Source organism: Corvus cornix, chromosome 24 (assembly GCF_000738735.6).
Source record: "Corvus cornix cornix isolate S_Up_H32 chromosome 24, ASM73873v5, whole genome shotgun sequence".
Taxonomy (NCBI): Eukaryota; Metazoa; Chordata; class Aves; order Passeriformes; family Corvidae; genus Corvus; species Corvus cornix.
In genome coordinates, this window is record NC_046353.1 from 684124 (window position 1) to 1230151 (window position 546028).

Genomic DNA, 546028 nt, shown 5'->3' on the forward strand with positions numbered 1-546028 from the left:
CCCTCGGTAATCGCCCTCCGACACTGCCCCGGGGATGGGCGGTACCCATGGAGAGCCCCCAGCTCTCACCGGTGCCTGCGGCTGTGGCAGAGCGATGAGCATCATCCCCCCCGCTCGCGGCAGAGCCATGAACGTTGTCCTCCCCCGGCTTCCCAAACGCAGCACGAGCTCAGTCCAAGGTGCTGCCTCAGGCTGGTCATTTTGTCGCTGCAGGGCTACACCTTGTTATCACTCCTCTGGCACCACTACCCTTCGAAGTGTCTCAATAAAAGCGGAAAGAAGAGCAGTAAAGTCTTGTGGAAACAAATCCAAGAGGGTTTGGCAGGTCTGACTTATGGGAAGAGATGAAGGAACTGAACACACTAAGACAGGACACATGTACCTCCTGTGCTCTCCATCCTGGGGCAGTCCCATGCTCCAGCTGTGGGGACAGCGGGATGAAGACGCAGGCACGGAGCTTTCCGGCTGAATCCATCTCTCCCCAGGCAGACAAACAGGTTGCTTTGAGGGTTTTTTATTTCCTCCATCACAGAGCAGCCATGTGCCTTTGATACCGAGAGCCTTTACACACTTTGGGAAGCAATTCCGACGTGTTCTATGGGCACAGGGAGATAACAGAGAGCTCTCAAGGAACCCTCTGTGGCAGGGGAAGTTCAATCTTTGTGGTGCATCCTGCACTCACCGGGGTCTGCGCCTCAGCATCCCACCCACTCCTCATTGCTGAGGAGCTTGATTACTCTCGCTGCTTTCCTGTGCCTTCTCTCTGATGAAGCACTCGGGGCTGAGAAGCAAAACCAGACCAAAAGTCAACCAAAGCCCTTGCCACAAGACAGACACAAATATCTGGAAGAAGGGCCTGCTCTGACTCCTGCAAGACAGGGAGCAGGCGGCTGCTCCCGCACAGTGCCCACGGGCAGAAAGGCTCTGCTGAGCTATTTTTAGCCCCAACATTGCAGAACAAGAAGCAGCTCCAGGCAATTGTCTGTTTTCTTTCTATTTTTTCCACTCCTTGTCTCTTTTCTCAGATTTATCCCCCGGGAGCCAGGGCAGAAGGGCTGTTTCAGGAGGAGGGGCTCCATTTCCTGAGCACTGGTTGGGGACATTCCAGCCACCACCCTGGGGCTGTACCTGGTGCCCTGCGGGATCACGGCCACAGAGCAGCCAAATTGAGCTGTTTCTCTTTCCAGAGCACAGCATTGGAGGGTGGTGTCTCACACCGAGAGGAAAACCCACCCCTGCTCCTGCTCTGCCTTCGGATGCAGCCGCAGGTGGAAGCGCCCAGGTGAAGGTCACCTGTGGGCTGGAATGTGAGAGCAGCCGGGGCCGGGGCCGGCACTTCCCGCCTGGAGCATCCCCATGATGCTGAGGGGCCATGGGGGATTTGCAGGGAATTTGGCTGCTCTGTGCAGTGCCAGCAGCATTTCCGTGCCAGCTAATTGCATCCACATTATCTCTGGTCCAAAGAAAAGCCTGATTTGAGCCCCGTTTCTATGGGAAGTGGCATTGCTGATGCACAGCCGTGCACACGCTTTGTACCAGCCTCAGACGGCACGGCTTGACATGAAACAAGCCTACACAAAAATAAATTGTATTGTATTTAAATATTCCTTAAGTCATTTTAATGTATTTAAGTCTTAATTCATCTTCTCAAAGTCCCTTTTCCCTCCACTAATGTGATGTATTTGACAGAAAGATGAATGACGTTATTAAAGAGCCTCTCTGGCAAATTTCAGTAATAAAATCTCCCCTTCCCCCCCCGCCTCTCTCCTTTGCACACACGCAGACCTCTGCTTCCCTCATCCTCACAGATCATTCCTGGTTACTGAAAGGGACTCCAGAACATCTCCTGAATCCTTCCCGTGTGGATTATTTAACCTCATGTGCCCATGCCAAGGGGTAGGACCTGGCTGTGCTGTGCCATGTGCCCTCGGTGACATTCCCAAGTATCCAGGTACCCTCCTCACCCTCACCAGGACCATCAGCCAGCTGGTGTGAGGCCGTCAGGGGCCACCCTGCCTGAGCCCGACCTTCCTCCACACCATCCCCACACAGACACCTCCGAATTTACACCCTGCTTCCCCATTCCATCCTGATTTATCATTTCCAGCACTCGGGAGAAGTCACACACATTAATCATTCCAGCTTTTAAACCATCCCCCTAAATCATTTCTCACACTGGGAGCCATTTGCCCCCAGCACTGGGCAGCCCTTGGATGCAACTTCCAAGCTGGGATGGGTGGACTCCGTGCCCCATCCTCACCAGCACAACCACAGCTCTGACACCCTGTGGAGGGAGGTGACACAGGGAGAGGCTTGTGAGGTCACAGCTGGCTGGGGAAGAAGGGGAATCCCTCTGTCAGCATGATCCCAAGGGCTGGAGGGAGAACCCTTTGGCTCAGGCAAGGAAAAGGCACCCTGGCCCCTGAGTTACTGTTGGGGTAAGCACAGCACATGGGCAGCCTCAGCAGAGGGGATCTTGCTTGCTCCCTGCAGCTCAAGGCCTGGAATATCTCCCGGTGTCTCATGTTCCTGGTACGTGAGGGATTTTATTTCCCAGGCTTTTCCCTTTGCAAGTTTTGCCCTTTGCCCTGAACAGGAGGAATTTTACTAACTTTATCTTTCGAACCCCAGCACACAGAGGAGAGGAGAATAAAAGAATGTCATGACCTCCTCCATCTGACCCGAGCAGCAGAGGCAGAGGCTGCATGCTGGAATGCTCCCATTTTTGCCCAGGATGTGTGGAGTGGCAGCCACAGAGCTGCCAGAGTCCTGCACTGGGGTTCCCAGCTGGGCTGGAGGCTGGAAGCAGCAGCACGTCCTGGGGGTCCCACCCTGATCCCACAGGTCAGGGTGACAGAGGGAGATAACAGATGAAAAGGGGGATGGCACAAGCAGCTCTGTGCCACTGAGGGATTCAGGGTGCCAGGCTGGAGGGCACAGCCACGAGCTGCCCCACAGGAGCCCCAGCATTGTAGGATTCCCATGGAGATCAGGCGCTGCTGAGGCACCGGGTCACACTGGGTGAGACCAAGGCCAACCCCTCTGCAGAAGCACCTTGTTTGCAATAAAGACAAGATCTGCTGCTCTCTGGCTGTTTAGACTCTCCAAAGCTTCAGTGATCTACCTAGACTGGCCTCAACAAGCTGAATTTCTGCTCCAGGTAGTGCAGCTGCTCCTCGCTGAATAAAACATGCGCTCACGCTGCTGCGCCCCGAAGACGAGCTCTGAGAAACCTTTTATTTCTCTCTCTATTCATGCACACGCTGATTTTTTTGGCAAACGCCTGCAAAGAGGGGCCCCACTTGTTGTTCCTCTCAGGTTATTCCATGCAGGGAACGACGTTGCTGTTTTCCTAAGCTTCCTATCGCTCGGGAGTGCTGAGCCACCAGTGGGTCCGGCTCCGTGCTGCCTTCCCAAGGGATGCACTCCCAGCGTGGAGCCACACGGGGCTGGGATTGCTGCTGTTCCCAGGTGGTCCTAAGTATCAGGGGAATGACAGTGATGGTGGCAGTGCAGCTGTAATGCAATGGCCAGAGCAGGCAGCTCCGGGATGGGATGGATATTCCAGCCCTTGCCTGTCTCCGTGTGCTGGGGGAGCAGCTCGGTGTTCTGGGCAGTGTTTGCACAACCACACCCCCAGGACAAACATTATCCCTGTCCTCTGAACTTGCCAAGGAGCCTGAAACCCCTGTGCAGCTCTGCAGCAAGAGAGAGCCTTTCCATAAACACGCCGAGATCTGTTTGGCATCTGCTGCCGTAATGACACAGCAGCTCATTACAGCCTGTGACATCCCACTGTAAACAGAACACTGTGCAACCCTGTAATTTCGGGAGCTAGATCAGGTACTCGTGTGCTTTGCATAATCCAAAACATAGTGGCTTTCAAGCTGAGTTTTCCTTTTCCTTTTTCTTTTCCTTTTCCTTTTCCTTTTCCTTTTTCCTTTTTTTTTTTTTTTTTTTTTTGCTGGCTTTCCATGTCTTCTCTTCTGGTTGACATGGTTACAGGATCCTGAGGATGGGGTAACAGGAGATACATGGGTTTGGGTAGACTCAGAAACCCACTGATGCCTCCTGGAAAAGCAGGAAAAGCAGGTTGCTTTGAGACAATTCAGGTGCTTCGTCTTCTTCCATGTCTCTCCCTCTGTTTCTTATTTCCGAATAGAGATTCACATGAAGACATCACTTTCTTTCCCGAAGCCTTCCACCCACTGCTGCCTTTTCCCTGCCCAATCTCTTAATTCTCCGCTTGTGCCATCATCATCACCTTGCTGTGACTCACTACTCTGGCAGAGGAGACCCAGGTGGGGACAGAACTGGTGGTGGGAGTGAGGGCTTACAAAAACCAGAGAGATGCAGGCAAAACTGTTCCTAAATTGAATGTTTTTCACGGTTCTTGCAAGCAGTGTCTGCAGTACTTTGAGATTATTCTCTCCCGGGGGGCTTCATAAAAGCCGTAAATACTCCAAATAGCTCTCAAGGTTGGCCTTGTGACAGTTCAGTTCCCGAGAAAATTTATGCTAATGTGCTGCTCTGTCACCATCCGGGAGCCCTGGCTGCAGATGCGTTTGTGCCTTCCAAGGAAAGATTTCAGATCGTGGTGTTTTGCTGAAAGTTAAATACATCCAGGCTTTGAAGCTGAAATCGCCTGGTAGTGGCTCCCTTCCACCATATCCCATCTCCTGGATTTGTTTAAAGACTACAAACCCACTTTTCCAGGAGCTCGAAGTCCTGCTGGGGGTGGATGGGAATGGGATGCTGCGCTGGGCAGCAGCACAAGCCCCTCCAGCCTGCTGAATTCCAGTTAGGATCTGTTTGCACCAGCTTTCCCTTTCATATCCATGGAGCTGAGGCCATACACCTCCAAGTCTTGCAGAAAGCAACAGAGACAAGGCAGTTCTGGGAGTGGGTTTCTGCAGGAAGAGGAGCAGGAGGGTGTAAATGCCATGGCACCACGGCTGGAGCACAGCACACCCTCAGCTCTTTGCCTTAACTGAGGCTGCAGGCACTGAAAGGGAAAAGAAAAAATCAGGGAGAACACACATGGAAGTGGCAAAGCCCCGGTGGATTTGGGGCTCCTGGAGGTGGCCCCACGTGGCTGATGGAGGAGCATCCACGGCTTCTCTTCACAGCAGAGCTCGGGGTAAGGGAGTGAGCAGAGCTGGGTCCGAAGGCAGGGCCAGCCCGCTCCAGAGGCAGCGCAGCCATGGCTGTGGGGATGGCCTCGGAGGAGTGGTGCTGTCACCACACCAGGAGCCCAAGCCTGAGCCCAAAGCTGGAACCATCATCCCTTCTGAGATGGGTTTGCAGCTCCCCTTGGTGGAGGGAAGTGGGGGGACAAGGGACAGCCTGCCCAAAACTGGGAAAAGGACTTCTGGGCTCCATGGGCAGAGAAGTCCGCACAGTCCTCCCCAGAAGCCATTTTACCAGTCCAGAAGTTCAGAGGGTTTGGGGATCCGTCCATCAGTCTCTGTGTGGGACGCTGTGTAGGGCTGTCTCGGTACTGTGGTTTCTGCAGTGATCCAATTCTTCCATCCTGGTGAGAAACAGAAGTGCGGAGGTTGCACGGAATCCCAGTTCCCCCAGGAACCGCTGCTGGGCTCAGCTCCACAGCAGGGTCCTGTTCAGGGGGCACCAGCTTTCTCCTGGGGTCTGGATTAGTGCTGAAATTCCTCTCTCCCCCCTTCTTCTGAAGTGTCCTTTGCCATCAGCCCCCGTTACTGCACATGATTGATACTTGGCATTAGGATGTACCGGGAACAGGCGCCCATCGCTCCGCTGGGATGAGACACATCCATCAGAACTGCAAGAGCCAACCCGGCAAGGGGGGAAGGGAAGGCTGGGATCCCACCAGGGATCCTGCTGTGTCTGTGGGTCTGGGCAGAAGGGGGAGTTAAAGGTTTCCAGCAGAGGAAAAAAGGCTCCAGCAGAGGAAAAGCTTCTTGTGAGGGTGCAGCTCCGCAGCTCTGTGGGAACAGCACCCTGTGCCACAGGAATACCTGTGCCCAAGGGAAGATCTGGCTGCAGCATCCCACCAGGGCCAGACTCTGCTCTGGAGCAGACCCAGGAGTGCCCAGAATTAACAGATCTGCATTGATTCTTTGTTTAGCTTCCCATTTATTACAGCGCTGTGGATAGAGATTAACTTCTGTTGTTTGGTATTTATTATTGTTTCACCTGCTTTCCAATGGCAACCCAAGGTAAATGAGTAATGAACCACGAGCTCTGCCTGGCTGTGCTGTGGCTGCAAGGAAGGCACCTACCCTGTGCCTCGGATCCCTGGGATCTGGGATGCGCCTTGGATCCCTGAGGCTCTCCCTGAACCCAAGCCCACAGCCGGCAGGAGTCAGAGCGGGCCAGCACCTCCCTCCCCAGGCAGATCATTAATAATCATTAATATGCATCCCTGCCATGCCCTCAGTCACTGGTGGAAGTGCTGATCCTGATCGATCGGAGACGCCTCGGCCGAGCTCCGCCGGCTCTGCTGGGCCCTCACGTAATAAGTGCAACCCTCTGGGAAGAGGGGAATTACTCTTGACACTGGGATTATATCTCTGCCAACAGCATCAATATTCTATTAAAGATATGTGATAATATAACACTAATTGCCAATCGAGGGCCATTAAAGGCAGCCTACAAACAGCGCTTCGATCTCACCTTTCAGATTAAAAACACCGCAGTGATTTCCTGTTCCTCGTGCTTTATTCCTGTGTTTTCTGCCCATGCATAATGCAGCAATGCAAATTGCCAGCCGGTGCCCAGACAACTGCTGCCTTCCCCTGCCATCCAAGGGTAAAGGATTCCTAAGCCTGGAAGGAGGCAGGAAGGACATAAATCATGTCCACAAGCCAAGAACGGGGTGAGGGGAACGTCCTCTCCCATTCCCATTTGGCCAAGGGCCTAAGGGCAGCATCACAATTGGCCATGACTTAGCATGGGGGGGAAAACACAACTTGTGTGGGAAGAACCAGGAGCAGCCCAGCCCTGCCAAGGTCTGGAGATTCCTCACTGAGCCTTTGCCTCTGCCAGATCAGCAAGTCCCCATCTCCATAAGGAGAGCTTAATGAGTTACCACTCCCTCTGCTCGAGGCTTCAGTGTTTCCAGGGCAAGAACAAGCCAGTTTGGGTCTTCCAAGGCTTCAGGGCTTGGAGACACTGGCCTGAATTTAAAGATGTTTTTTATTCCTTGATTTTTTCCTAAGGCTATGGAGGGCAGACAGCCTACGCCAGAAGTCACAAAGTCAATGAATTTGAAACAAAGAGCGTAAACTCCAAAAACCTCATCCTGCAGGGGCAAAGCCACCCCTGCCATCAAGCCTCAGTGCCCAAAGCCTCAGAATATTTTGCAGAATGAGGGATTGAAAGACAAAACCAGGTTCCTGGGCATCCCCACCTGCAGCAGGCGCAGCCCCCTGGAGATGGAGCTCCTGGTGAGAGCAACAAGAGCATTCCAGCCAAGGAGGGAACACTTTCCAGAAGAGAAGCAGGAATCAGGGCTGCCTCTGCTCCCAGCTGCCGTCAATGGCACGGTGTGGCTCAGCAATACTTCCAGAGCACAGAACCGAGGAGCTTGTGTGAAATAAATGTGCAGTGATGGAGCAGATGAGCCTCCCTCCACAGGATGCAATGGAGGATCTGCATTGCCCACGCTGCCAATGCCTCTCCAGGGCGGCCTCAGCACAGGCAGCTCCCCAAACATTTATTTCCAGAGGTGCCAGCTGTGCATTATTGTAAAGACACACAGGAATATTCTCTCAGTTCTACCAGCTATAGATTGAAGCCGCAAAGAGAAATCGTCTGAACCTTCATCTGATCAATCTTGTCAAAACATGTTCATTTAATCCCTTACAAATGAAAGGAAGATGCATTTAAAATGTCATCCTTGGGGTCTGGGAGCCCCGTTCCTATAAATCAGTCAACCCAAGTAAACCGTGTTATTTAGGAGCTCTTTGATAGCAGACGTCAGAGACATTTTTAAGCTATGCACACAAGGTTTGCATCACCTCAGACGTAGAATTATTCGCTTTTCCCTTTCGTTTTACCTTTCCATGACTAAGCACCAGCACGGGGAGGGGACGGATGCGCGGAGGTCGCACAGGGACACACAGCTCCCAGGGAAGCAATGCAGGGTGAACCCCAGGACTGACAACCTCACAGATGTGCTGGCAGGGACGGGAGACGTGTCAGGCGATGCCTTCCTCAGCCCTCACCTGCTCGTGCTGCCAGTGCCCAGGTGTGCCCCAGGGCACAGCGGTGCCAAGCGCACGGACACACCGTGGTGCCACCACCCCCAGGAGCAGCAGCCGGGGAAAACTCAGCTGCCCTCGCCCACAGCAAGGTCACTGCTCTGCAGCAAGAGCAGAACTCCAAAAAAAGCAATCTGGGAACATTTTCTGTGCCGCCTCCAGGAAGGATTGACCTCGCAGCCCTGCCACGGGCTGGGGAGAACTGGGAGCTGCAATTTTCTTTGCACCGCTGGGTGAGGAGCTTCACCTCCTGAAGCTCATTTAGCTCCTGGGCTTGGTACCCTGCAGCCTTGCCAGAGGTGAGCTGTGAGGCAGCCCTGATATCCCTGCAGCTGCCCAAAGGAACTCACAGCACTTCCCACAACTAGAGCCCCCCAAGTCCGATTCCCTGGGGATCTGGGCTTGGGCTGAGCTCTTTTGGGCCACCCCCCAATGTCCATTTAGCAGTAAAGATGTTTGACAGCTGTGACAATGGACAGGGATCAGTTGGGTTCTTTATTGGTCCTGAAGGTGCTTATATTTAAAACAATTTGTTAGGCTCCCCATGATTTACTGCTGCACTGGAAAATGGGGCTGAGTATTGATTCTTTGCCTTTTCTATCACAAATGGGTGTAATGTTTTATAGTATGTCAGAATAATAGCAGTGGGCACTTTATCAATGTCAAATGTTAAAAATGAACAGCTATTGTGATGTAGGAGATTAAATATGAAAGCTTGATGGGTATATAAAAGCAAAATGGCAATAATAAAGGGATTTTTTATGTTCAACTCGTTGCTCTCCCAAAGCTACCTGGGGAGCTATTAGAACCAATGTGCTGATCAGTGACACATCACCAGGGGTTAAAGGATGGCGAAGTGCTGGCTTTGGTTCCCAGGGAGCCTTTGTGTTGCCCAGCTGGTTCAGGGGCCAGAAGTTGAATCCTGTCCTTCCCTGCCAGGACTCTGCACAGTTTTGTGTTCTCTGTGTTGTGTGTAAACCCAAAGCTTGGAGCTGGGACACGCATCTGGCTTTCCAGAGCCAAGAAGCCTCCCATGGAGAAAGACACAGACACGACAACCCAGGTTTGGTGCAGAGGGAACTTAAGGACTGCGAGGCAGCAAAGCCTGAGGGATTCAGGACATAGTGCAAAGGGACCCCCCTGGGTGATGAGCCCAAAGCCAACCAGAAAATTGCATGTTTCTCACTGTTCCCACACTCCTGTAATCCAGACAAGCAAATTAATTGCAGAGTCACTTAATGCATTGACTGGATGAGATGCAGGAACTGATGCCAAGCAGTTGGCGAGGACACGACCCTGGGACCACAGCAGGACGCAGCTCCCACTAAAAGTGGTTGGCAGGATGTGAGCTACACCTACATGGGATTTTTTAGATTCACAAAGCGAAGACCTTTCCATGAGGACATCTTCAAGACTAACTAGTCCTTAAATTTTTAACATCTGAAGCACAAGCATCTGTGCCTTTGCTCTGCACCCAGCACAGCCTGATGAGCAGAGCTGGTTTCAGCTGGCTGCTCCAGCAGCTGTGCCAGAGCCCGCTGAGCACAGAGAGGCAGAAGAAGCTGTTTCAAGAGCAGAGAAGAGCTTCCTGCAGCACAAGTGCGAGGTGGAAACCTCAAGAGGAGTCTGGACTCGGTGAGCAGGAAAGAGCCTCACCTCCATGCTCAGCACTGTGCTCACCTCGGGGCTTCCTCGCTGCCCTGTGGTCTCATCCAGAGGAATTGCTGCAGGTCTGCCAGCAGCCACCTCTCTGCGGCCCTGTTATCTAACACTGCTAAAAATAATCCTTCCTCGCTGCTCCTGCCCTCTCTGCAGCACTCAGACCTCCCCTCAGCACTCAGGGCCCTGGGGTGCCCAGCACCAGCCCTTTTATAGCCATGGCAGGGCCTAATTCCTGCCAGCCTGCTGCAAACCCTGCTCATGGCAAACAGCTGGGCACCTCCAGCAGCCTGGGCTGCCCCAGCCCATTAACACCATGGATGGGATGCAGGGTGTGCCATGGATGGGATGCTGGGCGTGCCATGGATGGGATGCTGGGTGTGCCATGGAGGGGATGCAGGGTGTGCCATGGAAGGGATGCAGGGTGTGCCATGGATGGGATGCTGGGTGTGCCATGGAAGGGATGCAGGGTATGCCATGGATGGGATGCTGGGTGTGCCATGGAAGGGATGCTGGGTGTGCCATGGAAGGGATGCAGGGTATGCCATGGATGGGATGCTGGGTGTGCCATGGAAGGGATGCTGGGTGTGCCATGGAAGGGATGCAGGGTGTGCCATGGATGGGATGCAGGGTATGCCATGGATGGGATGCTGGGTGTGCCATGGAGGGGATGCAGGGTGTGCCATGGATGGGATGCTGGGTGTGCCATGGAAGGGATGCAGGGTATGCCATGGATGGGATGCTGGGTGTGCCATGGAAGGGATGCAGGGTGTGCCATGGATGGGATGCTGGGTGTGCCATGGAGGGGATGCAGGGTGTGCCATGGAAGGGATGCTGGGTGTGCCATGGATGGGATGCTGGGTGTGATCACCGCCATGGCAGCAGCTGTCAGCAGCAGCACCAGGGTGGGAGCCGGGGGTTTCAAAGCCAGTTTCTGGCAGGGTGACAGCTCTGTGGGCTGGCAGCTCAGCTCAGCTCCTGCGTCTCGGCCCAGGAGCAGAGCCAGCACGACGCTGTCGCTGGCACGGCCGTGTGTGCTGCAGACAGAGAAGCTCCCTGAGCGCGTCCCACCCGATGCCCCGCGGGGAATCAGCTGCTGGGGCCGGGGTTTGATCCGTCCCCTGAGAGCTCCTGCTCCCCACGACAGACAAAACAGCCAGAAAGAGGAAGGAAAAATTCCAGTACTCGAGCACTACAGGCGACTCCCCCTAGCATCATTAATGGTCTCACCAAGAAGCACCAAAAAAAGCCTTGTAATTCCTGAAGCCTGGACTCCAATTAATTTTTTTTGAGTTGTCGTAAGCAAGAGGAAAAAAATTTGCACAGGCAGGACAAATGTTCTCCTAATTACCTAAACACTTTATTAACCAACGCTAATTAAAGCATTTCTTGGAGTCTGACAAATGTCTGGAATTACTCAGTTTAGAAGTTGGTTTTGTCTCCCGTAATTTATACAGCGATGGAAAGTTGGGGAGGGGGGGAATATCTTTCAACTAATGTTTTTTTATTAAAGCTGACAGCAATAATTAGTTATTTGCTACTAATGGGGTGGCCCCTGGAGGGAAATTTGCTGAGATGGATGGCTTGGGCTCATGCCAGCAGTAATTGGTCTGAGCGTGGTCAGGCGCTGGCAGGGTGTCCCGAATGCAGCCGGCACCGCGCTCCAGGCCCTGCCTTCCATCCCGGCCTCCCGGAGCCCCAGCAGCTCTGCAGATGGAGCCTGGCAGGAATGGCAGCAGGAAATGAGGCTGGAAGTTGGGAATTGCAGCCGGGGGTTTACAGGGAGCTCCCATTTCTCTGGGAATAAGGGTTTTGTGTTGTGCCACTCCGGTGGACAGTTGCTGTTGAGTATAAGGGATCCACAATAAAAATTTCATTTGTTTTGTTCCAGGGAATATCTGGTTGTGTTTTTCAGGGGCCAGTGCAAAAAGCATTGGGCCTGGATGTAAAGCTGTGCCCAATTATGAGGGAAGAGAAGGGAAGGGAAGGGAAGGCAAGGCAAGGCAAGGCAAGGCAAGGCAAGGCAAGGGAACTTCTCCTATTGATGTTTAATGCTGAGCACTTACCATGAGCTTTTACCTCTCTGTTTCTCATCGCTGGAGGCAACTGACTACAGCTCTTCTTAAAAGTAGGTTTCTGGTTTCCACAGACACAGACAAAGCCCCGATCACGGGAAACTAATGAGCTCTGCAGGTTCAGAAATCAGACTGCAAAGAAAGAGGATCCAGATTTTCTTTTCATCTCCTTTTTTTTGAGCTTGACATATAATTTTGAATGCTCACGTTGTCAATACCTTTTGTTTCTCATCCTTCCTATAAACTGCAAATGATCCAATTATAGAGTAAAAGGAGCAGAAAAGGGGGAAAGCAAGAGGAATAGAATAATCTATGGGGGAAAGAAAGTAGCTGAGATGAAAAGCTAATGAAACAACAAATCCAAAGCAGTGTGGACAAATTAATGGGGGTTTGGAGTCAGACAGGGAGGGGAGGGCAAGGCAAGGATTCAGGTCTGTCCCTTGGCCTCCTGCATCTCCACCTGGTCCAGGCTCCCTCCCTCTGGCTGACTCCTGAGCCCCCACTGGGTCCTATCACACAAAGGACGCTGCCCTGGCCCCTCCTGCGGAACAGCTCAGGCCACGCCGGGTCTGTGATCAGGGATGCCCTTCCGCGGGCTCAGACACATCAGCCCTGTGCAGCCTGGCATGGAAAGATCTAATTTCCTCCTCTTTTGTTTCCCCAAGAGGGAGAGGAGAAACGTGTCACCGGCTGAGAAAGGCGCTGGGACTGCGCCGGGGGAGAGGTTAAGTGGGGAGCCCTGACGGGAGCGTTAACGCCGTGCTGTTCCACGGCAGGGACTGACACTAAAAGCCCCGGTTCCAGACAGGGCTCAGTGTCAGAGCCGTGGAATGAGGTGTTTCACACTGCCCGGCCTTGCTGGCACCACCACAGCTTCCCAAATGCTCCAGGCTGGGCGTTTTCTCTGGGCTCTGGCCGTGCTGGCAGCCCCGGCACCCAGAGCCCCTTTCCCAGCCATGCCCACACGATGGGATCCCAAAGCCTCTCCACACCCCGAAACCTCTCATCCCGCACTTGAGCCCCAAACCACCTGCACGGACCCAAAGGGCACCGTCCCACCCCATGGCATCCCTGCCCACAATCCCAGGAAAGGTGCATCTCCCCTTCCTCCCCTTGCTCTTCACTCGCAGGCCTCCCAAGGTGGGACACGTGGGCACAGCCTCTGGGCACTCTGCTCTGGGTAGATGGACCTACGGGAGCGGTGCCTTTCCTACGGCAGGGTCCTGGCAGCTCTCGCATTAGCTACAGATTCCTGCATTCCCACCTGGGAAAGCCTCGCCATTCCCATTTCTCTCTCTCCCTGGAAGATGCCCACTGGGGCAAGAGCAGAGTCCATGTGGGCAACCCCTGGCAAAGCCCTGACTGCATCCCGGCATTCCCAGTGGGAACGCCATGCTCCAGCTCCCTGCAGGCTCCCTCGTGCTGCAGAGCCCTGGAGACACCAAAAAGGCAACTCAGGAGCAAAAAAACCCACTTTATTTTAAAGCTTTTAAGGGAATATTGTGAAGAATGGAAAGGGGTTTTGATCTTTCTTTTTTCCCCAAACTAAAAAAAAAAAAAAAAAAAAAAAAAGCTTTTAAAATAAACAGCTGACAATGTCTCTTATTTGAGTAATTCTTTGCCAGCAATAAATGTGTCACTCTAAAGTGCTTTATTTAGAAATAAAAAACTGTTTTTCTTTGTAAAGTGCTCCACGTTACAGCAAGTTACAGACTGAGAATGAAATCCTCCTCCTCTTGCCACATCCCCTCCCCGTGAGATACATTCATATATTCTCCTATAATCTGATCTAGGTTATAAAAATATAAAAAAAAAAGAGAAAAAATAGAGAGACATCTGGCTCTCCCCCACATCTGACATTTCCCTTTATGCCTGGCTTAACTTTTTTATGACTGCCTGGGTTCGCTTCATTGGAGAATTTCTCCCTTCAAATGAGTTTCCTGTTTTATGCTGAAATTTTCCTTTAGACAAACCTGGTAATTTTTCAAGTTAAAATGTGTATGTTTTAAGCACTTAGGAAGTTTAAGGATCCGACTGACGGGGACATAAATCCCAGTTTATTCACGCTGGAGTCCCTGTGTCTAACTGATCCTTTGAAAAAAATAAAAAGAGGAAAGAATGAGCCTGGCATATTTTTTACTTGTTTTACAGTAGGAAAAAAAAAGCCTCAAACTGTCAATCCAGTGAGTAATTTATTAGTGCCTGCTCACACTTCCAAGCCTTTATGTGCTAATCCAGGGAAGGCAGCACTTCCTCAAGCATTAACTTGTTTAATAGGAGATGAAGAGGGGGCTGATGGGGTCTCCCTGCTTTGGGACAGCTTCTCCTCAGGGCATGGATGGGGGTGCGTGGGGTGTTCTGGCTCTGCCCAGGTACCGTGGCATCTCTCCCACCGCCCTCATCCTCCCTTCAGTTCCCTGTGGACATCTTAGAATGCAGGATTGTGTCCTGGATGTAGGCAGGATGAGCCCTGGGCTTCGGTAATGAGGAGGAGGAAAAATACACAATCAAAAAAGGCAGGAAAATAAATGACCAAAGCAGAGCAGGGAAGGAAAACCTGTCATGCCCTAAGGTGGTGTTGAACAGTGTCTGCAGGTGCCTGGGCCCGCAGGTGGGGGTTTGGAACCGCGGGTGACACTGTGTCATGTCCCCAGGAGCACTGCTGGCCGCGCACGGGAATCGCTCCTCTGGGCCCCTGTGGGAAGGGACGCCGAGGTTGGGGACTCTGTTTCAAGGCTCTGTCCCCACAATAAGCCCTTGGAATCCGGTTAAAGCTCATTTCTGAAAGGCCCTGGAAAAAGAGAGAGAGGCAAAACTTCAGGGAAGAGCAAGAAGCCAGATTTGGAGAGATCTCCTCCTCCTCCCCCGAGCCTCACTCAGAGGCTCTCTGACCACCCCAGCGCCCGAGCCCCCTCCTCTGCACCACCCGAGACAGACACCGGCATTTCCCCCTCTCCATCCTGGGGCTGGAGCTGGAAGACATCTCCATGGCTGTTGGCTGGTGAGCTGCCTGCCAGCCCGTCAGCAGAGAAATCAGCATCCCCTTCCCTCCAGCTAATTCCGCCCCTGGTTCTGGGCAAAAGCAGCTGGGGAGAGGCTCTGTGTGACAAACACACTTCCATCTCCATCTCGGTTCCTCCACTGGGAACAAGGGATATTTACTGCTGAAGGCTGGGGGTCTGGGAGGGCTCCTGGATCCCCCCGGGGGCTCCTGCATCCCCCTGCCCACTGCAACGTGGCCTTAGGAGAGAGCAGCGGGGGCCAGGGGGACTCAATTCCAGCACAGGCTCAGCTTTCAGGTTCCATCCAAATGCCTAATTAAATTTTCAGAGTGCTAACTGCTCGGGATCCAACACAAATAGCTGCAGAAGCCAGAGGGAAAGCAGGGAAAGAATGGAGCGGGGTCGGAGGGAGGAAGGAGGGAGACACCTAAAACAAATAAATTAATTAAACAAATAAACAGGGAGAGAAATAACAAAGGGAAAGTAAACTAAAAGCAGCAGCAGCAGCCCTGGCCGCCAGAGCACTCATTAGCTGCGGGAAAGGAGGGAAGTGTCTCGCTGTCTGGGGCTGTCATCCTTCATCCTGACGAGCACTTAGGGAGTCGCGACCCCTTTCAGCATCGCCATACAGGCAATCAGCCCCTCGCATCGGTCACCGCCGCCGCGCCGCATCCCCGCCTTGCCACAGGCACGCTCGGAAAGAGGGACATTATATCCCCGCAGAGCAGGGATGGGGGAGGCTGCTGCCCACGCCGCCCCCCCCCCTGCCTGCAGCTCATGCCAGGGTGGGCAGGGAAAAGCCAGCAGCAAAGGCAGGAGCTGCCGAGCCGCGGCTCCGCCCGGTGCCCGCAGCCCTGGGGGTGCCCCCGGCCCCGCGCCCCGGGAGAGGCCGGGGAGCGGCACATCCATCCGTGCGCATGCCGAGCTGTCAGCAAACACTGAGTGCAGCTGCGTTTAAAGGGAAAAAATTCACTGTCGTCTGCCAAGGAGGAGCCCGGGAGCGGTTTGTGGCGAGGGCAGGGGCTGGGGGTGGCTGTGACCCCCGGGCCCTGGGGAAGGGGGATCGCAGGGGACCCGCGGAGCCGGGCGGGGAGCGGGGCTGCTCCCGGGGCACCGCCGGCTGCCTCTGCCCAGCTGCCCCCGAGCGCTGGGGTAATCTGGAGCACGGCTAATGCTGAGGGAGGCTGAGCTGCAGCCCCGGAGCGTCGGCCCTGCGCAGGGGCTGCTGCTCTCTGCCTCTGCCCAGCGCTGACATCAGCGCATCCCTGCCCGCCGGCTCGGGGTGCTCGTGGCGAGAGGAGGAGGATACGGCAGTCCTGGGCTTGTTCCAGTCAGGTTCACCGTGAAACAGAGCCAGCAGTGCCACGGTTCCCTCTCCGTGAGCCGCAGCTCCGAACACACCGAAGCACCTCTGGATTTCCTCTGCAAACATTGCTTGTTCTGCTGGACTGTTTGCTCCTCTCCAACACAGGGGAGATTTGTCCGGGTGCTTCAACACCTCGAGAGCAAACAGTGTGTAGTTATTTAAGCAAAAAAAGCAAACACTTCTTCCACCGAAACGTGAAGTTAAAAAAGACAAGGGAAGAAAGGGAATTGCCTGTACCCTGTGAGAGGATGCAGAGCATCAGGACCTCCCTGGCAGTGCTGGGACAGTCAGCTCCGTGCTGGGGCAGCTGGGGCAACGGGCAGCACACAGGTCTGACTGGCTTGGCCACACTCGTGCCCCTTTTTGGGAACCTCTGCTTGGTTCCATGCCCTGGCATGGGGTGTCACAGCCTCTGGGCAGGGCCACCCCGAGGCACCACAGGTTCAGAGCCACTGCTGCTACAGTTCAAACCTTTAATTTTAATTTATTTCTTTCTGTACTTTCCCTAAAAAGAAACTGAACCTCTGTTTCAGTTTCCACTGATTCCATAAAGGAATCTCAGTTACACTGGGAGTCCAATTTATTCTTTTCTATGTATTCATTAAATCCCAGGTTGTTACTGCACTATTTAATGGAATTGATGGTGTAATTAAGCTACAGGCAGTCACTAACCACCAGAACCGTCAGGGAGGTTTAGGATCCTTTACTGCTCTGTTCCCGGTGTTATATGGCTCCTGGTTTCATAACGATGACTCCAGCCAGTTATACCCAAATATCCCCCAGCCTCTTCAGAATGAGTCCAGATTTACCCCAACAAGCCTCAGCTTCAGGTTTCATAACGTGGGAATGACGATCTCATCCCACTGCTGGGGGCTGGAACAAGGGGAGCAGTCTGGGACAGTTTGCAAATCCCTCTGAGGGTCACCAAAGGAGTGAAGTGTTGCTGCTCTCCGGGGCATCAGCTCCACAGACATGAGCAGCTCTAACACGTGTGCGAGTGCCTGACCCCATTTTCACTCCTATTCAGGGAACTGGATCCAGTTTGATGCTGCTGACAGTCCCACCCAGCCTTCTGTCCTGTGCCAAAATCCTCTGTTCTCCCCCACAATCAAATCTGCTCGGGTCCCTTCCCTCCTCACCAAGGGAAGCACAAACCACAGACAAGGGCTGGAGCACTTGCACCGTCCCCATGGGCAGGACAAAGGCAGCGCCGAGGGGCTCAGAACCGCCCCAGCATTGGGGCGCCTCCCTCCTCCTGGGCTTGAGCACCCCCGTGCTCCACCAGCACCTTTGGCTCCCAGCAGGCACGGTGCAAACCCCCCAGCAGGTAAATACTGCCCGCTGGAATGTGCCTGCGCTGGGAGAGCCAGGATTGGGCTCTGTCAGCCAAGGAGGAGATGTCCAGCTCCGGGTGGCGGCTGGAGCAGAGGGAAGCTGGTGGGCAGCACCCACACTCCACAGGGACAGCCACAGCTCTTCCCTGCTCCCTGCCTGAGGCTGAACCTCCCAGAGGCCTTGGGGATGGAGGTGAGGCCATAATAACAACTGCCACTGCGTTCAGAGATTGCTTCGGGAGCCTTATCTGCCCGGAGATATCAGCATCCGATCACACGGTAATTACCAGGCCAGATTTGCACTAATTGGCTCTCTGGAGTAAAGTTACCTCCGATCTGCGTGTCCTGGGTGCTCAGCAGGCAGCGATTTACAGCCCAACAGGTTCTCTGGGATGATCTAACAGGGATTAGCTGCAGCCACCAGCCAGGGAGACAGGGACCCTTGCCAGACGCACGTCTGCAAGCTTTAGGGAAAAGATATGGCTTTTTAGGGAAAAACTGTGTCTGTGGGCTCTGCCACCATCTGTGCACAGCCCGGGTGTCCCTTCAGGTCCCAGTCTGTTGATGGCCTGCCTGTGGGTGATGTCTGGTTTGCATAATGGGATGATACAATAACGTGGTGGCTTTTACAAGGGGATGGATCCAAAGCAGGGGTGGGTGTGTTGTGGGAAAGGATGGCTCCGTGCCTGCCTGCAGGACAAGGAGGGCTGGAGTGGCTCCTGGGGAGCATAACCCCATGTCCCAGCACTGAGGGAAAAGGGTCTTCAGCCTTGGAGGCTCTTTGCCCTCCCTTGGTGGCCAGTTCTGCACTGCTCCTGCAGCCACCCAGTAGAACCAGCAGACCTTATCCCCACCAAGGTCAGCTGGTTTCTTCTGGTCCTCCCCGGTGCCCTTGCAGTGACCAAATGCCATCTTTTTCCTGGTTTTTCATCTGTAATACCGTGTGTTTCGGAGGGCAGGTATCTCAAAGGCACCCCAACACGAAACCCACTGGTTAAACATGGGAAATGACTTCTGTTTTACTGCAGCTTCAGCTGAAAAATGGAGACCGAGGAAAATCATGCAGAGCAGCCAAGTTAGGGGTTTTTTTTTACTATTATTTTATAAATCAGTTTTCTTTACTGAAAACACCTCAGAAAATCTCCGAATCATCACCTGGGTGATGGGAGTTGGTAACACGGAGAGGGGGCCCTTCTCCAGGGCAGGATTTTTAATAACTTCCTCACCACAGGAGGCTGTTAGAGAATCTCAGCTGGAGGATTTTTTTCACCCAGCTGGATCTTGCAGTCTTCTTACATCATTAACTCACTGAGATAATTTCTGAAGAGGGGTTTGTTAGGAGTTGGTTTGATTTCCTTCCTGACAAACCTTCCAGGTAAATCTCGGTGCTTTTTTTGTTTTCCAAGGGAGAACAAAGTCTCTGATGTGACAATCACTGTGTCCTGCCAGACCAGCACACTTGTCCCAGGGTGAGGAACACTGATGACAAATTCTGTGGCTCCTTTGGGGCAGCAAGGGCTCAGCCTGGTGGATCCTGGCTGCTCTGCTGCTCTCCTGGAATGCTGGAGTGGTCCCGGCGGGATGCGGTGCCAGCCAAGGCCCCAGTGCTGGGGCAGCAGCAGCAGCTCGGAGCCTCCCAGTGCCGTGTCCTGCTCCTCAGCTCACGCTTCAATTGGCAGGTTGGAGGCTGAGAAGAAATGTTTCTTTCACAGCACATTACCAGCAATCACAGTCTTTCTTTCTTCTTTATATCTAAAGAAATCCTCGCTATTGCCAGGGCCAGAGGTCAACACTTTCCTTTCTGCTGCTCTCACTGCCACACGTCTGCTCTGCTTCTCCTCTTCCAGAGCTCTGAAGTTTGTAACAGGTTGGGGTTTTTTTTCTTATCTTCAGCTGAGCACTTGGGATTTGATTTTTTTTTCTTTACACTTCCTTTCAAGAGCCCTGCAAACAAGACTCCAGACTCTGGGACTGTTTGGGCACCCATCCATCTCCTGAACCCTGTGAGTCTGGCCAGGGTTTGCTCTACCAGAAGTAACACAAGGCCATATTTTAAGTCCATAGCAAATTATTACCGGAAAATGACCCTGCAGCTATGAGTTTCCCAGGTAATCCAACTGCTGCTCTTGCATTGCTTTTAAATGAGTTGCCTTTTAATTCTATCAAGCGCTCGCTTGATCTCACGGCACAGGAAAGGATAAATATTGCTCCTACTCCAGGAAACAAAGTGGCTTTGGCTGAGAAAATATGCCTTGGGGAAAAATTGGTCTGGCCTGGCTGTTATGGATGACACAGGTGGAGAGGGAATGGGGAAGTCTCTGTCAAGGGCTGCTCCCCTGCACGCCAGGGCCTCCCCCCATGACTCATCCCTGGCTGAGGGATGACTTAGGAGTGACAGGGGAAGCCGATCTCCATTAAACCCAAATCGTTTGTCACTGTGCAAGGAGCAGTGACAAGGAGGACAATTAGTGCGAGCGGGAGGTGATGTTTATGATGTGGAGCCGTGCCCATTAGCCAAGTGTTTATCAGCTGGGTGTTTGCCCATCCCTGAAGGGCAATGAGGGAGTTTGGTAGGGTCGGGGAAAGGCCTTGCCATTCTTCTCCAGAGCCTCAGCTTTCATTAAAAAGATCGTAAACGTAGAATAATAAAGCAGTTTTCTGCTGTCACTTGTGGCAAAGCCATCCTGAGGCAGCTGATGCCACCTTTGTTTGCAGAGAGCTTGGGCCAGGATTCCCCAGATGAGGAGAGCCAGAGCCTGGGGTGGGCAGGGGATGCCCCATTTGTGGGTGGGGGTTCAATCACTGGATTCTGCAGTCGTAGCCGCCAAAGAGCGATCACACTGTCACTGCTTCTAATGCTCTGGCAGCAAGGGGCACAGGAGGGGTTTAATTTCCTTAAGTGCAACCTCATTTTACAGATTTGGCTCAGAAAACGTATTTGTCCAAAGCAGAACAAAACCACGGGGTCAGCACAAGGAAGAACTGTGAGAGCACAGGGCACCTCCTTCCTCCCCAGGAGCCTTGAGCCACTTGTCCCCACAGACCCACCGCTGGCCTTCGCCACCTCACGCAGTCCCTCCCTTCGAGGAGCAGAGGAGTTGCCCGCATTTGGCACAAGCTGTCATCCTGCTCAGCCTGAATTTCCCTTGTGCCGAGGCGGAGACCTGGGCTTCCAAGAGACATGTCCCATTTTCTGCTTTCTGCTCTGGCAGAGCCAGGAGCCCGCAGAGAGGACATGCTGGGGTGTTCCCTGCCCAGAGCTCCACTCCGGCAGCCTCGCGCCGGGCTCCTGCTTGTTTTTGCTGTACCTGTGGGTGGATGTGGAGCCTTTGATCATCCGGGATTACTGCAGCATTATGAGCTCCCGAACAGCAGCGGCTGCTCTGGATACAAAAGTGGGTCATGTTCGGTGCTGTGCCTGTGCAGGAGCTTTGATGCACAGGGAAAGGGGCAGGCTGGGACGGAGCATGGAGGGATGGGCTGGGGCACGGCTTGTGTGGGGCAGGTTCAGCTTCAGGTCCCGGGAGCTTGGCTGGGTGTGCTGGCAGGGCTGCCCGGGGACTGAAGGCTCTCTGTGGAAGTGGAGGATTGCCTGTTTCCAGAGATAAGGAGGAGATGTGGGAGATGGAGGCACGACCAGGCTTTTCCGTGCCCGGCTCTCAGCTTCCTCCTCTCCCCAGCCCTGCAGAGGCGCACGACACGGGAGCTGCCGGCAGCTGGGAATCGCGCATTCCCTCAGATGTGTTCTGCTGCTAATGAAATCATGTAGGAGACATCGTTCCCCGTCACTTCCAGTTACACCCCCCGTGCCAGAGCCTGCCAGCATTCCCCTCCTGCGTGAGGGTAACAAACCTCTGCTAAAAAGAAAGGCCATTAATAATAATTACCACAAAGAAGAAAAAAAACCCTCTCTCTTTCTCTCTCTCTTTTAATGAGTCCTGGAAAAAAAAACTTTCTTAATTGAAAAGCTTTCTACCTTGGAGTCAGCTCCAGCACTTCAGAGCAGCCCAGGCAGCACCAGCAAGAGAAGATGAAACAGAGGGATGGGTCAGACAGTGCCTGACAGGGGCCAAGGGACTGACCTCAAAGCCAGGGGCACACAGACACCATCACTGACATTCAAGGAATGACCAACAAAGCACTAATTGGATTGGAAGGAGGCGGCAGGTGGCAAGAACCAAGGGGAAAACAGCCTTGGAGCAAACATCATTAGGAAGAGAAGTTCGGGCGAGGAAGAGGAGCTGGTCCTGACCGGTGGATCCAAGCAGAGGGTGCCTCTTGGAGATCCCCCAGCACTGCCCACAGCTAGGATCAGCGGGCTGGGGCCTCTCCTCCTGCCTCTGCAGGGGCTGCAGAGGCTCAGGGGATGATGCCAGAGCAGGGGAGAAGCCCATGCATGGTGTGGGAGGATGCAGGTGGCTCCCTGAGCACGACCTGTCCCCACAGGGTCTTATGCAGAGCCTGTAATTCAATTCTGAGCAAAACTCATCAAGGGCAGGGAGTAATCTGCTCTCATCTGGAAGGGGCCGGAGGATTTATGAACCCGCCTGTCTGGTGGTGAAGTGCCCTCCTGGTAAATGCTTTGCTAAGCGTGCGTTCATCTTCCTCCCTGGCAGCAGCCGTGCAAGGACAGGCTGTGAGAGCAGGAGAGGGAGCAGGGAGGGAGGGACAGCAGGGACAGTAACCTGGCTGGATGACCACTCTCCATTCCAGGCCTGGGTACTGACCCACAGGCTGACAAGGGGCCCCAGGACAATTAATTTAAGCCGTTGCTCAGGAAGGCCGAACGCCGCGAGCCATCCGCACGCCTGGCACCAGCTCGTTTTCATTTCTAGCTCAGAACTAATGAGCTAAAGCTTTATCAGCTGGCAAGACAGGCCCCACTGCTGGAGCATCCACTGCCCCCTTCCCAACGGGTCACGGGGAATGGCCACGGACACATCACCTCTAAGCTACGAGGGCTCATTTCCTGCCGCGCTCATGCCCGTGCGGGGTGGCCGCTCCTCCTGCGGCGTTCACAGCCTGGCAGCAGCCCAGCCCTGGGCAGAAAATGCTTCCACGGAGGCTTGATTGATCGCCTCACATTTGGCTACCCACCCACTGGATTAATGAGCCGTGGGATCCAGGATGTGGCAATGTGCTCTTCCCAACGGCATCTCTGCCCACAGGTGACCCAGAGGGGATGCTCCAGCCCCTGTGCCTGCAGTGTCAATGCCCCTCCTGCTCCCTGGGTGCTGTGCTGGGGAGCTGTGAATGGCTGGCACCACTCAGGACTCCTTCACAAAGCCCAGTATATAGAAGATAGGAAGATCCAGCATGAGCTCAGCACCTGGACACTCTGGTGTTCCTCTCCCACCCCTTTCCACACTTCCAGTTTTTGTGCCCTTGCTCAGTACAAGGGCACAGCCCAGACAGAACTACCAGAAGCCCAAAGCACCCATTGCATTATCTTTATGCAGGCAAATGTTTTTCTCTGCCAACACCCCCCCGCTGCACTGGTCCTTGAAGCAGCTCCACAAATCTGACATTATCATCGTTGGGATAAATGATGTAAGGAAGAAAAGGGATACAACAGTCTGTGTCAGAGTTGCCATCAGGCTCTGCCTCCCAAATTGGCTCAGAGAAATTAGCAGGAAGGAAGGAAGGATCAGACAAAATGATAAACCCGCTTACCTGCTCATTAATTTAATCTCTTCTTTTTTCCTCCCCTCTTCCAGCCTTGTGGTTTCTGTAACTGTAGTGAACAGCAAAGTCCTAGATGAAAGGGAGAAGACGTCTGGAAGCACAAAGATTAGTTTTTAGGATTAGCCTTTGATTTTTTTTTTTTTTTTTTTTTTTTTTTTTTTTTTTGTCTTTGGGTTGTGGTGATTATTGCTGCTCTTCTCTGAGCAATCCTTCTGGGTGCATCTGAGGGAGCCCACGGGCTCTCCAGCAAGTTCTGGGTGTTTTTCAGAGGACACAGCAGCAAATGTGCATCAGCCCCTTCTCCCTTTCCCCCCGCCACAGCTGGAAGTGTTCCCCTCAGGCAGGCGATCCAGTGGCTGGGAGTTTGCAGGGATGGCAAAGCCATTCCTAAATCAGTCAGGCTTGGATTTATGAAGCCAGACCTCGCTGGGGATGGCAGGAAAGCCCTGGGGCAGGAGGGCTCCTTCCTTCAGCACTGGAATGTTCCTTCATTTGGAACAGCTTTTTCCTGTTGAATTGGGCTTTTGGGTCCCGTCTGGAAACCAGGCCAAGCCCCAGAAGGAGGGCTCGGGTTCTGGAGAGGAAGAACCAATGCCAGCTGTGAGGTGCCAGGGGCAGTGGATGCAGTGCCCCAGCAGACGAGGAGAAGAGACCTGCACAGCCCCACAGTGGCCAGGCAAAGCCAAGCACCACCAGCTCCTCAGCTTTTGTTTAGCCAACACTCTTGGAGAGTTTCCAAAGCCAGCACCAGAACAAATGAATGAAGCAGCAAACCCTACTGAATTTCCTTCCTGAAAAAGCAACCTATTTCCTTGCTAAGGAAAACAACTGGAGGCCATTGCTGGGAGCCTGGAGCAGCACGTGCCCAGCTCAGCCCAGCTCAGCCCAGCTCAGCTCAGCTCAGCTCCCGTGTCCTCGTCGTTCTCCTGCTCCCTGAAGCAGCGGGAGCGCGGCACCGGATCGATGGAGCATCGAGACGCAGAGGAGGCTGTGCCGGGCTCAGAATGTGATTTATGATCTCACAGCCAGGCTCAAGTGCTGCGGTTGGGCTCTGGCTGTGCTGGCACTCGGTGAGCAGCCTCCAATTAGGTGACCCCCCACGTCTCCCTATTGATTTTGGGGGGAAGGTGTACTTTTCTCATTACGCCTTTGGCAGCAGCGCCAGCAAGGCTGGGGTGGGAGGCCCTGGCAGGGGAGCAGCTCTGGAGCGCAGTTCAGGGATCTCTGGTGGCCTGGCAGGGTGGGGGGGTGCACACAGGATGCTCACCAGGCATCCCCCTCCTCTCCCAGGGCTGGGACAGATGGGCACCGATGGGTTCCAGTCCCCCTTCACCACCTTCACTGCTGCTCACCATGTCCCCAGCTGCTCAGGGCCAGGCTGTGGTGTCACCTCTGCTTCCACAACAAGTCCCCCACTTTGAGTCTGGGAGCAAAAAGTTCATTTCTCAAGCAATGCTGCCTTCCCCTTGCTCATTAAACAAAGGAGGGGGAAGAGCCTGAGAAGACAGAGCTCCTAAATTGATCAGCACAGTTTCCTAACGAATGCCCTTTATGTTTTACATAATAATATAAAGCTTTTTTCAGAGACAAGGGCCTCCTACATCAAAGATCCCGCTCTCCCACTCCGAACTCTTGAGCCCTTCTCCTTGGAATTAATGTGGAAAAACCTAAATAGAGTTTGAGAACAGCTCAAGAGCACATCTGGAGCAAGGAGCAGGGCTGACCCTGCTCAGCAGGCGCCTTCCTTTGGCTGTGTATGCTCACAGAGAGAGGTGGAATTGCTGGAGCAGCCACGGTGACCAGGGATGGGGAGCTCTGTGTCCCTCTGAGCTGGTATCACCCCTGGGAGAGGTGGCTTAGAGAAGGGTGCTTAATTTGATTCTGCAATCTCCAAGTCGGTGCCTGGATGCTCTGCACCACAGGCTGTGCAAACACAGTGGGACAGGCCCCTGTGCCCGTATTTACCCTGCTCCCAGGCCAGCCTGGAATGCTTTGGGAGTTTAATGCAGGGTAATGCCAGAGGGCAGATGATCAAGGGCATCCACAGCAGCCCCACCAGCCCTTCCTTAGCTGCTGTAGGTACAAAGCTTTGCAGTGAATTTGACACGTGCAGGACTCAGGAGGGCTGAGACAGCGACAGCAACATCTCTGGAGCAAGATCTCCGTGGTTTAGTGGAGATGGTGCTGCTCGGTCCCAGGCTGGAGGTGACCTCGATGATCTTGGAGGTCTTTTACAACCTTAAGGATTCTGTGGCTCTGTGACCTCTCCAGCCAAGATGAAGACTCCCACTACTTCCCATTCTTCCTTCTCAACGTGTGGCATCCTTTGGGAGCGCCTGGCCAGCCCCAGCTCCTGGGGACCGTGGCTGTGCTGAGCTGCTGAGCCCACTCTGCCCCATGCCGGGATCTCTGTGCCTCGTTGTGGCTGGATGAGCTCCACCACCGCTGCTCTCGGCTCTCTGCAAAATGCAAATTGCTGCGCTTGACCTCCCCGGGATAACGAGGGGAAACCTCCCCTAATTAGCACTGCAGTCTGTGGGTGAGAGAAACCAAATGTTGACTGTAGAGCGGCTGCACTTACTGTAAATTCCAACATATGCTGTGGAAAAACGCCGCCCAAATAAGGCTTGGGAAGCACGGGGTGTTTAAATAATAATGAACACTCAGTGCTGCTTATCGCAGAACACAGCGCAATCAAGGCAGAGCTGCGGTGCTGCGTCCTCCTCCCTGCCAGGACACTGTGAAGGGCCAGCAGTGGAGGCATGGGAATCCCCGGGACACAGAGAGGCTGCAGCAGGAATTCCAGGGGTGTGTGCAGGATTTACAGGCATTAGAGACAAGCCCCGTGGTGTCCTTTGAGGGGACCCTGCGGGACGGCTACAGCAAGGACTTGCAGCTGGTGAGGTGTTCTCCAGCACTTCGAGGTTTCTGCTGGTCACTTGCAGTAGTCCAAAGCATGTAAAATATTTATTTGCTCCTAATTAGGTGTAATTACCACTTAACCTGGAGGAGGGATATACCCAGCATGCCCGGCAGCTCGATACACTCGCAGCTGAACAGCTCCACCACAGATAATTAAAAGAGAAGGGCTCCTGCCTGGCTGGCCTCGGCAGCCGAGTGTTTGTTTTAGTGAGGAGAACCTCGTGTGCCTGAGCTCATCCCAGGGCTGCTGGCTCCTCTCAACGGTGCCCGAAAGCCAAACCGGCCTCATCTCACCTGCAATTTCCATGTGATTATTCCCTCCTCGGTAATTCAGCTCTGGCTCAGGCTGTCCTTCCCTTGCCCGTTTCCTGCCTCCAAGGAGACCTGTCCACACCGCTCCATCCCATGGGATCGGGCTCATGCCTGCTCCTCACTCACTCCTGCTGCTCCTTGGAGATCTGGGAGGGTGAGAACAAATTGTTTATAAGATGCCCAATTAACATTTCTTCAATCAGAATCATGTCAGGAAAAAGAAACGAGCTCATTCACAGGGCCATTGCTTCCCTGCTGTCGCTGTGTCCTGCACAGACTACGAGGGATCACTTCTCCTGTCCATGTTGAGCTCTGCCTGAGCCCCAGCTCCAAAGGGACAGCAGCATCACCCACGCTGCTCCCTCTTCCATCCCCCCTCCTCAATGACAACAGCAACAGCTGCCTGAGTTTCAAGGACTTCAACATGTTTGGGCAGAGCTGTGCAAAAAATACTCATTTAGACCAACGTGTGCACACAGCGGCTCGGGGAAACTGCTGCTCCCTCCCTGCGGCAGTGGGGTCAGAGCAGCCCGTGGAGAGCCTGGCTCAGCCAGCTCCTGGGCATGTGGGAGCGGCTGTGCCACCACATTCCAGCCCTGTGCCACACCAGATGCTGGTCTCCTCCCCTGGGATGTGACACAGGGCAGGGGATGCAGATCCGCTCCCGGCGGAGCGTCAGGTCCACGCTGAACCCTCGCTCCGGGACACCCGGGCAGCCCCAGCGCTGCCAGCGCGGCCCTGCAGGACAAACCCAACCACCAGCTCATTCCAGGACCAGATGCTGCCGACAGACAAAGGGTTTTTAACCTTGCTGGACCCAATAAACAGCTGTTCTTTCCCGCTCCCAGCCATCAATCACAGCTGACAGCCTTCCCCCCATGGTCGAGAGTGTGCTTTTCACCTTAACTCCTTAGAAGGGCTTTTTCACCAGTTGGAAACTCATAAATACCACTTTGCAAGCCCAGGTAGGGCTAATGATGGATGGCTGCTTCACAAATATGCCAGAGGCTGTGACCTAATTGTCACCGAAATACTTCCTGATTAACTAATAGATAAAACCCAATTAAAACTTCTGCTCTTCCCAAAGTCCCTGGCACCTACTATTTCTCCCCTTCTCAAACTCTGTCTTAAATTAGATCTGGCTGGACTGCTCCAAACAGATGAGGATGCTCTGTCCACCACTTTTCCTCCAGCCATTGGGTCTTTCATGGGAGTCCCAGTGGGTCCAAGAGGGATTTGCAGCCAGTCACAGGTGTAAAATTCCCCGGGAGAGATCCTAGAAATGAGAGGATAGTGACAGCAGGAAGGGCACATTTTATTCCCCCTACTTTACCGGTTTCTTCCTCCACTGAATAGAGCTGCTGCATAGAAAAGCTACTTTAGCACATTTGCTTTGATGTGCAACAAGTTAATTACTGTAATAGGTTCATCCTTCTCCCCCAGTATTGAATTGTGTAGAACATCCATATAAATTGTCATGGAGTTCCTCATTTTGACTCCATTTATTCTTTAAGCAGCCCTAGCAAGAAGCCTGCAGAAGGATTTGTTCCAAATCCTATGTACCAGGTGTATCCACTATTATTTGCTCTCCTGATACTCATCTCGATCCATCTTTGGAGGGAGGGGACTCGTGGATGCCTCATCCTGCAACTGCTGGGCCAGGGAGCAATGCCAGGGAGCACGAGGCTCCAAAGCCCACCTGGCTCCTGGGAACCCTCTTCCAGCTGCAAAGGAAACTCAACTCCTCATCTCCCGTTTTCAGCAGTAACCCCTCTGCCCAGGGGGTGGATCCTTGGTCCAGCTCAGCATCTGGAGCAGAGCTGCATCCCCGTGTCCAGGCAGCTCCTGGCTCACCCAGCACTGCTCTGGCACACTCTGACCCCAGCCCGGGACCCCCACACCCCTCCTGAGGCAGAGCAGGGAGCCCCTGCAGCACATTGCTGAGGCCAGGACACTAAACTGTCCCATTTTCCCCGATTTCCTGCTCTTGATCCATCTCCACAGGCAGGATCAGCTTGACCGGGCTCATCGCAGCGGTGTAACCTCGGCAGCGCCGCTCCCGCGGTGGCACCGCAGGGGGAAATTGGGAGGAAAATGCCGAAGCAGGGAAGCTCTGAGGCTGATGCTCCGTGCGAGCCGGCGCAGCGGCCCCGGTGACCTTCCCGGCCGCGCCGCAGGAGCCGGGGGGCCGAGCTTGCCCTTGCGCTGCTCTCGGTGCCAAATGAGCCGCGGGCTCCCGGCAGGTCCCGCACCGCGGGCTCCGGCTGCCAGGCACCGGCTGCCCCCCGGCAGCCCCGCTCTGCCCCTGCCCGGCTCGGCGGCGCGGCCAGCGAGGCTGTTTGCTGCTTTACACAGGCTATCATGTGCTGTGCCACAGCGGGGGACCGAAAATGACTTTATAGTTATTGTTCCTCAAATTGGACACCCCCTTGGAGCTTAGATAATATGAGATGAAACAGCCTGCGGGAGGCTGCAGTCAAGTGGAACAGTGATGGAGGCTTTTTTTCCCCTTCCCAAGAAGAAACATTCCACCTATTTACTTCTCCGGCACCCCTCCTCCTCCTCCCTGCCAGCCTGTTGAGCACAGCCACACCTGGCAGTGCCAGGAAACTGGGATAATATCCCCCACAACCCGGGACGCCCACATCTTCCAGGAAGACATGCCACACGCTGTGATCGGGGAATGACAGCGAGCCCTGCAGAGGGATGGCGAGGGCGAGCGAGGCTGCCGCGGCTCCTCACTCCATTTCCCAGGGAAGCGGGGTGTGCGAGGGAACGCTATTACTGGCACAGCAGAGCCATCATCTCGTGTCATTTGGCTTCACAGAGCCAGGGTAGCCATGCGAGGGGTGCAGCAGGGAGATGCTGGAGGGAGCGGGGAGGAGGCTGCGAGGTGAGAGTGCAGGGAAGAGGCAGAAATAATGAGGGATTCGGGGAAGGTGGATGTCAGGGCTTACAGCCGTGCACAGGGAAGGCAGCTTGTTATGGAGAAAGGGGGAGCAGAGGCCTGGAAAAGAAAGGAAAGAGCATCCAGGAGCAGAGAAGTTCACAGAAGGCTGCGCGCCTCTGGCAGGGAGGGAGCAGGGAGGCACAGGACAGGGATGGGCCTGGGTGGAGGTGCTCAGCCTGGAAAAGAGAGCTGGGGACAGGCAGGAGGGGACAGCAGCATGACAGGAAGCACTGGGAGTTCGTAAGGATCCCAAGCCTCCAGGCACGTGCCCTAAAATCACAGAGTGGAAGAAAGACATAAAAATACAATTCCAATAGTGGTGTTTCTTAGGTTTCCCCAGAGGCTGGGCACTGGAGGGTGACATTCCTGCCTGGCAGGGAACAGTCCTGGGAGGCCCACATGAGCACAGAGATCCGAGCACGTCCATCACCCCCTTTCTTGCAGGGCACATGGAATTTTTTGTGTTTTACAGGCACGTTGGAGGTCAGGAAGAGCCACCAGCTGCTCCTGACTGCTCTCTGTGCTCCTGCAGCCCTGCAAGGGGAGCGGGTGGTGATGGAGGCAGCAGAGGGAGAGCTCCAGCTCTGTTTGCCTTTTCCACAGCAGATCTGATGATTTAAATTAGGTCTCGATTCTTGTTTAAATTATAGTTTACTGTTCTGCGCCCCGCTCAGAAGTGAATTACCTTAAGCAGCAGTATTAATAACACGGTTATAATTAAGCTTCATTACTGTAGGCAGTTTGCTGAAACAAATTGCTGCTTCATTATTATTATGGCACCTTTGGTAAAAAGACATTTCCCCAGAATGCGACCTTGATGCTTTATATAGCAAAAGCCAGGAGATGATAGAGATGTAAGGATGAATTAGCATCTTTTACTTTCTAGATCAAGCTCATTAAAAGGAAAGCAACTCAAGTCAAAACCAAGCAGCCTTGATGGAAATTTTAATCGGAGTGAAATGGGTAATGAATAGGTTTGAACTTTCCCTGACATTTTTATGGCCATGCCTTATTTGTATTATGCTTCTGCTCAAACATAAATAAATAAAGCAGGGGCAGGGTCGAGGGTGGACAGGGGAGCGACTGCAGAGCCTGCACCGAGCTGCTCCTGCTGCCACCAGCGCCGTGTCCCTGCTGGAGCAATGCTGCTGGTGGGAGGTGCAGGTTGTGAAACCACTTCCCCATCCCTGCTCACCACCTGCCAAAGAGCACAAGTCACTGAGACCAAACAGCTCCTGGGCAGAGGAGCGCTGGCTGTGCCGTGGGTGCAGGGCTCTTGTCACCCTGCGGCACCCAGGAGCCCCCAGCTAAACGCAGGGACCCCCAGGAGAGCTGCTGCACCAACCTCCCAGCATCCATCACAACTCAGAGAGACATTAATTACTGCACTGTAAGCACCCAGCAGCTGGAACAGGACATTACTGAGGGATGCAAATAGGTATTTAGAGTCTAGAAAAGTAAAGGCAAAGCAGTTTTGGAGGAGATGAGATTAAGAGAGCCCAGAGAGGAAACATCAGCGTCAGTACATCAGAGGGGTGGCTGGCGGAGGGGACACCCCCCGAGCAGAAACACTCCTGAAGCACATTCAGAGCTGGGGGTGTTGCTCAGCTCAGCCAAAGGAGGAGACGAGACCAGCTGGACTAAAAACTGAATTTTTCTGATTGTTCCTGCATGCAAAAGAGGGCCCAAGGCCCAGCAAGTGTGGCCTTCCAGCACCTGAAGGGAGACTACAAGAAGGTGGGAGAGACTATTTACAAGGGCCTGGAGAGCCAGGACAAGTGGAATGACTTCAAGCTGAAAGAGAGTGAGCCCATTCTTTGCCCGACACCCTCTGCACCCTGAGGTGATGCCCATGAAGTGTTGGCTCTGCCCTGTGCCCTGCAGCTCTGGCACTTTGCATGCACAAAGGCTCCTTCACTGCCCAGGAAAAACAAAAACAAAAAAACCCCAAAAACCTCCCGCCAAAAGCTAGCAGTCACCCCTGGAAACCTTGGCACAGCTGCTCTGGCAGCATCTGCATCAGCTGGGGCTGGTTCCCAGGGCCATGAGGGACCTGGGAGAGCGCAGGGTCCCACCAAGGACCCTTCAGTCCCTGCTCCCCTCCGAGCAGCCCCGGTGAGTGACGGCTCGCGTGCAATTAAACCCCGCTCCCCAAAGGTCACCGGGAACAATCTCCCTGCCCGCTGCTAAACGGGGCCTTTCCTGGGACTCGCCGTGACCTTTCGGATGACAGGAGGCAGCGCTGGCTGTGCCGAGCTGTGCTGGGCGTGCAGGGGCGAGGGCAGCGGCACCCGGCGGGGCGCAGACCCCCGGCCTCGCACCCGAAATGCTTCTGTGCACCTTAAGTTTGCCCTTCAAACACACGGAGCGGCAGCTGGGGTCCCTCCTGGCCCTGCTCTCGTACCAGTGTGCCCAGGCCTGCAGCCGCAGCAGCCTGGGATCCTCTGGTGGGGGTGCTAAGCAGGCTTTAAAAATAGATTTGAGTCCCCACGGTCTGCTGGGACGTTCCCAGCATCCCAAGCTGACAGTTCAACGTTACATAAGAGCCACCCTCTCCGGATTGCATCCGAAATCGCTCCCCTCCCCACACATGTGTGTGTACACACACACTCATTAAACAAATGCTGGCTATCAATTTCTCTGAGTGCTCCCTCTGATAATAGCTGTATTTATAATTTAGCATCTCTGGAAGCGGTTCAAGTATAAAATCTATTATGGGTATTATGATATTTAATAACTGTGGTTTATTTTTAAATGCAATAAAAAATAAAGATAAGGAGATGTGTTTTAAAGCCCCCTCCCGGGCTCTGAATCCGTCTCTGTCACCAACACGCTGGGTGACCTTGGAGAGGTCGCTGATTCACTCCAAGCTGGAGCTTCTGGATTGTAAAATGGGGATAATCACAGGATCTGCTGCCCGGGGTGGGTGTGAAACCCGTTCTTAATTTATGTTCATCGAGTGATTTCAGCTCCCGGGATGGAAGGGGTGAGCTCTGGCTATGAGGGGCAGCTGGACCCCTCTGATGTGCCACAGCCAGTGCCAGGATGGGTCCCGTGCCCTGGGGTGCACTGGGAGAGGGGATGAGGGAGCGATGGGACCAGGGTGGGACAGGGCTGTGCTGCACATCCCCGTGTTCTCACTCAGCCCTCGCTCGCTGTGCCTGAACACGAGAACATCACCCCTAAATCACCTCCTGGGCTGGCCAGACAGACCCTGGGCCTCCCCCGAGCTGGTGGGATATGGACAGGCAGTCCCTGGATGATGGGAGCAGAGCATGTGGGCTCCAAAGCAGCCCTGTGATCCCTCCTGAGCCTGCAAGGGGCTTCAAGCTCCCCTGCCATCCGTCACTATTATTGTGTTTAATTAATTTATTATTATTAGCAATGCCCCTTTCTGCTGACTGCCCCCATCCAGCAGCCTCCCACCCTCCCAGTGCAGAGTGGACAATCAATTTGCACCCCTTAATCAAATTTACAGCACTCTCCCCCGAAGTCAGCCTGTGAGGGACGGTGACTGCACGGTCCTGGAGCAAATCACCGCAGGTGATGAAAGAGCCCATTCCAGTTAAGCAAATTACGAGGAGGCGGGCGATGTCCTCAGTATAATAATTCCATGTGAATTATTTATACGGAGTCTGCAATTACACTGAGCAAAACAGTGCATAAAGCACACTTAATTATCCAACCACCTGTTAGGAGCACCAGCGCAGCCGATGGCAGCTTCCCCCACGAATTCCCCCGCGGAATCCTGCGGGAAGGGCGAGCCAGGGACCCCGCCGGGAGCGTCGGGGCCGGGAGGAGCCGGGAGCAGTGGGGCTCAGCCCCTCCGAGCCCCAGCCCCAGCAGCTGGAGCGCTCGGGGGCATTCCCAGCATCCAGGAAATGCTCCTTTGCAGGTCAATTCCTAATGTTTATTTTCCCGCTGGAAAGGTCCTGTTTAGTTTTTTAGCGTGGTTGGTGGTTGTTTTTCTAAGCTAATGCCTTACAGAGAGCTTTCAGTGAAAGGATTAGCTGCTTGTGTTAGTCCCTGGAGACTCTCACAGGGCAAACAAACTCTCCTCAGCGGAGATCCCAGACAGGAGTCAGCCTCAGGGAAGGAAAATCCCCTCTGCTCCTGCCTACTCCCACTTCACTCCTGGACAGAGCTTTACTTGGTGATAACTCCACTGTTTTGGCAGTCCCTGACCCAGCAGCACATGAGCTCTCGGCCCCTCAGAGGCTGGGCCACTCCTGAGTGCTTAATGGAAAAGAAACGAGTGCTTTTTCTTTAAAGATTTACCACGTATAAATGTATGAGAGTATTAAAGGCAACAATTAACTTTATTGGAAACTTTATATTCTCCAGCCTCATTAGGACTGCCAACAAGATCTATTATTAGTATTACTATGCAGATAATGTAATAAAAAGGGTATTTAAAGTGGATACTTTTGCACTGAAATAAAATAGCTCTTCTCTGGTGTTCTTTCTGCCTCTCTCCCTTTTGCCCTGCGCTGCATCAGAGACATGGACCGAGACCCAAATCCTTTTTAATCTCTTTTCCCAAACTCCCAGCCAGCTCACTGCCCTGGGAAGGAGCCAGGGAGCTGGAGTGATGCTCCCACCCTGCCTTTACTGCTGGAATGAGCGCAGCCACCTCTGGCCATGCTGGTGAGTGTCACCAAGCTGGGGACTGCAGGAGGAGGGAGAGGAGGATGAGGAGCTGCTGAAATTATGCTGCACAGCGACCTCACAGCACAGGTTCAGGTCTAGAAACTGTCATGTTTCTGTAAATAGCCCCAAGTACTCATTAGAGCAGCAGGGACAGAACAAAGGACTGACATGTTTTTGCCAAAGATGACCCTGATAACCCAAAAACACTGTCCATGGGCAGCTGGAAGGGGAGTGATGGAGGTTAAGAAAGTGTTTGGTGGTATTTGGCTTTTTGCAGCAAACCTGGGAGCTTTGGAGGGGGAAAGACACATTCCATCAGCCCATTTATTTAATGGATCCCTTGGTTCTGTAGGGAAAGGTGTCAGTAGAGAATTCCTCCTGGCCCAAGTGGGTTCAGAATCTGGTCTGGCTGCCCAGAGGGAGGGTTAACAATGCTGAATTTTTTCCTGTTTTTAAGACTCATCTCTCACCTCTCCCACATGTTGGAAAAACGCCAGGGAGCAGAGGGTGCCTTGCTCAGCACCCAGCTGGGGACCCAAAGAATCCATTGGAGCTGGCTGGAAGGGAGAGCTGCAGTGAACAGCAACATTTCAGCTGACATCAGTGTCCAAGGAACCCCTGCATGGAGCGACAGGTCTTGGGTGACATGGGACACGGATTGCATCATCACCAAAGAGAATCTGTTCCATTTGTGGGTTTAAATTTTCAGTAACTGTTGGAGCAGAGCCGCTCTCGGCTCTCAGCCGCTCTATTCACACCCTGCTGCAGCAGGAGTCCCCGGGGCAGGGGATCCAAGTGCCATTTAAACAAGCTCTTTACTGATATTTGTGCAGGGCAGGGGCAGGACGGCTCTGCCTCAGGCCCAGCTTGCACCCATCCCCGGGATGTGCTCAGCATCCTTCACCCCTGCAGGAGCCAAGCCCTGGCTGTGCCCGGGGATGCCCGGATGGCAGGACATGGGGCAGAGGGTTTGGCTCCAGGATCCAGGATGAGCAGTTCAGCCCAGAGGGTCCCTCTGCCCTCCTGCCCAGTGCCAAGGTTGGATGTGGAGGCTTCTGTGTCCTCCCTGAGCGGCTCCAGCTCCCTCCGCTTTCCATCACCTTTATTACACCGTGCAGTCTAATTAACAGAGACGAGTCAAAGGACCCGAGAGCAATGATTGTAATAAATAATCTCTTGGTGACCGTGGAGTTAATATTCCACCAGGGTCTCCTCTTCGCCTCCGGAAGGAAAGGCAGAGAGGGAAGGGAAATGAAGCCTTGCAGTGTGGTGTGGAGCACTGCCTGGGGGAGAGCAGCCCTCCTGCAACAGCTTCCTGCCCCTTCCCACCTCACTTCCTCCCCAAAACTTGGAGCAATGGCAACAATTTCTCTGGCAAAGCTTTGGCTCGGCATCCAGGATCTGGGATTTAGGGATCCTCCAGGAACTGTGAAATGTTGTGAACATCAACGTGTGCCAGCTCATCTCTTCCAAAGGGATTGTTCCAGAGGGAACAGGACTGCCACATCTTGGACTGCCACAGCTCTCTGCTTCTCACTCCAGACTGTAGCTCCCAGCACAGCGGGGTCCTGTTCCCACATCCATGGAAACATCCACAGCTCTGAGAAGGAGCAGTGCATGGAGGCACTGGGATCACTGTTCTGCTGAGGACAAGTGGCCTGTGAGACTCCATCCTCCCTCCTCCTTCTCCTCCAAGGGAAGTGGCAGAGGATGCTCCGGACACTTTGCTACATCCCTGCACATCCCTCTTTCCTGCAGAGCTCTGGCTGCTTTCCCGGGAGAACCCGCGCTCCCCGCGAGGCTCCGAGGCTGCTGTGGGACCCCGCGCCAGCCCCGAGCAATTATCCATGGAGAGCTGGGCTGTGCTGATCATTTGTTAGCTCCGCACATATCCCTCCTAATTATAAATCTCAGCTGAGATTTGCATTTTTATGAAATGCTTGTGCTGGAAATCTTTATAGAAAAACGCACATATTAATTCCATCTAATCTCGGTCATTTTGGGTTCCGTGAGGAAGCGTTTGCAGGGAGCTCCAAAGCCAACAGCTCTACTTTTGCAGTTTCACCAGAGCATTCCTCCAGCTGGAGTTGGACATTTATCTCCCGAGTCAGGAGCCGATGGAGCCCTGCAGAGCCTCCAGCCTGCGCCTGGGACACTCAGCCATGGCCATGCCCTTCCATGGACGCTCAGGAGTCTGTTTGCTGCAGGTGTGGGGTGGAGGTTCAGGAGTTCAGGAGCCACCCAGCCTGGGCAGGACCCCCCCATCAGCGTCACTGCGTGAGCCACGTCCCACTCTCCAGTTATTTTCTGTTTAATCCACGGCAGCGCCTGGAGAGGCTGAAACCCAGCGTGTGAGGCCTTGGCATCTTGTGCAAGTGACCTTCTCCCCTTTGCTGGGGACTCCTGAAGTGGCCCTGTCCCAGCTGAGGCTCAGAGACAGCAATCCATCAGCAATTTGTATCTCCTTCAGAATGCCTTTGTCTGGAGCCGAAGGGGAAGCAGATTAGCTTTTTCTCCCTGAAATATGGCTGTGGGATGCAGGGGAAGAGAGAAGGCAAATAAGCAAAGCAAAGTTAAGCTTTCTGCACAGAGCTGGAGGCTTAGCAGCACAGATTACAGCAGCAGGTGAGGAGCAGCCCTGGCCTCCGCTGTGTAGGCTGCAAAAATCCTGTTAAAGTGCAAAGGAGGGTTAGCCACAGCTCCCGGTCCTGGAACGGCTGAGCTGGGAGACACAGCGGGCTCAGGGATGGCGCAGGAGGAGAGCGCCTTGGGACAAGCTCGAGGAAAGGTCAAGAGCTTTACTTCTTGCCTTTAATAATTTATGAGGTGACCATCTTCAAAGGAAGTGGTGCCAAGGACAAAACCACGTACACGGAGATGTCACAAACTGGGCAGTGGGAGGGGGGTCCTGGGAGCGCCGTCCTCTGCGCCCTCCTTCACATCCAGCCCCCTCAGCACCCACCCAGCCTGCCCGTCAGGGCAACAGATGCCCGTGAAGTTTCTGGCCATTAGCTGCTAATAAGAAACTAATTAGCTAATTAGTCAGCATTTGATCCTTTGAACTGGGTTCTGGGGTCTGGGTGAAGGCAGTGCCACCACCACCACTGACCTTCAGGGAGGGACACTGCCTTTGCTCTGTCCCCAGGGCGAACCCCTCGCTGGTGTGTGGCCACAGCGATCCCGGGGGTGACACCTCTGCAGGTGTCCCCTGCACCCAGGACAGACCTCGGGGGGCAGTGGGTTTGGCACGGCACGCCCTGCCCTGGCCATGCCATGGCTGCCAGAGTGGCAGAGGATGCTCTCAGACCAGAAAATTCTCACCATCCTCATCTTCCTGTCAGCGGCACATCCTCGGATCCCAGCCCAGGCTGTGCCGGCACTGGCTGTTCCCTTTCCTGCAAAACCGAGCCAAAAGTTCCCTTTTTCCTAAAGAAAACCATGCCGGAGGCCCCCCCTCAGTTGCCCCCTGAGCCACACGGGGCCGGGAACAAATGCGAGGGCTTTCCAACCCCGGGAAGTGCTGCCCAGCTGCGGATGTACAGGATTGCCAGATGAGCTTTAGAAAAGCAGCAGAAGTTTTCCAGCTTATCCACAACGAATCTCCGGTCCCTGCGAGGTTTGTCCTTCACTAGGAATTAGAGACGAGTTTCCAGTGCTTTCCTGCGCCATCTGCCCCAGCCGTAGTTGGAATGCAGGGTTTTACTCCGGCAATCAGTAGGTAATCCTGTCAGCATCGCTTAGAGAGCCCGGCTCTGTCCTGCCCATCTGATGCTCAGTGCAGCAGAGGGAAAATCACAGCTCCCTCTTGAAAGGAGGGGAGAAATTAAGGTTGACTTTGGCACAGGAAAACAAGCAATCCAGAGATGACAGTGTGCCACAGGAGCTTAAAATAAGCATCAACTAATTCAAACAAAAACAAATCTGCATTGAAAACAGCCTCTTCCCCAGACCACATTCCCGCTTTAAAGTGCCTTTGAAATCTCCCCGGCGCATTTACAACACGCTCCCCCTCCGCTACTCCCGCTCGAGCTGCTTTGCTGTTTGCTGGCAGGCAAATGAGGGCTGAAGCCTGGAACGATGTTTTCTTATTAGTGCACATGCAAATACTAATAAATAGCTCCCCACGCTGCGCTGGCTCCAGTGCCCCGTGCTCTGCCCCCGCTCCCGGTGCCCCCTGCTCCATCCCAGCTCCTGGCACCCCGTGCTCTGCCCAGTCCCCCTCCCGCAGGCGGGTGAGGGCAACCTGACTTTCAAAAAGCACCTCACCACATTTATTAACTGAGGGCAAAACCCGGCTCTGCTCTACAAGGGGCATGACCCCGGCTGAGCTTCAGCAGCTTCAGCTCTGACCCTCCTCATCCCAGCTCTGCCGAGGTGAGGGGCTGCCAGCCCTTGCCAGAGCAGCTTCCCCAGCAGCAGCAGCAAGGAAGGCGTGCAGGAAATCCAGCAGCCATCCTCTGGTGGAGCTGACAGAGCTGAAAACCAGCACGGCTCATCTGCAAATGGGGACACTTGGGCTTCCTGGCTCTTTGGTCCACAAGGGCTGCAGTGTCCGAGCTGGTGCCGCTGTTTGCTGGGCTCTGAAGGGAGCCAGGGTTGGCAGAAGCCACCTGGACAGGGCTTGGAGCAACCTGGTCTAGTGGAAGGTGCCCTGCCCACAGCAGGGGGCTGGAATGAGATGATCTTTGAGGTCTCTCCCAACCCAAACCATCATGTGATTCTGTGATTCTATGATTTTCCTTGCTAGCTCCAGGTTTTTGGAGCAGATTATGAATTGTTTGATATGGAATTTTAAATGATCACTTAAGTAGCTAATTAGCTCATAGCAACTTTGAGCAACCTGGGTGTAGTGTGTATTTAAGTGTTTAATGCCTTTTTTTCCTCTCTCTCTTCCTTTCTAATTGGCATTTAATTAAAAGAATAAATAAAAAGAAGAAAAGCAGCTTTGCCTGGGCTGCTTGGGTTTAAATATTAAACTCCTTGGGTTTAAATATTAAACAGTTGCTGCAGTTTGGGCCCTGCAGCTGAGGGGAGGCAGAGGGGGCTGGCACAGGTCCCCAGAGGGTCAGACCACGTCCCCTGCTCCTGGGTGGCCAGGCAGCACCTCTGGAAGCATCAATGCATGAGGAGATTAAAAGCCCGCCTGTGTTTGCCACAGAGGGTGAAGAACTGCCAGGAAAAGGAAATGTCCCGAAGTTTAACTTTGCACATCTCCATTAGAGTTTGGGTGGATTTGCTGCCAAAACCCAGCTAAAGCCTGTGTTTTTTGCCTGCCTGTGTATACAGAGAGCATTAATGGGGCAAAGTAAACCCAAAGTAACGTTTGAAAGCTGGAAGATGAAAGTAGATCACAGGGCAAGGATCAAACAATCTAGAACCACTTCTGAGCCTTTTAGTGCTGCGGATTATTAGCATTTGAAAGTGAAGAGCATTAGTGGAAGCAGAGGATGGGGGTCGAGGGCAGGAATTTCTGTTGTGCAGAGAAGTGAAGCAAGGGACAGTGGAAGAGGAAGGATGCAAATGATCCGGATTAGGGAGGGTCCCAGCCTTTGCCAGAGCAGGCTGAGCTCTGCACTGGGGCAGTGGCCAGGAGGAAGGGGACTTGTGAGGCAAGGGCCCTGCCCTTCCTTGGCTTTGGCTTCTTGGCATGGACCTGCCTGTCTGCACTGCCCTTCTGCCGACCCACAGTCCCAGTAATTGAGTGCAATTAGGCCTGACGAGCACACGGCAGGGCACTGCGGGCACCAGACACCCCAACAGCTGCGGGTACTCAGCCCTGTGTCTGAGATTTCAGGTGCTGGGTTCTGAGGGAGGGGGAGCCAGTGGTGTATCTGCAATAAACAGCAAAGCTGCCTGTTCCCAGAGGGACTTGCTAATACAGGAGATTGCTCAGTGCAGTGCAACCACCCAAGGGCTCTACACACAGCTCTGACTAAACTCCCTACAAAATCAATCCAGCTTTTTCACCACTTTTGACAGCGTGTTCTAATATTAATCTGCTCCCCTTGTCAGTCAGCTCTGCTAACAAAGGCTCTAATGATCTTTAACCAGGCACAAGAAATACTACACAGGTGGGTGGATGGTTCCTGCGTTCTTCCAGATGGAAAAATCCCACCCTTTGCATTGGTGAGGGACTTGTGTTGCTGCCAAAAATAATCATCCTGTAATTATTATCGATAATTAAATGACGAAGAAGCAAAGAGCAGCAGGGCAAGGCTGGGCCCAGCTGGTGAACACCTTTCATCCCTCACATGCCACAGGGAGGGGTGGGCAAAGCCAGGGTTGGCCTGAGGAAGATGCTGGGGAGGAAAAGGCTCAGGGCCTGGCGGTGCCAGTGCCAGCGTGACCGACAGTGCCCGGAGGCACAGCAGGCTGATGAGCACCCTGCTGCCTCCCAGGCTCTGCATAGCCTCGGGGGAAACCGAGTCCTCTCAGGGAACATATGAAGCTCCTGCCCTTCTGATCAAGGCTATTCCCTTTCTCCTGCGGAGTTTCCACGTCTCTGCCTCTGACTCAGGGTGAGCTCATCCCTCCTGACAGTTCGACAGACACCTCGCCAGAGCCTTCGCCTCTCCCTCGCTGTAATTAGGCAGGTCCAGAGGTGTATGGGGCCTGGCTGTGCTGCTAGAGGGGCTGAGAATGCTCTGTCCCCCTGCCTGAGTGACCACTGCCCTCACACCCAGCCCAAACCCAGCCCTCCATCACCTCCACAAAGAGATTTGGGTACCGCTGCCTTCCCACCCACAAATCGATTCCTCCCAGCAAGGTGTGACCCCCACGGGGCGGGGACTGCCAGACCTCATTTGGAAGTGTCGAACAGGCTTGGTTTGGTGATAGATGTGTCTTAAAGTCTAATCACAGACTGTGGCCAGACTTTTCCAAGCAGAAATAGGTGTTTTCTCGCGTGCCTGCCCTTCCCTCGCGCAGTCACAGGCAGCTGCTTGCCCCCAGCCTCTGTGGAACATCCCTCACCTCAAACAAAAGCATCACAATGGACACGGGCGAGAGCTGGGCTGATTTCAGCCCTGGCCAGTGTTTATTTATTTAGTTTTATGCACTAGGGGATGTGGTTTTTTACCAAGGAACCTCCCGGGTTTGTGCAAGGCACGCAGCTCCTCAACCACCTCCGACGCCAAGGCGGCTGCCTGGGGCTGGAGCCAGTTCCTCAGCCTCTCCCGCCCTGCCGTGGTTTTGCTGATGTTTTGATGACTGTGCTGCTGCGAGGGCTCGGCTGCCGGGGGCTGCTGGCTCTGCTGACCCCCAGCACCGGGGACACCAGAGGTGGCGGCTGCTTCCCTGTGCGCTCTGGTGAGGGGGACATTTGGCCCGTGCCAGGGACACGAGCAGGGAATCCAGCTCCCCCTGCTCATGCCTCCAGCCCTCCCACTCTCATTCCAACCTCGGGCAAGGATAGGGCAGATTTTCCAGCAACATGAACACTGCTGAGCCCTGCGGGGCTGAGCGAGCACGCACGCCTTGGCAGTGCTTCAGTCAGGCAGAGAAGAACATTGAAGTGAGATGCTGGAAATTGGAGAAGGAAAAGGGATCGTGATCTGAAGTGATCTGGTGGTTAAAAAGCCGCCCAGGATCAGCCAGATCCTTCCCTGGGCTTTGTTATATAGCAAATGGAATCACAAATACTGAGTCAAAATTAATGTCTCACAGGCATCACTGGGAAATCACAGCAGTATGGCCTAAGGAGTACCTTAATGCTGGAAAAGGAGTTCTGGGCAGGATTGCACTCGCCAGGATGTTACAAACAGGTGCAATGCTCTTCTTTGCTTCCCCCTTGACACAACGCCTAATTATGTATCTTGTGATATGTGAACGCGCTTGGAAAATGGATTATCCTCACCAGCTGCTCGCCGCCATGGCAGAGCCTTCCCCAGCGCCTTTGTAGCAAGTCCAAAGTGTTATTATCCCCCTTTCCTGTTCCAGGAATGTCATGGGGAAAGGATCACTCCGGGCAGTGGGGAGATGAGCCGGGCTTTGAGAGCAGCTGGGCAGAGTTCTGCCAGTCAGCCCAGCTCGGGAGTTCCAGTGGTTTGAACAAGGCTGAACAATTTTGTAGCTTGCCTTGTTCAGCAGCAGGATGGCAGGAGGGAATTCGGGAGATTTGCAAACCCAAAGAGACGACACACTAAAGGAATTTATCTCATCAGCCTGGTGGGAGGACCAGCGTCTGCTCCTGCAAGCCCCTGGGAGCTGACCCCCTCCTGAGGCACAGCCCTCCCGAGCCCCGGCCAGCCCCAGCCAGCCCAGAGCAGCGTTGGTTACTCAGCAGCAGAGGAGCCAGCTTCTGTGTCCTCTATTTTTTCAGCACTTGGCATCCCAGCGGGACCCCGGGCGGGAGCGATCCCATGAGCATGGCATGGCCATGGCCCTGCCCCGGGATGTGGGACACACAGCCAGCAGCACCCATCACTGCCCTGCCCTGGGACATGGGACACGCAGCCAGCAGCACCCATCACTGCCCTGCCCCGGGACGTGGGACGTGCAGCCAGCAGCACCCATCACTGCCCTGCCCTGGGACATGGGACACGCAGCCGGCAGCACCCATCACTGCCCTGCCCCGGGACGTGGGACGTGCAGCCGGCAGCACCCATCACTGCCCTGCCCTGGGACGTGGGACACGCAGCCAGCAGCACCCATCACTGCCCTGCCCCGGGACGTGGGACACGCAGCCGGCAGCACCCATCACTGCCCTGCCCCGGGACGTGGGACGTGCAGCCAGCAGCACCCATCACTGCCGTGCCCCGGGACGTGGGACGTGCAGCCAGCAGCACCCATCACTGCCCTGCCCCGGGACGTGGGACGTGCAGCCAGCAGCACCCATCACTGCCCTGCCCCGGGACGTGGGACGTGCAGCCAGCAGCACCCATCACTGCCCTGCCCCGAGACGTGGGACACGCAGCCAGCAGCACCCATCACTGCCCTGCCCCGGGACGTGGGACGTGCAGCCAGCAGCACCCATCACTGCCCTGCCCCGAGACGTGGGACACGCAGCCGGCAGCACCCATCACTGCCTCAGCTCCTGTGCCCTGCTCCTCCCCGGGGCACTCGAGGACCCGTCCCCTCGGTGGGCTGGCGAGGACACTCGTTAATAAAGCACCACTCTCGTCATAAAGCACCCCCGGCCCTGCAGAGTGGGCAGGGCGCCGTAATGGAAGTTTCAGCTCAAGCAGCAATGACTTTGACCGTGCAAAATTACACTCTATTCTGGCCAAATTAACTAGGTAATGCCTTGCATTAGTGTAAAATCCTCCATCAAACCATGAAGGCTGCCGTTAAAACCACTCAAGGCCAAAGTGTGTGGTGGTGGGGGAAGAGGGCTGCTTGATTAGAAGGCCGAGAGGAGGATTTTTCCGCTGCCTTGCACCTCATGGGCAAAGCAGGGATGGGAACTCAACCATTTGTGCTTGGAGGTCCCAGGCCCTGCCTGGCCCTGCTTGGCCTGGGGGGTCCCAGCTCCCTCGTGCTGCTCCTCCTCGCTGTGCCCCCACTCCCGCCGCCTAACGAGGATCCATCGGACACACAAGCAGGGTCCCCAGGAGTGGACAGCAGAGCAGGCCCCTCTGGTAACATCGGGCAGCATCCCCTCAGCAAAGGGAAAGGGAAGAAACTGCAGAAGGACCTATTTGTTTTGCAATTATGGCTGAAATAAAAACTTACTTGGTCTGATTAGGCCTCTCTGAGCATGAGAGCCCTGCAAAATAAACCCCACTTCACTATCGAGGCCTGTGCGAGTCCCTCTTGCACTTTATACGTTTAAGTGAAAGTGTGGAAGGTCAATTTACTATGTAAATTTTCACAAATTTGGCTAAGCTAAAATGATTACTCTAATGTCTATGCAAATTAGCTTAATTGATAATGACTTCTCTGGTAATTTTGGGGGGGGGGGAATTATTCCAATTGTGACAACCCTCTAAAGCGTTTCTTTGCCCAAGAAAGAAATGATATCTTGACAAATTAAAGAGAATATAATGAAATCAGATTAATTAATGCTAAGACCAATTAGCAGGCGCAAAGAGAGGGAGAGATTTACAGAAGCAAAATTCACTAGAGAAAGGCTACGAGAATTCATCACCTTTCAAGATGTTTATATCCCTTCATTTTCTTTGGAGCAATGAGTTCTTTGCCAAGACAAGCGCTTGGCTTTGCCAAGGGAGAGTTTGGACGACAAGAGGGGAAAGGAACAGGTCTGAGGTGATGGCACTGAGGGATGAGGGTGCAGGCGGAGCGGTGCAGGCAGAGCAGTGCAGGCAGCAGACTGGCAGCACCAGACCTCCGAGAGCTTTTTCCTGGCACCAGCCCAGCGCCCACCACAACCCCTGACCCTGGCACATCCCGGCCCAGCCTCCCACAGGGCACGGGAAACATTAATTACCCCAAAACAGGAGGTGGCGGCACCTCCAAACGCGCCCAGCCACCACTATAAACCTCACACGAAGCCATAAAAATAATTACCAGCAACACCGTGTGTAATATCCTTCTGTGTCATCTCTCTCCTGTTGGTAATAAAGCTCCCTAACACATTAACTGCGAGGGAGGGCCCGTTATTCACCCTGTAATTAGACCGTGCTGCAAAACACTTCCTGTGGAAGGTGGTGTGGAGTGGGGGAGGCTGGGGAGCGCTGGGGTGTGACGGGGTCCCTGGGCGGGTGCTGGGGAGCTGGAGAGGTTGGGAAGAGGCACCCAGGGAGTCCCCCAGGATCCCACTCTGGGAAACCCCCAGAACCCTACACTGGGACCTACGCAGGACCCCCCTGGGATCCATGCTCTGGGATCTCTCAGGGGACTGCATTCTCCAGCCCAGCTCCATCCCCTTCACCCACTGGGCATGCACAGAGCCCGGCTCACACTCCCAAGGTTAAGACTGGGGGACCCCTCTGTTTGTAGAAAGAACTCCCACGGACGTCAGGCTGCAACCTGTATGAAAGTAAATTAACTTCACTTTTAAATCCAGTCCACAGCCCTCATCTCGCAGCCCTGCTCATCCCCTGCTGCCCACAAACACACTGGTCCCATAAATGCCCTCTATGTCTTTCCACTGGGTTTTTTTGGCCACCCTCTTTTCTCTCTCTTTTTTTGTCATTTTGTCACCTACAAAGACAAGCAGCAAGAAGGAGGCAGAAGCTGTGCCGTGATCAGCCGCAGCAATCGCTCCTCGCTCCATTTTCCTGGGCGATTTGTTAAACTTTAAAACATTAAAGGCAGGCTGGGGGGGCTGACGTGTTTTTTTCAACTTTGTCTCTCATTTGTTAATTGTGCTCATCAGTGAAAATCATTCATGGCAGAGCCAGGGGAGCGAACAAACCCGAGGAAGGAGCTGATCATATGCAGAGGAAGTAACTCAGATGTGAAAATACTTCAGCCAGGGAGATTGCGCTATTTATTCACACAAGTGTCCCGCTGTGCTTCAGAAACGCCGTGATTTAATGAGGTGCTGCAAAGGTGTTTGTTATTATGGAATCCCATCCCTGGTTACTCTCTGCATGAGCTGAGGAGAAGCCCGGCAGAAGTTCTGGCTCAATGCCTTATTGAGGATTAGAGAATCACAGGATCACTGAGGTTAGAAAAGACCTCCAAGTTCATTGAGTCCAACCTGTGACTGATCCCCACCTTGTCACCCAGACTAGAGCACTGAGTGCAACGTCCAGTCCTTCTTTGGACACCGCCCTGAGCAGCCCCTCCCAAGGCCTGAGCACCCTTTCCATGGGGAAATTCCTGCTGATGTCCACCCTGAGCCTCCCCTGGCACAATGTGAGGCCGTTCCCTCTCCTCCTGTCCCTGTTCCCTGGGAGCAGAGCCCGACCCCCCCGGCTTCCCCCTCCCATCAGGGACTTGTGCAGAGCCACAAGGTCCCCTCTGAGCTCCTTTTCTCCAGGCTGAGCCCCCTCAGCTGCTCCTTACAGCACTGACTCTTTAGACCCTTCCTCAGCTTCATTGTCCCTCTCTGGACCCACTCCAGCACTTCAATGTCTTTCTTGAAGTGAGGAAAGAAAGTGAGATTTGGAGGCTCTTCCCTGCTGCTCCTGATTCCGAAGCGCCTCTTGAACCCACTCCAGAATGATCCACTCCGCAAGCCAAGCGAAGCTCGTTCAGCGCAGATGCCGAGCGCGAGTCACGGAGAACTTCGGGAGGCGTTTGTGGTAGCAGATGTTCCTCCTCTCTGCCATGGATGGAGGAGCCTGGTGAGGGGGGCACGGGGCAGCCAGGGCTGGTGGGCTCTGCCCAGACAATGCCCAGTGCCTGTGGAGGGGACTGGGGGCTGAGCAGCCCCTTGTGCTGCCCCAGATCCACCCCAGGTGCCACCGAGCCTGGCACAGGGATGTGCATCCCCACCTCTGGCTCACCGGCACGAGCATCCCTCCTCTCAAGTTGCTGGAGCACCACTATTACTCCGAGGCCAAGCAGCGCTCATTGAGGATGTCTTCCAAGTTTCATTTTCCTCTGTAATGGAAAATGCAAGAGAGAGATTTCAGCCTGTGAGCCCTTCTCTGAAAAAACAAATATCTTTCCAGCGCTGGACAGCCTGCCAATCAGGCACAAAATTGCCGGCTTCTCTTTCTCCCCTGAAGGAATGCCTCTGCATACAAAGATACCAGGAAAACTTCAGGGCCACAGGATAAAAGGCCCTTCTCTGCCTTTCAGAGAGTGATTTGCAATGCATTGCTTCAGCATAATTTCCCACCTCCAGCTCTCACAAAGGAAGCTCTGTTGCTATCTGAGAGTTTAATAATTTCTCTCCCCTCCACCTTGCATTAGGAATGCATCTTCCAACACCTCGGCTCCTGCTCTCCAGCTGGGCTGCAGCTCTGCCTGCGCTCTCCCTCTTAGGTAGAGCTAAAGTGGTAATAAACCCACAGCCTTAACATTCAAAGGACATCTTGAGCCCGGGAGCAGGCGGGATGCTCGGCTGGAGGATGGACGTGGCACGGGCAGCCCTGGGACACCAGCCCTGGCACTGAAACGAGCCCCCAGGAGCTCCATCCTTCGGTCCCACCACAGGTCCCTCTGCAGGGATGTGGTCTGAACAAGTATCCCTCATCCCAGGGCAGCAGTGGTCCCATCCCCATGGCATCTCCCACATCCCTGGTGCATCACCCAGGACCAAGCTGGCTGCAAGGTTTGTCCTCCTTGGGCTTTGGGCTGCACCAAGCAGGTCTGCAGAGTCCTGAGAGGGAACTCATCACCATCTGCATTCAGCCCGGAGAATTTGCATAAGTTATTCCCCAAGGCCTGCAGTCCCCGCAGGACAAATTCTTTATCCATTTAGCCAGGAATGCAGCTATTAAGAGCCTGCAGACATAGAGCATTTGCAAAATTAGTTCAAGAGGCTCCAAATAATCCATAAATCCATCTGTTACATGAGCCACATCTGATCATCTCTTTTCCCTGTAGCTTTCCAAGGGGAAACGCTACAATTCCTTCAGCAATGGCAGCGACCATTTTGTGTGTGTTCAGGCACAAACCCCCCATTCCCCAGGATGGGAAAGGTGAATCAGGAGACACCGCTCTGAAATCTGTGTTGCTCCTCAGCCAGTGCCCACGCAGGGACCTCTGCATTCCAGCATGAAATAAATGTCTCTTGGCTCCCACTCACTGGCGCCTGACCCTTTTATATCCAAACCCATGCAAAGGCTTCTCCCGCGCCAGGCAGGAGCATTTCCAGAGCCGTGGGGAGAAGAAGCTGCTCCATTATTTATCAGCACAGTCCTACAAAGTTTGGCCCCAGCCCCTGGGGAAGCGAGGTGACTGTGCCACTTCGCCGCTGGGCACTCCTGGCAGCCAACCAGGGCATGGACCGTTCATTATCCCTGGCACAGATGAAGGGACAGCCAAAAACAGGAGTAGGAAGTGCTGGTACCCCCCCTCCAGGCCCCCACCTCACCACCACCTGCTGTGGAGGAGACCCCCGTTCCTTGGAGCCCCCGTGCCCAATGCAGACCCCAGTGACTGTCAGTATTTTTTTTGGGCACAGTTTGGCTCATAGCACAACTGTACACACATAAATAATTCAGGCCACTAAAGGCTGCTGCGGCGGCGACTTTCCAGGAGATTTAATGTTCCCGTCCCTCATGTTCCTGCCACAGCAGAACAGAGAAATTACAACTGGATCTGAAGGAGCAGGTTCCCCTCTCCAGCTCCTGGGCTGGGCTCACCCTGGGAGCCGTGGGCAGCTGATGGGCAGCCAGCTATGCCAGAGGCTGCTCCGTGCTCCTGCCCACTCCTGGGGCCTCTCCTGCAGTCCTTGACATTTCCCTTCTCAAGGGGCAAGTCCCTGGTGCATCCTCCCAGAGTAATTGTGAAATTGTTATGGCTGGTGTTTTAATTTAAATTGGATGGAGAAATGTTGTACTGCGGCTGCCTCATTTGCTATGGATTTTCACTTAACCAAATTGATTAGTCAACCAACTAGACTTACCTTGGAAGTTGTAATCATTCATTATTAGATCTAATTTTCGTGTCGCTCCCAGACTACGCTCAGAAATGGAAGTGCAAGGACTTTAACGCAGTCTGGGTGGAGCGTCTGAACCCTTGGAGCTGTCACCCACCGGCTGCCTGCTCAGGGCATGATGCCAGTGCCAATGCTGCATCCCATCCCCTTCCTGGGATGCAGGAACAGTGTCCAGGCTGCTCAGGAATGACCATGAAATACAGCAGCAAAGACATCCCTCCCGTGGCTTACAGTCCAAATGAATCAGTGAAAGGAAGGTAACACATCTTTCACCAAAAATGTGTTTCCTGACATTCAAACTCTCCTGCTTGCACCAGGTCACTCACAGCACACGCTGGGTGTTCACTGGGTGCACAGACGGGCCGGGAGGAGGTGGGGGACAGCAGGGACAGATCCAGCCCCACGGGCATTCCTTGGGCTCTGCTCTCCACACGTGTACCTGGATCTCTGGGCAGCTCTAATTGCTGCCAGGCACCGCAGAGGCCACTGCCTCTTTAAATGAACAGGCTGCATGCCAATTAATACCTTTAATTAACAGAGAGGACTTGCTGGAGGCACTCGGACTGGCTCTCCCAGATGGACTCTCTGCCTGTTGGTCTGGACGGTGCAGCACTGCCAGGTCAGGCTGCCCGGGACCCGCTGCCCAGGCACTGCCCTTCCCTGCCAATTAAAATGCCTGCGAGGAGGAGATACCGCTGGTGGACGGACAGAGGGACAGCGAGGGACACGAGGGACAGCGAGGGCCAGCGAGGGCCAGCCCGGCCTCCCGCAGACCACGGGGAACGCACCAGGACAGGCGTGAGCTCCGCACCTCCCGCCCCAGCGACGGCGCGGGCGGAGCGGGAGGAGGCAGATCTTTATTCAAGGCGATGTATTAACGTCTCCAAAAGCTTTTAGCGGAGGCCATTATCCCCTGCCCCGGGGATCGATGCGTTTTAATTCCCTCCGAGCTATTTGTTTGCCTTCGCTTCTGTTTTTCAGATGCAGGAGCCACCTTTAACGAAACGAGGGAGCCCTGCGAGAGAGGCGCCGCTCGCTGCCTCTTCCCTTGAAACTACTGGAAGTTCATTTTCAAAGCAGGGCAGTTTTCTTGGAATCGATGCATATCAACCAAAATCAATAGTTACTTTACGCAGATGGGCCGAGACACCTCAGCGATAGCACTCGGTGCCATCGGTATCCAAATCTGTGTGGTTTTCAACAAGTCAATGCATTTAAGCAGCTGCTACTCTCTTTTCACTTAAAAACAATCTGTCTGTAGATGAGGCAGTTCCTGGAGCCCACTAATATCCCTGGCAATTTTGGGACTGCAGCTCCCCATGCAGGGAGCCCTGCCCGTGCCACGCAGACCATGGATGCTTCTCCCAGCCCTTGATTTAGATCACACCAAGGCGCCCAGCCCCGCTCAGCATCCCACGGGGGACACGGCGAGCTGCTCTTGCCATGGGCTGCTGCAGCCGGGCGTCCCTTCCCTTCCTCCAGATGCCGAGAGGCTCGGCTGGAGCCCCCTGAAGCCCTCGCTGCTGGTGCTGCCCGTCGGGTGCCCAGTCCCCCTCTGGCAGGGCATCCCAGCGGGCCACGTCCTGCCCGCCGCTGGCTGTGTTGCCATGGAGAAGGTTTCTGTGCCACCGGTTGACACAAAGGAAGCCGCGCTTTCCCAAGCTCGCCTGGGATGCAGCGCTAACGAGGAGGAGGAGAGCGGGACGAGGGCTTTCGTCCTGCCTTCCGTCCTTGCAGGGAAGGGACACAACACGAGTATGGACAGGTCCCGCAGCTCAGCCCTCGTCCCTTCTCTCACCCGCACTTCATCCCAGGGGCACACGAGTGTGGGGACCGAGCAGCAGCTCCGGGGCGGGTGACACCCGGGCACTGCATGGCTGCCCCCGCCATCACTGCAGCCCGTTCGGGTTCATAAATTCTCATTTGCTCTATAGCGTTTGATTTTTGAGCGTCTCCCAGACACTTCCTCACTTTACTACAATTGATGGGATCATGTGTAATTTGTAAATGATGTTAAGTGAGGTAATAACACTCTGGGAACCAAGTGAAACTCATAAATTATTAAAAATTACTGCCCTGAAATGTTACTACTTTGCTTTTGCACCTGACTGATGGCTCACGCGCTGTCTTCTCTGCCCCCAAGACCTTCAATCCCACTCTTCTCCATCCATTACACCTGCACAGAAACCCAGCGGGGAAAGCGCGGGGTGAGCCAGAGGAGCAGCTTAGCCAGCACTTTCCTCTGCTGAACTTTGGGAACAGCACTCCAGAACTCACTCACCTTCCCTGAGACCTGCCCGGGAGGCTCCTGCTGGGTTCAGAAATCCTCTCTGTGGTGTGCCCAGAGCTCTTCCCATCGGTACAGCTTGACTGGCATTCCCAGCTGCCCCGTCCCCAGCCAGCCCAAGAGGGAGGGGCCCTCCTGCTTGATGCCCGTCGTGGTCAAGCACTGGAGACCCCCATAACAGCCGCTGAGGTTTGGGGTCCCCTCCCTGCTGCCTCCCATTGGCTGCACGGCAATGCCACAGCGGCATCACACCCTGGGCACAGCAGCATCCCTCTGCCCTGCCACGCAGGGCAAGGTGGCACTCAGGGCTGGCTGGACACCCCTGGCAGTGCCAGGGCTTCTTGGGGTAATAGGATTTTTCTGGAAACTGCAGTGAGGAACCGGTGCCAGCTGCAGCAAGAGCAACAGTGGGAGGGTTTGCTCTCCTGTGCAGGCAGAGCACAGCTCCACTGCTGCTCCCAGGCCATGGAGGATGCTGAGGGGGATGCTGGAGGCTGAGCTGCCCTGCTCCTGGGCCATGAGGATGCGGAGGGGGATGCTGAAGGCTGAGCTGCCCTGCTCCTGGGCCATGAGGATGAGGAGGGGGATGCTGAAGGCTGAGCTGCCCTGCTCCTGGGCCATGAGGATGAGGAAGGGGATGCTGAAGGCTGAGCTGCCCTGCTCCTGGGCCATGAGGATGCGGAGGGGGATGCTGAAGGCTGAGCTGCCCTGCTCCTGGGCCATGAGGATGAGGAGGGGGATGCTGGAGGCTGAGCTGCCCTGTTCCTGGGCCATGAGGATGCTGAGGGGGATGCTGAAGGCTGAGCTGCCCTGCTCCTGGGCCATGAGGATGAGGAGGGGGATGCTGAAGGCTGAGCTGCCCTGTTCCTGGGCCATGAGGATGCTGAGGGGGATGCTGGAGGCTGAGCTGCCCTGCTCCCAGGGAAGGAGCATGCTCATGCATTTTTCAGGCCGAGGGCTGCAGCCCGGCCCCCCGCAGACATAATGACTGCACTGGCCTGGATGCAGAGCCGGGCTGGGGGAGCAGCTCCTGCACTGGCGGAACAGACAGAGCCCGGCGAGAGCTGGGCATTACTTATAATTTAACTTATAATTTGCTACTTGAACCCGGTGGTTAAAAGTGGTTGGATGCCAGCAGGCCTTTGGAGGAAGGAGCAGGATGGGAGAGAGGAGAGCACAGTGCTTCCCACTTCCCAATCCAGGGCACTTGGAAAACCTTTTGCTGAGGTTCTGACCCATTTTGCATGGCAGAAGCCATCTCCACCCTTCCTAAAGGAGGCAAAATGTCAAAATACAGCCCAGCAGGCTGTGAAAACACAGAGCCCATTGCTCTGCACTGCAGCCAGAGGCAATTTGGGAACTCCACCGCGGATATGGATCGCAGACCCTCTGCAATGAGAGGGGAAACCAGACTGGGGCAGCTTCTCCCTCATGCTCCAGCACCCCAGAGGTGCTGCCCCATCCTCACCCTCTGCCTGGCTGCAAAAGCATCCTCCAAATGAAATCCTCAGCACAAGGGCTGCTGAGGGGAAGCACTCGGATGAGAGGAGAAAGCGACTTCCAGAGCCGGCAGCGAGACAGGGCCCAGGTTACTATAAAAACGTTTTGTCAAAACTTTTTCCCTCCCACAGAAAACAAGGTTTTCAATCAAACCCGTTCTGGCTGAAAGCAATCTGCTTCCTCTGAGCAGCTTTCCAGACCCAGCAGCTTGGGCCAAAAACGTGTCACTTCTAAGCCAGCACTTTTCTCATTTTTCAGCAGATGATTTTTCACTTTCAACAAAGTCACAAACCATCCCCTGACTGGCACCAGGCAGGTTACAGAGTGCAGGCATCCAGTGGGATGTGATAAGAGAGTAGAGATATCCCTCTTGCAGCTTCTCTGGCTTTTCCCTCTCTTTCCTCCACATATCTCACCAAAAATTCCCAGCATTCCAGAGCAAGAAGAGCTCACCTGCCTCTGAGGGGAAAGCCAGGATGGGAAAGGCAGGAGAGAGCTCTGTGTCTGTCCCCAGATCCATCCTGCCAGGTGTGACAAGAGCAGCAAACACCCCGGGGCAAAGACCCGGGCACCGTGGAGGGGGCAGGGCGGGGCTGCATCCTGCCCACTTCACCCCAGCCTGCTGGATCCATGCAGCAGCCCCTGAGCTGTCAAATCCTATTTTCAGAAGCAAATTGCTTTTATAATTAATTTAATTACTATTTACAGCACTGAGTTTTTGTATTGGCTTAATAAACGTAATCAGGTTTCGCCCTCAGCCTCCTTCCCTACTCCTGCTTCTTTCCCTGAGTTGGGCAATTTGGGGAGGGGGAAACCCAGGCGCAGGCTGAGTAATTAAAGTTTCAGTTGCTGTTGTTAATGGTACACGTTTTAATTACCCGCAGACTGTGACCAAGCGCTCGTGTGGGCCGTGGCTGCTGGAGGAGGAGGCAGCCCCTGCCCCAGCCCCAGCCCCAGCCCCGGCTCGCCCGAAGCAGAACGGCTCCTGCCAGGGCTGCTCCCTCCTCCCTCAGCCAGGAATTGTGCGTTGCCATGGAAACGGGCGGATGGGGCAGCTCACCATCTCCTCGTGCCACTGCTGTGGGAAGAGCTGTCAACTGCCCCAGCCGGTGCCCCCCAGCCCAGAGGGGACCCCAAGCCTCCACCCCAAACCTTTGGAGCACAACTGGGCCATCTCCCGGAGCCGAGGAGCGCCTCATCAGCACGGGCACCTTTATCAGGCACGCTTGCAGCCGAGTCAGAATGATCCCGCCTCAGTCTGGCTGGAGCTGTGTTCCACACCCCCTGCTGATTGGCATTTGTTGTATCACCTCCTCTAAATTTTTATTAATGAGGTCCCACGTCAGCTCTTCCTTTACCTTGTCCAGGACTGCTGCCCTCCTGACAGGCCTTTAATTACCCACATTATCCCACTGACTCCTTGGAAATTCTGCCATGGCACGAGGCTTCCTGGAGCCCCCCTGGACGGGACACCCAGAGAGCTCCGTGCCCGCTCCCGGAGCCGCTGTGCCAGCGCCGTGCCCGTTCCGCCACCAGCAGCTCTCTGCCAGACGCAGCCAGCGGGGCTCTCTGGCCTGTCATCTTATTAATTCCTAATTTCCAATTTGCAGGAGGAGAGAACCTTAGCCCTCCATCTCGCCAGCCCAGCAATCACAGCGATGAGCCAAGTATCTCTGGACAGTCTTTAATTTATTTCCCGGCGCACACGGACACTGCTGAGAGACTTGATGGCACCAGCTTAAACATAATAAATTACTCAAGTATCAGAGATTAGTTAATAAAGTGTCAAGCGCCTGTAAAGTGCTGCTTTGTCAAAGATACAAAATATTCCTCTGTTTCTCGCAAGATAAATAGCTCTGACGGCGGGAGGAGCGCCCATCTCGCAGGCCACGGCTGCCTCAGGAGCGGGTGCTCCCGGCATGCAGCATCCCTGCCCCGGGAATGGGCACTGGACCTGTCCCACACGGAGAGGAATTTGGTTATCCCAGTCTGTCCCCATCATGCTCCCAGCTCCGGCACCTGCCCGCTCACCAGCACGGCCGCCTGCCCTGCCGACACCCTCCAGCCCCAAGGACACGCACCACAATCCCTGCCCGAGCTGCTGGAGTCCCCCGGCAGCACAGGAAACCTTCTGCTACCTCCAGGACCGAGCCAAATCACCGTTCAGGCTGAAAATTCCCTGTGACTGGACGCGGTTTGGAGGACATCCCAGGCAAACAGAGCGGAACCCGGGCCAGGTGCCCGCGGCACGGGCTGCTGGGAGCTGCCAGCCTGCGCACCGTGACCTGCCCAGGGCTGCGGGTCCAGGTGAGGGGAACACGGCACTGAGTGCCCAGCCCTTCCCCACGACTCCCACTAATTCCAGGGATGCCGTGGGAACCCTTGGGCAGAGCCAGCACCTCGCTCCCAGGGGCAGCATCCGCTCCCACAGCTGGGCACAGGGTCCCCGAGGCCCCGAGAGATGGGCAATGAGATTAAACAGTCTGTTCCCAATGAGTGGTGTGGAGGCTGTGCAGGAAAACAGAGGCATTGGCAGCTTCGAGGGGTTGATGTAATGCCAGAGTGGAGCTCACGAGGTATTTCTGCCCTTGTGCTGCTTGATTTAATTACCAGAGAACAGAAAATGTGGCTGGAGAACGGTAATTACAGAGTGAAGGGGGATTATTTGGGGTAAAAATGTAAAATATTCTCCAGGAAGCTCTGGGGAGCCCTGTGTGATCCCCAGCACCGTCCAGGGCTGCTCCCACTGGGCCGGGCTGGGGGATGCTCAGGGCACTGATGGCTCGAGCTCTCCCTCGCTTCACTGCACGCCGGCAGCCGTACCGGGAGGAGATAAAAACCTGAACGAGGCTTTCAGATCCCCCGTGTTGTGACCAGGAATCCGCGGGTTGTGTTTTGGCTTTTTCATCGCTGTGGAGCTCCGTGTTTAATCCAAACGTATGAGCGATTTCACAGCGCCAAAATCGCGGACCCGCTTCCGTCCGCCTCCCTCTCCCTGCACAAATCTCCCTGGCTCCCGGCCACGCCCCCCGCCGAGGCAGCTCCTTCCCTCCGTCTCCCTTGGAGAGCGACAGCGCTGCCTTTCCCTTGTCACAGCGGCTCTGTTTATCCCATTGGTGCCGAGCCCGCCGCCGCTGCTGACTCACACAGCCGGAGAGTCATCCTGCTCCTTGGAAATAACTAATGAGACCGAGGGTTTCGAGGGAAGTTTCCTTGACAGGCCAGGCTCAGCTGCTGGAATCACATCCCTCACCCTTTGCCTGCCTGGGGCTGGTGCAGGGACAGAGCCCAGCCCTGGGGGTTTGCATGGGACAGCATTCCCACGGGCTCATGAACAAGGCTATCCCCCTCACACAGTGCTCATGCTGTTTGTATACAGTCAGTGGGGACTGTCCCAGCCTGGGAGACACATTTCAGGTGCCAACATTCCACCTGACCAAGCAGACAGCTCAGGATATCCCAAACTGCTTCCAGCAGTGCCCACACACGGCGGCAGAGCATAAACCACTCATTCCATACAGGCCGAAATAAACACAGGAATAAACACGGCCTGAGACTCCCACAGAGCTCAGTTCCGTCACCATCCCACACCAGAGCCTGGGATGGGGACAGGGACGGGATTCTGACACTGCTGTGACCGAGCACAGCCAAAGCCGAGTTCAGCCCCCTGTGCCTCTCTGCTTCCTCTCCGGCTCCGCCGGCCCTGCCGTGTTGCTAAGCAATGGGAAGAGCAAACCCATCCTGACCTGATGCAGATAAATCCTGCTGGGCTGGGCGGCGGTGCCTCGGCACACGGACCGTGGGTCCCCAATCTCCCTGCGCCCCTTGGAGCCCATGCTGGGTGCCCCCCCTTGCCATGGGTACAGGGCCCCACTGCCCAGGCAGTGCCATCCCTGCTGGCTCTGCTCCCACGCACCGAGCCCCATCTCCTCGGGGCTCTGAGCTCCCTGCGTTCGGATCAATTGGAGCATTGACACGGCTGCGCTGCAGATCAAACCTGCCAGCCCTGTTTACACGGTGTGTGACTCCCAGTCAATAATCCTCGTTGGAAAGATCTGGTGTGTTTGCTCGATACAACCTGTGGGGCTGAGGAAACCACCAAGGCTCAGAGAAAAAAACATTTTACACAGGATTTCCTTATTTAAGCCTCGGCACAATAACAGCGGCATTTTCCTGCTGCTGTTTCCTGCCTGGCACAGAGGGGGAGCGGTGCTGGCTCACAGGGAGGGTCCTGCTCCTCAGGAGCATTAATCACCTGTTACGGAGCGGTGCCTGGGGACAAGGGACACAAAGGGAGCCAGGCACGGCGCTATCCCACGTGGAAAGGCAGAGGGTGGTGAGTGGAAAAACGCTGCTGTGTGTGCTTTACACGAGGCCCTGACTGAGAGGGTGAGGCGGCACAGCCGGGGAGCCCGACTGGGATCCCTGCCCTGGGCTCAGCAGCCCTGTGCCCAACGGAGGGAGAGCTGTGCCAGGGAATCCCTGTGTGGGATGGCAGTGCCGAGGGGCTGGGGAGCCCAGGGTGATTCCTCCACAGTGCATTCCCCTCGGGAATGGGGAGCCCTGCCCTACAGGGGCCATCAGGCTCCGGAGAAGCTGGGACAGAACTTTCTGTGTGCACAGCACCTGCAGGGATGGACGGGTTATTCAGGAGCCAAAGGAACATTCCCTCGCTGCTTCAGTGCTCTTGGGAAAATCTGGTCCAATATATGCAGGCGATTAATAGGATAGCAGAAACAAAACCAACCAAAAATCTCCCCAAAGGCCAAACCAGGCCCAGACCAGGTGAGTTGTGTGTCAATAACTCATTGAGTTATTCTGGGAGGAAATCTCTCTTTCCAGGCACTCCTGCACAGGGCCTGACCCTCAGGAAATGCCAGGTGGGGATTGCTTCCCGCAGCAATAATCCCAATCAGATTAACAAGGTCCCAGATCAGATTAGCGCCAAAACATCCTCCCGTGAAATCCGGAGAATTCCAATCACATTTTTGACTAAACTCCAGCCAGTTAGGCGAGGATCTGTAATTCCCTTGTGTACATCTTTGCATGCTTCAGTAGAGTTTGTGGAGTCTATTTACCACATCTAAGACCAATTTCCTTCCCTTCAGTTGCTTTGAAGATAATTGAAGGTCCTTGCATCGTCTGCTTTCGAATGTAAAAGCCGGCTAATGTCGAAATCGATGCTTCCCAGTTAATGCTGCCTCTCCGGCGGCATCGAGCGCTGTGTAACAGCCCTGGCTGACTGGATCAGCAGATCTTGCCTGCCCAGGTGCTTTGTTAATCAGAGCAGGCTGGGAGCGAGCCCCGGACCCTCCGATAGCACTGACTCTATTGACTTGTTAAGTTGAATTAAATATTTAATAGCGCACTTTGCAGCTCTGGGGTGGTGCTGCTGAGCCGGGACTGTCCCTCTGCCCACAGGGCAATCCCGGGGATGCTGAGGGTACCAGGTCAGTGCCCCAGCCTGCCACCATGCCCTGGGCCCACAGGAACAGGGAGCCAGGTTCTCCCAAGGCTGCGATGGGTTTAATGGGAAAGATTCATCAGGAACTGTAGTGACAGGACAAGAGGGAATGGCTTCCCACTGCCAGAGGCAGGGTTAGGTGGGATCTTGGGAAGAAATTCTTTCCTGTGAGGGTGGGGAGGCCCCGGCACGGGCTGCCCAGAAAAGCTGTGGCTGCCCTCTGTCCAAGGCCAGATGGGATGGGGCTTGGAGCAATCTGGTCTAGTGGAAGGTGTCCCTGCCCATGACAGGCATTTGGAACAGGATGAGCTTTAAGCTTAAGCAGGGAAAGAAATCCTCTGGAGGTTTGGAAAAGCTGCCTTTGGGGAGCTGAGCTGCCGTAAAACCAAAGCTTTGATGAGGAGGAGGAGGAGGAAGGACCCGAAATGTCAGGCTGGAACAGATGGAGCGGTGCCACAGTCAATAAAACGTGTGACCCACGTGTGCAGCTGGAACGGGGCTGGGCTGGGGTTTAATTCAGGGACTCTCCCCGTACCTGTCCATGTCCCTCCCAGCACTGCACAGCCCCACAGATCCCCCGAGCCCTCCTGCCCCAGCCAGGGGAAAACCCTGCTCAGCACCAATTCCCACCATTGTCCTAATCAATCACTCATGGGGTGCCCGAAGCAGCCCCGAGCCCCCCGCCCCCCCTGCGCTTCCCGGCTGTCGGCGCACACCGGCGCGGAGCTCCATTCCTTTATAACTTCCATAAAGTTTATGGCACGGCAATGAAAACTCATTATTTCACCTGAGCCTGCGGGTCATAACGAGCCGTCGGGCACTTTTATGAGGGGCTGTAACGAGGGCCCCCTCACACAACCCTGCAGAGCCAGAGGGATGCACGGCAGGGGTTAGGGTGGGCTGGCTCCGGGGATCCACACACTGCAGGAAAACCGGCACCGTGAAAGATTTGGGGAGGAAATTCCCAAATTCAGGTGTCGCTTCAGAGATATCCCATAGAGCAGGTGTCTGGATCCCTCTTTTCACTCTCCTCACTAGCAGGGCAGCCAGATCCTGGCATCCCTCCCTCCGAGCCATCCCAGCGGGCTGCACCTCTTCCCTGCCTTCCTCCAGAGGATGAGGATCATCATCCAGGAGCTCAGTGAGGGGAGGAAATCCCGGGAAATGCTCTGCATTGCTGACAGGCTTTCCCATCCAAGGGCCTTCTCCCCACCAACACTGGGAAATGGGGGCTCGCGAGTTCACAGTGTGGCTTCTGCTGGTCCAGGAGAGGGTCTTGGTGGCATCTGCTTGTGAAAAACGTGATGCTTTTTGGGAGACTCTTAGAGGGCATTAGGAATGGCACCAAGCTTTTCCTGTTTCATGTTCCAGGTGCTCTGGAAGGTGGCTGCTCCAGCCTCACCTGCAGTGGGAGCACCGAGGGGTCTCCAGCCTGGCACAGAAAGCTCCTCACAGGAGCAGGCAGCCTTTCCCCTCTCCCTGCCATGGCATTTGGGATTGCAGCTGCAGGCAGAGAAGTATGCAGGAAAGCTCCTGAACACAGGGAATACATCTTTGATTGAGCCCAGGCCTGACCTGGATCATCCCGCATTTGTGGGTACCTGTTCCCGGCAGGAGCATCCTTGTCCTTGTACAACTAAATTAGGTTTGGGAAGTACAAACACAGTGTGGAAGTTAATTGTACTCTAAAAGACACTTGGAATCGGAAGATGAGTGCAGCTTCCTTTTAACTAGGGAGAGGATCCTGCTGGAGCTGCCGGAGCTCCCTGGAAGCCGTTAATGTTTTAACAGGAAAGCCGGGGCTGCCGGAGCCTGCCCTGGGCTCTGCCGCCGCTGCCGCTCACCCAGGAGCGTTCCCCATCCCTGCTGTTTATAAACCAGGACACGAGTATGTAAATGTCTCCCAACTCTTATTTATGGTGTGCTGGCGGCAGCCTGCCATAAACCCCGGCACTGAGTGTCTGGGGCAGGCACGGGGGAGCAGCAGAGCAGGACAAGGCGAGGGAAGGGAATCCACACCAAGGAACACCAGTGCTGATGACGGCACCCAGGAAGCGAAACGTAAAAGGTGCTCATTCTGCCGCTCCATCCCTTCCAGGGCTGTGGCTCTGGGCACCCCTTGCTGTGGCAGAGCCAGGCAGGCACCAAAACCAGGGAATTACAAGAGGCTCAGCTGGAGAGGCGCAGGGGGACAGCCTGGCCTCAGGGCTGGATTTCCTTCCCTCCGGGAGCCTGGGATCCCTCGGGAAGCAATCCCAGCTCAGCCGAGGAGCCTGGGCTCACACTGTCCCCTTGCCTGCCCTGGGATCGGCCGCCCCATGGCTTTGGGGTCCCTGGGAGTCTCCAGAACCATAAAAACATTTTAACCTCCATCTTCTCCTCCTCGGGCCAGCGAACAGCTGCTTAACAAAATGGATCTGCACACGGCAATAATTTTGCTGCATTACTTAATATAGCTCTCGGCTAAAGACATAATTGAGTTGGTTCACTAATCAATCTCTCCATAAGCAGAGATTTCATTTTGGGGCCCATTTATAAGTAAAAATAATAAAAATAGAAAGCCGTGCTAAAAAGCTGCAGCAACAGGGCCTGGGGATCTGGGGTCCAGATAGTCTGAGCCTTTCCTGGGAAGGTACTTGGAAAAATTACTTTGGCGGGATGCAGCTCCGGAAAGCAGCAGCAGTGGCCACTGCGGAGCCCCCTGGTGTGTTTTCCAGGACAGAGGAAGTGGGAAAAATGAGCGGGATGTTTTTTGGGAAGGCTGGCACATGGAGTTGCAGCTGTCTGGCTTTATCCGGGTAAATGTGCTTTTCCGGGACACGAGGTGCCCAGGCTGGGGCCGTTCTGCAGGAGCAGAAGAGTCAGACACGCTCCCTCCCTGCCCCAGGGATGGGTCCCCCGCATTCACACGCCCAGGTGGGGACTGGAGCCTGCAGGAGCGAAGCCGCCGCAGCCCAGCCTGCTCTCGGCAGCTCCACATCTCCCTGTTCCCCTTCCCGCGGCACACCCCGCTCCCAGCCCGGTGCTCCGGGCAAAGGCAAGGCAGGCAGAGCCCGCACAGCTCCTGCTGCGACCTCCCGGTGTCCCGCCGCGAGTGCCGGGTGCTGCGGGAGCCACTGTCGCACACGGAGCCGACAGCGACAGCCCTGCCAGAGCCGGTGCTAAAAGCTTCCAAAAATAACCCCCGAAGCATCTCTGACTCAAGCGTCTAATTCAGGCGAAGGATTGATCCTCCTCCAACTGTTGTTTCACGGTGTTAAAAGCAAGATTGATTGTAAATTTATGTTGTAAAAGTGCATCATTATTTCGGCGCATTAATGCAGCGCCTTTCTGTGCAAATTGATGTTATTTTTATGATGTTGTTTATGGGCTTGAATAATCGGATTGATTCTTAATTTCTGAGGCGCTGTTGGGAACACAAGAGGAGACTCCAAAGGCAGACTCCATCCCGGCATGGCCACGCAGGACTGTGGAGACACCGGGCTGCATCCCCGTGCTGCTCCTTCCATCAGCATCAGGGATGCTGGACCGCTGGACCACAGGAGCAGTTGCCATGGCAAGAGCATCCCTTGGGGCCAAAATACAGATGGTGGATGTGCAGGGCCTGGGAGCATCCGTGGGGATGGGCTCCTCCTCACACCCCTTTGGGTGGCTCGGGCTGGCTTTGGCCAGAGCAGGTGTGGGATTGCTCCCGGAGGTTCGGCAGAAGGGGGACAACAAACGGCTGGAGGCAGCAGTGGCTTCAAAAGGCACCGATGGTTGCAGGGCCAGTGCCTCCCTGTAGCCAAAAATCTCAGCCTTCAGATATTCCTGAATCTTCTGGTGCTGGCAAGGATCCTCCCACCCAGGGATCCCCAGCCAGGTCTGGAGAGAGGGAGCACAGCTCTGCTCCCCACCTGTGCCAGCTCCAGGGGAAGGGACAGAGGGGTCACCGCTGCAGGAGCCACCCCCTCGCTGCCACTGATTTCCAGGGGTACAAACAAACCCTGCCGAGCTGCCGGCCATGAATAATTAATTCCCACGTGCCCACACCCAGATCTCCTGGCTGGGGGGCTGCTCCCCTCCATTTCCTACCACCTTTTCCCTCCACCACCACTCCCAGCACAGATATGACAGATAAAGAGGGTGAGAAGCCTCTGCTCCTGCAGAAGAACTTTGTTATGAGGCCATTTAAATCATTCTAATTACTCCAGAAACACACCATTAACTTTGCCAATGAGGTCTGCAGAGGGGAGGAAGGGAAAAAAATAATATATATATGTGTGTGTATATATATACACATGGAATGTGTGTTTTGCAGCTCACAGAAATAACGCAGAGGAAAAAGAAGGGCAGGGAGAAAACAAGCAGCAGCACAATGTCCTGACATCAGGAATTCAGAATTCATTAGAAAAGCATTGATTGCCACAGACTGATTTAGCACAGAGCGTGATTCCGGGGATACAGTAGAGCCTGCAGAAGCGCATTGTAATTCAGAATTAAAAACCAACAAGAAATAGCAGCACTGCAAGGAGATACCCAAAGCACTGCTCCCACTCCTGTTTCCATCCTGGCAGGATTTTGCCCTGCTCGGAGGCACGACATGGACAGACATCAGATGGGACTGCCCTGGCTGGGGAAAAATCAGCTTCTGCTTCTCAGGATCAGCCCAGACCTCACTCTGTTGGAGGCAAACACCCCTCTAGGGCCCCGTGTGCCCCCTTTCCGGAGAGCCCATCCCTCCAGCACCCCTCAGCACCCAGCAGGCCGATACTGGCAGGAATGAGTTGGATTCAGGACTGATGTTGATCACTGGATTTCAATTCCCTGGCTTGAAACTAGATTCCAGCCGCTCCTCTGCTTTCATTTGTGTGATACTGGTGCAAAATGAAACTAGAACAGAAACGTCCCACTTCACCAGTCATTTTGGGGTATTTCAGTTGAGGCCGGCCCCTGTGGGGGTCGTTATTTCCTGGAATGCCCCCACATCCAGGAGGCAGCTCCAGGCTGTCCCACAGTGCAGGGCAGGAGATGAGGCTGTCACCTGCAGAGGGGACACTGCATCACCACTGCTCTTACAGACACAGCTCATCCATCTCCAGGTGATCTCCAGACGCTCCCAAGGGTTAGACATGAGGTTCCCTGCCCACATCCCCCGGCTGTGCTGGGGCTTCCAGGATGTGGGTAAGGGAGGGGAAGTGGGGACTCCTTTCCCTGTGCCCCCACACCCCACAGAGCCCGGCACTGCTTGACTTTGGCACTGTGTCGGGCAGTGCCAATTCATACCTCACATCCTCACATCCCGTTTCCAGCCCGGGATCGTGGGGTGTGCTAATGAGCATCATTTCTCCATGCGTTCCTCAGCTGTTAATTACTTCTCCCCTGCATTCCGCATCCCACTGTTAATCACGGTGCAGTTTGGCACCAGCACACCCCGGGGCTGGGCTGGCAGGGCCGACCCTCCTGCCAGCTCCCGAGGCACATCCCGCCTCTGTCCGGGGCAGGGAGGGATCCAGAGCACCGAGACCGAACCTCAGCATCCAGCCAGAACCAGCATTAGCATTGAACACCTCGCTCCTACAGTTAATTGTGACTTTAATCAAGCAAAAGAAAAATCACAGGGGTTTTTAAAAGTGATAAAAAATATGGAGTTGTTAAAATAATAGTTTCAATTCCATAAAATCCATTCCTTTTTAAGGAGGGCAGAAACAAGCTCCCTTTGATTGTGTGAGGAGTGTGGAAGGGGACAGCCAGGGCCAGGGCTGCAGGCTGCTACGCTGGCTTTAATGGACCGGGTGAAATAAAGGGGACAAAATTCCAGGGAGATTCACTACCCACTCCTCCAAATGGCCCAGCAGAGCCCATCCAGAGCACCTGGCCACTGGGTTATCCGTTCCCTCCTGCCTCCCGGATCCCATCGGCCTCTCTGCATCATCCTGAGTAAGCCAATGTTTTGCTAAATGGAAAACCGGGAGATCTTGGATGTGAAGCGACACTTATTTATCCTTTTACCAGACGGTCTAATGAATAATTTCATGTTTGCAAAAGCTCATGTTGAAATTTGAAGACAAGAGATATATTGCCAAGGCGGCTGGGAGACTGCGACATTCATTTTGTGCTGAAAGATTTACTTAAAAATTAGATTTTACAATTTTAATGCCTCCATTCTTTTCTTTAAATAAGCTGTGAAATGCAGTTAATTAGACTTAAACCCTAGAAGCTCAGACATTTGGGCTGCAGCATCAGCTACAAAAGAAAACGCTCTTTTTCACTTGCAAATTAAATCTAAATTTATTAGGTGGCAAAACCTTCCTTCTCCCACATGGAGCCCTGGAACTGCTGGGATGGGGGGCCAGGAGCAGGCTGAGGGGGTTCCCCCAGAAAAACCCATGGGGTTCCCCCAGATGTGCACAGGGAAGGAGGAAAAGAGAGAGGGAGGCAGAGCAGGCACAGGGGATGGGTGATGGGCTGGATAATGATGGAGAGGAGGGGGATTTCTGCCCCAGCAAGGACAGAAGCTCCTGGCAGCCCCACAGCAGAGTGAGGCTCTCCCAGAGCATCCCCACCTCGGAAGGGCTGGAAGCACCAACAACCCAAAATGAGGAGACGACACCAACCGCGATAGCTCCGTTCCTGAGAGCTCCACCAGGGTCTGCCTTTTGTCCACCTGCAGCCACCTCCCGTTCCAGGTGCACTAATTCATTCTCCAGGAGAAGCAGGTAAATGGCAAAGACCCCAATAAATTCATCCTTGGCAGTTCAAAACCAAGGCGGGCACCAGGAGGGAGGGCTGGCGCCAACCTGGCTGCTCCAACCCGGGAAGGACCGAGCACGGCTCATTCCCAGGTTTGTTTTCACCTTTCACGGAGCTCCAGGGGGCCACACCCCCTGTGCGGAATAAATGGCAGCACAGCTTGATTAGCCCTGCCTAAATTAATTTTTCACAGGGATTTTTTTACTGGAGGGCAAGAAGCTGCAGGTTTGGGGAGGTAGCCCCAAATGAGAGAAGAGGGGACGCGAGTGCTCTGCTCTGCCAAAGCCCTCAAAGGAGGAAAGAGGCCCTGTGGTCACTGTGATGAATCATACCTACATATATATTTATATTTTTATATATTTATCTATGTACACACAGAGGAGAGCCCCGTGCACGGGACCCAGGCAGCAGCACTGGTGAATTCCCACCAGTGCAGGGGGTCAAGGGTCTCGTGAAGGAGACGGGAGAGCAGGGCCCCGGGTGACAACACAGCGTCTGTGGCTCAGCCCCGGCAGCCCTGCGTGTGTTTAAGCAGCAGCCAGCTCTGGAGAGGCACAGCGGGTAATTGGGAATAGCCTCAAATAAAAAAGGCATCTCAGGGCCCTGGGGGAAGTCTGTTAAAACACGGAATTATGAATGGTGTTAAACTGTAGAAGACAAAACGATGTCTCTGTTTAGATTCTGAATTTACAGTAAATACCAAGCTCTCCCTGTGGCTGCTGTTGTATTTATTAATGTTATTTGAACGCACCATAATGCCCATGTTCAAAGGGGCCGCCAACAGCAGTGACAAATCTCGCCCAGGTGCCTCCAGGAAGAGGCTGCCCAAGCCCCAAGGGCTCCATCCCACCCAGAGGCTGAGGGGCAGCTCTTCCTCAAACCCTGCCTTGGACAGGAGACCCCTGGGTCCTGTCACCTCCTGCCCACACAGCAGCCACCTCTCTCCGGGGTTTCGCCGACGTGCCAGAGATGACAAAACACAAATTGCCACGAGCGCCGCGTGCCCAGGCCGCATGCCAGCAGCGCCCCGATACCGGCAGCAGAAGGATCTCAGGATAATGGGAGCCTCTTCATCTTCGGTGGGGCTGGGTGGGAGCGACTGCCTGTGTGCAGCCTTCCCACCACTTACGGGTACCGCCTGTCCTGCTGCCGCCAGCAGCCGCTGCCTCTGGCTGGCGTGGGCTGTGCCCCCCCAGCAGGGAGAACGCCAGAGCTCCTGACCCTGGAGCAGCGGGGCAGGGCATGCGCCCACCAGCTGAGACCCACCTCAGACCCACCGAGGAATCCCACCTCAAGGGCGAGCTGGGTCAATCATCAGCAAAGCCACCAGGGGTGATTAACCAATTAATGCCTTTGGTCCCGAGCCAGAGAGCAACTGGTGAATGAGTGCACTGCCAGGGCTGCCACGCTCCGAGGGAAACACAGGGTTATGTGCCATCTGCCTCCCAAGCCCAAATGGTTAACCAGGAATATTCATTCTGTTCCTATTAAGTATAATTACCGCCTAATCTGTAGGAGCCTTTTATTTCTCTATAATTACAGGATATTTAACAAATAAGCTGGGGAGGGTGGAGCCGGCAGGGATGGGGCTGGGTGCTGGTGTCAGAGCTGGGACTGGGAGCAGATGCCAATGGCACCGGGATCCAGCACTGGCTGTTTGCTGTTCCCAAGGGCTGGCTGAGAGCCCACACAGGGATGGCTTCTCCCGAGGAGGAGCCTGGGTGGGAACACCCGTGCCCAGGACAAACCCCGTGCCTGGCCCTGCAGAGCTGTTCCCTCGCCCTGGGGCACATTAGCCTGGTCATATTTATGAAGCTCTGTTCCAGGGATCAGAAGATAATCCCTGCCTAATTTACAGCCCTGATTTCCCCCTTGAAGAGCCCAGCTATTTATTTAGCTTATTTATTTACTGCCTCTCTCCTTCCCTTGCCTGCTTCAGCTGCCTGAGCTGTGGTGGGAAGAGGCTCCATGGGCTTGGCACGAGCTGCCAGCAAGAACCTCGCTGTGCAGAGGGGCCTGGGATGGACCCTGTGTCCTGCACCCCTCATCCCATCCATGCCCACCCACACACCCTCAGCTCTGCAGCATCACACGGGGCTCCCAGCACACCCAGCCTTGGTTTGGAGCAGCCCTGGGCTGTGGCTCTGCCTGGAGATGTGCCCTCACTGTGCCCACAGCCATTACCTCACACAACTGAAGCACCTTTGGCCAATTGCTGTTTTAAAGGAAAAAAAAATCAAAGGGATAATTGCTTAATTTAGAGTGATTTATTCCATTAAGTAACTCTTTACCATAGGCCTTTTTTAGATGTTCAAGTGTATTTTTCATTAGTGCTGCATAATAAAATAATTGCAGGCATAGGATGGGATTTCTCCCTTTTTTCCAGAAAACTGAAATACAGACAATCTCCCCTATTTTCTGCCCTTTCTGCTCTTTCTGACAGGAGTTGGGATCAGCCAGGAGTGACAAGGGGATGACTCCCTGCAGATTGGGGATTTCCCTGTACCCCTGGGTGAGACCCCCAGGGGCTCCTTTGACCCAGCTGCGTCCCCTCACCGGGCAGGTGGGCACAAGGGTGCCAGGGGTGCCACCTGAGAGCACGCCCAGGAGATGGGACACTCCAGTGTGGCAGACAGGGAAACACCTGGTGCAGGGACAGGGGCGAGGCTGAGGATGCTGCGAGTGGACAGCGGCTCCCCAGGGGCAGCAGTCCTGCTTTGTCCAGCTCCTGCCCTCCCACCGGGCACAGGCACAGGGGGTGTTTCGGGTGTGAAACACCCCCCTGGTGTCCCCAGCGCGGCGGGGACAGGCTGCAGGGAGCGCGGCGAGGGGGCTCCCCGGTGCCGCCGGGACCCCCGGCAAAGCCCGTCCGGCCCTGCACGCAGCCGAGGAGAAGGGAAGGAATGGGCTGAGCTCCCCCTCATGGCTCGCAGCGGCAGCGCCGGGATGCTGGGAGGACCGGGAGACGCTGGGAGGACCGGGAGATGCTGGGAGGACCGGGAGATGCTGCGGGACAGGGGGATGCTGCGGGACAGGGGGATGCTGCGGGACTGGGGATGCTGCGGGACTGGGGATGCGGCTGTGGTTCCATCAGCCCTGTGCTCTCGCCCTCGGCCAAGCAGAAAAAGGGCTCGAACGGCACCTAAACACGATCAGGGCTCTCCAGAATCTCCAGGCAATTTGTACACAACAGGGAGCGAGAGGCAAGGAAGAAACTATAAACAAGACTGACTTTTCTGGGTGCTTCCAGGGATGCAGGAGGTGCATCCTGGCAGCTCCCACTGGGGCACAGAGATGTGCCCGCAGGGCGGTTTGGCAGCAGCTTGGTGAGGGCCCTCCTTGGGCACGGCTCTGCCGTGGCAGCCAGGGCATAGATGGTGCCTGTCCTTGCCCCTGTGCCCACTTGGCATTTCCGGACCGTCCCACCCCCCTGACCATCCCTGTCCATTCCTCCCTCCCTCAGTGCTGGTCCTGCAGGATCACACTGGAGCAGAGTTAGAACCGAAGAGCACTCAGGTCTATTTTGGAAATGCTGAAGCATTTGGGGGAGCTGATAATTTTTCCCTCCACATCACCTTGACCAAGGCCATTTGCCACATTCAGTCTCAGCAGTGTTGATCCTCCTCAGAGCCAGTGGGGAGCTCATTTGCCAGGTGTTTGGAAAAACACCCAGTCGCCCACACCTTCAGCCACCAGCTGCTTTCCAGAGTACACCTCGTCTCTGTCCCTGGTTCCCTGTCATTTATTCTGGGAAAAGCTGCCCAGCTGCATCCCCAGGGGATTGGGCAGGACAGTTCTCAGGATCTGGGCATCCCACAGAAAAAACCTGTGGTTCTGATTCTCCCAGCGAACACAAAGAGGAGCAGCAGGCGGGTGCTCCATGGAGACAGCCTCTCGGGAGCGGCTCCCGCATGCAGGGAATTTAATGGAGTTGTTTGTTTCCCGGGAACTGCCAGTGTCAGGTGGCATTTGAGGGGCTGGTGTCTCAGCCCTGCATTAGTTTGCATTAACTATCCAGGGAAAATGAGAAATCCCATCAGAAGGGAGAGATGAAACCCCCATGGAAGACCCAAGACACCACATTCCTCCGCTGGCAAGGGGCAGTGCCAAGCATCCAGGAGCATCCCAGGAGCACCACTGAAGACAAAACCAAGATGTTCAACAGCAACTCAAGAAAAGAGCAACCTCCCTGTATCCCCTTCTCCTCCCTCATTCATCACCCTCCCATATGGAGAGGAGTTTTATTTTAGCCATCAATTTATTTCCAATCTGAGGCCGAAGCACAAACCCACCGAAGATGCCAGGGCTGGGAATACAGAGAGGAGCCACAGTGGTTAATAAAAACCTCCTGTCAAAGTCCATCGGACAAGAGATCTGCTGGAGAGAGGCTGCAGGACAGCAGCGGCCACAGCAAACATCCCTCCTCCTCCTCCTCCTCCCCACGGCCACCGCCGGGGCCTTTCAGCAATGGAGATTTATTTATTTGCCTTCCGGATCGCCCCGGCTCACCTTGGGAAGGCAACAAAAGCTCGCAGCAACAATTTATAGGGAGATAAGGCGGAGGGGCTGGCAGGGAGGGCCCGGCGTGGGGAGCTGTATTTCTCGGGGAGCCGTACCCTTGCCGGTAAGGTCATGTTGCAGCCGTAGATGTTCTCTGGAACAACAATTACTCTAGATAAGAAAAATCTAACTGGATAAAGGGACAGCTAATCAGGAGACTACAAGCCCCCGAATTGCTCAAGGAATCCTTATTGATCTGAACAAGATATCAAATGTAAAATAAAGGATTTTGCTAACTCCACAGGCTGCTTCAGCCCCTGCAACCTGGCACTGGATCAGCAAGCGGAGGAGCCGGCAGCCTGCAGCTCCTTTCCCAGCAGATATCGCTTGGCTGCCCCTTCAAAGGCAGAAGCTGCTTTTTCCCCCCACTCCAATCTCTCCATAAGCTCCCAAACAGGGCAAAAGCAGCAGCCCCTGGAGAGGGTCCCTCCTTCCTGTGCTGTCCTCGGAGAAGGGGCCTGGCCGTGGCTGCTTCCTCCTGTGCAGGGACACCCCCAGGCCCGGGTCTGCCCGGCCAGCTGTGGCTGTGTCCTTCGGGGACCAGAGAGGATGCCAGTGTTGGGGGGTCACCGCCTTCACACCAGCAGGGATGTGCTCACAACATGGATCCTGCTCTCAGCACATGCCTGGGGAGGGAGCACAGCCCTGGGGAACATTTTCCAGCACCCAGACCGGAAGGGAGCAGCTGGGATGGAGCCAGCCCACTGTGCCCAGGGCTCCAGAGGCAGCTGGCAGTGAGGAGCGAGATGGATGATGCCCTCCCAGCCCTGCGGAGCCGCGCTGGCAGCCCTGAGTCATGGCTGTGAACCACGCGCTGCTCCTGCAGCCATTTAGCAGGGGAGTTGGTTTATGCTAAACAAACACCGCTTGATTAATAAAAGCATATTTATGGAGGCTTAGCAGCTCTGGTAGCAGAGACAGGGCTGGAGATGGTGCCAGCAAGGCGAGTGCTCCTCGTTTCAGAGCTGCCCAGTGGCAGAAGGATGGTGCTGGTGCCAGTCCCAGTGCCAGGAAGGAGCCTGCATCCCCCTCTGGAGCAGCACAAGGAGCCACCAACACCAGAGCAGGAAATGCAGCATTTTCTTCTTTCCACACACTGTTTGCACCCAGCAGTTGGCTGGCACCCAAAAAGGAGGTGGCAAGGGACAGCAGTGTCCCAAGGAGCAGCCAGCACCCGTGGATGGGAATGGAGCAGCACCCTGGATCTGGCCCTGCAGGCAGTCGCCCTTGTCCCCGGTGTTCCTGCTGACAGACAGGGCTCAATGGCGGCTGGGAGAGCTCCTTCCTCCACCAGCAAACCCAGCTTCCCTTCCCGCCAGGCTCTGCTTCCTCCTGGTTGGGGCTGAGCAACGGCAGGAGGAGATGCAGGGAGCCCCCCGGGGAGCATCTCTCTCCCACTTGTGTTTTGATGTTGCTATGGTGATTGCCGAGCGATAAATCTTGATTATTATTGCCCGGCGCTTTCAGCTGCAAGCAAAGGCAACCTTTCCCGAGCCACTGGGGTGCCTTTGTTCCTGCTCTCCACCCGCTCCTGGCTTTCCTGCTCTGAGCCCTCCCTCGCCTGGGCACTCACACTGGGCAGGTTGTGCTCCAGAGAGCTGGTGCCCACTGTCCCCATCCATCCTGAGCTGGGGGCATCACGCAGGGCACTGGCAGCCCCACCTGCAGCCAGGAGGGTTAAATTCCCTGGCACCATGTCATGGCCCAGACAGCTTGAGACCAGCAAATCCTCCTGCACCCCGGATTCACATGAGCAACCCCAGAACATTTTTGTGGGGCTTGTCCAGCTCTAATCAATACCCTCAGAGCCCAGGAGAAGCTGGGGAGTCTGACGGGCCGTTATCAGCTCTCCCGCAGCACCTGAGCACAGGTGATGTCCCCCTGGGCCTCCACCCTTCCAGCCAGCTCTGGAAATGCGGGCTCTGGCCCCCAGAGCACGGCCCCCCCTCCGGCGCGGGCTCCGCTGTCCCTCCCAGACAGATGCCATTTGCAATGTATATTCTGGGCTCTGCTTTCATCTCAGTCCCTTTCGTATTTTGCCAGAATATTTCTCTGTGTAATTTCACCCAGGGGGAAACAGGCGTCTGAAATTTTGCTTTTAAAATTCCCTTTCCTCTGCATGCCCGGCTCTCTCCCATGCTGGCTCCCCGCTCCGCGCCGGCACAGCCGCGACTGGCGGTAAATCTATAAGCCAGCTCCCTTCCCCTTTGAAGTGCACCCGGCGCTGCTTGGATTCCCTGACTTCTTGCTCCTTTTATCTTCCCCCCTATTTCACTTGTGGATATTCAGATCCGCAGATTACATTTGTCTTCCAAAATTGCTTTCTCGGTCGGTAGCGCCTTTCCCCAGCTCTTTCTTGTGGGGTTTGTTCAGCCACTTCTGCAGACCTTCCCGTTCCTGCCGGCTCTGTGCTACGGTGACGCTGAACCCCTGGCCGAGCCCGGATGCATCCCAGGGATCAGAGCCCACATCAAGCTGGGTAAGAGCAGAGGAGAGCCCAGGGATACCCCAGGATGCCCCACTATCCTTCAGATTCCAGCAGCGCCTGTCAGGCATTTCGGAGGGGCAGGGTACTATGGGAAGATTGAGCCAAGGGCATCCAGACAGATCCAGCCCTGGGTCCAGCATCAAGGGAAGATAATCAGGGCTTCATGTCCCTTCCAGGAAAGTGGATGCTTCTGCTACCTCTGTCCCCCTCCGCAACCCCCCAGCTCCCTTTCATCGACAGAATCAGTAACTGAATTGACTCAGAACTCTGGGCAGGTTCCAAATGTCATCCCAGGTGCCGACAGAGTTCAGGATGAGCACCGGACAGAGGAGCAGAAGGAAGAGAGAAGGGGCTGCCCAGGGACCAGCCCTGTGGGTCGGAACACCCAGAGAAACTGCAGCGACAGCCAGCCCAGCACTTCCATCCATTTATCAAAGCCCCAGCAGTTCCTCTTTCGGGGTGAGCAAAACAATAAAACACGCTGAGCATAGAGAGCAGCTCCAGAACACTGTATTAAACACGGGGAAAAAAATAAAGTGGGGACCTGTTGGCTCATGCCATCTCTCCTTCTATATCAACTGCCTCGCTCCCAGACTAATGGTGTTATGTAGACTGTTATATTGGCTCTTTGCTTTACAGCACTGTGCCTCCACCCCAACGCTGCAGATTTATTCTCCTCTGCTCAGCAATAAGTTGCCACATTGTCCTCGAATGTCACTTTGTGCACCACAATGCCGAGCCTGGTGCCAGCCCTGCCAGCCATTCCAGGGCTCACCGTGCCCGGGCACCAACCACGGCAGAGGCACAAACAGCCCCCGCCACCACCGGCTCCCCAAGTCACCTTGGGCCAGTCACTCCCCACCTCATCTCTTGATCTCCTAGTGTGTAAAATCCTCCTTTTTGCAAAGTAAACACCTGTCAAAGCCAGGCAGGAGGCCCCAGCCTGCGCCCCGGGGTCTGGCAATGCAGGGAAAACAGGGAGAGGGGAACCAGCATGTGAGAGCACCCCAAAACTGAGCCCCTGAAAGCACAGGCCTGTGGTCTTGGAGCAGGAATTGAAGTCCAGAGCTGGTTCATCCCCTCCCATGTCCCCAGAACTGAGCAGAGCAGGTGCTCCCTCAGGAACAAGAGTTTGTCATCTGCAGGGTTATTGGCAGCTGTGCCAGGACACCTTGCTTCAGAGGGATAAATCAGTTCCTTCCTCCATTTCTGACTTGTCTGAGCGCCTCATTTAAACATTTATCAGAGGGCACGGCCTGATCTCCCTCACAAATGGGATGCTGGGGGAGCTGACACACCGGGATTGCACAAAGTTTTGTCACCCTGATGTTTCCCCGTGTGCTCCTGTCGCTCCTGTGACTGCTGTCTGTTCAGCAGGTGTAACCATCCCTTTAAACACTGCATCTGTAATTAAAGATTCATATACACCTTCCTCAAGGAGGGGAAGGGGGAGAGATGTCTTTGAAGCCGTCTCACAAAGGGATGTCACTGAGGGGGAAGGGGGAGTGTTGACACCGCAGCAATCGCCGTGTGCTGCAAGGGTTCCCCACGGCGCAGGCAGCTTCACCTGCCACCACCCCTGCACCAGCCTTCCTTGCCTGAGCCCTGCCTGACCCCTTCCTTCATCCTCTTCCCTCCTCCAAGCTCCCCGTGGCTCCAAAGAGGGGATTTCTGAGCACCCTCCCCCAAAGCCGTGCTTTTGGCCGGCATCTCACTGAGGCTCAAGTACCAGAAGCACGGAGATGAAATGGCAGCTCGGCAGCACGGGGCTGGCTGGCGCCTCGGGCAGTCTGTTTGGATGCTTCCCTGGATTAGCGGAGGCTCTTGACGCCCTGAGCCGGAGCCAAAAGCTCCTCTCAGCGCGGAATGCTGCGCACCGGGGGCTGCCAGGGGAACGCGCAGGGAAAAGCAGGTGGGGCTGGGCCTCCCTTGGTGCAGGGAAGGGCTGCAAACCTTAGGGGAGAGGATTTGGGGTCCCCTCCATTTGGGTACGGAGGCAGGTGCGGGCAGGACTCACCCAGAGCTGGGTGGTTTGGAGGATGCCCCGGCACAGAGCGTGTCTGTGTCCTCCCTCGAACGGGAGCTGCAGTTCCCCCATGGGGTGCTCCATCCCCGGGTCAGACACACAAACAGCCTCGCGTGTGCCCAAGGGGTCAGAAACAGAGCGGTTTGAAGTGCAAGGAGGAGGGATTGACAGCTCGGCTCTCTCAGCACTTGGCACAGCTTCCCCCCGGCAATTCCCTCGGCACCGCAGCTCGGGAGGGTTCCGGGAGCGCAGGGTTGGGGGTGTAATCCCTAATAGCTCACACTAATTCTCCACGGGCAGAAGGGCTGCGGCAGCTCGATGAGCTCGGAGATAAGGAGATTATCTTGTCCTGCAAAGAGGAGCACCGACCCCTGACTCGCTGAGCCTGAGATTAAGGCTGAATTAACCCCCAGAAGGGGTCTCTTGGCAGAGCTTCCCCAGCCCCTTCTCCCCCATTAGGATTTGTGAGGGGGATGGAGCTACTCCCACTGGACGTTTTTGGGGAGATGCACTGTGTCCACCAGCCTCAGAGAGGACAAACAGTGCAGGCAGATACTCACTGAGAGCATCCACGTGCCCTGGGAGCGACTGAATTACAAAAACCCAGATAGATGGACACAAAAAGACAGACAGAGAAGTAAAAGAACACTGAGACCTGTCCTTGAACCAAGAAATCCAGAAGCTGCTGGATTATGTGAGCAGCCCCCGGGCACCCACCTGCAGGGGAAGCGTAGCAGACAAACCTGAAACAGCAATGCCAAATATCCGAGGGCTCTGGAGGCAGCCCTGGGAGAAGGGACGCAGCGGGCCAGGTGTGCTGTTCCATTTGTGCTTGGGATCAAAGCTGGGTGAGCTCACACAGTTCAGGTGTTTGCTCGGCACTGAATTGTGAGTGGATTCAGCCACTCAGAGGCAAAGCAACAATAAAATTGTCCTCAAAGGATGACTTCCAACCTCCTCGGATTTTTCTCTTTTCCTCTGCTTTTTATCATTCACAAAAGATTAGAGATAAAAGCCTGAGGGAAGGTGACTGAGTGCTGGAGAGAGGGGCAGAGCTCTGCCCTGAATCCCTCGGACCAGCAACAGGTTCCCCCCATCCCATTGTCCCCCTGAGGCTCCAGGGCACCCAGCTTGATTCCAACCCGTGGCATTCCACTGCCTTTCCAATACATCCATCGCTGCCAAGAGCCCCCCCACCCATTTCCAGAGCCCCCAACCCACCAAGGGAACTTATTTCATTCCACTTTCACCTCTGCCCACCCGGGGCTGAGCTGGAGGAGGAAAACACCAGGTGGGAAAAACCCAGGAAGTTTCTCAACACCGCTGAGCACGTTGGTTACAGAGACAGATACTTATTTCTCTGAGCCTGTGACAACCCGAGCCAGCCTTATCTGCCCTGAACACTTTGTTGATCAGACAGAGAAGCACAGCCCGGGCAGCAGAGCCATCTTGGCACAGCACAGGGAACCGCCGGCGGGTCCGAGGTGCTGTTCAGAGACAAGAAATCACCTCGGAGTTCAAAGGCTGGGGAAGGAGATTGTCACCTTGGAAACCAGCCCGCCAAGGCATCATCAGCTGCCCGGCCCAGGGGGATGCTGCCCATGGACCAGGAGGATGCTGGACACTGACACCGAGGGTCCCACACCAAGTGCCGGCAGGGAGAGGGAGGAATCTCCCCAGGAACAGCAGCTCCAGCAGCAACCTCAGGATCCGAGCCTGGTTTAAGAAGCCGCTTCTCATTCACGGCTGTGAGGAGGGAAGGGAGGGATTCACAGGCCTCGGGGTGGGTGCATCCCTTCTTTTTCCCTTAAACACACGGATTGCAGATCCATCATCCACTTCCATGAGCAAAGTGTCTTTCAGAGGTGTTTTGCCTGAGTGCTACGGGCAGTGCTCATAAGGGTTTTTTGCAGCCCTCATTTACCTGTGGTTGTGGATCACAGAAAAGCCCTTGAGCCGAGCAAACTCTGAGCTGTGTTGGAGTGAGCTGGATGGGGGCAAAAATCAGGATATGGCTGATGAAAGTCAGAACTACATCCCTTGGCTTCCCAGGGACATTTTGTGGGGGCACCTCTGAGCCCTAACATTAAATTTATCTTCCTTTCCCACAGTAACAAAGCACAACACGGATGAAAGTATTTACAAGCCCAGCAAAACTCCCCTGTGGAGTATTTGCAAAGCATCACTGTCAGCACCATGAGGGCAGAGAGGTCTCCACGTATGCAGTGATCAGCGGATCCCAGGCACCCTGTCCCCTGCCCCGGGAACACCACAGCAGCATCGCCACCACAGGGGAGACCGAGACTGAAGTTAAAAGTTTTCTGGCTGGCTTTCCCCCGGTGGGCTGATAGGAATCATCTGCTGGCACGGAGCCTCGGTGCTGCTGCTGCCTTTGCTGTGTGTGTACATACACAGAGACACAAACGTGTTTATAAAATCCCCAACTTGGAATTGATGATGCCTGGTACGAAGCAGTTTGTCACCTGTGCTTTTATGATTACAGCAACTAAGGGGAGAGAGATGTCCTTTCAGATAAGCGTTGGAAGGGGGAAAAAAAGGAGCTTTCAAAGGGTCTTTGTTCTCTTGAAGTGCTCTGGCTCCCGAAGCCGCAGATTTCTCAGAGGAAGGGGAGGAGGGAGGATTTAAAAACAAAATGCATCCTCATTTTCAAACTGTTTCACATTAGCACTCATCAATTATAGAATTTGCCTTGACTAATGTTTCAGGCCATTATATTACCCTCTATGTTTATAATTGGATCCTAAATTAGGATTAATTCTCAAGGAAAATGTTCTGAGCTAAACAGGTGATTTCTCTCTCTGGAGCTCTGACAACGTCCTCATTACCCAACGTTTGCTTTTTACATCGATACAGAGAGACCAGAAACCCTGAAGGGCCTTTCACAGGTCACCCCAGGCTGCATTTTAAGGGCCAGGAGCTGGTGGGGACCCCCCACGGCTGGTGAGGATGGGAGAGCCAGGCCCTGGAGGGTGTTTGGGGCTCTTACACCTCCCAGCAGCACTGCGGGGGACACGGGATGGCACGGGGATGGAACTGGGCAGTGCTGCTCCACACCCCTCTGCTCCCAGCCCTCTCCCCACCCTGGGCACACCAGGGCCCTTCCCTGACCAGACACTGAGGCCTTGTTATTATTTATTAACCAGTCAGTGTGTGCTTAATAGAAATTTCATTAGGAGCGTTCAGTATAGATAGTCACCGGCCCAGAACCTACAAGTAATTATGTTTAATTATTATGCCGGTATGTTTGGAATAACGATAGCTCCCGAGCACCAGGATTAAGGAACAAAGTCAATTGGAACAGGAGCTATTTATTTTTTCATCTTAACAGTTCCCCTCTGCTCTTAACTGTTTTTCACATTTCTCAGCCATTGGTAAAAGTGCCGGAGAGAGACACCACGACACGGCCAGTCCTTCCCGTGCCAGCAGCTGTGCCAAGCAGGGAGCTCTCTCCTGGCACAGCAGGATGCTCACCCACGGGGCAGGGGGGGGTGGGGGCCCAGGGGGAAGCCAGGCTGGGGTAGGACACCTGGCACATCCAGCTTGGCTCTCTGCAGACCCAAACGCAGCCTTCTCACACACCTTTCCTGGAAACACCAGGTATTTTACCCCAAAAAGCAGCCTTCTGGACAATTTCCTCTCCCTTCAGAGCACAGTTTGAACTCCCAACCCAGGACTGGGATCTCTGCCTTTTGACTTCCAGATAGGAAAGCTGCCCCAGCAAAGGAGACACCGAGCAGAAGCCTGCAGGCAGCACCAGCCCAGCACGGCCCCTCAACCCTGCCAAGGGCACCCGCCTTCCCCCGGCCTCCCCAGCTGGGAGCCGGGAGGAATTAGAGCATTTGGGAGGGAAAACAGAGCTACAGAGAGACACTGTTGAATGTAAATACCAGTTAAATATGCATTACCATATGCCCGCGCCTTCGCGGTCTGTTCGGAGGCAGCGCCAGCCAGGGAGGGGATGCAGGAGCAAAGAGCTGGAGGCTCAGCAGAGCGAGCTCCTTCCCTGCCAGCCTGGCACCCCAGCCTGGCACCCCAGCCCACGCCAGAGCCCACGGAAATGAGCAGCTGTGGACCTGCTCCTGCTCTCCTGCCCACCTCCCTGCCCAGGCTGAGCCCACCCAGAGCCCGGGCACAGGACCTGCAGCACTCCCAGCGAGGGAACCCCGGCCAGGGAAGGGGTGAAGTGGTTTCCCCCCGGCACCACGCAGGTGATTGCGACAGCAATGCCTGTGCCACGGATGCCATCCCTAAAGCAAGGGGCGTGATCCCCCACCCAGCGCTGCCCCTGCCTGGGCACGGGGCTGCGTGCAGGCAGAGCCCAGATGGCAACCGTGGCTGCCTAATTACACGTGCAGATGACATTAGCCAAAAAGGGCCGATCCCGCCGGGGCTGCGGAGCGCATCAGCCAGCCGGGCTGCCGGGGGGACAGGGATTACGCAAATAGGATAACGCGCTCGCAGGCGGTGCTGCGTAATCCCAGCTTCCCTCTGCCCGGGGTCCCGCTGCCTCCGCCTCATCCCCTCGCCCCGGCCCCACCGCTCGCAGCGCTTGGCTTCTGCCTCCGCCCCGGGCACGGCTCCACTCAATCCGTGCGGGTGCAGCAGGAGGCGGCTCCGGAGGGAGAGTCGGGGTCGAATGCTGTGAAAGGGGAGCAGGAGCGGTTTGGGGAAGGATTCAGCTTCTCCTTGCCAAAGCAGCCGAGCCCTGCACCGCACACCCAGGGGATGAAGGTGGGATGCAACAACGCTTCCTGCCACCAAGTCTCCCTACCAGGTTATTATTTCATGTTGAAGTGTCAAGAACACATCGAGCACCACGAGATCCACAACAAAGTCACCTGGATCCAGTACAGCCTTACAACACAGACAGGGGTCCCCCCGCTACTTCCCCACGTGCAGTGCTGCTCCTGGGATCCCTCCCTCCAGCTCCATCCACCCCTCCAGCAAAGCCCGGTTGCTCTTAGACACAGGCGATGGGTTTCTAACAGAGCACAGTGTTTCTCCAAAAGCCCATGAGTGGTTATTTTGGTGTCGGTGCTATAACAATGCCCCCCAAGGTCCCCCACCAAATCCCCACGTGCAGGATCCCCATCCCTGTCCCCAAGTGCTGGGCCAAGGGACGGAGCTGCTGCCTGCTGTGGCAGTTCGTGTCTGTAGAGTGAAAATACTTCACAGGGTTACACAAATAAACCTTTCCTGCCTCAGTCTCACTTTTGAGAGGTGATGGCGAGCAGGGAGGAAAAAAAAATACACAAAAGATAGACTGCAGCAGCAGCTCTGCACCTCTCCCCAGGGAGGGCCGTCCTTAGAGAAGCTGTTCCAGGGAAGCGAATTGACACAGGCAATTACCGGGATGTCCAAAGGAGCCGGCCAGCGAGTCCCTGCAGCTCAGCAGCCGCGAGCAGACAGCTCCGAAACACAGACACAGCTTCACAGGCACCGCGCTCTGCCGCCGCCCCAGAGCTCTCAGCCCCGGCTCTCACCAGGACTGGACGAGGTTCCTGAGATCAGTGGATGCCTCGAGACAGACATGGATGTCCTGGCTGGCACTCGGTTCTGCTGGAACCGTGAGAGATGTGGCTAAGGCCCCTGATGGGATCGATGTGTTGGAAACCCAGTGGGACCGGAGCAATTCCCACGGGTCAGGCAGGGATAGACCAACACCCGAAGCATTCCTGCCTCCAAAACCAGCACCAGGCACAGGGAAGCTGCACCTGGACCCCTCAGGGATGCAGGTACAGCTCTCGCATCCTTTAACAGACACACAAAGCCCTTCTTGGGGGTGATCATGCATTGCAAAGTCCCCATCGCTGCTGCCACAGGGTACCTGACACACCAGCACGGGAAGGGCCAGCCTGGATGGCATTTCTAGGTGAAAAACAAGGCTTTTCTGGCTTGGAGAGCACTGCAGTGTTTGACCTCGCTTTGTTCTGCTTCCCTTTGCAACTCTCGGCAGTTTTTGGCCACTCTCCAGCTTCTCCAGCCATTTTTCATCTCTCCGCTCAGCAGCGGGCTGGGCCAGCCCAGCAGCTCCGCAGCCGTAAACCTTTGGGATGAGCCGGGGGCAGGGGGAGCGGCCAGCCCTGGACACTGCTCAGGGGGCCCAGGGCAGGCAGGGGGGGCTTGTCCCACCCCAGCGCCTGCTCCCCAAGCTTTTGGCAGGGACACAGCCAACTCTAATTGCAATTTCCATTCTGGTGGCTGCGCTCTGCAGGCAAAATCGGTTCTGTCTCTGTAATGAGTCACTCCTGAATATCAATCCACGCAGGGTAAAATGGAGACAATAGCTGCTTACATGCATAGTGAGTTAATTATGAGCATCTGCTATTAATCTTGCTATCAGACTGCTAATTGCTCCTTCTCCTCCGCAAAGGCGTGCTGGAGGTGAACTGGCTCTGCCGCCCTTCCCTGGGCCCTGGCTGGCTCCCACAAGAGCTCTGGGCTCCTGGAGCTGCAGCCAGGACATCATCCCCAGGGACAGGGTTGCTCCCACATCTGCAGGCACCAAAGAGGCTCATCCCAAAAAAGGGGAGGATGAGCCAGCCAGCAACCCGGGTTCTGGCTGAAGGGACCCCCAACAGGCTGGATGCTGTCGTTCATGGGGGGCAGAGGGGCACAGCACGGGACAGGAGCCACTCTGAAGGGTGCCAGGCTGAGGGAAGAGCACTGGGAAGGTGGAGGGCAGCTTCCCCCGGCAGTCACCTCCGCAGGGACCCTGTCAGCCGGGAGCTGGGAGCCTTCTGGGGGGAGGCAGACGTGCAGGGGAGATGTCGAGTTGCACTCTCGCAGGTGAGGACTTGACATCTCATGTGTAATGAGGAAAGAAAATGCATCAGGAGCATTTGGGGAAGATGACAGCAGATCAGAACTGCCTCCATCTCCCACAGATTTATTGTGTCAAGCAGTCACTCAGGGAAGTGGCAGCAGGCACTGTCAGCAGCCTGGCCATGGCAGGCTGGAGAGCCCAGCCCTTTGATCCGGCGGCTGCTCCGCGATGGATTTAGACAAACTCCCGGTGATTGCCTAACAGGAGAGCAGCTCACACACCTCAATTAGCTGTGAGCAAGGTAAGAGCCCGAGCTCATCTCATTAAGGAGCTGGCTCGCTTCCCCCACAGCGCACGAACGAAGAGCTGGTGGAGGACCCTGCAGTGGGAGCGATGGGGATCGGATGTGGGAGGCACTGACCCCCCCGATCCCAGGCCACATCCTTGGTGCTTGAGCAGGAAGGCAGCCAAGGCCACTTGTAGCCTCTACAAGGCTCTTCTGGCTGAGAAAGGGGTTGGGGAAGCTCAAACAACAGCTCCTGGAAAGGGATGCTCAAGGCCTCATCAGCATGTGAATAAATGGGAGATTAAATCTGAGCCCCGAGTATTCACTGAGGGATGTAGGAAATGTTTGTTCCTGTGTTCTGAAAAGCCTAAGACAAAAACAAACCCGACACAACTTCCTCCTCCTTGTCCCCATCCCCATCCAGCCTGGATGGGTGCCCTCTGGTCCCCATGTCTCCTCTAGCCAGGAGACTCCCACTGAAGGAGCTGAGGCCCCAGACTGAAAGCTTTGCCTCCAAAAGCAGAGGTCCAGGTGCCCTCCAGCCCACCGTGCCAGCTCCAGCCCTCCCTCTGTCAGCGCTGCCCATGGCCCAGAGGCAGCCAAGCCTCTGTTCATCCCAAATCCTGCTCTCCCACACGCAGTCAAGCCCCGCGGCCTGAAGCCTCATCGCCCTCACACTGCAGAGCTCCGCCGCAGCCAGCTAGCAGCCGCCTGAAAGGGAGGGAATTCAGGATATTTTAAGACACTTGGAAATCTTCCGTATCGATTTCCCCGTCTCAGTAATTAGATGTAGCGATTAGACTCTCTTCCACTACACGGCGGGGCGGCTCCGAGCGGAGCTTCCCGGCAGTGTTTACACCGGGGATGCTCTCGCAGCCTCATCCTCATGCGCAGCAAACAGCCCAGCTGTGTGACCGGAGGCACCTCCCCGCGAATCTGGCACCGGGATGCGATATACATAATATATAACAACCGTGTTTATCAGACGGTAACACATCGCAGCTGCTGGTAAACGAGCGCGCGAGCCTTGAACTGCACGGAAACTTCATGTATTATTTAAAATACTTTCCCAGGAATCCTGTCAAACCAAGCCCAGGCTGTGCCCATGAGGATCGCGGTTGGGGGCTGCGGTGCTGCCTCGCAGTGCTGGTGCCTGGCACGGTGCCCGCCTTGGCCGGGAGCCGGCACCCCACTGACTCCATCCCTTCCTCTGGGGAATTTTGCCAGGCGCCTCCATTCATCTGTCCCTACAACAACCCTCCCACATCCATGGATCTGCAGGTGCTCTCCACGCCCAGGACCCACCAAACCAGCCCCATCTCAAGTTGTTCCTGCCTCGTGCACCGCACGAAGCTGGGTGTTCCCAGCGCTCCTGCAGGTGGGACATTCCCCCACCTGCCTTGCACGGATGAGGATTCAGCACCAGCTCCTCCCTGAGAGCTGCAGTGGGCACAGGAAATATCAATCCCTGCTGCTGCCCCAGCGAGTGCGGCCGTGTTTGCTCAGAGCCAGGATAATTTGGAGATTGCTCTGTAATGAACAGATGATGAATGTTTCAATATCCAGAACAAGGAAAGCAGTGGTGATCTCAGGTGGGTAAATCAGAACTGTGGCTCTCCATGGACATTCACAGCTCCCCAGCAGAAGGGCAGGCCATGAAGTGAAGCCTTGGAATCCGATCCCAGGGAATGCTCAACAGAGCAATGAGTCGGGGAGAGAGATCATAGAATTGCTTAGGATGGAAAAGCCCAAGCCAGCACTGCCAAAGCCACCACTAAACCATGTCCCCAAGTGCCACATCTACATGATTTTTAAATCCCTCTGGGGCTGGACAACCCTCTCAGTGAAGAAACAGCTCCCAATATCCAATCTAAACCTCCCCTGGCACAATCCGAGGCCATTTCCTCTTGTGCTACTGCTTGTTACCTGGGAGAAGACACTGCCTCCCACCTGGCTGCACCCTCCTCTCAGGTAGCACAGGTAGATGGTGCCAAGCAAAGGACCTCCTTGCTCCCCAAATCCCACCAGGTTAGGAAGATTCTGCCACAGAGCAAAGCAGCTCAAGGAAAGCTCAGCAGCCCTCTCCCCTCGGACCCTGCCTGCCTCTGCTGGCTTTCTCCCCAGATTTTGGGGCTGCAGCTGCCCAGGTGCTCTTGCTCAGCAGGAGAGCAAAAGACAAATGGTTTAATATGTGCTAAATCCAGGCTCCAGCTTCACCACTTCCTTTTGTCTGCTTTCCTCGCAGTATTTCCCAGCGTCCCAGACAAGAATGAATGCAAGGCTCTCATTAAAGTCCTGCTCTGTATCGTGCACAGGGGTCACGGCGGTTTGCCCCACTATCTGCATTTTTAAAGGTGTTTCAAATCCAGGCTTGCTTTTTCCTTGGGAAAATAAAAGAAACCCGTGTGCCAAACTGGAATAATCCATCCTCAGCTGCAACTGAGACGGAGGCTGCTGCCAGGGCCAGCAGGAGGAAAGGATCTCTCTGCCAAGCTGCATCTCTGCTCCCTGCCTCTGCTTTCCCACCCACAGATGATGATGCTCAAGTGCTTCCCCAGGAGCAGAAGGCTCCATCCCTCCCTGCCTGTTATTCTCCGTTCCCTGCAGCAGCAGCCGCAGGGTGCAGCCAAGGATGGATTAATCCCAGCCTCAGAGGCATTTCCCACAACATCCACCTTCCCCTGAGCATTGTGACCCATTGTCCCTCTGCCCCCAGTGCTGGGGTGGCATGTGAGTGGCCAGGGTGACCTCAGCCAGGCCCTCAGCCAGGGCTCCCGTCCATTCCAGCTCCTCATTCCCTTATTGCCCATTCAGCCACCCACAACAGCCTCGGACCTCTTTTTGTTCAGGGAAATAAAAACTGCCATAAATTTATGTACTTAAAGGATTTCTCACCAGCAAAGAGCCCCTGGAGACTCCCATTTTGCGAGAGTGAATCTCACACCTAATCACAAAGTGCCGCTATTTGCCGTATCTGCGATGAGGCAGCAGCTCCGTCCCGCCTTTCCCAACGTCTATTTACCAAATCCATTTGCAAGTCTAAAATTTAATCAGCCAGGTTTCATCTTGGAGGCATTAACATTCAAACGGGACTCACTCCCAGGGATGGAGCTGGAGTAAACCGGGGCATTGATAGCGGGCAGCTCCGAGCTCGGGGTGCAGTGATTTACTCTCAGCCTGGCACCAGGCGGTGGCAGGGGCAGGACCCCCCAATCCTCATGGGCAATGCAGTGGGGGTGACACAGGAGCATCCCCATCCTTCCATGTGAGGGACCCCAGCAAGAGCTCGGGCACAATCAAAGCACAGAGCGACCCCCTCCTAAGAAACCCCACTGCTTTGAGATAAACCCCCTAGAGCCCCAAGGAAATCAGCTCCAGGGGGATGCAGAGGAGCTCTTCCCAGCACCGTGCTGGCAGCACAGGCCTCAGGGGAGGGATTCATTAGGCAGTGCTCATAAAGCATGTTTTATGGGCTGCCCTGCTCATTGGGATGGACAGGAGGGCCCCACTTGACCTCGGGGGAAAGAGGAGACGGATGATGACAGGAGCCAGCAGTATTTTATCCCGGCCAGATTAACGGGCCCTGCAGAGCAGCCGGGCTGCAGGATCCACGTAGCTCAGAGGGACACTCCAACACTGCGGAGCAAAATCCAGCAGCTTCATCAAAAGTAGGAACACTGCGCCTCTTGGGGAATTCCATGGGATTTGGGTGCACAGGCGGCATACCTGGGCACAGGTATCCCTTCCTGGGGACCAGCATCGCTCCCTGGGGACTTCAAAGACAGACACAAGTTTCAGGCTGGTTAAACCTTTTCCTCTTCAGCCAATCCCCACTTTGTTAATCCCCCAGCTCCCTGCAGAAGAGGAGGGACCTGGACAGGCTGCCCCCGGGTGCCACACAGAATCCGACATCACAAAGTGACCTTTCCCTCTCCCTGCACCCAGCCAGGGCTGCAGCACCACAATAAAGCCCCTGCTCGGTGGAGGTATCCAGGAATCACGAAGGCTCCTTTCATTCCCCCCACCTCTCTCTGCCTCCAGCCCTGACAGATTTTAATTATTTGCATCACTTTCTCACGTATCTCATTAAATTTGCTCTGGTGCCTCTTGCTGGCACCTGCAGCAGGAGCCAGCGGCACTCAGGGCCTGCCAGGGCTGAGCGGTGCCTCCGGCTCTGTCCCACTCCAGGGCTGTCCAGGACACTCTGAGCTGGCAGTTGTGCTGCAGAGGGAATTATGAGGCTCTCGGAAGTGTGCAGTGAGGGCAAAGGTGACACAGTTCATCCGTGCTCTGGCCCTGCGAGCAGGGATGCTCCATCCAGCACGGCAGGGTACCAGTCCCGCAGCAGCCTCTCCCCTCTGGAAATAACCTTTGCTGGGCTTTATTAGGAGCCATAAAAAGCAGGCGAGGGAGTGTGAGTGAAGAAAGGCGAGAGACATTATGTGTCTCGCTCTGGGAGCCTGCAATGGCTCCGACGCCAATAAATAAATAACAGAAGAAACATTCCCCCGGGTCCCTCTGACATATCTAATTGATATCACCAGGGATCTTCCATGAAGCAAACAGGAATCTAATCTATGGCCTCGCACAGACGAATGGAAGCAGCAGGGTGGCTGCCACGGAGCCTCCCACTCCTGACAGGGAAGTGGAAACCAATTCCAGGCAGCCCAGTATCCCAAAAACAAATGGCAGGCCTGGCAAGGCAGCAGCTGCACTGGCCTTGGAGAGGAGCTCCACTGCAATTCCTGGGAAAAATATAATTTTCCAGAGATTCCACAGGGGAAAGAAAGGAAAAGCAGGGGCCAGAGAGGAGGTGGCACCACACTGGAGTTTTCCAGCTGCCCCCAGAAGTACTGGCACAAGCAGACAGCGGTGCAGAGGGCTGGCTCCCGTCTGGCACATTGTCCGTGCTGCTCCGGAGCCGTGCCTCCACAGAAATGCCCTCAGCCACCTCAGCTGCCACCTCCCACCTTCCCTGTTTAATTAGCTCCCTCCTGATGTAGGTAATGGAGCTCTGGAACTCTTAAACAAAGATTTAATCAGCCCCAGCTCTGCACTGGCAGCATCCAGCTCCCTTTGCTAGATTGGTGTGAAATCCAGGGCCTCCTCACTGCTAATGGCTGCCAGCATCCCGGAGTCCCTGGATAGTCCAGCTCCAAGTCCTCTGGACTCTTCTCCACGCATCAGAGTCGCCCGGGTCATTGATTTTTAGCATCATGCAAATGGAGCTGGCGGGGAGCTGGCAGCTCCAGTGCATTATTATTTAGGATGGATAAACTCTTATCCCGAGCTCCCAGCACCTTGCCGAGGCCAGGGGAGGGTTTCTGATTTATCGTGATTGTTTTCAGCCCAGTGGAGGAATGGCAGCAGTGAGGGGAGCAGGGACAGCCACTTCCATCACCAGGCCCTGGCAGCACAAAGGGTGGCACCGGCCCCAAGCCCTCCGAGGGGCAGAGCTTGTGACCTCCATCACATCCACTGGAGGTGGGCACCAAGGCAACACCTGACACGTGGCCACTGCAGAGTGTGGAGCAGCCACTGAGACACGCAACCCCCCCAGTCCAGCACCAGACACTCCTCACCGAGTCCTGACACACCCAGACGGCACCAACCGCACCGGAGCCACTGCTGAGCTGGGAAGAGTCTCTGCCAGTGATGGTGGGTGGAGAAGACGCTGATCTCTGGGCAGAACACAGCCACCCACAGCCCCCACCAGAGCCCTCTCCCAGCCCAGCCCGCTCTGCCCCCGCCGGCAGCTCCTTCCCGACCCGGAGCCGATTGCGGATAGATTGGCTGCCGGCAAACGGCAATAGCTTTGCAGAAAACCATCTTAATAAGTGCATCTCCCAGCCAGGGGTGAGGAGCAGCAGCTGAAGCGCCGGCGTGGATGTCAAGTTACAAATGAGACATCCAACTGCTTCATTTATTAGAGGGAATCAATTCGACTTTTCATATTCACCAGGAGCTGGAGGCAGGAAGGACCCCATCAGCCGCCGGCACTCAACCCCTGCGCTCCAGCTCGATGCAGCGCGGGGAGAAGAGGGATTGAGGAATCTCTGGCTGCACAGCAGTGCTGGATCGCACTGGTGCTGTGCTCCTGGCCCAGGAGAGGAGCAATGAGGAGAGAATTCTCCTCTCCACAGCCCTGCTGGAGGCCACTGCAGGGAATGGCAGGCAGAAGAGGGGCTGTTCCATGGGGATGCGGCTGCCTTCGCACCAGGGAGCCACGGCTCTGCCCTTTAGATGAAGCCAGCGGGCTCTGCGTGTGTGTGAACATGGTTTAATCCCCCAAGAGCTGTAATTGCCACTGTGCAAAAATATTACAGGTCACTGGAAGCAATTTAATGATAATAAAAATTAGAAAAAAAAACCAACAGGAAATGAAGCAGCTGCCATCCTCGATTTTCAGGCTTCTTTATCATGCAAAAAGGGCCCGTTCATTTCTCCACAGATATTTAACACGTCTGCAACTGCAACAGAAAGGCCTCCTCATCCTGCCCCGCACTCCTCATCCTCCCCTGCACCCCTTGGGGACGAGGACCACCATGAATGCCGTGCCAAGGGGCACCAGGAATGTCCAGGCTGTGCCCTGCCTGGTGCTTGGCCAGGTAAGTCCAGAGCTTCCAGATGAAAAGGTAGCTGGAAACCCCTCCATGCAGCACAGGAGTTCAGCTGGTGAGTTCTTACGTCAGGAGTAAACTCACACAACCCTTGAGAGCACAGAACTCAGGACTCACTGCTGCTACTGGAGAGAAACGTGACGGGTCTGTTTATCCGTGCCCAAAAGTCCCTGTGACAGAGGAGGAAGCTCTGAGCAGGCAGTGGCACAGCTCAGAGCCGTGGGGGTGGGCAGCCCCCCAAACAGGGAGTTTGCATTGCTGGGAGAGCCACACGAACACGTGAGGAGCAAACCCTTGGGTCGATGCCGTGCCTTGGTGGGCTCCTGCAGCAGCCAGAGCAACCACGACAGGAAAGAAAACTCCCTGTGCCCAGCATCCCTCCAATCCTGGAAAACCACAGCTGGCTGCCTGGGCAGGCAGGGCTGGTGCCCGAGCCCTCTGGAACAGGACTGCAGGAGCCTCTGGGACGCAGGAGCACAGCCCAGACACACAGCGGCAGCTCCCGATTTTCCGGGAGCGTGCTGGAAGCGCCTCTGCCCGCCGTGCTGGGGAGCAGAGGTGCTGCTTGTCCCTGCCTGCGGCTCCCTTCACCAGCTCCTGCCACTCCGCTGTCCCACCCAGGGCCAGGGAGGAGCACGAGCAGTGTCTTGGGGCCCTTCCTGCCGGTGCCACGCCAGCACTTGTCACAGCCAGCAATGGCGACACTGTTATTATACATGGCCTCAAAGCCCATTCAAGGCACTGAAAGATGAATTATGTTTCATTTATATCAAAGAAGCAATCTCAGAGCCCATTTGTGATCAAATTTGCTGTCAGAGAAACTTTGCTTTATCTCATTACATCTGATATCTCTTGGCTTCTTGTCCTTGAGACTATTAAAGTTTAATGTCAAATTCGAGATGAAATGGAATTGTTGCTGTATCATCTCATCAGGACCCCGTGCGCCCCGTCCATCCTCACCATCCTGACAACTCATTACACCAGGGCAGCTGGGGAGAGGAGGATGAGGGAGGAAGGCCCCGTGGGTGTGAGGGAGGGTGAGCACAGCACCCACCAGCGCCTGAGATGAGGCATCAGGGGTGTTTGGGGGACGAGGGGCAGAGCCTTGGTGAGGGCTGGCACAGCCACTGGCCCGCTGTGGAGCTCAGAGCCACAGCCCAGGCAATCCCAGGCCTGGAATCCATCAAACATGCTGCACTTTGGTCCTTTGGAGACTGAGCCGGGCCCACAGCAGAGCGAGGGTTTGAAATGCAGAGCCAGGCTGGAAAACAGACCTCTTTGAGGTGAAACATCCTCTCGGAATCATTTAGTCTCTCCGCAATCCTGCTTCCTGCAAAGACTAAACACCTTTGATGATCAGCTTTAGTGGGCTCCCAGGAGAGTTCCCTGGAGCCAGCCCGTTCAACCTCCTGAAAGCGCCGTGCAGAGGGGTCTGCCGGGTCCAGATGAAAGCCAGTCCTCCTGGGCTGATCCACGAAAGCATCCAGAGCCAACACACGGCAATTTTCCAGGAAAATAACTCCCAGGTGCTGCTCTCCCCACCTCTCCAAACACAGACAGTGTGGTTCCTGGCAGCACTGAGAGAGAAAGGGCAGGAGAAGAGCGGGGTGTGGGGAGGGGGGACGCTGGGAAGGACGGGAAGAAGCAGTGACTCCCCAGCTCCTCTGGACCCCACAGATCCCAGCGTGGAGACACGGGCTCAGGGCAGAGAGCACACTCAGGGGGGAGGACTCAGAGAAGAGACAGCATTTCCCTGGAAAATCTGCTTCTGAGAAGGAGTTATTATCCATCAGGGAGAAAAAAGGAAAAGCGCGATCAGAAACTTCCCGACAGTCACTCGCACAATGTCAAAGCCCACTGCAAAGCAGGCGAGAAGCGCAGAGCCCTGATGGGGCAAGTTCTCCAGGTACCCTCTCGTTTTCAGGTGCCCAACCTTCGACTCTCTGGCTGGGAATTTCAAAGGAGCCGAGGGACACAGAGGCACAATTCCTGCCTCATTGCAAAAGTCTCAAGGAGTTCAGTCTCTGCAGATTAACAAAGGGAAGGTGATGAGGTGACCTGATCAAAGTCTTTAAATACCTACACAGAGAACAAAAAAAATTGATAATAGAGGGTTCTTCAGTCTAACAACAAAGGTGGAAAAAAAACCCCAGTGCGTGGGAGGGGGAGCCAGACGAATGCAGCCCAGGCACCAGGTTGAGGGGGATGAAACATCGGGAGCTGGGCAAGAGATCTCAGCAGCTGGAATGTTGTAACCACTGCGGGGTGTTTGGGTAGGAAACCTCGCCCACTAAAGGAAAAGTACATCAGAGAACTCCTCCAGTCCCTGTTACACAGGATGGACAGCCAAAAGCAGCCACTCTCCAGCTCGATAATTTTTGGGAGGAGCTATTCCTTGTGGAGTGCTGGCTGACCAGACCCCCTGGGGACATCAATCAGGACACCTCTGTCCCCATGGCTTCAGGCGCTGGTGGAAGCCAGGCCAGAGCCGAGAGAGCTGGGCCAGACCCAGGGGCCGTGTGGCTGGAAGTGACGCCGGGCCTGGGGCAGAGAATCATCGCAGCCGTGCCCCAAGCCCCGCGGTGCCGGCCCTTGCACGCAGCTTCCTGGCCACATCAGCTCCTGTGGTTTGTGTCCCTGGGTCAGACCCTTTCCCGCACACTCTGCCAGTGCTGCCAGCGCTGAGAGAGGCAGGAGAGAGTCCAGGGTGGGAAAGCACGGCTCCAGCCAGCATCTCCAGCCACCTTTCCCTGGGGGAACCGGGGTGTGTGCTGGTGGATGTGTGTAACCATCCCCAGCGAACACCCGCCGCAGCTCTGCCTTCCAGCCCGGCTCCTTTGCACCGGGAATTTAACAGAGACATAAGGATCCACCGCACGGAGGGAATTCCCAAGGGAACAGCAGCCTTATGGGATCATCACACACGCTTTAGGAGCGGGATCCCACAGGCACCCAGCCCAGCCCCGGATCTGCAGGCTCCCTCCGCCCGTCTCCCCGGGATTACCGCAGGAGCCGGCACCCAGGGCAAGAGCTGCCACAGATAAACACAAACTCCTTTCTTCAAAGTGTCAAGCGGCTTTTCCAGCCTGGGCTAAACCTCTGGCATCAATAGCCACTAAACACATCATCATCCACACTTAAAAGAATCAACGGCAGCCTTCATTAGGGCAGCAGGCAGGGGCCGGGGCTCTGCTTTTGTGCTTTTCTGGGTTTAATGGGTTAGTTATGGCACTTTCAAAATGAATGAACTCCGAGCCCAGAGCCCCCAGCTCAATTGTCAGTTATTGCTGGCAGTTTATCAGCATTAACTGATTAGGCTCAGGATGATGGATGCCCCTGCCTGTGCCTGGTGCGGGCCGAGGAGCCGCCGCCTCTCCCTCGGTTCCTCTGTCACCCAGCAGTAATTGCCGGCTCTAATTCCCCACCGCCACCACCTCCAGCAGCAGCTTTTGTTTTCATCCTCTCGCAATCACAGAGAAGTCATAATAATAAAATAAAATTCAAATGAGAGGGAAGCTCAGCCCCGGCAGAATTTAATTGATGATCATTACACTTTGGAATCTAAACTCTTTTAATTTCATTGTGTTTCACAGAGATGAATTATGAAATTACGGCTGGCCAATTACTGATCCTGCCTCGGCTTTGTGCGCCTTCCCCACTCCTCCCGCCCCTCCAAACACCCAACTCTTTTCTTCTGGAAAGATTGGTGGAAAAGGAGAAACACTGCCATTTATCCCTAGAGCAGCTTCCCAGAGAGGAAAGGCACAGAGTGGGGAAAAGAGAAGGTGTTAAATCCATTGGTTCCCAGCAGGAACTGGGGATGGTGGCTCCTATGGATTCTCCAGCATATGGATTGCTGCCAGCAGGCAAGGAGCATCCTGAGGATGCCCAGGGGTGCCAGCACAAGCCTCAGCACCCCAGAGGTGGCTCTGGAACAGCTGGCACTGCTCTGCAGGGACCCCGCAATGGCTTTTCCAAGGGGCTGTCACAGAGGGAGGCTTGGAGAATCAAGGCCACTCTCAGCATGGTGACACAGGAGCCCCACGTACCCACAGCCCTCCCCAGCCGCCGGCCCCAAACAGGCTCAGAACCCTCTGATGCAGCCCAGCAGACACACAGCGCATCATTCCTGGAATCTCATCCAGGGAAACTTTCAGGAGAGCTGCTCCTCAGGGCCTCATAAAGGCTCCATGCCTTAAATTCCTCCTTGTTTTGTTTTGTTCGCTGCCAGGATTTTGCTGAAAGCAGAGCTTTGCCTGCTACAGGAAGGGAGAGACGTGCAGACACTCACAGGTCTCTCCCACACTGTCTGCTCTGCTCAGGAGCTCCTCCACAGCACTTCCACACAGCCCAGCACCCACTGGGAAGGGGATCAAGCTGAGAAAACCCATCCCACACCCCAGCTCTGTTCCCTCATCCTGCACCTCAACCACCTGGGCACAACTCAAGAGCTGGTTTGGAAAATCAAACAGAACAGTGGCTGACAAAGTGGCTGCAGCGCAGCCCAGGCGTGGCTGCTCCGTGGAGGCCCAGCACAAACTGATCTCCTGCTCTCACTTCCAGTGGGGTTCATTACGGAGCTGTCTCCTCTTTTGGGCTGGGTTTGCTTTTTTCCCCTAGGGCTGAACGGGAAAATAAAGCCTTTTGCAAAACGTCACTGGAAGAAAAATACAGGCCACCACCAGAGCCCCACCAAATAAATAAATAAGTGGAAAGTGATAAATTTTGGCTGTCTTATAAAGACAGACCAGCATTGCTTATCGGCCATGATGTGACCAGATAGCTGCCTCAGAAAACAGGCACTGGCCCCTGGGTAATAAATGAAAGCAATAAAGGCAAAGTGGCTCCTCTGAGCAATAATTGAGCCCCGCGGTGCCAGTGGGAGCCGTTCCCCTCCGCAGGGGCTGCCCCCGGGAGGGCTGCAGGGGTGGGGGTACCCAGTGCCTCTCCAGGGAGGGTGCTGCTGCCCAAATGCCACTCCCAGCAGGGAAGCTGCTCCCGCTGCCACCCAGGATCACAACGGGGAGCAGGAGGGAGCCCAGGGCTGTGCCTCTCCCGATAAACATCCCCGGAGCAGTTTTCCTTAAAGAGGTGTCTATTTAGCACCATTTCCGTCACAAGCGGCTGCTTTGCATTTCTTCTGCCTTTATTAAAACTGATTTTCTATTTGCTCCACACAAGCCGATCTGATTACATTTCCATTTTCCCCTGAAGAGAGGGTCTCACTCTCCTGAGGGAAAATGGAGATGGGGCTCAGCCCCCCCGCCCCCCGCTCGAGGGCTCTTGTGCCAGGAGCGGGGCTGAGGACCAGAGCCGGAGCTGCGAGGAGCTCTGCTCTGCAGCATCCCGCAGCTGTTTCCATGGGGACACGGAGGCAGCCATTCGCAGGCCTGATCCTGCCTGTGCCTGCAGAAACACCAGCCAGGAGCCATTTCAGCCGAGAAGGTGGGTTTGCCTCGCAGAGAGGCAGCAGCAGGTGAATCCAGGCAGGAGCCAGCAGGAATATCTGTCTCTGCGTGCTCCCCTTCGGGCTGGAGCTCCTCCACACCCACCCCAAAATGCAGCTGGGCACCACCAGCCTTCCTGCACAGAGGCTTCTCCTCCTTCCCCCTTGCTGCTGCCCATATTGCATCCCCACAGGATGTCTCCTAAACTCACATCCCCGTGTCCCCAGGGGGGCTCGGCTCTGGCAGCAGAGGGAAAGATGCCGGCGAAGCAGGTGCTGATAAATAGGTCAGCAATTCATCCCCCAGCACGACCTGTCGGGGCTGGCACGGTCCTGGCAGCACCGTAAGTGACATTAGAAGCCACAGCCAAGCACAGGAGCCCTCCTGCTTCTGGCGAGGGGACAGGCCAGCAGCAAGGGCTGGGACAGCCATCGCATCCCTGTGGCTTCCAAACCCCCTTCCAGCCACTCTGGGATGAAAAAACAATGAGGAGTTTTCATTTTGGATAAAGATTTTAAAATTCATTTAATTAGAAAGCACCCATTAATGTCCCTGCCCTCTGCAAGGCTCAAGGCTCTCTCTCCAGCTCCGCCTTCCACTCCTCACCAGCCTTGTGGAAAGCCATTACCAGGAAGCAGCTTTGAAGTCCCAACTTTATTAAGATTGATTCCACCTGCCTCCAGTTTTGACAAGTCCAAAGCAAACACGCAGGGCCACAGGGAGATTTGGTAATAATTACCATCTTTAATTACTACTAAAACATCAATTGCTCTTGTTCAATTAGTATCAGAGATCCAGGCATGGCAAAATTTGTAGCACAAAATCAGCTGAAAATTGATTTCTGAGCACTTAACACAGATCCCAAATTGCAAACCTGATAAGGGGCCCTGGCAGAGCACGGGCACCAACAGGGAGGGATCTCACCGATGGAACAGCTCCAGAGCAAGATTGATAACTTGTACACCTGCATCGTGTACCTGGAGCAGGAGGAACTCGTGAGGGGAGTGCAGGGGAGGGGACAGGCTGTTGACAAGGACAGAGGCAACTGGAGATGGAACCACAGGTGATCCGTCGCTGGAAAGGGGGCACAGCTCCTCCCCTCTCACCAGGGCAGTGCCACCCACCATGGTCATCACAGGATCACTGAGGTTGGAAAAGACCTTCAGGATCGAGTCCAGCCTGTGCCAAATCCCCACCTTGTCACCAGCCCAGAGCACTGAGTGCCACATGCAGCCATCCCTGGGAGGACTCCACCAGCTCCCTGTGCAGCCTCTTCCAAAGCCTGACCCCTCTTTCCACGGAGAAACTCCTCCTGATGCCCGACCTGAACCTGCTTCCAAGAAAAGCACTGCCAACCCTTGGAGGACCCACAGCCAGAGCCCCCCGAGCCACTGGAGATGTCCCTGTCAGGGAGGGAAGAGGGTTCATCTGTTCTCCAGCTGCTTCCCCCGGATATTTGCTGCCCAAAGCCCGGCCAGGGCACAGCACAGCCATTACCGTCACTGCAGATCACCGTTCACAGCAGAACATTCCAAAACTTCACTCCAACATTACAGATTCACAAGCAGCCAACACTTTCCCTTCCATCCCCGGTCAGGAAGAGGAGGAGAAAGGCCCAGATTCCTCGCCCCCTGCACGAGGGAGCAGCTAATTGCTGCAGCAGTGGGCAGAGCCATTTGCATAATGAAGCGTGGAAGGGATGTTTAGCTCATGTATTTTTTAGAAGGTTTATCTTTCATTTTATTTAGCTTAAGAAGGGCACGTCACTCAAACCCAGCGGTCATTTATAAAGACATTTCCACCGTGCCTGTGCAGAGCTGTCTCCAGGCCTAAGTGGCTGCTCTGACCAGCCCCGAATACTAATGGGAGCTGCATCCACACAGGAGCGAGGGATGAGGAAGCTGTCTCCAGCAAACTCCCTTCCCACTATCCCCATGTGCAGAAAAATCTCCAACTCCCCCCTTGTGAGTAGCAGGTTTCTCTCTTCAGCCTCCTGAGCACCATCCCCACGAGAGAAATGCCAGGGCTGAGGGAACAGGTGCCAGAAGAAACTCACAGGCAGGTGGTTTCTGAGGAAAGCTTTGAGCTGAGGCTGCTCGTGGGCTTGATGCAATTTAGAGAAGCTGCCTTTGCTGTAAGCAGGGAGCAAATGAGTCCTCTGGGCCCTTCCAGCTTGTCCCAGATGTGCCCAGTGCACCTCTGCGGAGGGTCTGGGACTCTGCAGTACCCGAGGACCACCCTGTCCTGCTGAGCAGGAGCCACTGGCACCAGCCAGGCCCTGGCACAGCACCTCTCACCAGCTGCTTTTCCTTTCGCTCCAGAGCCCTGCAGCACCCCACTGACTGACCAACGCCCTCCCCAAAACTTCTTGTGGCCCAGCGCTTCCCCACAGCCAAAGTCAGGACCTTCTCTCACCAGACCCTCGAGCCAAGCAGGCAAACAACTGGAAAGTCACGCAGAGCAAGCAGCTGCCCACTTGTTTGGCACATTTCCTCCTCTCTTTCATCTGCTCCCCCTCCCACACCCACCCACAGCTTAAAAGGAGAAGCTCAGCCCAAGTGCTGAAAGCCAGAAATCCGCCGTGTGCCTTCATCCCTGCCACAGGTGGCGCCAGGGACCTTCTCCACATTGTCCTTGCTCCCACACAATGCAGCACCTGTTATTCCTCCCACACTCCCTGGAAGCAACCACCCACGGGCTGTGCCAGGGCATGGTGACGTGTGGCAGCGCTGTGTCACTTGCCAGTGTCCCGAGGTGGCCCAGGCACTGCCCACTCCTCCAGTGCCTGGCGCACCAAGGCAGAGACCATTTAAACACACGGAACAGAACAGGGCATTTGCAGCGTTGCAGCTATTTCCTGGGCACCACTCCTGCCCAGGCAGGGCCCACACTCAGGGCTCCACCTCCCCACCCCACCAAAACACACCCAATTTTCCTTTTACACAGAATTTCCACGTTCTTGGATAAAACTTGGGGTTCCTGCAGTGGTGTCTCCCAGCAGCAGCACAAACAGCGTCCACGCAGCACAGATCCTGCAGCCCTGGGCTGCGAGGGGGCCACCCCAATTCGAAAGCTCTGGATTAGCCAAATTATCCCCTGGTCCTAAGGACAAAACGCAGCTCAGGGTGGCAGCAGGACTGGCTCCCACCTGGCAGCTCCTCCCCAAGCTGAGGAACCTGGCACGCACAGGTGCACCCGAGCTGGAGACAGGGCTCCAAACTAATTAGCACATGCACAGCCACTCATTACTATTATTACTATGACATTATTAATTTCCCCACCTCTCATCTGCAGCTTTTCGGTGCCTTCATTTCAATCTGCTTTAGCATCAGGAGATGGAAATTAAACCCAAGCATTTATCCCGGAGTCACACAGCCCCCTCCCTCCTCCTCCTCCCGTTCCACTGCACCCACTTCCCGTGCACCACAGGCTCCCAGTGTTCCCAGTTTGGGTCAGAGTGGGCACCCCCGGCCCCATTCCACCCCATAAATGGGGATTTGTTAACTCCAAGGCTGCAGCCAAACAGGGGAACGGGATGCAGCCGCTGAGATCTATTTGTTGGGAGTCATTAGCCACTCTGGGCGATCAATCTATTACCATAAACTTAAGCTTCCAGATTCTTTCATTTTAAATGAATTTTCACATCGTATTTCCAAACGAGCTCTGCCTCCAGTCAGCTCCCCTTTATCTAATAAAGCTATGCAAATATTTTGTTATATTTCAATGAAATATGTCAAAAAGTATTACCCAGTGCATTATCTCAGCATCAGGGGGAGGCTCTGGTCCCTGCCACGGGCAGGCTGTCACTCACCGGGCCCTGAGGTGTCCCCTGCCCCACTGCCACCCCTGTGAAGGTCACCTGGGGCAGGTGGTGCTGCCGTGAGCCCAGGGGGGCTCGGGGGGGCAAAAGGGACCCGGTGCCATTGAGCGTGTGCTGCCCTGCGCTCCCAGGGCACAACGTGGGAGGAGGTGGCAGCTCCCCCTGGCCAAAGGCCTGGGACACCTGGAGGAACACCTTGGTGCCTTTGATGTGCAGCAGGAGCTGTTCTCCAGCCCTCCCCTCGACTCGTTATTGCCAAAGGACACCATGTGCCAACCTCCCCCAGCCCCCCCTCCCGATCTCAGAACTCGCCTTTATAGATTTATTTTTTTAAAAGCACTTTTATATTTTTAATTGGTATTCTGCAAACTCAGAGCCTTCCCCAAGGAGCTGGGATGTTTGTCTTCAAAAAAGCCTTTCTTTTCCCAACAAATTTTTTCAAGTACAAATTTTGCTGGCACGGATGAATGAGCTGCCATGTGCCCCCCGTGACCTGCCTGGCTTCTCCCGTTCCCAGGCTGGGTGTGAGGGGGAGGAGAGGCAGCAATGCAGCATCCTCCCAGCAGTGAGCCCACCACCCCCTGCCCTCCCCAGAGCCCCAGGCAGCTCCTGCCAGGCCCAGGGGTCTGGATCCCAGCCCGGCAAAGAGCCACCGCTCCCCCTGCTCCCGCTCTCCTGCGCTGGCACCAAATTAAATAACTGCAACTCCCTTTTTATTCTCCATTTGACAGTAACGTATTGCAAATGCAGCTGGTTTTGACATCCTAATATTCAGGCTTGTATCCCTTGGGATAAACACGTCATCTGTTATCTGAGCAAATGATTTGTACCGGGACAGCAGGGAGCAGGGAAGTGGAGCAGACAGGCGGAGCGGGGCCGGGGCAGAGCACGATGCCCAGCCCAGCTGTGGTCCTGACCGCGGCTGGCACAACGTCCCAGTGTCCTCTCCCACCAGCAAAGGATGTCCTGTGCCCTGAGCATGGGGTTAAACAGCTTTTATCTCTCTGCCCTGGGCCACATCCTTCCCAGGGAAGTGCTGGCAGCTGGGACACAGGGCACGGCTGAGCGCCCAGGGTGGCTGCTGCCATTAGCAGGGTGGTGGCCCAGCTCTGGCTCCTGTCCCTCCATGAGCCCTGCCTGGCTGCCTGTGACCCACTGGGAAGGCAGCCAGGACATCCATGGTGCCACACAGCCCACGGCACGCGCTGTGTCCGGCCATCCAAGGGCTGGCGTTTCCCTGAGGTCACTCCCACAATGTGTCTGTCAGCAGGCTGATTTTATTAGGCAGGATCTCAAACGTGTATTTCCTTTCAGTGATGAGCAAATTGGAAGGGTCTCAGATCTGTTTTTCAGGCACCTGTAGTGAAAAAAGGCAGAGCAGGACTAAATTCCTTGTAGAGTGTTACGATCTGTGTGAGAAAACGACGGGCACAGGGCTGGGAAAGCAAAGGGATCCATCTGCCGTATCCAGCGGGAGCCTGGAGCAGAGGGTGGCTCACAGTTGGTCCTCCCAGGCCGCACACCAGGGCTGGGCAGTGGAGTGTCCTTGTTCATCTGTACAGAGCCATTGTGGCAGGCACAGGGCAGCTGGGAGCACTGGGAATTCCAGCTGTGGCTTTTCCTGTGCGTGCTTCCTTTCAGACTGTAGCAGCTCCATCCACTCACCATTGCTTCCCATGGACGGGTTCACAGGGCTTAGGTGATATAAAACCCCATTGATTGTTTTGCTCTGTTTTGTTGTTTAAGGAATAAAAGTGGTGGAGCTTTCCCAGAAATCCTTTGAGCAGCAAGACACAGCTGTGGCTCGGGGCTGAATGCAGAGCAAACGTAGGGGTTTATTTCTCTTCCCAACACAGCTCTGGACTTGCTCTGCAGAGGAAAATGATTGTGGATGTTATTTAATCAAAGGCAGGAGCCGATTCCTGACTATCCGACCTCCTGCTGCACTTGATAGCCGCCCTCCCACCAGCTCTAATCCAGGTATCCGTGTGGTGCCCCCAGCGCCCCGCTCCAGCTCCCTCACCTGCAGATCTACCTGTACCTCCAGCCTGTGCCAGTGCCAGGGGCTGCAGGACCTGCTCCCGCCTGGACTCCTCATCCACCAGGATATGGTGCCCCTGGACATCCTGGGAGCTGCCAGGCATCCTCAGCCCAGGCTCCTCCCAGGGACTTCAGGGCGTAGATGATTTCACCCCAAACTCCCCATCCTTCCACCCCACACTGCCACCTCTCACCTTTCCCTCCCCACCAGGCACCAGGCTCAGAGGGGGGAATTTGGCATGAGGCTTGAAGGTTTATGTTAAAATCTGCAGGAAGAGGCTTGGTGCCCGTGAATATTCCGTAGGAGGAGATGGATTAGTGACTGAGACATATCTGAAGGGATTTGTGAGGAATTATTTATGGTGGTAACAAGTAAGCACTCATTTAGCTTATATTATACATTATCCAAACAAGGCGTTGAGCTCTGGAAGTTAAGGCAGTAATGCCACTCCAAATTAAATTCATCAGTGCCTTAATTAAGATCTATATTTAGCTGTTAATTACGGGGAGCGGAGCAGAGGGTGAGATGCTGCGCGGGGAGCGATGCTGCGAGCAAGGAGCGCGCGGTGGGCGCATGGCAGGATGGGGTTTGGGAGGGAAAAGTGAACTGGAAACCCCGGGAAGAGGCGAGTGGACACGGCTCCCCTCTCCTGCCTCCCCTGCACCCACCTCATCAGTGGCTACAGCCGGCTTTGATCCCAGAAATCAAACCCCCGTCTGATGGGTGACTGGGTGTTATGCTAATCCGGGTTGATTGAGCTGAGATAATTACACTTCATCCAGGTTTCCTGGGAGTTTTGAATAAATATTGATGCACAGCTGTCCCCCCGCTCAGGTACCTGTGCTGGAGAGCTCTCGGCCTGCTTCGGGCTTGCCTTGGGCCGGTGGATGGGCTGGGAATGGGACCAGTGGTGGGGCAGGGGACACCGGTATCCACCAGTGGCCCTCCTGGTACAGGCGTCACATCCAAGCTCCCTTTCAAGGCGCTGTGGGCTCATCGTGCCTTCTCCTTATCCAGAACAGCACAGCACCTGGCCAGGAGGCCCTGCCTGTTCTCTCTGAGGTGCAGAACCTTCACCAAGGTGTCTTCCAGGACCATGTCTGCCCAGGATGCTGCGGGAGAGGAACTAGGACCCTGGGTGTGCATCCCTGGGATGGGCGAGGGGCAGCTGGAGCCTGTGGCCAGGAGCCATCTGAGCTGCCTCGGGAGCAGGAGACACGAGAAAACAAGGAAATCAAATTATACATTCCTGGGAAGCATTTATAAGCTGTGTGCATTCTTTAATCTTAATTAGAAATCTTAGCAGCTCCTGCCGGCTCCGTAATCAACGCTGGAGCGCGGCTGACCCCCATCGCTCTCACCTTGAGAGTCCGGAGCAGGTACTGGAGGAGGGAGCTGGGGATGGAGCAGCTCCGTGTGCCGGGGCAGCCTGGGGGTGCGGAGCCGGGATCAGAGCGGAGCGGCGGGGAATGATGAGTGTGCACTGAGCTCTAATTGAACGGCCCCCACTGACAATTCCAGCGGTCCCTGATCATCGCCTCGCTTGGCTCAATAACATCCCTGATTGCAATAAATGCGATTTCCTGGTGCCCCGTGAGAGCGGGCAGCGCGGGGGGCAGCACCGGGCACTGACACAGGAGAAAACAGATGCCGGTGCCGCCGGAGAGCCTGGGTTTGCTGGAGAACTGGTGGCTGAATGGGTGCTCCCTGGCAAACACGCTGTCCTGTCCTCATGCCCTCACCACACACCGTCCTCCTCCAAGTCGTTAGCGGCGGTGCTCCCCGGCTCTTCATTAGTGTGAGGATAAACAGCCGCTCGTTTGCTCACCGCCGTCCAGCTCGAGCTGAGCAAACTTGGAGATGGGCAAACAGAGAGCTGCTGGCCGGGTCTGCAGGGTCACTGCTGCGAGAGAGCTGTGCCAAAAACCCCGCACCCCGGCGGGACCTGGGCTGTGCAGGACGCTGGGCTGGGGGTCCCCCCGCAGCAGCACACAGCCCCCTCTGCACCCCTCCAGCTCAGCCCTGCAGGGGGTTCTGCTGCTTCCCGTTTGATTCTTACACCGGGATCACGCACAGGATGTTTGGGGAGGGGGGCAGGAGGGGCTGGCAGTGCCCCCGGCCGGTGCCTGCAGCAGTGGTGGAGAAAGGAATGCAGTCCTGCCTCCCCCATCATCCAGGGGGCTCATATGTACCATCATTCCCATCTTTTGGATGTCTTCCAGGGTTTTTTGCTCTGCCAACCCCTTCCCACTGTGAGCTGCGTGCTTCCCAGCCCAGCCCCTGTGCATATCTATATATATTTATATATTTATGTGTGTGTGTGTATGCAGCAGGCACATTCCCAGCGAACACAAACAAACAGAGCTCTCTGTATTTGTACACAGAGGAGGAAGCACTTCCCGCCTGCCTGCACTTCCCCAGCTGGGTGGGAGCGGAGCTGGGGCAGTCCCGGTCTGCTGGTCACCCCCAGTGGGGACTGGTTTTGTAGAATCAAAGAATCCCAGACTGGTTTGGGTTGGAAGGGCCCTTAAAGCCCCTCCAGTGCCACCCCTGCCATGGGCAGGGACACCTTCCCCTGTCCCAGGGTGCTCCAAGCCCTGTCCAGCCTGGCCTTGGACACCGCCAGGGATCCAGGGGCAGCCACAGCTGCTCTGGGCAGCCTGTGCCAGGGCCTGCCCACTCTCAAACAATTTTTTCCTAGTATTTTTTCTCTGGGAGATCCCACTGGGATGGGCTGCTTCGATGCCGTCATGGCTCTGCTGGGCACTGGCAGCTGCTCCAAATTCTACCATTTCTTTCAAGCCTGGGAGTAAACAAAGCAGTGCTAATAAATGAGAGGCACCATCCCGGCACTCCTCGTGTAATTGCAGTTATTTAATAACCTCCTAGTGACTTGAGCAAGGCAGCCAAAAATCCTTCCCTCCAAGGGGACAGCGCTGGGGCGCCGCATCCTGCATTGCCGCTCGCAACCGCTAATGAGCAATAAAGGCCGAGTTTTAGCAATAATTAAAGCTCCCAAGGGCTCCCACGTCCTCGGTGCTGACTGCAGCCACCCCGCATGGGGAAGGGAATCAGTGCCACCCGTGCCACCCGTGCCATCCCTCCTGGGTCACGGCACAAGGTGCTGGCACGTCCATGGCTGCCAGAGCATCGTCCCCGTGACACCCTGCCCTGCCAGAGCCCGGCTCCCCCCGGTTTATTTTATCAAGCACCCTCAGCACAGGCAGGACTCGCAGCTCTGATCTGCTCCATCGATCGGATCTCTTAGAAACTCGCGGACTAATTAAGTGGTGTCCCTCCCTCCCTGCCGGCCACAGCCGGAGCGCTTTGGGGAGGGTGAGCAGGACCCACACGGTGCCACCCTCCCTGGTGTCTGCAGCGCCCTGTGGCGTAGGGTGTCACCAGGACCCCCCCGGGCATGCCACACTGTCCCTTCCAAATGGAGCAGGGCAAGGCGGGATGATTTGCTGTCATCTCTGCTTCTGGTCACGATAAAAATAAATAAATAAGGGGGGAGAAAAATCCCTGTGAACATGAGTAATGGCCCAGGAATGAGCAACCCGAGATAAAACTGAATAATAACATGTCAAAAACTACACGATGTGGGTTTTTATTCCCCAGCGGAGTTTCCTTCCTGCTAATCCATCACTGTAGAAGATGCAAGATTACTGCTTTCACAAAAAACTCCGGGAGATAAATGTGAGTAAATTAGGGTTTATTATATTATTTAGGGCAATATAATTTTAGAAGTTCCTTTATTAAATTATTTATGCCCCTGGAGGTGGCTCAGCTGGGCAGTGGCCCTCTCTGGTGGCATCCCCTGTGCCGGGTGGCCGCGGTGGTGGGTGAGGCGGGGACAGCGGCGGTGACAGCCATCGTGTCCCGTCAACAGGAATGCCAGCCCGGAAGGATCCATGGAGCACGGCCCCGCCTGGCTCCTGCTCTGCAGCCCCCGAGGGGCGACATCCCTGGGACAGCGGCAAGGGGCAGCAGCCCCCCGGGCCCCCCCGTCACCACTGAACGCGCCACACGCGGACGTGCCCTTGTCCCGCTCCTGCTGGCGCTTAAACAAGGAGTCAGGCGCTTTTCTGGAAATTGCAGCAAAATTACAGCCCCATCCATAATGAAAGGCTTGTCCTCCGGAGGAGAGGCTGGCAGGAGCCAGCCGTCCTGCTGCAACACGAATGTAGCCTGTATTTAAATGCGGCGGCGGAGGCTCTCGGCCCTGTGCGGCCTCTCCGTCAGCGCACGGAGAGGTCAGGGCTGGCAGGGAATGAACGGGGCCCCCGGGACCGGACAGGTGAGGCAGGTAGGGACAGCTGGGCTTTGTCACGGCGGAGAGCGGAGGCTGCGGGCAGGAACTTAACGGAGCAGCCCCGCTCCTCTTTGCCAGGACAGCTCTGGTCCCCCAGGCAAGCGGCGCCGCCGAGCATCCCGGACTGGGAGTGCCGCGCATCCCGCGGGAGCTGGGCAGCGCCGCAAGGCAGCAGGGCTCCCTCTGGCCCTGGGCATCCATCACCCACGATTCCCAACTGGCTCCCAGGTGCTGTCGAGGGACCGGGCACGGCTCAGCCCGGAGCAGCGAGCGGAGCTGCCAGGGAGGGATGGACGGAGAAACCCTGCACCGGAGGCGAGGACACGGAGCCCACCGTGCCAGCAGCCCCGCCCCCGATGGCCTCGAGCACCCGGCACCAGCCCCGCGGCCGCGCCCGCTCCCAGTCCCCGCAGGCACCGGCACCGGAGCCGAGTTCCCGGCCACGTCAGACCCGCCGTGGGCTCCTGAGCGCCGGGAGCTGCCGTGGCATCCCTGCTCGTTAGCTCCCGGCCCCGCCAGCCGGCTAACGAGGCCGGAGCTGACAGAGGAGGATTACCCGCTCCCAGGAAGCCGGCGTGATTGTGTTTACTCCAGAACCTGGGCCGATTTACTTGTCGGTGCGCATCATTAATCTTCTTCTACAATCCCTTCCCCATCTGCTCCCACTTTTTAATGAACTGCCACTTGCCACACTCAATAAAATCAACGCTTTCCCGGGATCGCAGCAAGAGGGGAAGCAAGAGGCAAGGCAGGGAGGGAGGGATGGAGATAAAGAGATGCACTTTGCTTTGGGAAGGTGTTTTCTCATCTGCATGGGCAAACAGAGCAGAGCAGCTCTCCCTGATACACTTTTGGCTGCCTTGCCCCGAGCCAGTCACAAATAACCACATCAGACTGCGCCGAACGCGAGCCGTACAATGCTGAGTGTCAGCCCAAGTTTGATCCCAGCTCTGCTGTTCTACACAATTATTTTCAGCGCATCAATACTGCAGGCGGCACCGAGATTGTAGTTTTCCAGCTTGCTGGCAGCTCTGGGGATTCATCCGATATCAGGCTATTACCTTCTGATTACTTTCCTTGGCAGCCAACCCGTTTGGAGCTGGCAAATAAACAATAGGGAAGAGTGTGATGGGGAGCTTAGCTTTCAAATTACACTTTTCAATCATTTGTCACACCAAAGGTATAATGAGTGTTTCATACAAAACTCAAAAGGCTGCAGGGCTGGTGGGGGGGCTTCACTTAATGTGGAAGCCGCCGGGCTTGGGTGGAGCTCAGAAACTTCATTTCCATTTCTCGGGATTTTTGTTTGTGGACGCAGCCAGCCCAGCTGGGCAGGTCCTGTTGGGAAAGCTCTGTGCTGGGGGAAAGAGCCAGAAAGCCCCGGGCAGGGGAAGGACGGGACAGATGCCATCCCAACACACCTGCAGGGACCTCCCTGTCCCTGGAGACAGCGAGGATCGCTGCACCTGCCCTGATCCCTAAGCATTTTTTCCTTAACATTACTTGGGATCAGAGAACCTCGTGTTAATGTGGATCTAATGCAGAAATCCATACGAGCCATTGGATACTAATTAAATGCCATCATTCTATTGATATCCTCAGTGTTTATTGCTCGCTGCAATTAGCGCCGAGCCCTCACTGCCGGGGCACTGCCCCTCGCATGGAGCATCCCCTGCCCCCTCCCACCTCCCGCCCTGCACGAAGTTTCCTGCGGCAGACTCGGAGAAGAAGCTGCTTTGGGAGTCAGGAAGCTGCTGCCTCGCCCTCAGCATCCTTCCCCGAGCTGTTTCAGCCCTGTCTCCTCCTCAGGCTCGCAGTCCCACTGCCCACATGTCAGACGAGAGCAAGGAATAGAAATCGCTCCTTAAAGTTCACAACCCGTCACTCTGGCTTTCAGAAATACAAGCAAAAATGGCAAAGCAGTAGGGGGAAAATCCATTTCTTTCGAGATGATCTTTCCCTGGAACATGTCCTGTTGATCTGCAGTCAGGGAAAGGCGAGTGTGTTTGTCTGAGATAGGGGAATCAGATCTGTCTGAACTCTCCTCTGCTCCAAACTCCCCCCTTCAAAGGAGCTTGTATAAAAAGAAAAGCCTTGAGAGAGCAATCTCTCCTGTTCCAAGACCTTTCCTTTGGGAACGTGCCCCCAGAGGGAGGACCAGCCCTCCTGTCCCTCTCCTGCGCCAGTGGAAACAGCGGGATGCATCTGGCAATACCCCCGGCAGTGCGGGCAGGACCAGGCTCTCCCCGGCTGGTTTTGGGCTGGATGCTGTGACCCCAGAGGCACTGGGGGTGTTTAGGGCAGGATTCTGTGACCGCAAAAGCACGGGGGCCACACGAGGGACTGCAGTGACCTGTTGCATCCCGCTGTGTGGCTGAGCTGAGCACCTGGCAGGAGGCAGAAAGAGCCTTTATTCCTACAGGGATAAAAGAACTTCGCAGGGACATCTCTGTCCCACACTGCTGTGCTGGTACCCCAGGAGCTGCAGCAGCCAGAGACAGCCCATAGGGCCAACACTCACAGCATCCTCATCACCGCAGTGTCACCAGGGGCACGGCCAGTCCCGGCCTGGTGGGAGCCAGGCTGCCATCGAGGGGGACACCGCGGCCGGGGACACCGCGGAGCCCTGCGGGCCTTACCAGAGCCCCCAGCTAATTGCAGCGGCGTGGGGCGAGCGGCTGCGCGGGCTGCGGGTCCTGCGCCGGTGCAGCAGTGCCACCTCCCGTCCACGCCGCGGGGACAGCCCGGGGCTCGCCCACCCGCGCAGCCCCTCCGCGAGTGTCCCCCCAGGGCTCTGCGTCCCTGCACCGCTGCCGGGGGTCCGCTGTGCCCGGGACATCCCCTCCAGCACTGGGGGCGGCCGGACGCGGTGCCTGCGGGGTTTGGTGGCCGGTGCTGCTGCCCGCGGAAAGGGGACACTGCGACGCGGCTCCCCGCTAGCAGGAAAAACTGGAGAAAAATAAACACTTCGTCGAAAAGAAAGGGAAAACCAGCAGCGTGACCTATAAACATCTGCTCCTGTTCCCTCCAGTTATTGCAGAGAGAGAAGCCAGAGATATTTCAGGCTGCTCGTACATCTGGGAAGGGGTTTGGGGTTTGCTTGCTTCCCCCACCCCCAGTCACTCTCCAGGCTGTATGAAGCGAAAAGCCCCGCAGAAAGGATTAGAGTTAAACCTCCCTGACATTATCTCGAGGCAGTGACCCTAAATGCTCGCCCTGAAGGGGTGTGCCGCGGGGGGACCTGCTGCGGGGGGGTCTGGAAGGACTCCGAGCCCCTTTCTAGCCCTGGGGAGCCCCACCGTGGCGAGGGGACAGGCACCGCAGGACTCCTGTCCGGGGCTGAGCCTGCTCCTGCCCCCACAGCTGCGACCGCAGCCAGCAATAAATGCTGTATGTTCACGTTTGCTCTCCAGCTGCCCGGATTCCCACCAGGATGAGCAGCTCTCCGAAGGCAATCCCCGCGGGAACCCATCCCGCCTCGGGGGAGCAGCCCGGGGTCTCCCCGAGGGCCGCCAGCTCAGCCAGGATGCCCTGAAGTGGTCCTGGATGCTCAGCCCTGAGTTCTGGGGGAATTTCTCTGGAGAGAGGGTGCTGCAAAGTCCTGCCTTCCCTTTAGCCAGGTGTAAGCGATGCTCTCCAAGGGCGGATGCAGTGTCCGGATGCAGAAAGGTGCGGGAGAACTGGCAAAGGCCGTGAGGAACAAAACCCAACTGGTGAACAGCATCGGGAAATCCCGCTGGGAGCTCAGGAGAGGAGCGGGAAGCGGTTGGTGTAACCTTGGAGACGGAGACAAGGAGCCCGAAGCGGAGGGAGCGCAGTGCCGGGGCGGGCGGCGGCTGAGCCGGGAGGGGAACATCGCAGAGGGGCTCGGCGGGGGGCGGGGTGGGAGCCCCTTCCCAAAGCTGGAGGGAGGGCCCGGGAATGGAGCCCGTGGAGGGCCCGGAGGGGCACAAAGCTGTTCTGCAGAGAACCCGAGTCAGGAGGGGGAGCAGGAGGGTGAGGCAGGTGAGACAGCGGGAGAGAGAAGCGAGGTGGGAAGATAAAGGGAGAGAAGCGGGGAGGAGGTGGTGGTGCAGGAGCAAGAGAAAAGATCGGATAGGAAACAGGGAAGAGCACGGATAAAAGCTGCACCCAGGCCGCTCCAGCCACCACACGACAGCCAGAACTGTCTGTCCTGTGAAGCCCTGTCCGTCTGGATAAACCCTATCCATGCTCCAGAGGAAGCAATGGCTGCAGTTCCCTTGGAACTTGGGCTGGCTTCTGCTTCTCTTACTTTCCATCCACCCCATCCCACTTCCTCTTTGCTCTTTCCCTTTGGCACAAAGCTCTTTGCTCAAACCTCCAGATTCCCTCCTGCCTGGCCCCCAGCTCGGCATGAACTGGGCACAGCCACATGTCCCTTGCTCTTCCCTGGAGGGAGCAGGAGCCCAGGGAGCCCAGCCACTTCCCACCAGCCGGGTAAGGGACACCTCGGGTAACGCAGGGCATCAAACAGCTGCAATTAGCTCTGATCTTAATTACACACAATACTGATGAGCTCATCAATTTAATCTAATTAGTCTGCAGAGCTCAATTGCCTGTCCCTTTTTCTTAAATAATGTGCTATATAAGCTTATTATTCCTTTGGATACAACCTGTTCACTCTCACGATCCACCAGCCAGGCACGCCCAGCCCGGCCACGTGCTCCTGTGGCACCTGGCACCGTCACCTCTGCATCCCTCTGGTCCCCAAGGAGTGGAAGGTGCTTTCCCGAGGGGCTGCATCCCCACACCATCCAGGCTCTGGAAAACCCACCAGCTCTGGACAGTGGTTGTCACACCCAGGGATCCCAGCGAGGCCCCGGTGCCTCAGCCTCACCCCCAGAACCTGCCCTGGCCCTGTCCCCAAGCAGGGATCAATGAAATCCCCTAAAAGCTCATAACTCAGAGGTAATTATAAGAAGCATCAATTACCCAGCGATGCAGGTTTCATGAATTCAATTAATTTGCATAGTGATCGATTGAGGCAGGGCCCCCGGGGCCCCGGGGAAGGGAGGACATTGTTCTGCACACCATTGATTCCACAATGTAAAACCAAAGCGCTCTCCCCTCATTCAGAGCTGCTCATTCAGCCATATTAACTTTCAGATCATTTATTTTTGTATGTCTTTCAACTCTGTTTGTTGCTATCACACAAATGCAGAGTATTACATTGTAGAGAATAATTGAATCAATACAGTCATGGTGCTCTGGGTCTCCCAGGCCCGCAGAGCGCGGGAGCTGGCGGGAGCCCGCGCACAGCCGGGGAGGGCTTGTTTTAACCTTTCCAGTTATTAAAACGCCCGTCTGGCTCTGGATTAACTTTCTGCACCGCGTGGTTGTTATTGTTTCGCTGGGATGGGAGCGGGAGATGCCGGCGCCGGGAGGAATCCGCGGAGAGGCTGCTCCCGCTCCCCGAGCATCCCAAGGCTCCATGTCGAGGTGCAGACCCAGCCAAGCCCTCCTTCCCCTCGCTGTCCTTCTCCATTGCAAGCGGCCACACGCAAATAAGGGCCTGGGAGAGAGGAAGGAGCCCCTTGAAATGAAAAGCCACCGCATAAAGGAAGAATCCTTCAGATTGAAATGGCTCTGAAAAGAGACGGGTTTTAATTCTGCCTCCCCTCCCACTGGGATATTAGACAGCTAAATAGCAGCGCGCCTGTTTCCTTCAGATAACCGGCTCCCAATGAGCACCGTAATTGTCCCCGGCCCCTCTCCGGTGCCGCGCGGAGCAGGTCATTTACCGCCCGGCACACGCAGCTAAACACAAAATCCATTTTCCAAGGGAAATTTCTATTCTTATCTGGGCTCTGCAAGAGGGTCGCACGTGGCCCCTGTTAATTGAAGCTTTGATGTTTGTTGGAGGAGGCCTCTGATCAGCTCCGCCAAGGGCTGAGCCTCCACCACGCGCCTGCACCCACCACGCCAGGCACTGCCAGGACAGCCACGTCGGGAAGGGAATCCTGATAAAGAAGGAGGCAGCGTGTCCTCTCCGCCTCGGTGATGAAGCTGAAATGCCCCAGGGCCACCTGCCCCCAGCCCCAGGCTGGTGGCCCAGGCACACCCAAGTGTCCACCCAGGGCGCTTGCCGTGATCCGGTGTCTTCTGAGTGCTTTGGCTCGTTTGCTGCAATATCCTCCAGCAAATCAAGCATCCCCTTCTTGGGATGTTTTCAATCTGTTTTATGTTGATTTTAATTAAAGAATTTGAAACTGAACAAACAGTTCGTAGCAGGTGGCCATACGAGTGTGAAATAAGCAAACTGTTCTCTCTGCCGCAAACCCCACCAGTAAATTCCTTCAAATTAATCCCAGCCTCTGAGAGGCTGCCGGCTCTGTCTGAAGCAAGCCAGGCTCTGCCGTTCTCCAAATATTTGCCTTCATCCCAGTGCCAGGAGCTGGGGAGCAGGGATGGACAGAAACCATGTCCTCAGCAGGGATGGTGTCCACCCACCTACACTCCCTGAGGGCAGGAGGGTGGATTTCCCACTGGGAAAATACTGCACCATGGATTTGGGAGTGGCTCCTGGAGCCTGGCTGCACTCTAACACCACCAGCATGAACCCTAGCCAACACAAATCCATCCTAATCCTCCTGCTCCTCCAGGGCAGCACATTCTGCCCAAGCATCCTTGCTCTGTTCCAGGACCATCCTCGGCAGCCAGGAGCTCCTGCCGTGACCTTGATGGAACAGAGGGAAGGGCCCCTGCCCAGGTAACAGTCTCTGCATATTGATGGCCCCCAGGGAAGGCAGAGGTGAAGCACAGATGCCCACAAGCTTTTCTTCCTGTAAGGCTGTGCCGGAGATAGGAGGGGAAAGAAAAATCGAGGGAGAAGTAACGCGCACACGCGCACGCTCCCCTTCATCTCGCACTCCTGCCCTCGCTCAGAAGCCTTATCAGCATCTGTAAGAGATCACGTTTTGCCCTCTGGAAATGCGAGCAGAGAGGAGCTGCCAGCTCTGTTGATGTCCTGGGTTCCATTTCCTGCCCCTGGCCCCTTGTGCCCTCAAATCATTTGTGTCTCCCCCCTGCTTCCCACCTCACCCGCTCTTCCCACTGCTCCAAGCACAGGCAGGGAATGCACAGATTCCCTGTCACTCACTGTCCCCCACCCCAGCCTTTGGTCCCAACTCCATTTTGGGGAGGGAAGCAACTCTCACCTCACCCCAGCCAAGGAGCCACCAGGCAGGAGGCCACCAGCTGCCCACTCCTTTCCTGGCTCAGACTTGTGCATCAATCCCTTTTCCCCCTGCAATGCTCAGAGCATGTTTAACATCCCACCTTTCCTGTCTGCCCTCCACGGTGACCCAGAGCTGGGACTCGGGAGCTGCGCTCCTGGGAGCCCATGTGCGCCCACGCCAGCCGAGCTACCCGGATAATTACAAGATGTTCACTTCCCTGGGATTACCGACAGTTTTCCTTCCCTTCCCCTCAATAAATATGGATGCACAGCTGCTGCTAAACAGAACCAACAGCAATAAAGAGGGGCAGGATGCAAGCCGCTGCTCCCAGTGCTGCCACTGTCCCGGCTTCAGGTGGGTTGGAGGCAAGGGGGTGGATCGGGATTTTTCTCCCCAAATGCCAGGCTCAGGTGTCTATGAAGACAAAAGAATGCTAACAAACACCTGGGGAAGAAGATGGGATTTAATAGAAAATGAGGCAGCGCAGCTTCTCCTGCAGCCTCGCCCCAGAGCCTGGAAGGAAGCATCGAGATTAAAGAGTTGAACACATCCCATGAAGGCACCACGGGAATGCCACATCCCAATGCTTCCTCCCGGCCTTTCAAGGAAAGGATATGCTCTGCTCCATTTATTAATCTCCTAATCACTAAATTAATTTCCATCTCAGCTACAGCACGCTCGGAGTCTATTAGTAAATCCTGGCCTGGCTGCTTGGCAACTTTTGTTGTAAGATTCCTATTAGATCATGTTTCAAACCGGCGGAGATGGAGCAGTTATTATCTTAATAAGTCCAACATTAAAGGCACGGCAGTGGGGATGGGAGCACTCCCGCTGCTCGCAGCTCTGCATCCAGGCACGCACAGCACACCTGGATGGATCCCACTCCTCCCACCTGTGGAGAGCCCACCCTGCACCCCGAGCACCCTGGGGCCGGCTCCGTGCCCTGCCGTCCCGCTGCGGACCAGAGCGGGTCGCCTGCTGGGCTTCATTCCAGAGTCTGAGGCTGTCATTCCGTGGAGGAACAACCAGAAATGTTTGCTCACTCATCTGTGAACTGATTTTTGTCCAACCCGTGGCACAGCCCCTGTAGGGGCAGAAGGGGGCACGGACAGAGGGGCGTTGGGCAGCACGGGCTGTGGAGGGGCTCAGGGCCAGCACCGGGGGCCACAGCGGCACAGGGGCATGGGCAGGCCCCGTGTGCCCCCCGAGCCGGGCAGGAGGCTGTGCCAGCTCTGCAGCTTGCCCGCGCCGGCCGCCCCTCTCCCCCCGCGCTGCCGCGCCGCACGCCGGCTCCTCCGGCTCATTGGCGTGAAATTTAATTTGCAGCAATCAGCTGGAGGTGAGGCAGGCGCTGAATTAGCTCGACGTGGTGCTCTCGCCTCCGCCCAGGCCCTCTCCCCGGCTGGCAGCCGGAGGCACGCGGTTTCCTGCCTGTCCCCCCCAACCCCAGAGCATCCCAACAGGGGTCACCCAGCCAGGGCCGAGCTGGGGACTCGGGATCAGCCGGAGCTGCCGCGCTGCTCCCGCCTGGATCCACGAGCGCCGCGGAGGGTGAGTTATGGCGTGGCTGGATGCTCACATATTCTGATAAGGAAGAATAATAACTTGTCAAAGATATATATGATATGTGTTTTCTTTCCAGACAGAATATATATTGGGATAATTCATCAACTCGGCCTGGCACTGGCCAGGAGAGAGAAAGAAGAGAAAAAGAAACTCAATAAAAAGAAGTCAAGGCAGAAAAACCCCTTGGCACTGAGTGCTGTCTCCCTGCAGGATCCCTCTGCTCTGAGCTGTGTCTGGCAGGGACTCCTCGGCTGCTCCACTGGAATCTGGACTGCATCCACAGGGATGGTGTGCCGTGATCACCACGGTGGGCTGGAGTCAGCCACGTCCCCAGCCATGCTCTGGCTGTGAAGGGGAGTAAAATGTGAGTGAGAGAAACACTGGTTTGGGCCGGGAAGAAAACCAAAGCCCCAACTCCCCCAACTGCTGCCAAACCCTCCCAGCGCATCCCTCCTGAGGAGGAGTGTGGCACAAACACCAGGACACAGAGGGATGAAGGCTGGCACATCCCAAACCAGCACACCCAGGGACCGTGGGAAGATGCAGAAGGGGTTTGTAAAGTGATTTGTCAACTGACAAGCAGAAATATATTACCAATTTAGGCCTGTGATTTGCCTGCAACATTTTTATCCTTGAGATGTTGTTGAACAGATTAAAGTGTTGGCTTTGATCCAAGAATTTGGATGGAAACATAAATATTGCTGGCTCTTCTCCTCCTGGCCAGCACCAGCCCCAGGTGAGCATGCCCAGGGGTGCAGCCTGGCCATGCCCACCCACATCCCACATCCCTCCATCCCAGCACCAAGGCAACAGCCCCAGGAATGCCAGGACAGCAGGGCAAGGCCTGGAATTACCCTGACATTCCATTTAGTAAGAGTTTGGTTGGACCTGCCGATGTTTTAATGCTGGTGTAGAGCACGGGCTCAGCTGGAGAGTGCAGGGCAGATTTCGGATGCACCTGGGATGTGGGGGGCACATCCCAGGTGCAGGATGTGCCACTGGGACAGTCCCACCCCCGCAGCCACATCAGCCACGGCCCCGCACGGAGCTGCACCAGCCGAGCACCTGGAGCAGCGCGCAGAGATCACCGCTCTGGGTAATTTCCTGATGCAGAAATATGCAGCAACGTTCCATTTCCAGGCAGGGAAACAAATGAGTCTCTCCTTGCTCCCCTCTCCTGTTTTCCCCTCCTTCCCACCCTCATTTGATCCCACTCCATGTGGCAACATCAAACGAGTGTTGAATATTTTAGCTCCTGTAAAATATTTATATTATAACGCACGGAAGGAAATCGGTCGCTTCCAGGCCATGTAAACATATGCCTGGGAACAGCTGGATCCCTGGCAGTGCCGGGAGAGGACGGGGCTGCACAGCTGTTGCATTCCCAGGTATTTAAAGCCCTGAGAAGCCAAAGCATCACGTGTGGGGCAGGGCATGGAGGACCAGGACCTTGGAGCCCAAACCTCTGCCAATGGCTGCCCAACCCTGACCTTACCACTCACCCCCAGGCAGCTCCTCTGCCCTGTCCCAGAGAAGGGTGGGCAAGGGGGGTGCTCTGAACCCCCAGAGGAGTGAGGGGAAGGCGAGGGCCTGCCCTTTGCCCAGTGACTGGAGATTAATTGGGGCCTGCCATTAAAATGTCACCGAGAAAATTATTAAGTTAAGGTAAACCACTTCCACGCGTCAAAAGCAAAGGCAATCAGTCCCAGGCATGTCCCCCTAGGAAATTATGTGGAGTAATTAATCAAAAAGCTAATGAGAAATGTGTTTTCTTTCCCAGCCTAACACCACATCATATTCTTATTAGCCAAGGTTATTACAATAGTAATCATGCATGCTCCGAGTTCAGATTGGGTTTTTTGCTCCACTGCCACCAATTTAGAAAGCCATTAATGGGAAAGATAAACCCCGATACACAAACCAGCCCTTTGTGTTTGTGTGCCCACGGGTGCTCCTCGCCACACACAACCTGTGCCCGCTGTCACACGCTCCCTGTCACCCCATCCCTGCCCACCACGGTGCCCAAACCAAGGAGCTGCTGGGGTGAGGCTGCTGGATCCCCTGGTGCCCTGCTCTGCTCTCCCAGCCCTTCCCAGCGTGGAAATCAACACCCAAACTCCAGCTGATGTTCTCGCTGCACACAGAGATGGATTAGGGAGACAGGGAATGGTGTGATTTGTGAGCACCTGTTCTGGTGCTGCTCATCCCTCCTCCAAATCTATCCCGCTTATTCAGATGCCCGGAAGGACCCCAGTTATTCCATAAATCTGGCTGCAAGCAGGTAATCTGCTGCTACAATGGGTTCCCCCTGGGCCCAGCTCAGAGCACAGCCACCTACCAATCTCAGCAGCCCTAAAATGCACCGTCAGCAGCCAGCACAGGGAAACTGGCCCTGCTTGATATTCAGCATTAAATAATTCAGCCCCCACAGAGAGACGGGGGAGAAGAATGAGCCTGACAAAAGATATAAAGATTTCCTATGCCCTGTTAAAAATGCATTGACCTGATTAGCTCACTGGCAGGATGCTGAGCAATGCCAGAGCCAAGCAGGGAATCCCAGTCTGCAGCGACAGTGGCACGGAGAGGACCTTGGCAGGCAAATCCCACTCTCGAGAGTGCAGCAGCACCTTCTCTGCTCTTTTTGTGTGTGTCTGCTTTCTTGCTAAATCTCTTTTCCCTGCTTGCACACACGTGACGTATGGGAGATGTTGCTGCAGGAGGGCCTTTCCTTCACAGAACCACAGAATCATTTCGGTTGGAAAAGACCTCCACGACCATCAAACCCAACCTTTGAGCGATCACCACGTTGTCAACCAGACCAGAGCACTGAGTGCCACGTCCTGTTGTTCTATGTCCTTGGCCAGGGACATCCCACACCTTCCCTGTGCAGCCCCTGGCAGCTCCCTCGGGGCTCTGTGGGCACAAGCCCGAGGGTCAGAGCCCCCCACCTGCCCCAAGGGACCCTACTCTGCCCTGAGCAGCCAGCCCCGAGCCCCCCTGCCCCTCTGCCTCCCCGCCTGCCACGCTGCTGAGGAATCCCCGCAGCCTCCCAAGGATGTTTGGCAGCTCCGGCTTTGATGTGTGGATTAATGAGAACTGACACCGCTGGAGCAGAGCCTTCAGAAGCCCAAAGGCAAGGCCCGGGGCAAGACTGGAGGGGACGAGGCTCTCTGAGCGCTCCCTTTGATTGCTCCGTGCTCGGCTTCGCCTCCTGGCAGCGGGACACGCCGGGGTTGTGGCAGGCACGGCCGGGCTGCCCGGGGCTGGGTGGCTTCAGGGGGACGCGTGGCCGTGCCCAGAGCCCTGGCTGCTCCCGCTGGGCACCGTCCCTGGGGCTGGATTCGCACAGATTCGCAGGGATGTCCCACGGAAGCCACCCACGGCTGCCCCCTCCTCGCTGCCCACCTGTGGCACAGGTGAAGGGCACAGAGGCTCACCTGTAGCGCTGGAGATCCACTGGCCAGGAAGGGATGCGGTGTTCCCACGTCCTCTGCCTGGAACGGGCCTCTCCTCCAGGCTGGAGACCTCACTGAGCAGGGCTGGATGTGGCCAACGTCCCGACACAGCTCCGGGAGAGAAAACAACCACATCGCCATCCACACACCCCGGAGAGCGGCTGCAATGTAATAAACTCCCTCCTAATCCTCTAACTGAACAACCTCCAGGCATAAACCTCGCTGGGATCCCAACAGGAGCACAGCCGGGGGCGAGGAGCTGTTTGTGCTGAGCGGGATGAGGGAGGATGAGGAAGGCTGGGGCTGGAGCCGCAGCCAGGAGCTCCAGTTCCTGCTGCAGTGGCATCCCCGCTGCCAGCATTGCTCCCCAGGGCTCTCCCAGTCCCTCATCGATGTCCTCATGGGAAGGGGGTCCCTCGGGGGGTGGGCAGAGCCCCGGATGCTGCAGCGCTCGGAGCTGGGCCCTCTTTGCCTTCAGCAGAGAAATGGAAGAAATCCATTAGCTGCTAATTACACACGGGCCAGAACACTGCCGGGTTATTACGGCTGTAAAGCACTCCACAGTTATAATCTGGAATTCCTGCTGTGGGGTGTTTACTGGAGGAGCAACACCTGATTTACAGCAGGGCACCAACCTGGCCCCGGGAGCGGAGGTGCCCTCAGGCAGAGGGTGCTGCCCTGGGCCAGCGCTGCCACAGCCCCAGGAACAGCCGAGGTCTCCAGGGATGTGGCCATGGGCATCCCCGGAGCAGGTGGGCATCGCTCCTGCCAGCCCTGCAGTCCCTGTCCCCACAGCTGAGGGGACCAGGCTCCGGGCACTGCCATCCTCACCTCCTCCACCCCACAGGAGCTGCAGCTGCGGTGTTGGGAAGCCTTGGCTGATGAAGTTATAATTCCTGAAGTTCCTCCAAAATGAATATGGATGCACATCTGCCTCCGCTTAGGTGTAACAAATTGGGAGAGATTGTGTTAAATTATGCCGAAACCGTGTCCACTGCCAGCATCCCAACTATCCCAGGCACGGAGCGGCCGTGGCCTGGAGCTGTCGGAATCTTCCGCAGGCTGGAAGAAAGAAATGCTGCAGAGTTTTAATTCTTCATCAGTTTAGTGCAGTGAGGGTCCTCCGCAGACTCCTGCTCCTAGGGAGGACAAGCAGACACTTAGGGAGACCCCATTCCACAACGGGGACACGGTGCTGTCCCCAGGGGTGGCCGCAGGAGCACTGGAAACTTCCCATGCCCCAGGCGTGCAGCCGAGCGTGGCTGAACCCTGAGCCCCATTACCCAGGGCCTTGCTCTACCCGTCAGATAACGCATCTAAAACATGTTTATTTCCATCCAGGCTGCTTCTCAATTTGATTATTTATCTCCCGTTTAGCCTCTGACAGATCAAAGGCTCGGCGGAGGGGAAGTGGAGCTGGGCTGCGCATGAAAATGAGCCTTGATACATAATTAATTAACATAAAACAGTTTCATTAGGAGACGGCGTTACATGGCTGTTTGTCTTAAAAATTTAAGCTGCGTAAAGAGCACGAGGGAAAACCAGCCTCGCTGCCAGCCCCTTTCCTGCTGCTGCCCATCCCAGCCTGGCGTGGCTCCCGGGAGCACCGGGAGGGGCCGGAGCGTGGCCCCCTCTCCCTGAATCGCGTGCGATGTCTCCTACCCTTGATTATTAATCTGTTTTTAATTCTATTAAGAGATAGCCAGGAGAAAGAGTATCAATTTTAGATTAACAAGGTTATTAGCACTTAATTATGTGAGGTGTCTTTGTAATTGAAAAGGAAAGAGGAAGCGCCATAAATATCCCGGCCCCCGAGCTCCTGGGGGTTTGCGGGTGGCTCTTTATTCACGAGGCTGTGGAACCATAAATATTAAATATCTGCTGAAAAAAAATTACAAGGCAGAGAGAGGATGCCCTCTGGATATTCCGGCGCCGAATGTTCTTGCATTTACAAATATTCATTAACTGGGATCTGCAAAGTTATTTCCACCAAGACTCGGTGAAGGAGGAAGAGAGAGAGAGAGGTTATTGAAAAAAAATAGAGTCTAGAGTAAATATTATTAGTAATTTTTATCTCTGCGTGTCCCTAATTATTCCATAATTAGGGAAAGTGCACATATGCATATACAATCACTAACCTGCCAGTGTCGGGGATTCTCGTTCCCAGCCCCGCTGTGGGATGGAGTCGCCAGGGAAAACTCCTCTCCCCCAAAAAGCACTGGGGGTGTCTGTGCCCTGGGGGGACCCCGCTGTGTCCCCATGCCCAGGTGCTCCATGCTGGAAGCCCGGGATGATTTAGGGAGCACCAGCTCTGCTGAGCACCCGCGACCTGGAGCCACTGCCGGTTAGAGAGACATTAAATGACAAATCTCAGCCTCTTTTTAATTAAAAAATAATAGAACTCAGCGGGAAACGGAGCAGTAACACAACACTGCCAAAACCCACTTTGCAGGAGCTGTTAAAAAAACAACAGCCAAGAGGTGAGGGGAGAGGCCACACTCACCTTCGAGGGGACAGGGGACAGGACAGGCAAGGGTGGCCGAGGGTCCCCTCCTAGGGCCACCCTTCCCATGGGCACAGCGCTCCCAGGACAGGCGGTGTCACACCCCAGGAATTAAGCTCTTAATCTGAGCTAAACACATTACCATGAGCTCATCAACAAAAATCTAATTACGCTGCGCGAGGCCAGGCTTAATTGCTTGTCCTTGACACGAGCAGGGCCCATGCAAGCCCAGGAGCCAGCGAGAGCCTGGGACTGGAATTATCCTGCTCCCCAGCAAAAATGTCAAAGGAACATGGGGAAAAAATATGGCTGTGTAATTTGAGCAGTGAAACACCAGACAAATCAGCTGGGTAACTGTTGGGGGGAGCTCCGAGGGTCATTAGCAGGTACAGGAAACACTGCTGGGATCCCCTGACAGACTCCAGAGGGGGACACAGGCAGTGGGAGGAGCACAGGGACTCCAAAAAGGAGGGAAATGGCTTAAACCCAGCTTTTCTCACAGTAAAGACGAGCTGGAGCAGATTCTGAGCCCAGCCCAGCCTCCCCCAAGCACCACTGGGCTCCTCGTTTGCTGATCTCACTAATGAGGAAATCGGGATGCAGGAGGTGGCTGAGCCCCACTGCCTCCCCCGCACGCTCCTCCCCGACTTATCACCAGTCACAGGATGTTTACAATCATTTTTAATTTGCGCAATTATTAATCATTTTTCTATCTGTCTCATTTGCATAATAATTACTCTGCTCGCTGTTTGCCATGACTGTGAATGACAGTGGTTTAAATTAAATTAAGATTTTAATATTCATTTTTTTGGGTTAAAGCTAATCAAAGTTGCTGCTCGATGCCAGGACCGGGGCTCTGCCCTTCCAGAACCACTAATGAAGAGATCCAGTCCTGATGTCACTGCTCCATCTCCATCACCCCGCTCATCCCAGAGGATCCCGCAGCGTTTTCCAATTGCTTTGCTGCCAGAACTGCTCAGACAAGGCCACAGCTGGGACAGGAGATGTGGGATGCAGAACAAGGACACAGGGACAAACCTGACTCCCTTCTCCCCAGGCAGCACATGGGGATGGGAACAGGGAGGGAGGTGTTCATCACCTGAGCCCCTCCTCACCCTCACGGGTATCTCTTAAAAATAAAATATCTAGTAATGAACAAATAACAGATGTATAAATCCAGCTTTGTGATGAATGAGGAGGTCTCCAGGGTAGTACCTCTAAAATTTTAAAACCCCAGCCTTCAAAATCAGCTGCAAGAGCAGAACCTGATGCCGTTTTCAGGCCCTAGGCACAGCATTTTGTTTAGTACCAGCACTGAAAGTGCTTTGCCTCCTTAAGAGCAGCTTACAGTCCCGACTGTGACACGAGCCAGCTGCTGGCATCTGTGGCTCTGCGAGAGCAGCCACTGTCACCAAGCAGGTGAGGAAGGTACCGGCATCCAACTCTGCTCAGGAGAGCGAATCCAATCATTCCACAGCAGGTTCTTTACATCTCCAGCAGCACTCAGATTAAGTGAGAGCAAAAACGAGTGTGTCAAGTGGAACTGCACTTGTCGAGGCCGCAGCTGCCTCAGGTTACAGGGGGAAATGAAACAGGGCCTTGGCAACAGAAGGGGGAAGCACAACTGGGAGCACCTGGCTGAGAGCAGGCTGGAAATGCGCTGCCACCTCACACCACCACCCCCCACTCCCAAACCACCTCCCTGCCCAGCAGGTGCAACAGGGCTGGGAATGGATTACCCGCCTTGGAAAAACCACCACCACCACGCAGAATCAAGTAAAAAAAGAAAGGTGTTATTTACAGGTGAACACACCGATTCCAGGGCTGCTGGAAATGTTGCACAGGGATAAAAAACAGGGGAAGTCCCAAGAGTCTGGCACTCCAGAGCAGACTTTGCTGCTATCCCCCCCACCCACAGCACCCCCAGAACTGGAAAATCCCTGAAAAGAGCGATCCTGCCCTGCCCCTGCCCACTGCTGCAGCCAAGGCATCTCCATGGAAACTGCTGCCTGAATTTCATCCCTGCTCCCTGGGACCTCAACAAGAACAACTGTATTTATTTCCACAAGTGCTTTCTGGCACACAGGGATTAAGGGAAGCTCTGCCCAGCCCCCAGCTCTGAGACTGACAAATCTGATCACAGGAGAGGGGTTGTTACACTTCCCACTGGAGTGAGCCCCAGGCAGCAGCGTGGGGGAAGTGCCGAGATCAGCACCAAATCCAGAGGGGTCTGGTGGGACCAGCAGCTCCAAACTATGAGGGAAGCAATTCCAGGTCTTAAGTCCTAATTCTCCACTCATTTACTTCCACTAGAAACGGACCCCTGAAGAATTGCTGAGGCTCCTGAAGATCTTGGTGCCCAATGCAGCACTGCAGGTCGCTCTTCCAGTGCCAGAGCATTCCCTGCTCAGTTTCCTGTTTGAACAGGGTCAGGAGAAGCTGAGTTTGAACTTCCCTGCACGTTGGTGACTCTGGGATCTACAGGGCACAGTAACTACATAAACTTAACAGAAGTTCAAAGTTAAACTTAACCTGAGCTCTGGAGCAGACTGACCCACTGCATGAGGGTAATTCGCCCAAGCCCAAGCATTCAGCAGATTTTCACCTGAGATTTAGGACACCTGAAGACTCGGAACTGCCCTCAGAGGTCACAGCATTTGGCATAGAACAAAAGTTTGTTAGAAAACAAACGAGAACCCAGTGGCCTCCCCAGAGAGCTGGAGGCTCTGGCTGACAGGAAGATCCAGCCTTGCCTCTCGGAAAACGGTCCAGGGGGATGCTGAATGCCGAGGACAGGGCTTGTTCCAGAGAGAGCAGGCCATTCCTCACGGCTCTGGCCGCGGGTGGTGTCTGTGGGTCACTCCAGGAGCTCTCACCTACATATCCTCGACGCTCCACTTGTAGGCGAGCTCCTGCACCGCCTTCTTGTTGGCAATGCGGGCGAAGCGCTGCTGCTCGAACCCGTTGGACCTGCAAAGGGACACCCAGTGACAGGAGCTGCTGGGCAGGAGCTCTTCTGAAGCCACAAAACCTCCTAGAGACGCTGCAAGTTTTCCACTAATTTACTCTGGCTCAGTTTCCATCTTGATCTGTGGTTACCAACAGCTGATGCCTCCCAAGTCCCTCACATCCCCTTGTCCCTTCGGTCCCATCACCCATTTGTAACTTAACCCAACTGCCAACACAACCTCACTCATCCCATAACTGGGAACCTTTACACTGTAAGCTCCCCGAAGCAAAACCCCTTTGTTTTTGCTGTTATTCCACCAGGAACAAGTACCTGTCCACGCCATCCCAGCGGTGCCCAGGCCAGATGTTAAACCTGTTGAGTGGAGGTGCTGGTCCCTTGTACCTGGGTTTTTCTGGAACAGAAAGAGCAGAACAGCCGTTTTCAGCACAGCCAGGTGGTCACATCCTCGCCCACCCAGGAGGTATCTGCAGCTAGGTACAGGCAGAGAGCCCAGGCTCCTGACAGCCAGCTACAGCTGCCAAAGGCTCACTTGGACACACTGCTGAGTTTTCAGTCACCAGGCCCCACCGTCCCAGCTAACACCTAATGGTAACTGTTACTGGTAACAAGCCAGTAACTCCAGAGACTCCAGGAAACCCCCAGGACACAGCAGCCTTTGGCGATGTACTGAACAGCAGCTGCATTTCTGCACTGCTGAGGCCTTAAACCACACACAGGTGTCATTCCAGAGCCAAACCTTTTTCCTTGTTCTCCTTGGCCTTCCTCTTCTTGATGAGAGCAGCCATGGGGTCTCCTTCCCTCTCCTGTTCCCTTAGCATTCGATCCAGGTCCTGATCATCGATGTAACGGGCCAAGGGCTTCTGCATCTCCTTGATTGCATCCTCCACATTCTGCTGCTGCTGCCTCTCCTGTGCCAGCCTGGAAAACACGCAGTGTCACCCAAACCCAAGCCATCATTCCCTGGCACTTGTTCAATTTGCAGGATGGGTCACACCCCTGAACTCCCACTGCCTGTGCAGCATTCCCAATGCACCTCCAGCAAAGGAGGGGGTTCTGAGACACGTGGAACACACGCTGGTCCCAGGCTCAGCCTCAGAATGAAGGGAAATGCAACACCACCAGTCTGGCAGCAGATCCAAGCTAAAACCAGGAGATGGGAGGCCCAGGGACTGTGCTTAAGGGCCCCTCTTACTCACCCTTTTCCCCACTTGGCATACTGCTCTTCTCTCTTGGACTCTGCCTCAGCCTTCAGCCTCTGCTCCAGCTGCTCCTGGGCCAGGTTCCTCTTGCGGCCGGACTTGTCTCGGAACACGGTCTGAGCGTTCCGGGATTCCTCTGTGGGGGACAGATGTCTCGAGTCACACAGTTTGGAACATTTTATCACCTCCAAACAATTCAATGACTCTAACTGTGACTTTCCTTTTGCTTGTCCTAGTCTCTCAAAGAGCCTGTCACCCAAAGCCAGGCAGGATCTCAGCTCGTGCTTTTCCCTGCTGCCCTACACAGATCCTGAGCTCTCTGATTATCTAGCAGCTCCTTCAGACTCACAGAGGAAAAGCATTTCACACTCCCTGTGATTTCCCTGGCATTGCTCTGAAATCCCCATGTGGAACAGTGACCCCAGCCAAGGCTGCCAGCAGCACGTCCAGCTGCAGCTCCACAGGGATGCTCCCCACCAGCATCCCAGTGCCAGGGCCTGGCAGAGCAGAGGAGGAGAAGGGGAGCTGGGGCTCGGGCCGGGGCTCGGGCTGTGTTCCCACACTCCCACCTTCCAGGTGCTTGGTGCTCCTCTCGTGCTTCTGGAGCTCCTGCTTCTCCCTCCGCAGCACGTCGGCTGACACCAGCCCAGCTTTGGCCCCGGATGACATCGTGTTAGCCTGCAAAGCACACAGATCCCACGTTTGCAGCTGGCTGAGAGCGGGGCAGCCAGGGAAGGCAGAACGAGGGGTGACCCAAACCACAGGGACGGCCCTGTTAGAGCCACTTGTATGAAAACTTCCCCGATTTGTCAGTCATTGGACTTCCACAGCTGGAAGAGAAAGAGGCAACCTTTACCTTCTTGGGAGAGCCCTTGGTATCCTGGTGATGTGGGGAGTGCTCTGGGGGACTCCGTGACCTGTGCTGGTCCCTTCCGGCAGGTGAAGTCCGTCCTGGAGGAGATAAATCAGAGAGTGAGGATTTGCTGATTCCCTCTGAGACAAACATGCTCAGGGAATCGCTGTGGACACGGCCCAGGCTGCACCAGAGGCATTCCAGCTTGGGTTAACTCCTGCCCAGCTGTGAACAGCCAGAATGACAAGATCCAGCTGTGCCTACAGGGACGGGCACCTGCCACTGCCAGCTGTGCCAACAGAGCACCAGCCCACAGCACTCACCTGTGGCAGTGTGGCACAGAATCAGGGGAATGCCCCAGGCACAGGGGACACAGCGTGGGACACTCACCTTTCCTTCGGCTCTTTTTCCCACTCGGGGACCCCGGCTTCTCTCTCCGAGGTGACAAATCCTGACGCTGCTGCCGGGGAGGGGACAGGTCAGGGGTGTCGTGACGCCGTCTCCTGGGAGGGGATGGATCTGGGGTGTCGTGACGCTGTCTCCTGGGAGGGGATGGATCTGGGGTGTCGTGACGCTGTCTCCTGGGAGGCGATGGATCTAGGGTGTCACGACGCTGTCTCCTGGGAGGCGATGGATCTGGGGTGTCGTGACGCTGTCTCCTGGGAGGGGATGGATCTGGGGTGTCACGACGCTGTCTCCTGGGAGGTGACAAGTCTGGGGTGTCGTGACGCTGACGCCGAGGTGGAGATGGGTCAGGAGTGTTGTGACGCTGCCGCCGCCGGGGAGGTGACGGATCTGGGGTGCCAGGACGTCGCCTTCTGGGAGGGGATGGGTCAGGGGTGTCATGACGCTGCCGTCTCCTGGGAGGTGACGGATCAGGGGTGTCACAGCGCTGCCGCCGGGGAGGTGAAGGGTCGGGGGTGTCGTGACGCTGCCTTTTGGGAGGTGATGAGTCTGGTGTATCATGACGCCGTCTCCTGGGAGGTGAAGGGTCAGGAGTGTCGTGACGCTGCCGTCTCCTGGGAGGTGACAGATCTGGGGTGTCACGACGCTGCCTTTTGGGAGGTGATGAGTCTGGTGTATCGTGACGCTGTCTCCTGGGAGGGGACGGGTCAGGGGTGTCGTGACGCCGTCTCCTGGGAGGTGAAGGGTCAGGAGTGTCGTGACGCTGCCGTCTCGGGGGTGAGAGGTCCAAGGAGCCGTTGTGTTTCCCTCCCGGGGGTGAGGGCTCTGGGGAGTCGTGGCGCTGCCGCCTGCGAGGGCAGAGAAAGTGACAGTGAGATCCCTTTTTGTTTGGGGAACCCACACAGCTGGTCAAGGCTGGGAACGGCTTTGTGAACGTGGATTCATTTGGGTTCTGCACCCCTGACCCGCAGCACTGAGCCACAGCCTTCCCAGAGCACATCCCAGAAACCCACCAAGGCAGCCTGGATCCCAGAAGAGCTAGAATTTTAAAGTCTCCACCCTCACCATCATTCAAACTGACAAGGATCATCACCCTGACCTCCCTGGCAGTGACACAAACACACAGAGCTGCCAGTCCCCCACCCCAAGCAGGGGGTATCCAGAAGGGAAAGTTGTCCACAAGTGGCCACATTTTTCAGCAAAGCACTTGGAAAGCACAGAACCAGACAGTCAAACCTGAAAACCAGAGTGAACCAGGAGCAGAATTCCTGGTTGGAGCCCCCATACCTCGTGGCAGACTTGGCAGGTCCCGAAATATCCGAACTCTGCGAGTCCTCATTCTGGTCTGAAGGAAAACAATCGGGATCACCGTTGGTAGGGCTCTGCACAGCTCAGCAGCCCCCCAGCATCTCAAGGAAAGTTTTTTAGCTGGTATTATTTTTAACTTGCATCATTGTTTGGAGAAGCCAAACACTAGAGAGTGAGGGAAGGGGCTGCTCTCACCTCCTAACAGCTTCCATTTGGAGTTTGTTCGGAACTCTTCCATGAGCTTCACTTCATCGGGGCGCTCATCAACGAACTCTGCCACCTGAGGACACCACACCGAACAACAGGGCCTTACCAAAAGGCACAACTCCCACCTCCCTCCTAGCACATCCACTTCAGCCCAGCAATCCCAGTCCCTCTGCCTTGTTCCAGCAGCTGGTTTGGAGCACAGAACCACCGTGCTGGCCCTTGGAACACACAGGCACATAAAGAACAGGCTGCTTTGACCCGCAGGGAGCTCACTCATCCCTCCAGAGCCCCGAGCAGGAATCTCACCCATGGCTGAGGCAGAACCCACCAACAGACAGGGCAGGGAGAGGGGCTTTGGCAAGTTCTTCCCAGAGGGAGACAGGAGGTGACCTAAGAACCGATTTAGGGTGTGAGACCGCGTGTAACGGGACTCGCCGCTCACCACAGGCATGTCCCCTTCGTCCTCCTCCTCCTCCTCCTTCTCCGGGGCGGCGGCGATGCTGCTCCAGCTCACATCGTCATCCACGATCCGCATCCTGGGAGCGCAGAGAGGCGCTGCCGTCAGCACCCGTCAGGAACGGGGGGATCTGCGGCGGGGGAGCCCCCGGGAGCCTCCCGGCCCCGGGGAGGGGCTCGGAGGGAGGGTTTTGAGAAGGGATTTCGGGGGAGATGGGCGCGGAGGGGAGCCCATGCCCAGGCACCAGGGAGAGTCGCGCCTGCCGCCCGCTTCCCCGAGACTCACCCGGCTCTGCCGGTGCCGCCCGGCGGCTTCTTCTTGCGGCGGCGGCGGGGCTGGGCGGGCTCGCGGGGCCGCTCAGGTACCGCCGCAGGTACTCGGCCTTCGACACCCCCGGCGCCGCCATCGCGCTGTGACGCAAAACCCCGGCGCCGGCAGGAAGGGGCGGGGCCTGAGCGCGGCGGGAAGGGCGGGGGCGGAGCCAGGCACGCGCGGGGATGGGGGCGGGGCCGAGCGGCGGCTGAGGGCACGGACGGGGCGGGCCGAGCGGCGGCTGAGGGCACGGACGGGGCGGGGCCGAGCGGCGGCTGAGGGCACGGACGGAGCGGCGGCGGCGGCGGCAGGAAGGGCGGGACACGGAGCCAGCAACAGCTTTATTGGGGAACCGCCTCCGCTTCCACCCCCCGGTCCCGGCACATCGACACCTCCCCCCAGGGGGGCCCTGAGGCCCAGCCCCGCTGCCCTGGCCGCGGGAAGGCGAGCAGAGTCCTGGTCCCACACAAGTCCCGGTCCCTGCGGCAGCTGGGGAAGTGGGCTGGGAGGGCTGCGCTGCCCCCGCTACCGGCCCGAGGCCACCTCTGTCTCGTAGCCCTCTGTTCTCATGTCGTTCAGGCCCAGCTCTTCGTTCTGCTCAAAGGTGCGCTCGTAGCGCTGCACGCGCAGCTCCGGGTCCTCCTCCGGGGCGTACACGTTCTGTGGGGACGGGGAAAGCTCCTGCCCTGCCCTCTTCCCACGGGCAGCGCCCAGGCAGAGCCCCCACCAAGCCAGCAGTGCTTTCCCTGCGCTGGACAGAGCCTGCAGCAACCTGCAGCTCGTGCCCGAGCTCCAACGGGAACCCTACCCACAACATGTTCCAGGGAAATAAAATCCCTCCAATTGCTCAGGGAGCACATCCCGAGGGCCCAAGGCTGTACCTGGAGGTAACTGTTGCCTGCAGGGTCATCCATGATGACGTGAGCCTGGGTCTTCCCCTCTATGATCTGTGGGAACAGAGCAAGTCCAGCCATTAAGGCTCTTGCTAATCCTTCAGCGCTGCTGGCACCAGCACAGAGCACGGAAAATCCAGGGTAAACTCACGTCCTGCAGCTTCCCAATGAACTCCTGCAGCTTCCCTGTCCTGCTGGGTGTGGAGCTGTCTCCCAGAGTGAAGGGGTTCTTCTCCACCTGGAAGGGCAGGTAAGGCAGCCAGGCCCCCCTAGCCAGCACAAAGAGGAGGGGAGGGGGCTGAGCCCCCCAGGCTGGCCCAGGGCCCCTCACCAGGTCACGGATGTCCTTCAGCAGCCCCTCCAGCGTGGTGAACTTCCCCCCCAGCGCTCCCATGCCCAGCTCGAACTCCAGCTCTGGGATCTCCACGCTGCACGTCTCCGACTGCAAAGGTGAGCACCCCGTGAGCTCCACGCAGGGAGGGCTGGGCCCCCCTGGACTCCCCACACCCTCCACAGGAGGACGGGGCAGGTCCCCAGGGCACTGCACCTTCAGGATATCCCTGGTCATGTCGGAAGGGTCCGTAATGCGGAGCGTGATCCTGGTGCCTCGCGGTTCGATGGCTCCTCCAGACTTCACCTGGGAGCACCCGGCAGTGAGCTCCACTGTTCACACTCAGCTCACACCACGATGCTTTAGCAGGGTTTGTCCCAGCAGCCCAGAGGCCACTCCAAACCTGGGACCGTGGCCTCACCACCCAGCATAAAGCACCTCCTGACAGTGCCCCCAAATCCAGTTTCCCTCCCAAACAGCCCCATCGGGAAGCAGAGCTCAGGGGCAAAGGCACAGAACACCACTCCCTTCCCCTCTGCCCTCTTTCCAGCTCACCTCATTGGTCCTGTGCCCACAGGAGTCACAGTTGGTGGCCATGATAATCACTTCCTTAAAGTGTGGGATTTCTGGAGCAGGGAGTCAAGGAAAACCTCGAAGCAGCAGCCAAGGGATGGCAGGAGCCCACTGGGAGTTGTGAGCAGCCCTGAGACAGCCCTGCACCCCAACAGGCCCTGCTTGAGAGAACTTACTCGGGCCCGTGGTGCAGCAGGGAGGGCCCAGGGCTGTGCAGTGCCCGTCACCCCCCGGTGCAGCCCCCGGCCCGTGCCCACCCTCGAAGGATACGCACTAACTTCATGTTGGTGCTGGCCGGGGCGTTGCACTCGGGGCAGTTGGTGTTGAACTGCAGGACCTGGGGGAGGGAAAGGGCAGCCAGAATGTCCCAGCCAGCCCAGGGCAGCTGTCCTGGGCGTCCCTCAGCACTGCAGCATCACCCACCTCATCTCTCAGGTCCTCGGCAGCATCCCGCGGCTTTGCATCCACCTCCTCTCCCTGCAAGGGAAGCATTAACTCCTGTTCCCCGGTTTGGGGTCCCCCAGGGAGGCAGGATTGATCCCAGTCACCTCCAGTCCCAGCAGAGCAGACTGCTGGGGGCTCCTCCTGTAGTGAGTGACCACCAGAGCCTCGTCCCTCTGCGGCGCGTGGGGGTTCTCCACAAAGCTGTTCCCGGAGGGATCATCGAGGATCTGCGGGAGAAGGGGGCCTGAGGGAGCCGTCCTGCACCCCTCACCCAGTCAGGGCTGCCCTTCCATGAGCACTCACAAAGGTGAAGGGGGAATTGACTTCTTTCAGCTGCCTCAGTTTCCCAATGAACTCGTCTATTTTCCTGGCCACCTCCTTGTCGGTCGCCTGGAAGAGGACACGGAATCGCAGAATCGTTGGAAATAGAGAACACCCCCCAGATGGGATTCAGCTGCTGCAGGGGCAGCCCAGAGCTGCTGACAGAGGTGACCACGGCACAAAGCAGAGCCCCAGCGCTCTCCCCACCAGCCCTGTGTGGCACCACGGGGCAGGGGATGGACATGCCAAACATTTGCCATCCCTGAGGAGCTTCCCCTTACCCTGCGGGCGGGCTGGTCCTGCTCCAGGCCTGCCACAGCTCTGTCAATGATGCCCTCGATGGTGGTGAGGACTTGGCAAGGGAAGGACACAGAGGTGACAACGCTGTTACCACAGCCCAGCGGCACCCGGGAGCCCCCACACAAACTGCTCCCATTTACCCACCTCCCTTCTGGCTGAAGGCAGGGATCTCAAAGTCCAGCTCTGGAATTCGAGCTGAGGCACAGTCGGTCTTCACCACCTCCCTGTTCATGTCCTGCACACACAGCCGGAGAGCAGCCTCAGGATCCCCAATAGATCCAGGGGCTCCCACACACGGGGGTCCCAGCGTGGTGCTGGCTCCAGCCCCCCTTCCCTTAGGACTGGGCACATTTTGGGCCTGGAACAGAGCGGGGAGGTCCTGCCCACCTGGCGGGAGGCGACGGCCAGGGTGTAGCGCACACCCTGCTCCTGGATCCTGCCCGCTGACTGGATCTCCGTGTTGGACCAGGAGCAGCTGTCGCAGGAGAAGGAGCTGACGATGATCTCTTTGAAGAAGGGGATCCTGGTGAGCAGGAGCCGCGTCACTCCCTGCGGCAGCGAGGGGCCTCGTGGGAACCCGAGCCAGGGGCGATGGCGCCCGGGCCCTGACAGCACCTCCCAGCACAGGCAGCCCCCCGCCCCCACCGCTGCTGCCCCCCAAACCTCCTCGAAACGCCCTCCTGACCCCACTAGTGCCCCCCACTCCAACACCAGCTGCGGCCCCCGGCGGGTCCTTCCCCGCTCCTGCCCCTCATCGCCCCCCAGACCTCTGTACCTCCCACCGACCCCTGTCCCGCTCCTCCCCCCGACCACTGGAGCCCCCCCATCCTGGTGTGTGTCCCCTGACCCCCACAGGCCCCTACAGCCCCTCCCTGAACCCCCCAGACTCCTGCACGCCCTCCTTGGCCCCCACAGACCCCTGTACCCACCCTGACCCCCGCACACCCCTGTCCTGCTCTCGCCCTCAATTCCCGCAGGGCGCTGCTGCCCGGCCCCCGGGGCCCCTCACGTTGCGGAAGCAATTCATGCACAGGGACTCGATCTCTGCGGGCTGCTGCTCGCCGTCCTCGGCGCTGAGGGGTCGGAACAGGGATCCCCCGGGCCCCGCGCCCGGCCCCGGCCCCGCCGCCGCCTCCATGGCCCCCAGCGCCGACATGATGGTGGCGCGTCACGTGGCGGCGCGGGGTGATGACGCACAGGTCACGCGGGTGCGGCGGGTCACGTGGCGCGCGCGGGCCGCGATGGCGGCGCCTTTATTTGGGTTCAGCCCCGGAGCCGCCCCGGCCCCGCCGCCCCGCCCGGCCCCGCCCGCGCCTCCCCGGGCCCCTCCCCGGGGCCCCTCCCCGCCCCGCTCGCTCAGGCTCAGCGCCAGGTCCCGCCACAGCGCGTCCAGCCGGGCGCGCAGGTCCTCCAGGGGCGGCGGCGGCGCGTCCAGCGGCTCCTCGGGCGGGTCCGGGCGGGCGCTGAGCTTCAGCCGCATCTCCTCCGTCTCCTGGTCCAGCGCCCGGGTGAAGGCCTGGATCTGGGCGTACGTGTCCTGCCGGAACTCCTCCACGCGCCGCTGCACCTCCCGCGCCAGCGCCTCCCTGTAGCGGCCCGGGGGCGCCGCGGGCTCCCCGGGGCTGCCGGGGTACAGGCTCAGCTTCGCCTTCAGCTGCTCCAGGTTCTTCTGGATCTGCTGGTGCAGGTCCCGCGCGTTGCGGGTCAGCTTGGCCGACAGCTCCTGGATGTGCTGGTTGAGCTGCTCGGGGCTGGCGCGGGCGTGCGGGGCCACGCTGCGGTGCAGCTCCTCCACGTTGCGGTGGATCTCGGTCAGCAGCCGGTCCGTGTACGGGTGGAAGATGTCCTTCACCTGGTCCGTGTGGAAGGCGATCTTGTCGGTGTAGTGAGCCATGAAGCGCTGGAGCTCGTCGGCGCCGTCCAGGAGCTGCGCCGTCACCTCCCGGCTCGGCATCAGGTGCCGCCGGAGCTCCCGGGCCCGCAGGGACACCTGGTCCAGGAGCTCCTCCGTGAACGGCTGCAGCTGCTGCCGCAGGTCGTCCAGGTGCTTCCCGACCTGCTGGTGCACCTCGTCCACGTACGGGGACAGCTTCACCCTGAGGCTGTCCAGCTCCCTGCGGATGACCTTGCGCAGGCTGTCCGAGTCCTGGTAGAGCCGCGGCTGGAGGCCCCTGTTGAGGGGTGACAGCTTCTCCAGGAAGTCGCCCATGTAGCTGACCCCATCCTGAATGCTTTCCTTCAGGTTCCTGCACAAGACAGCCACCAACACCCCCGAGTGACCACAACACCCCTCTGTGCCCCACACACCTCTGATAAAAGCTGCCAACACCCGCCAGGGCCCTTCCTTTGAGTTTCTCTGTCCCCAGGGGGAGAAAAGCAGGGCCCCGGGTGTGCTGGTGGGGCCTGGGGGCCCCGGAGCGCTGTACTCACATGATGTCCTTGCCCAGCTTGCTCTGGCCGTGCTCCAGGCTGTCCTTGTCACCCGTCAGCTGGCTGAGGTACTCCCAGAAGCCGCTCTGCGCCGGCTTGGCCGGGGACACTGCGGGCAGGAGCTGCGGTTGTGGTGCTGCCCACCCAGCCCTGCTGCCCCCAGAGCCCCGTGCCCGCACCCACCTGGGCAGGTGGCCAGGAGGGAGAGGAGCAGTGCAGCCTTCAGCAGCATGGTCCGGCTGCAGGAGAGACAGGAGAGGAGCCGTCGGCTGCTCCGAGCGCCCGCGGGGTGGTGGTGCCTCTGCTGCACACCCCCTCGCCGCTGCCTGCAAGGGCCTCGCTCCTGGGGTCCGCTGTGACACCTGGAGCTCCCCTAAAAACACCTGGGGTTCCCCATAACACCTACGGGTCCCCGAAACACTTCGGGTCCCCCGAAGCACCTGGAATCACACCCAGCTCCTCCAGCCACACGAACTTAAAGCCCCCCGCCCCTCACCTGGCTCTGGTCGCCTCCCGTGTCCCTCCCGCCCAAGCCGGCCGCTGGCCGCCCTTATATAGGCCCGCGGGGAGGCCGAGGAGCGGGCGATAAGGCGGCTTTGGTATGGGAAGGCTTTTTGGACCTCACTCCGTGTAAACACAACGTGGAGGTCCGAGCATGCTCCGGGGAGGTGACCTGGGGGCCGGTCACCTGACTGCCCGCTGCCCCCCGGGCTCGGGGAGGGGGCTGGCCCTGCCCCGCAGCCGCTCTTTGCATCCCGGAGGGAAAGCCGGACGGAGCTGCCGGGGTGGTGCGAGGCAGCAGGATGGGGATGGGGATGGGATGGGATGGGATGGGATGGGATGGGATGGGATGGGATGGGGATAGGGATAGGGATAGGGATGGGGATGGGGATGGAGACAGCGGCTGCAGCTCCTGTCGGGAGGAGAAGGGAGCCTGGAGCCCCGGGAGGGGTGCGGGAGGGTGAGCCCGGCCCGGCTGTGCCGGGGAAGGCTGGGATGAGCGGGCAGGGAGCACACCTTCCCCTGCGCGTGGCTGCCCGCCCCCGCCGGACACCCAGCCCGCCGTGCTCGTATCCTTTCCTTTGCAGGTTGGTTTTTACCGGGAACAAACCAGGGCACCCTGGGGCGGGGGGCGAAGTCCGGCGCTCCCGGGGTGAAACGCCGAGCGGTCGCCAGCGCTGCTCCGGCACCAAAGTCCGCGCGGCTCCCTCGCCTGGGCCGACACGTGAGGTCGCTCCAGGCAGCGCTGGCCGTGCTTCACCTCATCCCGTCCCGTCCCGTCCCTTCCCATCCCATCCCACCCCGGGCTCCTGCCAGCACCGCGCCGCAGTCCCCCTTCCCTCTCCCTGATCCGAGGAGCTCCCTTCCTGTGCGAGCCCCACCGGGCTGTGGGGACGAGGTGTCAGTCACCCACCCAGATCCCCATCCCTCACGGCAGCTGCTGCCCCACCACTGTGGGGATGTTTGGCCGCATCCCGGGGCTCTGCCCCTCGGCAGCCACCTGGGTGCCCCCCGCTGCTGTGGCACCCCGGTGTGATGAGGTGACAGCGAGGCCCCGGCCCTGTGCTGGCCCACGGGCTCACCTGGCTGCCACCATCTCCAGACGCCACAGAGACTTCCCGCCCACCTGACCCCACCTCTGCTCCCTCTCCCTGGTGCCCGAGAACCCAAATTCGGGGCGATGCTCCCTCCTCAGAGCAGCTGAGGGTGCCCCAGGTATCCCCTCCCAGGGCAGGACAGCAGGATGCTGTGGGAAGGAAGGACACAGACCAGCACGTGCATCACAAGGAGATTTATTTCTGCCACAGGAAGTGGCCGGGAACGTTTGGAGTGTGTGTGGATGGCCGGCCGGGGCGGCTTAGTTCTGTGGGGGTGGGACGGTGCTGAGGAAAGCAGCCACCTTCTCCCGCACCTCCTTCTCCAGCAGCTCCAGGTGATCCTCCACGCCGGCAGTGCCCGACTCCAGCTTCCCGCGCATCTCCTCCAGCCGCTGCACCAGCTGCTTCCCGAAGGTGTCTCCGAAGGGAGCCGCCTGCTGCCGGAAGGCCTCCAGCGTCTGCCCCACGCGCTGGTCCAGCTGCTGGGCCAGGAGAGCCAGGCGCTGCCGCAGGCTCTCGGCGTCTCCGCTCGCCGCCTCCCGCAGCTCCCGTGCCAGCGGGCTCAGCTGGGCACGCAGCTCCTCGGAGCTGGCAGCCAGGCGGGTGCGCAGCTCCTCGGCCGCCCGCTCCATCTGCAAGGTCAGGCTCTCCAGCTGCCGGTTGAGGCCGTCCTGCACCTCCTGGGCATAGGGGCTGAGCCCGCGCCGCAGCTCGGCCACGCTCTGCTCCACCTGCGCCTTCAGCTCGTCTGCCACGGGCGACAGCCGCTCCTTCAGGCTCTCCACGCCGCCGTCGATCTGCTGCTGCAGCCGGTCGGCATAGGGGCTGAGGGAGGCCCGGACGCTCTCGGCGTTGTCCTGCAGCCGCTCCCGCAGCTCGGCCGCGTAGGGCTCCAGTGCCCGCTGCAGCTCCCCGGCGCTGCGGTCCACCTGGGAGCGCAGCTCCTCGGCGTAGGGGCTGATCTTGGCCTGCAGCTGGCGGATGTTGGTGCCGATCTGCTGGTGCACCTCGTCGGCGTAGGGCGCCAGCTTGGCCTGCAGCTCCTGCAGCTCCCGCCGGATCTGCTCCTTCAGCCGCTGGGAATCCTGCGCCAGCCGCGCCTGCAGCTCCGTGGCAAAGGGCACCAGCCGCTCCTGCAGGTCCTCGGCGTAGGCGCTGACGCTCTGCAGGTTGCTCTTCAGCAGGGTGCTGGGGAGAAGGGACACGTCAGGGCCTGTGTGCCCACATCTCCAGGCCCTGCCTGGCACCCCCTGGTCTCCCTGAGCCCCCCAGCACCCCCGAGGCCCCCAGCACTGCTGCTCGGCTCACTTGAGCTGCTTGCTGATCTCAGTCTGCTGCAGCTGGTCCACCGTGTCCTTGGCATTGCTGCCCAGCTCCGTGAAGTACTTCCAGATCACGCTGGCCACCTCGTCAGGGTTCACATCAGCCCGTGACCCTGCAAGGGTTGCTGGGATCAGCGCTCGCACAGCCCCATTCGCCCAGGGACATCAGGTCCCCATCACTGCCCCGGGGCAGGACCACCCTGCTGGCACCAGGGACCCTCGCGCCACCTCACCTGAGATCGCAAGGAGAACCAGGACAAGGGCGGCTGCCTTCGGCGCCATCCTGAGTGCTGGGGACTCCTGTGGGAGCACAGAGAGGAGGTGAAGGAAGCTCAGGGACCAGCAGCACTCCAGCCCCCTGCCAGAGGTGATGGAGACCCCGGCTTTCCAGCCCCTGCAGCTGCTCACCTGTGCTGCCACGGCCGCGGTACCTGCGGAGCCGGCAGCTCCCAGCACTATTTATGCAGCCTGAGCACCCCTGCAGCTTCCACGCGGGCTGTGACACAGCGAAGGCGTGGATTTTAACGCGGGCACGGACTTTAGCACGGGCGTAACGTGGAAGTGCCTGACGTGTGCACAGCCCTGACATCACCCGCAGCCCCGCCAGCCCCCAGCGGGGTGACAGGGGCAGACAGGGGATGGGGGTACGCAGGACACACTGAGCCCCTCCTGGGGGCCGGGGCCCTGGGCTGAGGGACACCTCGCTGCTCTGTGGGATGCAGCAATGGCCCCATCGGTGCTGGCAGTGCAGTACCTGGGGTGTGTGGTTGTGGGATAGGTGGCAGCGGGACAGGACACGGGTTCAGGGGGACGCTTTGATGGAGCTCGGGGGCACACGAGGCTGCGCACCGGCAGCAAGGCATCGTTCCTTCCCAGTCCAGGCTCCTGGAGGAAGCCCTGGCACAGGGAGGGGCCAGGACACTGCAGGACACCGACCGCAGCCGCACGGTGCCTGGGAACGGAGCTGGGACCGTGCGTGTCCCTGGCGCTCTCGGCTCAGCCCACCCGCGGCCCGGGGGCAGCGGGAGCAGCGCGGCGTGTCCCAGCGGGCAAAGGGCAGGGCGCGCAGGGGCACGGACCAGCCCGGCAGCGACAGTGGCAAGGTCCGAAGAGCCTCGCGGTGCCCGAGGGCGCCGTGCCCGGGGACAGGGCCGCTGGATGTCACCCTTGTGCCGCGTGTGCCCACGGCCCCAGGGCTGTCCCCCGCCGCGGGCACCGGGCTGGCGGCGGACACGCGTGTGCACACGCACACGTATGCACAGGTATCGCACACAGACACGCGGGGCCCCAGCAGGCTCCGTCCCCGCGGGATTTCCCAACTCCTGGCCGGACGGAGCCCCCCCGCACCCCCCCGCGCTCTGCCCTGACCTTCGCACAAATCCCCCAGGGCGGCCGTGGGGAGGGTATAAATTGGGAGCCCGGGGCTGCCCCCGCGTCACAGAGCCCGGCACAGGTGAGCGGGGACATCCCTGGCGAGGGTCGTGCTGGGAAGGGGACGGGGTCGGTGTCGGGACCCCCGGCGCTCCCCTGCTGCCCCACACCGTGCGCTCCGCTCTCTCCCCAGCCATGAAGGCGTCGCTGCTGTTCCTGCTCGCCTGCACGGCCGTCCTGGCGGTGGGAGCAAGTAAGGGCCAGCGGGGCCGCGCAGGAGGAGGGGGTCGGGGCTCAGGGTGCTGGGGGCACACACGGGGGGCACAGCCGCGGGGCCCCGTCCCCCCAATCCCACCAGGCTCGTGCTTGCAGGGGCCAACACGCCCGAGGAGCCGAAGGCGCTGGTCCAGAAGGTGCAGGAGCTGGCCCAGAAAGCCACGGACATGGCCAAGGAGGCCTTCAGCAGGGTGCGGGAGTCGGAGGCGGCGCAGCAGGCCAGGTGCCCCCGAACCCCGCCAGCCCTGTCCCTGTCGCTGTTCCCGTCCCCCCGGTGGCGGCGGGGAGCCCGGCCAGGGCCCCGCGCTGACCGCCTGCCCTCCCTCCCCTCCCCGTGCAGGCAGTGGCTCTCGGACAGCGCGGAGCTGGCGAAGCAGCGGCTGGTGTGGCTCAAGGAGCAGCTGGCGGAGCTCTGGAAGAAGACTTCGGCCGCGTAGTCTCTCCGGGGGCTGCCCGGGGGCTGTCGGGGCTGGGTCCCCCTGACTCCCACCCGCTGTCGTGGTGCTCTCAATAAAGCGGGGCTGAAGGAAACGCTGTGGTGGCATCACTGGGGGGCTGGCAAGGAGGAGTGTGACCCGCAGGGAGAGGGAGGCCTGGGACAGACACCAGCACTGAGGTTCTCACGGCCATGTCGGGGAGCCCAGGGTGGCAGGAGCCGGTTGCTGCTTCCACAAGCTCCTGCAAATTCAGTGCCACCAATCTCCAGCACCCTGTGTGCGGCTGAGCTGGGCTCAGTACAGGGCGAGCCCAGGGCACCCCTCACCAGTTCCCTGTCCCCCCACTCCCTCTGGGTCCCCCAGTACCCCCAGCTCAGAGCACCCCTTGCCCCCTCCAGCATCCACTGCAAAGACTGAGCGAGCTCCAATAACTTAAGTCAAGTTTATTTGACAAAAGGGAGGCAAAGCTGAGAGCGACGCCGGGTCGGGGAGGGAATTCTAGGGGAGGAGGGGGTCTCCGGGGAGGACACCCTAGGGCTGGGCTGGCCCGGGGCTCCTGCAGCCTGTCCCCAGAGCCCCCTGAGGAGAAGCACCCGGGGCAGGGCAGGGAGCACCCGGGGCGGCTGCGGAGCGGGGCTGGGGTCAGTCCCTGGCCACGCTGGCCGGCAGCTCAGGCCACGGTCTTCTGGAGATCCTCCAGCAAGCTGATGAAACGGGCCTTAAGGCTCTCGGTGTAGGGGGTGAGGCGCTCCTTGAAGTCCTGCATCAGGGGCGTCATCTTCTCACGCAGTTTGCCGAGCTGCTCCACCACCTTGGCCTGGTATTCAGCGGCCTGGGGGATGCCCTTCTCCCGGATCTCCTCCAGCTTCTGGCTCAGCTTCTGCCGCAGCTCATCGCTGAAGGGGGCCACGTTCTTGCGCAGCTCCTCGACGTGCCCGCGCAGACGGTCCCGCGCCTCCTCAGCCACCGGGGTCAGCTTCTGCTGCAGCAGCTCCACCTTCTGCTTGCTGATCTCCTTCAGCTCCTGGGCGAGGGGAGCCAGGCGCTGGCGGTACTGCTCCAGATCCTCCGTCCACTTGGCAGAGAACTGGTCCAGGAAGGGCTTGATCTTCTCTTTCACCTCCTCCAGGTCCTTGGTCAGCTCCTGGCGCAGGGACTCGGTGTCTTTCAGCCACATGTCCCGCACCTCTTTGTAGTAGGGGGCCACGTCCTCTCTCAGCTTGGCGGCGGCTGCGCCCAGCGTGTCCAGGTTCTCGCCCAGCTTCAGGCTGCGGGAGGGGAGGGAGGTCACACACGGTGCCCGGGGTGCCCCGCCAGCCCCCCGCCACACACCTCCCACTTACTCCAGCTGTTTGCCCACGGCGGAGGCCTCGAACTGGGCAATGGCTTCCTTGCCGCTGGCCTTCACTGTCTCCAGGTACACAGTGAGCATGTCCTTGAGGCGTTCCAGGGGTGCCTGGGGATCATCGTGCTGCCAGAAGGAGCGGGCCTGGGTGCCTGCGGACAGAGTCGGGTGTGCTCAGGACACATCGCTCGGGGATGGCTCCAGCCCTGCCGGGGACGTGCCCGGCTCGGGAGAGGACCAGGGAGTCCCTCGGCTGCAGCTCGACTCGCAAAGCGCTTCGGAAACCGGCGGCTTCCAGCAGCGCTCGCGTCAGGCTCAGCCGCCCCATCCCTCCCGTGCTGCTCCATCCCGCGGGGATCCGCAGCCGCTGCCGCCCCGTCCGGACCTACCCGTCAGGCAGAGCAGGGCGAGGGTCAGCACCACGGCTCTCATCTTCGCGCTAGACCTGCGGGCAGAGCAAGAGAGTTGGGCGCGGGCAGCCCCGGCAAATCCAACCCCGGCGGGGGCTCAGGGGTCCCCGCCGGGGCCGCGGGCGAGGGGCACCGCTCTGTCCCTGCGGGTCCTGCGGAGCAGCCCGGGCTCTTACCAGCTCTCTCTGCAGCTGCTGCTCGTCCCGTCTGAGCGGCCGGGGCTCCGCCGCCGCTATTTATGCCGGAGGGGCAGTTCCGCGGAGATAAGCCAGCGCGGCGGCCCCGGAACGCGCTCCCGGCGGGCGATGTGGCGCGCAGGGTTCAAGGATCGCGCAGCACCGGCGAGGAGCGCGGGCTTGGCAGGGGCGGCGAGCAAACAGGAGCTCCCCGCGGGACGCGCCTCTCCGGCCAAGGAGCTGTTTACGCTCCCGCTGACCCAGATTCCGGCTGGCCCTGCGGCCTTGCCGGGGCCCCTCGCAGCCCCCAGGGATTGGCCGCCAGCCCGGGGACAAGGTTTATTCCCGCAGGGATTTGGCCGGCCGTACCCGGACCCCTCGCCTCGGCCGCGGGTCTGTGCCCCGTCCTTCACCGGGCCGCTCACGTCACCCCCTTTTCCCGCTGTATCCCCAGCTCAGAGGTCCCGGGAGCTGTGCCCCTGCCCGCCCATGCCAGCCCTCGCTGGGGACCCGGGCAAAGCGAAGGCTCAGCTCAGAGCAGGCACCAGCACTGGCACGGCCACCTCAAAACCCACCTCAGCCCGAAGCAAGCCCAGGTGCTTCCCTGTCCCATTGCCACCAGTCCAGGGATCCACAGGAATCGAGCGCACAGGGCTGAGCCCGGCCTGGTGAGGGGAGAGAGGGGACAGGGAGAGAGGGGCCATGTCCCCAGACGGGGCCGCAGGGAGTGTGCAGGGCTGGCAATGCTAGCGGGAGCTGCTACAGAGGAATGATGCTCTTGAATGGCATCAGCTCCCCGCAGCCCCAGCCTGTGCCAGCTCGCTGGGCACCTCACGGGCATCGCGCGGGTGTTGCCACCCCATGTGCTGCAGGTGCTGGAGGCACAGCTCCCTGCGCCTCCCAGACTCTACCCACAGCTGGAAAAGCCCCACTGCAGCAGATGCCTGGGCAGGGTCTGATCTGCAGCACTGCAGTTCCCCACACCCGCAGGGCGAGTCAGACTCCGCTGGGCTCCGGCTGCAGGGGGGGCTTTGGGAAACCCAACCAGGGGGGCTGCTGGAGCCTGAGGGAAGTGACAGCCCCAGGGATGGACTGGGGACACAGCAGCTGCCACCCCCTGAACTTTGGCGTTGAGCAACAAGGCAAACAAGAGCCCAGGGAAGATCATAATCATGTTTTATTTGTTATGATCCCACTGTCCAACTAATTGACTAGTTGCAAGTGACCCACAAAAAAATGGACTGAAGATTTACTGAAACGGTTTTTTTTTTCCTGTTCGTTTTTAGTCCAACATAAATGAGGAAGAAAAAAAAAATACTTCTGACATTTCCAAAAAACAGAAATAATAGCAAAGTATATTAATATACATTCAACATATACTGCGCGTATTGATTACTACAATACAAAGCCATGATAAAAAAAGTGTGGTACTGCGGATGGCACGGTGACGGCCCTGCGGGGCGGCTGCTGCGGGGGGGCCCGGCGACTCTCCCAGGATACAGTGTCATGTAAACAAAAGGAAAACGAACCAAAGGGACAGAGCAAAAGGCTTTCAGCGTTTCCCACCCTTCCCGCTCGATCCGGCGGGCTCCCCGCGCCCCCCAGCCCGCCGGGGAGGGGCCGTGCACGGCCGGGCTGCGGAGCTCCCCTCCGCTCCGGTTTTCGGGATCGCAGAGCCGTTAGCGTTGTTCTCCCGGAGAAGGGGAGGCCGGGAAGAGGCACGGGCTAAGGATAGCAAAGTCACCTCTGCCGTGCTGGTTTCACACTTCCTTCTGTGCAAAGTCAGGAGGGATGGGTCGATGTTTCCTTTAGTTTTAAAAAATGCTCCAGAAAAATGTCAGTAAGAAGGATCCGAGCTGGAGCTTGTCAAGTCCCAAAGGCAAGGGTGACACCACGTGCTCCTGAGCCCCGGGGGGGGGTGGGCCTCCCGCTCTATCCACCACGGAAAGGATGGAAAAGGGACAAAGAAGAGACCTCTGCACGTCCCGACTGTATAAGGAGAATTACCACTGTCGCCACTGGCACGAGAGAAAACCAGTCACAAGAACAATGTCGTTAAAAGAAATAAAATACTTTGAACAAAAGGTGCAAGTCACAATTCATATAGAACAGAATCTAGTTAAAAATTTCTCTCAAACAGAAATTCCTTTTGCCTTTTATTAATAACAATAATAATAAAACAACATTTACCAAAAAAAACAATTCCTACGTGATCAGGAGGAAAAGCGAAGGAAACAAAGAAAAATCCATCTGCCCTACATTAGCCAGGAAAAGAAAAAACCCCAAGTCGTGGCGGATTTGGAAAGTAAAGGGAAGGGAAGGGAGGGCAGGGCAGGGGTGATCCTGTCAGCACCCCGACACACGAGAGGGAACAGAGCAGACAGAGGTGAGACAAGAAGTGGATTGCACCGGGGTGGGGAGGGCCCCCGCCAGCGCTGCCAGGCCCAGACCCCCCCAGTGCAGCGGGACAGAGTGGAAGGAGAGCGTGGCCTCCATCCAGGAGCAGCTCCAGTCCCCTTGGACCTGCTCAGGGCAGGCTCCAGGGAGGCTCAGCCCGGTGTGGGGCCCCAGGCAGGCCAGCCCCCAGAGCAGCCCCGGTGCCGAGGCCGATCCTCCGCGTCGGGCTCAGGGCTCTGGGTGTAGCTGGAGTTACAGGCAAGTGTGGCAGAAATTAAAGAACCCAAAGGAACGACACACTGGATGAAGTGAGGATGAGGAAAGGGGCCATGGTATTCCAGTTAGTCAGAAATACTACGGCAATTTGGCGCAATGCTGCTAGATACTGTTGGTTTAAAATGGACCTTTTCATTTCAAAGCTGTACACAAACCCTGCAAGAGAGAGAAACACAGATGTTAGAGGACACCAGAATGGTGCATCTCTTCCCACAGCCCACCAGCATTGCATTCCCAGGCCATTCCTGACCCTGCCCCAGGAGAGAGACCCCGCCATGCAGAGAGGGTCTGAGAGCAGCACAAGCCTGGAAGGAGGGATGCTGTCCCTGAGCAAAGGGGGGACAGCAAACAGCCCCAGCACAGGAGCTGCGAGTGGATGGTCCCAACCCCAGCACTGGAGCAATGAGCAGGGAAAGTGACCCATGGCAGTGAGGCCATGGAGGCAGCCCGAGACGTGGTGTGGAGAGAGGACACACGGATACTCACTCCCTCCCAGTTACACCCCTGCCTGCTCCATCCCAAAGGGCACCTCCGGGTGCTTGTAGCTCAGCAGGACGTCTGTGATACACGTCGAGGGGTAGCAGGAGGTGTTGAGGTGCTGGCTGCCATCGCCCAGGTTCGGGTGCTCTTGACCTTCCAAACTCTCCCCACATTCTGTAAGGGCAGAGAGGTGACTCAGCACCTCTCCCTGTGACTCAGCTCCCTGAGGAGCTGCCCACATCCCCCCGTGCCACGTGGGCAGCCCCAGCGCTCACCCTCGCCGTCCCTGTCGCGCAGCTGCTGACTGGCCATCAGCGACGACTGGCTGAGCACGGCGTCGGACATCCGAGCAGAGCTGAGTGCTTTTCCTGCCATCAAACTCATTCCAGGCAAGTTATCCAACTGCACCTGTGGAGACAGCAGGACACACCTCAAGGGGAGCTCAGGAGAGGATCCTGCTGCTCCCCATCTGCCCACAGACAGTGCCCAGGGAGCTTCTGCAAACCTTCAAGCGAGGGTTTGGAAGGACAAGAACTGTGCATCAGGCACAGCTTGGGTGCAGCCAGTGTCCCCTCAACAGGAGAACGGACTGAGGAGTCCAAATCCCTCTGAACTAACGGAATCACAGCATAACTGGGGTTGGAAGGGAGCTCTGGAGATCACCCAGTCCAACCCCCTGCCAAGGCAGGGACAACTGGAGCAGGTGACAGAGAAACACATCCGGGTGGTTTTGGGATGTCCCCAGAGAGGGAGACTCCAGGCCCTCCCTGGGCAGCTGTTCCAATGCTCTGCTACCCTTCACAGAAAGTTCTTCCTCGTGTTGAGGTGGAACTTGTTGTGTTTTAGTTTCTGGCCATTGCTCCTCGTCCTGTCACTGGGCACCACTGAAGCAGAGAAGCTGCCATTCCCCTCTACAACAGAAGGGAGCTGTAGCAAAGCACACATCAAGATCTGGGCAGGACAGTTCCCAGCAGCCCAAACCCCACAGGGAGCAGAGCACTGAGGTCTGGGCTACCATGACCAGCTCCTTCACAGCACTGCAGGACCCTGAGCTGGGCTGGGTGTGTCTGCAGAGCCCTGCAGAGCCAGGCCTGGCTGTTTCACTGGAGGGACCTGGGAGGCAAAGGCACCTACGTAGGCATCATCGCTGTTCTGGATGGTGTGATGTCTCTGCAGGGTGCGGGGCCGCGGGTGCTCGCTGGACGAGGGGCGCACGGGGTAGCCCAGCCCGTTGTGGTCAGGCACCTGCATGGCTTGGCCGGGGGAGCTCCTGTCCATGCAGTTCCCTACGATGGACTCTTGAAAACCAGACAGGACAGAAAAACGACAGGTTAGTACAAGGAACCTGCAGCTCCCAGCCACGTGTGCCACTGCAGAACTGAGATGTGACACCACACACAAACGCTTCTTGCTGGCACAACAAGGACAGGACCCCCGGCTGCTCTGGTGGGAGTGGTGCAGCACCAGTGCTCCCAGTCGCACTCACGCAGGCTTCTCCCTCCAGCATTAATATCCCAAAGGATCCCAATGCTAGCTGCCTCCTATCAGCTCTACAAAAGCAGCCTGAAGCTGGAGGGACTGGGGCAGGAGCACAGGAACCAGGCCCTTTCCCACTTCTGCCTTCCCCTCGAGCCCGAGCTCGACCCCCACCCTGCCCACATCGTTACACAAGAGCCAGGGGAGCCTCCAACACGGGATGCCTCCAGCAGGGCCCCTTGGCAATTGTAAGCAACATAATCCTGCTGGAAGAGCCGGCCAGGATGTTCACTTTTATCAGATGACTTCTCCCTGCCCTCCCACAATCTGGCTGCAGGAGCACACGAGGGTTCTGCCTGGCAAAGTCCATCTGCGCTGCAAGCTCTTGTGACTGAGGGCAAAGGCCACATTCCTATCAGGCAAAGCCTCTCGTCATCAAGTACACGATGTTTTGGATGAAGGCCTGAGCCGTGGAGGAGCCTGTCATCGAGGCTGAGCTCGCTGAGCGCGCACCCCGCCGAGCACAAACACCCGACGTGGCTGCGAGCGCTGGGGAGCTGCCCCGAGGTGACACAGCTGCAGGTACATCCCTCAGAAAGCCAGAGCTTTCCCAGGGCTTTGGCCAGTGGGAAGTGATGTCCTGCTGTGCTGGGACACCGCACAGCCCAGCTGGCACTGCAACTGCCACAAAACTGCTCCCCAAAGAGATCTCACAGAATCCTTGAACATCCCCAGCTGGAAGGGACCCACGAGGATCATCCAAGTCCAACTCCTGGCCCTGCACAGGGCAGTTCCAAAACCTGTCCACAAATTTAGCACAATCCAAGAGAGACCCCATCCCATGTGGTCCCCACGCCGCTTGCAGGCAGGTGAGCATGGATAGCACAGCTAGGACACTGTTCCCCGTGCCCTTCCTCCATCAGGAATGTGGCATTCCTGCCAGAGCCCTGTCCCAGGGCAGTCAGAGATGCAGCCTCCCCCTTCCTTTGCACAACCGTGGGGTTACGTGCGGTTAACAGTCAGCTTTCCCGGAAAAGCGAGAAGGAAAACATGAGGTAACAGATGTTAGCGGATCAGTGCCACCCACACACTGCTTGGGATGCTGCTCCAACTGTGGGAACAGTGGTTGGGGCCAGCAGCCTGCTGCTCCAGCTCCACAAACAGCCCCGGCCCCAGTCCCTGCGCTGCGGGTGACGAGTTCCCTCAGCCTGGAAGAGGCAGGACCCAAAAAACAGCTGCTTCCCAATGCCAGCACTGCAGTCTGGGGATGCTGCTCTGGACCAAGGGACAGACACCCCGAATTCACACCCTCAGCCCCACAGAGGAGAGCCTTTCATCCCCACATCCTTTGTGTCACTGTGGCATGTGACACTGGCACGGCGCTGCCGCCAGCTCAGCCCCCTCCGTGCCGAGCCCAGGCAGGTTTCCCACGGGCAGCACTCCCAGCCTGGGACGGCTACGTTGGAGCAAAACTGGAGCAGGGCCGTTCACAGGCAGTCCAGTCACATCCCGAACAGATTTGGTCGGCTCTCAAGGTCCCCAGCTGCCATCCCTGGCAGATGCTCCACAGACATCCAGAGCTTTGTGATCGGCATCAGCACGCGCCCTTGGAAGCGCAGACACTGGGAAAACACTGCTCCAGGGAAAACACATCTGGGGAGCTGGGGCAGGGAGAGAGGATACCCCTCAAACTGCACCCTCATTACACAGTCTAGGGAAAATAGGGGGAAAAGCCAGGGAGGTAGGATTTGGTGTAGGTTAATTGTGGGAAATCCCAGGTATATAGGATTTGGTGTAGGTCAGTAGTGGGAAAACTGAGTGATGTAGGATTTGGTGTAGGTCAAAAACGGGGAAGCCCAGGGGTGTAGGATTTGCTGTAGGTAAGGGAAGCTTTGAGGTGACTCTGCCTGGACCTGAAGCAGCGCAGGCCTGAGTCCAAGTGGGTTATGGAGGCCATAAGGAAAATGGTACAAACAGTTACATCCCAGGACATAGTTTACTACAAACAGCCCTGTCAGAAGGGCTTACACAAGCCTATTTGTAAACATTTATTTGCTTTTACTCATTTACAAGGCCTTGCAGTCTAAAGTCCTGCTCCCTTGTGTAACCAGTCCTCGCACCAGCAGTGTAGGGGTTGAGATTTGGCTTCTGACTTCATCAAATCTCATTGTCCCTCTAACGGTCTACAGTGACAAGATTCAGACTTGTGATTTCGTACCAAACACCCCTCCAGAGCTTCCAACCCCCACTGAGCCTCTGAGAGCAAACACATCGGGAATGCAGAATTCAGGAGGATTTCAGCACAGCCCTGCCTTGTCCCTGCCCCCCGCCCACGCTCTGGGGGGTCAGGGCTTGGCAGCCCCGCTCAGCCCTCCGGGCCAGCCTGTTCCAGCCTGGTACTTTCCCAACAAACCCGTGCTGTGTCCCTGAACAAAGCTGGGCCTCCTGTGCCCTGGACACAGCTCCTCCGCAATAGGGCTCTGAGTGCCAAGGGTGCGCTGGCGGCTCCAGCCCAGCACCCCGAGTCCTGCAGGGAATACTGATCCTCCCGCTCAGCCGCTCCTCAAAGCCCTCCTAGCGAGGGGCTCAGAGGGTGCTTTTCCTGCAGAGGAGCCTGTAACTACAGCTCGGGCAGGAATGCTCTGACAGCGCAGCGCTGCCAGAGCAGCCACCGAGGAGCGAAGGCACAGCTGCTTCCAAGGAGCAGGGAAGGTCTTCAGAACCTAATGGCAAGTTTAAACTCACTCTCTCCAGAATCCACCCTTTCCAGTTCAAGCAGGGATAGAATCCTGCTGCCACTGCTGCTTCCCAAAGCGCCAGAGAGGCTGCAAGGCTGCTGGAGCCACAGGACACTGACCAACACTGTTACTGCGTGTGTTTGTGGGAGCTTTAGCAGTGCCTGGACTCGAGGGTCTGTGCTTAAGAGCAGGAATAAATGGATACACTGCTACGGCTGGGGTGTGCTGGCAGATGAGCTGCTCCTATCCCGTGTTTACAGGGGATGGGGAACATCACCAACAAGAATAAATCTGTGGTCACCATGCAGCATCCCTGAAAAGATGGGAGCAAGCTGGGCCCTGGTCTTTACCTGCCTGCAGAAGGAGGTCAAATTCCCAAGGGAACAGCCCATCGGGCTCCTTCCTTACTCAACTCTGTTTATTACAGAGGCTGTGCCTGCAATTTACTTCAGGCCACAAAAGCCAGAAAGAATCTCAGTAATTCCATGCTATGCAAAATATGTCAGGAAACCCTTGGTGTGCCGGGTGGATGGTGTCCTGGGCAGGAATGTGAGTGGCTGGCACGGATGGACGGACACCTGGCCTGCATGGGCAGCAGGGAGCCTTACCTCTGCTGGGCACCTTATTCCTGAATCCGGGCGTGGGCTGATGCCTGTACTGGTGCGTTCCCAGCTCCTGCGCGGGATTAGCAGTTCCTAGCAAAGATTCGGGGTCCCCGTGCCCTCCTGCGTTTACAAGCAGAGGGGTCTCGTGGCAACCTTTGGTCAATGTGTTTGAACTCTTACTGTCAGGAAAGCTGTCCCTGTTTCCCTCGCAGGCGCAGTCCTCCTCCATGCTCTCCGAGTGGAACAGGGCTGGCTGGTGTCCGTATCCCTGCGGCGGTGGCACGGACGCAGGGACCTGCTGGATACATTCTTGCGCCCTGATTTTTAAGAGATGTTGGGGGCTGTTCTGGGGGTGGTACGTGTCAGCACTCTGATAAGGCAAAGACAACGACTGGCGCTCCGAGAGGTTCTGTCCCATGCTGGTGCCCATACTGCCAGCATCCCCTTGACTCATATGCCTGAACAACTCTTGGAATTCTTGCTGCTGCTGCTGCTGCTGCCGCCGTTTGATGAGCTGTGCAAATTCTGCCTGGGGCAGCCGCATGTCCGTGTGCCCCGTGAGCGAGTGCCGGGGGGAAAGCAGTCCCTGGAGGATGTGCGGTACCTGCTGGTGTCGGCTGTAGTCGGGAGGTGTCGGGGACAACAGTGCCTGCTGTAGTGCCGATGCCGTGTAGTGCTGCTGCTGCTGATGTGCGTTTGGAGGGAAACTGGGGTACTGGTCAAGCTGCGGGACCTTCAGAGCTTGCTGGGCTGCAGGGAACCCGACCCCTCCCGACGGGCTGTAGCTGCTGGGGGAGACGCGGGGCTGCTCCGGGAACAGGTGGGGGTGTAAGTGCACCTGGTCGTAGTTGGCGGGGGGATACCTGTTCACGTTCAGACTGCAAGGACAAGGAAAAGGACAAGTGACCGCACTGCTCGGCGGGAGCCAGAGCTGCTCCTGCACGGGAGGGGCTTCCCCAGGCACGTGGGACGGCAGCCCTGGCCTGGCTCAGCAGCTCCTTCCCAGCGACACGGAGGGAGCACGCACAACCCCGAGTGGCAAGGACACCACGTCTCATCCTGAGACTCCCCCTCCCTCCCTCGGCAGCGCTCCCGAGCCGGGAGCAGGCAGGGAGGGGCCCGTACCTGTGCGACTCGGCGCTGTCGGCGCTGAGCTGCTTGGACAGCTGCCGGTGGCCGTAGCTGAGGGAGGCCATCAGGTTGGCGCGGTGCTGCATCTGGATCTGGCTGGCGCTGGGGCTCAGGGACATCCCCCGCGCGTGGGACGCCAGGCCCTGCCCGCCCACGAGGCTGCTGCCGACCATGTCCCCGGGCTCCTGCACTTGGATGGTGACCTGCTGGGGCTGCGACTGCTGCTGCTGCAGGGCCAGGCACGTCAGCCCCATGGCCGGGGGAGGGGAACAGTTACCCGACTGCGGGAAGATTGTGTTGTGGGATGGCATCCCTTGGAACTGGGACTGGGAGGCAGCACCTACAAGGAACAAAGGCCCTCAGCACCCCTGCCAGCCCAGGGCGAGGCTCGGGAGTGAGATCTGCTCCATTCCCTGAAGTGCTGGACAGGGCTGGGATTAACCTGTGAAGGGCATCCCTGCCCGTAGCAGGGGGCTGGAAAGGGATTATCTTTAGGGACCCTTCGAACCCAAACCAGGCTACGATGCTGTGATTCATTCCATGACTCTGGGCCAGGCTGGGAGCCCAGTACGTGCCCGTATGGGTGCTCTGTCATGCTGTGCCAGCGTGCAAAGGTCACAGCCAGAGCCCCTTGCACCAAAACAGAAACTCTGCGGAGCTGACAGTGATTTGCATAAACCCGAGAATATCAGCCCTTCCTCCCCACCCCCGGGAGCGATAAGTAAGGATCTTGTGACAAGGAACGCAACAGCACATTCCAGCTGGCAGCTCTCGATAACACCGGCCCTTGCTGCCAGATGGAGAATCTTTTACATCATCAGCAAACTGTGCAGGGCCTGGGCTGGGGAACAGAACCGTGGCACCCCCACGCTGCTTCCCCAGGGTTTGATGGGATCACACGGCCCTGCCCAGCTCCCAGAACTGCTTACCATGGGGCTGGAGCACGCTGCTGCTCACGGGGGGTGGGCTGCTGTTGGGTTGCCTGAAGAGATGGTTGTTGGGGTGGTTCGGGGGTGGGCTGGATGGCTGGATCCGTAACCTACGCAGGGAAACAAGCACCTTCTCACCATGCCTGCTCCTTGTCAAGATGCTGTCTCAGCTGTGAGAACTGATGCCAAACGCTGTTGTCTTGTTCAAAATAAACACCATAAAGCCCTTGCTGGGGATCCCAAGGTCTCTGCAGATTGGCTTCTCTTCTGAGAGCCACCTCACTTGTCCAAGTCACGCATGGAGCGAGCATGACCTGGTGACTACCACAGAAATCTGGGGACAAGGACACTGCAGGCTCACCTCCTGACTCACTGCACCTGGTCAGACACCCTGCTCTCCCTTTCCTGTAACTCAGCCTGCCTCACCTACAAGTCAGGGTGCTGAGGGCAAGGAGGCTGAGCTCACCAAGGGCCTGGCAAGCATGAGAGAAGCATGAGAGAGCCTGGCTGCTGAAGTGGCATCTTCAAGCCACTCAAAAGGCAGGACTGTCAATCCTCTGCTCAAAGCAGGTCTGTCCCTTTGAATCAGATTTCTCTGCTTCTGAAGTCCTTCAGACAACCCAGCTCAAAGGACCAGGCACATTCACCTGGCAACTGGCTGTGCCATTCTGACTCCACAAACTCCAACTCAGCCTGGCCTCTCGAGTGTGTCAGCTCATCCCTGGGCTTCAGGAAGAGTAAAACCCAGAGCTGTCCTAAAGCCATTTCTTTACCTCTGAAGCTGGTGAGTGAGCAGAGCTGGCTGGTTTTCACATGGAGCTTGCAAGGGTGGAGATGGCTGGGGAGGCCGGATACAGTCCTGAACCAGGCACCACAAGAAAACAAGAAGTGTTTGCAGTCAATGTCTCAGTCAGTAAATTTAGAAACACTGCTGGGTGAAGCAGGACATGTCCAGATTCACCGAGTGTCAGTCCCTGACTGCAGCCCTGGCTACCACAGCTACCACAGCAGCTGTGCAAACATCTCTGCTGAAATCCTTCAGCCTTCCCGCTACAGCAAGCCCAGCAAACTCCCCCTCCCTCAATCCCCCCGGGACCTGCTCACGAGCTGTGTCTGCAGCAACACAGGGAAACAGAGCTAAGCCTTCAGCAGCTCTGGCTCGGGCTCCACTACCTGAATCTGCTGATGAAGAATCTGATGGTGCTGCTCCTGCTGGTACAACATGTGCTGCTGCTGCGTCTTCTCCAGCGTCCTCTCGTCCATGTGCCCACCGTACATCTTCTGGAGCTGCTCACACTCCTGCAAGGAACCCAGCACATCCCATAAATGACCTTCTGGTGCACAGCACCCTGCTGTGTGCGGAATGCCACGCTCTGCAGCTCACCCCCCTGAGAAAAGCTGGCAAAGAAAGCCCAATCCATTTCCTTTGACAGAATCAGGTGTGCAGTGAGATGGCAAAAAGCCAGGAAAGCAAGGGGTGCACATGACACCGAGCTGGCACCGTTGTGTCCCCTGAATGCAGGCAGCAAGCTCTGCAAACGACACTTCAAGGTGAGGAGAGCATCTCACTTGTGCCACGCTGCAAGGGGAAAGGCCTGTCCTGGGGCCAAATCCTGCTCCAGCCGTTGGCAAGGCGTGCCTGGCTGCACAGGGAATGTCCCACAACACACTCCAAACTCTGGTGGTAGGAGCTGCCCTTTCCCGGGACACCCTGGAACAGCCCCAAAACTGCTGCCAGAGGAAATGTGGGAGAACAGGAGCTGCAGTCTGACAGTGCTGGGGGACCCTGCAGGGACAGGCAGGACACCCACGGGTGGGCACAGCATGATGGTTCTCCCCAGAAAAGAGGGGGCAGGAATCCCCCCCAGGTCCCCAGCTAAAGGCGAACAGCTCGTACGTCCAGAGGACACTCAGGGTTTGCTGCAGCCACACAGAGCGGGAACAAACCCTCAGCTGCAAAGTCCCCACTGTGCCCCTCAGACTTTCCTTTAAGGATTCCACTTTTGCTTCCTGAAGCAGCAAGACCAAGGCAATAAGAATTCCTCGTGGAGGCTGTTTGGAGGACCCCCACCCCTCTCTCACCTGCTGAAGCTGTTTGATGCTGCTGTTATTGCCCATCTTCTCCAGGTGGGCTTTGAAAGCCTGGATGCTGGCAGCCCCGTCGGAGAAGCGCCGGACCGGGGAGAAGCGCTCGGTGGGGAGGTGCAGAGTGTTGGAGTCCTTGTAAATAGAACTGAACACAGGGGGAAGGGGGTTAGTGACGTGACACCAGCCAGAAAACAAACTCCAGTACAGACATTCCATTTCCACCAGCCTCCCAGCAGCCTGGATGCTCCACACTGGGCAGTCAGAATGGGCACATCTGAACCAAGCTGTGCCCAAGGCACCACGAGCACTTCCCCTTCACAGTGAGGTTTCTTTGCCATCAGAGGGAGCCAGATTTTTTTCAGGAGCTGTTTTCTCCCAAAGTTGGGGTTCCCCCTTATCCCTGCCCTGCCATTAGGTGCCACCTGTGTTATCACGAGCAGAGATAACCTGGCATACACCCGTCACAACGTGCCCCACAACAAACAGCTGGGGCTCTCTGCCTGCCCTCACGGCTTCCGGGCAAGTGCTCTCAGTGGAACCTGGTTTCTGTGCAAATCATAGAATCACAGAATGGTTTGGGCTGGGAGGGACACCTTCCACTATCCCAGGTTGCTCCAAGCCCTGTCCAGCCTGGCCTTGGGCACTTGCAGGGATGGGGCAGCCACAGCTTCTCTGGGCAACCTGTGCCAGGACCTCCTTACCCTCACAGGGAGGAATTTCTCCCATCAGTAAAGGATTTCTTTTGTAAAGATTCTGCAAATGCCATCTCCAGAACCCAGCAAGCAACACTTGATGCACAGGCTCCAGCAGCAGCCTTTGTCTGTGAGAAGGTCATGGAGATGTGGTCTTTACAGCACCTCTGACACCAAACCCAGCAAGAGCCCACCTGGCTGCAGCTGGAGTGGTCCTGAGCTCCAGAGGTCACTCTGAGGGCCTGTTCCAGGCTCCCCTTGTCACACAGTGACTGATGCTGGACCACTTCCAGCAGGCTGGGTTCAGTTTTGTCACTGTCTCTGCCTTAGCAGGACATAGTTCAGCTTCCTTCCAAGGAAAGAGCTGTGCTCCTGCCTTTTGATGCCATCCCATCCATTATCCTGATCCATTTGTTCTCCTGTTGCATTGATGGAAGGCAGAAGCTACAGATAAAATCATGCTGAGGTTTTGAAACCCGTGTGGGCAAGGCAGAACAGCTGCACTTCCCTGTACAGCTGTACTTCAATTCTGCTTTCAGGTATTTAACATGACAAAACCAGGGGCTACAAAAGAAGATACATAAGATGGCTTAAAATAGGTTAAGGGCTAAAATAAAACCCAGCTGCTATTCAGTAATGTGGTTTATGTACACAGCGACTGCTAATTTCTGTGCCAGGTATGTCATGGACTCACTGTGGGACACTCTGTTTAGACCATGGTCAGATGAAATTTCCGTGATTTCACAGGAAAAACACAAAACAGGCTCACAGCACGTTACAACACCAAGAGTGGAACAAGCAGATACCTCCCTGCTCATGACGCAACAGCCTCAGGACTCCAGTGCCAAGAGACAGAGGTGACACCAGCATTATTTACAGGGTAAGTGTGTTTAAAGTCTTGTAAAAATTCCGTTCCTGCTGTGTGTGAGGGACCCGGCTTACCTTTAGGATTTGCAGCAATCCTGAAAGCAGGACACAGCACATTCTGCTTGTTTTGCAAGCTGCACTCCTCTTCCTATCAAGCTGTGGGCCCTAGAAATTTTTCCCCTCCTGCTCTTCCCATCCCCCAGGCACCTCTGAGGGAGTAACTTGAGGACAGAGAGGTGCTTATCTTGGTTTTCCGGAGCTCCAGCGTGGCACTAGCACTGTCTCAGTCTGCTCAGAGTTCACCTGTCCCTGCTGATTACATCAGTGCTCAGCTCAGCAGGTCTCTGGCTACCATAAAAAGGGCTTTGTCAAGCCTGCCAGTGTGAGCTGCCTGAGGGGCTGAACACCAGCACCAGCCTGGCCTGGCAGCCACTGCTTTCCCAACAGGCAGCAAACTCCAGTGTGCAGCTGGTTTGCTCCCAGCACAGAGGGGTCAGAGCACGTTTAAGTATTTTTTAAGAGGGTTTTTTTTATTAGGAGGAATTTAAGCTCTCCCTGTGGCATTAGCATCTCCGGTTGGCTGCTGTGACAAGGACTTTGTCACATAAACACCTCTCCATCAGGACTGTCCCTCCCATACATCCTGAGTGTGTTTAGATCCGATCCAAAGGTTCCCTCTTTCCCAGACATTGTGATTTTTGTTTTCTTCCCCACCCAGCTTCCTTTGCTCACATCACTCCTATCAAGGATGAGAAATAAAATTACTCTTGAGGAGCTTTGCAAAGAGACTTTGCAGTCAGAACACACAACTCTGGTGCAGAACAGTGAGGGTTTTAAGCTCTGCTGTGGATGACTCTTGGTGCAATCTTTTGCCTGCATCTGCCTCCAAAAAGGTTCTGTAGCAAGTCTGCTGCCTTGATGCCTACCATTACACAGGGAAAAGCTTTCCTCTAAAAAAAAATAGCTTATTCCCAATATTTCTGTGATGGCAGCCATTCCAGCAAATCATCTCCAGCCACAAAAGTGGGACTGGACGGAAGAGCCAGCTGATTCCTGCTGGTCCCTGCAGGCAGGGAGCCCGTGCCAGAGCGGTCAGACACCCTCTGCTCTGTGGGTCTGCTCTTTGTCCCTGTTCCTCCTCCTCCTCCTCCTCACCCCTCCCTGCCAGCGGGATGTCCTCAGTGCTCCGTTCCAGGCGCCACCTGGGCAGGATTCCTGGCGCAAGCTGCCCGGCCGGCCGGTGCCGTTACTCACCGGTGCTGGTCGGGTCCCAGGTGTGGAGCCCAAGCCCGGGGTCGGAAGGACTGCTGTCCTAGCTGCCTCTGCAAGTCTGGAGGGATTTCAGCTGTAGGGTTGGTCATGGCCAGAGTGTGCCTTTTTGACCTATTTGCCAAGTATCTGCAACAAGCAGGAGCACATTTTATAAGAGACTGATGGGAGTACTCCGAAAACAGGGAGTGTTAGATAACCCAGAGAAAACGGGAAGGAAGAAGCTTGTGCAGTGCTCAGAACACACCACGGACACGCTGCCCATGCCCGTCACAGCACTGGCTCACCAGTGCTTTGGGACAAGTGTAGTTTCAGCTGCTGGTGCTCCACTGCCAGCCTCGGAAGGAAAGAGGAGCCGTTCGCTCTCCCCAGCAGGAAAGCCACGTTTCACCTCAAGGGGAATGCTGGTATATCCCTTTGGGAATACCCGGGAGACCACCTGCCCTCAGCGCAGATTCGCCCACTCGAGCAGGTCTGCCTCTCTCTCGCAGCCCGGGGAGCCAAGGCAGAGATAGCCCAGCAGGAGCTGGGCACAGAGAGGAGCTGCTGCTCCTGCCAGGGGAGCCTTCGCTCCTCACACCGACCCCGGGACACCCCGGCTCTGGCCGCCAGCAGGGGAAGGGTGCGAGGGGCACCCCAGGCTGCCCGAGGAGCAGGAGGAAGGGCTGGGCTGAGGCAGGGCTGTGCCAGCCCGGTCCAAGTGCGCCATCTAGTCCCTGCTCCGCTCCGGGAAAGTCGGGAACGGCCCGGGATGCGCAGGGAACGGGAACCCGAGCAGCGAGAGAGTCCCTCCCTCTGGAGCCACCAGCACCAAGGCTGGGCTTGCCTCTCACACCAGAGCTGGGAGGCAATAGCTTAAACAAAAGCCCGCTCTGCACTGGAAAAGAGCTGCAGGACTCCTGCAAACCCCCCAAAGACCAGGGAGGGGGAACCCAGAGCCTCTGCTCCGGCGAGGATGCGAGGAAGGGCCAGGCAGTGCTGAGAGCTGCTGCCTGCCCTGCTGTTCCTGGCACAGCCGACCCAGGGCAGTGGGGCCGGCAGAGAGGGGGGTGAAGCCCTTGCCCAGGGCTGGCACTGCACCCAGAGCTGTGCCCGCTCAAGGCCGCTGGGATGAACGCCTGTGTGTGAACTCAACCCTTTCTGCTCCTGTGAACCAGCAGCGAGGCAGCTCTGGTAACCAGCCAAGGACCACCTGGCCAGTGACACCTGCCAATTCTCACCTTTGCTCTTTTCCCCTGCAACTGCCCCTGGGAAGCAGAAAGAGCAGCAAGCGATACAGACTTGCCCAAACCCAGCCTCTCTTTGCTGCTGAAGCCACTGAAGCAGAAGAAGCAGGTTAACAGTGCCGTGGTGCCCCGCCAAAGCCCATGCCATTAGCTGTTTAAGAATCATTTGATGCAGACAGGGAAAGTTTCCCAAAGAGCTTTACTGCTGTGGTTTGCTAAGATCATTTTATTTCAGCCCTCCAGGGAACAATCCAATCATGAGCTCTAACAGCGTTTCGGGTGGAAGAAAGTTTCCCAAAGCTCAAAGGAGATATGACTGTTCCCTGGAACAGAGAGAAGACTGCGCTCTGCTTTCAAGGTCAGATTAAGGAGGGCCAAAGCTGCTTGCTGGTGGCTGCAAACAGAGTATTTGGGGCACTGTTCTGAGAAGCTAAATATTTGCATCTGTCCCTGATGTTAACGCTATTTACCCTTCTCCTCTGATGACTACTGACATGTCGCAACACAAGGGGGTGGAGAACAACACACAACCTGGATGGTGCTTTTTCAAGGCCATCTGGTGGAAGAAGAACATGTGCTATGAAAGAACTAAGGGCAGCACCGTCAAGAGCAGCAAGGGGACCTCTGAGTCCAAGGGGACTTGGTTTTCAGTGGGATCTGAACATTTCAGTGCCTTGCAAAACACTGCACAGGGGTTTCAAAATGTTTCCAGCTGAGCTAATGCTTTAAAGGCTCAACTGAAACCTTCAGGTTTAGAATAGTGAAAATCTGCCCAGGTAAGATGTCCAGGCATCCCCTTGCCAAGAATGAGATTCATCATAGCCAAAAAGACCACCTGCTGTCTGAGGTGCTGTCAGAGGACACTATCGGCCCTAAATTAAAACTTTTCATGGCTGTTGAGGCTATTATTGAGGCTACAAGTAGACTGTCTAGGCTGAGGTAGGCAAAAGGAGTCTTAGTGCACAGTCTGTCACTGCTCACACCCACTGTTCCTCAGGAGCACTGAGAGGAGCAGAGCTGGCCAAGGCTCTGGAGCAGGATCTGCATCCATCCCAGGGTCACCCTGCCTGCAACAACCCCCAGTCTGAACCCTTGTGAGCCCCTGCGGAGCCACTCCCTTACCCAGGTGATGATCTGTACAAAGGGGGGATCCAGAAAGCTCTTCCAGTTTGAGGTAAGAAGCAGGAGCACCCACCACACGTAGTGCCCAGCCGGTTAGCAGAGAAGAAACTATGCAAAAGCTACTAAGAAAATGTTAGCAAGGCCATGGTTAGTGTGTTCATGGACTGAGAAAGTACAAGCACATTCTACCCACTTCCTACAATGTGTTTGGAGCAGACACAGAGAACAGAAGTTCCCAGCCTGTGCTAATAATGTTTTCCTTATCGGAGCAGACTATTTTAAGGCCTAATGCTAAAATTAGCAGCTAGAGGTAACCGTAATTCCAGCAAGCTCACTTTGTTTGAGGCATCAGAGTTGGATGTTTACTGCATGTCTTGATACAAAAGCTGCTGCACTGGCACCCAAGGCCACAGAGGAGATCCTCCCACCTCCAGCACTCAGCAGGGAGGGGAATCCCTCAGCACTCACTTGGCAGGTTAGTGTGGATTGCATGCTGGTGCACACTAAGCAAAGGAATTTAGCAGTTCCAAGAGTTTCTGGAGAACCTACTGCTCAATCAGCTACCCATTTCAGGGGAATCCAGCTTTGCAAGCACCCAGTAGTGCCAGAGGAGTAACTGCCTAAAGTAATCAACACCCACAGGAACGGGAGAAGTGTTGGGCCTTCGCTGTAAAATCAACACTGGTGCCCTGATGAGGTGGCTGTGTTTGAATCAGCTCTGGAACAGCCCAAGGTGAGCCTCGTGGAGGTAGGAAGGGCAAATGTTAACAGAGTGGGAGTTACCTCTGCACAGCTTCCTGATCCGGCTCCCCATCGGAGCTCTCCTCGTCCACAGGGGTGACAGCTGGGACAGCCTGCAGAGAGAGAAGTCACAGTTCCAGAGGACACCCAGCACAGTCCCCTCTGCACAGGGGACACCTGATCTTCCCAAACAAGCTTCCACAGGGGTGTGTGTTGGCTCCTCTGCTGCACCAAGGAAACCTGGCCAAGAAGCCCTTCCAACATTCCTTCCCCAGCCCAACTGCCTGGGCAGGGCTGCTGCTACTCGGAGAATTCATTGATACAGATGCACCCAGGGAGTGGGAACACACACAAATGCCCAAGATGGACACTTGAGTTTTCTCATGGGATGGACAAAAGCAACCATGAGAAAGTGCACAAACACCGTCAGTTCCAGAGAGGAATACACAACCCCACCTGCCAGCTCCAGGAGAGCACAGCAAGTCCTGCAAGGGGAACAGGGGAACCTTTGGCAGCAAACAGGCACAGCCCTGCAGCGCCGGGCCTGCTGTGACCTGGGCACAGCCACCTCTGCCTGCGAGAGGGGATATTTTTAAGCACTCTGCCTTCCCTGTGCTACTCACTGGCGTCATGGTGACGAGCGGCGAGGGGCCCCGGGGCCGCTTGAGCAGCTGCTGCGCGTGCAGCTGGATGTTGGCCCCGCCGTCCGACGCCCGCCGGCCCAGCGGGCCCATCCCGTTCAGCAGCTGCAGGGTGGGGGGCTGCAGCAGGGACTGCTCCTGGAACAACACACAGCACCGTTACCCGCCCCAGCCGCAGCCCCAGGTCACACACCAGGAGAAGACAAGCTCTCTGGGCTTCAGGGATGCCATCAGCATCTCTGAGTGACGTGGGGCAGGGACAGGCAGCGTCAGTGGATGAGCAGGGTTTAACTCTGCAGCTCCCTGTGCACTGCTTTAGCTGCCAAGCAGGCTGCAACCTGCAGCTCGAAGCCAGGCAGCACAGTCCTATTTCTCCCCAGCCCATGTATTAATTTCATATTGCACTGCTCTTTCATTCTTCAGCTTTTTCACAGGATCACATGATGGTTTGGGTTGGAAAGGACCTTAAAGATCGTCTCATTCCAACCCCCTGCCATGGGCAGGGACACCTTCCACTATCCCAGGTTGCTCAGAGCTCCATCCAGCCTGGCCGTGGACACTTCCAGGGATGGGGTATCTGCAACTTTTCTGGGCAACCTGTTCCAGTGCCTCACCACAGTAAAGAATATTTTCCTAATATTTGATCTAAACCTACTTTAGAGAACCAACTGGAATCATACATAAAGAGAGTAATTCTTGAGGCTTATGGAGTCCAAGGAGTGACAAACAGAGCGAGCAAGTGTGAGCACAAACACCCCTCCCACCTGGCAGGGCACAGAGCACAGCAGGGATCATGGGCAGTACCTTGTACTCCAGCTGCCCCGTGGGCTGCAGGTTCTGCCTGGGCAGCACGTTGTGCATGAAGTTCACATTCGGGGTCACCTGCAGGAACGGAGCCTGAGGAGTGACACGGGGGAAGCCAGGCAGGAGCTTCTGCAGGTCTTCCATGACTTCCGTCCTGTGCGATCACATTCGGAGAGGGGAATCAGCCGTGATGTGAGGAAACCCCTCACAGACCCAGTACATCCAGCTTCCCTTCACAAAAAGCTTCTTACTGCTCTGGAAAACGGTCACACAGAGCAGCCAAGCCACCCTTTGGTTTTATTTGTCCCTTTTCCCCCTCCACGTTGAGATTTGCCAGAATTAGCTCTTGGCATTAACCTTAGTGGCATTTATCACAAAACCTTCACCTTGGACATGACAGCAGAGCAGCTCAGGTGAGACACTTGCCTTGACCAAAAGCATGGCTTACCCAGAGCTGATGAGGAAGAGCAGGAAAAAAGTACCTCATCCCCATCTAAAATACTGACCAAGCTGTGCAAGGGGACTGGGACCTTTAAAGGAACACCCAGAAGGACCAGAGTCACATGCTGGGAGTAGATCTCCAGGCTAGAGCGCAGTACTCACCGTGGGTCAGCTACTCCCACTGTGTGCCTCCTCATGGAGAGGTAGCGGACCAGAGCCTCGGGTGATGGCTCTTCCCCTTCATCACTGTCCAAGTTCATTGTTCCATCAGTCTGGGCAGGACAAACATCAGAGATGTTGAAACACAACATGAGGATCAAAGGAACGGCTTCAATGTGAGCCAGGAAAAGAGCTTGCAGGGGTCATGGGGGTGTACCTCACCTCCACAATTTGGTTCTCAGGGTTGATGAGCTGGACTTGGGGCACGTTGATGTTCATGGTGTTGCCTGTCTGTTCTGTCTGCTGAGTGGAGAGATCAGGATCAGAAGACACAAACACAGCACTGCTTTACAAACACTGCAGGACTAACATCAGCCCTAAGCACGTGGAACAGGGAGGTGACCCTGGAGCCAGTGAAGAGCTGTTTATTCTCAAAGAGTTGCCTCGTTTACCCCCCTTCTTCTGTTCAGGCAGGGTGAGCATCTCCTCTGCTTCCCTTATGACCTGGCCTCTCCCAAAGCAAGTGCTCATTGCTCCAACAGCAGCACAAGGTGGGGAAGAAGCATCACACAGCAGCCCTGGGCTGGGAACTCCAGCTCCCAGTAACTCCTTCAGCTCCCTCCCCTCTGTCACTAAGCGAGCAGGAGACTGTCTGAAGGGTGTTCAGCCAATGCACAAACTGTTCCCAACCTCAGGATTAGGGTACCCTAAACACACACCAAATTCTCAGACGAGGAACATTACTGACACTCCAGCCAGGATGTGGGCACCCACGAGCAGTCTGAGTCTCGCAGGTAAGGGACTGGCTGCCCTTGCAGGGCTGGAAGAACACTGGCAAAGGGGATGTACCTGGATGTTGGCCGAGGTGGGGAAGGTCATGGTGCGTGGGATGCTGGGCGAGGGTGCAATGCGCAGGTTCTTGTGCCTCTTGAGGCGGTCGCAGAGCAGGCTGTAGATCGCGCTGTAGTGATCGTACGCGTCGGCTCGCAGCGACTGAAAGGCAAACAAGAGCGGTCACCCTTTCTTGAGCAGTGATAAAATACATTTTACACTGTGCTGGGGTTGCTCAGCTGCCCCCAAACACAGCCCCTGATCAGCAAGAGGAGCAGGCAGGACACGCCAGGCCTCACCTGCACCGTGCGCTCCTTGTCCAGCCCCATGTCTGCCATGGCCAGCAGCACGTCCTCATTCAGCGGCTCCAGCTGCCTCTCGGTCTTCAGGTGCTGACACTCTGCTATCAGCTGTGAGGGCACAGGCACAGAGTCAGGGCTGACATTCCCAAAGGCACACCGGTGAGTCACAGCACTCCCAAGAGCCCCAGCACCGGGCTCTGGCTGCAGCTGGCGTGAGGTCTGATGGCAACCGATCCAAAATCCAGTGCCCCAAGTTCCCAGTGCCACGGGGGAAGATACAAAAACGTACGCAGCTAAAGAGTGATGTGGAAAGCAAGGCCAGGAGACACAGAAAAGGGAAAGGCCACGCCTGGAAATGAGTGTTCCCAAAGAGCAGAACCAACACTGCAACACCACGTGCCCAGAGCCTGTTTGAGTCACCAAGAAGACCCCGCTCCCTGCTGCTCACCCTGTCAAACTCTGCATCAGCCTCCCCCAGCTTCATCCACTTGTGTTTGCAGATCTGCTCCATGGAGAGCCTCTTGCTCGGGTCCAGCACCAGCATGTGGCGGATCAGGTGTTCGCACTCTGCCAGGGAAGAGAGGCCGGGTCACCCGCGGGAGGGACACGGCTGCTGCAGCGTTCCCTTTCCAAGCAGTGTGCTCCCCTCTGGGAAGTCACCTCACAGAAATACTGCTTCTCTTCTGCACTTCACTCCTCTTGGGTCTCCAGCATGCCACACTGCTGCAGACATGGATTCCCCTGTGCTAGGAAGGAGGGAAGCCACCCTGTGCCTCCCTGTCTTGACATGAGTGGCTTTGGGAGGTTGAGAGCAAAGCCCTTGAAGTGCTCACTGTGAGTGATTTCTCCATCATGTTACACATGTGCTGTCACCAAGAGGGACTGCTGAGGCTCTCCTGCTTAGGCTGGGATCTAAGTTTGCTTTGAAAGCACCACGTTTTAGCAGAGTTTTCTGCATGGAGAGAACCTCTTCCCTAAGTAAGACAGCAATCAAGGAAGTTTTTGGCTGGGAAACTCCACGCAGAATTATTCCTTAACCTGACAGCAGGCAACCAAGTACCTACACATGACTCTGTTAAGCTGGTTTTATATGAAAATTAATCACAATTTTCACACCCCAGATTTATTATTAAAGTGCTCAGAAGTGTTTTTGCAGCAGCAGGACACAAACGCTCGTCTCTGACGGGGCTGTTGCTGGAAATTCACGCCCCACAATGCCGTAAAAAGCTAAAACAGGAAGAGGTGTAGTGAAAGCCCCTGTGTCCCCAGCTCCCTGCCCCCTTACCTGTGGACATGAAGAAGGGGATGCGGAACTTGCCGCTGAGCACCCGCGCGCGCAGGTTCTGCAGGGTGCTCCCGTCGAAGGGCAGGGCCCCGCACACCAGCACGTAGAGCACCACGCCGAGGCTCTGCGCCCAAAACAAACGCACGTCAGCAATGCCAGACGGAATGAAAATCCATCTCTGGGCAACTCATGCTTTTGGCACCTCCCCGCAGGGAAAATACAGGATGTAGTAGCCAGAAGGCAATTTTGGAAGTGTTTCTTTGGAAAACACTTTTTGCTGTGTCAGGACTTTTCTCCAAGACGTGAACTGAGCACTCGGGAAGCAAAGCCAAACAAACAGAGCAAAAATCAGATCAAAGTCAGAGAGAAAGAGGCTCATCACGTACCCAAATATCAACCTTTGGCCCATCGTACTCCTTGCCTTCAAAGAGCTCTGGAGCAGCATAGGGAGGACTCCCACACCAGGTTTTAAGGAGCTGGCCAGGGGTGAAGATGTTGCTGAACCCAAAATCTGAAAGAACAAAGAGAAGCGATGAGAGGAATGCGATTCACTCCAACTGAACAAACGGTATTTCAGTAACTTGCTGAGTCTGGTAAAGTCACGTACAATCCTGTAACGGGTAACTGGTACACAGACACCAGAAATGGAGTTACTGACGTTGGAAAAGACCTCCAGGGTCATCAAGTCCAAGCTGTGACCAATCCCCACCTTGTCACCAGCCCAGAGCACTGAGTGCCACGTCCAGTCTTTCTCTGGGCACCTCCAGGGGTGGCGACTCCAAACCTCCCTGGTGCCCTGAGGTCTGGGCAGTGCCAGCAAGGACAGAGTGCAAAGGGAAAAAGAATGGGACTTTTGATTTGTCCAGAAAGCACTACAGAGGCTGAAAACTTTGGTTATGGGGGATAGCTCTACAAACAGAGTCAAATCCTTCTCCAAGAGCAAATAATAAATCCTGAAAGAGAAAGGTCTTCACCTCACATTGGCTTATGTGGGCACTAATGGCATTCTCTGCTAATTAACCTGCCTGCCCCTGGCTCACAGCTGGGAACTGCACTGCAAAGGGCAAGGAAACCAGTCTGGATCCAAGACAAGGGAGCTGGTTCTGGTAAAAAGAAAGAATCTTCACTAAATTTCCTTCCTTTTTTTCACCTCAATTGAATTGAAGCAAACACAGCTGCAGAGAGGAGTTCTGAGGTGTCCTCAGAAGCAGCTCCACCAAGGACCAGTGCAAGGTTATCTGCAAGTGCTGTGCCTCTGTTTCTGCCAGAGATGTGCCAGCAGGGGGACAAGTGACATTAATGCCCACGGACAGGGACCCACGGCAACGAGGCCATTTCTCATGGCACTGGCACCAGCAGCTCCTCGCAGCAGGGAGAGCAGGGAGGGCCAGAAACACTCAGTTTGCAAATTCTGACTGATTAAAACAAAAAGTGTCATGGAAAAAATACACAGTAGAGCTGCAGAAAGTGGGAATCTCTTTCTGGTGAATTTTGCCTCTGTCACCAGTCGGAACAGCAGCAGATCTGGGGTGATCCACAGCTGAGGGGTGGCAGTGAAACACAAGACCCCAGAGTTGTGGGAAAATTTGACTGAAAAATGTGTATTTTAATAAATGTATAGAAATGATAAAGAATATTTGAGGTGCAAAGGTACAAAGGATTTTTTTCCCCATTTCTTGAAATAAATACACATTCTGCTTGAAAATTCATCTTCATTTTTATCTGCTAATTTCTCTTTACAGCCCTTTATCCGTAGCCATCCAGAAAGCTTTGTTCTCCTAAATCCTATAAAAACTACATGTTTTTTCTAACACATTCAAGATCACCCAATATTACCAGTTAATTACCAATGAATTACCAGTTCCACATGGAATTCCAAGTGAAGATCACCAGCGACGGCCAACACCTCCGTGCCAGCAGCAGGCAAACCCCACCAGCACTCCCCAGAACGCACTAACTGGTGAGCCCGTGCTCCCTCTCGCTGCTTTCCTTACAGGATTTTCCATGACCTAATTTCAGGTGACTCCTCTCCTCCTTTGCACAGCGCCTGCAGAACTCAGCAGCCCACCTGATGCTGCTCCTGCCAGCTCAGCTCCAGGGGGGCACAGCCGAATTACTTCTTCCCATCCCTTCGCAGGGAGGAAATTCTCACCGTGGAGATGATTTATGCATGTGGAGAATACCTAACACAGCCTGTTCCCGTGGAAACACCTGGAGTACAGACCAGGCTGCTCCGAGCCCACCTCAAAACAGAGCAGAGATGGTAAATGTTCTTCGGAAGCACTGTGGTATCAAAACAAGGCACGTACACACTCCTTGGGTTTTTGCTGTTGGCAGTGAAGCCATCTAAACCTCCAGTCAGCCTTTGGAGGACAATTCCAGGGAAACAGCACACAGCTGCACAATTGCCTTTTCCACCTCTGCAAGCTTTTGAGCTGCTGTCTCACGTTCAAAGCAGGATGTGTAACAAGTGCCTGAGTTATGGCCACTGGAGCCGGCAATAAATGCTGCAGCACTGGATGTATTTCCCAACACACAGCATTTGTATCAGGTTTAGACATAAACTCCTTATGACTGTGGAATTTTGGCACTTCCCATATATTGAGCAAGTTATCCTGGTTTAGTTACTTTTATTTGTCCTTGTAAGTACAGGAGTGGGCTTTGAGCACCTGGGGAACCACCTGTATTTTCCAAGGAGCGCACAGCCGGGAGCAGCCCCGCAAAGGTGAGAGGCCCGAGGTGTTCCCCGCTCTGCTGCACAGGTCACAGCGAGTGTCAGCAGCAGGGGCAGGGCTGTGCCATTCCAGGGCTGTGCCATGCCAGGTCCGTGCCATTCCAGGGCTGTGCCATGCCAGCTGGCAGCACCGCGGCCTCGGAACAGACACGCAACAGCTGCCTCCTGCACCCTCCTCTGCTTCCTGCAGATTGGTCGGCTGGGAAACTTCACCCCTTCCACATCGTGTTGAAATTCGTCCAGGGATTCACAGCTCTTTTGGACAGGGAGGGGAGGTGGGGAGAAGGGAAAATGCAGAGTCTGTCCTTAGGGAACGGGGCCAGCGGGTCCCAGAGCTCCCAGGATCTCAGGATGAAGCCTCTCCCTGCGGAGAGCTGTCCCTCCCGGGCTCCGGGCACTCAGGCTGCTGGGCTCTGTGGGGAGCTGCAGCCAGGCAGCTCCACTGGACACGGACACTGCTCCCAGGCTGGAAACGGTTTCCAGATCCCACCTGCGCTGCGGGACTGAGGTCAAGGCTGGGGAAAACAGCAGGGCTTTAAAATCCCAAAAACAGTTCATGGGAGGATTTGAAAACCCTGGAGCGACTCAGCACAAAATCTAAACCAAACAAAAATACAAATTACAACTTAAATAAACCTTCTTAAAATCTATGGCCAAGGAGATGCATAAATCCAAGTCCGCAGGGAGCAATCAGGTCTTGTTCCACAAACAGATGCAGAGGGAAAGAGGCATTTTTGAACAGCAAGGTGAGTGACAATGATGTGATACAGGGAAAATATTTAAGAGAAACATCTCTGCTACAAAACAGTGGATCCAGTCCCTCAAGTTTCCTTGGAGCAGAGCTCGAGGAGTGGCTTCAGTCTCTGCCCAACAGGGATTTCATCCTCAGGAGGGGAAGGAGCAGCCGACAGACGAATGCAAAGCGATGCATAGATCACATTCCTCTCCGAAACCATACCCCGGGAAGGCCGGGGTGTTTAGCAATCATCAACTCCTGGCTGAACTCTCCAGCTGGGAGCACAGGGAACACAGTGCCAGCAGCTACTGACTCAGACTCTGAGAAGGTACACTGGAGAAAAAGCATCCATGGGAAAAATGAGAGCGAGGGTCACAGCACTGGGATCTCGCTGTTTACGGAAAAATAGTGCAGCAGCAATCAATCAAAAACCAACCCAAACAGGGGCCATCAGCGAGACCAGCAGCACTGCCCACCCCAGGGCTGCAGGCTGAGAGCCGGGACCTGCCCAATGCCAGGCAAGGGATTTAAAGCCGCAAATGGACGTCAGGAGGAAAGTGACAGAGAATCTGCACTGATGAGAGTCTGAAAAGCTCCAAAGTTTAAGTTAGACAAAGTTAACAGGTTTGGCAATGAAGGTTCAGCTGGTTCTCCACCAGGGTAACTGGTAGGTGCATTTCTGTAGCATTTCTCCTGGGAGGTCTGGTGTGAAGCAGATCTGTTGCTATCACTTCTTTTTTTTTTTTTGCTCTTGAAACAATGGAAGAACTGGTGTCAAGTCGTAATTGATGAGTTATAGGGAGAAAACTTAATACTTGGAAAATCCTATACCATAAATCAGCTTTTCCAGGCTACTTTTCAAAGCACTACAGCATCTTCCTGCCAAGGCAACCACTGCCACCACCAGGGCAGGGACTATCTCCTGGAGTCATTCTGGGAGCACAGATTTGGAAGGAAAATAGTTTCCAACTCCCTTAGATAAAAAAAGGTTTCCACAATTTCCAGACCTTCTCAGCCTGCTCATGTGGACATTTCTCCAGCAAATCCAGCTGAATTCCAGTTTCCACCTGGGTTAGTTTTTAACTTCTCGCTGTTTGCCAGGCACCCTCCCCCTCCACGCAGAGCGGATTTTTCCCGTGAACACAAGATGGCCTCAAACCATTAGTGCAGCCTTTGCATAAAACACCAGAAAGTGCTGCTCAGAGACCTCCCCAGCAGCCTCTCCCTGAGCTCCACAAGCTCCCCACTCCTACTCCAAGGAGCTGCACTCCCGCTTCATCAGCGATGCGTCTCTCACTTATCTCCTGCTCCCAGAACAGTGAGGAGCAGGTTATCATCCCTGTGCCAAGGAGGACGTGGTTCACACTGTTAAGCACCAGAGGAAAGTCCATGAAGTCCATCTCTCCTCCCTATTCCTTCCCCGCTCCCTCCTCACAAACAGAGTACGAGGGAAGCAGAAGAAATTACTGATGATTTTACCACAAACCGCGTGTTGAACTCTAATCTAACACCTCTGGATGGTACACGAGAGAACAGCAACAACGAGCTACAGTTTCCTTTCTTCAAGATGCTATCGAGACAGAGAAGTATTTCCCACCTCCCAGAAGTAAAATTGTTCAGACTGAAGAGTTTTGTAGCCCTCAGCACTTTTTAAAAAAAAAAGCAAAAAAAAAGTTACAAACCCTTGCAAAAGACAACGAGCTCCCCCAGGAAGTCTGTTAGGAAAGGGGGCAACCAAGTGCTTTCCAAAGGTGCTCTGCTATGCTCCAGGTTCTGGCAGAATTAAATGCTGAGTATGAGATCTTCTACTTCCAAAGCCCATGGAATGAGATGACCAGGGCAGAATCACAGAGTATTCTGAGTTGCAAAGGACCCACAAGGATGGAGTCCAACTCTTAAGTGTTAAATCTTGTTGGTTCAATTGGTCATAATCCCACCAAGCCCAATGAAGTCAAGCCCAGTCAGTGCCCCCCAGAGCTCAGCCAAGGCTCAGTCTCACGGTCAGAGCACCACAGATGTGCAGCTCTGTGCTAGGTCAGGACAGAAATGCCCAAGGAGGAAGCTCTCTGGAAAGGCAGTTAATGACAAAAAAATCCCTGCAAAACTCTGGGAGCAGGCAGTGAGGGCCCGTGTGTTCAGCTACTTCAGCTTCTCTCCCTGCAGGGAATAAAACCCCACAGCACTGAGGCCGCTCTGGCTCTGTCACACCACATTGTGAATGATTCCAGGAGTGCAGTTTCCCCTTCACTGCTCCACCGTCCACCTTGTCATCCCTACTTCGCCATTCCTGCTCTCTCACCTAGCCTGACCTGCTTTGAAGAAGCCCTGAACCAGCAGCAGGACTCAGAACAAGGTCAGTTTTGTGACACTGTCTCACCCATCACCCAGAGGAGTGAACGCCACAGTGTCTGCAGCCTGGGAAGCCAAACCTGCCTTTTTTTCCTTCTTTTACTTTGCACTACTTGAAGAGAGATATAAATCTCCTGGCTACAACCTGGCAGTTTCAGCTCTGGGCAGCAGGCCACACAGAAATCCAAAGCTTCCTTTAGCTGCACCGCGTTTCCTTCTCCCTGAATACCTGGAAGCAGCCAGTGCCTACATATATTAACTCCTGAAAGCAGCTGCCTTCCTCCCACACCGCTCAGCTTAGCTCACCTGCTATTTTGATGTTCAGGTTTGCATCCAGGAGGAGATTTTCTGCCTTCAGATCCCTGTGGACTATGTTACGACAGTGACAGAAGTTGACAGCAGCCACAATTTGCTTGAACTTTCTCCGGGCTTCCTTCTCGGCCATGCGCCCATGGGCCACGAGGTGATCTGTGAGGTGAAGGAGAACACAGGGTTATGGACACAGCGGCTTCTCATGCTCGTGGAGAGAGCTGGGGAGGTAGGAACAGCGGGGTACAGTGTGGTTTCCAGCTCCAACACCAGACATGGAAGAGGCACAAGCAGGGATCAGGCACACCACTGCCAACCCGTCCCTGCCTGGGCTGGCTCCGAGTGAAAGGCTTTGAAATTTATTTTATATAGAGGACAGCTGAGGGGATGCCTGGAAAATCAGAACTGTTTTGTACACAAGTGTGAAAGGTCTTAAGATCTCTTTCTATATCAAAATATAAATGAAGCTTTTGCAGCCTTTGCCTTCAGCCAGATCCCAAGCCTTGTACCACATCACCTTGAGAGGTGCAGCTTCCTGGCCACGTGCCATCCTTCCTTCCCCTGGTTTTTCACAGGAAACGTCTCTTTGGTCTAATATGCCTCGAAGATAACTCCTGCTGGAACCAGCGAGGTCCCAGGTAGCCACAGCCACAAGCAGCTGCTCACCTCAGCTCTCCAGCCAGCACAGCCACCACCAGCTGCAGGAGGGATTTAACATCCTCCCTCTCCGTGGATCGGTGCAACAACATCCTTGCGAAATCCAAGAAAGCATTTCATTATAAAAATGGAGCTGGCCTCCACTACGGAAATCTGAGCACTCCCAAATATTTTGCTGAAAGCCTGTACTCTCACTCAAAGGTAGTGTTTGTTGCCAGCTGGGCTTTCCTTGGAAGCCAGCACTGCACACACGGACAGGAAAAGCCTCTCCAAGAGATCACAAAGGCAGGCACACAGCAGTGACCCAGCTGAAGTCAATCCACTTAAAACCTGGAAGCACCAGGCTCACAGAAGCCACTTGTCACTGTCCCATGAGTGGGGATGGACAGGCAGGAGACAGGCAGCAGAAAAGGCACAGATAGGAAGCCTCACTTCAGGAGGTTGTAACTCCTTGGTGGGGCCATCCAGTTGGCCTCAAAACATTTCTGGCCAAAATTAAGCTGAAATGATTCATGTCCCTCCCTGAACTCCATTAAACTGGGGGCTCAACACAGATATCTCTTCTTGAAAACAATAACAACAAATCACTTGTGCAGGTTTCTCATCAGGTGGTTGTGTTTTTCCCCAGTCACCCATTCATTAAAATACCTGTGACATAATTGACTCACAGTAAATACCAATTACCAAGATCCATCAAAGCAGTTGTGCTGCTCCTGACTGCACAGCAACCTACTTCTGCCTTTGCCCACTCATGTTGTGCAACAGACTTGAGGTGTTTTTCAAAGAACTTGTCAATTAACTCTTATTCATCGGATAAACTTACTCCATAAGCAAATCTGAACCAGGGCTGGAGAAGGAAAACCATCACCAAGTCAAATCTGACCCTCAGCTCGCTCGCTCGGCGAAGCAAAGTGACCATCTCAAATTCCCCCATCGTATTTCATTCAGGTATTTGTGTGGTCATAAATTTGTTACTCTAAGGAGACTGACAGCAGAGCACAGCAAGGGTTGCTCCAATTTAAGCCACTGATCAACAGGTAATAGCTCAGCTCCTCAACAAGGTCATTCACACCTTCTGCTTCGCTGGGATTTGGGAGCCAGCCTGTCCATACAGCGAGTGCCCTTGAAACAAAGCACAAGGCTCCAATCTCTCAACAATTCCCGAAATATTTCAGCCATTCTCCTGCAGGCAAGAAAACAAACCCAGCTACTGCAGCAGGTGTCTTTCTGCAAGGCTCTCCTAAGTGTATTTTTGCCCAAACCAAGCTCAGCAGTCCCGGCACAGCCAACGACACCCGCCTTCAGTCCTGGCATTTGGGGCACCCCTGCCCTGTGCCTCTCACCCAGAAAACTCTGCTGCCCCTCTGCCCAGCCAGTCCTGCTTAGGCTGCAAAAAGCCCTTTTTGAGTTAGGCGTGAAATTTCACTTTTCATGAAGAGCTGGGAGCGGAGGCCCAGGCTCTGCACGTAGGCACCGCGCTCCGAGCCCGCTGACATTTCTGCACCAGCTCCAGAGGAAGGACAGAAACAATGAGGCTACAGAATACTTCACATACCACCAAGGGCAACTGTATGCCAAAATTAACCATTGAGAGCTTAGTCTGCATAAACCTCCCATGCAGTGGAGGTTACAGAGCTGACCTGAGCGTTGAGCTGGGAGCCAGCACCCTGCTCTGAGCGTGCCAGAGCACCCAGACCCGCGGCCGGGCCATGCCAGCGTCACCGCGCTCCTCGGTGCACAGCGATGCTCCCCTGGGCGTCTTCCAGAGAGGAAGGAATGCATCATTTCATTGCACAACGCTTACAGACATCAGTCACTGCTCTCTGTACTTATATGAAGCACCTGATGCTGCTCTCTGTGTTAAAAAAACAATCCAACCCTACACTGAAGAAAAATCACCTTCTGGTTCAGAGAGCACTGACACACAAGTTTCCACTCCCCGCTTCTGGACAGACGCCTCTTGCTTTTAAGCTGCTTTCTGTCTGGAAAACAAACGCTGATGAAGCTTCACATCTCCTCTGTGTGGTGGATTAAGTCACATTTCCAGTGAATTAGGTGATCTTGTGATGTCAGAAGCAGTCTGACCTTCTAGAGATGGGCACCACAACGTTGTTTAGTGTGTCTGCCCAGTTCATGCTCACAGAGCTCAGGTCAAGCGGGCGGGCAGTGGGGAGACAGGGCAGACGTGGTAACCACATGAACCAGATGGTAATTTTCTAAATTTCCTGTGATTTTTTTGTTAATCAACCAAGAACCCATGTTCAGTCAGTGAGGACTGCAGATTATTTACAGTTTTCATAGTAAACAGCTGAAATCAAACCAGATTTTTAGACTATATTCCATCTGACCTCAAAAAAGGACACTCGAGGGACCTGGAACAGAGACCACCCTATGTTTAAAAGGAGACATTCATTTCTTCATAATGTCAAACCAGCGACCCAACCACACGCAAAACACGGAGAGGGACAAAAATAACAATTTACATTTGGCTGCTCAAGCCCACAGCAAACCCAAGGCCTGTCCCTGGTCCCTGCGCGCCGCTACACAAACAAAGTGAATTATCAAACCATTTCCAGTAAGAGATGAATCAAAGGCTCTTACGGCACAGCTTGGCTGCTGAAGGAGTGCTCAGCCCTTTTACTGGAAGTTTGGATAAACAGGTAGCACAGCCCTCCCAGGTGCTGAGCCGGGATCCTGCAGAGCTCACACCGACAGGGACGGGCCAGACACGCCGCCAGCGGTGACTGACTGGGGCCATTTAGAGAAACCACCGCTCTTTCAGCTGACAATTCTGACCTCTAGCACTGCCTGTGTAATACTGACAGCTCTACGGTACGGTTCAAGCCTTGGGAAGTTCTGAAAGCATCAGGGAAGCAACTTAAGATGTGTTCCTTACAAAAACTTGCCATTCACAACAGCACAATGCTGTAACTCCGGTTCTATGAGGCTGCCCTCAGCCTTACCCTGGGTGTTGGGCATCCAGAAAACCACAGCTGTCAGTCCCCCTTACCCTTCAGCACTACATTTTAAGGCCTATGTCACGCAGGTGTTAGGACATGACCAAAAAAAGTTTAAAAAGACTCAGCACAGGCCAATTTCACAGAGAATCCCCAGTGCCCAGTAAGAGACACGGTGACAGTGGCTGCACTGCCCACACACACCTCACACACCATCCCTGCAGCACATCCAGCCGTTCCCAACCAGCCCACCTGCCCTAGGAGGGACAGGCACTGAAGCTCCGTGCAGGGGAGGTTTTACCCAACAGGAGAGCCCAAGCTGCCATCGACTTTGTTTCCACCCCACGAGGACGTGAGACCCTTCAGCGCTGGAGATGCGAGGACTGCAAGGAAACCTTCCCAGAATGGGCTCCTGTTTCCTCCCTGCAAATTGCTTCCGCTGCTAGAACAAAGTCTTAATGGCTCCTCAGGAAACTCTGAATACAAAAAGCTGAGACTTGAGTTTCCCCCTCTCTGCTCTTGCACTGAGGGCAGTGCCCAAAAATCCTCAAAACTGGGTAGAGGCACGACCTCCTGGCTTGGGTCTGGAGAAGGCTCACACTGTTAGAGAGCTGGCTGCTCCCAGCTATCAGTGAGGATAAAATGCTGGGCAGCAACATGGAAATTAGCCATGCTAATGAGCTGAATTTACTACAGCATAAAATCTTTCAGAAAGCAATTAGGTTTTCACTTCGACTCACGCAGAAGGCTATTTTTGTAACCAAAGAATTCATTCCAAGTTTGTATATGAGCTTGCACATAGCTCTGGATTTAAAAAAAGATGAGCCCATCTCTGCCAAATTCAACAGAAGAGGGAGAAAAAGTAAAAAGAGATTTATATTTTTCTGTGGTGATACACACCCAAGCTAACCCCAGGACATGTGCAGGTGATTTTGCTGGGCATGGGAAGGTGAATTTCACAAGCCTTTGGAACTGCTGAGTGTGTCCAGCACCATGATTCACATTTGAATAAACAACTGGAAGGCTCAGCAAGTCAGTTTTTCACCAGGAAATCCACACTTCCCAAACATCAGCTGTCACTTGCTTCCCCTTCGGCTGTCACCTTCTCAGGGAGAAATCCAAAGGACATGGACAACATTGACAAGAAGCCATGGCAACCATCTACAGAGGTACTGAGGAACTGGTGGCAGTTTGTAGTGGCTGGAAACCAGCACTTTGCAGCTTTTATTTTCCTTAATTTGGGACTTGCTTCACTAAAAGCTTCATCTTTTATTACAACTCAGCTTCTCCTCCAGCGAAGTGAGAAGTGAAATCAAAAGTGAATCTTCTGCAATGACTGACGAGGACAGGGAAAGTGCTCCCAGGAGCTGACAGGCCACGTGTGACTGTCCTCACTTCCTTGATTGAAGCTAATTCAAGCACACAGGATTTTCCCCCTTTTTGGAGACTCACACTGGCAAAGCCAGTACTGACCAATGTTGCAAAATCCTGACTCTGTCACCCAGCACAAAATTCCAGTGTATAAGTGAATTCCTATTTCTATAAGTTTTGCTATTGTTCATCAAACAAATTAATAAGTCAGCCCACAGTCCTTTCAGTTGCACTGCACAGACACTTTTCTCCCTTTCAAGAACAGCTCCTGTGGTCAAGAACGCTCAGCCAAAACTCTCTGAGACAATGGCGCTTGAAAGGGATGCAACCAGAGCTTGCTAACATAACATCAGATATCAAAAAGAAAAGACAAGACATGGTTTTGAGCACAAAACACTCCAGAACTGCAGGACTGCCTGTTTCTTTGAAAGCTACAACAGTTCCACTACCATCAGCAAGGTTCATATAACTTGCTGGGAAGCAAAGCATTCAGCAACACTAAAATCCAACTGCATGACTATTTCCAACATCTTTAATCCCAAAGTGAGTATGAAAGAAGAGCAGCACCACCTGTCAATGAAACCCAAAGAAGAAACAGAGGTTATGGGGGTTATTTTTCCATCGAGTTGGTCTCATTTATTCCCTTACTCCTCTTGTCAATGGAAAGTTTGCAGGCTGAAGGGCACCTCTTGGCTGAAACAAGAGAGTGTGGCAGCTATTTTCAGTTTACTGTAGTTGACCAAGTGCATTATCTGATTAAAGAATGCAATAAATGTACTTACCAAATATTTCCCCTCCACTGGCATACTCTGTCACCAGATAAATCATCCGCTCTGTCTCCATAACCTGCACACAAGGACAGAGAAGTGACACATAAGGAGACTGCTGAGTGCAACAAGAAACAGCTCTAAAACCACCTTTATTCCTTCTGTAACACGTGACTGCTTTCATCAAATCCAAGCTATAACCTTCCCGTGCTTTCCAGAGCCATGTGGAGGAATGGACAGCAACTGGGGACAGTAAGGATGATACAGCAAATTTCAGGCACTCAGTCTGTAACTACACGTAACACTTCACCTGCACCTTCCTCCTCCTGTTCTGTTTCTCCTCCCTTTAGTGTTTGCTTCCTGGTCTTGTCCTGTTCCATCAGCCTGGGAGACTTCTCAGGGCTGCTACCCTGCTCTTCTCCCACCCTAAACAAAGCCAAGCCGCAACTGTCACCTTTTGCAGTATCACATCAAAAGCTTTAGATGGAATAAAATAGGTTTCAAAAGGTTTTTTGGCTCAAAAAACACAAAAGGTTTAAAGAGTCGGTTTGCAAAGAAGCACTCCCTGAGTACCTTGAAAATGCCACAGTCCCTGCAAGCATCTCACACATGGTTTGGCCAAAGTAGCTAAATATTAACCTCTGTCACTCCTACTCAGTTTTAACTCTCTGGAGTCCAAATAAATACTCGTATCTCTCAAGCACAGGTGGAAAACAGAGTCCTTTACTCCTCTGCTCCCATTTCTCTGCTGCACCCTCCTCGCAGAGGGGCACCACCAGGTACCTGTGTAAAAGGGCAGACCACGTGGCTTCTGCCTCTGGGGGTTTTGTTTGCAGACAAAAAAAAGTCAAACAAGCTGGAGAACAAGTCTGCAAACAACATTCAAAAACAAGTCTGCTGCCAGTATTGATCCCCTTCCAGGAAAGGGCTGAGCAGATCAGCAGGTTCTGGGGGCCACAGGGAGCTGGGCAGGGAGAGGAGAGCCCTGTCCTGCTCCCGGGTGAGATTTAATCCCTCCCTTGAAGTGAGAAGGGGAACCTGCATCCGGTTTCAACAGGGAAACTGAGAAGCACACAATGGCCATAAACAAGTGGCAGGAGGCCAGCCCACAGCGGAAGCATGATGTCCCAGAAAAGAGAAGGATTAGCTACGCTTTCCCCCTGCCCCTCCAATCAAAGCACTTTGAGGCCTCGAAAACATAAAGGACTTTCCCAGTTCCACGTAGAAGGAATGGAGAGATGACTCTGGAGAAAGTGCTGCTGCACAGTGTGGAGTCAAGGGACGGAAACTCCATTGCAGAGTGCTCCTACCTGGTACAACCTGATGATATGTGGGTGGCAAAGCATCTTCATGATCTGGACTTCTCTAAATATCTTCTTCAGGTTCTCTTCATCCAGCTGAGTTTTATCAATGATCTTTATCGCAACCTGGCAGAGGGGAAACAAAAGAGAAGTTACTGACCCAGCTGCATTATTCACACACCAGCTCCCTGCACCAGGGCTGATATAAACCCCAGCAGGGATGGGAATGGGGGTAATGTCAGGCTTCTAACAACTGAGGTGTTTATTTATCTGTTTTAAACCAGAAGTGCTCTTTAATGCTACACTAGTGCAGTTCAAACAAGTCTAAGTGCTTCCAGTCAGCTGCTCTCCAGTCTCCAAGGTTTTCCCTCCACCTCCCTGGTGCTGGCAGCTCCCAGCTCCTTTGAGCATGGACTGTAGAACCATCAGACTCCAAACGTGGAGACACTTCCATGCTAAGAACCACCTGTCCTCGAGTTCACTGAGTGCCCTGTTTCATCCACACACAGACAATAAGGAAGGGAATCTTTTCCAGAATGCCGGGATGAGCAGGAGAGAAAAGGCAGAGTGAAACCTTGATGGAGAAAACAGCTGAGAGAAAAAGCTGCTCTGCCTGGCAGAGGAACATCTGCCTTGCTGCTTCTAAATCAAATTTCAGCCTTAAATATCTTCCTTCCCACCACGAAACACCCCTGCGAGCGAGCAGCTCCAGTCTTGGGATTTGTGGGATGAATTACCATCCCCCAGCAGGTTTTCTCACTTGGAGATGGCTCTCCCTGGGAAAAGAACCGCTTTTACAAATCCCCTGGTTGCTTTGCTGGGGAGCCTAATTTACACAAGTCCTGCCCAGGAAGGCTGCAGGATCATGCAAAGGCCTGGGGAAGGGCATGCAAAGCAGCCCCGCCGCGAAAACCGCTGAGGATGCACAGCCAGAAAGATCTGACACAGAAATGCTCAGCTTGTCCCACACCCCAGACCCCAGTGGGGACAAGGACAAGTGCTCTGTGCACAGCAGCGTGCCAGGACCACGGGCACAAACCCACAGGGGCACACGACCCAAACACACGTCCCTCTTTAGTGCCAACCCCAAGGCAGGGCTGAGGGATGCTCTCACAGGCACAAGCACAACCAAACAAAAGGATCTTTAGATCCTTTAAGGGAATCTTTCTTTAAGGGAACAATCTGAAGCACATGAAAATTAAGCCCCATATTTTATGATCAAATCCCTGCCAGAGCAATAACCGCCCTGCATGTGAGCAGAACCCAGCAGAATCCCGAAAAGGCACCCAAGTACAATAAGCTGTTTCTTTCACTTGAAACCTTTAATTCAGAGCGCAGGAACGCTTCCAGCCTTCCAAGTCACTGAGCATGCTTCCTACAGCAGCACCGGCAGCTGAACGGCAGCCAGGTCTGGCACTCGGTGCTGGGAGCTGCTGGCAGGAGCAGGGCTGGAGCCGAGGCACGAGGTGAAACAGCAGCAGGGGCTGCCAGGCACCAGGGCTGTGATTAACGGGGTGCAGAGCCGACCCCGCCGGCAGCCCCGCGACGAGCCCAGCGCGGGACACGCGGATCTGCGCCGCACAGATCCAAGCACAGCGCTCAGGAGACGGCTGGGAAAGTTTAGAGAGTCAGAGGGGGACTGGGAAGCACTCTGCACATGCTTTTCACCCAGGGTTTTCCTGCAAGAACGGGCTTTTGTAAAGCTTGAGCATAAACATACATAAAAGCTAAGAGACGCTTCCTCCGAGAGCAAAGCCAAGATGTCTACCCAGAGACATGAGTCATTTTCAGGCCCAAAGACGTAAATGAAAATCCACAGATCTGGAGTATTCCTAAACTCCTTACTCATTCCCAGCTCTGTATTTGCTCTAAGGAAATCTCATTTCCCAGCTTAATTACATGGCTCGAGCTGACACTCTCAGCCAAGTTCAAGGTATGTAGAGCATCTGATTGCACCCAGCTTGGTCAGTAGGGCCAGACACAACAGAACTGGATTCCTCTGGCTTTCCCTGATAACCCAGGGCAGGGAGGACCAGGCTGCCACCTCCCCTGTCCCCTTGTGACGCTGTGGGATTTACACGTGGTGAGTGAAACTCCACACCCAGAAGACACACAATACCTGGACTGGGAGCAAAGCAAGACAAACAGCACTCAGGAGATGTTCTTCTTGTGAAGGATCTCATCCCGAGCTCAACCAAGCAGCCCCAAACCCACACCCACCCTCAGGAGTTACGCAGAGGAGAGACCTGAACGGGTTTCTTCCAAATGTTTTCATTCCACACAAATGCCTCCAGCAACTCATGCAACATGAAAGGCAAAAGTCTCCTGAAAAATCCTGGGGAAACCACCTCGTGCTCCGGTTTCAGGAAATGCAGAGCTTCCTCAGACCAAGCGAGGGTGGAAGTAGGAAATCCCCTCTGCGCTGGGCAGCAGGGACACGCAGGGAATTTCAGGGATGGGGGCTGATGTTCCACCCAGGGCTTTGCAGGGGAGCTGCAGTTGGTTTGTTCCAGAGCTTTGCTGTTTGGGTTCTTTTGGACAATCACTTTTTTTCCAGAGGGAAGGACTGGTTTAAAGACTTTCCAGAACAGACCAAGTTGGTTTCTCTGTTCCTGCATTTCCTAGCTGGCTAATATTCTCCCTTCCCTCGAAAGATGATTTGGGATTTCAACAGAAAAGAGTCTGGCTGAGGTCCTCGGGTTGCACCAGCCAGACTGACTCCATCTAAAGCTCAGTTACAAGGAATGGCCACAATGAATTCAGCCCTTTATTTTATTTTTTTCTTTATTTATTGGAGATGACAAACTGGAGAAAAACAACCAAACAAAAGATCTTTAGGATCTTTAAGGGAACAATCTGAAGCACATGAAAACTAACCTTCCTGTCTTATGATAAAATCCTTGCCAGGGCAATAACTGCCCTGCCTCCAAATATAAAAGAATATTTATTTATTATTTATGCAAAAAGAATCAAGTTTCAGGAGTTAAAATAAACCCGAAACCCCAAAATCGAGTGCATTCCCTCATGCTTACAAACATGACATAAAATAGAGAGCAAGACTAAACATCATTAAGTAAAGCACAAATTCAGGCACAAGCATAAGTGGAAGAAAACCATGATCTAAATTCTTGAACAATGAAATACTCTAAAAAAGGAGTCTGAGAAATTAACTATTCTTTTATCAGAAGTTAATGAAGCTTACAGGCAGGAGGATAAATGCCAAGCCTGGAGCATGCATGCTGCTACCAATTAACAAAATGTTCCCACCACTTGTAAACAGTTCATTTATTCCTTCTTGCATCCAAGGAAAACTTGCACTAGTAATTTGAGGAAGGAATTGTTCTTTGGGAGAAATGGCAAGTTACTAAAAACAATTGGTGGAGAGCAGGTAAGGTGTTCAAACTGACACCTGCAGGCCGCAGTGGAGGTCCCTGCTCTCCGGAGCCAGGTGGCTCATCCATTGTTTTTCCAGATTTTTCTTCTCCTGGTGCACTTCAGCTGAACACTGCTCTGTATTCCTGTGGTCCTAAAGCTGTGCTGAGTATATGTGCACTCCAGGCAAAAGCCTTGTGGGGAGGAGTGGAAATTTCAACCACATGAAAGCAAAAGGGGTAGTTGGGAAATGGAAGGAGGGGTACCGAAACTCTGGATGGCTGAAAGGGAGCACTCAGTTATCCCTGATAGCAGCACGTCCCACTGCATCCCACGGGAAGTCAGCAGGGACAGAAGGCACATTTCCAGCCAAGGCAGCAAGACGGCTCCCGTGCACCCCAAAATGCTCAGAGATGTGAGCTCCTGGGGAGGAGCCCAGGCCGCCCCTCTGCCCTGAGCACCGACCACCTCCTTCAGCCCAGCACATGAAGCCTTGACAATTCTTACTCTCAAACTCACAGGATTCTCCTAAAATTCCCCAAGTGTAACATAAACAACATTATAAATTCCTATCTTGCTCTGAGATACCAGATTTTCAAATCTGGCAGCCACCAGAGCTAAACATGCCAAGGTGAGGGGATCTGAAATGAGGCACAAGGCTTGAAATAGGAGAGAAGAGAATATCAACCAGCAGGAGTTAAAATTTACGTGGACATCTTGTTTCTGAGCTGAGTGTGGATAATAATCCAGACAGACTTCCTTGAATCCATAGTGCCCTGCCGACAGGAAGGGAAATGAACTGCTGGGTGCCCAGGCGGATGGGCAGGGAGAGGACAGCCACTGTGCCCTGCACTGCTCCAGCTGCTTGAAAAGGCTCTGAGAGGGAAAGAGGTGGAAGCACAGTCTGTTTTCAGTGGAAAGGAGCCACAGGACACTGCTTCCTTTTATTCCTGTGCTGTGAACAAAAGAACAAGCCAGAGACCCTGGCCTGGGCTAACATCTCCTCCTTCATGTTATGCATCTGCTTGGATCTAATTGTAACTGTAATTCAGTGATAAATAAAATTTCTTGCATGAGTGATCATTCCATAAAGAAATCACCTTTTCCCTTTCAGTTCAGTTGTTTCTGCAGTGGCCTGAGTGAAAATCAGAAAACCCCACTTCTTTCAAAAGAAGCCCATGTGCTCAGTGTGATCAGTGATCACTGTAAAAGTGTAATTATGGCAGTGGCATTCCTGTAAATCAGCACGGATCTCCTCCATGGAATGGGAGCCAACAGATGGCACCGGCAAACCGACTGCATTGAGAAAATCAACATGTTTATTTGGGAGCAAGACATTTCCTAGAACTGTCCCGGGGAGTCCTCCTGCTCCAGATTCCTCCTGGAAAACGTTCAGTAAACAGTCACTGGGTGTCTTCTGCCATGGATAGAGGTGTCCCTGCAGCTCGGCTCCTGTGTCACTCTGAGGGCACGTGGCAGAGTGCAGCCACAGGGAGAGCTGTCACCAGAGAGGGTCTCTGGAATAAATGAATAAACCTGGAGAAGGCTCATCCACCCGAATTCCTCCTACATTTGCAGTTGGCAAAGGAGCCCCCTCCTCTCCGTCCACGGCAGCCTTACTGCGCTGACAACGTGAGCTGTCAGAGGGGCTGACAGGGAACAACTCTTCCCAGCTGCTCCTGCCTGCCACAAACACTTGGGAAGCTCAGGAACACGGCCTGTTTGGATTAAGCAGCTGCTGGAGGGGTAAAAATCACTCCTGTAAGCAGATACCAGAGCTGCACAGGACCTTCAGGAGAACTCCAGGAGCAGAGACCAGAATTACAACAGAGAAGGGGGAAAAACAGGGATAAGGAAGTACACACTGGAGATACGTATATGAGCCACACACAGAGGCACTCAACTGGCATATGGACACACGGCTGTGATAAAAACACAACGTGAACTCCAGGCTACTGCAGGTCATGTCCCTTTTCGAGAGCTCAGCTGGGTGGATGTCACTCCGCAGCAATGCCGCGCTTCCGTATGGACACTCGGATGGCAGAGGCACATGTTTCTCAGGCAAGCTGTCAGCACAAGCCTGCTGGTGTGTTTAGGGTCACTAAAAGCGAGCTCTCTCCATGCAAATAGGCAATTTGTACAGTTTTTAGTCATAAGAAAGTGCTCGACAAAAAGGAAGCACTGACACTGTCGATTCCCAGACTTCTCTTGGCAAGCTCATGGGTAACACATCTCCTCCTCGGAACTAGCTAACCATCAGAACCTACCTAACTAAAAGTGATACAGCAAATAAAACTAGGCCAGTCTGCAGCAACATCAGTGGCTTTTGGAGGTGGCACAAATGCAAATATTGGCAGCAACTGAAAGCAGGAAACTGTGGACGAAGATGTGCACAGAGAAGCTGCATTTGCTCAGGAAGGAAGTTCTCACCTTGTCCACATCCCTCTGCACAATCAATGCAGGGACTTGTGTCTTGCACAAGGTGAAGAAAATACTGATGGTGTTACAAGAAAAGTCAATACATCCAAATCCTCTTGGCCGGCTGCAACGTTAATACCCGGCTTGTGTGAGCGCCGTGCTCTGCCGTGACCTTTCCCTGTCCCAGAGGGAACACAGCCGGCATTGCAGTGGCCAAAGCACAAACCCCACATTCACATCTACGGCTCAGAGAACCAGCTACGCCCAGGTAAGAGAATCTCATCATTTTAGGGCATGTACAGCAGCTTACAAATGTCACAGGACAGGAAGCTCATCTGCAGCACCCCCAAGGATCCCAGCCTTTACCTGTGCTGAATTCCTCCTTTTCCAGTCCTGGATTAACCCTGTGCCAGCAGCTGCAGCTTCTCTTTTCCAGCAGAAGCCATCAAAAAGGTCCAAGAGGTGAGTGCCCCCTACTTGAAACTTGCTGCTTCAGAGCAGGAGCCTCAGTGCCAGTTCAATGGTGACCTAATCCCAAATGCAAACTCTTTCCTATTCTGGAAGTTGCAAGGGATGACAGGTAAATTCTGTCCTGTTCAGCCACAGTGAGGGAGAAATAATGCTCTGCAAGCCACGAGAAAGCTTGGTCACATTGCTAGAGCTCTACTTGCCACACTCACCTGGATGCCAGGTCCCAAACCCTCCTGGAGAGCTTCTCCTCATTATTTCATCACCTGGGGCAACAGCGGGAAACAACAGAGAGACTCGGAGTTACCTGCCCTGGCTGACAGACACTACAGCCGAGCACACTGAACAGCATCAAGGGCTTTGGGACTGCAGAGAAAGGCACGGGAAAGGGAGCTGGAGATGCCAATTAGATAAACAAACCATTCTGGTGCATGAAGAACCTCCCGCTGCAAACGGGAGGTGCTGCGAGGGCGAGCTCCATGAATCATCACCTCAGGCTGCAAACACAGACCTGGGAAGAGGCCGAGCACAAGGACAGGCCACAGTACTCCACACAGAGCTGGGAAGAGCATAGCCAGGATGTATGGAATTACCACATATCCCCACAAAACCTGATGGCTGCTCAGCAAGTGCCCTGGGCTTCAGGCTGACCAAGACTCAGAGGACCAAGCAGTGATCAAGGAGATCAGCTATCTACAGCTTAAGCACAGGAATCCCTTAAGCTACACCACATCTAGCCTTTATCCTTCTTAATGACATCATTTCTAGAGCTTTTTCAAGTTCTGGTCAGACAGTGAATCTCCTGGTCCCAGCCAGTGTTGTCTTTTTCTCCTGGGCTACAGCAAGAGACTACACGGGGCTGAGCCGAAGGCAGAGCAAGTCTCAGCACAGCAGACTGCAGGTAGCCACACCTAACCACCTCAAACACAGCACGGGATAGCCACACCACTCCTGTCTCCTGAATTCCACCGGGTTCACACTGTGCCATGTCTGCATTCCCACTGACCTTGCTGTCTTTTCATTTCGCACTCTGTTACAGGAGAAAACCCCTCCAGCCCCAACAGCTTCAGCTGACATTTATGCCAGTAATTTGTTTTTAGTTCAGAAGCCTTGTAAAATTCCTGTAATGCTTCCCAGATGCAAGGCTGAGAACTTCACAGGAGTCGGAACGTGAATTAGAGGTGGCATGGAAAATTATTTATCCTGGTGAGGGAAGGGAGCAAACCACACCAACAAATGCCAGCCTACAGCGAGTACTGCTACACTGAAATACGTCCACACGTCCATCCACAGAGAGCAGACACCAGGAGCTGCATGCCTGGGAGGTCACTTAATCAAACTCCTCCATACCTGGACTGTAAATGCAGAATATCTAAGAACGAGTATTAAAAATCAACTTAAGCCAAAGGAGAAGAGGCTGAGGTAAAAGGCAGGTTGTAAAAGCTCCTGCTTGTAGCATTAGCAGGAATTCTAGTGGGATGTAGCAGGGCAATGCTGAGTGGAAGGAATGAAGGCTCAGCCCTGAACATGGCTGTGGTGCAGCCCCACGCTCTGCTGACAGTCTGCAGCGCTACCTCCATGGCTTCCATGCAAATTAAAAGCACTCTTGGCACTTACTACACAAAGACTGCACTTGATAATTAAAACCGGTTTTTAAATGCACTTAAACTAGTGCAGAAGCTCATGGAGGTGCATTTAAATCGATGCAAACTGGTTTACTAACAAATGTGATGTGAAAAATCAGAGCCCGGTCACGTAAGCTCGACTGTTCGGCCAAGGAGGCTCAGATCCAGCCTCTCTGACAGCAGATGGGAACGCTGCAGTTCTGCTCTGGCCTGACTGGACTCCTGCTTGAGCTCCAGCTCGGCCTCCCAGCCACCTGCAGACAAGCAAAGCCAAGAGGTGAATCAAAATCTGAGAGGCCACTTGCCCACTTTGGTCTCCTTCCAGTCCAGGTCGCCTGTTCAAACCACTTTCTTAATTGCTCGCCACTCAATTCAGGCATTGCGCCTAAACATCCCATGAAAACAAATAAAGTTCAGTTTACCAGCACCTTGAATACCCATTTGTCAGTATTATTTCAGGAGATGTCAGCTGAACACTGCAACTGACCTCCATGCAGGAATCTGACTCCAAACCTCTCCTGAGATTGCCACTGAATCATTAGAGAATCCCAGAATCACTGAGGCTGGAAAAGCCCCCTGAGATCATTGAATCCAAGCTGTGCCCAATCCCCACCTTGTCCTCAGCCCAGAGCACTGAGTGCCACATCCAGGCCTTCCTTGGACACCTCCAGGGATGGGGATTCCACCTCCTCCCTGCGCAGCCCAATCCAATACCTACCAGGAATTTGTAGAGAATGAGAGGGTCCCCCCCGAGCCTCCTTTTCTCCAGGCTGAGCCCCCCCAGCTCCCTCAGCTGCTCCTCATGCCTTGCTCTCCAGCCCTGGAGAGAGTTGCTTAGCAGCAGAGTTTTGGAAATGTAGTTGCACGCAGGAAGAAATCTGTGACAGCAGGAGATGCATCAGGAATGCTGCTGTGGAACAGAGCCCCAGCAGAGACTGGCCCTGAGAGCAGAGGGGCCACGAGACACGGAGTCGACCTGCCAGGTTTCATGGGAAAGGCCTGGCTCAAACATCAAGACAAGTCTTTAAAAAGCTGCAGGATATTACAACAAGCAGGTTTTGAAAGTGTTATACAAAGTTCCCTGGATTGTCATTTTGCTCTAATTCAGTCGTGACCTAAAAATGTAAGTGACAAAGAAAAATAGTGATTTTCAGGTACAGAGTGTGCAGTCAGAGGCAGGTTTGAATTACTGGCTTATAAAATACCAAAGCTCGGAAATAAGGAAATTTAGAAGCTGGTGTGCGTGAAGTGATGTGTTGAGAACACACTGTACGTTAGGGTTTGGGTTTTTTTAAGCAATACTTATCATGCAAAGAACACTACTTGGACCAAGAGGTCTCCTGTGAGGAGAGGGAATACCTCACCGCACTCCTGTCTAACGGGAACGGGGTACTTGCAGCACAAGTTAAGAGTAGCTATTTTTTAATGACAGAAAGTGGCTTTTTTTTAAGGACAAAGCCAACACATGCAGCAGGAGCACCCTTGGCTGGGCTCCCCAGCCTGCCATGCACCACAGAAATCCTCCTGCCCTAAACTGCAGGGAAAACACCTGGCACTGCACCAGGACGTGCAGCACAACCACAGAGTCATTTGGGCTGGAAAAGACTTCCAACATCATCAAGTCCAACCTGTGACCGATCCCCACCTTGTTTTCCAGCCCAGAGCACTGAGTGCCACATCCAGCGGCACCTTGCTTGGACACCTCCAGGGATGGGGACTCCAAACCTCCCTAGGTTAGCCCCTTCCAATGTTTAACAACCCCTTCTGTGAAGAAATTCCTCCTGATGTTCAACCTGAACCTCCCCTGGTGAAGCTTGGGGCTACCACGTCCTCTCATGCTGTTGCTGGGTGCCTGGGAGAAGCTGCCAGAGCCACAGGGAGCCTTTGCACCGGCTTCCAGTTGATTTCCTGAGGCTCCGTAAGGGTTAAAGCAAAGGACTTCTGGAAGATATTAAGCACCAATGTCTTGGCTTCCCTTCTGCAAACAGCAACAAGCTCCAGAGGAATCTGTCATCCCATATAACAATCCCTTTCACTCAGCCCCAGCAGCCTGTTCCCTGCTCCTCGCACAGCCCGAGCGCAGCGGCTCCGTGCTGGGTCCTGCTCCGGATCCTGCCCACATTCCAGGGAGGAGGCCGGGCTCTGCAGCGACGCCGGCATGCACAGGAGCTGTAACGTGCACGTACGTTGTGTGCAGCCACACTCATGAGTGTAACAGCTCCTGGGTAAATGACAAGGCTGCAGGAATGTTAAATATCACACTGGGATCACCACACAAAATCGAAAGCAACAGATAAGATGGAAGGAATCACTATTCCTCTTCATATGCCACCAGGTCCATTTGGGACTATGGGATGCTGGGCTCTGAAACAGACTTGCACCGATATTTTCCGAACCCTGTAAGTGTTGGCTCTTTTCTATACCGAAGTCAAACTAGTTGGATATTCAAAATAAATCAAGAGCAACAGCCACACACTTGCAGAAAAGGAATTTTTTCCCAATATCTAAGATTTCAAACGTATAAAATGCCTTTTTTTCAGTATTTATAATTTCAGATGCATCGAGTGCCTGCATGTGGATCATCCTGCTGCTGGTAGGGACTGCAAACACTGCTCCCTTGCCAGCACCTCTGAGACCACAATTAGGAGCTGACACCATCAGCTTCAGTTCTAGGATTATTTTCAAGGTGCCAATTGCATGTGGGGCACACTGAGCTGGAAGGGGCCGAGATTTTGCCAGGCAAGCGAGGAATAAAGCAAGATGCCAGATCTAGATGATACACTGGGGAATTTTTAGACGCTGCGTTTGCAGCAGGAGCCTTTGTGCAGTTTGCCACGATCAGATGGCAGTTTCTATGGGAACAAACAAGCAGTGGCCCTGTCACAAGATGTCTTGTAGAGACACCGATGAAGGCACTGAGTCTCTGGAAAGTTTCTCATGCTGCAGTGTAGCCTGGCAAGGATGCTCCAGGTCGGGTTATCAGCTTGGGAGGCAGAACTATCATGATACACCCAAAGTATTTTCAGTACAAAGTCAGTGCAGTTGTTACACTCAAAATTTTGAATCCAGTCTTTGTGTGCACATAAAGCTTTGGAAGGCTGCACCCTGCCTCTCAGAGACTCCTCCATCAATAATGATGTTTGTTACGTGCCACAAAACCCAGTCACTGGAGTCTGTGTTTGGCTCCAAAAGCAATAGAAATCATCAAACTAGTGAGACACTATTTTTTAACTTCAAACATCAGAATTTTCATCAGTCACAAGACTACAGCAGAAAGCAATTTTCTTCTCAAAACCACTGCTTCTATTTACCATCCCCACCCCTTAAGTTAATTAAAAATCCTTCAATTAGCTGATTTAGGGAGGGTTAATGTTATTGTCAGGAAGACCGGTTCCCCTGGGCCTGAAAACAACTGTGGCTGCCTCCAGCCCCCGATTACACAGAACATTTTCAGACTCAAAGGTTCCAGAGTATCACCACCCCTCACTCCAGAACTGTTATGAAATGAAGTGGAAATTTTTAGAAAGAGAAGCCAAAAGTGAAACTGTGAGGAATGCAGGCTTCAACACATTAACCCTCAACAACCAAGATAAACCACATCCAAGACATGGAGAGTCCCTTCCTCACCCTCATCTTGCCCATGCTTTGCAGGAGAAGCAAACCAAATTGTGCCAGCTTTAGTACCACGAATTTACCCCCAGTTAGATGGGAGAAGCTGCCCCCAGCTGAGTTTATAATGGCACAAAGGAAGATGAAAGCAGCTTGGGTCAAACCATAAAATCTGGCTTAAAATAAACTGATGTTCTACAGCAGTATTACCTGAGTGAAGTCAGAAATTCTCTCACTTTTAGCAAGGGATAATCAGAGAATCTCATTCCAGCTTGCTGAGGACAAAACACCCTTGCAGTCATTTCCACTAAGACCTCCCAGTGATGTCAGAACACAGGACCTGTCTCTTGGAACTTCGGGAAGTTTCTGCTCCCCCCAAAACCACAAAGATTTGCTTAAAATTTGAATTTGTTTCATAACAAAGCAAGCTTGACAGAAGAATCTTCCACAGCAGTAACTGCACAGACCAGCTTATTAAAGAATCACCTTTCACTTGGGCACAGAACTGAATTACACCACCAGAGAAGCCTACAAGCCACTTCCAACAAGAGTATCTGATTTCCCTTATCAGCAGAAATTACTTAAACCCACAGATAACACGCTCAGGAGCTGAAAACCTACTTCAAAGCCAAGGCATGATCCAGCCCCGGGCTCTCGGGGCCGTGTGGCACAGCGCGGTGTGAGCAAAAGGGCACCCAGCCACTGCCCTGTGCCAGGGGCTGCCAAAGCCGCCCCAGGAGCCTGGCTCACAGGCAGGGCAGCGACCTGTGACAGAGGCTGGGTGTCACCTCCCGGCAGAGGACGGACCTCGTGCTCATGATTCACTTTCTGCACTCCGAGGAGTGAATTCAGCTCTGGATGGGGCAACTGGAGCTTCCCACTAGCCACCCCAGCAAGGCTCCCAAATGTCACGCGTGGCCATTAGCCCCAGGTTGGTGACAGCACGTGGCAAAGAGCCAAAGATCAAACAGCAATGGGTGCCACTCTGCTTCCCGCTGCTCCATCTGTGCAAATCAAACTCGTTCTGGTGCCAAGGCAGCACCAAGGGCTCAGGTGCCCAGAGACAGCACCAGCCCGGGCCCTCACATGTGACAAGTAACCATGGCTGTCACCAGCTCTCAAAGCAGGGGACAATGGAGTATTTTTGGAGCACAGACGCTGCTATTTTGAAAGCACTTCAGCACTGTAGTACCCAAATTCTAATTGTGGCTGCTGCTTTGCTTTGCCACCATAAATCCTGTTCCGAGGGAGTAAGACAGCAGCCAATACATGAGCGTAGGCATTGCACAACTGGGCTTCTACAAGCACTTGGTGTGAAGAATAATGTTCTTAAAAGATTTAATTTCTAGGGAATGTTTAAATACTGAAGAGTAAACACTGACTCAGAGACGCACTAAATACAGGTAAATGCAGCAGGGGCACGTGGAAGCAAAGCCACAGCCTGGAATTCTCTCAATGCCTCTCCTTGTACATGGGAAATTCAGGGCCCACAGAGGACAAAGCCTCTTTTATATGTGCAGAAACTGCAAGAAAACAAAAACCAAACAAATACAGCCAACCTACAGATCCGTTTGGGGGTCTTAAACCAAGTCTACAGCACACAACTTGGCGTGTCTGAATTTTGGGTATTTGAGCCGTTCCACACGTACAAAGCCCAGGTCAGGCAGTGAGTACTTACAGCTCACGGGACCACTGAGTAACAGCAGCACAGAGGAGATGGGCCCCTGGCCACCACAAACGCCTGGGGAGCCACTGTGCATCTCCGGGAGTGCACCAGTGCCTCTGGCCAGCACCGCTCCCCTCCACACACACACACGCACCAAGCCCAAAATGCATCACTTTTCCCTCATCACAGTATTTCCTACTTCTTCCAAGCAGCAGGTCAGGACTCATTGCACCAGGACACTGACCACACGTTTCCGTGTGCTTTCAGCAGAACAAAAATATTTACTTTCACAAGCACAAGCTGATGCGCTACTAAATCGTTTCACTCAGCCTAGACCTAATAGTCCAGTGAGAGCCATGTAAAAGAGCTACGTATTAAGGTAACTCTCCAGTTCCAGCAGCCACAAAACAGAGGTGTGTTTTCCTTGTCCACACAGCACACGGCACTTTCTGATCCCAAACTACCCTTCCCAAAGTGCAGCAGGAATTAACGCTGCTTGCCAGCATCCAGCGGGAACCAGGAGTGCAGAGCTTCCGAGCACGTCACGGCTTTTGTTAACCCCAGCTGGGGCTCACAAAACCTCTGTGACTTCAGGAACAGCACAGGTCAGTCCCAGGGCTTTCCCTGACCTCTGGGGGCTGCCCAGAGCCTGCCCGCCCCTGTCCTGCTTCATGTCCCAACAAAGCCCAAACCACTCTCAGTCAAGGGATTTTTTGCCTTCTCAGAAGGGAAAAGGGACCATAGATAGTTCTCTGCAAATTTGGCAGGCCATGTGGGAACTGATACAGCCAGGGTGGGCAAGCTGGAGCCAGGAGAAGAGTTTTGGCTCCTAAATGAGAAGCCTGAAAAATTGGAAGTGGCGCTCCATTTGTTTAAATTACCTTCTGAAACCATGCTCCATATGTGGGAATAAACAGTCACTCTGGTAGCCCCAAACACAACCAGGAGTAAATTGTTCCAAGATGCACATCTGCACTTACCAAAGATCAGACAGAAGGGCTGCCAAGGCAGGGCTTCATTTCCCTTACAGGATTTTTTTGGTTGTTTTAAGAACTCTTAACTGAGAATGGCAGCCCAGAAAGGTGCTGTGCATGGACAGACCACCATCGTCCCTGCCTCAGCAAATAAAGGTCTCAGTCTGTCCCGCTGCCTTGCAATCACGGAATTGTCTAGGTTGGAAAAGCCCTCTAAGATCAGTCCAATGACACTGCCAAGGCCACCACTAACCCATGTCCCCAGGTGCAACATCTACATGGCTTTAAAACACCTCCCCAGAGATGGGGACTCCACCACTGTCCTGGGCAATTGTGCCAGGGCTGGACAATGGTTTTGGTACAGAAATCTTCCCTAATATCTAAATCTCCCTTGGCCCAGCCTGAGGCCATCTCCTCTCGTCCTGTCCTGTTCCCTGGGAGCAGAGCCCGACCTGTCACGGAGTTGTGCAGAGCCACAAGGTTCCCCCTGAGCCTCCTTTTCTCCAGGCTGAGCCTCATCCTGCTCCTGGGGCTCCAGACCCTTCCCCAGCTCCACTGCCTTTCTCTGGACATGCTCCAGCACCTCAGTGTCACTTAGCAAGCAGTTTTTTGTTCTTCTGCACATCCACACATAACCACAATAAAACTCAAAGTCTAGATGCAACTTGAAGTGACTCTTTCTTATCATAAGGATGACCAGGGTCCCATCTTGAGGGCAGGATGTCCATCCTGGAGTGAGCCTGCTCCATCCTTGTGAACACAAAGCCAGGTTTTTCACACACAGTTTTTTACACGGCCCCAGAACTCGAGTGCTTTAAAGCCCTGACGCCTGGGCTGTACAGTCAGAGGGGACTGCAGCCAGCAGCTCATACTGTATGGCTATCGGATGACGTGCCCAGTAAAACAAGCTGCTGCCTTCTAAACCTGGAGTATCACAAGACCACTACATAAATGTCAGGCCCGGCAGCGCCCGCTTGCACCCAGCCCCGCAGCCAAAACACAGAGTGTGCCCTGAGACCTGCAAGGGATTAAGCACAGACCTTCTGCATCGAGTCTTCATTTGAGATTCTGCTTTTCTGGGGATGTGCACATTGGTCAGGGCACGTCCAGAGCACATCTGGCGTGCCTGGAGTAGAAGAGGTGGGAAGTTGATTTAACAAGCAACTGACCAGTCCTGGGCAAGGGATTTATTGCAGCTGTACAAGAAAGCACGGAAAAGTGCAGCAATCCAAAACCACTGCCTTGCTCATTCACACTTGGTATCAACAGTCACCCAAATTATTTCCTTGCTTTTGTGTCCAGGGAAGGGAATGGAGCTGGGAAGGGGCTGGAGCCCCAGGAGCGGCTGAGGGAACTGGAAAGGGGCTGAGCCTGGAGCAAAGGAGGCGCAGGGGGCACCTTGTGACAGGAGCGGGCAGCTGGGGGGGTCGGGCTCTGCTCCCAGGGAACAGGGACAGGAGGAGAGGGAACGGCCTCAGGCTGGGCCAGGGCAGGCTCAGGGTGGACAGCAGCAGGAATTTCCCCATGGAAAGGGTGCTCAGACCTTGGCAGGGGCTGCCCAGGGAGGTTTGGAGTGCCCATCCCTGGAGGTGTCACTCAGTGCTGGACTCAGGACTGGACATGGCACTCAGAGCTCTGGGCTGGTGACAAGGTGGGCATTGGGCACAGCTCGGACTTGATAATCCTGGAGGTCTTTTCCAACCTCAGTGATTCTGGGATTCTGTGAAATATTGAGTGCTTGGCCTCAGGAAGCCGATTTACACCTCAACTGCATTCTTCCCCCCTTAAGCATTTTTAACCCTTGAAGAAACCTGCAACAGCTGAAACACTACAGAAAATGGTGATGTTAAAGGAAAAAAAAAGAAATTAGGGCTGGATAAACGTTCCTGAGCACCAACCCTTGCAAGTGACTGCAGAGCCGTCCACGAGAGCTGTGCAGCTCTGCTGAGCACATACTGAACCAATTACACAGGAGCCTCCCAAGACCCACACAACCTCGGGAGCTATCACATTATAGATCCTTATGTAAGGCACAGTGACGTAAATCCAGGCTCCCTTGACACACGGAGGGTGCGAGATGAGCGAGCCTGCAGGAATTTCAGATCATATTTCCCATCTCCCCTATTCATTCATTTGTATCATTTGCCATGACCTTGCTCTCCAGGGACATATACCACCAGAAGGAGATAAATGAGATTTCTATTAATTTGAACTATAGCAGCAAGAAACAAAAGGCGCTGTCTCACCAGGCTGATTAGTATTTTTTCTCTCTTTAAAAAAAAGGCTTATTTACCAACTGCAGGAGTGGCCATACTAACTGATGGCTGCTCTCAGTGCCAGCAACCAGATCAGCTTATTTCAGTTCAATCCCAGCACCAGGATGCAGGAGGACGTCAGCCACCAGGAGAGAGGAGACCCTGCATGCCCAGGGATTGCTTTTGACTTTGTTCAGAGCGTGCAAGAGGAGCACTCAGGCCAGGACTGCTCTCCACAGCCTGCGTGGAACATGCAGAGTCTTGCTCCTGCTCCAGCCCAGCTGGGTGAAGGGCTGCTGCTCCCCAAACCACAGCATGTGCTGTCACCTTTCCAGAAAAATCACCCTCAACAAGGCACCTGCCCTGGGTGTCTGCCCCGTGCAGTTCCAGCTGTGCTGAGCTGGGGTAGTGAGGAGAGGGAAGAGCTGAGTGGAGCCAGCACAGCCAGAGATTTGTGTGGTGCAGGAGAACTTTTGTCTCTGCAGCAACAAGCTCTGTTGTGTTAGCCTGACTTTCTATGATTCAGGTACAAAATGAAAATGAGTTTCTATTCTAGCACGTACCAAAAATTCTGTAAATGCAACAGCTGCCTCAGGAAAAACAAGAACTTTTCCCTGGTCACAGAATGAGTCTCACAACAAATGGGGTATCTGAGATAACTATAATGGTCCAGACCCAATATGTGCACCTTGTAAAGAGCCCACAAGGCTGCTGGGGAGCAAGTCACTGCCATCAGCAAGGCTCCACAAAAACAGGTCTCCTACAAGCCACAGCTTCTATGCACCACATTCCTCTGCTCATTCCCAGACACAACCAGCAGGCTCCGAGGTCAAACTACAAAACCTGCTATAAAGTCATTAGCTGCACCCTCAGATCACACAGCCCGTGTATCCTGGAGAGCTGCAAAAGACAGGGCCACCATTCCAGCATGATTAACAACTTGGAAATGCTTAAAATTAAAAAAACCCCTCACATTAAGACAAGTGTTTCAATAATAGTTTCACACCCTAACACGGGTGAATACAGCTGCAGGGCCAGCTCACAGGGGTGGTGTAGCCAAACTGTTCAATGGCCACAGAGGTGACCAGAGCCAGGGGGACATCAAGGTGCTGAATGTCACCAGAAGAGCAGGACACGAGGTCACTGCACACATAACACCCCGATGGCTGGGCAGTCCACAGCTACCCATGGGCACAGAGCATTCCAGCACTGCCCAGCTGAAATCATTCCCAGCTTACTGTTCAGGAACAACTACTCCAGGACCGCAGCTCAGCAGTGCAGAGATAAACACCCCCGGAAACCCGCCCGGGAGCGGGCACAGTGCTCCAGGAGCAGCAGGACACGGCTGCCAACGAGCAGGACAGGCAAGCAGCTCTGAGATAAGGTGTACACCGAGGGCAGTTTCACAACAACCAAGAAAAAAAACCGACCCCACATTGGCAAGTCTTGAGGAACAGCCTGGAATTATCTCCCTGCAAACCTTCTGGGATCCACTCATCTCCACAACCATACCACAACCACCCCGGCTGTGACTCTGGCAGCTGCGAGGCTGAGCTGTGCTGCTCACACAGAACATGTGCTGCTCACACAGAACATGCCTCGTTTCTGGGCAGCAGCTCTGCAGGCTGCGACTCTCCTAGGAGCAGCTATCCAGGGATGGAACCAGGAACCACTGCAGGGATGGCACTCCATCACAAATGGGCACAGGCAGCTACAGAGCCCCAGGCACAGTCCCACAGCTAAATGCCAAACCAGCCTGGAAGCCCAAAGAGAGCTACAGAACAGCTGTCGAAGCAGAATGAGCGGCAGCACAGCACCTGAGCAGGTGAGGATCAACCTGCTCCCACCCCGAGCCTCTGCCCGTGCTGTCCTGTCCTTCCCCTCGTGTTCATCAGTCCTGCTCTCCGAGGGGAAGCTGGCGAGCTGAGGGTAAACAGCTCTGCTCAGTCCCTCTGGGGAAAAAGAAAGAAAAAAGCTTCCCAACGTCACTGAAATGGAATGTGAGGGAACCAAGTGCACTTGTAGGGGAAGAGAAAGGACAGCCTCACACTCCAGCCTGTGTGTAACAGCACTGGGCTGGGGAAGGCACACACGGAGCATCCGACAGTGCATCTGCTAAAGATCCCTTCAGCTCTGAGGGTCTGAGGAGATATTTTGGTTCATAGAAAAGTTATGTTAATCCAATGAATCATTTGATTGGAATGTACAGTCATCCAGTGCAATGGAAAATGTAGAGATTCAAGTGTTCAATGTACGCATCCAGCATAAAAGGTTAGGGTAACACTTCTTCCAAAGGCATTACTCATCCCTGCCTCGGCTGCACATCCCTGCAGAGGTGTGCAGGAAGGAGGATGAGCAGCATCAATAACTTATCAGCTGCAGTACAAAACCACTAGGTAAGAGCCATAAAAAGCAGAAAGAAAGACCTAAACCATCCCCTAATGCAAGGAGTCTTTGTGCAGCAGGGCCACCTCCTCATCAGGGCAGCTCCGAGCGGGTGACACGAGCTCTACCCCACTCTCACGGCACCCCAAGACATTCATGGAATGGTGGGGCTCGCCCTTCCACAAGCATTATGAGAAATTCCCTGCCTCAAAGAGCTGAAGTGCTGTAGCTATTTACCTAAGGAGAAAGAAGAGAATAATGCAAAAGTCTTGGTTGAAACCAGCAGGAATTCTGCATTGCACACAGGCTTTCCTGGGCTCCTAAAGCTGCACTCCAAAAGAGCATCCAGTCACAGATCAGAGCTTTTGCAGTGGCTGTTTAAGGACATGATTTTATGGAGATGAAGCACCACAGCAATCCTAAATACAGCCCATTCTTCACTGGGTAGGGGTTTATTTTACAAGGCCATGACATGTTATGATGTAAGAGGTAACAGCACACAAGCAGATGACTCCCTCACACAGCTCGTTCTGCTGGAAGTCTGGAAGATAGGCAGCGGATTCACCCCGACAGGAGGTAAGCTGGATTCTCTCCCATGCCACACACCCTCCTCAAACCCCTCCTCAACTGCACTCGGCTCTGCTGAGAAGTAACGCAAGGAAAAGAGCATATGGATAGACCCAAAGCTATTCTGAATCACTGCTGGCTGCCAGCAGACATATTGCTGTCATTAGCCTCTAGCTCAGTCGCAAGATTTGTTTCTGAAAAGTCTTTGAGCCAACAGATTATATAAAGCTCAGACCCTTCCTCTTCCACACGAGCTGATAGTCTCCTCACGGGGTGACTGGTGTTTGTGAGGAAAACACAAACTCATCCCTGCACACACGAGGATGATGCAGCTAATCAAAACAACGTCCCCGGCCAACAGGCGGTGTGCTGCAGCCAAAGCTGGCGCTGCCAGATAATACCCAATGACAGGAGCATGGAATAGAATCACAGAATGGCTTGGGTTGGAAAGGATCTCAAATATCATCCAGTTCCATCCCCCTGCTGTGGGCAGGGGCACCTTCCACTACCCCAGGTTGCTCCAAGCCCTGTCCAGCCTGGCCTTGGACACTTGCAGGGATGGGGCAGCCACAGCTGCTCTGGGCACCCTGTGCAGGACCTCACCACCCTTCCAGATCCTGCAAGGTGCTGTGAGGTCTCCACATAACCTTCTCTTCTCCAGGCTGAACATTCCCAACTCAGCCTGTCTCCATAGGGGAGGTGATCTTATCAGCTTCGTGGCCTCCTCAGGACTTGCTCCAACGGTTCCATGTCCTGCTTCTGTTGGAGATCCCAGAGCTGAGCACAGGACTCCAGGTGGGGTCTCACGAGAGCAGAGGCACAGAACCCCCTCCCCAGTCCTGCTGCCCACACTCCTCTGGATGTAGCCCAGGGCACCCTTGGCTTTCTGGGCTGCGAGCACTCACTGCCAGCTCACGGTGAGTTCTATCATTCATATTGATCCTGTTGAGAAAATCTGCAGAGATCGGAGCTTATTTCCCCTAAACCCCCCCACACGCTCCTCCCCTGTGCCGGAGCCTCTCCTGGTACCGGGGTCACACCATTCCCTGCCCCAGCACCTTCCCAGCTGTGCTGCCTGACCCGGCAGCCCCGCGGAACCGGCTCATTAACTCACAAGCACTTGGAAAGAACTGCAGGTTACTGCCCAGGGTTCTCTATATCTTTTATCTAAACAAAATGCTACAGGACCAGGCTTGTTTGGTGCAACAACGCCCTTGTAGGTTCTACTCGTGGTAGCAAGTGAGCAGTTCGTTCTGTACATCTCACCTGGCTACCTTTTGCCATCTTTTACAAACCAAGGCCTGAAAAAATTAAAATATATTCAGTCTTCTGAGCTGTGAAGGAAAGAAACCCTTTTTGGTTTCTTTATTAATATATAGCAGGACTGCCCCCCGCCAAATTCTGATAAACTCTTTGTGGTTTAAGCTTTACTGGAAACCAGGCTTCCTATCTTGCTAGTTTTCCATATTACTCTTGCTCATTAAGCAATTTAGATACTCAAGTAGTAAATCAGAAGTGAAAGGAAGGTTCTTAATCACCAGATCTAAACAACACTGGTTTTCGTCACCTCGTAACTCCTGATAATCACCATCTTCTGGTCCAAGCAGTCTCACACACTGTATTATCTTTACACCTTCAGGTGTCTGAAGGAGGTCAAACAAACACACTTTAGTTTCCTTGTAGAAGACTGGTAGTACTCCTGTGGGTGGTTAATACTCACAGTGGGGTGAGGTCTGTTATTTCACTAAGTTCTGGTAACTCAGCTGTAAATAACCACCGTCCCTGTCCTAAAAACAGTCTAAAAGAGACAAGGCAAGTGCAGAAGGTGGTGAGGCACAGTCAGCCAGCCCAGCACAGCCACCAGTTACTCCTCAGTAACTCACTGCTGCTCGAGATGTGCTTCATCCAGCAATTCTCAACACAAAATACATAAACAGTCCCTGGAGCACAGATGGAAGCTGATCCCTATCCCCTCCCAGGGGAGTTCCCTCATCACTAGGCTACAAAATCATGTTCCCTCTTGCCTTCAGCCCTTTGATGATACAAATCTTACGTTCCTTCCTACACAGTGCCCCAGTTTCAACATGAGAGGCAGAGCCTCTCCTCCCTCCTCAACCGGTAGCTTGAGGATTTGGGCACTCTCAGAACTGGAGTCAGGGTTGCCCCAAGGCTTGAGGAGATGCCTCACCTGGTATCACACTAAGTGCCCTTTCCCAGCTCCCTTTCACTCACCCACAGGGTACAGTGCTCATCTGCCACTGAGGACACGGGTGCAGACGACCACAGAAGCACTGACCTTCCCTGCCCATGGATTTGCTCTTCCCATGAAAGCAGGATGCTGGAGGAAAAGGTCAAGTTCTTGACGAGCAGAAGTCATTCAGTTTTTCTCCTCACAGCAAATCGCAGCTGTACAACAGCGTTTTGCCACAGGTTTTTTTTTTCAGGACTCCCACCCTGACTGCTCATGACTCTCCTGTACAGCTGGTGCTCACACAGCACCTCCTGCCCCTGGTCTGCCTGGCCAGGCCCCAGGGTGTGCTGAAGGGGACAGGTGAGCTGAAGCCTCTCCTGATCCTCCCTTGCCTGGCTGCACAGCTCAGTCCAGTGTCCCGTGAACGAGGACAGGGAATCCCCACTCCAGGTATGAGTGAAGTGCAGGCAGTTCATGCGCTTCAGGTCACAGAAGCAGCGGATCTTGTAGCTTGAATTATACTTTAAAAAGATCCAATTGAAATTCAAGCTCTATCACAGCCTTGCACTGCAGCTTCCCAGAGTCCTCCAGCCGTTTGTTCTCTCCAGGGAAGACAGATAGGTTGCCAACCAAGACTGCACTGTGGGATTAGCCAATGTTTATGAAGTGCTTTAAAGATTAGAAGTGTCACCTATGTGCTAAATATTTCTCTGGCACTATCAGCTTGAACAGCACCCGAGTATCTTGTATCTCCTCCTGCTGATCTCGAGCTGGTTGCCGAAGGCGTCACTCAACCTGACTTCCAACCACAGCGCTTGGCACTAATGCCAGGGGTGGTTTGAGACATATCACAGGAGAGGACAGAATCAAGGAACCACTTAAACCCTAACTTCTGAAAACTACTAGCAGAGTAATGACAGTAATATCACCAGGAGAGGCTCAGGGATTTATGCTTTTACAACATTCTCATACGTGTGTGTGAGATGGAACACTCTGGCGTGAAGCCCAACCGTGCGAAGAGAGGAACTCGCCCTGCTCACCCAGATGGAACTGGCTGGGCAATGGCATGAAAAGGTACTTTGTACACATCAGCTTGATAGGAGCTAAATGGATCCCAACTCTGCCATTCCCCTCAAAGCTTTTGGCAATGCTCTTGCAGTACCTGGATTAAGAAACCGAGCAGTGAGTCTGAGCGTACAGGACAGCAGCACAGCACTGCTCAGGCCCTCTGTGCTGTACACACACACACAGACCAAACTGCAGGGGTACACCTATTTTCCTACCTTTCTTCCTCTTGTTCCCATCTCTCTTCCAGCTAGAACACAAGCAGAGACTGTGTCAAAACCTTTCTACTGATATCACACAGAGCCAAGGTGTAACATTCAGCTGGAGATCTGTGTTTCCCATTCACACAGCTTTTGTTACCCAGATCCCATCCATCCTCTGAGGACTTGCACTGCATATAGATCTAGAAACATCCAAAATACAGAGCTCAGCCTTCCCCTCAGCCTGCGGGTTTCACCAACAGCAGCAGAATCCAACAACTATTATCAAACAGTCAAAAAATGAAACATTCAATTCCAAGAGTTTACTCTGCACTGGAGAAAGAGAAAAACAAAGCTGGAAATCCCTCACTTTATAAACAACAGCTCCTCTGAAAGCACTGTCAATAGGAAGTTGTTGCTCTAAACTGTGTACACATTTGGCTCACAGTTTGCCAACAATGAGGAAAATGAACTCCACGGAAGGATTCCCACACTGTGAGCTCAGTGTTGTCACCCGAAATGGATGCTGCCAGGGCCAGAGCAGCAGGACCGTGCCAGCAGGAGCTGATTTGCACCTTCCTGGCCTTTGGGAGGGCATTTGGGGGAGGAATCCCTCCAAAAGATGACAGGGTAGGAGCATGGCAGGAGGCAGAGCACAGCTGAGGTGACAGCGCTTTTCTCACACAACTTTAATGGTTTCTGTGTGACAGACGGAGTGGAGCCCCAGCCAGGAGCCTGCTGAGCTGCCCTGCTCGGGATAGCCCCAGCCAGGTGTAGTGCACATGGGCTGGGCTGTGCAGGTCGCTGTGGCTGACAGCTGCCTCCAACTCGAGGTGACTCACTCAAGTCACACATCATAAACACTTCTTACTCCAGCCCTGAATTAGGAGCACGGGGCTCTGAGAGCTCAAACAAAGCTCCTGTGACACATGCCATTACTGCAGAGCCGCTCTCAGCCTCTCCTGAAACCAAAGGATCAAAGCAAACAGAAGACTGGAATTGCTGTTCAAGATCTTAAAACACATTTAAGATAAGAAAAAAAAGCCTAGCTAAAAATAAAAAGCTATCTTAATCACCATTTTAATTGGGAGTTGATACTCCTATTCTAACAAAACCGCTGGAGCATCCATCCCAGCACTGAATCCTAACACTCAGGTGCACAGCTGAGGTTTGCACCGGCGAGGGGCAGGAGGCACCATGGCAGAATGCGCAGAGCAGCCTTTGTTCTGGGACCCGGCGAGGAAAACATCTGCTTGGCCCAAAGCACCGCTCCCTCCAAGGCGATAGGATCTGACCTCGGAGCACAGGAAGCAAGCTTTGTTCCAGGCAGCAGGGAAGGCGGTGCTACCACACCGGCGACTGCGCTGGGTCTGGGACTTTGGAGAGCTGCAGGTGGTAAAACAAGAAGCGTTCTGCTGCTCACCTCAGACAGAGCAGCCGGGGTGCCTCTGCAGAGCTGCTCCTGTTTGGACAAGCACGTTTGCTCTGGTGACTATTTGAATGATGACTCACTCCAACAAGCCAGGGCACCCTACCACACGCAGCCCCGAAGTGCTGACTTAGGGCTTGGGATGCAAATCCGGCAGGAAGCAGCGCTTCCCGACCAGGGCCACCCAGGCCTGGTCACTGCTGCCATTACCCTCCTTCAGCTGCAGTCCCAGCCTGGATGACGAATGCAAAGAGAAGATGACAAGAACAAGAAAATTGTATAAAATACTCTTGCTCTTAGAGCATTTCTAAAGTTGCTTTTTTTTTCTTTTAATATTCGTGCTCTGCAAAACTGCCAGCCCAATTGCGAGTTCTCTGTGTGCCTCCGAGGGGCTCGGGGCAGGCGGGTGCTGGGTACCTGCCCAGCACCCTGTCCCCGGCTCAGGAATGCTGCCCAGCACCCCATCCCTGGCTTGGAGGTGAGCCCGTGGCCACCCTGCTGGTGGCACTCCTCCAGCCACTTCCACTTTTGTCTCCCCAAGCATGTGAGAGTCACAACCCGTGATGAGCCGGGCAGTAATTGCTGTATCGATTTCAACGCTCCTCCGGCCGGAGCAACGCCTGTAACTGTAAACCATAAACCTTTTAATATCCTGCTCAATTATGAGGAAAACAACTCCTGAGCAGCAGCACGGCGGGAGCATCATGCAGGGCCTGCTGCTGAGCCTGGCTGGGGATGGCCAAACCACGCGTTGAGAGACGCTGTTGGGGGGACAGAAGCACAGACAGCCCTTCCACGTGTCACTGGCAATGTCGGTGCTCTCAACCCTCTTTGTGCCGACCTCACCGAAGAGCTCAAAAGGCTGGAACACATGGAATGAGAAGGCAGATAAGCAAACTGATGGTGTGCCATCAGAACGTGACTTAGTGCTCGTGCAGCCTCTGGGCTGCTCACAAATCCAAGAGAAAGAGCTGAAGAATTGAGCAGCTGTGTCTGGGCACTGTCACACAAGGCAGACTTACAACCTCTCTGTTATTTACAAACAGTTTCACAGAAAGGGAAACAATCTGAGTGAAAACATTCCCATCCACTGCAGCCTTTCAAAAGCACAGAATCATAGAATATCCTGAGTCAGAAGGGACCCATGAAGTCCAACTCCTGGCCCTGCACGGGACAGCCCCAAGAATCCCACCATATGCCTGAGAGCGTTGTCCAAACACTTCCTTGATCTCCCTGCACCCTTGGGGCTGTGGGCACTTCCGAAGTCAGGTGCTTTGGTGACATAAGAATGAGATCAGCAGAGCACGCTTCTAATCCCCAACTCCAAATCCTGATGTTCATCACCTTACCAGCCCTTTCCCTAGGACAAGGGGCAGGTTTGGAGACACTCAGCCTGGAGCAGGCTCCCACCTTGCTCTGTGCAGACCCGACCCGCTTTTGTCTCGCTGTGCTGCGAGCCAGCTGGGCTTTGTTGCCATGGTGAAAGCTTTGACACGTTTAGTTTTCCCACTAATTTCCTGCTGCACTAAAACTGCTGCTTTGCACCTCACTGCCATGGCACAGCACAAGGAACCCCAACACCCTCCAGAAACGAGGAACGGATCCAGCCACTGCTGGTCACTGCCAACAGCACTTTTCTGGGCAACTTTAGTTACACCTCCTAAATATCCTAAACCCATCAGCCTTTAAGCCCTACAAAAGTTCAAGAGATTTTACCATCATTCAAAAGGAACTAGACAATTCAGTGACGTCATAATTAGGGGCTGTATCCCACCCTTACCTTAAAAGAAGGTGGTGCATTTCAAATCCCAGACTGCAGTCACCAAACCACCGCATTTTCCTTTGGGTTCACATGAAGGGACCAAGTTCATTCCCGACTGTGTCAATGGTAAGTGAAAACAAGGATCCAGTTGTGTCTGTGGAACCAAACTGGGACCAGCAGCACACACACACAAGGAAAAGCAGAGACTAAGGCCCACACTGTCAGCTGATGACTCAGAAACTGCACAAGCGCCCACTGAGTGGGAAAATACCTATAGTCAGCCTTCACTTGTCATCTTACTGTGTAATGGGAGTCTCAGCTTGGATGAAAAACACATGAATATTTTGTTCTGACTAAGCACAGGTTTCCCCGTGTACCTCAGCTCTGCCAGGGCAGTGGGCACACGACACCCACGCTGCAGCAAGGGGGAGGGAGCGACCGTGGTTTCCTTCTCCACCAGCTCTGCACTTTGTTTCTAACATAAACCAGCTGAATTAACCAACAGAAAGGAAAAGTCTTTGGATTTTTTTTTAATCTTACACTTCCTAGAGCAGCTCAAGGGGAAAAACAGCCTCTGTGGAAGGCAAGTATTAAAATCCTTGTACAGAGAATGAATCAGAATGATTTTTATTGGTTTCCAATGAGACTGTGCTTGAAAACAAACAGTTGCTGTACGAGTGACAACCCCCTCACTGTGTCAGAGAGATGGGAGAACATAGATGGCCTTTGTAGAGCTGAGAACATGCTCCTTCATGGCTGCTGGGGAGCAATTCGATTTCACTAATGGTACATTTACATGTGCAAAGAAATAGAGCACAAGCTAAGCTGTATCATAATCAGTTTGCTGGGGGAGTCCTCCGACCTCCAGAACTGCTGAAAGCAGGCGCAGCTGCTCCAGCCTCGGGGTGCACAGGACACCGGCTACAACAGGAGCTTCCCGCAAAAGAGCACCGTTGTCTGCCGGCCACCTGGGAATGAGAGAACCTGCCATAAATCACCCAGCACATGATCCTTGCTCTGTCCAAGGCAGGGCAGAGGCCGGGACAATTCCCGGCAGCAGCGGTTGCTCAGTGGGAGCCGGGAAAAGCCGCGCAGGCTGCCCGGAGCCCGTCCATCAGCGGCACTCCAGCCAGGCTGATAACCTTGACAGAGCCACTTGCAAGATTACAGCCCAAGGATTTCCTACAAGCACATCTAGAGAGGAAAGACTAAGTACCAAGACTAATACTTTTCATCTTCGGTTGCTGCCAGTGCTGTGAGCTTAAATGAAAATTTGGGGCACACAGAGACGTGATTACGCTGTCACAGTGACTGACAAAAGCAAACCCTTTCCTATAGCACTAATTATTTCAGCTGAAGGAAGGCACAGACAAACATCCTTAAGAATTTAGATATACATGTGACAAGAGGCATTTTTTTCCCCTAATTCTTCACTGTCACTGTCTGAAGACTGTATCACAGAAGATCTAACTGGCTCTGCCTACCTGGCAAGGGTACCCTGAGCATCAGCACCGCTCCAGACTCCTGCAAGCCTGCAGGAGCAGCATGACACCTGAACAGACTGTATCCTTCCATCCCACAGACAGGAACCAGCTCCAATTAGGCTCACTGCTGCAATTCAGTGTGTTATCTGATCACACTTCACACACAATGACACACAGCTCATAAACGTACTCCTTCCATTAGAAACACTTCATGTTGCGAAATGCCACAATTCGTTTTTAGGCACCGGCTTCAATTCAGCTGCCTTTGCCCAACAGCAAGAAGCCTCAGAGCTCCAAAGATACTGTCCCCTGAGAGGGGCCAGAAACAGCCCTGGAAGCACCTGATGAGCCTGAACACAGGCAAAAAACTCAGAAACGCTTCAGGTTACAAGACAGCAGATCCCAGAACCTTAAAAAAACCCCTTGTGCCCACAGTGTGATGCCCATGGGTCTGTCACACACCCATCCCTGCTATCCTACATACACATTCCAAAGGTATTCCCACACATAACACTCTGAACGGACAGAGGTTACGCAGGAAAAGGCACAGCTGAAAGCCCACGACAGCCTAAAAGCCAGGACAAGTGGAGACTGACTTGTTTAGATAAGGAAAAACCTGGAAAAAGTGTGTCTTCCCTTCTGCTGCAGAAATCCACACACACTTTCCCAGCCTTGCAAACACCTCGCTGCGTCCCTCTCATTCAGAACTCCTTCCAAGAGGACCGACCACATTTTAAAAGTTATTGGAAGGAGACAAGAAACATCCATCTGCTTGCTGAAAGGCAGCAGACGCACACAGCCTCCAAATCCAGACTTTAATTGAAACACTTTAATCGGCTGCCGCAGCCCCGCATTCTCTGTATTCCCAGCAGCGCCGAGGCGTGCGCTCAGCTAATGGAGCTCTGACAGTCGTCCTGGGCCTGGCTCCCTGTCAAACCACGCCGGCCTCCAGCTCCGGGCCCGCAGTCGCACGCTGATACCCCACAGACTCCTTTTCTTCTAAACCATCTTCAAAATGTACTGTAATTAATGCCCTATAACTGCAGCGGACGCTTTAAGGAGCTGAAGGCAGAGCCAAACCATACAGGAGAGCGGCAAACGTCGAGGAGATCCCGAACTACAATGGAGACACTCAACTGGGCTGTCAGGGACAGCCACCTCCTGCATTGCACAACACCAGCATTCAGGCCAGTCCCTCCATCCATCTGCAAATCAAGGTGGTAACTCAACACACGCAGCTCGCTCCTGTCAGCAGGCCCTAGTTAGACAGCCAAGGCAGGATTTGGGAAGCTGGTTAGGCTCCCATTCCAGTCCCTGGAAAGACACAGCCAGTTTCTTTCTCTCCGTGGCCCAGCTGACCTGCTGCAGGCTCTGCTGAATCACCCTCTGGACAAGCTGACCCCAGCACTCCCATCCCAGGCCAGGTGAACCACAACCCACTGCAGCTGCACCTTCCACTGTGCCAGAGCACGTCTGGTTTCTGCATCTGCATCCCCACCTTACTCGCCCGCTCCTTCAGACAGATTCTCAGCAAGTCCAGCTTCCAAATCCCATGGGGAGGTTTCCCAGTGCTGCATTTGCCACCACAAACCCTGCACAGGCAGCCACTCCTGCACACACTCCAGCTGAGGGGCATGAACCAATGCTCATATTTATACCTTCACTTCAAACCTTCCATGGCCAAAGCACTTCCAAGAAGAGCATCTGCCCTCCTGCCACCAAGTTATGTCAATAATCAAAGCCTGCATGGCCACAAACTGCAGGCCTAAGCCACCTCCCCATGATAAAGTTGCACATCTTGCACAGAGGGATGCTGGACTCACTCCCAACACACCTGCTCCTTCCTACAGTTCTTCCAAGCCGCAGCTGCCCTGGCTGGAAATTGTCCCCAATACTGGATGCAGAGAATAACCAGAAGAATCAGCAACATTTCTCTGTGATCAGACCACGTGCTCTGAAAGAACCCAATGCTTCAAGGTAACACCCAGCCAGGTCCAACAGGCTCCAGTGAGACCTAACTCTGCTGCTGCACTGTCCCAGCATCTCCTGCCCATCCTCTGAGGTGCAGAGTGGAGCTCAGCTCGGCTCCCCCCACACACGCTGGGCTATTTTTGAGCTCAACGTGTCAGTTCCACTGGCTGTGGGAGTTTGTTTGTGTGGGATAGCATGATTCGACTGCTTTGAAACTTGGCTGAAGCCACATAATTCCCTTTTCACTGAACCCTTTTGATGGCCATTTAGGAGAGAGGGCGAGGTTTAGCCTCAACTAGAGAGACTTGGGGTCAGAATTACCAGAAAAAGACACATAATGACTAATAATGAATCAGCCCTTCAGTGGTTTCTTCATTTAAGTGTTAACACAGCATATTAAACCCCTAGCCTGGGATCAGCTAAAAGGTCCTGACTGCATTAAATGAGTACAATGGCTTTGATGCCATGAAGATTTTTTGCCTTTTCTTTTATACCCCTGTTATACCTTTTTACAACTTCTGTATTCTCAGTGCTTTTTGCCTACATTCTTGGACTTGTTTGTCAAGCTGAGAGACTCAACATTTTAGAAGCTTCGTAGCTAGGGATCAGTGTGCCCCAGAGCCCAAGGTCCTCTCCAGAACACATTCTGTAAACCAAGATAGAACCATCCAGGGGAAGGTTCCTTGGGGAGGGGGGCTCACTCAAGCCTCTCATTGGGGAATCTTTGATAGATCTGCTAATTAGTAACACCTATAATGTTATACCCAATCTTTTGGGGTGGGCATTTGGCGGGGTGCATCTCGGTGCATATGACCTGGATGTGTGCACCTGAGGATCCTTAAAATAAATACCAAGGTAAAATCCCTTTTCCCCTTCTAACCGTGTATGACTCTTGATTTTAAGACCAGGAAAAGGCATCAGCTTAACTAGAGAATCTCCAGATTGTGCTATTTAAACCTGTGCAAGCCCCAAAGAGAGACTCTGGAGCCAGTTCAACCCTTGCTCGTGCAGGTTCAGCTAAAGGGAGCATCTTGCTGGGGGAGTGCAGACCACGAGACCCACCACGGTCACACAGGGAAGTCACAACTCTCATGAGAGTCTCTTCAGCCAGGGAGAACTTCCACCACAAACTGTGAATTCTACTCCGCTGGCAACGCTGGAGCAACTTCCCAAAGCTTTACTTTCATGGGGAAAAAACACAGAGTTGTTACGCAACCATCTTGGTGAGAGCAAGAAGGGGCAGCACCCTGTACAGCCACTGCACAGGGCTGATACAGGACCCAACAAGAGGACGTGGGAAAAAGGAGCTTAGAGCTGCTTCTCTGTGAAAATGTCTAATACCCAAGGAGCCCAGTCTCCCAGCAACACACTGCCATTTCCTTATTTCCCTCTCACGTAATTCCTCCTTCAAACACAAATGAGGAGACAGCTTCTAGAAACCCTCATTAGGCCTCCGCAGCATTCACCAAACCTCTGTGAGACCCTCCTGGAAAAGAGACACCGATTCCTGTCTGTGTCACAGCCATTCCTCCTCCTGCTCCTGTCAGTGGCTTTTCCTCACAGAGGCAGCCTCTGTACCTGCCCAAAGGTGCCACCACCTCATCCATCAGGTGTTGATTGCCTCCTGCTGCAGCAGCCCCAAAGCTCTGGTACAGCAACTACTCGGGAGGAAGGACCTCCAGACAGGAGGTGGGAAGCAGCCAGGTTGAAGAGGTACAAAAGTTGTACCCACCTCACCCCCCGAACAAGCTAACAGCCACACAGCTGAGAAGTAGGTATTAATTATCCTGGCTCTCTTAGAATATTCTCCCTGCCCAAAAAGGCTCAGGACACGTGCCACAGGCCCCCTAGCTCACCCTGCCCACTGTCAGCTGGCTCTCCTGTTTCCACCTGTTAGCATCTCAAGAAGCAGCCTGGTCTCCAATTCAATCATGCTCTGGCATTAACATCTTGGTAATCAAATGTTATTTGCTACAGCAAGAAAAACATTGCAATGAAACATAAAATGTCAGTACTTTAGTACAGTTGATACAGGCAATGGCTCTCTGAGGTTTTAGGAAATACTCCCTCTTATTCCCACTGTGGCAACTCTGCTTAGCCGAAGTTCATTTCTAGCTTTTAGGCTTTTACTTAATCTCCCCACCAAATGAGAACTAAAATACAACTCTCCTGCAGCACACAAGCGAGGAGAACAAGGGCCCTGTGAGCAGCAGGATAATGCTGCCTGAGGAATTAGCCATCCACAGCCATCAGCTTTCCTTATGGCCAGGAGAAATCAGAAGCAGGACAGGTGCAGCACCACCAAACACTGCAAAGAAAAGGAAAATGACTGATGAAAGATGACCAGGCGAGGCCCTTGCGTGGGTCATTACGAAACGTGTGGCACCGGTATTGAACAATTCCATCTGACACGAGGACGATGAGTCAGGGCAGCGCCAGCACGGGCTTATCACACTATCACACGGGCATGCTGGCTGCAGGGAACAATCCTCAGTCAGCCCAGAGCCACGTGCCTCGCTGCAGCACGTCCGAGGTCGGGAGAGCAGGACAGAGCAGCCACCAAGACTTTTCCACCCTCTGGGCTGAGAGCGCTTTGCATCTGAGGAGAGAAATCCAGGCAAGTCCTCGTGCTCAGAGACAAGAGCGTACCAAACGCAGCCTGAGTCCTCCCAGAGCAAAGCCCAACTCTCCATGCAGTCTGCCAGCCCGCTTTTCATCCTGGGTTTCAGTGCCACAGTGCCCACCTCCAAGAACTCTGGTGAAAAATGTGTTCCACTGATGACTCCAACTCACCCAAACACAAACCACAGAAACTAAGCCTGTTCTCGCATGGAAGGGAACGTCCTCTCCCAGGGAGGGCAGAGCTGCCTCCCATTCTCCAGAAAAGGCTTAGCTCCTTAAAAACCTTAAAAAAAAATCAACTCAATTCTAGCCTTTCTCCAGTTGTGCTTGTGCTGGTAGAAGGGCTGTGTTCTGCCAAGGATTAAAGCATCAGGATTTGGGTTACTGTCCAGTAAAACAACTCCAGGTACTCCTCAAACAGGATCCCATGACACACAGCCAGTGAAACTCGCTCCGAGCTTTGCCCATACAGATATTACTGAAATTTAACTCAAACCTAAGCTGACAGCCAGGCTGGAAGAAGCTAAGACAGCACAGCAGGAAGATCACCGCACTTGGGAAGGAGCTGTGCTCTCCCAGGACCGTCAATTCCATTTCTAGAGAAAGATGGATGTGAAAGTGACTCCTCATCTCCCAGTGAAACGCTCCGCGAGTGCACTGCAACCACGGCAGGTGCGCGCTGCTCCGTGCTCCGGCTGCGCCTCCAGCCACACGGAGCTGATGGAAGGGACGGAACCAGGAGAGCAGAGAGCTCTCAGCAGTGCCCAGCAACCACAGCATCCCTCTCTGTCCTCCTCAGCCCCAACAGCTCCTGAAGACTCAAACACAACACCCAAAGAGCACAGGAACATAAGGTATGTGTTCCTCGGCACACTCATGAACATTCCCTGACCAGCTCTTATGAAAAAATGTGACATTAAGAATGACCCCAGTGTCTGAACAGAGCTGGAGTTCTAATGAAGTCACTTGGATGATTTATAAATGGAAATTCTGTGGAAAACAATTCATTCAGCAGGTCACTCTGAAGGTTTTTAGCATGGAAACAAGGGTTTCTTGTAAAAGATGAGAAGAGACAAAGGAAAGGGGGACAGAAGGAGGGATGCAGCAAGATATCCTGCAGGTGCCCAATTCATCCTGGTCAAAGAAGTGGCTCCAGCTCCTGCCCAGCCATCGGAGCAGCTCTGACAGAGCACAAGAGTCCAACTTTGCATGGGCAGGGACTGAATGTAAATTGCCAACTGTTCCTTTCTATTCCATCGGCTCCAGCAGAGACAATTATGAATACAGGCCTCCTGCCCTTTGGGATGATTAACATTCCCCTTCCTCAGTGTCCCCAGCACTGCTGACCCACATTCAGCTCCTGAAATGCAGTTCTATGTAAACTGCAACATTCGGTGTCAGCAGAACGTGCCAGCCCAGCAGGGCTGGGCACTCTGCTCCTCTCTCTAAATAAACACAGTGCTCAATTCCCAAGGGCCAGGAAAATCCCAGTCCTTTAAGATCAGACCAAGCACCCAACTACCCTCCACTTTTTTTTTTTTTTTAGGGAAAAGGGGACACAAGCCAGGAATGCTCTGGCTGCTATCTGGAGCTGTCATGTCAAAGTCCACTCGACCTGGTAAATGTCCATCAGAAAGGAAAACAGGATCCAACACTCATCCACAGACCACCTCTAACTCCAGGCTCAGCAATGGACACCAGCCCATGCCGTCATTAATTTCACCTTCTGGAAAAGGCCCAGTATCACGGGGTACATCTATTTCCAAGCTCGCCCAGACACTCGCGGTGGAATTCCTTCTGAGACAGTGGAGGAGCCCGGTTCCCAAGGAGGGGCCGTGACGAGCAAACTCGCTTTTCTCTAAGAGAATGTGACACGGGGTCAAGTTTGTGCAGGGATTTGGTGGCTATATTTGAACTGCCCGGTTCTCTTACGCAGCTACTACTTCGAGAGTGGGATCACCTCAGGAAGGGGCTGCCAGCACAGGCAGCAACTGGGCTGTGCTTGCGTTTCGTGATCAAAGAATTCTTTCAGATCCCTAAATGGGATCATTCTGCCAAGGTTTTACTCGCTTCCAAGTTGTTTCCATTAAGTCAAAGTGTTAAAAGTGTAACTGTGATGAAGACAAGCTCGCAGTAGCATTATTTTGTATTTCTGCTGCCAGTCAAAAACGCTTCCCCGTAAGGATTTGCCCTTTCCAATGCATTTACATCAACACCTCCCCTCTAACCTCACGAGTCCCAGAGCCTGAACCAAGCAGCTCCTTTCTCCTTCCCCACTCCTCTCCCAGAGCCAACAGCAACAGTTCTGTCAGCGAAGGAAAAGTACTGAACCCACAGTGCTCAGGGTCTGCAGGCAGAATCCAATCCGTTCACTCGCACTCCTCTCCAGACGCTGGGATTTGAAAGGAAACCTGACCTCGGAGTTGAGAAAGCTTCCAGGTCAAGTTTCAGCTCCAAGCTATCCCAGCTCAGCCGAACAGATGGCAGTTGTTCCAGCACAGGTATTTCCCCAGGCTCGGGGAGCCCTCAGAGTTCGGAGGGACAGGGACTGGATCTCCTCCGTGCAGGGAACATGCTGCAGGTCAAACCCGCCACTCCAGCCCCTCCCACACTGCAGAGCCCCCAGCACCTCACCATCCCACCAGAAAGGCGCTTCCTGAAGTCCACAACCCACCCTCAGTCACTCCAGGGCAGTAGGAATGAGTGTACGCTGCTATAAAGCAAAGCTTTCCAAGCTTAGTATCCCCTTCCATCACCCAAATCCAACGTGTAAAATCCAGCCTTGGCCCTGTAGACGTGGAACACAATTTCCAGACAAAATCTGTGTGCACACTCTGCCATTCTTCAGACAAAATCAACTATTCCCACGCAAAAGATGGTCTCTGCTTTGGTATTTTGCAAACCTCAGAGTCAGCACCACTGAGAAGAAACCTTGACCGGAGGAGGGAGTCTGGAAACAGGAACAGGAAAGCAACCTGGAGTTGGATCACTCCTTCTCCAGGAGTGATCTCCACTCAGAGGGGTCAGTCTCCTGCACTCGAAGCTCCTGAACCCATCAACCTGTTTCTCTCAGCAAGGTTGAGGTTTATCATGGGGAGAACAACAGCACAGAACACCTCAAGTGCAGGTTAAATTGTGGCATCGAGCACTTGCAGGCACAAAATAGCCATCAGGGCAGGCAAATACAGCCCAGCTCTGAAAAGAACTGTCCAGGAGGTGTTATAACTGATGTTTAAATAGCCCCTGAAATTAATTTCACTTTATTATCCGGGCAAAGAGCCAGAGCTCCAACAAACGAAGGCGATGGTAGGTTTCTCCTCGTGTTTCAAAACAATGTCACTCCTGAGACCGACAGAGGGGCAATCCCGGGAACTGACAGAGGGACAGTGCCTGAAATTGGCAGGGGGGCAATCCCTGAAAGTGACAGAAGGGCAACCCCAGAAAGCGACAGAGGAACAACCCTGGGAACTGACAGAGGGACAATCCCAGCCAACACAGTCCTCCCTCTGCAGCGCTTCCAAGGAGCCAGCACAGAGCCAAGAGCAGGGCAAGCGCAGGGGTTTGGTTAAGGCCTGCCTGCTGTCTTCCCATGCCAGCCCTGCTTCCAGCAGCTCTCCTCCTGCCGCAGCTCCCGGGAAGATCCCGGTGTAGCAGCACTGGTGCATGCAGCAGGACAAGCCCTCTCCGGGAGCTCGGTGTCACGGGCACGATCAGGAGTACAGCAGCGATACTGCCGTTCCTCACGGATCTCCTGCCGTGCTCCAGGGCTCGCCCGTGCCTGGATCCACCCGGATCTCCTGCCATCTTCCGGGGCTCACCTGGGAGCGCGCCCGTACCTGGATCCACCTGGATTCGCCGCTCCCTCGGGAGGCCCTTCCTCGCGCTATTCCCTGCGCTTCCTCACGGCCCTGAAGACTCGGCCACGATCGATTCTCACCGTTTCGGTAAGAAACGACCTGTTCCCCGCTTGCCCTCCGTGTCCCCCCCGGTACGCCGGGAGCATCCCCGGGTACCACGGGAGCATCCCCCCCGCTCCACCTCCACGTTATCTCGGTGCCACGGGACCCGCGGGGACACCCGTGTCACCCGTGACAGCGGCCCCGCTCCCGGCAGCGCCCGCTCGGGGGTGGCGAGGCTCGGGGCCGCTCCCCGCTCCCTCCCCGCTCACCGGGGCAGCGCCGCGACCCCCGCGGGGGACTCACCTTGGCGCGGGTCACCAGGTGCGTGGCGAGCTTCACCACGGCAAAGTTGCCCTTGCCGATGGTGCGCTCGATCTCGTAGTAGCCGATGCGGGCGGGCCCGGGGGCCGCGGGGGCGGCGGGGCCGGGGAGAGCCGGGGGGCCGCGGGGGGAGCCCCCGCTCCGCCGCCTCCTCCCGCCGCAGCCGCCGCCGCCATCTTGTCGCGCGGAGCGAACCCCCCCGCGGGGCTGCGGCACCGCGTGAGCTCATCCGCGGGGGGCGCCGGGGGGCGGGCGGCTGCCATGGCGACGGGGGCGGGGCCCTGACGTCACCGCGCGCGTCACGGAGAGCGGGCCGGGCACGGCGCCCCCTGGCGGCGGGCCGGGGGAGAGAGGCGCGCTGCGGGTTTGGGGAGAAACCCGCGGGAAATGGGAAACTTGCTGCTCGTGACGTCACGCCTCACCTCGGGAGGACAGTGACGTTGCGGGGATGTAGAATGACGTCACAGAGAGGGGCCGCGGTGCTGCAGATTTGGGGCGAAACCAGTGAGATATGGGAGAGGAGTCTGACGTCACTCCCCAGTGGGGATAGCTGAATGACGTCATGGCGAGGCTGCCCCATCTGGTGCCCCCCTGGGGCCAGGGAGCGGCTTCAGTTTTGGGGCAAAACCCACAGATAATGGGAAACTTGTGACATCACTCCTTGCGGGGACATCAGGGACCGCCCACATGCAGGTCACGCCTCATCGTGGCGGGAGAATGACGTCAGGGGTGGGAGAACGACGTCATGGCGAGGAGCAGGAGGTGCTGCGGCTTTAGGGTGAAACCCGCGGTAAATAGGAAAAGGGTTCCTTGTGACGTCACTCCATCAGGGAGTGACTCCATCGCTCGCCACCGGGGCGGCATGACGTCACGGGAGCTGTGCAGTGACGTCACGGCGGAGGGGCGGGACTTCCGCGGGCGCGGGGCGGAAGCGGCGGCCGGGGCGCGCGCGGGGGAAGCGGAAGCGGAAGCGGCGCAGGCGCGGGGCCGAGCGGAGGGGACGCGCCCGCCATGGAGTCGCGGGGGAAGGAGCCGCAGCCGCCGTGAGTGCGGGGGGACCGCGGGGCGCGGCGGGGCCGGCCCGGGACACCGGCGCGGGGGCCGGCGGCAGCGGGAGGGGGAAAGGGAGGGGGACGCGGTGGGAACCCGCCCTGCTCAGCCCAGCCCGCCGCGATGGGCGCGGGGCGCGGTGTGCGCCCACCGGGCTGCAGGCGGCGGCCGCGGGAAGCATCATCCCGCTGCTCGTCCCGCTGTAGATCCTTCGGGATCTGCAAAGATGGTGAAGGGCTGGAGCATCTCTTTGCCGGGGAGAGCTGGGAGCTGGGCCTGGTCAGTGTGGAGAAAGGAATAGTGGGAGGGATCCCATCAATCCGTACAAATATCTCCGCGGGGTGTCAGAGGATGGTGCCAGACTCTGCTGTGTGATGCCCAGCCACAGGACAAGGAGCAGTGGCCATAAACTGAAATGCGAATTCCGCCTCAGCATGGGGAAGAACTTCTTTCCACGGAGGGTGGCAGAGCACTGGAACAGCTGACCGGGGATGGGCCTGGATTCTCCCTCTCTGGGCCCATTCCAAACCCCCCTGGATGCATTTCTGTGTCACCTGCTCCAGGTGACCCTGCCTTGGCAGCGGAGTTGGACTGGATGATCTTCAGAGATCCCTCCCAACTCGTAGCGGTTCTGGGATTCTGGGATCAGCCCCACCACGATGCGCTGCTCCCGGAGCCAGATTATCCACCTGGGCCGTGGAGCTCAGCAGCTGTGAGCTGGATCTCTGGGCTTATCCAAGGACTTATCCTCAGAGTCTCAGCGTTTATTGCTGAGTTCATGAAGCCCTGCGTGGCTCAGGTGTGGGTCTGCAGAGCATCCTCGGAGCTGTGCTTTGTTCTCCGTGCCGGGATGTCCGTCGGCGCCTGGCTCCAGGGGAATGTCTGGTGCAGAGTCACTCTGGCGTGGAGCAACATCCGTGTTGTTGTTGTTGTCATCCAGCTGTCAGCACCCACAGGAATAAGGCAGGAATTGTGCAGGGGATTCCAGCAGCCTTTTCCCAGCCCTGGCACTGCGGGAGCTGCTGGAAGCAGTGGGTGTGAACTGTTCTTTCCACAGGAACAGAATGGCCATGGGGGACTCCAACCCGGCAGCAGTCCCACACGCTGCTGAGGACATTCAGGGCGATGACAGGTGGATGTCACAGGTAAGGCTGGCAGGTGGATCCTCGGTACTGGGGGGATGTTGGGCCAGTGCTGCCCAGGCCATGCTTGGGACCCCGAGGTCACAACAGCCTGGAGCTCGTGGCTGTCACACCTGCGTGTCCTGCCGTGATGGAGCAAAGGAAGAGGGGTCTGGAGCCTCTCTCTAATGAGGAGTGCCTGCAGGAGCTGGGCCGGGTTAGTCCAGACAAGACTGAAAGGGGATCCCATGAATCCATACAAATGTCTCCAAGGGGTGTCAGAGGATGGGCCAGACTCTGTTCAGTGATGCTCAGTAACAGGATGAGGAGCAATGGCCATAAACTAAACCATGCCAAGTTTCATCCAACCCGGGATCCTCCTGGGGGTTTTGGAGTTGGGAGCAGTGTCCAGCAGCTCAGGGGTTAATGCAGGCAAGGGTGCTGGAGGGCATGGCAGCAGGGGAAACTGGTTGGGCAGCTGTCCCTGTCCTGCAGCAGGGATGGATGCCCAGGAGGAATTGTCACCTGGAGCTCACTTGCTGCTCTCTTTAACAGCACAATCGGTTTGTCCTGGACTGCAAGGACAAGGAGCCCGACGTGCTCTTCGTGGGGGACTCCATGGTGCAGTTGCTACAGCAGTATGAGGTAGGGATAGAGGAGGGGAGGGGTGGGTTAGAGCAATGGGAGCATCTCTCTCTAACCCAGTAGCTGCTGATCACGTGTAGCACTGATGATTTCCACTGTTCCCGTTTTCGCTGCCGTCTCCTGAGGCATTCCTGCCCTGCTTCCTGAACTCCCCATTGCCTGGACACTGCTTTACCTTGCTGCTCTTGCCTCCTTCTCTGAGGCCACCACCAACTGCCTCCATTTTGGCACACATGCACAGCCCCTCGGCTCTCAGATTCCAGCCTCCTGAGGGCCATCGAATTCCCTCTGGTTGTACTGGCGTGGCCAGAACACACTTAGCCCTGTAGAATTCAGGGTGCCAGAGGCATTGATCCACTGGTTCTTCCCTAAAACTCTGGAGGGAAAGAAGAGTTCTGTTCTGCCATGGTGGCAGCTGACTTGTTTTGTTCTGCAAGAGCTGCTTCCCTTTGTTCTAGTTTTGTTACCTGGGGATGAGAAGGATTTAATCAGGTCATAGATTCCTTCTTCAAAGGCACAGTGCCTTAGGAACACTGTGATCTGCAATAGATCAGCACTCTGGGGCTCTGATGAGTTCAGCAAATCACTGCTCCGGAGATCTTTCCTTCCTTTGTGCCAGGTCTGAGGGCTTGAACATCAGCAGCTCCATCTCTTCTGATTCCAAATAAAACCTCATCCCTTGTCTAAATTCCCTTTGTGGAGTGAGTTTTCAGAGCAGGGCTCGTGGCTCTCTCAGTGACCTTGAGGACACCGTGTGGTGTCTTTGCCTCGCAGCCAGGATGCTGCTCTGAAACAGCACCTTGATTTCTGCTTGCAGATCTGGCGAGAGCTCTTCTCACCGCTCCATGCACTGAATTTTGGGATTGGTGGAGACACCACGGGACATGTTCTATGGAGACTGAAGAACGGTGAACTGGAGAACATTAAGCCCAAGGTACGAGCTGCAGAGTTAGTGAGGATATCCAGGTGCACGGTGAAGGACACCTGCAGCTGCAGGCCTGGCACAAGTGCCTTCCCTGAGAGCAGTGAGCACTGCCAGCCCCGGGGCTGAACTCTTCAGCCCAACTCTCCCTGCAGTTCTCTGGCCACAGATGATGTTTACGCAGAGATTTCAGGGTCATCAGCCCTGTTACCACTTGTTCTGGAAAAACTGCAAACATTTTTTTCTCCTTGCAGGTCATTGTTGTTTGGGTTGGAACAAATAACCATGAAAACACAGCAGAAGAAGTCGCAGGGGGAATCGAGGCCATCGTGCGCCTGATAAACACCCAGCAGCCACAGGCCAAAGTGATCGTGCTGGTACGTCCCTGCTCCCTGGGCTGTGCCTCTGCCTTACTGAGAGTCACTGGTCGGTGCTGAGAGGGCAGTCCCTTGATCTGTCCTCTGCTTTGTGCCTCCCCTCACTGGCTTGGCTTTGCAAGAGCCCTCCTTTGGCCCCTCCAGAGCTGGGTGGACTCATTCCCAGTAACTATCTCACTTATTAATGTTGCTGAGGAAGTCCTGTGAGGGGAAAATAGGTCCCCAAATCCCAGCTGGCATTGGGAATCCTAGTTGGTTTCCTTGTCCTAAGGAAGCTGCTGCTTGTCTAGCTGAGGAGCTGAAAGTGTATGGAAAGAGCTCAGGCTGATACATTTAAAAAATAAAAGAAAGCAGTTTCCCTGCCAGTCAATACTCATAGCTCATCTGGCTCCTTCACTTGCATTTCACATTAGGCCTGAACGGACAAACTCTGATTCAAAGAATGAGTTCCTCTTGTCACAGACATCCTATACCTTGACAGGCAGCCCGAATTGGAAGGGAAGGGAGGGCTCCTGATAACATCAGAGTCACACAAAGCTCTTTTCTGCCTCCTCTTGTGCCAGGGCCTGCTACCTCGTGGAGAGAAGCCAAACCCGCTGCGGCAGAAGAACGCCATGGTGAACCATCTGCTCAAAGCCTCGCTCCCCAAACTGCCCAACGTGCAGCTGCTGGACGTGGACGTGGGCTTCGTGCACTCGGATGGCACCATCTCCTACCACGACATGTTCGACTTCCTGCACCTGACGGGCGGGGGCTATGCCAAGGTCTGCAAGCCCCTCCATGAACTGATCATGCAGCTGCTGGAGGAGACCCCCGAGGAGAAACGAGCTGCCCTGGCCTGAGTCGCTGCTGTCAGCGTGGAGAGCATCATCCAGCCCATCAGATCAGTTCTGTCACTGGCACTACAGAATCCTTCTTTCTTAAAGCACTTTCCATTGTAGAATGTTACCGGATGTCCGTACCTAGTGTTTTGAGGGGGAAGGCTCATGTTTAACTGGTCTTGTACATACGAGGGCCGGCTGGGTTGGTTTTATTGCAGGAGGAAATTAGCTGAAGAGTTTTACTTTTAAACCATTCCTCATTTAAAACGAGAACAGGACTGTCACTCTGTGCCCCTCTCATGTCTTGTTGCTCTGTGGTTGTCCTAGACCCCTTGTAGCCTGTCCGACAGCCCGCTCCTGGCTCACCGTTCCTGGCTGCAGCCATCGTGCTCTGTGTATTTGCCTGGGAACAAGAATCACATTCCACTTGCAAAAGCCAGAACAGATGCATTTTTCCAAACTCGGTTCCACCTTTTAGGCGGTTTTGGTTTGGTTTTGTTTGGTTTTTTTGTTTTTTGTTTTTTTTTTTTTTTTTTGTTTGTTTGGGGTTTTTTTTGGTTGTTTGTTTGTTGTTTGTTTTTTTACTGGGGGGGGTTAAATGACACGTGTTGCTTTCTCACTCCTTTCCTGAAGCAGCTTGAAACTGGAATTCAGAAATTTAAGGAAGCAAACAGTTACCTGAACTCGTGTAACACTCCCCAGTGCTTGTCTCGTGCTCGTTTCCCCAGTCCTGCTAGCGGGGGCACCTTCCCTCCCACGCAGCTCTCCTGGGAACGCTCCCGTTTGGGTGCTGCTGCTGGCCCCTGCTCCTGCTGCCCGTGATGTTGCTGGCTTTTAGCAGTTGCTCAGTGTAGGATTTTAATGATCCAGTAATTAGCAGTCTCGCTCCTCTGGAACTGACAGACATCCCTCTGAGGTGCCCAGGCTCTTGGCAGTTTTTTTTTCTATTTTTTTATTAAGTATGACTGTTACATCCTTTTTTTCTAAAGCAAACCCACATGAAGAGCCCCTGGCTGCAAGGCCTAAATCACTCTGAAGCTTTACAGATCCCAAGGTGTATATTTCCTTATCACTACTGGTTTACTTGTATAAACATTTGAGCAACTACAGCCTCTTAGAGTAAGAAGTGAAGGCGTAGCTTCTCCTGCCCTGGACGCTGCTCCTCGCCTCTAGCAAGGCAGCCAGAGGGGCAGGTGCCCTCCTAAAGGGCTGTGGCTCAGTGGGTTTTGGTTTGGTTTGTAGGTCAGACGGCTGGTTGTAGTGAAACAACTTTTCATTTAAAACTGATAGCTTCTCTTCCAGAAAGAAATGGTTTGGACCTGAGAAGCAGAGCCCTAGATGAATTGATAACTTGCAGATAACCTATTTTAAACCAAGTCTGTTCCTCCCTGCCTTACCTGCTGGAGCTGGAGCTCAGTGGTGCCACGCTGGGTTTGTGCTTCCCGTGGGATTCCAGGCGGGTAAACCTGGGAGGAACGGAGAGCTCCACTCCGTGCTCCAAGGGAGGGGTGTTCAGGTGTCAGGTGGCTTTGCTGGAGCCCATAGGTACTGTACATAGTCTGTCTGCCCTTTGCTGCAGCCAAGGGGCTGGTGTGTAACTCTGACCTAGCGTTGAGGAATCCCCTAATGTCCCACCTCATCCCCCTCCTCCTGTAGATTTGATCATAGCAGGATTCCTGCCTGGATTGCATGCATAGTGTGTGTTTTGTTTCCAGTATATGTGATCTACACACAGATGAAGGAAAGGTGAAGCGTTCCCCTGGCCAGGATCAGAAGCAGGGAGTTGCAGAGTGCCATGGGAGAGGAGGGATCCCGTTCTACCCCCATGATCCAGACCAGGGATGCTGCTCCCTGGAGCTCCACGGCCTTCAGGGCAGGCTTTGAGGGAACACTGCTCACGCTTCCCATAAGGTTCTGACTGGAAAAATTGGGAAATGGCAAGTGGAAAATCAGATGTTAAAAGTATACTGCAGTGGAGAATTCCTGGGGAAGGGCTTATCCCATCCCAAGCCCTCCCAGGGAGCCAGCATAAACCCCATTCTTGCCCCCTGAGAGCTTTCCATCTCCAGGCTTGCGAGAAAAGGCTGTGTGCTAGTTTAATCTCTGCACCCCTGCTTCCCTCCCTCCCTGCTGCTGCTGCTGCTGCATTTGGCTGAAGAGACGCTAACCAGGAATGTCCTCTCCAGTAAAGCTCCCACTTCGCTCGGCACCCTGTGCTCGCTGTGAGCCAGCCCTGTTGGCAGGGTGCCAAGTGGACCGGGGAATTTGGCAGGCTCTGGAGAGGCTCTGCTGGCTCTGCTTAGGCTTGGCTTGCTGAGGTGCCACACTCTGTGCTGGTTCAGTGCTCTTGGCTCTGCTTGTCGCTGCCTGGCAGGAAACTGCCCTGCTCACCTGAGAGGTGTTGTGGGCAAGAGGGGTTCTGCCTCCTGCTCACCTAGTGCTGAAATCCGCGTGCCTCCTGTGAGAAAACTTCAATTCCAGCTCTGGATGTCCCTTGGGACGGGGCTGGGCTGGAGCTGTGGCCTCCTCTGAGTGAGCGTGTCCAGTTTTGTGTTTATGCAGCAGAGAGGAAAACAAACAAAAGATGTGAAATGACAGAGTCTTGTGAGGTGCCGGGGGAGGGTGAGGCAGGAGCGGGGAGGCCCCCGTACCTCCCCTCACTGTCCACCCGCTGCCCCAAGCCTTCCCCAGGACACAACCATTGTGATTCTGCTTTGGCAAAAATGCATCGGCTGGTAGAAGTCACTGTTAGTGCATATTTCGATATAAATGTCAATGTTTCACCCACCGTGTCGCAGCCTGTGTGTGTGCGTGTGTGTGTGCCCAGCCGTCTCCTGCCCTGTCTCGGTCACTCCTGGAGGTCTCCACGGGGCCGGGCAGGTGCTGCCAAACCTCCCAGTGCGGGTCCTCCCCGGCTCTGGGAGTTGTGCTCACCCAGATCCTTTGCTCCTCGTTTAATTCCTGCTTTCCCCACTCCGTTTGGGGCTGGTTTAGTCTGTTTTTCCTCCTTTCCCTGTGCAGATCTGGGTGCTGCACCCAAACCTGTGAGCATGGTGCTGCAGGTGAAGGGAACTGGTTTATTTTGGCCCTCGACAGGACATTGGCTTGTATTTGATTCCCAAGTGATTTATCTCTAATGGCCCTGGAACAAACAGGGAATGCACATCCCCACGCAATCCCGCTCACAGCCATCCCACAAGAGGCGACTCGAGTTCCATCAGAGCTGAGGAGTCGGTCGGAATTCTGCTTCTCTTCCCGCATGTCTGTCCCTGAGGTTGTCCCATCTGCCGCCAGCGTCACCACCTGCACCTGGAAACAAGGGGCAGACTGTCCAAACTGTGGGATCCTCAGGGACAGGAGGGCCCGGAGAAATAAAGTGCACAATAGCAGCAGTGCCTTGTCTCGTGGCATTTGTCCCGTGGAGCAGAGCAGGATGCCAGCGGCAGCGGTCCTGGATGTCACAGCCAGCCCAGGAACTGGCTCTGAGTGAGGTGACACGGGGCTGAGCCCCTCAGAGGGGGATTTAGAATCAGAACCCCCAACTGCAGGCAAATAAAATGCGATATGAAAGCCACAGAGCTGTTGGAGAGAGGCCTGGAAGCCAGAGGCTTGGCAACAGCTGGGATGGGGGGTGCTTTGGGAGACACACCATAAATGCAGTGTGGCATCACTCCGGCTTCCCCCAAGCACGGGAAAACTCCCAAGTTATTTTGAATTATTCCATCTCTGGTGGTGACGCGTGCTACAAACAGGAGAGGCTGCAGGAACCCCGGTGGCAAGCCAGAGAGCAGCAGGAGAAAGGGATGGGGCAGAGCCATTGCCTGACAGGATTCTTCCGTGTTCTCATGGACTTTGGGGGCAGGCAGGCTGGGCAAGGGGTATGGGTGGGTGTCCAGAGTGCTACATGGCAGCGGGGCTTCCCTGTGGGGCAGGGACTCCATATGGGGTCTCCTATGGAGCAGGGGCTCCCCTATGGGGTACTACACAGGACAAGGCTCCCCTATAGGGTTCTATAGGGTGGGAGCTGCCCTATAGACCAGAGCTTTTCCTGTGGGGTTCCGCAGGGAACTGGGCTTCCTGTACAGGATCCCATAAGGAGCAGGGGCTCCCCTTCGGAGCCGGGGTCCTATATGGGCTTGGGGCTCCCCTATAGAGCAGGGCTTCCCCTGTGGGGTCCCATATAGAGCAGAGCTCCCTTATGGGGTTTTATACGGGACGGGGGCTCCCCTACAGAGCAGGGCTTCCCCTGTGCGGTCCCCTGTGGAGATATAAATGTCAATGCGGGGTGGCGCACGGGGCTCGGTGCCCCGGGGCGGGGGTCCCGGTCGCGCCGCTCCCCCGGGCTCGGGCCGGTCCCCCCGCCCCGCCCGCCGCGTCACTTCCCCGGCCGGGCCCTCGGCGTGCGACGGGCCTGACGTCACCGCCGGTCCGTGTTTACCGCGGTGCGGAACGGGAAGGGGAGAGGGACCGGGATCGGCAGCGGGATCGGCACCGGCAGCGGCTCCGCGTCCCCAGCAGCGCCCGCACGGCCCGGCCATGGGGCAGCGCGCCCCGGCGGAGCGCCCCGGCTGAGCGCCCCATCCCGCCCCGTGCCGGCCCGTCCCGTCCGTGCCGTCCCGCCCCGCGGACCTTGGCCGGGGATGCTGGCGGGATGTCGGGCGCCGGGGCGGCCGCGCTGGCCTGGGCGCTGCTGGCCGGGGCACTGCTGTCCCCGCCGCCCGTCCGGCCCCAGCTCCAGCTCCAGCCGCGCAGGGACCGCGACGTGCAGGAAAAGGAAGCGCAGTTCAACACCACCTACATCGACTGGGTGGACGCCAACCTGCTCAACATCTACGCCTTCAACCACAGCGTCCGGAGGAACAGGGTGAGTCGGGGTGGTCACCACCGCCACGTCCCCCGCGGGCTGACCTTCCGCAGAGCTGCCGGGGCTGTGGGGTGCACGGGGCACGGCAGCCTCTGCCACGGCGGCCGAGCAAAGTCCAGCCTTCGGTTCGAGCTGCCGCGGCCCGACCTGCCCGGCCAACGCCTCACCTGCCCCTGTTCCCGCAGACCGAGGGCGTGCGGGTGTCGGTCAACGTCCTCTCGGACCACAAGGACCGGCCCGTCCTCTTCGTGGTGAGGCAGAAGGAGGCGGTGGTCTCCTTCCAGGTGCCGCTCATCCTCCGGGGCCTGTGAGTACCAGCAGGGCAGGCAGGGATTCCCCGTGCAGGGATGTCCCATGTAGGGATGTCCCCTGCAGGGATTCCCCAGGCTGGGATGCCCCAGGCAGGGGTCCCCAGCAGGGTCGGTGGGCGCACACGGCTCTCCCTGCCCAGGTACCAGCGGAAATACGCGTACCAGGAGGTGAGCCGCACGCTCTGCCAGCCGCAGACCAAGGCCGAGGTGGAGACCCAGCACTTCTACGTGGATGTCTCCACGCTCTCCCTCAACACTTCCTACCAGCTGCGGGTCACCCGCGTGGAGAATTTTGTGCTGCGGTGAGGGGAGCCCCGTGCCCCGCTCCCGCTCCCTGCCTGCTGCCTGTGGGGGCTGCGGGGGCTCTGGGCTCCCCTCGCCACCCATCGCCTTTCCCATGCTCTCTGCAGGACCAATGAAAGGTTCAGCTTCAACGCCACGGCCGCCCAGCCACAGGTGAGGGCAGCTGGCATGGCGTGGCACGGGAGGGGAATGCACCCAGGAGGGGAGTGTGGCCACCGTGGCACCAACAGGCCCTTTCTCCCCACAGTACTTCAAGTATGAGTTCCCTGAGGAGGTGGACTCAGTGATTGTGAAGGTGACCTCGGCCATGGCCTTCCCCTGCTCCGTCATCTCCATCCAGGACATCCTGGTAGGTCTGGGCAGTGGGTCTCCTCTCTGGGTGACCCGTGGTGCCTGGTGGGGCTGACGGCCCCTCTGCCCCCGCAGTGCCCCGTCTACGACCTGGACAACAACGTGGCCTTCATCGGGATGTACCAGACCATGACGAAGAAGGCGGCCATCACGGTGCAGGTGGGCACAGGGCTGAGCCGCTCCCGGTCCCTGCCTGGTGCTGCCAGGTACCGCTGGCTGCCAGAGCCCACAAGGATATCCCTGGGATAACCTCTGGCATGGGAGATCCCCTGCTGGGCTCTGCTGACCCCCGTCTCTTGCTGCAGAAGAAGGATTTCCCCAGCCATAGCTTCTATGTGGTGGTGGTGGTGAAGACGGAGGACGAGGTGTGCGGGGGGCCTCTGCCCTACTACCCCCTCTCCAAGGGTGCCTCTCCAGGTTTGCAGCGGGGCTGCCACCATGGGCTGTGTGTGGGGACAAGCTGGGGACAGGACAAAGAGCTGAGCCCTGTCCCTGCCTTCTTCAGATGAACCTGTGGATCAGCACAACCGGCAGAAGACACTGGAGGTGATGGTGTCACCTGCCATAACCTGTGAGTCCGGGAGGGGCTGGGGGTGCTGGGCTCTGCAGGGACCCGTGGCAGGTCCCCCGAGGTGCCACCCCTGCTGAGAGCCTGTCCTGGCTCTGCACAGCCGAGGCCTACGTGCGCAGTGTGCTCTTCTGTCTCGGCATCTTCCTCTCCTTCTACGTCCTCACGCTGCTCATCGCCTGCTGGGAGAGCTGCCGGTGAGTGCCCGGGTGTCGCTGCCCCTCTGGGTGCTGAGCCCATGGGCACAGCCCTGGTGGGGGCCCTCGGGCTGTGTCCCCTCGCCCCAGCAGTGGCACAAACAGGCTGACAGCTGTTTCCCTCTGCAGGCAGCACAAGAGGAAGGGGCTCTTGGCAGCCATGGATTCGCCCAACCTGGACACAGGTGAGGGCTAGAGGCAGCAGCCAGCAGCACGGAGGGGTCTGCCTGGGGAATTCCTGGTTATTCTGCCCTCTTGAGCCTGTGCCAAAGCCTCTGACTCTGCAGGAGTTCCCCACTGTCCCCCTGAGTCCCTGGGGACAAATCCCAGTGTCAGGGGGACAGGGAAGTCCCAGACTTCTCTGCTGTGGGGCTGGCAGGGCTGTGCTGGGGCTTTGCATCTCACTAGGTCTGTCTCTTTCTTCCCGTGACTTTCCGGGGACTCCCAGCGTCACTCCTGGGTAGGTGCCAGCTCTGTCCTTGGCTCTGAACTTGCCCCATGCCAGGGCAGGGTGCTGGGAGCTGCTTTGTGTCCAAGGGCCGTGCAGCCCAGGGACAGGGGTGCCACCAAGGGTGACAGGAACCCTCCTGTCCCACAGGTCACTCACGCAGCATCCCTGACTCCTTCCTGAACCATGGCCCCTACGACAGCTACGGCTACGGCTCCTTTGGTGAGTGCCATGCACTGTCCCCCGTCCCTCACGCCCTGCCCATGGGCTGTGCCCACCCTCTGCCTGTCCTTGTCCTTGCAGGGAATGGCTCCTCCAGCAGCACCGAGGGCATCACGGACAGCCTGGGCTCGGCAGAAGTCTCCTACAATTACGTGGGTGAGTTGTGGGGCCACTGGTGTGGCCGCAGCCCTGCGGAGCCTCGTGCCCGGTGGCATCCTGGCTCTGCCCCCTCCATCTCCAGGAAGGGTCCTGGGGCTGCCGGCCCCTCCGTGCAGCCCCCAGCGAGGTCTCCATCAGTGACACAGCTCAGGGAGCTCTGCTCCAGTAACTCTGGCTTTCCTTTGAAGGGCAGGAGCAGTTCAAGCGGCGCACGCCCTCCACCCCGATGAGGCCGCTGAGCATTGCCATGGGTAGATGCTGGTACTGGGCAGGGTCGGGCCAATTGGGGTGAAATCTGCCCAGCCCAGGCTTGTGCCCAGGGCACAGAGCACCCCGCTCCCCTCCCTCAGAGCAAGGGCAGCACCTGAGGGGCTGCAGAGCAGGACATTGTCCACCCGGCCCTTGGTGGTCCCCGATGTGGCAGAGCCCCGGGTCCCAGGCACGGGGCAGCGCTTGCCTGCATGGGCACAGCCACCACCTGTCCCCGGGGCAGGGCCGTAGGGAGCTGAGGTGTGTCCCCGGTGTGAGTCGGCAGGGAGGCAGCCCAGTGATTAATTGGGGATGATTGGGGTCCTGCGGGGTGGGCACCGAGGCGGGTGGCCCAGGGGCTCTGCTGACGGCCCTGGCTCGGCCGCAGGGGAGCGGTCACTGGAGAACGTGGCTGGCCGGCCGCGCATGGACTCGCTCAGCTCCATCGAGGAGGATGACTACGACACACTGGCCGACATTGACTACGACAAGAACGTCATCCGCACCAAGGTGTGTCCCTGCCCGGCCCCCAACCCTGCCAGCTGCTCCTTGCTGGCCCGGCGAGCTCCTGACCCCCTGTCCTTCCAGCAATACCTGTGCGTGGCTGACCTGGCACGCAAGGACAAGCGGGTGCTGCGCAAGAAGTACCAGATCTACTTCTGGTGAGTGGGAGGCAATGGGGAGGAGGCACCAAGCAGTGTCCCAGCCTGGGGCGCACAGCAGGGACCCCCTGACATCCCTGCTGTCTCCCAGGAACATTGCCACCATTGCTGTCTTCTACGCCCTCCCCGTCGTCCAGCTCGTCATCACCTACCAGACGGTGAGTGGGGCCAGGGTGGCAGTGAGGGAGGCTCCTGGGAGCTTGGGGAACTGCAGTCCGAAACCCCACTCCCCAACATGATGGGGACAACCCTGGGAGTCCCCTGTGTCCCTCACCCTGCTCGTGCCCACAGGTGGTGAATGTCACTGGCAACCAGGACATCTGCTACTACAACTTCTTGTGCGCCCACCCCCTGGGGAACCTCAGGTGGGTTGGGGGGACAGTGGAGGGTGGCTGGGGGTCCCCTGTGCCCAGGGCTGGGCTGCAGCAGGACCCCGGGGAGGGAGGCGGGTCTGCAGCACCCACACCGGGGCTTGCCCCTCGCAGCGCTTTCAACAACATCCTCAGCAACCTGGGCTACGTCCTGCTGGGTTTGCTCTTCCTGCTGATCATCCTGCAGCGCGAGATCAACTACAACCGCGCGCTCCTGCGCAACGACGCCCACGCCCTGGTAAGGGACACGGCTGCCTGGGGAGCTCGGGCTGCCTGGCGGGGCTCAGCCTCCTGGGACCCCCACTGCCCCTCCGTCCCTTCCCTCCGCCCCGCAGGAGTGCGGCATCCCCAAGCACTTCGGGCTCTTCTACGCCATGGGCACCGCCCTCATGATGGAGGGGCTGCTCAGCGCCTGCTACCACGTCTGCCCCAACTACACCAACTTCCAGTTCGGTGAGTGCCCCCCTGGCTCCCCACTGCCCACACCGGGGCCACCCACGCCCCTCTCACCGCTGTGCCCCCCGCAGACACGTCCTTCATGTACATGATCGCGGGGCTCTGCATGCTGAAGCTCTACCAGAAGCGCCATCCGGACATCAATGCCAGCGCCTACAGCGCCTACGCCTGCCTGGCCCTCGTCATCTTCTTCTCCGTGGTGGGCGTGGTGAGTACGGTGGGCACTGAGGGAGGGGGACTGGTGGCCCCCCACAGTTCACTGCCCGCCCCCCGCTCGCCCTGCAGGTCTTTGGGAAGGGGAACACGGCCTTCTGGATCGTCTTCTCTGTTATCCACATCGTGGCCACGCTGCTGCTGAGCACCCAGCTGTACTACATGGGGCGCTGGAAGCTGGGTGAGGGGGGCACTGTGAGCGAGGGGGGTGGGGGCAGTGTGGTGGCCCTCCGGTGTCACGTCCCCTGTCCCTGCAGACTCGGGCATCCTGCGCAGGATCCTGCACGTGCTGTACACGGACTGCGTCCGGCAGTGCAGCGGGCCCATGTACGTGGTGAGTGCTGGCACCAGGGCCCCTGGTTCTGTGGAGACCCTCCCTGGCAGCCTCCCCCCAGAGCAGCTGCCCGCCACCCCTCACAGCCCCTTCGCCCTTTGCAGGACCGAATGGTGCTCCTGGTCATGGGAAACATCATCAACTGGTCGCTGTGAGTGCAGAGCTGGGCACGTGCCAGATCCCACCCCGCTGCTCCCCATCCCTGCTGCCGCCCCCACCCCGCTCCTGCGGCACTGCCGTCCCTCCGCGGGGCTGAGCTGAGGACAAGTAGCTCGTGGCAGCTGTGAGCCCAGCATGACAGGTCCCCCTGCAGCTGTGGCACCCTGGAGTCCCCACACTCTGCCTGATCTCCCGGGGGCTGCAGACACGCGCTTGGGGGACAGCGGGCATGGCAGGGGGACCCCCAGGCTGATCCCACTGCCTCCCCAGAGCTGCCTACGGCCTCATTGTCCGCCCCAATGACTTCGCTTCCTACCTGCTGGCCATCGGCATCTGCAACCTCCTCCTCTACTTCGCCTTCTACATTATCATGAAGGTGGGAGTCGAGCCCCCGGCCCCCGCAGGCCCAGCAGGGAGGGCAGGGCAGGGATGGGCTCTGCTGCCAGTTCCTGCCTACACATTGATCCCGGCCTCTCCCGCAGCTCCGCAGCGGCGAGCGCATCAAGCTCATCCCCCTGCTCTGCATCATCAGCACCTCTGTGGTCTGGGGCTTTGCCCTCTTCTTCTTCTTCCAGGGGCTCAGCACCTGGCAGGTGAGCAGGAGGGTGGCACGGGCAGAGGGGTGGGCAGGGTGGCCATAGGCAGGCACAGTGACGCTGGCCCTGTGCCTGGCAGAAAACGCCAGCTGAATCCCGGGAGCACAACCGTGACTGCATCCTGCTCGACTTCTTTGACGACCACGACATCTGGCATTTCCTCTCCTCCATCGCCATGTTCGGCTCCTTCCTGGTAGGTGCTGGTCCCACCAGTGCAGCAGCCACTGTCTCCAGTTCCCCAGCTCACCAGGGCCCTGCTCCCCTCACTCCCCTCGCTCCACAGGTGCTGCTGACGCTGGACGATGACCTGGACTGTGTCCAGCGGGACAAGATCTACGTCTTCTAGGAGCCTGCAGCCACCCGCTGCCCTGGGACTGTGCCAAATGCCCGGCTGCAGCCTGGGGAGGGGGAACCACCCCTGGGGAGGGATGTCTGTGCTGCAGGTCTTGCCAGCCACTCCGTCCCCCTCCCCACACAGCCCGGGGGTCCTGGTTTGCCTCCTCCCTGTCAGCCGGGTCCCTCCAGGAGCTTTGTGCCCATCCCTGGGCCCGTCATAGCCAAAAACGGGGCTGGGGGGCCACCGGAGCATCCGTCCTCGGTGGCAAGTGACACTGGAAAAGGGACTGCTGCTGCTGGTCCGTGTCCGTGTGCCCGTGGGCACGGGGGGGGGATTGGGGCGAGCCGCCGTGCCAGCAGCCCCGTGGCCCCCTGAGCACGTGGGTGTGGGTCTCTCTTCAGTGCCTGAGTCGAGTGGGTGGGAGGTGGGGGTGCGTGGGGCCAGCACGGTGGTGGCAGTGGCCGGAGAGGCCCCACTCGTGTCTCCTCCAGCGTCCGGGGGGGGGTGGCCGCAGTGGGCCCCCGTCGCCGCTCCCCACCAAGGTGCCACGTTCCCCGCGCGTGGATCTGCTGGGAAGGGACTCGCATTAAAGTGTCTGCACTTTGCCTGTGCCTGCTGCCGCCTGCCAGGGGTCCCGTGGGGCAGCTGCCACCGGCTGTCAGCCAGGCCCTGCTGTGGCGCTGGTTCCTTCTCCCCACGGGATTTTGGGAGATGGGCTGGAAAATGCTGCCCTGGAGAGCAGGTGTGGAGAGGCTAGGGGTGTCCTGTGAGGCACGGGAGGACTGGCAGCCCCGGGGGTGCCCAGGGGGGTCCCACTTCACGGGCAGCGAAGTTCCCTGGGGGCTGGGGCCCCCTGTGGCATCAACGCAGCGCGGTGCCAGGGCTGCTGCGTGCCCCGCTGTGCCCTGACCCGCTCCGGCTGGTGCCCGCGGGGCAGAGGGAATCCCGGGATTTGCGGGATGCCCATGCGCGGTGCCCGAGGGATGCCGCAGCCTCGCTGCCCGCCCCGGCCGGGCACCGTGGGTGTCACCCGTGCCCCCGCAGCATCCCCACGGGGGGACCCCTGCGCGGCCGCCGCGGCTCCCGGCGGTGAGCGCACGGGAAAACCAGCCATGAAGTCAGGGCGGGAGCCTTCGGCGCTGCCGCCTGGCTATAAAAGGATTTACTCCATCAGTCCCCGGCCCGGTCCCGCCCTGGCCCCGGCCCCGCTGGGGCGGAGGCACGCGGGGAATGCTCGAGCACGGGCTTTCGTCGCTGGTTTTCGGAGTCTTTCCCCAAATATGGTGCCTGGGATGGAGTCACGGAGCGCTGCGGGGCCGGGCGCCCCGGGAGGGAGGGTTTGGGGGGGGGCCGGGCTCCGCGCCCCACTGACATCACCGTCCCGCCGCCCGCCTTTTAGCGCAAGGTCGGGGTCCCCGCGGGGCAGTGCGCTGGTCCCTCTCCGAGCATCGCCCTCGCTCCTTCTGCAGCCGCTTGTGAGTCCTGCCGCGGGGGGGGGGGCGGCGGGGAGGGTCCCCGGTGGGAACGCCAGCCCCCGGCACGGGGTGCTGCTCCCCGGGATGGGGACGCTGCACCCGGGAGAGCGAAGCCGCTCTCGGGACTGCGATCTGCTCCCTGGGTGACGCGGGTTCTGCTCCTCCGGGTGCGATGCGGCTCCCCGGGATGGGGATGCTGCTCCTCGGACTGCCCCGCTGCTCCCCGGAGGAGGGTCAGGCTCCCCTGCTCGGGCTGGGGTCACCGCCGGGGTTCTGTCGTGCTCCTGCCCCTCAGGAGCGCGTTCCCGGCGGGGTTGCGCAGCTGCGGGTCCCCGCGGTAGCCGGAGGGGCCGTGCGGGGCTCAGCGCAGCGTTGGAGGGACAACTCCAGCCCCCAGTGCCCGTTTCTGCCCCGTGCTCGGTGGGGACGGGAGATGGGCACGGGGCTGAAGGGCCCGGGGGCAGCTGACGGGCAATGCCATGTGGCCGAGGGAGCCGTGTGTGACCCCTCTGTGCCAGATCGGGCCAGGGCATGGAGCGGGATTGGCTGTGGCACCTGTAGCATCCCTGCATGTGCCCAGCAGTGCTCGGGGTCTGGGCACGGGCTGCCCGTAGGGCTCGTGGGGCACCCCTGCATTGCTGGCAGCAAGCAGGGTCAGTGTCTCAGCCCATCCCGCCGGAGCCGCGGTGCCCAGCGGTCAGGATGAACCCGCTGGAGGCCGGGTGTGGATGTGGGACATCCGCACGGCTCCTGGAGGCACTCGGAGGCGTCATGCCAAGCGAGGAGCCAGGCAGGGAGGAGCGATGACAGCACCACCAAAGGCTTGGCTGCCACTCCCAGAGCCTCTCCCTCCTGGCATCTTCCCTGGCATCCTCCCTGGCACCCTCGGGCGCTGCCCGCAGCCGGCTACCTGCCATCACTGCCCACAGCATGTCCTTACAAGGGCATGGGCACGGCTCCCGCTGCTCCCGCCTCGCCCGCGATCCTCCCTGGCTCCCGGACCTGCCGTGCCAAGGCCACCCTGCGGCCACTCTGCCCTGCATGCCATGTCCACCTGCTGTGCCATGGCCACCATACCATGCCACAGCCAGCCAGCCTTGATGTGGTCACCTTGCCACCTGGATCCTGGCGTGGTCACACCAGGGAGATCCATGCCAACCAAGAGCTGGCAAGGGACAGGGATGAGGCTGCTCCTGTGCACAGTCTGAGCTGGGGATGAGGCATCTCTGCCAGGACAGGAACCATCTGTCTGGGCAGATCTTGGAGGTCATGGTGGTGAATTCTCCATCAAACATCTGGATGGAGCTGAAGGGCTGTTACCTGGCAAGAGAAGAGTCAGAAGGGCTTGTCCCCACTGCAGCAGAGTGACAGGCAAATGAACAATGGTGTCCATGGGGTCCCTGGATAGGGGACAGCATCTCCACAGCCTGACTGTCCCTGTTGTGCTGCCAGGTCTCCCACCACCACAGCCATGGCAAACAAAGGCCCAGCCTATGGCATGAGCAGGGATGTGCAGTCCAAGATCGAGAAGAAGTACGATGATGAGCTGGAGGACCGGCTGGTGGAGTGGATCGTGGCGCAGTGCGGGGCTGCCGTGGGACGCCCGGAGCGGGGCCGCCTGGGCTTCCAGGTCTGGCTGAAGAATGGCATCGTAAGTGGGGTCCTGGGGGAGGGCGGCCGGTGGGGAGCTCCGGGGGCAGCACAGGGAGCTCCAGAGGCAGCGCAGCAAACCCAGGCTCCCCTCTGCGGCAGGTGCTCAGCAGGCTGGTGAACAGCCTCTACCCCGATGGCTCCAAGCCCGTCAAGATCCCCGACGCGCCGCCCACCATGGTCTTCAAGCAGATGGAACAGATTGCCCAGTTCCTGAAGGCGGCCGAGGACTACGGCGTGGTCAAGACAGACATGTTCCAGACCGTGGACCTGTTTGAAGGTGCGGGAGGGGGGCAGTCGGGGTTGGGGGTTCCAGGGCTGCCGTGCTGCGCTGTGCCCATCCTCACGCCCCTCTCTCCCCGGGCAGCCAAGGACATGGCGGCGGTGCAGAGGACGCTGATGGCCCTGGGGAGCCTGGCAGTCACCAAGAACGATGGGAACTACCACGGGGACCCCAACTGGTTCATGAAGTAAGTGGGGGAGTGCAGAGTTGGGCATGGGGACCCCCTTGTCCTGCGGCTGCTCAGAGCTGGCTGGCTCTTTCCACCGCCTGCAAGCACCCCGGAGCACATGGAAGCAGGATGCCAAACTTTCAGCTGGAGAGGGAGGGTGGCTGGGGCATTCCTGGGGACCGGGGTGGGGCTCCTGGGCAGCCGGGGATGCGGGTGCCCCACGGCCTCTCCCTGTGCCCCACAGGAAAGCGCAGGAGCACAAGCGGGAGTTCACCGAGAGCCAGCTGAAGGAGGGCAAGAACATCATCGGGCTACAGATGGGCACCAACAAGGGAGCGTCACAGGCGGGGATGAGCTACGGCCGGCCCCGGCAGATCATCAGCTAGGCACCCCCCGCGCCGCCCCAGCCCTCCCCCGCCGGGACCTCCGTCTCCGCTCCCCGCTGGCCGCCGCCAGTCCATTGGTATTTATTGAGGAGCATCGCCCGCCAGCCCCATCGCCCCGCCAGCGGCCGCACGCGCCCCGCCGCAGCCCCCAGCCCGGGGCCGCAGCCCCCAGCGCCGTGCCCGGGCAGCCTCTGCCCCGGCAGCCTCTGCCCCCGCCTCGCACCCCCTGCCAGCCGGCCCTGCCCTCGCCGGCACCCTCGGGTGGGACGGGCCAGCGCCCCGGCCCCCGGGGCCACCGCCCTGCCCGCCGCCCGCACGAGCCCCGCGCCACTGCCGCAGAGATCCCTGCGAACGGGGAGAAGAGAGAATTGGCCTCGGTTTTGTACTTCGTTTTTGTCAAAATTAAAAGGTTATATTCATCTAGCGTGGCCTGACGAGGTTTCCTCCTGCCTGCCCTGCTTCGGCTAATTGATGGCACCCGGAAAGCCAAAGTCATTCTCCCTAAAAGGCTGCAGCTGCTCCTCCTGCCACCTCCAAACCTGGGAAAACCAAAGCTGGAGTTTGGATTTTCCCTGCCTGGCTTGGAAAACTCTGTCCTCTCCCTGCAGACCATGACACCCACCTCTGTCCTTGCACCTTCCAGTGCTCTGGCCCAGCCCTTGCCTCCCCTGCCTGGAGCAGCCCCTTTTATCCCAGGGCACGGAGGGCACACAGCCCCCACAGATGCAGCACCCCAACACTGGGTCCCTCCCCCGGCCCCGGGGCTGGGAGGGGCTGCGCGATGCATTTTTGCACAGTGAGGAAGCTTTGGGAGGGCAGAAGAGTGATGGATGGGGGAGAGGAGGGTTTTTCAGGCTTTATTTGGAAAGCTACACAAAAGGGCTTTGCTGATTAAAAAACAAACCCCAGCTTTAAAAAAATAAACCACTGAACCCAAAGACATGTGAACAAGCCAACCCTGCTCAGATGAGCCACTGCCAGAGCAACTCAACCTCCCCTCCCCAGCCCAAACCAGGCCTACCTGCTACCAGAGGCGCTCCTGTGCCCACTGACACAGGGACAGCCCCCCAAACAGGCTGGTTCCTGCCTCCCCCACCCCACAGCTGCTCTGTGCCCACGGGAGAGGAGGAATCAGCAGGATTGGAGCATGGGGGGCAGGGAGAAGCGCTGGCTGGAGATGAGTGAAGTAACTCCCTGCTTCTAAACTGGGATAACTGGTGGGTAGGGGCCGGCTGCCAGCCCAGGAAAATGCCAGTGCTGCGGGGTCTCTGCCTGCAGAGGCGGCTGCCGGGGCCTTGGTCTCATTTTCCAGGCCCGCTCTGCAGAAATCAGGGACAAAGTGATGTGTGTTGGCCCTGCTGCAGCGGCAGGAAGCAGCTGGGTGTGGAACCGCCCAGGTCTGTGGGAGCTGCGCTGCACAAACGGGGAGCCCCGAGCTTCCCCAGCGCAGGCTCCGTCAGGAAAGGGTTTAAGGCTTGCTTTGTTTCCCAGAGCGAGGGAAGGGAAGCTCCCTTTCCAGTACCAGCACTCTCTCCTTGGGTCCCAGCCACCTCCAACACCACCTCCCGCAGGACACAGTGGCAGTGGTCCCTGGGGGCTCAGCAATGAGTCTGTGCTGCCCAGGAGGGTCGTACCGAGGGAGGGCCCCAGCCCCAGTCAGTCAGCAGGGCTGGTGCTCCCTGTCCTCCATGAGGAGTTCAGTCGATGCCTCCCGGCCCAGGAATCCCGTTCCAGTGGGGGCTGCCTCATGGAAGCTCCCAGCTCTGCCATTGCTGGAAAGTTTGGGGTGGGTGGGGGTCCAGGACCCCTCCTCCCTGTCCCGGGCAGGCTCCAGGTGCTCACACTCCATCTCGGCCTCCTCCATGTCCTTCTCCCGGTACAGCGGCACCGACTCCATCTCCAGGCCGCTCTCCAGGGCTCGGTGCTTCCCGCCCTGCTGGTACCACCTGCAGCTGGTGGGGCTGGAGCAGGCCAGGTCCAGCCCCACCTCGTTCCTCGTCAGGCAAACCTCCAGCATGTAGTAGAAAGTCCAGAACACAGCAAAGCATCCCAGGAGCAGGAGAGTCTGCAGAGGGAAACCCCTTGAGAAACACAACTCTCAACCCCCTCAGGGCCCTGCCCACTGCCCAGCAGAGAGGCACAGAATCCTGAGCAGGGTCCTGCTCTTCCAGCTCCTCCTGGGGGATGCAGGGCTCCCAGCCCGCAGGCAGGCTCACCTTGAGGGTGTTGGCTGTGATGGTGTAACGCTGCTCCTCAGGGATGTCCAGCCCCGGGGGACAGGGCAGGGAGAAGTCACCGCTCAGGTACTGCCCACTCATGGCTTCCTCCAGTAGCCTGGGGACAGAGACACCCTGTGAGTGTTCCATGGGTAGGGAGGCTCCAGGGAGGCTCCAAAATGCCCCCAAAGGGTCTGGAGTGCCTCCTTCCGCCCACAGGGCCGTGTTCTGCAGCCCATGGCTGCCCTGTGAGGTGTGAGGGCAGCCTCAGCCTCACCTGCCACATGCCCACCTGGCAGCAACACCGCTCCAACCCACAGGCCGGGATAAACCCCTCAGCCTCCCTCTCCTGGCTCCCCACCAAGCTGGGGACGTGGTGTCCTACCTCTGCCGTTCCTTCATCTCTGCTGGGGACCACGAGGAGCCGTACAGGGTCAGCTGCCAGTGCTTCAAGGTGCCAGGCCTCAGGCTCTCGTCTCCTGGGGAGGAAGCAAGTTGGTGCAGTGGGGAACTCTCTGAGCCAAACTGCTGCTGCCCAGGTGATGGGCTGGCAGTGCCTGGGACATGGCACAGAGCTGCCACCACCCCTGAGGGTCCCCTGGAAGGCAGGACTCACCGATGTCCCTGATGAGCAGCCTGTAGGTGCCCTGTGCCTCCTCGCCCCAGCAGCGCACCGTGGAGAAGGTCCAGTCAGAGAAGCCATTGGGGTCCCTGCCAAGGGGTGAGGGGAAACAACCCATGAGGGGTCACAGAGCCTGACATGGCCCTGGTGTCCTGCCCTCCACACTGTGCCCTCGGTGCTTACGAGTCCATGCTCCGGGTGGTCCCGATCAGGGACATCATCCCGCTGGGGCAGAAGAGCCGGATCTCCAGGTTGCCACGGCGGGGGTGGGTTATGGTGACGGTGACTGCCACGTGCTCCAGGGTCCTCATGCCAGAGAGCTCCAGGTCGGCAGGAGTGACTGGGAAAGGGAAGGGGGGTTGGTCAAGGCTGGTGGCCTTGGGATGGAGTCCCCACTCCCAGCCAGCCCCACTGGGCTGTGGTGCCACTTAACAGGACACGCATGTTGTCTGTGCCTCTTCCCAGCTGCCCTGCGTGGGACTGGGAGCAGAAGCCAGGTGTCCAGGCTGCCCTGTCCCATCCCGAACTGCTCCCAGCTCCACGAATGCTCACAGCCCCCGAGCTGCTGACCACAGCCCCTCCGGAGCGGGGTGGGCCTGGGGCTCGGCCGGCTGCTGGCGGGTGGGTGCTGCCAGCCCCTGCTGAGGGGGGACGTGGGCACCTCACAGAGGCAGCAGTGCCGCTCCTGCTGGGGCCGGGGAGGGCTGGGGCCGAGCTCTCCTTCCCGCTGGTAGCAGCCGGAGCAGCGCTGCTGTTCCGGACAGGCCTGGCCAAGTCGGGAGCTGCAGCATTACCTAAAATGGTCAAAGCCAGCGGAGCGGCTCTGGCCGCTGCCCAGCCCGGCCCTGCTGCTGAGCCCGGCCTGGCTCCCCAAACACACCAGGGCAGGGATGGGGCTGTGGGGATCGGATGGAAACAGCAGCAGGCAGATCCCCTGGGGATGGGCAGCGGAAAAAGCCCAGGCAGCCCAGCACTTAACCCCTTCCTGGCCTCCTGCAGCCCAGGGCTGGTCCTGCCCTGCTGTGCCACACGGCAGCGGGCAGGGCTGGCTCCCTGGCCCCGACGTGCACAGCACGTGCTCTCCATGGCACACCTGCTCTTACCGTTCCAGGCCACCTCCAGCTCCTGCGGGAGCAACGGGATGCTCCTGCCCTCCTTCAGCACGGGGCCCACGTACGAGGCCAGGTATGGCACGGACTCCCAGATCTGCCAGGGGAAGGACAGAGGGTTCAGCACGGATTGCACCCTCCCTGCACATCTGTCCCTCCATCTCCCACTGCTCTCACAAGCTGCTGCTGTGCTGGATGCGGGGCCAGGCCAAGGGGCCTCTCCCGATGCTGCTCTGGGACACATGGGCTGCTGTGACACCCCAGGGATGGGAGCAGTGCCCACAGGCCCAGGAAAGGAGGGAAAGTCATTGCCTGGGAGCCAGAAGGGCTGATCAAGATTTGGGACTCCCCAGCCCTGGGTTTGTCACAGTGGCTTTCAGTGGTGACTTGAGGCTGCTCCATTCCAACCCCTGGCACAGCAGGGCAGGGAACAGCAGAACCCAAATGCCTGCAGGAAGAGGGAGCAGCCTGGAAGTCCCTGTGACCCTGGGGGCACAGCTGGCAGCGGCAGTGACCCGGCACAGCTGCGCAGAGCTCCACACACGAGCTGTGACCCAGTGCCAAAGGGACGCGCCCTGGTCTCCGTGTGACCAGAGGAGGAAGAGATGGAAGGGGGATGCCGCCGCCTGCTGTGACCACACCACTCCCCTGGAGCTCTTTCTCGGGACACCCTCCCTGCAGCCACTGTGGAGGGAGGAAGGTGCTGGGGCTGCTGACGAAGCTCCCATCGCCGTGAATCAGGGCCCTCGCCATGGCTATATATAGTGCTGGAGAGCAGCAGCTCGGGGCAGCTCTCAGGCACTGCTGAGAGCCTCATGACCTCACACCAAAAGCAGCCTCAGAGTCAGGGCCAGCAGGATGGTGGCCAAAGCACTGGCCCTGAACAGCAGCGGTGTCACCCCACAGCGTCACCAGTCCTCGCCACGGGGCTGGGCTGCTCTGCCTGCCCACAGGGCAGGTGTGGGAGGGCAGGGAATTACCTTGGCAGCGTTCACCAGCCTCCAGGCATTAAGCAGGCCAAAGCCGTGCTGGTGGCTGTGGCTGAAGCCCGCCTGGTTGGTGTCCCACTTGGCACGGCGGTCCTCGTACTGCAAAGACACCACAAAAGGGTGCTCTGGTTACCTGGGGGCACACCAGCACCTTGGAACCCCCAGGCCCGAAGGGAAGGAAACCCAGACACATCCCACAGTGGTGGGGAAGCAAACCCACATGGCCTTATTAGAAAGGAACAGGTTGATCTTTGTTTGAAACAAATCCCAGGACAAAGTGGCTTCCCAGCTCCTCAGAAAGGACATGGAGCAGCACGAAAGGGCACAAATGCCTCTGCTCTGAAACATCCCAGCTGCTCCCTGCTGCCCAAACCACTGCCTGTGGGATGGCAGAAGCCTTGGAGAGAAGGAACGGAGTCCTTTAAATCAACAAGAGCTGGGGCAGGACAGATCTGGGTCCCATCACTTACTGGGTTGTAGTGCTCTGGCAACACTGGCTTGGAAGTTATGGAAAACACTGTCCCATGCCAAAGTGAGCACAGCATCAGCTGGACACGGACTCCCACTCCCCAGAGGGGTGTGGGAGAAGCCCCATCTCTCCAGTCAGTTCCCACTCCTGCTCTGGGTGAAGGGAAGGGCTGGGTTTGCTGCCCAGCTCTCTGCTGTGCCTGTTTCCAGGAGCCCAGTTCTCCGGAGAGCCCAGGAAAGGCCAGGGCAGGGCAGAGCTCCTCGCTTTCCCACTGCCTGGACCATGAGGTGACACTGCAGAGGTGTCAGCCCCTGGGCTGGGCCAACCCCACCGCGCACACACACAGGGCTGAGTCCCGGAACCTGCTGAGCCCTGGAACCTGCTGAGCCCCTGGAACCTGCTGAGCCCCTGCAAGACCCCTACATTGGCAGATGGAGGCATTCCTGAGGCAAATACCCCATTTATTATCATGACAGGGGAAAATGCCTCAGCCACATTCCTGGAAGGAACACGGGGTGAGGCGAAAGCACAATCCCGGTGCTGGGAGCCAGACGAGCGAGAGATTTATGGAGGGGCAGCAGACATAAACAAGGATGTGCACAGCAGGGCCCCGGGCATCCTGCAGCACCCCTGCTGTGAGGGAGGAGGGAGGGTCACCGCTCACCTTGGTGGCAGTGAAGACAATGACGTGCTGCACGTCCCGCCAGGTGAGGCACGGCCGCACCTGCAGCATCAGCGCGATCATTCCCGCGGCCAGGGGAGCTGCAGCTGATGTCCCCGTGTGACCCTCCGTGCAGCCCGTGCCCTTCTGCAAGTCCCAGTCTGTTGTCACCTGCCAGGGAAGAGGAGACAGGCCTCTGTCAGGCCCCTGTGCTGTGCTGGGGTGCCTGCACCCCGAGCTGTGCCCTCGCCAGCCCAAGCTCAGCCTGTGACACAGCTGTCCCTGCTCACAGCCAGCCAGGAAGGGTCCTGGCACAGCCTCACTGCAGGGACAGTGATCCCAGGGAAGCAATGAATGGGGACAGTTCCCTTTGGAGAGAGAGAGAGACAAACTAGCCCTCACAAAGCAACTTTGTGGGAAACTCCTGGCAGATATTTTGGGTTCCTGCTCACCTTCACTGCTGATCACAGTGTCACAACCAGACTGCAGAGGGGCCACACGGGACTGTGCAGAGCACACAGAGCCTCCAGAGAGGAGTCAGGAGGCTCATGAATGATGGCACCTCACTGCAAAGCAAGTGCATCCATCTCCCTCTGCTCCCCACGGGGAGAAAGCCCAAAATCCGAAGGGTTTGTGGTGTTTTTGCTTGACTCCATCCCACTTTTCCAGCTGTGAGGGGCTCCAGCTCACGCTGGGACACTGAGTGTCCCACACAGAGCACCCCAAGAGCACAAACTTTCAGTAGGAAGCACAGGCAGTGCCAGAAGCCGTATTAAATTCTTCCCATTAAGGAAACCACACAAAGTTTATGGTCTGGTAAAAGAAAAAAAAAGCTGGAGCAGATGGCTGCAGGGCAGTTAACTCTGGCACCACTGCAGTGAGCTCCAGGGTGTCCAGGAGCAGACTGTGCTCCTGAAAAAGGGCTGTGTGGGGTTCAGCAAGGCAGGGGCTGCCTGAAGGAGCCACCGTGGTACAGGCTGTCTCTGTGGCACATGCCGCTCCCAGGCTACATGTGGATCTCACCCTGGCTGTCCCATGGAGTGCCAGCTCCCCTGTTAGTGTCCCATAAGGCTGGTGTTTAAAGTGAACATGCATTTGTGACCTTCAAAGCACTCACACCGGGCTGGGGGAAGCCAGACCAACCCAGGAGCCTGCAGCTCCTGATGGAACGCAGCAGAGCCCTCACTGGCTCCCTTTTTTCCCAGTGTCAGTACTTTCCAAAGCAGCCTGGGACAACTGCAGTGATTTCTGAGAGGAAAAATCAGCTCCATTCTGGGTTTTACTCTTCCTGTGGCAGATTGTGCCATGCCCTGGCTGGGCACAGATCCCTGCCCTGGCTCTGGGCTGCAGGAGGAGCTTGCTGAGTCCCAGCCAGGCGCTGAGGATCCCAGGCTCTCCCTGTTCCCCTGGTTTGACAAGCCTGGATTCAGCTGCTCTGTGGCAGGCACAGAGCCACAGGAAAGCGCTTTTGGGAAGTACCTGTCCTGGTGGGAGATCCTCCAAGCCACGGACAATCCAACCCCAAATAACAGGGAGCCAGTGACATTTCCCCTCAGCTGCCCTGCGATGGGTGGGCTGTGTGGTCCCTGCTGGCCCCACAGGACAGGAAGGGGTCACACCACTGGGGTGGGGGCAGCCTGGCACCAAGGGAGGGACAGGCTGGGTCAGGCCTGCAGGGGGGAAGCAGCCCCCGGCTGCTTGGCTCAGGCAGAAAGGACGTGTTGTTGACAAGAACTCGCTTTTTGGCAAAAAAAGGAAAAGCTGATAAAAATATTCTTAAAAATTCGACTGGGAGAGGCCCATGTGCCAGAACAGAGGAGAGGCTGGGGCCAAGTGGCTCAAAGAGCCCGATGCTCTCCCTGCCCGCCGTGCTCCAGCATCCCTTGGGAGCAGAGCGGGGGGTGCTGGCTGGGCAGGAGTGGGGCAGCTCCCACAGGGCTGAGAAACAGGACCCTCCCTCTGTTCGTGCAGGGCCTGGGCAAAAGGCACATGCACGCCCTGGCTCAGAGGAGCTGTGTGGGAATCGGAGGGGACGGAGCGTTGTCCTGGCTGTCCCCGGGGCGGCCAGGGGAGCACAGGGGACACAGGTACTCACAATGCTCCTCATCATCTTGTCCCCGCCGCTGAAGGTCACGGCCAGCATGGAGGCACATTCCTCGGCGTAGAAGGGCATGGAGCCCGTCTCATCCACGGCCCCTGGGGAAACGAGAAAGGCATCGACTGCCTGAAACCTGCTTAGCTTCAGCTGCTGAAATGTCAAGGTGTCGATGCCCTGAGAGCCTCTCCTGCCAGATGCGCTCTTCCAGGGCTGGGAGCTGGGCAGGGAAAGCAGAACCAAGCCTGTGTTTTTCCCGCATGGAAGATCTACAGGAAGGGCAGCCACGATAAATAATCCTTCACTGTGCTCAGTATCACACAGATCTTCTGCCCCTCAGCAGCTTCTGCTCTCGAGAATGCGGATTACACGTTTCTCTTCCAACACAAATGATGGGAATGCTGCATTCCAGGTCATTCCCTGAACGTGGCAGTGTGTCACAGCCCTGGGAGGGAGGCCTGGGCATGGGCAGGAATTTCTCTGGCCTCCTCTTGCTCTGTAGGTCAGAAGCAAACTGCAGGCTTGAGGGCTGAAGCCCAGCACACCCTAGACACTGCCATGCTCATTCCCAGACACTTTCCCACAGGTTCCCACCAGCCAGCCAGCTCCCAGCTGGGCAGGCTGTGTGCTTTTGGGATGACCTCACTGCTCCAGGCTGGGAAGGGAGGAGACAGAAGAGCCAGGCTCACCTATCGTGACAGTGTAGATAGAGTTGGCGTATCCATCGTAGTTGCAGTTGTCACTGTGCTGGCCCCCGTTGCCACTGGCCACCACGAAGATGCTCCCGAAGCCCCGGCGACCCGCAATCACCCCGTGCTGCAGGGCAGCCTGCGGAGAGGGACAGGGCAGAGGGGCTCTTCCCAGGTACTTCCAGGCTGATCCCAGTGGTTTCTGACAGCAGCCAGCCCAGCACGTGTGATCTGCCAGCACTGCCCCTCTGTGAGTGCCCAGCCCCACAGACATGGGGCATTGCCTTTGCTGAGACACACCACACCACCAGCCCCACCTGAAAGCACCTTTCCAGCCCAGACACCTCGCCCAGACATCATTCCCACCTAGGGAAAGGACACGTCTGATGGATGAGCAAGAACACAACCCTGCTGGAAGTGACCGCCCTGCTCTCCCTCCCCTGGCAGATGAAGGAACACTCTGCCCTCCTGGCTCTGCTGTGGCACAGCGAGCTCTGCCCGTGCTCTGGGTGCCAGAGCTTGTTCCAGCTGTCTCTGCAGGCAGGAAGGGAATAAATTAACTTGCAGAATTGGAAACCATTTGTTATGGTGAACGGACAGCTCGGCTGTCAGCGCTGCTCCGAGGAGCGCAGGAACTGCTGAGTTGTGGTTGGAAAAGCACAGCAGAGGAGCACTGGAGCAGAACCACACCCCACTGCTGGTTTTGGGGCCCCTCAGTGATCCCTTGCAGCAGCACAGGCAGGCTGGGTGTGCTTTGCAGCAGTTCTGCAGCACAGGAGCTCTAAGAAAATCTTAATGGCCTGGGAAGGAGCAGCCTCAGCTCTGACTCTCTGTCCCACTGCAATCCCACTCCCCTTATTTACTCCCAGTATCCAAAGGCACCACTCCTGCCTCGAGAACCACCCTGAGCACTGGGAAAGCTTGGCCTCCTGAGCAGAGAGCATCCTGCGGGTTGCACAAGTTGTCAGTGCAATACCACAGGTTGCGAAAGAGCCTTTTCCTGCTGGAACCAGCCTCTCCTTGGAAAGCTCATCCCGCCCTGCCTGAACGCTGCCCTCCCGCCGCAGCGTCGCCTCTCCCAACCACACAGTGACAGGGAAACCTCCGCTGGCACCAAGGGACACAAACAGACGTGCGTGGTGTCACAGCAACATCCCGCCCCGCCTGAACGGGCAGGCAAAAAGCCACAAGGCCTGGAGGCTCCCCCAGGGCTGCTGGGGCTGGGTTTTACCTTTCCCAGTTGATGCGGGCCGTCCACGGTCTTCCCATCGTCATCGGGACCCCAGCTGCAAAGAGAGACACCGTGAAGTGACAGCCCCAGGAGTCACAGGCGGCTCTTCCTGCCATTACAGAGAGCTCCCAGCAGCCACCAGCTGCTCCCAGCACCACGACTGGGATCGCAGAGCACTGCACTTTCCCACCCATCAGGATGGCCCCTCGCTGCTGGGATATTGCTGTCGTGTTTGCAGTGTGCCCCTGGGTCAGATTCCAGCGGACAAAATGTTTGATTTTTATTTAACAAGCGGCTTCTCACACATTCCAGTCCCCGTCACACGGCTCAGCCGGGGCCGCCTGACCACACTGGGGGGCACAGTGTCCCCTCCAGCACAGCCAGCCCAGGGGATGCGCTGCAGCAGCACACAGAGGGACATCTCGAAACTGCAGGTGCTGTGCAGAGCCTGGGACAGCTCTCCAAGAACAGGATTTTGGTGCCTCAGGGCTAACTGGAGCCACAGAAGGGTGGGAGCTGGTGTGAGCACTCAGCCACGAGCTGTGACCCCGTCCCCAGGCAGAGCAGGGTTGGCAGCTGGGAGCCAGCTCAGGGTCCCCTGGGGGCTCACCTGCAGCTGTAGATGTCATTGATCTGATAGTGCTTGTTGAAGGCGATGGCCTCCATGCTGTCCGTGAGGGGCCCGTCCAGCACTCGGATGCCTGCGGGACAGAGGACAAGGAACGTGACCAACATGGGTCACATGAGCTGCACACACTGCAAACAAACTCCTGGCTCGAGGCTGCCCCGCCGTGCTCACCCTGCAAGGCCAGCCCAGCTTTGGAGGGCTGGGGCCTGAAACAGCGCCAGGTCCCGCCTGGATCCGGGGCAAACCCTCCTGTTCCCTGTGCTGTGGGTACACCATGAGCTCATCTCTGCTTCTGCCAGCTGGGAGCCTCTTCCTGCTGTGCCTCTGGGCAAGCCCTGACCCCCCCAGCACCCCAGGGACTGTGGTGTGACCAGGTATGGAGAGAACCACGTCCCAGCATGGCTGTCCCCACGCTGCCAGGGACACATCCTGCAGGGCACAGAGACCTTGCCCCCCTCTGCAGAGAAGCTCAGGAGCTCTGGAGACAGCTGGGGCACAGCACACATTCCCTGGCCTTGCAGGGGAGAGACACAGCACCGGCCCTTCGCCCCCGTCCATCCCACACGGCAGAGCGGAGACCAGGGGCCAGGGCAGTGAAAGGGACTGGCCAAGATTTGCTGCCCCAGTGCCTCCAGGCACAGCCTGGGCACATCATGGCACAATTGTCTGGCTCAGTCAGCATGGCGTGGCTGCTCTGCTGAAAGTTTGGCAGCCAGGGAGGCCAGGAATACTCTGGAAAAGCTGCCAGGAGCTGGCTCCTCTGGAGAGGAGCTCAGGCAGGCGCCAGGCCCTCCCTGCAACAGCCCAACCAGCCCGAGCACGGCACCGCTGACTCAGAGCCGCTCCAGCCCATGGAGCCGTGTCCCAGCCCCACGGATCCGGGGGTGAGGCAAGCTGGGATTGCCTGGGGCCTGCACGTACCTGCGATGCGGCTCCCGTAGGCGACTCCCACCGTGCAGAAGCTGTTGTTTGGCACAGCCGCGATCTCCCCGGCGCAGCGGGTCCCGTGGTGGTTCCCGTTCTCCTCGTCGGGGTGAGGCATAGGGTCAGGGTCATTGGAGTTCAAGTCATAGCTGCCTTCTGGGCTCTGGAAACAGACCCACAGTCAGGACTCGGGGCTCTGCTCTTCTCAATTTGGGAAAAGCAGGAGTTAAGAGAACGGAGCACAGGCTGAAACACAGCCTGGAAGCCATGGGAACTTGGAGTGTTGAGCTGCTTCCACACAGGGCTGCAGCTCAACACTGCTATCTGCTGCCGTGGGGAAGGAACCAGCCAAGGCAGCTCCATGCACTGCTGCGGGTCAGAGGGAGGCCGGCTGCCTGCCACAGGGAGCACAAAGGCAGGTAACCCTGAAACCCGGGTACAAAATCTCCCAGGAAAGGTTTGCTGCTGGGACTTTCCACCCTGGCTGAGCCCAAGGTGACGGCACAGCTCGGACTCTGAGCTCTCACACGCTCCTGTCACACTGCCCGGCCTCCAGCCTGTGCAGGCACTCACGTAGTTTGGCTGGATGTCCTTGATGGTGTGCTCCACGCCGTCATCCACCACCACCACTGTCACCCCGCGCCCCGTCACGTTCCGCTCCCACACGCCCGTGACGTTGATGTCCTTCCCGGGGCTCTTGCGGTTGTTCTAAACACCAGAAAGGACAGCGAAGAGAGAGGGTCAGCGCTGAGGGGACCTCCTGGGTGCACTGGATGTGACATGTGGGGCTGGGGCCAGCATGGGAAGGAGTCACAGGACAGCCAGAGGAGGTTGTTTGAGGCTGACAGCAAGCAACAGTTGCTCGAGCCATGACGTGGAGGGCACGGTGTGCTCCAGCCAAACCCCTCTGCCCACCCCAGTGCCACCTGTGCACAACCAGCCACAGGAGCTGTTATCACAGCGAGCATGTGGCAGGCAGGGTGAGCTCTCAGTGAGCTCCCTCCTCACCAAAGAACAGAAAGAGGCTGCTCTGTTTCCTGTGTGACAGCTCGCCCATGGCCACACAAACAGCCCGAGGCTGCGAGCATAGCAGGAGCCAGGAAACCACTCACCAGATGCCACTGCTGGGGGTATTTGGGATCGTTAAAGTGCAGGCTGCGCTTGGAGCGCTTCAGCAGCTTCTGTTCCGAGTGCCACCGCACGCTGTCGTGCTGTGCAAACAAAGTGTCCACCGACCTCCTTATTGCTTCATGTTCAGTCACCGCGTGGCCGTCGGGCTGGTAGGCAAAGAGGTAATGGCCCTTGAGCTCCCCGACACGGCCCATGTTCACCAGGCCCGCAGTCCGGGCCAGCTCCTCTGCCCGCTGCTCCAGCTCCTCCTCGGGTGCATCCAAGCTGACCGCCCACGTCAGCTTCCCGTGGCGGCCTTCAGTGTCCGGAGCGCGCTGCCCGCCGCAGGCCGGTCCGGCTGGCGAGGCCAGGGGGATCCAGGCAGCGCTCAGCCAAAGGCACGTGTGGATGCAGAGCGTGGCCTCCATCCCTGCGCTCCATAGCGGCGCTCCCCGCCTCCAATGCGGCATCAGACAGGCGGGCTGCAACAGCAGAGGTGAAACTGGTGAGAACCCCTTCTGATGAGGGACACGGTGCTCAAGGCCTCACCTGAAGGTCCCACAGAGCCCCACGCGGCTCGCCACCAACCCGCTGCGCAGCAGATCCTTCCCGGGAAACCCCAGCCGAGGCGGCTCCTTCCCAGCGGTTCAGAACTGGAGGCACACCCAGGCTGGGCAGGGATCGATCCCAACCCTGCTCTTCCTGCTGGGTGGCAGCCCCGGGCCAGACAACACCGCGCTGGGCTGGCAGGAGGAGCCACTTCCCCCTCTCGCCTCTGATAAGAAACTGATAAGAAACTCTTGATGCGCAGTTCCCCAGGAACAAACACCACGGGCGACGCCACGCTCTGTGGGCAGCCGAGAGCCGGTTCCTGTTCTGCAGGAGCCCTACCGAACTCGTTCCTCACCTGCTCCACGGCCGGAGGAACCTGCTTTTCCCTGACATGGGTGGAAATCACCACCGAGCCCCGGTTCAAGCCGCTTTCCGTAAGCCACGGCAGCGGAGAGCGGGGAGAACACCTCCCGAGATCCCGCTCCCTTGGACGTGCCCGGAGCTCGACACCCCTGGCCCTTTTCCTCCCTCGATCCGGTCCATTCGCCTCTGATACAACTCATCAGCTGCGGCTGCTGCCGGACACCGAGCTGGACACCGAGCAGGTTTCTCTCCCTCCAAGTCGGGCTTTAAGCGCCGCTTGATGCACCCCGGCAGCGGCACCCCGCAGCGCCCCGGGGCAGCCCCGGTGCTCCTCCGCCGGGCACCGGCATCAGGGACACTGTGGAGGTCACCCACGGGCAGAACGCCCCCGCCGCCATCCGCCACCCCCGCCTGGACCCGCGGCGAGCCGGCGACAGCGGGGCCGGTGCCCCCCGCCCCGGTGCGCGTCCCGCCGCCCGCACCCCGCCGTCCCCCGGTGCCGCCCCGCAGCGCTCACCGGGCATGAGCCGCCGCCGCCGCCGGAACCCCGGTGCCGCTGACAGCGGCGTCACATCCGCCGGGGCGCGGGGCGGAAGGGGCGGCGCGGCGGGGGCGCGGGTCGTGCGCTCCGCCCGGTGCCGCTCGGTGCCCCCCCGGTGCCGCCCGGTGCCGCTCCGCCGGCCCGGCCCAGCCCCGCAGCCGCCCCCATGGCGCTGGAACAGGCGCAGGTCGACGGCCCCGACCCGCCGCGCCTCTGCGAGCCCGGCCCCGCCGCGCCGCCCGGCAGGTAAGGGGGGGCCCGGCGGGGCGGCAGCGGCAGCGGGATGGGGCCGGGATGGGAGCAAGGACGCGGCCGCGGCGCAGCGCTGACCGATGTCCCCTTTCCGCGCAGCGGGAGCCCGCTCTCCGCCCCGGAGAGCCCCGGCGAGCCCGGGCCCGGCGGGGAGGCGGACCCCGCGGCCGCCCCCGGCCCCGGTGGCGATGCGGAGCCCGGGGCCGGCGGCGCGGAGGCCGCGGGGCAGAGCGGAGCGGCAGCCGAGGAGCCCGACGAGGAGGCGGCCCCGGCCAGGCCGTCGCAGAACATTGCGGTGCAGGTGGGTGCAGATCCCGCGGGGCTCCTGGGGTTTGTGCTGTGCGGGGCCAGGGCCTCGAATGGCTCTTTTAGAACCTGGAGGACAAAGACCTGAATGAGTCGAGGCTGGGGGGTAAAACACATCCATACTTGCAGCTGTGCAGCCGCTGCTGTGTGCCCGGTCCTGTGCTTTGAACAGTCTTTAATTAAGATTTGACCCTAGTGAGGCCACACTTGGAGTGCTGTGTCCAGTTCTGGGCTCCTCAGTACGAGAAAGACAAGGAGCTACTGAAGAAGGGTCCAACGGAGGCTGCAAAGATGATAAGGGGTCTGGAGCATCTCTCTGCTGAGGAGAGACTGCAGGAGCTGGGCCTGGTTAGTCTAGGCAAGACTGAGAGGGGATCCCATTAATAAATATTTCCAAGGGCTATCAGAGGATGGTGCCAGATTCCTTTTATTGGTGCCCAGCTGTAGGATGAGGAACAATGGCCGTAAACTGGAATGATAAGTTTTGTTCAGTATGACAGAGAAGTCTTTTCCGTGGAGGGTGGCAGAGCACTGGAACAGGTGCCCAGGGAGGGCCTGGAGTCACTGTGTGGTCACTGCAGGGCTGAGGGTCTGATCTCAATCACCTCCCTTCACAGACCGACTTCAAGGCAGCCGATGCCGACGTGAACACGGACCAGGACATCGAGAAGAACTTGGTGGGTATCAAAGCCCCGTGCTCAGGTCCGGGCTCTGCTGCTCACGTTCCCAGGCAAAGGAGCTGGAGCTGCTCTGCCCACTTTTTTCCTGTCAAAATAGAATCATAGAACTATTATGGTTGGGGAAGACCTCCAAGACCATCAAATATCAGCCTTGAAGTCCTTAAGCTGCCCTTGTTACAGGAGGAATTTTGCTCTCCTCTGCAGGACAAGATGATGTCTGAGCGGGCCTTGCTGAAGGAGCGCTACCAGGAGGTGCTGGACAAACAGAGGCAGGTGGAGAATCAGCTGCAGGTCCAGCTTAAGCAGCTCCAGCAGCGGAGGGAAGAGGAGATGAAAAACCACCAGGTATTTGGTGAAGAACTGTTTTTGTTTAACCTACCCTGTAATTAATTTTAAAACCCTTATGAAGAGGCAGGAGAACCTGCGGTCCAGAGCATCTGTCTCCTGAGTTTCCTCATAATAACCAATATATATCTTGACTGGATCTGCTAAAAAGAAAGAGTTTGCTGTGTAATCTCATTAGCCAATTTATCCAAAAAAGTAACAGGTTTTAAATCACAACCATTATTTGAGAATTTTGCTCAGTATCTGTGTGATGCTTCTTTTACTCCAGGAGATCCTGAAAGCGATTCAGGATGTTACAATCAAGCGAGAAGAGACCAAGAAGAAGATGGAGAAAGAGAAGAAAGAGTTCCTGCAGAAAGAGCAGGATCTCAAAGCTGAAATTGAGAAACTCTGTGAGAAAGGCAGAAGGTATTTGTATGGAAAAGAAAGGGTTTATTTTTGGGGGGAGAAGCTCTTGCTTAACCCTGATGTAAACCTGATGGAGCAAAGAGCTTTAAACTCTTTGGAAGCAGCGAGTATTCAGGTCAGACCTGTCTATGGATGAATTTAGGGTTGGCTCCGTGTGTGAATTGGCACTTTTGTGGAGCCATTCTGTCATGTCATAGACGTCTGGTTTTTGTTCTGAGGGCTCAGTGATGTTTTTGGGTAAAACTCCTCCAGTGACGGCTCCAAGTGCTCAGCTCTTTTCCCCAAGTGACCATGGCAGAGCACGTGCTGGGGGAGCAGCACAGCTCCCTGCAGCGAGCCTGGTTCTGTGCCACAGCCTTTGTGCAGTGTCATGAGACAGCAGGATTTGTGCTCCAGAGGCTGTTGGCGGCTGTTTTCCCACACACATTGCAGGGAGCTGTCCCCAGCCTGTGGTGTGTGGTCAGGCCCAGGGATGTACTGGGGGGGCGTGGTTTGAACGTGGCCTCTGCACCGTTGGGATTCCAGCTGTGCTGTCCCTTTTTTCCCGTGCAGGTTGCTGAAGGAGCAGGAGGAGAAGGAAAACAAGATTGCCTCTCTGATCGCAGAGCAGTCCGATGAGAAGTAAGGCCCTTATCCATTGCCTGATTAATGCTGCCCAATGCACTGTTCTTCCTGCCATTTTGCCTCAGAGTGAGGCAGAGCTCCTGGTGGGACAGAGTAGAGAGAATGATCCAGCAGTGCTGGCCAGTTACGTGCTGTAGAGGTTTTATCTCCTCTTCGAGCATCGGGGCTCTGGATTAAATCTTCTTTGATCCCAGTCACAGGCAGACTCCTGGATACTTGTGACATGAAGATCCCATAAGATTAGAGTTTGTGCTTGGTGGATTGACTCAGCTTGTAACTGCTACCTCTGATTGAATTTCAACTTCCCAGAATTAGGGCAGACTGATTTCCCTGTCTGTTCCCCACAGCTGTCCAGCTACATTAAACTCTGGCATGCTGGGGTATTTAAAGCTGGGCAGGGATGCTCCAGATGTAGGTGTTCCCAAAGCACAGGTGGAAATGCCCAGCTTTAAACTTCTCCAGGATCAGAACAGCATAGCTCTGCCTGCTGCTCAGGTTGATTCCTGGTTCAGATCTTCTGTGGGATTGGACTGAATTTTGCCGAGGGGAATTTCCCTCGTTTTGCCCGGCGTGTTTGCACACCAGGTTTGTTGTGTGCTCTGCAACAGCTCACTCCTGGGACGGTGACTCATGCAGCCCAGGGAGCTGGGGCAGGTGTCACGCTCTGGAGGCTCCTGATCTTCCATGGTTCCACCCCATCCAGAGCTCCCAGGATTGATCCCTTTGTGGCCATTCTGCTGCCTGAGCCCAAGGGGACTCATTCTGTTCTGTTCTGTTCTGTGTGCAGGCAGCTGTGGGAGATGGAGCTGGACAAGCTGAAGAACCAGCACAATGAAATCAACAGGAACATTCTTGAAGAGACAGAACGGGCATGGAAAGCAGAGGTGAGCAGGTGACTTCTTCCCTTGCAAAATGGTTGGTTTGAGATTCCAGAGGGTTAATGGACAGTTCTGTGAAATTAGGAGCAGTTGAGGATAAGGCCAAGTCCCACTTAGTGGGATAAGAGGAATGATGAACAAGTGTCAGTGCAGTGAGCGTTAGTGGGGAGCAATGCCCAGGGCCTGGTCTGACAGCAAGAAACAGGGGAGTACAAAAACTGAGCCTCTCTCCATAGATCCTGTCCCTGGAGAGCCGGAAGGAGCTGCTGGTGTTGAAACTAGAAGAAGCAGAAAAAGAAGCAGAGCTACACCTCACCTACCTCAAGTAAGTCTGTGTAGTGTCAGAAGTGGCAGGGAGGGTCACTCAGGTGTCCCCCATGTCCCATCTCCTCTTCCTCTGCTTATGCTGGAGGCTGGAGTGGAATAGTTCAGGATTTCCTGTGGTTTTCTTACTGAATCAATGCGATTCAGTGGTGTCACACAGCAAGGGCATGTGGGGCTGTGCTTATCCCCTGTCACTGTTCATCTGCCAGGCTCAGTCAGTGCTGGTGGCTGTGGTGTCCCCAGATCAGTCCCTCTCCCTTGTGGGGTGCCTCACCTGGGGGTGAGCCCTTCCCACCCCACTGGAGGAGGGGAAGCCAGGGGGTGTGGGGGGTTGCTTGCTGCCACTGTGCTGCCAGGGAGAGCACAGTTGCAAGTGGGAAAGTTCAGCTGTGCTTGCAGGTCTGCGCCGCCCACGCTGGAAACCATGAGGCCAAAGCAGGAGTGGGAGATGAGGCTGAACAGGATACGAATGACCAAGCAAAGTGTCCGAGTAAGTTGCTGCTGACCTCTCCCAGCCTAGCAGCAAGCAGTTCTTCACATAGACACTGTTTCTCCCTCTGGCTCCTCTTCCATTCTTCTGTGGAACCAAACAGTGCCACTTTAGGGCCTGCCACCCTGGTAGGGCCTGCCATCCTGGCTTGGAATGCCCCAGACTTGCTCAGGTTTGATAAATGCACCCGTTTTCTTCCCTCTCTGCTAGGATCAGTTCAACGACCACATCCAGATGGTGAGGAATGGCACAAAGCTGAGCAGCCTCCCCCAGATCCCGACGCCGACGCTGCCTCCTCCGCCTTCAGAAGTGAGTGCCTCTCCAGCCCCACATCACAGGCATTCCGTGTTGCCAGGCCCTGGCACAGCCTGCCCTGGTGCTGTGCACGTGTGGGATGGCCTGTGCCATGTCTGGGCCTACCTGGAGACGAGGGGAAGGGTCTCCGGCTCTGCTTCCAGGTGGTCTTACTCTAACCAGCCTTTCCCTCTTCCCCTGTTTCTCTTCCTCAGACAGATTTCATGCTGACGGCATTCCAGCCCAACCCATCCCTGACTCCGCGGCTCCCCTTCCCCATCGGACCCGTCCCCGTGCCCATGGTCATGCCGAGCGCCGATCCTCGAGCGCTCTCCTTCCCTCTGCTGAACCCCGCCATGTCCAGGCCCAACCAGCCCTCCCCACCCCTGCCTGCTTCCCAGGGAAGGAGCAGCCCGGTCGTGGCATCGCTCATTGGCACGCACAGCCCCCACATGCCTCCCGCTGCCTCCATCCCTCCTCCGCCTGGCCTGGGAGGGGTGAACGTCCCTCCCGAGTTCCACAGGCCCCAGCCGGCCGACAAGCTGGAGAAGCTGCTGGAGAAGCTGTTGACTCGGTTTCCGCAGTGCAACAAGTAAGGGTCTGGTGGTGTTTTTCTGCAGGGCAAGGGCTTGTGCGTGGAATGGGAGCTGGATCAGGGAAAGAGGGGCTCCTGGTGTGAGCAGGGCCTGTGGGAAGTGAGGGAAGGCTGAGGGTGAGGAGCAGAGGCTGGGTGCTCTTTGCATCAGGTTTGCCATAGTGCTGGGGATGGGAATCACTAGGAGCTTTGAGGGACAGCAGGGATATCTGAGCACAGCCAGGAGCCCCATAGCCTGTCTCTGGGGGCTCCCTGCTCTTTCCCCAGTGTTTTGGGGAGAGAACCCCCTCAGCACGTGACTCACCTCGCTGGGAGGGTGGAGGAGAACACCCCAGGCAGCGGTGGCTGAGGGATTCCAGTCCCCGAGGACTGGGAACTCTTAGCAGGCTGCTGTCCACGCAGGGCCCAGCTCACCAACATCCTGCAGCAGATCAAGACTGCCCGGAGGACCATGGCCGGCCTGACCATGGAGGAGCTGAACCAGCTGGTGGCGGCCAAGCTGGCAGAGCAGCAGGAGCGGGCAGCGGTCGGTGCCCAGGTGGGGCAGCGTGGGGGCTGCTGCAAGGGGGGCCCGGGGAGCAGGGAGAGCTGCCCCAGCTCCCTGGTTCCTCACAGAGGTTGGGCTGTGTGTCAGGGCTGTCCCCTGGGTTCCCTTTCCTGCTGACTGCAGCGTAACCAGGGAACAGTTTTCCCCGAGGTGACTCGGGGTGACTCCTCTGTCCTTTCCTCCCGGGCTGTTCTGATGAGCCTCCTCTGCCTTGCTGCAGCCTCTGGGCCGGATCAGGGCCCCCATGTTCTCGGCTCCGCTGCCTCAGATCAGCACGCCCATGTTCCTGCCCCCGGCCCAGGTCGCTTACCCTGGAACAGCGTCACATGTAAGGCTGCTTGGCTTCCCTGGGGAATGGGGAGGGAGGGAGCCTGCCTGGGATGTGGCCGAAGGGGTGAGCCCCTGGAGCTGGGAGCTCTCACACAACTACTTGGGCTGCTGAGGTGAAGGGGAGGATTGGGGGCACAGATCCTTTCACATTGGAACAGAGGGACACGAGACACGATGGTGGCTCTCAGGGCGTGATGGCTGTGGGCAGAGAGGGGACTGGGCAGCGCGTGGCCTCGGGCTGCAGCTGCATCTGTGGTCAGAGCTGTGTGTCTGACTTCCCTGCCTGCTCCTCTCTTTCCCTCACTACCCATCCCAGACCCCAGCTGCCTGTAAGCTGTGTCTGATGTGCCAGAAGCTCGTGCAGCCTGGTGACCTTCACCCCATGGCCTGCTCACACGTGCTGCACAAGGAGGTGAGTGTGTTCTGCTGCTCGCAGCTTCCTCCTGGTCCTTCCAAGTGACCCTTCCTGAGTCCTTGTTGTACTGACACCGTGCCAGGAGAAGGGTACGATCAATAAACAGCTTCCCTGCATCCTGTCATCCCATCCTTTCCATACCCTTGGCTGGGCCACCCTGCGTGGCTAGTGGGTGGTGGCTTTAGGAACAGGCTGCCCTTGTGTCCCTGAGCTTGTTGTGCTTGTGTCTGTGAGGGTTAAATGCTGGAGCAGGACAGTGTGGAAGGATCTGGAACACAGGGTGAGGGGAGGGCTGCCACTGCTGCCCAGGGGTCTGGGTGGGGGATGCCAGACAGGAGCTCTTGGGAAGAGCTATCCCATGGGTCTGGCAGTGGGTCATCTGTGTGGGCAACCCCCCCTTCCCAGCAGCTCTGGGGCCTCCAGCAGTGGCCCTCAACGAAATGGAAACTCACGTTGAGGAGGGCCTGACAGTCCTGCAAGGGTGACAAGGGCTCCTTCATCACGGTGACCTTGTGATGGAGGCTGCAAGGAGCAAAGGAAACCATCCCTGAAACGAGTGCTGTGGAAAATGAAGGCACCTTTGGGTTGTGCCAGTGGCTCTTGATTAATTCTCTCTCTTCCAGTGCATCAAATTCTGGGCACAAACCAACACGAATGACACTTGCCCTTTTTGCCCAAGCCTCAAATGACGGCTGCTGGGGCAAGGCAGGCCCCCGGGAGGAGTTGCTGTGAATAGACAGGATCAGTTCTAAGATTTCTACAGTTCTATATTTATACGATCATGTATACACATGTACATTTTTATTATATAGGTAATGTGTGTATAGAAAGTCTGTATACATACAAATTCATAAATAAAGTGTGTATATTATGCAGTGATTTGCTGCTGCTCCTCATTTCTTTATCCGCAGCCTTGTTGGCTTCTTCCAAATGAGGGTCAGTGTGTTCCCTGCTTGCTGGGATCTGCCTCAGCCACCTCTTCCCACTTGGATCCCACCAGCTGCTTTTCTCTAGGGCCATTGCTCATGACTGGATGCCTCACCACCCCCATGCCCCTGCCAGTCATCACCTGGTTTTTCTATGCCTGGTTTTTCCCCTCTTGCCAATGAACAGGTTGCAGATAAAGAGCCAATTTTTTGTGGTCATTTTTTTAATGTCATAATAATTTACCGTGTTAACATTCATTGTTCTTACATAGACACTGGGTTACAGAGTACTGGAGCCTCCAGCGACAGCCCATGGTCCCGTCCTGTCCCGTCCCCTGCTGTCACCGGGCCCTGGGGAGGGAGCGGACGGACGCGGCTGCGCTGCAGCTCAGGATAAACCAACTGTGAGAGTTCCTGCGTCCCCCTCTCCTGTGCTTTCTCCTAAAGCACGGGCTGACACACCAACCCTTTCTTTCTCCATGGATTTCGGTGGGATTGCGAGGTGCTCAGCACCACTGAAAATCTTGCAATGACTCTCTAAAAACTTACCCCCCCCCTCCTTGCAGCCTGCAGCAGGAATTCGGCGCTGCTGGCGGCCCCTCTGCCCCGGGAGGGCAGGGGAGCACCCCTGGGCGCTGAACTCGCCGCAGGCCGGCTCCTCCGACGCGCACGCACACGCTCGGGGCGTGTTTTAAGGCAGTGGTCCACAACAGAGTCTCTGGGGTGCTGGGGGTCCTGGGCAGGCACGAGGGTGGGGGGAGAACGTTGCCCTCTTGCATGGGGTGGCTGGATGCGGTGTTGGAGCGGGGCTGGGGCGGGGTGAGGAGGGGCAGTGTGGGGGCTGTTGTGGCGGTGCCCCGTGCGAGGGCTGGCTGGTCGCCTACGCTGCCTGCGTTTCCCGGCTCCCTCGCTGCTTTCCCAAAGAAACGTTTGGCTGCAGGATTTAGTTAAGCTTTATGCTCGGTGACTGCTGTGGCTCCTCGCTCTCTCCCTGCCTGACCTGGTGGCTCTGCAGGGCAGCTGCCAGCTCGGCCCTGGCACTGCAGGTATCCCCTCTGTTCATGGGGGAGTGATGCCTTTTAACTGTGGAACCTCCGTGTTTGAGCACTTTCCTATGGAGGCTGGAGGCAGAGAAGCGGGGGAATACAGCACTACTGCCTGCGAGGTGTCTGCTCTGGGGAAGGGACAATGATCCTGCAGCACGGGGAGGAGGGGTTGTCCTCACACACCGGAAAATCCTCCCCGTGCTGCAGGAACACCACGAGGACAGAAGTGCCTCCTGTGCTCAGGGTCCTTTGGGCTTGTGAGTCACTGCTCTGCATGCTCCAGCCCTGCTCCCCCTCCTCAAGCCAGCTGGGACCCCCTCACCATCACGTGCTCCCACCGAACATGCAGCTGTGGCATGAGCCCTGGCCCTGGGTGGTGGCCACAGTGGCTGAGGACTGAGCAGAAGGCTAAAAAGATTAAAAAAAACCCCAAAACAGGACTGACCCCTAATGTTGGAACAGTGGCTTTCAGAGCTAGAATTAAAAATAGAGATATATGGATATATTGTACAGGTGAGAGGCAGCCATGGTCTGTACACGTGGGACCGGCTCCGTACACGCTCTCAATGCGCAGCTGCGCTACCAGTGACACACTTTGTAAAAAAAAAATGAAATAAATACAACCATGTGTTTACAAAACAATAAATGCTGCAGTTCCCACAGCTGCTGCCTGTCCCCAGGATGCCAGGGTGTCCCACAGCCGGGCCCGGATGCGTGCAGTGAGCAGAGAGGAGCTGCTGTGCCATGGGATGTGCCGGCAGTGAGGTGGGGGGGCTGCAGGGGGGGCCCAGGCTCCCCTATGGCTTTTGAAGGGCTGGGTGGGCTGGGGAGCAGCCGGTGCCAGGGCTGGGAACTTCACTCCTGGCACTGACTTCTCCTTGGCAGCTGCCGCTGATGCTGGAAGCGAGGGCAGGGAGTTTTCCATCCCATGTGGAGAAGGGAGAGGATGGGTGCCTGCTCCTGCCTGTCCCAGGGGGGTGCAGGGAGACCTGGGGCTGGCGGCAGCGGGAGCACAGCTCGGGAAGGCAGGAAAATGCACGGGAAATGTCAGAGCGAGTGGTGTATGGGCAGCAGGATAGGAGAGAAAGCCCTGTCTGGGCAGCCCAGGCTGGCCCTGCAGGGCTGTCTCTGAAAAGCCCGAGGCTGGATGGCTCCAGGATGATCCCCGGAGTTGGCTCAGTGCAGGGAGTCACAGGGGACACACGGCTGCAGCGCAGCTCCCTACAAGAGAGCCTGGGCTGGCAGCTTCCTGGCAGGGCGAGCTGGAAAGGGATGCACAGGGATGGAAGGGGACAGGCAAGGGATGGCTCATCAGCATCACTCCATCAAGCCAGGCAAGGCTGGGTGGGAGAGCTTGGGACAGCCCGTCCTGTCCTGGTGCTGCAGCAGAGAAGCTGCCCCAGCTCCCAGGACGGGGTTGCTGCACTCTCCCCCTGCCCGGCTGCCACGCTCTTGCTGCAGGTCCCAGATGAACGGAGCCCGGGCCTGGGGCTCCCCCGGCTGCTGGCCCTGACGGACACCGAGTCCCCAGGCTCCGGGCACAGGGTCTGAGCTGCCCGCGCCGCCGTCACACTCCAGCCCCGGAGCACGGCCCCTGCCCTGCCCTGCTGCCTCACCTGCGGCCCCGGGGCTGCGCCCTCTCCGCCGTCACTTCAGCAAGGAGATGTCGTCGGCAAAGTCGTCGTGGTCCCGCCGCAGGCAGCGGAAGCAGCGCCACTGGAACACCATGAGGCAGAGGGGCAGCATGAAGAGGGCGCAGATGGCCGCCATGACGTAGGCGATGGTCATCAGCGTGGACTCGTCCGTCTGCGGGATGTTGTAGCCGCAGTCCTCCATGTTGGAGTGCAGGTGGGGCCCGTCCACTGCGGCCGTCCGGAACTCATCGTGCACTGCGGGCGGGGCAGGCAGGGTCTGGTCACTGCACACCCACGTCCCCTCCGTCCCCCCCGCCCCACGGGCCCAGCTCACCGTGGCAGGCGCTGACAGCAAAGCCGATGCGCTTGCGGGCGCGGTCGAACACCACGTAGAAGCCCTCCATGATCACGGCGCCCATGACGGTGCCGGTGGAGGACTGGGAGATGGCGAACTTGTAGCAGTCATCTTGAGAGGTGGCCACATCCTCCACTGGGCGCAGGTATTGCTGCAGGGGGAGAGGAACCATCAGGGAAGGGGGCGGGGGAGGCAGCTGCGCCCACCCAGTGTGGTCCTGCCTGCACTGCCCTCTCCAGCCCACGCTCCCTGGGCAGGGTCTGGCCAGGCCAACACTCACCTGGGGCAGGATGGTGATCCGGAAGGACTGGTTGGTGGTCTCCCCCATCAGGTAGAGGGACAGGACCGGGAAGATGTGCCAGGGGGTGGTGCCGACCTGCCAGCAAACCAGCTGCTCCCCCAGCCAGAAGCCGTCTGGGAACTTCTCCGTCTACCAGAGGGAAAGGGGAGGTGAGCGGGGCCAAGCTGGGCAGGCAGCAGAGATGCCAGGCAGGTGAGGGGCAGCCACACTGCCCACAGCCCCGCGCTGGCGCTGGGCCATGCCCGTGGGGAAGGGATGGGTTTCACCGACCGAGGACGCTGTTTTGATGGATTTCACTGCAGCCTCAAACACCTTCTTTGGCAGCCTGAGGTTGGTGGTCCCACTGTCCACGATGCTCTTGTCATAGTTGTACTGAGGGGCAGAAGAGGAGGAGTGACCCAGGTGCAGAACCAAGCCTTGCTCCCCTCCCAGCCCCCTCTGACTGATGGTGGGTGCCTCCAAGGCCCGTGGGGCAGGTCCCCTGCTGCCTCCTCACCTCTTTGCAGTCCATGTTCAGGTCCTGCCCGTTGACCTCCAGCTTGACAATGATGACCTCGTAGTACCACTCCTTGCGGATGGGGGTGTACCAGATGTCACCCACGTACAGCGAGCGGTCGATGCCACCGATGATCTGCAGAGGAGACAGAACGGCGCTGCCACCACACACTGGCAGTGCCCTGAGGGAGCCCCTGGCCTCCCTGCCACCCACGGGGTGCTCACCATGCTGCCTCCCACCGAGGCCACGGCCTCTGTCTCGTTGGGAGAGAAGCCTGTCCCGCACAGCTGCAGGGAGAAGATGTTGGGCACCCGCGTCTGCTTCACCAGGGAGTCAAAGAAGGGCTCCAGGCTGTCGTCAGGCTGGTGGGAGGAGAAAGCAGAGACAGGACAGGGATGTGTCAGTGCTGTCGCTTCTCCAGGAGCTCTCTGCGCCCAGGGGAGTTCCCCTTGCCAGCACTGCTGTGCTCCAAGGGGCAAACAGGGACAAGGAAAAAGGCAACTGAAGCGTTTTGGTGCTCACATCCAGGACTGTGAGCCAGAACTCACCCGGGCAATCTCGGCGTACGCCAGCCCCAGGATCCCTTCCCAGTTGGAGCCGTTGATGAAGAATTTGTCTGACTCCGTGATGGCAGCAATGTTGGCTCTGACAGTGACGTTGGGGCCGTGCGGGATGGTGACAAGGTCAGTGCCCAGTTCCCCTTCCCACTTGCCCTGGGTGTAGGGCACGTACACCCCCTTCCGCAGGTCGCGGTAGGTGCTGGACCTGCAATGGTGTCAAAGGGACGAGGAAGACCAGCAGGGGTTATGTGGATCCAGCCATTCCAGAGGCCAGGCAGTACCTGGCAGGGTCTGGCCAGACCTCCAGCAAGGAGAAGCAGTGTGCCCAAGGGGCTGGGCTCTGCGTCCCCTCAGAATACTCACAGCTGCCGCTGGTAGTATCTCCGGAGGAAGGGGTGTGGTGCAGCTCCCACAGCAAAGTTACTGCTCCCTGTGTCCACCAGGATATTCAGCTGGAGAAGGAAGAAAGACAGGAAGGCTCATCAGTGCAGTGGGACCCTCTTTTTGCTGTGCCCAGAAAGGAGAAGGAGGTGGTGAAGCAGCAGGCAGCAACATCAGGAAGTTGCACAAAAAGCAAACACCATCCAGCACTGTGCAAACAGAGCATGAGCTCCTTGCTCAGCATGGCCCAGCCTCAGCCCCCAAATCCACAGGCAGGATTCGGGAAGCGCTTGGCAGGTGTCATGGGGCCGGAGAGCAGCAGCAAGACAGGGTGCACAGGCTGCCCTTGCCAGGAAAGCAGATTTGCTGGCACAGCTGGTGGGAAGGATCGCTGGTGGGCAGCCCCCGCAGATCCCTGCGCCCGCTAATCGCCACCCATATGCCGAGGGCAGGGCCAGGAGCGGGCCAGCCGGATCCTGCCCTCAGCTGACCCGTGCCTGTGGCCCTGGCACGGAGCGGGGTGGGATGGCCGGGGTGGGAGAGGGGCTGTCCGAGCCTCCCGGCTGTGCGGGGCAGCAGAGCGCGGGGTGAGCCCTGACCCCAAACCCGGAGCTGCTTCACAGCACCACCCCGGGCAGCAGCACCAGGGCTTTGGCCCTTAATCTGTGGAGTCAGAGGGAGGGGAAGAAGGTCAATGCGCTTGTGTTAATCGCAGCAGCACCGGCGTTCCAGGCCATGGGTAATGACCAGAGCAGCACGTTCACCCTTCCAATACCCACCCTGGGCCAGCTCAGTGCCCACCACACAGCCCGACCTCCTCCTGGCAACCTGGCACCTGCGCCATTCCCAGGGCTGTTCCTGGCTCTGTGGGTGGGTCATTAGGGGCCACCTGCTCCACACAGCTCATCTCCAATCCCCAGGGCACCCGGAGGAGACTGGTTTCCCTGGAGAAGGACCTGCTGAGCTGACACTGCAAGGAGAGGAGGCAGGGAGGGCTCTTGCAGGCTCCATCCTGCTGAAAGGGTCACGCACAGGACTCACGTGGAGAGGACCCAGATCCTTGAGACTCAGCCCAGCCATCCATTCAGGCCACGACATGGCACGTGAACTGGCGAGGCCAGGACATGTGTGGCAGGGACACTGCCTGAAACCTGTCCCTGGAAGTGACAGCCCCTCCAGGCACCTCGGCAGCAGCACTGGCTCTGAGCCACGTGTGTCCCTAGAGCGGTGTGCTGCTCCTGGGGCATCAAGCCTGTGCCATCTGTCCCAAAACACCGGCTCCTGCTGCTCGGCTCGCCCCTCTTCCCTGTGTGTTTATGAATCAGCCTGTTCTGGGGAGCCAGGGAAACCAACATGCTTGGACACATGGAATGTGTGAGCAATCAGCTGCTGACGGTGACTTGGCAGCGCAGCACGGCTCAGAACCAAAATTAAAGCACAAGGGGATACAGAAACTTCCTTGTCAGCATCGGGAAGGTGAAAGGAAAGGTGAGGAGATGGATCACCACCTCCCTGCTGCATGTGAGCCTTTGGGAAGGATGCACGCACCCCCCAGGGCAAACACACTCCCAATTTCCTGCAGAGGCATAGCCAAACTCTTTCATATGAATCTTCTCATTCCATTGCAATGCCTGGAGGGATTTTGCTCCAGCACACACACACGGACACACACATGCATGCACAGGCACCACGTTTGCATTTGGAAGCAATCCGAGGCTGGAAGATGCTGCCCAAAAGGGTGACTGGCTCCGGAACGCATGAGTGCCTGGGAACAGGTGGTTCGCAAGGAAATTATCTGGCAGCTGCGACACGTGGCAGGCAGGAGATGATGAAATCACATTTAAAACTAGATTTCAGAAATAATCTCCTCCCTTTTTTTTTCTCCCCTAAACACACCCTGCCAGAGCAGGCAATAAATCCCAGGCACACAGGGACAACACAGTAGTGCTCCCAGAGATCCAATTTCCATGGCAGTGGTATCATTCCTCCGTCCACATCTTGCCCACACTGCTCTCTCCCACCACGCACAACGGGCACAGCCAGCTCGTGGGGAAAAGCCAGCCTTTATTTCAGAGCCTGGGTGGGTGCTGGCTGTCCTGGCAGCACCCAAAAAGTGGTGGTGGCAGGCGTGAGGGAATGTGGCCCTGTGCTGGGAGGAACGTGGAGCCTCAATCACCGAGCCCGAACCCTGGGCCAGACTTGTTGCTGGTGACAACGGGGATCAGGACGGGCACAAAAGGATTTAGCAGCAGGAACCTCCCCGATCTCATCCATAAAAGAGGGGAGGAGCTGGCCGCCCTGGGCTGCGTGACTGGCACCTGGCCCTCAGCACTCATCCTGTCCCCAGCACGCAGACACACGGTGTGGTGCCACACGAGCTGGGCAGCGCAGCTCCAGCTTGTGAGGGATGCTGACAAAAAGATGGAGCAGGATCGGAGCCTGGTGACGCACCAGCGCCTGCTCTGCCTGCCCTGTGGGCTCCCTTTCCATCCAGGCCATCCCATTTTCCTGCACTTTGCCTCCCCGCGTTGCCCCAACTCCTGCGCAGCGACAACCGTCACGAGGTTCCCGGGAAAACCGAGCTCTGGAGGATTTCTGGAGAATTTCCCCCGGCCGGGAGCAGCACACGGAGCCAGGCGGGCTGCGCCCGGGGCTGTGCTGGGAGGAGCTGCCAAGCACGGCTCGGCCGTGGGCTCCTCCGTGCCTGCCTGTGCCCGCTCCAGGCGGGCACCGGGCTGTGCGGCCACATCCCACCCCCGCCGCCCACAGCCCGCACCAGCTCCAGCGGCATCCTTCGGCTCGGGAGCGGGGATGGAGGCACGGAGGGAGGGCGGGAGGGAGGGGGAAGGGAGCGATGGAGGGATGCAGCCTGGCTCGCCCGCACGGAGAAGCACACGCAGCACCGGCCACCCCGCCCGGAGAGCCCGGACATCCCCCGGTGCGCTGGGGTCACCTTCGGCAGGCGCCTGCGGCCAGTTTTCACCGAAAGCCAGCAGAAAAAGCATCACCGGAGCGATGGAAAGCAGGAATGCCGCCGAGAACCACGCGAAGCCATGGTGGCACCCGCAGCGCCTCTGTTCTGCGCCCCGCAGCCCAGCACGGGCCCGGAGGGGCACCCGCAGCCGCCAGGGGTGCGGGGAATGCAGGGGATGAGGGAGATGCGAGGGATGCGAGAGATGCGGGGATCCCCTCCCACCTCACCTTCTGCGGGGGGCTGCCCACCGTCATCTCCACGTAGTACCCCTGCCCGGACTTGCCCCGCAGGTTGTCGATCATCTCCACGAAGCTGCCGGCGCTGTCGGGCTCGGTGTCCAGCGGCGCCCGGCGCTGCCGGAGCCCCGACGGCGGGGCCGCGCCGCCCCGCAGCGGCAGCCGGATGCGCGGCGGGGCCGGGAGGGCGCGCAGGACCCCCAGCCACAGAAGCAGCCAGGGCCAGGCAGGCGCCATGGCCGCGGGGAGCCGTCGGGGGAACGCGGTCAGCGGGCCCGCAGCGCCCCGCGCCTCGGCGGGGCGGCCGCGCCGGGGCGGGCGGGCGGCGCGGCGGCGGCGGGCATGGCGGCGCGCACGGACCCGCCCCGGAAAGCCCGCCCGCCGGCGGAAGCGCTCACCGAGAGACCCGCCCCGGCCCTGCCCGGTCCCCCCGGCCCTTGCCCGGTCCCCGTCCCCGTCCCCGTGCCGCTGCCCCGTCCCGCCCCGCCGGGACGCGCCGGGGTGCGCCGCGGGCCGTGCCCACGCGTCGCCATGGCAACCGCAGCCCCCGGCGGCCTCGCCGCGGTGACGTCATGTGTCCCGCCTCCCCGCTGGCCAATCGGGTGCCGCGTATGGCCCCGCCGGCCAATGGCGTGGAGGGGGCGGGCCCTGGCGCGGCGGGTCCCGCGCTCCCGGCAACCGGCGGCACGCGCGGATCGGCGCTCCCGGCCCGCGCCACGGCGAGCGGCGAGCGGTGAGCGGCGAGCGGGGGGGTCCCGGCACGGGCCCGGGCCCGGGCCCGGGCCCGGGGGAGGCTCCCCTCGGTGAGCGGAGGCTGCGGGGAGCGGCCCCGCGCTGGGCGGTTCCGGCCTTCCGCCCTGCGCGGGGTCTGCCGGCTCCTGGCCGTGCGTGTGTCGCGTGGGTGCTGTCGTGATATGGGCGAAACCGGGCTTTTTTCCTGTTTCTTTTAATACCTTGTTAACCAAAGCTGTTTGTCCGCCTCGCCAGCCGCGCTTTTTCCGTGGCTCCCGGCTGGCGCGGCGGCCGCTGCACTGAGGCTTCGGTCCTGTTTGCATAGAGCTGTAGAACGGGTTTTGGGGTTGGAAGGGACCTGAAAACCGTCCAGTTCCACTCCTGCTATGGGCAGGGACACCTTCCACTATCCACTAGCCCTGTCCAACCTGGCCTTGGACACTTCCAGGGATGGGGCAGCCACAGCTTCTCTGGCCACCCTGTGCCAGGGCCTCCCCATCATCACAGGAAAGAACTCCCTCCAAATATCTCACCTAAATCCCCTTCTTTTAGTTTAAAGCCGTTCCCCCTTGTCCCCATCTATTACAGCTACCCCTCAAGCACTGAAAGTCGCACTAAGGTCTCCAAGAGAGGAGTGAGCCCATAATTCATCCCCCAGTGCCAATACCAGGGATGGGAGATGGGGCTGACTTAGTTTTGGGAGAGGAAAATAGGAACAGAAGGCCTCGAGCGAGCTGCCCACATCCAAGTGCTGTAACTGGGGACATTTGGGAGGGGGAGTGGTGCGAGCTGGTTTGGTTTGGATGTCCTGAGAATATCTTTGCCTGGAAACTGCCAGGATTAGTTGCTGCTTCTGAGACTTACTTTACATAAGAGTTATAAATACGGAGTGGGCTGAGGACAGAGGGAGGTGAAGAGGGCAGTGATAGCTGTGTCACAGGTGGTGATCCTGCTCTGGGTGGTTATCACTGGGGGGTACTGGGCAGGTACCACAGGCCCTGGGTCTCACGAGGAAAGCAGAGGAATGCTTTTTCCACTGAGTATTTGGGGGGGTTTAGGATGAAATGTTTGACCTTGTCATTCAATTGTGTGTTTGAGCAGCTGTCGTGTCCCCCAGTGCTTGTGCTGGCCAAATGTGGCCACACAGAGCCACAGCTGGGGATGTTTGGGGTGAGGTGGGTGAATTCCAAGTGCCTGAACCTGTGCTGGAAGGGTCGTGAGGGCCCAGCTGTGGTGTGGTCTGTGAGTTAAATCATTAAGCAATGGGCCACAGGTGGAGCATATTAAGTTAGGATTCTTTTACAGTTTCTCAAGTACTCTCTGGGAAGGTGGGGGAGGTCAAGGTGTGGGGAGAGGCAGCTTTGTCTTTGGCCAGTGCTGATCCAGCCCTGGGATTTCTCTCAAAGCTGTGCTTTGGGAAAGCTGCTTGCTTTCTCTTTCTTCCCTTTCTTGTTTGAGCTTATTTTTTACCTGGTTAAAAAGTGCCTGCAGCATCTTTTCTGTAGAAACTTGAAGGCCTGGGGGATCTGATTATAACTTTGTGCCACTTCAGCTCTGCTCCTTGTTTCCACAGCCCTTAGAAGTGTGTGGAAGCTCTTTGAGTCCATTTTGCTGTGTGTGCTGCAGTGGAAGGGCTCTGCCATGTGCTGGGAACGAGGAATTTTCTTTTCTGAGGGCAGTTGTGACTCTGTGCTGGTTCCTCCCTGCTGCCAGGTGTAGGATCCATGGCAGGAGCCATGTGCATCGGGAACCAGCTCATTCTGGAAGAAGACTACAGTGAATCCTATGTTCCTAATGAGAAAGGTGAGGGTGGCTCGTCCTCCCAGGAGCTGGGAGAAGGGAGTCAGGCGTGCATTCAGAAATAGGTGCATTCAGAAAACAGGAATTGGTTTCTGAAGTGGGTGGAGAGGGTGGAATACATGGGATTCTAAAGGAGGCAGAGCTGAATGTCACTTGGCAGTGTCACTCCCCGTGTCCCCAGCCTGGCAGGATGGGCTCTACAGGCACACGGGACTGTGCCGGTGGCTTTGGGCAGTCTTGTTTTGGGCTCAGGATCTCCCAGTGTGCCCACAGCTTTAGCTGAGGGGGGTGGCTCTGTTGTGTAGACCAACTTCACAGACCCCTCTTCTGTTTCCCCAGAAATCCGGGAGTTTGCGCCGATACTCGGGATTGACCCCGACGCAGAGCCGGAGCTGCTGTGGCTGGCCAGGGAGTGCCTGATGACCCCGCTGCCCCCGAATTGGAAGGCCTGGTGAGAGCTCTGGCAGCGGCTGTGCTGGGGGATTCCCAGTGACAGGACAAAGGGAATGGCTTCCAACGGGCAGAGAATAGGGTTAGACAGGGTATCAGGAGCTCAGGGCTTTTTGGGGTGGCAGAAGGGGAAAAACTGTTTGGGAAGCTGGATGTGAGCATCCTGGCAGAGCTGCTTCCCTACACTGGTACCTTTTTGGCCTCTTGGAGATGTCACACTGCTCTTCCCTGAGCTTCAGGTGCCCACACCATCAGCCATGTTCTGGCCTGTGCAGCTGTATTTTTAACGTTTTCACCTTTTCCTGCTGTTTTTGCCATGCAGCCGAGATATCACTGGAGGTGGTGAACTCTATTACTTCAACTTTGAAAATGGCTGCTCCATGTGGGAGCATCCCTGTGATGAGCACTACAGGCAGCTGGTCATCCGGGAGCGGGAGAAGCTGCTGGCACGGGGCAGCTTGAAGAAGGAAAAGAAGGAGAAGAAAGAGAAGAAGCAGAAGAAGGAGAAGAAAGAGAAGAAGAAGGACAAGAAGGAGAAGCATTTCCTGAAGCAGCTCCCTGTGAGTAGGCTCTGCTTGCAGTGCTTCTGGGGAGGGCTGGGCGGAGGATGAGCAAGTGGTTTCAAGGACAGAGAGTGCATCCTGAACCCACACCCAGGCGATGGGCAGTGAATCAGCTGGGGTGGGAGCACTGAGTACAGAATCACCCTTAATTCTGGCTGTAAGACACTCTGTAGTGAGCACTTGTGTGTGTCTGGGAGGGAGAGGAGTATTCAGGACTCATTCAGATGGGCATTTAGAAAGCAAAACGTGTGAGTAGATCAACCCCTGTTTCCTTCCCTGCCCTGTGCGCTGGTGCCTGCTGGGTGTGGGGTCTCTGAGCAGGGTTAGTGCGGCAGCCCCTGTTTGCACAGGGGAGCTCTTGTCCCGCTCCAAGGTCAGGAGTGTGAGCTGTGCACCTGTGCTGTCCTGCCAGTGATTTCCCTGTGCTTCTCCAGCCCCCAGGCTGCCAGCTGGCACCCATCCAGCCTCCCCTGGGCACCCTCTCTCCTCTCCGTGGCCTCGCACCGTCTTCATCCTTCGCTCTTCGTGGGTCCCTGAACCCGGACCTGGGGCGTGTGGTGGACTCCAGCCTCATCCCCAAGGAAGGAGCTCTGGTGAGGCTCCCTCTTCCCTGGGAATGTGCCCTGGGAAGCACACTGCAAAGGGTCACAGGTGTGGGGACGTTTAAATGACAGGATTTGTGGTCTTCTGTCAGTTTTGAAATACTGTTGTATGTTAAAAAGCTGTATTTCTTTTCTTTTTCTAGGGAGCTCAGTGCTAAATTAGTGGTGAACTTTCTTCTGCTGTGTTTAGCAGATTTAAAGAATTGTTTCAATAACTGTTGTAGAGGAAAAAAAGTCTGTTAAGTTTTAGTAGAATTTGGTGTCCAAATGAAACATGATAAACAATACAGATAATACAATTTAATAAACTATTTTCACTTTTCTATTTGAGAATAAAATTAAAAGAACAGTTTTCCTCATGAATGTAAGGTTTGCAACCATGCTGAAAGCTTTATTTATTTATTACTAGAAAGTGACCTGGGGGTCAGTAAAACTTGTTAAGTGGTTGAGGCTGATCCTTTAAAGGAAGGCAAAGCAAAATATGTGTAAAGCACAGAAATAACCACCTTCACAAATGAACAAACAAGTGGTAGGAAACTGAGCTCCCTCCCAGAATCCAGCAGCTGCCCCATATCTCAGTGGGTCCCTAGCTCCCCTTTCCTGTTGTCTGACCTCTCACTTCCCTTTCTTCTGGCCTTCACAGCCTGCAGAGATCTCGAAGCTCACCAGCCACACTGACAACCTGCTGGACTTGGTCTGTGAAGAGAAAAGTTCCTTGAATGTAACAGTGCCAGAGAAATGGAGAAACGAAGAGGAAGAAAGTGAAAATGAGGTATTTGTGTGCCCTGGCTCTTGCTGCAACCAGAGTGCTGAAGCCTCCTGATGCTCCCCTGGTAATGGCTGCTCCAGTTGCCCCTGGGCTTTCATTTGTGCTGCCTTTTCTTTGTGCTGTTTGGTCCCCAAAAAGCATCTAATCCTATTTTCACATGGTAATCCCTATAAATCAACAGCTGCCACTGTGTAATTCCAAGATGAATTGGCTGTAGGTGCATTGCCATGGCTCTGCTGCCTAATTTCGCTGCTGAGGAACCCCTGCTGTTCCTCCTGTGGAATTGCAGAGGTCAGAATTTTGGCCATTTCATTGTTTTTGTTTTAATCCCTCAGAGTTTCCGTGGGACATCAAGGCTGTTAAAAAACGTGTACCTGGATGTTGAAGCTCTGGGAGGCAGCTTTGACTCTGAGGTAAGAGCACGGTGATGGGATGGGCAGGGGAGGCTGCCCGGGGCGAGAAGAGCTGTGGCACTGCCAGGGGATGAGAGTGCAGGAATGGGACCAGAGGGAGGAGTTTCCTGCTTAGGAGCAGGAGCAACCTGGAGCAGAGTGATGGTGAGGAAGGCACAGCAGCAGGGCTGGGGGTGTGAGAAGCCAGATGTGGCCCACAGGGGACAGTGGGGTGGGCATTGAAGGGAAATTTGTGCTTGAGTTGTTGTGGTTTGGAGCTGGGACTTGGGGAGATATCTTTGCAGAGGCTGGAGCTTTGTTTCATCCTCAAATAGAAAAAATAAAGCCAGGTAGGTGAAGCAGGCAAGGGGGAAATCTGCTTTTCCAGGGAACAGCAGGAAAAGGGTCTTGGGTCAGAGGTGCCAGTGCACTTGGTGTGGGAGGAAGGCTCAGTGAGGAAGAGGCACTTCCACTCTGCATGGTGGTGGTCAGGGGGTGTGGAGGGAAGGCTCCGTGTCAGCTGAAGCTGCAGTGTTGGAGCTGGGGAGAGGAGAGGGGAACGTCCTCTGGGAATGCTCTTGCACCTCACTCAGTTCCACAGGACTCTTCACGTGGGCTGCACGTGGCCGCTTTTCTGTGGCAACACAAAACCTGTTTTTCTTTCTTCTTGCCCTGCTGATAAATCCCGTGGCTGAGGCACGGAGCATTCGGTGCACCCAAGGCCTTGTGCAGACGCTGTGCTTTCCCTGTGCTTCCTCAGCTGGGATCAGGCTTAAGATGACAAGGGCACAATGGGAAGTGCGTTGTAAGCAGCTCCGGTGATTTGGCCCGACTGTTTGTGCTGACATTAATCCTTTCTCACCGCTTTGAAAATCCTGTTCCAGTATCTGAAAGGCAAATTAATTTCTTTTAAAGTGTTTTAGAGTATTTCTCTTATCCTTTTCACAGCACACGAAAATTAAGCTGTAAAGTACTTTGCTGGAGAACCTATTCACGGTGCTGGGCAGGATCTGCAAAGGCTTATGCTAAAGTGGATGTGACAAAGAGAGCCCTGACTCTCTCATCTCCAGACAACAAGCAGCCTGTGGGGGCCCAATTCCTCACTGAAATGTTAATGTGTGCAGGAACAAAGAGCTGTCTTGGCATTTCAGTGCCGCGGGGATGGGGCTTCGGGAATCTATTATGGAATGGCAATTGCTACCCACCAGCCAGGCTGTTAACCCAGATGGGTGATAGCCTAGTCCTGGTAAGATAGCAGTGCCCCGACTGGAAAATAGAATTCTTTTGTAGTTCCATGAGATGGCAGTAGAAAGGCGTTCCTAGGAGCGGGTCTCAGCCTGCTCCCGAGCTGTTCTCCAGCTTCCTTGCAAAACAGGAGGGAAGGGTTTGTGTGGCAAGACCCCAGGGGGAAATCTAAGCAGTAATAGGTGAAATAATGAAAAAGACTGGCTTCATGTAGCCCCTGATCAGGGCTGAATGCCTGTATTCAAAGGAAACAGGAGGTGTTAGTGACTTGCTGGGACAGGCTGTTGAGTGGAGTGGAGGCAGCCTCAGACACGGCTCGCAGGGAACCCGGAGCTGGGAAGAGTCTGGGAGAACAGCGAGTTTGTGGAGCTGGCCAGCAGGAAAAGCAGCACTGAAGCCTCCAACAGCTTGATGTTTGGGAATCTGGGCCTGTGAGCTCCCGAATTCCCAGGAAAGCTGTTCAGCTGGAGAGCTTTCCGCTCTAGGGGTGCGTGTGGTGGGTGGTGACCCGTCACAGGCGGGGCGAGTATTCCAGCTTGGGAAGGTGCTGTGGGGAATTCTGCAAGTGGCTGTGTCCCCCCCCACTAGGAGAACAACAAGGAGGAGCAGGAGGACCGTGGCAGCCCATCAGCTGGTGCTGCTGATGCTGCTGAAGCTGCTCCCCAGCCCCATGGGAGCCCTGAGGAGGAAGGTGCCAGCCTGGGAGAGGTGACAGTGGCTCCCTGGCATCCCCGTCCTGCTTGCACGGTGCCAGCCAGGCTTTGCATGCAGTAGGCAGCTTCTGGTGTTGTGGTGTGTGTCTGTGGCTGCTTGGCTTGTTTCTGTTGTTGGTGGTTAAAGTTTCATGCTGATCACTGGAAGTAATGATTGGATAGGCAGGAATTTCCCATCTGTTTGTGCCACTCAGTGCAGGTAAAAGGTTGGGAAAAGATCACCCAAAGCCAGTTATAACCCAGGTGACTTGTCCAGCTCTGAAATCCATAGAAAATCCACAGTCTGTTGTTACAGGAGGAAAAACCTCCCTCCTCCTCCTCCTCCACCTGTGTGTCTGACTGGCACGGTTCCCTCTTCTGCAGAGTTGCATTTGTGATCATCAAGTTGTGCTGCTAACAAAAGGTTTGCCCATAATTGCCATTGAAATAGGATTCTGCCAGCCAAAGAGATTATTCTGGGATATTTTAGTAGCTGAAGTGAACTTGCCTGGAGAGAAATCCTTTTGTGTGCACACCATTGCTGGTGTATTGATATATTTTGGTGTGTGTGATCCTGTGTTCAAGCATCAGAATCCTGCTTGGCCTCATTTGGGATATCCTGGATGCTGCCAGGTCTCCTGGGGGGATGACCTCAGGAGAACTCTGCAGCAAGTTGTCCAAAAGGAGCATAATTTTGCATAATTCCCCATAAAAGGGGAAGCACGAGGGCGACTAAAGAAGTTCCCCTTGCCCACCTTTCTCTGGGTCCCGGTGTCCCCAAGGAGCCTCGTGTGGCTGGTTGGTGACTCTGGGAACCTCTGCTGGACAGGGGCTGGGAGCTGTCAGTCCCAGGGAATTGCAGGTGAGGCCCAGAGCTGCAGGATTTTTGGGAAGTGCCCGGGGGTTTCTCTGTCCCCTCCATCCTGCTGGATGCTCGCTCGTCCCCAGGGAGGTCTGGCAGACCAATGCCACACTCTGGAACACGCTCCCGGAGCGTTCCAGCTCCAGGCTGGGAGCTGACAGCATTCCGGAGGCACTCTGATAAAAATACACCGCTAAAATATGCGCTCAGTGTACGGAACACGCCGTGCACAGGATGCAGGGAATGTTTGACAAGACACCGCGGCATTAATAAAACAGCGAGGAAGTGGGACGTGCGAGCAGGTCTGTTTGCATGCTGATGAAGGAGCCTTCTCCTGGCTATTCCCCTCTCCATGGGCAGTGTTGTGGCATCCCCGCTGCTGGGAGAGGCAGTTGAACCTTTGGGTGACTAAGCTTTAACTCGGGGTTGTTTTTTTTCCCCCATCTCTCAGCCTCCTGTGTTAGTCACGGGCTCGTTCTGAGCTCCGAGTGGTGCTTTCAATCAGTGCCCACCCTCCAGTCTCCAGTCTGTCCCACTGGAAGGTGGGATGGTGATCCTGCCTGCTCTCCTCTGCTTAAAATGTCAGGCAGAAGTGAAATGTCCTGTCACGGTCTCTTACAAATTTTCATCTCTCACTGAACAGATCCAGTGTGGAAGCATAAATGGGCCTGCTGTGGGGCATGGTGGGTGCTCCCAGGGGCTGGTGGCCTTGCACAGCCACTCTTATCCACTGAGATCCTGTGAATAAAAAGGCAACAGATCAAAAAAAAGTCAGAGCCCAAGACATGATTGTGTCAATGGAGTCCCTTGCCTCGGAATGGGACTGTGTGAAAAGAAGTCAAACAGGTCTTGAAGTCACCCAAAGCTTTGTGATTTTGCTGCTTGCTGTAGGAGAGCCTGCGCTGTTCCTGACTCCTGCATTCTGCCCCAGAGAGAGAATGTTGGGTCTCTAATTGTGTTTGACTTGCTGCCTAGAAGGAGTCTTTAAAATCAAGACATCCTGAAGAAGTGCCAGAGTCTTCCTTGGATTCTGGTGCTGCGTGCCCTCCGTCTTCGGTTCAGATCCTCCCCGGAGATGCTGACAGCAGCCTGTCTGCCCAGAACAAGGAGGGGGAACTTGCTGGGGATGAAGTAGTGGACAAGGAAGACGCTGAGGTGGAAGGAGATGCCTCTGCAGCTGAGGAGTTGCCTCAGTCTGAGGGTGAAGGAAGCGCAGCAGGGATGGACGTGCCCGGCTCTCCTGGGCAGCCCGGAGCCGCCTCTCCGGCTGCGGAAGGGGCCGAGGCAGATCAGCTGGTGAGCCTGGCTGCCACTGCTGACACTGTGTCCTGTGGAGAAAAGGTACTGGATGAAGAGAGGGAAGAAGCAGCTGATTCCAAATCAGAGAACAGGCTGGATGATGGCAAAGTAAGCGATGTGCCTGTGTGGGTTTGGTGTTGGCTGTTCCCGTCGTCTCGTCAGGCCTTGACTCAGGAAAGCTCTTGGAGCACTCTCTGGTTTTCTGTGAAGCCAGTCCCAAGTGCTTTCCTGGTCAGCAGGGTCATTCCTGGGGGGGGCACGAGTGCTCTGAATTCCCAGATTGGCATCTTCAGGACTGAGCTGGGCAATTCTTCTCTCCTGCACACACCAAGTGCTGCCCAAAGCCACCAGCGGGCAAAACCCTCAACTGTGCCGCGTGTTTTGAATCTGGGAGGAGGAGCAGTCTCAGCTTCCAGTGCTGCCGTCTGTCCTGGGCGAGCAGGGCTGATAATGAAGCTCACGCCGAGCCCAGCTGTCTGTGCTGCTTTGTTTCTCTCCTTCTGTTGTTTCTCTCAGCTTGCTCAGAGCTGGGGCAGGCGCGTAAGGAGCTGCCAGGCGCCGCGTTCGCAGCTCCGCGAGAGGTGCGAGGTTGGGGTGGGGAAGGACGGAGCCTCGGGGCTGGTTCTGGAGCTGGGAGCACAGAACGTTCCAGTCCTCCCACTCTGTGGGGAGAACTGGCCACGCTGCAGAAGCAGGGCCTTGGGCTGAGCGTCACACGCTGCCCGCGGCCTGGCCCCGCAGCTGGGCTGCCAGACACGCGCTGTCCGCTCGTGTTCGTTCACGTTCCAGAGTGGAATCCGAGCCAGAAGATGGGATCTGATGAACGATCTCTCTCCAGTCTGGCTGCCTTCCTGCTGATTTTGGTGATTTCTCAAGTTCACTGATGCGTGATGTCTGTAAGAAATGATAAACTGCAAAACCGAGCCTGGGAAACGCGCTCTGTCCTGAAGAGCTGAGAGCGTTGCTTTCCCAAACTCATCTGTGTGCTTTGTGCACCTGAGCTGTTCTGCTGAAGTCAGCAGGGCCACAGGGTGTTCCCATCGAGCAGTTCCCTGCAGCTGCTGATGGCTGGGAAGGCAGGAGCCCTCGCTGCACTCAGACACAGCAAAATGGAATATTTAAAGTGCTTTTATGGCTCCAGTGCTGTTCTGTGTGGTGGGCTGGGAGCTCTGAGAGCTGCAGAGATCCTTGCACATGGCGAGGAAGCAAGTGCCTTTTATCAGGGGTGTTTGAAGAGCACTTTTTTGCCCTCCCCAGCCCCTTCTCCTGCCCTCCTGTGAAGCGGTGTCTTGTGCTTGTCTTGTGGGTCACACATCCTCGGCGTCTTCCCCATGATGTTCAGTCACCTTTTCTTCTCTGAGAGAGGCCAGATTTGCGTTCCCAGTAGCAGCTGCCGTGTTGGGAATGCCCAGGTGGAGCTGCAGGGCTAGGACATGTGCAGGCTGTAACGTGTATTTCCTCTCAGCTTTCAAAGGCATCCGGGGTCAGTGGCTGTGAGCAGGACTTGCCCATCTCCAAGTGCTCCGACCATGAGGTGGTTCAGCCTGTGGTGAGTCACCAAAAGCTCCTTTTTCCTTGGCTGTGGGCTTCAGGTTCCTCTGGGATGGTGCAGCCAGTGGGTGCAGTGCCCACCTCGTGCAGTGCCCTCGCAGCTGTGCGTGGCACAGGCCAGCAGTGTCACCCTGCACCTTGCAGACTGGGTCTGTGGGTGAGGTAATATCCCTGGAAAAGTAGGTCACAGAGAGCTGAGGCTGTACTTGGATAATTGCAAAAAGGAAAATAATAAGCAATGTAAAAATTGTGCTTTGAGGGGCTCAGCAGCTTTTGCTGAGGGGGGTGTGTGTGGCTGGGAGACCCCGCTCCGGAGGGTCCCCGCGGCAGAGCAGGGGGGAGGGCGGCCCTGGCATGGGGGAGATGCCCATCAGCATCTTTTCATCTCCACAGGAAGCTGCCGTTGCCATCTGCCAGTGGGAGCAGAGGCAGCGTGGCCAGCAAATGGCTGAGAATGTCATTATTTACTGCGCTGGTACGAGCCTGTGCTGGCAAGTGGCTCGGCCTTGTGTGGGCACGTGTGTGCAGGGCCCCCGAGGCTGCCAGGAGCAGGGATTGTCTTGAAGGGTGAGGAAAGAAACCCCAGGAAATGTGCAGCAGGACCACAAAGGGGAGCAGTAGAGCCTGGGGAAGATGTGCTCCCTTTGGAGGTTCCTTGTGCCACCCTTGCCTGCTGAAGCCAGTGGCATGGAGGGGTGCTCTGGGGCTGTGCCAGTGCCCTCTCGTGTGGCACTGATGTCCCTTGATCCCACAGGGAGGAACCCAGTGAAGGGAAATGCTGCTGCCCTGCTGTCAGTGGGGTGGTGAGCAGGGGTATTCCGAGCTGTGTTGGGATCTTGGTCTCGGGATCTCTGGTTTCTCATCAGGGACTGATCCTTTCTGCTTTCTTTTTTAGGGCTTGGACTTCAAGAGCCTGCTTTCTAAGGAGGTTCTGCGTGTGGGGACTGCGTCTCCTGATTTGGACAGCCCCGAGTGCAAGGTCAGCGCCGTGTGAGTGGTCAGGGGGGGTCTGTGAGCAGGCAGGTGGAATCCTGTGGTGTGGTGCTGTCAGTAAAGGCTTGCAGAGGTGAACAGCAGCGATGTATGAAGTGTCGGAGGTCACAGCAGCACCACCAGTGCATTGTTTTTTCTGTAGAGATGAGGTGCAGGTGGCTACACAAAGAACACAAACCCTGAGGTGGCTGGCGGGGTGTACACAGGCAGGCTCCCCTGTGTGCTTTCCCTGCCCCACTATGACAGCCAGTAAATGGCTTTCCTGGGGAATGGAGGAAGTAGAGTCTATTTTCCTTTCTTCTTTTGTGTGTCTATTTGTCCTTTTCTTTCTCTTAAGCAGATGGGAAGGATTTGTGTGGCAGAGCACGATAGAATCAATGGGAAGAAAAGGAGGTTAACTCCCTCTGACAGATTTTGGTAGAGGGAAGCTTATTTTTAAGCATTTGGTTGTCTTGCCTGCTTTAATGCAGGGGGAAAAGGGGCTCCTTTCAGTGAGTCTGTGGCACATGGAGTGTACATGTGTGCACATGTCTGTGTCAGCCTGGGATGCAGCTCTGGTCAGGCAGCCCTGCCTGAGGATTGCTGTGTATCTCTGGTTTATCCTTGTCTTCTCAGCGTAGCTCTGAGTTGGCTTGCTCAGCCCCACGTTCCTCTGGAGCCCTCCTGCTCCGTCTCTGTGTTGATTGGAGGCAGGATCCAGGATCCAGCTGGGGTTACTCAGCCTTGCCCTGATTGTGAGCGGATCAGCTGCTCTGGAGGAGAGACCCTGAGTGGCAAACTCCCCACCTGTCCAGCAGAGAGGAGCAATCCTGTTTGCAAGGTTGTGTCTGGAGAATACACCTGTCCTCTTGTGCCTAATAATGAGCATAATCAGATGTGAAGGGAAAACAAAACATATGCCTGCTGTGCTGGCCCTCTCCCTCCCCGCAGCGCAGGCACTGTGCATGCAAATGCTGCTCGGAGCAGCCACGTTTGGGTTTATTACAGCCGTGTTTGGGGAGAGGTGGGTGTGAAATGGTGCTCCCTGCAGAACTGCAGCTGCTCTTTTGTGTCTGTGCACGGAGGCTCGGCTGGAACGGCTCGGGGTTGTAGGAATGTGCCTGCTTCCATGTGAGGAGCTCGCCTTGCTTTGGAGACGTTGGCAAAATATTCTGTTGTTAAAAAAAAAAAAAAGGAAAAGTAAAAGACACCTCTGGCAGCTCGGTGGGCACAGCATTGGAGGGGTTTTGTTGGTGTGTTTTGGCAGGAGCTGTGGTGGCTGCAGAGGCTCTGTGGGATGTGTCCTGCTGGACCTGGGAGAGGGGAGGCTGCTCCTTCTCCCCTTCCCTTACCAGGGACTGAAAGTGCAAGATGCAGAGCTGTGGGATCATAGAATATCCTGAGTTGGCAGGAACCCACAGATATCATCAAAGTCCAGCTCCTGGCCCGGCACAGACACCCCAAAGTCCCACCTGTGCCTGAGAGCACTGTGCAAGTGCTCCTGGAGCTCTGGCAGCCTCGGGGCTGTGCCCATTCCCTGGGCAGCCTGGGCAGTGCCCGACCCTCGGGGAAAAAAGCAAACCTGTCCCAAGTGCTCAGTGCTGGCACCTTGCAGCCTGATCTGAGCTGATGTGAGATGTCCCTTGGGATCTGGGCTGTGCAGAGGGAGGGGATGGCCCATTATCTGTCATCCCTGTGTTCTCACAGCTGGTTTTGTGTCTTGAGCATGTGAAGTGTCCTCCGGGGATGCAGCTGGGTGGAAAACTGAGCTGCTTGGGGTTCTGGGACTGCTGGGGATCCTGGGGCAACAGGAGGGGCAAGGATCTGATAATTTCACAGACAAGGCTTAAAATCTGCCCTGCAGATGGGTGCTGTCCTCCCCTTCCCAACGTGTCCAGAGGTTCCTGCAGCCCAGGATTCCTGGGGAGGGGCTGCCCTGTTGGGCAGAGGGGCAGTAGCAGCCCTGTGCACGAGCTCAGGGGAGTTATCCCGTGAGCAGGTACCCTCTTTCCAAGATGATCTCCTTCCCCATTTGTCTGGCTCCTTCCCGTTCCCAGGCAGCAGTGACAGAGCCCATTTGGAGTGAGGAAACATTTGCTGAGCTCCTCGGTTCTGGGGAATTGGAGCCATTAGTTACAGGGGCAGGAGGGGGCCGGGGTGGGGGGCTCTGCCCAGGCTGATGTGATGGGAGGTGACAGCACTTGCAGGGAATCCTTCTGCCGTTTGCTCCACTGAACATTTGCATAAATTACTGCAGCTTTAATTCCGTGTTCTTTTGGCCCTGCTCCACGCACAGCCCTGCAAGGCAGGGGCTGAGCTCACCTGCTGGGGTTCCCAAAAATTTATGAATGGGCCCTCCCTGCTTCCTGTGGGGCTGGCAGGTGAGGAGGGAAGTCCTTCCCCTCCTCAGGTGTCCCTGCTGGAGGGACAGAGGGATCTGGGAGCTGGCAGGGGGGGAAAGGAGCAGCTGATTATTTCACATTCGAGTATTTTCTATTCGTATTTCAAGTACTGTGCCATAAATAAGCCAACTGAATGCTCGGTGTGCTGCCAAGGGGGCTGGATTCCCTGGCAGCACCCACCCTGATGTATCCCAGAGTCAGAAATCCCTGGACTGGTGACTCTGTGTGCAGCCCATCACACCCTGCCCTGGAACCAGGATGGGAGGCAGGGCTGAGTCCTGATGTGATTTTTGGTCCCAGACAATACATCCTTTGTTTCATTGCCACAGCACTTTGTGTGTGTGTGTGACATTGCTCTTTTAGGAGATTTCTCTCCTGGGCTTTCCAGGGAGTTTAGTGTGACTTGGGATTGTAAAATGACCTTCAGGAGAGAAAAGCCAAACCTGTGTCCCAAGTTCTTAGTGCTGGCAGGGAGTTCATCTCTTTTCTGAGAAAGCTGAGCTCCCAGGCCTGCCCTTGTGCTTCTGGAAGGATTCCTGGGGTGGTTGGAGACCCTTGGATACCCTCAGGGGAGGAGCCTGGCACATCCAGCGTTCTGGAACAGCCTGCGGGTGCCATATGGTCCAGCTCATTCTGTGGACCTTCAGCAGAACTCCTGCGAGGTCTTGGATGGCGATGGAACCACAAACTCCACCCTGTTTGCTTTTACCTGCAGGCCCAGGAGCTGGGAGAAGAGGAGAAAGACCAAAGCAAAGCCAGTGCAGAGGAAGAGCAAAACAGAAGAGCAGAAGCTGCTGAGAGGTATGGTACAAACAGAGCCACAAGGGAGGCGTGGGCAGCTCCAGCTGCTGCTGCCTCTCCTGCCTTGTCCTCCCTGCTCTGCCCATTGCAGCCTGTCCAGATGTGCCCTGTACAGCACCCCCAGATGCTGCAGCCTCTCACAGGGTCTTTCCCACTAAACCTCTCGCTTCTCCTGCCGCCTCCTTAGCCCTGCCTCAGCAGGTTTCAGCTTCTGCCTGGGTGGGCAGTGACGGTGCCTGCCCATCATTTCCCTGGGGCTGCCCCAGCTGTGGCTCTGGCCTCTGCCTCCCTCACAGCTCCCACCGCTCTCGGAGGCTGTGAAAGTCCTGCTCTTGCCAGGATGGTCTGAGCCTGGTAACGCCGTGTGCTGGGCCCTGGGGTGTTAAAAGGGGAAGATGTGGCCACTGGCCATTGCCTGATGGCAGCCTTACTGGCCCTGCTGGGCTGAGCCTGTAGCTAAAGGCTCTCAGGGTGTCTGTTCCTGGTGCCAGGAGAGTCCAGCTGTGATGGGAACAGTTCTCTTCCTTCCACAGAGGTGGCCTTGACCAGGTGTGAGCATGAAGCTGTTTTATATCCTGGCACGTGGACAGCTGACCAGCTGTTATCCCAAGAGGAATGCTGGCTTCCAGACCCCCAGTTACCACAAGGACTGGGCTGTCTAGGGGAGCTGTTTCCAGCCTGTTTATGGGGATTTGTTTGGAACAGTTGGAGTTCTGTTCTGAGCAGTGAGCTCTGTGCTCCCTCGAGCTCCTCCTCCTTGGAGAGCCCCAGCCTGGCATTTACAGAGGAGTTGTGTCAAAGCTCTTGGCCTCCACACAGAGTTACACGTTCTCCAGGGCACTGGGAACCAAGGAGCTGCTGCCTGTGCCAGGAAAATTCGTGAGCAGAAGCTGCAGTCCGTCTTAATGACTGGCTGTGTGGGATTTGCAGCCTTGTTCTTGGAGGAGCTGTTCGTGTGAGGGTCTCCAAAAACGTGTTCTGCCCGCAGGAATTGTCTCCTTATCACTTGGTTCCTGCTTCCCAGCTGAGCATCCTCTCTTTCTCTCTGCCTGTGAAGCTGCTCGTGCTTGCCCTGTCTCTCCTCTCTGTGCTTCTGAGATGAAGTAGGACTGTAAATACAAACATGCCTGCCAACACTTCCAGCTGTAATTTGGACAGCAGTGTGAGTATGGCTGATAGGGCTGATGCACCTTGGGGACATTCTCCAAGGACCTGGAAAGAGTGGGATAACCCAGGGAAGGGATCCAGCACATTGAGACTGATATCCATAATATCCTCAGCTGCCTGTTAGTCTGACACGAGATGGTGGGAATTGTGTGGAGCTTCCCTGTGGCTTTGGCAGCCCCGTGTTGGCCAGGCAGGTCCTGTTGGCAGGCATGGCTTGGTGCCCACCTGTGTCACCTGCACGTCCTTGTCCACCTGCAGCAGCCACTTGACTCTGACCTGAACTAATCTGATCTTCTGTCCCCTCTTTTGTGCTGCCAAGTGAGAGGGATCTCTGTGCTTGTGAGACACCAGTGGAGCGTTTCGGGTTAGAAAATCCCGATGGGGCGGAGGCTGCAGAGCCGCAGGAGGGAGCCCTGGATAACCTGGTGGATCCTGAGGAGCTTCCTGCCCCACAGAACACGTAAGGGCTTCGTGTCAGTCCCTGGTGGTGTGACTGTGACAGCTTCAGTCCGTTTGTCCCCCTTCAGGGTGGCTGGAGCTCGCATGTGAAGCGGGAGCTGCGGTTTGTGGGCACAGCGGCGCTCCGGCAGCTGTTCCCCTGCCAGAGTGCCAAGTGAACAGCCTGTGCTGGGGAGGGCGGGAGCAGCAGCTCAGCCCTCGGGGTCTGTGGCTCAGGACTCGGTGGGATGAGGGAGAGCCGCTTGTTTGTCTTTGGGAAAGCCTTCCCCGTGCTGAGGCTGCGAGTGTTCACCCTCCCCGAGAAACGCTTCCACGCAGAACTTGCTGAGTGATGCTGAGCTGGGGGGGGAAGGGCAAAAACCCACCAATTCACCCCATTTTACAGCTACTGGGCACGTTGGTGGCATTGAAATAAAGAGGTCGGGGCTCAGCTCCTGCCCAAGGCGCTGTTCTGTGCTGCTCCATGGGTGGCAGTTGTGGATTCCTACCTGCAGCTCCCTGAGACAGAGGATCTCAGTGGATGTGAGTGTGCTGACTTTGCATTCCGTGTCAAATGACACATCAGCAGATGCAGCTGGAAAAATTAGGCAGCGTGTCTCTGGGGACGAGGTGCTGGGGAAGGAATCTCTGTTCTGTTAGGAACTGTGGTGCTGTGTGAACGTGTGTGTGCTGGCTGGATCTCCTTCTGAGCGAAAACTGGGGCAAAAGGAAGAATGTGATAACCAGGTGGAAGTGGCTGAATTGCTCTGCAGAGCAGCCCGATAAAGGACACCTGCTGCAGGGGGTGTTCTGGGGGGGCACCAGCGAAGGGGGATTGTTCCAGAACCCCACTACTTTCCTCTGGCTTGCTCTTTTTGCTAATGGCTGCAGGAATGACCTTTTCTCTTCTGACTCGAGGCTGAATTACTGGGGCTGTTATTTCCCTGATTCCTGGCAGAAGTCTCTCTGCCTTGCACTGCCAGTCTCACAGCATGGAGAGACCTTCCTGCTCCAGCTTTCGCTAGCAAAGAACAAAAATCTTTCTTCCTAGACTAATCTCAATTTTCCCCTCCTTCCCCTTCAGCTTCTTTCAGACCTTATAATTTTGCTGCTGTCTGTCTGAAAAAAAACCTTAATTAGAACCAGATTGGGTTTGAAATTTTGGAGTGCTGAGGGCTTTCTGTTGCCTGGAGCTGGCAAATTCCCAGCACACTTTAGGTTGCAATTGCAGAAAAATACCTGGTCCATGAGAAGCACCAATCCCTGGGCTGGGAGTAGGTACTGATGGCATCTGCTCCTGTGCCTGGCAGCCTGGCCAGGGTTTTTCATGAAGTGAGATTTTATTGCACTCACAAGGTGAGCTCTGGTGGGCCAAAATCTGAATTATTTAGGCCTGGAGTGCAGCTGGGGCTGGGTTTAATTTGTCAGTTGGAGATTCTCTGGGAGTCAGCGAGAGGATCCACCAGTGGTCCTCAGGGTCCACCTGAGGTCAGCAGTGAAGCTTCTGGAGTAGGTGGCTCTGAGATTTTTGGTTTGGAGTTGATGCTCTTTGGAGGATGTTCCTGTTCCTTTTGTGTTGCTCTGTTTTCTGTCACCCTTTTGCCAAAGGAGCTTTTTCTCTTTGGTAGGCAACCTGAGAAGGAAATCGAGCAGTCCTTGAAGCAGCCTAATGATGAATCCCTGGAGGAAATAGTCAAGGAGATGGAGACAGAGCTGGAGCAAGAGGAAATACATTTATTTCAAGCAAAGGAGGAGAAAATTCAGCAATTCCAGGGGGAGATGAGGCAGAAGGAGGAGGAGGAGGAGGAAGAAGCTGAAAAGCTTCCTCAGCAAAAAGAAAAGCCCCTCAGGTACTTTCCTTTTTTACTCTGTCTCCTCCAAGCCTTTCCAAGGTGGGGTTTCATTGCTGCTGGCCACAGACTCGTGCTGTTGTAGCCACCACCTGGGAAGTGGTGCTGCTTTCAGAGCTGGGAGCAAGGAGCAGGATCAGGGCTCTCAGGGAGGAAGAGGAAGGACAGTCTTTGCCTGGCACAGGCAGTCCTGTGTGTGAGGATCTGCAAACCCTGGGATGGACAGTGCCCCACTGGCAGGCTCAGGAAAGGACTCTCCCACCCTGACAGGAGCAGCAGGAGAGCATCCTGCAGGCTGAGCCATGATTCCACACACACACACAGAGCTTTTGGAGCTCTGAACCTGTCAGTTATGGTTAACCTGGGAGGAGTTTCCAGTTCAGTGCTTGGAGCTCTCCCACCTGGCAGATGTTCAAATCCTGGGCTAAACGGCAGCAACAGGACTGGAAATGGGAGCATTAGAGGAGATGAGGTTACCCCAGAGGAACGATCTGGAGCTCTGATACTGCGTCTTTTACAGAGGGACTTCCAAACAAGGCTTCCAGGAACAGGGCAGGGATGGAAACTAGGATCTGGTAGCAGTGCAGGGGGTGGAACAGCACTGGGAGCTGTGTCCTTTCCCTGGGGGAATTTTTCTCTTGAGGCTTCTGTATTATCTTGCTGGATATGATGCTTATGTTCTGAGCAGCCAGAAACAGCATCTTGACATGAAACATCGTGGGGATGCAGTCTGGGTGTGAAGGAAGATGCAGAAATGGCACCTGAAGGGGAAAAAAATGTGTAGCAAAAGGTATAATACAGGAATATGGAGCTTCCAGATGTGCTAATGCATCCACGTACCTTGCCTGGGAGCCTGCAGCCATTTAATGAGCGTTAAAAAAAAACCCAAAAGAAGTGTAAACTAGGATGATAGAGCAAGTTTTAAACCCACACTGCTCAGGTTTGGTGCTGGGGCTGCATCTCCCGTGCCAGCAGCAGGTCCTGCAGGTGTGGAGGGGAAATGAATGTCTCACCACAGCCAGTGAGATCCCCAGCAGAGCTGTAGCCCTTGGAGAGGTGACTGGGAGATATTGAAGCCTCCTGAGCCTATTTTCTTCTTTTTTATTTTCTGTCTCAGCACTCCAGAAGAAGATTTGGCAAAATCTGAGGAGGAAGAGAGAGAGTTGCTTGTCAGAGAGGGAAAAACCGAGAGACTCGAAAAGCTTCGAGCCCAAATCGCCTCAGAGATCGAGGCAGAGCAGGAGAGGATGAGGTGAGAAGTTCTGCTGCTGTCCCTGGGGACATGAACTGCTGGTTTGGGATGGGATGGGAGGGTCGTGCACATCCCCAGCAGCTGCTCAGGGGCAGGTCCTGAGCCTCTCGTGGCTGCTTCCCTGCTGTGGCAGCAGGTCTGAGCCCTGATTGTCCAGTGCTGGATCCCGATTTCTGTGCTCTTGTTCCAAACCTACCAGGGCAGAGCAGGAGGCCACGCTGCAGAAGCTGAGGGAAGAGTGGGAATCCCAGCAGCTGGTGGAGAAGGAGAGCCTGGAGAGGAGGCAGCAGCTTGCCTTGGAGGAAATGAAGCTGGCAATGGAGGAAGCGCGGCAGAAGGAGATGATCGAGTTGGAACAGGAGAAGGAGCAGTTCCTGAGTGAGCTCAGGGAGAGGTTGGACAGGGAGAAGAAGAAGGTGAGATCTGTATTGCCAGGCAGGGCCGGCCTCCAGCCATTCCTGCTCACCTGGCTGGCATGGCAGTGCTGAAGTGTGGGGATTAAATCACACCTGCAGGGCTTTGGTGACACTTAAAGCACAAAGGGGAGATGCCATCTGGGCTGTTGGAGGCACGTGGAGCTGGGGAGGAGAACTCCCCCAGCTGTTATTACAATGGTGATTCACTAACAGTTATTTCAGTGGCCTCTCCGCATCTGAAGACAAGATAAGGATCCCTGTGTGTCTCGCCAGAGCTGAACCAGCCCTGTTATCAGATCAGAACTAAACGGAGCCACTTATCAGCTCCAAACACTTCCTTGGCTGCTGCTTTAGTCCTGCAGGGACCTGGGGAGCCTCTGAGCAGGGCAGTTTCCAGTCCCTCCAGCACAGCATGACAGGGATCCATCAAGATCCCCTGGGAGGGAAAGCACAGGGAGAGTAAAGGCACCTTGTAGTGATCCCATTTGGAATCACCACTGTGCTTTTTGATGCTTTGGATAGAATTTAATCGCAAATGCACCTTGTCCCCACACGCAGACTGTTTTGCTCGTGTTTCCCTAGGCAGCAGAGGAGCTGGAAGAGCAGTTTGCCAGTGATCTCCAGCAGCTGAGGTCTGCAGCAGAAGAGAAGCACCATGAGGTCAGGATGGTGTCCTTAGAATGTAAATGGTTGGGTTTTTTCTTTCCTCACACTGTCACCAAAGGTGGCCAGGGAGGGTGGCATTAATTTTTTCCTTCGCTCCCTAGCCGTGGTTCTGGTGTGGCTCAGTGTTTGGCCGTGCTCCAGGCAGGGGGTGGTGAGGCTGTGCCACGCTCGAGGGCACGGAATGGATCCTGTGGAAAAGGCTGACGAGTCTCTGTGGGTGGCTTTCCTGGCAGGTCATTTCCAGCCTGCAAGCCCAGCTGGCAGAGGCACAGAGCAGCCAGGAGGCCCAGCTGCGTGAGGAGCTGCAGAGAGCGGATCAGAAAGTGCAGCAAAAAGCCCATCAAGTGAAGGAATACGAGCGCGAGGTGAGTGTTGGTTTGGTGCTGAAGGTTCTTCGCGCTCTCTCCTCTGGTGTGGGGTGAGCTCTGAGTGCCCACGTCCCTGCCTGGGGTGACAGTGGTGCCTCAGGGGGAAAGACACCCCTCAGCATCTCACCTCACTGGGGTGAAGGCTTTGTGCTCCCCGGGACACAATCCCTGATCCCACTCTGGGCTTGGGCTCAGGTGGGAGGCTGATTTTTGGGAGGCCACTCTGGTGCAGTGCTGCAATTCAGGGAAACCTCTTTTCCCTGTCACCCCTGCAGCTCAGCGAGCTCATGAGTGAGAAACGCCGGGAGGTGGAGAAAGAGCACGAGAGGAGAATGGAGAGGATGAGAGAGGAGCACCGGGAGGCCCTGGTGCGGATCCAGGAGCAGTTTGAGGGGGAGGTACTGCTGGTGGGGAGCTGGCTGCAGTCGGTGCCATGGGCTGCTTTTGCAGTGAGTCCCGTGTGTCCTGCTCCGTTGCTGGACAGCTCTGTGCCTCACAGAGGTGTTTCCCTGTCTCCCTGGCCCGGGCAGGAGCGGAAGCAGAGGTCAGAGCTGCTGGAGGGGCTGCGGAGCGAGGCCGCGCGGCTGCGGCAGCGCCACGACGCCGAGCTGAAGGCGCTGCAGGCAGAGCTGGAGGGGAGGCTGACTGCCCTGCAGCAGAGGCACAGGGAGAAGGTGAGCAGCAGGCCCTGCCTCTGGTCCTTGGAGGTCCTGAGGGACAGCCTGGATGCTCCACACCTTGTCCCCCTGGCACCCTGCACAGCCCAGGCTGGCGCACACAAGTGGCAGGTCACAGTTCCCAGTTTGTGTTTTTCTGGTGAGGGAGGAGCTTGTGCTATTCTCTTCAACTCAGTGTCTCTGTGCAGGAAAGAAAGCTCCAGGATTCAGAGAATGAGCTTGAAATCCGCGTGAAGAACATCCAAGCCAGATCACAGCAGCTCGTCAGCCAGGTGAGTTGGGCTGTTGGGCTCTCAGAGCTTCCCTAATCTGTGCCAGTCCTTTGGCTGCTTCCTCATGGGGAACTGTTCAGAAAAGCTCAGCCAGGGCTTCTGCTGCCATCCCACTTACAGGTTTTTACCTGAAATTTTCTTCATCACAAGTCGGAGCAGGGCTAAGCATTCCTGCTGCTGGTGTTTGCTGTGAAAGTGTGAGCTCTGGGTTTGCTCAGTGCTTTGGGGGGCAGCGAGTTGCTGTGAGAGGGGTCATAAAGGCAAATCTGACAGCACTCCTTGTGTATTTTGGAATGGTCTTGAGTCTCAGGCCTGAGCTCTGTAGCTGAGGTGCTGCTCAGCATCAGCAGTGTCCTGGCTCTGACACTGCCCTGCCTTCTCCCCTGTGCACAGGAGGAGTCCCTGCGGAGGAGAAGGCAGCAGCTGCTGGATGAGGACGGACGGATGCAGCTCGAAAGAGATGTATGAACACCGGGGCTCTGGAGAGGGGCTGTGCTGCTCTGGGGCTGAGGGCAGCGCCTTAGAACTGGGGCTTTAGGAAAACAAAGTGCTGGGGAGGTGGATTAGCTCTGAGCTCCCCAAAGAGAAGAGCCAGGTCTGTTCTCCCAGGATTGGTGTGTGGCTGTGTAGCTCTGGGACCCTGTGAGCTGTGTGCCCCTTATTTCGCTCTTGGGGAAATGACTGGGAGGGATTTTCTGGTTTTCTTCTAGGAGGCTGCTCTGGCCTCTCAGCTGCGCATGGAGGAGAGCAGGAAGGAGCATTCCAGCCTCCTGGAGTCCATCCGGCAGCTGCGGAAGACCCTGGAGGAGCTGCAGGACCAGAAGGCTGAGCTGGAGGCCCAGGTGGACTTGCTGCAGAGCCGGAGCCAGAGGCTGCAGAAACGCATTGGGTGTGTGTGAGAAATTTACTCTAACACCAAAAAATCTGCCCTGTGGCCCTGACAAACCTCTCCAACCTAACCTGGGCCTCTCCCTGACCTCTGAGCTCCGTGTTGGGCTGTGTTCCTTCAGAATCCTGAGGTGCCCATTGAGGGCACAGAGTTGCTGGGGGCTGGTTCCAGGTTTTGTACTAACTGTGGGTGTGAATTTGAATTTGTTCCTTCACCTCTGCGTGTCAGTTCCATTTGTCTCTCCTCTTCTGCCTTGGGAGGTTAATGAGGTGCTGTGAGAGGGGCACTGAAATGCAGAGGGGTTTTCCTGAGGTGGCTGAGCTGCTGGGGAAGGGTGGGAAGCAGTTTCCCTGCCCAGCCAGGGCTTACACTTGGCGTAACACCACAGACCCAGCACTGTGGCCCTTTCCCTCCTGGAATCTGGAGGTCACTCTGGACACCACTGCAGGCTAATCAAAGTGCCTCTGCTGTTGCTTTTTCCTGTGGCAGTGAGCTGGAGGAAGCAATCAGGAGCAAGCAGGAGGCTCTGAAAGAACTGGAGGCAGAAGAAAGTGTGGAATCTCCAAGAAAGAAAGCTGAGCTCCGTGTTGAAGACCTGAGAGAAACTCCTCAAGCTGTGAGTAAAGCAGCCTGTGAAGGTGTTTGCCTTGTGAGATCTGAGGCTGAAACTCCCTTGAAAATCCCAGCATTTGTTCCTTGTATGTGAAATCATTTGCTGTGCAGAGAGGGGTTTCTCTTTGCCGATGTGTTCGGTATTTGCAGATGTGTGTCTATTATTAGTGAGTGGAGAGGAGCGTGGGATACTCAAATCAAAAGCAGGGCTTGTGTCGGGATAGAAACATCTTTATTACCTTCAAAAGTCACACCAAGAGCATCCCTGGTGCTGTGTTTGGATCTGGGCAGTGCCATGGTGATGTCATTCCAAGCTGTTGCCCCTAATTGGATTCCTAGGGGGCCCTGGGGTTCTGTTTCCCCCATACATGTTTCTCAGTTTTTGCAATGTGTCACCCTCTCAGCACTCGTCCAGAGAGCCTTCCCCAGCCTCTCAGAGCCCCGAGGAAAGCGACTTCCACTTTGAACGGTGAGTATCCGTGTGCCGGGAAAACTTTGTGCTCTGCTTTTCCAAGCCAAGGTTTTAGCTTGGGTTTGTACACCAGGCACTGACCACCAGTTTTTGGGGGTGCTGTGTGAGGTGTGCAGCAGCACAGGGAGCCAGGACACTCGGGCCTCTTCCCCGCAGTGTCCGGAGCTACATCTCCGCGGAAGGGACGGCCCTGAGGAACGCCAAGGAATTCCTGCTGCGCCAGACGCGCTCCCTGCGGAAGCGGCGCTCGGCGCTGAGGGCTGCGAGCCTGCAGTGGCGCCAGGACCTGTGCAAGGCGCAGGAGGCCCTGCAGGACCCCGACAGCTCCCAGCTCCTGGAGGGAATGCGCCGCAACCTGGAGGAGGTGAGCCCTGGGCGCTGCCCGCGCTCGGGTGTTGGGTGTCACAGACCTTCCCCAGCCCTGGGATCAACTCCTGGCTCTGCAGCTGCCGTGGTCCTGTTGGTGTGGGCTTGGGGACCCTCTTGGATGTGGGTTTGGAAGTGAAACCTCCTTTTCCTTGGGCTGAACCTGCTCTGAGCCGTGTGCTCTGCTCACTGTACACGCCCTTCCCACGCTCTCGAGGGCTTGGGAGCGATTTCACTGCAGCAGCAGCACTTCCTGTGCTGAGCAGAATGAGGTGATGAAAGTCACCCTAGCTGCTAACGTAGATGATTTCCTGTCATTCCTGTTTAATTTCTCTCCTCGGCTTGGCTGTTGGTCTGTGCAGGAGGCAAAGCAGTTGGACAGGATGAAGTCGGCCATGCAGAAAGGACAGGTGCTGCTGAAGAAGAAGGAGGAGAAGCTCAGCCAGCTGGAGTCCTCACTGCTGGAGGAGGTAACCTCCAGCATCCCTGCCCAGCTGCATTTCCCCTGTCCAGAGCTCCTCCCCCAGGCTGGGGGCTGTGGGGGGCTCCTGGTCCCTGTCAGGGCTGTTCAGCTGGTGGCCAAAGACTGGTGTTTGCCAGCAGAGCTGGATTTTGGAAACACTTTTTGTGAGAGCACCAGAGACTGCTGAGTGTGTGGCTGCAGAAGGCAGCTTGGAAAAGCTGCATGGTTTGAGCCTGGAGGAAACAAGGGCAGGTGACCTCATGTGAGCTGGGCTGGGGCTGGCTCTGACCAAGGCAAACCTTGGAATCCTTGGCTCTGCCTGGGACCGCTTGGCCTTAGGCAGGGCAGCAGCAGATGCAAGAGAACGAGACCTTTGGTGGTCAAACTCTTGCCCTTGGTGCAGAGAACCCAGCCCTGCAGGAGTTGTGAGGTTATTTAAAGCACAAACCACGTTGATTCCTGCTGGAAGGGCTGATTCATGTGGCTGCTTGGTTTGGCCTCTTGCACTTTCAGAGCCAAAGCAGTCTCTGGACATTCAGATTTTGCTGTCAGGGCCTGAAGACAAGTTTGCCTTCACTTGACCTGTGCCTGAGTGCAGTCCAGCTTTGTAGACAAGCTGTAGGCAGATTTCCAGTAGCTTTTCTGTTCCAGGGATGATACAGCAGGTTTTATTTGCATTGTTTTCCTCCTCCTGACCAGCTCTCAGATGAAGACACGCTGAAGAGTTCTGCATGCAAGAAGGTGGTGACTTTTGATCTGAGCACCTCTGAGGATACAAACAGCACGTCCAGTGGGAATCTGGGCCAGTCTAAATGTAAGTGCCCAATTTGTGAGGCTCTAGGCCTATTCTGCCTTTCCGTCTCACCTCTCTGATGTCCCTGTTCTCATTTTGCTCAGTTGTGTCCAAGGCAGGTGTGGTCTCTGTGGCTGGGACTGCTCCGTGTACCACACCTGATTGCAAAACCTTGTTTCCTGCCTGTCGTGGCAGATAAGAGGGATGGGATCTGTGAGCGAACCTGCCTTTTAAATCTCCATGGATTATAAAATCTCTCTGATTTCCCTCTGATCCTGCAGAGCTGTATTGCTCTTCTGCAGGAGTCTGAGCTTCCCCTTCCCTCACATCCATGGCAGGAGAAGCTGCTGCAATTCCAATTCCCTCTCTGCTGCTTGTGCTTTTTCTTGGGCTTTGGTTGCCTGTAGCTGGAGTTGTGCTGGGGGAAGAAGGGCAGGAAGGCAGGAGGGTCGGGTTGCTTGCACAAAGGCTGCTCTTGTTAGGGCTTGTCCATGACCCCTTTTTTCCCCTTTCTTCCTTCAGCTGACTTGGGAACGGATTTCTGGCCCGTCCTCCAGAAGGACAAGATCCAGCACCTGAGAGACTCCGTGCAGAGTATCACCAGTGAGCTGAACGGGGTCCTGGGCGTGCTGGACTCCCTGAGCCATCACCAGACTCCTCTGTTCACCTCCACAGCCCGCGAGGGCATCGCTCTTCCCACGTACTGCTCCAGCGGAGGCCTGCGCGGGGGCACCTCCCTGGGGAACCCCCCCAGGGTGTCTCCCCTGGACCAGTGGGCCTGGAGCAGAAGCGGGCTCAGCTCCAGTTATTCCATCTCAGGGCAGTCAGTGGATAACATGCTGACAGAGAAGTGGCGCAAGTATTTCCCAGGCGAGTCTCCTGGCCGTAACCCACCTGCTTGCTGCCTCCCACCTCTGATTTTGCAGCCCTGCGAGTTCTGTCCCAGCTTCCAGTGCTGGGAAGGGGGTGGGTGCACGGGTGCTGCTGGTAGGAAGGGTGCTGATGGGATGAGGGATGAGAAGCTCATTCCAGAAGTGCAGCATGTGGCTGATCCTGTCATCCTGCTTTTTAATACTCACCCAAGAAAGCAGCAAAAGAGGAGCCAGCCCTCTCCACCGGGAGCCTCCTCCCAGTGGCACGTAGGGATCTCCCTCTGTTCCCTTGGTGTCCTTGTAGGGACAGCGTGTCTGTGGTGCAGGAAAGCAAATGCACCCAGCTACGTGGGTTTTGTGGGGTTTATATTTAATGCCTGTTTTCCAGGTGGGTTCTCGTCACTCGGTGGGAGTCCTGTGCCCCTGGACAGCAAGCTGGGATATGTCTCTGCAGAGTAAGGGTCTTCCTTGAGATGTTTCATTGTGCTGCTGTTGTTTCTCTGCAGTGATTGTTAGGTCAGTTATCACATAACAAGTAGATAACAATTTGATAAAAACTATGAATTACTTATTTAGGAGAAAAGTCAAACTATCAGTATATATATTAGAGGAGGTGGTTTTTTTTTTTTCCAGCAGCCCTTCACTTTCTTATCTCTGGGATCATTTCTGCCCAGACCTCTTTTTTTCCCCGCTTATCCCCTCTCTCTCTCTCACTGCTACAGTGAACAAGTCCGGCTCTTCCAGCATTCCAAGTTCCGTGAGCCAGAGAAGAGGAGTATTGAGGGGATGATTGAGAGCAACAAGAAATGGCTGGAAGGCTTCAAGAAGGATTCCAAAGCGTATCTTTTACCTGGGTCTGGTTTTTAATTCCTGCAGTAGGTAGGAGGAGGTGGCAGAGGAGGGGTGTACAACCAAGTATTGAACAGTGATTCTGAGGCCTTGGCCTCCATTTCGGTGCCTGGTTCTGCAGAGTGTGGTGTTCAGCAGCTGGAGCATGAGTGTGCTGCTCTTCTGAGCTGTACTGGACTGAGGAAGTTTCCCTTCCTTTCCCTGGTTGCTCTGTGGTGCTCTTTAGTGATGCTGCTCTGCTGTAAAGCAGCAGTTTGAGCTGGGAATGTGAGGATTTAAAAATGTGGACCAAATAGTGCAGAAATGGAGGATGGGGTGGGGAAGAAGGGAGTCTGGTTTTGCAGGCCATGGATGGAGCCCTTGGCCACAGGCAGACCCTGCTGAGGAGGTGAGGGCACCTGGAGATGTGTGGACTGGACACATTGTGGGGCAGGGAGGGCTGGGCTCCCCCCCAGGCTCTCTCCAGCTCTGTTTTGAGGAATTTTGTGGCATGAGGCTGGATCCAGAGAGCAAGACCTCTCTGTGCTGTGAGCAGGGATGCTCCCAGGCTGTGTGGTACCAGCCTTGTGCTGGGGCTATTGGTGTCTCCTCAGTGTACACTGATATTAGCAGCAAATCCCTGGGGCCTCTGTGCTGTCCTGAGCATGGTGTGCCTCTGAATTCCCTAATCCCCCTCTAATTCCATTTGACTGGGATGCAGCAGGCTAAATACAGCCTGTGTGCACAGGACTGGCTCAGTACCTCGTACCTGTCCTGTCTGTGCTCATTCCTGCTGTAAGCCAGGCTTTTCCTTCACCCAGCTGCCAGACCTCTTTCCCTGCAGTCGCAGAAGTGCCCAGGCAGCAGCCCCAGCCTCCTCCAGCTGGGACTGGATGAAAACAGAGAGATCAAGGTGTACCACTACTGAAAGGTGGGATTTTTCTCTGCAGGGATGGTGGGGAGACCTGTGCAGTCTCCCCATGATGGGCTGGGCTTTGGTGATGCCCACCCAGGCACCTCCACTGTGTCTGTGTGCCATGTCCTTGAAACTGTGTGTTTTTGCAAGAGAGTGGAGGAAGGAGGAAGAGAACTTCCCAGGCGGATTCTTCTAATCCTGTAATGTGTCCAAATATACTTTATAGACTGTTTAATCCAGCGGTGACATATCAGGGCTTCAATAAATCAACATTTCCCTCATTAGTATTCCAGCGATGGCGAGGCAGAGCTGTGAATCACAGAGGACTTTGAGTAACTGGTCAAGGGGGAGGATGTGAATCCAGCTGAGGCTCTGCTGGAGGAAATGTGTCAGGAAATGAGCCTGCCCTGATGCCCAGCAAATGCTCCGTGGCAGGTGGGCCATGTCAGGTGGCCTCTGGCATGTGGGAGCAGCGGAATGGCTGCAGAGTCTGGGGATAAAATCAGGGAATGACACGTTCTGGCTCTTCGGGAATGTTCTGCTTGTTTGGGGTGGAAGCAATGGGAACTGAGCCAAGAGTGGTAGATCTGGATGAGCTCTCCCTGCTCCTCTCACGCCAGGCTGGCCAGAGCTGTGCAGCAGAGCAGCTGCTGGAGCTCTGCTCCTGTGTCACAGATGCGCTGATGGCAGCGGGAGCAGGGATGGCAGGAGAGCACGGGGAGTGGCTGCTGGTGCAGGCACAGCTGAGGAGCTCCTGTGAATGCTGAGACAGCCCCACCTGCGTCCTCCCATGCCCTGGGGAGAGGGATCCAGAGCTCGGATCACAGCTGGGATCTCTTTCCATGCATGGGGCTGGGGAGCCCTGCCATAAATCCTGGAGCCTGGTCTTGCTGCTCCTGCAGCAGCTCTGCAGTAATCCTGGGAGAGCAGGGATGTGGGAAGACTGGAGAGTGGCTGAGGAGTTGGCATGAGCAGCTCCTGGACCTCAGCTGTGACCCAGTGCTTCGTGGCTGTGCTCATTGGGTGCTGTGATATTCCTATGGAAAGGCTGTATCCAGAGGGTATCCCAGCCCTTGGGGATGCTTGGAATTGGAAGGGGTGACGCTCTACCCAGCGGGGAGGAGTCAGGCTTTCGTGGGAACCTGGTATTTGGTTGTCTTTGTCAGTATTTCCTCCGAGCTGACTCTAAATATTTTATGCTTTAAAAAGCTGCCGAGCCACTCGCCCGTTCTGGCTGACGAGGACGCTGCACTTCAAGGGAGCCCATCTGTGAGAAACCATCTTCAAAGCCTTTCTCCTGAGACAGCTGGTGGGGGGAGGCTCTGAAGCTGCTGCCCCCCACCCCCTGTGCTGCGTGAGCCCCTCGGGTGGGTGAGGATGGGCAGTGGGGGAGGCAGAGCCCCCCTGCTCTGCTCCCCGGGTGCTGTGTGCTGGCACACACCGTGAGCCTGGCACGGGGATGTTTACATGCAAATAGAGATATATTTTTGATGAACATCATTTTAAAACTCTTAAGAATGTATGTTGGTTTTTTTGTTTTTTTTTTTTTCCTTGCTGATTTTTCTTAGAATTTTTGTAATTATTCAACCAGCCTTATTCCTTCCTAGGAAAGAAGGGATCAAAACACGGGTATCCCATCTCCTGTTGGATTGCACAAACCCCTTCCTGTAGGGATTTTGCTTTTAGTTTGCTGGATATTCAGGGGACACATGGCAGTCCTTCCAGTCAGGGGTTTTAGAAGGGACCCTGCAGTTGTGGCTTGCTGTGGCCAAAGCCATATCACTGAGTCTGTTCTGTGTTTTGGGAGAAGCATGGATTAGTGGTGCAGAGAAATGCCAGTTTTTTTTACAATAACTTGGTTTGAAACATGCTCCTTTTTCCTGTTAAAACCTGGGATAGCAGCTGTGTCTGGTTTTGTATAAATTAAATCAACATGAGCCTGTTTTGTATGATGGTGGTGGTTGTCACTCTGTTTTGTTGTAGCTGGATATCCAGCTGTACTTACCTCTCACATCTCCCCTTGCTTGTCTCTGGGCTCTCTCACGTTTTGTCTTATCGAGGTCATTTCTGGCAGTTCCCAAGACCACTTAAGCTCGCTGTGGCTTTGTTGCCATTATTCTTTTAAGTATCTGGACAGGGTAGCAAATGCAAAGTCAGAGAGAAAGCTAAAATCCAAAACTAGAAAATGAAAACAAGGTATTGCTCTGGCAGCTTGGGATCTGTTAAAAATGTCTCACTGCAGATTGGCTGTTTTTGCTGATTTCCCATGGGTTTGGGAGCAGCCAGGAACTGCCCCAGCAGCGTGCTGGGTGCTGCTGGGATCGCTGAGTAACGCTCTCACCAGGAATTAGGGAGGATTGGTGATGAGCTGTTCTCTTCCCATGACTTGTTCCCATCTCCTGCTCTCCTCCTGCCAGCAGCCTGTGGGAGCTGGAGGGGCTGGTGAGACACAGGGGGAACAGGAGGACAGCACACGCTGTCCAGGCAGGCGCTTTTTGGGACAAGTCTCCTACCCCTCTGCTGGGCAGTTCTGAGACATCCCAAATCCCATCTGGAGTGTGGAATCCTCCTGGGTGTGCTGTGATCCTGCTGAGATCATGCAGAGCAGGTGTGAGCCCAGGCTGGGCTGTGCAGCTCTGTCCGTGCTCCCTGACATGCCTGGGTAGGAGGAGCAGAGGATTTGCCTTTCCTGGAATGCCAGCGCTGTCTGTTGGAGAAACTCAGCGATTAGAGGAGCAAAAGGGCAGCGCCCGGATTACTTCACCGAGCTGAGCAGGGGCTGTAAGCTCCTTACGGGGCTTGGCCTGTGCCTGCCCAAGGAGGGACAGCTCAGTCCTGGCTGTTTGGAGGTCCCGGCGTGCTGCTCCCAGAGCTGAGGCTCCCCGGGACGGAGGCAGCCCTCGCACAGCCCAGCCATGCTGGGCACCCTGATGACAGCGCTGTTCTTTGTGGTGAGGGCGGTCAGACAGGTGAGTCCGGAGCGTTTATTGCTGCCGTGGTATTCTCCCCTGCCTGGGGCTGCTCTCTGTTGGGGCAGGGAGGGGAGGCAGCAGTTTCTGCTTGCTCTGCTGGGAATGGCCTTCTGTGCCTCCTAAACCACCCTGGGCAGCAGGGCTGGGAGCTCTGTGGGGCCGGTGTTGCCCGTGGGCTGTTGATGAGTGATGGGGGAGGGTTGTGATCTCTGGTGATGATTGTGGCTGAGCAGCTCTTTCTGTTCCTCTTCCTCTCCTGTCCTCTTCCCTGCTTGAAAAACCCTCCCTGTGTGCAGCTGGGGACCAACCTGTTCCGTGAGGAGCCCCTGCCTTACCTGGTGTACCAGCCCCTGCCCTGGCAGATCCAGTGTGTGTCCCAGAGCCGCCGCACCAGCCGGGACAGCGAGGTGAGGGCTGCTGGCAGTGCCTGCTGCAGGGGCAGCTGTGAGCCAGGCAGCCTGGAGGTGTAGGCAAGGGGGAAATGTAATGCCAGCAGGGCAGGGTAAGCTGGAAAATGTTGGAGAGGTATTTGCAGACAAACTCAAGCTTATTTTTAGAAATGGAAATATCCCCTGGAAGACCTGGCAGCCCAGGAGCTGCAGGTTCACGGTGTTGGGGCTGTCTCCTTACTGGTTTGAAATGCAGGTCTGGTGAGGATAGCCTGTGCCAACATCCATCCATGCACTGGAGCATCTCACAGCTCTGAGTTTGGATGCAAAGCTATTTCCTGCCTCTCCTTGGAGGTCTTTTCATAAATGCAGATTAATTAATCAATAGTCTTTAAGGGAATAGCAGTAAGCATGTTCCAGTTTCATGAAGGGAATGGACAGTGGAAAGCTTCCCAGTTAGCCTGAAAGGGACCGCCCTCACTGCCTCTGCCTGGGATAGAACTAACTTTTCTTTTATTTCTCTATCTTTCTAGAGAGGCAGGGACTCCCGGCACAACAGCATCTACTCGCTTTCTGGAGAGAAAGGTGAGTGTGGAGCAGGCAGGGAGGCAACAAAAGCCCAAATCAGCACAAGTGATGAGTGAAACTCGTGGCTGGGACTGTGGATGCAGCAGAAGAGCAGGCATTGCAATACCTGCATCCTTCTTGGCCTCTTTCTCATTCCACAAATCTGTGACATTATTAAGGGGTATTTGATGGTGAGATATTTGTTAACGTGTGTAGCATCAGCCAGTGAAGGTCCCAGTGGTGCAGGGCTGAATATATAACCCCACCTGTGTGTCTGTGCTTCCCTCTCCCAGGAAACCTGCCCTCAGGTGGGGTCATACTCATGCTGTCCCATAAGACAGCCCCTTTCCCCTTGTTCTGAGAAAACCACCTGGAATTCACTCCCCTCTTCTCTTTGGTCCCGTCTCCGAGGCTCTGCAGTGCTCAGCAAAGAGGATTGGAGCCGTTCTATTCTTGGTGCCAAGCGGATAACAGGCGGTGGGGGCCGGGGCTGGCATCCCTCCTCATGGCCCAGGAGCTCTGCCCAGCCTGGGTGCTGAGCTGGGGGTTTCACTGCAAATAGGTGCAGGTCTGGGGCTGCCAGTGGCTGAGCCCCTCGGGCAGGTGAGTTTGTGGCAGAGCTGCACGGCCGGGGCTCACCCTGCCAGTGCCCAGCAGTGCCTGTCCTGAGCCTCTACCCCTGGACTTGGGCAGGATTCACAGCTGACAGTGTCTTGGTGAGCAGGGCAGGGAGGAGCCCACCCCTTCCTTTTATTTATCTTTTTACTCTGGAGTTTCTCTCAGGCTGTGGAGGGGAAATGAGTTCAGGTGACAGCAGTGTGTTTATACAGCAGCATCTGGCCCCAGGATTCCTGATGGCTGCTCGGGGGGCGCTTAGCGGTGACACACTGGCTTAGAGGAGCACTGCTGAGTGGCTTTGATGCAGTTCCTGTTGAATTCCAGAATACTTCCCTAATGCCACATTAAGCGGGAGTGGGGAGGGCTCCCATTTGTCAGTGTGAGAGCTTTATTGCTGCGCAGGGCCGGGCTTTTTTCTAATCTTATTTGTGTGTGCGAAAGTAAGTGAGCATCGTACGTGGTGATTAAACGTGGGGAAGCTGCGGCCTTCGGGGAGTGGAGCTGTGTAAATATAGAGGGCTTAGCACTGCCAGGGAGGCTGGGCTTTGCTTTGCCTCCCATTCCCTGCTCCTTCTGCCCTGGAGATGTCCCTGTGAGCCAGTGGAGTTGTGGTTTCATGCCATGAGCTCTCCAGCAAGGACAGCTGTCCTGTCTGAGGAGTGGGGAGGACACTGATGCCATGGGGGTGATGCCAGTGCCCTGCCCTGGTCCGAGTTCAGGACTGCTGGCACTCTCTGTGCTTACTGTGATGCTCTGTTGCCCCTGCAGGTGACGTGACCCCTGATGCCAGCAAGGAGAGCAAGGTCACTGACCGTTCTGAGAGGGCAGCCATCACCATCCAGACCCACTTCAGGAGGTACCAGCAGCAGAAGCAGAAGAAGTAGCCACAGCAGCCGCCTGTGGCCTGCACTGTCCCTCCGGTTCATCTGTTCGGTATCCCAGAGACATTTGGGGCCATGGTCACTGTGAACCTGCCCCCATACATAGCTCCTGGTGCAGGTGTAGGTTCTCTGCCCTTGTGTTGGTGCTCACAGGGAGTTCTCTGTCCCGCTCAGTCCTTCCCCAGACAGCATCACTTTGTGGGCCAGGTTACAGCTGGTGAGGGGCTGTTGGGGACAGGACACAGAGGGTGACAGCACATTTGGGAGCCTTGGCCAGCCCTTGGGTTGTGCTGTGAGCTCCAGCAGGGAGTCCTGCACAGCTGAGGCTGGTTGTGCTGGCTGGTCACTGCCCAGCTGGGCCTTGTTTCATCCCAACAACCCCAATAACCCTCCCCTGTGTCTCCACCTCCTCCTCCACTCTGCCTCTGGAGCCAGGTAGAAAAGCTGCCTTTGTCCCCTGCTCTGTCCGGCTGCAGAGTGGCCAGCGTGGTGTCCAGGGGCCAGCCTGGAGCGGGACCTTGCCAAGGGAATGTGCTGCAGGCCGTGAGGGGAGCAGGAGGTGAGCTGTGAGCTGCTCTTACCTTTTCTAGGGGAGAACTGGTTGGGGTGTCCTGGTTCCAGAGCGGGCACTGGGTGGGGCTCTGTCCTGGGGCTGGCCCCACTGTCCTTCCCGAGACAGCCCTCTGGTAATGCTGGCTTTGGGCTTGGAGCCCACCCAGACCGCTGGCCTGGCCTTCTGGTGCAGCAAAGCTGAGCAGAGACCTGGTTCTCCCAGGCTGGCAGGGACGGGACCCCAGGAGTGTTTGGGCATGAACAGCTGTTCCTGAGTGCTGGTGTCTGGAGTTCTGGAGAAAGGGAATAGGAAAGCCCTGAGCTCTGGGCCAGCAGAGGAGCAGCAGGTTTTGCTGTGAGGAGGTGCTGGGGGGGTCTGTGGGAAGGAGCAGGACATGGAGGAGCTGCTGGCTGTGACCAGGGCTGCTCCGAGTGTGTGTGCTGTTGGATTTTCTGTGCAGAGCTGCTCAGCTGTGTCCGGGGAACCCTTTATTGTCCTCTCCAGGCATAATTACCCTCAGCCTTTCTTACCAGGACTCTGCCCCCAGCTGTTCCTACTTACCATCAGCTTGGGGGTTTTGTTGTCTGGGCTTGGTTGTGGTGGTACCCAGTGCTGGTGGCTCTCCTCTGGAGCTGGTTCTGGAAGGTGTTTGTGGCAGGGAGCCCAGGGTCTGGCTGGAGTGCTGTGCAAGGCAGCTGGTAAAGCAGACCTGAAACAAAACTCTGCTTTTCTGAGCTTGATGGCTTCTTATCTGTTTGCTGTTGGAAGGCAGAACTGGGCTGGCATGGCCTGAATGGGCTGTTCTCCTTCAAACCCTGCTGTGGTGAAGGGCAGGGGGGTGGTGGGGCCTCACAGGGGCGTGCTGGAAACTCGTCCTGTGTTGAGCTGTGTAAGGCCAGGGCTTGTGGCTGCTGGGGAAGGGAAGGGAGGGAATCCTTGCTGAGATGTAGAAGGAAATCTGTACTAGCCAATTCCAATAAAGTTGTATTAATCTCTGTTAATCTGTTCCTCTTTTTATTTTGCTAATCTGCTTACTCTCGCAGCTGAACATGCTTGCCTTTTCTTGCCTCTTCTATTTTTAATTCTGTTTTCCCCTTCTGTTTCTATTCTAAGCCTGAGGTTCGTGTTTTGGAGGTGCTGCCTGGCCGTGACCCTGCTTTAAGGGCTGGGCACTTGGTTTGCTTTAAAACCTGTATTATGTAATGGTTTATAAATCATACGTGCTCTGATGCCTCCCCACCAGCCCCTTTCCACATGGGATGTTCCTTGGCAGAGGTTGGCTCTGAGTGGTACCTGAATAATGGCCAAAAATTATAAAAAATGGGCACAAGAAATTGTCTTAGCAGCTTGTTTCTCAAGCCCCAGAGGTGAACAGCTGCCAGGCTCTGGCCAAGGCCCTTCCAGCTCTGCAGGATTCCAGGAGTTATCTTAGTTAGGGAGAACCAGATGGCAAAGGAGGATCTGCTGACCAGTGTGCCAGCAGGCTGGGAAGGGTGCTGTAATGCTGCATGTGGAAGCTGCACTAACATCACTGTATTTGCATGTCATTTTAATTTGGCTACGTCAATTAAAAAAAAAATCAAGGAGAGAGGTTGAAAAAATGACCTCTGCAGCACTTGATTATAGCTGATGAATTAAACCCTGTCAAGAGTGGAAAAAAAAGAGAGCAGTATAAATCTGTGTGTAGATGCTCCAACTGCTGCTTTGAGTTAAAATAGGAAATGTATCTGTAAAGAAAGAGCTGGAACCAGTTGGTAACAAGCATAGATGGGAAAGTGATGAAAACTTGTGCTTATAAATTACAGGAACTAAGGAAATGAAAGTGCAGTTAGTTAATTAGACCTCAGGTAGCACCAGAAGCTCCTCAGAATGGTGAGGTTCTACTTTGGGTAACTAAAACAAGAGTTAATAATGACCTGAGCTATATTTTGCCTTTGGAGCAGGTAAGGAGGGCTGGCAGCCCCAGAGCTTCAGGTGCTCTTGCTTTCACAACCTTTTATGAAAGGGGAAGGTAGAACCTGCCTTTCTTTGGTCTGATATTGGTGTGGCTGGTGGTGAAAAAGGGGAAAATAAGAACAAATTATGGTGTGGGGCAGGGCTGGGTCTCACTGTGTTTCTCTGTGGTCTCCTGGGGCACCTGTGCAGTGCTGTGCTGCCCTGTGCCATGATTCACCACGATTCAGGGCACTGTGCTGGATTCACCAGGATGTGTTTCAGCTGTGACAGAGGACAGTGGTGCCACTTCTGCTCCCACGTGGGGCTGTGACACATCCCAGGGAAGGACATTCTGCTTCAAGGAGTTGCTGTGCCTCGCTGGATGCTGGATCCCATGCTGGAGCCACCCTGTGCTTACCTTGAGCTGCCAGAGCTCTGCTGTGGCTCACGAGGGTTTGGGCAGCTGTCCACCCCTCTGGATGAGCTGGACCAGGCTTCCTGTTTGGCACCATGGTTCGTCCTGGGCTGGAGCTGGGCTGTCCTGCTCTGCAGAACCATTCCCAGGACCTTGCTCCTGTTCCTGACCCTCCTCCTGCCCCATGGCTCTGCAGGTTGGGTACATGCCTTATTATTCTTCAATATTTAACCCCATGTCTTAGTATTTCTGTACCCTCCCACTCCGTTCTCCTGCTCTGTCCTGCCCCACCCCTGCTCTGCCTAATTCCCTGCTCGCTTAACAAACGCCCCATGTATAAACATAACCTTTATTGCACACAGCGCTGGGTTTTTTTTCATAGAAAAAGGTATTAACACATAAGCATTTGCAAATTGAAGCAACTCCTGCTGTTTTCAGAACAGTAAAATAGCATGCAATGTCTCGGAGACGTTCCTTTTTTAAAACCACCGACAAGATCAGGGAGAGAAAAGAAAAAAAAAAGTCGCTGAGTCTTTCCTTGTGCCCCTTTCAAAATGATGTGAAATATATATATATGTTTACATATATATTATATTTTTAAATCTGTAACATCAAATTCTTTGTGCCCTGGTTTCTTTTTCTGTTCGGAGAAGAAGAAAATAGCTTCATTTATACAAAAGAGTCTGTTATGTACAAGTTTGTTAATTAAATATAAACGGCGCGGGGAAACGAGCAGCATCCGGCGGCCCTACACCAGCGTGTAGGACTTGGAGTAGGCTCCGGCGCCCTGTTTTTGAGACCTGCCTACCCCCGACGTGCTCATCTCCAGCAGTGAGTCCCTGGAGCCCCCCACTTTGGAGTGCGTGGGCACCCGCGCCTCGGCGGCTGCGGCAGCCACGGGGGGCTCGGCAGCCACGGGGGGAGCCGGGGCGGCGCTGGCGGCGGGCGCGGGTGCAGGACCCGCCGGGCCGGGCATGGGGAGAGTCCTCTGAGGTAAGGTGGTTGCGGCGGAGGCCGGGGGAGGCAGCCCCAGGGGTTTGGCGCCGGGCTCCAGCGTCATGTGCCGGGCCTGCGCGTGGTACGCCCGGGCCAGGTTGCGGATGGAGGCTTCCCGTGGTGGCACCACCGGGCACGGCTCGTGCGCGTCGGGCTTGCGGAAGAAGGCCTCCGACTTGACGTACAGCGGGAGGTTGCAGTAGTCACCTGCCAAGGGAAGAGCAGGCAGGTAAGGCTCTGGAGGGACCCTCCTGCCACCCACCGTGTGGCCGTGTCGGTGTTGTGCGACAGAGAACGCGTTGGGCTATGGAAAACGTGTTGTTCTATTGATACAGAACGTGTTGGGCTACGCAGAACGCGTTCTATTGAGAGAGAACACATTGGGCTATGGAGAACACGTTCTATTGAGAGAGAACACATTGGGCTACGGAGAACACGTTGTTCTATTGAGAGAGAACACGTTGGGCTACGGAGAACCTGTTGGGCTACAGAGAACACGTTGTTCTATTGAGAGAGAACACATTTGGCTACAGAGAACACATTGTTCTATTGAGAGAGAATGATTTGTGCTATGGAGAACGTGTCGGGCTACAGAGAACATGTTGTTCTATTGAGAGAGAACGTGTTGTGCTATACAGAACAGGTCCCACTACGGAGGGAGATGCGTTGTGCTCTAGAGAACACATTGTGCTCTAAAGAATGTGTCACATCACCAGCCCAAAATGGTCCCGCTCCCTGCAACGCGCCTGGGATGCAGCTCTAGCGCTGAATGCTGTACGTAATGTCCTGTAATGGATCATAATGTTAATTGTGGATGGATCACATGCATCACAATTAAATGGATCATAGTGGTAATTGTATAATGCTAAATGTACAGAGTGATAAATACTATAACGTGATGTAATACTGAATATACAGTGTTACTATATAAGAGTCATAGGGTGATGCTAAATGTCTGACGCAGGCACAGCGCCCATTCTGTAAAGTACAGTGGGAAATACTCCTCGTACTCTGTGTCCTGCCTGTCCCGGCAGGGGGATGTGGTGTGTCATACATCAGGCTTTACTCTGCCAAGGTGAGTGGCTGTGCTGCCATAAACAACAGATTCTGCTGTGTTGTGTTATGGCATCATCTATAGTTAGTGCCTTAATTTAAGGGTTTTATGTCTATGTATGGATAAGACCCCGTGTTGTTATGTTGGCTGTTATCAGTGTTACAGGGTTTTATTTCTGTTCTATTACACTGGTGCCTTTGTGTTCTACAGCATCACCTCCAGCTGTAGGGCCTTAATTTACAGATTTATATTGTCCATAGATGTAAAACCCTGTTATTGGTTTGCCTTTTATATTTGCAATATATAACACCTGTATCCATAGAGCATTACTGCCTTAATTGTATATATTGTGCAGTGTGTTCTGTAAGGGCACATTCCTCTCTTCACAGGAGCTGTAGGGAATGCACTGCAGGATCTGTGGTGTTAGTATGGGATACAGCACAGACAGATATAGGATTGTATATGATAATACCTTAATTTCAGGATTTATGGTTACGTGTGTATATATATACACATTTTACATAAAAATATAATTTTTATATTAAAATACATACTATTTATATAGATATACACATGAATCTATGTATAACTATGTAAAAATGTATATATAAGTATACATAAACCTGTTTATAAATATAGAAATTTCTCTATAAAAATAGAGAAATTTCTATATAAACCATAAATTTATATATCAATATATATAATTTTATATTAGGACTATATAAATTATGTGTGAAATATATTCATATATGTATATGTTTTCATATTAAAAATATATTGCATCTATACAAGTTTTTATATAATATATATTTATATATAAATCTAAAACATATTTTAATATATTTATATATATATAAGGCCCCTGCATTATTATATTGTCTCTTACAGGTGTTGTATTGTTATATTTGTGTTATTATAGCAATATTGCCTTAAATCTTGTATGCTTTGTAATAGGTTCTGTAAATTCCATTTTTTATAAGGTTACAATGCTGTAACCTTAATACTCTCTGTGCTATTTAAACTATACCATAAAGATACGTGGTCTAACTTGCAGAGAAAGATGGTCCCATTATAGTGTGGTCTAGGATCAGTAAATAAATTAACTATCAATTCCCACCTATGTATTTTTAAAATATCTTCCAGGTATTGTTCTGAGGTCATGGGGGGTGGGGGATTGTCGGGGTTCTGGCACTGAGGATAGGGAAGGAATACTGAGGAATACCAAGGAATACTGATGAACCCTAAAGCATGGAGAGAAATACTGATAAACACTGAGGAATACTAAAAACAAGGGGGGGGAAATACTGAGAACAGCAAAGAATGGGGAAGGTACTGAGGGTCTTGGGGCCAGTGCTGAAACATGGGGGGGGAATAACAAGGAATAACTGACAGATATTAAAAAACGGTAACAAATACTAAGGAAGGGGAAGGAAGAAAAAAGAATAGCCAGGGATACTGAAAAATGGGAAGGAACTCTGAAGAAGGGAAAGGCATACTAAAAAACCACCAAACCAAACATTAAAAATAGAAAGGAATTAGGAAAGAACAATAACGAATGCTAACAAATAGGAAGGAATACTAAGGAATGGGAAGGAACAGTAAAGAGTAGCCAGGGATACTGAAATATGGGAAGGAATAATTAAAAAAACATGGGAAAATAGCAAGGGGTGTGGAAAGAACAGTAAGGAATGCTAAGGAATAGGAAGGAATACTAAAGAATGGGAAAGAAGAGTAAAAATGTGGGAAAAATACCCGGGAGTGGAGAAAGACTTAAGGAGTGTAAAGGAACACCAAAGAATGAGAATAGTAAAAAATGGGGAAAGAATATTAAAGAGTGGAAAGGAATAGTAAAAAATGGGGAAAGAATATTAAAGAGTGGGAAGGAATAGTAAAATACAGGGGGAAAAATACTAAGGTATGGGAAGGAATCCTAAAGAATGGGGAGAAATACCAAGGAACTGGGAGAAAAAAAATACCAAAGCTTGGGTGGAAGAGCAAGGAATGAGGAACAACATTAAGCAACGGAGAGAGAACATTACAGCATGGGGAGGAAGACCAAGGAAAACAGGACTTGGAAGGCCTCCCAAGGAGGGAGGGCACTGAGGAGGCCAGGCAGGACCCCCCCAGAGCCCATGTGAACCTACTCTTGCTGGCGCGGTGCGGGATGGGCACGGCCACACCCTTGCCCCGCTCGCTGTCCTGGGGCTTGGGCGGGGAGGCGGTGAAGCGGCAGATGCCGGGCTCGGACGGGGTGCTCATGGAGGTCATGCTGTCCGCGTTGTCCGTGGTGCCCGTGGTCATCTGGTCCGAGGAGCTGTCGGAGATGAAGCACTCGGTGATCTCGAACTTGGCGTGCTGCAGCTGCTCCTCCAGCTTGGCGTGCTCGTAGGCGCGCGCCAGCTCCTCGTAGGTGGACGAGGCGCTCTCGGTGGACACCATGCTGTTCCGCCCCTTGTCTGTGGGGAGAGGATGTGTCACCTACCTGGGAGCTCTCCCTGGCACTGGAATGCCTTTTTCCACAGCTGTCCCTGCTGGGATAAACCTGGCCACCTTCGAGGCCAGGTTGGATGGGGCATGGAGCAACCCAGTCTAGTGGAAGGGTGGAACGAGATGAGCAATAAGGTCCCTTCCAACCCAAAACATTTTGGGTTTTTACGATTTTATCTGTCCACAGAACTGGGCACAGCCCTGGCTGTTCAAGGCCACCAATTTGCGGTTCCACAACCCCACTGATAAGTTCTGCAGTCACCCCAAACTCACAGTTTGGGGTCTCTGCGTGCCCCAAAGTAGCAGACCCCTGCCAGCAGCGGTGCCAGGGAGGCTCTGGCCCTGCATACCTGTGTCCTGCGAGAGGCTGGCGCTGTAGCTGTCACTCTCGGTGACCGTGATGCCATGCTGGGAGCCCACTGTCCTCCAGTCCGAGGTGAGGGTCCGCGCGGGGGTGGACGCCTGGCACTTGGTGAGTGTCCACTGGCTGGAGTAGCGGTTGCGGGTGCTGTGTGCAGACTTCACACTCTTCCTTGACACGGGGTCTACGGCATGCAGGTGACAGAGTCACGCAGGGTCCCTCCCACACACAGCCAGGATGCTGCTCCCTCTCCCTGGAGCACTGCCTGCCCCTTCTGCCTTCCCAGCAGCTGCTCTTGGGCCCAGCCAGGGCCGGGGGACAGGTTCCCCCACACCGCGTGTACAACCCCCAGCACAGCCAGCCCAGCCCCACACACTCACTGGTGCCAGGGCGGATGTCGGACATGTCGATGAGGGGCCCCGTGTTCTGGATCAGGGCTGGGTGATGCAGAGAGACGCCCGTGCAGAAGCTCTGGGGGTTCACGGCCTGGCTGAACTCCGTGTCGGTCACCGGGATCGTGGCTTTGTCATCCCCTGGGGGAGGAAGCTGTGGCTCAGACCTCTCTCTAGCCAGGCAATGTGGGCACCTGCTGGCCCACACTCAGCCCGTCCGTGGGACCCCAGCACTCTGGGACACGAGGGGATGGGAGCTTTGCCTGTGCTTACCCAGCTGCTTGATGCCTTCCTTGTCCTCGATGAGGAGCTGCACCCGCGGGATGTCGATGTGCAGTCGGGGGCCCTGCGGGGGCCCCTTCACCGGCGTGTCAAAGCTGCGGTTATTCTTGCTGTGAGGTGAGAGGGGACGCAGACCCGCCCATTACCGGACAGAGCCCCGGCGGCTCCAGCCTGGGACGGGCTGGGGATTGCCACCAGCCAGCCCACCCGGGGCTCAGCTCTGCCCAGGCAAGCTCCAGTGTGGGTGCTGGGACCCTTGGGCAGGCAGGAGCAGCCAGGAGCCCTGGGCTGCTGTGCTACAGAGTCACTGCCACAACCTTCACAGGTGCGAGCCTGAGAGGGTCTGAAACTGAGTGAGGGCTGCACCTGGGCTTAAAAGCAGCCAGGACCACCCCCAGCACCAACTATTCCCCTGCCTGCCCACCCATTCCCAGCCACAGGCAGATACGAGACTCACCTGATCAGCATTTCTGCCAAACTCTTCGCATCTGTGCAGGAGACACAAAAAAACAAAAAGTTTTTTGTAAGGGAGCAGTTTAGGGCCCAATGAGGCAGTCCAGGAACACAATCTGGGGTCCTGTGTGCTGTGCCTCCGAATCCTGTCTCACCTCGAAGCCTCTTCAGTCGCTTCTCCTTCCTCTTCTTGCGGATGATGAAGAGCAGGGCCACTCCCAGCGTGGCCAGGATCACGGGGCAGGCGATGGTGAAGAGCTTCTTCACATCATCACCTTCCCCTTGGGCAGACTTGATGGGGGGGATGGTGCCTAGGGCAGAGCACGGGCAGGTGGGCACTCAGCGCTCCGGGACCCCCCATGTCTGGTGGCATTTCCCCCAGCCCGTGTCCCCACTCACTGCCGTCGTAGTCCAGCGTGGCGAACTGCGTGGTCTCGTTGCCGCAGCCGGCGCTGTTGCAGGCCTTCATGCGCAGCTCGTACCACGTGGCCTCGCGCAGCTCCGTCAGGAACACCTCGCTGGAGCTGTTGGTGCGAAGGCTCTGCCACACCCAGTTGCCCTTGGGCCGGTACTCCAGGACGATGGCGGTGATGGGGCAGCCCCCGCTGCTCCAGCCCTGCAGGTTCAGCCTGGCGTGCGTGGAGTTGATGTGGGTGAAGAGGTGCTGGTCCTTGCTGAAGGAGGGCTCTGTGGGAGAGGAGCTGTCAGGAGGGTGGGGAGGGGACCCCCTTGTCCCCCGGCGGGGCAGGGACAGCACAGGCCAGGCTCACCTCTGCCGTGGGTCTTGGCCTCGATGATCTCGCTGATGCGGCCGGCGCCGACGCTGTTCTTGGCCGCCAGCTTCACCTTGTACCAGGTGCCGCACTTGAGGCTCTCCAGCTTGAAGGAGCGCTCGGAGGAGCTGATGAACACGTCCTTCCACTCCTCGCTGTTGTCCACCGAGTACTGGAGCACAAAGCCTGTGGGAGCAAGGAGCGGGGTCACCTCTGGGCACACGGGCGAGGGGAAGGGGTTCTGGCTGGCACAAAGCCTGTGCCCAAGTCCAGCACAGCCGTGCACTGCCAGGGCACCCATCACACACCAACTCCTGCCCAACTGCACACTCACGAGTGGTGGTGGAAACTGCCTGCTCTGCCCACCACCCAGACCCAGGCAGGAGAAATGGACAAGGAGCTCTCACCCAGAACCTCCTGAGAGCTCTGCCAGCGCCCCTGGTCACACCTCGCCTGCCCCCAGCACCCCAGGATGGCCCCAGTGCTCATTTCCACCTGGGAGTGCATGCTGTGATTGACTGGTGTGAGGCTATAAAGGGAAAGCCGGAATTAAGCAGCTCCCTCAGGAGGCTGCAGGGAAGTTGCTTCTGTCATTGCACACCGCCTCCTCTCCCGTGATGAAGAGTATTAGGAAGCACACTGTGTCCTAGATGAGCAAACCTGTTACGCTGCCATCAGCGGCTGGGCTGGGCTCCCTGGGAGAGCGCAGGGACACAGGGACAGCCCCAAGGGCATCGGGGTGTCCTGGGACAGCACATCCCTGCTGCCCAAGCCGTGCTGACCAAACTTTCCTGGTGCACTGATGGGTTTGGCTATTTTTGCAGGCTATTTAGCCAATTCTCAAATAAAAATAGCAGGGAAGAGTAGGCTTCCTGCCTTGCTGTGTGCATAATGGGCTGCACAAGGCAGAGCTGGCACAACGGCCCCGGTGCCAACAGCACCCAGGTACCATCGTGTCAATGCCAGAGGGTTCACATGAAGGAGCTCTGTGAACACCCAGCTCCAGCTTGGGCAGAGCAGTGGGGACACTTCTCACGCCTTCCCACCGCCAAGGATTCCCTACGGATGGTGACACCAGGACCTTCCCAAGGCCATGGGCACGTGATTCCCAGCGGTGTCAACACCAGCCCCGATACCCCCACACTGCCCACCCTGGTGCCTGCCACTGCTTATTTATTTATTTTGTACATGCGGCGTGTTTTTAATATTTCTAATCCAATTATAACCAAATTTATCAACAGAGTCCGCTGGAGTGAAAGGCTGCTGGCTGGGGAGATTTGCTTGTAATTACTTTCACGCTTTTAATTAATTGTAAGCGAGGTCTCCTTCCTCGCTCCCCGCTCCCCCCTCTGCATGCAGCTGTTTCAACGTATAATTCATGAGATGAATCAGAGCAGAAAGGAGACTTGGGAAAGCTGGGATGCTCCTGGAGCCCTCCCAAAGCCCCCAGCCTGTCAGGGATGCGGGACAACTCCTGCTCTGGTGGGTTCAGAGTGGCACCAATGCCAGGAGACATGGAGCAGCACTGGGGCTGGCCCTGGCCACCTCAGCACCCAATGATGTGCCCTTCATTAACTACCTCAGTCCCTGCAGCTTGTCCAAAACATCTCACAAACCCCTCATCAGGGCTGGAAGCCCCTGCTAAGAGCTCAGAGGCATCAACCTTACTCTGAAGCATTTCTGAGGCATTTTGGAGAGGCAAAAACTGATGTGCAGATACAAAAATGTGGCACAGCATGCCTGAAAACATGTTCCATGAGAAGGGAACCAGTCCCATCACGCCCTACCTCGGATGGAGCTGCCCCCATTGTCCCCAGGGATCCAGGCCAGCGTGATAGACGATGCCGAGGTCTTGGAGACAGTCAGGCGGGGCTGGTCCGGGGGCACTAGGGAGGAGGGAAAGCCCATGAGCACCTCACACATGCAGAGCGCCCCAAACTGTGCCACCCAAAAGTGCCAACGAGACCTTGCAGCCATCCGTGGTCCCGCATGAGCCCCTGGTGCAGGACAGAGCCCGGGCAGCGGGGATGGACACGGAGGTGGGAGCCCTCACCTTGCACCAGCAGGTTGATGATGATGGTGTCGAAGCCCCAGGTGTTGGTGGCAGTGCAGGTGTAGTAGCCGGAGTCCTCGGCTTTCACCGAGCGCAGCACCAGCGTCCCGTTGGCCTGGATCAGGCGGTGGCCATCCACTGTCACCGGGATGGCAGAGTCCTCGCTGCCGGGAGGAGAAGGGGCACATCAGCCGTGTGTGACACAGCCAGGGTGGTGCAGCGGGCACCAGCCCCCGGCACGGCTGGCAGCCCCCTCCATACCTGTCCTTGGTCCACTTGATGGCAGGGACCGGCTCCCCAACGGAGTTGCACGGCAGCCTCACGTCCTTCATCCACGGCGTGGTGACGGTGCCTCCGAAGGAGATGATCTTGGCAGGGGCTTGGGGGCAAGGAGGAGGTCAGCCTGGAGGGCAAGCCCCGTGCGCAGCCCCCCGAGGTGTAAGGAGGCCTGGGACCCCCGTGCTGCCCCTCCTCTGCCCTGGGGTCACCCAGCCGTCGCTTCCCGCGGGCCGTGGGGCAGGGCACAGCAGCGGAGGTGTCCCCCAGGCTGGCAGCCCCCCGTACCTTTGCCCGCAGGCTCGATGGTGACCTTCTCGCTGATGTTGCCGCGGCCGGCGGAGGTGACGGCGGCCACCCAGAGCAGGTACTGCTGGCCCCGGTTCAGGTGGGCGATGCGGTAGAAGAGCTGGTCCGGGCTGGTCTCGTACTCGCTGGGGGCCTGCGGGGAGGCACAGGGGAGAAGGTGAAGCCTCTGTGACACCCTCACCCCATCACCCTCAGACCCCCGACCCCACTGCGGTGCTCCGAGTTTATCCCGAGCAGCAGCGGCTCAGCTCTCCTCGCATCCATCCCTCAATGCCGGTGAGAGCCGGCTGGTGTCGTGATTCTCCAGGGAGCCGGGCTGGAGCCCAGGAACAGATGGCTACGCCGGCAAGGCTTGTTCCTGGGAAAGGACGCTTCCCTGACACCCGGCAAGCTGCAGTGGGGCCAGCCTGGAGGCAACCCCAGCCAGGCTGGCCCAAACCCTCTGCGGACACAGCGAGAGGCCAAGGGGTCCCCAAAACCCGCGTGGGGTCACTCCTGCACTGCCCACAGCGACGGCCCCAACCCTGCGGTGGCCCTGCGGACAGGGCTGGCTGTGTGCAAGCGCCGGGGCCAGTCCCCATCGCATCGGGAACAAAGTCCCCCTGCCCCAAAGCACAGCACGAGGGGAGGGACTGCCTGGCACAGCACCCGGCTGTGCCACCACGCCAGCACCGGGCAGGGACGGGGCTCCACGACCCCCGTGGCACAGGATGGGTGTATTTAAGCCTGAGCAGGAGGGTACCCGTGTGTTCACCGTCAGCACATGCGTGCCCTTGCAGGGACACGGGTGTGAGTGTACCCCAAAGCAGACACACCTATATGAATATTGTATAGTATACATAATTTTTTTTACCCAAATGACAGTTTTGACAAGATGCCAAGAAAACAATATCGGATCCCAGCGGTTTTACCAGTTGCTTTGATGAAAAGATTATGTTGCCCTGGAAACCAGAGGCTCAGATAGTGAAATGAGTTTGAGAAGGAGCTTTTGATAAGCACTAGTCTGCAGACCTCCCATCAACCTCTCCCTTACCAAGGAGGGATGGGGCCAGGTTGGATTTCTATTTCATTTTTGGTCAGCTGCTGGCATGTTTCCCCCTCTGGAGCAAGCGCTGAGCAGGGCAGATGCCAGAGGATGGGAACAGAGAGATGATGGGACCATTCCCTGGTGCACTGTGCCCATGGATGCCCTTGGACAATTCTGCAGTGAACCCCAAGAGGTCTTTGCTGCTGCTGCTGCTGCTGCCTAGCATCAGCTTTCCCTCCCATTCCTGCTTGGCCAGCTCTGCATTCCCTGGCACACTGTGGCAATTCCCAGCCCCGTTCCCATCACGTACCGGCTGCCCCGAGCCGGGGCTGGAGCAGAAGATGGTGTACTTCCGAATGATGCCATTGGGCTTGGCCGGCGGCAGCCAGGACACCACCACGCTGCTGGCAGAGGACGGCACAGCCTTAATCCCAGCTGGGGGACCTGGAACTGAGGAGGGAGAGCGTGGCAGAGTTGCTGCCAGGAGGTCTCCAAGGTCTCTGCCCAGCTGGGAGATGTGACAGCATCCTGCTGTGGGGCTGGCATCCCAACCCCACCCTGGGAAGCAGCTGCAGTGGTGGTGTCACATACAGGCAGGGAGAGGTCTGCCTGCAGGACACCTCTCCACGGGTGGCTCTGCTCCCTATGTGAGCCAGAGGCAGGAGGGTTAATTGCAGCCCAAGCTCTGGTTTAGAAATCGTGATTGGCTTTTAATGGCCATCTCCTTAATCTGTCAGCCGTACCCTGCCCAGCTGCGCCTCCCTCCCAGCATCTGGCGCTTCCCAGGACACAGGCCCAGGGATGCTCCGCTAGCGAGCTAATGGCATTAAAGTAGGGCAGGCGGGGTGTAAATATTTAAATATCCACACTTAAGGAAAAGGAAAAAGAGGGAAAGGGAAATGCCCTGCCCATGGCTGTACACGAGGGGTTTCCCCTGTGCCCCGGCAGCCGCTCCAGCCCTTTGGCACAAGCAGCGCCACTTACTGTCCTCCTTGGTCTGGATGTAGAGCACGCTGCTGCGGACGCCGTCACCCGCCTGGGTGTAGGCCAGCACCTGCACGCTGTAGTTGGTGAACTTCTCCATGCCCCGCAGCTCCACCCGCTCCCGCGTGGTCGTGATATTCTGCATCTCGCCCCACTCTGCAGCAGACAGGGCCCATCAGCCCCTGTGCCACCCCCCGTGTCCCCCTGGCACCTGCTCCCCACGAGCGCTCACCTCCGTCCATGTAGAGGGACCAGAAGATGACCCGGTACCCCTTGAGCACCCCGTTGAGGGTGCTGCGCGGGGGCTCCGACCAGGAGATCACGGCCACATCCGAGGTGATGGAGATGGCCCGCACGTTTTCAGGGGGCTGGCTGGGAACTGGGGAGGGGATGGATGAGGAGGACAGTCAGCAGAAGGATGGAGGTGCCAGGCTGGAGGAGCCGTGTCCCGCACCACCACCCTGACTGCACCCACATGGACCCCGCTGTGCTGCTGGAACCCCTCAGCCAGTCCTGCCTGGCAGTGCTCTGCCTCCAACATGCAGTTTTCCTTCTCCTGGGCCAGTGAGGTGGGAGTACACCCTGTGCTGGTGGTGACGGGGAGGATGCTTCCCAGTGAGGGGAGAGTGGGAGAGCTGGCTGGATGCGAGGTAATTAGATCCCATTGCCCCGCAAGAGGTAACTCTAATTTTTATGAGCATTTAAATGATAATACATCACCATAACGATCCTCTTTGAAAATGATTATTGTTTCATATTACTTAGGTGCAAAAATATAAGCACCATGTAATTAGGGACAGAGTATAATAAACTAATACAGATAGTCCGTTTGAACGAAATGAAGGTAATATAATTATGGAAAAGACACTATTGCTAAAACAGGGGCCCTTGAATACCCCGGGAGGAGTGCTAATGCAGCCAGGAAACGATCGCGGTTTGACAGGCTAACGAGAGCCTTAATTAAGAATGAAAAACTGCTGAGCAAACGCACTGCAAAACTTTTTCCTCATTGTTTTTAAAATGACCGAGGCCAATCAGCGACCGTGTCCCAGATGGAACCCTGCCTGGCACTTCAACAGTGCCTAAATCCACCTCGCACCCTTTAATTGTGCCACAAACCCAGTGCCGTGGGTGTCCTGGTACCCCCGCACTCCCAGGGAGCTGGGAGGGCGCACACAGCCACCGCCCCACACCTGCTTGCGACAGGATGGGGATCACCTGAGGGTCCCCCTGGTGGGACCTGGCCCTGGGGACCAGGGTGCCTGGCTTGGTCACTGGGCCACCCTTACCATCCTCCAGCGTGGTGGCGTTGATCTCGCTGGACGAAGGCCCCGTGCCCGCGCGGTTGAACGCCTGCACCACCACCCCGTACTGCGCAAACTTCTTGAGGTTGTCCAGCGTGTAAACCTCGCTGTCCCCCGTGGCCTTCATCTCCACGATGCTGTACTGCCCGTTGCTGCCTGGGCTGTTCTCCCGGTAGCCAATCTGGTAGCCACGGATCACCCCGTTCTGCAGCTCTTTCTTCGGGGCCTGAGGGACAACGAGGGCAGGACAGAGAGGTGTCACAGGGGTGGGAGGCTCACAGGGCTCTGTGCCCCAACCCACCTCTCCCTAGAGGCTTTTCTCAAAGCTTTCAAGTTTTTTTCCCTCTCCACTTTTCACTGAGTGGCAAAATAGTGATAAAAAAGGTCCAGCAGGTCCTCAGAGCCACCAGAGAGGAAAGTGCTGCCCAGACAGCACCAGTCCCCAACCAGAGCAGGAGAAATCCCAAGTCTGGGAGCCTGAGGGGCCAGATTGAGATCAATCTTAACAATATTTCTCTGAAGCATTAAGAAATCAATAGGGTTGATTGCAAATTTATGTTACAATGCCAGGGCGATCCATCTTGCTGAAATACTCCTAAAACGAAGTGACTTATCTTTCAAGTGAATCTTACTTTTCATTAATCTGTTTTTCAGTGCTTAAGGGGAGGGGGGAGAAGCTGAACCCTAAATTTATTGACTTAGCAGTTCATTCCCAAGTCCTAACTTTAAAATCAATTTTATTTTTCATTAGGCAGCTTTGGAAAAATAAATCCGATTCTAAGTTTTATTGATCTCTGCTCGAACGCTTCACAACCCAGCACCTCAGTTTTTACATATTTATCCTCTCTGCCCCATGGTCCCCCACGGACACCCTATGACATAATGAGCTTGTTGTAAAACATGACTGATAAGAGCCCTGTGCAATAAGGTGAGCTGCGTGCCCAGCCTCCACTTTTCCTTTTTCCTGGGGAATTCTTCCTGATTCTTGTAACATCGATGACATGCTGGTTCTCAGGACAAGCTGGGACAGCATTTGGCCAAGTCCCCATGGCCAGGGAAAGCCCACACACCATCCTGGCCTCACTCACCTTCCAGGTGACCTGGATGCTCTGGGACGTGATCGGCTGCAAGGTGACATCCATCGGAGGGCCATCGGGAGCTGCGGAGAGACCAGCACAAAAAAGCACATTGAGAAGGTTCAGGAGCTCCTCAGCAGGAAAACCCCTGGCTTTAGGAGAGCTGTACCTCTGCCAGCTTCCCCACAGGCTGCAGCCCCCATGTTCCCCCTGCCCACCATCCCCACCATCCCCAGGAGCCCAGAGCGGCACCTGCTTCCTCAGTGCTGATGGTGAGCTCCTTGCTGGGCTCGCTGCGGCCGATCTTGTTGAAGGAGTACATGCGGATGCTGTACACGGAGGCGGGGTGCAGGTCCACGATGTTCGCCTGGTTGATGGTCGGGGAGATGTTCCGTGTAGACTGCTTGAAATCCCAGGAATCTGGAAGAGCAGCGGAGTGAGGCAGGAGGGTCAGCACCTGAATCCTGTCCCGGGGTCTGCAGTGCCGAGGGGGCCGTGCTCAGGCAGGTGAGGTCCCCAAGCACCTGCAGCTTTTCTGCCCCTGGAGAGGTGCTGCTTCCCTCTCTCGCTGTTGTGCATCGGGGTTCAACTTTCTGCAAATATTGTCTCTTTTAATATTCCCTTTCAAATGCTCCCATCCAACAGAAATTACCATATTTCATTAATGCCGCTCTTTCCTTTCTTCATCAAAGGAACCGGGATGCAGAATATTCCCTTGGAGGCACTGGTGGGGCAGTCCCACACCTGCCTGTGCAGGCCAGCCCCCAGCCCCACTGTGGCATGGGGAGGGGACATCACTGTCACCCACCTGACTTGTTCTTGTACTCGATGTCAAACCCGGTGATGATGCTGTTGCCGTCAAACCGCTGCGTCCATCGCAAATTCATACTCCGGGCTTTCACCTCACGGATCTCCAGCTCCGGTGGGTCAGGGGGCTCTTGGGGACACGCAGGCAGATTAGGGACACAGGCAGGGAAGCCCCACGGGAGCAGGGGGACCCTCTCAGCAAGGCTGTGCACCACAGGGCTCACGCACGGGGGATGGAGTACCTTGCACAGTGAGCTGGATTAAGCCTCTGTCCTCGCCGTAGGAGTTGATGGCGTGACAGGAGAAGAAGACGGAGTCCCCGCGGTCGGCTGGTTTCAGCTGCCAATGTTCCAGGGAGAGGAGCCAATTCAGACTGAGTTCCCCCAGCACTGTCCCCTGCCTTCCCCTGCCATCACTACCTGCTGCCACCACAGTGCCACTCCCTGGAGCTGCAATCCCTCCCATGGCATTCCTAACACCCCCCACCCCCCGCCCCGCTGCTGGGCTCGGCTTTGCCACTCAGGGAGCCCAGCACAGTGCCAGGCTTTGTGACACCCACTGGGGGCCACCCACACCCTCCCCGCACCCCCCTTCTTCCCTCCAACACCCAGCGAGACCCCCGGCAGCCCAGGCAGGTGCAGAACCCCCAGCCCTCACCTTGAGCGTGGAGATGACCTCGTCGCCGTTGTCCTTGGTGGTGATGGCGTAGCGCATGTTGCGGTCGGGGTCGATGACGGTGTCCCCCTTCTCCCAGCGGATGATGATGGGCCGCTCACCCCGCGCCGTGCAGTTCAGCTCCTTGGTCTGGCCCTTGATGGCGATAGTGGTGTTGGGGTGGGAGGTGATCATGGCTGGGACTGCGGGGAGGCCAAGTGTCACCTGTGTGCCCGGGGGACGGGCGGGTGCCACCTGTGGCTGCCCGGCCCCGCAGAGCCCACGGACCCACCGAGGACACGGCGCATGCGGCTCTCACCGAGAGGCCCCGCAGCCCGAAGCGGAACCGTCTCGCTGCATTATACAGCTCAGGATCATAAAATAATGAAGCAGATAAATTTTATAATGCATAGCATTACACCGGGGTAGACAATAAAACGTGAAAGACAAATAACCAAGTGCACACTATAATGAAGAGAAAGCCTCCAGTCTGAGACGTGCGGGTATGAATTATTGACTAAGGTTTTACACTCCCGAGGATGAGAGGAAGAATGTTTTCCATCACGGATTTGCATAATTCACTCATATAAACCTGGGCAGAATACAGAGTGTGATTTCCCATCAGCAAGGCCGCCTTTGCATTGCAGATGCCAGAGATGATTTTTTTTTTCATAGCCACCCCAATATGCAAACAGGGCCATTGGGGACACCCTGTGCCATGGTCACCACCCGGCTGGGGTGCAGAACCCAGAGGTGCTCGAGCAGCGGGTGCAGCACAGATGGGGATGGCTGATCTGTGCTGTGAGGATGCTGTACTGATCCCTGGCCTGGCTCTTCCCTGCTCCAAGAGCCAAGCCCTTTGTGCCAGCCCAGTGCCATGCAGTGGGCTGGCTGTGGCAGGCACCACACAGGAGGAATGGGCTGGGGGACCGAGGGCAGGCTGGGTAAGCAGAAAAAAATGTAATGCATAAACAAACAGCAGTGCTGAGTCCTGCAGTAATGTATGATAATGACAATCCGCAAAGGCAACACACACTGTTCTAATGGGACACAGGAGGCTCTAATGAGCTACGACTCCTCGGCTTTCTGTGGCAATGTAATTCAATTAACAGCCAAGAAAACCTTTCCTCCGGAGTTGCCGGAGTTTGTGGGGTGCAGGACAGTGCAGTGCCCAGCCTGGTGCCCAGCCTGGTGCCCAGTGTGACAATCCTGCCCCAAGGGGAGCACAGCCCCCCCTGAGCTGGCAGGGGCTGGCAAAGAGCAGGGATGTTGTGGCCTGGGGCACCAAGGGTTACAAGACACAGCCCAAGGCTTCTCCTAACTCTGCCCTGTCCCATCCCCAGCTGCCTGCCCGTGCTCAGACACCTCTGCCTGCCTGCAGCACCAGGTCAGGGATACACTGGCACAGAGGGAGGCCTGGGAAGGACTGTCCCAGCATCCCATCGGCGTGAGGACAGAGCACAGTGACACCGGGGGCTCTTGCCCCTGCCCCAAAGCGGGGCTGACTGCACAGCACAGCACAAGAGCACACACAGCCGGATGAGGGCTCAGCACCCAGTCCTGGCACTTTGGGCAGCCCTTGCCAGGCTCCTGCCCACTGTGCCCATCTCCTGCCATGGAAAACCATGGAGGGACCACGCTGCTATTTGGCAAACAGGGGCACTGGGGATGTGGTCCCTGCACTCAGCCCTCATTCAGCCCAGCCTGGAGGACAGTGCAGCAGCAGAGGGTGTGTGGCTGTGGGGCCGGAGGGGCAGGACAGCCCCTCAGGGCTGCAGCAGCCTTGGCTACACCAGCCCCTTCCCAGTGAGCAGAGGCCCCACGAGAGGAGCTCCGTTTCAGGCTCTGCTTCGCTGAAATGCACTTATTGATGTTTGATTAAAAGCAGCTCCTTGGATGTAAACATATCAACTTCTCTCAATTGCCAGGGTCCCAAGGGAGCTGCACGTAGTCCAGAGCAGGAAAAGAGCACAACAAGCCCCAAGAAAACCCCAAGCAGCTGTGAAGATAGCACAGATTGGGGCACTGGTGCCCAACACCTGCCCTGGAGCAGCTCTGCAGCTTGCAGAGGGATCACATTGCTTGGGACTGGCTGCAGGGACCTCCGAGGGTGGCTGGGAGCTGCTCCTGACCAGCCTGTGACCCCTTCCTGGGTGCAGGGGCATCAGTAGTGTGGCATCAGCCACAACTCATGCAGCACTATGGGCAGACAGGCTTCCTTCAGAAGAGCTCACCTCCAACGCCTTCTGTGCCCTCCATTCTGTGCCCACCAGGGTCCACCCACCCCCCCAGCCTCTCCCTGTGCCCTCGGCCTTGTTAACAAGGCCACAACCAGTGGTTGGTCCCGCTGGCTGGGCAGAGATAAGCCTGGGAACAAAGGAAGCTGACAGCCACCAGCACGCTCCGCTGTCCCACACCCGGCTGGGGCACGAGCTGCTTCGCAGAGCGCTGGTGACAACTGAATGAGAACAGTGACAAGGGTGACAAGGGCTGTGCCTGCCTCCCTCGCCCCCCTCTTTCTTGTTTGGAGCTGGCTCTGTGATGTTAATTTGATTGCACCCGTCTCAGCTTCCTTTCTACACTGATTAGCTGAGTTTCACCTGAAGCATGAGATTAATTCAAATTGCATGGAAGCAATCAGTTATGCTCGTGCCGTGTGGCAGCGAACTTCCAAACAGGGCTGTGCCACGACCACAGACAGAGACCCCTCTCCCTGCCCCCTGGCTGGACCCCTGGCATTGAGGTGCTGGCACGGAGCAGGCAGAGGAGCCCCCTCCCCAGTGCCCAGGGCACTGCCGCTCCCCAGCAGGACCCCCGAGGACGTGACCGTCCCCACCCCACGCACTCTTGACACCCGGGCAGGTGTGCAGCCATGTGCTAAATGCATTTATCACGCGCTGCTGGGCCCCTCACCTGCGCCCAGCCCAGCCCGCTGTCCCCTCGGGCACACGCTCGGGTACTCCAGCACTCCCCACCTTCCACTCTTCGCTACGCCCGGCTGGGTGCTGGAGAGCTCCTTCCCAGAGCAGGGAAGGACAGGCTGCCATGGTGTGGGAGCCCAGGGGACATGGCACCCAGGGACAGGAAGGCCTTCACTCCATAGGTGACATTCCCCGAGCAAATCTGGTGGCTCTCCTCACCCACCCACTGACCAAAGCAGCATCCAGCTCCTCCTGGCTCTGCCAAGTCCATGGAATGCGGCCAGGACAGCACACACTGTCCAGTGTGTTACCTGGCTGTCCCACCTCTCCCCAGGGCCCCTTGCTGCTATCAGGGCAGGGGATGTGTGACACCAGCTGGCTGTGGCACTCCCCTCTCCCCTGCTGACGGCCAGCACGCTTTGTTTGGGCTCTGATTAACTCTCATTTAACTCGGTTCGCTGTGGCCTGACTTTCAGGGAAAGCCAGTGCTGATCTCCCTTTAATTGGGCTGACATTTCACTAAACAAACAAAAACCCCAAAATGAAACAAAACAAAGAGCCCATCTAATGCTTAATTGGCTGTGGCACTTCGTCTACCTATTCATCCAAACCTTTTCAAAGGCGGTGAGGGCTCCGGGAGATGCAAAAGCACTCGCATAATAAGGTTATGTGCTATTCAAGTCAGCAAGCAACCTGTCCTGGGATGCAATTACAGGAGATAGCAGGGACACGGCACCAGTTCGGGCTCCCAGACTTCGCACGCTCGCTCGGGATTAATCGCCTTGACTTTGTACCTGCACCTTATTGAAGTGCCTTGTTTGAAGTCGCTGGGTTTGATTCATCAGTCGGATGGATAAATTAAACAGCTGACAGGGAGGGGAATGGGAACCTGCAAAGGCAGAGGCTCGGTGGGGAGGGGAGAAGCCCCCGAGAGAAACAGCTGCTGGTGTCAGGAGAGAAAGCACCGGGCTGGGGAGGGGAGGTCGGGGCATGGTGGTGACCAGAGAGGGCTGCACATTCCATCTGCCCACGGCATCCCAGGGGGACAACCAGGGGGGTGGTGGCTCCCACGGCTTCACCTGCAGCGTCCATCCCCTCTGGCACAGTGTGCTCGCTGCCTCATGCCCAGCATGATCAGGGCAAAGTTTAGTCCTTCTGGGCCCAGTCCCAACCCCAGCCCCTTCTGGAGACACCAGGAGTGAGGGTGATGGGGCTGGACCCCCTCCACCACCTCCTTTTGGAGGTTTGAATGCTCCTGGCAGCAACGAGCCCAATAAATAACACGAAGCTGGCAATTATACATTCTGCTGATAGCAACGGGAGAGCAATCCAATAACACACACAGTTCAAACACGGTGTCTAACAACACTTCCCAGCCCATCCCTGTCAAAGCAGCCCAGCTATTTCCTTTCCTCCTGGATGATGTAGATTGATTGCTTGGTTTTATTAAAGACAAAGTGTGTTTAATAGCAAAAGGGAAGCGGGTCCCTGGAGGGGAGGAATCAATGCCCTCCCATGCCCTGCATCGATCGTGGGGATGCGCGGAGCCGAGGCCGGAGCGCGGCTGGTGCGGTTGGAACCCTCAGAACAGAGGAGGATGCTGCACCGGACCAGGCTCTGCTGGTGACCCCACATCCCACAGCCACCCTCACTGTGCCCACCTCTGCTGCCCTGGTCACTGCCGTGGCAGGAGCAGGTCCCTGTCCCTGTGACGATGCCCCGCGGCGCAGCCCCAGGTACTTACTCTTGACGGTGAGGAACATGGACTTGCTGATGTCTGTGCCCACGCCGTTGCTGGCCTGGCAGAGGTAGTAGCCGATGTCCTCCTCCAGGACGTGGCGGATGAGCAGGGAGCTGTTGGGCAGGATCTGGATGCGGCCCGTCAGGGGGATGGGGTGGTACTGCTGGGGGTTGCCACTTCCTAGGAGGGGACACAGAGACACAGAATTCATCTGAGGCAGAGGAGTGCTCACGAGGCTTGGAGCTGGGGTGGCTGTGCCCAAGGGACTGTCCCCAGCCCCTGGTGACACCCCCACACACTGCCATGACCCATCCCTACCTTTAGCGTGCTTCCACATGACTTTCGGAGGGGGGTACCCGTCAACGGAGCAGTTCAGCACCCCGGCTTTTCCGTAAATGCCGTCTTGGTTGTTGGGTTGGACCACAAAACGAGGAGGCACTGAGGAGTTTGGGAGAAAGGATGGTCACCGTAGGAAAATCCCCATCAGATCCCTACAACTCCCCAGTGCCTGTGGGCACAGGGTGCCATATCTCCTCACCCTCCCAAATTCCCTTTGCTCCCCAGTGTCCTGCCCCTCCCTCGCTGCCCACCCTCCCTCTCCCACCGGACCGGGTGGGATGCAGGCGGCCGGGTCACCCCCCGGCTCACCCCGCACGATGAGCTGCCGCTCCCGGCTGACGGTGGCAGCGTCGTTGCTGGCGATGCAGGTGTAGTTCCCGTTGTGCTTGAGGGAGACACTGGAGATCTGCAGGGAGCTCATGAACTCCTTGCTCTCGATGGTGACCCCAGAGCCGGAGAGGATGACGTGCCCGTCCTTCCTCCAGGTGATGTGGATGGGCATGTCCCCGGAGGAGACCACGCAGGGGATGTAGAGGAGCTGTCCGATGGAGGCAGGTGGGAACTCGAAGGGCTGGATCAGCGGAGGGACTGTCGAGGAGAGAGGCAGAGAATGCTGGAGAGCCCATCCCAGGAAAGCCTTCCTGCAGTGGGGATGGGCTGCAGTGGGGCTTGGGGAAGGTGCTGTCCCAGGAGGAGAAGCAGCCCAGAAAGTAAGAGAGGCTTTTGAGTCCACCAGGAACAAGGCCAGGGGACAGCAGGAGGTGCCATCAAGCAGAGAACAGCAGGAAAACTTCTCCCACCTGGCAGGGCCACCCTGCTGAGAGCAGGACAGAGAAACGCTGACCCTGCACTGGGGAAAGCCCCGGCCACCCCCAGCACGTGCCACCCGAAATTCCACCTCAGCATTTATCCACTCCCAGAAAAGCCATTATTAGATGGATGCTTTTCTTAAAGGCGCTGGATTCAGAACCAGCCATTATCTTTCTGATAACTTAATTAGGCAACCGCAGCATCTCTGGCAATGTGGGAGGGGGAAGAAAGCAGAGAGAGGGAGACAATTAGCTTAACAAGGCTCAGCACCTGGTAGATGAGATCCTCGTTCTGCAGTCTCCATAATTAAATTAGCAGGCTGCCAATTGTCCCTTCGGCAGTGGGGAGCTGCCCTCTCATGCAGGCACAGGGGCAGCTCCCTGTACCCCCACGCACTTCCCTGGGCTCCCACCTCCGCCCTGTGCCCATCCCATCCCTCAGGTCTTGGCACTGCTCCCTGGTCCAGCGCACAGGCAAGCAGGGGCTGTCACTGTCCCCCAGGTGGGAGCCACTGCCACCAGGCAGGCAGGGTACAGGCAGGGCTGGCCTGTCCCTCTGGTGGCTACAGCAACGTGGCTCGAGCTGCCAGAGCCATGGAGCCGGTGCTGCCTGTTTTCCATAATTAATGAATAATTAATTGGGAATGCACTGCAGTCTATTGCAGAGCAGGGATGGGCTTGTGGATCCGCACCTCTCCAAACACGCCCCTCCGGCCGACAGACGAGCTCTCCCTGCTCCAGCTTCCCACAAAGGGAGCTCACAACTCCCCTTTCCTTCCCAGATCGCTTCTGCTGCGATTCTCCTTTCTCCAGAGCTTCCAGGCTCTCGCTTGGCTGCAGCCCAGAGCACCTTGCCCACGGTGCCATCGCAGAGCCCATCCCAGCAGTTCCAGTCCAGAGAGCACCCCAGAGAACAACCTCTGCCTTCCCGTGGGGTAAAGCATCGCCTCACAGTGCCCGGGCACCGTGTCAGCCTTGTGCTTCCCGAAACGCTGCAGCCACCCGAGCAGGAGCCCCAGGATGGCACCAACCCATGGGATTAATTAAAACCTTCAAAGATGTCTGCTGAAATAAGGAGCTGTCAGGGCACCTTGGAGGAGGCTGGATTTTGGATTGTGCTGCTGGGGAAGCACAATGAGGAGGCCCCAGCAGCACCCCCGAGCAGCAAAGCCCTACCGAACAGGGAAGTTTGAAACTGGGATCCTGGGGTCCCCTGGCTAAGCAGCAGCAGCTACACCTGGGCAGGAGTTTCCCTCAGCACAAGATGGGGGTGGTGCCTCATGAACAGGGCTGGGGGCTGCCTGCACATCCCTGTTCCTGGGGGGGCAGTGCCAGAGGGAATTGTAAAGGTTTTACTGCTGCGTGATCGGAAGGACCTGCATAACTCACTGGTGGCATTTCATGTGGTCACCAGGCACTTGGGGCCATAAAAGCTTTATGGTGCTCCACGGCACCCCGCGCTCCTTGTGCTACACAGTTATGTTTATTCACTCTCTGACTCTCTTCTAGGGCCTTTGCTATTCTTTTTCACAGGTCTTTTATCCACGGGCTGGAGGAAATGAAGAATTCAGCCAGTGGGGCTGGGTGTAAATATCCAGCAGCGGAATGAAGATGTTTGGCCTGTGCTGCGCCATGCTCCGGCCTGCTTGCCTTCCTCAGCCCATCACTGGCCACTAATCAAGGCAGTAAATCCAAATTGGGAAGGGTTCAGTAGCGGTGGCTTCCCAGGACACACAGATCCTCAGCTGAACTTCAGCATCCTGCACCCCTCTGGCAAATCCTGTTTAACTGTTCACAAACATCCCGAGATGGTCTCCCCACATCAGCCCTGCCTGTCCCACTTGTCCCAAGACAAGACCGGCATCTCTGGCCTCTTTCCAAGCCCTGGGACTCCACATGGACAGGGATTTATGTGAGGTGAGGAAAGCAGAGCTGGCCAAGCCCTGCAGACCCCAGGGGCAAGAAGACCTCCCCGCACTGCCCTTAGACAGGTTATCCAGAGCCTCCTCTCCCCTTTGGAAGCCTTGGAGAAGAGCATTAGCTAATCAAGTGGTAGCAACTCTAATCAGCTTCATGCGCTCTCTCACTAACCTGATTCCTAATAAGAAAATGGTGGCGGGGAGGGGAGAGGAGGGGAGGGAGGGGGATCAGAGTAAATCCAGTGCACGAATTCCCCGCTGGGTGAGAGGCAGGACGGCAATTGGCCGGCTCCGTCCCCAGCGCCGCCGTGTTTGTCTGAATGATTTACTGCAAACACCGAGCTGGCGACGGGCGGAGGTGACCCCACAACTCCTGAGGACGGGAGATCCGGGAGCACCGCGCGCTCCCAGCACAATCTCAGCCAGTCACTGGGAGGGAATGCATCCGGCTCAATTCATTAGGACTGATAGCTCCCTCAATGGGGCTGAATAATTGATGGCCTGGAGAAGCTTTTAAGATGTTCTGTGCGCTCAGAAGACCGAGAGTGTTATTTTTTTAAAAGCTAGCACACAGAGAAAAACATCGGTGAAGGTGATCCAAGCAAAGGTTAGATGTTTTAATACGTTATGTTTACACCATAAATCCTTGCTCCATCACTTGTAAGGGGAAATGGATATGGCGTGGCTCAGGGCAGCTGCCGGCGGCAGGCAGGACCAGGTAGCCAAGCCAGCTCCTGAGGGCTGAGCTGAGCTCCCATGACTGGTGACTACAGAGGACAGCCATCACCTGGCCATGCAGTTCCCTGTGTGGTGCGCTCCTCTGCCTCCATCCCACGGCAGGGAGATCCCAAACACAGCCTGGATGAGCCCTCCCTCCCATCCAGGGGCAGCGTCCCCACCCTCTCACCTTTGACGGTGACGTGGACGCTCTGGCTGATGGAGAGCTGGGGCTGGATCAGGACGCTGCACAGATACTCTCCTTCATCCATGCCTTTCTGGACGTCCATCAGCTTCAGGGTCCCGTTCTCAAAGACCACTTGGCGGTGGTTATCGGGCAGCAGCAGAGAGTCCTTGTACCACTTGATGGAGTAATAGGGGTACCCGATGACCCTGCAGTTGATGAAAGTGTCCCTACCCGCGACCGCTGTTATGTTCTTCATGGCGCGGATGCTCGGGGGACCTACATATTTGGGAGGAAGGGAGAGGCAGGCTAGGTTAATTCCGAAGGGCCATTTGCTTGCATGCAGATCTGCTGCTATTCCAGAGCAAGCTTCACAGGCAGAGGAGTGACCAGGACAGCCGGGAGCCAGCCTGCTTTGGGTGAGGAGGCGGCACGGGCTCCTCTCAGTGTGTGTGGGGACGGCCGCTCCTCGGCTGACACCTCCAGCTACAGCTCCTGGGTCACAGCCACACTGCAAACAGCAAATCCCACCCCAGTGCTGGGGAGGCCAAGCCCACACACACCACTGCTGCCCATTGGGGAAGGTTGGATGGTGTCTGTGTTTCTGCACTGGGCACTGTGGCTGCCCAGGATGCCTCTGCCCGGCTCCTCTGGCAGCACCAGAGATATGGGAGAGATGGGGAGAGCTCTGCCACCATCACAGCCTCTCCCTGCCTCTCCCAGGAGGAAGCTGCCTGCATTGTGCCAAACATCCTTGGCAAGAGCTGCTATGGGAACATGACTTCCCCTGGCAAACACACTGCACCTCCTTAAGCCCCACCTTTCTGCACCCCCCACTTCCATCCTGGGTGTCACTGAAAAGCCAGCCAGCCACCAGTTTCTGTCTGGCTTTGGAGCTGCCTAAGGACTGGGAGAATGCTGCAGGTGAGCCTTTAAACGAGAGGTTTCATGCATCAATAATTACATTGTTCTCCCAGCCACTGCATAAAATAGCAAAGTAATCTAAAGATTAACCCTGTCTTGACTCCTCGTCCTGAGGGTGTAGCAGGATAACAGCTTAACAGACACCCAGGATCAGGTGGTGGACGGTGTTTCTCATTCTAGGACACGTTAAGAGAAGGAGCAGGAAGAAAGGAATTAGCATCTCACTCTGTAACCATGTCTCGGGCCTGTCTGAGGGACATGCTCTGTGCCACTGAAAAAGAAACCCGAATCTTATCTAGTGACAGCCCATCAAGAGCTGAGAGAGGGGAAAAAGGGAGACAAGGGAACATCCTCATTGCAAACGCTGCTCTGGCTTCTCCTGGCTGAGGGATGGACTTCCTCCAAATTCAGCAGTAAACGGCAGCAAAATTCCGACTCTCCTGGGATCCCAGCCAAAAAGCCACTAGATCCATTTCAAACCTGAGACACAGACAAACACAGCCCTTCAACCCTCATTCTCAGCAGACAAATAAACGCTCCCTTATCTTGTCTCGCTCCCACCTGTAAGCCTGGGAGCTTTAATTGGGGATTATTAATGGGCAGGGGCTTACACCATACCCCGTGCCCGAGAGCGCTCCCCGGAACACACCGAGCAAGGCGCTGCAGCCACAATAACACGGTGATTAACTCGGCCATGGCTTTTAGCAGACAAAGAAAATACAGACATGACAAATCAAAGCTCATTTTCCACGATTTCACGTGCTGCCTCATCATCGTTTGTCATGGAGATCCCGGTGCCGCCAGGCACGGTGGCTGCCAATGACTGGGGTCCTGTGGGGAACGGGGGTGGCTGGGAGAGCATGGGGGACCTGGGACACCTCTGGACCTGCCACCTCCTTCGCCATGTGTGGGGTCCCTCAGCAGGTGCCTGCCCACCCTGTGCAGACCCCAAGGCAAGGCTTGGCAGGGTGAGAGTGGACTCCAATGCGGACAGCGCTGCCCTTTGACTCGTACAAAGCCAAGCTCCAGCTCTCCAAGCCTCTGGAATTGCTTTCCACTTTGTTAAACTCCCTGCGTTAAGCATCAGAGAGGCTCAACCCTGCAAGTGTGCAAGAAGCAGGGCAGGACTCAGGGAATGAGGCTGGGTTAGCCAGGGAGACCCACATGGCTGGGATGAAGAGGGAGAGGCGAGGAGGAACGATCAGCCAGGGAACAGAACAAAACCAAAAAGCCCAGTAAAAGTCCTATTCTGATATTTAAAAGTAGACAGGCACCTCTTACGTTTATTCGCGCTTGGTATTCGGCGCTGCCCACCGAGTTCCGCGCGGTGCACCGGTACACGCCGCCGTCCTTGATCTGCGGGCTGGTCACGTTCATGTGGCTCACGGTGGTGCCATCAGACATGGTGTACTGGTTGGAGCGGTGCCCGCTGTCCCGCGGGATGGGCTCGTCGTCCAGCGCCCAGGTGACGGTCGGCGGGGGGGCCCCCTTGGCGGCACACATCAGGGAGAACTGCTCCCCGGGGTTGACCACCTTCTCGCTGAAGGAGGAGACGATGCGGGGGGTCCCATCTGGGGGGCACCCAGCGGGATGGGGGTCAGGGAGCGGCAGCCACAGGCAGCAGCAGTTACCCGCTGGCAGGATGGCACTGAGCTCCCACCCCAGGCTCAGCCGGGACAGGAGCCCAGCTGGTGACACACACGTGGCTGTGGTGGCATCCCTGTGGCAGGGAGATGCAGACGGGGCGAGGGGACACGGTGGCTGATGCAAATGCCAGCTTCAGGGGACACCACCCTCGGCAGAGCCCATCCCTTGTCCAAACACTCAGTGAGCTGGATCAGGGAGGGCTGCCTGGTGAATGGGGTGCCCAGGGGCTGGGGATGGCAAGTCAACACTTATTTTGGTCCTTCCCCATCCCAGCCATGCTGTGCCCCTGCAGACAGCACACAGAGCCCAGGAACAGGCTGGCAGCAGCCTCAGGACCCCCACCCCAGAGGGTCTCCCTGTCCCCCAGCCATGCACAAAGCATCCCCTCAGAGAGGGGCAGAGGAAGAAGCCCCCAGCCCGGGAAGTCAGCTCACCCTCCAGCGTGATGATGGAGAAGTCCTGTGCCGTCTGGGACTTGCGGGTGGCGAAGCACTGGTAGGCCCCAGAGTGGCTCTTCTGGGCGGCCGTGATGAGGAGGGTCTCGTTGCTGATGCCCCGGATGGAGATGTAGTCATCCACCGCCACCAGGTCCGTGTTGCGGTACCAGCGGATGACGTACTCGGGGGACCCGCTGAGGGCACAAGAGAGGATGACGGTGCTGCCGATGCCTGTTTTGAGCTTCTTTGGTGTGAGGGTCACACGCAGAGGGTCTGTGAGAGAGGGGAGAGCGGCGGAGGCGTTGGCGGTGCCGGGCAGTGCAGCGGGAGGCAGCTCATCCCCGCTGTGCTCTCTCTGCTCCTCCTGCCCCGCGAGCGCCAGCCCGGCTACACGTTAAATGTCACCGCACAATAAGGCAGGTGGCCCTGCCACCGTCCTCGCTGCTGACAGCCCCTGCTTTTAACGTCAGCCCCAGGCCCCCAGCGGGGGTACTGTGGGGAGGTGGCAGGACGGCTGGAAGAAGATGAGCTCCATGTGACAGGGACAGTGCTGAGCTGGGGACACACCAGGCTGGCTCCCAGCAGGCTGATGGTGCCTGGCTGGTGCCATGCTCAGCAGTGCTGCTCCAGGTAAGGCAGGCACAGTGGCTCTGGTACTGCCAGGATCCTGGTGACAGGAGGAACCCCCAGGAAAACAGCACGTGATAAATACTTGGCCTGCCCAGATGGTATTTACTGTTTGGCTAGAGCTTATTTTATGTAAATCAACATAAATTTTATGTAAATCAACGAAGCAAAGCACAGAGGCACCCAACACGTCGGACACGTGCAAGACAGTGGCTTCCAGCGAGCAAAACACTGTGCCAAAATACAAGGCTGTTGTTTATACAGCTGTATAAACCCCTAAAGCTGTATATGGATAAAGGCTTTACGTGTCAGAAGGCAGAAGGACTAAACCCCCACCACTCCTCCCCGCCGGCTCTCACCTATGACCGTGAGGGTCCCCGTGACCTCTGCGGAGCCGAAGGTGTTGGTCACCTCGCAGATGTAGGTGCCGCTGTCCTCCACGCGCAGGTCGCTGATGGTCAGCCCCGTGATGCGCTTGGTCCAGCGGCTGTCAGCGGGGAGCGGCCGCCCGTCCTTGATCCACCGCACAGCTGGGTTGGGGTAGCCCGAGGCGATGCAGGGCAGCTCCACCAGCCGGCCCGCCTTCACCTCCCTGGACTGGAAGCTGTCTAACATCGTGGGGATGGACTCCGCCGGGTCTGGGTTGGGAGAGGAATTGGGCTCAGCCGGGGAAGAGGAGGAGGTGAGGTGCCTCAGGGACACCGGTACCACTGCGTCCAGTCAGCACCATCCATGAGGGACTGGCTCTCCCCATCCCCGTGAGCTGGTGGCTCTGCCATACAGGAGTGCAGGATGCACCCCATTATCCATGCTGGGCGTGGGGTGCCCTGTCCCACCCGGCCAGCACAGCCTTTGGCAGCCAGGACAACAGGCATGTGGGGAGGTGGGAGGGAAAACACTTCTTAAGTAGCTGACGGGAGGAATAAACTCAGCAAGGGAGGAATTACTCAAGGTGACACCTAATTGGTGCAAAATACACAAATTTTGTGGCACATTTCAAAATTTACAAGGAAAAGGGCCCATCAGGCAGCTGGGAAAGGAGAAAATTAATCACTAAGTCTCAGGCGTGAAATTAAATTCCAGGGGAAAGAAACCTCTTTCATTACTCCCAAGCAGAAGTAAAACGCCGTGACGTGTAAATAATGACAGCGACCAGGAGGGGAGCGGGCCAGATCGAAGCGCGCGGATTGGGGATGATACACCCGGCGACGCCCACGCACCGCAGGGACACGCGGCAGGACGGGCACGGCTGGGACCCGGCACCCGCGGCTCTCCGAGAGGCAACATCAGGCAAGCCCTCCATCTCTGCCCTGCCCTCCGGGGGGTTAATTCGAGGAGCCGGTGCGGGAGCACCCGAGGATGGCAACAGCATATGGCAGGGAGCGGGCGCGCTGCACCGAGCGGCGGGAGCGGCGCCGCGGCTGCGAGTCGGACGAACTCCCTCCCTCCCTCCCTCGCGGAGTAATTTGGGCAGTCAGCGGAGCCGGGAGCGCCCCGAGACACCCGGCACTCCGGACTGCACTGCCTCCGCCGCAGTATCGCTTGCATGTTCGTCACATCGCGTCAGGCTGCTCACATCGCGGGCTGTCACATCGCATCGCCTCCCGCTCGGGGTGACGCGCGGCACTGCCACCGCCGCGCCCGGCTCGGGGGGGCTGCGTGCTGGGGGCACCGCCGAGGCACTGCCAGCGCCCTGCGCAGCCCCGGCGGCACCTCCCGCCCCGCACCGGGACGTCTCCTCGCTGCGGGGACCCGAGGTGGCGAAGCCAGTGCTCCCTGTGCAGGATGGCAGTGCTGTGGGCAGGCGGGGGGGTGGGCAGGCAAGTGGGGGACTGGATGTCGGGCAGGGCTGGGCCCCGTCCCGGGCACAGGACCTGCCCCTCGCCCACACTGCCAGCCCCACGTGCTCACCTGAGACGGAGAGCCGGGCGCCGTTGCTCTGCCGCGTCTCCCCGCTGTACTTGTGCTTGGTGATACACCTGTAGGTGGACAAGGCATCTTCCTTCTGCACGTCCGATATGTACAAACCTCCATAAGAAGTAATAAAAAACCTATTTTCTGGAGACACAAAGGGAGGAGGAGAGTGAGCGAGCCAGCCCTGGCCCCAGGCTGAGCACCTGGGTCAGGCAGAGCCCCTGCACTCTGAGCTGGCACTGGAGCTGTGGCAGGGAAAGAGGGACCTTCTTCCACCTCCCTGCACCTCCACCACATCGGGGTGCAGCTCTAGCTGAAGTTTCAGGCTGGCTGGCGAAGTTGGATGAGCCGCAGAAACCTTGTGTGTACAACAACAAACTGTGTTTGTGGGCACGGCCTCCCTCCATCACTCACCCTGGCCAAGCACACACACCTGCCCAGGTGTAAAGGTGGGGCTGGGGTGTCTTTACACACACCTGGACTCCCATCCATCCGAGGGCTCGGATTCAGGCAGGCCGTGGCTGCAGAGGGTGAGCAGAGCGTGTGGCACGAAGCTCCAGCACACGCTGCTCCACCACGGTGCCACGCGCTCCATGGCAACGCGGCAATTAAAAGTGAATCCGTCCCGCTGAGTTAATAATTAGCTTAACTTACTTAGAATCATGTGAAAACAAATAAGGGCTTGAGCTGATGTTTGAGCCCCGGGAGGAGGGTGGCGGGAGAGCAGCCAGGGCAGCACAGCCCCGGCAGCGCTGCCGGAGCAGCCCCCTCAGGCCAGCAGGTTTTGGAGCCTGGCACCAGGGAAAGGAGGCTTTGGCTGGCTCCTGACCCCTGTAATTCATCATGAATTACAACAGTAATTAACATGAATAGAAAGGCCTGTGTAGTGGCTACATGGAGAGCAGGATAAGCCGAGGCTCTGGAGAGGCTCCCTGCCCACCTGGAAAGCACTTTGCTCTGCCCCTCTGTGCCAAGCAAGGCTTTCACCCCCAGCTTTGAGGGGCTTTGGGGTTTATTCCAGCACCAGTCTCAGCTGGGATGGGATGCTCCATCTGCTCGGCTGTGCCGTGGTGCCAACCAAAGCACCCCCTATCAAACCCCACGGCTGCAGAAGGTAATTTAGTGCAGCTGAATGCTCAGAGTGAAAACCTTTAAACCCAGCCTGTAAATCAGCAACATCTGCAAATGGCTCCCTGAAGTCCTGCACAATGCCTGCTAAGCCAGCATCTAGCTGATGAAGCCAAACAACAGTTTTTACTTCCAGCACCTTTTGGAAGCACCTGGATATTCTCAATTTAGGCAAGAAGAAAGCTCTGTGGTCCAACTCAGAAGTGCGGAATAAGCACGAGCGAGAGAGGACAAGAGGCAGATGCTCCCAGAGCACTCTGGCTCCCACACCCTGGGCAGGACCCCAGCCCCTATTCCCTGCAAGTGCTGCAGGTGACAGACCAGCAGAAAACAGGGATCCTCACCCAGGGAGCCAGAGCGTGTCCCTGGCACGAGCCAAGGCAATGGCAGTGCCGAGCTGTGCTGGCATTACCCATTCCAGCTGTGGCTCAGCCAGATGTGCATGTTTGACTCCAACTGCTTGATACCAGAGCGTGAGGGACTCCAAACAGCAAAGAAAGAGCAAATAATTAATCACGATGCCAGTCAATTGTGGCTAACAGAGGCACAGGCACCCGCCAGACTGGCACCCTGTGCTGATCCTCCCTGGAAGCAGCGGCAGCCCCACGGGGTGCAGGAGCTGCCATCCCCACCTCTCCAGCAACACCCCTGTGACTCCATCCCTGCTTAGAGGGGTCCGGGGCTGATCAGCCAAAGCCTCCATGCTCCGGCATGTGAGCACCAGCATGGCAGCACATGCCCCACACCAGCCTGCAGCTGGGACCAGAGGTGCGGTGGTGCGGGCACCGTGCTCCACCGCCGGCAGGAGCCGCCCCGGGAGCCGCACAGCCCCCGCGGAAGGGCACGGGGAGTGGTCCCCCAGCACTGCGATAACATGCAAATCAAACATTAATTTTTCATCTCCCATCAAACCAGTAAGCGGAGAGCATTGGCCGCACTGGAATTTGAGACGGGGGGGGAGCCGGTTTCCACGGTAACGGGGCTGTATTTTGCGAAAGTGCTGGCAGCCCCAGCCCACACCCTCACACGCGGTCCTGCCTGGGGATCCACAGCCCTGTGCTGCCGTGCTCTGGGCTGGAAACAAAGCCTTGTGCCCAAGATGCAGGCTCTGGGATGGGGCTCCAGCCATAACACCCCCCCAGGGACAAGAACAGGCAGAAATCCTGCAGGTTTAGGATCCACGTCTCCACCGTGGAGCAACAGGAGGCATCTGCCCCTTGCACGACACCGTTCCATCACGTGTGAGATCTACCCAAGCTGACAGCACGGCCTCCTTTGGTTTTTTTTCCTGGGAAGGGACAAGTGGCTCTGTCGAGGAACGTTCTGCTGGTTCAGGGGAGATGCGGGGCAGTGACTGATGTAAGTGGCTCCGACAGACCTCACCCAAGTGACTTATTGCTGAGTTTTCCAGGCAGATTAATGTCGAAGGTCGCCAAGCAAAATCAGATCTTTCTGCCTGCCAGGAGGTGGAAAAGCTTTACAGGAAGCAGAGGATTAAGCACATCCGTGGCCAGGTTGGAGTGATGTGCCTCTAATAACTCTTCCAGCTAGACCTGAGCTGCTGCCTTTGGAGATACCTCACCCAAGCCCTTGAATCAAACACTGCTGAGAGCCCACCAGAAGCTAAATTCTACCTAAATTCTCAGGAACTGGCCCCTCACCTGGGGAAAAGCACAAGGGTGAGAGGAGGGCTCTCCAGCATGGTCTCACTGAGTACACACACACCTCTCCCACATCCAGCTGCCAGTGGTGGCCCTGGAACCCCAGCATCATTCCCAAGGGCCTCCCAGTTCCAAGAGAAAGATTACAGTCGATGCAGGTTACCAGCTCCTGCTCTACCCAATATAGATTTGTCAAAACAAGGGGTCAGGGCTTCAGGAGGGAGCACGTTTTATAGTTCATAAGACTAATGAGATAACTTTCCCCCGGTACTGCTGGAGAATCAATAGGTGCCACCGTTTATGAATTAGCCATACTGGGAGCATGTGCATCCCAAGGCATCCCGGACAAATCCAATAACTGTTTGGTGCTATTTCTGGCCACGTTTAAAGTGACAAACGCCTCCCAGGGGGAAGGCACAGAGGGGGAAGCCCCAAAGAGCAAAGCCTGTAATTTTCCACCGCTGCCACAGGGGCACTTTTCTGCTGTGGCTGCTGTTCCACGATGCCATTTGCCCGGCATGGAGCTCGCCTGGGGACAAGGAACATCCACAGATAACCCAGCCAGGACGGAAACACCTGCCCACCCCATGGCGCCGATCACCACCTCCCTCCCAGGGACAGCCCGAGCCCCGGGACGCAGTGCCCAGCGGGGCAGGGGACACGGGGCACAGGAGCGGGCTGGCATCAGTGTCCACGCACCAGAGCTGCCTTTTATCTCAGCAGGCTGAGCCCAGCTCGTGCCACAGCAAATGCTGAGAGCAGAGGGGGCCTGGACCGGGCACTGAGATTAAAGCTCCATCCATCCCTCCCTCGTGGAGATGTTAAAGAGGAGCCGTAACTCGAGCCCAATGCAAATTTCATAGGACCTGCGCAAATCTGACAGATTTATTTACGTGTTTGCCTGCCCTGGGAATCCCAGGGGAGCTGTAGGCCTGTCGCTGCTCCCAGCCCTTCCAAAGGCAGCAGAGCTCTCCCGCAGAGCTGGGGCAGCAGATCTGTGAGCTCAGCCAAAGGTTCCCACCTGGAAGAGTCACGGGCATTTGTAACATGGCCAACGCCAGCTGAGCCAGCAGCTTGGGCTTTGCACCAAGGGGCTCCTCCTCTCCTCCTCATCCTCTGCCTCCAGGGCCAGTGACCCTTTTCCTGACAAAAGGGACCTGACGGCTCCTGCTGGAGCCAGAGCAGCGGGAACAGCAGAGGAGGGGTGGAAAGCAGGGACTCGTCACGGGCTTTCCACCTCCCCTCCCTAATCTGCTTTATAAGCATGGCTCCATCTCCTCCCGTTACAGGATTAACACCCATCTCTCATTCTCCTCCCGCAACAAGATTTTATTTCTAATTACGCTGTAATAAAACTGGGCGCGCTCCCAGGGCTCCTTCCAAATGACTTGTCGACACTTGGCGAGATTGAATCCTACTCGGGCCCGTTTCCGGCACCTCTGCCTGCTGTTCATTAGGCATGCATGAGGGAGAGGGTTTAAGAACAGAATTACATTTAAATGACTTTTCTGAGAGGGAGACATGAAACAAGAGAAGCAAAAAGCAGGAAAGGTTTACAAGGAGGGTGTCACTGTCACCTCCCTGTCACACTGCTGCCCAGCAGCTGCTGTGCCAGGTCCCCACTCCCAGTGCTCCGGGGATCTGACAAGCCAACAAATCCAAAAGGAAACACTGGAGGGGATTTCTGAGCGTCAGATTTTTGCAGCAGGATGGCAACCAGGGACACGTGTCGCTGGACATTGTCACCCTGCCCTGGGGGGTGCCCAGGACGCTGCGCACCAACTGCTGTGGGAGTGGAGAGGTTTTCAAGCAGAAATGGGGATTTTCCCACCAGGGCTCAGGAAAACACACACCACAAGAAATGCGGGATGGGCATAACCGGGAGTTGGCGCTGCCAATCCTGCTCCCTGCATCGGGGTGTGAGCAGCCAGCACATGGCTCGAGTGGAGCACCGTGTTTCCAGATGTTTTCCATCCTCACTGCACTCACTGGCAGTGGGCGGTTTCTGCTGTCTGGAAGCTGCTTCCCAGATCCAGGCTCACAAGTCGGCAAAATTGGGAAAACAGATGTTAGGAAAGATCTCTCTCTATTAGCTCCCTCGGAAGTGAGGTATCCTGCAGGGCTGGCAGGAGTTATTAAATCAAGCGTCATTATTTACCCAAGGGCCAGTCTCGCAAGTCATGTTCCTAGAAGTAAATCTGGAAACGCTGCCCACGGAAATGGATTCACACGGGTACGAGGGAGAGCACAGTTTGCCTCTCCGGGTTTTAATCCACCTCTGAGTCACCGGAGTGCTTGGCCCTGAAACCTGGCAGTGTTTGGGGACACTTCGGTTTGTTTGCGCAAGCGACTTTGGGAATGACACACTTCCACTGAACGGAGCACGGAGGAGGAGGAGGAGGAGGAGGAGAAAGAGGAGAAATCCCCTGGGTGGGGGCCACGGGGCCGGGGCTTGCCCATGGAGCAGCCTCCTGTCACCAGCCACGCTGGCACTGCCAAAGGAGGAGGAATTAATCTCCCGAGGTGGTCCAGAGCCGCCTAATACCAGCAGAAAATTACAGAACAGGATGAAGAGCATTACAAAATGAATAGGAGGGGACTAGAGATTTCCATGGCTAATCCTGTTAACGAGACAATTTCTTATCAAACTCATTATGTGGCGGAAAGCAGGGGGGAGGGAGGGGCTGGGCAGGGAAGCTGGGGAGGGGGAGGGCGATGCCAGGCAAAAGGCATTCCCGGAGCATCGGGACACGGGGCTGACAGGGGAGTAGGGCAGCTCCCCAGCCCGGCTCACCACGCCGCACGTCAGCGAGGGTTGTATTTCTATTTCCGAGCAGAGCTGAGTATTACTAGAGTGACATTTACCACAAAATAGTGCCGTCTGCTCCGGCTCTGCCACCGGAGCTGCAGCAGGCTGGGATTACGGCGGGCGTAAAAACGTATAAAATCCACCAAGAGAACACTCAGTTCAAAAAGGGATTTTTGGAGCGTCGGTTTTGTTTTCAACCTCCTGCTACGACGAGTGTCATTTTCCCGGAGGAAGCAAAACAAAATGCTGCGGTCCGCAGGCTGAGTATGTGTCTGCCCTAGCACGGGATGGGTGGGCTGGGAAGGCAGCTCGGGGTGCTGGGGAGCTGGGCAGGCGCTCTGCCCACCGGCCCCTCCGTGCTGATTCCCGCATCCCGCTCAGCCACGCACGAGCAAAGCCCAGCAGCCTGGCACGGAAAAACGCGGCTGTGGCTGAGTGATTCCCACAAATCCCCACCAGCCCCTCCATCTCCTGCCCCCGAGAATCACGGGGGCTTCGCCGCTACTTTGTGCACAGCATTTAATTTTCTTTTTTCTTTTTTTCTTTTTTTCTTTTTTTTTTTTTTCATTTGCTATTTAAAAAACCGCGGAACTAGTCAGATTTCATGCTAATGAGGAGAAAATCTGGATCGAGGACTGTGCAAAAATTTGCATCTCAAAGAGGAAAACAGGAAGTCGCTAAGAAAGGAAAATCCACGCAGAGGTAGCGGGTATGGCCATAATTAGGCTAATGCTGCCTGTGTTCTGTCAGCTCGTTTCCATCAGCCCCGGGGTGGCAGGGGACAGCAGACCTCCCCACCAGCACGCCATGAGTCCCTGCCACGGCTCCCAGCTCGGGAGAGGGATGGTGAGGGATGCTGGGCACCAGGCTGGCAGTGTGGGATGGAGGATGGCACGGGATGGAGCATGGCACGGGATGCAGGATGGGATGCAGAATGGCACGGGATGGAGCATGGCACGGGACGGAGGACGGCACGGGATGGAGCATGGCACGGGATGGAGCAAGGCACGGGATGCAGGATGGGATGCAGAATGGGATGCAGGATGGCATGGGATGGAGCATGGCACGGGATGGAGCATGGCACGGGATGGAGCATGGCACGGGATGGAGCATGGCACGGGATGCAGGATGGGATGCAGGATGGAGCATGGCACGGGATGGAGGATGGCACGGGATGCAGGATGGGATGCAGGATTGGATGCCGGATGGGATGCAGGATGGGATACAGGATGGGATGCAGGATGGGATACAGGATGGGATACAGGATGGGATGCAGGATGGGATGCAGGATGGCACGGGATGCAGGAGGGGATGCAGGATGGGATACAGGATGGGATACAGGATGGGATGCAGGATGGGATGCAGGATGGGATGCCAGATGGGATGCAGGATGGCACGGGATGCAGGATGGAACAGGCAATGTGGCAGACACGCTGCCCCAGAAGGACAGCTCACAAAGACGCACATCTGGAGATTGTCCAAGAGCACCACCAACGCCACGGGATTGCCCGCACCCAAAGGAGGAAAAGAGCACAGCACCAGCCCCAGGTGCCCAGCCAAGGTCAGGGTGAACACACCCCCACCGCCTGCCTCAGCACAGAACCAGCCGTTGCTCTCCCCCATCTTGAGAGGGGCTGATTTGCAGTTTTGCATCAATTTTCCTCTGATTTTTTAATTGGGTTTTGCTGCCGCTGCAGACATTACTGTGCAAACCATTCCGAATGACTTGAACCAAGATATTCGCTCATAAAAATCCATCACCAGTGCCGAGAATGACAGAAATGGAAAATGCCTAATGAAAACAAAGGGGATAACAACAGGTACTCCGGTCCTTCGCCATCCATCACCAACCTCGGATTATTGATGGGAGGGGAAAAAAATTCTCCCATCTGCAATCAAATCTTGAGAAATCTTGAAAAGCCAAACACCACATAGGAGGAAATTCTTTGCCCCCACTTCAGTCTGCAGGAGTTTTGCCATAATTATAATAAGAGTGAGGCTGCTGGATAACACGAGAATTATTTTCCCCACTTACATTGTCAAATGATCATTTTGCCCTGCAGTGAAATCTCAATAATTATAATGCCGAACCGTGAAAGAACAAAGAAATAAAAAAAGCAGTGTTTTCTTCCAGGGAGCGGGGGGAGGGGGGAGCCGCCATTGCAGAACTCAAAGTGCATCCTTCCTCTAATTATCTTTTCCAGGGCTGTGCATCCCTCACCCCTTCCCCATGGCCTGAGCCCCCCGATAACTCCATCAGCTGGAGGGGGTTGTGTGGATGGGAGCAGCCACCTCCATGCCCAGTGTGGCAGAGCTTCCCCACCGAGGAATGAAGCAGGGAGCGTGGTTTGGGCTCCATGGCATCGCCCCCCAGCCCTAATCCCCGCCCCCAGCTCTGCCGGGAGCTCCCCACAGAGGCTGCCCACGGGATGTGGGGACTGCCGTGGCAAAGCCCGTCATGGCCCGCTGTCCCTTCACACCCATCCCATCCCTGACAGCCCCTCGGCGGGGGAGAAGCGAGGGGAGAGGAGAGAAAGGGGACAGAAAGCAGAGGGGGTGTGGGGGGGTAAAGGAGAAGAACAAGAAAAACAAGACGACAGAACGCTTGCTCCACAGCCCTCGGCTAAATTACAAACCAGTTTACTGAGGTGGAAAGCTGCAGTGAGCTGAGGAGGAATATGTGGAAACCATCTGCAGATTTAAAAATAATCTATTTTACGATCACCCTCGAACATATTCTTTTGCAGAAACCAAATAGGATTTGTTGTTGTTGTTTTGTGCAAACTGTTAGGGAAAAATTACTAGAAACATGCAGGGGGTTTTGCCTTCTTGAGTACTGAGAGGCTAAATATGCCCTTCCTTATGTTTAGAATAGTAACAGTCATCTTAAAATTAACTTGGTCTGCATCAGAGCTTAAAACAGTTGCAATTCAGAGCCTGCAAAAGCAGGACAAACCTGCGCTGGGATATCTAGTGCTTGTAGCTGACAGATGTCTTCCTACATACAGTAAATATAGGTCGTCTTTTCCTACCCAGAGAACTGTAGATCTTAATTAACCAGGCCACTAGCAGCATATGCAATGCTTTTTTTCAGCTTGCTAAGTAAACCTTCCCGTGATGAGATGGAAGGAAAATCAGATGCACGCGAGAGGGACCCCCGCTCCGGTCGCCGCGGTCAGCGCAGCCCTCGCGCCGCGGCTCCCGCCGTTATTTCACGCTATAAAATCTGGCTAACGAGATGGGAAGGGTGTGGAGTGCCACATCCCCCTCCCCGTGCGCAGCCCACGGCCGTGCCCAGCCAGCCCTGAGCCCGGCTCGGCTGGCAGCGGCCAGAGGGGCTGCGGAGCTCCGCAGACTAAACCGCGCTTCTCCTCGTAAGCCACTCCGGGATTAAATTATCTCCGGGCTCAGAGGCAAATGAGCTAATGAAATTCGTGCTGCATTATGATAAAGTCGTGCCGAGCCCTCGTGGAGGGGCAGTGGGCTCTGGGTGGGTGAGAGAGGGAGGCAGCGCCTGTCACCCTCGGGCACCGGGGCTCAGGGGCTGAGCCTGGGCCGGCCACATCCCAGCCCCGGCTCAGGAGGAAGGCAAGAGCTGGGTGAAGTTTTACAAGGCACGGCCTGGACGAGGGCACCCAGCAAGCTCCCAGCCCTCCCACCAGCTCTCACATGCAGGGTGCTCTGAGCTGCTTTTTAAAAACACTGGATTGGAAGGAAGAGAGAGCAGAGCCCGAGCCCACGGCCACATCCTCACACAGTCTGCGTTTCTACAGCCAGAAATGTGCTTGGCAGGGCAAGGACAGCACACAGAGCTCTGCAAAGGCCAAGATTGGTACAGACTCCTCAGAAAAAAGCTACCCAGAGCCTGTGGTAAGAGCTCGAGGCCAGAAGCTCCCTCTGCGATGTCGAAAACTGCAGAGAGCTGCACGTCACTGCCCTGCACCAGCTCTGAAAGAATCCTGCTGAAGCCAGGACCTTGTTTTGATCTGATGAGAAAACCCAAAAGCCTCACAAAAGAAACTCTGTCGCCTGAAACTCAGGGGTGAAGGGGAACGATCCCGCACTGCTGTTCGCTGCCGTGGTCCCACGTGTGCACGAGACACACGCGGCGTCTCCCATCCCCTCCTCCCCTCCCTGCTACTCACTGGGGAAAAAAATTCAGTGAACGCGACTCGAACAAAGAGTACAACTTCCTCCCCGCTCATTAGTGCTGGAAAAGCAACAGAAAAAAAATCCCCAGGACATAACCTCCTCTTCAGCTCTGAAGTCTGAGCGGCTCGGAGAGGGTGGTTGGGTTTATTCTCTGCCTTTCACCTCGCTCGGAGTTGGTCTGCACGCTTTGATTACGGCGGCGCGGAGAGGAGCCCTCGCCGAGGAAGGAACCCCAAACCCACCCACCCTGGGGCAGACAGATTCCCACACGTGTGGGCACTGCCCCATCAGCACCTGGCTTGGAGGCTGGAGGCAGCTTGGGGCAGCTCGCAGTGACCCTCCCCAGCCTGTGGGACACTCTGATCCTTCCTCCCTATCTCCCACCGCTCTGGAGGGGGTGACTCCAGAGGAAAACCACTTCTCCTTGCCTTCCCTGCACCCAGGAGCACTCATGGGGGGTAGGAGAGGAGGCGGGTGCGGGGTGGGACGGGCGCATCACCTGCCATTGCACTGCCAGGGAACAGCAAACACGGACCCAAATGTGGGTGAAGCCCAGCACCCCTTTGGAAAGGGGTGAGAAGGGACCAACGTCCCTGCAGCCACAAAAGCCACCAGTGTGTCACCACGAGCCCTTCCCCGTTCACTCCAGTGCTGGTAAGGTTCAGAGAGCAACTGGGGAGCTGCACACAACCCTGGGGGGAAACAACCCTTGTGCTCCATCAGAGCCACGGCACAAATCCACTCCAGAGCATCTGCCACGGGCGGGGGCTGCACCGGCAGCTGGGAGGAGGAGCAGCCCCTTCCTGCACCTCACATGATCCGCTGCAGCTTATCAATAATTATTAAGACAAGGCAAATGTATGTTGACCTAGTTAGACGTCCAAGAAGAAAACCAGCCCTGGTGGCTTTGTTTAGCAACCTGTCAGCGCTGATGGAGGCAGGCCTGGCACGGGTACTTCCCACCAAAACGATTCCCTCCCAGCATCGGGGAAGGCACGTGTGAGCACTGGGGCAACTGTGAGTAACAGTTTAGGCTTCAAAGACAGTGGGGAAATACTCTGACAGTTCACAGTGTGACCACAAAAATCATTCAGGGCCAGAAGAATTAGTCAGGTGCTGTGGGATGCAGCACAAGCCCCGGGACCCAGCTCTGAGCAGTGCCTTGGACACCATAGACACAGGGAAGAGAGATCCCGTGTCCTCCCGACACTGGCACAACATCCCTGCCCCAGGAGCTCAACTTAGGCAAAGCCAGCCCTGCAATCAGATGGGATTTCCAGCAACAAGCAACGAGATGCTGAGGAGAGCAGGCGGCCCCCACATGACTCCAAGTCCTTAAACGAGATGGGATCTCCTTACACCATGCTTTCACCTGCGCTCCAGGTGTCCAAGGGACAGAGGGGGCTGGCCTGGCTCCCAGCACCGCTTTTAGCCTGTTCAGGTTTAGCCTGGGGAATCCAGGGAGCAGAACATCAGGGCTTGGCACCCTTGGGTATCGCCACCAGGTTGCCCATTATTTTTGGAGGAGGAATATCCATTTGTCACCACGGTGGCACACAGACGCACACGGAGCCCCCACCCCCATGCTGTGTTCCACTCAGTTTGGGGTGATCAGGGAGAGCTGGGACCCCAAAAGTGGTCCCGTGACTCGGGAGGTCTGCATCTCGCTCACCTGTCACACACACAGAGTTTTAGGTGAGTCTTGAGCTCAGCGTGCTGCTCCTGCCTCCTCTCTGCTTCCCTGCAGTGACATTCAGGATGAATTCCCTTCATCTCGTGCAAACACTAAAGGCTCTCCAGCTGCCCCTGCCAGGTCGGAGCGTGGCTCAGGGCAAGGGACGCGAGGACAGAGCGGACACTGCCATCACCAGCCTGGGGGACACCTCCTCGGCCCCTGGCCTCCTGCCCAAGGCTCCCTCCTGCTCTGCACGGTTCAGTGGTGCCTTTACAGCACTGGCTGTGCCAGGACAGCCCGAGGCCTCAGCGCCAGCTTCAGCAGGCACGGCTGGGCTCAGGGACGGGCAGCAGCCCAGCCCAGGGTGCCACCACGGCTGGGTTCCCTCGGAGGGCAGGCACAGAAGGGAGCAAGGGACACAGAGGTGCAAAGGGACAGCATGGGATGGGCTGGGGAGTGCCTCCCTGGCTGGCACACAGCATCCAGCCTCACAAGTCCAGCTCCAAGGGTGACAGATGCCTGGATACAGCCCTTCTGGCTAGGGCAGGCACCCATCACCAGCCTGGGAACACTCAGCACTTCTCCCCAGCACAGGTCCCTCTGTCCCTGCAGCACTGCAGCCAGATCCCGCCTCCAAGTGCCTTTCAAAACTGACGGGATGCAAATTATTCCTCCCTTTCAGCTGCTATTCAAGCCTCGCTGGCCACCTCTCTGAGCAGCTGCTGCCTCGCACACACACGCGAGAAGGGCGGGCACAGGGCTGATTTTGGGAGCAGGGACGGGTGAGTGCAGCATCCATCACAGCCACACAAAGAAGCTCCTCATCCACCAGCGATGAGGAAGGCAGCGTGAGCCCAGCCTGCACAAGGAGTGCAGCACAGAGCTGTGCTCTGCTGGGCTGGAGGAGCTGTCCCAGGGAGGCTGACACAGGGACAGTGGCACAGGCCAGGCCAGGGATGCTCCTCACCGACAGACATTAGTGGGTGCACAGGCTAAGGCAGCAGGGCCAGTACCCAGCCAATTCACACATGTTTTATTCATAAAAACACTGCAAAGTTCACGCGCGTTCACTAATTACTCAACCTGCTCCTCTGTCAGGTGAATAATGAGGAGAAAAATAATCAGCAATTTGTTCAAAACCACATGGAGAAATTCCGAGTGTGTTATGGCAGGGCTGTGCTCTGCATACCGAAACCTGGCTGATGTGATGCTGTAAAAAATCCTGGGGCACTCACCAAAGTGACCCCAACGTAACCAGTGCTCCCGTGCACCCCAAATCCCAGCTTGTCCCACACAGCCAGGGGCTGTTTCCAGGAGCTCCAGCTCTGTCACAGCTGTACCTCAGAGGAGAAATGTCTTTAAAAAGCATCGAGGGCTCGGAAGCCCAGCCAGGCCTTGCTCTCTGCAGCGCTGCTAATTACCGTGACAGAAGGCAAGAATAATTAAAGCACCTTCCCTTTCCCTGGAGAACGAGAGCAGGAGCCTTAACGCATGGCACAGACAAGAGAAAGCATTTCCCAAACTTCTCTGCTTTCCTCAGGAGCTGAGTCTGGCAGAGGGGCAGAGCAGCCAGGAGCCTCCTGCGGGGATGCTCCCGTCAGCACCCACCCGCGGCGGGGAAGGAGCCAGGGAAAACCAGCCAGCACGAGAGAGCTGGATGGGAAATCTCAGGCTTTTTAGCTGAAGAAGCACTGAGGAGCCAGCACATCCGCTCCCAAGGAGCCACTTCAGCCAGGGGACTCCTGCCTTGCCACTGCAATTACTTTAAAACGAAATTATCCTCTGAAATGGCATCATAGAGCATTAGCCCTGGAAGTTCCCACTTGCCCACCCAAAAAATCCCAATGCAAGGTGTCACCCTGTTGGTCCTGCAGAAGGGAGGTGGGTTTAAGGAGAGGGTCACCGAGAGAGCTCTGTGGCCACCGAGAGGCCTCCTTTGGCCAACACTGGCTTTCCAGACATGGGCTCTGGAACTGCAGTGAAGTTGCAGTCAAGCGTCAGCATCTCCACAGCGGCATACGGGAGTGTAATCACAGAGAGGTGAGGGGAGGGAGGAAACAAAAAGCAGCAATAAATCACTTCCCTGCTGCTACCCGAGGAGATATAATTAAGTTTATGCTTAGAGTGGCATTGCTGACAGTAGTCCTAGAATGAGATAAACACATGGCATGAGGTTAGGCTGTGTGCTGAGTGGCAGGTGACACGTGTGCTCAGGAATGTCCTTGATTAGGGAGTCCCCAAACATGGGGAGAGCACCAGGAAACGTCAAAAAGCTGCACACTGGCAGGCACAGGGCACCGGGGCACACCTGGAACGGGCTCTGCAGCCTCTGCTGAGGGCCCACTGCTCCAGTCAGCCTCACCCCAGGCATCCCTGCCCAGGGGTGTTCCCCCTTTCCTGGTGCCCACCATCACCCAGGGATGCCCAGCTCTCCAGTCTGAGTCCTGCTCACACTTAAGCACAGGCTTAACTTTAAGCACAGGCTTAACTTTAAGCACATGAAATGTCCACTGATCTCCAAAGGATTATTTGTGGGCTCAGCTGCACACACCAGGGGCTCAGCAGGCGCAGGGCTGGAATGCTCAGCGTCACCTCCCGGGACAAAAGGCAGAGACAAACCCTGCAAAGGGGCTGTGACCGAAATGGCAGGGGGTGCCCAGCCAGCTCAGCACCGGGACAGTCACTGGGGTTGGACACCGAGCTGGTCCAAAGCTCCTGACAAAGGCCAAGAACACTGTGGGCACTGCAGACCATCTTCTACCCAAACACACCTGCACGTTTTCAAACGCTTTCCTTCATTCTCTTAAGAAAAATTCCCCAATCCTGTATTAATTCTCACTTACAGGAAAGAGCTTGGTGTGGGTTTTCTGGTAGCATGCAGTAATTGAAGACCATCTCCAAACAGGAGCAAGTTTCCCTAGTCTGGTCTTGCAATACATTTCAAACCTTCTTATTTTAAAGTATCTGTAGAACCCTCCTTCTGCCCTTCCCCAGAGGTTTGATGAACACATTTCTGCGAAGAGTGACGCTGCTCCGTGGGTGCTGTCCCAGGTTTTATTACCTGATGTCCCCTCCACTGAGAGAGACGTCAGGCCTGGCCACCCACAAAGCTTGGCTTTAGCAGCTCAGGCCAAAGAGCAGAGAAGGACACCCCAAATCCAGCTGAGTGTCATTGGGGTGACATCTAAGCAAGAGCCTCTTCCTGCCCTCCGGTGTGGCACAGACTCTGCCACAGCCATCAGCATCCCACCTCCAGCCTCTGATCCCACCCCGGCCAGGAGGAGCCTCCAAAAGCCAGAGCACGGCCCAGCTCAGCTGAGAGCCTCCAGCTGCCATCTGGACGGATCACAGGATTTTTTTCCATGCAAATATGAAAGAGGGGGTGGGGGAAGGCTGAGGAGAAACGAGGCTGCAAAATGAATTCAGCATCAATTATTCTAAAATATGCGTGTTAATATGGGAAGGGCTCCATGGCTGCATCCATCTCCACTTCTGTTCATTTTGAGCAGCAAAATGTGACCCGGGAAGATGACAGCATCTCGCGTCTCACTTACACAAACATGAGCTGGGCAAGGGGGGATATTAAAACGGGAGACAATGCTGCATATTAAAATGCCACAGATGGAGCTTTCTGCAGCCTTTGCAGTCTGCCTCGGAGATTATTGCTGGGCCATATTGTATTAAAAAATGGGGGGTGGGTGTGTTATTTATTTAATTTTTAAACAAATTCCATCTCCTACTCATGCCGGATGGATAAAGTGAGCTCTTGAGCTCCAGCCAGCTTTGCCAGCAAACCCACATGAAAAATACATTTTCATTAATACAAACTGTTTGCAGTAGGTAAATTAATTCTGGAAATGGTTTTCATACATGGCAAATTATACGTTCAGTGAAAACACTGGATGACACTCCACAGTCCTAATACAAGCCCCACGTTCCCTTTAATGAAGCGGGATTGCCAGGTAAAGGCGGCGAGCTGCAACAATTAAACAAACAAACAAGTCAACGGGCGAGTGAAAGCTGATGGGGTTGGGCGGTTTTCAGGCTGCTGCAGCCATCCCAGGATCCAGCCCCACAGGCTGGAGCTTCCCAGAGAGGAGGAAGAGAGGAAGGAGCAGCCCATGTCCCTTTCCATCACTGATGTGAGGGCTGAGGGTCCCGTCAAGGAAGGCGCTGTGAGTTCTGAGGGCACAGAGGTGACGAGCACAGCAGAGCTGGCCAAGGAGCCAGGAAAGGCCCTGCCAACCCTCCACCACCTCCCAGACGGGGAACAAGCCCAGCGATCAAGCTCTCTCCTCACAAGTTTCTCTTCTGCTCTCAAACCTTTTAATGTCTCCTTTAACAGTCCCATTCCTGGGTGCCTGCTGATGGCGAGGGAAGCGATCTATAATTGATGAAGTGACGCTGTGCCATGGCCCCAGCCCCAGCCAGGGACGTCTGTTCTGCACGTAGCCTCGCTCAGGTGCTGTCACGCCGCATTTACCGCAGCGTATCGCAGCCCGGCTGCCTGTGCTAATGTGGGGCCAGCCCTGGGCCCTGACACCCTCAGCTCGGGGTGTCAGGACCTGGAGAGGTTGCACTGGAGGTGTTCTCCAGCCTGCTTTTCAGGCTTATTTCCACGAATTTCCTTCAGCAGCCCCAAGTCTGCACCCAGTGACCAAAGCTGTTGGGCACTTGTGACGGCAGCACCGTGCCCACCCTCACTGTGCCCTTCCAGCAGCACCCCTGCACCCACAGCCCCTGCCAGTGCCTGCTCTGCCAACTGCCTTCCCCTCCAAATTCCAACTCTTAGAACCCTGAGCCAAGCAGAAGGCAGGCACAACACCTTGGAAGTGGAGGAACTTCGAGTGATTTGAAGAGCAGAACAAATCTCCATCCCTGCATTTGTCACGGGGAGCCGAACGCCACGGAAGGAGGGGGCAGCATTTCATAACAGCCTGCCACGTTAGAAAACAAAGAGTGATAAAGAATCTTTTAGTCACCTCTTAATTACATATTCCGGGTGCATTAAGAAAGGAGAAATGCATCTCAGGTCACTGCCTGTCACTGCGACAAAGGCCCGTGATGAGTTCTGTATTCAAAATATTTGCACTAATTATCAGCACAGCTCCCCTTTGAAAGCGCTCGGAGGGAAGGCTGGTGTTCCACCCGAGGGAATCAGCTCGCAGCCTGCGCTGCTTTCGCTGCACTGCACATAAATATACTCGTGCACGGGTATATTTTTACCAACGTGCCCGGCTATGTATCCATGGAGAAAAACCTATAAATGCCTAATGCTCATCTTGTGGGGCTGGGGAGCGGGAGCAGCACGAGAGGGGCTCTGTTCCTCTCTCCTGCAGATGCTGGCTGAGCCACCATGGTCTCTGCTGGGTTTCCAAAGGTGGGAGCGGAGACTCTCACCCCCGGGCGACGGCTCCAGCCACAGCTTGGTCAAATGGAAAACAACCCTCTGCCAATGCGAATGCCCAGGGAAGGAGAGAAACGCGCTGCATGCAAATGGGACTGACCTTTAATTAGTGCATAAGGAGGCACAAGCAGGGGAAAAGCCACCAGAACTTCCCTAGGCACCTTCCCTTTCTCAAGCACAGCAGGAATCACTGCGTCCCCACACCAGTGACTCTAATTTTCCAGGCAGGAGCTCCCACAGAGCATCCATCCTCCCCCTCTCTGCCTGCTCTGCTGCTGAGCCAATATCCCAGGAGGGCCAAGAGCAGGGTGAGGGATGGGCAAACAGAGGTCCCAGGCTCCCACCATGGGTGCCCACAGGATCTCATTGCAGCAACGTGGGCTGGCCTCTTCTCCCAGGCAGCTACTGCCAGGACAAGAGGACACGGCCTCGAGCTGCACCAGGGGAGGTTCAGGGTGGACATCAAGAAAAATGAAAGGGATGTTAAGCACTGGAAATGGCCACCCAGGGAGGCTGGGAGTCTTCATCCCTGGCGGTGTCCAAGGAAGGACTGGATGTGGCACTCAGTGCTCTGGGCTGGGTGACAAGGTGGGGATTGGTCACAGGTTGGACTTGATCCTACAGGTCTTTTCCAAACAAAATGATTCTGTGATTCTGTGATCCTATTGTGAGGCAAGAGAAGGGCCATAGGCACCCAGCAGCTGCTGCTTGCCCCCACATGGCCCCTGCCACCCGGCAGGACACAGCACAGCTCCTGCCTGTGGATATCCTCCCCGTTTGACACAAACTGACCTGCACCAAAAGCCGAGCACAGCAACCTCTGAGAGCCCTGGAGCTGCTTGGGGCCACCAGCATCCTCACCCCTCACCTCTGGGTCACATCTTGGTGTCATTCTCATGGAATTCCGCATTATTCCCCTGTTTGTTGCCATCCAATATCCTACAGAGCCTTCCCGGAGCGCTCACTCTAACCCGGCCGTATGCTACAGAGCAACTCCTTCTCCTCAGCCAGCATCTAATCTGAGTGGACAGCAGCAAAACCATGCAGATATAAATGGAGCAAGGAGAAAATAGCACGCCTCAGGTTCCTCGGGGAAGCATATGGGACCAGGAGACTTATTAATAAATTCTTCTTTGTTCTGTATTGTCTGTGATAAATAGCCGCACTCAGCATCAATAACCACAAACATCCTTGGGAAAGAGAGACATGCAGGAACCCATCATGCTGCTGAGAGCAGAGAATGGATTCAATTTTGGGGCTGAAGGCAAATTTCACAGCCCTAAACAGAATTATCTGAGGGGGCTGCTGTGGCCACACATGCAATAAATGTAAGGTTATGGCTACTGAAGCAGCAGAACGTCTCCCAAGAGTTGTAATGCCTTAAGTGAGAGGACAAGAAAGAATAGCCCCGTTCAGGAGGGTGCCTTTGGAAAAATAACATTTATGTTTCTGAATCAAAAGTGTTTTTATTAAGGGAACACAACACTTCTGGAATGTTATTGCCCTAGAGATTACTCAAACTCCCACCCCTGTGCTGGCATCCAAAAGTAAATTTCCACGAGATTTTAAATGCTGCTGAGACCTCAATAATTTGGGAGTAGGAGGGAAAAGAGAGCAGTAGCAAGAGACATTCCTAATGGTGAAGACATGAAAAACGCAGCTTTATTTTTTGATGATTGCATTAGATTTTTTTTTATCACAGAGATGAAAAATGAGCAGCTACCACCTCCTAATTCACTGCCTGGGGACTGGATTCCTCTCTGCTGCCATTTGAGGAGAGGCACTGGAAACAGCAGTGAGCAGGAAATGAGTTATACTGAGGAAGAGCCTGTTCCATTGTGGAAAAATAGCGAAAAAATAGTAACCTGGTGTAGAGTGCATGCACTGAGGGCAGGAGAAAGCCCAGGACTATGCTCAGAATGTAGAACCATAGAATTGTTAATGTTGGAAAATCCATCTAACACCATCTGCACTGCCAAGCCCAGCACAAACCACGTCCCCAAGCGCACACCTTTTAAACACTCCCAGGAATGGTGACTCCAACACTGCCCTGGGCAGCTGTGCCAGTGCCTGTCAACCTTTCTGGTGAGGAAATTTCCCCTAATATCCCATCTAAACCTATCCTGGCACAACTTGAGGCCTGTTTCCTCTTGTCCTGCCTCTCGTGCCTGAGCCCACGTGGCTGCACGCTCCTGTCAGGGAGCTGTGGAGAGCGAGGAGGCTCCCCGAGGACTGGTCAGCACCGAGGACTGGTCAGCACCGCGGACTGGTCAGCACCATGGACTGGTCAGCACTGAGGACTGGTCAGCACAGAGGACTGGTCAGCGCTGAGGACTGGTCAGCACCACGGACTGGTCAGCACCACGGACTGGTCAGCACCATGGACTGGTCAGCACTGAGGACTGGTCAGCACTGAGGACTGGTCAGCACCACGGACTGGTCAGCGCTGAGGACTGGTCAGCACCATGGACTGGTCAGCACTGAGGACTGGTCAGCACTGAGGACTGGTCAGCACCACGGACTGGTCAGCGCTGAGGACTGGTCAGCACCATGGACTGGTCAGCACTGAGGACTGGTCAGCACCGCGGACTGGTCAGCACCGCGGACTGGTCAGCACCGCGGACTGGTCAGCACCGAGGACTGGTCAGCGCTGAGGACTGGTCAGCACCACGGACTGGTCAGCACTGAGGACTGGTCAGCACTGAGGACTGGTCAGCACCATGGACTGGTCAGCACTGAGGACTGGTCAGCACATGGACTGGTCAGCGCTGAGGACTGGTCAGCACCACGGACTGGTCAGCACCACGGACTGGTCAGCACTGAGGACTGGTCAGCACTGAGGACTGGTCAGCACCACGGACTGGTCAGCACCACGGACTGGTCAGCACTGAGGACTGGTCAGCACCGCGGACTGGTCAGCACCGCGGACTGGTCAGCACTGAGGACTGGTCAGCACTGAGGACTGGTCAGCACCGCGGACAGTGCTCAGGCAGCCCATGGGAATCGCCCCTTCTGTCCGCAGCCCTTAAAAGCCGGGCTTTTGCCTCATTTATTTTATTAGTTTGGGCTCATTTATTTCCAGGAGGGCGAGGAGCGGGTGCTCCGTGCCCCAAACCTCAGCGCGCCGTGGGCTCCGAGCGCGCCAGCGCGGCGCAGGAAGGATCCAGCTCCTCATCTCTAACTCCCCGCAGAAACCTTTCAGCTGCCAGCGTGTGTTCCCACCCACAGATCTGGTGACTTCCCCGGGAAGCTCCGAGGAGTAGGCAGTGCCATCCAAGGTGGCCCGGGGAAGCGTACAACCGCCCGGAACACGCACGTGGATGCGAGGAGATGCTGTCAGTACCTCTCGCTTCCCCAAACTGCTTCTCCCCTGAGATATTACCAGGACATACACAAAAGGACGAGGAGAAATGGCTTTAAACCAGAACACGGTGAATTTGAGGAGATGTAAGGAAGACTTCTTTGCAATGAAGGTGGTGAAATGCTGGCACAGGTTGCCCAGAGAGGTGGCAGATTCCCCATCCCTGGAAATGTTTAAGGTCAGATTAGACAGGGCTCTGAGCAGCCTGGCCTAGTTGAAGATGTCCCTGCTCATTGTGGTGGGCTGGACTAACTGGCCTTTAAATGTCTCTTCCAAACGAAACAATTCTATGATTCCTAAAGCCCACCAGTGGCCACAAGCCCCAGGCCAGCTTTGTACCTGCGGGTACAGAACACCTTCCCTCCTGCCACTTGGCTGAGTTTGTGCAGGCACCTGGGATTAGTGGCCCAGTGTGACCATATCAGCTCTTTTCCAACAACATTAAAAGCTCAGCACTGCTGCTAATGCACCCTTTGGGCAACACGAGCAGGTTTCAGACTGTTGTCACAAAAGTGAACACGTCTTGCTGGATTCTAACCCGACTGAAAGGCACAAGTGCTCAAGGAAGCAATTTGCACAGCAGCCTTGCATCAGGGCATCCCCTTTTTCTTTCTTGTTAATCCTCTGCTCTGTAACCACCTTTTTTTCCCTCATGCTTTCACTTGGAGCACCACGAGTTTGAAAGGATAAAGTACATTAAGAGTTTTAATGCTGAGGAAGATATCAGCCTGACATTTTAATAACACTAATGCTCTGGAATTTGCAGCATTATCACTGTAGTGCATATCTCAACACCAGTCCCTCCACTGTGGTTCAGACAAGCTCTACACCACATTAAACACCTCCAGTAAAGAAATCAGCCCCTTCCATGGTGCCTGAGACAATGATTTTCCAGTACCACGTGCAGAGACATCCCAGGGATTACAATGTTGTCTCCCATCAGGTTGTAGACAGCTGCTCCTCGCCCTCTGCCTCCCGAAGAGCTGAGCTGTGACAACTAGAGCAATGATGCAGAGATATAAACGCTGCTTCTAACAGGATTTTTTGCCTCAGCACAAAACCAAGCCCTCTCAAACGCCAGTTTCCCAGCCTGCATCTTGCAGAATCACTCCCAATCCTTTGCTTCTACATCCCACAGTTCAGTTCAGCATTACCCCATTTACTTGGTCCTTTGCCTGTGTGAAGCCTGAAATTCATCCTAAATTCATCCAGTGCACGCAAACCATGAGGATAGGATGCAGTTTGGATGACGCAGCGAGGGACAGATGAATGGGAGGGACTCTCTTAAAAACAAAGAGGACCATTCCTGTCCACAGAAACGGTGGAAAGAGAGGACACCAACGAGCTCTCCTGTGAGGGACGGCCACTCCAGCACCCACTGCAGCTGCACAACGGGCCTGGATGGCTGCAGGAAATTTTGGGAGCTCAGGGAAAGGCAGCAGCTGCCCCATCCCTGCGTGTCCTGAGTCCCTGAGTCAGCAGCACGCACAGCTTCACCTTCCCCCTGCTCTCACACCTTCTGTTCAGCAAGAGGAGCTGCTAAAGCTGTGTAAATCCAGCAGCAGAAACAAACAGAGATGGGAAAAACCCGGGCTCAGTACTGAAACATCCCCCACCTGCATCTTCTGGTGCCTCTGCTCCAGACACCAGCAAAGCACTGGCCATGAAACACCTGCCCGAGCCCTGGTTGTGCTTCCTCAAAGGAAACCAAATTCTGGCACTTTCTGCCCCACTTGTCTGAGTACAAAAAATCCTAAACGGGCTACAAGCATCAATCAAATCTGATGTTAAAATGTAGATGTCTTAAAGTTACAAGCCCACAAGCCCATAAAAAAATACAGCTAAAATGCAGCCAAAGCCCAGGCCTTTTGGGAAGTTCAGACCTAGTGAGGGGAGGGCAGAAACTGCTTCCTCTGCTGGCTTTTCAAACACACACACACTCTTCTGCAAAGCCTAATGGCAACAGACACCAGGGGACTTTTTTGGCTTCCAAAACCCCTCTCCTGTGCATGCAGCCCACACACTGGGACTGGGCTTAATGAGCAGGAATTTGAAAGCTGACTTCGACAGAGGCTAAAAACGAGCTTAAGTTTCATGTGCAAAGTCAAATGCAAAAGTAAGTAAGTGGCAGGCAGCCCGAAGAGCAAATGAGACTGTTACATCTTGTGTCTAATGAGTGACACCAGGTAACGCTGGCAAATTGCTCACCTAGAGACAGCATCAGTGAATTTCTGATGGATGAACAAGCCTTTTTTTTCCCCTCATCAGCGCACATCACAGTGAATGATGGAGCATGTTTTCCTGATGGTGCTGGAGATTGTCACAATCATTTGCTAAATCCGGGTCTGCCGGTAGCACTGTGGCGGGAGAGCAAAGTGGCGCTAAGTCAAATCCGCGGCTGACATAAGCTGGAAAAGCTCCCCAAGGATCAGCCAAACCCAGCTGAGGGGCTCCCACCCTTGGCCTTCCACAGACACCATCCTGAGGACAATCAAGGTGCACGAGACAGGGCGACAGCACAAACGGGCAACATGAAAGCACCGAAGAGGCTTAGAGAGAGACGGTTCCGCACGGGAGAACAAGCAGATCGTGGCCAATCTGCAGCCGGAATGAGGTGAAAAATGCAATGTTTTGTGGGTGCTTCACCCAAAATGGGCCCTGAAAGCGCCGTCATGCCCAGCACTGGCACAGCACCTGCCCGGTGTGGCAGGGCCAGGCAGCCAGCACTGCCCGTCACGTGGGGAAGCCTCACGGCTGAGCTGCGATGCGTAAAAGGATTTACAGATGTAAAGCCACATCTCGATAACGCTTGGAACAAATCCCTGACATTCTTCACACAGCTCTGCACTAACAGGTTAGGCTCTAGCAGAGTGGAAACGGCAGCTCCCCACTATTTCCACGTCTCCATCCCCGTTAACTGTTTGAAGCCTTCTCCCCTCAGAAGCAAGGTGGAGCTGGCTCGGCGGAGGCAGGACTCTCCATGCTGACAATTATTCTCCATTCAGGACTAGCCATTTGCATGCAGTTCATTTGTGATGCAGAAAAGCTTGAACCTGTCATTATTGCTTGGCATCAGTACAGTGCTGTGAAAAGACACCGCTCCGAACATGCGCACAGCGCTGCACCCTATTTTCTTTAATCTAGGCTAAAATGACAATGAGGAAAAGCAGGAGGGAGGGAGGGAGGAAGACTAGAACTGGGAAAGCATCGTTTCCACAAACAGGAGTGCTTCTCTGACAAGCCAGGCACAGGTACGGCAAGCAGAGCTCCAAAGGTTTGTCCAGGGATGATCCCGGCCAGGCTGAAAGCGAGGGGCTCCCCCAGTGCCAGGGCACGCAGGTGACATTGGTGAGGTCTCCTCTGCACAGCTGCAACCTGCTCAGCAGGACTATCCCCCAGAAAGGCTCCAGGAGCCACCATTTTGCTGTACAACACACCCTGGCCAAGCAGGGGATGCCCAGGGGTCCTCCCTGACACATGCCCAGCACAGCCTCCCCCTGCTGTCCCCAAGCACCGAGAGATGGGGGCAGCAGTTAAGGCAGGGGAACAGATGGAAAGCAAAACCCCTTGAAAGCTCTGCTCCCCATGGCTATTTCCTGTCTCTTCCCAACAAGCAGGGATCACAAACGCTTCCTCTCCAAGGCCACGCTGCTGCATTGTGCAGGGAGGGGACAGTGCCCTCCTTTGTGGAGGGGAGGGCTGCCAGGGAACAGGGATGCAACGGCTGAGACCCTGTAGAGGCCTGGGGGACAGTGGGGGACACTGCCAGGCAGCTCCGGCCCCCAGCCCCTTCACCAGCAAACACTCCAGGCCCCCCCACGTCCGCTGATATTTGTGGCCATCTGTGTTCCGGACGGTGCCAGCACCCAGCCTCTCAACACCTCCCGCCTCTCCCCGATCCAGCACCCGACACCAGGCACAAAAACACAAAAAATCCCAGCCTTGGCAGACGTGGACCAGCCCGAATGGTCAAAGATCAGCTCAAGCCCTGCCTGTAGCCAAGGCTTTAACAGCTCTGTCAGAACGTCTGTCAGGAACTGTTCTCGCTCCGTAGCGTCTCCCTGTCATGTCAACATCCAATTGCTTTTGGCTAACAACTCGACCTCCGTGACTGCTTGTGGCGAGACACTCCAGATCCCCACCACAAGTGCTGTGGAAAAGCATCTCCCGGTGCCAGCGCTGGCCTGGAATCGCCCGTGTCCGTGCTGAGCCCCGTGCTGCCTCACCGGAGGAGACCTCTCCGCCCCCAGCCCAGCCCACGGCGGGAGGAGGCAGCTCCGCGATGCGCAGGTGATTTAGGAGCCCAGATCCCATTACGATTCACTGCCAGCAGGGAATCCAACTCCCTAGTTACCTTTCAAATGAGCAGAGCTACACATGAATATTAAACACCATCGCGTTCTAGTCCCAGGGAAAAAAAAGCCAGTCTTTGAGAATCCCTCATTAAGATGCACTGGACGCCTTGCACAGGGAGCCCGAGAGCCAATTAAGCAGGACTGTAACAACCCTAAAACGAAGCCGTGCCTCGTTGGGTTACAAGCGTTTGGTGGAGCTGGTGCGGGTGCCCTCCCCACAGTGCTCTGGATGCTCCCAGACCTGCCCCCAGTCCGTCCCAGAACACGACACTGCTACCGGAGCTATCGGCCAGGAGCTGCTTCCCACCTCCCTGCCAGGGATGAGGCTCTTCCCAAACCCGTCCCCCTTCCTGCCAGCTCCTCACCTCCCTGCTCTGCTTCCAGCACCTTCAGCAAAGTTTATTCGCTGACTTTCAAACCCCTTTATTTCCACACTGGTTCAAGGTAACACGATCAGACAAGCCTGACGTGTCTCCTGACTTTGAAGGGACTCTCTCCTCATTCTGTTCCTCATCCTCATCCTCCCCGCCTCTGCCCAACCCCTTCTGCCAATGCCAGCACCCCCCGCTCAAAATCAATTTCTATATTTCAGATACAAAGGTTGTTTTGCTTGAAGAATGAAGCTGCCCTTCACAGAGGTAATAGAGAGATCAATACTAGTTACATCAAGTTTCCTCGTGAAAACGAGGAATTGCTGGCATTTTTCTCCTCCTGATCCAGCCAAGAGGGCCAACCCTGCATCCCACACCCAGGTGGGTGCTCTGCCAGAAAGCCCTGGCCCCCACAGACCTTGGGAGTGGCTCCTCAAGGTCCCCTCTCCCTGCCAGCGACAGGAGGGGGCGGCGGGAAATGGAAGAGAAAATTGTGGATATAATTTATAATGCCTCATTAATTTGACAAATGCTGCTTCATGCGTGCTCTCCGTCAGCCCGTCACTGTCCCAGAAGCCACTAGATCAGCAGCTACTTCAGATGGAAAATCTACCTGCAAACCCTGCTGTTTAGAGGATGGATTAATTGCCACTGATCCTCACGTGGCAGCTGGAGCTGTCCTGGATGGTGGCTGCTGCTCCTGCCCTAGGGCTGGGACCCCTGCACGGGGGACAGCGACTCCAGCAAGGGATGCAAAGGGAGATGGGGAAGGAAAGTATCACAAACAGCTCTCAGAGAAAGCATTTGACCAGCTGTAATAGCTCCTTACCAAAGCTTTTGTATAGAAGCAATCCCATAGGAAATACTTCTTTGCCGAAATGAAGCTTTTGTGGAAACTTCTCATTTCAGTCACGCACTGAATTCAATTTTGTCTCCATCTGAGAGGAAGTTTCCTTTCTTCAAACCTCCCCTGCCCACAGACTGTTTGTTTCTCTACTGGAAAAGCAGTGAGATGGAAAGGGAAAAAGACACTGGGCTCAGGTGGATCCTGCCCAATACCCACCTTCAGCTTCCCCCTTCCCTGCGAGGATTCCATCAACTCCCACCCGGGTGATATTTTGGGCAGAGCCAACAGGAGACGCAGGGGGCACCCAGGAACAGAACTGGTCAATCCTCCCAAAGCCAGGCAGCTCCAGCTGAAATCCTGCTGAGCCAGACTGAGCTTGTACCCACACGAACGGGCGCCCAGGATTTTAATCCCACGAGGAAAACAGGAAGAGGAGGCTGGAGAAGATGTATGTGCACAAGGCACTGTTAGCACAACTCCACTCACTCTGTGTTAAATAACTCTTTCAGGGCATGAGTTAAATGGCAGCACAGAGCAACCAGGGGACAATAAATCCCTGGTTATAAATTCTGGCACTAGACTGAGATGAAAATCATCATCCCTGGCCGGCCACAGCTGGTCCCAGCTTGGGGAGCAGGCCAGGAGGGAGGAATTTCTGCTCCACTGAGAGCCTCCCAGCCCCACTCACCCTCCCCAGAGGCTGCTGCTCCCTTTGTGCCCCTCTCAAAGACGCCCAAACGTCCCCAGGTGCTCCCTGGGGTGGTTTCAGCACAGAGACTGAAGCTCTGCTCAGTCCTATAGCAAGGAGACTGAACTCCCTTTCCAACCCCAGAGGTCCCGAGGTGTCCTGCTGGCCTCGGCCTTGTCCTCACATCCCTGCACAAACAGCAGCCAAGGAGACAACACATTCCCAAAGGGCTTCCAGCAGAGCGAGGGATACAAGGTGTCACCGATTTACCTCACTGAATCTCAGCTCTGCCTGCTGCAGCCGCTATTTCCTGCAAATATATTGCACTGTGGGATGCCTGCGATATTTTATAAAGTTAATAACTTTTTTTTAATTGGATGAGTTTATAGAATCGTGCGAGCAATTAACAATAATTACGTTTAAGACACTTAAATTCCAGGATGCACCACAAACACTGGAATATTAAGCTATAAAAACCCTCAATTGTACATTCAAATTACATTAAGGGTCTGTTGGAAGGAATACACTCTCAAGTTTCAAGAGCCCCACTCTGTTCTGTTTATACAATGAGCTTACATCAGCTGTTGCAGCAGCAGCCCTGTCCCCATCCTCATTCAAAGCTTGGGCACCACAAGGATGCCTGGACACGCTGGGCACGGGTAACGCTGCCCAGCAGCCTCGGCGTGGTGAGGACCAGGATCCAGGGAAAGCATCCCCTCGGCTTTCAGCACAGTCACGGCCGCCGCAGCACCGGCACCGCTCCGGGAAGGGAGTTGGACCAGTGCTTATTTCATTTTAATCACCAGGTGCCAAACTAAATTATTGATGTCGGTTCTCAGTGACAGGTAAGGCATTTTATCACCGCGCCTTTAATAATGCAGGAGCCATGATCCTCGGCGCTAAAATGTCAGGCAATTCTCAGGTTGCCCTCGCCACGCCGACAACGTTTCCCCATCCTGCCCTTCCTCGCTGCCGCCGAGGGCTCGCCACCAGCGCCCATCTGCTCCCTGCCAGACAGCATCCGCAGCACCCTGGTCACAGTGCCCTCCCCGTGGGACCCATCCCCGCCGGATCGGGAGCCTGGGTGGCGGGAGAGACAGCAGGAAGGTGGCCAGGCGAGAGGAGGGCTGAGCAGAGCTTGGCACCTCGGCAAACCAACCCCAAGCGCCCCGTTGCAGAAGGGAAACCCCTGGCGAGGAGGGCACGCACCCTTCCCTGCGCCCCACGCTGCAAACGGAGCCATTTCACACACCCTGGCCACCAAAAGGGACAGATTGAGAGCCACCAAAGCTTCGGGCTGAGGAACAATAGCTGGCTAATGGCTCCATTTTGAGCCGTGCACACGCAGCTGGCGCCTGCCTCCGGGAGGGAAAGGGCTTCTCCAGAGCCGGCGCGGGGAGGGATTCTGTGGGAAGCAGGATGTGCTCAGGAAGGGGAATAGCAAAGGTCTGGACATGGACAGCACTCCAGAGGGAGATGAGCACGACTGGCAGGGGCAGCCCAGGGCGGGAGAGCCCACCTGAGACGGGCTCTGATCCAGCTCAGGGGCGAGTCCCCAGGAGGCAGCAGAGCCAGCGGCCAAGCCCAGGTGACACAAAGCAAGGGGGGTGACAGAACCAGTGCCAGGGATGAAGGGACACCTCCAGCAGGTCCCGTGCCAGGTGCAGGTGGGTCCTGTGAGGGTCAGGGGCTGGCTGAGCAGAGGTGGCCACCACCCTGCCCTGCCTCCAGACCCTCGCTGTGCCCAGCACAGGTTTGCTCCAGCCTTTGTATTCCAACAGCACAGCCTGACATTTACAGGGGGAAGTTTTATTCCTGCTGTAAATAACCTCTAATAGTGTAGGTCATTACACTAATTACAGAAGATAATTAATTTTCCGATTCTTGTTAGGCCGCTGCATATTCCAAGAAGAGCGCAGTTCATTATTTTCCCGTGCAATTATGACCTCCCTCTCCTTCCCCTGCCAGCCCCGCCTTCAGGATTTCAACACTTTGTCAAGTTGTTTATCATGCAGCCACGGAGCTGTTGTGAAGCTGAGGAGGCGCAGGGGCTCCTCTCTGCCTCCCACCCCGCCACAGGGCCCACGAGAGCTCTGGGTGTGCTGCAGAACCTCCTCTCAGCCTCAAACAACCCTCACCGACTCTCCTTGGCCATGACAGGAGGATCCCAGCAGGATCACACACCCTTCCTGCAGCTCAAGCCGCGTGCTGGATGCAGGAGAGGTGCACAAGGCCACACATCTCCCAGAGCCATTGGGACTTTCCCGTGGCCGAGGAGGGAGCAGCCTCACCAGCAGCAGGAAAACTCTGCTCAATTGCTTGGAAAAGTCCCCTCCAAGAGCCCGACCTGCTGGTGATTAATCTGCAGCAGGTTGATGATGGTTGTCCCAGTGCAGCGCTCATTACCGAACCCAGCATGGGAGCAGAACATCTGCAGGACCTCACTGCACCACGGGGCTCAGTGTCGGGGCAGCCACCACCTCCCACAGCCACCACCACACACAGCACAATAAAAACAACCTGCTACCAGCAGCTCTCGCAGCTTCATCATCCTCACCCTGCCCAGGACTGTAAGCCATGGCACTGAAACACTGCACGGTGTGGGAGCTGTGGGATCTGCTCCCCTGGGAGCCAAGGAGTGACAAGGGAAAAGAAGCTTCTCCTCGGCCAAACACCTACGGAGAGACAGCTCTGGCTGGAGGAGTGTGCCAGAGCCTGGCTCTCCAGCCACGCTGTAAATCTGGGTATCAGACGGGTTTTAGTGATAATCAATTGTAATAACTAACACGGATCCCCCGACCAGATAAGTGGAATATTATAAGTCCAGCTGCAATTAGCAGAGGCAGATGGGTGGGGGGCTAAGGCAGCAGTCCGGGTGTTTTCCCATCCCACCAGCTGCTCAGTGCCCATGATGCCTTTCCATTCCCCCCGCCCCCCATAAATTCACCATCAAAACCTTGTGGTTGTAGTGAGCCGACACCCACCGCCTTGCCAGGGGAGCCAGCACAGAGGGAGGCTGCCTTCACCTGTCTCAGGTAACGTGGGCAACTCGCTGTGACAGGACACTCAGCAGCACTCTGAGGGTGCAGCCCTGCATCGGAGGGGCCTGGGCAGGGCAGCTGATAACACACACCCACCTGCTGTTAGAGCAGAGAGAATGAATTTTTAAAAGGCACATAAACCCCTGATGCTTCAAGGCATCAGCTGAGCGCTAAGGAGGATTAGCGGGAAATATCTCCCGTGGAAAGCTTATTCCACATGAATTCCACTGAAGGGATCCTTTCATCTCCCCCTGGAGCATCTCTTCCCCTGGCCTGATGTGCCTTGGCACTTGCCGAGCTCCTGGAAGACACTGGCAGGCGGATGGCTGCCCGCAAAGGTTGACAGCTGTCTCCCTTACGATGCCGCCTCCTGACTGACGCCGATGTGACAGGCAGCGGGACACGGCCCAGGCAGGACAGTCACCCATCCCCAGCGGGACAGAGCCATTCCCGAGGGGACAGCAATCCCTAGGACACGCAGACACCGTGCCTGGCTCTGGGCAGGTGAGATGGGAACGCGTTTCGCTCCCCGGCTGAGCGGCACAGCGAGGATTTGCAGCTCAACAAGCAGCCGTCGGTGCAGCCCAGCTCTGGGGGCTCCATGGAGCTCCACATTTCCCCACCATCTGCTTTGAAAGGGAATAAAACCCTGCCCTGGGCATTCCCTGGCAGCTTTTCCTGCCCAGCACCTCTCAGAGCACTCACCCTGCACTGCTGCCCCTACAAGGAAGCATCAGCTGCCCCTCGGAGCCAGAGGAAGGGAAAGGGTTAAAAGGAATGCCATCTCCCCTCTCCTTTGCCTTGGAAGGAGAGGCACTGAGTGCATTAAAATCTGGGTTAAAAATGGCTCTGCTCTACCTATCTTATCTTCTTTGTACTAAAAGCCCTCAAAGAGTGGCAGGTTTTCACGCAGAATTTTCCTGTCTAATCCCCTTTTGTTAGCTCTGATACTGGCATTGCAATACAAACCTCGTCCGGGCGATTTAGGAGGGATTACACGCCCTCAATCCTACAGCATGTGGGAGAAAAATGTTTCCTCAAATCAAATTTTACACAAACCAGTATTTGAAAATAATCAAAGCACAAATCCCCGCCATGGGGATTTCTGGAGGGAGGTGAGTGGGGGGCGGGAGGTGGCAGGAGCTGGTGCCACCAGCACCAAGACACAGTGCCAGGGCACCCTGTGCCCACAGGTCCAGACTGACATGAACTCAGAGCACGCCAAAAAATAACCCACGCTGTGACCCTGGACAAGAGATGCTCAGAGACACAAGCAAAGCGAGGGCTTGGGAGCTGCTCCTCTCCCCCTTCCCGTGCCAGGTGGGCAGCAAGAGGGCATGGAAAACCAGTGCCACTGCAGCCAGGCAATGACTCTGCCTCCTGCACGGCCAAATGTGCTCTCCAGGGCTCTGCAAACGTGTGTTTGGCTCGGCTTTCCCGATGAAATATTGCTGGTGCTGCTCCTGTAATATATATGTCACAGATGCAACCTCATTTTATTGATCTCTCCTAGCTGCCGGGATATCCACGGCGGAATTAATACGTCTGTATCACCACCAAAAAAAAAAAAAAAAAAAAAAAAAAAAAAAAAAAAAAAAAAAGGTAAAGCCCATCTGACAGTTTCAATTAAGGAAGCGTGAAAAGCGATTTGCGTAAGAGGCTGGGGCTTGGCGGGGGAGAGCGGGGCAGCCCTCCGGCAGCGCGGCTGTACGCTCACATCTGGGTAAGTGAAGTGATTTCCTACAGGAAGTGATGGAGGCCAGACCCAAGTCGGGGCCGTGGCCGTCTCCGCCTGACGAGCCCCCCAGCCCGCCCCGTGCCCGCTGTGCCACCGCGGCACTCGACCTGACAGCGGGGCCGGCGCCCTGCGCCCGGCCGGGGCACGGCACAAGGACCGAGGGAGGTGCCACAGCCCCCGGACCTCCTGGGACAGCCTCCAAGAGAGTTGCATCCGAACTAAGCATCAGAAAACGGGGGAAAAAACACTTTCCTGCAGAGCTCCCTGCGGTTCTCCTTCCAAACTCCTTCCCTGCACCACGCGAGAACCCTCGGACATCCTGAGCATCCCCAGCGTGCAGCACCTTCGCTGTGCACCGGGGGAAGCCCAGCACAGGCACTGGGAAAAGCCTGGCACGCTGCCAGGGGATGCCCAGGTGGCACAGCTCTCCCTCCCCAGGCATTTCAGGAAGGGCAGCAGGGAGCGGGAGGCCCCGGGATCGTGGCACTTGTCAAGCAAAATTATATCCCCACATCCTTCGGCTCCTGCCGGGCCCACGGAGAGCTGTGAAATATTGATGTTTCTGCCACTCACAGGAGAGTGAGCACCCTCAGTGCTTCCCCTCCTCTCCCACCACTTTGGAGCAGAATCAGAGAGGGAAGGAGGGAGCGCTGCCACCTCCGGGCCCTTCGCATCCAGGTGCCACCAGCTGTCCCAGGTCCTTCCAGGCTTTTCAGCTCCACTCTGAGGCAGAGTGGGGATTTGGGGCATCCCTGCCATACACAAACCCAGATCTCAGCCTATGGATGCAGACACACCGCATCAGCTCATTTCTCTCCCCTTCCCCCTGATTTGGGGCAAAGCTCTTAACTCCACCATAAAATTAAAAGTGATGTGTCCCGATAAATCAATTAAGACCTTGTTTGCAACACCTACAGCTCAAGTCCCCCTGATCCGGGGTCTGGCCAGCTGTCGGAACATTTAGCTTCTTCTCAGCAGGACACACAACAACACACGAGTGCTTAAAAGCACTCATCTACCAGAGGAGTAAAGCCCCTTCCTAATCCACTCCCCCGCTGAACGTGGGGCTGCTGGGTGGTCTGCAAAGCCGTTGGCCCTCAGAAGAAGGGAGGACAGCCTGCTGCCCCCGGGAGGAGGAGGAGGAGGAGGAGCAGCAGGAGCTGCTGGGAGCCCCTGTCGTCCAGCTGGGTTTCCTCTGAAACCTGCGGCTCCCCCAGCTGCCCTGAGCATCCTTTGCCTCCAGCCAGCTCCTGCCCAGCAGCACTTTGCCATGTCTGGATGCTGCTCAGAGCATCACAAAGTGCTGAATGGGGCAGCCCAGACACCACGGGCAGAGCACCAGCCCTGTTCGGGCCCTGGAAGCCGGGCTGGCACCTCAGGCTGCCAATGTGAGCCCCCTGCAGTACCCAGGACTGTTCATCACTGTTGCCACACCAGGAGAAATAAAGATGCAGGTGAATTAGAGATAAAACCTCAGGTGGAGCTTGCTGGCTCTCCTCAGGCACAGCAAATGAAGACCCCCTCCCCAGTTTCCCTGGACTCCTGCAAACCAGCTGCTGTTCACACTGGTACCAACCCTGCAGCACTTGGATGCCTTTGGCTTCCACGTCCCAAACAGGGCACACACATCACCCCTGCAGGCCATCCTCTCCCTCATTAATGCTCTTGGGTTGTGTTAAAGCAGAACAAAACGACCCAGAATCCCACGGTGGCCAGTGTGGCCTCCTGCCCGTGCCAGCCTGGAGGTGCCAAAACCAGCCCTGCACCTGGGCACTGTGAGAGTGGGGGTCTCAACGTGCCAGGTTTTGGGAATCAGCCTGGAAGTCTGGATTTCTACACAAGCTATGGGCTCACAGGCTCCAGACCTGCTACCTCCGCTCTTTCCTTAAATCCATGATTAAAACACAGCTTTACAGCTGTAACACTTCCAGAGAGTAAAGCCGATATTCCCGGAATCCGTGGCCATTCCCTGCATCCAGGCACACCTCCCTTGGGAGCCCAGCTGCTCCACCCTTCACAGGGTGCTCCCCAGCATCACCAGTGGTGTCACACCTCTGCACAGCACACCCACAAGAATTCACTTAATTTCAAGAGTTTCATCTCCTTTCCTTCCCTCAAGTCCCTCCCTGTGAAGCTTCCTGTGTTGGACTCGAGGGATAGCAAAAAAAAAAAAAAAGGGGAGAGAAAAAGGTAAAACACAAGCACAGAAAATCCCACAGCAAAACAAAACAAAACAAAAAACCCTCACAACAAACTACGTCCCTCCTGGCAAAACCCAGAGCGCCGCTTACACAACATCTTTACTCGCTCCATTATTTATAGGGCAACTGAAACATTTATTCCTACATGGAACTACCCAGCGTGCCGGGGAAGGTAACAATGGAAATCCTCCTGGAAGAGGTAACTCCATGGAAATTCTCCTGGAAGAGGTAACTCCACAGTGAATCAATAAGCAGGGCAGCAAAATTGCTATTAATTATGCTTGCGGGGAACTCTGTCCCGCCCCAGCACCGCCTTTCTTCAATCAAGGGAAAGAAATGTTGGCTGCATAAAATAAACCCCATCCTGAGCACTGGCATGAAATTAGTTTCAAAGTCAAAGGCATCAGGTTCCAGAAGTTCACGTCCCAAAACACCCAGTTCCAGACCCTCAACACTTGTAGGGCCATGGCTCAGAGTTGGTTCATAGGGACAGGAGGTCCCTCACAACCAAGATTTTTCCCACTGAGCCCAACCCTTTCCAAAGACATTGAGCCTGATCCATCCCACCTCAAAGACCAGGAAGAGCCGCCAGGGGCTCTTGGCAAAGCCTGGTGGCACTGCCATGCTCTTGTCAGTACAACAGCTGCACCCCCTGCCCCACAAACATCTTTTTGTGGCCACGGATTTCACGGCAAGATGAATTAATTACTGATGGGTTATGGGCAGGCTGGAGCCCGACTGTCTCAGAGTAAAGCTAATCAATAGCAGGTCATCAATAGGCCAATCAATCACCTCTGCTAGGAACTGTGTTCCAAGGAGGCCCAAATCCCATTACTCGTGTCTTGGGCCAGACCCAGTGCTGGGTCCCCAAAGGCCGGGTTAAGGGCAGCGGAATCTGCTATTCGGGGCACACAGCACACCAGCCTCGTGCCAGAGCTCACAGCTGGGCCTGTCCTGCCTGTGAGGGGCAGAGTTAAAAACCAAATGAAATCAATAAAGGCCAGGAGCCAGCTCGGTGTGGGCTCGGAGAGGGTGCTGAAAATGAGGGATGTGGGGAGGGATGCACCTGTGAGAGAGGGCGGTTCTCTCCCTCACGGACACGGGGCTGTGCCGTGGTGCCAGGCAGGATCAGAGCCATGTGCCCTTGAGCAACAGTCCCTGCTGCACTACCAGAACAAGGGCAAAGGCATCCCTGTGCCCAGGACCTGCACTGTCAGCATCCTCAGCAGCCTCCTCCCTTCCGGGTGCCAGAGATGGCCGGCATCCCAGGACCAGCAGGACACACCATGCTGGAGGTCTCCCCTGCTTTAATAGGATCTGTCGTCTGGCAATCTAATTTGATCGAGGAAAACTAATGAAAACAGGCCCTGGTCTGCAGCACGGATTAGCCCAATCAGCCCAGAGTGGCTACTTTATTGTTCAGCTCCCTGGCACCAGCTGTGCCTGTGTGCAATCAGCCCTAAGAGCCATCAGGCTGCATCCGCCCCAGCTGCCCCAGCAGCCTCCAGTCCCAAAGCTCCGGTGCCCGGGGTGCCCTGGTGTGGGGCTTTGACACCCACGTGTAAATCAGGCACAAGGACAAGCACAGATACCCCTGATAAGGAAGCATCTCCACCAGCACAGGTTTTCATTAGCTTTAAGGGATGTCCCTGGGTTAAAACCAAATCCCATTACTTAGGAGAACGGCGTGTCTGGTGCTGACAGCCTGCGTTGTGAGTGCCCAGAGGTATTAATGGGGCAATGTGTCCCATGACAAGGCTCCTCTGTCCCCTCCAGACCCCAGTGTTGGGTCCCCAGGGCCCAGAGAGGTGCAGCAGACCCACACACAGCATTATAGAGTCATCCCATCCAGTTCCACTCCCTGCTATGGGCAGGGACACCTTCCACTATCCCAGCTTGCTCCAAGCCCCATCCAACCTGGCCTGGAACAATTCCCAGGATGGGGCAGCCACAGCTGCTCTGAGCAACCTGTGCCAATGTGTGAGGAATGGGGTGGAAGAGGACAGGAGAGTGAAGGTAAGCACAGAAAACACCCAGACTGTGGCAGTCCTGAGACTCCTCATCTGGGGACCTCGCTGGCAGCATGAGCACAGGTCCTGTGCATGTCCCTGCTCAGGCTGGCACTCAGGGAGGCAGAGAGGAGCTGCCGAGGGTGGGAAAATACCTGCACCAGCAGGGACTGTCTCCTCGTGCCTGCAAACCCTTGCTCACCGGAGCAGACACGGCAGATGCTCAGACGTTCAGCCCTACACGTTCAATCACAAACACTCTGGCAGTGCCAGGAACCGTGTGATGACCAGAGGTTGTGGCACCTCTGTTTGTGGCCACCATCCAACGGGTGCCACACACCGGGGTCAGGAGCACGAGTCCCAGCCCCGTTTTACACACACGGGCAGAGCAGGAGGGAGCGCTGCTGGAAACAACACTGGCACTGTGGGCAGGACCTCAAGATGTCCCACCAGGTGTGACACCACAGGGCACCGTGGCATTGCCACCTCCAGCAGCACCCAGGGCTGGGATGAGTCCCAGGGCAAGGACCAGATGTGCTGGCAGCTCAGGGGGGTTTCTCAGCCTCTCTCCAGCCCCAGGTCAGTCCTCTCCCCACACATGGGATGCAAACCCAGGACGGCAAAGAGGCGGGAGGGTTTAACCAACAGGGAGAACCTCCAAGTACAAAGTGCTGGTAGAGAAGTGTGAAGCTTTAGGAGTTACAGCCCTGAGCCACCTGGGACACGTGCGTATTGACTCAGACCCGAGCCTTTAATAAGGCAGCTAACAGCATTGCTTTTACATTCATCCCTCTTACAAGCAGAACATGCCCAGGACAAGTTCATGTTCCAGCTACAGCACTCGCCGGGCTCAACCGAGGGATTACCCAGCCTTGTAGCTACAGCTCGCTCCTCTCCCCTTTCTTCCCTCTCTCTGTTCTGCCTCGGTGTCAGGTCAAGCAGCTCTTCCCTCTCCATGTTTTGGTGTGTGCTCTGCCTGCAGATCACACACCTGCCCCAGGTGAGATGCTCCTGCCCTCTCCTTTTGTAGCTGCGGAGGAGAGCGGCACTCTTTTCAAGTCCTTTTAAAGGATTCACCTAAACATCCCCATTACTGCCAGATGGGCCAGGAAAGCTCCCCAAAAATTCTGCACCTGCGCTCCAGAGCCACTGGCGCTGACACCGCCAGCACGGCTCAGCAGATTAATGTCACAGCCGCGCCACACAAATGTCTGCTGACGGAAAAGTGATGGCAAAGGGCAGGAGGAGACTTCGCACGGACATTAACAGAGGCTGGAGTACATTAATATTATCGACGGGCTGTCAGGGAGGCTAAAGAGGCTGTGCCAGCCCTGAGCAGGGGATGGCGGCATGGCAGCGGCATGGGGACACCCAGCAGCGGGGTGGGGACACCCAGCAGCATTGTGGGGACACCCAGCAGCGGTGTGGGGACACCCAGCAGCATCGTGGGGACACGCAGCAGCATCGTGGGACACCCAGCAGCGGTGTGGGGACACCCAGCAGCAGTGTGGGGACACCCAGCAGCGGCATGGGGGACACCCAGCAGCAAGTGCACTGGCTGTGGCTGGGGACCGTGGGGTGCTGGGCGGGAGGGGAGCAGTGACAGCACACAAAGACGGCGGCCTTGGGAGTGAGGCTGTGGGGACACAAGGCAGAGAGGCTGGAGGAGAGGGAGGCAGCCGGCGAGTGCCCTGACCCGTGAAGGAGTGGCCCCAGGAAGGCCCCTCAGCCACCCACATGCTCGCTGTCAGCTCCACGCAGGCCGCGGCCCTGATGCCTTCGCCTCCCCTGCCTCGCCAGGCTGCCCACGGCGGATGGAAGGCGATGCTCGGGCACAGTGGCACACTCTGGGGAGCACCTCCCCGTGCCCACCGCCCTGGGAACACACCGGGGGACAGCACATCCCCGTCCTGCTCTGTCCCCGGCAGCCCCAGCTTCAGGCGACGGCTCCGTGCCAGCGGCGGAGCGCGGTCCTACGGCAGCGCTGAAATACGGCAGTGGGAAGTCCCCTACTGCTCCCTGTGTAGCATTTTATCTTAATAACATTTTATCTTGGATGACAAGCCTGTATAATGTGGTTTAAAAGCCACGGCTATGCTGACACCAGAACAAGGAGAAGGAAAAAAGCTCTTTTCTCCCGTCTAATACATTTGCTGAGGTCACAACTTGCGAACCTCTCGCTGTATCTCGCTCGCCAAGCTGGGAGCCGCTTTGTAGAGCAGCTCAGAGGCAGCGGCAGGAGCTCAGCCCTGCTCCTCCCTCCTGCTCAGGGTTCCGGCTATAAAGGCTCCGGCTCTCACTTTCCTTTGCAGTTTTGGCTGGAGGAGGTCTGTTCTTCCCCCTCTTCGTGCAGCGAGTGCTGGAGGCTCTGAAGGGGGAACCACGAGGCTTCGCTGCAGCCCAAGGCTGGTGGGAGGCTGAGTCCCATGGAGTGACCTGCCTGTCCCAGCTGCTCGGGGCGGGGGCAGGTAAAGCCACCTGCACCAGCAGCACAGCCCTTGCACGGCCCAGACTGCCTCCAACAGGGCTATCCCACACCACACTGACCATCCCAGGGCCACCACATGGATCACCACTCCTGCAGAACCCAAATTTCCCGGGCGTGCTGTTCCTGCTGCTGCAGGCACCACAGCGATGCTGCACAGCACGGCATCATTAGGGAGACAGCAATTCTGGTCTGATTGCCAGTGGTTCACAGCAAACATGGCAGGCTCTGCCTGCTCAGAACAGAACCGTGGAATCACACTAAAGACAAAGGATGCCCGAAAGAAAGACGAAAAGCAGACATTAAATGAGAGAGAGGACAGCAGCACACAGCCAGGTTGACTTGGGGAGGGAGAAGACACTGACCCAGCAATGAGGGTTAAGCTCTTCTTGTGAGAGCTAATTTAAGGTCAGGCAAATCCTGCTGACAGATTATTTTTCACCTAAAACGTTCAGATCGGTGGCTCGGCCACCGCAGCGCAGCAGGACCTGGAGAGCAGCTGGAGGAGCTGCTGGAAGTGCCGTGGCCTGGGCTGGAGAACAGGACAGCCCTGTCCCTGCCCAGGACCATGAGCAGACGCCTGCCCCACACTGGGGTCCCCATCCCACCAACAGCAGCCAGAGCAGCCCAGCAGCCTTTGCCAAGACCCAGGCAAATGCCCCCCTGTGCAGGCACGCTGGTGGTGCCCCAGGAGGGACGGGAGTCTCCCCCCACCCCAGGCTGTCACTCTGTCACCTCTGCTGTGACAGACAGACAAGCCCCAGCTCGCAGGACCATCAATTATTCACACGCACTATTTCTGAATATTGATGTTAAAAGCAAATTCCCGGCTTGCCCCTCGCCTGCATCTCCAAAGGGATTTTCACGCCACAAGGAGCCACATTCCTGAGGAGCCACTGGGGAAAAGAGACACATGGAGGGACCTTCACTGCCACCAGCGAGGTCTGCTGGCACTGGGTCTGGGGTCTGCAATTTGGGGTGGGATAAGAAACCTCTGGGGCTGGGGAACATCCCATCCTGCTCCTGAGGGATTCAGCCCAGCTGAAGGAGCAGGGAGGAAGGCTCAGGGAATGAAAGGATATGTCTGTCAGAGACAAAAGGAGCTTGCTCTCCTCCTCACTCATTCAGAAGAAAATATTTGTAAACAAACACTTCCTGCTTGTGTTTATCCAACTTTAAGAGACTTCAAATGGAAGCCTGCTCCCCACACTGTATCATTACCCTTCATTATCGCAATTTTCCAGGCTTTAGGTGGCTGAAGAAGGAAAACACAGGATAATGCACCACTCAGAAAGCTGCAGGAAGTTAAACTGGGAGAGAAGCAAGCCCAAGCAACCCGGTGACATCAGGTCCCCGTGGTGGGCACTGTCCATGCAGACCCAGCACAGCTCCTGCATCCAGGGCAGGAGAGGAAGAGCAATTCTGGCCCTTTGTGCCAAGGAAAAACAGCAAAGTGTCACAGCCACAGACACCTGGACTGGCCCAAAACACCAGGGATGCTCCAGCTGGATGCCTCTCCGGGCTGGAGCACTTCACCCAAGCCATGTCAGACCATCCTTACTCAAAAGGCCTCTTCTCCCTTAGCCTAAAGGGGCTCTGGTGATGGACTGAGTGTCCATCACATACGGACAGCTGAGGTTCCACTGACTTGCTTGTCATCAGTAGGTGCTGGAACAACCAAAGGACAGCTGACAAATGCCCACAGGAAAGGAGCACTCTTGAAACAGGGAAGGGCTCCAAAAAGAAATCTCATTTGTAGATCATTGCCTTGATATCTCAGCATTTTTTACTCCACAATTCTGCTTCATATAGCCCTGTTTATTGCACTGATATCTCATCCTGCCGATTCATCTCAGATTGTCGTTAAGGTTCCTCCCCGGCTTGCAGAGATGCCTCTGCTTATCGTAAAACTCTATGTTGAAATTTCAGATTAATTAAAAGCCGTAAATTGCAAAGCCAGACGCGATAACTCACATCTTCACCCTTCCAAAAAAACCCCACAAAACCAACCAAAAACCAGGAAAATGAGGAAAGTGTGAAAGTCTCTTGGTTTACAGCACAGCCTGTCCTCCGAGATGGGTTCAGCCCAAAGCCACGTCCCTCCATCCTCAGTGTGACCCAGCCAGCGCTGCCACCGAGGGTCCCCAGAGACACCTCGCACGTGGCAGGGGGTGACACGCAAATCCCCGGTGTCCTTTCCCGGTGTCCTTTCCCGGTGTCCTTTCCCGGCGAGGCCGGTGACGCTGCCGCTCAGAGCGCAGAGAGAGGTGATGCTGGGGAGGGCACCGTGCCAAAGGGCCCCCGGGCGGGAGGGGAGCCCCGCAGCCACCCAAAATTCCATCTGACCACGCTCCGCTGTCAGGGAGCCGGGGCGACGCCGGCGGGAGCGGGTCCTGCCCCACCGCCCCCGCAGCTGCGGCAGCGCGGAGAGGGGACAGACGCCATCCCCCCCCGGGCCGGGGACGCTGCTCCCCGTGCCCAAGGACATTCACGCAGCCGTGACCACCATCTGCTCGCTGGCAGCACGAGCCAGCTCGGGCTCCAGCGCCGCGGCATCGCCTCAAAGCAGGCACGGGGGTCACCCCCTGCTCCTGCCCTGCCAGCCCTGCTCCGAACACCACCTTCCCGGCGCTCCACTCACACCCCTTAGAAAGGAGGAAGAGGAGATGTTTCCTCCAGTTCCGCCCAGTTCCAGCTGCCCACAGGTCCGCTGCAGGCTGGTTTGACTGGTGCTCCTCCCGCTGCCCTCATCCCGTCATTCCTGGGCGCTCCAGGAGCGGGGCAGGCAGCAACATCCCTCCCTTGCCGAGCTCCCACTCACTGCAGATCTCTTAATGCATTTCTTGGCCAGGGGTGAGGAGATTAAACACGCCGTAGAAGGAGAGCTGACACAAGCTGACAGACCTGACTCTTCTGCACATGCATAAGTGCCAGTCCTCATCACAAGGATGCTCATTTGCCAGCCTCATACCTATCACTTGGGCTGGGAGTCAATCTAAATAAAGCAAATTCACTTGTTCTGAGGGGGAGAGGGAGTCGCTGGGCTGTCATAAGGTTGAACTCAGCTGGCATCATTGTAAAGTGGAAGGTGCTGCAGGAGCAGAAAGCAGAGGGCTTCCAGCCTCCCAGGGGCGAGAGGAAGGGAGCTTTGCTTTGCTTGAAAGCAGCTGAGCCAGGAGAAACCAACAGCCCCAGGCCCATGGCTGTGAGGAGCTGGGCAGGGGAGTCACAGAGTCCCAGGATCACTGAGGTTGGAAAATCCCTCTGAGACCATCGAGTCCAACCTGTGCCCAATCCCCACCTTGTCACCCACTAAGTGCCATATCCAGCCCTTCCTTGGATGCCTCCAGGGATGGGGACTGCACCACCTCCCTGGGCAGCCCTACCCATGTGCCAGAGGTGAGACAGGAGCACAGCCTGGCACATGGCTGACTCCTCCTGCTCACCTCAGCCAGCCCTGCCAGGACAGCAAATTTCACCTTATTCCACTCTGACACAGAGCCCAGCCACCCCCAGAGACACAGAGACTGCTTTGGGTTGGAAGGGACCATGAAAATCATCCAGTTCCACCCCCTGCCACGGGCAGGGACACCTTCCACTAGACCAGATTGCTCCAAGCCCTGTCCAACACTTCCAGGGAAAGAGGATCCACAACTCCTATCCCTCTCCTTCCCTCCTACCCTCCAGTGCTTGGTTGCAAGGATTAAGACTCATTTCCAATGAAGTTTTCATTATTTTCTGCTCTCCTTCTTTATTCCCCAACTCATTTGCATTACAAAAAAATTAAACAAAAGCTGCTTTTTTGAATCTCCACTCATTACTCCCATTACATTTGTTAACATCATTATCTTCAGCTGAAGATGGCAACTATTATCAAATGTTGCAGAGCTGCTGCAGACCTCTTGCTATATTACTCTGGAAAATTGCTTTAATGCTTATGCTTTTAGTGGTTTGAAAAAACCAGCTATAGCATTAGAAGCCATAAAGAAGATAAAAAAGTGCATCATTCAATAATACGTGCATTTTTTCCCCTTTACATTGAAATATAAATACATGGAGGTAATGCAAGATGCAAAAGCTCTTCCTCCTCTTCAGTGATCCAGCACAGACCCTCTGATCTGACCCTCACTGTCTCCCTCTACAACGCTTTTCTTCAAGAAAAGTTATTTTAATGAAAGCTTGGATCAAAAGGAAATCATTCTAAAGACAAAATAGTTCAGATTTTCCAGATTTTTGGTAAAGTATTTCTGAAAAGGGAGAAAGGCTCAGGGCATGGGTGCTGAATCGCTGGGTTTAGCATGGAAGGAAAGCCCAAAGGACAGAATGAGGTGGCCCTGGCAGAGGGAAGGCGGTGAGGAGGGGTCTAATGACAGGGATACATCTCAGGGTCCCCCTGCCTCCCACTTCCAACTGGAAACCAACACGGAAAACCCTTGGAGCACTGGTAACATCTCTGCTCAGCTTGGCTCAGCTCACCAGGAGGGCGTTCCAACCAAGAGAAGAGGCTCGAAAAAGAACAGGCTAAACACAAGCGTGCGGAAGCTGGAGAGGCAAGACTTGGCAGGGCAGAACGGAACTGGGGCTGGGGCTTCCAAATCTCCCTTCCAAGGAAATGATGTCTCCAGGGTCACCAGGAAAACAAAACAGACAGAAGAAATCCTTCCCTGTGAGGGTGGGCAGGCCCTGGCACAGGGTGCCCAGAGCAGCTGTGGCTGCCCCATCCCTGGCAGTGTCCAAGGCCAGGTTGGACAGGATTGGAGCCACCTGGGCTAGTGGAAGGTGTCCCTGTGGACTGTGCTACCCCTCATCCAGACCATTCCAGCTCTGAGGATGGGACAGCACAGCTCAGGAGCTGGGACCATGCACAGATCCCACTCCAGCATGGCCAGAGCTGATTTATGGCAGCTGCAGGAGAGGTCAGGGCTCGATAGGCTTTCATCGATCAGTTAATTAAACCCAGGCAAAACAAACATAACGAACGCAAAAATTTACAGCCTCTGCCATGGATTCAGGTGCAGCTGGAGCTAAACCTACCCACCTTCTCTCCTAACAAGCCAGGCCAGGCTGGGCTTTTGAAGGCGACCTCTGTGGAGCGGACAGGACGTGCACTCCTACCTGCAGCACAAATAGGACTCCTAATAAGGGCCAGCTGCCAAAACTGAGGCAGCACAGAGGTGCCAAACCCTGCCAGAAAGGAGCCCAGGGTGTGTCTGTCCCCCGGCACGGGCCCTGGCACGCTCACGCGAAGCGTGACTCCACACTGACCCGCTTTAACCACACACCGCTGCAAAACCCACACAGCCCCTGCTGGAAGTTCACGCTTGGTCACACAGCCCACGAGACCCACACAAAGACATTTAAATTATCACTTTGTTTTCCATCAGGCTTTTGGTGTTGATTTAAGCTGCCCAAACAAATAATTATGGTCTTATCTCCATCACGCAGCAGCATTAGCCACAATTCATCATTTTTAGCTTGTTTCAGGCATTGTGTATATACAGAGAAATAAAGAAGGAACTCAGCCATTCCCATTTCATAGGACCAGGCATTGCAAGATGGGCATTTGGTTATATCTGCTCTTGACTAGGACAAAAATGTAATCTCCAAAGAACTCTGCAGGAAAGAGAAACACGTGTGTGTTTTTAACAGCTTTGGGAAACGAGACCATCAGACCTGCAGAGCTGAGGTGCAGAAATGATGCTCAGCGGGGACACACAGGGATGTGGTCCACACCCTTCCCTTTTCCAGCCTCAGGCAGGAGATCCCCCACCAGATTTCCAGCAGTGGTTATGCAGCTGCAAACTGGAGCCAGAGCCCTCGGCACCCAGAGCACTGGAAGAGCCAAAACCTGGCTCACCCGGAGAGCCAGGCCGGAGCTAACAATGACTCACAGGCAATCCCCAGATAAGACACGACAGGTTATGCCAGAGCTCTGCCAAGAAAGATCACGAAGATGATTATGAAGTTAATTCTTGACACCGCCGGGCGCGTGTTGTACATCCAGTGCATGCAACAGCCATAGCTCCTGTTTAAACACCGGGACGTGCCAGGATGCTGGATCGATTATACAACAGCGAGCGCAGGGAGCAGTGCTAAGCACATGGAAGCCGTCCAAGGTGCAGAGAGAGTTCACCTGGGGAAGGCAGCAATCACCTCCCTGGGAGGAGCTGCGCGGCTTGAACCCTGCCTGGCAGGGGGAAAACCCACCCAGGCACCCAGAGCCGGGCACCTGATCGCCAGCCCTCGCCCAGGGGATGCTTCCCAAGGCCTGCTGCTTGTGAGCGCTCACTCTGTGGCACAGCTTTGCTCCTGGGATCCGTACGAGTGTGAAACAAGCTGCAGAAACATCAGCGCTCCTCCGCGCTCGGGAGGCGGCTGTGAAACCGCAGCGCCAAGCAGGGCTGCAGTGCCAGGCTCCGGCACCCCGAGCTCTCAGGGCCAGGCTGCACGCACAGCACACGGGCTGCGAGTCACAGCGACACGGAATGACACGCGAGGGGCAGCTCCAGTGCCGGCCCCAGCTCCTGCTGCCTGCAGCACGCTGCTCCTCCCCGGTGCAAAGGAGATCTGCTTTGTGGGGAGAAGCAGCGACGAGCGATCGGTCAGGGGCTGAAGCCATGACCAGCCCGGAGTTTTTATCTCAGCCACCATTAAAATTCCCCAGGGATGGGGAAACACAGACGGGTCCTTCCCTTTACTCCCCAGGGATGGGGAAACACATCCCAAGCTTCCCCCTGACCAGCACAGGGACGATCTCTGTGCCTGCACCACCATTTGCTTCCCCAGCCCCATGACAGCCTTTACAGCCCTCCACAGTGCCAGGCTCCAAGCACCAGGCTGGCTTGGGCAAGAGAAACCACTTCTGCTCAAGCTGAGTCTGCCTGTGAAGGGTACCCCTCACTAGGGATGCCTGGCACGGAGGGAAGAGCGGGCACGGGGAGGATGGGGAGGGGCGACAGCACTCAAGCAAAGAGGACCCAGCTGGTTGTGACATGCTCAGCCATGAAAAATTATAGTTTTAAAGCTGCTTTCAGTGGAAAGACCCAGAACAGGCAACGGAGGCTCTGGAAAGGAATATTAAACACTGCAGAAATAAAAGGTATTGCTCAAGAGAAAACATAACAAGGCTGAAACCCAGCGTGGTGCAGCCTTCAGATGAAATGGAGATGAGCTGCGAATGAATTGCTCCCTCTTAAGGGAATTTCTGGCTTTTTAAGGAGGGAGGGCACACCCATCCTTCCCGGCCTCGCCAGGGGGTGAGGGCGGGGTGGGGTCCAGGGATGCTCTCCAGGGCACGTGGAAGCTCCCTGCCCGGCCATGCCAGGGACTACAGCTCCTACTGGGCCCTGCCATCCTGCCCGTCACCGGGAGAGCCAGCTGGGCACCATCCCAGCCTGGGGAGGGTCTGCATGCAAAAAAACAGAGACCAGGAGTCAGGGCAGAGCCCAGAGCTCCTAGAGCACAGCCAGGGGAGGGTAGGCAAGGCCCCGAGGCTGCCAGCGCTCCAGAAGCATCTGGACAACGCTTCCAGGCACAGGGTGGGATTGCTGGGGGTCTGTGCAGGACCAGGACTTTGATGGTCCTTGTGGGTCCCTTCCAAACCAGAATATTCCACAATTCTGTGGTCTCCTGCCAGTCCCCCAGCCCTGCACAGGTCCTGCCATACCCAGCCTCTCCACGTGCCCCATTTCCTGGTGACATGTTACATGAGAATCTCAGTTCCCAGTTAAAAATAACACCAGTTTCTAACCCTCGAAGGTGCAGAAAAACGTGACCTCTAAAAATCCCGAAACTGAAAGGCAAAGCAAATGAGTCCCAAATTTGTCTACGCTATAAACGTCAATTTCTTTTTGAAAGAAATGAATGTTTTTGATGAATGTTTTCTTGAATGCCTGCTTTTGGCAGTGCTGCCATCTGTGAAAAATCTCTGCCACGCTCGCTATTAAGATTTCATTTCCAAGAAGAGCTCATAGCTGCTTTAATAAATGGTTAAAAGATTGTCAGGGGTCCGAAGGGCCAGCAGCTTGTTTACCACAAGTGGCTTCTGTCACCAAGCAAAGCACCTTTGACTGATAAGCTTACAGCCCGCCAGGCCACATGCAGCTTCCTCCCAGCCCTCAACGAGCCGCCGCACTTTGAGAAGCACTTTAGCAATGTCGGGCACTTAGGAACCTAATCCCAATCGACTCTGAATGAGATGTACAGTCCTGAATGGCCAGCTCGACTCGGAGAGGTCCCTGGGTCACGCCGAGCCTTGCAGAGGTTTCACCACACATCCCCCAGCCATGGACTGGCCTTCAACACCACTCATTAACAAAAAGCACAAAGCCTCACCCCAGTGAGCCCCCAGGGCGGGCTCTGGGCTCTGAAGCAGCACCAAAATCCTTCAGAAGGGCCTGAGGGCACATCCAGCAGCCCCAGTCGGGGCTGTGCCCACCAGCCTGGCACCAGACCCAGAGCATCCCACCCCTCTTTAGGGCCGCAGACCCCACGGTCTGTGGTGTATCCGTGGCACAGCAAAGGGCAGGGACCAGAGGAGCCTTCCCTGAGCGCGTCAGCACCAGGGCTCCATGGCTTATGAAATGGAGTCCTGAAATGGCTGGTGTATTTGTAGATCCTCTGCGTGACTGAATCAAGAGGAACAATAAGATCTTTTTCCAGATTCGGCAAACATCAGTATAATAAAAAAAATTAATTATATGCTTGAACACATGCACCAGAGCAATGCCCCGTATTTTCTCCTAATTGTTCTCCAAGCCTTGCAGAGCCACATTTAAATAAAAATGAAGCAGTTATTTAAACCGCAATTAAAGATGGAGCAATTTATTTTTAAACTTGAACTATCGTCAGCAGAGCAGGAGGGGAGGAAGTGGGGCTGCACTGGGACCCCTGGTGCCACGCAGGGCAGATGCCACCGGCCACTGGAGCCGCGCTGCTCCAAGAAGGAAGGCAAAGGCACAGAGCAGAGACTTCCAACAGCCCCACAAAGTGATGCTGGCTGCTTCCTCCCCATCCCACAGCAGCCCATCCCTGACCCCACAACCCCAGTGCTGTCACACAAAGGACGAGGATTTGGCTTTCACCTCCTGGGAAGGCTCAGCCCTGGCTCCACAGCCGGGATCAGCTCCTCCCCACCTGACGGGCAGGAGGTTTTGGGTGGCATCTGCACCACTGGGATCCTTCCCTTCCAACCAGAGGCTCCTTTTCTTCCAACCAGGTGCCTGTCACCACAAGCCCAGATTCTGCCCCCAAAAACCAGCCCTGGGAAGCCCACCCAGGGGACTCAGCCCGGCCTGCCCCGGAGAGGTGACCACCAGCCAGTGTCCTGCGCCCAGCGCAGGGAGAACCCTCGACAGCAAGAGGCGGCTGGGAGGGGGCTGGGAGGGAGGGAGGGAGGGAGGAAGAGCAGCAACCACAACAAAAACCCACCCTCTCTTTTCATAAGACAGCAGAATTTATCAGCCTGCAGCCCTTCACATCTGTCTCCTCATACAAAATGAAAGAGGCTTTGAAAAACAGAGGAGATGAAATAAAGCCGTCTGTGTGAGGAAGCTGGCATCTCTGCCACTGTCACTGTCACCATGGCAGGAATAATGACCGTGATTGTTTCTGCATCTGGGGATGTGCGCGGGTGCACGGGGAGGAGGGGGAGGAAGACGCACACCCACACCACCCCCACCCCTGTCCACGAGCCCCCAGCCCCGTTTGGGATGAGCTGGCCAGGCACAGGCCACCTTCCCGGTGGCACAAGATGTGGCGACTTCAGCTCTGCTGCAGCTCCTCTCCCTCGCAGCCCAGCGCAGGCCCCAGGGGCAGGCGGCTCAGGCTCACACAAACATGTGGTTTGGGAAGAGGTTTGACCTGTACAGCTCTCACATCACTCGGCTTTGCTGTAGCAATTACTGCCCAGGCAGGCTCCACTCCCGGGGGAGACCTGGGGCAGCAGGACAGGAGCCAGCAGCAGCTTCTCTTCGTTAGATGATGTTTAAATAGAGGTATAAAAGGACAAAGATTGGGGCTGGGGGGAGAACCTGAATGCGCCAGCAAACCCATTTCACAGAGCTGGCTTTGGCATTTTATTGGGGTGATTCTCAGCGCTGTCCTGTGCAGAGCCACGAGCTGGACTTTGGTGGGTCCCTTCCAATTCCGGATATTCTATGTTTCTATTCCGTTCCAGGATTTTCAAGAGGACTTCGGAGCATTCCAAGCCCATCAGGCTGGCAGCAGCCTGCAGAGCACTCCAGGCAGAGGGGTCACTCCCAAGAACCCCTCAGGCAAGGTGGGCCATAGCTGATCATGGGTTGTGCACCCATACAGAGCCCCCAGCTCAGCACCCACATTGCCCTGCCCAGCGCATGGAGTGCTGATCACAGCCTCAGCCTGAGCTGCTCCAGTGCCTTAGAGAAACTCCCATCCCAGAGGATTTCAGCTCTCTGCCAGCAGGAAGGTTTTTAAGATGCACAAAAGCATTAGAATTTATCAAGTGCCCTGTGAGCAGGGAGACAAGACCACAGCCCTTGTGATTGATTCAGCAAGGACCTGGGCGCTCCAGGCTGGGTTCTGTGGGCAGGCAGGAGGGTGCTGGGTTCAGCAAGGTGCACGAGGCACGTGTAGCACCAGGTTTCATTACAGAGCTCAGCTCCACTGCCAGCTGTGCCCCTCAACCTTCTCTGGGGGCTGGTGCTCAGCACAGAATCCTCTCACAGGGATGTGCGGCGCACGCTCCGAGAGTCTGCGAGCGACTCCAGGGAAGCCCAGACGCCTCTAAGGTTCATCAGCCCCAACACCCTCCTGCCCAGGTCACTCCCCATCTCCTCATGCCACCGGTGGGGTGCTCCAGGGGACTTCCCTCTTGTCCCCAACTTCCTGGCCATCGCCTGAAAAACCTCAGTGTGCCATTCCGAGTGACTGGAACGACATATTCCAGCGCACAGAGTCACCCTGGGACACGGCAGAGCCAGCAGAGCCTTCCTCCATGCATCTCCTCCAGCTGATCTCTTCCTCCTCCTGCTCTCTGCACTCCAGGAAGAGACTGACATCCCGCCTGCCTCCCACGGGATCTCCAGACCCTCAGGCATCCCTCCCCTACAGCACAGCTGCTCCTCAGGGTGGCTGGAGAGTAACACAGGTGCACTAAAGGATGGCCCTGGCACAGGGTGCCCAGAGCAGCTGTGGCTGCCCCAGCCCTGGAAGTGTTCCAAGGCCGGGTTGGATGGGGCTTGGAGCCACCTGGGATAGTGGAAGGTGTCCTGCCCTTGGCAGGGGTAGGATGAGATGGTCTGAGGTCACTTCTAGCCCAAAGCATCCCATGGTCCTGTGATCCCTTTCTCTGCTCTCAGCCAAAGCTTCCCTCCCCTGCAGACGCTGCCACAGCACAGCAAAATCCACCAACAGCTTTGGTTTGGGACAGCCCGAGTTCAGTGTCACCAAATCCCCATTTGGGTCCTGCTGGGTGGCCAGGGAGGCTGGGAGCCTGCAGAATCAGGGCACCAGGAGGTGACGGGGGGAGCGGGGCGGCCACCTCGGCTCTGGCAGCACCCGGGCTGCGCACAGGCTGCTGTTTACTTGTTGTGGTCCCTGCGTGTGCCGTGTGTGCATGCGTGTGGAGATTGTCTCCAACGTGACTCTGCATTATCAGGGCTATAATGAGTCCTTGTTAAAGTGGATTTGATGGAATAATTATATTCCAAAAAAACCTGCGGGAAAGCGCTCTCCCCTCTTAAAGGGCAGGATCATCAAACGTTCTCGCCACATTATTTGCAGTCACACCTTCTGCTGCATCTGCTCCTTTTAAAATCTCTAACTCCAATCTGATCTGAATATATAAATCTGAATTATCACAGCAAAAGGAGATGTGCTCACACCTTTTTTTATCTGTTGCCATGGCGATTAGATAAAATTCACGCCAAGTCTCTGGGGAAGGATGAAATGATTTCAGACAGAATCTCACCCCACTTGGTGAGAATAACGCCTGGAGCTACTTCCCTCTGTAACAGGTCTGGGCACATGTCGAAGCCAGAGAGGGTGGCAAGGGGTGGGGGAGAAGCCAGGACACCTTTGGAGGTCTCGAGGTCGACAGGGGAAAAGGTTTTGCAGCACCCCCAGACAGGGAAGGACAGGACAGCGCTCGCTCCGATCACATCAGGCGGCTCCGCGCTGCAGCTCTGCCCGTCCCGGGCACAAATGACAAAATCCAGCTGAAAAGGCCAAGCCTTGGCCAGCCTTGTGCCCAGCGGTCCCTCTCGGAGCTGCCTGTGTGGGGATCGCTCCCTGCACACGCTGGGCAGGCGGGGCAGCCTGGGAAGTGCCAGGCCACAGCCACCAGCTGCGGGCTCAGCCACAGGGGACAGCAGGGACATGGCAGCAGGGTGGCCTCGTGCCCGGCACGCTCCAGCTCACGGCCTCCTGCTCTAAACCAGCCGGGGTTATCCCACACTCGGGCCAAACCAACCCAAAACACCGACCCTCAGCAACTCCTCTCTGACCCCAAACCTCTCCATGATGCCAAACAAACAGACAAGGGCAGCCTTTGGCCTCGCCGTGTTTATTCTGTCCCAGCTTCCAGCTTTTCCCCAGTGACAGGAGCCTGATGTCCCCCAGAATGAGCCCATTGACACAAGGACAATGCTGAATTATCCAGCTCCTGGCTCTTCTGCCCCCTGGATCATCCCCCCCGTGCCCCTCGGCACGCAGCACCCGCCCGGGGCGGAATGCTGTGCCCAGAAATCCCAGAAATCCCAGAAATCCAGCCTCCTGCCTCATCCCTGGACTCACCACGTCCTGGGATGGATTGCAGTGGGATTTGTGTACAGTTCCACTTGTGCTGTCTCAGAGAAAAAAAAAAAAAAGTACCAGTGGCGACGCGCAGCAGAGGCCAGCGAACATTTTGGGGGGGGATTGGCTGCATGGAACCACGAGGAAGCTGCTGCCCCTTCATTGCTCACACCACTAAACAGCTGCTGAGAGGAGGTTAAGGACCCCAGAACCAGCCCGGGGGACATCTGAGGATGGGACAGAAAGAGCCACGCAGGTCAAATGAAGCTCACAGCTGCAGCACCACAAAGAGATTAACTCAGGCAGAGATATTTTGGAAACTCCTAAAAGGCTCAGCCCACAACACACACAAAAACACCTCTAAAACTTCACAGAACTCAATGGGTTTTTTTTCAGCTCCTTCCTTCTGGCAAGCTTTACGTTTTGCTTTCCAGAGAAAAGGCTTTGTGGATAACCAGTGACTAAGTACATCCTCATCTGCGCAGCCCTCAGAGGATTTGTATCAGGCTGGTGACAAAGGCAGCACCCTTAGAAACGCTGGTACCTTGACAAGTGCTCTATTTAGATTTTTTCCAACACAACCTATCAAGTACACAACACTGAAGCAGCAAATAACAGCTCAGCTCTGGGTTTGCCAGGCTGGTAGTGCTCACTGCCTCCAAATCCTGCTGCCCTCACCAGCTCCAGTGCTGTTCTTCCCATGGGCACAGCCTGGACAGGTGACATTTGTGGCCAGCAAGTGACACAGTGACATCCCTGAGCCAGCTGGGGAATGGTTTGGGCGTGAGTGCACGGGCACGTGTGTGCTCAGAGGGTAGCAAAAGCCAAGCAGTGCCCAAATGAACACCTTGCGACTGCTGAGGAGGGGCTGAAATTGCTCAACCCCCACTTTGTGGTGTCACAAATAGCTCCCTGTGCTGTTCTTGCAAACTGCAGCTGGACAGGCACCCGGGGAGTGCCCACACACCTGGGCTCCACACTGCCACCACTGCCACATGCAGTAACAATAAAACAATAAAAGAAAAGCTGTTTACAATGTTGAGTTCTTAAAGCAGCTTGCAGCAGGATTTTCTCACTCTCACTCCGTGGAAAAGGGGTGAAGGGTGTGTAAACTCTGCTCAGCTGCTGTGCTCCCATCCAGCACCTCAAGTACACACCAAGATGCACCAGGAGCAGCTGAGTTTGAGGTGTGATTGTCCCCCCAGGCCCTGTCCTGTCACAGCTGCTGCCCTCCCAGACAGAGCAGCAGAGCCCTGTGAGCAGGGCTGTGTCTGTGGCAAGGCTGGGAACACGAGGCAAGATTGATTCTGATGTGAGCACCAGCAAGGCAAATGGGTTTTTGAAAACCCTGTAATTTCTCTGCAACCCCTGACTTCTCTAAACACACAGCAGCACAGTCAGGTGGGCACTAAACAGAAATGAGCTGCACTAATGATGATTTATGTGCGGGATAACCTGCCATAAAGAGTTTATCTTTGATTTCGGGGTATGTTACGGTGTTGCCAAGTTAACCAAACAGCACAACTCGTCACCCAAACCCCGGTGAGGGAGGCAGCAGCTCTCCAGCTGGGTTCTTGCCAGCAAGGCACCACCGAGGTTCTGCACCCAGCAAAAGAGCAACAAGATTTGGCTGAAAAAATGTGAGAGGTTGGGAGCCCTGTAATCCCAATTAATAGAGAAAAGATGAATCAATTGTAGAATTATAGAACAATTTATCTTGGAAGAGACCTGAGAGCCCACCGTGTTCCACCCCCTGCCATGGGCAGGGACACCTTCCACTATCCCAGGGTGCTCCAAGCCCTGTCCAGCCTGGCCTTGGACACTGCCAGGGATCCAGGGGCAGCCACAGCGGCTCTGGGCACCCTGTGGCAGAGAAGAATTTCTTCCTAGAACCCGAGAAAGCTCACAAAAGGTTCCCCCCAGCCACATATGGAGGCAGAGGTTGAGTTCACAAGAGCAGCCCCAGGGGAAGCACTCACTGTCCCTATTTCTGAGCTGCAGGTATTTTGGTTGGGTTGGGGAAGAGACATTTACTGTGCAAACAGTCACCTAAAAAGAGCCACAAAGAAGCCTGGATGGAGATTTCCCCTGCTCTGCACATCAGGGCTGTTCCTCCCCTGCTGCACCTCAAGCTGCTGGGAAGATGCCCAGCCTTCCACAGGGAGCACCAGAGCAAAGTTTTGGGGAAAGCAGCAGGTTTGGCACGCTGGAGTCAGGAGAGAACACCACGTTACACTGGCAGCTGTGAGCACAGCTCAGGTGCAGCGCTGCAGTCCCTGCACAGCCGCCTCTCACCGGGCAGAATCCACCGCTGTGACCAACAGGGACCGCGGGGCCTCAGCACCACATGCCAGCCCTCCTCACCTCCACCCCATTCCCTCCCCTCATCCTCCTCACTCAGAATCAGGGCAGATGCAGAGGTTCAGCAGAGGTCAGGAAAAAACATATTTTTGGTAACAGCAAAGCCAGTTTTAGCTCTAACACACCAGCAACAAAAAAATAAGCTTCAGGCAGATACTATATTTGTAATCCAACGGCAAAACATGTTTGCTTGTGTTGACTCTGCACTGTAACACAATTTATATGTTCTGTCTTTAGGGTAATTATTGCTTTAGAATGTTAAAATCGTTCCACCCTAATTAAATCATCATATTAAAAAATCCACTGCCACAGCAAACTTGGGAAGAAGTCTGGTTAAGATCATGCGAGTGCACGGATGCTCAGTTGGCACACCCTCTGCTGAGCCCACCGGCCACGTGGGCTCCATCCTCCAGAATCCCACACCAAAGGATGCCAAAACCACAGAGGAAACAACACCCCAGGTTGTCCTGCTGATGGACCTCATGTCCCACTCATCAAAGGCACCAGCCCACAGCATCACCTGCATCGCCCAAAATGCATCAAGAGCACCACCGAGCACCTCAGTGCCCCAGGGCATGGACACCACAAACTCCTCATTCCCACCCACCACTCAGAAATCCACCTTGTGCTCCCACATTGACACAGAAAGGCTGGCAAGGCCTTGGTGCCAGTCTGTTCCCTGCCAAAGGGTGCCTGCCCAGCTACCACCAGCCCAGGTACCTCCAGGCACGTGGGCTGTGCTGGGTCAGCACCTTGGCTGCACTCAGGGAGCAAAGGCCACCAGCAAGAGCCACCACAGCCCCCAGGAGAAGCGGTCACCTCCCTCCAGGTGAAGCACTTTGCTCCTTAAACTCCTCCTGCCAGTCCCAGCCCCAGTCCCAGTGGCCTCTGCTCCCCACAGCAGCACTGGCACACGGAGGAGCACCAGGACTTGCTGACCTGTGAGCAAATATAAAGCGCAGAGCACTCACTTTGGGCAAAATCCTTTAATTCCCTCTGGATCCCCCGGGGGAAGCAGTTATTGATTGCTTTACTACCAGCTTACACACGCTGTGCCGGGCAGCCAGCGCTGCCATCAATAGCGGCTCCGCCGAGGAGCCAGGAGGTCACCCCGGACCACGGGGACACGGAGCTGGCCCCACGCTGTGCCCAGAACGTGCCACAGCCAGGCAGGAACACCTGCCAAAAATCACAGGGAAATACCTGGAGGAAAACACCTGCAGAGTCCCTGAGCAGAGGTGAGCGGTGCTGTCCCTGCCACAGCCCCTTCCCCATGGATGGAAGGCAGCTTGGAGAGGGACAAGGCCCAGGCTATGAGGCAGGGACATGGGACAGGGAGGCCAAGCAGGTTCCACCCCAGGGAAAAGCGAGATGATGGCAAGTTCCTTTCCCTGTGGCTGAATCAGTTGTGAAAACTCACAAGAGAAGGTGGGGTTTTGACTGGAGCGTCATCCTGACAAGACAAACAGCAGCCCTGACTGCAGGAGTCAGACACAAACAGCACAGGCAGGTGCTGTACCCAAAGCATCCTGCAGAAACCAGGACAGGGCACGTGTGCTGCCAAAATTACACTGAGCATCCTTCACCCTAGGGACACCTGGCCAGAGCACCCAGGAGAGCCTGGACACAACACCTCCGCTCACACCAGCAGCACTTTCCAGTCTGCAAAATCACCAATAAAAGCCTTTGCTGAGCAGCACAGGCACAGACAACAAGGCAAAACCAGACCCTCCACGGCAGCAGATGTCACACATGGCAAAGCAGGTCAGATTTCCAAGAGAACAGGTGCTCCTCTCTTACCTGGGATGATAGAAACGGTGTCTTTCTCCCAGGATACAACGCTAACATATTCCTGCACTGAAGAGGGGATGAGGCACTTGAAAACAGCCACGTTTCCACGCATCGACCTTTGGTCCTCCACCCGAACGGTGTACGGTTCCCTGAAAACTGTGGAGGAAAGCAGATGGTTGGTAGCATGACAGTGCTGGAGGAAAACACACTTCCTTTTGCTAGAATCCCACGTTTCCCAAACAAACCAACCCACCCAGCCACACGCTGCTTCCATCCCAAAACACCTTCCCGGGGAAGGAAGCGACTCTGCTGGGGAACGCGGCGCTGAGCTTGGGACAGAGCGACATCTGGCCCAGGTCCTGCTGCTGGCACCTGCCAGGCTCCCCAGCGTCACCTGAGCTTGCCAGACTCAGTGTGGGGACCAAGGACATTTTGTAGTTGTAATGTGCATTTCACCTCTGGTTGCTGAAAACGCATCCTGGGAGAGACAGCCCATGGCACAGAGCCTGGGGCCCTCCAAAACCCACTGCAGGAGTATTTAAGGCAAGCAGACGACAATTTCCAAGCCATGCCACATGGTCCCAGCATGTGCCCTATTTCTCAGGGAGATGCACACCCCTTTGACAGCTCCTTGCTGCTCCCTGGACCAGCAGCAATGCTCCAGGAGCACCTGGAGCTGGGTGAGGCGGACCCAGCTCAGCCTCTCCAGCAAGACAAGGAGATGTCACCAGCCCCAGCCACCACAAACTCCTGGAATTCAAGTACAAAATGCAATTGGGGGCAGCTCCCACCTTACTGTGACAATAATTGTGCCCTGTAGGACATGGACACGATTGCCATCATGACAAATACACGTTCACTTGGTCACCTAACAACATTCCCTGGCCAGAGCAGGAGCAGCTCAACAAAGCTCTCAGCAGCCCCACAAGGAAGGTGTTTTCCCTGAGTGGGAAGTCCCTGTGGGCATTTCATCCCACACCTCGCACAGCCAAGCCAGCAGCGAGAGGGTGACAGCATTTCCACCCTGATTTCCTGGGCTTCCAGAGCTCCCTGCTCAGAGATGTGCCACGAGGGCACGGGGAGAAGCCGCCACGGAAAGGGGCTGCAGAGCCAAAGCAGATTAACCAGCAAAAGCTTCCTTAATCACCCGGAGCTGAGGTTTATTCACAGGCTTTAAAGGCCAGCGGGGAGCACAAGGAGCATCCTGAACGCTCCCTGCCACCACAACAACCCCAGCTGGGAGCAGACCCTTTCCACAGCCCCGCTGCATCCCCGACCTGTGCCAGCCCCACAGCCAGGGCTCCAGGCTTTTCCTGCCACCAGGAATAACCCCAGGAAGGCAACACACAGCCACAACCAGCGCACTTAAACCTCTCCACTGGCTGGAGAAATTTGCTCCATGGGCTCGCCAACAGCTTTCCCAAGACTTCCAGAGATCTCTTCCCTCATATTTCCAGTTTCCACTGCATTTTATTGAGTTGCTTGCTTTCTCCAGCTCTAATTGGCTCTCCGTGCTGCACTGCCATTAGAAAGCACTGGAGAGTGACTGGGATGTGGGATGGCCAGGAGGGAGCAGGAGCTGGGAATGTTCCACAACCGTTTCCACTGCCATAAAGCCAGAGCAGCTCCAGGAGCTGGAGACATCCTGGTGGCCTCACTGGACATCCACATCTCCTGCTAAGAGAAAGGGAGGCTGAGCTCCCAGCCCAACAGCAGGGGTGCATTCAATCCTGCATGGAGAGGGGGATGAGGGCCAGGACTCCCTCTCTGTGATCCCAGGGCAGCTCTGGGCACGTGGGGTCCCAGCAGAGCCAACCCCGCCATGCCTGGCGTGAGGAGAGCACAGCTCCACATTTACTACACCCCATCTGCTCCTCCACCACACTGTGGTTTATAGGTAACCTGAGAGTGCTGGTAAATAATTCACTCTGCAGAAGGGGGTTAATACCAATTTACTCCGCAGTACAAGGTATTAAAATAAAAAAACCCTGTAGTCACTTCTGTCACGTTCCCTCTGCTAGCCCCACTTTTAATAGGTTACATAATGAAGCCATTCCTGGGCTATTAGCCCTCCTCAGCCTGGTCAATAATTTACTATAATGGCTTTTGGAATCAGCTCTTTGCCATATTCCTCTTTTTTATTTATTTATTTTAATTTTTTTTGTTCTTAATAAGCCTTGGCAAGCTGGGGCTGGGTGCTGCAGTGGGAACAAGGCTGTGGGACACTGAGGGGCCCCCAGCATGGACAGATGTGGCCCAGCTCCTCCCACAGCTGGGAAAAGCCTCTGTACGTGGCTGGGTGAGACAAGCCCAGTTCAAAGGGAGAGGAGCTCTCCTGCCACCAGGCTGCAGCCACACCACGTTCTCCAGGCACTCGCTGGAGACCTCCAAGCTGCACCTCCCACCCAACACTCTGCCCTTCTCCCTGCTCCATCCTGTTGCAAGAACCCAACGCAGCAGCCCTGGTTCTGCATTTGATGGGCCAACTGGCTGTGGAGAAGAGCAGGGAGAAACCAGCCCCTCGTGCAAAGCCCAGCGCCCACAGGGAGCTCCTACCTGCTTTAACACGGATGTTTGGGCTCCTGATTTTGCCAGCCGAGTTCTCCGCGGTGCAGAAGTAGTCGTTGTCATGGATAAAGCTATTGAAGGCTGATGGCGAGAAGGGGTAGAGCTGCAAAGTCCCATTGGCATGGACATGCCGGATGTGGGGCACATCGTAGATGTCGTCACCTGTGGCCAGGTACCACCGAAGGACGGCGCTGGGTGACCCTGCTGCCGGGCAGGGGATCACCACCCCCACTGTGCTGGAGAAGGTGACCTGCTGCAGGGAGTCGTTCACAAAGTAGAGGCTGGTTCCAACATCTTCAGCGTGTGCTGTGGACAAAGCAGAGGCCACCAGGGTGGGCGGTCACTGCAGGGATCACCATCCTGGTGGCACAGAGACCCCCCCCTGGCACAGAGACCCCCCTGGCATGGCCCCTACACCCTGCGTGCGGCAGAGCAGGGGAGCGCAGGAGCATCCGTGCACGGCTGGGAGCACACAGGCCACCTTCACAGGCCAGCGCTCCTGCTGCCAGCACGGATGAGGGATCACAGGCACCTCGGCAGGGCAGCCAGGGGCTGTGCAGGTGAGGATGGACACCCCGGGCAGCCCCCGAGGTTTCCGCAGGGGCACCTGGCTGGCTCTGGGCACCCACACCAAGCACAACCACCAACGCTGTTCCTCCTGCAAACCCCGGCATTCCTGTGATCCCCCAGCCCGGAGCAGCCCCATCCAGCATCCCTGATCCCCCACAGCCCCCCAGCACAGCCCCATGGGCAATACCAATACCCAGTGCACATCATTGCCAGGCAGGGCAGAGATCTCCACTGCCACCCCACCACTACCTCCGAGCCAGGAGAGGGGCAGGAAAACCGGGATCAGAGCTACTGCTCTCTCCAAGAGCCACAGGGAGGGAAGCCCAGACCCACCCTGCCCTCAGCCTGAGCTTCTCCCAGGCATCTCTGCACCATCCAAACGAGGACTGAGGTGGGTTCAGGGGCACAGTCCAGGCAGAGCTTGTGGCCACCTGCATGCCCAGGAGCAGCTCTCGCCGCTGGAGAACAGCGCTTCCCTGCTTGGGAAGTAGGGAATGGACCTCTGCACCCAACTCCTCCGGCCTCTCCTTCCCTCTCTCCAGGACCACGAGCTGCCCCTTCCCAAGCCAAGCCAGCGAAATTGGCTATAAATAAGGATGAGGAGGCCCCCAGTCACTTAGATCCGCTTTCTTTTTTTAGCCGCACTCTTTCCAAGTGGGCGGAAGGACAGGGATCTGGGAAGGGCCCTCGGCGGGTGTATTAATAGCTGCGGCTGAGCGCACGCCCGTGGTGCCGCAGAGCCAATAAGCAGATCAGCACCGTGCCGCCGGTTCAGAACGAGTCACGGGGGACCCTCCCTGACCTCGATTCCTTAACTTGGGGAGGAGGGGACGGCAGCAGGGGGGAGAAGGAAAGCCTCATCCGCACGCCTCAGCTCTGGAGGCGGCCACTCGCCCGAGGAAGGGCTGGTTGAGTGGCCACGGTTGCTCCACCTCTGTGCCAAGCTTCTCCAGCCAGGTACCTGTCCTGCCTTGGAGCTGTGCCACCAGCCCAATCCACACCATCCTCAACCGGGTCAGGACGGGACGCCCCGAGACACCTCAGCCCTTCTGGGAGCAGAGTTCTCTCCATCCTTCTCCCAGCTGAATGTACAACCTCGAGCCTCTTTCAGGATCTTACTCTTGCCCTCTGTGTGCACTGCACAGAATCGTCCCTGAAAATGACCAGGTTTCCTCCTGTGCCCACTTGGAGCCCTCTGTCCCACAGAAGAGATGAGCTGGTAGTGAGGTCCAGCTCTGCCACCACATGAGACAGCCAATTTACACGTCACGAAATCATCTCCATGTCTCCCCACGCACCAGCTCCCTGCATCCACGCACAGGTGGAAGGAGACAAAGCCATTTATTTTTCCCTCCCTGGCAAACAAGCATCAAAGACCGACGGATGGAGGAGCAAAGCTCCAGCCGAGCCTTTGCAGAGCCACGGGGCCACCGCTCGGCCCTGCAGATGTCATTTTGTGACATCTCCAGGCTGGTTTGTCGTCATGAATCAGCATTTCCCTTCATCCAAGCAGTGTGATGCTTCTCCCAAATACACGAAAGGGAAAAAATGCACATTTTCAGGCAGAGGAAGGGAAACAAAGCTCGCACGAGCAGCACAGAGCTATTTGTGGCTGAGCCTGAGCTGAGCAGATGATGGCTGGAGCCAGGGCACAGCAAAAGCCACCTTCAGCCTGGCTTTGGACCAAGGACATCCGGCTGTGCCCCATGCTCCATCCAGAATCTCTCCCCAGCTCCCACTGTACAGCTTGAGAAGGCTCCTCAAGCACCCAGAGACTGCCAGGGAAACATCTTCATCCTCAGCAGCACCAGGAGGGCTCAGAGCTGGATGGGTGAGGGGCTGGGGTGAGGACTGGAAAAATACCTCATAAACAGAGAAATTCAGATTACCCATAAAGCTTTTTCAGGTCAAAGGGGGAAAGGGATTTTTTAATAGAAAATGGAGGTTATGGGATTGGCAATAGTTATGTGACAGACGCATAGAGTTAAATCCTCATAATCTCCTTTACCATTTAGCATTGAGCACCATCCTAATTCCATGTTTCATAAAACCGTCTCCAAATCACTGGGAGAGATTAAAAATTTAGAAATAGCACAGCAATATTTTTAAACCAGAAATCACTGCTCACATCTGGTCAGATGTGCTGACCCTAACCTACATATCGAGGGCATTAATTCACATGAACCTGAAAAGAGGAGGCTGGGGGAGCTGAGATGGAACAGTTTCAGCTGGGAATGCAGCCTGGAGCCCAGCCTGGCTCCAGCTGGGAGTCCCACCGAGCCCAGCACAGGGCTGGACACCTGAGCTGGCTCTGAAAGGCAGGTGTTTTAAGTTATCAGAGCTCAATCTTCTTAAATTGTGGTAAATTACAACCTAGCGGTATTGAAATATTAGTATCTCTATTCGAGCTGGGAGAAGCAAGTCATTTTGTTATCATCCCTTCGGAATATTTACTAGTCTTGATGGCTGGACTTCCCAAACTCCAGCACCTTCTGACACAGCAAAGCACTTGGGGTGTTCAGCAAGCACCTGCTTGCTCCAGAGAGGGGCCACAAACTGTCCCCAGGATCTGTCACTGTGCCACCCATCTCCGGGAGAGGTGCCCGAGCAGCACAGCAATGCCATCACCTCCCCAGCAGCACAAAACCTCCCGGGGAAGAGCCTGTCCTTTTATAAGAAGTGGATTTAGGAGCAGCCTCAGACAAGGACCGGCTTCGTGCCAGCCAGGGCTCTTCCTCCTGAGATAAGAGGCTTTTCCTGCTCTCCACGCACGTCCATCACCTGTGCTGGCAGGCTGCTGCTTGGACCACACAGCCAGCCCCGAGCCTACCCACACCCAGCAAGTCCCTCAGAGCTGAGCACGGTCCTTTAGCTGGCTGGAAATCTGACAGAGCCAGGGAAAGGCTGAAGGATTTGTGTTTCAAGGGGGTTCGTGCCATCCCCTGGGCAGGCACTAGACTGCCGTTCACATTCCCCCACTGGCAGCAGCTTTCCTGAGACCTCCTTCCTGATCCGGGTGGTCTGACCGCCCGGGTGCCCACCCCAGCCCTCCTCCAAGGCTGGTGAGAAGCTGCCCCAGGAAAAACCCCACCTGTGGGACCCCAAAAGGGCTGGAGGGGCCACCAGGGCTTCCCCAGCCCCCGGCTGAGCCGGGCTGCAGGGATGCTGTGCAGAGCAGCAGGCTAATGGCCACCTCGCAGCTCATTTATTATCCTCATTAAGGGTGTTTGACACCTGCCCTGTTCAAGGAGAAAGTGAACCAAAGCTTGGCACGCACCGGGCTGGGAATTACAGGTAGGTGGCAAGTCCTAATCGTTCCTCCGTGCTGAAGAGAGGACGGCAATTCCATCACACACTGCCTGCACGTTCGGAACGCTGGAGCAGCCTCCGGCCTTGCCCGGAACCAGCTCCCTCCAAGCCCTCATCTCCAGGACACCTTTCACGGCCTTTGTGCCAGCGAAGGGAGTGACCTTGGAGTTGATGGAGCGAGAAGTGGCACTTCCAAGCTCCATGGAAGGGATGAGGAGGGAAGCGGCCGAGGCTGGTCCCTTCCAAGGGGAGCTCAGAGGTGCCTGGGAGAGCAGCACATCCTCCCAGGCTGCCACCTCCCCACCGTGGCTGCCCAGCCCCAAGGGTTAAAGCCGTGACTCCCGCACGCTGTGCCCCTCGGGGACCGGGCTCAGGGGGGTGGAAATCGTGTCAGGAAATGCCAAGCAGGGGCTGGGGCATTCAGCTGGTGCCCAGCACAGCAGCAGCGATGGCAGGTACCTGCCACAGCATCTTTCCTGCCTGGCACTGCAATTTGGCTGCCACACGAGTCCCACCCTGGTGGCACAGCTCCTCTGGCTCGAGCACCACGGTCCTTCCTGACGTGACAAAGCAAAGAGGGAGCAAAGGAGAACCTGCCTCTGGTCCTCTGTGGGTAAGGGCATGGCTCAAACATGCTCCAAGTGCCTGCTCCTTAATGCATCTGCATGGAAATTAAGGCCTGAACCACCTCCAGCAATTACGACAGCACCCAGGCTGAGGCTGTAACCCTTGCCTGGGAAAAAAAGCTCTCCCGGCTGGATTCCTGCTTCCTGAACCTCCCATGGCAGCCTGTGAGAGGTACCAGCCTCACCACACCATCCACCCAGAGCTGGACATTCCCCAGCCCTGCCCCACCTGCCCAGCCTGGGGACCCTCAGCTCTGGGGGTGAGGAACAAGCCCAGAGACCACAGGCAAGGGCCTCTCCCTCCCCTTGCAGGGCCACCTCCGTGCTTTGGCCATGCTGAACACAACGCCTGAGGAACTGCAGCTGAGTCCCAAGGGGACATCTGGTGACATTACCCAGCCAGAGTGACAGCCCTGTGTCCCCAGGGAAGCCAAACGAGCGGGCACTAGGGGTGGGCAAGGGGACACACCAGAGGCCATGCGCGCCTGGCCTTGGGCTCCCTCCACAATGGCCAGGCCACTCTCCCAGTGCATCACAACCCACTCGGTGGCTTTGCAAGGTGGAGACCAGGATTTCCACCATGCAGCCGAAAGGACAACACATCAGGGCAAGCTCTGCCAGCTCCTCACCTTTTCCCTGTCCCCTCCAAGCCGTGCTCGCTCCCCTCTCAGGGCCAGGAGCCGCTGCAGCCCTTCCTGGGCGCAGCTGGGAGCAGGCAGGAACACGAGCCTGGAAATGGAATTCCTAAATGTTTGGTACAGCTCTGCTGGCGGATGATGGCGGCAGCACACAGCCTGCATGTGGCGGGGGATATTTCTGTGGGATCCACGAGCAGGCAAAGGGTAACTCCCAAGCCCATGGTTATGTAAAGACGGAGAGCTGGCTATAACCGAGATTTCAAAGGCAAGGAACGCTCTGCACCCAGAGCTGCCGCTGCACATCCTCCCCGAACAGCAGCACCGCAACGACTGCAACAACCGAGCGCCTTCCTCCTTCGTGCCCACCATGGAAGTCGCACCTATTAACGTGCTGCCTGCCTGGCTGCGAGATGCCTCCGTGTCATCCGAGGCGCGGCTCAGCCTCGCGTGCTGCCATGTCAGAATTCCTGCCACAAAGACTTCCAGCTTTTTTCTTGCCCTCGGCTCGCCAGATGCTCCGGAGAAGGACGGAGCGCTGCCCATCCATCCCCCCAGGACGGGGCCACATGGGCAGAGATCCCGGCACCCCAACACCGAGGTGCTGGAGCCACGGCTGCCCCAAGCCATGCCCCAAGCTCCCAGGCAGCCCTCAGCTCCAGAAAGGGCTGTTCCACAGCACATCCCTGGCACTCGCCCCTCGCACAAGGCACAGCCTCTTCCTCCAGAGGACAAACACCCAGGAACATCAGGGTTGCCTTTACCCATTCCCCGTCCAAAGGCAGGAGCAGCCCGAAGCCTGTGCCAGGCACAGGTAAAGGCTCCGGGCGAGCCGCCATGGTGGCTCCTGGTGCTGGGAAATTTTGGCAGGATAAACAAGCGCCGGGCACGGCGAGGAGCTGAGCACTGCAGGCTTCTCCTCCGTGCATTTAATGAGGTTTCCATGTTTCATTTCAGAGACAAACGAGTGCTGTGCCACACTGGGGGGCCGAGATGGGAGAGATTAGGAACCGCGAGCTGCACCGTTCGCTGCGCCCAGCGCGGGAACATCATGTAAATATAATGCCAATATAAATCAGGCGGCAGAGCCATCCAGCAGCAGCACGCAGGGAGATGCTTCCCTGGCTCCCAGCCTCTCAGTTGTGACCAGTCCATTCCTCATCACACCACTCGCCTCCCCTCTGCCTGGCTGCTCTCCTTCACACTGCCAGACCATCTTGCTGCTCAACTCTCTGCTTGCCAACCACCTATTTCTGTTTATTTTGTAAACAGGGGCAGAAATAAGCAGCTACAGCCCATCAAGGGATTTCTAAACTTCAGGGGTCCCTTGGATCAAATGTTTATCTGCTTTTGGTTTCTACTTGAGCTCGTTCTACAGCAGGAGCACGTTAAAAGGATGTGCTTCGATGCCCAGAAATATTAAGTATCTGAAAGGTTTATCATGCATTAAGCAATTCATTTTTTTTTTTTATCCTATTATTCTAATGAAACTTCCATTGTATTGCTGTCCTCTCTCTGGAACCGCTTCACGTTAACACTTTGCATCACCAGGACTGTTCGATGCTGAAGATATCTTTTTTTTTTAAGAAATAAAACGTAAAACGAGGCCACGAGGAGTTGTGCTAATGGAGGCTTTTAATTTGCTCTTCTCCGAAGAGATAGCTCTGTGGGAAGAGATCCCTTTTCCAAGAAGCTGGGGCTGAAAAGATGCAAAAAGCAATAAACCGGTGCAGCTCTTTATTATTTTGACTATTGGGGGTCGAAAGGAATCATGGCATCCTCGACGGTTATCTGTTCCCAGGTTTGTTTTTTCCTTTTAGCACAGTAAAAAATGCAAATGTAAGCAAAGCAGACGCTGGCACATTCAGCTCAGCAGATCTGAAGCACAATAGCGATTTTGGGTAAAGCTCCCAAAAGCAGCTTCACCCCAGCTCGAATAAAGCAGCTATTCCATAATTAATAATTGATGGAATAATTGATCATCACCGCACAACTGGACAGGGTGCCCTATTAAACCTCAGTAAATATTTTTCATTGGATTAACATTCAGCTAACGGGGTAATGTAATGGGCAGCAAGAGAGGTCTCATGCAAGGAAGCAGCTCCGTCCCCTTTCTTTCACTTTCCTCATTTCCTAAAATTTCCCCCTTGCTGTTCTCAAATGTCAGAGACGATAATTAGGGCAAATGTCATTTTACATCCTCCGAGCAGACAATTTTCCAAGAGGTGGGCACTTCCAGCACCGCATCCGCAGGTCGGGTCATGGGCAAGGAGGTAATTTATTACAGAAACATAATTAAAAATTCCCGCAGATCCGGAAATGGGCAATTCCTTTATGTAACATGGATCGATTGTTGTAACAAACGCAGTGGGATTTAAGTGCCCGTGCTCCACGCAGCTCCTGCCTCTCTTTAATTGCATCTAGAGCAGAGACTCGGTTAGAGTATCACCCCGCTGGATGTGGGCAGCATTCACTTAATGCCCAACTTTAAATTAATCTGCAATCTTCCAGCGTGTGTCTCCTTGACACGCTCGTTCCATGATCCTCCCCATCCCCCCCATACATATATATGATTTATCTATAATCTGATTGGTGTCAAGCCGTTGGGTTACACTTCGCACAGCGTTCCTAGGGGGAACGATGCGAATGTTAAAGCATCGCTGGGCTGACAGGATCAGACTGAGAAGTGCTCCGGGGACGCGGAGCGCTCGGTCCCGGCGCGGCACCGCCGGAGGATGCTGCGCCCGTCGGTGCGGGGTCCCGGCCGCGGCTGCCACCGCCGTCCCGGGGGCTCCGTCGCGGAGCCGCTCCGGGATGCGCCGGCACCGACCGGCCCCGCTCCGCGCACCGAGCCCCGCGCTCCGCCGCGCCGTCCGGGGCGAGCGCTCCGGGAGAGCGCACCGACAATCCCGGGCACCCGGGGAGGGCGCAGAGAGAGAGCGGCAGGGCGCACCGAGAGCCGCGGAACCCCGGGGAGGGCGCACCGAGAGCCCAGGAAGGCGCACCAAGAGCCCCGGGACCCCGCGGAGGGCGCACCGAGAGATGTGGGACCGAGAAACGGAGCACCGAGAGCCCCGGCGAGGGCGCAGCCCGTGCCGCCCGCCCTGTCCCACTGCCGGGGACCCCCGCCGCCCCCGCCCCGGTGCCCACGTACCTTTCGGCAAAGAGTACAGCAGGAGAAAAGTTACCAGCCACATGCCATACAGAGCAGCTCTGGCCCCGGGCTGCGGCGCAATTGCGGAGGTGCGGTGCCCCGGCGTGCCGCGCTCCTGCCGCCGCTGCCAGCCCGGCTGAGGTGCCCAGCGCCGCTCCCGCTCCGCCCCGCTCCGCTCCCGCCCGTGGGCCGGGCTCCCGCCCGCGCCCGCCCCCCCCGCGCCGCGCAGGGCTGGGGGCGGCCGCGGCCCCCGCCGGCCGAGCCCCTTCCTCCTCCTCCTCGGCGTGCGCGGGGGCTGGCAGAGCCCCTGGCCCCCACCGGCCGCCCCCGAGCTGCGCTCCCCCCCGGGCCATCGGCCCCGGTGCAGCCCCGCGAGGCCGGAGCGCGGTTCGCGCTCCCCCAGCCCTGCAAAGCGGCACCGCGGAGCCTTGCCCCAGGTGAGCCCTGTCCTGGCCGCAGGGCTGCGGGTGCAGCAGCACGGCTGGGCCACCCGGGACGCGCAGCTGGCACTTCTCCTGCTCCCCGGGCCTCCCGCACACTCTTCCAACATCCGGGGGACAAAACCGATACAATGGTTTGGGTTGGAAGGGACCTTACAGACCACAGGGACACCTTCCACTAGACCAGGTTGCTCCAAGCCTTGTCCAGCCTGGCTTTGGACACTTGTGAGGATGGGAGATCAGGGTTTCAGCAGCTCGTGCTGCTCCCATGAGAGGGACACAAGCCAGACAGGGCCAGCAGATTCATTACACATTCATCCCTCCAGCCAGCAAATAACAAACAAATACCAGCTAATGCTTTACTTTGGGGTGTATTTATCCAAGGCTTAGCTCAAGCCGAGGCTTGTACTCCCCAAGACTTAGTCGCACCAAAGCCAATTTGTCTGGACCGTTAGAGCATTCAGAGTGTCTTTCCTTGAAGTGATTATAGCAGGTTTTCTTTGCTTTCCAAAACAGCCTTTACAAGCTCAATTTGTTGGAAAATAAACAGAAAGAAAGATTAAAGCATTCAGATTTCAAACAAAACAACCAGCAGGAAAAACATTACGTTTGGATTTTTTAAAAAGCGCTGTTTAGATTTAATTGAAAACGCGACTATCGTCACGGAAATTGGGAAAACAACAGTCCCTTGGCCATTTCCAGCCCTCGTGGATTCACTGCAAGCCTTCTCACCTACAAGTCCCCTGAAGAGCTCACCAAGGGGGTACCCGTGGGTGGGAGGTTCCCATCTCGGAGCGGGGACACAGCCAAGGACACGGAGAAGCTGCCAGGACTCAGGATCCTCCATGCCCACCCCGTGTTCCCCGTCCCCTCCCTGCTCCAGGCCACCCACACCAGAGACGCTGTCATTTTAGTGACAAGCACAGCGAGGCCACCACCACCTAACCCCTGCCCAGCCCTCAGTGCCAACAGCAGAAACAGGGGCAAACACTGCCCGTGCTGTGCGGGTCTGGCACACCACAGCCTTCCCCCCTCCTCCTCTCCAAGGATGTGCTTCCTCTTCCTCGGTGCTGCCGAGCTCGGTAGCGCTGTCACCACCCCCTCCCCAGCCCGTTCCGAGGCCACCTCAGCGGCTCTGTCACGGCGCGTGGGTGTCACAGCCCTCCCACACGGGCATGTGCCGCTCACCAGCCCCACGCTCGCACCCCTGGCCGTGCCACCAGCGTCCCGAGAGGCGGCGAGGCAGCAGCTGATGCACACGCGGTGCCCACACATCCCTCCAGGAGCCGAGGTGCATTTCAATCGCCACCTACATCGCCGTACAGATGTTCGCTGATACTTCACGGGGAAATTGGTATGCAGGCCCATGCCCAGGCAACCAGCAAAGCCCGGGCTCTGGGGAGCCCCAGCCACATGCCAGGCATCTGCCCCCTTCCCTCCCCAGCAGCTGCTGCAGGATGGCAGCACGGCACAGCCCAGCCTGCTGCCAGCGAGCTGCCAGCCCCGGAACCTGCTACAGCACTTTGCAAACCAGCACACAACGCATCGGACTCAGGTGTGATTGGTACCCTCCCACACTTGGCAGTGAATGAAACGGGGGTGCGTGGGCTGGCCGGGCACTCGCTGGCACAGCACCCACGGGGCCCCACGGAGCTCTGTGAGGCATGTGAGCAGGGGGAGTAAATGCTGCTCGCCCGCTCATTTTTAGCTCCCTTGGCTGTTCAGCAGCTCTCGTGAGCTTCCTCACCATCCCCAGCTCAGAGAACCAGCCCAGCACACTGATCTCCCCCACCAAGGGCTCCTTCCTCCAGGACAGGAGCTGCTGGCAAGGCAGGAAGCATCACCAGAGTCAAAACTTAAGCCTGGCGGGGCGAGCACTCAGCCTGGGTCACACTGGGGGAGGCCTGGTGAGTCCTTGAGCCGCCTGTGCCATTCACTATGGCCCCGTTTGCTCCTCCACGGCTCGCTCAGCCCAGGCCCTTTGCCAGCTCGCTGAGCCCCGGCCCACGTGCGGGGCTGGCAGCGTCGGGCAGGCAGCCAGGACTCCAGGAGCAGGAGCTCCTGCCAGCCCACACCTGGGGCTCAGCTCCTGCCCAGCAGCCAGCCACCGTTTGGGGACATCAGCCTCTCCACAGCTCCGCGTTTGGATGCACACAGGAAGCGTTTGTGCATCGCCTTTGCACGCGTGCTCAGCCCGGAGAGCTGGTGTCCTGCTAACAACCAGAACTGCACCGTGTGCTTTGTGTGGCTGTCATGAGGAAAGGCAGGAAATCTCCACAGTAATTATTTGGGCACTGCTGACCTGTGCTTTGGCAGCACAGGCGGCTCGCAGGAAGCCAGGCCAGTGCTGACTCGCGAGGAGAAGCCTGTCTCACGCTCCCTGTAGCCACTGCCCTGCTCACAGGCAGCCAGCAGCCTGCCAGAGCCAGCAGCCGGCCCAGCTGCACGGCTCAAAGGTGAAGCTCATACTGAGGAATTAATTCCCTGGCCCAAACTCCGCACAAGACACAGGAGGAATTACAGCAACACATGCCCACGCACAGCTCTGAGCCCCAACAGGCTCTGGGAGGGGGGACCCTCTGTGCTTCACCACAGCAGAAATTGCACAGGGGAGGGTCTTGCTGCCTCTCCTGAGGGCACGAGGCAGCCCACAGCCCTTCAAAAACAGCCACCCCCTTCCCTGGCACTTGTTCTACCTCTGGGCAGAATTACACTCAGCTCCAGGCTCCCCCAGAGCTCTGGGGGTTACAGCAGTGCCCTGTGCTCACCCACCCCGTTAGCCAGGGAGGTATTTCCTCCTAAAGACAATTATTCCACTAATACTCGAAAAACCCACTCTCCATGCAGGGACACAGAGGGACCGTGAGGAAAACAACCAAGAGCAGGGTCCCCATAGCACCCCCATGGCTCCCGGGGTCAGCACCCCACATCCCCCCCGGCCAGGGCACACCTCACCTCCCGCCGGGCCCCAGCCCCGTGGCCTCGGCCACCCTCGCAGACAAATCCCCGGAGGAAGCAGTCATTAAAACAACAGGGCTACTTATCTCGGCGAGCCGATTGCCACAAAGCCCTTCCCACGCATCGCCAACTTACCCTCACAGCACCTCTCCGGCGAGCAAGGCCAGCCCGCTGTGACCCCTCACTGTCCCACAGGAACAAAGACACGAACTGTGTCCCACACAGCCGCCTCCAGCCCAGTCCCACCAGTAGCATGGTGGACCGGCTGCGGGGCGATTGCAGGATGGGTTTCAGCTGGGCTGATTACTGGGTACACCTGGGTGGAAAAGCACTGGGCGTGCCCGGGACTGATTCCCTCCAGCAAAACCTGTCCTGGATCCCCGTGCCCCTCCTCCCCAGTTGCCCCCAGCCCCAAGGCTGGCCCTGTGTGGGTGCTGAGGGGGGAAGGACCCCACCTTGCCTGTGGCTGCAGCCCCCCCAGTGCCTCAGTCTCCCCAGTGGCAGAGGGGAGCAGGCGGCTGCCACATGGAGTGGTGGCACTCCAGTGGCCCTGGAGGTGGCAAGGGGCTTGTGCCTCAGTAAAGGGCTGGCAAACCCCTGGACAAACTGGCGCCAGCAGGTCAATTACCCAAAAATGACATCCTACTTAAGCCCCTTGGTCGTGCACTACAGGAACAGCTGCGCCTCCATAAGGGATCCCTGGCACTTGTGACTGTGGACAGGCAGTGACACGAAAAGCAGGAACAGTTTTAAACTTCCATCCCAAACCATCCTGTGGTTCTGTTCTCTGCGAAGGGCTCCGTGTCCCCCGTACCCAGAGCCGGAACTCCTCGCCGGGCAGCCGGGATGCTCGGCTTCCCAAGGAAAAGCCGCTTTCCCGGCAAGAAGCTGGGATTTGGTTCCCTCTAGTGTCGCCGCGCTCCGTTGCTGAGCGGGGACAGGGGCGAGGGGACTTGGCCGAGGGGAGCCCCGTGCAGGGAGGAGAGCGGGGTCCCTGTCCTCGCCAGCGCCAGGGGCTTTGCACAGTTTTAGCACGCTCCGGGGGCTAAACAGCCTGCCCAGGACAGCGGTGGAGGGATTTAAAACAGGGATTTAAAAGACAGATGTGACCCCTGGGGACACGGTTTAGTACTGGCCTTGGCAGCGTTGGTTAATGGACTTCAATGGTCTTAGAGGTGTTTTCCAACCTCTGTGATTCCAAGGCACGGTCCTGAGACACACGGACTGGGTTCATGGGGACCCTCCTTTGCTTCCAGCCACATCCCACTGTAAATCCCACCGGGAGCACCCAGCCTGTCCATCCCCAGGTGTCGCTCCCACAGCATTGCTGCCTCCGGCCGCCTTCATGCGAGCAGTTATTCCCTAACCATCTCCGCTTTGGGGCACGTGCAGCACGGAAATGGGGGCTGGAATGTCGTTTTCTGGGGCTGGAGGATAATTCCAGCCTGTGGAGCGCTGCTGTTTTGGCAGAGGTGGTGCTGCTGCTGCTGTTGGATGCGCTGCCTTTTCGGGAGCAGAACAAAGGGAGGCCGAGGCGCGTGGCTGGCTCCTCGCCAGCCCGGCCCATCTCTCCGCTCTCCAGTGTTCCTCTCTGTCTCCCTGAGTCACCATTTGCTGCTCTCCTCTTTAAACTAATGAGGAGACATTTTGCATTCGTGTTTCCTCATGGGCGAAATGCACCCCTGGCATCACGGAGCAGAGCTGGCAGCTCCTCCCTGGCTGCTGCTCCTCCGGTTCCGGCCCTGCTGCATCATGTCCTCGCTTCCAGTCAGGGATGAAGCACAGGGACAGGCCAAGCCACAGCTGGCCAGAGCCCCTCTCCCTCGTACCTGTCCATTCAGAGACTGGCGAAGAAAACAGGGAATAACCAGCGCCAAGGGGAAACTGTTTGGGTCTGGAAGCCTTCCCAGAGGAAAAGGGCACTCCAGTTGTCCACTGTATTATTTACCCAATCCCCTTTGTGCCGCAGAAAAGATTTACTTTGAGAAGATTAATGGCTCAAGGGGCTGTGAGAGAAATCCTCCGAGATTGCCTGGTTCAGGGGAGATGGCAAACACCTCCTCGCCGAGGCCACGGAGCAGAGGGAGCACAAGGAAAGGGCTGAGGGGCTGGGCTTGTCCATGGGACACCCTCCAGTGGGGACAATGACTCACCGTGGGGAGAGCAGGACCCTCCCATCGGGGCAGTGGCAGGAGGAAGGAGACACAGTGGCCTTTTCCTGGGGTGCCCCCAGCTTCCCTCTCCCAAAGCTCCAGGGCTCAACGTCCAAAACAAGTGACTATGGAGGTGTGGAGAGCTGCTGGCAGCCCCCCCTACCCCAGCACAGGGAGGGCACATTTACTTTCCTCTGTTCCCGGTTCCCAGATTCCTGGAGGAGCACGGTGCTGGGCTGCTCACAGCTGGAGCTCTGACAAGACCCAGCCCTCCAAATGTCACGCCCAGTGCAAGGGTTTGGGTGCTGGGTTGTGCCCTGCCGCTGCCCCCGTCGGTGTCCCCAGCCCTGGCTCACCCCAGGCCGGGCTGTGGGGCTGTGCAGGTGCGGGCACACGTGGGAGTCCCCAAGCCGTGCAGAATAATGCCATTAATGCCATCTGGTGCCGAGACAGAGATCCCGCACGGGAGCCAGACACGGCTTTTCGCTCCCCATAATCCCCGGCCCCAGAGCCGCGGGGGTTCCGTCTGCGGGGCTAACGGGGAGCTGAAGGGCACGGCTGCAGCCCTGGCACGCTCGGGAGCCGGGAAGGAGGGAAGCCCTGGGGCTCAGGGTGTGAGATCCTGCTGAGGACGGGCTCATTTCACACCTGCTGCCTTCCTGTCTGCCGAGACCTTCAGCTCCTGATTTTGGGGGACACAATCCCACCACACTCAGTGAGGTGTGGGCAGGGCAGTTCTGGTGTGACCAAACCCTTTTGTGCTGTTAAACAGGTACTTTTCATGGAATCTCAGGATCATTTAGTTTGAAAAGCACCTCTAAGACCATCAAGCTCAACCATTAACCATTTTCTCCCTCAGTCAAAGGACTCAGGTCCCTGTTCGAGCTGTGCAAAACGGCAATGAATCTTTATTAGTGGGTCAGTGTCAAGTCAAAATTATATTCCAAAATAATCTCCTTATTGTGTTAAATAAGCACCTCAGATTAGACAAATTGCACGGATTTTGCCTAATAACCTTCCCCCAGTTAATCCTATTTTTCTGTCAATGTCTGACCTCGATCGAAGCCCAAACAGACCCAGGGAGTTGGTTTCTCCATCCCCGTTGTGCTGGGATGGTCGGGGTCCCTGAAGGCAGCCCCTCGCACACCTGAACAACCACAGTGGATTCCGGCGAGGGGAGGAAACCCCCTGAGTTGGAGTTTCTCACCCAAACCATTCCCTGGTCAAACACCCCCTGGACTTAACAGTGTGAGAGCGAACATCCTTCCCTGAGTGCCTCCTCTGCTTGTTTGGGGTGCCCCGAGGGCCCCTTTGCCCCAGGCCTGCAGGAGAAGGGGTGAAGGTTCTGGGGGGCAGCGGTGGGGGACAGGCAGCCCGGTGGGGGACAGGCAGCCCTGCCCTCCCGTCACTAGGTGTCTGTGTCGGGCCAGCTCTCCGCACACAGAGCGAACCTCCCTCCTCACTCACCGCCCAATTGCGGGAGAGTTTGGCTCTTTTTTTTTTCCCTTTTCTCTTTGAAAGAGGCGTTTCTGGCTGAATCCGTAGCTGAGAGAGACCGAGAGCTCACACAGAGCTCTGTGCTTTATCCCAGCCCTGTTCCCGACCGAAAAGGACGCCTGAATCACGCTCCGTGGTGCTGTGCTGGGTTGACCTTGGCTGGACACCAGTTGCTCACTGAGCTGCTCCACCGCTCCCCTCCCCAGCAGGGCAGGGAGGGATTAAAAAGAGGGAAAATCACCCAAACGCGTGGGTCAAGATAAAGGCAGTTTATAAAGTGAAAGCAGAGGGAGCGTGAACACAAGAAAAGGGAAAAAAAAGAAACCCAGAAGACTGAAATTCTCCACTTCCCATCCACAGGCGATGTCCAGCCCCTCTCCGGGAAGTCAGGATTGCTCTGCAAGGCAAATGTTGTGACGTACGAACACCCCCCTTTCTCCTCCTTTCCCTTTTCTTCTGTACCTGAGCCGGTGTCACCTGGTCTGGAACGTCCCTTTGGTCAGTTTGGGGCTGTCCTGGCCGTGTCCCCTGCAGCAGGAGGGGCAGGAGCCAGAACTGGAGTGTTACCAACACCTTCCCAGCTCCCAACACAAAGCCCAGCACCGCGAGGGCTGCGAGGGACAGAATTAACCCCATCCTAGCCAGACACGAGCACACAAACAGCCCCACAGTGCTGCCAGCCCCTGCCTCGGCATCCTAAGGGAAAGGCAAGTGCCGCAGGATCCAGGACCTGCAGCTGGGAGAAAACCCAGGAGTAAACCCAGGGCGGAGGCGGCTGGCTGCTCCGTGCCTCGGGCTGCGGAGGAGCCAGCGGGGACCTTTGCTGGGTCTGTGGTGGAAGACGCCTGCAGGGCAGAAAAGTGATTGGCGCTGGCCCAGGAAAGTGGGCGATTCAAACGCCTCAGGCACAGAGCTTAACCTCTCAGAGCTTGAACTTTATTAGCCAAGAAACTCTTGCTGGGTCTAAGAGAGGGGGAAGCACGAGGGTAATTTGCGGTCTGGCCTTGCGGGGTAATGGATCCACTGGAGCGGGGTGAGGGGTGGCCACTGGCCAGGTCTCCTGGACTTCGGCTGGAGCTCTGCTTCCATGGCGGCACTGCAGCTCTGAAAGCGGAGAGAGGGAAGGTGACATGGCCAGCATATCCCAGCCCCTCTCCTCCCGGGAAAAGCCCCCCAGAAGTACTTCCCTTGAAGCACGAGTACCCCAAAGCATCGCTGCCCAGCACAGGGAGCTGGAGCCTCCTACCTGCACCTACAGCTCTTCCTCGTTCCCTTGTCTGTGGAGCAAAAAGCAAGGGGAGAACTGTTACACTGGGCAACGTGGCTGAGAGAGAGGGGAACACGGGCTGAACCGCGGCCCTGCCAGCTGGCAGGACTGGAACAGGCAGGAGAGACGAGGCTGCCTGAAAACAGCGCAATACCCACCTCCTCTTCTTCCTCCCTCCGCAGTGGAACCGCTGGCCTGGGGGCGAGAGGAGCGACTGAGGCTGAGCCTCCCCCAGCCCCATCACACCCCCCCTGCAGCCCTGGCACTGCCCAGCCACAGGCTTCTGCTCAAGCTGTCCCACGAGTGCATATGCTGCTGGTTTTCATGGTTTTCTCCCTAAAATTAGTGGGAGCCATCCTTGCAGCAGCTGTGACACCACGGCCACCCCACACGGAGCGGTGCCAGTACGGAGCAGTGCCAGAACACCCAGGCAGGGTCACAGGGTGCCCTGCACACTCAGCACTGTGTCACTTTGGGAGCTGCTGAGGTCCGAGGGCTCTGGGAACGCTGGTTCCTCTCTCTGGAAATGTCAGAGTTTTCTCTGCTATTTTTAATGAGTGACATTCCCTCTGAAGCCTTGGCACTGGCAGGGAAACACTAAATATTTACGTGGTCTCCCTCCCAACTCGATCTCCGCTGGGAGCGTGCCTGGATGGAAAGTTCCCAGGCAGCCCCGGGGGCAGGCTGTGCCCACCCCTGGTGCTGTGGGGCGGGGTTGGTTTCCCCCAGCCCCCTCCCGGCCAGAGCAGGGGGCTGAGCGGAGCAGGGAGCGGAGCCCAAGGGTGTCCAGCCCACCCAGGCACTTACTGAGGATAATGAGGAGCCCGATCACAAAAGCCACGACGGCGAAGATCAGCCCCCCGTTGCGGATGGTGTCATAGTCTGAGGAGGAGGAGAGCCAGGAGGTGTCAGGCCAGCCCGAGCGTGGGGCTGAGCCCGCAGCGCAGAGCCCGTGGCAGAGTGGCAGGGGGCTGCCCGACCCCTGCCCGCAGCCCCCAGGCTGCCCGGGGCACACTCACCGTAGCTGAACCTGTCCGCACCCTGCTCGGGCACTTGCTCTGGAAAAGAGGAGAAACTCCAGTGAGAGCCACATCCTCAATGTGGAGGCGGGAGAGACCAGGAATGAGGACTGCAAGTGAGAGAGCTGTGACTTCCTTGGCACGCAGCTGAGCCAGGAAACTCCAGGGTCCCACCCCAGGGGCTTTAATGTCCATGGCAAATTCACGAGATGCAGTTGCAGGCTGCATTTGCAGGATGGTCGGGAGCCTTTGAGCTCCAGGTGAAGCTGCAGCCAGGGAGCCGGCTGCACTGCCCTCGGGCAGTGCCACTGCCTGCAGGACTCCATCCATGGCTCTGCTCCCGCAGTGCACAGGGCTCAACAACCCCTCAGGCTCACACCTCACACCAGATGCACCCCAACAACCCCCCTCCACGCCAGCAAGCTCATCACTGTGTCAGCCACCTTACCTGACTGCGCATCCCCCTGCTGGGAGCGGCTTGGAAGGAGAAATCACCCCAAGAAGCCAAACACCAGCTGGCACCGATGTGCCACAGGGCTGTGGAGCTCTGAGGATCCATCCCCACGTCTCCCCACCCCAAATCCTCATCGAGAGCTTCCCCCGTGGTGGGAGGGACCAGCCCTTCTCCTCGCGTGGAGATATGTCTGTCCTTACCGTCACCCATGGCCTCGGCGTGTCGTCCGGCGGGCGCCTCGCTCTGCGAGTGGGCACCCACGGGAACGCGCATTAATTGGGAGACAAACCTCATTAAACATTAATGGCCTCGGTGTAATGTTTATCGCAGTCACGAGGGGAGGCACAGGGCTCCCGCCCGCCTTTAGGAAAGAGCGAGGGGAGGGAAGGGCAGGGGCAGCACCCACCGTGCCAGCCGGTGCGGAGGGCTGGGCACCCCAAGCTGCGTGTCCTTGTCCCAGCCCGCCCTCCCCTTCCCATTGTCAGCCCTGCCGGGCTTCACCTCCTGCGGCGGTGACGAGCAGAGGGATGGGCTCAGATACAGGCTGTGACTGCCTTTTCCTGGAGAGGAGCGGCCAGCACGCCCCGTCCTCCCAGCCTGGCACCGAGGGTGTCCCTCGGCCGGGTCAGCAGCCTCCGTGCCAGCACCGAGCCATCCCGGGGCCCGGCAGCACCCCGGCACGGCGATGTCCGTGGCGCATCCCTGCCGGCAGTGGGCACCGGGATGCTGCGCCCCTCTCCGGGCAGTGCCAGCCCCGGGCCCGGCGGGGCCAGACGCCAGGAGGGCTGTGCAATCCAGTTTGCTCTAATCTCGCCATCAGCGAGCGGCAGTCACGCGCCCAAGCCGATTAACGCCGGGGAGGCCGGGGGAGAGCCGGCCCCGAGGGACGCTCCCCTTGGCGGGGCTGAGGAGCGCAGGCACCCGGAGCCCGCGGCAGCCCGGCTCCGGGGCCATGGGGTGCAGCCAAGCCCCAGGAGGGTGCTGCGTGGGGCCGTCTCAGTGGCACTGCTGTCACTGCTGTCACGGTGCCCTGGCAGCGCTCAGCATCCGCCGGACCGGCGCGCCAGCAGCCCGACACAGCGGCTCCCAAAAGCCGAGGGACAAAAGTGTCCGTGGCCGCGCCCCCGCGCTCCCTTCCCACGGGCTCTGGCCCTTGGTGAGCTGCAGAAGGGAGCAGGAGGGGGCTCGGCCGGCACAAAGCCCGGCTGTGCTGCCCAGGGCGCTGCCCCTGCTCCCCTGGCCCCAGCCAGGCCACAATGGGACGGCGTGGGAAGCTGCCAGGCTGCCCTAGGAACGCCACGACCCTCGAGACAACGCAGGCAGGCACCGATAGAAACGATATTTTATTCCTTTCCCCTTAGGTCACAGCACAGAACACACCAGCTCTCCAGCACAGCAGCACACTCGCCTATTTAAAAGGAGACACAATAGCTCAGTTTATTTTACAACAGTCAGGGTTTGGCCATTTCACACACCACAGGGAGCTCTTTGTTTCGTGGTTACACCGACGGCACACTACGGACAGCACGGGCACTCCGACGGGACACACACCGTGACACGCGGGGGCCGGGCCGGGGGTCTGCTCTGCCCGGGAGCTCTCTGCGACAGCCAGGATGGAGGGAAGGGACACAACATGAGAGACACGGTCCCTCTGCCGGGCACAGACGGGACAGAGCTTCCCGGTGCCACCAAGTGATGCCAAGCACACTGGGATACAGCCCACGCTGGCAGCAGGGCCACCACAGTGGGATGGACACAGCAGAAACCCCTCTCAAAGCCATCCTGGAGGACAAGACCCCCTTCCCAGGGTGGGGATGGCACCCTGAGGTGTTTCAGTGCAGCCCTGGGGACCCCCACTCCTGCCCCCATCCGAGCTGGCAGTCCCCAGCCCCAGCCAAGCTTTTGCCTGCCCAAGCCTTTGAGGAAGGGCCAAAAATCACAGGCTTGCCTCTGACCCATGAGAGGACACAGGGTGACGATGGCCTCTGGGCTCAGCATGCTGTCACAGTGCAAGCTCAGGTGTGCAAAAGCCCCGAGAATCGCTCAGTGCCACTTGCTGCTGCTCTGTGGGGAGAAGGGACAGCTCGCACCAGGGGTGACACGGAACCACCACGGGACAACACACAGCACTGACATGGGTGGCACAGGGAGCGACAAAGCGTTAGGAGGGCCAGGGAGCACCAGGAGGAAATGCTGCTGCCCCTTCCCTGCCGGAGACAAGCACGGACAGGATCTCTGCTTCTCTTTAGCCCTCAGACTGTGTCACCCACCCAGCTCTGGCTTGCGGGCAGGAGCTGGTTTGTGCTGGTTAGCGGGGTCACCGCTGTGCTGCCGCCCTCCTCCACAGTGTCACCGTGCTGGGGACCTCACGCGCTTCTCTGCCACCACGGCCTTGTCTCACACTTAGAGCAGCGTCCCACAGGTTTAACCAGGGACAGAACTAGGGAGTGCCAAGCAGGAGAGGCAGGAGAGCTCCCTTCAGCCTTGAATCCAGCACCCCAGTGACCCCAGCAAGGAGGGCTGAGCCATGGGTTGTCCCTGCCTGACTCACCCCACACCATGGCTGTTTTTAGGCTGGGGCGTGCAGGGGTTATTGCTGAAATGGGGACAGGTGGCCCTGAAATGGCTGGGCAGGTCCCCAGAGCACTGCAGGCCCCCAAGCCCTGCCCAAAGCCAGTGGGGCTGTGCTGCTGGCACTGGGCAGGGAACGGGGGTCCCTGCCCCGCAGCCCACATTCCCTGTTCCCAGGCTTGGAGGGCAGCCCAAAGGGCAGCGCCTGCCAGTCCTACAGAGCCCGAATCACACGCACAGCACGAGAAAGGTGAAGAGAAAGTCACGATTACAACATCAGCAACAACTAGCCCTAGAGGTAATGATCATCTCACAGCAACATTACACACCACGGGAGGCAGCGAGGACGGTGAGCAGAGTTTAGTCGGGTTAGGAAACAGAGAACCGGTGCTGGAGCACAGAGGGGGACACAGACACGGCAGCTCCGCGTCTCCTGAGAGGGACCTGCTGCTGGGGTTTCAGTTTCCTCGCAGGCCGCGGGCATCTGCGCTCCGAGCGTCTGTCCTCGGGTCTCTGGGTCTGCGTGGGGAGCAGAGCAGTGGGTCAGGCTTTCCCCACACAGGGGTTGTACCCCAGCAGCACCCCAGCCAGCACGGGCTCCAGCCTTCCCCCTCTCCAAACCAGGGCACGGGCCAGGAGGTGGGGGAGCTCAGAGTGAGATGCCCCGAGGGACTCACACTCAGCTCTCTGAACATCCTAAAGCCAAAACCACTCTGAGCTGGAGGAGCACAAGAAAAGGAAGTGCAACACAAGGGAAAATCCAGACAGATGCTTCCTTTTCCTACTGGCCTGCCTGTGGACGCTCAGGACCTCGCCAGCACTGTGAGTTTCCTTGCTGTGGATCCCATCAGTGCTCACCCCCATCCCAGGGATGCAGAGCTGCTCAGTGCCCCGCAGTCACCCCGTACGTGTCCCCAGCTGTCCCTCCCATCCCGATGCCCCCACCCAGCCTGGTCTGGCACTCACTGCATGGCTCCTGCTCAGTTCTCTGCTTTCTGTGCCGCCGTCGCTGCAGAGGGAAGAGCAGAGAGGTTTGTGGTGCCTGCCCAGCACTGGGAGGGGGCTGTGGCACGGGGCAGTGGCACAGGGACCGCAGGACAGTGACCTTACCGTTCGAGGTGATCAGGTTCTCCGCCTGAGCCTCCTCGTCCCCTGGAGCCCTGCAAGGAGAGGAGCACGGTGAGGGCAGCTGGCATCTGTGCCCCATCCCAACATGGGATGCCCAGCAGCGTGGTGGGATGCCAGGCAGGGAGCAGGCAGAGCCCCAAAGGGACACTCAGAGAGTGCAACCACTCTGCCAGCTGCGGGAGGGAGCCCGGGAGGAGCGGAGCAGAGGGACTTTCCAAAGGAGATGTTCCCCACCAGGCTGCCCCCACTCACCTGGGCTTCTGCTTGAAACTGCACCTGCACCTCCTGCCTGCAACGGGAGAGAAACTCCGTGAGCATGGCCAAAGGGGGAATGGGATGTGGCCTTTCCCAGCGCCCCCCACCATAAGAAGAGCCCCTGCTGTCCCTGTCTGCCAGCCCAGCATCCACCACATCCCAAACTTACTGAGTATGAGGAGAATGCCCACGGTGAACAGGACCACGGCAAACACCAGCCCCCCGATCCTCAGGCTCTGGTAATCTGGGAAGGGGAGACACAGGGCTCATTCCTGCTGGGTTCAGGGAAGGGGGTGGCTCCTTTGCTCGCCCTGGCATGCTCACTCACCGTAGTTAAAGGGATCCTCCTCCTCCTTCTCCTGGGTGGCCACTGGAAATGAGCAGACAAGGGGGTGTGAGGTGAGTGAGCCCCTGGCTGAGCCCTGGTGGCTCCCCACAAACCCTGGGGCTCTGGGCTCCCATGGCTGTTGCCCCACATCCAGCTCCAGCCCCCTTGGATCCGTGTGGAGGCCGTCCCCCAGGGTCCCCCAGCCTTTTCCCGAGCTGTGTGTGGGAAGCACCGGGCACCTACCGTCTGCCACGGCCGCTGGCACCAGCAGGGAGCACAGGAAGATGAGTGCTGCCTCCATGGCTGCTGTGAGAGAGGGGAGAAGAGGGTGTCAGCACCCAGATGCCTCAGGGAGGGAACTACAGACAACCCATGGCCAGCTGTGTGGGCAGGCAGGGCCAGCCCATGCTATGGGAGAAGGAGCCAGGCTGGTCCTAGGAAACACCCAGGTTACCTGGTAGCCCAGCAGTTCAAAGGTAGGAGGGGAAGGGTTTGAGCAGCCAGCCAGACTTTTTTTTGTGGGGTTCTGTGATGTATTTTCGACTATCTCCACTTGGCATAAATCTCAGGGCAGTCTCAAGTTTGCTCTGCAGGCAACGGGGACAGCACCCCAACAACCCCACCCTGGGCACCCTGGCAGCGCTGTCCAAACACTCCTGGAGCTCTGGCAGTCTCGGAGCCGTGCCCACTCCCTGGGGAGCCTGGGCAGTGCCCAGCACCCTCTGGGGGAAGAACCTTTCCCTGATATTCAACCTAAACCTCCACAGACAAAAAAAAAAAAAAAAAAAAAAAAAGAGGCTGGATTTACAGTTACCCTCGTTTGCTAAAACACCCAAGCCTAAATCCCTCTGTCTTTGGGAGAAATTGGCATAACTTAACCAGTTTGCTGAATATTTCCAGCCTCCTAAACTGGGACAGACTCCACTCGCACTTGGGATTATTATTTTTTCAATGTGGTGCGTTTCAATTAAAAACTTTCTCAAGAAGATTTAAGAGACACCACGGAAGAAGAGGCAAGAAGAACAATTTTAGTTTGCTCTTTCCACATCTGCACTTAAAACTTGATTGGTTTAGAGCATCCCAGGGCTCCTCTCAGCACGGCACGGCTCGGCACGGAACACCATCCGGCCATCAGCCCCCAGCCCGGCCCCTGCTGATGATTTGTCCCAATTAGCATAGCAATTACACCCCCGCAATGAGGCCAGTGGCCCTGGTGGGACGTGAGCTCAAAGACACACTTGCCCTCCGGGCTCCCTGCAGCAGCAAGGAGAGACCATAAATAACCTCGGTGTCCCCTCCCAGTGGAGCCTGGCCCTGTCCCTTCACTGGGAACACCCGGCCGGAGCTCGGACATTTCTGCCCGGTGTAAGGACGCTGTGGCCGGGCTGTGACGCTCCCTGCCAGCTCGGGCAGCGGGGACATGTCCCCATTTGCATTTGGGATGGGCACCTTCGCTGCTGGGAGCGACCCGGCACCGCTTGCTCTGCCACTGGTGCCCACAACCTGCTGCCAGCACCCCCTCTCCAGCTCCCAGGGGACAGGGGGGAGCTGCTCCATGTGCTGCCAGCTGGCACAGGGCACTGCAGACCGATCGTCTGCTGGCTGCGTGCGGGGGGCACCTCGTGCCACGAGGAGAGGGCTTGGCTGATGCGGCTTGCTCCGAGGGCGGGGGTGGCAGGCTGGCTGCTGCCTCCCCGTCCCCGCAGCTTCCCCGCGCTGCCCCGGGGCCTCTGCCTGTTGGTGTCAGCCGTGCCAGGCAGCCTCCCCGTGCCCCGGCGCCGGCCTGGGTGGCCATACATGGCCGGGGGCACGCAGAGAGCTCGCTGCTGGCCCGGGAGAGGAAGGGGGGGTTATCGGGAGCCCTGCGCGGCTCCGATAGCGCCGAGTGCTACAGAGCTGCTGCAGCTGCTGCGCTGGATTAGTGCCGATAAGGAAGGGGCCCTCGACACAGCAGGAATTCAGCTCGCTGACGGATGCAGATCCCGGCGTGCCGCTATTCAGCCCCTCCAGAGCCTGACCTGATTCCCAGCCCACGGCCGCTGCCAGCCACGGGGGAGGCAGCTCAGCTGCCCCCGGGCCGGCTCCCGAGACACCGAGGTCCCCCCGCCCCTGCCGCGGCCCCTTCTCCCAGTGCGTGCTCGATGCTCCCAGGATCGGCACGCGTGGAGCAGGCTCGGCAATGCCCACAGGTGCTGGCCCCAGCAGCGCTTGGCTCCGTGGCCTTTCCCAGTGCTGCCCTTGGGAGCCAGTTCCCACTGCACCGACAGAGGAGGCAGCCCCGGCCTCACCAACATTCCAGAAACCGCCTTGTTCATCACAACAAGCGGCATCCCACTGTAGATACAAAAATGCTGCTAGCAAGGATTTTCTTGCTATTTTCTAAATCCATGAGAGACTTTTCTCTCACACAGAAGAAGTAGCAGAGTATGTAAACAACCAAGCCACCTGCAACCTTGAAAAGTCTTGTTTATGGTACAGTAGGAAAATATTTTGACAATGGATGTTTTAGGATTTTAGCCAATCACCCCCAAGGGGTGGCTGGTCCTTTGTCCAATTAGACTATGAAGAAAAAGTCTGTAAAAGAGTTTGTAAAATAATTAAATAAATCAATCTTGCTGCACAATTCCTGCCTGCTGGATCTTCTCTCCTCCTCCTCCCTACGGCTGCGGGACACGGTGATGTACCCTAGGCCTGCGGTAATATCCCACGATAACTCCCATCCTTCCCTCCCCTTCCACGATTTGCCATTCCGCAGGCGATGTGTTTATCCGAGCACTGGAGGGTTTCACCCCCCTCTGCTGCAGCTGCTGTGCCATTGTGCAGCGCAGGGCTGCACCAGAGCGCGCCCAGACCAACCCCCTCGTTTGCTGAGACGCAGATTTTGGGGTAATTACCAGGTCTTAGAAACACACACAAAGAAGCCACAGCTGGTGACAAAGTCACTTCGAGCTGCACGAGTCCTTCTCTCACATTCTTTATCTTTTCACCGCCAAGGCTGCAAAGTCAGTCATTTTACCCCTGAGGGCTCTGTGTGCCCACAAGGGCTGTGACACAGCTCACGCTCTCAAGCCATGATCAATATCAATCGGCTCCTGTATTTCTCAAGCAAATCACCAATCAGATTTTTGCTGTTTTGCTGCTATTTGCCCACTATTGGAGTATTCCCTGAAGAGCACGCTCAGGGAATTTGACATTATTCCCTGCCCCGAGCCCCCTCCACGTGGCACTGGGCCCTGCCCAGCCACACACGCCGCCTCCAACCCTTCGCACAGCGTTTGGCTTCTCGCACGTAGCGCGGCAGAGTTCGCTGCTGGGCCGAGCCAAGCACGCAGCACACATATGTTCTTTGTTTTTCTATCTCAATTCCTAGAATTCACACACTTCCGCGCGCTCGAACTTATCTCTGCACGAGTGAACCGCCAGGATTGGCAGTGTCCCTGCTCCAAAGGCAAACACGGCGTTCTGCAGTGCAAACGAGCCCAGCTCTCCTCCAAGGAAGCATATGCCTTGCAAAGAGCCACAGGTTTTTTGGGTTGCTCCAAGTTGGCCCACCCACTTCTTCCTGAAGCTGAAATAAAGTGAGAAGAGCGAGCACTGCTGAGGGTTTGCCGTTCTCCCTGCTCCTGCCTTCCCTCCTGCTGAATCCAGCTGTGCCTTGGCACAGGAAAGGAGAGGAAATCCAGCAGCTGCCACATCCCACAGCCCAAATCTCCCCCTGTTTTCTCTGCATCGGTGACACAAAGTTTGGAGTCACCACCCTGGACACCACGGGCAGTGGCAATGCCTGTGACTTGAACCAAAATGTTGGGGTTTCCTGTTAAAACAGCGAGATCTGGCTAAACATGGAGAAAGTCAGAGCAGCACAGGAGTGGAGCAGTGGAGGCCAGAACTCCCCTTCCCGCTCATGCCAGCTCAGCCTGCTGCCTTATGAGGGAAACCAGACATTTCCCCCCCATCCCTATCTCCACAGAAGAGCCGGTGGTAGGAGGCAGCAGGAATCTGAGAGGCTCGGGAGGAGGAAGCAGCGACACAGAGTGAGGAAGTACACGGAGTTTGCTGTTTTCTGGCAGGACGTGGATGAGAGCGGGTTCAGGGACTAACCCAGAGCTGCCAGAGGCAGCCAGAGCTGGACCTGCCCCACGGTGAGGGTCTGTTCCCCCTGCCCAGCACAGCCAGTGGTGACACCAGCAAGAGTGACAGTGGCAGGGCCACCCTGGCACCAGGAGCTGGGAGCCACCCGCCACCCACACGAGCCGGCCGGATGATTCACCTCCCGCCGCCGCCCTGCCACGCGCACAGCCAGCATTCCCTCCACGCAGAGCACAGCCGCAGCTCCTCCTCAGCCTCTTCCTCCTGGATCATCCCTCCTCGCCATTCCCACGCCGTTGCCTTGGCGTGTGTGCGTGCATGGAGCCCTGGCTAGGGAGAGGGGCAGGCAAATCCGGGCAGACAGACCCAGTCTCTCCTGCCTGGCTCCGCTCTCTTGCAGCATGGCAAATCCTGCCAGAGCGAGGCAGGTGAATTTGTAACGCTGTTGGATCTCCAAATCCCCTTTTCCTTCCCATTGTTTTGCATAGGTCTGCCCTGTCAAGTCTCAGCCATCACAGCGCAATTCCGGGCAGCCTCCGCCTTCCGTCAGGAGTCCTCAGGGCATCTCCCGAAGATCAGACCTAGTTAAAATCTCTGGTTTCTGTGCAAAGCCCCCCAGACCGTGACAGCAGCGCTCCTTTGCCCGGGGCGTTTAAGAGCGTGCATGTGTGAATGGACATTTCCAGCTCTGCATAGATGTGCTCTTCTGCCATTTCACGTCAGCATCAATCTGGCTATTAATGTGCCTGTTGTTGTGCCTCCTGCTTCCAAATGAGAGAGGAGATTTCCAGCCCTCGCCATTCCGGTATGGACGGCCCTTCCCAAATCCGGTGCTGATTCAGAGCCTGACTGGATGGGAGACACAAACCTGGCTTTACTACGGTCTAATTGTCTCTTTTGCTGGTTTGGGGTGTCTCTGAGCACACCATCCCCCACCTGTACCCCAGAATCCCACTTGCCTCCTGCAGGGCTTCTTCCAGCCTCATGGAACTGACCCTAAACCATCAAGGAACCTCAGCCAAGACTGCCTGGCCATGTGTGGCTCAGCACAGTCCCCAGCCCCCCAATGACACCCCAATGAGGCAGCCAGGCCAATCCTTCGCTGAGGCAAACCTCCAGTGCAAACCCTGCTGCCTGGCCAGGGAACCCAGCCCTGGGCTCGAGCAGGCAGTAAACATCACCACCACCTCCCACCAGGAGTCTGCTGCTCCTGATCCCTCCTTATTTAATTAACAGATAACCAGGTGCCGTAAACCTGACCGTGCACCTGCCTGGACCGTCCCATCCTCCCGCCACACCCTCGTTTGGCCGCACACCAGCTGAATGAACCCGGGCTCTGCACGGGCATCAGCCATGGGAATCCCACAGGTGAGACACAGGAGAGGTAACCTGGAGGATCCTGGTGGTGAGAGCACCCCAGAGCACCAGAACACCCCGGCAGAGCAGCGTGCCACAAGCTGTTGGAGGCTCCCGTGTGTGCTGGGTACCACAGCACTGCCACGCTCCGCCACACATCACAGCGGACATTTTCTCCCTTCTCTCCTCCGCTGTCACCATCAGCTGCGAGCACGAGGCACACAGCAGTCCCCAGCAGCACGGCTGCTGTCCCCACCTACACTGCCCCACACACAGAGTGATGGGCAGCTGGCACAGCCCCCCAGGTGGGACAGGAGAGGCCAGGAGAGGACACCTCCATGCCGGCAGTGCCTGCGGTGCCTTCTCCATGCTCGGGAATGCAACAGCTGCAGAGCTCTGCAGCCTCTTTACACCTTGCAAACACACAGACAGCCTGAAAGGCAAACACGGGGGACAGCTGGGCACAGAGCTGCTGGCTTGCTGTGCCAGGGAGTGTCCTCCACACCTGGCAAAGCCGTGGCTCCCCACCATGTTTTACCTGAATGGGTACGTTGAGACAAAGCAGATACAATTTCCAGGTGAGCGTGAGCCGTGAGGCGCAGGCAGACTCACACCTTGCAGGCACAGGGTATTCTCCAGCTGGTCCCAAACGCTCTAACAGGTGGCCCAGCTTGGCAGCCATGGCACTTGGTGCTGGCAGCTCTCCACCTCACTCCACCTTGGAACCACGGTCCAGTTGTGCATGAGCAGGGATTCTCCGGGTTTGTCTTTGTTTCAAACTGGGAGCAAAACCCCCAGCAAGACTGAAAATCCCAGCAGGACCCAGCAGCATCTTGGAGCACTGTGGGCTTGTCAAAATGGGTGCTCCATTCTAATCCACACACGGCTTTCCCCGAGAGGCTGCTCCTTCACGCTGCTTATTCACATCCACACAAACCACCTGTCACTTTCCCTCCCACAGAAATATCCCTGCAAGATCCAAGTTCCACCACATGGACTCCAAAATCCGTTTCTTTGGAAGCATTAATTACACACCCTGAGAGACATGCTCTTCCCTTCCTCCGTACGCCTTCCCGGGATGAGGCTCTTGGCTGTTTACGCACGGTGTTACTACAATATTGAACAACAGGAGCCAGAGCGCTGCCAAGGGCTGCGAGAGAGGGAATCCCCCGCTCCCGGATCCCCCCGCTCCTCACAGCCCTGCCAGCCGGGAGCACCGGGCGTGCTCCGGGTCTACCCGCGGTGGTCTCGGGCGGGGTCCGCCGGGGCATCCTCCCCTGCACGGGGGCTGGTAACCAGGCAACGGTGGGATAGGGAAACCGCGATACCCGGCGTTGCCATGGCAGCCGCCGGGACCGGGATGCGGGCGGGTGGGGGGCGCAGGGGCGATTGCCCCGGGGCCAGCGGGGCCGAGGTTCCCGGCCGCCCTCCCCGCGGCGAGCGGGCTGTGGGCACGGTACCGCCACCCCGGTACCGGGGGCCACGGACCCCCGACCGCGGCAACCCCCGAGCCGCCGGCGCTGCGGGGCCGGACCCCGAGACCCCCCAGCCACCCCTTCCCTCCCCTTCCTCCCCACCGTATCCCCCGAGACCCCTCGCCGGCCGGACCCCACCTGAGCTGGGCAGAGCCGGGCAGGGCCGGGCTGGCCCCGCGGCGCCGGGCGGTGCCGGGGGAGCGGAGGCGGAGCGCGGAGCGGGGCTGCCGCACAAAGGGGGAGCGGGCGGCGGGGCGAGGCGGTGCCTGCGGGGCGGGGGGCGCGGGCAGCGGGCGGGGGCGCGGCCAGCACGGCCCGGCCCCGGCGGCTCCGAGATCCCCCCAGAGGAAGGCACGGGGATGCTCAGGGGAATGGAGCCCCTCAGCTCTTGACACCGCTGAGGGTGTCCAGCCTGAAGAGAAGCTCCAGGGAGAGCTTAGAGCTCCTTCCAGCGCCTGAAGGAGCTCCAAGAGACCTGGGGAGAGACTGAGGGACTGATGGATTGATGAGATTAGGGGGAATGGCTTCCCACTGCCACAGGGCAGGATTTGGTGGGATATGGGGAAGAAATTCCTCCCTGTGAGGGTGGTGAGGCCCTGGCACACGGTATCCAGAGCAGCTGTGGCTGCCCCATCCCTGGAAGTGTCCAAGGCCGGGTAGGATGGGGCTTGAAACAACCTGGGATAGCAGAAGGTCTGTCAGGGATTTGGAGCTTGAAGATCCCTTCCAAGCCAAACCATTCAGTGATTCTGTGGTTCTACAAAAGTTCCGGTGCCTGCAGGCAGCAGCTGTGAAGGGGAAACGCTCACCTGGCTGTGAAGCCTCCCTTCCCACAGCAGAGCAGGCCTGGACTCTGCCCTGAGCTGCGCTCCAGGCTTGGGGGGAGCGAGGAACAGACTGGGAGCTCCTCCGGGGCCAGCAGAAAACACCCACAGGTGAATTGGCAAACACAGCACAGAGGCTTTGCTGTCCTGCTGCCTCCTGAGGGCTGGGAGAGGGGCTGCCAGGCTGCCAGGCCAGGTGGCCCAGTTCACAGGGCTTCAGTCACGGCACTCACCAATCTCAGGGGCCACCCAGGTCAGGGTGGGCAGCAGGGCCACTTCCAGCAGGGCCTGGCTCAGTTTCAGGCACACCCAGGACCTGTTACCTGCACTAACTGCCCCAAATCCACCAGCACTTGGCTGCTGCAGGAAACCAGACCCTTTGGGTGTCACCCAGAGCAGGCCGGGAACCAGCCCATGCTTCAGCCAGCTGGGACAAAACGCTGTCTGGCAGAAGGGCCGGACAAAAAGCCCTGTGAAAAGCACTGAAAGCCCAGTCACAGAGCTTTGTGGCAAGCCCAGTTTGTCCCCATCAGACAGCCAGGCGTGTTGGGAGGGGCAAGATTGGGAGGGAGATCCATGTTCAGTCCAGGATGTCAGATGGGAGCAGGGTGCTGGGGGCACTGCCAGGCAGTAGCTGAGAGCCATGGGCACCACTTTCTCCCTGGCCAGACTGGCACACCTCTGTCTGCATGGCTCCTGCTGCTGCCCTGCAGAGCCATTTCTTCTTGGAAAAACACCTCAGCAATGCTGTCACCACCGAGCTGGCTCATCCCCTATTAACTCCAACGCAACTGAGATAGAAATCAGGTGGTGATGGCACCATTCCACAGCCATTTCCCTGCTTCCAGTAAAACATAAAAAGAAAATAAACCAGCACTGGCATTTCAAGGCAATTATTCAAAGGGTCAAGAGATACAGACCAGCACCGAAGAGCTGGAAAACATCAAGTCCCTCTAATACAGAGGGATAACAGGATAAGGCTGTCAGTTACCCTGCAGAGAGGGAGGCAGGGATCAAGCCATTATAATCAAATTTTGGGCTTCTCTGACCTTATCTGCTCCTCAGCTGTCATTATCCACAGCACACAGTAAAACATTCAGGTGTGACCGTGCCCTGGGGGCTGCAGCGAGCACGGTGGGGCTCTGCAGAACCCTCAGCACAGATCCCCTATGCAGCAGCAGCCAGGACACAGCTGGATGTGGCTGGGTGTGCTCCACGCTCTCCTTCCTTTGGTTCTTTACTTACAAATTCCCAAGGAGCTGCCCAAAGTGAGTAGAATCAAAAAAATTAGCAGCAATTATTTTTTTCCTGTATAAAGTCGGGTAAAATAGGGACCCCAATGTGATTGTGGGAAGGGAAGAGGAAAAGCAGCTCCAGCAGTTGCTCGTGGTAAACATCTGCTCCCCAGAGCTGTGCTGCTGGAGAGGCTGTACCGAGCTCCAGCTTCTCTTCTGGAGAAATTGGGCCAAAAGTAATGTGGAGGCCAGGCAGGAGATGCTGATTTATGCTAACAAAGGGGCTGGGCTGATCTCCTCAGCTGTCTGAGTGAACAGGAGCACTGCCAGGGGAACAGTGAACAGCAGCTCCAGCAGGGCATGATTTCATCTGAGCCCGTGTCCCTTACCCTGGAGCAGGTGTTTCCTCCCCAGACTCGCTCTCCAGAATTTTCCTCTCCAATTTCAAGGTCTCTCCCTGTAATGCCATGCTTGGAAATTGCCTGTTCAGTGGCAACGCAGCCCTCAGCCCCACCAGGGACACGGGAGAATGGAGCAGTGACAAAAGCTGCGTGTGGCCGTAAGGCTCCGTTTACCCCAATAACATCATTTTCCATCAGGTCCAAGTCATTCCTTGTGCCCTGAGCTCCTGCAGGAGCGGGGATCAAGCAGCGGCTGCACTGAAGCTCCTGCACTGCCCCGTGGAGCAGAGCTTGAGCTGAACTCCAGCGACTCCGTGCCAAGTGATGATGTTACTGACCATGGAAGGGAACCAATCCCCAAGTAGAGGAAAAGCATTTTTGCAGAGAAACATCATCGCTGAAACCCTATAAACAAATCTGTTTTGACACAGCAGAACAAAGAGCTATAAAAGGAGAGATCGGGAAAACCACCGCTAATGGGCGGTAATTCACGTGGTGCCCGCCAGGCTGTATTTTTGTAATTTGCATCCCTTTGGGACGCTGGCCTATGATTTCCAGAGCACAGAGGAACATGGGAACAGCCCGGCCAGATGTGGGGCCACGCTCGGCACCCCTTGTCTCGGAAGATGCTCTGGAGCAGGACATTGAGCGAGCAAAGGGCTCCACAGGTGACGGCCTGGGCTGTCCCAGGAGCTCCTCGGGGCTGGGCTGGTACCCACCACAGCTCTGCTCCCCCGGGGGATGGACGGTGCTCCAGGAGTGGAGACAGAGCGGTGTCCAAGGTGTCTGCCTCAGCTGCACGGCATTTGGGGTCAGCATGACAGCCGTGGCCAGGCGGCTTCACAGGAAAATAATCACTCCTAATCTGCTTAGAAAAGTTCATCCCTTGGGAAAACACAGCATACCTACCCGTGGGCCTGGGGGGAGATACTGCTGGATGGCAGGTTTAGAAGAAATAAATTAAATTTGTATTAGGGGCTGAAAGCCTTTCTCTGCTGTGAGAGACTTTCAGAAGAGCAATAAGCCCTGAGGAGGTGAAATCCACAGCAGAGGAGAAGGTCCCACACGTGCTGAAAAGTTACGATTACTGGTCCCAGAACACAGCTCCAGCAAGATCAGCCCTTACTGGGTTCCAATTTTTGGCTTATTCCTTCTCAAGAGATCAATTTCTCCAGTAATAAACCAGTACGAGCTGCTGCTCCGCTCCGACTTATCCACAGAAACCCCCAGATCCCAGAGAGCCTCTGCACAAACCTAAGCTGGGTCTGTGGCTTGAGGCCTGCTGAATTCCCACTTTAACCAGACCAAAACAAAACAGGGAAATCAGGCAGGGCCCCATCCCTTACTCAAGATCAGCTGCTTCTGTTTATGGAAAACTGTGTTGCCGTCGCCGCTGCACACGCAGGGCAGTCCCTGCAGCCTGCCCAGCCTCGGTGTGCGGGGAGCGGGAGCCCGCTGCTCCTCCCTGGAATTCAGCAGGGGTGCCCAGGCCCTTTTCACAGGTTATGAGGTGGGAACAGTCCCCTGGGCCCTGCACACTCCGTTCTTCACAGGCAGCTCCTGCATCCGTGGGAGGTTTCTGGGCTGCTGCTCTGAAAAGGGATTTGAGGTCAGGCTGACTTGGTGCTTCCCAAAAGGCACCGACTCCCTTTGTTTCAGTTCAGTTCTGGGGCAGCCACCCAGCACTGCTCCAAATCCATGAGAAGTGAAGCAAAACCAGGAATTCACCCACCCCTTCCCATCAGCAGGGAGGTGGCAGCCCCAGTCCCAGGGAGAGGCAGGTGCTTTCTGCACACCCAGAACCAGACCAGACCTGCTGTCCCAAAATCCCAAACCACAGCGGCCCATACCCTTTCCCAGGGGAAGTGGTCAGTGCTGGGAACCCAGGGGATGTTCCCAGTACCTGAGCAACCTAAAACATTCCTTTTCTCCCAGCCACGAGCAGTAATGCAGAGGGTGAATGGCAGGGAGGGCTACTCCATTACATGCCCCACGTGCCCGCTCCCCAGGGGTCTTTGGTACCTTGGCACATCATTGCTTCCTTCCCAGCCCATCCCAAAGATCCATCTCCACGTGGAGCACTACCAAAACATTTATTAGAAGAGTGCAGGGTGGCCAGGCTCCACAGGACATTCCTGCAGCTGACCACGGGGCTGGGGAGGGGAGCAGGCAGCCTCTGCTCACCCTGGAGATCTCCTTGTGTGCCCCAGCATCCACAAGGAGACGCAGGCATTTGTTTCCTCGAGGGAAAGGTGTCCCTGCTCCGGTGTGGGCAGGGAGGGCAGGCTGGCTGTGCCACCCCTGCAGGCACGAGGCAGCACTCGGGCACCGCAGAGCTCACAGCAGGGAGATTCAGGGCTGGCTCACCCTGGGCACTGCCCGGGTGGGTGACTGCTCTGCACCGCACTCCGGTGTGGCCTTTGGCTGCTGCTGGCTTCTGTCCCACCTCGCACAGCCGCCCCCAGGGTGCAGACCGGCCCCACACGGCTGCCAAACCCTCCCCGCAGCAGACTGAGAGTGGCTGCGGTCCTGGGAGGGAGCGCCGGCTCAGAGCAGAGCCACGGCATGGAAAAACAAACAAACAGGCATTTCTCTCGAAGGGAGGGACGCACTTCCTAAATCCCTCCGCAAACAGGAGAGCCCCTCCCAGAGGGTGGAATATCTGCACCTCGGGGCTCCCCTTCGGGACAAAGCTGCCAGCGTGGTCCCGGAGGCGTGGGCAGTGTGGACACAGCTGCCACACTGTGCACCCTGAGGTGGCACAGCTGTGACGTGGCAAAAGGAGAGAGTTCCCTCTCCATGGGCACTGCTGGCAGCCCCTCGCCCACTGAGTGTGCCACGGCCCTGGCAGGAAGCACTCGCACACCCTGTCCAGACAGGTCTATTTACAGGAGAAGAGCCACAGACACGGGGCGAGGAGGTGTCCCCCAGCCAGCACGGCCAGCCGCTGGCATGGGCTGTGTCCCCCCGGGCCTGGCTTGGTGCTGTGCCCAGCTGCCACCATGTCACCCTGGCACCAGGTGAGGGCAGGATCACTTTGCAGGCGCTGTTTTCAGAGTTCGGCGGCAGCCACAGGTCCCTGGCTGCACAGACAGTCCAGAGAGAGGTGGGGGATTGGCTGGTGGCATCGTGCCCTGGCCACAGCCCAGGACAGTGGCCCGTGCCAGCTGGAAAGGCACAGCCCAGGCAAGTGTCCATCCCGCTCTTAGTCGTTCTCACTCTGCAAGGGACAGAGAGGAGAGCGGGGTGAGGTGCCAGGGGCTGGGCTGGGGGTACAGCCCCTCTGCAGGGCCACCCTGCCCAGGCACAGCCCTGCCACCTCACCTCCATTTTACTGTATATCCAGCTGAGGAGCTTTGTCACCCGGGTGTACACTCCGGGCTTGTTCTTCTGGCCACATCCTGTTCCCCAGCTCGTCACCCCAGCCACATACCAGCGGCCGTCGTCCTCGCAGACCAGGGGCCCTCCGCTGTCACCCTGGCTCAGAGGGGCAGAGCAGTGAGGAAGGGGAGATGGGAGACGCCCCTCTGTGGGTACCCAAAACCGGGCAGCTCTCCCCTGGTGAGCCCCCAGCTCACCTGGCAGGCGTCCTTCCCTCCCTGCAGGTACCCGGCGCACATCATCCGGGGGGTCAGGTAGCCCTCGTACACCTTGTCGCTGTTGCAGATCTTGTAGTCAATCAGCTTCACCTCGGCCTCCCGCAGCTTCGGGGATGTGTTATCTGCAAGGCAGGAAGAGCTGTGGGGCAGGAGGGGCCTCGTCATCCCCCCACCGCCCCGGGCCCCGTCCCAGCAGCAGGGAGGAAGCGGGTGTTTCTCACAGGGCTTGTTTCTGCAAAGCCTCGCAGCTGGGAGGGCAATCCCGAGGGTTCTCCCTGCGGGAAAGCCCTCGAGGGCCACAGCAGGGCTGTGCTCGTGGGCAGGAGCTGCCTGCGGGGAGCCGGAGTCCTCCCTCACCTTCATTCTCCCTGGTCTTCCCGAAGCCGGTGATGAAGCAGGACCGGCCGGTCTGGAATCGCTGGCCGTGCATGGGCAGGCAGGCGGGGCGGACCTGGGCTGCGGGGACACGGGATGGGAGCCGGGCAGGGAGGGACGGGTGAGTCACCCGGCACAGAAATCTTCGCAGCCCCGCAGCCAGGGAGGAGCGTGGGGCGCAGGAAAGGCTCCCCTCTCTGCCCACCCCAGCAGGGTCTCCCCGGGCCCATGTGGGGCTGGTGGCACAGCCGAGCCCACGGTTGTGTGTGCCAGACCCTTTCTGGCCATGGGACAAGCGAGGTGGCCACGGCACGGTTGGATGCTCCAGCTGGCAGCAGCCCCACACACCCCATGGTTCCAAGGTGACCCGAGCGGCCTCTCGCTCCTGCCCTGTCCCCCAAACGCCACCCCAGCCAAGCCCAGGTGAGCTGTGAGGCCTCACCCGAGAGCAGCAGCGGCCTGGAGAGCTTCATGAGGGCGATGTCGTAGTCGTCATGGTCATCGCTGTAGTTGGAATTGATGATGACCTGGGACACAGGGATGCCCTCCATGGGCTGCTTCAGGTCCGACACCCCTCCGTACACCTTCCAGTCGTCCAGGATCTTCACGCTGTTCCTGGCAGGGTGAGATGGGGCAGGAGGGAGTGAGACCCGGGGCGTGGGGCTGGGCTGGGTGCCCGGGCTGGCAGTGGCACTCACATGAAGAAGCAGTGGGCAGCAGTGAGCACCCACTGAGCGTCGATGATGGTGCCGCCGCAGATGTGGATGGACCCGTACTGCACGCTGACCTGCCAGGGCCATTTGTTCACAGACGTCTCCTTCCCCCCGATGATCCGGCCAGAAATCCTCTGTCCGCAGGCTGGAGGGGAGAGCAGGGCTGGGAGAAAGGCTCGGGGGGAAGGGCAGCATGGAGGGGGACACACACACAACATCCCCACCACCCATGGGTGCCACACTTGTAGGCCCAGTGGGGACCAGGGCATGCAATATTAGTTTTCTATCACCCAGAAAATTTGCTGGAAAACGCCCCATTTGCCCAACCCTGTGCAGAGAAGGGGGAAAAGTGATCCCAGGCCTGTGAAAAAGGGGCCCACTCCCATCCATGTCCCAGCCAGCTCCTTACTTGTGCATCGCAGGGAGACGTACTTTCCTGTGAGACACTGGGAGCTGCAGGAGAGAGGAGGGAGACCCAGCCTCAGCCCCATTCCTGCGGCTCCAGGGCAGGGGCAGGGCAGGAGGCCACCCTGGTACCTGTTGAGGCTCTGCTGGATGGTCTCTCTCTCGTCAGTCACCGTGAGGCTCTTGCCAGACACACGCATGGGGATGTACTCGGTCTGTGACGCACTGGGAGGGGAGAGGACAGGCAGTGAGGGTCCCCCCCATCCAGGCACTGACCACTTGGTCCCTGCATTATGGCCAGAGCAGCGCTGGACGCCGCCTTCCAGCGGGAAAACACAACACCGGGGAAACAGGACAGCAGACCCTGCACTCAGGCAGGGCAGGGGCCTGGCAGGGCCCTGGCACCCAAGCAGAACAACCTATCCTCCAGGAATTACTTCTGAAATCCCAGCTGCCGGCAGGTTTTCCTGGAGAAGGACTCGTCCCAGTCACTGCTGCACACTGGCAGCCACTGGCTCTCGGTGCTGGAGTAGACGTGGAGCAAGGACTCCTCGGATGAGAAGCGCACTGTGGGATGGAGCGGGAGGGTCAGGGGTGCCCAGCGCCCCGGGGCTCCCCTCATTCCCACCATCCCAGCTCCCGGTGCCTCACCACAGCCCAGCTCGTCGCTCCTCTGGGAGCAGTCGACGACGCCATCGCAGCGCACGGCGCTGTCCTTGCAGCTCTCTGCTGGTTCCTTGTACACGATGCCCGTCTGCGACCGCCAGAACATGACTGGAAGCAGGAGAACGCCACGCTGAGGCCAGGGCTGGCCGTGGGTGAGGGGCTGTGACCCACCTGGGTGGGCATCCGGAGGCGTGCCAGGCACAGAAACATTCCCAGTCACCAGGTGTGAGGTGTGTTTGAGCCAAGAGTGAACTGGACACAGGGCTGAGGGAGGACTGGCCACCTCGAGCACCCCCCTGTGCTGCCCAGCTGCTGCAAGCCCCTCTCCCTTCACCCCCACAAAATGCATTCAGCCTTTGAGTGCTTCAAGCCCACGGCTGGAGAGTGGCAGCTGGATGTCACCAGGGTTTCCCGGTTTGTGCCTGTTCTGCCTACGGACAATGATTTGCCTTGGGGAAGGCAACTGTGGGTGCTGCTGGGGTGCTCTGCTGCCCACCAGAGTAAGCCGAGCAGAAGGAAAGCACACTGCAGAGCCCCAAGCCCCCCAGATGCTGCCATCAGCCCAGGCAGCAGATCCCTTTTCTGCCTCCCCAGCTCCCGTCTCTCCACCAGATGTCAGGAACACCCAGGGAAAGGGACAAGCACATCCCTGCCTCTGGGCCAGGGGTTTCCCTTTGGCACCTCCCAGTGTGGGTATTCCCAGATTCTGCCAACTCCCAGCCCCTCTGAGGTGCCCTCCAGGAGCCAGAGCCACCCCGGGCTGGGACCCCACTCACACAGCAGGATGAGGGCGATGAGCAGCACGATGAGGACGGAGACGCAGAAGATGAGCGCAAGCCGCCGCTGGCTCATGCAAGGAGCTCTGAACATGGAGGATCCTGGCAGCAGGGCAGAGGCAGGGTCAGGGGGGGTAGCTGCCACCCCACGGCACCTCAGACCCTGCTGCCCACCTCTGGGCTGTGGGAGAGCAGGGCCACGCACACCCAACCTGCCCTGTGGTCACTGTCCTCTCCCTTGTCCCCTCACACCCCCAGGGAAACCCCAGCCCGGCTCTCGGTGCCATCCCTGCCTCCCTCCATCCCGCCCCATCCTGGGTGGGACCAGGGCCAGGAACCACCCCGTGCCCCATCCTTACGTGTGCTCTCACAGGCCGAGCAGGGGCTCGGGGCCGGGCCGGACTCGGGGCTGTAGGGTTTGAAGCTGATGCCCAGGACGTTCTCTCGAGGCTGCGGAGGTCGGGCACCGAAGATGCTGCTGACCGTGGAGACATGGAGGAGGCTGGGGGGGACACTGCTGGGCGAGGCAGTGGTCTGTGGGCAGAGGGGACTGTCACCAGCAGCGACTGCTGCCCACCAGAGAGTCCCCCAGCTGCCACCCTGCCAGCTGTGAAGGTAAAAGCAACAGAGGGACGGAGCTGAGCCTCCCTGGCACCACAACGAGCCTGCTCCGCACAGTACCACGAGCCTCACAGAGAGTCACAACCCCAGTGCTTCTCTCTGTACCAGAACCTGAACCATATCCCACCCAGGGTGGCCAAAAACCTCCTTGTCACACGGTTTTCCCCTTCAGGGGGCTGAACTTCCCAAAGCCATCACTGTGTGCCGAGCAATCAGCCGGGCATTTGGCATCGTGACAGTCACGCTGTGGCCCAGTTCCACGGGGCCAGTGCCCCAATTTATGCATCTATCCTTAATTAGCCATTTGAAAAATACACTGCAATTTCCAGCTGTCATTTAGTAACACTTAATAATCAGTGTTTTCCAAGCCCTGAAACGTCCTGCACCCTGGAATGCTGCTCTGCAATTGTGTCACTCCCGATCCATGAATTCCCAAAAGAATATGTATCTGTTTCCTTTCCTCAAAATACACTCTCCAAATGCTCCTTCAGTGACAGAAACCAGAGCCTCTCATTTTCCTTCAGAGAGAACCTGTGAACAAATCCCCAAATAAATGCTGCTTCCTCTACCTTTTGTAGGATGGATGGGGCTTGGAGCAACGTGGTCCAGTGGAAGATGTCCCTGCCCAGGGTACGGGGCTGGAACTGGGTGAGCTCCCAACCCAAACCATTCTGGGATTCTGTAACAGCTCTTCTGAAGGGGAACCCAGGGTGAAGTGGAGCCACCACCCCACAGGGACAACTTACCAGCCAGAGATGGGCTCTAACACATCCCTCTGGGAGCCTGTCTCTGATTTTCGGCCCTGCTCTGCTAGAGATCACCTTCCCCACGAGCAGAAATCATCCCTTTCCCTGCCAAGCCAGCGAGGAGCACTGGGGCTGGAGCACAGCCCTGGAACGGGCAGGACGGGCACATGGGCACAGCGGGGGCACTGCTGGGAGCCCCCCTCGCCCTTCCAGCTGGGTTTTCTCTCCCCTCGTGTTTCCTGCCGGGAACCGGGAGCCCTAATGAGCAGGTCGTGAGGCTGCTCGTGCTTTGTGCTTTGTCAGTTCGGCTGTGCCTTCCCTTGCGATGCGCTGGTGTAACTTCCTGGGCATTATCTGTGACTCACGGCCCGGCTTGGCCACGCGTCCCGCGCAGGGTCCGAGCGCAGCCCAGCGCCGGCCGCGCACCGGGGACACGCCTGCCCTGCTCGGGCTGTGCCTGCCGAGCTCAGCCCCGCAGAGCCGGCGGCCACAGCACCCCGGGCTCCGGGAGCGGCCGGGCCACCCGCCCTGGCCAGCAGCGGGGTGTGCGGGGCCAGCCCCCCGGCACAAACCTCCTCCCACCCCCGCGGGCCCTTGGCACAGGCACCGCTAATGTCCCCCGGCCATGGGGAGCCACCTCCCCGCTCGTGTGGAGCTCCCCGGGCTCCTGTGCACGGGGAGGAGCAGAGAGAGGCACCTTCCGGAGCAGAGGCACTTTCTGTTTCACTGCATCAGCCCCACTCTCACCTCTCCCCTGCCAGGCAGCAGGAGCAAGCCTGGATCTGCTCCAGGTTTCCCTACACCCGGATTTCCCAGCAGTGCCGCAGCCTCGCCCTCTCCCAGAGGTGCCAGGGAGATCAGGAGAGCCCCTCAGTTTTCTCCTCGGGTCTGGGAGGGCTGGAGGGTGCCCTGCAGTGCCCTCCCCTGATGAGCCTGAGCAGCCACAACACTGAGGGGATTTCAGTTCTCACGCCCCCACATCGTGGGGCATCCCTGGCTACCCTCAGTGCTCACTGTCGGTGACAGGTCCTGAGCAAAGCAATGGGGGGATGCCAGAAACCCTTCTGGGGAAAAGAATTTCTCCTGCCTACGTCTAAATGAGGTTTTTGTAAATGTCCTTTTACCCCGGCATTTGTGTGCCTGTCATCTCCACACATCTGATATTTCACGTCTCACCCTGCAGCAGCTGTAACCCTTTGCTTATCAGACCAGCAGAAGTGCAATCCTCCAAAGGGGAAACCTCTCCATCACACTCAGAAAACACAGCCCAGCTTCCTCAGGGAGCCAGCAAGGCTGGATGCCACAGCACTCCCACCTCCAGTGTGCAAATATATCAAATTAACACCGAAATATGCCGTAGGTCAGACTGCTCTGAGCACTCCTCAGCAGGAAGCAAATGCTCTTTCAGTGAACTTCCAGCTACTTACTTCCTTAAAAGTCTAAAGAATTTTGTGGACCTGCCAAAGAAGGTAACAGAGCTCTTGCCACGGGCTCCAGGTAAGCAGTTTAAGGCCACTGCAGCAGGGTGCATGCAGTGGTGCATGAGGTGGTTTCGCGAGATGTTTCTGTTGAGGAGAGCGTGTGACCCCGGTGAGTGAGTGATGGCTCCTGCCCACAAAACCTTTACTCATCCTTCGCTGGCTTTTGAGTAAAAGTCAGAGGCAGAGCCCAGCTCAGATCACACGCGCGGCTGTGGTTTGAGCCCATTCCCCGACGGCCTCTGCCAATGCTCCACCAGCCACGGGAGTGATCCATGCCAGAGGCAGCTGTGGGGAGGGGGGCACAGCCAGGCCCTGTTTGTGGCACAGATGGCTTTCACAGGACAGCCAGGAGGGACACCGGGGACACTCGGGGACTCCTGGCCAGCTTTGCTCACCTTGCAGACACTGCCTGTCTGCAACATGAGCCTTTTGCTAAACCTGTCAGAAGTGCAAACATCACCTTCACTCCCTCTCCCTGCTCCAAGGCTTAGAGCAGAGCTGGGCAAGGCACCCAAATCAAAGACAGCAGCACTGAGGTGCCTGTTCCCTTTGCGCCGTGAGCTGCCGCCTGCACTGACCTGCAGCTCTGCACCCTGATGTGGAGCAGCAGAGGACAATCACCAGGGGAACGGCAATCCAGGCTGGCTGGAGGCTCAGGATCCAGGGAAACCAGCCAGCAGTCACCCGCAGTTTCAGAGTGGGAGGGAAAGCGGAAGCCAGGGAACACCTGGGTGTTGCAACCAGACCCAGGGCCCCACCGTGTGGGCCCTGGCTTAGATAAACTGGAAGGAGCTGCCTCAGATCATCCTCGCCAGCTGAGCTCGGCCGCCCACCCTCGCCATGGCTCCAGCTGCTCACAGCCCTGTGTCCAGGCTGGGAACTCCTTCACCTGGTTGTGAAGCGCCGATTGTGTGCGCAGAGCAGCTCAGCCAGCACACAACAGAGACATTGTCCTCGCTGGGGACAAAGCCGTCCCCAGCCTGTGAGAGCCCCAGTCCCGCTGGGTGACACTGTCCTGCTCGAGTGCCACTGCTGAGAGGGGCCTCCCTGGGAGGGGACAGACCCAGCCCCAGAACAGGACGAGAGGACACTGCCAAGACCCTGATACACACAGCAAAGGGAAATCCCAAAGCCAGCCAGGGTCACTTTGCAAGTGCAGGTGACCAGCTGCCAATTGAGCCAGCCCGGTGTGGCCAGGGACAGGTCACCCTATGCCAGTGTGAGCACCCTTCGGGCACAGATCCCAAAATGTTCCAGGGCCTGAGTAACTGCTGCTCACCTCACTCCACCGAGGGGCAAACGGAGGCCTGGAAAGACGAAGCAACTCTGCTGCAGTTGCAGAGCCAAGGGTGGCTCCTGGCACTCCTGATGGCCCATTTAACCCGAGTGACAATGCCAAGGTCGGGTTGTCCAGTATTGAGCAATTGTCTCTGTATGTGGGCATCCCAGTTCCTGCCCCACTGTCACCAAGATGCAGTGATGCCACCCTGCTTTGGGGCCACCCTCAGACCACTTGGCATCTCCTCAGACCCAGCCAACATCCAGCATGACCCCGCTGTGCCCCTGCTCCTGGCTGGCACCCCCACGCCAAGGGGCAGGAAGAGGACAGTGTTAGAGCTGGCCTTGCCTCCCCTGGAGCCCCATCCACCCTGTCACCGCCGCCTTTGTTCCATGTGTCGCTGGCACAGCCGGCGCTGCTCGGCACGGTAATTACTCGCTGCCTCGCCCGGTGCCCAGCCGGGATGGATGTTTTCTTCATGACAGGATGCTCAGCAAAGCCCCACATCCAGGGCTGAGCAGGTCCCAGTCAGCCCAGCCCAAAAAGGGCACAGGGAAAACTGCCTGGAGAGGGGGAGCAGCAGGGCCGTGCCCACCAGTGCAGTGCTGCTGGAAAGTGCCGGAGGGCTCAGGAACGTGCCAAGCAGCACCAGATCCCTCTGACAGCACCAACTGGTTCCCTCAGTTCACAACTCCAGCGTGGCAAAGTACCCGAGAGCCTCGACACCTCTGCCAGCACGGGGCTGGCACCAGGGATGCTGCTGGCTGCCCTCCCTCCGTGTGCCAAGAGGTGCCGGAGGCAGCAGCTCCCCAGGCAGCTCCCCCGGCTCCTTCTCCCTCCGGCTGCTGTGAAGGAACACCCCGGAGAGCAGGAGGGAGAGGCCGGTCCTTCCAGCAAACCCCGAGGGGAGCGTGTCCATCGAGCCCCGGAGCGCCCCGCGCCCCCAAGCCGGGAGCCGCCCGCACTTACCGGGGGGGTTTTGCCGTCCATGGGCCGGGATCGGGGCTGGGCTGGGCTCAGAGCTCCGGCACGGCCATGCCAGCAGCGCGGTGCCGAGCAGAGCCGGCTCCGCGGGGCCGGGGCAGGAGGTGTTTGGCGAGCGGGCTCGTACGTCAGTGCCAGCAGCAAACCAGTCGGACCTGCCGCCCGGCTCCAGCGCCGCCGGTTTCCCAACTGCTCCAGGCGCAGCCTGCAAAACACCTGCCCTGTGCTGGCCGGCCCAGGGATGCGGGGCAGGGGCAGCGGGGCCTTGGGAATCCGGGAGTGCGTGAGACCTGGCCCCAGGGCACAGCAGCATCCTGAGGTTGCCCGCTGCTCTCCTGGCTGCCCAAGCCTCGCTTCCTCCCCTCTGTGCCCACCACTCACTCACTCACCCAGAGCTCTCCTGCCCTGCCAAGCACAGGAGGGGATGCACAGCCTTGCCCAGCCCCAGGAAGAGCTTTCAGGTGTGACCCAGAAGTCAAGAATTCCCTGTTCCAAGGGAAATGAAATGCCATTTCCCCCTAGTTTCTCTAGAGGGCTTTTCACTCCTCCACTAATGGAGCGATGCTTCTTCCAGGAGCCAGCAGCAGCCCCTGCCTCCCCTGCAGGCACAGCCTGGGGGCTGCTCTGCTTGACCAAGAACCCAGGCAGAAGCAGGTGAAAATATCCCGATTAAAGGAGAAAAGCCTAGCTTCATTCTGTGCTTTCTGACAGCCAGGCCCATGACCTGCAGTGCCACACGTTTCTCTGGGCATTATTCATAGTGTAAGTCCCTTATTCATCCAGCTCCCCACCCACACCTGCTCATCAGAAGGGCAGGAGACCGGCAGGGACATCCAAGCTTGGAGGAGCCCTGCTGCAAAGCCCCTTCCTTTTGAGGCTGGAAAGCCTGGGCTGGATCCCTTGGACCCCTCCTGCTCTCAGGATCCCAGCTCACAGAGCTGTTCTGAGCCAGCCCTCACTCCACAGTGCACTCCTCTGTAAATTTCACAGGCATGAGTGGTTTTGGGGGGGTTTTGTTTGCTTTTTGTGCCTCTGCAGGCATGGCCTGCTGAGTGCCAGGGGTGGCCAAGCACTGAGCTGCACCCCCAGACAGCCCTGAGCCAGCCGTGCCCCCTTGAGCTGCTGCGTCCGCTTCAGAAAGGGATTCTCAGAAAACAATTCCAGGAATCATTCATTGCTTGCTACAAAGCCACCGATGGAGAGCAAGTTCCAGAGAACAGGGTGTGTGGCTTGACTCCAGCAGCCCGATGGTAAATGTCAGCGTGCACAGCAGCTCCCAGGGGAAATCCTCACCTTCCCTGCTGGTAACTGCTGCTGGGAGCCCTCCCAGCCAGCAAAGAGGAGCTAAAACACACAGCCAGAGCCAGCTCCACCAGCCCAGGAGAGCTGCTCCAACCTCCAGGCATGAGGGAATTGGGACGAGGATCACTCTGCTCTGCTCTGTCCTGCGGCAGGGCTGTGCAGAACCAGCCCTCCGGCCCCATCCCTGCCCTGCTCGGTGCAGCATCACCTGTGTGACCCTGCTGTCACCCTGCAAAAGCTTCCTGAGGGACACCAGGAAGGGAAATGCACAGACCCAGGTGCTCCTGGCCTGCATTTCTTTGCAGTGTGTGCACAGGGAGGCATTTCAGGGTCAGCCACATCACCCCCAGCTCACACTGTCCCCTCGCCTGCCTCTCCCGTGGCACCTGGCAGTGCCCTCCCTGCAGAGGTCAGGAGCCAGCCCGAGTCCCACTTGCCATGCAAGAATTCTGCAGAACTCTCGTTCCTCCTCAGCCTCTTTCATCTTCCCCTAAACTGCCAACCACTTCTCCCAAGCCTCTGAACCGCCTCACCCACAGGACCAGCCCCACAGCGGCGTTTCCACAAAACTCCCCTTTCCTGGGTTTTGGTCCCGTTGCTTTTAATTGTCATCACCTTACACAAAACACAGTCTGTGGCTTTGTGTGGGTCTGGCTGTGCTTCATCTCGACGCCTCTGTTCAGTGGCTGCCCAGTGACGCAGGGGCCAAGAACAGAGTGGCAGGACATCAGCTGGTCTGCCCAGGGCAGGGGGATAAAGCCAAGGCAGGGAGGGCATCTGCTGCTGGTGCTCCGGCCAGGCTGGAAGTTTGTGGAAGCCCTTGGCTTTCAGCAGAAAGGATAAGTCAGGGAAAGCAGGAGAAATCTCCCACTTCAGGCATTTAAGATGGTTCTTCAAAGAGGAGCCTTCATGTCTGTGCCCCCTATGATGCTCTCTGAGTCTGTCCAGAGCACTTTTGGTTTCTCTTGTCTGTATCCTTTCCACTAACTCCCCAGTGGGAAATTCCTCTTTTTGAGGAAAATCACTTTCCACCACATGAGGGCCCCAGGAAAGCCCTCAAGCAAGCTCTGAGGCAAAGCAGAGCACTCGCAGCCTGCTGGGAGTTGACCAAGGTCCCAGCATCACCAGGCAGGCAGGACATCGCCGTGGGGCCAGGGGCCACAGACACACGGGGGGGCTACCAGAGCCTCAGGAACAGTGGCAGCCCCTGTGTGACACTGGATTCTCGATGGCACCCCTGTGCCAGGGTGTTTGCAGGACACGGGATAGCCCAGAGGTTGTTACTCAGCCCCAGAAATGGAGAAAGGGGAATTGCAGGCTGAGGCAGAAGGCTGAGCCCAAAGGAAGGGAAAGCCAGAACCCCCTCCTGGGACTCCGGGGCTGGTTAGAATCTGGCTGGATTTACTGCTGGCAGGACAGGACACAGTGCTGCACTCAGTAAAACCCCTGAGCCAGGTCACCCTCGGTGCTAACACTCACCTGTGCGGTGCTTTTAACACCTCATTTCACACCAAAGCAGCAGAGACATCATTCACTTGTACTTGCCTTTCTCAGCACGATCCCGCTTTGCTCAGAAAAGCCCCCAGAATTCTTCCTGTCAAGCTCTGTCGGAAATGCCCAGCCTGGGCTGAGGCTTTGGCTGGGGTGAGTGGGTGGACAGCAAAGAGAAGTGGAAGCGGCTGCTCAGTCACTTTGCTGGCGCTGTTCGAACGCCTCCGAGACGTCACTGAGCCAGCCCCCGGGGGAAAAACGAGCACTCAGCTGCTGCTGGGACAGAGCCCAGCCACGCGCTCGCCCTGCTGCCACGGAGGATGCTGAGCAGCCATGGTCCCCTTTGCCACCGCCCTGGCACTGTGCCTGGCACTGCTCCTTGCCTGCCCGACGCGCAGTGAGTCTCTTGTGCTGGTTTTCGTCTTCCTGCTGGCTGGGGCTGAGCCCCACGGCTCCGGGTGGGCTCCTTGGAAAGGGGGAGCAGACAGAGAGGGGGTTGGAGCCACAGCCTGGACACCTTGGCTGGGTGCTCAGCCCTCAGATCCGTGCTTCGGAGCAGGGCATGCTCATCGCTTGCCTTTCATTGCTGCTTGGGAGCCCAAAGGCTCAACGAGGGGCACCAGCCTGGCTTGTCCGCACTGGTGTGACCACGAGGGGCCATGGTCACTGGGAACACAGTGCTGGGGTGGGTGTTTGCCAGCAGACAGCAGCTGCCGGGGAAACCTGCAAGGGAAAGGTGGCAGATGTACAAGTGAGGCTTTTCTGCCAGGTGACAATACCGAGATCAGGCAGGAGGTGTGAAAAAGTCTGGTTTCATCCAGGCAGCAGATGAGCAAAACAGGAAAGCCGAGTCCAAACAGAGCTGGTGGCAAACAGCAGGGGACGAGGGATGCAAATACAGCTCCTTTCTTGAGGCAGAAAAGAACTGAGAAGCCCCAGCTGGGCTGTCCCCAAAGAAAGAGGAAGGAGAAGAGGGGGATGAGTAAATCCTGAAAGTCAGAAAGAGAAATCTGGGCAAAGGCTTGCACGTTTCAGGTGGTCAGTGCTGTCACGTCACCCATCACGGGGCGATGCAGGAGGCTGTCCCAAGGCTGTCCCTGTGGGGCTGGTGGGACAGGGCTGTGCAGCCTCCCCGAGCTCACCGTGTGTCCCGCAGGTGAGGAGCTGGCCAGCCCCCAGCACGTGCGCTTCGCCGCGGAGGTGGCACGGCACCTGCTGAGGTGGGAGCCGGGGCACGACTCCCCCAGCAGCGCCCGCTACGACGTGGAGTACAAAGTGTGAGTAACACGAGGGGAAACATGGGGGTCCTGCCCTGCCAGGATCTGATTCCAGCTCTCTGCTCACCCCTGGTGCTTCTCCCCGCAGCTATGGCTCAAAAGTCAACTGGACAGCCATCCCAGAGTGCGGGAAGACCTCAGAGCACTTCTGTGACCTCACCTACTACACCCTGGACTCTGAGCGGCGCTACTATGCGCAGGTCAGAGCCGTGTCTGGGAACCGCACGTCCCCCTGGCAAAGGACCAACGCCTTCTCCCCACAGGAAGGTGGGCTGGGGTTTGCCTCTGTCCACGCTGCACTGGGGTTGGTGGGGTCAGGGCGCCAAACTGCTTGGGAAGAGCAGTGGGATGAATGAACGCAGGGATATTTCCCTCCACACCTCCCTGGAGGGCAGGCGGGCTGCGCAGGGGGATGGGTGCGACAGTCACAGCTCAGCCTGGTGCTGCAAAGGCTGAGAGCTGTGAACAGGAAACAGCCCTGACCTGCTGTTGTGACTGATCTGCTTCCAGCCGGCCTGCGCCTGGCGAGCAAGAGCCTCTCCGTGAGGGGCAACTCCATCCAGGTGCGGCTGCAGCTGCTCCTCCGCTCCGGGAACATCACCGTGGAGTACAGTGACTTCCAGAAGGAAATGACCCAGTACCACGTGCACGTCAGGAGGACACAGGACAACCACACGGTGAGAGGAGTTGCTGCTCCCGTGTTGTCCCCATCTGTCCCACATGGTGCTACTCAAGTGGAAAAACAGATTGCTAAAGCATGGTCTTCTGTAGGAGTAAATGCTGAGCTTTCTCACAGCCACAGCAGCACAGAGAGGTGTCTCTGCATGTTTTATGGCAGAGTTTTCCAGCTCTAGTGGGGATTTTGGGTCTATCTGCTGTCATGATTAGCACAACACACCCTGGGGACTTTCCCCAGGGGACAGAAAAGGAGGAGGAGGGAGGAAAGCAGGAGCTGGGGGCTCTCAGGTGCCAGCCTGTGCTCTGTTTGTTGCAGTTCAGAGTGCTGGAGAAGAGTGCAGAGTTCACCATCAGTGACCTGTTCTCGGTGACAGAGTACTGCGTGAGCGTGGAGCCCAGCATGGCCAACAGGCCCGTCCCCGCCACGCGCACCGATGAGCAGTGCATCACCACCGGCCACAGGGACGGTAAGTGGGACCCAGGGAAGGGGGGAATCACGAGATGCAGATCCCCCCCAGCCTCCTGGCCCTGGAGATGTGGGGGTCCACGCCAGGGCAGCCTCTCTGTGCTGTGTGCACTGAGGAATCCCCCTCTCCCCCCTCACCTGGTCATGTCCTCTCTTGCAGGGAGCACAGAGCTTCTCTCGGGCATCCTCAGCTCCTCCTTCATCATCCTGTTGCTGCTGGGCCTCCTGGGGGCTCTGCTGGCACGCACCTACATAAGGAAACCTGTGAGGACGCCGTCTGCCCTGGTAAGGCAGGGACAGTGCCGTGGCACCCTCTGCAGCCAGAGCAAGGCTGCGGCTTGGGGAGTGCTTGCAGAGGTGGGCACCAACCAGGGGTGAAGCACAGCTCACTCCTCTCTTTCTCTCCCTCCCAGAAGTCCTTCATGAAGCAGAGCTCGCTCTGGGTGGAGCATGAGCCCCCATCCTCAGGCAGCCTGGACGCAGACCCCATCCAGCAGCTCTTCCTGGGCCAGAAGGAGCCCCAGCCAGACAGCAGCCCTGACGGCAGCACCAGCACAGCTGAGCTGTCCCTGGAGCAGGGCTGGAAGCTCCCAGCATGGCCCAAGGACCAGCTGGGGCCCACAGGGAGCAGAGACAGCAGCGGCACCAGCACCGACAGCGGCATCTGCCTGCACATCCCCTCCTCCTCCTCCTCCCTGAGCTGCTCCGCAGGCCCCGAGCCCCAGGGCTACAGGCAGCAGCTGCCCACTGCTGAGGACAGTGGGGTGGGCTTGGAGAGCCCCTGCCCTGCTCCTGGCTGCTCCTCTGGCAGCGGGAATGCCAGCCCAGGGGAGCCCGGGCTCTCGCCCACCATCCAGGAAGACGTGGAGTTCCGGGGGTACCTGCAGCAGTCCAAGGGCACCGTGCAGCCAGAGCAGGCCCTGGACAAGGGAATGCCCCTCCTGGGCTGTGCAGGGTCCGTGCAGGGCCTGGGCAGCACCGACACCGTGCTGGACATTGAGTGCTCCGAGCTGGCCGTGTCCAAAGGGTATTTGAAGCAGTCGTCTCCCGAGCATCCCCTCACGCAGGACCTCGCTCCATGGGGAGCCCCTGCCTGGGACTTCTCCAGCCAGATGGGGCCCCAAGCCCCCACTCTGCTGAGCTGGGTGGCTCCAGGTGCTCCATTGACCTCCAAAGCCAGCCCTGAGCTCCTGAAATCTCCCTTCGACCTGAGCATCTTTGACAACACTGCCTTCCTGGGGACGCTGCCGCTCGTCTCCAGCCTCAGCTCCGACTGGATCACGCTGCCCATCAAGCCCCTGACCCGGCTCGGTGGGGACAGCAAGGACAGCCGCCTGTGACCCGTCCTGAGGGCCACCAGCCCTGCACACTGACCCAACTACCTCGTCTGCCACTGGATAAGCTACCGCCAACCCCTGAATGTTCACGGTGCCGGGCCCAGACGTGGCCCAGGAGCACCAGCTCGCCCTTGGTGGGGCTGCTTTGGCCCTGGTCCTGCTGTGGGCAGCCCCCAGTGCGTCCCTCCAGCCAGTCCAGCTAATGGGAACAGGGATGGGCTGTGCTGGACGGGCTCATCCCGACCTCCTCGGGCCACCAAGGATGCACACCAGGGCACCTCTGCCTTGTCTGCCCTCAGCAACCCAGCACGGGGCGCAGGGCCACTCTCAGGGCCTGGGGCAGTCCTGTGCTTCCACTTCCCCCTTTCCTGGGCCAGCACTGGGCTCCTCCTGCTGATGTCCACACTTCTGATGCCATCCTGGACTTTCACAACACGGACACCAAAAGCAGACGTCAGCCTGACATCAGCACCCTGCCTGACCTCTCATGGATGGACCGAGGGACTTTTCTGACCCTACAGAGACCCTTCAGCATCCAGCCCCTCTGGGAGAGCCCCAGAACAGGATACGGGATGCACCTACAAGCCCAGCACGAGCCAGGGCAGTCCTACCCACACTATGGTCTGTGTTCTGCCACTGTTGGACACAGACATTATTTATTGCATTTCACTTGTAAATACAGAAAGGATATGATGCTATTTACTTGGTCCACTTGTCTGTTCATCCTCTCCTAAGGCCAAGCTGAGCTTTCTGTTTCCAGATTTGGACATCCCCCATCAGCAAAGAGCAATGTGCCTTTGCCTCACGTGGGGAAGAGCATTTCCAGATCACAACTGGGAAAAAGGAGAACCAAGAGCTTCTCACGCACCTGAGTTCCCAGGTGGTTGTCCCTGGGGAATTTGTGGGAGCAGTCACCAGAGGAGCAGCAGGGAAAAGGAGCTGGGCTGCTCCCAGTGATTCCACAGGGATGCACATCCCATGGGACAGCGCGTGGGGACATCACCAGGGGAGGACAGGAGCAGAACAAATCAAACCCAGGGGTGGAGGGAACCGGGGAAGGCAACAATCAGGGCTCTGCTCTGCTCAGCAACGTGGTGTTCAGTCATAGGCTGGGCCCGATGATCTCAGAGGTCTTTTTCAAACGAATTGATTCTGTGATGCTCTGAGCAGGTGTCGTCAGAATGGAAACAGGATGAGACGGAACAGCTCACTCTGGGTCACCTTCCAGCTCACAGGGAAGGTTTTCCAAAAGTGACTCCGTTTCCAAGAACCTTCATGGCGGGATAGTCCCAGTAAAACTGCTGGTTGAAACCCTCTTCGGGGAGGTGTTTTTCAGGTGAAGGGTTTTTGGTTTTATTTTCAGGTTTTCCAGCACAGGCAGCAGGAGGGGGCTGATCCTTGCTGTGTTTCCTTCTCTTACATCTCACGAGGCACTGCTCGCACGTGAGATCCATCCCTGCATCCCACAGGAATGTGGAGGGCACTGGGAGCCTCCTCCTGCCCCTCCACTGGCCCCATTTCTTCTGTCTCTGCATATTTTGGGGGTTGGAGCTTTTCGCTTTCTTTTTAATTTTTTTCAACTTCCTCTGGAAAATGGAGTCATCGAACTCGTTGCTTTTTTTTTGTTGTTGTTTTTCTTTTAAACGCCGCTGACGTCAGGCCTTGTGGCCGGATCCTGCGTTGTGCAGAGCTCCGCCAGATCCTGCTCACCACGGAGGGCTCCCAGGCCCCAGGGGGTGGCACTTCCCCCTCTCCATGAGCAGTCAGAGCTCTCCTTTCAACCAGGAGAAAGCCACAAACCACAGGGTTTAGCTTCGATAGCCGCAAGCACAGATGCTCCCCCTGACTCCACGGAAATCCCACTCGGTCCTCACGGGTTTCCCTACACACAACCACGTGGGCCTCATGAGGTTTTCTTCCTTTTTCTTCTGAGAGAAATTTGCAAAGAAATGGTCCCAAGGCCCCCTGTGCCTCACCAGCCCCCGCTGGCCAAGCAGGGCCCCTCTCCGTGGCCACAGAAGCTTCCCATGGCTGCTGTCCTGCTCCAGGCACTTCCACAGCCACTTGTTCTGCTGAAACCGAAGGCAATTGGTACAAAAAATCCAGGAGGAGCTCCACAGGGGCCTTCTGAGGCGTTTCCTTGCACTGGCAGTGCAGAGAACCAGCTTCCATGTTGGTGCAGATGCTGGATGGAGGAGGAGGAGGAGGTCTGAGCCAGATTTCCCATTCCCTCTGAGCCAGATTTCCCGTTCCCTCTGAGCCAGATTTCCTGTTCCCTCACGGCGTCTTCTGCAGTTGCACAAATCCAGCCACAATCTGGGGCTCCTGGCCCTCCTCCTCAGCTGGTTCCCTAAGAACAATCTGCTCCCAGGTCTCTGGGCATGCAGGAGGCTGGGTGGTCTCTGAGCCGTGGGGAATGGGGCTGTTTCCTCCAGGATTAGTGCTGAGGAATCCTGGGATAAGGCTGCATGCTCTTCCTCATCCCAAGAAAGGGGAGGCCAGTGCAGGCCCCAGGCACCTCCTGTGCTCCCATGGCTGTGGAGGGCCAGCGAGAGAATTGAATATGGAGGAGCTGCTCAGGGAAATTGTGGAGTTTCCCCCTCTGGAGATATCCCAAACCCATCTGGATGCGTTCCTGTGTCACTGCTCCACGTGGCCTTGGACAGAGGGGGGCTGGGCCAGATGTTCTCCAGGGGTCCCTTCCAACCCCAACGATTCTGTGATTCCGTGAGGCTTTTTTAGCAACAGAAACTGCACCATTGCCATTTCAGTCGAAATCCAACAATTCAGGGGCTGTTTATCACAGAAGTGAAAATGGAGGAATTCCCCCCAGCCGGTTTTGGTTGCTTTTTCTGTTGGTGCTGGGCGGTGGGTGAGAGGCAGCGAGAGGAAGCACTGCAAGAGCACCCGGGCTCCAGCTGCATCCCTCTGTCCCTGGCCACACGTCCCATCCCAGGGACAGCCAGGAAGGAAACACAAACCAAAGCCTGTGCGGGGAGAAACCAAAACCAGAGCCCAGGGAAAGCCCCTGGAGCCCCCCAGCCACAGGCAGGACTTTTGCTGGAAAATCTGTGGGACTGTCCTGGGGAAAGGTGCCATGGCCAGGGGCTACAAGGCAGCACGGAGGCTTTGGGGCACAGCACTGGGGGACGGGGGGGACAGGGGGATGTCCTACCTGCTCACCAGCCCAGCTCCCACCTCACGGCCCCTGGTTGTGGAAGGGCTCGTAGCCGCTGCCCGAGGTGCCCAGTGAGCCACTGATGCTGAAGGGTGGCACCAGCTCCAGTGCCACTGACCCCAGCCCGCTGCAGGGAAAGCAGAGAGGTCACCAAGCTGCCTGTCCCCCTCTAGCCCCTGCCAGCCCCCTGGCAACAGCAGAGCTGGGTGGATTTGGGAGTGGGGAGGGTGTGTGACACCTTGGCACTGCACAAAGGGAGCTGCCAGCCTGCCCTGGTCCTCCCATGGTGTCACTCACCGCGAGTGGTAGAGGTTGAAGACGAAGTCAGGCCCTGGGGAGGCAGGAGGAAGAGGAGGGAGAGGTGTCAGAGCCATGTGGTGCCATGAACACACCTCTGCTTTGCCGTGAGTCTGTGTGGCGGGGGGGGGGACAGGCAGGACAGCCAGCGGGACAGCACCAGGACATCACCGTGCATCCCTTCCTCACCTCAGAGTGCCCCCAGCTCGGCCCAGAGCCCCCGTGCACCAGGGGACCCCATCCCCCATGCTCCCCACATCCCAGTCCCTGCAGCCCCATGCTCCCCACATCCCAGTCCCTGCAGCCCCATGCTCTGAGCCCTCCTTGCCCTGTTCCTCCTGTCCCCTGCCCTGTTCCTCCTGTCCCCTGCCCTGTCCCTCCTGTCCCCTGCCCTGCCCATACTCACGGCGCCGGGAGCGGCCCCTCCGGTACCACCGGATGAAGGTGTAGCCAAAACTCGCCAGGATCAGCAGGGCCAGCCCAATGCCCAAGACAACCCCGATCACCTTGATGGGCTCTTGTCCTGGAAAGCAGAGGGAGGAGGGGGTCTGCAGACGGCCACCTCCGGGAGCCTGGGGGTCCCTATTGTCCCCTGCAGGGTCAGGACACCTGGGAGCTGGGGTACAACTCTCCGGCGTGCGCTGTCCCCACGGCCGGGAGGGACTGCACCCTGCAGGGCTGTCCAGGATTGTGGCACAGAGATTTTTGCTACCCCCAAAGGCCCATGATGGAGACCACCGCTGTCCCAGGTGAGCTGGCAGGTGGGACGGTCACTGGGAAGGGAGCTGGCCACCCCGACAATGCTGTATCCCCACTCCTGGTCCCACTCACACCTTCGCGGGGTGATTCTCCTTTCCTGGTGGCACTGGAGCGGCCGATGCGCGCAGCCAGCCCCGCGCAGCCCCATTTCTGGGCTGGCAGTTCCCTCTAGAGGATGTTCTTGTTAGGACGAGCAGCCTCCTGCCGCCAGCGCCGGGCGGGGACGGGGCACGGACGGGGCTGTGCGGGACATCCGCGGGCTCTGCACCGCTCCATCCCCCGCAGCCGTGCCGCAGGGTCTGGCAGAATCCGGCACCGACCAACGATCCTGGCACTGTCAGGACACCGAGGTGCCCAGCACAGCCCCTGAGTATCGATTCCTGTGCTGAGAGTTCTTCTGGGGCTGTGCCAGGAGGGCGCAGGGGGTGTGGGCACTGCCCCGGAGCATGGTCAGTGCAGGGCACAGGGACGCGGTTCAGTGCGGCACCGGGAGCGAGGAGACAGCGGAAAAGGATGACCTAAGAGCAGCTAAATTTAGGCAGATGCCATCGGAGTGAGAACATTTCCCCTGTGGTCACGGTGTTTACACAGCGAGCAAGGTCCCCGGGCGTCCTGCAGCCCGCAGCACCCGCTCCACTTGATGGATCCACAAACAGCCGGGGCCGCAGAGCATCGCGCCGCAGCTCCCAGGGTTCGTGCAGAGGAGCAGGACCTGCCTGTCCTGCCCTGCCCCTTCCAGCCGGCGCTCCTGGCAGGGCTCAGGGTACGTGGGCAGCCGGTGTTTCTGCTGGGGCAGGAGCGAGCCGGAGCCCCGGGACCCCCGGTGTGGGTGAGGTCAGGGAGCTGCTGCAGCCGTGACTCACAGCGGGAGCTGCGGGGCAGGAGGAACGTGGTGCAACAGCCTCCCTGAATCAGCCGGCTGCCGAAACTGCCCCGTCTCCACGCCCACTGCCCGTGGGAGGGTGACGGCGTCGTGCCCAGGCCCTGCCCCGCGCCGTGTGTGGGAGGCATCCCTGCCCTGGCCCCCTCGGGAGCAGAGATCCCCACATCCCGGGGGATGGCTCCGAGCAGCACTGCTCGGGCAGAGCCACGCCAGCACTGAGCCCCAGCCCCAGCTCACGGGGCAGAGGGGAGGGAGGTCACCAAACCACTGCCCAGGCATAAACATCCCACCTCTGCCCCGTGAGGGTGACAAAGGCCACCCACTCACCTGTCCGGGAGTCCATGTCCCGGTGTTTTGCCACAGGAGCTGCTCTCGGTTATCCCAGGCTGGAGGCCGCTGCTGCAGAGCCCTGTGTGTGCTGGAGCCTGGCACGTTCTGCCTGTCCCCTCCTCTCCTGATGGCACAGCTGTCTCACTGCAGCGAGGCTGAGCACCAGTCCTGGCCCACTGGTCCAACTGGTTTGCAGGGAGAAAGCAGAGGAGCTGCAGCAGACACGACAGACAGCACATCGCCATGCCCAGCCCGCCTGCGCGGGCAGCTCTGCCCTCCCGCTGCTGGAAGAGGCTGAACTGGGAATACTGGGAGCCTGAGGGGCAGGGACACCCTGGACACAGGTGTGTCTAGCTCTGGCAAGGTGCTGGGGTGGCCGTGTCCTCCGACTGCCACCTCCTGGCAAAGACCAGCAGCCAGGAATGTGGCCGAGGCCCACGCAGACCCCAGGCTTGGAGCCTCATGCAGGACCCCAGGGGACAGGGAAGGACGGGGTGACCCTCACCAGCTGCCCCCCGTCAGACATGTCCCAGGATGGTGCACTTACAGCTGTATTGGATCCTCTTCTCAAAGTCCCAAACCACGGGGTCAGGCGGGAATCAACTCCTGCTCGTAGAAAGGGAAAACCACCTCCCGTGGCTGCAGGGAAAAGTGACAAACAGGTACAACCATTAACAGCTGGAAACTGGGCATCCAGGGGCAAAATTCCCCCCTGCTTCGTGCTGCACAGCCTCCGACCCTGCCGTGCCCCACGTCAGTGGCAGCGGGCGGCCAGGGCAGGAGCCAAGCCCGCAGCAGCCCTGCCCAGGGTGAGGACCTCGGTGCCAAGAGCAGAGGCGATGCCTAGGGCCTGCAGGGGTGCAGGGCCAGCAGAACACTGATGGGACAATGGGAATTGCAGCCCCCCAGGTCCTGGCAGTGGTCCCAGCCTCTCTGAGCTGGGACCACTCCTTGCTGGACAGCGAGAGGAAGGGGATGGGGGTGTGTCCGTGCGGCTCGGGGATGCTGGTGGCCACTCAGAGCCCTGGGTCATCCCTGGGTCATCCCTGAGTCATCCCTGCCTGACCCCTGCCTGACCCCAGTGGAGCCAGACGCCCAGAAACCTGTGTCATGCTGGGCTCTGGGAGCAGGGAAGGGTGACTGGCTGCAGCCAGACTCCAGGAAGCAAAGCCCCGGAGCCTGTAACACATCTGCAAACCTGAGCTGCTTCCTCAGAGCCTTCAGAACCTCAAAGGAGGAAGGGCTGCTCCTGCCACGCCGCCGCTCCTGGGCTGCTCTCCCCTCCATGGCAGCAGGGCTGGCACTGGGATGCTCTGGGGAGGCTGCCAGGACCTGCCAGGTGCACCAGCGACCCACAATGTGCCCAGCTCCCACTGCTGCAGCCCCTAAACCATTTTTCAAGCTGAAGTCTGCCACAGTAGCACAGGCAGCCTCTGGCTGGACCCTGCATCCCATATTCTCTGGGCATCGCATGGACCACGAGGGCTGAGGACACAGCCAGACGAGGTCCCCACACCTTCCAGGGGGGCTGGATCCTCAGTGTGAGTGTGGGGAGCTCTGCCCCTTACCTGCAGAGCCACAGGTGGATCCCTGGCCAGGCTGTGGGAGCGGGCAGGACCCCTCTGGCAGGGATGAGCTGGCACAGCGATGGCACAGCTCCCTGAGGTCGTGGGTGCTCCGCAGTCTCCCGCTGGCACAGCCACACGCCTGGCAGCAGCAGACTGTTGGGAAAGCCGGATTAGCACAGGGGAAGGGGGTAATTAGCTGCTCAGCACATCCTGCGCACCCAGCACCTGCAGCATGAGGGTGCAGAGGGCAGCCCGCAGCCTCCCCGACCCCAGCCCGCTCCCTGGGCCACCCTCACCCCGCTGGGGCAGTGGCTCCTGCACCGTCAACCTTCCTCCCACCCTGCCAGGCTAAGGCAAACCGCTCCATCCCAGAAGGGTTGATTATTCCTGGATAACCACAGATCCACGGCCCTCAACCATCCCTGAGAGCGCCCTATGGTCCCCCCCTGGGGTAGCCTTCCATGGGCACCCACTTGCCTTCCCTTCCCTTCAACTTCCCCCAGCTGTGATCTGGGGCTGGCGGGGACACACAGACCGAGTGACCCGAGAGCACAAACTCTCCTCCTTTCCTCCTCCACCTACTCAAACATCGGTTTGAAAACAACCCAGCGCAACGCGGAAGAGCCGGACAAAGAGCGGGATGGCCGTGGATCCTCTTATCATCAGGAGGAGCAGGAAAAATCAGTCCGTTCACTTCTGATAAGCTATTTGGTGACAGCAGCCCCGCAGATGAGTCACCTCCAGTGGCAGATGCTCGGGAGATTACCGCAGGTGGTGGTGCTGCTGATAGACCGGGTGTTGTATTACAATACAAACCATAATTCCTGTTTCACAACTCCCCTTGTGGGTTTTAAGGAGGGCCGGGGCGGTGCTGCCCCAGTGGGAGCGCGGCGTGGGCACCGAGCGCAGGCACAGGGGCACGGGAGCATCGCCGGCCCGGCTCCAGGGCACCGGGGCAGCCGCAGCCTCCCCGCGTCCCGCACCGGGGCAGATTTGCCGGGTTTCTGCGGGCAGAAGGACCACACCGGAGCTGGATGAACATGGTGAGTCACTGGCAGCGCTGCCCCTGGCCCCGGGATGGGCACCAGCCCCCCGCACACCCCGTGCCCGGCCGTGCTCCGGGCCCGGAGCGGTTCTGAGAGGATGGGACAGCCCAAGTCCACAGAGCTGCTGCTCCCCGGCCTTGGCAGCAGCCAGGGAAGGGTTTTCCCCCCGTTTCTCACACCCCGCCGTGGCTGGATACAGCACTTGGGTACCCCCACGAGCTCCTGCTCCCACAGTTCTGGGGCTGCCTTCCCCTCTCCCGGCCCCGGGAGCAGACAAGCAAGGCAGTGTCCCCCCTGCCGAGGGGAACAGGCCCTTCTGAAGTGTCTCATCCCATCCCTCGAGAAGGGGCTGGTTCCTGGGCACCGCCTGGGTGATTGCCAGGCCCTGCCACCCCCCAGTGCAGCTCCCAGCGCGACACTGCCGGTCCCTTTGCTCGGCACAGGGGACACACCTGTGCAGGAAAAGCCATGGCCACCAAACCCCAGCCTGGCATGCAGCCCCTCCTTGGGAGGGAGACGCTTCCCCGAGAGGGCAGGTACCTATGACCAAGCTCGCCGGGCACTGTAAAACCCTCCAGCAGAAGCACACTGGGACATCAACCCCTTCAGGGTGGGGAACTCACTCCCCACAACGTCTACACACATCCACGGGTTAAATCCCCGCAGCCAAGGAGTCACCCTCGGAATCTGATCACCCCACGAAGCTTGGTTTGGTGAAGGAACATCCCACCTGCTCCTGAGGGAGGGATGAAACCCAGCTCAGCACACCCTGCAGCCCCCCAGCACGGCTTCCCAGCTGGCGAGGGGTGAAGAGGTTCATCGGAACCCCACGGCTCTTGGGCCGGCACTGGCACAGCCTGAGCCTGCAGTGGCCGTGGACACCAAGCGCTCCGAGAGAGCACAGCAAGGGAGCTCGGTTAGTTTCGGTAGCATTGAGCTCTGCAGGGAGTCATGTGCCTCCACTCCACGCAGGAGCGGGCATGGCTCTCGCCTTGCTTTGGATTTAACCAGTGCAGCTCCTGCTCATGGTGTGGGTTTGAGAGGAGTCATGGTGAGGCAGCTCCAAGCTCTGAATCCCATTGAAACAGAAGTTCGTGGGCTGAAGAAAATGCAAGAAAAACCCCAAAAAACCCTAATAATCACCTATCTCATCTGCATCAGCACCAGACCTGGTGTCTTGGAAAGGAGCCCAGTGCTGGATGATGTGATGGGGACAAGTGTGGGTAGTGTGGGGACAGGCAGGGGCAGCCGTGCTGCTGCAGTGGGGCCTGGAGCATCCATCACGACCTGGGACCGTTCCTGCAGGGAACCGTTAGGATCCCATTATCCAGGTGGTGCCCAACCCAGGCCCATGGTGACACAGGAGGTCAGCATGAGGAAGGACCGGCCCCACGTTCCCTGGGCTGGCTGTGCTGAAGGTGTTGGTGCAGCATTACAAAACTCCCAGGCCTTCGGGAGCTTTTCCCTTCTCCGCAGAGAAGCGCCTCAGGAGGGGCAGCCAAGGTGGGAGACGCAGGACCCAGGTTCCCTTCCCATCCTGCCCTCCTGCTCCCAGCAGCTCCCTGCCACCAGGAAACAGGCTCTGCACCCCAGGAGCTGAGCAGAGCCCATCCAGGGGTGGAGAATTTGGCACAAGCTGCCCACACTCGGCACAGGCGCCGGCGGGGCCTGGCTTTGGGAGAAAGGCTGCTGGCATTTCCTCAAAGAGCCAGACACCAACATGCTGGGACACAGCCACATGGCACCAGGCAGGATCCAGTCCTCCCCGGCACAGGTCACTTCTTGTTCCCAAAACTGGCGGCCCAAGCCATGCGGCAGGGCCACAACAGCGAGGCACCGTTTCCTGGCACACACAGCCAGCCTGCCTTTGTGAGCTAACCCAGGGATAATGGCTTGGCACTTGCTGTAAAATCCTGCTGGAAGAGCGTGTGTGCATGGCTAAACATGCCCTGGCACCGTGACCTGGGCAGGGAGGGCTCAACTCTCCTCTGACCTGCTGAGGGCTGGCACAGCCCCCTTCAGCTGTGCCACATCCCCAGTGCCCCCACAGCGCCCTGCCAAGCCCCAGCCTCTGAGCCCTGGCATGGCACAGGGACCTCTGCTCTCATTTGAGGTGACAAACACCATCATCTCCAGACCCGTGCTGCTCTTGAAGTTCAGCAGTTGGAGCAAAGGCTTCCAAATCCCAAACCTTCCTGGATCGTGCACCTGGATCTGTGGGTTTATCACAGCGGGTTTAACCTTCCTTCCCTCTGTCCATGCAAAAATCTTGTCTTACCTGTGGTGGCACAGTCCAGAAGCAACAGCAAAGGAAAAGAGCTGACTGAGACTGGCGGGGCATGGAAGGGACCAGGCTCAGTGGAGCAGGAACCCTTTTCCAAATGGCTGCTTGGTGGCACAGCACAACCGGGGCTGGAAAGCACGGAGCAGACAGCTCCTGCGCCCACCTGAACCCTCCCAAAGGGGCTCTGGGCTTCAGCCCATCCACCAAGCACAGGCTCACAGCACCTGTCCTCCCATCGCCGGGGGTTTCTCGTAGAAGGGATTGTCACAGGAGGATAACTTTGAGGAGCTCAAGCGGATCAATGCCTGACTCATGCCCACTCCAGCCCTGGCTGTGTTTACCTCGTGTCCTAGCAGCAGCACAGCTCCCTCCCTCTCCCTCCCTCCCTCCCTCCCTCCCTCCCTCCCCGCCCTGGCAGTGCTGGTTCCCCTGGCTCGGGCTGGTTCCTCCGGTGCTCCTGCAGCCCGTGGAGAGCACTCGGGCTGTGCCACCCCGGTTCTGATCCTACTGAAGACACAACCCCGTCGTGACATGCCCGTGTGCCGCAGCCCCGCAGGCGTGTGTATTTTGACTCAGGGTTTCTCGGCACATCAGACAGCGCCTCTTTTGCAACATCTGTGACTTTTTAAGCCTCTGGTGTGTTAATGGCAGTAACTCTACACCATTGAGAGCCAGTTACTGGAATTGCACAGGTGGTGTCTATGGGAACAGGGCAGCAGGTGACCGCAGAGCCAGGCATTGTCACACAGGACGTGCCACCCCCATTCCCAGCAGCTCCAAAGCCACCTCTGATGGAGGCTGGGGCAGTTTCCCTGCTGCCCTCCCAGGACCGTGAGCTCACCATGGGCTGGCTATCCACACTCCAACACACCCTCCCATCTCCCAGCTGCTTTTTGGCTGCTGTTTCAGCTCATAACTGGTTTTCCCCTCTGCTTTGCAGGACTCGGCCTTGGAGCGGCTCAACAGCAGAGGTAACACCTGTGGGAGCTGGGAGAGATGAGTGGTGCCACGCTGAGCCCAGCCACGCAGGGCCACGCTCCTCTGTGTTGCAGATCCCTGCACGAGACCCAAATCCTCCAGGGTGTCAGAGTCCTTCAAGCGGGTCGGGATCCTCGTCCTGGCCGTGGTGCTCACCCTCGCCTGCCTGGTCGCCATCGGGTTCCTGGGTACAGCTCCTGATCTCCTCTTCCCCTCCTTTCTCACAGCAAACGCAGACCCAGCTCCTTGCTGAGCCCCCCGTGCCAGCCCTGAGCCTGCCCAGGAGCTGGGGCTCTGCGCTGAGCCCCCCTCTCCCTCCAGTGAAGATTTACCTGGACCACCACTACCTGTTCTGCAAGCAGCCCCTGAAGCTGGTGCCGCTGAAGCAGGTGTGTGACGGGCAGCTGGACTGTCTGCAGGGCGAGGACGAGGCCAACTGTCCCCAGTGGGTCCCCGAGGGGCCACCAGCCAGGGGTGAGTGCAGGACACCCCTGCAGAGCTCTGGGGGCTGGGCTGCTGCAGCCCCCTGTGCCAAAGCTGACTTTGTGTCTGCCTCCAGCCCGCGTTTCCAAAGACAGATCCATCCTGCAGGTGCTCAACAGCAACACTGGAGCCTGGTCCTGTGTGTGCCACGACCACTTCACCCCGGCGCTGGCCAGGGCCGCCTGCGAGCAGATGGGCTACAGCAGGTACCCGGCTGCTCCCCCTGCTTCACCTGCCCCTCTCCCTTAAAAGCTCTTCTGGAGCCGGGCTCTGCTTATCTGCAAAGCACTCAGAGCTCTGCACTAATGGTTTCAGTCCATCCCCAGCACGCAGAGCACTCTGTGAGTCCCCAGGAGCTGGCTCGGAGCCCTGGCAGCCTCCTGTGAGAGCAGAGTGCCGTGCCCCACTCTGTCACAGCCCACGGGCACCCTGCCCTGCTCCTGCTCTCCCTCCATCCCCCCTACCTGCAGCTCTGCCCTCCCCAGAGCAGCCCAGGGTCTCCCTGCCAACACAGCTCATCTGAGGAGGAGGCTCAGGGTCCTTTTAAGATGGGTTCTGGTGTTTGAGCCACTGTAGGAGCCCAAACTGAGCCAAACCTGGTGTTTTCCAGGCCCAAAAAGTCATTGGTTGAGGCTTTGAACAGAGTTCCCAAATGTCACAGCAGCAGGGACCCCCTGAGTTCTCCCAGAGCCAGCTGCTCACCCCTCTGCATTGCAGGGAACACTCTCCCCTCCTTCAGTTGCTCCTGTCCCTGGTCCTGGGCTCAGTGTCCTGGCCCTCCAGGGCTCTGACATCCCCACTTTGGCATCCCTGTCCCGAGGAAGCCCCTTTTTGCTGCGGGATCCAGGCTCCCGAGGTGCTGGGGCTCCAATGCCTGTCCTCCCCCACACCTGAAGCCCTGTCCCCCCATGTCTTCCAGCACCCCGACTTTCCACGGAGTGGAGGTGGGTGCGGGGCAGCTGCCACCTCCCTACGAGGTCGTGCTGAGCAATGGGAGCATCCAGGTGCTTGAGCCGGGCAGGTGAGTGGGGAGGGTGTGGGCCCCAAGCAGGAGCCTGTGGTGCCTGGCAGAGGAGCCAAATCCAGCTCTTTTCCTTCCTCTTGCAGGAAATGCCTCTCGGGGTTGGTTGTGTCACTCTTCTGTTCCAGTAAGTACCACGGTGGTGGCTGCACCTTGCGGGCTCTGGGGCCTCGCCCTGCTCCAGGTCCTCGCTCCTGGCACGGCCCAGTGGGAGCGTGGCTCCATCCCAAACCCATCCCGCAGTGTTTGTGCGAGGAAAGCTGGATTTAATTACTGCTAACCTCGTTAAGGCAGCACAAACCTCCCAGAAACAAAACTCCTAAGGGAGGCTTACCCAGCTGCCTGCCTGGCTTTACTTTTACCGGCGAATTACCCTGATTAAACTAATTATCCTGGGGGGCTGGACCGGGCAAGGGATGGCTGGATCCCTTCCAGCAAGCCTGGGGATGAGGGGTGACAGCAGTGCTGAGGGCATGAGGCACGCTGGCCACGCTCCTGTCCCTGGGAGCCTCCGTTTGCTCTGTCCCAGCCAATGTGTCGCCTCACAGACTGCGGGCAGAGCGGGAGGACGCCGCGGGTGCTGGGGGGCAGCCCGGCTGCCATCGAGACGTGGCCCTGGCAGGTCAGTTTGCAGTACAGGAAGGAGCACATCTGCGGGGGCAGCATCATCGGGCCCGGCTGGGTCCTGACGGCCGCGCACTGCTTCAAGTGAGTGGGCACCTCCCCGCTGGGTCTGAGCCGTGTGTGGGTTCAGTGTCCTGTGATTCCCAGTTTGCACAGGGCTCTGGGCCTGTCCCCGTGGGGGGACGAGCGGTGACAGCGCTGTGTGTGCGCAGGAACAACCCCATCATCCAGAGCTGGCGTGTGAAGGCCGGCTCCGACCTCCTGTCGGGCACTGCCACCTTCGCTGTGGAGAAGGTGTTCCTGGCAGAGGTGACACCCGCGTCCCCCAAGGACAATGACATCGCCCTGGTGAAGCTGCGTTCTCCTGTGCATGACACAGGTGAGCCTGGCAAAGCCCTCCTGTGGCAGGAGTCACCGGTGTCCCCTGATGGCACTGGCATGTGGGCTGGGAGGGTGATGCCCGGCATGGCAGTGTTCCATGGGCACCGAGTGCTGGGGCAGGAAGCGGGGTACCCGGCTGGTGGCTGTCCCCAGCCAGTCCGGGCCCCTTCCCGGTGAGCTCCCCCAGACATCTCTGTTCCAGACAGCACCAAGCCCATCTGCCTGCCCTATTTCGACGAAGAGCTGGTGCCGGGCACGCCCCTGTGGGTGATCGGCTGGGGCTACATGGAGGAGCACGGTGAGCGGCACAGCGTGGGGGTGACAGGGACAGGGCAGAGCCCCCCAGCACTGCTGGCAGGAGCAGAGGGGCTGGAGGGCTCCCTCCTCACCCTGAGAGGCTGTGGGTCACGCAGGGAAGCTGTCGGAGCGCCTGCAGCAGGCCGAGGTGCAGCTCATCGACAAGCGGAGCTGCAACCAGGCCGCCTACCACGGCGATGTCACCGACAGGATGCTGTGTGCCGGCCTGCCCCAGGGCGGCGTGGACACCTGCCAGGTGGGGGCCCGGGCTGGACACGGGAGTGGGTCCGTACCCATCCATGACACGGCTCCTCTGAGGGAGGAGCTGTATGGGAACGGCTGCTGTGAGCAGTCAGGTGTGCAGGCCCATCCTGAGGGTCTGTCCTTCACAGGGGACAGCGGCGGGCCCCTCCTGTACTCGAGCGGGCACTGGCAGGTCGTGGGCATTGTCAGCTGGGGCCAGGGCTGTGGGACCCCCAGCACGCCCGGCGTCTACACCAGCGTCCGTGCCTACCTCGACTGGATCTACGCCGTCCGCAGGGTCAGTGCTGTCCTGCTCGAGGGGCAGAGGCGGCTCCCTTCAGCTGAGCTGCCTCCTTAAGGACACAGCTACTTTCCTCTTGGTTTTGGCTGTGCTTTCAAAGCTTTCAATTCCTTCTGTGCCTCTCTCTCCTTGCAGTCGGAGCTCTGAGACCTGCGGGAACAAGACACTCTTCGTCCCAAGCCTCCCTTCCCATCCCTCTGCCCTTGCTCTGGCAGCAACAGGGACACAGATCTCTGGCCACGGAAGGTGAGCAGAGGCTCCCAAACCATCGCTGGCAGCTGTGATTTAGGGCGCCAGAGCCCAGCCAAGGAGGCAAAGGGTGACTCGGAGTGACAGCCACTGATCCCATGAAGGAATCTCACCAGCTCAAGCTCCCTTCCGGAGAAAGATTAATTTATTGCCCTGTGCTGACCCTGCTGTGGCAGGGTGGCTCCTGGGGGGCCAAGCTGCTGTGAGCTCACTCCTGTTGTACAGAGAGAAATTATGTTTGATGTTAGAGCGTTCCCCTATTCCCATTAAAGGAAAGGATTTGTTTTTTCATACAGCCTCCCCAGCCTTTGTCCTGCTTCCTCACAGGGTTATTTTTACCCAGCTGCCCCCCCAAACCTAAACAGACACCCCAGACACTCACAGCAACCCCAAACCACAGCGAGTTTCTCTAGTAAACGTAAACTTTATTTCATTCAAGGCAAAGCTAACTAAACCTCTACAGTGCAAAGATGTGCTGTAAGTCATCACACAGCCCGGCGCGCACACACCCCGTGCTCACACGCAGGTTCCTCTCACACAGCTTTACATCTGCTTGGACACACACACGTGCCTGTGGCAGCACACTCTCCCAGGGGGGCCCTCTCCCCAAAATGCCCCGGAAAGCCTCTGCAGCCCCCCCAAAGCCCCGGTGACAGCAGGGGCCCCACCGGTGCTGGCACAAGCCCCCGAGGCAGCCCGCTCCCCCGGAGCACCCGTGTGCACATGGAGTCACATTCCAAAAACTGCTTATGTGGACTTTTCCCATCAAGCCAGAGGAGTAATCCATGCATAGTGCAGCATTGCATATCCGGCGGGAAGTGGAGCTGCGTCCACTCACCGGCTAAAAAAGGCCAACAGGTTAGGACAGCTAAAAATAGTTCTTTAAAAAAACTCCCTTCCTCCCCTCGCTGTCCTCCCCCACGGGAGGGCTCCTCCAAGGGCGGGCCGGGGGTCTCTCGGGGTGACTGGGAGGTTTCACAGGTGGCAGTGGTGTGTCACAACACCTGGCACCAGAGCGCCTTCCTCCCCGGGATGGTGGCAGAGCCGTGCAGGGCACCTCACACCTCCTGAGAGGTAGCTCAGATTCTCTGTCCCCAGCTTACAAATGGGGACACTGAAGCACAGAGAGGTCAAGTGATTGGCCTGAGGGTCCCACAGACCATCAGAGAGAAGATCAAGGTCTCGACTCCTACATGTCTGTCTTAGCAACAGCCAAGGGAACCTGCCTGGGGCCAGGTGCCTGTCCCTGTCCCTTGTCCCGAGCACACAGCTCTGCTCCAATGGGTGCCCCTGAGCCCAGCCTGGGGTGACCAGCCCGCTGTGCACCAGTATCTCCAGAGAAGGTAGCACCCAGCCTTTCCTTGCTCACCTTGGCCACCAAATCCTTGCCTACCTCCCACTCCAGCACCTCTGCCAGGGCACAAGCCCCCACAGCAAGTCGTGGCTCAGCTGTGAATCCCAGTTTACTGTGGGGACGGGGGAGCCGCCTGTCCTGCAGCTTCACTGTCAGACACCCACAAATTGGAGAAATAGGGAACAAATCACATTTTAAAGGACATTGACAAGCTCATTTGTAGCTCTCTCACTTCGTGTCTCACATCCTTGTGAGTCCACTCATGAAGACCCCCCGGCTTTCTGCAGCACCCCTCACCCCAGAGCACTTCACCATCGTTAGCCAAGGACCCCTCACACCCACCCCGTGAGGTAGAGCAGTATTATTGTCCCCATTTTACAGATGGGGAAACTGAGGCATGGAGAGGCAGAGCAACTTGCCCAAGGTTGCCCAGTGGGCCGGTGGCACAGCCCTGGCCCGGCTCCCCTCGCCAGGGCTCGGCTGTGCTCCCTCCCTGCGTGGCCATGGACGCCACGGTGAAAGGGAAACGCAAGTGGCTGCTTTCCCCCTGGAATCTCATACAAAAATATCCACGTAACGCGTTCAGCCTTGGCACCAGCATCAAAAGCATCGCTGCTCTGAGTGCCGAGCTCCAGAGAGAGGGGAGGGGGCGGCACAAAGCCGGGGAGCGCTGCCAGGATGGCTGCCTGGGGAGAAGCACCCCTGCTCCCAGGGATGGCCCTGCACGGAGACAAAGCCAGTGTGAAATGTAGCATCCCCCCCTATCGCGGGCCAGCAGTGACCCTGGGACACGGCCAGCCGCCCAGCCTGCTGTGGGAAGGACCGAGGCACAACCAGGGTCTCTCACGGATTTGGTTCTCCATTGTGCTTAACACAGCCCTGCTTCCTCCCGTGCTCCTGTGCCACTCCATCTGCACGGCCAGCTCGGAGCATCCTTGCCCTGCTCCAGAAACCTTTCCGACGAAGCAGGAGCTCCCAGCCACCTCAGGTCAGCATCGCCAGCACCCACCGTGCCACCCTCCGGGCACGCCGGGACCCCCGCTGGCCCAGCACCCGCCCCCAGGCCCCGGCCCCCGCCCTACCTGCCCGGCACCCTCCTGCCTGTGCTCTGAGCGGAGCCGGCGGCTCCGTCTGCCCCAGCAGCCTCCCAGTCCGAGTCCGCGAGAAGCTCCCAGTCCCCCCGGCAGCCGCAGCCTTCTCCGAGAAGCAGTGCAGGTTGCAGGCACGTGTGTAATAGAAACATGTCTCAAGCGTTGGCAGTTCGGAAAGAAAACAAAAGGGGAAGGCTCGTCCCCTGCCCGGGCTCCCGCGGCGGGGCGGGGCGGGCTCGGGGCGCTGCTGCTTCGTTCATGCCTTTGGTGGTGCTTTTTGTTCCGCCTTGGAGCCGGCCAGGCCGTTCTCGGTGTTGTCGTTCCCTGACGAGCTCACCAGACACTCCTTCCTGCACGGGGAGAGCACACGGCCAGCTGGCAGCCCCTGTCCCCCGGCCCCGCTCACCGCGACCCCGCGGCAGCAGCCCCGCACTCACTTCCCGTCCTGCATCTTCTTGATGATGAACAGGACCACCCTCTTGATGAGCATGAAGAGGATGAGGAGGCCGATGAGCCCCCCCACCACGCCCACGATGATGAGGGTCACAGTGTTGTCTGTCTCCACCACTGCGAGAGAGAAGGTGCTGAGGGGGCTCGGGAGGGGAGCAGGGAGCTCCCAGCTGCACATCCCACCCCAAAAAGCCATCACCCCCTCCACCCGAAGGCCCCACGAGGCCTCCAGGGATGTCAATCACCGCCATGCATCACCACAACTGTGAGCCAAGGAGGCTGTCACTGTGTGTTGGCATTTCCACCAGCCCAGTGCCACCCCGGTGCCCTGGCCAGCACTCACTCTTATGGACCACGGTGAGGAAGATGGTGGCGTTGTGCTGGGCGTTCTTCTCCTTGGGGTTCTTGACATGGCAGGTGTACTTGCCGGCATCGCTGAACTCCACGTTGTTCAGGACGATGGAGATGTTGTTGTCCTTCTTGGTGGTGGAGCCGACAAACTCCACACGCGGGTTGTGCTGGATGACGGTGGGCTCCGAGGCTTTGTTCTTTATCTTGCCATGGTAAATCTGCAGAGGCAGGGAGGCAGGATCAGCTGGGTGAGGGAAAGGCTCACATCCTCCTCAGGGTGCCCAGACTCAGCTCTGCACGCACAGACACTCGTGCCAAATGTCCCATTACACCCCATTAAAGCAGGAATGGCCGTGGAGAGGAACCTGATGCGCATCCTGCTGGGAAGCAGCAGATCCAACCTGTCCTGAAGTAATGGAACAGACTATGCAAAAAATGGGAGATCCCTAGAAGCGAGCTCTTTTGCTGGCCAGAACTGCTCCAAACCAGCCGTCCTGCTGAGGAATTGAGGAGCCAAATATTCCCAGCAGGAAGCAAATCTGTACAGAACCTTTCATATTTCAGTGCAAGCGAAGGAGGAGGAAATGAACCATATTTTGCCCCAAGTGCAGATTTGCACCTGAACAGCCAATTTATGAAAACAAATGAGCCTGTGGGCAGCAGCAAACCTAGAACAGCTTTGTGCCAAAAGCACGGATGTTCTGGGGTATTTGAGTCACCCCGTTTGCACAGCCCTGTCCCCCCCAGAGCTGGTGGCACTTGGAGAGAAGGGCATCCTGCATGAGGAGAAAGGGAACAGCGAGAACTGCAGTGCCGGGCTGTGCTGGGGAGGCACAAAAGGACCTGCCAGGAAAGCAGAGGCAGAGCCCAGAGAGCCACCCACCAGCTCTGTCGAGTTGAAATACCATGTGAAGACCAGGTCCTGGAAGCCTATGCAGGTGGTGAAGGTGCAGGGCAGCAGGACATTGGAGTTATTCAGAGCCATCACCGTGTTGGTCTTCCCCACTGACACCTCCAAGGCGAAGGCGATGGCAAAGACGTGCAAACCTGGCAGGGAGAGGGGAGGAGAGAGTGAGGCCATGGGTTTGTCACCCCTCGTCCCCTTTGGCACACCAGGCTGCCATGGCAGGAGCAAAGGTGCCTGTCCCCAGCCCCAGAACTGCTCGGTGACAGAGGGGACCTGCTCCTGCAGAAACTGGGGCTGGGTCACCCACAGAAACAGCGCGGGTTCAAAGGGAACCAGAATATCCCCACGAATAAAGCGTGCAAATGAGAGCCCTGATTTGCATGTTATCCACAGGCCTCCAGCTAGACCTTCAAGGGGGAGAAGAAAGCCAAAGCGAAGCAGAGCTCTGTTCTTCAGGCGGGAGCTGGAGCAGTAATTAGCGTGGCTGTCCTGGCCGCCTGCCACCCGCTCGCCCTCCTGCAGCCCTGCCCGGCCCTCCGGAGCAGCCCCTCACGCCCGGGAGCCGAGAGTCCCAGCTCCCTCTGGAGCTGCCAGATGACCTTCAAACTGCAGGATGCAGCTCTCCCTCTCCTCGCCTCCCCACGAGCAGGGAGAGAGGAGCAGGTAGGAGCCCAGCTGCAGCTGAACGCTCCTGGGGTGCAGGGACTGGCATTGCACTGGGCTGGGCCACCACTGTCCCCACAGATCCTCTCTGGGGGCACAGGGATGCTCTGGTCCTGGCCAGAGAAGCAGCCCCGCTCCCCATCCCCAACCCACCACGGCCCCATCCCGTTGGTGCGATGTGGCACGGCTAAGATGTGACACGGCCCAGCAAAACACTGTCCTTCCCTTTCCCGGACCTCAGCCACCCCTGCAGAGCTTTCCCTGGGCACAAAATCCAGGGGACACAGCTTTTTCCATGGCTACAAGCTGATTCCCAGCTGCCCCAACACCTCAACTCAGACACGCTGCCCTCAGTCTGGGATTCACCTCTCTCTGCAGCCGCCTCAGCTGCTGATTTATTCTCCCACACAAGCCAGTGCTAACAACTCCCCAGGCACATCACAGCCGGAGCCAAGCCCGGGAGCCCTGCATCCTGGGCTCCAGGCCCTGCTGCAGTGCTGCATTGCAAGCACTGCAGGCGAGGAGTTATTTAACTTTACACAGAAGCACTCCTCATTTTGCTCGAGAGGCCGGAGCTAACGTCAGGGAGTGGTTCCCGGCAGATGGAATCTCCTGCAGTTGTCAGGCTTGAAGAGCAGCCCTGGGGATGCTACAGAGGGGACTTCATAGGCAGGAAGTTGTCCCCCTGGAGCAGGAGTTGGCAGAGGGATGCCTGGCTCTGCAGGTATGTCTGAGCCTGCAGTGTGCTGCAAGCGGACACTCACTCACAGGAAAGATGATTCCTTGCAGCTTGTAACACTTTAAATCCTGTCTGCCACCCTTAGAACGCAATCTGGATTGAGTGTGTGGGGTAAATCGAGGCTGACCTTGTTCCTGTCATCCTGTGCTCTCAGGAAGACAAAATTGATACGTTACCACTAAATAAAGCACCGAGGAAAACACGCTGGGGAGCACTGACTGAACCTGCCACGAACCAGCTCTCAGCGCTGCTTCTCCATACACGCCCAAAGCTGATGCACTTTGCACCACCAACCCCCCAGCCTTCAGGGCCACTCCCTGGGGGCTCCAGGCTCCCTCCCGTTGCCTGCGGGCACCAGCGGTTCCCAAAACACAGCCCAGGGAAACGGGGAGCGGCCACTCCTGCTGCTGCCAGAGCCTTGGCTGCCCGCGCTTTGCTCTTGCCGAGGGTGAGCCCCCCACAGTGAGGGGGCTCGCTGAGCACTGTGCTCCCCCAGGACTGCCATCTGTGGGAAAGCTGCTCTAGGAAAACTTTCACTGCCCATAAAAGTCAGCGTGACATCCTGGCGCAGGCAGCAAGCCGTGCCTGGCAGGCTGGCCGGGCTCCTCTCCAGCGGGGATCAAAGGGAGGTGCTCCTTGGCCAGCCCGAAGCCAGGTACGGGGCGCTCTGGGACAGGACACACGGCCCGCACCCCTCCCATGGAAGGGGCTCTGCCGTGGCTCCCTGGTGCAGCCAGGAGCCCGCTGCCACTCCCTGCGGGGCACGGCATCCCCGAAACCTACAGAAACACGGAGACCCGCCCCGCACTCGCCTGCCCAGCGCCCTCTCCAGCTCCCAGCCCACCTGAGCGACCCGTGGCACCAGGTTCCCACCTCCACGCCCTGGACCACAGATCCCCGAGTGGTCTCAAGCGTGTCCGAGTCTCTCCTACCACCCCTCTGCCAGCCCTGGTGCTGGCACCCAAATCTCGCAGGGGGTCAGGTACTTACATGAATTTTTGTGTCTCCAGCACCCTTAAACTTAAGAACTATGCCCTCTAAAACGCATCCCACAGGAGTTCCCCAGCAGCTGAGCGCTGCACAGCCAGCCCTCGGTTCCAGGCTGACATGAGGACGACCCACGGGAGCAGGAGTGCAGCGGGTGCGTGAGGCCGATGCAGGTGGCTGGAGCCTGCCCCAGGTGTGCAGTGGGGAGGGGACGGCTGCCAGCCCCTCCCCGCACCCTGTGGCAGGGGATCTCGGGCATCCCTGGACACAGGGCTGGGCATCATGCTCCAAGCAGCGGCCCTGCAGCGCGGGTCGTTCTCCGCGCCAGGGACAAGCACATGCGAATGGTTGTTGTACCAAATGAACTGTAAGACAATGACCTGTCGGCGGGCGTGCTGGCGCTGAAGCAGTGCACGGCCTCCCCGCGGCCATCCCCCGGTCCCGGGCAGGCAGGCAGCGCGGTCCCCGCTCGCCGGGCAGCGCAGGAGCGGGGCAAAGCGGGGTGCAGCCGCAGTGCTCGCAGGAGAAGCGCTGGCGACGGGAGCGCCGGTGCGGGCAGGGCAGGGGCTGGAGCCGGGACTTCGGAGCTCGGGCTCGGCTGCGAAGTCACCTTGGCCAAGTGACTTATCCCCGGCGCTCCGGACCGTCCGTCTGCAGAGCGGAGAGCGGCGTTAGCGCCCGCGGGCGGCATCCCCGGGCGCGGCGGGCGGGGTGCAGGGGCTGGGCGCGGAGCGGGGTTCCCCCGCCTCGGGCTGCCGCGGGTCCCCGGGGCAGGGTCCCCGCCGGGAAGCCGGGGTGGGGGGACACAGGACGCGGGCGGTACCCGGAGGGGTCCCCGCAGCCCCCCGCGCCCCTTACCCAGGAGCGCGGCCAGCAGGCGCGGCGCGGCGCGGCGGCGAGCGGCGGGCGAGCCCGGGGCCATGGCTGCAGCGCGGGGCGGTGCGGAGCGGAGCGGAGCGGAGCGGTCCCTGCTGCCCGCAGCGCCCGGCTCTGGCCGCCCCCGCGGAGGGCGAGCGGCGCCGGGCGGGGCCGCGCCGGGCGGGGCCGCGCTGAGCCCTCCTCCGCGCTCCTCCGCGCTCCTCCGCGCTCCTCCGCGCTCCTCCGCATCCCCCCGCGCATCCCCCCTCGTTCCCCCGCCCCGCGCATCCGCCCGCCCGGGGGATCAGGGAGCGCTCCCTGGACCGGGGCAGTGACGGTCCCCCTGTGCTCGGCACGGATGCAGCCGCACCCCGAATCCTGGGTGCAGTTTGGGGCCCCTCGAAAGAAGGAGATTGAGGTGCTGGAGTGTGTCCAGAGAAGGGGCTGGAGCACCAGTCGGAAGAGGAGAGGCCGAGGGAGCTGGGGGCTTTTAAACTGGAGAAAAGGAGGCTCGAGGGGACCTTCTCGCTCTTGTCAAACTCCCTGACAGGAGGGTGGAGCCAGGTGGGGGTCGGGCTTTTCTCCCAGGTGACAAATGACAGGACAAAAGGAAACGGCCTCAAGCTGTGCCAGGGGAGATTTGGGTTGGATATTAGGGAAGATTTCTTCACTGAAAGGAAGGATTGTCCAGCCCTGGCACAAGCTGCCCAGGGCAGTGGTGGAGTCACCAACCCTGGAAGAGTTCAAAAAACACGTGTCTGTGGCACCTGAGGACATGGTTTAGTGATGGCCTTGGCAGCACTGGGTAAATAGCTGGACTTGATCTCAGAGGTTTTTTCCAACCTCAGCAATTCTGTGGTGGCCTGCAAACACTGGACTGGTGTTGCCCTGGGCCACCTTGGGAAGAGGCCAAAGTGCCACTATGGCCGGTGGCTTCCCAGGACAACAAAACAGGACAAGGCTGGGGCTCAGCTCTCATTCGGGGCACCTCTGCAGTGTGACACCGGGTGTCCCTGCCCTCCATCCCCAAGGCAGACAGCAGACACGGGTGGGGATGCAGAGCCAGACCCCGATGGCTGCAGAGGGACCCGCCCGGCGCCAGAGGGAACGCTCTGAGAACTTACTTTTCTCACCGTGAGCTTGTTCCAGGATAATTGGCTGCACAAAAGTTCATGTCTCAGCAGCCTTTCCCTCGCCGTCGCATCCATTAGGCCTGCCCTCGGCACACCGCATCCCGACGGCGGCGGTGGGGGCCCTCCTAATGTAAGCCCGCGGGGCGTGGTGTGGGCAGGCAGAGCTTCACCTTCGTGCCCAGGTCCATTAGACAGCGAGCCCTGCGCAGGGAACAGCGTTTGCGGGAGGTGACGCATCCCAAAACAGGCACGGCGGGAAGGGGAGGAGGCGCTGCCACACTCCCGGAGCAGGCACGGCGCTGACTTTTTCTCTGGCCTGCAGTGACACGGGGCACACGTCCTGCCAAAGCTCGCCCCAGGGACCGGGCATGGCTTCCTCGAAGTGGATTGATTGGATTTTGGGTGTGAGAGCAGCTCACCTGCAGGGATGCTGCCTGCATGTCCAAGGTGCCACGACCTGTCACCTTCAGGGCACGATGAGGCTCCCCCTCCCCATCCAGCCTCCTTTGCAGCAGCATGAAGCAGCAGGGAGGAGGGAAAGCAGGAGGCTTTGCAGGGCACGGGGACATCCCAGGGGAGCCTGAGAGGATGCCAGCAGTGCCTGTGGGCTGAGGCGTTAGGGCTGCAGAGCTGGCAAGAGAGGCAGGAAAAGTACAGGCGGAGCGGGCTAGGCAGCGCTGGCAGCCGGCGCTGCGGGAGCGGCGTGCACGGCTCTGCTGATGCAGCAGAAGGTGCCTTGGCGGGCGGCTGGGATGGATTCAGGGAGGGGATGGAGACAGGGAGCTGATGGATACAGCGAGGTGATGGATACAGCGAGGGGAGCGGAGCCGCAGGCGCTGTGAGGAGACGGCAGGAGGAGCGCAGCGTTTGCTGGAGCATCACTAATTGTGAGAGGGCAGGCGGAGAGAGCCGAGGGGGTGGCGGGACGCCTGTCACCCCTGCAGGGGTGCCTGGTGGCTGCTGGGGCCAGAGGCACAGGTGCAGGTGAGTTTGAGGCCAGCATCCAGCACACAGGAGCACGGAGACCTGCAGCAGTGGGGACCTGGAACAGGAGCACCCCTACCCTGGTGCAGGGAAAGGTGTGCAGGAGCCCCTCCTGGGACGCTCAGGTGCCTGCCAAGTTTGCTTCTGAAACGAGGGGTCAAGCTGGGACGGATTTGGCCAAACTGCCACTGGGAATCTCGCCAGCAGAGCCCTAAATGCTTCTGGAAGCAGGAAGGTTGGGAAACCTGGCTGCAAGGGTTGGCCAGTAAATACAGCGGAGCTGCTGTGGGTGCTGGCACCAACAGGGTGCACTGGGCAGGTGGGCACCCAGCTAGATCCATGCTGACATGGCCCGGCGGCCACGTCTCCCTGTTGAGCATCCCCGCAGAGCTGACAGCCTGGCATCCCCCTGCCCTCTCCCCTGCACGCCCGGGGCAGCTGTGCCCACGCAGCCCTGGGGCTGGGAGAGGGATGCTGGCTGTCACCAGCGCCTGATGGAGCTGTCACACTTGGCAGCTCCAGCCGGTCTCCTCGGCCGACTGATCCCGTGAGACATCTGCCACTGCCGCGGGCCTGGACAGGGCTCTGCTGTCCCCCAGCCCGGCCGCTGCCGTGGCCGGGAAGGGCACTGGCAGCAGCTGGCCCTGGGATTTCGGCAGGACGCAGATGTCCGGCGTGGGATCCGGGATTCCTGCGGCTCAGCGGAAACTTGTCCTGCTGAGTCCAGCACCAGGCGGCTGCGTCTGGTTTCAGGGAAGGCGAGCCCCCTGTGCTCGGACACTGTCACCTCCCTGGGGGACAGGAAGGAGGGCTCAGGGGTGCTGCCAGCTGGCTCACAGCCTGCCGGGGGGGCACTGTGGCTGCCTGTGTGCCCTCAGCCCCTCTCACCTTGCACTGGCGGAACTGGGAGGGTTAAAATGCCAGGCTGCTGCTCTCCGAGGAGGGCTCCTGCCTCCCTCCACGTGGGCACCGACCAGGTAGGGCTGAGCAGAGCAGTTGGGCTGCAGCTCCCAGCTCAATGCAGCAGGCGCAGCGCTGGCCCCGGCTGCCCTGGAGCATCCTGCCAGGGGCTGCCCCAGGAGGACACTCCCAGCCTCCTCCCAAACCTCCCCGAGCCAGACGATGCTGTGCTCCCGGACCCGGAGCAGGCAGAGCCCTCCTGCCGATGGAAGGGGAGGAGGAGGTGGCAACGCTGGAACAGAGCTTCCCATCAGCACGTTATGTTTACTGCAAGGTCCTCTGGCTGTGACCTTTAAAAGACAAGGTGGCCTGGCATCCCGGGAGCTGGCAGTGGGCAGGAGGCACCGCAGGGATCAGGCTCTGCAGGACTGTCCTGGCTGGGACGGACTCGCCGGGCTGGGAACTGAGCGAGAGGTCCCGGGCGCAGACTGCGGGTGAGTACCTGGCTGCTTTTGTCATTCCAGCTCTCGGCTGCCTGCAGCTCTCCCTCGGAGCGGTGCTTTCCCCTCTCCCTGCCAGCGCTGCCGCTGCCTGCTCGTCCCCGCCCGCAGAGCCGCCTGCCCTCCGGAGCGCACAGGTTCCTCACCCCCCTCCACGGGCCCTTTAAACACGCGGGGGAAGAGCGGCCGTGTCCCCCGGCAGCCACTGCAGAGCATCTGCAAGAACCGCTGAGGCAACCCTGCTGTATCCCAGGAGAAAGTTTGTTCCTGACCCTGCACAGCCCGAGGCCACCTCCAATGAACCGTCCCCACTCTGTCCCCCCAGAGCTGCCCTTCACACCCCTCACTGCCCCGGGCCTCACTGCCCCAGGCTGTTCCCTTTCCAGGTGCCCCCTCATTCCTTCCAGCCCCAGGAGCAGGGCGGCATTGCAGGGACTGTGGCTCTGGACTCTCCCTGAGACACCCCAGCAGTCCCCCGTGACTGCACAGGACCAGGCAGAGGTCCCTGCCACCTCCCACCCCTTCTCTTGTTCTTTAACATCTGTAATCCCACCTGGCCCGAAGAAATGTTCTTGTTCTGTAACAAGAAATGTCCCTGGTTCTGGAGAATCCATGAAGCCCCAGTGCTGGGGGGTTGCTGTCACTGCCCTCAGTCCCCTGCAGTGATGAGAATTCACCCTTCTTGTGTCCCACGGGGTCTCCTCTGTGATCCCACCGCTTCCCTCAAGTTTTTTGCCAGCAACATTCTAAGAAGTATCCTGAAAGTGCCAAGCTGAGGGTCCCCCATCCCCTTTGCCTGTGACTGCATTTGACCCCCTGAAGCTGGGTTCGGATAACTCCATGTCCTCCTCCGAGGAGCCGCTGCTCCCTGCATGGCAAAGTTGTTCAGTGCCATGGGCCAGGGATCGATTGGCTGCACCCCCCGGCAGCAGCCCAGCACTGCAGGACTGTGTCAGCAGCACAGTGGAGGTGATTTGGGTGCCCTTCCTCAGGGAGGGAGAGGTGCCATGGGGAGCTGGAAGTTTTCCGCAGCACTGACCCCACGCTGAGGTGTCCAGGGCGCAGTGTCCGGGCGGGCAGGGACAGGGACACTGCGAGAGCTCATCCCACTGGCACTGCTGCTGGGAACAGCGGTGAGCTGAGAAAGGCAGGGGGCTGGGGAGGGGGCAAGGCACGGCTGGAAGGTGGAAAGAGGTGGTGGCAGTGCCTTGGGGCAGTGTGTGGCCAGACCCTGCTCGTGTGAGGAACTGGGATGCGCCAGCACTCGGCAGCCCCGAGTGAAGGGCAGCAGGGAGAGGCACAGCAGAGGGCGGCTGTCAGAGCTTCCCTCGTGTCTCCACGGTGGGTGAACTGATGGATGTGCCTATTAACTGTGCCCCAGTTGTGTCGTGCTGCTCCGGAGCATCCCCACGGCGTTGCTGGGTTGGGAGAACAGCTGGTTACGGGTGTCCATCACCCAGCACATGCCCTGGGCTCTGCTGGAGCCTGCTGAGCCTTACCTGCCGAGAGCAGCCATCAATCCAAGCTCTCTGAGAAGCACAGGTGGAGAAGCTGACAGGGCACAGGTCCTGGAGGCCCTGCAGTGGGTGTGGAGCACCCCTGAAATCTCCCTGTGGGGAGGCTGGGGCAGCACTGGCCACACTCCCACCCCCAGCACTGCCCTGGCTCTGTGACGGCTCCCAGGGACAGAGCTGTGGACACACAGGGTGCCCTGGGCTCCCTCAGCACCCAAAGCACCCCAGCAGGACAGAGCTCCACACTGGAGCGGGCTCATCCCTCCAGGCAGAGCAGATGAGGGACCCATCCTGCCCCTCCAGGCAGCGGCACAAAAGCATCGAGGGCAAAGTCGGTGTTTTGTTGTTCTTTCGTTTGTTTGACTGTACAAAGAGCAATAAAAACATCCTGCGCTCGGCAGAGTGCTCGGCAAGGGGAAGGCGCACACCCAAGGCCCCAGCACGACCCACAGCAGCTCCTCCTGTGTGTACAGATCTGTATTTGTCTCTGCTGTGTACAGCCATGTACAGACAGATGCATTGGCAAGTTGCAATCCAAGGATAGTGCACGAAAGAAATGAAAGGCAGATGCAAGACTGGTCATGTGCAACACTCAGAGGCCTCTGTACCCCCGAGGTGCTGGCTCAGTCCCACCAGCAGCCAGGGACAGCCCGGCTCTGGCGGAAGGCGGTGCGGGAGCCCTGCGGCACGGGGCACCGCTGGCACTGTGCGGGGGTGCGGGGACAGCCCGGCCCTCCCTGGGCAGCAGGGCCCGGGGAAGGGAGCCACGCGTGGGACACGGCACATTCCTGCTGCGGATGGGAGGGGAGCAGCGTGGAGCCCAGGGGGGTCGAGTGGGATGGACAGGGCACGTAGGGCTGGGGTGGAAAGCGATGGGGCAGAGCAGGGAGGGCACAGCTGTCCTGCCATCCCTGGGGCCTGATGGCATTGCCGGGGTGGCACCTGCACAGGGACATGGCAAAGGTGTCCCTTCTCTCCACAGGGACACTGCAAAGGTCTCCCTTCTCCCCGGGCAGTGCTGCTCGTGGGTGACGGGACCTCCACCACCTGCCCCTGGGCAGTGTCCCCCGTGGCTCCGTGCACTGCCCCCCTCCTGGCAGCCACGGGAGAAGAAAAGCTCAGGCCCGGTGCCACAGGGGACACTGCCCTGGGTCATTCCCTGCCTGAACCCCTGGTGCTGCCCAGCACAGCTCACCTGCAGGGGAGGCAGGTGGCACACGGGGCTGGGCACGCTGGCAGTGCATTGCCGTGGCAGTTACGGGTGTGCAGTGCTCTGTGGGGAGGCTGGAGGAGGCAGTCTCAGCATGACAGGGCTGCTCCAGGGTGACAGAGCTGTCCTAACTCCGGGCCTGCTGTTGTGCCCAGTCCTTCCCAGCAAGTGCCCAAAAGCTGCTCTTCCTCTGAGCAGCTCTTTGTCTCCACCACCTCAGTCTGACAAATCAGCAGGACATTTCCCACCACAATCACCCTCCCCAAGAAGGAAACAAGCACAAAAACGTCAGCCCAGCACCTTGGGCTGAGATGCTCAGACCCAAAAACAGCCCGAGAGGCAGAAGGGTCCATCCCTTGCACACCTAGAGCTATCAATGGTTCCCAAACACCGCAAAGCTCCAAGATACCAGGTGTGCTCATGGCCTTGGCCCCTGACTTCTGAGCAGCCTGGGACAGTCCCTGAGGAGCACGAGCTTGCAAGGAGGAGACTGGAAGCCATCGGAATCCCTCGGGATGGGAACGCCAGTGCCAGTGGCCCAGGCACAGCAGGAGCACCTCGGGATGAGCTGTGACCCCCAGGGCAGACTGCTGGCCCCTGCTCGCATCTTCTACTGAGACAGAGAGCAGACAATGGGGCACGGGGCTCTCCAGAGCCCTCTGCCCCTCCTGGCACCCCCTGCTGCAGTCCTTCCATGTCTCACCTGCCCCAGCCTGTCCCCAGCACCTCCTCACGACTCTCTGGCACTCAGAGCAGGGGACAGGCTGGTCCCAGCTCAGCCTCAGGGGCTGCAGCCCCCCCTCCCCAGCCCTGCCCAGCACAGCCAGGCTCCAGGGACCTTCCCTCTGCGCCCTGCTCCAGGCTGGGTTGGGTGTTTGGATGGAAGGAGGGATGCTCTGGGGAGACAGAAATCCTTGCTCTGGGAAGCACATCAAGAGGGTCACGCTGTACAGGGGAGAGGAGGGAGGGGCGAGCAGGGGGGCGTTACTTGGTGCCCTCGTCCGGGTTGCCTTCGCCGTCCGTCTTCCCTTCCTCCTCCGTCTTCTGGTCGTCCGTGTTGAGCCTCTGCTGCTTTTTCCGGCGCACGCATTTCACCACCATCAGCACCAGGATCACCACGGCCAAGAAGCCGCCCACAGAGGCGCCCACGATGACGGCCACTGTCGAGTCGTGCTTCGGGGGCTCTGGGGACACATGGCAGGAGCTCAGGGCACACAGTGTCCAGCGGGAATGGCTGGGAACGGGCAGGGCTCTGGGAGCAAACCCTGCACCCGTGGGTGCCCTGCAGCACAGGGGACCACTGACCTTTGGTGAGCACCTTCAGGCTGATCTTGCCGTGGCCCCGGTGCCGGTCTGGGGGGTTCAGGACGTAGCAGTTGTAGGTGCCCTCGTCCTCCAGCTGCACGTTTTTGAGGGTGAAGGACACGTCGTACTTGGCGGGGTTGCCGGTGAACTCCACGCGGTTCCCGAAGCGGTCCAGCTGCTTGTTCATGATCTTCGTGCGGAACTGCAGGAACTGGGCAGCCGTGGGGACAGCAGGTGAGGCACCCCACGGGCTCATTCCCCAGCCAGGCACCCCCTCCCTGCACACGCCGCCCTGTAAGGAACTCCGAGGAACAGCCTTTGAGGTGGTCCCAGATCCCCAGTGAGACTCACCAGCTCCTCCGAGCAGTTACTGCACTCCTGGTACGTCCAGTTGAGGGAAAACTGCTTGTTCTCCACCTTGTAGCAGGAGTTGAAGGTGCAGGAGAGCTTCACAGAGGAGCCATTCAAGGCATTGATGGTGGCAGGGGCCATGACCTCCATGCCCAGTCCCGGGGGTGCTGCCAAACGCAGATGAATTAGGGGGGTGTCACAGGCAGCCGTCCTGTGAGCCCATGTCCCCATCCTGCCCTGCCTGCACAGAGCTCTCCCTCGGGCCTGGCACTGCCTTCCAGGCACATCCACGCACTCTGCATCCAGCCAGGACCGGAATTCCCCTGCCCAGCAGGAACAAGAGGAGCAGCCCCCAGCCCCGGCACCGTCCCTTGGCTGCACAGGAAAAGCATCATCCCTGCGCTGGCAGGGCTGATGAGCCTCCTGTGCCATCCCCGGTGCTGAATGCTGCTGCCTGCAGGCCAGCCCTGCTCCCGGCCGTCCCCCGGGGCTGTGCTGCTGCGGGATCGATGGCGCTGTGCGAGGCTGCAGCGTCAGCTCGGGGGCCCGGCGCCACAGCCACACGGAATTTATGGCTGCGCTCATCACATTTCATTCCCAGCAGGACACAGCTACGGCAGCGAGGGCTGGGATCTGCCAGGGCCGGCCCCAGGGGCTTCGGGGCGGGAATGCAGATGCTTTCCCCTGCCAGCAGTGCCCACGCAAGGATTCTCCAGCTGGGAACGACCAGAGCAAGATCTCAGTCGCTGCTGGGGGAGCAAGGCCAGTCCCTGCTCCCCGGCCTTGCTGAGAAACAGGGGCATTACCTGGTGCAGCTCACAGGGCAGGACTCACCTGGGGAGTGGGCAGGGATGGGGGGTCTGCCCTGCTCCCTCCTCTACTTGTTCCCTGCAGCTCCCCTCAGCAGCACCCAAACCCAGCGCCTGCATCCAGCACCTGTCCCCAGGCTGGGCGACAGGAACAGCCAAGCTGGCTGCAAACACGAGGCCAAGCCCTGAGAAGCGCAGGGACAGGGGGACAGCGAGCCCTGGGAGGGACCGACGGGTACAGGGGGGCTGTGACACCCTACAGGGCAGGGACAGTGACGCTGCCCCCAGGTGCTTTTATGATCACCTCACCTCTCCCCTTGGGCTGCTGCTCTTTGCTCTCAAACCTTCTTCCCGAGGCCAAGCTGGGTGCATGTCAGGGCTGCTCCGCTGGCCGCTCCGCTCCGCCTGCAAGCAGGGCAGGAAAGGGGCCAGGCTCTGCAGCCAGGGAGAAGAGCCTTTCCCAGCTGCAGGTACGGCTGTGGCGAGCCCCAGGTCCCGCTGCGAGGTATGAACCAGCAGCGCCCTGAAGCTCCCTGGAGGCAGAGCGGTGCCCTCGGGTACGGCCAAGCCCTGGAGATGGCTCCTTGCTGTGCTGGCAGCTGTGGGGAACAACCTCCACCCAGCCCCAGCGCAGGGAGGGCTCCCACAGGGCTCAGGGACACAGGGATGGCACGGCTGGTGCATGGGGACGATTACAGCACCCAAGGCAGGAAGAAATGTCCCAAGCCAGTGTTGCAGCCTTGCCTGGTGGCAGCCACCACCAGGGATGGGAGAGAAGAGCCAGGAGCCGGCCTGCGCCAGCAGGAATGGTTGGAGGAATCTCTGCATGGAATCACTGTCTGGGTGCCCCTCACACGATGCCCTGTGTGCCTGCGGGTGGGTGGCATGGCCTTGTCCCATGTCCTCGGGGCTGCCCAGGGCTCTACAGAGGGATGAGGTGCCACCAGCAGCAAACCTGCCACCCCAAGCAGGGAGACCACGGCCTGGCAGGACCTGGGAGCACCCACGTGTGTGGGTCCAAACTTTGCCACTGCCCGGGCACTCAGCCCTGGGGGACAACAGAGGTGGGGGAAGAAAGCCCCAAAACCCCTGGGACCATCCAGGCCGCGTCCTGCGGCGCTGCGCAGGCTCCCAAACGCTCTGTCACGCTGCACCCAGGCTGGGGGGGTACAATTACGGCAGCCTCTACAGCAGCCCTGGCTAGGTTTTGTATCCTCCTTTCCCAGGCTGTCTCCTTGGGGAAAAGCAGCCCATCAGGAGCTCCAGGACAGCACTTCAAAGGAGCGATGCGTGCCCGGCTGCGATCGATGCGGCCGCCGAGCTGCTGACACAACGCTGCTGCTGCGGGGCCGGGCAGCACGCACGGACCGCGGCCCCCAGCACAGCCACCAGCCCAGGGACAGCCACAGGAACAGCCACAGCACCCCTGCCAGCACCCAAAGGACAGCCACAAGCCAGCCCAGCCCACCCACCAGCACCTTCCCAGCCCTGTCCCCACGCCAGCCCGCTCCTCTGCCTGACATGCAAAGGGCTTTGTGCTCAGCCCCCAGCGAGCAGCATGCAGGGCATTTCTAGGAGAAGATGCAGTGGCACCATACCCCCCACCCTGCCCGAAAGCAGGTCACCCTGGCTGGTGGCTCTCTGCAAGGTGCACGCCAGACCACCTCCATCCCCATCCCTGCGGCACGGCGCTTCCCGGGGCTGGGACACGGGCAGGGGGCTCCTGGCCAGGGACACGGGTGTCTCCCCACCTCGGCACATGCAAGGGGGCTCAAGCCGACACTTACCCAGCGAGAGGAGCAAGGTGAGGCCAGTGAGGAACAAGGTGGGCTGCGGGAGCCAGGCTTCCAGGCTCATTTTGACGGACTTTTGTGTGTGGAGAGGACGTGGTGTTGGTGTGGATTGTGGAGGTGGTGGAGGTGTTTTTTCGAACGCCCGGGTTATTTGCAGGTGACATAGAACATTAGAGCCGCTTTCTCCCCACAGCCCAATATGGCTGGAGCGGTGCTGGGGCGAAAAAAAGCAGTAAATGCTGTGGTTGGTGGATTGCAGCCGCCGGAGTGGGAGGGCGGAAAAATTTTCCCCTGAACTGCAGGCGACAGCTCCTGGCACTGCCGGCTCCCTGCTCTGAGCAGGGGCTGTGGCACACGGTGGGTGCCCGCGGCCCCCGCAGCCCCCCGGGTGCAGTGGGGACGTGCAGGTGTGTCCCCTGTGCCCTGCTGGAGGCTGGCGGCCAGCCCCGCTCACACCGCCCGCAGCAGCAGTTCCCGTTCTGGAGAGCCCAGCGGGGCCCAGGAGCGTTGGAAATGCCCTCCTGGAGCCGGGCAGGGAGCAGAGGGGCTGCTCCGGGCTGGGGAGAGCAGAGGGGCCCGAGGCGCCCAGCCGGGATGCCCCAGGTAGGCTGCAGCAGGTGGAGGTGCTCCCGGTCACCTGCGCGCTCCCGGACAGCTCCATCGCTTCCCAGCGCTGCCAGACTCTGCTGGAGGCTCCTTCCCCTTCTCCAGCAGCACCTCCTCCCAGGATAACAGTTCTCCTCACCCAGCCCTTGGGACGGGGAGCCTCTGCCCAGCAGTAACAGGGCTGGAGAAAGTCTTTGGTCCCCTTCGCACCATCAGTCAAGGAAGCCTTTTGGCCCTGGGCTCCAAACCTGGATTCAGGCTGCAGAAATGGGTGCAGGAAAGACAAGAAGACCTCCTGGAGACCGGAGTGGCAGTGACAGAGCTGCTCAGGCCCCGGGACACGGGGTGGTGGCTTTTGCTGGGACAGCATCACTGGGGAGAGAGGAGAGGGATGCCCCGGAGCCAGGGCACACCTTGGTTCCTGTGCAGCAGAGCCCTGGGGAGGCACGGAAAGGGCAGCAAGGAGGCAGGAGGGGTGCAGGGGGGCTCTGCTGCCTGACCAGAGTCCGGAGGGGAAGCAAGACAGCCGGGAGAGAAGGCACGGGAGTGTCCCAGCAGCCCCGCTCAGCAAACCCTCACTGCACACACAGCCCTTTCCCACCCACCCTGGGCAGGCAAAGCCCGCTCTGCTCTGCTGCTACAGCTCCCACGACCCTACAAAGGCCCTGTGCGAGCCCCGACCCTCCCAAATCCAGCTCCGGGGGCTGGTTCCTCCCGAATCCCGTCCCGCGGCTGCCTGCGGGAAAAGAGAGCAGGGTGTCAACGAGAACCAAGGAGCGCAGCGCGGCGCTGCAGTCTCCCGGCAGCGGTGGGAGGTGGAGGGTCCCGGCTCCCTCCGCACCTGGAGGTGTCAAACATCTAAAGATAGAGCGCGACAGCGGGGATAGCGCCCAGCACCCAGAGACACAGCGGGAGCAGCGCCAGCGCCGGCCCAGACGCTGCCCCGGCGGCCCGGGAGGGGTTGCCGGGCTCCCCCCGGCCAGCGCTGCGCGTCACCCGGCTGCTCACGCGTGGCCAGGGGACACACGTGGGGGACCCCACTGCCCGCGGGCTCTTGTCCTGAACCCCTCCGTCCCCATCCTGCTGCCAAGGGACCCCTTTTTTGTCCCGTTTGGCTTTGTTCCCGCCTGGAGCCAGCGGGGCTGGTGGGTGCCCATGCGAGGCTGCACAAGGGTGCAGGGGCTCCCAGGCCCTGGGCCAGGCAGACTTTGGCACACTTGGACATCACACGCTTAGGCAGGAGGTAAAACGAAGATAGGGTCAGGGAAGACTCCCTGAGTTTTATTATCTACAGAAAAATAACGTGACGGCTCCTGCTGCATCTCCCCCCTGGAGATCCTTATCCTGTGCCAGGATCAAAGCTGGAGCATGAGGCTGTGCCCACTGTGCCCCTCTCCAGAGACCAGGGGGCAAGGCCCAGGTGTCCCCTGGTTCCCTGCAGACAGCTGGGCTGGGCTGTGCCGCAGCAGTGCCTGGCACGGAGCACACAGTGACGTGTCACCAGTTCTCAGTCCTCAGACGGACGAAGCTGTCTTGGACACTCCTGGACAAGGGGCTGCCATCCCACAGCACAGCTATTTCTCCCGCTCTGGAGCCCAGGGAAGTGCCTCCTGTGGCCTGCTGTGGGGTTCCTTGCTCTGCCCATCCCCCTGTGTCCCCTCTGCCATCCATTCCGACGGGATCGCCCTCTTGGCCAGCTGCACGTAGATGCCGTTGTCCCGGCAGTGAGAGGGGTGCTGCAGGGAGCAAGCGACAAGGTGTGAGCCTCACTACAGGTACCAGGGTGGGTTTGGAGGGGGCAGGGGGCACGGGATGCTGGGGTCTGGCATGGGGAGTGAGGCCCTGGATGCCGTGACCCTGGTAACAGGGACAGCGATGTGGGGGTCCCACCATGCCTGCTGCAGCTCCTCACCATGGTTATGTACGTGTCCTCAGCTCTCCTTTTCTTCTTTGCTTCCTGCTCAGCCTTGGGTACCTCAGCTCCAGGGATTGAGGAGTAAATTGCTTCCTGCAAAGGGCAGATCGGGGTGTTTGGAACCGAGCAGCCCCAAACACGGAGGGGCTGCCTGACCCCAGTTACAGGGCAAGCAACACGGTTGGAGCTGGCCAGCAAATGGCCCCTCGTGCCTGGGCAGTGTGGGATCCCCTCCTTCAGCCTACCCAGCCCTGGGCCCACACACCCAACCCCAGTGATCCCTCCAGCCTCAGCTCTCACCTCTGCTTTGTTGTTGCTGCTGCTCTTCCCCATCCTCTCCAGGGCCGTGTTGGTTGCAAACCTCGAGGGAAGGCAGCAGCAGTGTCACCTCCGGCGAGAAGCAACACCCGCTGCTCCTGTCCCTCCCTCCCTCTCCCGGGACACTGGCATCCCTTTGCCCATCCCTTTGTTTCTGCTGCCTGGGCACAGCCCAGGAGGTCTGGGAGCCGAGGGGACACCGGCCAGGGCAGGGTGACACTAGATGGCAGCAGGAGGCTGCACCCCACACCTGCGGAGCTGAACAGTCGCACCCGAGAAGGTCAGGGCAAAGCAGCGAGAGCAGCGCAGGGGGGGCTGCAGGGAGGTGCTTTCTCACCCCCCTAAACCCAGAGCCAGCGCCGGTACCTCTTCCTCACGCAGAGCCCGGCCAGGAACGCCACCACCACGGCCACGCAGCCACAGCCCACCACGGCCGACCAGAACCCAGAGTCTCTCGGGGGCGCCGCATCCTCGGCGTCTGCTGCTCCTCCTCCTGCCGGGGAGACACCAGGGCAGGGGATGGCACCGCGGGCAGCTCCGGGAGCCTGCGGGCGGAGGGAGCAGCCCCGGGGCGCGGCACGCACCTCTGAGTACCGCGGGGCTGACGTGCAGCACCGTCCGGCTGCGGAAGATGCTGCTGTTCTGGAGCAGCCGGAGCTCGCACTCGTAGATGCCGCTGTCGTTGACACGCGCGTCCTGCAGCCGGATGGAGCCGTCCCAGCGGGACATGTTCCCCTGCCACTGCACCCGGTTCTTGAAGCGGCCCACGGGGACGCCGTAGTTGCTGTAGTAATAAAACACCATCTCCTCCTGCCAGGGCACAGGTGAAGGATGTCAGGTGTCCTGTCCGCCCTCAAGAGCCCTCAGATTCACGTTCTCTCCTTATCCCGTGGATTGTTCTCCTCGCACAGAGCCCGGCGCTCTCTGGGAAGGCTCCAGGATGCAGCAGCCAGAGCGGTGCTTCCCCGGTGCTGCGGGGCCATGCGGACGGGTCCCGCCACCACGCGGGGACCCTTCTTCCCCTTATGGAAACTTCCTCTCCTCGTGGCCTGGGGACAGGCGGATGGGCTTCCCCACAGCCTCCCCACAGCTGCCTTGCTCCCCTGCCACCGGCCCCCGTGTCCCCTCCTCGCCACCCCTGTCCTGACCCACCTGAGTGCCAGCTCCTGCCTTGTGCAGCCAGTCCACTTTGTGCAGGGTCCATCCCTTGCTGTCGGGGTCTAGGAAGAGGCACCGCAGCAGCACAGAGTCCCCAGCCCTAGCTTGGAGCTGAGGCTCCATGAACACCCCGGCAGCCCCGCTGCATCGCTCTGCCGGGTACAAGGACAGCAGGATGAGCCCAGGGAGGACGGCCAGGTGCAGCCTGCCTGTCCCCATCACTGTCTCCTCTCCAGGGAAGCCTGGGGCTCCCGGCCCTGACCAGTCCAGAGGCCAAACCTGTGCCTGACCCCTGCTCGTGGCGTGCCTGGGATGTGGGGCAGCACATCCTCCCGCCGCCACACCAAGGGCTGCTGCCGTGTGATCCAGCCGAAAGGAGGCTGGGATGCACAACCCTTGCCCTGCACGCCTCGGAGCCAAAGTCTGCAGCTCCTGCAGGGCTGTGCCTGTGAGTCACTGGCTGGGAGAACCTGTGCTGCTCTCATCTGTACCAGGCCAGGGGCAATTCAAGCGCTTCACATGAAACGCTTCAGTTCCTCCCTCACTGCCCATTTGGCTTCCTTCCCCTTTGCTCACAGGCTCCAGACCTGGGCTTGTACTTGTCTGGCCACGTAAACACAGCTTGGGGTTTCTAGAGAAGCTGGACAGTGGGAAAAAAAGCAAACCAGGGGAACATCAAAGAGCAGAGAGCTGACAACCGGCATGAAGCAGCTGCTGCTCGCTGGCTGCAGAGTGTGTGGCAGGAAGGGGATTAAAGGTCTTCTCCGAACTAAACGATTGTCTGAAATGAGTGGGGCAGAAAATGTCACTGGGCCTTGTCAGCAGGAACCCCACCTGCCTCAGAGCCTGCAGTGAGCTGCAAGGGGAAGCTGAGGCTCTGGCTGTTGTTTGCTGAGAGCTGGCTGAGCTGATTCAGCAGGAGCTGCTCAGACAGGTAGGCTCGTCCTCATGGCTGGGCTACTCTGCTCAGCCTGTCCACAACCACCGAGGGCTGGGCCCTGGCCAAGCACCAAGTGTTTGTCTGAAGCCCTGTAAATAATGAATGCAAAGTGCTGCAGCTTCCCAAACAAGTTCTGTTGGTCTTGACCAGCTGAGGAGCTGAAAATGACAAATATTTGCCAGCGGAGAGGACCAAGGGAGCTCCTTGCCTTGAGCAGAGCCAAAATCAATACCTTGGAAACCTCTCCCTGTATTTAGACTTGGCGAAGCAGTTCTGCTTCTTTCAAAGCCTTGGAGCCTAAACACAGGACACATCCAGGGATGCCAGTGCAGTTTGCAGCCTATATAGGGGAGGTCTGTGGGAAGGGGAGATGAGCACACGCAGGGCCAGAGGAGGGACGGGCACCCAGGAGAGGAGCAGCCCCAAGGGGTTCTCACCACAGGAGGAGAGGCACTGATGGGTCTCACAGCAAAGGCAGGGGGGAAAGCAGAGGGAGATAAAACTTAGTGCTCACCCAGCCATGTCAGCAGCAGGGTCAGGCTCAGCAACATCTTCTCACTCTGAAAAGAAGAGCAGAGGTGACACATGCTCCAGTGTCCCCTGGGGCAGGACACCAAGGACTGGCAACAGGCTCAAGGTCAGAGGAAGACTGTGATGTGCAGCCTCTGAGGCTGGGAGGCTGAAAGTCAGCGCAGCACAGGGGGCAGGGAGCAGGGCTCTGGTTTGTGAGACCGCGCTGAGCCGGGAGAGGAAGAGCGAGCGTGGGGGAGAGGGCTCAGCCTAAACCCCTTCGTGTTTTCTCCTAAGTCACGAATCTTTCCGGTGGTTTGGGGGTCGAGCCTCTGACATCTGAGCTGAGATGTTCGCAGGTGCTGACTCTGCTCCCAAAGCAATCGGAGGTTTTTAATATGACAGAATCAGAGAAGCTTGGTTCTAAAACACAGACCCCCTACTCCAGAACTAAATCCTTGCCCCTGGGTGCTGCACACGGTGAGAGGTTCTGCTGGAGCAGTGCCACACTTGGTCCCTGGATTCAGCTTGACCTGCTCCACATCTCTCAGAATAAAGCTGACATCTCCTTCCTGCACATCACAGAACTCTCCTGCAGCCCAGGGAAGGACTGGCTGTCACCACCGGGAATGTGCCAGCCAGTGTCCAAAGGAAGGCAAGAGGCAGCACCCTGCTGCCCTGTCCCTGCTCCACGAACCCCAGCTGTGGCCATTCCAAACTTATTTAAGGGTAAAAAGTTACTGAGAGCAGCTCTCCTGCCCCACATGAAGCTGGAATTGAGGCTGCCATTACCAGCACGTATTTTCCAATACTGCAGAAATGAAATAGAAATAGAAAGACAAGAGCTGAATCATCTCTGGCATCTTGGTGGCTTCTCTCTCTTTGCTCCATCATGCAAGCAAGAGGATCTAAAGGTCAGCCACAGTGAGGGATTCCAGGCCCAGAATCAGCTGCTCGGGACCCTTGGATCAGTTCTAGGCTGAGAAAGTCACTACAGCTTTGTACCTTCATCACCCTGCCCTTTCCACAAACAAAATATCCTGAGAAGTGGCAGCAAACCTTCTGGAATCCTCTCCCACCTGCCTCTGAAAACACAGGAGCCCTCTGGGGTTGGGTTTTTGCGTGGTTGGCTGTGCTCTGTGCAGCTCTGCCGTGACACACTTTGCACACCCGACCTACAAACACAACTGCTGCCCAGCCCCAGGGCCCTCAGCACGGCCAGCACAGCTCAGGGCAGCAGACACAGCATCCTGCTTTCCCAGAGACACTGCCAAAACCTGCAGAGCTCCACCCTCCCAGGACCACCCCTGTGCAGCAGCCAAAATAGCAGCCAGCTCCACAAACAGTCCTCAGCTGCAGAAAGCTGAGGTTTGTATGCCCAGAACCTCCAAAAAGTCCCTGCAGCTGAGCTGCTGGGGCTCTGGGCTTTATGTGCCACCAAGTCCTTGCTGGATTTATTGCCCTGTTTTCGAGAAGGATTTCTGGTCCCGTCTGGGGACACATTTTGCAGGGTCTCCCCCTGTGCCACACAGCAGTGGGAGGGTGCTGGGAGGCACCAGCTGGAGCCAGCACCCACTCACCAGCTGTGCGGCGTGTGCCAGTGCTGACACATCCAAATAGCCTCTCCCAAAGAGATCAGGGGAGAAAGGGCACGGACACCGTGTGGCCTTCACATCTCCCTGCTTTTGCACGTGGCATCTGAGTCGCCAGCACTTCTGCTCCCCTGGTTCTCTTCCTGGGAAAAACAAATGAAAAAGCATCCAGGAATAAATATTACAGCAAAAAATACTCACCTAGTGTGGCCTGGGGAAGCCAGCTTGTCTAGCATGAAGGCTTCTTCAGCGACTGATTCAGCTACTCTGAATCATCCCGAGGTCGCATATGCAAGACCTTTCTTGGCAGTTCCTTCTTTAAGGTTGAGTCTGGTGGTCACTTTCACACGCAAGAGAAAGCGGAACAGCAAATTAGGATGTGCACCAGAGAGGAGAAACCAACTGCAGGTGCACCTGCCTGAGAGGGGCGAAGGGGCAGCTTCAGGAGGCAGCTCACAGGCACGGCTGTGCCTCAGGCCCAGCGGGGCAGACTGGCCTGACCAGTCACGATGACCAGTCCAGGACACAGAGGTTGCTGGCCCACACCCTGTGCTCCCTCCTGCTTTGTTTTTCGGGGCTCAGAGCTGGTTGGAGAGCTGTCACTGCTGCACGCTGGATCTTGTCCCAGTGAGGCAGCAGCAACACTGAGTGATGGGGCTGTGCCTTCCTCCTGCTGCTGCCAGACCCCTCAAGGGGCTGAAGGGCCCCTGGGCCTGCCTGGCACAGCATGGGCAGCTGCTTCCTTCGGAAACACACACCAGCCACTGATTTTCATCACTGCTTCCCCTCCTGGCCACTTCGAAAGGCCATTTTCACCCTTCCTCTTTCCTTGAAACACCAGAGCAGCTCCTGTTCTCCATTCCAGTAGCGCCCTGTTCTGCATGGTGCACCGAGAAATTTCCATGTGGGCGGCAGAGGAAGAGAAAGCTCAGCACCAGTCACAGCTCCAAGGTGGCAGCTCAGCTTTGCACCAGGGAGCTTTGCCCAGGATCCAGCACACTCATGGCCAAGGAGGCAGAGCTGAAATCCAACATTTTGCAGCAAAAAAGAGCCTTTGGTTTTCACAGAGAAGTCATGTGGGTGTGAGTGCTGAGAGGGGAACAGCAAAGCCACTTCCTGCAGGCTGCACAATCCCCCCAAAAACCTTTCCCAGGACTGTTTTGGCTGACAGAGGTGTTGTGTCACCAGGGAGCACAGACATTTTAAATATTGCTTTATAGTAGACAGGAGAAAATTTTATTTCTTTATCTGGAGGCACAGATCTACAGCTGACCTACTTCTCAGTGGGAACGTCACCACACCTGAAACCTGCAGCCAGCCCAGAGCTGCTGAGGGGGGACCTGGTACCTGTCCCCTTTTGGGTTAAATCTGCTCCCTAAAAACCTTTACCCATCATCACACGACAATTTTTACACCTCAGGATGGCAGTTTTATGAGTTCAGCTCTATTTAGCCAAATAAAGAGACCCACAGCCCAGAATGAAATAATGCAATTTATTGGTAATTGCACAGCAAAATCAACAGCAAACCTGTAGTACATCTGTAAAAGGAGAATATTTGACTGATACAGAAAGACAGCAGCTTTTTAGGGGTTGAGTGAGTGAATTCCTCTGCTCTCTGCCATTCACTGTTGGACAAGGCTGGGGAAAGAGGAAATGCCCTTCCTCGAGGGGAAGTAATGCTGCACAATTAAACATTTCCATAAAATGGGTCCTAGAAGAAGGGAGGAAGAAAACAACTACTGCAAACAGAACATTCCTTTGGGCAGTGCTTGAGTCCATGGCTGAGGTAGATGGGGTTGTGTGTCCCCAGAAACAGAGTCCCCATTGGCATTTCTGATTTAAAAAAGAAGAAGAAAAAAAAAAAAGCTTTCTATGAATTGTGCTTCACTTCTACGAGTAGAAGGAGAGGTACCCAGTGATGCAGCTGAATAAACCAAAAAATACTTCAAAAGCAGTAGGTTCTCTTCACTCCAAGACAGAGGATGCCAGATACCATCATCAAACTGGTTTGAGTCAGTATGTTCCACAAAAACTGAGAATAAACCTTGTCAGTGCCCAAAGGCAAGCAGCCCAGAGAGCTGGAGCAGCCTTTACTTCAAGAAGTTGGGTTTCCAGGGCTCAGGAAAGGAGGAATGTCACCAAAAAAAAAAAATCAAACCAATAAACAAAACCAATTTGCAGGTAAACCAAGGCACGCTGGCACTGTAGGCACTGAGGCTTCTGTAGGCCCTGCAGATCTGAGGGCAAGAGACTCTCTTTTCCCCAATGTATTAGAAAGATTTTTTAAAAAAAAATCATTATTTTGTGCTTAAATAGAAGTGAATTATCCCATCAGCATTATTCTTCCAATCCACAGAGAGCAGAGCATATCCTTCAACCTGCACTGGTTATCCAGCAGCCTCTGGAAGGATCTAACCACAGTTTTCAGTGCTGAAATTTTAGTATTTTTCCACAGCTTCAGTCTTCCATCAGTATGGATCTTCCTCATCTGTGTCCTGAACAGGGAACATGGAGAGAGAAACTATGTGTGAAGACATGAATGAAGTCATGAGTTCAGCCAAATGCTGAGCCTGGCTGGGCTGCTGGCAAGAGCCTAAACTCTTCCCAGAAATGCTGCTGTGCTTGAACAAGCCTGAGGACTTGCAAAAACACTGCTGTAAATATAAATATAAATATAAGCACTAAATCTGTTTGACCTCTCCCAGACACAATGACCATGGCATAACCCACAAGTGAAACGTGTTTCAAGAGAAGCAGCAGCTAAAGATGAACCAGAAAGTGCAGCACGACCCTGCAGAGACAGTCCTGAGCAGCACAAATTATTGTTTCTCAGCCCTGACAGACACCCCATCATTGCTCTAACCACAGCACTCATCTGATGGTGTCCCCACAAGCAGCTCGGCAGCTCTGAGCTGGAAACTCACCCAAACACCTCAGCTCTACAAGGGAAATCTCACTGACACCCCAGACTTTTTGAGCCTAACGAGATTTTCCATTGGCTTTGCAATTTTAATTGCTTGGTCACATACGAAGCCTGAAAAAGCACATTAGAGACACCTCAAAAATGCAGAATCATTGAAGTGAGTGGGGCAGCATTCTCAGAGACCTGATCAGATAAATAGTGTGGTATCAGACAGCAAAGGATCACACCTGACAAAGTACTCTACATGAAAGCAGCAGGATTTTATCGCTCCAATTTGACTCCTCCCAAAGGATGAGAGGACATTTTTCAACTTTTAAGATCTCCCATTCCCTGACAGCATTTCCCTCACCAAACTGGGGCTCCATCCTTTCCCATCTCCCCACCTGGTGCTTCCCTGATTCCCAGAATGTCACCTGGAACAGCCTTTCCACCTCCCAAGGCAACTCTGCCTTTGGCACAAAGCATTTCCTGCTTCCTGCACCTCTCCAAAGCCTCGTTCCCAACACTGCAGCTCTATACCTGCTGTGTCTAATGCAGAACTGTAAATATTTTATGTTCAACTTACGTAATTGCCTGTTTTTCATCCCGGATCTAATAGAAACCATCAGCACACGCCTGTCTGAAGGCTTGGGCATTTAGGACATTTTAAATCACTGGCATTAGAAGAGCAACACATATTTAAATCCTCCTTAACACACGTCCTGACTGCCAGGAGGTTCAAAGGTGCCCCTGAGGTAAATCTGCTCTGCAGGACACGGTGGAAGAATGAAAGCCCTCTCAAAGCAGGCATTACTCTGGAATGTGCCATGCTTGTGGTTGCTGATTCCAGCACACAGGACTCACACAAAACAAGGGCAGCAGATGGCAAAGACACTCAGGAGCTGGAGCACAAGGCACCTGATTAACAGGAGCTGCTGCTGGGGTGGGAAGGGAAGGAGCAGAATTAGAAGGCAACCACCACTTCAGAGAGCACAACAAACAAAAAGCAGAAACAAACAAACAAACCACAAGGGTTTAGCAATGTTCTGTCATAATGAAAACGAGGTGAAAGGAGGAAGATCTCCACCGCCTCTGCAGAAACACGGGGGGCTGGGGGGTGACCGCCTGCCTGCCTTCCCCACTGCAGCACTGCCAACCCCAAACTGCTCACACAGAGCCCCTAAAGAAACCTCACAGCAGCTGGCACTTCAGCCCTGATTTTTCTTCTTAAAATGACAGCTTTGATTCCAATCAAGTCAAATGAGAAATCAATTTGATGGATGTCATGACAGCTTCCCCACCACTACAACCAGCAGTTCTCAGTCCCTATAGCTGGGAAGCTCCCAGGAGCCATTTGGGACACACCTTGGACACCCAGAGATGTTATGACACTTTACCTGCTGCTCCTAGCACCTTCTTTGAGCATCCCAGTTGGCAAAACCTCTGTGAAAACACCAACTTTCACTTACCACACAGTTCAGGCACCACTCCCTGAGTTTTCCCCCGCAGCCGGCTGTGTCTGTGTGCTCAGGCCTGCAGGAAAAGCACGGCATCAGGTTGGACTTTTCCCCCCCAGACATTCCGGTATCTCCTGTGGACTGAATTCTGGTTACACCACATGGAACTGAAGGTTTTTCATCGTGAGGAAAAGCCTTTGACTCCACACAGCAAAGCCAAAAGGACTGAAAGCTGCCAGGTGCCTCCTTTTGAAGGCAGATATTTCACTTAAGTGCCACAAAGATTAAAACAAAAGTTGCTTTTTGGCTGGCAAATCTTATACCACCAATCAAAAGATTCAGAGACTGCAGCAAAAAAAAGAAAAATCATTCTGCAAGGAATTGAGCAGAAGGGAATTCAGTCTCCAAGGCTCCTTCAGTATGTGGCATCTCTGCTCAGGCCACCACAGGTAGCATTATCGGGTTTATTTTGTTGTTATGGCGACTTCAGTACAAAATGCAACACACAAAGCTCACCATGCAAAACACTGTGCTGACTCAGGCTAAAATAAACCTCATTACAGAAGTGAAATAGTGTCTGACCCTAAACTGCTGCAGTTCCACGGCATTCCTCACGCGAACGACAGGAAAAGGGGATGTGCACTCACTCAGTTTATGCTCCAGCACAGGAATTTCCCAAAGCTTTCCCACTGCTGGGTGAGAAGCAGATACCAGTGACTGAACCACAGACAGTTTGTGCTACAGGACAGTGGGGAAATCATCCCTCGTGCCTGTGCCAACACCCTGAAGTGGAAATACAGGCTCCAGCCTGCAGCCAGGACTTACTCATCAGACACTTCGATGGAGGATTTCTTGTAGCCACATTTTCCTTTCTCCTTCATCACCCGGAATTTCCTCCCCATCCTCACCAGCAGCAGAATGACCACGAGGATGGAAGGGAGAAACACCAGGATGGAGAGCAGAGCTGCTGAGGTCAGCTGGAAGGCCAGGCCTGAAAAGCAGTGAGACACAGCTTGGCTGAGCCTCTGGCACAAAAGCTCACCCAGAGCACAGCTTGGTGGCCCTTTCACATGAAACACAGGGCTGGCAGACTGGAAACAGCCTGTCCCCACATCTGCAGGGCTCCAGTGCCCACATCTGCGGGGCTCCCGTCCCCAAACCCAGCCCAGCCAGGCGCCTCCACTGCAGAGGAAGGCAGGGCACGACACAGTTCTATCAGCACGGCTGAGCTGGGAATTTGGGGCAGGGCTGGCACGCAGGGCAGATGAGGAAATTATTACTGACAATCAGCGCTTGTGATGTGGAGATTATTTTTAGGCCAGCGTTTCCTCAATGTTTAACTTGTTCTGCCACAATTTGCGGAGGCTGAAACTTCTGAACAAAGGGACGCTTTTGATTCCTGTTATCACCACAGCTTCCCCTGTCCCTTCCTGCCCCAAATCAATTCAGTAGCTCTCAAAGTACTGAGCTCAGAGAGCGGGGCTGGGGCAACCCCTGCTGAAACTCCAGCAAGAACTCCAGGGAGCATTTCCCACATGATGCTCAGGGTTCCAAAATCCCCGAAAGCAACTCTAGCACATAGGTGAGGCCAAATTCTGGGCAGGGAGCCTTACCCCGCTCTGTAACCACCAGCACTGTCTGGGGAATGTTGTGATAAACGTCCGGAGGGTTCTTCACGCTGCAGATGAACGTCCCGTTGTCACTGAGCACTGGGCTTTGGATAGCGATGGAAGCATCACCGTTAGCAACATTCCCAACCCAGGATATCCTGTCTTTGAACTTCCCCGCTGTTGTGGGGTGTGGAACAGACTGATAATGAAAAACCTGCAAAGAGGGAAAGGCAATAATTGTGGCAATAAAACACTCACCCAGGAAAGCAGAGTGAACTGCTTGTTGCATTGCAAAAATAAAGGAATAATGACACACTAAGAAGCCAGGCAGGGTATTTCCTATATAAGAGAAATAAAGCTACCAATCAAATCTTTACAGTCATTCTGTGTAGCGCACAATGCAGCACTTGTGGCAAACCCACAAATTTATCTACTTTATCATTATTGTTCTATTTTGTCTTTACATAGAACACTTTTTCACCCAGAGAACACCAAAGGAATTTTACAGGGGAAGGAAGGCAACAACGAGACTCCCAAACCACAAAGCGAGGCAGCAGCCCAGCAAAGCAAACAGAAAATTCAGATTTTCAGCATGCCCAGAGGCCTGGCCCTGTTCCACCTACTGTCTCCATCTGGCCCCCAGCAAGGGGACGGTAGGTCCAGTCCACCAGCAGGCTCTCCGTGATGGGGGAGCTGGATTTGAAGGAGCATTTCAGCAGCACTTGCTCACCCACAAAAGCTCGGACTTTAGGACTGGCTTTAATTTCCAGGGAAAGAACATTGCAGACATCTGATGGAACAGGCACAAAAGGCAGGGATTAATTTCTTGTTACCTGTGAGATGCAAAATTGTCCCAGAAATACCGACACGTGTGCAGGTCAACCAAAATTCAAAGACTAAGCACAGCAGGGCCTCCCTCCCCCACACTGAAATTTGAAGAAAAGCAGCAAACTTCCCTGACCTATTCTCCGTGGGGCTGGAAAGGGCTCCAAATAAAGTACCTGGGAAGTACCAGCACAGCTGTTCAGGTGTGGAGACCAAGAGCCGAGAAATGGAATCAGCTGCGTCTCTGACGAGTCGCAACCCCCCAGCTTTGGGTACTTTAATGCAATTCTGCTCTGTGTTTCTTGCCACAGCGCCTGAATTTCACACGCACCGGGTCAAAAGTCTCCCCACAGCACCAAGGGCTCTCAGTTCTTGTTTCCAGCGTGTGCAGCCACTTCTGCCCCGTTCAGCTACCGCGATGCTCCGGCCCTTCCCGAGGCTCCCACCGCTCCCGGGAAGAACTTTGTCCGAGCCTCCCACCGCTCCCGGCCGGCCCTTCCCAGGCTTCCCACCTCCTCCAAAGTGCCCACCGCCCCGGGACCATCCACGGCCCCGGGACCATCCACCGCCCCCAGAGCCGCAGCCCGGGCGCTCCCGGCCCGGTTCCCACGCGGGACCCTCCGGAGCACCGCGGGCACCGCCGCTCCCGTCCCGTCCATCCCATCCCATCCCATCCCATCCCACCCCGCCCCCCGCAGCCCCCCGTTACCGAGCAGCAGCGGGAGGAGGAGGAGGAGGCGGCCGCCGGCCCCCGCCGCCCCTCGGCGCCGCATCCCGGCCGGGCTCAGCCCCGGAACATGGCGCTCACCTGGCGCAGGTGAGGGCGGGGCAGCCCCGAAATGGCCGCGGCGCTGGGGACGCCTGGGACGGCCGCGCAGCCGGCCCGGGGCCAGCGGAGGGGCCGGCGTGGCCACCGCGGTTGTCCCCAAATCCCCGAGCGGTTCCTGTCACCGCCAGCCCGCTCCCTGCGCTTTTTTTTTTTTTTTTTTTTTTTTTTTTTTTTTTTTTTTTTGGGTGCTGCCGCAAAACAAGGAATGTGTCAGGATGTTCCTCGCTGTGACATCTTTGTAGATTTTCAAGCGCAATCAGCAAAAAAAGGGAGACCTAATCAGGGGAACAGGCAGCAGCTGCATCCCTTAGCCAAGGACATCCTGGAACCGACACGTTTTGAGGATGTATTAAATCAAGATGTTGATGTGTGTCTATGTGTACATGGCTAACTGGGCAAAACACCCAAGGTTTATATATCCCAGAGCGGAACTATCTTGGTTATAATAATAAAAATCACACCTACAGGTCAGAAAGACCCTGGCCAGGTGAAGACCCTTCCCCTGAGCAGGGGTAGAAGTTGGCTGGGGTGATGTAACTTGTACGGGAATTAATAACCCAGCGTGAGAGAGGGGCTGTACTCGGAAAGTTATTAATGCTGAATTTCTGTGTATAAATAATGGCATGAAAAGTCTGCTGGGGGGTGCTGGGTTTGTGAGACACCACTGAGCACCCAGGCCTGGGCTCCTCTGAAATAATAATCAACATCTCCATGAAGTATTTCACTATTGGTTCGTTGCACACCAGGTAACAAATCCAATTTTGGGGACAAACAGTGCAAATCTGCTCATCTGAGGTGTCAGGGACTCCCAGGTCACAGCCCCCCTCCACACCAGCATAGCTCTCAGCAAGGTGCCTTTATTTACAACACAGGTGAGAGAAAATGAAAACAAACAGCCAAGAACAGCCCGGGAACATGCGGGCACATCACAGGTTGTAAAGCAATAAAGACGCCCTACAAACAAACTGGTAAGGCTTTGATTTGGGGCTGGGTAAATACTGTAATGGGATTGATTTGGGGCTGGTTAGACGCCGTTATAGCTCCGTGGGTTCCAGTTTTGGGGGCTGGAACTAAGGGGAACAGAGGGGAGCACTGGGATAACGAGCGTGGGAATGTGAACAGGAGGGGGAGCTGCTGAATCCAGGCAGAAAACTCCTCAGCCCCCAGAGCCTCCCAAAGCTGCAAGAGATGGATGTGAAAACCACCCCGGCTGGTGAACGCTGTCCCTAACAAACAGCACACATTGCCCAGCTCTAACACTGTCCATCTAACGCAGAAAAGCGATTCCAAGTACGTCTGTTGTACCAGCTGAGCCCTCACTGCTCAGTCCTCCTTTTCAGGATCTCAGGGAGGATTCTCAGGGAAGAAAAACAGGGCAACACAAAGGCACGTTGTGGTTTCTAAGGTGCAAGAGTGCATCTGCTCAAACACCTCCCAGCCCTCCGTTCAGTCTGCTGTCTTGGCACTTTCGTCTTCCAGAGGAGCCTCGCTCGCATTCCACAGGTGAGAAGATGGAGAGGAAAGTTCTTTGTTCATGGGGCAAGTTCCTCCTGCTTTGCTTCACTGGAGGGAATTCACAGCTCATGTAAAGTCACCCTATTTCCGTGCAAGACTTTCAGGTTGAGCAGAGGTACCACACGGGCAGCGTGGGGCGTCTGTAATCCAGCTTTGTTCTAACACCCCAAATTACAAGCTTTCACCAGCTGCTTTGGAAGTACCTGAGAAGAAAGATTATAAGAAAAACAAACATCCATTACTCAGGGTTATTGTCAAAAACCAAAATAATAGAGGCAACTGCTGACCTCAGAAACTGTGGGTAAAATTTATGCTGACAAGTTTAGGCAAAGCCAGGGAATATGGAAACAGTTCCAGTCTTCCTGTAGCAATTTTAAAACAATAAAGGTTAAAGTAATCAAAAAGCAGATACAAAACTGACAAAGGGGAAGTAATTCATTCCTCTTCATCCACAAAGCAGGAATGCCATGGAAAGCAGCAACAATGGCTTTCCTACAAATGCTCCTCAACACCAAGGTGGAGAAATCTCTTGCATATTTATGAGACTGTGATGATTCAGGGATTGTTCAGCTGTCTCTGAAGGATCCTCAACAGCAAAGTGTGACTGTGGCCTCAGTTCTGACTGTGAATAGCAGGAAAATACCCGAGGGAATCTGTCCTGGAGAGCCCACAGGAACACTGCGACATTAATTACAGAAGGTTTGGATGTGTACCTGCATTGTGCACACCAGCAAAGACCTTTAGTCTTCCAATGGAATGGGTTCCTTTTCTTCCCTCATCTTCAGACTCTCCTTTTCTTTACTGTTATAAAAAGGGGAGAAAAGAGAAAAAAAAAAAAATCCCAAATCAGTGTCATGCTGAGCAGCAGGGTGTCCTGAGTCACACACAGCACACCCAAGGTGAGATGGTGAGTGTGCCACACGTGTGGTGAGCACAGCTCAGGGGACAGGGTGGTCACCTGCCAGCCACCACCACGGCACCTGGCTCCTTCTCTGGGTGAGGAGCCACTGAGAGAGGCAACAGCCAAATGAGGACTCCAGAGCTTGTCCATCCTGGGGCTCTGTTCTGCCTGCACACAGCCAATTATGGCTAATTGGGTTGGCAGTTTTGCATTGTAGATGCTCCGTGCAGGGTCCACACCAATAATTCAGAAAGGCCATGGAGATAAAGTTGACAAGCTCTCCCAGGAGCCTCTCCCTCCCTCCCTCCCTTCCTCCCATGTCCTTACAGCTCAGTGTCTGCCACCTCGATCCTCTTGTCTCGCGCTTTCCTACGATGCTGCCGACAGATAATCACAGCTGTCACCACGATGATCATCAGGCCAGAGGCCGATCCGATGGCAATGGCCAGGAAATGGATTTCTGAGAAAGTCACTGCGTGGGGAGAGACAGAGGAGTGAACCAGAGGGACACCCAGGAGGAACGAGGCTGGGATCCTGTATCTGTGAATAAAACCTTCCCTCAGTCTCCTCTTTTTTCCCCTCATGCTTTCTACTTACAACCCCTTTTCTCCCATAGTTTTCCCGGGTGTGGAGGAAGTCCACTCTGGCTAAATCCACACGGCCTCGGGGGGAATTTCTTGGCCTCTCACCTTTCTGCACAACCCGGAGTCGCACCTCCCCGATGGTGCCATAGACATCTGGCCGGTTTGTCACCTGGCAGGTGAAGGTCCCGTTGTCAGTGGGCTGCAGGTTCCAGATGATGATGGAAACATCGTTACGCTCGATGTTCCCATCCCAGGTGACTCGCTCTTTAAACCTTCCAGAGGGGGGCTTGTAGGGCTCCTTCAGGTAGCGAAATACCTACAGAAATCACCGAAATGTCGAATGGCCTGGGTTGGAAGGGACCTGGAAGATTTCTGAAGTCGCGTCAGGTGCAGGATGTCACCTAAGACAGGGCTCAGCTGTGGTGTCAGCAGGTCCAGCTTTATCAAGCCACAAATATTTTAACCCTGATCACCCAAAACTAAACATGAGAGGGTGTTTTTTAGGCAGGGTCTATAAACAGAACTCGGATTAATCACTACAAGTGACAAAGGCCCAAATGTACTTGTGGGTTTTGGGTGTGTCCATACCCACTCCCTGCTCACCCAGTGCTGGGTGTTGGGGCAAGGGTGAACCCCTGAAACGGAGCACAAAGATCTCACTCACCGGCTCGTGAGAGCTCAGGTCCTCGGGCTGGAAGTTCCAGCTCACTAACAGCTGATCGCTCACGGGGCTGCTGCTGGAAAAGGTGCATTTCAGCCGCTGGTTGGTCCCGTTCAAGGCAACCACCTCCTTGGCAGTGTGAACTTCCACTGCTGCCGCCAGCCACAGCGCTGCAGGGCAAACAGAGGGCTCAGAGGGGGGAAATCGCTGTTTGGAGTGAGCTCATCACTGCTCCTTATCAGCTTGAGTTCTTTGGGAGCCTTATGTGCGCTGGCAATGGATAACCTGAGTGTGTCAGGCACATTCCAAGGGGGGTGGTCCTGCAGATTTATTCAGAAAAACCTTCTCAAACTGGACTGAAACCCACTCAATAACTGCTGTTTCCCGTGCTAGAACTTCCCTTTATACACTTTATACTCAGCCTCATGCACACCACAGTGAAACTGCTCTTACTGATGTATCCAGAGCCAGTTTTAGAGGGTTTATGGCCCAGCTGGGCAGCTGCAGGTAAATTCAGTCAGGCTGAGGAATTCTAGAGGAAATCCTCAAGGTAAATGTGGATTTGTTTATCCAAGAAACATCCCCACAACCACCACAGCTGCTGCTTTAAAAATAAGTGAGCATCGCTCACTTGATGCTCCCCTGGAAGAGGGACAACCAGCAGGAGGGAGAGCAAGGAAAAGAGAGGAGGAAAATGAAAAATAAGAAAAATTAATGATTGCTAGTGAAGGAAAAAGAAAATATCACTATCCTGTCACCTTAGGAAGTTAACTCACCCCAGTGTGATTCCAGCCAAAAAAAAGCTTATCTAGGGTTGTAAAACATAACTTCATAATAAAGACGTATTTGGAAGTAATTTATGGCTAAATACTTCCTTCCAAATAATTCCTTATCTCAAAAGGGAAAATATTTGGAATGCCGAAACACTGAGGGTATTCACACGTGGGAAACTTCACTGGCAGAGATCACATTGCTCATACGAAGACTCGGTGCCAAATCTTTTCATTTTAAACTCCTTGAAAAGAACTAAGTGAGAAATAAGTGTAAAATACTTTTTCCCAAGACAGATTACACCCGCGCCGCGTGCTGATGCATTTGGGAAAGAAGGATGTGTCATTCTTAAAATCCGGGTGTTTTGATATAAACCACTGAAAATCCAAGTGAGTTTCGTGTCCGTCTGGAACCTTTGCTGTGTAAAGGATCTGAACCTGGGGCTCCTGGACAATCCCTGATTGTTTAGGAACAAAGGTAGGGGGGAAAAAAAGACAAAAAGGCTGGGAGTAAAGTTCAGATTCCTGGCAGGAGAGAAAAAGACGTTGAAACCCGAGCTGAGGAGGAGATCAGTGAAGGAAATCGGTGTTCTTCCGCTGGAATACGCCTAAACCTGCCGGGGAAGAAACTCAACCGCTTCGTGCCACTTCCAGCGAACCCCGCACAGAAAGAATCGCAGCAAGGACGGGGGGAAAGCCTCTGCCTTAGGGATAATTTAAGGGAACAGAAGAGGGGGGTGAGGACGGCAGCACGGCCGGCCAGGGACAGGTTTCCTTACCTCGGAGCTGCACCCCAAGGACGAGCGCAGCGCCCAGCCAGGTGCGGCCGCGCATCGGGGAGAAAAGTCCAGGTCTGCAAAGACAAATCCGCTTCGGGCTCTCGGTGACCGGGTGGAAGATGAGTTTCACAAAGTCTTCCCAGCACAACAGGGCAGATTCCTTGCCGCCAGCTCGGCCTGCAAGGGAAGGTGAGCGCTCCCTGCCGAGGTGTGCCCAGCCCCGCTCGCTTCTGCCCGTAAATCAGCGAGATTCCCAAGGTAAGATTAATTTCTTCTCCCTCCCATATTCCCCTGCTCTTTTGTGTTGCAATCATTCCTCCTCCCAGCTGCCACCTGAAACCACTCCCCTCTCGTGGGAGGTAAAAGAAAAATTGCCTGGAGGTGTTCATAGGTGGCTCGAAGGAACGCGCGCCATTTGTTCAGCAAAAAACCTGCAAACAATCCCCAAAAGAGCAGCCCAAAACTGACAGTCCGCGGCCGCAGTGCGAGCACTCATCCAGAGGATGGAAACGTCCCACCAAACCACAGGTACCTACCCTAAAATAATCGGAACATTCAAGGATTGGGAGCCTGGTGCTCTTGGAAAAGCCAAGTGGAAAATGGGTCAGCCTGGCCGCATTGCAGGCACAGCTGGGGAAACCCTGCGGTGCTCCACAAGGGAGAAATTCCGTAGAACACGAAATATTCTGCTGGACGAGGCAGTTGTGAGAATGTGAAACCAATCCGAGCCCGTGTGTTGGCGAAATGAGGAAGTTTGCATTTGAGGGCCATAAATCACTGGCTGTGCCAGTGTTTGTGTCTGGTTCACGATCCCGTTCCAAGAAGCCATCCCAGGTTATCGGTGGTAGCTGTGGCTGGTGCTGGTTTCCTTTGCAAGGGTGACAGGGCAGGGTTGGGGATGGTGCCTGAACCTCTGGGTGTTTGGAGGGGCTCCCTTCAGGGATTTGGCGGTGGAAAAACAGCACTGAGGCCATCAGCTCCGTGCATTGTCCCCCGAACAGAGCAGGGAATCCTGTGTCTGCTACCACATCCCTGCTAACAGCTCCGAGACACCAAGGATCTCTATCTCCCTGGGAAGGATCTGGGCCTGTTAGCCCTTCATCACTGCATCTCCCCGGATTTCCACTCAGTTACTATTGCAAAGTATCACCTCCCTTTCTTTCCTTGCCACCACGAATATTTATCAGTCTGGGGCTTTGTTCAGGTTGTGTTTAAAGTACCTGCAAGCCGATCTGCTGCCACTTCCTAATCCTGGTTCTGCACAGGGCTGTGAACAGCCGCTGTTCCCACCTTTGCCTGCAGACTTTTGCTAATCTCCATCTTCTTTCAAAACACGTGGACTCCAACTTTTAAGAGAAGACCACGTCCCTGGCACACCCACCAACAACCTAAATTCTCCGACGTTCCATTTGGAAACATAAATAAGGAAAAGAAAGCTCTGACGGCCAGAGACAGCACCCCAATCAAGGAAACGGGGCACAACAACGTTCCCTTTGTCCGTGCCACCTGGAGTGCCCCTGTCCCGGTGCCACGGCGGGTCTGTGCCCGCCCCAAGCCCGAGCTGGGAGGGACCGTGCCCTGCGTGCGGCGCTGGCCGGGGCAGGAGCCCCCTCTAGTGGGGCCGGGCCACTTCCCCGTGGGAGCGCCCGGGCGGGAGAGCCTCCCAAAAATGCTGCTGGGATGCCTCCGGGTGGGCCCGTGGGGAGGGGGCTGAGCGCAGGGCCGGGCAGGGAACGATGTCCCGGCCTGGCGCGCCCAAGCTCCGTTCAGGGGCTCCTGTGCTGAGCTCCGTGTGGTGCTTCTGGTTCCCTTATTCCAAACTTCCAGTGCCTGAAAGGGACCTGCAGGGAAGCTGGAGAGGGACTCTTGATCAGAAACTGTAGAATAGGACAAGGAGGAATGGTATGGAACTGGCAGAGGGCAGGGTTAGATGGGATACAGGGAAGAAGGAATTCGTCCCTGTGAGGGAGGTGAGGCCCTGGCACAGGGTACCCAGAGCAGCTTGGCCCCATCCCGGGCAGCGTCCAAGGCCGGGTTGGACGGGGCTTGGAGCACCCTGGGATGGTGGAAGGTGTCCCTGCCCATGGCAGGGCTGGAATGGGATGCTCTTTAAGGACCCTTCCACCCCAAACCATCCTGTGATTCCATGTGAAGTCGTTTGGCACAGCTGGAAGTTCACAAGCTCTCACTTTGAGAAGCTGTTGGGAAGGTCCTGCTGGCGAATCTGATTCTGGCTCATTTCTCTGTCCTGCTGCTCCCAGGGCAGCTCCTGAGCCCTGCAGAGCTGGTGCAGAGCAGAGCAGCCACCCCTCGCTGGCGGTGACGTCCCATGAAGACATTTTGAGCCTCCGCACTTCCTGACCTGGGCTTATTTCACGTGTCTGGGTCTGCCTTGGCCGCTCTGGAAACAGTGAGTCCCCCAGCCCTGCCCGGGTCGTTAGCAATTCTGGGAAAAAAAATCCTGGGCCTCTTTCTTGAGAAGCCACCGTGTTCTTTCCTGCCACAGCCACGCCAGTCTGATGTGGTGGAGAGGAGCAGGAGGAGGAGGAGGAACACGAGGATGAGGCTGGAGCGGTCCCTGCCCCTCCTGGGGCTCCTGCTGTGTGCAGGTGAGTCCCCAAACTGCAGGCAGCAGCGCCGGAGCTCGGTGCACTGAGAACTGAGAGGTGCCGCGGTCTTAAAGTTTGGGTTTATCCTTTATTCGTGCACTTTTCTTAAAGCATTTCGTGATCCTGGGTAAAGAACTGCAGACTCGGTGGGATATCAAGGGTGTGGCGGCAATTTCAATACCTGAGCAGTTTGAATGCTGGTTTAGGATGAGGTGCAGAGTACCTGTAGAGGCTCTAAAGAAGCCAGTAATGAGGAGAGATAAACTCGCTAGGGGTTCATTAAGAGTTGTTACAATAAGACTACAGCTACTCTGCCAATGTGCTGCAAATACCAGCGCCTAGTTTATCAGTGGCCTGTTCCGGTTTCAGATTTAAATTCATCTACATAAAATAAAAAAGCAGCAAGTCACCTTGTCTCCAGCCAAGTCCGCTGTCTGTGGAATTCAAATCTATTGTAAAAAGACAAATGTCTTTAAAGGAAATCGCAGGTCTGATTCACACCTCCTAAAATCGGTTTCTTTGATGCTCCAGAGCCTTCCATGGAGCAAGTTGTTTCCTACAAGGCAGAAAAATCACGCAGATAAACTGTTTCACAGCGTTACACCAACGTCAGGGTCCCACTCCCCAGCGGGTTCCCTTGCTGAGGACAGAGCCTCTGACCAGGGTTTTCCAGCAGTGGTTGCTCCATGATAATAAAGCAGAATTTTGGGGTGCACAGAGTGCAATAACAACCCTTTTTCTGAGCTGGGTCGGGAAATGATTCAAGTTTCCATTCTGCGTTAGGCTGCGTTAAAAATGGCTTCCAACTCCAGAACAACATCCTGTCTCACCACCAGAATATTTCTAATGCTTTCAGCGTGAATGGGGGACTATGAACATCTCTTTCAAGCAGCTGAGTTCAGAAAGGATGTCCTGGGAGTAGGAAATCATATCATAGCAGAAGCTCAATTACTTAATAATTCTTATTCTTTTTTTTTTGCAGTTGGCACCGCAGCTCAGCAGGGTAAGTGTGTTTTACCACCATCCTTAGCTATTTAGCATGCTAAAAACCCCAAATATGCCTCCAAAGTGAGAACTAAGAGTCAAATAGAAATATTTGAATTTTGCAAATATGGCAGGGTAGGAAAAATTCACTGTTCGTTAATCGACAGGGATCTTACTGATTGGAGAAATTGGTCCCTAATTATTATCAGTGTTGGGCATTTCCAACAGCACCAAGCAGTGAGGCAGTTGTGAGATGATTTTTTAACACTCCTTATTTTCTGTTTTGCAGATGAAGAACAGGAGGGTAAGTGAATTTTATCAGCATTCTTAACGGTTTAGTGTACTATAAAAACTGCAGCTGACTAAAAAAGAGGTAGAAATATTTGAGGTTTCCCCTTAGTTTCCTTTCTCATTGGTCTGTCTTCCCAAGGGAAATTCCTGGTGGAGATTTCTGGCACCACGGTGACAATCACGTGTCCCTTGGAGGACGAGGGCATCAAGTGGGACCCATCTGGGAGAAGAGGGGACATCGAGGAGGGGAAGTTCATTATAAAGGACCATGACAGCACTCCTGCCAACCTGAGCTGTTCCTTGGGTAATAAGAAGCATAAGCTGTACTTGAATGCCAGAGGTGAGTGCAGACCCTTCAGCCTGCACATTCCAGTGGCAGGTTTTGGGAACTGGGAATTCATTTTCAGCGCTGGGGTGGGTAAATATGGTGCTGCCAAGCCCCTTCCTGCTCTGTGTGGGCAGTAAGAGTCTGAGAGCAGATTTTTGGCAGAAGGAATCTCCCCTTTCCTTTCAGTTTGCCCTTTTCCCCTTCCCACCTGCCTGTAGCCCTGTGCCAGCACTCAGGTGAGCGAGGCCAGGGCTTTCCCTGGCTCTGAGCATCTCCCCCTCCCCTCATCCCCCGGCAGTGTGTGCCAACTGCGAGGAGCTGGATGCCCTGACCGTGGCAGGGATCATCACTGCAGACCTTCTCATCACCCTGGGGGTGCTGATCCTGGTCTATTACTTCAGCAAAGGCAGGAAGGGACGAGCCAGTGCTGGTGGGGACAGTCGGCCACGAGGTAAGAGCCATTCCAGACCCCCCTGCTCCCCGTGACATCCGCTGAGCACCCAGTGAATCCCTCGTCCCCACTGCGTGACGTGACGGAGCATCCTCTGCTCTCCACGAGCTTCCAAACGATGCTCCTGCTTCCCACGTGTTCTCCAGGCTGCCTGTGTGTGCAGGGATGGGAGTGGCTGCTGTGCCAAAGGCTCCCTGCACACAGGAACCCGTTTCCCAGGCTGTTGTGCTGGAGCCAACCCTCCAGCTCCTGGCAGCAGCTGCATCTTCAAGAGCTCAGAATAAAGCCATGGGAGCTGACCCATGGTGTGCCTGGCTCTGGGATCATCCTGGAAGTCCCTCGTGACAGGAATCCCCAAGGATTCCCTCTCTGTGCCTCTGTTTCAGGTCCAAAGATGCAGCGCCCTCCCCCTGTCCCAAACCCGGACTATGAGGTGAGGACTATCCCTGGGCTTTCCATCCCTGCTGCCTGGGGAGGGATAGCCAGGGCCGGGACTGGGGCTGATAGCCAGGTCATCTATCCTTGAGGAAGCATCCAGTCAAGCTCCAAGTTTTCCTGACAGTGGAGGAAAAAGGTGGTGAAGGTGCAGCCCCTTTTCCTGGTGCTGCCACAGGGATGTATTTGGGAGCAGAACTGCAGCTTCCCCTGCGCTGCCCCTGCTCTGTTGTGCTTTTCTCCACGTATTGTGCGGGCTCAGGTAAGGATTCCTGAACCAGGATCTCTGCTGTTCCCACAGCCCATCCGGAAAGGCCAGCGGGAGGTGTATGCAGGCCTGCAATCCAGGGGCTTCTGAAATCCCCGGTGATGACAGGCTGGAAGCCAGCAGCACTGGGGCTGAATGCTTCTGCCCAGCTTGTTCCCAGCTCTCTGCAGCTCTGCTGAGGCCCTGGCATTTTGGGATAAGCCACAGGACAGGGACACGCTGTCGCACCCTGGGGCGTGCTTGGGTTTGCCATCAGGGAACAGAAATGAGCACATTGGCAAGAGGAGTTTTCCTTCTCATTAAAGGACTGCAGCCTCACTGGTGGTTCCTGGTCTCCTTTTCCTCTCACACTTCTCTCTGCTCCAGTTGGTTTTCCCTCCAATTTAATTTCTGCCCTCAGTGGCTCCATCTGCTCCTGTGGGGCTGAGAGTGGGTCCTTCTCAGAGGGATTTGCCTCTGATCTCATCCTGTTCTCACCTTCACAGCCTGACCCTCATTTGCAGCCAAAGGAGCAGAGGCAGGCAGTAAAAACCCCCAAACAGCCCAGCAGCAGCGGCACAGGTTAAGAAGGGCCCCTGGGTTGCTTTGATGCCTGCGAAGGTTTCAGGTCGAACCCTGGCTGAGCCACCCCCGTTTGTTCCTGAGCAGAGCAGCAGCTCTGAGCAGAGGAAGCGGCAGCAGAGCCGGGCTGGGGGCGGTTCAGCCCCGGCGAGGTGAACACCAGCAGCTCCGGCAGCTCCGGGGCAGAGCCGCGCGCCCGCAGGATGCGGTTCAGAGGCACAGCTGGGTTTATTCACCACAACAGGCCCTACACCCCGAGCAGGGAGATGGCAAGATACACACAGCACTAACCCCCAGCAGCTCCAAAACCACTCAGGGCCATGTTCTTGCCTGCTGCAAACCAGCACTGCTGCAGGGCCGCCTGCTCAGCCCAGCCGTGCAGGACATTCCCACCCTGGAGTGGGGTGGGAGAAGCTTGGACCGCTCTGGGTGTATGAAGCCTAAATTTTGCTTCAAAAAACCTAAATTTTGCTACACCCCAGTGCTTCTACCACCATTTTTGGGGTACAGCAATGTACAAGTTTGCCCCAGTGTTTGCCCCAACCAGTACCATCCCACACATTCCTTGTCTCAGCAGGATCAGCACTCACCCAGTGACAACAACTCTGCCTCTGTGCTTACCTGCACCAAAGGAATACCTCTTTGTCCTTCCAAGGGTGAGGCGATGCTGGCTGGCCCTGTCTGGTGCCAGTGTCCCATTCTGGGGACTCAGACCACATGAACTGTTTCTGCTCAGGGCTGGGGAGCGGAGACCTGGCCTGGCCAGTGACCAGATCCCACCCCAAGTGCACCTTCCCAGCCACCAGATCCCATCCCGTGGGCGCCTCCCCCAGGACCTCGACACAAACGGATGGAGCAGGGAGGCTGTGGGACAGGCTCATCTTTAATGACAGGAATACAGAAGTGCAAGAGGTCATGGAATGAGCACAGTGCTATAAGCAGCCCATCCTGGAGGGGCCTCCAAGCAAAACCAGCGCGCTGGTGAAGGCAGTCACAGAGTGTCAGAGTCTTCCCACTTCACTTGCGGGCGCGGGCAGGAGCCAGCCGGCTGTACTGCTCATCCTCCCGCTCTCCAAGGGGCTGGGAGGGGGAAAAAAAGGGGACATGAGCCAAAACTGTGCCTGCCCAGCCCTGGGAGGGGGAGCTGGATCAGCCTTTGGGAAGATTCTCTCCACACTGAGGTGCTGAAGGTGTCCTCCCACCCCCCCACACACACAGGGGTGCTGAAGGTGCCCCCACACTGACCTGGTAAAGCTCGTTGGCAATCAGGTTCTGCCTGTCAGAAGCTGAAGGAAGAAAGAAGGTCAGGGTCAAGGATCAGGGGAGCCATGGGCAATGTGGGGAACATTTACAAACAAACCCAAGAGCTGGCTGCGGCCCTGGGGCACCACACACGGCCCCCGGAGGTGCCCAGGCACAGCCCTCGGGGCTCTCCCGTCCCTCACCTCGTGAGGTGTGTCCCCTGTCGTGGCCAGTGATGCAGTACACGGCCACTGCCAGGAACAGCGTGGCCACGGCGTCCGCAATGACGATGCCCGAGATGGTGGGAGCGTCCACTTCGATGCAGTTCTGGCACACTGGAAGCCCAAAAGGACACGGACACTGAGAGCAGGGGCACATCCAGAGTGCTCAGCCAGCTCTGCCAGTCCAGGCCCCAGCCCCAGGCCAACAGAGACCAGCTGGGTTTGCCGTGTGGGCCAGGGCAGTGGCACAAGCTGCTACGTGTCCCCCACACCCAGTGCAGGGCCAGAGAGGCAGGTTATGGCACTAAATAAGGCTGCAAAGCTGCCACAGTGACACCACACGCAGAGGAACCTGCAGCAAACTGGTGGAGACACCCCCAGACAAGGGGAAATTCCCTCAAGATTTTGCTTGGGTGAAAACTCCAAGCAGTTCTGGCTCTAGAAAAGCAGGTGTGCAACACTTACTCCGATAGTGCACCTGGAGGCTTTTCCTTTGGCCTCCTGTCTCACACACGTAGAGACCTCTGGGATCGTCATAAGCTGCGCTCAGCTCCAGCTGTGCTTCGTTTCCCACAGTATTCCCATCTTTCCACCATGTGATGTTTTTGTTGCCTTGGCCTCGCACACATTCCAAGAACACCCTTCCACTGAATTCCTTCACGAATATCTCCTGCCCTGTGAAAGGAAGAGAGAGCAGAGAGCTTCACCTCTGCGTTACCGACAGCGGTGCAGAGCTCGGAGCTCCTTATGGGGATGAAGCACCACATCAGACTGTCCCAAAAAAACTCTGGGAAAAGCAGACTCTCCCATCCTTGTTGCACCGATTCCTTTTTCCCCATCGACATTCCAAACCTCATTCTCTGGCGGAAAACCTCATCGAGCCGCGGGGCTCCCTGCCAGCACCCCTCCCAGCATCTCCAGGAACAAGTGTCCGGCCGCTGACCCCACACCTGCGGACTCACCTCGGACGCCCCAGCTGGCCACGGCCAGGCTGGCCAGCAGTGCCCAGGCACTCAGGACCTTCCCCCTCATGGTGGCACAGCGGTGCCAGCCCTGTCCCCGCTCGCAGGACGTGCGGAGAGAGCTGCTCACCACAAGGCACCGCCCGCCCGGGGCTGCGTCAGGTACCGGATGCTGGGGGCCGATCCTCGCTCCCCCGGCAGCTGGGGATGGATGAGGGGCTCGGCGCCGGCCTCCTCACCCCAGCGCAGCCTGCAGCCCGTGGAAGGGTTCTGAGGACGTGAGGGGCCGAGGTCGGGATCCCCTCTGCAGCCATGGGCTTCCAGCAGCCAGGGACCCCCAGGAGTCAAGGTGCCCCAAGTCCACAGAACCCAGCAGCATTCACAGGTCCTCCAGCATCCAGGGAGCCCCCCCCAGCATCCAGAGACCCCTGCAGAGCTGGGGAGCCCCCAGTATTTCCATGTCCCTCCCCAGTCACTGCCCCCCTACAGTCACAGACTGCCAGCATCTACTGGTGTCCCCCCAGCCATAGACCTCCAGCATCCACTGGTGTGCCCCCAGCAGCCACAGCTCACGCCACCCACAGAACCCTGCAGCAGCCCCCCGGCATCTCCGTGTCCCCACAACCGCGGACCCCGACCCCGCCATCTCGGGGTGTCACCGCGCAGCCTCGAACCCGCGGCCCCCGCGATCGAGCTCCGCCCCGCGGCCCCGTGTCCCTCGCGGCCGCCGTAGGGTGCGCGGCCATGGCGGGCAGAGCGGGGCGGGCGGGCTCGCTGGTGGCGGCCGTGCTGGAGCACTCGGGCCAGCTGGACAAGGAGCACCTGGGGGCCCACGTCGGGCGCCTCTCCCGCCGCGTCGAGGAGCTCAAGGTAAGGGACGGGCATGGAGGGGGCGTGGGGAGAGGCGCGGGACCGGCGCTGCGGCGGAGCCGCTCAGGACCGGGGTGTCCAGCACTGCGTCAGCTCGTGGTGCCCAGCCCTGGTTCATCCCGGGATGTCCAGCCCTGGGTCAGCTCGTGGTGCCCAGCCCTGGTTCATCCCGGGATGTCCAGCCCGGGGTCAGGGGGTGCCCAGCCCTGGTTCATCCCGCGGTGCCCCAGCCCTGTCAGGCTCGCTTGCTCTGCTCCCGGCGCTCCTGTGCTGCTCCCCGCGGGGTGACGCTGTCGCGCTGCTCGCTGTCCGTAGGAAGAGGTCTGGACCATGATGAACAGCAAATACAGCGAGTTCCTGCCCAGCGTGCAGAACAGAGAGGACCTGGTGGCAGAGGTGGAGGGGCTGTGCATGGACATCGACCTACTCAAGGCGGCCATCGAGAACGAGGTGACTCCGGGGGGGACATTCCGCTCCATTTCATCCCAAATCTGTAGCCCCACCCCGGCACGGAGTGTTGGGATTGGTTTGGGGGAGGAGGGCACAGCCCCAAATGTGCCAGAGCTCAAGGAGTGTCCGGACAACCCTTTCATGATGGGATTTTGGGGTGAGTGGCAGGACTCGATGATCCTGGGGGTCCCTTCCAGCTCAGGAGATTCTGTGATTCTGTGACTGAGATCCCTGGGTGGTCCTAAAGAATGCCTTGAGGTGGCACCAGGGTGTACATTAAGAGCTGTCATTAAGGGATTGTCACTCCTGTGTAGGTAGAGAAGTGTGTCACAGTGTCCTTCAGAGAGAAGTACCAGCCTTGGCTGTGGCAGGGGTTGTGACACAGGAATAAAAAGGATGGAGTCTTTTTTTCCTTCTCACCAAATTATTCTGTGAACAGAAATAAATGATAAATGAAATTTAAAGTAAGAGAAAAATGTGTGTGCTAACAAATGCTGCCAGCGAACTGAAAAATCTTGTTATTTTAGGTCCAGCAAGATCTAAATGTCGCTGTTACTGAGTTCACAGAGCTGAAGCAGCAGCTGGAGAGGGACTCAGTGGTCTTGAGTGTCCTGAAAAAGCTTCAGGAGGTGAGGAGGGGGAGCAAAAAATCCTGCTCCCCCGTCTCAGATATTATTCTGGGCTTCCCTTTGGAATAAGTGGCTGTAGCCTACAAATTGTAGTGTAGGAGCAGAGCTGCAGTGACACCTGCGTGTGTTTGGCCCTTGCAGTTTGACACAGCTGTGAAAGAGTTCAGCACTGCCCTGCTGGAAGAGAGGTACATGCGAGCAGCTCAGCGGCTGGAAAAGGTAACAGTGACCCCTTGGCAATGTAGATTCATGCACTGAATAAGTTGCAGAGGATGCTTTTCCCTGGCAGGGGCAGCGCTTGCCTGAGCTGTGTTTGCTCTCCCCCACCAGGCACGGAGCAGCCTCAGGAACGTGGAATCCCACAGGGGCTTTGAGCTGAGGATCCCGAAGGCCCTGCGCAAGGAGCTCACGGTGCAGGAGCAGAGCATCATCTACCAGCTCGGGAAGGAGTGGCAGAAGCTGATTGTGTGGAAGCTTCCCCATTCCAAAGGTGCTCACAGGTTTTCCTCTCTTTCCTTTCACTCTTTTCGCCCCCCTGAAGTGCCTGCTTTCACCTGCCAGGTGGGACATGCAGTGAAACTCTTGGGCTGAGGGGGTTAAACGAGCTCTTGCTCTGGGAGATCTTCGCTTCAGCTGACTGCAGTGGCTTCTGCTGTGACACTGTGACAGCCCTGGGTGTATCTGGTCTGTGTGCAGGGAGCAGCAGCCTGGAGGCCGTCGTGCTCTCGGAGCTGCACTTACATGCGGTGCCGCCGCAGGGTGAGGACACTGCTGTCCCAGCCGTCGCTGCCGTGCTGCAGGCCTTGGCTGTCATGGGAGAGCTGCACTACAAGCTCAAAGATTTTGGTAAGACTGACCCCAGAAACAGCCCCAGTAGCTCAGGTGGATAGTTCAGGCTTGTTTTAACGTGGATAGTGAGATCCACTTCACTCCAGCAGGACGCTGGAAAACGTCTCTCTCCTGGCTTGTGTTTCCCGCTGGGGTGAATGCTGGGGTTCTTATTAATAGGAGAACATTCATCCCAGTATTTACCTGGGATTATGTATCCTTTCCTGACAATTCAGTGTACTTTGATCTATGACTATGTGGTTTCATAGTCTGATGCTTAAAGAGCCTTACCTCATTAGTAATTCCCTGATAGAACTGATCGAGGGGGTGTTCCTTCCACTCCTTGCAGTCTCTAAATCCAGAATAGTCAGGGTTGGACCTCACTGGAGCAATCTGCTGTTGGAAAACCTCTGTTTTTCCCTTTCCTCAGGCCAGTTGTTGATGGAATACATCCTGAAGCCGCTGATCTCCTACCCATCTCTGGAGCCAGTCACAGAGGAGCAGCCAGATGTGTTCATCCTGAGGTTTAGGTCCCAGGAGCCTGCCTTGGATGAGTTCTCTCCTATAAAGGTGTTTGACAAGATCAAGCTGATTTTTGAAGTTCTGCACAAATACCTGCTAAGTAGGTAGTTCCTCTCTTTTGGAATTAGTTATGATCAATTAATTTAATGAGAGTTTTTTAGAATATCTTGATTGTTAATCAGCATTACGTGCAAGGAAAATTAAGGAGGAAAGGCCTTTGAACTGATGGAGGGTCTGGTCCAGGAAGCAGCTGTATTAAAATCCATTTTTCTTCTCTGGGATGCAGATGTGCCTCTGGAGGAGCCTGGGAAAGGCGGAAAGGACGGCAGAGTCACCCTGGCAGAGCTGCTGGGGGAGCTCATCTGGGAGGAGCTCTCAAACTGCCTCATTCACAGCTGCCTGGTGCACTCCCTCCCAACCAGCAGCAGCCAGCTGGAGCAGTACAAAGAGGTGGGTCCCAAAAACCCCCTCAGGCTTGAACACAGAGCCCAGGCACTCCAGTGTGATGTCATTCCAGTGGTTAATGCCCTCCAAAGCCTCCTTCATCCTTTGCTTTCGGCTTTGATACCCAATTTTAACTTTGTTCTGTGGTTTTAGGAGCCTGTGCTAACATAGAACACATCTGCTCTCCTCAGGTGATCGAATCCACAAAGGAATTTGAGAAAGCCCTGAAGGAGATGCAGTTTTTGAAGCAAGACAAGACTGCCTTGCTGAAATACGCCTGCAACGTCAATTTCCACTTCGCCAACAAGAAGTGCCAGGATTTGATCAAGGCAGCCAGGAAGCTGATGACCTCAGAAATACACAACACTGTAAAGGTGACTGGGGATGCCTCACACAGCTTTTCCATCTGGAAAACAATCTCTAAATATTTTTTAATAGTGCTGCAGTCTTGTGTTTATTGTGAGTCTTAAATCTCTGCCATTCAGTGCTTTTTAATCTTGCAGATTCTCCTTTCTGAGCTCTAAATTCTGTTACCCCTCTCTCTTGTTTTCCCTTAGATCACACCCGATTCCAGCGCAGCCCTACCGGAGCTCCCTGCTCCTTGGTCAGGAGACCACCCGAAAACGCACGGACCCTCCAACCTTCTGGACAGTGGGACCGTGAATTTGGGCAGTGAGAGCAGTCTGAGCCAGTCCACCCTGTCCCTGCCCACGTGCCGCATCAGCTCCTCCGTGCAGCAGCTCATGGAGCTGGCTTATAACACAATGGAGGAGGCCAAAACCAGCACAAAGTTCTGGTACTGTTGCCTTCCCCTCCCTCCCAGAAATGAAACTCGAGATAATTTTAGTAAGGAGGTGCATCTTTATTTGAAGGTCTCCAGGGGCAGTTGTGGAGAAGGTTCACACGTGGAGGAGCAGGGACAGTGTCCCCTTTCTTCTAGGGCTTCACGTATCTCCCTTCACACTGAACCTCGAGGTCACCACAGCCTCTGTGAGCTTTCCAGAGTGTTGACAGTGCTGCCATTGATCCTGACAATCTCCTCTTTGTGCCAGTGCTTCACTGCTCATAAAACCTTGTTCTGGGGCAGGTTGAGGGTTAGCTGTGAACAAGACATTAATGGCAGGCTGACATGAGGCCTCTTTCCCTTGTAGCTGTCTGCAGCTCTGCAACTGTGTCCGGGACATCTTCCACGTCTTCTGTGAGGTCGTGCCCAAATACCACAGGTGAGTGTGTCCATGTTTCCTGTTCTGAGGGGCAGTAATGCTGTTGGAACAGTCCCACTTGTCCACTACAGCCAGGGGCTCCATCAGGAGAAATCAACTATTCAATCTGTGATTAAACCATAGCTGTGCAAAGCCGGTGCTCGAGAGTTTCTGCATTGTCAATCTTACAGTGAAGGGCATGGGTGAAGTTCTCACGCAGCTGTATTTGTTTCCAGCCACGTTACTTTGACCCCAGGTCTGATGCACAGATTTTTCATGATGTTTTGTCTGCAAAAAAAGAGCAGCAATGGAGGTGGAAAGGTCACAATCCTGTTAGACAACTTCTCTCCCTTTTCCTCCCCGTAACTTTGCTGTAACAAAATACATTCCTGTTTGAAAGTCCATGGCTGGAAACAGTGTGGGATAACACAGGGTTCAAATGCCTCAGTGCCATTTCTTTTCCTGCCAGTTCCTGTGGGGATGTGAGAAGTTAAATGTTTTAACTCTGATGTCAATCGGGCCTTGCCTAGGGCAGACATGACCATTTTTCTAACAGAACCAGCTCTAAATAAACCCATTTCTTCCTTTTGCCTTCGTGTTGGGCCAGGGAGAACCTGCAGAAGCTGCCCCAGCTGGCTGCCATCCACTACAACAACTGCATGTACATCGTCCACCACCTGCTCACCCTGGGCCACCAGTTCCGCTACCTCACCGGCGCCGTGCTCAGCGACTGCGGAGGCACCTTCGTGGACATGGTGCCTGACTTCAGGAAGCTGGGTAACTTCCCACCTTTCCCTCTTGAAACTTGCCCATGGATCACGTGGGAATCAACCCTGGCAGTTGCTGCTGAATGGTTTCATGCAGGTGTGGCTGCTCACTCAGTGCGAGCAGCGGATTGGTATTTTTGAACAGGTGGCATTTTCCAGTTTAGGAAGTTTTGGCTCTTTGAAACCCATATCTCCTTGTCCTGAGCTGAGTCCCAAGAGCAGTTTGGTGTCCTGCCAGATGCAGCACTGTGTTTTTGGGTCTGCTGCTCAGTCCTGTGATATTTTCATTCGTTATCCTATGGAAATAAATTCCGAGATGAGTTTGTGTGAGCTAACAGGAGTCATCCACAGTTCATTCTGCTACTCTGCTGCTTTTTCCAGCAGTGTTGTAGCAATGCAAGCTGCATGAGAGCTCACTGGTTAAACTGGCTCTGGGAGATTGTTTGGAGACTGAAAATGTGATTAAAAATAAAACATTATAGCAAGTTCATTATTCAGCACTTACAGTCATAAATAGGCAGAGCAAATTTAATAATTGCTTCTCTCTGCTCATTTTGCTCCTGAAGGGATGGAGTGTTTTCTGGCTCAGATGCAAGTGCAGAAGCGAGGAGTCCTGGACAGGCTCTGGAGTGCCAGGAATTTTTCCAATATGGATGATGATGAGAATTATCGTGCAGCAAATAAATCCATAAAGCAGGTAAGGAAGGCAGAGAAAGAACACCCCAGTGCCTGCAGGTATCATGGGGAGGGTACAGTGTGTAATCCCAGGCTGTGTCTTTAGCAGGGTTGCTCCGCTGTTTCTCCCCGTTTGTACTCAGCTGATCCCCTGGGGCCTGCCTCAGTGTTGTTCCTGGTGTCACACTCAGCTGTTGCCTTGCAGGTGCTGCATCAGCTGAGGGGGCTGGGCACGGTGTGGCAGGATGTGCTCCCTGTGCACGTGTACTGCAAGGCCATGGGGACCTTACTGAACACAGCCCTGGCAGAGATTGTCACCAGGATTACTGCCCTGGAGGTAACAGCCACAGGGGGTGCTGGGGACAGCGTTTGTCACCTCCAGAAACTCTCCCCACAATCACATTTCAGGGGAAGGGTTCACTCAGACAGAAATTATAATGGTGTGTCCGTGGGAAATACTCACCGTCCAAATTTTCCATCTCGCTTGGCACTCCAAAATTAAAGTTCACTTCCCCTCTGTTCATGTTTTCCCCTTCCCAGGATATCTCTGCAGAGGGTGCAGACAGGCTGTACTCACTCTGCAAGATCATGGTGGATGAGGGACCCCAAGTTTTCACCCCTCTGCTTGAAGAGGACAAAAATAAGAAGTACCAGGAGGAAGTTCCTGTCTATGTGCAGAAGTGGATGACATTCAGGGAGCTGATGATCATCCTGCGGGCCAACCTCCAGGAGATCGTGGATCGGTAGGTGTTCTCCTTTCCAGCTGGTTCTCCAGACCTGTGCCAGGGAGTTGGGGTTCAGAGGAGAGGCAGAAACTGCTAGCAAGGGTCAGGATCAGCTCCTGGTTGTGGCTGGGTCTTCACAGCCCATTTAAAATTTGCTCATGTATTTCTTTTCTGAAGAAAAAAGCAAAATGGTAAAAAAACAGGTGCCATGAGAGATCCAAAGCACAGCTTGTGCATCCCCTTGGCTTCTCCAAGTTCAGGAATACTTCACAGGGAGCAGCCTGGCGTTTTGCCTGCTGCTGTCCTTCCACCCAAGTGCTTTTTTCTTCCTCCTTTTGCCTTGCAATGGGGAATTCATCTGCCTTATCCATAAGGATTTGCATCGTTACTTCTGTTACTTTAGTTGGCATGAGTTGTCAGCAGCTGGGCATTCCCTGCTCCCAGCTGCCTCGCAGAGAGCTCTGAAGGGCAGAACACCCTGTCTCCAGCAGGTAAAGCCAGGAAGGGACAGGGAAAGCAGCTCCTGCCCTGGGCCCTGCTCTTGGAAACATCTAAGTCACCAAAGCTTCCCAACTCTTCCACCAGTGCATAAAGCACTTTTTTGTGTTGTTAAGGAGGCAAATGGGAGTTTTGCAGGCAGGCTCTAGTCTTATTTAGGAGAAGGAAAAGGTTCTGAGTGCAAAAATCACCTCCCCCCTTTGTGTACCTGGCTAAACAATTCTGGACTCCCGTACCTGGATTGCTGACGCTGGCACAGGTCCTTGGAGGCTCGTTTGAGGTGCCATTTCTGGGCAAGTGGGTGAAATAAAGCTCTCCCTGTCTCCCCTCCAGGTGGGCAGATGGGAAGGGGCCTCTGGCAGAGCAGTTCTCAGCAGCTGAGGTGAAGAGCCTGATCCGAGCCTTGTTCCAGAACACAGAGAGGAGAGCGGCAGCACTGGCCAAGATCAAGTGACTCCAGTTTACATGTGCACCTGCACCTCGTGGTGCTGCAGAGCAAACCAACACTTCCAAACACGTTTTTGGTTGCACCTTTCTTATTTGTACTGGTCTGGAAAACTTGGGAATTGGGGAAGCGCTCCCTGGAGCTTGGCTGGGGGGAAGGAGCATTTCCTGGCTCAGTGTTTGTGTAACCTCATCTCAGGCTGGGCTCAGGGCGCTGCAGGGGCGTTCTCAGTGCTCAGCTGGGACTCTTCTATGCAGTTCTGTGTCAGTGGACCTGCAGCCCTTCTGTGACCTCCTCTGTCCCTCAAACCACACATGGAAGCCACAGACTGGGAGAGCTTTGGATGTCCTTCCAAACTTTCCCATCTCAGGTTCCCCTGAGGAGCAGACCTTAAGGGGGAGACAGTTTAGGGAGGGATGTGGGGAAGAGAGATCCTGTGCTGAATGAACCATTGATCAGATCAGAGGGATTCTCACAAGGAGGAAAATTCTCTTTCTTCTCATGGAAAATGTCTTCAAACTGACTTAGAACTTTTCAATCCCACTTTCCCAACTGTAGAAGCCATTTCATCTCGTTCCTTTATGTTTTTGTTGGGTGTGAACTGGGTAACTGTGGTGTCTTCCTGGTGTTACATTTTCTGTCCTTAAAGAATAATGAGAGAAATAATAGAAAATAATGAAAAACCAGTATAAAAAGGGAATGAAAGGTACACTCACAGCGTTATCTCTTAAGTCACAAAAGGCTCTGTTTGATCCTTCGTGCCCTGTCAGAAGATTTTCAGTCAGAGTTTAATGTTTTAATCTGTTGTCCCCTGTTGTCTCCTTGTCCTTGGCACTTTTGTTCCAAGTGTTTGTGCAGGGGCTGAGGCTTTCCTGTCACCCCAGTCCTCGCAGAAATCCCTCTGGTTTTGTTTTTCCCTCCTCCAAGTGTTCCCAGAACACTGGCATCTCGTGGGGTCCCCAGCCCCCCTAAACATGGCCAAAAAACATCTATTTTGAAAAACTCTTCTCCCCTGTAGATTGTTCACAGAATTGTAATTTCCTACTTTCTTTAATAAACTATTTCTACTGCGCACATCTGGGAGTCTCTTTGGGTTACAGTGACACAGGAGGAGCCAGTCCTGGGCTGTTTGGCACTTGTAGGGAGGGCACAGTGTTGGTCTGTGGAGTCCTTGCCTGATTTCTAGTGGATCTAATAAAAGAAATAAAAAAGGAACCAAAAAAAGGAATCAGTACCATGAAAGAGGCTCAGCCAAGGGGGCCTAGTCAGGCAGATCATGGAATCACAGCCCGGTTTGGGTCCGTAAAGCTCATCCAGTGCCACCCCCTGCCAGGTGCCACCACCCCAGGTTGCTCCAAGCCCTGTCCAACCTGGCCTGGAGCACTTCCAGGGAGCATCCAAACCTCAGGGCAGCCTGTGCCTCACCAAGGGCCTTAAGAAGTTAAGTTAATGCCCTTTTCCCCCCCATTTCCAAACAGTTCATTTGTCATTTGTCGGCTGAGCTTGCAAGTTGCTGAGGACCCAAATCCCAGAGAGGGAAAAGGGAAAGGCTTTTCAGGAGGCTGGATGGAATTCCTGCATTTTAACCGCAGGGGAGTCACCCCGGGGTGGCACTCGGAGCACTTTGGCACCGGGGTGACCCCGAGACGGAGCAGAGCCCGGCTGTGCCCCCGGGCTGGCCCCACATCGCAGCCCAGACAGGCAGCCCCGGCTGTGACACACGGTGGCCACTCGCCCTCCCGGATGAAGTCCCAGCTGATGTCACCGGGGCTGCAGGGCGGCCAGGTCCCTGCAGCATCCCCGTCTGCAGGGGCTGGACTGCTCTGCCCAGCCCCTTCCTCTTCAGAGCCAAAAACCCAACAGAAAGCCACCCCCCCCTCCGGAGTTTTCAGCGATTTCTGCGGCACTGACTGGCCCCAGGGGCACCAGGGAAAATACAACAATCCGTACTGAGAAGGCTGAGGAGGAAACCCAGATGTGTGACAGTCCTAAGGTGCCACCCCCCTAAGGTGCCGCAGGGAACATTCCAGGCTCAGCAAATCCAGCAGTGAGGAATTCCTGCAGAGCCCTGCAGAGCCCTGAGCCTGCTGTCACGGAGCTTCCACCCCATTAACTGCTCCTGTCCCCAGGGCCCCGGCACAGGCAAAGGTAGGGAGATGTTCCTGAGCTGCCCGGGGCTGCAGTTCCAGCAGCTGCTCTCCCTGAACCGCTGCCCTGCTCTCTTTCGGGGCTGTTTCCTCCAGGATTTCACCCCAGCTGTTGAACAGCAGTCAAACAGGCGCTGGGTTTGGTTTTTTTCACTCCCTGCTCCTGGAGGGGGCACTGAAATCCACGTCAAGGGCAGCAGGATTTTCCCTTTCTGGTTCTTTCTCAAGAAGCATTGCCTTTGGAGAACCTTCCTGCACCGTGTGCTTCCCTGGGGACACATCCCTGGCAGGGCTTTGGCTCTACGAGGTATAAAATGGAGTTGCAATCACCGTCCTGCCAGGGAGTTATCCACCTGCGAAGATCTACAGGTCTCTGGGTGCTCTTTAGAGGCTGCTAAACACCCGGTAAAATTAACTCCGTGCGCTCCAGGGCAGCCTCCGCTTTCCCTGGGCAGTTAAGCTGCCAGCATTCCCGGGAAATCTGTCATTGTTCAGCTCAGCGGCTTCTCCCTCAGCGAGGAAAAGGCGAATCCAGGAGTGGCAGGATATTCCTGCCAGTCTTCGAAGTGAGATATTCGAGTGAGAGGCTGCCCAACCTAACCTCCTTCCTCGGGACAGAAATGAAGGTTTCCCCAGCCAGCAGCAGCTTTTTTCCTGTGCTCAGATCCTGGTTGTGTTCTCCTGTATCCTGACTTTCTTCCCCTCCACGACACAGCACAAAGTCTTGGCCAGTGCTGCTACCCAAAAACATCTGCCTCCAAGCTCCCTCACACAGCCTCATTATGGATCCTAATTAAATAATTACACATTTTCACTCTCTGTAATTACAGCCACTACTTATGTAAATAAATATGCTGCCTGCGATTACAAAATTATGAAAAGCTATTAGAAAATATAGATTCGGTTAAGGAGAAAATCACTTCAGAGCAGCTTCTGCCCAGGCCCGCGCCTCCCGAGCAGCTCTCCCTTGTCCCCTTCACACCCTGACACCTCGTTTGGCACCAGGAAACCCTTTCCCTCCTGGAATTCTCTGCATTTCTCCAGGCTACAAAGTGCAACATCTTTAATGCATCTTGACAGAGAAATAACTCCCCTTTATGCCAGCGTTTACCAGCAGCGGTGCTGCAAGGCACGACCCTTAGGGGAGTAAAGCTCCAATACAGCCTTTCCTTCAGCTTTCTTATTTATTTCCTCCACCTTTCTGATTTATTTCCTCCCCTAAATTCACACGGGGGACTTCCTCAGCACTTTAAAGCAGCGGCCTCGATACCTCCCTGAAGGATCACCTAAAGCTCAAACAAAATAATGCCCTCTTTTTCTTTCTGTTTCACTTCTGCAGCAGTTTGGCAAGCACAGCTTTCCTCGGGGCAAGCAGCTTCCTGCAGCTCGGGAATGCTCAGGTTTGCAAAGCAGCCCGTGCCGACTGGAAAAGGGGGAAAAAAATAAAAAGGATTTAATTTAGGAAGTGCTGCGGTACCCATTTATCAGCTCGGATGCACATCAGCCCAATTTACCCTCCTGGAACAGACTTCTATAATTACTCCGAGAACTGCTGAGCGAAGGAGGAAACCGAACACACCTGTGAGCATCAACTATTTCCACGGCTTTTTCCCATCTTTGCTTGACACAACGAACCAAAAATGATCCCGAATGGGAGAACAACGATCCTGAGCCCTGGGGACCTGCCAGATTGTGTCACCCCTTGTGGCCCAGCAGAGCTTTTGTACGGTGCTAAGGAGCTGCTTGGCTTAACAGAGTTGCCATCTGTGACTCAAAAATAGACACATATTTTAGTAGGACCCGGCAATCCAGATATATTTCTTCTCTTTGTTTCGAACCAGAGAGTTGTACGATTCTCAGTGCAGCTGCAAAGCTCAAAAGGTGCCAGGCTAACACGCGTATAATTAACTGGCTGAAGTTCCTAACTAATTAATTCGGCTTTTCCAGCAGTTTGAGCTCCGCAGCGGCTCAGGGCTGTGACTCAGCCCGACTCACTCGAGCGTTATCTGCACTGCTGAAGCCTCGTCCAACGCTGATAAACCCGAGGGCAGCGCTGACCGTCCAGCACAGAGCGGGGATTTTTATTTTGGCTGCTGTAAACCCCCGCAGCAGCCCAAGCACAGCATCCTCACCCCATCAGCAGTATCGGTCCTCACTCACTCGCTCGAGTTTGGAGAAGCAGTTTAACAAATCACCCCAAACACAGCACTGGGACAAAGTTCCTGTATCTGAGCCCAAAGCTCGCTTTTCTCACCCCAGCATTACAAAGAGATGCTTCGCACGTGCGAGAAAACATCATTTTCCCCGGTGCCAGGGAGATTTTTGCTTTTCTCATCTGCGAGGTGATGAGTCAGCCCCGTGTTTGCAGGCAAGGAAGGGGGAAAGCTGCTCTTCACATCGCTTACAAACGCTTTCGGGAGCTGCTCTTTCCTGCAGGGCTGCACGGAGGAACCTTGGGCACCCCTTGGGCACCGGGGAGGCTCCAGCTGCGCTCCGGCTCTGCTGCCACGGGCCGGGGCTGCCTTTCCTCATCAACACGTTCGCGTTTCACTGCGGGAAGATTTGTCAATGGCTGAGAAGCGAAGGGGAGGCAGAGAACAAAGGCTTTTGACGTTTGTCGTGTTCCCCGCAGCCTCTCTGTCCCCGGCGCCGCGGGGAGAGGGCAGCAGCTGCTGTTGCAGGGATGCTGCTGTTGTCACCCTCTGGGGAAAAAAAAAAAAGACATTTCCACGAGGCCAGAAGGCACAGCTCGCACGGATTTCTGCACCAAAGGGGCGCAGGAGGCCCCGTTCCCCCGTCCCCGGTGACACCAGCGCTGCCTTCCCACCCGCAGCGCTTTGCTGCTCTCCAGTTTTCCCCTTAAAAGTCGGATTTGATCCCTCCTGGGCAAAGTGGAGGGGCTCTAATGATGATTTATCCCCTTCACCCTGCAGAGAAAGCAAAATTCGGACCCTCTCTGCAGCAGGACGGTGTTTTTAACCCACTGTGGCCTGTGCCCTTTGACATCTCCTCAGGAGCCACCTCTGGAGGGGATGTGTGTCCCAAAAAGAAGCCCATCTCCCGTCCCAGAGAACCAAAGCACAGCCCCGAGCCTCCAAAGCTCCCTGCCCCTGCTTCCTCATTTCAGAGGTGATGATCTAATGAGTCATTAAAGACAAACAAGAAATAGGAGAAAGCGTTTGACTTAGCACTTCTTCCCAAAAAATACTGTAGCTGCAGAATTTTAAGCAGAGCGAGCCAGAGCAATTTTAATAATATTAAGCTTAAATTGACAGGGAAAAGGGTGAATACAAAAGAGTAACAAAAACCCAAATATATATAAACCATAAAGCTTTGTGAAAAGAATATGATTAAGCTTTCAAAGTTATACATTGAAAATTTAGGCAGTGCTGGGAGTGAGGGCTTTTTCTTCTCTGGTTAAGAAGCACCCTCCCATGTAATCACAGAACAAAGGCTGCAATAATTCATACGAAGGGAGCTGGTGCTTGCAGCCTTGGTGCTGGTTTCCATGTCCAGCTCCGGTGGCACAGCCTGGGTGTGTGTGCTCTCTGTGCTCCTGGGCACGTGTGCCACCCTGCTTGCCACCTTCTTCTGCCAGAGAAACCAGGAACTGCTGCCCAGCAGTGACAGCAGAGCCCCGGTCTGTGCACCTCGGCTGCTCTCCCTCAGCCTCAGGCAGAACCCACAGCTTTACAGTAAAGATCAATGTGCAGTTTTACTGTACAGATAAACGTGAAGGTCCCCGCGTGCGTTTCCTGCGTTAATTTTCATTGTTGCAGCCGTGAAAACGAGAGCCAGGCTGGCACACAGGGATGAAATCCTTCAGCAGCAGCAGAGAGGCTCCAGAGCAGAGGGGATGCTGAGGGTCAGGGATGGAGCAGCAGCTCCCAGAAGGTCCCCGGGGATGGATTTTTGCTCCTCACCAGGCTCAGCTCTGCCCTCACACCCTTTCCTCCAGGCTGTACAGACCGGGCCGCATCTCCAGATCATCACTGCACCAAAAAGAGCCTCTTAGCCTCTGATTTAGGACAAATCCCAGCATTTCCCGTGGACAAAGCCAGCCTGCAGGAGCTGTTGACACCAGCTCCCTCCCCAGCTCTGAAGTTGCATTTGTGAAATGGCTGTATTGATCCCAGCAGGTAATTACTGGTTAATTACTGATAATTGCTCCTACCACGACAGTTCCTGCAGTGGCTCTGTCACTTCTCTCGAGGTGAGGTCTGCAGTGTTTGATAAATTCTCACCTCATGTTTGAGAGCTTAACAGGTTTGCAGCAGTTTTGTTTGAGATTTGGTTTGGGGTTTTTTTTTAAAGGATGGTGGAGGGATTAAAGAAGCAGAGTGAGTCTGTGGTGTCCCCTCCTCCTTAAAAGTGTCACCTGTCCCTTTTACCACAGGTGTGTACATGGCACGCTTTTGGGTGACACTGCCCTGAGAGATTGCAGGACACAGGGTGGTAAGAGAACAACTGAGATTTGGCAAATAAATGGTAAATAATTAAGGATATGACTCCTACAGGGCTGATTTTTCACTGTCACATAAATAACAGCAACAACAACAATAATAACAGGCCAATATTGCCAGATACCAGGGGGATTAAACATCAAATTAATGTTTAGCAAGGTTAGGATTAAGCAGAAATAACAGCTTTATGATTAGAGTCTGCAACTGCTGCTGATAATGACTGATTATGCTCCTGCAGAGGAAGAATTACAAGTGCTTAAGGACAAATAACCCTCCCGAAGTTGCTGGCAGCCTAAAGCTGAGAAGCACAGACATAAATCATCTGTGTAATGGGGCTGGTGCTTTGTGGACAGAGCAGGGAGGTGAGGGAGGATGTGAGTGGTTTCCAAGAGATAAAACGATAAAACACTTGCTTGTCTCCATGTCACCGCTATCAAAGCGCCGGGGAGGAGTTAAACTGAGCAAAAACAGGATAAAAAAAAAAATCTTCTCAAGTCCTCTCTGCGTGGGATTTTGGAGCCCTTGTGGCAGGGCTCTTGTTTATGTGAAATCATTTTATCTGGAGGTTGGCAGCGTCTGTCTGCAGTTTCCAGCCCATTAGGTCGGTGTTTATGGAGCTCCTCACCTCCTCTGGGCTCCTTCCATGGACTGGTTTTCCATGGGTTTGTTTTCTCCCGGCCTGGACACGGCAGCAAGGCAGAGGCAGCAGATCTGTCCCGCTGTGTAAAGATGGAAATGGGGGAGAGAGAGAGTCCCGGGGGGAAGCCCCACTCACAGGGGAGAGACATGGAGCAAGTCCTGATAGAGCCTTTCACAGGAAAAAAGCACTGAGCAGAGCTGGAAATGGGGCCGGGACACGGGGTGGGAGCAGTGACAAGTGAGGAGACTGAGTGGGGAGCTGCCGTGACAGAGGGACCGAGTCTCCTCCTCTTGCAGGATGTTCCATCCCATTCCATACACAAATCCACCTGCTGAAACACCCCTGGTGTGTGGAAGCCCCATCAGACTACTCACAATAAGGAAAATAAACCTGGGGTCCCAACTGCGCCGTTTCTTTGTGTCAGTTCGAAATTCACGGTCGTGCTAACGCAGCAAACGTGACTTTGTCTGAGTGGGGCTCTCCCAAAGGCACATTCCTGCAGCAGACACAGTGATGGGGAGTGTTTTCATCAAATCTCCCTCACCAGAGATATTCCAGAAGCATCTGGACACCATCCTGTGCTCTGGGATGAGCAGGGAGATGGGAGCAGGTGGTCCCTTCCAACCTGGGACCTATCCTGGGATTCTTTCTGCTGGGATAGTAATATTTGCTCGACTCATAAACAGAATTTTCTGGGCCATTATCACAGAAAACTAAAACCCTGCTGCACATGGATCTGTGTATTTGCAGGAGAACCTGAGGGGGAAAAAAAATCACAAAGATTTAACGAATTAAAAACGAATTTTCATGGGATGATGGCACTTCAGCACATTTGGAAACAGATGAAACTCTTCAACACATTAAAAGGAAATCAGAGAAATCCGTGATGTGTGTGTGCCACATCCTCCCCGTGTCCCCTGACACTCAACCACCGTGCTCAGAGTTTATTGTTGTCTACTCCGGGCAGTGTTGAGCTCCAGCACTTCCCAAACACCCAGTTCCTATGGATGAGGAGCAGAGGGTCAGGCTGCCCCCCACCCATGCTGGATTCCCCTTTCCTCCTTTTGCTGTTGCATCTCCCTCCATTTCCTCCCAGCCAGGAAGAGTTTCACAGAATCACAGAATCACAGAATTCAGACAAACACCGCTTGACTTTTGGAAGTATGAAGTTTTTCTGCTCCCTGTAATTACTCCAGATCTCCAGGCAAGCCTCAGGCAGCTCTCAGCCTGGCTGGAGTCCCTGCTTTTTCCACAGGGAGGGAAGCTGGGCGTGCTCCCTGGGGATTCCAGGAGGGTTCCGCAGTGAAGTACACGATGGACAGATCACAAAATGACCAAAGGCAGCAGGAGGGAGGGCCAGGGGGGCAAAATTTCACTGGACAGGGCTTCTGGGTGGCCAGATTTCCATAAAAATTTGGGAAATCCTTTTCCTGGGAGCAGTTCATGCACTCCCCAGCGCAGAAGGGCTGCAGAGAGCTGCAGTTTATGAGGGGATGTTGTGGGCACGCAGTGCCTGTGTGTTTGCACTCGGTCTGGGCTCATCCTGGCTGGCCTGGGCTCTCCAATAAAAAATAAATGTTTAAAATAAACCTTTAGCATCACTGGAGTGGATACAGAATGCAGAAGGTTCCAGGCAATTGGCAGAAGCTGAAAAGCGTCCATTTAAAGGCAGTGTCCTTTAAGAGTGCCAGCCCCAGGCAGGAGCACAGCCCAGGCAGGAAGTTTGTCAAACGCTGGTGACTAATTGCAGATTAATAAGGCGAGGGAAGCTGCTGGTAGCTCCTCACTGCTCCTCCTCATTGCCCCTCCATCTGTCTCCAGGCAAACACCAGTGAGATGTTTCGTGTGATGCATCAGGCTCTGGAATCGAGATAAAAACAACGAAAAGCAGAAAGAAATCAACACCAACTTTCTGAGGGAAGAACGAGGCTTCTCTGGCAGAATGGGGACGTTTAAGGGTTTCTGGTTTCAGGTTACACTGAGTAAAGCCCCGGTTTGTGGAAGCCACCCGTTGCACACAGAAGTGATGATCCTGGCTCTGATCAGGTCAAAGCTCTTGGACTGAGCTGCCAAAAGGACTTTTGATCTGCAGCAGCCTGGAAGGGCCAGAGCTGGGTAGAATTGTGGTACCAAGGCAATAACTGTGGTGCCAAGGCAGGAAGAGAAGCTCCATGTCAGGCTGGTGAGGAGGAAAAGCTCTTTCACCATTTGCTGGTCACTCCCAGGTCTGGGATTTTCCAGCTTTCCTGCAGGACTGTGCAAGCACATTTCATTTCTTCGGTGCCTTGCTCTCTCTGGCTGATTTACTGCACCCAGGACAGTCTGGCCATCGAGTTTGGCTCGTCTGGCTCCAGCTGGCTGCTGCCCCTTGGAGAACTTCCCTCAGACCTGTCCCTATCTCCCACCCTCCTGCCGAGCCATTCCTAACCCCTGACCCTTCCCACTTCTCTCTGAGCTCCTTTTCCCTGTCCTGCTCCTGCCTGGGGTGATGACGGCAGAGGAGCTGTGCCCGGGAGGGCTGTGATGGATGGGCTCTGCCTGCAGGACTGTTTGCTCCAAAACCATCAGGAACCTGACACAAACCCAGCCTGTGGCAGCTGCGGGCTCTGATTCACGGCCCACACGAGGCCTCAGGAGCACAGGGCCCGTGCCTCCCCCACTTAGCTGATCAAATGAAAAGAGAAGAAATTAAGTCTTCAATTAATCTTCCCCTCTCCCCACCAGGCTCGCCTGTGGTGCTGAAGCTGATCCACAGCAATTTGCCAGGAGCCAACAGGGAGAGGGAAGCAAGCTGGGAGAAGGGGCAGGTCAGAGGTTTTGCCCAAACATCAACAAGAAGCCAAAGAGACAAAAGTGCAGGGCGTGACAAAAAAGTTCATTTTTCTAAAGTTAATATTTTGCTCACTGTAACATTAGTAGATATAAGGAGTTGTTTCATAGGATCAACATCTCTGACATTCATCTGTGACCTTCAGAAATAATGTTGGTCCTAAAGCCTGGCCAGCCCAAGCCCAGATGAGCAGGAAGGAAGGTCAGTGGTTCCTGAGTGAGCACCAAGATGTGATGCCCAGAGATGGGCAGAAAGTTTGGCAAAAGAATCAAACACCACCAGCGTGGGTGTGAAAATGGTGCTGAGCCCCCCTCACCTGAAATCACGGAGTGATGGCTTCCCAGCTCAGGGCGCTGCCCTGGATTTGGGCAGGGACACAATAACAGGGTTATTCTTGGCCAATCTATCAGGGAACAGTTGGTTTGCTTCGCTGCTTGGCCACCAAAGGCAACGAAAAAGAAGTTATAGGAAATACAGAACCGGCTGCTGCCAGGTTAATTAACCAGCCGGGTTAATGAGGTTTCGGAGCTGCAGGTGGCTTCAGCAGCCGTGTGCTCCAGGGGCGTGGAGCGGTGCTGCCGGTGCTGCCACGGGAATTGGGTGAGTGGAATCAATCCGAGGCCCCAGGGCTCAGTGTCTCCCCATACGGATTCGATTTCTCTGATCTTTGTCGAGAGCGAGGATCGATTTTACTAAAGATGATGCAGAGCAAAAGCCCTTTTCCTCATTTACTGGAGCTGCATCCAACCAGGCTGTGTGAAAACAGCTCCCTGATCCCTGGAAAGTGCCCTGCTGGAATTTTGCTTTCGGTATTTGTACCAGTTTGGGCTGGATTAGACAGAAACCCATGAATGACTGTTTTCTTTCCCCAGTCCTGGATTACCCTGGATAATCTAAATGTTTTCAAGCTGGGAAATAAAATGACCAAGTTAAACATCCCTCCACAAGCCTGAGAGCTGAGCTCTGCCATGGGGATGGCTGCTGTTTAATTACTTTGCAGATGTAAAGGGTCTTTTCTTTATTTAATGACCTCTGCAGCACCTGCCGTGCCAAGCAAGAGGAAGGACGGTCCTTGTGCTTTGAGCTGGAAATGAAAAGAAGCCTCCCAGAACAGCTCCCAGCAATTCCTCCCCTCCCAAGAGCCAGCATCCCCATGCAGCTGGGTGAAGAGTTCTCCCTCCTGCCTACACAGCCAGGTAAACGTGGGCTGGCAATTAAAGTCCGGATTTCAAACTCTAAACGAGTTTGCCTTTGATTGCCGTGCGTCAGTCGCAGAGCAAATCATGTTTATTCATGACCCTGCCTCCCAACCCGCCCGGCGCAGGGGGAGCTGATGCTCCCTCCACATCCAGAGGCACAGCTCCTAATTCCTGGTCAGCAGCCTGGTAGTCCTTTGGACAGCTAAAACCAGCCAGTCTGGGTCTGACACAGCAGAGGTTCCAGGCCAGGCTGGATGGAGCAGCCTGGCCCAGTGGAAAGCTCCCTGCCCATGGCAGGGGAGGAACTGGATACATTCAAGGTCCTTCCATCCCAAACCATTCTCCGATTCCATATTTCACACAGCACCTTCTTTGTGCCTCTTATCACCAGGCTGCAGAGTGTGGGATCGATGGGAAAGGACACAGCTTCTCCTTTTCTCCAACTCACTCACCTTTATCCTCCACTGAAAGGGGAATATTTCCAAAAGTGGCCGGCAAGAGCTGTTTACAGAGCCCAGCTCAGCAGACGTGGACATTTGTTCTTGGTTATAAACATGTGGTGGAACAGAAACCTGCAACAACTGAATAACCCCGAGCTCACTTACCCAGCCAATTTCCTTTCACAGGCTGCTGAAACAACGGCTTGTGGAAATTACTCAGGGCAGCCATGGGAAATCAGGCCCTGGACTGATCACAATTTTGTCTTCCATTCATATTTATATATTTGGCTTCATTTCCTCAGCTGTTTTTCCATGTATGTGATTGTACCAAGACCTGGACACCCCAATTAAGTAATTTTCCACCCCAGATCTCCTGGGGGTGGACAGAGCCTTGCCTTGCACTGATATTCTTTGCTCTGCTGCTCTTTGCACGTGGGAGTGCACACATAGACATTAAAACAACACTCAGCAACTACCAAAGGTGAGCACACAGAGGACAGGATGGAGCTCTGGGTGAGATCCATGGAATTCTCCAATATTCCTTTAGAGACTGGTGTAAAACAAAAAACAAAACCAGTTTGGGTGAAGGTTTGTGACAAGACCTGAGCTGTCACAGACTGGGCTGTGCCTCACTCGCTGCTTTGGGAATACTGGAAATGGAACATTCTCAAGTGGCTGAAAATCTTCTCCACCTCAAGAGCTCTCCCCAGGTGGAATAACCTGCAAGGTTTGCTAAGAGTTTTCAGAGATCCCTTATTTCATACAAATCTTAATTGTAAAAACATTTCTGAGCCATGGAAGTCAGTAGTGGCTCCCACTGGCAGGATTAATTCTGGTCTTGGTGCAGCGACAGAATCCGGCCCTTGTGGGGGGATGAAAGAGCAGCTGGGAAGATTTTTCCCCTAACCAAACCTTAGTCCTGATTCTCATATTGTGAAATATTTAGTGTTTTGTGTGTAGGTCTGGCACAGTCCTTCACACCCGTACATCACTCTCAAGCAATGCCCGGTAGAAAATCCAGATTCTGCTTCATTTACTTGCTGTTTTGGAGAGCCAGAGGAACAAAAGAGGTGTTGGGTTTTTTTCTTCAGGCTTAGAATCCTAATCCTTATTCTCCCAAGACCCACAGAGCCCACAATAAGGAGATATCACCCTTTATCCTCAAAAAATGAGGAAGAGATTTATCATTGGGAACATTTCTGAGCTGTCTGGCAACACCTGGAGAGATTTATTGTATTGTGACACAGAGAACCCTCATCCTGGGCTGGGAGCATCTTGAGAGCACAACCCAAGGTGAAGGAGTGGACTGAGACTCGATATGGGCAGTCCCAGAAAAGTCCTCTAAAAACCTCCTGTGCCTTATTTTAATAACACACAAAAAAGTTATAATTTCTGTCATTTGAATTTCAAATCCAACAGAAAGATCTACCTGATGCTTCTATTTTAAAATGCAATTCTTTCTTCTCTTTTCTTTTCAACTCCTTTGCAGAACCAAACATCATGTTTCATCTCCAAGCACTGAGATTAAAAAAAGCCAAAACAATTAGTGGGGAGCTGATGAAGGTGACAGGGTCATAATTAGTGCTGTTCCTCTCCAGCATGTGTTTATCATGCTAACAGAACAAGTCACTCACAGGGTTAGAGTCATGAGCTGCAGGAGCACACATGCCTTGTGCAGCTCTCACACTGCTGGGGCTGTTCTGCAGGGGGAAAAAAGCACAAGTTCAAGGTTTTAGAGAGAGTTAGAGCAGTCAATAAACAGGAATGGTTTGGATGCTGCTGGGAGCTCAGTAGTCCTGACACTGTAAAGCCAGAAAATTGCTCCTATGTGGCATTTTAAGGGTGGTCCCTGCTAGGGCAGGAGCAGTCCTGGTGATAATTCTGTGATATTCCAAAAGAAAATGGGTTTGTAGCACCAGAGACTCTTGTACTCTGCAGCATCTGCACCTGCACGGTGAGCACAGAGAGCAGGAGATGCTGGAGGCAAATCCCTCAGGAGCCCCAAACCAACCTGGGGGAAATCCGTTTAATTAAATACTTTTAAAGAACCCTTTGCAAATCCCTCCTTTCCACCCTCCCCACTCAAACACTGGGTGCTCCTCACAGGATTTTGCAGGGACTTGATTAATCTCCCTAAAACTATTTTGTCTTCCTGTATCCACAGCTGAAAATGAGCAGCAATTACCCGGGGAGGATGTCCCTGTGAGAATCCCTTGCTAATTAGGCCTTAAGTGATTAGTTCCCTTCCCATCCTGCCCTAAATCTCTGTATTTTTTCCTCCCTGGTGTTGGAAAGTCAACTGGAGAAAAAGAAACAATCAGCAACTATTATTTAACTATGTGCAAACACATGTCCAGGAGGAGCAGAGCAAGTGGGAAATGGGAGTTGTGGAAGCTGTGGAATGAACTTCACGTGGAATGTCCATTTCTTGCTCTGAAATGGGATGAAAAATTGGCTGATTTTGAAAGGATAGCAACAACTCTGCTTCGAGATACACCAGCCCTCCACTGACAGGCCAAGGAAGAGCTTTCCCTGGTTCAACAATCCTGCAGTTCGGTGCCATATCCCACTGGCAAACCCAAGAGCCGCTGGCTAACCAGCATTTCCCATGGCTGAGCCCTTGCTTTGGCTGGGCACTTTTGCGTTTGTTCAGCAAATACCTGCAGGAGAACGCGCTGAGCCATCAGTGCTGGCTGCAAACCACCCCGGCTCCATCTGCCCCGCTGCAGGACAGCTCCACATCGCCGCAATCGTAATTAACCCATTGCTGCCTTAACGAGCGGCTGTTTGCTCACTGCTGGCCCGCTCGGGGTGCTGAGAGAGCAGGGTTAATAAAAGGTGCTGCTTTAGAGCCCTGATGTGAGAGGAAAGTGCCCGGTTACGCTCACTGCCACCCGCTATTCGCGCTGCTCAGCGTTACGGGGATTTCTTGCTGGAATATGTGGGCAAATTTTAACGCAAGAAAAGTGGGAATAGGGCATCTCATCTCCCAGCAAATTCTGGCAGCGCTGAGGCAATTCCAGCTCCTCTCTCCCTGCCTGGCATCTGCACTGGGCTGTTTGGAGCAGGAGCAGAGGATCCTCCAGGTTCCTCCCTCGGTGCAGGAGCAGAGAACGCAGACTCGAGGCAGGACGCTGTGCTGGGGCGTTCCAGAGCTGCTCGGATCCCAGCCAGGAACAGGCAGATCCTGCTGGATTTGCTGGTATCAGACCCTTGTTTGCCAGAGTTCTTTTGTTCCCTTCACCTGCCTTCCCAGAGAACAGCCACACTGGGAATGCTCTTTGGAAATCATGTTGGAATGGGGATCAATACTGGGATCGATGGGGCTGTCTGACAGCCAGGATGGGCTCAGGATGACAGGACAGTGACAGAAGAAAGGAGGGATGGGGGGTTTGGTTAATAAAGTGAAAAGGTCAGGCAGCACAAGAGGTGACAGACAGGGAAAATGCCTGGGAATACCCTGTGAAAGGATCTCCTGCTTCCCGAATTCCAGCCCCGCAGCCAGACAAGAGCTGTGCCAAGTCCCACAGCTTTGCAACCAGCTCCTAAAGACAGAGCTTTCTTGTCTGTTGGTTCAATAAACAGAAGCCTGTTATCATATTTATTTGCTGATTGAATCTAAATTACAAGTGAGCTGCAAGCTGCAGAATGGCTCTGTGGAATTAGCAGCTCAATCCCGCTCTTTTTTAATAAGGGTTCTGATTGCAGCAGTGATACATCCTGCAGGCTCCGCGGCTAAGCCTGAAATGAATTCAAAATAAAAGGAAAAAACAGGAGTGGAGATAATCTCCAAGTGTCAATTTGCCTTTTAAACCCAATTTACCAACTCCTGAAACAACCCTTTGCTGGTAATGGAGGAATTAGTGAGTTGGAATGCTCTTTGGAAGATGTTTTTTCCCTAAATAAGCTGGGTTTTAATGTTTAACTGGGAGTTCTGGCAAAACTTAGGGAAAAGCCAGGTCTGGGAGCCCAAAGTCAACTCCTGTCCCCTGGGCAGAACCCTGCTCATCAGGCATTCAGTGCTGACCTTTCCTGCTTTTATTGAACAGGGCTGAGCGTCTCCTCCGGGAGGGCGGCGTGGGCTCATCGAGGCAGGTGAGCTCTCGGCAAACAGAGGTGAGTCTCCTCCTGAACTTTGCACAGATTCCCAGAGGAGACACGAGTGCGTGTGCCAGGGATGAGCATCCCAGCCCTGTAACCCCTTCAGGGATGCCCTGGGAAGAAGAAAAGGCTGCAAATCCAACCCTATCCCGTTTTCCCAATGCTGGTTATTGTGAGGAGATTTCCACTAACAAAGGTCCTTCAAACACAGATCCATAATAAGTAGCTTTTCTCTCCTCAAGAATGAAACAGCCCAGCTGGGAAAAAAGGCACAATTTGTGGAATTTGCTTTGAATTTCCCTCCCTCAGAGCATCCCCAGATCCTGAGCAAGACTTTTCCCAGGCTACGTTAGCACAGCAAAATGCTCCATGGATGAAAAGCCATCCCAATCCCAAGAAAGGGTGCTAACAATAGAAAACAAAGTGCCAAGTTCACATTCCTGCGTGTGACAATTCAAAGGTGTAATTTCCATGACAGTTTTTCTCCCTAATTAGAAGCATAATTAAAAATTACACTTCAAAAAAATGAAGTAGTTTGCACTTCCCCCCCCCCCCATTTAGGGGTAGAAAACCCTTTGAGGATCGGTCTAAAAGCGAGATTGCATGAGAAGAACTACTCTGAAAAGTCCTTTGGAAACAGAATGAGCTGAACACTTGGAAATTCAACTCTCACTGTGCCCACTCCCGTTTGGGTAGGAAAGCAGTGCACTGACATTAACTCTGGGTCAAGCCCTGCTGTTGTTTGCCTTTTTTTGTCTTCTCCCCCCATTTATCACCCAGAATTACCCAGGTCCCAGGGTAATTTTCTCTCAGAGCACAGCCTTCATTAGACACTCAAGAACTGAGCCGTGAGGGCACAAAAGTGCAGGGAATGAGGCAATTTCTGCTGCTCTTTGGCAATTTTGGAGCAACCGGGTCGGGTTGGTGTCAGTGGTAAATACAGGGAGGTTATGGGCAGGAGCACATGCAGGGCATCTGAAATGGAACTCAAATCAAAAATCTGCAGTGCAGATAAATATCTAAAGTCGAGGAATTTGAATTTTCAAACCTAACTTTCCTTCTCTCCATCCTGCATAAAATCATAAAGATGAAACACCCCTGATGAGGTACTTCAGAATTTTTATTGATTTCTGTCTCAGATGTGATGGTTTTACCAACAAACGTGTGAACCAAGGATGGAAAACTTAGACTTCAGGCAAAAAAAAGAGCCCATGAACGTTCACCCTTTCATGGGAGCCGCCCAATTTCTGTGATGACAGGCAGAGCTTCAGAACACTCAGCTAATTACACGGTGCTGGTAATTATTGGTATAAAACCGACGTTAAAGGCAGATGAAAAGTGCTGGTGTCATTTTTAAGGCACAGAGTTACAGGGCTCAGAAATGTCAAGTCAAAATTTCAGTTTGAAACACAATTCCAAGCCTTTTCATGCGTGTGGTTTTTAATCTAATGACAAGCTGGAACCCTGCTCTCACAGAAATCACATTTCCAGAGGAAAGCTCTCAGGTTTTATGGATCCTGCTCCTTCTTCACAAGGGCACATCCAAACCACCCCTCTGGCACCAGAGCTCTGTTTTAAGGGAGATTTTTTGGAATTGTTTGATTTAAAGGGAGAAACCATCCAGTTGTGTGGTGCAACATGGGCCAGTGGCAGGTGTCCCTTCCCATGAGAGATTGGGATGAGGTGAATTTAAGGTGAATTTAAGGTCCTTCCCAACCAAAATCCTTCTGAGATTCCACATTTTTATGAAATCCTGCCTCTCCCAGCTCCTGTTCAGCCACACAGGTGGGTCAGGGCTGCCTCTGCCTTCAGCAGGCTGACAGCAGCACAGAAAGAACTCTCTATATTAATGTAAATTACACTTAATTAGTAGAAGACAGTAAACTTGTGCTATAGGCAAAGAGATACAAGATTGGATGCAACATGAGCCATAAAATCCGAGGCATCCTACCACACACACCAGGCCCATCTGCTGACAGCAAGCCCTGCTCTAAAGACTTTGATGCCTTGATTATGCAAATCAGGGCGATTATTCCATCCTCAAGACTCCAGCAAGATAATTACCCAACAATAAATCACCACAACTCAAGCGGCTGCAAATGAATTTTAAGCTTTATCGCCATAATTGCAATTGGATGGCGGTTATTAACTGAGCAGGAGAGAGGACATCAGGCCCCAGAGATCCCTCCCTGCTGCTCCTGAGTGAAATTGGAATGGTTTGGCTTTGCTCAGCCTGCCTGGAGGCTGCAGAGGGGTTTCATTTTCAGGAATATGGCTCGGCTTCTCTATAAATACAATTTTCACCTGCCCACTAGGCTGGTTTCTGGCTGGTTCAGACTCTCAAGGACTGAAGCAAAGCATATGGAGCGAATAGCAGGGTTTTAGCAGGTCCTGAGCATAATTTTGTTCAAATTATCACCATTTGAGAGGAAAAAACCTCAGTCTCTTACCTAAACCTGGTTTGGTGGTGACTCTTACCTGCCTGGAGTTCTCCAGGTTCTTGAGTATGAGAAAGCAAACCCAGATAAAATCTTAAAATTAAGCAAAGCACAGCTCCTGCAAGAGCTCTACAGAACAGAGGGAAAGTCCCCAAGGCATGTTTTATAATAAAAGTTAAGCGCCGTCACTTTTGGCTCCTTCAGACTGCGTTTCCTTTGGAAAAAGCCACATTCCAAGCGAGAAGGAGCCAGGCCTGGAATTCCCTCCAGCTGTGCTGCAGCAGGAGCTCCCCGTTCCCTGTGCCACAGGTGCCTGTGGTGCTCCAACAAACCAGATGATGTTTCCTCCAAGGTTAATTTAATTTATGTTCAAACATAATCAATTATATGGATTTAGGACAGACATTTGTTGCGGGTTTAGGTGATAAAGGATGAGATCAATTACAAACACGTTTACAAAGGAGGGAAGTGCCTGATGGTTTGGGAAATTTAGAGATATTGAGAGTATTTGACGTCTATATTAACTCAAAGCCCTAAATGGGCTGGGCTTGTTTACATTGCTGCAGTCTTATTACAGGGTGAATTTTACCAGCTGTCTTGCTGAGCAGTCATTTAGCCTTAAACTATAGTTAAAACTGTCATGGTTTTAAGCAAATTATATTGCGTAAAGTAATTATTTCCCGAACTGCAAAGAGGATCCAGGTAGCTCGTGAATCTCATTTCTGAAAAAGAGATAGGAAAGAGCCCTCCAGGAAAGAGCCATGGATTGGGAAGGGTTCTTGCTCCAGAAAAGGCCGAGTCAGCTCGATTCAGTGAGCTGAGCACATCTGGGAACAGAGCAAGCAGGAAGGGAGCAGATTCCTGCTAAACCAGCCTGGTCCTTAAACGCCTTGACCATTGATCCCAAAATACCCAGGCAGAACCTGTTTCCTTCCCAAAGTGTTCCTGCAGCAATAAACAATTAATCCTGGCGATTAACACAGGCTTCAGGCTGGCTGTGTCTGAAGGAAAGCGCTGAAGAGGCGTTTTGGGGGAAATAAACGACAGCAATTAAGGGCTGGGCAGGGTAAGGAGGAATATCCTTCATGTTTGGTCTGGCAGCAGCATGGCAGAGCTCTCAGAGAACCCCTAAAATCCCTCTGCAGCCCATATTCCCTGTGTGCAGCGGGAAGTTCCCCTCAGAGACCCCCAAAAATGCCCTTTGCAGCCCGAATTCACGGAGTGCAACAGGCGGCTTCCAGCGGGATTTGTTGAAGGGCCTGAAAACTTTGCTATAATGAGTTCTTTGCTGTAATCTATTCAAAGCTTTGTCTCGCAGCCTCTCAGCAGCAGACTGTGGCCTGTGGGTGGCTGTCCCTGGGGTTTTCACTAATCCCGAGCAAGTGCAGCTTTTCTGCCTCATTGAGAACCCGCCTTTCCCCGGCTTCTGAGCCTCCCCAGCTCCTGAACTTCTCCCCAGCTCCCACTCCCAGCTGAATGTTTGGGTTCCCTCGCACTCTGCAGGATGTGTGTGAGCGTGAGTGGCACCAGGAAGGGCCCATTTGTTTCCCCTCCTCTCTGCTCTTCCCATCTCACAGCAAAATGAAGAATCCCAGCCCAGGACAGCAGGGCTGGCACCGTGAGGCTGTGGAGTGGCAATTTGGTATTAATGACCGTCAAACATCCATCATGGGGGCAGAAAAGGGATCTGTGGGCCTGGTTTAAAACGTGTGCTGCCCAAAAATCCAGCAATTAAACCCCTCATCAGCACAGCAGGGCAAAGCACCATTGACTGTCCACTGAGTGGCCACTACAGCAGCCCAGAATGATGTAAATTAGGGATTTTGAGGGCTATTAAAATGCCTTTTTTCCCCCCAGAAAGCCAGGCAGGTTATTTAATGCAGATCCTTCTGCAATCATACCATGACAGAGGCACAATGAGGCAAAATTCCCAGAGGGTTCTGGATCCTAGAACTGCCAGGAGTCAGCCCTGGGTGTGGTGCATGGCTGTGGGATGTGACAAGACTGGCTTTGATCATCTATTGAAGTGTTGTCAGTCTCCCCCTGTGTCTCGGGGAGGAAAAATTGCAGCTGGAGCATTGATCAGCACCAGAGATCTGTCACCACCAGCCTCAAAAACAAGCAGCCATTAAAAACCTGGAGAAAACCGAACTTACCTGCACAAGGTGACATTGCCACCTGCCCCGGGGACCAGGCAGAGGAGCAGGAGGAACTCTCCAGTGCTCCAGGGCTGGCTGGGGCTGTGGGGACTCTGCCCCTGTGAAATATTCCTACTCCCTGTGAGCCAGAAGCACCCTGAAGTCAGTGGGGGTCTGTTGCATCACGGAGCAATCACAATTAACTCTAATTACACATCTTCACTGGCTGCCGAGCTTTGCAAAAATAACAAGGAGGCAAGAAAAAAAGAAAACCTCAGAAAAGGCAGAAGAGAGGCTCTTGCAATCCAGGTGAATTTTTCCAAGCTGATTGCCAACACTCAAGGCTCCCAAGGGCCTTTGTTAGAAAAAGCACCAGACAAAGAGATGGAGACAACAGGAAGACTCATCTCCTTCTACCTTTTAAAGTAACCTAGTTCGGACCCAAAATTTGGGACACTCAGATATTTGGGGGCCATCACAGCTGAACATTTCTCTGCTTCCCTGGTGGGACACAGCTCTGACAACACCTGAGCAACCTCATGGGTGCTGGAATAGCAAGGAGCTGAATTTTCTCAAGTTTAATCAGAATTAATAACCTGCACTGGGCCAGGTGCTTTTAAATCCTCCTCCTCTTGTCCTTATCTGTCCTGCAAAATATTGCATTCGGGGAGGCGAGCTGCTGGTGAGGAACAATGGCCCTGCCATGGAATCCCTTTCAGCAGCACATCCTTTATCCTCGTCCACAACAAGGAAATTAAGAGAGTTTTTGTAGCTTCCAAAAAGCCGCTCTGAGAGCAGAGCCTGTGCTCTGCCACCCCAGCGTGCACATCCCAGCCCTTCATCCACGGACAAATTGCTGTGGACTCCCTGCTCCGAGCCTGGATTTGCTCTCCAGAGAGCTCAGCCAATGTTTTCATAAACACTGCCACAGCAAATTTTATTCTATTTGAATATGCACTGATAGCATTTCCCCAGCCAGGGGTCCTGTGGGGATTGCACAGACCACTTTAGGGGATAAAAGCAACCGTAAGAAACGGCACTTGATTAAAAAATATAAAATATATGTCAACTGCAAGCCCATGATAATCCAAAACTCTGTCTTATCTTTAATGAGACAGAGGAAAGGCCAAAATGTGCCCAATGCCCCACAGGAGATCAGTGGTGCAGGTAGGTCAGATCCCTTTTCCAGCCCTCTCTCAGATTAGAACCTTCTGGTGTACTGCTTTTGGGAAAAACACAAATATTTTGAGCCCACTATTGAGTGCACTATTGACGTTATTGGTTCATGGGAGTAACAGCATCCTCCTGGCCCACCCTTGGGAATGTGCAAGAAGAGGAGAATTCATTTCCTTCCCAGAGATATCAATACCCATCTTGGCTTCTGAAGAAATCTCACACCCAAGACTATTGATTTCCTACACTTGAAATGAATGGATCCAGTCAATTCCAGAGCTGTGTGAACAGATTGGACTTTGGCTCAAACACACTGGGAATGCAGCAGCTCCGGGGCACCAAAAGCAGGTCAGGGGCACCAAAACCTCCTCGGGGGTCACAGGAATGGGGTGAAACACGATGTATTCCACAGCTGCCTGTCTCCCAGGGGCTCCAGCAGGGGAGGACACCCTGTCTACCTCTTTCTGCAACTCGGGGACTCCAAAAATGGCTGTTTTCTTATCTGGGGGGACACATTTCACTGGACTTTGCAGCACTCAAAGCACAAGCCATGCCCTCAGCTCATCAGCTTCTGCTGCAGCCCCTCATTGTCACCAGGGCTGATGAGTCACTGCCTTCATTAAGAGCACAGCACATTTGGTGGGACATTTCCTGACGTCTCAAACTGCATCTGCAGCCACGTCCAGAGCCTGCATTTCCCAGGGCTGGATTTAATATCCTGCAATTAAAAGCCAGCCTGTGCCAGGCCCTGGGTGCTTCCTCTGGCAGGACTAAGGAGCTGCCACACCCCAGGGCAAGGCAGGGAGAGAATCGTCCCCCAGAAGCCAATTCTGACCAGTAATTCCCTGTGCTTCTTCTGCTGAGCAAGGCAAAGGCTCCCTCCGCTCTCCAAGTGTTGCACAGGAGGCTGGGAATGCTGCTTGTTTTGGCAGAAGAGATGAGAAAACCACAGAGCATTCGAGTTCAGAAGGCTCATTATGACTAATCTGCCTTCCTGAGCTGCAGGTCTTTTACTCCAGAGTCAGATATAGGCCTGCCCTGGCAGAGAACATCTGCAAGGGATGCTAATTTGGATATTTGTAATAAAGGTGGCACAACCTGCAGGCAGATGACTCTGCAGCAGCGCTGGGAGGGAGCACAGGGTGGGAGAGGGGCTCTGCCGGGTCCCAGCCGGGTCTGCAGGAGGATCCATCTCCAGCACTGCACCAGCCTGGCTCTCTGCTGCTGCTGGAGAGGCAGACTGGGCTCTAGCTGGGGAAATATTCACCCTTAACTGGGATTTAGCATTTCAGATGTTAACTTTGGGGTGGGCTGTGGGTGCCACAGAGAAAGGTTGAGCAGCCTGGGCTGACTGTTGCATTTTCCTCACTCTCCTCCTCACCTGCACAGTGCTGACCCTTGGCTTTCAGGAGCCTGAAGAACCAGCGTTTTGGACAAGTTGCTGAACATCTCCCAGGAGTTAACAAGCACCCTTTTCCTGCAGTGAAACAGGAAACAGGGCGAGTTCTGCACCATTCTGAGCTAGTTTTTGTGGGTTTGTGGGTTTTTTTCACTTTATATGAGACCTGAGAAACATTTAGGAGTGTGCATGATGCACTTGTACCAGTTAATCAGAGTTGGAGAGGGTTTGGGTGGGCCTTTTTTATACAGGAGGAGGAGCTGAGTGCAAACTCAGGTGGTTTGCTCTGAAAATCTTCCTCATTTTTATATTTATTGAATGTTGATGCCAGAAAGAGACAGGCCTGACACAGAAAGCAACAAAGTTGTGATAAACTTGCAGGGAAGTTCATTCCACCGTTCAGGATTGGCCCTTAAAAAAACTCTGCCTTATCCGAGGTGAGTCAGAAATGTTTCCTCTTCAGCATTTGTGGCCAACTCCTCCTTGCATCACAGAAATCAAACTGTCAGTCAAGACCCCACTGCTCTCTTCAAAGCTTTCCACACCAGCAGCCTGTGACAGAGCAGCAAAAGAATGAATTATCTCATTGTCAGGGACTGATCCTCCACTGCCATTTCCCTTTTCTGTGGCGTGGCGCAGTGCAGGAGGCACCTGATCTCCTTCCATTCCCCGTGCTGCTCCGAGCCTTCTGTTACAGAGGCAAAGGGAGAGAACACATGGTAAGGAAATACAGAACAGTCAGGATATTTGCCCCAGGAACAGCACTCCACAAACCAGAAAAGCCCTGAAAAGAGAAGATTTTGTTCCTTATGAGAAGGTTGCACTTGTGGGTTTGAAGTTTCATTTTGTTCTGGCTTCGGGTTCTGGGCTGGTTTTCTTTTATCTGTCAGTTTTTCTTGTTATTGTGCTTCATTTTCTCCCGTGATTCATCTGACTCTAGGGCAGTTATTGAAATCCTTGATACGAAATGCAAGGGAAATGAATCTCACTTTAAACTTCCTAAGGACATCTCCATCACCTGATTAAAGTCTCCTGCCGTTTTTTCCAGCTCTTCCCCTTACAGAATGAGAGACAAGGTGCATTTCTGGCAAAGGCAGATGTGATTTGTAGCACATCTCCCATCAGGCCAGCCATTATTTTAATCCATCGTTTTCCAGGGGAAAGAAAAAATGCTTTTTTTCTTTAGTAGGACTGAAAAAAACCCACACAGAGATGACTTTTACAAGCAGTTAAACTCTGTAAATCAAAATGCTGAGGCAGATGGCAAAGAGTCAGTGAGACTCCGAGCTCGTCCATTAAACACCTCACTCAGTTCTCAGTTATTAAATTGCTCTTTTCCTGACTCAGATTGGAGTTGATTTTCTTACGGATGGCTGGATGGAAAATATTCTTGGAAGCCCAAGGAGTCAAGGAGAGGACAGACTCTTTTCGGCCTCAGAGGAAGCATAAACATCTCAAAGCAGTCTTGTCCATCCATTAAATAAATACATTTATTTTGAGGCAAGCAAAGTGTATGAAAGCTTTGCTGTCCTGCTTTCCAGGAGAAATAATTGTTCTATATTAAGCTCATTTGGCTCCCTTGGCATTGCAAAACTCACATAAATCGGATAAAAAGGAAATTATTGCAGTAACACTTGGAAAGTTCAGGAGAATTCAGTTTGACTGTAGCTCTGAAGATGACTCAGAAAGACAAGGGTGTGCACACACAACAATTCAGGAATGCAACATCCCAGGAGATTTAGGGTTCCACCATCCAGAGAGATTGAAAGCAGCATTTGAGAACCACTCCTTTGGAGAAAATCCCCCAGAAACGGAATTTCTTTAAAACCTCACCACAGAGATGGGTTTCACTGTGTTCCTTCCTTGTCTAGGGCCGTTTGGTAATATGAAAAACACATTCAGAAAAGGTTTTGAGCCATTACTGCAAAAAAAAGAGGAGCTTTCTTAGGAAACACCCTTCAGATTAGGGACTGCTAATGCTCTGAAAGTGAGGTGGTGTTAAGGATATTAAACTATAAGAAGATATTCAAATTTTGCAACAGCAGCTACACTTCCAGGAAATGGTTTCTCTTGGTATTTGAATTGCAAAGAGATCTCTTTACCAGCACAGGGAGTGTTTAAACAAGGAACACTGCTGAGAATTCCAGCCGGGGTTTTTAGCAAATCCCCAGGACGTGCTGGGACTGGGAAGGATGCAGGTGAGTGATGCCCCTCCTTGGCAGTGCCCTGTTCCGCTGCACCGGAGGTTTACAAGCTGTTAACAGCGGGAACAACACCTACAGCCCGCTTCCTCACACGGAAATTCCTGCTCTCCGTGCTGGCGGCCACTCCATGCTTTCCCTGCCATGCCAGCAGCTGAGCACACGCGGGGACAGCGCTAACCTTGGAGCTCCGAGGGTGCCAGCGCTCCAGGAGCATCCCCGGCCGAGCATCCCCGGCGCTCACCTGGGAGTGCCTGCGCGGGGCAGGGCAGCCCGCGGGGAAGGGCTGGTCCCCCCCGAGGGGTTCCTGGGGGTGGGAACCCTTCTCGCTCCTCTCTCCGGGGCTGCGGTGGGAGCGGCTGAGCCCCGCCAGCCCCCCGGCCCCGGGCCCGCGCTCCGCCCGGCGCTGTCCCGGTGCCGGGGCCGGTCCCGGTCCCGCATCCCCGGGGCTGGAGCCGCCCATCCCCGCCGGGGTGAGTCCGTGGGATTCGGGGGAGGAAACTTCGCCCCCTCCCCTCCCCTCCCCTCCCCTCCCCGCAGCAGCAGCAGCAGCAGCAGCAGCGGGCGAGGCAGAGAGGGAAGCGCTGCGGGAATTCGCATCCCGCGGCCGGCGAAGGGAGCTGGAGTGGAAACAGGTTGTTGGGATCTCTCCGTGGGAGGAAGGGGCGGCTCTGCTCAGCCGCTAGCCAAGCCTGGGCTCTGGGAAATGGAGACGGAGCTGCTGCCTTGCCAGCCGGCGGTGTGCTGAAGGAAATGGACAGCGAATTGCTGCGGGAGAGCCTGGCCCCGGGATCGCCTCTTCCCAGGATGCTGAGCCACTTCCCGAGCTCCTGAAGTTCCAGCGGTCGCTGGCTCAGCCCGGGGTTAACCACGGCAAGTTCCACCTGCACCACTCCCAGCTGGCAGGGGTCAGGCAGGTGATTTTCTTTCTTTTTGCTCCTCTGCTTGTGCGTGAATGCTGAATACCAAAAAGTCTGCCTGAAAGCCTGGGAGAGCTTGAGAAAAGCCACGGTGGAGAGTTGTGGTGTTTTGGATATATTTGGCACACAGTACTCACACCTCTGCTCGAGGGATTCATATGGCTTGAAGGTAAGAGATTCGTGTCGTGATTTTCTTCCAGAAATACAAATGTTGTGAATATCCCGGTGAGGAAACACAGACAGCAGTGGCTGCTGTGATCACCACTGCCTAGAGATGTAAATAAGGACAGGAGAAAAAGGAAAATATTTGTCGTTACACCAAAAAGATCCATTAAGCTGTTCCCTTCCGCAAGAGAAGAGGTGAGAGCGGGTTTTCAAACTGAAATTCAGGCTGTCTCATTTCTCCATCTAAACCACTCACTGCAAAGCAACAAACAATTGTTATTGTACGCTAAAGAGGCATCTGGAGTTGCTAAGAAGCTGGGCTCATTTTTAGAACTTTGATGTTTAACATTGCATAGACACAATGGAGAGCGAGAGTGACAGGGAGAAGTGGAGGAGGAGGATGTGTAGAGAGGATGTAATGTAGGTACATTCCAGTTCCCCAAGGAACAAGACTGTTCAGTCAAATTGTTTGAGGGAAAACACTCTTTTTGTCTCTTACCACATTCATATTTTTACATCTGGTAAGGCAAAACGACTTTCAAATGTAATGCTCAGTCTGGATGGAGAACAATCTTCCCCAGCGGAGAACAGGGGGTCTGTCACCCTTTCCTGAAGAACCCCTGGAAGGAAACCTCTCCGAAATACTTCTCTGAATGCTGCAAGCACATTTTGTGTGAGGCTCACAGTCGCCTTTGTCTCAACCATTCCTGTTTGAATCTTAATACTTTTTCCATTGCCCTCCCAGTTCTAAGTTCCATCCAGCTTTTGGAAACCAGTGGAAAGTGTGGCTTTAGGGCAGGGAATGAGCCACCAGGATGGTGCTGGGTCCTGCTCAGGGCTGGAGTATTTTTGGTCCAAATTGTTGTCTGGAGGTTGTTTCTACGCAAGATAACACATCCCCACTTGGTAATTCTCAAGTTTCTCTCTCATCCCGACTTTCCCATATGCCAGACATGGAGCTGCAGAGCCCCCAGCATGTGGAGCATGAATCACTGATCCTCAAGTGAAGCTCCAAGTTAAAAAGAAAAACAGCTTGGGTTGTGTTATAAATAACCAGCCCCAGGGTTATGATAGAGCTGGTCAGATAGGTTACACATGTAAAACAGCGTGGGTTGGGTTTCCTATGTGTTCGGGGTTTCATGGAATTATTGTTCTTTAAACACACAGTGGTCTTAAGAACTCATGACCCTGGTTTTTTATCTCTTTGAAGTAATTGCTTGTAGTAATCTAGAAAAAAACCCAACCTCTTGGCAATATTTCTGACTCCGTCAAGTAAAGAGCGCTGTTGTTTTTATCCCCCCCTCCTTAACTTCTTTTCCATACTGCAGAAATTCTGTTACATTCCAACCTTTCTTCCTTACTTCTGAAGAGTGTTTTTGTAAGAGAACTGTCCACTGATTTATGAACCACTGTGTAAAATCTGCTGTGCTTTCCACATTTCCACGTAGCTTCCACGGAAAAGAGGTTCACTGTCCACTGGAAAAGCAAGAGTGCAAGTGTTAGGCTTTAGAGAGAAGCTTGTGACCCCTCACAAGCAGGGCACCAGTCAGTGTGGGTATATTTTACGTTGTACTCAGGCTCAAAAAGCTCCTTCCCTGTGACGTTCTGCTCCTGTGTCACTCTCACTCCGCAGGAAAGGCTTGGGCACGATTTAGACGGGATCAGTGAGCACACAGTGTCCCCCACGCCCACCCTGACGCTGCTCCCACACCCCAAATCACCCTGAGCTGAGCGGGTTCCACCGCTGAGCCTGCCCAGCTGAGGGGATTTATTGATTTGTCCCTGCACTGGTGTCACGAGGGCGGCACAGCGTGACCCCTCTCCGTGCACGCCGTGCCCCCGTGCCAGGCAGCAGGACACAGATTGCACTTCATCTGCTCAGCCCCGCTCAAGAGCGAGACACCTGCCTGGCAGAGATACTCAGCTCTGCCTTAATGGCACTTCATGGATGCTTGGAATTGTTCCCCCTCGCCCTGCCCCGGCTGTTCCAGGCTGCACCACCAGCAGCAGAGGCTGCAGGCCGGGGGCAGGGGTTAACACCAGGGACAAACCTGCTGGGAAATGCAGCTGGAGCAGAAAAACCCCTCTCTGCAGCCAGGCTGAGGGTCTGAGGAGCGCAGAGCAGGCAGCACCCGTGACAGAGCTGCTCCCCCTCAGTGGCACAGGCCTGGCACAAAGAGTTCCATTCCCTGGCTGCTCTTCTCGTCAAACCCATCCTTTGCTCTAATCAGCAAATCTCCACCCTCCCATCCTCTGTTTACTTCAGCTTCAGAGTTCTAAATCAAGCTGATGGAACCATGGAATATCCTGAGCTGGGAGGGACCCACAAGGGTCATTCTGTAACAAATACCACACACAAATTCTCTGAAACAACAAAACCCCTTGAAAAATACTTATCTTCAAGGTTTTGTAGCTCTCCAGTTATGAACAGGATGGATTTGGCTCATGCCCCTCACAATCCTTTCAGGATAACTCGTTTTCAATTTCACCCTCTGTGCACAAATTCCTCATGAACATGGAGGAAATCTGGGAATCAGAGCTGGATTTCCCACATGCCCAGAGCTGAGATTCCAGTGCCAGGAGATGCAGGACGGGGAACATGTCCACACTGAGCTGTAAAGCCTCCTGCCACAGGATGTCTGGATGCAAAGCATTCCCAAATGCTGTGGGCCCTGGGGAATTGCAATTCCAAGGGAAAGAAGTCCACAGATTGTTAATAAATGCAGAGAAACCAGGCTGGCACAGCAAACAGCTGGGTGATGGGGGAGTGTTTGCAGACATATCCTAAACATTGCTCCATTCTACACTCTTGCCCAGGCAAAGGCAACGTTGGATAAAAGGATCCCAGACTGGTGGAACTTTGACCTCCCAGGGTCAAAAGGCCACAGGAGAAAATAGATTGGGATGAATGTTGAAATATATTAAGGCTCGGAATATAGGTTTGGAAAGCTTTGTCTGGGATCAGACTTTGCTGTCTTTTACAAATAAAAACTTTCAGTAACTCCTGAGGAGCAGGGAGACTGAGCAGTGAGTGCCAGGGTGCTGCCAGCGAGATCCTTCGGGGAAGGGGGAGGCAATTGTTTAAGTCCTGTCAGATGCATCATCCCTTGTGCTGTTACAAAACCAACCTATATTCAATCTGAAGTGATTGCTAATAACTATTAACTCCTCTCCCAATTGTTCCGCTTCAATCATGTTTTCTCTCGCTGTCCTTCACCTGGGTATTTTTAGCTTTTTTTTTTTTTTTTTTTGAAGATGTGACTATGTGTTCAGTTGCTGCTTCTCTGTACATCCCTCCCAATTATCCTGGTGGGTATTTTTCTCTCAACCCCCCAGAATGGGTTTATTTCTGGTTTACTCTTCCCTGTTGGTTTCCATGTGGTTATGTGGGAGGCTGCACTTTCTTTATCAAAGCAGAGAGCCATGATTAGTCCATTCAGAAAATGTAAATGCAGCCTTATGTGTTCTGGAGCGCTGGGGAGAGGGAGAGACTGCAAGGAGCAATAAAAGCTGTGCTAATAGAGCACAGCCCCGAGCCCTGCAGGGCTGCCTGAGCACAGGGATGGCCACACTTCACATTTCCCAGGGAGATAAATAAACCCACTGAGCTGCCTGGGGAAAGGTAATCACGGAGCAGCCTGAAGGAGAGACAGCCTCTGCAGCCTGTGCTGGGCACTCTCTTGGCTTTGTAGCTCCTTTCTCCCTCATTTAGCCCAAATTTCTCCATAGCCTTAGCTGTTCCGGTGTGAGGTGTCCCAGGGTCTGCAAACTCTGAGTGGCTGATAAATACACATCTATTTATCTGATCAATACACATATAAATACCTATATTTGATTCTGCTCACTGCCCCAGGTTGCCAACTGCCAGCGCTGGGGATGGATCAGCAAAATCAACACCATTGAGAGTGCTCATTGCAATCTGCAGCTTCAGAGAGAGAAATGAACCCTTCACCAGCAGCTCAGGTCTTTCAATCAGCTCCCCTGAATGCTGCAGCTGACACACTCCAGCAGAGAACTTGGAGCTATTACCTAAAATACGGCACCTTGCGAATTACTTGTCTAAACTCCGTCCTATTTTGATATCTCAGGCAAACTGGAGCTTCAGCAAATTGAGATTCTCTGCAACAGGCACTCTCTGACCCCCAGCCCCTTTGTATCTGCTTATTTCAAGCTTCTGCATATCTGCATGACAGCTGAGAAAAATGTGATTATCTCTGGGATTACTGGAGTCTGGAATTAGATTTCCAACATTTCACCTGTTTTCTCTAAACACCTTTGAGTTCCAGCCTTATCTCCATCCTTGGAACCCACCCCAGAGAGGGGACAGGCCACCTCCAGCCTCCTGCTCTCCTTGAGACATCCCCACACAGATCTGGGAGGTGAATTTTAGTCACCCAGCTTTGAAAAGCCACAATTATAAAGAACTTGCTAATTTAAAAACCCTTAAAAATAGAAACACCCCCCCCCCACCACATTCACATACATATTGTTGAACAGGAAGAATCACTCATGTCCCAGTACGTGAATCATTCATCACCCCCATGAGGTTATGGATGCTCTAAAAATGTGTTTGTGAGTACTAAAATGGTGATTATAATAAATACTACGGGAATACTGCAGCCCACCATGTCCAGGCATGTGTAAAGCTCCTTATTTGCACTTTGATGGCAAAACTGTAAGAATTAGAGGGTTTTCTTTCTCTCACTAACTAGGAAGTCAAAAAGTCAACATCAGAATGTCCATGTGGGTAGAGTCCTACATATTGGTTTATTTTCATTTGTAAAGCAGGTTGTGGTCCATGACTGGGGCCTGTGCTGTATAACAGGAGGTTATTAAAGCATTACAGTTATTATTGTAAAGCATTATTATAAAGCATTATTATTAAGCACTTTTTTTTTTTTTTAAAGTGGCACATAAGGTACCTGTAAAATTTAGGTTTCTGCTTATCTTTCCTCTCTAGAAAATGAGACTAAAAGAGGAGTCTTCTCCTCAAATTTAGCAATTGGATACAAAGCAGGATTTAGTGTTTCCAAGGATAGCACTGAGGGAACTGCTGGGTCAGGGGGATCCCTGGCTCTGGATTTATTTCCAGACTGGAGACAAGGACTGAGAGTAAATTCCAGCCCATTTGGCCACACGCAGCTCCCACCCCCACGGATTTATATCCATGGATAACTCCAGGGCTTCCTCCCTGTCTGCTCAAGGCTGCTGGGCATTGGAGGCCTGCCTGCTGCTCTTCCCGAGCCCGGATCATTGGGAGTGGGTCAGTATTATTTAAATTGCTGGCCAGGGAACAGAGCCAGGGCTCCCTGGAGCTGGGGCAGGCTCAGGGCTGGGAATGGACCAGGAGTACAAAGCTCAGCCCAAACGAAGCCACAGCAGTTTGCACAGCAGGGAGGTGCTCAGGGCTGAGTGTTCCAGGCACAAAAAGCCTTTCCCAGGCCTGTCCTGGCCCCTTGCGCCCCTGTGCTTTTTACAGCAAAAGCTTTTGGAGGAATAAGGACTCTGAGAAGCCCAGTGGCTGCAGCACAGTGAGAGCTCGGGTGGCACAAACATTTTTGGAGCAAGATCTGAGGAAATTGGGCAGATTTTACCGTCCTTGTTGCCCCAGAATGTGTGAACATAGAGCACCTGTGGTGGGATGAGGCAGCACTTTTAAAAATGTCTTATTTTGATGCCCCAGTGTTGGTTCTGGAGCGCTGAAAGAGCCGGGGCTGGCTGAAAACTCCTCTGCCTAAACTGTTCCCGCTGGCAATCAAAGCAAACCAGCACCTGCACAAAGTAACTGCTTTTCTCACGACTTCTCTTCCTTTCCTCCCCCCACAACACAGATTCGGTGATTTCTCTGCCAGCTCACCCTGTTCAGCTGCAAAGGCTCTGGGTGCAGAGCTGCTGACAGGGGTCGATGTCCCAGACAAGGCATCACTCCTGGCACTGCCACTTTACCATTCCCTGGTTCCACCAGCAAAGCCCAAACGTCCTGTCTCGAGTCCAACCTGCATCTCCTGCGAGAGATGTTCTACTAAGGAAAGGAGAATCCATTCTGTGGGAGGATGTTTCTGCATGTGATGTCTGGTTCTCTGCACTTGCCTTTGTCATCCTTTCCAAGTGTTATTTTTATTTATCTCAGGATTTTTGGTTTTTTTCCCGCTCAGTGTGAAGGAAGAATCAATTAGGAAATTACAACCCTGACAGCAAATGACAACGAGGGATAATAATATTAATAAAGTCAAGATTCTTTGGGGCTACACTTTGCAATTCAATTTTTACCATTGAATTCATGATTCAGGAGGCCTCAGAACCACAACCATCAAAATTTTCCTTAAGAGACAGAGTTTGTAGAGACAATAAACAGACTTTAGAAAAAAGAATGAAAAAACCCCCAGGCAAAGCAATTACTAAAGAGAGAGTTCAACAACTTGCACATGTCCATCAGCTTTCAGGGTTCCCATGAGGGTATTATTCTAAGACATCTTTGATGCATCAGGTGGGACAACACAGTGACCACTAAGAGTGGGTCTGATTCCTGATGTGAGGGAAAAATCAAAGTCACAGGAACAACAGCAAGCCCTGATTACAGAGCAAATCACATCAGTGATTTTTTGGGGATTTTTTCCTGGAGAGAACCACAGGCTCGAGCAAGGGATCTGTGCCTGAGCATGGAAAAGAGAATATTTATTTTAGGATGACAAAGGCCAGTGCCTGCAGGAGGCTTTTCTTGGGCTTCTGTGCCTGTTTCACCTTCAGCAAGTTGGGCACCTGTCTTCAGATCATGATTTTAGTCCTCTGCACTGTGATTTTTATTGCTGATGAATTAAACAGCCCTGGGTTTAGTCCTGCCTGGGCTTCCACAATAACTTGTACCCAGCACCTTAATTAAAAACATTAGAGCTCCTTGTAATGCTTCATCTGAAAGAAAATCTGCTCCCTGCCAAGCAGGTGGAAAATATTCATGGCTTTCCAGAGCCCTGCTAATGACTTTGTGGATTAAAGGGAAATGGAAATCATATGGAATTCACTGTCCCGATTGCCGGATTTAGGAATTGGGTTCGTAATGGATGGAGTGCGCACTTCCCAGCAGGCTGGAAATTTTGCTGACTGTGTAAAAGTCAAATAAAATTTAGGAGAGCAGCAGCTGAGTGTGTGCAGTGATCCCAGGGCTGGGACAGAGCGAGAGAAATTCCTCAAATCCATCAAAAAAATGGAGCTTTGAGTCGCACGTGGCTCTTTCTTTCTCCCACTTGAAATCTACTTTTGCTGCCTGTGCTGCAGCAGCTGAGGGCCAAATCCATGTGAAATCACAGCAAAAATCCCATGGGGAAGAACTGCATGCCTGGGAGCAATAATTCTTCCAAGAACATGAGCTTTTGTGGCAAAACAAGAAACAGCAAACGAGAGCTTGTGGCTGCATGGGTGGGGTAAGCAGAACAGAGAGGGGACACGGTGATGCAGCAGCGTCAGGGTGGAAACACAGAGCAGGGAGGAATTAAATACTGCAGGTATAAAAGGCAACGAACCGTTCTGTGTATCTGGAAGCCACTCAGGAAGGTCAGACCGGGAAGGTCAGGCAAACACTTGTCATGAGTGGCCCCAGGGCAGAGCAGGAGCCGCAGGACTCTCCAAGTCCTTTCCAGGATAACAGATGCTGCTTTCCAGAGCTGCTGATCCAGCACGATTCCTGCATGGCTCAGTGCCCACTCTGGGGCAGCAGCTGGAAAAGGACGAGTCCAGAGGTACCTCTTTCTCCTCTCCTTTTGCCTGCAGAGACGACAGGGGTGGGTGCTGGAAGTCAGGATTTGAGCTGAATAGCTGAGCTGATTTAGCCCAGGGATTAAATGATTAAAGATCATTAGGATTTGAAATTTGAGGAGCACTGTATTATCGAGGAATACTTGAAGCCTCCTCGCCTTCCCTCTGTGATTGGAGCCACGAGGGACAGGACAATAATTCATTAAGCGTTTTCTTGGAGTTTTAAATGCAGGGAAGTGGCACTTGGAGCAAGCGGGAGCCACGTGAGCGCTGTGCTGATTGACACGTCCTCATCAAAGCTGCTAACAGCGACTCGGTGGCAAATATTAGTCACGGATGGTTTGGGGCAAACTCCCACAAATCTGAGGAAAAGAAGGGGGGAAGGGAAAGGGGGAAAAAAAGAACCCTCCTCTGGAACTCGCTGCTTTTGGCAAACATTTTCGCAAACAAGCTCAGGGGGAGGAGTGGCAATGGAAAGAGCAGATGTTCAACGAGTGCTTGGTGACATAAGTGGAGGGCAAATATTTGATGGCTTCAATCTGAATTATTATTATTTACTTTTAATAAAGTGTGGCTGAAGGACTCAAGAGCTGAAGTATCCCTGTGCCAGGTGCTGCATAAACGTGGGAAGGAGGGGAAGCAAAAAGGGTTTATTCAGCTGAGGAATTAACACAGTCTATTTCTGCAATTAAACTGTTTTACACTTCAAATGCCAAGTGCCAAAAAGTGAACATTAGACAGACAAAACCAAATAATGAAAAAAATTCCTTAAATATTTGCCACATTTTAACCAGCACTTAGAAGTAAATATTTTGTTCAAATTTCAGCCACTTCTGTACATAACTAAGGGAGGTGTGAAGTGAAGAGATTCAACCTTTCCAATTCCTCAAAAATAATACAATTGGCTCTGTGACTGATTAAGGGTCATTTGCAGACATTGATGGACAATCTCAAACACAGCACAGATTCTACAGGAATATAGATCACCAGCATTCATGGAGCTGGGAATTTATTAGATTAGTCAGAGGCTCAGATCTCATCAAAGAGATTTGGCATTAGGATACAGATAAAGGAATTATGAGGCGAAAAAAAGGGCTTTGTACAGAACAGGATGTTGGGTCTATAGTAATGCAATATTTAATAAGAACCAATATCTTCCAGGCTGAAGAGCTGTCTCTGACAGAGACCATCTCTATGTGAGAGCACAGGGAAGGAATAAATCCTTCCCCTTTAGCCACTGAATATCAAGATGTGCCCAATATTTCTGGTTGTCTGTCCAAAGCTGAAAGCACAGAGTCAGAAACGATTTTTAAAAAGCCTTTTCTGCCCATCCTCTCCACCCAGCTGAGAAGTGCTCAAGTGGGCAGTGTCTGGAGCAGCTCCAGCTTGAAAAATCCATCTGCCAAATGTTGCAGAGATCAAAGCTTGCCCTGTACCCACAGATTCTTAAAGAGCAAGAGGAACCCATGGCTCTGCTCCAGGAGCCTGCCAGGCAGGAGTCAAACCTCTCCCGAATTCCAGGTGGGCAGGGGGAGTGCTGGGCTTTTCTGGGAGGAGATTGTTGCTGGAGGGAACTATTTATACCCCAAACTGCTCCTAAAATGGTTATTTATGAAAAAAACCCCAACCAAACAGCACAGACAAATCCACTACAACCTCTCCTAGCTGAAGTTACTGGGTTTGACTGTTTAGCATGTTGGAGGGAGAAAATGTTCAAACTGGAGAATTTCTGATAAAACCATATTTGGTTGCAAGTCTTGAGTAAAGACAAGGCCTTAATCTTTAATTTTAGAGATTCCTTTTAAAATGGAATCTGCTTTTTATTAGCAGAAGGACAGGTTAAAGGAAGTTGCAGGAGTATTCCTCCCCCTCTAGGGAAGGTATCACTGAATTCTTCCCTTCCACGAGGACTTGCCAAGTAACCTGGAAGGATGAGATTTTCAGAGGGCCTGAAAGCAGCAGGCAGTGAATTCCCAGAGAAATTCATCCTTCTCCTGAGGGTCCAGCCTGATGTGTGCAGGAGCACAGTCCTGGGGAAGGTTCTGGTCCATCACAGGGATGAAGGACAAATACTCTATGAAAAAACTTCTTCCCTTTCCTTCCTGCAATGCAAATCCAAACTCGGGCAAAAATTCCACAGGGAAAGAGGGATGACTGAAGGAGCAACACCACAAATGGAGAACCGAGAAATCTGCCTTAAAACCAGGGCACAGCCTCATAATTCTAGAGTTACAAAGCGCTGGGATTGTCCTGCCAGCCCCTCCCAGAGCCGGGAAACGCTCCCTGCATTCCAGAGGAGGAGCTGAGGCTGCTGAGGGTCTCTGCTGCTCGGGAGGGGGTGAATCACAGCCTGGAATTTCTGCAGGGAGCTCTGAGCAATGCGATTATCGGGCAGGGAAGTGCTGGGAACAGAAAATATTGTGGCATCAGCAAGAGCAGCTCGGGTGTGTGACTCGGAGGCCGCGGCGGCAGGGGGTTGCTGTTATCCACAGAGCCCCTGCTCAGAGCTTGCTGAACAGCAGGAAAACTGGGATTAGGTGCTCGGGGGGGACCTGTGAACACTTTCTAGCAAGAGGATCCAATTAGATATTATGCAAAGCCAGGAGTGTTTCTGAATCAGAAGTGAGCAATAGCTGTAATTAATATACCTTTGATATCTTGGATAGCAAAGGATCTGGAGAAGGGGAGCCAGGAGAAAGGCAGAGGAGGAAGATTTTCAAGAGGCTTTTGGAAGGACCCGATGTTAGAATTGTTGGTTTGATCGATATGAAGGTTGCAGTGTCGAAATTAGAATTCAGCCCCCTAAAAGCCCCAGCCTGGCCAGGATTTTTGTCTCTAATTCCATCCCTGTGGGTGCAGAGGTGGCCAAACCTCCTCCCTGTGCAACGTGCTGGTTCCTGGAGACCACTGGGAGGGCACGGGGAGTGTGGAAAGCAAAGCTCTGCCCTCCCCAAGCCACAGCCCCTGCTCAGAACCGCTCAGGTGCAATCAGTGCCAGGGCCCTCGGTCCCGGCTGTCACCTCCCCGCTCTGCACTGAACAACTCAGTGCCCAGGGAAGTCGCCTTTATTTAAAGCCACCAGGACTCTGCTGGGTGAATTCTGTGGCAGCTGCTCCTGCAGGAGCCCAGGGCAGGGGGATGGGGTTTTTCAGCAGCGTCAGCAGCGCTCTCAGGTCAAGGCAGAATTTACAATATTTGCCTCATTCCTGGCCTTTCCTCCTCCTCCTCAATGCCTGCAGACACCATCCCCTGAGCAGAAATAAATGGGAAAAGGTTCTCCCTCAGTGCCAGCTGTTCCACACCGTCCTTGCTCTCCAGGGAACCACGACCAGGAATCCACAGCAATTCTGGGCTTACATGCAAAAAAAAAAAAAAAAAAAAAAAATAGTTAAACTATTCCAGAAGCTGCTTTTTCTTTTTTTTCCCCCACAAAACTCCTGAACAGGGAGACAAAGCAGCTCCTCAAACACACTTTCCCCTTCCCTTTCTCTTCCACCTCCTCCCTACTCCAAAAAAAATTTTTCCTTGATTGGAATGTCTTTGTTGCATTCTCAGTGGAGCCCAGCAAACATCTTGAGGATAGAAAGGATGTCAGTTTGACAGCTTTTCTATGGCCCATTGACTCCAAAATTTCAGAGGAAAGTGACAATATTCAGGGAGGCACTGTACTGTACAAATTCCACTTAGACATTGATTTCTGTGAAAAGCCTTTGGAGAGGATCTGTCTGTGAGCAGTCTCAGCAGCCTGGTGGGACCTCTGGGCAACAGCAATTAGGAGGAAATATCAATCTGGCAAGATCTGCAGGCAAAATACCTCGGGGACAGCAGGCAGAGGCTGTTCTGAGGCTGCTGGGGGAACATCGCCCATGGGGGTATTGTCACTGGGGGCTTTGCTGTGTTTCCCTGCTGGGTGCACACTGAGTTCGGCCCCAGAATTGTGTCTGGGGTCCAGAGGAAAGCTTAGTCCCTGAAAGCTCAGCCTGAACTCCAGAATTCATCTTAAATGTGTCGTGTCTGAGAAAAAACCTTAGGGAATTCCATGCAGAAGCAAAGGCTGCCTGAAGTTTTGGCAGGCAGCCCCCACATCTTTACCAAGCAGATGCTGCAGTGACACGAGTGACAGTGGCTGACACTCCTCAGGATTTTATGCCTGGAAGTGTTTGCAAGGAGGGTAAAAACCAAAAGGAGAGTTACACCTTTTTCTGAGGAAAAAAAGGTTTCAGATCCTGCCAGGGACACGAAGGGTTTTGTTGTGTTGTGAACATCCCACATTTGCCAGGGAGATCTCGTGCTTGCTTGCCACAAGTGTAATTAGATGATCCATCACGAGGAGCCAAGGAGAAATACTGGCACGGCAAACAAACATTTTTCAGTTTGCTCTCTGGAAAAGAACGGGGAGCTGACAGCAGAGGAAGGGAAACCTCTGGCTCTGCACTCCCAGCCTCCCTCCTGGCTGCCTTCTCCCACAGAGCAGATTCCCTCCAGCTGCTAGAAGACTGCTTCCCAGTCAGGTTTGGTGGAGCAGGGCCCCTCAGGGAGGGTGATGTGAGGGGGATGAGCAGCAGGGATGCTCGCTGGATGCTGCTGCTGCTGCTGCTGCACTGCTGCCATCAAACACGAGGCTGCAACCTTGCAGCCCTGTCCTGCCCTTGACCACGCGGCAAATCCATATCTGGATTAGCTCAGCCACCCGGGACATCTGTGGGGACTCTGGGTGGGAATTAGAGTGGCTTTGCAGCAGTTAATTCACAAGAGAATTTGTTCTCCTTTGGACTCTTTTTCCCTTTGAAACCAAGACTCTGTTTTGCCTCTGTAGAGGAACCTCAGAAGGTCAGAGCCAGGTGCCATTTGCACCTTTTCCCTGTGTTTATGATCCCTTCCCTCTCCCTTTTCCCCAGGAAAATGCAGCTTTCTGGGCACAGGCACAAGTGGGAAAGCACTCCCCTTTCCAGCCGGCTCTTTAAGTGCTTCTTTCTTCTCTGCTGAGGAACTAACAGCACTAAAATCCAAAGTGCTCCTCAAAGCAGGGCTGAGAGACTCACAAAACACCTTAATGGCCACCAAAATGCTTCCAAATGATGCCAGTTCTGGGCCTGGAGAAAAGAAGGTTGTTTTTAGGATTGAAAACTCAAACTCTCCAAAGCTGGGAACTAACAAAGTTGTCCATGTAATTGTAGTTTGTACCACGAGGATGTGTACTGGATACAGCCTTTGATTGTGTGATCACACAGCTTTAACTTCTAGGTTTTGGTGTTTAAGTCTCCCTATTTAATGCAAAATATTTGGAACTTCTGTTTCATTTTCCCAAATTAAAACTTCTTTTTCTAAAAACAGAAACACCCAATCTTTTCGTTTGTACAGCGTTCAACCGTGAGCTTTTAACTTTCCTCATGATGCATATAAAGACAAAAATTATTACTGTGAAAATAGTTCTATTTAAAGAAAAAAAAACAACCTTGTGGAAGATATAGAAGGAAATGGAAGGAAATTTTGATTATCCAGGGATTTTTACACCCTCCCTAACCACCATTGAGTAAATTCCTGATGAATGGACACGAGAGACGAGCTATAAATGGTTCCTCCAACTCCAGCACGGAGCTGTAGCAGCCTGGAAAAGGCTGCAATTGCTGTGCCCATCTCCCTGTCTGTGGCCTTTCCTTTGGGAAGCCGATTTTGTTCCTGCAGGTCAGAGCTCAGAAAAAAACCAGAACACGCCCAAGGGGCTGATCCTGCCCATCCCAAACCATTCCATCCCTTTTACACCTCAAAGACACTTCTCCATGTCCCTGCGGGTTTTTTTGGTTTTTTGTCCCACCCTGCATTTTCTGCATGGTTCTGCCTCCTCGAGATAGTTTTGCATTATGAAAGGGCAACGGGAGAAGAGAAAAAATTGTTGCTGTATTTAGCATTGATTTTTTCCCCTTCACTCTGAGTCACAGAAGCTAACATTTAATTAATTTCTGACACTTTGACAGCTCCTAAGAAGACATTTGTAGAGCTATCAAGTGCTGCTGATAGCACTGTCAGACAGACACTTTTTGAATTATCAGCTATTAAGGACCCATATGCAACAAATTTCCAAGGATTATTATCCAAATTGTTCTCTGAATGAGAAAAGCACACAAAAGCTCAGTGAAACATAAAGAAACCATTGTTCCCAGGTGAATTTGATATTTGCAAATGTTTTGCTATTTTGATCACTTACATGGTTTAATAAATCAAAGTCACTTTGTCTTTTGCTAAAGGAAATTAAGTGGCCCTGGTTTGGGGCGTCTGAGAGCACGGCCAGATTTCCCAGTCACTGTGGTCTTTGTGGAGATGCAGCTTGGGAAACATGGAATATTTGCTCCTAGGAAGTGCTGAGCAGGGAATGAGGCCACAGAAACACGGAATTGTTTAGGTGGGAAAAGCCCAGTCAGCCCAGCAGCAGCAGCACTGAAGCAGGTCCCCAGGTGCCACATCCACCCTGTCCATGGATTTGTTTTTCCTAATATCCAATGTAAACCTCCCCTGGCACAACTTGAGGCCTCTATGAAAGGCTCAGGGGCTCCCAGTCAGGTGTTGGCGTTTCCAGCTCTACCTGCACCACTGGCTGGGTTATGGAAAGGTGAGGAATGATTTATAAACTGAGGGGATTCTCAAATTTGATCCCAAATTGCTTCTCCTTTGTGGAAATCCCTTCTCTCAGTGGGACACAGATGTGGTGTGGGAATATCCATCATTACAGCCCTGCCCTGGCAGTTCTGCAGAGAACCCACCTGACCAAGAGCTGAAATGTCCTCCCCACACAGCCAGGAAAAGCCTTTCCTGGTGGCCAAATATCCTGCAAGTCTCACTGCAAACGTGGAATTTATTTTTCATATCCTGGCACCAGAGAGGGGCCCCAAAACAGCAACACCCAGAACTCCCCTCACACTCCACATCCTCCTTTAGCTTTGTTTGTTCACCTCCCTCAGCACAGAGGAGCTTCTTGTTGTCTGAATTTCAAGTTAATGACACACAAACTTCTGTCCCAGCAGCAGAATTTCTTTAGTATATTGTGACAGCACAGAGAGACAGAAAAGGTCCAAAAGCCACATGCAGTGGATAAAACAAACACCAAACCCTCCGCAGGTTTAGGGATTTCCACAGAAATCCCACGATTTCTCACATTGCCTCTGTAGGAGTGCACAGCACGTGGCCATGGGCCATGGAATGGTGGGGTGTTGCTGTGGTGACACAGTTTTCCAAGGAAAACCAGGAAAACCATCTTCCCAGTGCCAGGAGCTGCTGAGGGCTGTGGGGTGGCACCAGTGCTGTCCCCACCATGTTCCCCTTCACTCTGTGACCTCACTGGGGCAATGGCAGAGGCAGCCCAGCGCTGACTGCGAAGCTGCTGCTGTCAGGTTCCATTATTGTCACTATTCAGGTCTTGGGCTTTAAAATTTATTTATTTCACTGCTGGAGGAAAAAAAATAAGGAAAAGAAAAAAAATAAAAGGAATACAGCCCAAAGCCCCATGAAGCACACAGAAAATAAACAAAGTGGGTCATGGCACTTCTGCCCTGAGCTGTGCACACCTAACGGAGCAGGGAATGTCAGGGCACAAAAACCCCAGGTACTTTGCCTGACCCAACTTTAACACAGAATAACTGACACAGAAATCTGGGGGTGAGCTGGAAATAAAAACCAGCTTCTCGAATCCCTGCCTGGATCAGTTCTGCATCCCATTTCCAGCCAAACATTTCACCCAGGGCAGGGAGAACAGGCTCCAGGGGATCCCACGATCGAGGCAGCACAAGCCTGATTGTTCCATTTTTATTTTCCATGCTGACCTCCAACGGCCTCTCCAACACCTCTGCACCAGGGTGGAGCTGGCACCTGGCACTTGGACCCCCATGGATCCCCTCAACCTCTCGTGGTACGACGGGGACAGGAACTGGAGCCGGGCCCTGAACGCGTCGGACGCGGCGCAGAAGCCGCACTACAACTACTACGCCGTGCTGCTCACCCTCCTCATCTTCGTCATCGTCTTTGGCAACGTCCTGGTGTGCATGGCAGTGTCCAGGGAGAGAGCCCTGCAGACCACCACCAACTACCTGATCGTCAGCCTGGCCGTGGCAGACCTGCTGGTGGCCACGCTGGTCATGCCCTGGGTGGTCTACCTGGAGGTAAGGGTTTGGAATTCCTGGGTTAAGTAAGGATGAGGAGGGTTTAGCAGCCTGGAAATCAGCTCCTGCAAGGCCTCCTGAATTTCCCCAGAAGTGTTTTTCATTCCCTAAATACAGGTTTTTTCATTCCCTGAAGTGCAGGGTTCTTCATTCCTGAAATTGCATTTTTCCATTCCTGAAACTGGAGCGTTTTCGTTCCCAAAATTGCCTTTTTTTTCCAGATGGATGTGAGAGCAGGTGGCTTGAAACCCCACTGCTGCTCAGAGGACTAAATGACAGCCCAATTGCACCAGAAATACGGGGTCAGGAGGGAAAGGACCCCAATTTTGTGTTCAAAACCACGCCATGGGTACCACACTGAAACCACATCACATTTGTGTGACTGGAAGGGACCCACAAGGATCACTGAACCCAGCAATCAAGGCCCTGTTTGTGAAGGGCTGCAGGAAGGCAATTGTGGAAGCAGGATGGGAATCCACAGCTTTTATGTCACAATAAAGGAGAGAAAATCACTTTTCACACCTCTGCCTTCAGCACAGAACTGCCCCGAGTTTACAGTTAATTTCCAGGCACTCATTTCGGAGAGGGAATGATAACAGGAGAGGAGAGGAGGGGAAGGAGCCATAATCAATGAGCCCCTGATGCAAAGCAAAACAAACCCACTGACGTGACAGGGCTGCCGAGAGAGCACAATGCTAATTATCACTCGAGTTAATGATTGTTTTCATGGCACCCAGAGAACCTAAAGCCTCGTGCCTCTGCTGAAGCTCATTGACACGGCTGCAGGCTGGTGGGAGGGCAGGGGCTTTTTATGTCCTTCTGCTCTGTTCCTTTTTTACCACAACCCATTGGGAGAAGATCCTGCTCCCTCACGTCCGGCCAGAAGAATCTCTCAGACCCTTTTAGTTTTAAGGCAGAAGAATAAACCACAAATGAGGCAAAATTCTCTCCCCTTTTGGGATTCACGTGTCCAGGCGGTCAGGAGCCACAGCTGCCTTGATCTACCAGCTGGACAATTTTCTCCAGGTTTTGTGTCACAAGCTTAGGCAAAAACTAAAATCAAAGTGAAAGACTTAAAACCCCCCCAGCCTTGGTGCAAACAGATCTTTTACCTCCAAATTTTGGAGGTTTCTCCTACATAAATGGGAACACCAAGAGAAAGAACGGCAGTTCCCAGCTTCTCCCAAACCATGCCCTCAGGTTTTGCAGAGGTTTAGATCTGGCTGGAAACCTTTGCCTTTGGGCAAATTCTCCTCAAAGTTCCTGATGTAACTGTGTCTTAAGTGCTTTTTTAATCACCTAGTATTCATCTGTCACTCAGGCTTCAATGCAGTCATTCTTCCTTCTTTATGCTGCCTATGGTTATGTATATCAGAGCAGAAATAACTGAAGAATAGATATCTTATTCATTCTATTTTCAAATGCAGTAGGGCTCTATTTTTGTTAGAGGGAAATATACTTTTTTTCATCACATGTCAAACACAGCAGTCCGAATAATTGCTATTAAACTTAATTGGCAAAGTTCAGCTTCAACAGCAAGAGAAGTGAAGAGAGAAAAGGCTACTGGTGCCTGGAAGTGTTATCATTAGTTCTTTGTCTTTAGCACATCGTGTGGGGCGTTAAAGGCTTTTCACTCTGAATTAAACTCATCTTGTTCACCAGAAAAAAAAAAATATAAAGGTGAGGAATGCCTACCCGGATTTTTTAAACTAAGAAATGATGGGAAGCTCCTGCTCATCTGCTGCTGACCTTTGCTGGGTGTAATTGGAAAATTTGTCTAGGAAAAAGCTGTAAGTACAATTAGAGGTGTTTGGGAACTGAAATGAATGTATTTCCTGCCTCATTCTGCTTTGAAATACTTCAGAGAGCTGTTTAAGCTCCTTCATCTTCCCTTCTGCGTTGGAGGAGCCTTGTGCTCCCTGATGTCACTGGAATGTGAGCCCAGGTTTGCTGTTTGGGCTGCCCAAATCCGCAGAGAGCAGCAGGGTGGAATTAGGCAGGATGGGATCACACCGGCCCTGGGGGGAATGGTTTGGAAGGGGCAGAGCTCTGCCTTTGAACCAGCACAACCCCAACCACCCACCAGCCTCTCCATCTTGGTGCCAAGCTCTCCTTTTGTGCCCTCTCAGCAGCCCAGCCCCAGGGAGCTGCTCACTGGCCCCGTTCTCTCTTCGCAGGTGGTCGGGGAGTGGCGCTTCAGTCGCATCCACTGT

At 56.0% G+C, this 546028-nt stretch overlaps 31 protein-coding genes across 74 annotated transcripts in view; 12 read left to right on the forward strand and 19 right to left on the reverse strand.

Moving 5' to 3' along the window:
- Positions 1-117048: 117048 nt before the first annotated feature.
- BUD13 (BUD13 homolog) lies at positions 117049-125631 on the reverse strand. Its single transcript, XM_039564969.1, is given in 12 exon segments — positions 117049-120725; positions 121036-121117; positions 121463-121644; positions 121923-122061; positions 122495-122603; positions 122782-122876; positions 123169-124031; positions 124471-124528; positions 124687-124771; positions 125141-125234; positions 125441-125504; positions 125507-125631. Coding segments are annotated over 12 exon segments (1920 nt in total). The 5' UTR covers positions 125562-125631; the 3' UTR covers positions 117049-120631.
- Positions 125632-125791: 160 nt separating this feature from the next.
- ZPR1 (ZPR1 zinc finger) lies at positions 125792-129508 on the reverse strand. The gene is made up of 14 exons (XM_039564934.1): positions 129339-129508; positions 128717-128878; positions 128474-128564; positions 128311-128381; positions 128012-128098; positions 127813-127935; positions 127688-127741; positions 127535-127601; positions 127247-127317; positions 126908-126997; positions 126692-126802; positions 126512-126598; positions 126349-126414; positions 125792-126127 (listed from the first exon to the last, which is right to left on the reverse strand). The coding sequence occupies exons 1-14, from the start codon at positions 129483-129485 to the stop codon at positions 125993-125995; spliced, it is 1362 nt and encodes a 453-aa protein (XP_039420868.1). The 5' UTR covers positions 129486-129508; the 3' UTR covers positions 125792-125992.
- Positions 129509-129577: 69 nt separating this feature from the next.
- APOA5 (apolipoprotein A5) lies at positions 129578-131249 on the reverse strand. Its single transcript, XM_039564935.1, is given in 4 exon segments — positions 129578-129649; positions 129651-130575; positions 130760-130920; positions 130923-131249. Coding segments are annotated over 4 exon segments (1212 nt in total). The 5' UTR covers positions 130992-131249; the 3' UTR covers positions 129578-129592.
- A 1363-nt stretch (positions 131250-132612) lies between these two features.
- On the reverse strand, positions 132613-134153 carry APOA4 (apolipoprotein A4). Of its 2 annotated transcripts, XM_039564938.1 has the most exons (4): positions 134088-134153; positions 133913-133979; positions 133666-133792; positions 132613-133545 (listed from the first exon to the last, which is right to left on the reverse strand). In XM_039564938.1, exons 2-4 carry the CDS (start codon positions 133959-133961, stop codon positions 132618-132620), a joined length of 1104 nt encoding a protein of 367 aa, XP_039420872.1. In that variant the 5' UTR covers positions 133962-133979; positions 134088-134153; the 3' UTR covers positions 132613-132617. The 2 variants fall into 2 exon arrangements, with proteins under 2 accessions (XP_039420872.1, XP_039420871.1); XM_039564937.1 differs by lacking the exon at positions 134088-134153 and having other exon boundaries at positions 133913-133980.
- Positions 134154-135087: 934 nt separating this feature from the next.
- LOC120411248 (apolipoprotein C-III-like) lies at positions 135088-135857 on the forward strand. The gene is made up of 4 exons (XM_039564940.1): positions 135088-135132; positions 135244-135303; positions 135423-135549; positions 135667-135857. The coding sequence occupies exons 2-4, from the start codon at positions 135246-135248 to the stop codon at positions 135761-135763; spliced, it is 282 nt and encodes a 93-aa protein (XP_039420874.1). The 5' UTR covers positions 135088-135132; positions 135244-135245; the 3' UTR covers positions 135764-135857.
- A 329-nt stretch (positions 135858-136186) lies between these two features.
- On the reverse strand, positions 136187-138091 carry APOA1 (apolipoprotein A1). Its single transcript, XM_039564939.1, has 4 exons — positions 137695-138091; positions 137498-137553; positions 137107-137260; positions 136187-137031 (listed from the first exon to the last, which is right to left on the reverse strand). Exons 2-4 carry the CDS (start codon positions 137538-137540, stop codon positions 136434-136436), a joined length of 795 nt encoding a protein of 264 aa, XP_039420873.1. The 5' UTR covers positions 137541-137553; positions 137695-138091; the 3' UTR covers positions 136187-136433.
- A 762-nt stretch (positions 138092-138853) lies between these two features.
- Positions 138854-209772, reverse strand: SIK3 (SIK family kinase 3). 4 transcript variants are annotated; one of them, XM_039564736.1, is made up of 25 exons: positions 209641-209772; positions 173385-173501; positions 172090-172153; positions 166320-166481; positions 160581-160705; positions 160195-160318; positions 159358-159476; positions 158907-159017; positions 158626-158769; positions 157999-158076; positions 157780-157889; positions 157177-157330; positions 156355-156510; positions 155774-155844; positions 152628-152771; positions 149809-149959; positions 148900-149025; positions 148500-148585; positions 147727-147836; positions 146792-147137; positions 145670-146544; positions 141982-142145; positions 141123-141255; positions 140854-141021; positions 138854-140523 (listed from the first exon to the last, which is right to left on the reverse strand). In XM_039564736.1, exons 2-24 carry the CDS (start codon positions 173424-173426, stop codon positions 140864-140866), a joined length of 3753 nt encoding a protein of 1250 aa, XP_039420670.1. In that variant the 5' UTR covers positions 173427-173501; positions 209641-209772; the 3' UTR covers positions 138854-140523; positions 140854-140863. The 4 variants fall into 4 exon arrangements, with proteins under 4 accessions (XP_039420670.1, XP_039420669.1, XP_039420671.1 ...); XM_039564735.1 differs by having other exon boundaries at positions 157999-158079; XM_039564737.1 differs by lacking the exon at positions 152628-152771.
- On the forward strand, positions 209283-217986 carry PAFAH1B2 (platelet activating factor acetylhydrolase 1b catalytic subunit 2). 2 transcript variants are annotated; one of them, XM_010403787.3, is made up of 6 exons: positions 209283-209382; positions 211766-211853; positions 212385-212474; positions 213292-213408; positions 213651-213773; positions 214337-217986. In XM_010403787.3, the coding sequence occupies exons 2-6, from the start codon at positions 211773-211775 to the stop codon at positions 214613-214615; spliced, it is 690 nt and encodes a 229-aa protein (XP_010402089.1). In that variant the 5' UTR covers positions 209283-209382; positions 211766-211772; the 3' UTR covers positions 214616-217986. The 2 variants fall into 2 exon arrangements, with proteins under 2 accessions (XP_010402089.1, XP_039420672.1); XM_039564738.1 differs by lacking the exon at positions 209283-209382 and adding an exon at positions 210618-210701.
- Positions 217987-218994: 1008 nt separating this feature from the next.
- On the forward strand, positions 218995-225999 carry SIDT2 (SID1 transmembrane family member 2). 7 transcript variants are annotated; one of them, XM_039564795.1, is made up of 28 exons: positions 219032-219458; positions 219644-219765; positions 219910-220071; positions 220180-220225; positions 220320-220421; positions 220499-220582; positions 220729-220840; positions 220929-220994; positions 221095-221188; positions 221318-221373; positions 221637-221648; positions 221787-221858; positions 221940-222014; positions 222206-222268; positions 222655-222776; positions 222855-222928; positions 223020-223086; positions 223220-223293; positions 223414-223537; positions 223635-223752; positions 223827-223963; positions 224041-224149; positions 224226-224302; positions 224407-224453; positions 224732-224837; positions 224944-225054; positions 225137-225250; positions 225341-225999. In XM_039564795.1, the coding sequence occupies exons 1-28, from the start codon at positions 219246-219248 to the stop codon at positions 225401-225403; spliced, it is 2622 nt and encodes an 873-aa protein (XP_039420729.1). In that variant the 5' UTR covers positions 219032-219245; the 3' UTR covers positions 225404-225999. The 7 variants fall into 7 exon arrangements, with proteins under 7 accessions (XP_039420733.1, XP_039420731.1, XP_039420730.1 ...); XM_039564799.1 differs by lacking the exon at positions 224732-224837 and having other exon boundaries at positions 218995-219458; XM_039564797.1 differs by lacking the exon at positions 222206-222268 and having other exon boundaries at positions 218995-219458.
- A 764-nt stretch (positions 226000-226763) lies between these two features.
- TAGLN (transgelin) lies at positions 226764-229362 on the forward strand. The gene is made up of 5 exons (XM_039564809.1): positions 226764-226869; positions 228322-228520; positions 228622-228799; positions 228887-228989; positions 229216-229362. The coding sequence occupies exons 2-5, from the start codon at positions 228341-228343 to the stop codon at positions 229355-229357; spliced, it is 603 nt and encodes a 200-aa protein (XP_039420743.1). The 5' UTR covers positions 226764-226869; positions 228322-228340; the 3' UTR covers positions 229358-229362.
- An 830-nt stretch (positions 229363-230192) lies between these two features.
- PCSK7 (proprotein convertase subtilisin/kexin type 7) lies at positions 230193-243631 on the reverse strand. Of its 4 annotated transcripts, none has more exons than XM_039564802.1 (16): positions 243533-243630; positions 242103-242582; positions 241564-241698; positions 240988-241153; positions 240049-240139; positions 239439-239493; positions 238208-238346; positions 237519-237619; positions 235427-235594; positions 234285-234392; positions 233299-233401; positions 232379-232535; positions 232190-232284; positions 231959-232052; positions 231574-231691; positions 230193-231422 (listed from the first exon to the last, which is right to left on the reverse strand). In XM_039564802.1, exons 2-16 carry the CDS (start codon positions 242568-242570, stop codon positions 231018-231020), a joined length of 2403 nt encoding a protein of 800 aa, XP_039420736.1. In that variant the 5' UTR covers positions 242571-242582; positions 243533-243630; the 3' UTR covers positions 230193-231017. The 4 variants fall into 4 exon arrangements, with proteins under 4 accessions (XP_039420736.1, XP_019144151.1, XP_039420737.1 ...); XM_019288606.2 differs by lacking the exon at positions 243533-243630 and adding an exon at positions 242689-242990; XM_039564803.1 differs by lacking the exon at positions 243533-243630 and having other exon boundaries at positions 242103-242990.
- A 193-nt stretch (positions 243632-243824) lies between these two features.
- Positions 243825-250923, forward strand: RNF214 (ring finger protein 214). The gene is made up of 14 exons (XM_039564806.1): positions 243825-244109; positions 244732-244791; positions 244999-245139; positions 245408-245547; positions 246100-246168; positions 246959-247055; positions 247286-247374; positions 247773-247863; positions 248074-248172; positions 248373-248749; positions 249155-249290; positions 249520-249627; positions 249946-250041; positions 250668-250923. The coding sequence occupies exons 1-14, from the start codon at positions 243840-243842 to the stop codon at positions 250731-250733; spliced, it is 1839 nt and encodes a 612-aa protein (XP_039420740.1). The 5' UTR covers positions 243825-243839; the 3' UTR covers positions 250734-250923.
- Positions 250924-251165: 242 nt separating this feature from the next.
- BACE1 (beta-secretase 1) lies at positions 251166-259259 on the reverse strand. Of its 2 annotated transcripts, XM_039564808.1 has the most exons (10): positions 258945-259259; positions 255726-255814; positions 255351-255567; positions 255027-255164; positions 254803-254937; positions 254577-254678; positions 254286-254435; positions 253985-254156; positions 253633-253905; positions 251166-253278 (listed from the first exon to the last, which is right to left on the reverse strand). In XM_039564808.1, the coding sequence occupies exons 1-9, from the start codon at positions 259188-259190 to the stop codon at positions 253664-253666; spliced, it is 1491 nt and encodes a 496-aa protein (XP_039420742.1). In that variant the 5' UTR covers positions 259191-259259; the 3' UTR covers positions 251166-253278; positions 253633-253663. The 2 variants fall into 2 exon arrangements, with proteins under 2 accessions (XP_039420742.1, XP_039420741.1); XM_039564807.1 differs by having other exon boundaries at positions 251166-253905.
- A 355-nt stretch (positions 259260-259614) lies between these two features.
- CEP164 (centrosomal protein 164) lies at positions 259615-289354 on the forward strand. Of its 9 annotated transcripts, none has more exons than XM_039564789.1 (32): positions 259615-259686; positions 261399-261488; positions 261825-261936; positions 262258-262495; positions 262933-263091; positions 263744-263872; positions 264205-264282; positions 266095-266214; positions 268036-268467; positions 269825-269908; positions 270806-270889; positions 274000-274085; positions 275572-275712; positions 277319-277540; positions 278658-278792; positions 278992-279208; positions 279791-279868; positions 280108-280239; positions 280518-280640; positions 280773-280916; positions 281108-281191; positions 281585-281653; positions 281902-282080; positions 282570-282696; positions 283097-283161; positions 283321-283528; positions 283893-284000; positions 284693-284807; positions 285309-285656; positions 286047-286113; positions 286381-286497; positions 287315-289354. In XM_039564789.1, the coding sequence occupies exons 2-32, from the start codon at positions 261410-261412 to the stop codon at positions 287412-287414; spliced, it is 4380 nt and encodes a 1459-aa protein (XP_039420723.1). In that variant the 5' UTR covers positions 259615-259686; positions 261399-261409; the 3' UTR covers positions 287415-289354. The 9 variants fall into 9 exon arrangements, 8 of the variants coding, with proteins under 8 accessions (XP_039420723.1, XP_039420725.1, XP_039420726.1 ...); XM_039564791.1 differs by having other exon boundaries at positions 259623-259693; XM_039564792.1 differs by lacking the exon at positions 259615-259686 and adding an exon at positions 259738-259756.
- Positions 289355-296067: 6713 nt separating this feature from the next.
- Positions 296068-391064, reverse strand: DSCAML1 (DS cell adhesion molecule like 1). Of its 4 annotated transcripts, none has more exons than XM_039564783.1 (33): positions 390916-391064; positions 382610-382927; positions 380063-380209; positions 325197-325343; positions 323645-323923; positions 322656-322931; positions 321849-322145; positions 319657-319929; positions 316331-316609; positions 316001-316120; positions 315686-315862; positions 311024-311223; positions 310609-310705; positions 310368-310496; positions 309812-309979; positions 309572-309642; positions 308469-308709; positions 307412-307558; positions 307180-307335; positions 306506-306645; positions 305148-305301; positions 304845-304962; positions 304584-304747; positions 304318-304416; positions 302528-302716; positions 302157-302444; positions 301913-302068; positions 301762-301792; positions 301296-301414; positions 301011-301163; positions 300620-300814; positions 299927-300238; positions 296068-296935 (listed from the first exon to the last, which is right to left on the reverse strand). In XM_039564783.1, exons 1-33 carry the CDS (start codon positions 390956-390958, stop codon positions 296481-296483), a joined length of 6138 nt encoding a protein of 2045 aa, XP_039420717.1. In that variant the 5' UTR covers positions 390959-391064; the 3' UTR covers positions 296068-296480. The 4 variants fall into 4 exon arrangements, with proteins under 4 accessions (XP_039420717.1, XP_039420716.1, XP_039420718.1 ...); XM_039564782.1 differs by having other exon boundaries at positions 301296-301399; positions 390916-391043; XM_039564784.1 differs by lacking the exons at positions 322656-322931; positions 323645-323923; positions 325197-325343; ... (1 more) ...; positions 382610-382927; positions 390916-391064 and having other exon boundaries at positions 321856-321935.
- Positions 391065-398877: 7813 nt separating this feature from the next.
- FXYD2 (FXYD domain containing ion transport regulator 2) lies at positions 398878-401941 on the reverse strand. Of its 2 annotated transcripts, none has more exons than XM_039564968.1 (6): positions 401110-401941; positions 400250-400288; positions 400038-400112; positions 399389-399425; positions 399210-399240; positions 398878-399067 (listed from the first exon to the last, which is right to left on the reverse strand). In XM_039564968.1, the coding sequence occupies exons 1-5, from the start codon at positions 401180-401182 to the stop codon at positions 399216-399218; spliced, it is 249 nt and encodes an 82-aa protein (XP_039420902.1). In that variant the 5' UTR covers positions 401183-401941; the 3' UTR covers positions 398878-399067; positions 399210-399215. The 2 variants fall into 2 exon arrangements, with proteins under 2 accessions (XP_039420902.1, XP_010402094.1); XM_010403792.3 differs by lacking the exon at positions 401110-401941 and adding an exon at positions 400904-401077.
- A 92-nt stretch (positions 401942-402033) lies between these two features.
- Positions 402034-412123, reverse strand: FXYD6 (FXYD domain containing ion transport regulator 6). 2 transcript variants are annotated; one of them, XM_039564967.1, is made up of 8 exons: positions 412044-412123; positions 405229-405288; positions 404986-405027; positions 404827-404901; positions 404655-404691; positions 404385-404434; positions 404241-404283; positions 402034-403793 (listed from the first exon to the last, which is right to left on the reverse strand). In XM_039564967.1, exons 2-7 carry the CDS (start codon positions 405284-405286, stop codon positions 404255-404257), a joined length of 291 nt encoding a protein of 96 aa, XP_039420901.1. In that variant the 5' UTR covers positions 405287-405288; positions 412044-412123; the 3' UTR covers positions 402034-403793; positions 404241-404254. The 2 variants fall into 2 exon arrangements, with proteins under 2 accessions (XP_039420901.1, XP_039420900.1); XM_039564966.1 differs by having other exon boundaries at positions 405229-405291.
- Positions 412124-416439: 4316 nt separating this feature from the next.
- On the reverse strand, positions 416440-426166 carry TMPRSS13 (transmembrane serine protease 13). Its single transcript, XM_039564810.1, has 13 exons — positions 425996-426166; positions 421259-421433; positions 420900-421001; positions 420109-420231; positions 419895-420024; positions 419590-419682; positions 419462-419505; positions 419038-419197; positions 418782-418954; positions 418322-418420; positions 417944-418086; positions 417690-417842; positions 416440-417585 (listed from the first exon to the last, which is right to left on the reverse strand). The coding sequence occupies exons 1-13, from the start codon at positions 426014-426016 to the stop codon at positions 417571-417573; spliced, it is 1431 nt and encodes a 476-aa protein (XP_039420744.1). The 5' UTR covers positions 426017-426166; the 3' UTR covers positions 416440-417570.
- Positions 426167-429068: 2902 nt separating this feature from the next.
- On the forward strand, positions 429069-433263 carry IL10RA (interleukin 10 receptor subunit alpha). The gene is made up of 7 exons (XM_010403794.3): positions 429069-429200; positions 429960-430080; positions 430169-430347; positions 430591-430757; positions 431075-431225; positions 431385-431509; positions 431638-433263. The coding sequence occupies exons 1-7, from the start codon at positions 429137-429139 to the stop codon at positions 432562-432564; spliced, it is 1734 nt and encodes a 577-aa protein (XP_010402096.2). The 5' UTR covers positions 429069-429136; the 3' UTR covers positions 432565-433263.
- A 2513-nt stretch (positions 433264-435776) lies between these two features.
- On the reverse strand, positions 435777-440505 carry LOC120411236. Its single transcript, XM_039564729.1, has 9 exons — positions 440498-440505; positions 440159-440400; positions 439577-439729; positions 438556-438647; positions 438006-438193; positions 436870-437666; positions 436443-436559; positions 435978-436070; positions 435777-435866 (listed from the first exon to the last, which is right to left on the reverse strand). Exons 1-6 carry the CDS (start codon positions 440503-440505, stop codon positions 437330-437332), a joined length of 1020 nt encoding a protein of 339 aa, XP_039420663.1. The 3' UTR covers positions 435777-435866; positions 435978-436070; positions 436443-436559; positions 436870-437329.
- A 21-nt stretch (positions 440506-440526) lies between these two features.
- Positions 440527-447776, forward strand: TMPRSS4 (transmembrane serine protease 4). Its single transcript, XM_039564811.1, has 13 exons — positions 440527-440619; positions 443847-443877; positions 443959-444072; positions 444206-444358; positions 444444-444573; positions 445287-445388; positions 445475-445515; positions 445937-446096; positions 446225-446391; positions 446596-446691; positions 446807-446947; positions 447083-447231; positions 447370-447776. The coding sequence occupies exons 1-13, from the start codon at positions 440611-440613 to the stop codon at positions 447379-447381; spliced, it is 1305 nt and encodes a 434-aa protein (XP_039420745.1). The 5' UTR covers positions 440527-440610; the 3' UTR covers positions 447382-447776.
- A 111-nt stretch (positions 447777-447887) lies between these two features.
- On the reverse strand, positions 447888-456201 carry SCN4B (sodium voltage-gated channel beta subunit 4). 5 transcript variants are annotated; one of them, XM_039564819.1, is made up of 6 exons: positions 455254-455336; positions 454406-454676; positions 451613-451776; positions 450722-450947; positions 450366-450495; positions 447888-450278 (listed from the first exon to the last, which is right to left on the reverse strand). In XM_039564819.1, the coding sequence occupies exons 2-6, from the start codon at positions 454455-454457 to the stop codon at positions 450185-450187; spliced, it is 666 nt and encodes a 221-aa protein (XP_039420753.1). In that variant the 5' UTR covers positions 454458-454676; positions 455254-455336; the 3' UTR covers positions 447888-450184. The 5 variants fall into 5 exon arrangements, with proteins under 5 accessions (XP_039420753.1, XP_039420755.1, XP_039420752.1 ...); XM_039564821.1 differs by lacking the exons at positions 454406-454676; positions 455254-455336 and adding an exon at positions 456008-456201; XM_039564818.1 differs by lacking the exons at positions 454406-454676; positions 455254-455336 and adding an exon at positions 454884-454948.
- Positions 456202-460375: 4174 nt separating this feature from the next.
- SCN2B (sodium voltage-gated channel beta subunit 2) lies at positions 460376-465599 on the reverse strand. 2 transcript variants are annotated; one of them, XM_039564817.1, is made up of 4 exons: positions 465377-465599; positions 462781-462947; positions 462430-462640; positions 460376-462308 (listed from the first exon to the last, which is right to left on the reverse strand). In XM_039564817.1, exons 1-4 carry the CDS (start codon positions 465444-465446, stop codon positions 462109-462111), a joined length of 648 nt encoding a protein of 215 aa, XP_039420751.1. In that variant the 5' UTR covers positions 465447-465599; the 3' UTR covers positions 460376-462108. The 2 variants fall into 2 exon arrangements, with proteins under 2 accessions (XP_039420751.1, XP_010402098.1); XM_010403796.4 differs by lacking the exon at positions 465377-465599 and adding an exon at positions 463899-463987.
- Positions 465600-465743: 144 nt separating this feature from the next.
- Positions 465744-469050, forward strand: LOC120411241 (microtubule-associated protein tau-like). Of its 2 annotated transcripts, none has more exons than XM_039564816.1 (3): positions 465744-467763; positions 468246-468501; positions 468603-469050. In XM_039564816.1, exon 1 carries the CDS (start codon positions 466256-466258, stop codon positions 467222-467224), a length of 969 nt encoding a protein of 322 aa, XP_039420750.1. In that variant the 5' UTR covers positions 465744-466255; the 3' UTR covers positions 467225-467763; positions 468246-468501; positions 468603-469050. The 2 variants fall into 2 exon arrangements, with proteins under 2 accessions (XP_039420750.1, XP_039420749.1); XM_039564815.1 differs by having other exon boundaries at positions 465744-467745.
- Positions 467233-473087, reverse strand: LOC104692177 (junctional adhesion molecule-like). 2 transcript variants are annotated; one of them, XM_039564812.1, is made up of 8 exons: positions 472410-473087; positions 470834-470879; positions 469374-469531; positions 468806-469031; positions 468588-468714; positions 468204-468264; positions 467901-467996; positions 467233-467724 (listed from the first exon to the last, which is right to left on the reverse strand). In XM_039564812.1, exons 1-8 carry the CDS (start codon positions 472587-472589, stop codon positions 467563-467565), a joined length of 1056 nt encoding a protein of 351 aa, XP_039420746.1. In that variant the 5' UTR covers positions 472590-473087; the 3' UTR covers positions 467233-467562. The 2 variants fall into 2 exon arrangements, with proteins under 2 accessions (XP_039420746.1, XP_039420747.1); XM_039564813.1 differs by having other exon boundaries at positions 472623-473073.
- Positions 473088-473900: 813 nt separating this feature from the next.
- Positions 473901-480014, reverse strand: MPZL3 (myelin protein zero like 3). The gene is made up of 6 exons (XM_039565024.1): positions 479926-480014; positions 479015-479181; positions 478395-478605; positions 477607-477772; positions 476794-476857; positions 473901-474917 (listed from the first exon to the last, which is right to left on the reverse strand). Exons 1-6 carry the CDS (start codon positions 479987-479989, stop codon positions 474891-474893), a joined length of 699 nt encoding a protein of 232 aa, XP_039420958.1. The 5' UTR covers positions 479990-480014; the 3' UTR covers positions 473901-474890.
- Positions 480015-480882: 868 nt separating this feature from the next.
- Positions 480883-485536, reverse strand: MPZL2 (myelin protein zero like 2). Its single transcript, XM_010403797.4, has 6 exons — positions 485256-485536; positions 483710-483876; positions 483151-483361; positions 482789-482933; positions 482274-482361; positions 480883-481763 (listed from the first exon to the last, which is right to left on the reverse strand). Exons 1-5 carry the CDS (start codon positions 485308-485310, stop codon positions 482301-482303), a joined length of 639 nt encoding a protein of 212 aa, XP_010402099.2. The 5' UTR covers positions 485311-485536; the 3' UTR covers positions 480883-481763; positions 482274-482300.
- A 108-nt stretch (positions 485537-485644) lies between these two features.
- Positions 485645-490939, forward strand: CD3E (CD3e molecule). 3 transcript variants are annotated; one of them, XM_010403798.3, is made up of 9 exons: positions 485645-485783; positions 487517-487665; positions 487762-487864; positions 488847-488867; positions 489138-489152; positions 489279-489479; positions 489766-489918; positions 490305-490351; positions 490655-490939. In XM_010403798.3, the coding sequence occupies exons 3-9, from the start codon at positions 487816-487818 to the stop codon at positions 490709-490711; spliced, it is 543 nt and encodes a 180-aa protein (XP_010402100.1). In that variant the 5' UTR covers positions 485645-485783; positions 487517-487665; positions 487762-487815; the 3' UTR covers positions 490712-490939. The 3 variants fall into 3 exon arrangements, with proteins under 3 accessions (XP_010402100.1, XP_019144160.1, XP_019144159.1); XM_019288615.2 differs by lacking the exon at positions 487517-487665; XM_019288614.2 differs by lacking the exon at positions 485645-485783 and having other exon boundaries at positions 487369-487665.
- A 1106-nt stretch (positions 490940-492045) lies between these two features.
- LOC104692179 (T-cell surface glycoprotein CD3 gamma chain-like) lies at positions 492046-494054 on the reverse strand. Its single transcript, XM_020584839.2, has 5 exons — positions 493608-494054; positions 493111-493320; positions 492628-492759; positions 492428-492468; positions 492046-492262 (listed from the first exon to the last, which is right to left on the reverse strand). The coding sequence occupies exons 1-5, from the start codon at positions 493675-493677 to the stop codon at positions 492200-492202; spliced, it is 516 nt and encodes a 171-aa protein (XP_020440428.2). The 5' UTR covers positions 493678-494054; the 3' UTR covers positions 492046-492199.
- Positions 494055-494340: 286 nt separating this feature from the next.
- On the forward strand, positions 494341-502736 carry ZW10 (zw10 kinetochore protein). The gene is made up of 16 exons (XM_039564987.1): positions 494341-494477; positions 494793-494927; positions 495455-495556; positions 495698-495775; positions 495887-496046; positions 496253-496402; positions 496815-497006; positions 497193-497356; positions 497542-497724; positions 497908-498146; positions 498502-498573; positions 499160-499329; positions 499886-500016; positions 500200-500331; positions 500535-500737; positions 501551-502736. The coding sequence occupies exons 1-16, from the start codon at positions 494352-494354 to the stop codon at positions 501669-501671; spliced, it is 2358 nt and encodes a 785-aa protein (XP_039420921.1). The 5' UTR covers positions 494341-494351; the 3' UTR covers positions 501672-502736.
- Positions 502737-526718: 23982 nt separating this feature from the next.
- DRD2 (dopamine receptor D2) overlaps positions 526719-546028 on the forward strand; it is a 27062-nt gene continuing 7752 nt past the window's right edge. For 2 of the 7 annotated variants that reach the window (XM_010403805.3, XM_010403804.3), the window contains exons 1-3: positions 526845-527920; positions 543512-543815; positions 545993-546028. The exon at positions 545993-546028 is cut by the window's right edge and continues 74 nt beyond it. In XM_010403805.3, coding sequence (XP_010402107.1) covers positions 543543-543815; positions 545993-546028 — 309 coding nt within the window. In that variant the 5' untranslated portion in view covers positions 526845-527920; positions 543512-543542. The other 5 variants (XM_039564962.1, XM_010403800.3, XM_039564961.1 and 2 more) reach the window with 5 other exon arrangements.

Bases quoted from the DNA above. Each gene is read 5' to 3' on its own strand.
- ZPR1 (XM_039564934.1), bottom strand. From the start codon at position 129,485: ATGTCGGCGCTGGGGGCCATGGAGGCGGCGGCGGGGCCGGGGCCGGGC. The intron at 126,599-126,691 runs GTGAGGGGCCCT...CTGCCCTTCCAG, and splicing joins TGAAGGACATCCGTGACCTG to GTGGAGAAGAACCCCTTCAC. The intron at 126,128-126,348 runs GTACAGCCTTGG...CCGTCCCCACAG, and splicing joins CAGGCAACAGTTACCTCCAG to AACGTGTACGCCCCGGAGGA.
- APOA4 (XM_039564938.1), bottom strand. From the start codon at position 133,961: ATGGCGCCGAAGGCAGCCGCCCTTGTCCTGGTTCTCCTTGCGATCTCA. The intron at 133,793-133,912 runs GTGAGGTGGCGC...CAACCCTTGCAG, and splicing joins GGTTCTCCTTGCGATCTCAG to GGTCACGGGCTGATGTGAAC. The intron at 133,546-133,665 runs GTGAGCCGAGCA...CCTTCTCCCCAG, and splicing joins GAGATCAGCAAGCAGCTCAA to CACCCTGCTGAAGAGCAACC.
- LOC120411248 (XM_039564940.1), top strand. From the start codon at position 135,246: ATGAAGGCGTCGCTGCTGTTCCTGCTCGCCTGCACGGCCGTCCTGGCG. The intron at 135,304-135,422 runs GTAAGGGCCAGC...TCGTGCTTGCAG, and splicing joins CGTCCTGGCGGTGGGAGCAA to GGGCCAACACGCCCGAGGAG. The intron at 135,550-135,666 runs GTGCCCCCGAAC...CTCCCCGTGCAG, and splicing joins GAGGCGGCGCAGCAGGCCAG to GCAGTGGCTCTCGGACAGCG.
- APOA1 (XM_039564939.1), bottom strand. From the start codon at position 137,540: ATGAGAGCCGTGGTGCTGACCCTCGCCCTGCTCTGCCTGACGG. The intron at 137,261-137,497 runs GTAGGTCCGGAC...CTCTGTCCGCAG, and splicing joins CGCCCTGCTCTGCCTGACGG to GCACCCAGGCCCGCTCCTTC. The intron at 137,032-137,106 runs GTAAGTGGGAGG...CCCCTCCCGCAG, and splicing joins GCCGTGGGCAAACAGCTGGA to CCTGAAGCTGGGCGAGAACC.
- SIK3 (XM_039564735.1), bottom strand. From the start codon at position 173,426: ATGAAGATGCTTTGCCACCCACATATCATCAGGTTGTACCAG. The intron at 172,154-173,384 runs GTAGGAGCACTC...CCTTGTGTGCAG, and splicing joins ATATCATCAGGTTGTACCAG to GTTATGGAGACAGAGCGGAT. The intron at 157,331-157,779 runs GTGAGTACTGCG...GTGATCGCACAG, and splicing joins GTGGGAGTAGCTGACCCACG to GACGGAAGTCATGGAAGACC.
- PAFAH1B2 (XM_039564738.1), top strand. From the start codon at position 210,670: ATGGAGTCGCGGGGGAAGGAGCCGCAGCCGCC. The intron at 211,854-212,384 runs GTAAGGCTGGCA...TCTCTTTAACAG, and splicing joins ATGACAGGTGGATGTCACAG to CACAATCGGTTTGTCCTGGA. The intron at 213,774-214,336 runs GTACGTCCCTGC...CTCTTGTGCCAG, and splicing joins AGGCCAAAGTGATCGTGCTG to GGCCTGCTACCTCGTGGAGA.
- SIDT2 (XM_039564795.1), top strand. From the start codon at position 219,246: ATGTCGGGCGCCGGGGCGGCCGCGCTGGCCTGGGCGCTGCTGGCCGGG. The intron at 220,583-220,728 runs GTGGGCACAGGG...CTCTTGCTGCAG, and splicing joins AGGCGGCCATCACGGTGCAG to AAGAAGGATTTCCCCAGCCA. The intron at 225,055-225,136 runs GTGAGCAGGAGG...TGTGCCTGGCAG, and splicing joins AGGGGCTCAGCACCTGGCAG to AAAACGCCAGCTGAATCCCG.
- TAGLN (XM_039564809.1), top strand. From the start codon at position 228,341: ATGGCAAACAAAGGCCCAGCCTATGGCATGAGCAGGGATGTGCAGTCC. The intron at 228,521-228,621 runs GTAAGTGGGGTC...CCTCTGCGGCAG, and splicing joins TCTGGCTGAAGAATGGCATC to GTGCTCAGCAGGCTGGTGAA. The intron at 228,990-229,215 runs GTAAGTGGGGGA...TGTGCCCCACAG, and splicing joins GACCCCAACTGGTTCATGAA to GAAAGCGCAGGAGCACAAGC.
- PCSK7 (XM_039564802.1), bottom strand. From the start codon at position 242,570: ATGCCGCATTGGAGGCGGGGAGCGCCGCTATGGAGCGCAGGGATGGAG. The intron at 240,140-240,987 runs GTACGTGCAGGC...TCTGTCCCGCAG, and splicing joins CTACGGGAGCCGCATCGCAG to GCATCCGAGTGCTGGACGGG. The intron at 231,423-231,573 runs GTGAGCCTGCCT...TTCCCTCTGCAG, and splicing joins TCACAGCCAACACCCTCAAG to ACTCTCCTGCTCCTGGGATG.
- RNF214 (XM_039564806.1), top strand. From the start codon at position 243,840: ATGGGGCCGGGATGGGAGCAAGGACGCGGCCGCGGCGCAGCGCTGACC. The intron at 247,056-247,285 runs GTGAGCAGGTGA...CTCTCTCCATAG, and splicing joins AACGGGCATGGAAAGCAGAG to ATCCTGTCCCTGGAGAGCCG. The intron at 248,173-248,372 runs GTGAGTGCCTCT...TCTCTTCCTCAG, and splicing joins TGCCTCCTCCGCCTTCAGAA to ACAGATTTCATGCTGACGGC.
- BACE1 (XM_039564808.1), bottom strand. From the start codon at position 259,190: ATGGCGCCTGCCTGGCCCTGGCTGCTTCTGTGGCTGGGGGTCCTGCGC. The intron at 254,679-254,802 runs GTGAGGAGGCAG...TCTGCCCCTCAG, and splicing joins TGAACATGGACTGCAAAGAG to TACAACTATGACAAGAGCAT. The intron at 253,906-253,984 runs GTGAGCTGGGCC...CCCCGCCCGCAG, and splicing joins TGCTGTCAGCGCCTGCCACG to TGCACGATGAGTTCCGGACG.
- CEP164 (XM_039564789.1), top strand. From the start codon at position 261,410: ATGGCAGGAGCCATGTGCATCGGGAACCAGCTCATTCTGGAAGAAGAC. The intron at 280,917-281,107 runs GTGAGCAGCAGG...GTCTCTGTGCAG, and splicing joins AGCAGAGGCACAGGGAGAAG to GAAAGAAAGCTCCAGGATTC. The intron at 285,657-286,046 runs GCGAGTCTCCTG...CCTGTTTTCCAG, and splicing joins GTGGCGCAAGTATTTCCCAG to GTGGGTTCTCGTCACTCGGT.
- DSCAML1 (XM_039564783.1), bottom strand. From the start codon at position 390,958: ATGTGGCTGGTAACTTTTCTCCTGCTGTACTCTTTGCCGAAAG. The intron at 316,121-316,330 runs GTGAGCCGGGGG...CAAACTCCTCAG, and splicing joins GCGGCAGCTCATCGTGCGGG to TGCCTCCTCGTTTTGTGGTC. The intron at 306,646-307,179 runs GTAAGTGGCGCT...CTCCCTCCTCAG, and splicing joins CATCCAGACCAAGGAGGACA to TTCCAGGTCCCCCAGCTGGG.
- FXYD2 (XM_010403792.3), bottom strand. From the start codon at position 400,997: ATGAGGTTTGTCTCCCAATTAATGCGCGTTCCCGTGGGTGCCCACTCG. The intron at 400,113-400,249 runs GTGAGTGTGCCC...CCTCCTCCTCAG, and splicing joins TGCGGACAGGTTCAGCTACG to ACTATGACACCATCCGCAAC. The intron at 399,241-399,388 runs GTGGGTATTGCG...TTTGCTCCACAG, and splicing joins GGAGGGAGGAAGAAGAGGAG to ACAAGGGAACGAGGAAGAGC.
- FXYD6 (XM_039564967.1), bottom strand. From the start codon at position 405,286: ATGGAGGCAGCACTCATCTTCCTGTGCTCCCTGCTGGTGCCAGCGGCC. The intron at 404,902-404,985 runs GTGAGTGAGCAT...TCCCCTTCCCAG, and splicing joins GGAGGATCCCTTTAACTACG to ATTACCAGAGCCTGAGGATC. The intron at 404,692-404,826 runs GTAAGTTTGGGA...CTCCCGTTGCAG, and splicing joins GGGCATTCTCCTCATACTCA to GCAGGAGGTGCAGGTGCAGT.
- TMPRSS13 (XM_039564810.1), bottom strand. From the start codon at position 426,016: ATGGACGGCAAAACCCCCCCG. The intron at 421,002-421,258 runs GTAAGGATGGGG...CCCTGCTGCCAG, and splicing joins CTCGGCCTGTGAGAGCACAC to GATCCTCCATGTTCAGAGCT. The intron at 419,506-419,589 runs GTACCAGGGTGG...TCTCTCCTGCAG, and splicing joins ATCCAGCAGAGCCTCAACAG to CTCCCAGTGTCTCACAGGAA.
- IL10RA (XM_010403794.3), top strand. From the start codon at position 429,137: ATGGTCCCCTTTGCCACCGCCCTGGCACTGTGCCTGGCACTGCTCCTT. The intron at 429,201-429,959 runs GTGAGTCTCTTG...TGTGTCCCGCAG, and splicing joins CCTTGCCTGCCCGACGCGCA to GTGAGGAGCTGGCCAGCCCC. The intron at 430,081-430,168 runs GTGAGTAACACG...TTCTCCCCGCAG, and splicing joins TACGACGTGGAGTACAAAGT to CTATGGCTCAAAAGTCAACT.
- LOC120411236 (XM_039564729.1), bottom strand. The intron at 438,648-439,576 runs GTAAGGGGCAGA...TTTTCCCTGCAG, and splicing joins ATCCACCTGTGGCTCTGCAG to CCACGGGAGGTGGTTTTCCC. The intron at 438,194-438,555 runs GTAAGTGCACCA...CCTGCAAACCAG, and splicing joins GAAGAGGATCCAATACAGCT to TTGGACCAGTGGGCCAGGAC.
- TMPRSS4 (XM_039564811.1), top strand. The intron at 443,878-443,958 runs GTAACACCTGTG...TCTGTGTTGCAG, and splicing joins GGAGCGGCTCAACAGCAGAG to ATCCCTGCACGAGACCCAAA. The intron at 444,359-444,443 runs GTGAGTGCAGGA...GTCTGCCTCCAG, and splicing joins CGAGGGGCCACCAGCCAGGG to CCCGCGTTTCCAAAGACAGA.
- SCN4B (XM_039564818.1), bottom strand. From the start codon at position 454,947: ATGGCCCCGGGCTCGCCCGCCGCTCGCCGCCGCGCCGCGCCGCGCCTG. The intron at 450,496-450,721 runs GTGAGTGCTGGC...TCTCTCTCGCAG, and splicing joins CCTCACCGTGGTCCATAAGA to TGGTGGAGACAGACAACACT. The intron at 450,279-450,365 runs GTGAGTGCGGGG...CTCCCCGTGCAG, and splicing joins AAGAAGATGCAGGACGGGAA to GAAGGAGTGTCTGGTGAGCT.
- SCN2B (XM_039564817.1), bottom strand. From the start codon at position 465,446: ATGAGCCTGGAAGCCTGGCTCCCGCAGCCCACCTTGTTCCTCACTGGC. The intron at 462,948-465,376 runs GTAAGTGTCGGC...TGCGTTTGGCAG, and splicing joins CACCTTGCTCCTCTCGCTGG to CACCCCCGGGACTGGGCATG. The intron at 462,309-462,429 runs GTCAGTGGTCCC...ATGTGTCCCCAG, and splicing joins CCTGAAGGTGCTCACCAAAG to AGCCCCCGAAGCACGACTCG.
- LOC120411241 (XM_039564816.1), top strand. From the start codon at position 466,256: ATGGGTGCAGGAAAGACAAGAAGACCTCCTGGAGACCGGAGTGGCAGT.
- LOC104692177 (XM_039564812.1), bottom strand. From the start codon at position 472,589: ATGCTTTTTCATTTGTTTTTCCCAGGAAGAGAACCAGGGGAGCAGAAG. The intron at 469,532-470,833 runs GTGAGCACTAAG...TGTACCCGGCAG, and splicing joins CCTGCTGCTGACATGGCTGG to AGCGATGCAGCGGGGCTGCC. The intron at 468,265-468,587 runs GTACCGGCGCTG...CCTTCCCTCGAG, and splicing joins GGGCTCTGCGTGAGGAAGAG to GTTTGCAACCAACACGGCCC.
- MPZL3 (XM_039565024.1), bottom strand. From the start codon at position 479,989: ATGCGGCGCCGAGGGGCGGCGGGGGCCGGCGGCCGCCTCCTCCTCCTC. The intron at 478,606-479,014 runs GTAGGTGGAACA...CCCTCTTTGCAG, and splicing joins CTGGGGGCCAGATGGAGACA to GTTTTTCATTATCAGTCTGT. The intron at 474,918-476,793 runs GTAAGTGAAAGT...TTCCCTGTTCAG, and splicing joins AGTGGTGCCTGAACTGTGTG to GACACAGATGAGGAAGATCC.
- MPZL2 (XM_010403797.4), bottom strand. From the start codon at position 485,310: ATGCGCGGCCGCACCTGGCTGGGCGCTGCGCTCGTCCTTGGGGTGCAG. The intron at 483,877-485,255 runs GTAAGGAAACCT...TTTGCCCTGCAG, and splicing joins CCTTGGGGTGCAGCTCCGAG to CGCTGTGGCTGGCGGCAGCA. The intron at 482,934-483,150 runs GTGAGAGGCCAA...CTCCCCACGCAG, and splicing joins ACTCCGGGTTGTGCAGAAAG to TGACTTTCTCAGAAATCCAT.
- CD3E (XM_010403798.3), top strand. From the start codon at position 487,816: ATGAGGCTGGAGCGGTCCCTGCCCCTCCTGGGGCTCCTGCTGTGTGCA. The intron at 487,865-488,846 runs GTGAGTCCCCAA...TTTTTTTTGCAG, and splicing joins GGGGCTCCTGCTGTGTGCAG to TTGGCACCGCAGCTCAGCAG. The intron at 489,480-489,765 runs GTGAGTGCAGAC...ATCCCCCGGCAG, and splicing joins GCTGTACTTGAATGCCAGAG to TGTGTGCCAACTGCGAGGAG.
- LOC104692179 (XM_020584839.2), bottom strand. From the start codon at position 493,677: ATGAGGGGGAAGGTCCTGAGTGCCTGGGCACTGCTGGCCAGCCTGGCC. The intron at 492,469-492,627 runs GTGAGGGACGGG...TTCTTCCTTCAG, and splicing joins CAGGGGACACACCTCACGAG to CTTCTGACAGGCAGAACCTG. The intron at 492,263-492,427 runs GTCAGTGTGGGG...TCCCCCTCCCAG, and splicing joins TTGCCAACGAGCTTTACCAG to CCCCTTGGAGAGCGGGAGGA.
- ZW10 (XM_039564987.1), top strand. From the start codon at position 494,352: ATGGCGGGCAGAGCGGGGCGGGCGGGCTCGCTGGTGGCGGCCGTGCTG. The intron at 497,357-497,541 runs GTGGGTCCCAAA...TGCTCTCCTCAG, and splicing joins AGCTGGAGCAGTACAAAGAG to GTGATCGAATCCACAAAGGA. The intron at 498,147-498,501 runs GTACTGTTGCCT...TTTCCCTTGTAG, and splicing joins AAAACCAGCACAAAGTTCTG to CTGTCTGCAGCTCTGCAACT.